Source organism: Stenella coeruleoalba (genome assembly GCF_951394435.1).
Source record: "Stenella coeruleoalba genome assembly, chromosome: 9".
Lineage (NCBI taxonomy): Eukaryota > Metazoa > Chordata > Mammalia > Artiodactyla > Delphinidae > Stenella > Stenella coeruleoalba.
In genome coordinates, this window is record NC_137155.1 from 35,357,955 (window position 1) to 35,934,670 (window position 576,716).

The following is a 576,716-nucleotide window of genomic DNA, read 5'->3' on the forward strand; positions in this document are numbered from 1 at the left end:
CCTTTGAAAAGTAATGGGGAACAGAGTGTGGATTGGAGAAGGAAATGGAAGCACAAATAGAAAAGTTGTCTGGTCTGAACGTCTGTCCCCGCCAGTGTTAGTGGAGCAACACTGAAAAACAATGGGTAATACAAAGAAATAATCTCAAAATAGAATTTTCACAACTTAGGTTGCTTATTATGTTTCAAAAAATATTTTTAATTTTTTAAAATTGAAACATTGTTGATTTACCGTGTTGTGTTAATTACTGCTGTACAGCAAAGTGACTCAGTTATACATATGTATATACATTCTTTTTCATATTCTTTTCTGTTATGGTTGATCACAGGCTATTGAATATAGTTCCCTGTGCTATACGTAGGACCTGGTTGGTTTATCCATCCTATATGTACAAGTTTGCATCTGCTAGTCCCAAACTCCCAACCCATCCCTCCCCACATCCCCTTCCCCCTGGCAACCACAAGTCTGTTTCTGTTTCATAGATAAGTTCATTTGTGTCATATTTTAGATTCCACATGTGTGGTATCATGTGGTATTTGTCTTTCTCTTTCTGATTTACTTCGCTTAGGATGATCATCTCTAGGTCCATCCATGTTGCTGCAAATGGCATTATGTCATTCTTTTTTATGGCTGAATAATATTCCATTATATACATGTACTGCATCTTCTTTATCCATTCATCAAGACACATCTGTTGATGTGTCTTGGCTATTGTGAATAGTGCTGCTATGAATATAGGGTGCCTGTATCTTTTTAAATTATAGTTTTGTCCAGATACCTGCCCAGGAGTGGGATTGCTGGATCATCTGGCAACTCTATTTTTAGTTTTTTAAGGAGCCTCCATACTGTTTTCCATAATTGCTGTACCAATTTACATTTCTACCAACAGTGCAGGAGGGTTCCCTTTCTCCACACCCTCTCTATATGTTTCAAAAAATTTTTAAAGTATGACAATGATGTGAAATACTTAAAAAGCAATCTTAGCAGTAAAACTCAATGATATCCCAGCATTTTGTGTGTATCTGCTAATTTAATAATATTTTGTTGTAAATCTGTAAAAGAAGGAGTCTCCTATCTCTTCTGTTACAAGGCACTGTTGCTTTGGCATTTTGCAATAATTTCACTTTTTCAGTGAAACTTTTTTCCAACCACATATGTAAATGGAACATGCTACAAATAAATAATTTAGATTCTTTCTAAAGAAATAAGTATAAAAGTCTTAATGGATCCAATTCTTTTTCAGTTACCCTAGTAAAATTATACTTTACTCCTAAAGTCAATTTTTCACTTAATTAATTCTTCTTGAAAATATTAGCTAATATGTTCCATGTTTTTAAAAAAATGGATAAATCACAGAAAATGGTATTATAAAGGACATATAGATGTTTAAATGTCATCATCAAATGTTTTAAAGAGCTTTTAACTGGGAGTGCATTTCCAAATCAATAGTTTAAGCTAATCATTTTCTAATTGCAAAAACAGAAGATCCGGGAATTCTGTGGCCAAGCTAACTTTAAAATTGTGTAAAACTCTCTATTAACTCCCATTAAACTTTCTTTTACTTTAATAATCTCACTTCCTTCCAGCTTAAGGATTTCATTTAAGTTTTAAAATATATTTTAGAGGAATTCATGTAATTTCACAACATTTTAACTCTTTTCCTTAATTTTTCATTTGATAGAATAAAAAATCAACAATAGTATTCAACAGTAGTATCAAACATGAAACCAGCAAGCTCAAATAATTTTCTTTGGAGGATCAACTTACTTCCTTTGGTAGGATAAGATATACAAACTCTTCTTCATATCTTTGAGTATTTTACAAAATACTCTATCATTTAAGGGGTTACTCTTAATTTTATGAATAAAACTAATAGCATCTACTGATTTGTTGAGTTTCTCACTACAATTCTTAGCAATTAATGGTCAAGGCACAATACTTGGTTCTACTTTTTAAAAGCTGCTGTAAACCTATGTGGCTAAACAATGAGGTGCAACTTTACCTTTTGTATAAGTAACATTGGGGAAGATAATACTTTCCCTGTTAATTAAATGTAAAGGTTTTGTACATTGACAGCTTTTCTATATTATTAGTAACCAAAAAGTCATTTCTTATATTACTTTTTCTCCTTAAAACTGTTGTATAAGTCCTCATTATTACACAGAAGTCTTGCTCATTTGACTGCTATTAATTACACAGCTGACTTTTGCCATGTTATTGGTTATTCTTAAAACAGTACTATTCATTAATGGAAGACAATACATTATTTCACTTAGATTTGTTTTCCTCCTTCACATTAAGAAGGCTATCATACACCCAGTAGGATCACCTTTTCTGCAACATTGGGTGCCTTATTCCATCCGTGATCATTTGTGCTATTTGATGATCCTTCTGATTAGAAAATTTTTTTAAACTTTCAGTGGCAATATTTACAGTTTTCAAACTTCTCTTTATATTCTTACAAAGATTGTTAACTTTTTTGCCAACTTTATTAATGTGTTTCTTATAAAATGTTCAGTTCATCTTGTCAGGTTCATTTCTTCAGATTAAAAAAAAATACAGAAAAAAGCACAGCTATTTTTGCAGAGCTGAGAGCTGGTTTATTCCAATATGGACATAGCAGTTGTTAAATAATGAAATATTCCCATTCCAGTTGGTAAATAACCTCTGTTCCGAGTCTCAGAGTTTTTAAAGCAGTGTGTTCAGATAAACTTTGTGTTTACATATGGAACAGAAATAGAATCTGGGCTCAGATGTTTGTGAGCAGGTATAATGTATTTTTTTCTTATCCACATGACTGTCTGGAGAAATATTTGAATATTTGGAGGAATGTGGGACAACTTTTTTGTAGTGCTGGACTGTCTAGCATCCCCGGTCCCACACTAAATAGCAACAGTGTTTCTCAGACATTGGGACAATCAAAAAACGTGTCTAGGGCTTCCCTGGTGGCACAGTGGTTGAGAGTCTGCCTGCCGATGCAGAGCACATGGGTTCATGCCCTGGTCCGGGAAGATCCCACATGCCGCAGAGCGGCTGGGCCCGTGAGCCATGGCCGCTGAGCCTGCGCGTCCAGAACCTGTGCTCCGCAACGGGAGAGGCCACAACAGTGAGAGGCCCACACACCGCAAAAAAACAAAACAAACAAACAAACAAAAAACGTGTCTACAAGTTTCCAAAGTTTTCCATGAAGGGCACTGTCCCTGTTGAGAAATATTGGATTAATTTATATTATAAATACTAGTATATCCCCTGCTTTGGCCCATCAAGAAGACTTGAGTCAAAATATGTAGCTTTAGTTGTTCTCTTTGAAAAGCCAGAAAAGAATAGTCTGTTTTATTTCCATATAAACAGAGAATGTGAGCCAAATGAGACCAAAACTGCAGGGTAGGGGACAGGCAAGAGGACTTAGCAGTAAGGACATTATTTGAAATAAGAAACTTTGTGAGCATATGTGATTTTTCCATAATCATAACAATAATAAAAGAGGTATAATTTATTGAAGAATTACTTTGTGCCAGGCTCTGTGATTATTATTTTACATTTTTGAATTTTATTTGATCCTGTCAACAGCCTAATCAAGAGTAGGTATTGCTGTCCACTTTAGAGGAAAGGTATTTTCTCAGGAAATCTGCCTGCTGTGTGCTCTCAGCCTGATGGCTGGCTTCCAAGCAGGGAGGCTCTCTGAGGATGGGAGTTTGGGGCTGGTTGATTCTTCCCAGGATGTATACAGTGTGAATGGCTGAGAAAACAGCCATCATCTATGGTGATTTTCTGCCCCACTATAACTTAGGACCTTGATTTTTCAAAGATTTTATGCACAGTTTCTATTTTATATAAGTCTCTTCCTCTCAATTTCCAAAATTGAGCCAACCATGTATTATTTTTTAGCAGTTTGTCATGCCACTCCTTGAATTCTTGGACTGATTACCAGAGTTTTGTTTTTATGTAGGAGTAATTAAGCTCTTTCAGTATCTGATTATTTCTGAAAATAGAAATTGCTATCTGGAGATAAATGGTTTCTAGCAGAAACTTGGAGCATCAACATGTTGGAGAGAAAGAAGCCATTTAGTCCAAATATTTGTTGGTGAAAACAATGTCTTTGTTAATCTCTATCATTTGGAAATGAAATGTTGATTCTTCCCCGAGATTCAGATCTGTTGATATGTTATTGATGGTGATATTTAGACTCAAAAATATGTAATATGTGGCAAAAAGAGCATGTTATTTAGACTTCAGGCAAATGTATTCTAATTGTGTAATGGCTTTAATAACTAAAGAAGTACTGTTAGTGCCTCAGTAAAAGAAGTTTTGGTAAGGATAACCAGGCCCATATTAAATGAGATGCTTCAGGTATAGAAATCTTAAGCTGTTTTTAACTTATCTCTAACCGTACCTCTCCTAGGACAATAGGTGTTTATATTAAAAACAAACAAATGTTAGTCACTTTATTATTTCTTATCAATGTTCTCAGGAAAATAGAAGTTAGTGAGGAGAGAAAGTGCAGTTGATACATGTACTCACAAATTTATCTTCTGAACTATTGGAAAAGATTAAGAAGCTCTGACACCATAGTGTCTTCTGGTGATGAAATCTCTCACTATCAGCCCAGTTCAGACTAATATTTAATGAATAAAGACAAGATGGTCAGGATGTGGGCTCCAAAGGCTAATATAATTTCAAAGGTCAGAGTCTATCTCTGGGGTGGGTAGGGTGGTGAGCCGTCAGGAACCCTGGGAATAATTAGTTGAAATACATGTGTGTGCAAGACTGGAGAAGAAGTGTCTTGAGTAGTTAAAGAGCATTCCAAGAATTGGGAACACATATACAAAAGCTTTGTGTGGAGTGTGTGGCACAGCCTGACCACAGGGACAAGCAACCCAAGGCTGTAAACGGGTAGTGTTGGCACCTTCCTGTGGCCTCTTCTGGGATCTGGTCCCAAACAAATACTGCTTTGGTTCCCAGACTGTCCCCTAAATTATTAGATATACGTAAACCTTCAATATAAAGCTGACAGATCCAACTTGCTTGTACATTTTTAATTTAGGGGGCAAATTAGATGCCAAGGTTGAAATTTTATAAGATGATTGGAAGTATGTGATCTATTTTTAAATATCTGGGGGTATTTTAGCCCAAACTTGGTAGAAAACAGAGGCAGCAGAAGCTTTCATCTTTGAATACAAGTTGTCCGTCGGTATTCGTGGGGGGACTGGTTCTAGGACCCCAGTAGATACCTGACTCTGCGGATGCTCAAGTCCCTTCTATAAAATAGCATAGCGCACTTGGCCTGGCGCATCCTCCCCACCAACGCCCCTCCCCGGGTCCCGCATCCCCAGCAATGTGAGAAGACTGTACTTTATTTGGGAGTGCAATCCCAGAGAAGAAGGAGAGAGGAAAATAGAAAATGAGGCAGAGGAAGAGAGGGTGGGGGAGTGCCAGGAAGTGCATTGCAGAGCTGGCCACATTTCATTTTAGGAAAGAATTTATCTGATAAGCCCCATTTCCCATTGGTCAAAGATTTACCTCACAGGATATTAACTCTTCACAAGATATTAACTCCATATTTCCAGGGTGTACTCGCTTGATCTTTAAGAAGGTCCTTGGCTTCTCCCGCTTTAGCAGCAATGGCGAAGTTGGGGGAGGAGGGAAGAGGCATGGGCTATGGGCCTGAGGCACTTCAGATAGATAATGAAAAGTAACTGAAAATAATTTGGTGTTACATTACAGAAGTGTATTAACTCAGGTAAGAGGAAGTCCAGAAGTTGGTGGATTCCGCAGTTGAAACATGTTTAAGCTTTCTGCTTCCAAATAGGCTACCATCTGCCCAGATTTCTTCCTTCCTTCCTTCCTCTTTTTTTTTTTTTTGGAGAAATAGTCATATGTTCCAACATCCTAAAATTTTCCTATTTCTCTTTATACATCAGCCTTGTCACCCTAAGATTAAAAAATCAACTGTTTTGTCAGCTGTTTCACAACTTCATAAGTTGCCAATTTCTCAGATTAAAAAATTAGTTGGGTTCTCATTTATTTCTTCCTTACATTTTCCGCTCAAATAAATTCACATTTTACATTCCTTTATTTGCCTTACCTCCTCTTCCTGTATCATATTTTGTACAGTTAAGATGCTTTGTTGCACATTGTGAAAATGACTATACTATCCAAAGCAATCTACAGACTTAATGCAATCTCTATCAAACTACCACTGGCATTTTTCACAGAACTAGAACAAAAATTTCACAATTTCTATGGAAACACAAAAGACCCCGAATAGCCAAACCAATCATGAGAAAGAAAAACGGAGGTGGAGGAATCAGGCTCCCTGGTTTCAGACTATACTACAAAGCTACAGTAATCAAGACAGTATGGTACTGGCACAAAAACAGAAAGATAGATCAATAGGACAGGATAGAAAGCCCAGAGATAAACCCACGCACATATGGTCACCTTATCTTTGATAAAGGAGGCAAGAATATACAATAGAGAAAAGACAACCTCTTCAATAAGTGGTGCTCGGAAAACTGGACAGCTACATGTAAAAGAATGAAATTAGAACACTCCTTAACACCATACACAAAAATAAACTCAAAATGGATTAAAGACCTAAATGTAAGGCCAGACACTATCAAACTCTTAGAGGAAAACATAGGCAGAACACTCTATGACATAAATCACAGCAAGATCCTTTTTGACCCAGCTCCTAGAGAAATGGAAATAAAAACAAAAATGAACAAATGGGACCTAATGAAACTTATAAGCTTTTGCACAGCAAAGGAAACCATAAACAAGACCAAAAGACAACCCTCAGAATGGGAGAAAATATTTGCAAATGAAGCAACTGACAAAGGATTAATCTCCAAAATTAACAAGCAGCTCATGCAGCTCAATATTAAAAAAACAAACAGCCTAATCCAAAAATGGGCAGAAGACCTAAATAGACATTTCCCCAAAGAAGATATACAGACTGCCAACAAACACATGAAAGAATGCTCAACATCATTAATCATTAGAGAAATGCAAATCAAAACTACAATGCGATATCACATCTCACATCTCAGAATGGCCTTCATCAAAAAATCTACAAACAATAAATGCTGGAGTGGGTGTGGAGAAAAGGGAACCCTCAAACACTGTTGGTGGGAATGTAAATTGATGCAGCCACTATGGAGAACAGTATGGAGGTTCCTTGAAAAACTAAAAACAGAGCTACCATACGACCCAGCAATCCCACTACTGGTCATATACCCTGAGAAAACCATAATTCAAAAAGAGTCATGTACCACAATGTTCATTGCAGCTCTATTTACAATAGCCAGGACATGGAAGCAACCTAAGTGTCCAGCGACAGATGAATGGATAAAGAAGATGTGCCACATATATAGAATGGAATATTACTCAGCCATAAAAAGAAACGAAACTGAGTTACTTGTAGTGAGGTGGATGGACCTAGAGTCTGTCATACAGAGTGAAGTAAGTCAGAAAGAAAAACAAATACCATATGCTAACGCATATATATGGAATCTAAAAAAAGATCATGAAAAACCTAGGGGCAAGACGGGAATAATAAAGACGCAGACCTACTAGAGAATGGACTTGAGGACATGGGGAGGGGGAAGGGTAAGCTGGGACGAAGTGAGAGAGTGGTAGTGTGTATATGGACATATATACGCTACCAAATGTAAAATAGATAGCTAGTGGGAAGCTGTTGCATAGCACAGGGAGATCAGCTCGGCGCTTTGTGACCAGCTAGAAGGATGGGATAGGGAGGGTGGGAGGGAGGGAGACGCAAGAGGGAAGAGATATGGGAACATATGTATATGTATAACTGATTCACTTTGTTATAAAGCAGAAACTAACATCCCACTGTAAAGCAATTATACTCCAATAAAAATGTTAAGAAAAAAAGATGCTTTGTTGCAAACAGTGGTAAAATTGTGGCTAACTTAAGTAAAACTTGAATTTGTTAAAACTCTATCTAGGCTGACAGAATCTATGGGGAAGCTGGAAAAACAACTTGGGCAAAAACCATGACAGGTAAATCACAGCCAAAATTCTGACACAGGATGGTCTACCTAGGATATCACTGCTGGTAGCTTTGCCACCTTGTACCTGTCCCCAGACAACTGGCCCTGCTGTTCCTGCCACGTCCCTCCCCATGTCAAACTGCCTCACGCATCCATTGGGTAATGATGTCTCATCATTACTCTTTGCTGAAAATCATAAAAAGTCAATAATACTTGCATTTCAGAAGTAGAGACCTTTTTAATTGAATTGATTTTTTTCAGTCCCTGTTGGTTATAAAGACCTGGTTTTTCAAACAATGAATCTTAAACATTGTCCAATAGGAAACTTAATTATTATGTAAGCTGTTTCCCTGTTGGGGTTTCACTACAAACGACTGATGTTTTTTCCCCATTGGTTTTATTTCAGTTTTAATCAAATATAATCAGATAATTTGAATTTTCTGCCAGAGTATTTGGCATGTTTGTTGGCAACTAAATGAATACATTTATTGAGTGTGCATAGCTTAAAATTTTCTGGTGATAGTGTTTATTGATTTGCTCTTTTGTAATTAAATCAAATAAGCTAACATTTCTAGGTACCCAAGCAGAGAGAACATGACTTAAACATTTATTAGACTGGATTTGTTATTTTGTGAAATTGTGCTGGTGGACACACTGAACCATGCAAGATGAGATATGAAATGTAATAAACCTCACGTATTAGCCACAGAGCAAAATATACTTTTATCTAAGCTTTCCAGACTTTTTAGCACCACCTGAGGAGGAAAAGGCCTGAGTAATGCTGGCTTATATTACCCGTACAAGTGTGATTACAGCTAGAAAAAAATGGATTCTTTTCAGCCAGAGGGGTTTTTCTCCAAGGAACCTCAAAACTGTGACTACATTTTGCAGATGTTTTCAATGTATTTAGTTAAAGAAAAACAGTAGAAGTCAATCAAAAAATGTAATTTTGGAAATGGAATCTATAAGACTTACATGAACAAAACGTTGAACTGACTTTTTAATCCTTAACACAGCATTTAAGATGTTATGTTGAACTAGGCAAAATGTTTCATAAATACCTCCATTGAGACTGGGTAAGGGGCTTTCAAAAGGAAGAAACCAGAACACAGAGGGCCATAGAGAATTGCTTGTATTCATAAAGTTAATTAACAGAATCAATGACTAGACTATTTTGTTTTTCATAATGTATAAGGAAACAATCCCATCAGACCCTGTGCTGTAACCACAGAGCGGCATAAGATGGGCTGTTCATGGATTTGATTCTGCTAAAATTGCATATAAGAAATTCTATCTACATAAACCTAGAAACATAGTCTTTTTTTTCCCTAACCAACAAAAAAGACCAGGGCTCAAAGAGTAGTATATTGACCTCGGATGTCACTTATACAGGAAATATTTGGAAATGGTATCACTGCATGACTGGTGACCTTGTTTTAGGGCAAAGTGGCAGGAGATTGTCCTCTTTCTACCTGGACGGCAGCACTGGAGGAACAAAATGGGGCCAAGTGAGAGAGCTTTCATCACTCTTTATGAGCATAGCCTTCTGGAAAGGCTGTTTAGCTCCTGGAGATACTTCAAAAGAGCCTGTGGAAGCCTGTGGAATGCAGGTTTCCTCCACAAACTTTAAAGGGCTTTGGGAACTACCTGATTTCTCAGGCCAGGATGTATTCTGTACTTGGCAGTAATGAAACTTGCTGAATCAGATCCATTACAGACCCACCGGAGTCTGTGGCTCTTGACCTTGTAAAGATCGGGCACTCCCTTTCAAATGTCTGACATTGTAATCCTAGTTGAGAGGTACAGATTGGGGGTGACCTGTGATTTTCAGGTTTCCTTTTGATCTTCCAGCCCCCCTCATTTGCTGCCCGGCCACATGTGCACTGCTGCACAGCAACTGTCCCCGCACATTCCCTAGAGAACTGCCCACCTGCTCTCTGAGAGCCACCCCTTTGAAGTGATGAGCTTCATTTCACAGGGCGCCCCCATCCCCCCTCCAGACCCTCCCCCAACCCCTGCTTGTCCCCTTAAATACACACACACACACACACACACACACACACACACCAGACTGGGCTCCTAGTTCAAACCAGAGGCGCTGATGTGATCTCTTTACCTCTTGACTTCCCATGGTCTTTAATGATTTTATAACCAATAAGAATGATACCATTAAGCAAACATTATTCAGTGCCATTATTAAATTGGGCCTCTTTCTGCATGTAACAAACAACTGCCACATTATAATCCAGCACAGATGCATCTTGGCACTTTTCCTTTAAGTTTTATGTTATAAGAACACAGTTGTAAAGTTCATATGGACTCACCCATAATTTTCAAGTTATTTTAATCATTTATCAAATGGCCAGCAGTGTACCTATTATTCTGAGTGTATCTCTTTAACACAATGGTCAACAACAATTATTTGATCTATGTATTATTCATTAGCAATTATTTAAAAGCAAAACAAACAAAATCTTGATTTCTCCGCTTCTTGGTGACAACTGGAAAGTAAGATCAACTTCTTAAAAAAGATGCATCTCCTTAATTTAATCAATATCATTACAGAATTCAGAGCCTAGAATAATGCTAAAGATCTTTTTATCTTGGAGTTTTCAACACTATATATATTTAAAAATTTTTATTGGAGTATAGTTGATTTACAATGTTGTGTTAGTTTCAGGTGTACAGCAAAGTGAATCAGTTATACATATACATATAGCCACTCTTTTTTTTTTTTTTTAAGATTCTTTTCCTATATAGGCCGTTACAGAGTATTGAGTAGAGTTCCCTGTGCTATACAGCAGGTTCTTATTAGTTATATATTTTATATACAGTAATGTGTATGTGTCAATCCCAATCTCCCAATTTATCCCTCAACCCCCTGTATCTCCTGGTAACCATAAGTTTGTTTTCCACATCCATGACTCTACTTCTGTTTTGTAAATAAGTTCATTTGTACCCTTTTTTTTTTTAGATTCCACATATAAGTGATATCATATCATATTTTTCTTTCTGTGTCTGACTACTTCACTCAGTATGACAATCTCTAGGTCCCTGGTGGTCCAGTGGTTAGGATTTGGTGCTCTCTCAACACTACATTTTAAAGGATGTTGCAATCCAGGGGATTAATGGGATGGAGTCTTGCTTTGTTTTGTTAGCCTGGGACAGGTTTCTTAAGCTCTAGGAGCCTCAAGTTCCTCATCTATAAAGTGAGGGTAATAATTACTCTCTCACAGGATTTGATGACAATAGTGCTGTAAAAGTACTGGCACCTGCTTCAAAAGCAGGACCCCTGAAACTGTGTGTGTGGGAGAATGGAGGGTGCTGACCGTGCCGACTTCCTCTTCCTGGGGAATTGAATGAGAGTCTATGACTCAGGTCTTTTCTCCAGTTCCTTCTGGTGTGACACATCCTCCAGGTCCTCTGTGCCTTCTCCCAGGTTGACTTCTTACTTAATGAGCCCTACCTACCTCACCTAGCAATTCCAGTTCTTGAGGCACCGGTTTTTAAAAGATATCATTTGCCACCTCCCCAGGGCAAATTTATAATATTTTTTTCCCACCAGCCATTGTAATCAAGCTCACACATTCATGTTTGGAACACCCCCAGTTTCACAATGAAAATATTTTAAGAAATGATCGATGATTACATTTTAATGGAATTGTACCGACATTGAAGACTTTTCACAAATTTCTTTAATTCAATGTCATTACTTGGTCAAAATTTTTACATAGCACACTTAAAACCCTTTTCGATTTTTCTTACTCTGTTTTTATTGAATTATTTTACAGGATCAGTTCTCATCTGTGGAAAGTTTACAAGGTTTATGGTGTTTTCCAGTAAATTATCAGAAAGAGAAAACTGTCAGAAGAATTTTATGACGTGGTAGCTCTGTTGCTCAAGCCTAAATATGTCAAAACCAAATCCCATTGACTATGTTGTTTGCTTGTTATGTACCAGCTACAAGTGGCCTTTTACCTACTGCAGCTGGTTTAAGTGTCAACAATGCTGTTCTTAGGCAATGAGGACTTCTGGTCAGATCCCAGTGGTTTCTTGAGGAAAACCCAAAGTCAAACCTTTGTTGCAAATCTTTTTCTGTGACACTCATACACTTACCTTAGGTCTCACCTCTATAAATAACAGTTGGTCCAAACTGAAAATGTTGGGAGTGAACTGGTGAGGATGCGTAGGAAATGGGATGGAGAGACGAGTGGAATAATCTGGGGGTCAATTTTCCTGTCTTCAAGTTTCACATTAAGGCATTACCGTATTTTTACAGAGATCGAAGAGATTGCCGTTCTCCTAGGTTGGTTGTTTATCAGCTATTTTATCTCAGGTTCTGTTTCACGACAACATCTGTAAAATGGAGGTACTCATATTTCCCCTCTCACCTTGACAGAGGTGCTAAATTATACTGTGCCTATCTATAGACAAGCAACAGGGATACTCCAAAGACCTAAAGAAATAAATGTAAGGCACTCTGTCACTGCTGTAGCTACAGAGCAGTACGATGTTATTGTATGTTTTCTGTATCTACGCCATTGTACAGTTTTTACTTTGGTGGCCGGGGGAGTAGCACTTGCGGAGTGAATGTGAGGTTTGACCTTTGAGATGATGGCATATGGTGACTGTTTCAAGTTCATTGTTTATTTAAAAACTGGAAAGTGTCCAAGGATTCAGTTTTATTCTTCCGGTAGCAAATAAGTCATTATTAATATCAATCCATGTTGACAATTACTTTCAATTCTGGGTAAAAGGACTGCTAGAGGCACACATCTTCAGATCCACAACCACTAGCCCATGGTAGGTGAGCAGACTGGAGATCAGCTTTGTGCCTAGGCGGGCTCCCCTTGCTCTGGAATGCCTGGCAATACCCAAGGTTATGGCAGGGGGTCCTGAAGTGAGTGGTTGCAGGAGAAGAAAGGTATACATCCTGAGTAGTAAGAGATTCAGAAGACACAGGTCTGTTCTAATAAGAAGGTTCTGGTTTGGGAATGGAGGGTAGAACTGACAATAACATGGCCACCGTCATTTGGGGTCTCTTCCAGCCCAGCCCACAAAATCGACTTCACGGGAAGAGGCTTTGAGCAGAGCAGAAAGAGAGGGGTTCACAGAAAGTCTCACCAAGCCGTTAGGGACTTGAGATGCGTATGTTTTGGGGACTGTGTAAATAGAAGAAGGAATCTTGTAGCCTCGCTTTGGTGGATTGGCAACTCTGGTGCCAGCAGTTCTGGCAGTGCCAGAACACAGAACGAGTGGCATCCGTGTCATCTGAGACTCCCCTGGGACTCCATCATTATGTAGTGGGGTGTATGTGTATGTGTCTGTGTGTGGGGGGAGGGTATATGGGAGGAAGCACTTAAAATTGTCTATTTGTCCTAAGATCACAGGTGGAGAGAGAGACAGAGACACCATTTTCCACTGTTATTGGGACCCTCTCTTTTGTCCTTGACCAGTGCAGTAGTTTGCTTAATAATTTAAAAATAAATTGGGGAGGGTGAGGCACAGTAATGTGACCGTACTCAATGCCTGTGAACTGCACACTTAACAATGGTTAAGGTGGTAAATTTTATGTTATGTGTATTTTACCACAATAAAATTAAAAATAATTGGGGCGGGGGATACAGGTGAATTTTCCTTTTAAGGAAAAAAAGAGATCATTTAATAAATGGAACAATGTGGGAAAAAGGATAGCCTCAAAGGGACTTCTGCCAGCCAGGCTGAATAATAATCCACTCCGGCTGGGTCATTAGCTCTCCTATCTGGTCATTAATCCCTGTACCTTGAATAAAGACAAGCGCCAACTGCAATCCTTCAATCCACTTTCCAATAGGATATCCGAATTACACTCACTGCACTGAACTTTTCCAGACCAGATGTTTGAAGACTTCCCAGTCCTCTGGATAAAAACTGTCCTTTATCTTCTTGATTTATGACAGCCTTTCATTTGATGATCAAACGGAGCCACTAATAATTCTGTTAGAGATGTCTTAGACGGTCCTTAGAAGAATCTTTATATCCCGCAGGCTCTCGGCCTTCAGTCCTCTTTCACTCTGTCAGCAGCACAGGTCTTAGCGCACCGTGTATGCACTTTCTTCCACATCGGGGTACTATATAAATTATTGTTCTTTTCCTTTAGTGCTTTTAAGATCAGGCCTCTGTTGGGTGATGCTTGAAATGGCAGTCACTCGGGGTGAAACGCCTCTGGTACTACACGAAGCCACTCATGTAACTTGACTCTGTCAAGCCCTGCGATTCCTCTATTGTCACACTCACTGTGCTATTAAGAAAGGTTTTGTTTTATCTACTCAACCCCGTAAGGGGGTTTGGGAAATGTAAGTCTCATGTGGTGAGAAAGAAAACAAGCATGTGTTATTTTAAAACCTGTATTTTCTTTTAGAAAAAAGAAAATGAGAGGAACATCTTTTCTTTAGAATGAGAAAAATTGCTAGAGGACTCAATAATAAGATTGAAGTGGCTGGAGCATTCAGAGAAATACACATTTGGACATGTAACTTGCTATTCCTGCTTGATTTCCCGCCTGGCTATAAGAATAGCACATCACAAAGCAACTGAGAGGTCTAGTGGTTTTAGTTTTCTTAGACAGTAAATCACATAGCCCATGAAGAGGTTGACTGGAAAACACGTGGTTTGATCTTGGATAAGGCCACAGACAGTGAGTGTTTATTCTTAGCTATAAGAAAAAGAGGTGGTTACAGTACTGGGTAAGCATAAAGAAGAGAATCTGCAGTTTTGAAGGCATAAAGGAGACTTACACTCTCCCCAGAAAAGCTTTCTTATTCATTGTCAAGTGCCTGAAATAATGGTATTACTTTTTCTTTTATATAGTTTAAGATCTTATGTACACATGGAGGTAAGCTACTTTTTCTAAGTGTGGGACTAGCTGTTTTAAAGTTACCTAGGGTACTTGTTAAAATAAAGATTTGGTACCAAAACCCTCTGAATCAGAAGTTTGGGATTCTACGTTTTAACAAGCTCCCAGGTGATTTTTTTCCCCAACAAGATCACTGTTACTACTTCAATCCATTAGTAGTCATTTTGTCATAACTGGGCTGCTGTAACTGGGCAAATGTTCGGTGGGGAAGAGATCTAGAGGGCGCTCAGGAGGGGGCGGGGGGAAGATGGGGCAACACTCAAGGGAGGAAAAAAGGGAGGGAAAAACTTACCTGGTATAGTCTGGTAGGAGAGATACTCAACTTATTTCATAGTTGACCCTTGGAATTTGACATTTGGAAGGATCCTGATGGTGTTTCAGAACATGCAGTTCACGGGAATCAAAGAAGAAAATAAAAATTCAAACCATAGACAAACTGGAAGGAACGGAGCAGACATCCTACTCCACGGTGGAGGAATGATAGCTTGAAACTCTTAGAAATAACATAAGAAATCACGAAGTGAAAGATGACTAAAAACTTCATAGAAACATGACAATTTAACATCCCCAAACAGAAGAACATGAACGCAAATGACAAAAAGTTCAAAATATAAACACACATTTACCAAAAATATAACTGAAAAATTATGAAAGGAGTCTAATATGTATTTTATGTATTATATATGCATATATGTATATATATATGACATACATATGTATATATGTATATATACTATAGGCCAGGAATTTGCACATATTTTTCTGAGTCCTTACAATTGCCCTACAAGGCCCCTATTTTTGTGTATGTGTGTGTGTGTGTGTGTGTGTGTGTGTGTGTGTGTGTGTGTGTTACGCGGGCCTCTCACTGTCGTGGCCTCTCCCGTTGCGGAGCACAGGCTCTGGACATGCAGGCCCAGCGGCCATGGCTCACGGGCCCAGCCGCTCCGCGGCATGTGGGATCTTCCCGGACCGGGGCACGAACCCGTGTCCCCTGCATCGGCAGGCGGACTCTCAACTACTGCGCCACCAGGGAAGCCCCACAAGGCCCCTATTTTTATGGCCAGATTGGAAAAATAAAAACTTCAGGACCAGAAAGTTGAAGTACCTTGCTTGCTTGATATGATAGTCAGATGGGTGTGTCTGACTGTAGAGTCTACGTTCTTACCACCAAGCACAGAGTTCCACACTATGTACAGACCATCAGCTGCTCACTTGATCCATGTTATCTTCTCTTTCCTAAGAACACAGCTGGACTGCATTTCCCAGAACCTCTGTGCCGAGTCGGCCTTATGACTGAGTGTATTGAATGGATTGACGGTGGAAAGAAGTGTTCCATATGCAGGCCTGACCTAAAAAAAATTATCCTATGAATACTCTTTTTCTTTTCCCTTTTCTGGCTGACTGGAATGGAGATGTACTGCAAAGCAACTTGGGAGCCTAGAGCTGAAGATGGCATAGCCTCTATGGCCTGGGGTCCCAGTCATTGTATAGAAGGTGTCCTGCATAAGCAGAGAACAGATTCCTCATGTACTTGAACCATGACACATGTAGACCTATTGCTTATAAGGATTATTCTCTCATAACAAATGTTCCCGTGAAGAAATCATATAACACCTCTAAAACTCCAGGGATGAATGACCAAATGATACATAAAAAAGTAGTTTATATAATAGGAAACATACCCTATAAGTAAATGCACAGAGCCATGTTCTACCTAGAGAATAGTTAAAGAATTATAAATTAAAATGTGAAATGTGCTGACAAGACTGTGGGGACCCACATACATCACACAACACTGAGGCATCCTATGTTGGTACAATCATTTTTGGAGGGAAATGAAGGAATATTTATTTAAAAGCATTGTAACATTCATCCTTTTAAAATTGAAACCTAGTCCTAGATAGCAATCCTAAATGATTATTTGAGATAAACATCACCAGTATAAAATTGTATTTAGGATAGCAAACACACTAAACAACCTAAAATATAAAGACCAGTGTATTAATCAGGGTTCTGCAGAGAAACAGAGTCAAGGTGTGTGTATGTGTGTGTGTGTGTATACATATACATGTACATATACATATATATGGGGGAGAGATATTGATTGATTGATTTTAGGAAATTGGCTCTTGTGATTATGGAAGCTTGGCAAGTCCAAAATCTGCAGGGTAGTCCATCAGTCAAGAGACCAAGGGAAGACTCACAATTTGAGTCCAAAGATAGTCTGCTGGCAGAATTCCCTCCTTTTGTGGGGAAGTTAGGTTTCTTTCTATTAGGACCTTCAACTGATTAGACGAGGCCCACCCACATATGGAAAGGAATTTGCTTTGCTCAGAGTCTACTGATTTAAATGTTAATCTTATCTAAAAAATACCTGATGAATTGGGCAATTGGGATTGACATGTATACACTGATGTGTATAAAATTGATGACTAATAAGAACCTGCTGTATAAAAAATGAATAAAATAAAATTCAAAAAAATAAAATAAAAAATATCTTCACAGAGACACCTAGACTAATACTTGACCAAATATCTGGGTACTGTGGCTACAAGTTGATACTTAACATTAATCATCACAACTAGTATAGTCACATACCTAAAAACTGAGAAATGTTTTATCAATTTGTGGGCATCAGTTTAGTGAGCTATCATAGTTATTCAAAATTATGAATATGAAGACGCTATAGAAACAGGGAAAATATCATTTTCTCATCATGGAAGCTTCTTGATACCCTGACTGCCAAGTTGTGTGTGTGTGATGCTCCTTATCTCAAGAAAGCCACAGCCCGGTGAGACAGGAGTCCTAGGTGTGTGTGGTGGGATGGGCAGGCTGCGCTGGTGGGAGGTGGGGATTAGTGACAGATGAAGCTGAGGGAGTGGGTGAAGACCAGCCCACGAGAGGCTGGAAGATGGATGTGTTACTGTGGCGTTTGAGTTTTGCCCTGTAGCCATGGGGAGCCTCTGGAGTGTTTTAAAGAGAACAGCTTTGCCTTTATGGGACATGATTTTGGTATCAAAATAGGGATTGGTATATAGTGAGGCCTCAGGCCAAGAGACTAATTAACTGGGCCTGGTGAGAAATGACCTGAGCCTGAATTAAAGTGGTAACAATGGAAATAAAAAGAGGGAAGAGATTCCAGGGAAATATACAAGAGGCAGCGTCAATGGAATTTGATGACATTGGGTATACAGACGAAGGGAGAAGAAAAACATGAGAAAAAACTCCCAGATTTCTGGTTGGCTGCTTCCCAACAAAGATACATAACAGAGGAGGAAAAGCAATTTGGGGGGAGAGGAAAATAAGATTGTGAGTCCACTTTTGAATATGCTTCACTTTGCTTCATGTGGTTTGGGGGCAAGTGCAGTGAGGGTCCAGTTAGAAAACAGAAACCAAACCAATTATCTTAGTGGAAAGAAATTAATAAAGGAATTACTTAAGAAAAAGCTAATAAGGGACACTTAGGTGACACAGGGCTAGCAATGGCAGGGAACAGCTTCCAGCCTAGGGCTGAGGAAACAAAGGGAAGAAATTGGAGACTTTAGACCAAGGAAGAGATGCTACATGTAGTCGAGATAGATGGCTGAGAAATGATCATGAGGCTGGACCAGGAGAACTGAAAAGAATCAGGTGCTTTTGGGTGCTGCTAGGATGAGAGGCCATTGTTGCTGGGGAGATGCTGACAGGAGAACAAGGGGACAGGAAGGAGTGATGCCCTTCTTCCTTCTCCAGCCTTGCTGTCTTCCTCCAACTCCCCCTATTTGCAGAGTGTAACCTGTTAGGAGAGAGGAAATGTCATTTGCATAGTAAATGTTCCAGCATCATAGAGTACAGTTTGAAGATGGAAAAAAAAAAAACACCTTAATTTAGAAAACTTAATATTAGAAACCAGAAAGGCTGAAAAATCAGTGATCTCCATCATTCCTAACTTTTGAGTTTCCATCTCAAACGTTAGGAAAATCACCAAATTAAAGAAAGGAGAAGAAAACAATTTTAAAGACAAGAGCACTAATTAATGACAATGAAAATCAATGTATCAGAGAGAAAATCAATAGAGCCAAAAGTTGTTCCAAAAAAAAACTAGCAAAATTGACAAACTCTTAGTAAGATTGATCGTGAATAAATTAGAGAAGGCAAAATTCACCAACCTATTGGCTGAAGAGAGGATATTACTACACAGACATTAAAGAGAGAGAGGATATTAAGAACAACTTGACTCAATGCATTTGAAATCCTTTGAAACTAAAAAACGAAAGGAAATGCTTCTTTGTTGTTCCAACCCTGGAGGCCCAAACCTGCTAAATCAAGGCTGCTCTGGCACTGCAGAAGAAATCCTCCGATCTTAGATAATCTAGCGTGTCAGCACCTTTGGTTCTTTGGAGATGAGCAAATGCTCATCCACAGGACTATGACGATATTCACTGCGGTTTGTTCATACAATGACCAAACTTGCCACACAGAAGGTCATGGATGAATCTCACTCACATAATGTCAAGCAAAGAAGCCCAATACAAAAGAGTGCATTAATTTCAAAGGAAGGTGAAACTGACTGATGATGGTGGAAACCAGAATTGTGGTTGCCTTTGGAGAAGAACAAGTGACTGGAATGAGGCACGGAAGAGGCTTCCGGGCAGCTAGATTACGTGTGGTCATGGGGTATGTTTGATTTGAGAAAATTCATCAAGCGCTACTTGTATCTTTTATGTACTTTTCTATATGCATGTTAGACTTTTTTTTTTTTTTGTTAGACTTTAATGAAAACTATAGTTGAAAAATTCAGTTGAGACAGAGACTGAGAGAGGGATTCTACCAATATCTTGCTTTAGTCTCATTTCTCTTCCACTCTTACTTGACCCTGTGTTGTCTTCTAATTTGCTTCCGTCCTTCCCTCTCAATCAGGTCGGCAACCTCTTCAATCAGGAAGGACTTGAGGTCTGGTTTGTAATTGCTGGAGATGTTGAAATACAGAAATACCTTTTGGGTTTTATTAGGAAGACATCAACAGCTGGATTTCATCTGTACTGGCTGTTTGCGTTGATCACTGTTACTTTGCAGAGCTGTCAACAAGATCCCTACAGGAAGAGGGGCTCTTTCCCAGTGCCACTGCACTCAACTGAGGTCTTGGGAAAAACTGCTGGTTCAGAATGCTGGGAAGATGGCAATTTTATGAATCTCTCTAGCTTTCGACAAGAAAAAGATACCTCTGGGCTGGGCATCACCCAGAAGTCCTTTCAGCTGCGGTTGTTTTCTAGTCTATTGCTAACAAATATGCCCCTGACAAGAGCCCTGACAGCCAAGGCTATCTACTTGCTGCTGCCCTGGGATTTTTGCTGTTTAACTTTTTCATGGCTACTTCTAGGGGTTACTTACCTAGTAATAGCTTGAATGAATTGATTTAAAAAGTATACGTTACAGAGTAGTCATATAAAAATATAAAAAAAACCACCCATTAACATTCATAAGAGACACACATTAATACTTTTTAAAACACCCCCCAGTATTGTTAACTTTGGTCCGTTTGGAGAAAAAAATCATGCAAGCAGTTAGATAATTTGTCATAGAAGCTGAAATGGTAGATCACTGAATTTTAAAAAAAAAATTTAATTTTGTGAACTGGTTTCATGTAGACAGTTTGTACACACATGTCTTTCATATATTTGCAAACACTTAGATTAACAACAGTCTTTTCATCACTTGATCGAAAGTTTGGATACTTTCTGGCTCAATCCTCTAAAACGCTGCAAATGGGTGTGGGACTGAGAATTGGGTTGCAGGAGATGGACACAGCACCAGAGGGCTGGAGTGAATCCAGTCACAGGCCAGGAGATCTGACTACTGACTTGATGCTCTGGGGTACCAGCTCTTTATTGGTTTTCAAGCACTAAGAAATATTTTCAGCAGATGACAATGGAAAGAGAACCCTAGACAGGCCACCTCATGGTTTCTTGCTTTCGTTTTTTAAAATATTCTAAAGCTTTGATACTTGCCCCTGGACAATTGCCAAGTATTTTGGAGAAGCTCTTAGTGCTTCATCTGTAGTGTGATGGCTGTGATTTTAAGGTGAATAGTAAAGCTGTCATGATAATTATTTAAATTAAAAAAATTTTTTAGAGTTTATTTTAGAAAGTTTCTGACAGACCAAAAACATAAAGAATAAAGTAATATAAACTCATGTGCTTATGACACAGATTAAGGAAAACAATATTATTAATGTTCTTGAAATAGTCCTGTGGGTGCTACTCCTTTTTCTCATAACCCTCCTCTATCCTCCAAGAGTATCCATTTCTTCAATCAGATGCTTATCACTGCATGAACTTCTTAATACTTTACATATATATCTAAAACTTAATCTTTCAGTATATATACATTATACCATCTACTATGTATAATCCTTACTACTTAATTCTTTAATACTATATATGTTATATAGTGTAAATATATTACTATATATGTGTTAGTGTATGCATATAAATATGTGAATACTGTATAATATATATATAACTCTGTAAGAGAGTATTGCTTTCCATTTTAAAATTTTTATATAAATGATCTCATACTGTATATATATATATTATTTTGTTATTTGCTTTTTGGTCATGTTTATGTTGATGAAATACAGATTTATTCATTTTCACTGCTGTATAATACTCCTTACATTAATACATTTTATTAATCAATTTTCCTGTTCAGGAGTATTTGTTTATATTAACTAGTAAGAGAAATATTTGCTGAAAAAAGAGAAACTATAATACAATTTTTAGGTTTCTTTTTGTTTAGGTCAATAGCTGTCATTTTCTAACCAGTATATATTGAAAAACGTCAAGCTTTTGTCTTCAGCAAACAATGTTCTTGGGACCTGGATGGAGAGTAAATTTCCAGTGCTGTTCCTTATATAAATTTTTTTTTTTTTTTTTTGTGGTGTGTGGGCCTCTCACTGTTGTGGCCTCTCCCATTGTGGAGCATAGGCTCCAGACGTGCAGGCTCAGCGGCCATGGCTCACGGGCCCAGCCACTCTGTGGCATGTGGGATCTTCCCAGACCTGGGCACGAACCCGTGTCCCCTGCATCGGCAGGCGGACTCTCATCCACTGCGCCGTATTTAAAAAATTTTAACGACCTCATTTTCACTTGCATCTCCTTCATGGTTGGCAATATTATGCCAAAGTTCATTCTCTCTCTCCATCTCTCTCTTAATTGAAATACAATTCTCAAACCATAAAAGTCACTCTTTAGAGCATAAAATTCAATGGTTTTTAGTATATTTACAAGATTATACAACCATCACCACTATTTAATTCTGTAACATTTCATCACCCCAGAAGGAAATCCCACATCCATCGGTAGTCGCTTCTATTCCACCCTACCCCCAGCCCTTGTTTACTTTCTGTTTCTACAGATTTGGCTAATCTGGAAATTTCATTTAAATGGAGTGCAATATATGGCCTTTTAAAATAAATTCTTTCTTTCATTTGGCTCAATTCTTCATCTGTGTCGTAGCGTATATAAACACTTCATTACTTTTTAATGGATGAGTACTATTCCACTGTATGGATATATCATACGATATTTAGCTATTCATCAGTTGATGGACTTTTGGGTTGTTTTCACCTTTTGGCTACTATAAATAATGCTGCTATGAACACTTGTGTACAAGTGTTTGTGTGACCACATGTTTTCAACTATCTTGGGTATACACCTAGGGAATGGAATTACTGGGCTCAAATTTTGAGGAACTGCCAAACTATTTTCTAAAGAGTTTGTACCATTTTACATTCTCATCAGCAACATAAGGGTTCCAGTTCTCCACGTCTTTGTCGACACTTGTTACTGTCTTCTTCTTCTTCTTCTTCTTATTTTTTTTTTTGCGGTACGCGGGCCTCTCACAGTTGTGGCTTCTCCCATTGCAGAGCACAGGCTCCGGACGCGCAGGCTCAGTGGCCATGGCTCACGGGCCCAGCCACTCCGCGGCATGTGGGATCTTCCTGGACCGGGGCACGAACCCGTGTCCCCTGCATCGGCAGGCGGACTCTCGACCACTGCGCCACCAGGGAAGCCCATCTGTTACTGTCTTCTTAAAAACTATTATTATAGCCATTCTAGTGGGTGTGAAGTAGTATTTCATTGTGGTTTTGTTTTTAATTTCCCTCATGACAAGTAATGATGTTGGGTATCTTATTGTGTATTTATTGGTCATTTGTATATCTTCTTGGATGAATCTCTGTTCAAAACATTTGCCCATTTTAAAATTGGGCTGTTTGTCTTTCAATTGTTGAGTTCTAGGGGTGCTTTAATTATGCCAGACATTAGGTCCTTATCAGATATATGATTTGTGATTATTTTCTCACATTCTCTGGGTTGTCTTCTCACTTTCTTGATAGTGTCCTTTTGAAGCACTAATCTTTTTAATTTTGATGAAGTCAGTGTATGTATTTTTTTCTTTATGCATTTTGTGCTTTGATATCATATCTTTGAAATCATTGCCTAATTCAAGGTCACAAAGATTTATACCTATGTTTTCTTCTAAGAATTTTATAGTTCTAGCTCTTACATTTAGGTCTTACATTTTGATCCATTTTAAGTTAATTTTTGTACATGGTATGAAATAGGGTCCAATTTCATTCTTTTTTAAAAAAATATTTATTTATTTTTGGTTGTGTTTGGGTCTTCGTTGCTGTGCACGGGCTTTCTCCAGTTGAGGCGAGTGGGGGCTACTCTTCATTGTGGTGCACGGACTTCTCATTGTGGTGGCTTCTCTTGTTGTGGAGCATGGGCTCTAGGTGCGTGGGCTTCAGTAGTTGCGGCGTGTGGGCCCTAGAGTGCACGTGGGCTTCAGTAGTTGTGGCATGTGGGTTCAGTAGTTGCAGCACACAGGCTCTAGGGCGTGCAGGCTTCAGCAGTTGTGGTATGTGGGCTCAGTATTTGAGGCTCGCGGGCTCTAGAGCGCAGGCTCAGTAGTTGTGGTGCATGGGCTTAGTTGCTCCGCGGCATGTGGGATCTTCCTGGACCAGGGATCAAACCTGTGTTCCCTGCATTGGCCGGCGGGTTCTCAACCACTGCGCCACCAGGGAAGTCCCCAAATTAATTGTTTTGTATGTGGATAACAGTTGTCTCAGCACCATTTGTTGAAAACACTTGTCTTCCCTCATTGAATTATCTTGGCACCCTTGTCAAAATCAGTTGACCATAAGTGTATAAGTTTATTTTCAAATTCTCAATTCTCTTCCATTACTCAATGTTTATCCTTATGTCAATAACAGTTTTGATTACTGTAGTTCTGTAGTACGTTTTAAAATCAAGAAGTGAGACCTCCAACTTTGTTCTTCTTTTTCAAGATTGCTTTGGCTCTTCTCGATCCCTTGCATGTCTATATGGATTTTAGGAATAGCTTGTCAATTCCTGCAAAAAATGCAGCTAAAATTTTTATAGGAATTGTGTTGAATTTGTAGACCAATTTGTGAAGTGTTACCATCTTAAGAAGTTTGGAAGATCTTAACAATGTCTTCCAGTCCATGAACTTGGGATAATTTTCTATTTAGTAAGGTCTTCAATTTCCAATGATATTTTTTAGTTTTCAGTGAACAAGTATAGCAATTCTTTTGTTAAATTTATTCCTAAATTGTTAAATTTTATTGTTTTTGATTCTATTATAAATGGAGTAGTTTTCTTAATTTAAGGTTTGGATTGTTCATTGCTGGAGAACACATTCTATTTTGACCAGATATGACCTTTACATATGATAGAAATAGCGCTCAGAAATTCACTCTCAAATATGGCTTAACAGAAAACATGATTGTTGTGACATGAAGAATTTAGAGGGAACCTTAAAGCCATGTAGGTAATTTTTGGTAACTGTTCAAAATTTGAACTCATACTTCTGAAATTGAATTTACTCTTTTTAGAGGAGGTCTAGCATATGTATTCATCCTTGTAGTAAGTTGTCAGTGACATAATCGTGGCTAGTGCACATTAAGAGAGACACACAAAAGCTTTCATTTCTAAAAGCATTTGGAAACTGTCTTATTCTTTAGACTTCAGTCACTGTAACTCAAAAGTTTGATTAGTAACTTTCCTTTTGTTCACATAGTCAGAATGTTATAAGGTTTAAATTGTCCTGTAAAATGTACTTGTGTAAAACGTTTTTTAGCTCTCCTCTGAGGATAGGTTCATGTCTCAGGGATACTTATGTGTATCTCATGAATTTTTACAGTCTCCAAAAGTGCCCATAAAGTGCATTAGATCACCAAAAAGGGTTTCAGTAACCCAACTTATCCTGTCATTAACCAAATGATACTCTTTCAATTCTCTTCATTTCCAGCATTGAAGCAAGAGAATGTGTAGCTATTTATTAAGCCAGGATCACTCTGTCAATTTCTGAGACGACAAAAGGTAACTTTTGCTAAGATTTTTCCCTAATACATGGCCACGGACAAAACCAAGGTCTTCAAGTTTTACCTAGGTGGGCACAGTTGCCCAGCCTGCCCTCAACGTCCCACACAAAGGCTACAACTGTTACGCAGCACTGCCCTCTTGTGGGCAAACTCAAAAAATGACCGGCTTGAAAAAGTACCCTCAGGGCCACTGCTGCTGTCTGTTTATAACACAACTGTATAGTCTAACAGGTACCTAAATTTTGTGAACCACCTGTTTTTACCACAGATTGCCGTCACAGGTTCACAAAGCCCCCGATATTAAGTTTTTATCTTAAAAGAACAAGAACATTTCCCGTGTTCTCATAATCACGACCTGCCTCCCCATCCCCCCAGTAATTTAATGTTTCTTAGATTTCTAAAACCTCAAGGTGTTTCGCCAATTGAGTATAGTTAAACAATACCAGGTGTGGTGTTACTCAGTAAGGAAAGCTTCATGACAGCAGGAAATGGACTAGATGCATGAAAGCAGGACAATCGATGTAGATTTCAGTTTATTGGCAGAGTCGCTCCCACTCCTTTCTGTGGGCGAGAAACCAGAGGACCAGAGAAACTCGGGAATTATCAACGCACACGATTTGGAGTCCTTTTCTCTGTGTCTTGGTTCAGCCCTGTTATTGCTATAGGACAAGACAGGATGTAATTCCTTAAAGGCAGCAGCCACTTATGTAGCATTTCCATCAAACTGATAGACTGGTATTGTGATGAACATTTGAACATGGAGAGTTTCTCAACCATCAAAGATGACTCTCATTTTTATTTATTTATTTATTTATTTGCGGTACGCGGGCCTCTCACTGTTGTGACCTCTCCCGTTGCGGAGCACAGGCTCCGGACGCGCAGGCTCAGCGGCCAGGGCTCACGGGCCCAGCCGCTCTGCGGCATGTGGGATCTTCCCGGACCTGGGCACGAACCCGTGTCCCCTGCATCGGCAGGCGGACTCTGAACCAGTGCGCCACCAGGGAAGCCCGACTCTCATTTTTAATCTCTATTCCCTGAGCCTAATCCTTCTTCCCCCTGAAAACGTTGATTTTTAAAAGAATGAAGATGTAAGAAGGCAAGAAAGGTTAAGCAAGGAAATAGTGAGAGGGCATTCTGCAGTGGTTTGAGCCTTACTCAAGAGGAAAGGGGGTATTGAAACTATGGAATAGAGAGGAGTGCTTCTCCCTCTTGCTTTCCTGTTCTGTCTCTTGCCATCCCCTACACCCTACCCTGTCTGTTTTGGGTTTTTTCTTTTTTTAAAGATTGTTTTTTGATGTGGACAATTTTTAAAGTCTTTACTGAATTTATGACACTATTGCTTCTGTTTTATGTTTTGTTTTTGTAGCCTCGGGACATGTGGGATCTTAGCTCCCGACCAGGGGTTGACTCCGTACCCCCTGCATTGGAAGGTGAAGTTTTAACCACTGGACCACCAGGGGAAGCCCTCCCCTGTCTATTTTAAGTTGCTGACTGAAGTGTGCTTTAAAAATTACCAATTGACCTAATTATATGGTCTTTCCCCCAGATTGACCATATTTGTTTGTTTTACCGCATTTCCCCACTCTATCTCCCAATGCTTAGGTCTGGTCAAAAGGCCAGACTTCACAAGCCCTGGTTGAAAAGTGTGTATGGCCGAATCGGAAACTGGAGGTTGGTTCAATGATGTATTATGAGGAGTTAAGGTGTTAATGCCCAGTTCTCTCCTGAGCTTCCTTTTACTTATTTATTCACTCAGTGCCGTGTATTAAGAATCATTTCTAGGGCTGCTTCTCAGGGTCATGTGGGTTGCCCACCGTACAACCTTACTTGGCAACCCCGTATAAAACACTATCGTTGCTCTCACAGAGTTTGCAGTCTAGTGGGAGCAGATCATATCTGATGGCCCATTTGGATGTCTCAGTCACCTGCAGTATGACGCAAGTCTAGACGCATCAGTCTCACCCAGAAATCCAAGCTGTGGACTTGTGAGTCATCCCAGGCATCTCTGTTCTCCCCGCATCCTTCAGCTGCTCCATTCTGTTGCCTCTCTCTGTGAGCTCCACCACTGTGCATAGACGTGTACAGTGTGTGTACTGTGCAAGGTCGCCTGGGCGACGGGGTGAATGTGGCTGAAAGCCATGACCCAGCCCTGCACCTGGCACAAGTCCGCCTCGGGTGGGAGGAAGGGCAATCTTTCTTTTCACAAAGGGCCTCTTTTTCAGTGTTGTGTTGCTCAAAGAAGATCTTTTCCTCTAATTCCTCTGCCCACAGAGGGTGCCTTGGTGACTTTTTCTGATTGGTACAAAGGTTTCTTGGAGAGTCGTGGCCAACTTTCCACTAGGTTAGTTCAATTACATCCTACCAATCCATCTTCACACGCAGCTGGTCAGGATGATTCTTATAAAACTCAAAACTCGCCATGGTGTGCCCTGCCTAAAATCCTTTTGCATCCCATTGTTTTCAGAAAAAATTTCTTTGAAAGCCTGGAAGATAATTCCTAATATGGTGCCATCTCCATTGTCTTCAGAGCTCCATTTTTATACCCTGCTGTTGAGTTCTGTGGATCTCTTCTCAGTTCCTCAATGCTCCATGTTATCTTTGCCTCTGTCCCTATGGACTGATGTTTGTTTCCCCCCTTCCCCAAATTCATATTTTGAAGCCCTATCCACCCCCAATGTGATGGTATTAGGAGGTGGAACCTTTGGGAGGTAATTAGATTTAGGTAAGGTCATGAGGGTTGAACCCATATGATGGACCTGTACCTTCATCTTGGACTTACTATCCTCCAGGACTGTGAGAAAAAAATGTTTATTGTTTAAGTTACCCGGACTGTGGGTGATATATTTGTTATAGCAGCTCAAGCAGACTAAAACAGTTCCTTTCAGATGCTTTTCCCTGCACTGGGGAGAGTCATACGCCTTTTTCACTTAACTCACTTCTCATCTTTCAAGATCTTGTCCACATGTGACATTGCCCCTAGCATTAATGATCCTTGTAATGTAGCTGACTTTCTGGGTCCTCCTTGGAACATCATGGGAGCTCAAGAAATACGTATTAAATAAATACACTGAGTCTATGTTTAAAATGCCAGAAAAAAATCTCCTCCTACTTCTTTGGAGTTCCTTCTAGAAAGAGATGGTCACGTCAAGGATGGTCGTTCCAGTGGAAAAGCTTGTGGTACAAATAACCAATCAAATGAAAGACACTTGGTGGGTATGTGTTGGCGGATGGAGAATCCCCGGTAGAAAGGCCAAGCTTAGACTTAGATCACCAGTAGGTAGGGACATACAAACAAATAGACAAAAACTGGGGGGAAATGGGTGTTTTAGAGAAGGGACTGCATTATCTTGTTAACATTCTGAATTTCGTTGAAATTCCTTTTACTTACTTCGGGGTTTAGATCTTTAAAAAAATATGCTATTACATATGTTAGGTGGTGGTGAGCATCAGGTCTCAGGCTCAGGACTTCTGAAGATCTTCGTCCAGCCCTGGGAGGGTGTTGGATAAAAATCTTGGTCAGAGTTTAACTTTCTGGCTTCCAGTAAATCTTCTGTCAGTTTCTGAGCTCGTATGGCAGGGCAGAATTTCATGATTCTGGAATGAAACTGGAAGGGGTGGGAGCTTGAAAGGACAGGCAGTGCATATCCTTATATTGAGGCAGAACATTTGCTTCAAACACTAGGCTTTGCTGGAGACAAAGACCCAGTGGAAAGGAAGCGAAGGGCCTTCCCAGCTGGTCACCTCTTTTCAGCCCCTCTGCTGCACCCACACTCTTCCCACACACCCCTTGGGCAACAGGCTGCCCTTCCTCACTTACAGTCTTCATTCCAGAGAGCCCTAGAGACACGTTCTAATCTGACTTTACCTTTGTAGAGAATTTAATGGGTAACCCTACTGTAAGATTTATGAAGTCCCAGGAATCTCTAAGGATGGCCTTCATCAAAAAGATTTCTGTATGTTGGGGGAAAAAAGGCCTGAATTAAGACAAGTAGTGAGAGGTGAGATCAGAAAAAAATAACAGGGAGAGTTAACAGACTCAATCATGACATAAATCAAAGATGGGAATGTTTAACTTAGAGAACAGAGGAAGAATTTAACAATGCGGACAGAAAGAAAACGTGGACCGACAGCTTGTTAAGCTAAATTTTCTGCTGTTTGTGAACTCGAATATCTTCATCTTCCCTTTAATTGATAGAGATTTCTCTCTGGTGAGATCATTTCAGTGACTAAGAAAGCCTTCCTCCACTGGCCTTAACCAGGATGAGGGCCCGCCCCCCCCTCCGGGACACACATCATTGTTTGCACTGCTTTGCTTTGAGTGATGCAAGACCCAGGCGGCAACCTGCAACAGTGCTGGCCTCCCCAAACGCTTCAGGCCTTGTTCTAGACAATATTTCTTTTTAGGCTAAGGGGTGGCAGGCTGCCCACATCGCTTTATTCCCAGGACCAAATGAAACCTTCCTTAAGTGTTACTACATGTTAATAAACATAGTCAGTGAAATCCACTTAAAAAGAATGACCTGTTTATGAAAGAAACCTTTTGAAAGACAGCATATTTTTCCCGGTGGGCCAAAGCTTAGGCAGAAAAACAAAGAGCTCTTTCAAAGGCTTAAAGCATGATGGAGGGTGGATTCTGACTTCCTAACTACAAAAATAATGATACTTTTAGCTCCAACCTGCCTTGCTCCAGGGAGCTGTAAATCTTTACAGGGACAGGTTGAGCCTTTCCAACTTTCTTCCTCGCATGCTATGGGAACTTGTTAAGTGGGAGTGATGTTAGCCTGAATTTATACACCAAGAAACTGAGGCAACAGAACTTGAAGTGATGTGTTCAGTGCCACCAAGTAGCTTGCAGGTCATGTCAAGCATAGAATGAGCATTGACACATACACACGACTATATATAAAATAGATAACTAATGAGGACCTGCTGTGTAGCACAGGGAACTCTACTCAATACTCTGTAATGACCTATATGGGAAAAGAAGCTAAAAAAGAGTGGATATATGTATATGTATAACTGATTCACTTTGCTGTACACCTGAAACTAACACAACATTGTAAATCAACTAGACCCCAATAAAAATTAATTAAAAACGAGGGCTTCCCTGGTGGCGCAGTGGTTGAGGGTCCGCCTGCCGATGCAGGGGACGCGGGTTCGTGCCCCGGTCTGGGAGGATCCCACATGCCGCGGAGCGGCTGGGCCCGTGAGCCGTGGCCGCTGGGCCTGTGCGTCTGGAGCCTGTGCTCCGCAACGGGAGAGGCCACAACAGTGAGAGGCCCACGTATCGCAAAAAAAAAAAAAAGGAAAAAAAAAAAAACGAATAGAAAGAGCAGAGACAATGTATCTGTGACACATGAACATCTCCTGACATCACGACGAGCTGCCTTCTATTTCTCTCAGTATCTTCTTCTGTTCCCTTCCCTCCTGTCTTCCATGTTATGTTTCATTGATTCTTAACTCTTGCCAATGAGCTGGGCCCAGCAAGAGTGATGGCTCTTCCATCAGGAAGCCTGTGTTGGTCCAGGAGGTGAAGGACCTACGGCTTGTATTAACAAGCTTGTACAGCTCATCGTTATTCTTATGAACAGTAAAATAGTATCAGCAAAACTGATCTGAAAGACAACAACATTCTCTAATCTTTAATACTTTGTATTTCTAGAAATACTACTTTAACGTATAAAATTTTACATTTTAAAAATCTCTAGTGTTTGATTGGCATTTTTCTAAAGAAATTGTGCCTAAACAGTTTTTAATTTCCCCCATGATGAGTCTCCTACCTATCAAATGTACATTTATTTACTCATTTTTAATGTTTTTATTTGACAATTATTTATTCCAAACTTATTTCGGCGCACTGCTGGGCTTTGTAATGAATGTTGTAGAGCAGGTCAAAAATACATCTTGCTTTGGTTTTTCTTAAAAAGCGCATTTAAGGAATGGGAGTTGGTGTCTAGTTAGTTAATTTTCCGCAATTTGAGAATTGCTGGTTAGCTTAATGGACACAAGTGTCATTTTGAAAGAACATCATTGATGTATTGTCTAATGCTATTTTGAAGTATATTAATATCCTTTCTCTTGTGAATGCCTCCATAGGAAATCTTCCTCAATTCAATCTCTTGCCTTGGGAAAACAACGTTTCTAGAGATGCTTAAGAATAAGAAAGGAAGATTGCTCAGCTGTGACATGATAATAGGACCAAAAGAAACTTAAGAGACAATATAATGTCAAAGCTAAAGCTTTCTATTTGAGTGTATTTTAAAAAGATTTTGTAAACAAATAAAAAGCAAATCAGAAAGTTTTTTAGTATTTACACAAAAACTTGTATGCGAACATTCATAGCAGCATTATTTTTCCTAGGGAAAAGGTAGAAACAACCTACATGTATAGTAATGGATGAATGGATAAACAAATGTGGTATATCCATACAGTGGAATGTTATTTAGCCATAAAAGAAAATGAAGTACTGATACATGTTACAGCATGGGTGAACCTTGAAAATATTATGCTGAGTGAAAAAAGGCAGACATGAAAGACTACATATTGTATGATTCTATTTATATGAAATGTCCAGAACAGGTAAATCAATAGAAACACAAAGTAAATTCTTGGTTGACAGGGAATGGCAGAAGTGACTGCTCATGAGTAAGGGATTTCTTTTGGGGTGGTGAAAAGATTCAAGAATTAGACAGTGGAGATGGTTGTACAACCTTGTGAGTACACTGAAAAAGTCACTGAATTGTACACTTTAAAAGGGTAGACTTTTATGGCATATGAATTATATTTCAATAATAATAATAATAGCAGCAATAATAAAAACAGCAAAACCAACAAGCATGAAAATAGAAAGATGAGAGGTTAGGTGAGGGGGCTCGATGGCCTCCTGTGCTGGGGGGGACCCTCGCCCAACCCGTGGAGAAGGGGATCCTCTTTGAGTGACGGCTCAGCTCTGCACAAGGGAGCGTTGTAGAATCCAAGTGGACTACAGCGGAGGGTTTGTTCTTATGAGAGAGCACCTGGGGCTGCTCAGCGACACCCGCCTGCAAATCTCACCTGTATCTCCTGAAAGGGACCATCCCTATTTATTCTTCAAGACTGTTCCGTTCGTCCAACAACCATTTACCTCCTTTGAAGGATCAGGACACTTGAAAGTGACCACCTCTGAACTACAAACAAATGAGATGTACTAAATGAAATGCGTGGGACTGTAGACACCCAGAGAAGATAGAAGTAGTGTGGAAAGGAAAGGGCCAGCTGTGAGAGGGACTTAATATGACCTGCTTGATAGCCTCTCCTACCCCGAGGCTTTAGAGTGCTGACACCTCTCCCTCGGTTGTGACTGTCTAGTTGACATTTGCTGATTGACTGCATCTCTTGGTGCAGGGTTGTTTCTGAAGTCAATGTACTGGGTGCTATGTGCCACACTGTCTGCTAAGGAGACTCAGCTTTTCTTCTTCTTGCCAACTGTTGCAGTTCTTCCAAGACCATCACTCCTTTGACCTTGGTCTTCACTCTCAGTACCTTTGTAGCATAATGGTGCAGTGGAAAGAGATGAGATCAGAAATCAGAAACATTGATCATAAAGCGACCCCTTATTATCTGTGAGACAGAGCTTGGAGCCTCGCAACCACAGTGTTGAATGAGTTACAAGTAGTTTTTCAAATTAATGATCTCTCCCACCCTTGGGGTCACTCAGGGCCCTGGTGGTTGGAGCCCCGAGGAAGAGCAGCTTTGACTGTCAGCAGGCTTGTCCAGGCCACCTCGAGGGCAGACCTAGCAGAGTCTACAGTGTTCCAGGTGCACGGTATCTCAGGAGGTGAGCATTGTCAGCTATGTCATCATTCATGGCTCCTTTGTCACACTCTGTGTACCGCCAATAGGACTTCTTCAGCAGCCGGGGACAGTCAGGACCACGCCCATCATGGACAAGTGGCCCATGGCCTGTGGCAGAGGGGTGGTTCATGTTCCAGATGCCCAAATATGTACAGAGCTCAGCCCAAGGTGTGGGTGGTCAGGAGGATGTGGGGCTAGAACGGGCGTTCTGAGTAGGACTCCTGAGGGCAGTGGTCCACCTGCCTGTTTCTAATTACTCTCTCCATATCTGTGACACTTCTGTCCCATTTTGGCTGGTGGGTCATTTTAATAGGGTTCAAGCTCACTGACTCTTCTAATAATGCCTGCACCTCTGCAGATTAGAGCTTTATCTTTATCGGGAAATACTTGATGTAAAAAACTTGTTTCGTCTTGAAAGTCAACTTGCATTATTTTGGAGAATTTGATATTGCTGTGTCAATGAGAGAAAGGAAGAACCGTACCAAAGTGATCAATTTCTGTGTGTCCCCTGATGTGGAGAAGGATGTGAGGAAAGAGGAAGTTCTAGACTTTCTAAGCCTCAGTTTTCTCATTTGCAAAATAAATATAATAGCTTGTAACTAGTTTAGGCTAAAGCTCAAGCATGACTCTCTTCTTGTCAAGCCTTAAATTAACCAGTAAGTTCTTTATATAAGACATGAATAAAAGGTTCAGAATTCTAAAAGATAGACATCAGGTAGAAGGGTTTTTATTTTAAACAAAGTCTTTAATACTCAAAAACATTAGTTAACATCAGACATTGCCCATACTGTTTTCTCAGCCTTCTGTTGGTGAAGTTTTCTCCACTTTGGTTCACATGTTGGAATAACGAATATCTTCCCTCCACCCACCAGTCTTGGGAGACAGACATGGAGAGAGTCATCCATGGTGCAGCTCCAGGTATGTGGCCTGTTCACTTCTTCTTCCCAGGGTAAAGTGACTGCCTCCTTCCTTTGTACTTAAGTTGATGTACCATGATGGTATCTTCTCAGAAATGCTTTCCATTCTCATGTGGGTCTCCGAGACATGAGCCTGGAAAAACTTTTATGACACAAGGCAAAGCAAAGACTGCAGTAATTGCGTACTTTCCACTCCTCCCTTTTTTGTTTTATATAAATTATCTCTTGTAAACGAAATGGCCCAAACCTTGGAGTATTATGCATTCTGGTGATGTCAAGTGCATCGTTTTCCCTCTCAAGGGGGAGGATTGTCACATGGCAGATATATGCCTGCAAGGACATATATATAAGAATTTTATGACAGACAATCTTACAGGTAAGAAATTTATAGGGTTATTGTGAGGATCAAATGTAATTGTATGTGTGGGAGCACTTTGTACGCCCTGTGTATGTATGCTTTATCATTGTTGTTTTGGACAGAAGGTGACTGCCAAAATATTTCTTCTTCCCTTAAGACATTAAATTGGTCTGGGATAAAAATACCTGGGGGGTGTGACTAGAGGTCAGGTAATAAAGGGGGATGGGCCAGAGTAGGGGGTGGGGCGTGGGAGAGACATGCACTTCGCCCTGTGCATTGTAACTGAACCCAGAGGAGAGAGGTGGTTTTAGACCACAACAAGGAACATGTTTTTCTACCTAGAAATGGTTCTGTTTTTTGAGGACTACTTGAGCAGGATGGCAGCTTTAATAAGAAGTAATGTTATCACAGTGCAGTGTCAGTGGCTTTAGATCACCCATCTCAGACTTGTCTGAGTGCACAGCATGAGGAAAACCCGGTAGATTCAGCCCTGAATACCTACCATACCAGTGGTGCTTCATGCCAAGAATAATTCTAGAAATGACTTTCTAAACCACATTCCCTATGCTATTCTTTCTAGCCCACTGTGCTTTCATCAACTATAGAAACTTAGAGTAGTCTCAGGACAGATGGGGTTGGGAGCTGGGGAAAATGAGTTTCAGAGAAGCCAGATGAAAGTTTTCCAAAAGGAAGTATTCCAGGTGAAAGTCTTGTAATCATATACTGACAGAGATCACCTTAAAACACACCAATACATCTTATTGCATAAAGGATTTATTCTAACTTACACATTCTTCTTCAAAGGAGAGAATTCTTTTTATGTGTGGCTACTGTTCCAAATTAGCCAGGAGATAAATCTGTAATCATTATTTCATAAAGATAAAACTGACAATGATAATCCTAGCAACTGAATAAAGACTTACCTTCTTGAAGATTGAAATCATATCAAACATCTTTTCCAACCACAATGGTATGAAACTGGAAATCAATTACAAGAAGAAAACAGGAAAATTTATTGGAAAATACGCAGCGATTAACCAACAGACTCCTGAACAACTAATGAATCAATGAAGAAATCAGAAGAGAAATAAAAATACCTAAGACACATGAAAATGGAAATATAACATACCAAAACATGTGGGATGCAGCAAAAACAGTTCTGAGAAGTTCACAGCAATAAATGGTAACCTCAAGAAATATGAAAAATCTCAAATAAACAACCTAATTTAACACCTCAAGGAAGTAGGAAAAGAAGAATAAATGAAGCCCAAAGTTATCATAATGAATGAAACAATGAAGATCAGAGCAGAAATAAATGAAATATTTACTAAAAAGACAATAGAAAAGATTAATAAAATCAAGAGACAGCTTTTTGAAAAGATAAATAAAACTGACAATCCTTTAACTAGACTCACCAAGAAAAAAAAGAGAGAACTCAAATAAATAAAATCAGAAATGAAAGAGGAGGCATTACAATTCATACCACAAAAATGCAAAGGATCATAAGAGACAACTATGAACAATTTTATGCCAGCAAATTGGACAACCTATAATGGATAGATTCCTAGAAACATACAACTTCCCAAGACTGAATAATATAGAAATAGAAAATCTGAGTAGTAAAAATATTACTATTAAAGAGATTGAATCAGTAATCAAAAACCTCCCAACAAACAAAAGTTTAGGACCAGACTGCTTTAGTGGTATATTCTACCAAACATTCAAAGGAGAAATAATACCAATCCTTCACAAGCTCTTTCAAAAAATGGCAGAGGAGGGAACATTTCCAAACTCATTGTACAAGCCCAGCATTACCTTCACATCAAAACCAGACAAGGACACCGCAAGAAAAATATTACAGGCCAATATCCCTGATGAACACAGATGCAAAAATCCTCAATAAAATATTAGCAAACCAGATTCAACAATATAGTAAAAGGATCATACATCATGATGAAGTGGGGTTCATTCCAGGGATGTATGTTTCAACATCCACAATCAATCAATGTGATACACCACATTAGCAAAACAAAGGAGAAAAGTCACAATCATCTCAATAGAGGCAGAAAAAGCATTTGACACAATTTAACATCCATTTATGCTAAAAACTCAACAAAGTGGGAACCTACCCCAACATAATAAAGGCCGTATATGACAAGCCTACAGCTAACATTATACTCGATAAAAAACTGAATGCTTTTCCTCTAAGATCAAGAAGAAGAAAAGAATGCCCACTCTCACCACTTTTATTCAGCATAGTACTGGAAGTTCTAGTCAGAGCAATTAGGCAAGGAAAAGAAATACAAGGCACTCAAATTACAAAGGAAGAAGTAAAACTGTCACTACTTACAGATGACATAATTCTATATAGAGAAAACCCTAAAGAGTCCATAAAAAAACTGTTAGAACTAATGAATAAATTTGGTAATGTTGCAGGATACAAAATCAATATACAGAAATTGATGCACTTCTATACACTAATAATGAACTACCAGAAACAAATTATGAAAAAAAATCCGTTTATAATTGCATCAAAAAATAACTAGGAATAAATTTAACCTGTATACTGAAAGACCTGTACACTGAAAACTATAAGACATTGATGAAATAAACTGAAGAAGACAAAACAAATGGAAAGATACATCACGCTCATAGACTGAAACAATTAAAATGTTCATATTACCCAAGCAATCTACAGATTGAATACGATCCCTATCAAAACTCTGATGGCATTTTTCTCTGAAACAGAATAAACAATTCTAAAATTTGTATGAAATCACAAAAGACCCTGAATAGCCAAAGCAATCTTGAGAAAGAAGAACAAAGTTGGAGGCTTCATGGTTCCCAATTTCAAACTATATTATAAAGCTATAGTAATCAAAACAGTATGGGATTGGCATGAAAAACAGACGCATTGATCAACAGAACAGAACAGAGCCCAGAAATAACCCATGCATGTATGGTTAATTAACTTACGACAAAGGGGCCAAGAATATACAATGGGGAAAGACAGTGTCTTCAATAAATGGTGTTGGAAAAACTGGACAGCCATATGCAAAAGAATGAAACTGGACCACTCTCTTATACCGTACACAAAAATAAACTCAAAATGGATTAAACACTTGAATGTAAGACCTGAAACCATAAAACTCCTAAAAGAAAACATAGGCAGTAAGCTCCTTGACATCAATCTTGATGATTTTTTTGGATTTGACACCAAAAGCAAAGGCAACAAAAACAAAAATTAAAAAGTGGGACTATGCGTAAAATGGAGGGGGTATTAATGTCACTCATAATACAAGGTATAAGAAAAGTCATGCTTCTGTTATTTGTTTAAATCAAATTTAACTTATTTTCTTGTTCAGCAAGGTAGGTAGGGACTTCTCTGTCATTTGGAGTCTTCTTTACCTCGACCCCAGGGTCATATGAGTGATCCCAGGTGTATTTTATTGTCCAGAGCATTAAAATAAGGCCCTGTGGTCTCCTGAGTTTATAGTATTCAATATTGGTATTTAAATTATCTTGACCTATTTGGTTCCATGAAGGTAAGTAGCTTTTTTAAAAAAAATTTTATTGGAGTATGGCTGATTTACAATGTTGTATTAGTTTCAGGTGTGCAGTAAAGTTAACATATATCCACTCTTTTTAGATTCTTTTCCCATGTAGGCCATTACAGAGTATTGAGTAGATTTCCCTGTGCTATACAGTAGGTTCTTATTAGTTATCCATTTTATTACAGTAGTGTGTATATGTCAATCCCAATATGTATGCGATATGTACATATTATACATATGGGATATGTACAATATGTATATATGTATATGTCAATCCCAATCTCCAAATTTATCCCTCCCCTGCTTATCCCCTGGTAACCATAAGTTTGTTTTCTATATCTGTGACTCTACTTTTGTTTTGTAAGCTCAGTTGTACCTTTTTTTTTTTTTTTCCCCCTGTACGCGGGCCTCTCACTGTTGTGGCCTCTCCCGTTGCAGAGCATAGGCTCTGGACGCACAGGCTCAGAGGCCATGGCTCACGGGCCCAGCCGCTCTGCGGCATGTGGGATCTTCCTGGACTGGCACACGAACCCACGTCCCCTGCATTGGCAGGAGGACTCTCAACCACTGCGCCACCAGGGAAGCCCCAGTTGTACCTTTTTTTCAGATTCCACATATAAGCAATATCATATGATATTTGTCTTTCTGTGTCTGACTTCACTCCATATGACAATCTGTAAGTCCATCCATGTTGCTGCAAATGGCATTCTTTTGTTCTTCTTGATGGCCGAGTAAGATTCCATTGTACATTTGTACCACATTTTCTTTATCTATTCCTCTGTTGATGGACATTTAAGTTGCTTAGCTTGTCTGCCTTTTGGTCAAGCCTTATCATGGGCTTTGCTGAGATAAGACGAGGAGCCTTACTAAGGTATACTGTAGAGACCGGCAAAGCCCTCACCCCCTTCCCAATCTTGAGATAAAACCATCAAAATCTTATGCCTCCTTCAGACATGCCCACGTTTTCTAGTCCAACTCCATTCTTTCATCCCCCCTACTCCTCAGACTATCTGGCATAATTCTTCTGAGTGGGTTGAGTTTTCCATAAATAAATAACCAAGGCCAGTAGGAGTGAGGTAGGGTGGTGGTGGGACGTGGATTTTGGGATACCAGACAATGCTGCATGCATCCCTGTAACACAAAACCTCTGAGATAAGGAAAGAAAAACCTTGACTACCCTTTTAGAATAAGAAAGAGAAGACTCACTCTGTAGTGAGAGCAAAATAAGTTAGCCTGTCAGTTAACCTGTTATAATCATAAATGTCGCATTGCTCCATATTTACCCGGAGCAGAAACTATATATGATGGAGGGACATAAACTAGGAGAGAAAAGGAACACATGTAGTCCCTGTTATACGTCAGCTGCTGGGACACCCAGGTGCTTTGCATTTCATTTAATCCTCATAATAGGCCCACGAAGGCACCATTATTCCCTGCTTCAGAGAAGGAAGCAGAGGTCCGGAAAGATGAGGTATCTTGTTGTGATCGACATCGCTGACTTCTAATCTCCAACACTCGCCCACTTCTTTCTCTCACATCTGTCTCCTTTGTAAAGACTGGAAATGCTAAAGAGTCACTTTCCCAGCCTCACTGATGGCCAGGGGTGGCCCGGGGACACAGTGTTTGGCTATGAGACAAGTAGGAGGGTGATGGAAACTTCTGTGGGAGATTTTATCACCCTTTTCTTCCCGTCTTGAGGATGTCTGTGTCTTCAGGCAACTCACACACCTGCAATGCCGAGCAGCTTTTCCTCCCAAAGTCCCTAATGCTTTTCCCATGATGCTCATTGGCTCATGGCATTTATTCTCTCTGGAGTGGCCTTTACTCTATCCTCACCCCCAACCCATGTCCCAGTCCTACTCAGACTTCTGGGCTCATCTCAACTATTACCTCTTTCCTTGAAACCTTTTTCTGGTCCTCCTGACTAAAGTGATTATTTCAGCTTCTATATTTCCACAGCACATTATCTATACCTTCTTTCTGGTTCTCAATGCAATCTTTCACTGAAGTTCTGTGTGTGCATGTTTGCTCATCTCTGCTGTCCTATAAGGCCTTACTGGCAGGGCCTTTGTGTGTATTTCCCCCAGAAAGGCCTAGCATCATCCTGGAATGTAGTAGTGTTCAACCAATATTCTTTGAGTGATCAAAAGAGAATCTAAGGCCAGATTTAATATTGGGGGCCCCAAAGAAGAGGCCAGGAGAATCTTAGGCACCAGTCCTAACACAGTGAAGCCTGTTCAAAGAATGCCAGGTATTGCCTCTCTCCAGTCTTGGCTTATATGAGATAATTTATTAACTTTTGATTAAGCTGCTGTTTGTTGGGTATTGTATGACTTAGAAATAAAAGCAATCTACTTTTTTTCCTGATGTACTTCTCAAGGTCGTTGATATAAAGGGCAGAGCTATTTGATTTTAAAATCCAGCACACCACACAAATAACACAATTAAATGCTTAAACCTTCAGCCAGTATTGAATGACCTATAAGTAAGCAGAGAATATCTGTGTTTTGAAAAAGACTTGAGAATAAATTGACTAGGCCTTCAGATACTATTAGAGAAAGGGTGACGCTCCCAGGTTAGCATCAAAGCTGAGCCGATCATGAGTGCAGTGAAAGGCTGGCAGATGTGGCTTTATCTTGTTTCATCAAGAAAATGATTTCAATTTATTGAATTTATGGGGTCAGGGTAGTGCGGGCATCTGAGAACTGGCTGAGGTGGCCACCATTTTCAACAAGGTTATCTTCCTGGGTTTGAGTGTTTTGTCTGTAAACCAGATAGAAGTGGAGAATCTCAATGTGTTCCAAGAATCGCTGTGGCTGCCACGACATAGAAGGGTTGGGGAAAACTGCCAGTTAGTTCACACCTGCAGTAGCTTAGAATTCTTGCTGATTTACAGCTCTTGGGAGAGCCTTTGGAGTCCTGTGGTTCCAAGTACAGTAGTTCTCTTCATCAAAATTCACTTTATCAAAGTGGATGGAAAGCAAGCTGGAAAAACGGACTCCCAGATTCATTGGGACAGATGGTGGAGAATCGTGTGTGTGTTGAGAGGGAGGTAGAGTCCTTGGGAAATTACAGCAAGGCTATAAAGTTGGGTGCTATGGACTGAATTGGTTTCCCCTAAAATTCGTATGTTGAAGACCCAACCCCCATGTGACTGTAGAAGAGACAGGGCCTTTAAAGAGGTAATGAAGGTCACATGAGGCATTGAAGGTGAGATCCTAATTCTATAGGATTGGTGACCTTATAAGAAGAGGGAGAGAGAGAAATCTCTCTCTTCACGTGCACACTGAGGAAAGGCCATTTGAGGATGCGGTGAGTAGGTGGTCTTCTGCAAGCGAGGAACAGAGCCCTCACTAGAACCCAACCACGGCCAGCATCCTGATTTTGGATTTACAGCTTCCATACTGTCAGAAAAAAATTCTGCTGTTTAAGCCACCCAGTCTGTGGTATTTTATTATGGCAGCCCAAGCTGACTAATAGATAGAGTCTTGTCATGTGAGGAGGGAAGTGTTTTAATTTTCAGGAATTCATGGGGTGAATTCCATGTGAATTCCATGGTTGGTGGACTGAACAGTCCACCAACCGTGGACTGTTGGTGTTATACAGCAGCATTTGCTTCTGAAAAAAATGACAGCTTTTATTATTTTATTATATTGATTGATTTGTTTGTTTGTTATCCTGGGAGTAACCTCGTCAAGAGAAACAGCAACATCAACCTCAAGGGGCTTCAGGACACGTTTGCACACCCAGAGGTCTCCGCAATTTTTTTTTTTCTCGATCAAATCAGGCTTAAAAAGAAAATACTAAAAGAACTTTAAGGTAATTTCCCCTTCACAGCCCTTAAGTGGAATCCCTGTTTTACGTGGTCCCCATACTGGCATGAGATAAAACGACCATCTCCAACTCTTGTTTTAGGGCCATATGATATCCCCAGAGGTGTCAAAGATCTGACAAAACAGGTCTGGAATAGTTGGTATTTAATAGGTCTATAATACTACTATATACTTAATGTTTTCTTTAGGTTGGCTCATGTTTAAAATTATATATGTTTAAAAAAATAATATCTGTGAACTAAGGGGTCCGGTAGGCTGGTTATATTTTTTCATCACATGTTAAAATAAATATGTAACTATTAAAATAAAAATATAGTTACTCGGGCTTCCCTGGTGGCGCAATGGTTGAGAGTCCGCCTGCCGATGCAGGGGACACGGGTTTGTGCCCCGGTCCGGGAAGATCCCACATGCCGTGGAGCGGCTGGGTCCGTGAGCCATGGCCACTGAGCCTGCACGTCCGGAGCCTGTGCTCCGCAACGGGAGAGGCCACACAGTGAGAGGCCCGCGTACCGCAAAAAAGAAAAAAAGAAAAAAAAAAAAAAAGCCCTGGGGAAATTTAGTTGAAAAAAACCCCCATAGGTGTAAAGCTGCTGTTTACAAAATGGCATTTCTGGTTGACTGTGATATCACCATGAGAAAGTCACAACCGGTTCATTTTACTTAATGCTAAAAAAAAAAAAAAGCATTAAATACGTGATTTCCTCTAAAATTCAAGAAGGTTTTAACTTCTGATATGCTGTTCTTTTCTATTATAGTGGCCCTGAATAAATGCCTTTTTTAGTAAGTTAAATTTTAGTCTAGGGTTTCTTTGCATGTATGGGCCAGGTATAGATATTTTAGTATTAATTTTTTCATCTAAAAATAGGTATCATGCATTGAATGACTTCCTAACTATCTCAAGGGAATTCTCAGTTGAATTTTTTATTTATTCTTATATCTTGATTAGTTTTTAAAAGTAGCTAGCTCCCAACTGACTCCAAGTCCTTCCCTCATACAGTGTGTCTTTCCCATATTATTTATTGCTGGGTTAATATTCCTTAGTATTTCAATTCCTTGTTTTAAAACTTTCACTCATTTTCTTATCTTGGTGTTAAAAAGCCTTTCCAACACTTTCCCTATATAGTTTATCTTCAGGCATCTTCACCCCAGTAATATTGAGCTGCTTATCTTCCTTATATACTTAACACTTTTTCTTATGTTGACTCATGTTTACACTTCGAAGTGGCCTTTGTCTGGTCTCCTGTGTCCCAATTCTACCCTTTCTTTAAAGGTCCAGCTTAACTATCACATCTTTTCTTTTTTTTTTTTTTTTTTTTGCTGTACGCGGGCCTCTCACGGTTGTGGCCCCTCCCATTGCGGAGCACAGGCTCTGGACGCGCAGGCTCAGCAGCCATGGCTCACGGGCCCAGCCGCTCCGCGGCATGTGGGATCTTCCCGGACCGGGGCACGAACCCGTGTCCCCTGCATCGGCAGGCGGACTCTCAACCACTGCGCCACCAGGGAAGCCCATCTTTTCTTGAAATCTTCTTTTATTCTCCTGAGTTAAAAACACTGCTTCACCTTCCAAAATTTCATCTCACTTTGTAATTCCTTTATGGCTTTCATTGCAAGCTTGCATTTTGTGGTCCATGTAACTATGTGTGAACATGCTTGGTCTTCTATAATGTTATATAAGGCCTTTTGAGAAGGGCCTATATGTGTAATAATTTCTTCTAGAAAAGCCTAGCACAGTGTGTGGCATACAGTAGCATTTAGTAAATATTTTCTTTAATTAATAAATAAGTGAATAATTGTGTGTATGTGTGTGTGTGCGTGTGTGAGACAGACAGAGAGAGAGAGAGAGAGAGAGAGGGAGAGAGAGAGAGAGAGTTAGAAATGTACCCAAGGTTTAGGATCCACCAGCTATAATGTAATGCCTTTGAAATATGTAAAAGTTAAATCAACTGTGTGTGAGTGAGCTAGGCCTTGTGGCAGCCTTTGGGATTTAGAAAGTTTCAACTACATTAATGGTTACAGCCAAGGCTGTAGTAGCTTTAGGCTCCAAGGACAGTTTTGGAGTCTCTCAGACTTTCCTAGAGCTGTAGTCCTCAAAGTGTGATCCCTGGACCAACAGCATAAGCATCTCCTGGAGCTTGTGAGAAATGCAAATTTGGGGGTCCATCCTAGTCCCACTACATCAGAAACTCTAGGCATGGATCCAGCGATCTGTATTTTAACCAGCCCTCCAGATGCTTCTGATGCATGTCCATGTGTGAGAACCACTGGCTTAGAGGGAGTTCTAGGAGGGCTTCTCTTCATTCTTGACACTTGTTGGTTCAGCTATAAAATAGGGCTTTTAGAGTTACCAAATGATGGAGTGTAACTCTTGTTAAGTGAGCCTGCAGTAATGCCTGCCCAATCTCAGTGCATGAATCAATGGATGAATTGTTAGAAGCCTGCCTTTGACCTTCCACTCTCATCAGGTTCATTGTGAGAAACTTCTGCTCACGGCAGCTTGACGAGTGGATGATGCTGCATGCAACTGAGCAATGTATGCCGGTGCTGAGAAATTGATGTGAAACGTAGCAGGGGCCGTCAGCTTCCTATCGGCTGACTAGTGAAGGTCATTGTGGGACTAATGCCCTATGTTAAGGGATGCTCTTTGACTCTGAGTTGCCTGGATGTCCCTGTTTTCTCATCTCTCCCATTTCTCAAGCACATCAATATCCTCGTGCTTGGTTTCACTGCCCCGGTGCAGCTGTCAGTGCCGGCCGGCTGACCCAAGATGCATTTACCCTTTTTTGTATCCTGGCAGTACCTAAGATTGTTTTCCAGCACCCGCCCCTCCTCCAGGTAAGTCAGATTCTGATTTGTCACAACCCATTAAGATACTTCCATTCCCTCATCTGAGACTCAAGGAGGATTGGACAGGTGACCCAGTACTGGTTAATGAATTGTGAAGGCAAATCAGCTAGTGGGATCCTGTGAAAGTTTTCTTCATTTTTAGTAAGAGATGTGCAAGGGGAAAATGGCCTAGGCCATTGGTGTGTGAGGATGTGGTGCTTGGAGTTGAGACAGCTTTCTTGGTACCACAAAGACCTCTTAGGCAACACGCTGGGGACAGCAGAGTAGAGGAAGTGGAGGCAAGCTGCCTTCTGATAATGTCATTGAGCCACTGAATCAACTCCCCTGGGAGCCGCCCGCATCAGGACTTTTGTTCCAGGAGACAGTAAATTCACTTCTGCCTGAAATTTATTAAGTATTTATTATTGTTGTTCCTCTCCCCTTGATTTCTCTTGAAAAGTAAAAGGGATTGATGTGATGATACCTCTAAATTACTTCCAGCTCTAACAATTGATGATTCTTTGCTCAAAGCAAAGAGTTTTAAGGTGCAACAAGATTTGGCAGGAGTGGGGTCTGGAAAGGGATGCAAGTATCGTCTGAGTTAGGGTCAAGTTCTTCTAAGGTCCAGGAGGTAACATCAAGGTGAGGCTGTAGGGGGAGTAGCATGGATTCCTAGGGGAGGGCTGAAGTCCTAAGTCCTAGAGCACAGCAAGGTCAGGAACCCACAGGCAAAGCCAGACATTGAAGGTAATAGCTAGGAATCAGGTACAGGGCAAGTCAGGAAAATTCTGATGAATGATGTGGTTGCCTGCAATCAGACCTCATAATATATATTTCCCTTGGGCCCTCTCAAGCTACTAAGCAAAGGAGATATATTAGCATCGAGTTCTACAGGGCAGCGAGCTCCTTGGGGACATTACCACGATCAGGAATTCTCTGGTTGTCCAGACTCACTGAATTCTTTCTCAGGTCCATCCCGTGAATTCCTGGGCCGCCTGCTGTTTCAGACAGTCTGTTACTTCCTGCAGCTCCCTTTCTTTCTCCTCCAGTTGTCTTTCATTGATGATTTTCTACATTTACGTGTTTCAGTTCTTGGTCTTCACTGCACAGTAGTGCAATTTCTAACCTTTCCAGATGTCTTGATCTTTGAAAAACAAATTTAAATAAACCGCAAAATATGGTTAAAAAGAGGATGTTTGCCTAGGTTTCTAGCACTTTTGGGTCAACATTGCCACCTAGTGGTAACATAATCCTTAAGACTGCGTGACTTGAAAATACTTTCATTGTGATGGGATATTTGATTTCAAGGACCTTCAGATGGTAAAATGTTGAGCAAGCGGAGGCAATAATTATGATTCAAGTTAAATGTATTATTCTGAACCTGAGAAGATGGTGACTTAGGGAAAATCCTTTAGACCCGCTAAACTAATTACATGATTTATAGAAATTCTTAAATTATTTGCTCTTAAGATTTTGGTTGCTCCCCCAGTTTTGTTCCTTTAAGTTTAAAGAAACCTTTACCAGATTTAGCCACTTCCTGGTGGTAATCATAAAGCAAAACAAAACAAAAACAAATAACAACAACAAAAGTCAATTTCAGATGAACCAAAGTTTATGTTACTTTTCTCCTTTTTGAGATGCTTGTTTTCCCTCTTTCCCCAAGTCTCTCTCAAAATTCGTCAGTTTATGAGTATTTCTCCCTCTCTTGTGTATGTTTTAATACAGTAAAAATATTTTAATACGTTCTGCGCCATCTAGCAAGATTTATAGTTTGAGACAGGTCCAGGGTGGGTCTGAATTTCCACCACGCTTCCCCCAAATGCCAATACTAGAGGACCACCCTTTAAATCATAAGGCTTTATGGAAAAATGACTGCATTCTCAAAACCCCAAATCTTTCTTTAGGATGGATCAGAAAAGGGTGTGCTCTATTTGGGTGAATGAGTAACATAAGGGAAAGCTCCTTTGCCTTAAGCAGCATCACAGCTGCAGTGGCTAATTCCCTTTCGGGCTGACTGGGGGTCATGCAGAAAGTGAAACTGCAGCAGCTTGCAGGATTTAATGACAAGGTCAGGGACTGTTCCTGCATTCGGCCATGACCATGGCCCTCTCTGCGGAATCAGTGATACCCGAGTCTGGCAAGTGTCCTCCCAGCGGCCATCTCAGGCTAGACAGTTGCATTAAAGGTCTCAGTCAGGTTGCACACTGCAATCACCTGGGAAGCTTAAACTGCTATTTGGGCCCCATACCTCGACAGCAGCATTTTAAAAGCTGCCAGGTGATTGTCATGTACAGCAAGCCTGAGCACCACTGTGAACCGAAAGGCAAGTAACAGGCTGAAAGGACACCACCTTGTCCCTCCTCTCCTTTGTTCTCATCACCAGTTCATCCTGAAACAAAGACTTGGGAAGCCCTCTGCTGGAGAGGAATTCAGCTCTGAGCTGCTCTGGACGTTAATCATTCTCTCAGGCCCGACCCCCATCTACACCTCAAAGGGATGAGCGTGCTTGGAAGCAAATCCAGTCCCTCCCCAGTGTCCCTAGGGCTCGGAGAACTTCGTATCGCATTTTACTGTCACACCCACCTGCTCTCCTCCAGGCCAGCTGAGGTCATGTGATAAGGCTGCTACATTCTGAAGAAAGGGTTTTGGCTTTTATCAGGACAAGTGCTGGATCGCTTTTTGCTCCCGGGAGTTCTGAATCAGACAGTCTGAAAGGTGTCCTTGTGAGGCCTGTGGAGTCAGAAATGTTTTCCAGGGTTTTTTTTCTCCAGAGCTTTTTATATGGGATCCTGGGAGTTCTGACCTAGAACTAAAATGCCTCTTTGAAAATGAATTAGGAGTAATTGTTTTAGGCTGCTTCTGCCACGTGTGTATTATATATATTTATGGATGGATATACATTTGTAAAATACAGTAATACATAGGCTGGAAACTTTAATGAGAAGAAGTGATATGAATTTCAAGGTAAAGAAATGATTGATTCTGTGGAATTATGATTAACGATCAAAAGGAAATGACTTGATTCTGCAATCTTGCCGTTTTTCCATTAGATATTTTCCATTAGAGAGAGAGATTGCATGATATATGTGTAAACCACAGAACATTTTCTCTATCGTCATCCTCTTGGCTCTTCTGTATTTTAGGACTTGTTTACCAAGCAGCTGCTATGTGCCAGATGTATTGGTCTCTGGAGACTCTGGAGTGAACAAGACAGATACGGTTCCTCCCTTCTTGGAACTTACATTCTAGTGGAGGAGATGGACAGAAAACAATAGAGTGTAATGTCGGGAAGGGATGAAGCAGGGTAAGGGGATGGAGGATGATGGTGTTCACATTTTAGGTAGAGTCAGGGAAGGCTTCTCGGAGGAGGTAGCTCGGAGCCCAGACTTGTGCAAGGTAAGCGGGAGAGTCATGGTTTCTCTTCAGGAAGAGCGTTCCAGGCAGAGGATTTTCTCCGGATTTGCTCCTCCATCCGCCATCCACTTAGTTGCTCACGCTAGGAATTTGGGCGTCCTTATGTATCCTTTTCCTGACTTCTCATCTCCCCAAATTCATAAGACCTATCTTTTCTGTGACCTAAACATGCAATTGCAAACAAAACTGCCAGGTGAGTGTGATCAGAACTGTTGCAGGGAACCAACACAGGGCGATTCAATTTGTCAGTTGATAACCTCTGAAGTCCGAGAACTGCAAGAGGTTTTCGGTGAGTAGCTCATCCTATGTAATGCCAAAACCCATGTTTTGATTGTGATTTTCTGTGATCACCAGTGAAATTTTATTCGTGTTTCTTTTATCTAGTGTAACACCTCCCAGTGTGTCATGTATTCTGTGGCCCCCATTTAAATAGTTGTGTTCCTGTGTGGGACACCAAAACCATATTTGGAGGGTGAGTCAGAGAGCTCAGGGGTCTGTGATTTTGACTACGGAAACTGAGTCAGAATGTTCATGTTGTCGTTTCAGCTTGGTTATTTATATTCTTGAGCCCCAGTCTATTCCTGTCTACAATTGTGATAGCATTCCTATTAATCTTTTAGGGGAGGCGTTGGAAAATTTATCTAGTATTTTATTTTGCAAGCCACTTTTTTTTTTTTAAGCATTCCTACAGTTTTTCATGTGTGCTGCATTTATTTTTCAACAAACAAATAAATGTTTCCAGTATTCGGCAAACTTTTATTGACTGCTACTGTGGGCCAGTTTCGGACGGGAGACAAGACTCCACAGCGTGCAGTGGCAGACAGAGGCAGGTCAACCGGGAACTCTGAGTCGGGGGTGCGCCAGACATTGCTGGTTCTCTGCTCAAGAGACATTCTTTCCAGCTTCCTGGCTAACAGGACCTTGATTTCAAAAAAGAAATTAGGCATGAGGCAGCAAGCTGCTCAGAGAAGGTGGGCTCCATTCAAGGGATAAATCATTATTGTTTTAAGCCAATCATGTAATCCTATTTCTCTTTGCTGTGATTGGTTGGAATGGCCACGTGACCCTTTCTGGCCAATGAGATAAAAGGGCAGACCTGGAAAGGGGTTTCTCGTTAGTCAAAAATGAGAGGCCAGTGTGTAGGGTGCTTCCTCTTCCCTTCCCAACTTCGGGTAGGTTTTTGAGGTGATAGTGGTTAGAGCTTGAGGGACAGTATTCCTAACTCACTGAGGATGATCGAGTGGACGGATGGAACAGGAGTAAGTTCTGAATGACACTGTGGAGCGACGGAATCAACGGCACCACCGACTTTCTCTGGCATCCTGTTCTGTGAGGTAATCATGCTAGCAGTCTGTTTGTTTCAGGCACTTTGGGTCAGTCATTAATTACCAGCACCTGAAATAAAGCTTAATTGATGGGTATTTCGATAAAGTCAGGTACAAATCCTTAAAGAAACAGAGTACAGGGAGGTAATCTGGCCAGGGGAAATCAGGCAGGGTTTCCTACATGGGGTAAACTTTGAGTTGCATTTTGAAGAACAGGTGGAAATCCACTAGGTAGAAATCACAGGGAGGTGCATCCAGGTGGAGGAAGTGCGTGTGGAATGACTCAGAGGCTGACTGACACCTGGACCTATTAGACTAATTCATGGTTTTGAGGTATCCAGATTCTCAGTGGAATAGATTCATGGCATTTGTGGATTTAAATTCTTTTACGTGTGATCTTTAAAGGCTTTTAATTATGCACGTAATGTGTAACGTACAGTAACCTGTAATTTGTTCAAGACTTGAATCTAAACCTTGGTGGCTTTCAGTCTTGGAAGCAGAGTGCGTCCTGTGGGCAGTGAGTGAGTCAAGCTGACTACAGAGCACAGAGTGCAGCTTCCCAGTTTTGGGGCCATAACTTGGTAACTTTTGCGAAACTTTAGACATTGGCTTCTTTGGTTAGTCCTGCTCGTTTGAGAAGCAGACACCAGGCTGGGATGAAACATGCAAGGAGTTTTATTAGGGAACCGCCTTGGGAGAGGGAATGGATGGAGCTGGATGAGGCCACCAGGCTGGGATGCGACGTTAATGCAGAGAGACAAGAAATGGGAGGTAAGGTTAGGTGGAAGTGCCCTAGACATAGTCCAGCCTAAGGAAGGTTCCGAGAGACCATCTGAGAAGTCCCCTGTCTCCCAGGAACAGGCCTACCCCGGGAGCCCTGCCCCACACAAAGCAGCCGGCGGGAAGCATGACCTCATGGCACACCTGACAATGGATTTCAGAGCAGTTGGGGTCATTGTCTATTACACACCGTACAGCTGGAGGTTGACAAGGGTAGTCTTTGTTTCTTTTCAGAAATTTTTTTGAAAAAGAGAACTGCTAAGACTGATGATGGAAGTTTTAAAAAAAAGTATTTGTACATTTTATTGGTAAAATTCTTAACTTTTTTTGGGGTCATGGAATCCTTTCAGAATTTGATTTCAGATCTGACTCTATCCCCAGAAAAATTTACATAAACAAAGGAGCCTCTGGTCTAGCATGACTCCTTCATGTTGGATTCCTAAATTCTCAGCTTCTCTACGGCTGGCTCCATGCTCAGCGACTCATCGCTGAGCTGAAACCAGAAGCAGAGCATAGGCCCTGTTCCACCTCAGTTGGGAACGTGCTCCTTCCAGTGAACAAAATATTTTGACACTGGACACGTGTCTACAAATGACCATTAACGCATGCAAGTATTGATTTTGGTGTTATAGATAAATTTTAGCCAGTAGGCAAATTCACAGGTATGAAATCTATGAATAATGAGGACCAACTGTACACGGTAAAAAAAAAAAAAATTCAAAATGTGCAAAGGGGCAGACAATGAAAAGTCTGTCTCTTCTCCTCTATCCTCAGACCCCCCAGTTCCCTGCTTCCCAATCCTCAGGGAACTTCTATTATCAATCTCTTGTTTATCCTTTCAAAGGTATCCTCCTCATAGCCCCTTGGACACAATGAGTGGTTAAAAATAGGGGATTTGAATTCTAACAGATCTAGCCTCAAAAAATGTGCACACACTTGGGCAAGCAAGTTATCCAAACTCTCTAGGCCTCAGTTTCCTCAACTCTAAAATGGGGGCAATAATCTTGCCTGCCAGGCTGGCTGAGAGGACTAAACAGTGTCATGTATGCAAAGTACTTGTCACTGAAAACAGCTTGTATGACGGCATGGTCTTCACCTACAGCGCGTGTTAGCTTCCCACAGCCTCCTACCTCCACACTGTGGTTGTGACTTTCTCTGTCCCGCTGCCTGGGACTGACGCACATGACTTTAACCTTGGCTCCAAGTTCACAGTGAAAGGTTTGGCTGGAGGGAGAGAGAGGTTAATTAACTAGCAGTTTTGTGCATATCAAACTAGTTATGGAAAGGGTCGTACAGATTTTTTTTTTTTAAAGGACTGGTATAAATTGGGGTTTAACTTTAGCTACAGCCAAACCCCAGAGAGAGGAGACAGGAAGATATAGTTTAAAGGAGAAGGGGCATTTCCTGATACAAATTAATAGGAAAGTGTCACCGCACTATGATTACACCCAATAATGCAGGAATGTTCTTTTCTTCTCTCAAGTGGAAGTCTTTCTTAAGTGAAAAAATCAGTTTCCTCCCAGGAAACCTAAACACTCTGCCTTTCCAAATAAATTTCAGGCATTGATCCCACTTTAAAGGATGTGTGTGAAATTGATTCCCTTGAGAAAATCAAAGAGCTTTTTTTCCCTGGAAATTAAAAATTATTTTTCTATTATTCATACATTTTCATTTATTAGATGCGCCACTGTTGGCCGAGCCTTTAGGAAGAATTAGCATAGAAGCTCCTATCTACTTAAAGAAAGGCAGGGCTTTATCTGACTCAACTCTTTCATGCAGTCAGTCAGCCAGCGTATAAATAAATGTAAAAATAAAATAGAAGACTGTGTCATGATGAAATAGAGTCTGTATTTGAATCATTTATCTCCTTTTTGTTCCCGGGCAAAGCTGTCTGGAGCTTGGTTGTTTCTGTACGAGCTTGGAATACTGATAATTCCGTGCTTTGTACCGTGTATCTTGGAGGTTTAATTCCTATTGACTTCAAAGGGAAAAATGATAACAGATACATCAGGTTTCTGTTTTGAGGAGGGTTTCAGAGGCTCATCTGCTTTCTAAGAGAAACTAAAAGTCCTCTCTTTCCTCACTCGCTCAGGATGAAAAGGGGGAAATGTGGTTCTTGTTCTTGGGACGCTTACTGTTTGGCTAGTGAGAACACACATGGAAATATGTGATGATATAGAAGTGATAAATGTGGCCGTGGCTTAGATAAGTGGCCCTCCACCTGTTTTTTCTGCCTCAACACATGTAAATTGAAGTTCACAGATGGGATGCACATCCATGTGTGTAATCATGGTCAAAGAATTCTTTAGGAAGTAGCTGTAACCCCATTCCCCTCTCTCCTGTTCACAAAAACAGAATGCAAGTGAACAAGCCTGCTAGTATTTAAAGAATATCCTTAAATTTATTCACATTTATTTTAAAATGCCAGTTTTTTAAAAACTCTGGTATTTTGTCATTAGTAATGAATTACTTCATGACTGACTGCCCACAGAGTTTAGATGTTGAAAGGTGCTGATTTATGCAATAATCAGTGCTTGGGTTAGTAATACTACTCTGAGGCTGGACCCCACAAATACACACACAAATGCAAACTACGCAGACAAATACAAAGAGCCTGTGAGTACCTTTGTCTCAGGCAGAGAGCAACCTGCAAATCCGAACAGATTTTCTTGTGATTAACACTGTCTCTAGAGAAACACTTCTCCTTGTCTCTCATCCCATATTCTCGATAACCCACGTCTGAATGCCATGGAAACTGAGAGCTAGTGTTCCTGCTGACATCAGAGAAGGACGCTACTTCAGACTCAGAATTTCAGTGGCAGAAGTGCTTAGCGATGTCAGATCCATTCACTCAGGAAAGAAGTATCGCTTCTCAGTAGCACCTGAACAGCAGCCTGGCCATGTGACTTGCTTCGTCCATTTAAATAGCAAGAAGTGACATATGTCACTTCCAAGTGGGAGCTTTGTGAGCTGTTGCGTGATCCACCGTTGCTTTTCTCCTTTTGCCACGACAGCAGCACTCACCTTCCAGTTTAAGGGCTGCCCTGGAATGAGAAGGTATGGACAGTTGAAACTGAAAGACATCTGCAGTAGACACTAATGTGAGCAGGAAGTAAACCTTTGTTGTTATAAACCACAAAGATTATGGGATCATTTTGTTTGTTTGTTTTCAACCAAGCATAAATTAGCTGATTGATTATACATGGTGTCATGGGAATTCCATCAATTTCATAGAGTCTTGGTTTCAAGTTTGATCTTTCATGTTTCATAGGCATGCTCTTTAAGAACTGTTTTCTCCTCAGCAAGATAGAAATAAAAATAATTTTTTCTTTCACTGTTGCAATAAAGATCAGCTAAAACATTATAATTGAAGATACATTGTAAACTCAAAAAATGTATAAATCGTTGGGTAGTTACTGTATAAATCGTTGGGTAGTTACTGTTTGTTACCTCAGCACCTAGCCTACAGTGGGAACTCAATACATGGAAGCTACTGTTACTGTAAGAACTTGGATTCTACTCTCTTGTAATTCATGGTATATAAACAATAACGTAATTCAACATTTTATGGGTTTACACATTTAAAGTGTGTGGCAGCTGTGGCCTACTTGGCAGTTTTTCCTTCCTGAGCTCCGATCTTTAGAAAAGGACCAATCCATCTTCCCATCCTTGGCTCTAGCATATAAAAGGTGTTGAAGTAACATTAGTTGGATGTCAAAAGATTTGAAGTTTAATTGTAGCTGTGCTAAAATCATAGAAAGCTAAGAATTGGGGGATTTTTTAAATGTTAGTATTTTTCAAGGTGTGTTCTGAGACCTGCATCAGAAATGTGGGCGATGGGATGGCATGGGGGTGGGGAGAGCTGCTTGTTACGACGGAGATTCCAGACCTACTCAGTTAGGATCTCTGAGGGGCTTGGTGCTCAAGGAATCTGGATTTTTAATAGGAATTCCAGTCGACTCCTATAAATACTGAATTTTTGAGAATTGCTGTTCCAGTGATAGAAAGCTCATGATGAGAATTACCCACACACAATGGTGTGAAAAGCAACTAGGAAGCCTGAACAGATGCAGATTCAGTGAGCTCCCCTGAGACTTTAAGATCCAGTGGGTCTGTGGTGGAGGCCAGGAATCTGCATTTTTAATAAACATCCTTTCCTGGGCCCCCCTACTCCAGATACAGTACAGTAGATGTCTGAACATTAAGCTTTGAGAAATAGGAACCAGCTTCTCTTTAAGAGATGATATTTTCTCCTGATCTGATCACTGCTACTCCCTTGTTGATTTGGTGTTCTTACATTTAACTGAAAAGTGATGAATATTTAGAATTCCCTGTGGCTGGATTTCACCTGAACCCGGTTGTGATCATTGGAAACACATAAGTAGCTTGTGGTTCTCCTGGCTGTGGTATGAGGGGGAGGATTGCGAAGGGCTTGGAGTTGACCCCTGACTGACTGACCGACCTTGACCCTGACTAGGCTCAGATGCATTAATATATATGCACTTGAGATGCATCAGAATTTCACCTGTGCCAACAATTCTCTCAAGCGACATAGATGGAGGTAACTGTACCCTTTGGTGCTTCCTAAGTCCCAGCTGCATTATGGCTGAATTCAGTTACCAGACTCCACAGGAGACGGGCACGTGCTCGTGATAGCAATGGGTTTTTTTTTTTTTTTTTTTTAATTTTATTTATTTATTTATTTTTGGCCGTGTTTGGTCTTCGTTTCTGTGCGTGGGCTTTCTCTAGTTGCCAGCGAGCGGGGGCCTCTCACTGTTGTGGCCTCTCCCGTTGTGGAGCACAGGCTCCGGACGCGCAGTCTCAGCGGCCATGGCTCACGGGCCCAGTTGCTCTGCGGCATGTGGGATCCTCCCAGACCAGGGCTCGAACCCGTGTCCCCTGCATCGGCAGGCGGACTCTCAACCACTGCGCCACCAGGGAAGCCCGCAATGGAGTTTTTAAGTCAGGGGTTGGTGAAGGGGAACAGTGAGGTCCTGGAAGAGACGGAATATTTATGCCTTCTGTGGGGACATCCGCCGTGTCAGAAATGGAGACCGCCAAGCGTACTGCATTGCAGCTTGTGCCCTGGGGCGCACGCAGGAGCTGGATCCCGGTGGGCTAGAGGCTGGCCCTCGCAGTCACCTGCTCAGTGCACGGTGGCGCTGCCAGCCACGTGTGTGTGCTGGGGCGGCGGTGGACGGAGGAGTTGGGGCCTTTGGGTGTGCCCGAACCTGACCTCCCAGCGCCCAGGCATCTCCTGGGGGGAGGAGCACAGTGGTGGAATGCGAGCCCTGCTCTGTGGACTTGACCCAGTGGCCCGCGTATGAGGGCCGCAGTGGACCGATGGTGCAAGGAGAAGGGGAAAGGGATGGGGTCTAGGCTGTCAGGGGTCGGGCAGCTGACTGAGAGCCCATCCGGGAACCGTGGGGAGGTGCAGGAGGCAGGACTCTGTGTGAGCTGAGGCTCTAAATTACCTGTGGAAAATTAAAGCTCAGCTTATGAGGAAATTCAAGATGGTGACTAAAAAGCATTAAATACCAATTCTGGGACCTTTTGAGCCAGAGACCCTGTGCGACCACACTGGTCACAGGCCCCTGAAACCTGCCCCGAGTCTAGGGACAAACCCCTTTTTCTCCTCTCCAGTAGACACAAAGGGAGCTTTGGGGTTCTCAGTGTTTAACAGGTGTTGAGGAATCTCCTCGTTGTTCTTGCATGGATAAAGCACAACAAACTTTTGGACCAAAATAATATTGCAAATCAGTACATGTTTTTATTCTTTTACTCTCTAAGTTTTTGTTCTTTTGTTTGTGTTTTGGTGGTGAGCAATGATTACAAAGCGCTATTTAAGGTCTAAGTAACTTTGCTCCTTGTGGATCATTTAAGGAATTATTTTTTCTTGAGGACTCCCCATGGACTTCAGTCTTACATGCGCACAGGGGCAACATGGTCTTATTCAAGGGACATGACATCGGTTTCTACTAAGGGAGACCACATGCGCATTTGATGTGGATGTATAATATTTTCCACATGTGACCACAAAGCAGCCCAAATCCTCCATCACAGGAGACGTGATTATGACTTTAAATAAACCCTGAGCAAACAGCAGGTGAGGAGGGTAAATAAAAATGTAATTGGAAGGTTCTCCTTGCCCCTGAGGCTTCCATTTAATAATTAATACCATTTTAGAGGCCACTTAAAGGTACTCTCTGGGGATTATATTGGTAACAGCAATGAGAGGTACCATGTATGTTGGTTTTCCTCGTCAACTGGAAGCCGCTTTGCCTGCTGTTTCTTGCAAAGTCAGGGCAGCATTATGGTATCGTGTCTTTTCAAGGGTGTGTGGCTACGGGGTGGATGTGACATTGGCTGGTGCTCATGTTTTCAGGCCTTTTATCATGAATGGAGTCAAAAGAAAAAAACTGCCCGACTACACGTTCCATGTAGTACTTCTTAAACTGGCGTGTCTTGAAATTGCTTGGATACCAAGTAGATTGACGGTTATAGTTGCTGAGTGGCACAATAATGGTAATCTTCTAAGAGAAAATAAATAGGACAATACTGTCAACTCTCAGGAATCTGTAGGATGGCTTCCAAGGGGGTTATTTTCTTCTGCGTGAAAAAAGAAGGCAGAGCCCGGTGATTCTGTTCAGTGGGTGGAGGTTGGAGGTCTGGTGTGTTAGAGAAGAGGAGGTGCTTTGTACGAATCATGTTTCCCTTCCTTTTGCCCAGTGTCGCTTCATTTCATTTCCTTATTTTTCTTTATTCCTTTATGTTTATCCATATTGCTGACCTACTGTATATTTCCTTGATTCCTTGTCTGTTGTCTGTCACCTCCAGTGGAGTATAAGTGTCATAATGGCACAGACCATGTGCTTTGTCTTCTTCTGTACACCCAGCCCCTAGGCTGGTGACCACAGTGACAGTAATAGGTGACAATAGCTAACACTGACGGCACATGCCTGACAATGTTCTAAAGCCCTTGAAGTTTATGTCACTTGATCCTCACAACAGCCTTTGGTGATAAGTAATATTTTAATCCATATTTTATCAAGGAGAAAACTGAAGCTTAGAAAAATCAAGCAAATCTTTCCCAAAACTCACACTGTTGCTAAGTGGGAGAGTCATGATTCGAACCCAGGCTGAGTGGCTCCAGCATTTGCACGTACGGCTTCCTGGGGGCAGGAACCTCGACTGCCTGCTTTCCTACTATGCCTCCACCCCCCACACATACTAAGCTCTCAATAAATATTTTCTGAATAGATGAGTGATCAGCCTGAAATGTGATGTCCCTGCCTCGAGGAGGGGCAGTGGCCATCAAAGAATGAGATGGGGCTGAGGCGAGCTACTGGGACCGGCTTCTTCTCAAGCAATTAGGTGTGATTTGTTGTTTTCAAGGATAATATGCAGGCTGCCCCCATCCCGCACACCTGTGCCTCCCCTTCTTCATCTTCTGTCCACCCTTCCCTCACCTGCGTATGGGTTTCTGGGGACCGGGGGCTGCTCTGGGAGAAGCTTCTCAAGGCAGATCTGCTTGTACATCCAGGTAACTACATTCCTCTCATGTGCAGCTGAGTTAGTGATGTCGGCAGGGCCTGCATGTCCCCAGATCAGTGTCCTGGGTCTCATCCCAGGGCCTTACAAGTTGTTTAGCCCAAAAAAATGTGTGGCCTCCATTGACTCATATTGTATTCATTTGATGTCACTCATAAACAGCTCTCTCTGGGGACAAGCCTTCATTTTCTCCTTTGTGTGTGTGTGTGTGTGTGTGTATGTGTGTGAGAGAGGGAGGGGGGGAGAGGGGAGGGGGAGGGGGGGGAGGGGGAGGGGGAGGGATTATTGTGGCTGGGCCCAGAAAGCATTTGCATTAGCCTTAAAAACAGTTAGGTATAAAACATTCAATTTCCCCTGCTCTCTCGTATTGCCACACAGCTGTTGAGATGTAAGCGAGTCTAACAGCAGCTTTGGAAAAGCCCGTTGCTTCTGTCTGTGTGTGTGTGTGTGTGTGTGTGTGTGTGTGGTGTGGTGTTTGCAGCCTTGTGTACCTAGTTGGGAGGGAAAGGGCAGGGATGGAGGTACAGATACATGGCAGTCAGGTTTCAAGTATCAAAACACAAAGGTGTCGCTTCAGTTGGGACTGTTAAGCTTTGCAGCCTATTAACACACATAGTGGGGGGTCGTTGCCCTTCACCTACTTGGAAGTAACATACTGCACCCCTGCTTGTACACAAAGGCTGCCTTGGGAATCAGGTTGCTCACCACAGATGAGGGAGGGCCTTTCAACTAAGAAGGAAGTAAGAATGAAAGAGGCCTTTATTTGTGGGTACCTGACAAGCTGAATCCTGCTTCTGTTACCAGGGAAATTGGTTTTAGAATCAAGGTTTGATATAAGCCCATAAAAACTGGACAAAGAAATTGAATTACTGCTTCACAATCAAGTTTCTGATAAACATAAAGGTTGCTTTGGGACTATTCCATACGTCCACACAGCAAGGCAAGTATGTAATAGTACAAAATTCATCTGGCAGCCAAATATCTTTTTTTCTTATCATATATTCTCATAGGTGAGTGTGAGCTTTTATTTTGTTTAATACATCTAATAACGACATGTCATTCAAACTTTTAGTTTATATCAGTGGTTTTAGTTTTTAAGCTATCTTTATCCTTTTAATTCTAAAGTTCTGGTGTGGTGATAAAAGCCCCTTGGAGAGGGAATTATAGCAGAGATGGTTTACTTCTGCTTGCACGATCACCATAGACTCTGTAGCCTTCGGCACTATAAAATCTCATTAGTGCTTCAAAAGTCTTGAAAACTGTGATGTTAAATAAAGAGTAATTATAAAGAGTAGTGCATCTGACTTGAGTCCATGGTAACTATTTTTACATGCTCAAAGAAAACTATAGTGATCTTTGTACAGGAATAAACTCTTTCTAGATTATTACTGAATGCAGGGTAGTTCATTAGTCCTCTGCTAAAAAAACAGAAAAAAAATAGATTTCTCTCTTGGAGTCTACATTTTGTGGAGGAAAAAGCCAATAAACAATAGACATAATAAATAAGTAAAATATGCACTAAGTTAGAAGATGGTGAGTGTTAAGAATAAAAAAAGATATTATGGGGCAAGAGAAATTAGGAGTGAGGGGTGGGAGGTACATGGCAATTTACGGTAGGATGGTCAGATTAGGCCTCCCTGAGAAGGTGATTTTTGATCAGATATTTAAAGGAGGCAAGGGAGTTAGTCGTGTGGGTATCTAGGTCGGGTGGGGGAGGTGGATGAACATTTCAGGGAAAGGCAGTAGCCAATGAGAAGGCCCTGTACGACCACACTCAGCACGTGTGAGAGCCGCCAAGAAGCCTGTGGGACTGGTGTGCAAGTGAATGTGTAGTAGGATCTGAGGTCAGAGCAGAGTGGAGTTTAGGATCTTTTAGGTCACATGAGGACTTTGACTCTAAAAGAAAAGGGAGCCATTGCAGGATTTTGAGCTGAGGGACAAGTTGATCAGGCTTGCTTATAAGGAGAAGCTAGCCTCTCCTCTGGATGGTCAACAGTAGAAGTAAGGAGACCAGTTAGAAGGCTGTTGCCGTCATTTAGGTGTCTTAGTTATCTATTTCTGCATAACAAGTTACCCCCAAACTTGCTAGTTTAAAATGACAAACATTTATTATTTCACAGTTTCTGTGAGTCAAGAATTTAGGCATGGCTTGTCTGGGTCCTCTAACTCAAGGTATCTCATAAAGATGCAAGCAAGGTGTCAGCTCAAGGCTCGATTAGGGGAGGATTCGCTTCCAAGCTCACTCATATGGAAGTCAGTTCTTTGTGTATTGTTGGACTGATCCCTAGATATTGGTCAAAGACACTGTTGGTTCCTTGCCATACTATCGTCTTCATAGGAGAGCTTAAAGGAACATGGCAGCTTACTTCAGGAGAGCAACAAATGGGTAAGGAGAGACAGGGGGTGGGGTGGGGAGAGAGAGAGAGAGAGAGATTCATTTGGAAGTCAAAGTATTTTAAAACCTAAACTCTAAAGTGATATCCCATTAGTTTTGTCATATTTGTCAGAAATAAGACATGAAGTCCAGCACACACTGAAGGGGAAGAGATTGCACAAGGGTGTGAATATCAAGAGGTGGGAATCATTGCCAGCCATTTCAAAAACTAACAACCTTGGCAAGAGATGATGCTAGAGAAGTAGTGATGGGGGTGGTGAGAAGTGGTAACAAAATACGTAGAAAATCTTGGCATTGTAATCCATGATGTATTATTCTGTAGGGAGCTTCAGGCACCCTGTATAATACCTCTGGGTTTCATTTTTTGACTTTTAATTGAAAGTCTGCTCACCTACTACCATACAAGTAGTTAAAACCTAAAGAGTTTAAGTAACTAGCCAAAGGTTACAAAGCTAATACATGATAGACCCTGTGTTTAAACCCTGGCAATCTGCCTCTACACTCTTAGTCTGAGGAGGACACTAGAAATGATGAAGTAGCTAAAACTATTCTGAAACATGCAATGTGCTATACAGATATAAGTAAAATATGGTTACCAATGTGGGCACCTTGGTAGAAATAGCTTAGTTAGAATTTGAGCAGTGCTAGGCAAAGGATAGAGCCCTTCTGTCTTTCCACACGTCTCTCATTTGTTTCCGTAGGGGTGGAAGCAGAAACTAATTGCTGCTGTAGCGTGTTTCTAGAGAGTATGGCAGTACTTCAGTGCTACCTAGGATAAAGCCACATGGATTTTGACCTAGAACTCAATACCTGGGGCTAGAGAAGTAAGGATGGTTGGGAACAGATGGAGAGTTTGACTTAATGTGGGGCTAGTTCTCTTTTTAACCAAGAAGGCATGTGGCCCTGACAAGGCGGAATGGCCTAACAAGACCCTGCAGTGGCATGAGGTCTGGTTCAGAGTAAAATTGACTAGGGGTTAGGAAGTTCAGGGTGGACGTTTTAAGGCTGGGCCAGGCTGGTTACTATTTGTGGTGTGAGTAGAAGAAGGTGAGCCTGCAAAGTTGAACTAGTAAAACAGAATGAGGCAGACACCTTGGTAATGCTTAGCTAATGGAGCCACTGACAGCCATTCTAATATTTATATAGATTCCAGATTTCTTATGAGTAGCTTTTGTGTGGTAGCTCTATTTCCCTTCTTTTATTTCCCACTATCTGTATCTTTATATTTTAAAGGAATTTCTTGGTACCATATAATTTTTTATCTAGTCTGATAATCTCTGCCATTTAATTAGTGTTTAGATTATTTACATTTAATGCAAATAACAATATGAATTAGTTTTAAATATTCCATTTTGCTATTTGTTTTTATTTGTACCATCTGTTCTTTCCCCCTCTTTTCTGCCTTCTTTTGGATTGAGTATTTTTCTGGATTCAGTTTTATCTTCATTATTGGCTTATTAGCTATTCCTGTTTTATATTTTTAGAAGTTACTCTACGAGTTGTAATATGCATTTTTAATTTATCACAACCAACTTTCAAATAATGTTATATCACTCTGCATATAATTTATAAATCTCACAGCAGTATATTTTCATTTCTCTCTCCCATTCTTGATGCTTTTGTTGTCATAAATTTTATTTCTATGTATATCCTTATAATGTTTTTGCTTTAGTCAATTATCTTTTAAAGAAATTAACAAATGAGAAATAAGAGCTTTTTATTTACCAGCATATTTACTATTTCTGGCATTCTTTATTCCTTTGTGTGGATCCAGATTTCCATCTAGTATCATTTTTTCTTTCTTTTTTTTTTTTTTTTTTGCGGTACGCTGGCCTCTCACTGTTGTGGCCTCTCCCATTGCGGAGCGCAGGCTCCGGATGCGCAGGCTCAGCGGCCATGGCTCACGGGCCCAGCCGCTCCGTGGCATGTGGTATCCTCCCGGACCGGGTCACAATCCCGTGTCCCCTGCATCGGCAGGCGGACTCTCAACCACTGCGCCACCAGGGAAGCCCTCATTTTCTTTTTGCCTGAAAAATATGCTTTAATGTTTCTTAAAGTGCAGGTTAGGTAGTGATTCTCTCAGCTTCTATTTTTCAAAAAAGCCTTTTTATCTTGCCTTCATTTTTAAAGATATTTTCACAGGGTATATAATTCTAGGTTAACATTTGTTTATTCTTTTTTTATTGTGGTTAAAAAACATGTAAATTTTACTATCTGAATCATTTTAAGTGTATAGTTCAGTAGTGTTAAGTATATTTACATGACTGTAAGATAGATCTCCACAACTTTTTCTTCTTGCAAATTTGAAACTCTGTACCCATTAAAAACAGTTTTCCTTTCTCCCTCCCCCAAGCCTAAACCCATTCTACTTTCTATTTCTATGATTTTGACTATTGAGGAACCTCACATAAGTAGAATTATATAGTATTTGTCCTTTTGTGACTGGATTATTTCACTTAACATAATGTCCTCAAGGTTTATCCATGTTGCAGCATGTGACAGGATTTCTTTTCTTTTTCAGGCTGCATAGTATTCCATTCTATGTATAGACCATATTTTATTTATCCATTTATCTTTTGATGGACATTTGGGTTGCTTCCACTTCTTGGCTATTATAAACAAGGCTGCTATGAGTGTAGGTATGCAAATAACTCTCTGAGGCCCTGCTTTCAATTCTTTTGGATATCTACCCAGAAGTGGGATTGCTGAGTCATATGGTAGCTCTATTTTTTATTTTTTTAGGTACTGTCATACAGTTTTCCGTAGCAGTTGTACCATTTTACAGTCTCATCAACAGGGTTGGAGCAAGGGTTCCAACATCTCCACATATCCACCAACACTTGTTTCCTTTTTTGTTTTGTTTAATAGAAGCTGTCTTAATGGCTTTCTGGATACCTCTTATCAGATAAATGATTTTCAAATATTAATATTTTCTCCTATTCCATAGGTTGCCTTTTTATTCTGTTGTGTACTTTGATGAATAAAAGTTTTTAAGTTTAATAAGGTTTCACCTCACACCAGTCAGAATGGCCATCATCAAAAAATCTACAAAGAATAAATGCTGGAGAGGGTGTGGAGGAAAGGGAATCCTCTTGCAATGTTGGTGGGAATGTAGATTGATACAGGTCATATACCCTGAGAAAACCATAATTCAAAAAAAGTCATGTACCACAATATTCATTGTGGCTCTATTTACAATAGCCAGGACTTGGAGGCAACCTAAGTGTCCATGGAAAGATGAATGGATAAAGAAGATGTGGCACATATATACAATGGAATATTACTCAGCTATAAAAAGAAACAAAATTGAGTTATTTGTAGTGAGGTGGATGGACCTAGAGTCTGTCATACAGAGTGAAGTAAGTCAGAAAGAGAAAAACAGATACTGTATGCTAACACATATATATGTAATCTAAAAAAAAAATGGTTATGAAGGACCTAGGGGCAGGAGAGGAGTAAAGACACAGATGTAGAGAATGGACTTGATGGGGAAGGGTAAGCTGGGACGAAGTGAGAGAGTGGCATGGACTTATATATACTACCAAATGTAAAATAGATAGCTAGTGGGAAGCAGCCGCATAGCACAGGGAGATCAGCTCGGTGCTTTGTGACCACCTACAGGGGTGGGATAGGGAGGGTGGGAGGGAGACGCAAGAGGGAGGAGATATGAGGATATATGTACATGTATAGCGGATTCACTTTGTTATACAGCAGAAACTAACACACCATTGTAAAGCAATTATATACCAATAAAGATGTTAAAAAAAAAGTTTTTAAGTTTGATGCAGACCATTTGTCCATTTTTGCTTTTGTTTCCCGTGAATATTCATTTATTCTTTTAGCACTTTAACATGCTCTTTCATTGTATTCTAGTTTATATAGCTTCTGATGAGAAGTCTGTGATATTCTTAGCTTTGTTCCTCTGTATTTAATGTGTCTTTATTCCTCTGGCTCTTTTTAAATGTTTCCTTTCTATTACTGGCTTTAAGCAATTTGATTATGTTTTCCTTCAGTGTGACTTTCTTTGTATTTTTCCTTAGGTTTTGTTGAGTCTCTTAAATTTGTGAATTCATACTTTTCATCAATTTTGGAATATTTTCAACCATTATTTCTTCAAATATTCTTTTCACTTTTCCTCCTCCTTCTGGGACTCCAACTACAGTTATGTTAAAGCTGTTAATACTGTCCCATAGATCACTAAAGCTTTGGGGGTTTTTTAGTATTTTTTTTCTCTTTATGCTTCATATTAGATAGTTTCTACTGCTGTCTTCACATTTGCTGATGTTTTCTTCTGCAGTGTCTGATCTGCTGTTGATTCCATCCAGTAAAATTTTTATTTCTGGTACTGTATTTTTTATTTGTTTCTACTGACTGATTTTTTTCTCAGTATGGTTTATATTTCCCTGCCTCTTTTCATGTCTAGTAATATTTTTGGATCAGGTTGGGGACTAAGTTGTTTTCTTTTTTTTTTTTCGGTACGCGGGCCTCTCACTGTTGTGGCCTCTCCTGTTGCGGAGCACAGGCTCCGGACGCGCAGGCTCAGCGGCCATGGCTCATGGGCCTAGCCGCTCCGTGGCATGTGGGATCTTCCCAGGGGCACGAACCCGCGTCCCCTGCATCGGCAGGCGGACTCTCAACCACTGCGCCACGAGGGAAGCCCCGGGGACTAAGTTTTTTGTTTGAATCTTTTTTTTTTTCTTTTCTTTTTTTATAAACTTTTCTAAAAGTTATTTCTTTGGCTACACCATGTGGCATGTGGGATCCTAGTTTCCTGACCAGGGATCGAACCCATGCTCCGAGCAGTGGAGGTGCAGTGTTTTAACCACTGGGCCACCAGAGAAGTCCTAGCATTAGTGTTTACTGTATAAGGTTGGATAGAGGATTGTTATGGGTTGAATTTTTACCAGAATTTATATATTGGGGTCTTATCCCCCAGGACCTCAACATGTGACCTTATGTGGAGATAGCATCTTTATAGAGGTAATCAAATAAAAGTGAGGTCATTAGGTGGGCCCTAATCCAATGTGACTTTTGTCCTGATAAAAAGGGGAAACTTGTACAGAGATACACGTAGAGGGAAGATGATATGAAGAGACAAGGAGAAGATGGCTATTACAAACCAGAGAGAGAGGCGTGAAACAGAGCCTTCCCTCACAGCCCTCAGAAGGAACCAACCCTGCCAACACCTTGATCTCAGACATCTAGCCTCAAAAACTGGGAGACAATAAATCTCTGTTTTAAGCCGCCCATTTTGTGGTACTTTGTTATGGCAGCCCTAGGAAACTAACCCAAGCGTTTATGCAGAACTACGTATTAGAGACTGACTTGGTAAGAGGAAGGGGCATGTAAGGAGCAGTGTGCCACCATGAAAGTTCATGGACACTGTCAGACTCTAAGATAGATGGGCAATCTGTTCTCATATTTATCCTGCTATGGATGGGAACAAATGCCACCCAGACTGAGCAGAACAGGGCACGGCAGCAGGCCTAGCCTCAGGTTTACTAAGAGCTTACTATTTTTGCTCATCTGATTGAGAAGGATTTAGTAGAAGAAGTACAGTAAGACTTGAATTTTCTGTGTGAGTTGTGAGGGGATTTGATGGCTTCGAAAGAGATTACTTGGAGTGCATAGATGGTTTGAAAGAAAAACACATAAATACTCTAACCTTTGCCATTGGCATTTAAGACACTTAGTATCATACTGCAGCAGGGTTATTTTATACTCCACTGCTCTGAAGGATTATGAGGTGTATGGAACATGTATAAATCTTATTTTAATTAAATGCTTAGGACTTCTAAATGTCCACCCTATTTCTCTCTCTGCTTCTCTGTTTCTCTCTCTGAATTATGTGGGTGACAGTGCAGATTTTTTGATCCCTGGCTTAGCCTTTTACCTACCTACCCTTTTGTTTATAATGAAAATTTTTTTCTGCAGTTAAAATGATAACTGTCCTAATATACAAAACAAAGAAGGAGGTCCAAATGTTGCCTCCCCAAAATGACACCTTATTGAGAGTGGAAGTAAAAAGCCCCCAGACACTCAATAAAAGAGTGAGTGAGGCAGCTGGAGGCCCCCAGGCCTGTCAGCAGTCTGTTACAATTGATGCCCTTCCCCCTTCTCTGGCCAGGGTCTAATTTAAAACTCCCTTGCTCAGAGCTTCTTGATTTGATGGCCGCAGTTCCCAGGCTGTGAGGAGTTAAGCCAAAAAGGTTTTCATTAATTTGCCTTCTCCCTGAAGATTTTAGGCTTGCTGCCTCAAAGCAAGCTAGACAGCACCGTGGGCCAGCTCTTTGGTGAGAAGCTTCTCCTCTGGGAGAAGGCCGTTTGCTCAGATCCCGGCCTTTCAAAGGTCCAGCGTTACTCATCCCGCTCTGGCTCTTGTTATTTTCCTTTGAGAATGTTTTCTTCTACTAGTAGCTCAGGGAACTTTTACTTGGCGTTTGAAATCTAACCCTGGTACCCAAAATGTATGACTAATCCTACTTACTGGAATTTCAATGTTTTCATCAAGGCCGCAGTTTCCATTTCCAATTTTGTATCATAAGGGCAAAATACCAACTGGCAAACACACTTCTTTGTTGGTGTACAGCAAAATATCTCCTGTGTTGTAATTAAAATAGAAGTTTCATGATGGTTATTTTTGCAGTTGAGAGAAAACTGTCTCCAAGTGAATTTCAAGAGGGGGATGGCTCATGATATGAATACCCAGTTAAGATATTTACTCTATGAAGCACTTAAAGTAAACCTTTCAGCTGCTTTTTTTTGTCATCTGTACAGCGGGATATTAGGTTATTTCTAGGCAAGGGGAGTGGTATATACGCTGGAGTCATGGCCAATGGAAAGATTTTAGAACAACACACTAATGCTCATGCCATTAAAATAGCTTAGTTAAGCAATCATTGTGATGGCCTTTGGAAAGATGAAAGAATATCAGCTAACCAAAACCAAATTTTGTATTTGTCCACAGCAATCGTTTATTACTTCCTTATGTCGTTAGCAGTCCAAATATGGATTTTTGGAATGCCGTTGGGAAGAACTCATAGCAGGAAGGTCTAGTGGAATTGGCTTGAGACTTACCAGGCTGCTCTTTTAAGGCAAAAATCTGACTCAAGGGAATATAGCTATTAACTTGGGATGGCCTGAGATTTCCAAATCTTTCTTCTCAAAAGAATCGCCTGGAGATTAATGAGAGTGTAGATCCCCAGATCCCATTCTGAGAGTTTCTGGTTCAGTGGGTCAGTGTGTATATACATTCGTTTCCAGATTATTCTGGGCACAGTCATGATAGAGAACCTCTGCCAGTATGAGTAACTGTAGTAACAAAGTAAATATTCTGAATTATCTGATCACCCATGTAGGGCCTGCCGAATTTTGGTATGTAAAGGCAAAACTTTTCGCTTTTTGTTTAATCAGTAGATCAACCCCAATCTCCTGTTGTTCGTATGGCTTCTTTGACTCCTGGGGAGTCATTTGTGTGTCAACTGATAAACAGTCAGCTGGAATCTTTCTTAGAAAAGTAATGTCCTGGACTTAGGTGGCTATCAGAAACACCTGTGGGGCTACTCGAAAATATATTTTCCCCAGACCTTCTGAATCATAATCTTAGGGAGGGGTCACGATCTCTATCCTTCTATAGGCTTTATAGTTGATTTTGAAAGGCAGTTTATTTTGAGAATCTGAGTTATACTAATGGGGAGAAGTGCTGGTTACTAGTATTGGGTACTAAGTGAAGCTGAATTGCGTATATAGAAATAATATTCGTTTGATTAAGATGATTAAAATTGTTTGTTTCACTGTTTTACGATTAGCTTCTGCATGTGATCAGTAGATATTTGGTCATGGGCCTAAGTCCTGTTGAGAAGGGCAGGAGAGATCTTCAACACTTGAAGCTCTCAGATATAGCTTAAGGTGAACCTTGAAGTATGGGTAGTATCTGAATAGGTAGTGGAGTGGAGAGCAGAGAATTCTAGGTGAGGTCAGTGAAGGAGTGAAGTTATTAAAATGGACCCTAGACGTCCACGCTAGTAGGGCAGTGTGGTAACAGAACAAAGCCTATGTAGTGGGAAATAGTGGAATATAAAATGCACAGAGTGGATTGAGGTCTAGGGAGTGGCTTGAACTTGCAAAAAATTAGGAAACATTACAACATTTTGCTGTGTGCCCAGGAGTAAAGTGCTAACGTTTTATTTCGGTAGGGTGTGCACAAGTTCAGGGGCCAAGGCTGTGGCAGTGATGCAGAATAAGGAGATAGCATTTGGGAGTGGCTGGGAAATACCAGAAGGGCAGATTTGGTAAATATGTATAGAAGTAGCCTAAAAGAACACTATTTTCTTTGCGGATTATTTAGAAATTTTCTCCTTAAGAAGAGACCATCTCATGCAGAGGAAGGCATAAAATAACTGCACAATTGCAAAATAACTTCTTTAGTCAAATTGGCTGCTTTTAAAACTGATCAGCAAAAACCTTCAGACACAGCATTAACAAAATTTTTTATTATGTTCAGAGGCAAAACTTTTTCAACTTAATCTGAGTATACAGTCACTCTAGTTTTTTGTTTGTATAGGAAGCAGACAGGCATTCAGATATTTGAGTATTGTGAATAATCAGGTAAGAGAAATGAATATACTTAGCTGTAAAGCTGTTTGAATAGTCTTTTCTTCCGTGATGCATAATGTTTGTAATTTTTTTTTTTTTGCGGTACGCGGGCCTCTCACTGTTGTGGCCTCTCCTGTTGCGGAGCGCAGGCTCCGGACGCGCAGGCTCAGCGGCCGTGGCTCACGGGCCCAGCCGCTCTGCGGCATGTGGGATCTTCCCGGACCGGGGCACGAACCTGTGTCCCCTGCATCGGCAGGCGGACTCTTAACCACTGGGCCACCAAGGAAGTCCGTTTGTAATTTTTAAATGATTTATACGCACATAGTAACATCTGACAGGGATTCAACGGACAGGCTAGAATTTTCCTGGCTTCCTCCCATCATGCCCCTACTTATCTTTCAAGAGCCATTTCAAAAATTACCTCTTGGGTGACTCTTTCCTTGGAGGCTCCTTTGTATGGCTTGCCTCCAGTCTGATGGCTGCAATTACTCCTTGTTCCTCTTCTCTCACTCCCAGAGTCCTGATGCCAAAGGACTCACTCAGCAGAGACGTCTTTGGTTCAAGGCAGCAGATGGCCTATGTAAGAATCAGAGGCCTCTTTCTACAACCAGAGTGGTGTAAGAGAGACCCAGACTAGCTGGGCAGGGGGACGGTGAGGGGGAACCTCTGGAATCTGTAGATCTTGGAGAAGGATGGGGAAGCAATGAGAGTCAGAAAGGACTTGGAAAAATTTGCTTTGAGATGCGGATATATCAGGTCTGCAGCTTACAAAGTAGCTGAAAAGTATGAAAGTAGCTATTTCATAGGAAGAGGCTTCCGGTTCAGTTCCACAGACATTCATGCACAGGCAGTGGGGATATGGCACTGAATGAAGCTGGACACAGTCTTTGGTCTTATATAGCCTTGCCTCAAGATGAGCTCAATTTATGGGGAAAAAAAGGGGGATTTTAGAATGTATACTAATATATTACATTCTTTCACCCCATGCCGGTCATGGGTGAATAACTTGAGTCTTGCTAGAAGCAAAGCCTTCAGACTTTATTAGATTCAATACTGTGTTTCTTCATGTCCTTAAATACGAAAATGAAACTGAAATCTGGACATCACAGTTATGGGATGCTAGCTCTTAAAGTAGAAGCAAAGGACTATGGGATGAGGTTTTCTTATAGCCCAGGGCATTTTCTCAGAAGACTTGTCCAATTTGTCTTATAATTTTTTTTTCATTCTTTTTGGAAATCCCAAGATTGCAATGTTATTACGTTCAGGCGTTTCTTAGTTTAAATTTATCTCCAATCACATGTTAAAGAATGGTCCCAATTATTACTCTGAACAAAACAGGGGAAAGAGAATTTGTCTAACCGTCTCAAATACATGATACCAATTTGAATTTTCCTTAATGAATGATGAAAACTATCTAGGTACATGAATCTTTTGACCCGCAGCTGAAGATTGGACTTTGAGCTAATACATAGGTTAATTGCATCTAATGTTAATCTGCCTTAGCGGGGACAATTAAGTCAAATTATAACTTGTCCATGTTATAATACATTTTGACTTTCTGATTCATCTGTGGACTCCTACAATTCCTCCTTCATTCAAATGTCTGCTCTTCCATGGGAGAGAATGATAGGAGACCCCATCCCAACAGTGTGCTTTATTGTAGCTTAGGTTACTTCTTCAGGGAAACATTCGTATTCATCTTAATTTAAGCATCATCTTAATTAAGCATCACTGAAGGGACAGGTCAGTGGCTTGCTGGAAGATTCATTCTCATAGTCTTTCCATTCTCTGCCTTGGCCACACCCTCAACTGGAATTTAAGCCTGAGGTTAGAAGGAGAATGCTTTTAACCAACCCTTGAAGATGTCTGACCTAAACTTATAGCAGTTGTTCTTTAAATATGAAGAATAATCAAGCTCAATAAATACTTTGATTTTTTTGAAAGAAAATGACAGTTTTTAGCATGAGAAAGTCTTTGAAGTACAAGCACATCCAAGAAGAATGTCATATATTTCATCCTTTTCTTTCTAGATGGATGTTTAAAAGCTGGGTAACAGTGTTAGAATGTTAAGTTGTGTTTTGTGTTCAGTTTCATAGCTCAGCATCTGGTATTTTGGGCTCACCTGTAGTCTATTTTATTATTTTTTAACAATGCAATTCCCAGTTTGAAAGCTCATTTAAGACATTGACCCTTGATCCTGTTAAGTTCTCTTCTCCCTGGGCAGTGCTGTTAATATCAAATATCTGGCCTTTTTTTCTTCCAGTGCCAGAAACTCCCAGCAGATGTCATCATAAGGCAGATATGTTTAGCAGGGCTTTTCTAGAATAGCAAATAGAATTGTTGCATGTAGTAGGGATGTGTGTATTGGGTACTGGATTTCATTCATTCTGGTCTCAGGTCTCACCAGGGTGGGTTGTTATAAAGATGTAAAGAGACTCCTGGGATTCTTTCCTGCCTTTCTGTAATGTGGGAGAATTGTTTTCCTTCAATATAAATTAGAGAACAAAGAACAGCCTTGCAGTCGAGCATTTCCTGGGTTCTTCAGCTCAGCACAAGGCAGGGCTGTGCTCTCTGTGGCGCAGAAGGGCAGTGGGGGAGGAAACATTTGCTGAGATACAGATAGTAAGCGAGGGAGCTGGGATTTAAAACGAAGCAGGCTCACTGATTCTAGACTCCATGCCCTTAGTACCAATGGGAAAATACAAATGGGCATAAAAACTTATGTCCTTACCATGCCCAACAGAGCCCATGGCTGTTTTTTTATCTTAAAAAGAAGAGTGTTATATTGGAACTGCCCAACATTTCATGGCTATCAAATTCAGTTAGAAAATACAGTTTTTCCCAGGGAAGACCAGGGCACGTTGACTTATTTGCTATAAATGTAAATGAAAGTCAATCTAAATTCTAATTAGTTTCCACCTACACAGATAATGATAAATGTTTTCCAGCTTTATTGAGGTATAATTGACAAAACTGAATATATTTAAGGTGTACAACATGAAGATTTGATAAATGCATACATGGTGAAATGATTACACAATTAAGTTAATTAACATTCATCACATTACCTTTTATTTTTGGTTTATGGTGAGAATGCTTAATTTACTTTCTTAGCAAATTCAGGTATACAACAGAGTATTATTAACTGTAGTCACCATGCTGTGCATTATATCTCCAGAACTTATTCATCTTCTAACTGAAAGTTTGTAACCTTTGATCAACCTCTCCCCATTCTTCCCACCCACTAGTCCCTGGCAGTCATTCTACTTTCTTGTTTCTCTATGATTTTTTTTTTTTTTTAGATTCCACATACAAGTGATACTATACAGTACGTCTTTCTTTGGTTTATTTCACTTAGCTTGTAATGCATGTTGCTGAAAATAGTAACATTTCCTTCTTTTTCTATGGCTGAATAATATTCCATTATATGTGTGTATATAAACTTATATATGTATATATATATACATACATAGCACACCCTCTTTATTCATTTGTTGACGGTTACTTACATTGTTTCCATGTCTTGGCTATTGTAAATAATACTGCAGTGAACATAAGGAGTGCAGATATCTCTTTAAGATACTATTTCATTTCCTTTGGATACAATACAGAAGTGGATTGCTGGATCAGATGGTAGTTCTGTTTTAATTTTTTGAAAAACTTCCATGCTGTTTTCCACAGTGGCTGCACCAATTTACATTCCCACCAACAGTGTACAAGGGTTCCCTTTTCTCCACATCCTGGTCAGCATTTGTTATCCGTTGTCTTTTTGGTGATAGCCATCACAACAGGTGTGAAGTGACATCTCATTGTGGTTTTGATTTGCATTTTCCTGATGATTAGTGATGTTCAGCACCTTTTCATGTACCTGTTGAACATTTGTATGTCTTTGGGAAATGTCTATTCAAATCCTTTGCCCATTTTTAAATCAGGTTATTTGGTTTTTTGCTATTGAGTTATATAAGTTCCTTGTGTATTTTGGATATTAACCCCTTATCAGGTAAATGGTTTGCAAATATATTTTCACCTTCTATATGTTGCTTGTTCTAAGAATTTATCCATTTCTTCTAGGTTGTCCAATTTTTTGGCTGATAATTGTTCATAGTTGTCTCTTCTTGTCTTTTGCATTTCTGTGTTATCAGATTTAACATCTCATCTTTTATTTCCTATTTGAGTTTTCTCTTTTTTAGTCTAGCTAATGGTTTGTGAATTTTGTTTATCTTTTCACAAAGCAATTTGTAGTTTCTTTGATCTTTTATATTGTTTTTCTGGTCTCTATTTCATTTCTTTCTGCTCTGATCTTTTGTATTTCCTTCCTTTTGCTAACTTTGAGCTTAGTTTGTTCCTCTATTTCTAGTTCCTTGAGGTGTCAAGTTAGATTGTTTATTTGGATATTTCTTTTTTCTTAATATAAGTGTTTCTTGCTATAGCTTTCTCTCTTAGAAATGCTTTTGCTGCATCCTGTAAATTTTGGTGTATTGTGTTTCCATTTTCATTGTTTCAAGATATTTTTGATTTCTCTTTTGACTTCTTCGTTGACTCATTAGTTGTTTAGGAGTGTGTTTAATTTCCATGCATTTGTGAATTTTCCAACTTTCCTCCTGTTATTGATTTCTAGTTTCATACCACTGTGGTCAGAAAAGATACTTGATATGATTTCAGTCTTCACTTTGTTAAGACTTGTTTTGTGACCTAACATATGATCTATGCTGGAGTGCTTGAGAAGAATGTATATTCTGGTGCTGTTGGATGAAATGTTCTGTATGTATCTGGTCTTCTGATTTGAAGTGGACAGACTGATTGATGGAGTTTTCTGGACTGGGGCAGAGGGGTCCGCTTTTTAGACTATATCTTATTGTACTTATTGTACTTAATTTAATCTAGCTTCCCAAATAATTGCAAATATTAAAAATAGGTACATGCTATGCATAATTTGCCCTATATCTTAGCAAAATTATGACATTAATGATGGTAGTGATGACAAAAGAATCTTTTTATTAGTTTGCTTCCATCATGTTTGATTCCAGAGTTGTTCACATTTAGAACAATCCTCAGGTTGGAACAAATTGTATTTCAAAGGGATAAAACTCCTTTTGAGGTTTTGAGGTGATTAAAGTGGTGATGGCAATGTAAATGGAGAAAAGAAGACTGAAGGAGAAAGGGAAAGGGAAGGAAAGCAGACGGCTTACTTAGAAGGTGAAAGAGCACTTCTTAGAATCTAGTTTACTGCACTTTGGTTTCTTTTGGGCTCTCCTGGGAAGACATTTACTTATTTTCATTACTAGTTAAATTAAATAGAATAATGAATACTGATCATTTAAAGTTAGAACTATACAAACCCTTCCTAGGCATTTTAACTTAAAATTTTTTTCCCCCCAAGCATTTGGTCTTGTAAAGGAAAATGGCATAATCAGCTTGAGAATAATAGTTTGAAGAATATTTATCAGAGTAAGTGTATCCTGTGGTAAACAGAGCAAGTGGAAAACCAAATTCCAATTGCCATTCATTCTCCATCAGAGAAATTTAATTACAGTGGGTATATGTAATTTATATTTCAAAGAAGGCAACATATTTTGAAAGGATAAGGATAATTACTCCCATGTAACTTAAAGACTTTCTCCATTGCTGAATTTAAGCATCTGGGGAGAATTCCCTGAGCAACTTTAGGCACATCTGGAAATGGGGTTGATCTTTGAGCTTTACGGCCACATGCCAAGATTCTGACACTACTGCCTTTTTCTGTCAGTGGGATATTGTTTTGGGGGGAGGTTTTACATAACCTTGGTAGAGAGCTCCTCATTTTCTGCTTCTGGGTGAGTTGTTGGAGCTGAATTGTTGGTGTTCCTGGACTTTGTTCCTACCTCAGAACATAATGATCCCAGACAGCCTGGAGTGGGCAAAAAGTGCGCTAGCTTCTAAAAATGTTATTTTGTGAGTCAAGCAGCTTGAGGTGCTGGAAAGGGCGCTGAGCTGGGTGTTACGAGATTTTGGTGCTCATCCTAGTTTGGCCCCTGTTGGGTGATTTTTTGGCTCTAACACTTCAGTTTGAGGCCTCTTTCTTCAAGGTTTAGGAATGTGGACAGAATTTTAAAATTCTGTAGAGAAAAATTAAACCTTAGTTGCATTTTTCTTTCTCAGGTATTCTTTCCAGCTTTTTTGGGGGGGAAAAAGTCAAACTGAATGACATCTAAAATCCAGTTTATGTGTTACATTTTAGATACTCTGATTCTAATATGTATACTCACAATCCACTTAGTTGATGAAGAAAGTGGGGCAAAGACAGACAAAATTTCTAGATCACAGTCGTGACTTGAGGTTTTAACAGAGACCCAAGTCGTTTAAGTTATAGTTCTGTTATTTTTTAATCTCTGCCTAAGAGATTCTCTATTTAGATAGGATAGAGTTTTTGCCATGTGATTTTAATGTGGTAGGAAAGATAGGCCTCCAATAATGAAGTATGGGCTTCAGACCCAAGGCTGTGGCTGCCCAGCCTGCTCTGCCTCCCAAGGAAGCCTTACGTAGATTTTTCAGTTGAACTTAAAATACTGTTGTTTCAAGAAAGGAACAAACAGTGGATTCTCAGGGAAAAAATGAAATGAAGGTCAAGATGAATCCACATATTTGTGTTCTTTTTTTTTTTTTTTTTTTTTTTTTACCTTCAGGGTTGTAAGCACTTTGTTACCACCTCTCACAAATACAACTTCTACTCCATTCAGCTAAAAAGGGAAATGAGTTCTCCTCCCGCAGCGGCAGACACACTAGCCGTGATAACCTCTAATGCTCATGTGCACTGGTAGGTACTGGCTCACCCGGCCCCCAACCCATCTCCTTTCCTTCTCACAGGGTCCCATGAGGCAGGTCTGATTATTATCTACATTTTACAGATGAGAAAACTGAAGGTTTGACAGATTAACTAACTTATTCAAAATCTTCTAAAACCATTCATCTTTTTGAAGTTTTTAATCTACATTTTACCAAACACTCTTTTGAATTCTATTTCTCTTGCCTATTATTTCCCCGCCTCTATTCTTGTTACTCTTGTTGAGTATTTGCCATTGACTGGCTCCAGCTAGGAAGCAAGATCAGGTACTTCCATTTCCTGGTTTTCATGAAGCTTTATGCAGATGAAGACGGTTTAGAAATAGTATATCCCACATAATTCTTCAAAATAAATAATTTAATATGACCTAGTGCATAAATTTAAGTATCAGGAGAGTCATTTTGTCATACGGACTAGATGTTGATAGAGTTTATGCTACACTAAGGAACATCCTATATAGGAAACTCTACGTTTACTCAAAAAATAAATGAAGTTGTTATTATTCACTTTACAAAAATGTCTTTTGCTTAATAAGATTAATAATAGGCCCTTTAAAATCTGATATTCTTCTAACACATTAGGTGCTAGGTGAATGGGTTTAGCATCTCAGAGTTACGTTAGAAAAAAAAAATGCCTGTTTTTTTGTGTTTACCAAAAGGGTTGATGGATGTCAATAGTGGGGGAGGTGTGTGTGTGTGTGTGTGTGTGTGTGTGTGTGTGTGTGTGTGTGTGTGTGTGTGTGAACTGTGGATAAATAGGAACTCTAGTTTCTACTCAATTTTGCTGTGAACCAAAACTGCTCTTAAAAAATAAAGTTTATTAATAAAAAGATAGGGGGGTTAGTTAGAATTTCAACTCTGTGACTCACTGTTTGTGTAATATTGAGTAAGTTGTCTGAGTCTTAGGTTTTTAGTCCATAAAATGAAAATAATAATAGATCCCATACCAATATTGAGAAGATTAGCTGAACATAACTATCTCTTTCTCTTGGCTCTTTTTGAGTACTAAAAAGAAAATGCTGGTTCCTTTCCCCCTAAATGCCCTTACGTTGCATGTGAGGGACATGGTAAGTTTGTTTGTTTATTCATTTATTTTTGACTGTGTTGGGTCTTCCTTGCTGCCTGCGGGCTTTCTCTAGTTGCGGCGAGCGGGGGCTACTCTTCGTTGTGGTGCATGGGTTTCTCATTGCGGTGGCTTCTCTTGTTGCAGAGCACGGGCTCTAGGCGCGCGGGCTTCAGTAGTTGCAGTACGCAGGCTCAGTAGTTGTGGCTTGCGGGCTCTAGAGCGCGGTCTCAGTAGTTGTGATGCATGGGCTTAGTTGTTCCGCAGCATGTGGGATCTTCCCGGACCAGGGCTCAAACCTGTGTCCCCTGCATTGGCAGGCGGATTCTTAACCACTGCACCACCAGGGAAGCCCGGGACATGGTAAGTTTAAAGCAGAATAAGACCAAATCCAAATATTCTACCTCCTCGTCCAATGCATTTTTCACCATCCCACACACTTCCCAGAAACCCAGCTTCACATACAGTGAGAGATGCCCATCTGCATAGGTTGTAACTTGTGTGACCTGCGTCATGGGGGATGCTCGTCAAGTTGGTTGGCAGAAGAACCTACTTGGTGGGTTTTATTTGTTAAGATCATCCTTAGGTAATTGTACCAGACACATTTTTCAGGCCCTGTTCAGTTGCCCCATAATCATTTTCAACAGCCTAAAGCTGTAAGGAGGCCTCTGAAGCTGTGTGATAAGGAAAAATAGAGGCCTCTTCATCAGAGAGCCTAACTGTGCTCTCGAGTCCGGAGGCAGACTTGAAGCCTAGTGGTTTTGACAGGTGAAGAGCTGTGCACTTTAGTCACGGATGAGCCATTCCCAGAAAAGGATAACTCACTCTGTCTCTTGGATGGTTTAATTGCTTAACTGCCAGATGGTTTCTTCTAGTCCCTTCTAACTTTATTATTTTGATTCTCCAAATCACAAGCACACCTTTTCTATAAAGCAGAGGTTTTTAACTCTGGAATCAAGAACTGCTTTGAGAATCTGATGAAGACCACAGACCCATTGCTTAGAAGATGCACACGCACACATACACACACACAGACACGCATGCACACAACAACAACCTTTACAGAATATTTGAATTGAACTTCAGAGAGCTAAACTCTGCTGTAAAATAACTCAAACATCAAACTTCCCTCAAACATTAGGAAGCAAAACTAATGTTGGAAAAAAAAACGACAAAGTAAAATATTGAGCAATTGCTGCTCTCTCTTAAAAAAAAATGAACCCCTAAAATGAGCCACTTTAAAAAAAAAATGTTGACTCTAAAGAGTTATTTCTTACTGCAGTTGAAGAGGATTAGGTGTGGGCTGCCCATATATATAGGTGGTCAAGAGCCTAGAAGGGTCAGCAAGAACCATCTCAGCAAAAAACAAAACAAAAGAAAACAACAAAACTGCCTAATTCTAATGAAACAAAGGCAGCCAATATTTAAGATATTTCTTTAAATAATAATTCTTAAGAAGGTATTATTCTTCCTTTCCTTACATCAGAAGAATATAATCTAGGCTTTAAGAAACACGTCCAGAATAAACAGTTACACACTGTAGCAAAAAAAAGTGCTTTAGGGTGGAAATCTCCAGGTGGGAAAAATGGGATCGGTAGACTACCTGATACATTTGTGGAGGATTGTTTTGAGAGGATGTTTCAAAGTGAGGGAATTCCTCACTATGTCGTTATAGTGGCGTAGAAAACTAAACCAAATAAATAAAAAAAATTGAAGAGTTATTTTCTGGAAAAATAAAAGTTGAACGCGAAGGACGTAATTATAGCTCACTACTTGGTTTAGCAGCAAACAGTTTACATAGCGATAGTAATTTCTTTTTTACATCTTTATTGGAGTATAATTGCTTTACAATGGTGTGTTAGTTTCTGCTTTCTAACAAAGTGAATCAGTTATACATATGTTCTCATATCTCTTCCCTCTTGCGTCTCCCACCCTCCCTATCCCACCCCTCTAGGTGGTCACAAAGCCCCGAGCTGACCTCCCTGTGCTATGCGGCTGCTTCCCACTGGCTATGTATTTTACATTTGGTAGTGTATATATGTCCATGCCATAGTAATTTAAACATAAATAATCGGGTGACAAGAAAGGACACTGATTGTCATCTTTGATATTAAGAACTGAATATACCTAAAATGGATAAATCAAGAAATACTAGCATAAGCACAATTTTTAGGAATTGGAGATAAATACTTGAAAAACAAAAGGCACTAAAAGTGCTTAGTTTTTTTTTTTTTTTTACCTATGCTATACAGTAGGCACTCAACTGTCAACTACTTCATAGACAGTAGGGTACATACATCATTGCCAATCTCCCAACCCATCCCACCACCACCCCTTCCCCCTTGGTGTCCATACGTTTGTTCTCTATGTCTGTGTCTCTATTTCTGCTTCGCAAATAGGTTCGTCTGTTTTTCTAAATTCCACATATATGGGTTAATATACGATATTTGTTCTTCTGACTTCCTTCACTCCGTATGACAGTCTCTAGGTCCATCCACTCACAATCTGTTTGCAGGACACATATCGAGTTAACCTTAGAAATGCATTCCAGTATACATTAGGTGCAGACAAATACTGTTTGATTCCACTTACACGAGGTATCTAGAATAGTCAAATTCATAGAGTCAGAAAGTACATTGGTAGATGCCAGGGGCCAAAGGGGGACGGTGGGGGGAGTGGGGAGGGGGAATGGGGAGTTAGTGTTTAAAGGGGACAGAGTTTCAGTTTAGGAAGGTGAGAAATTCAGGAGATGGATGATGGTGAGAGTTGTGCAACAATGTGAGTGTACTTAGTGCCACTGAACTGTACAGTTAGATATGGTTAAAATAGTATGTTTTACATTATGTGCCTTTTACCACAATAAAAAAACATTAAAAAAAATAAAAGTGCTTAGTTGTTCTCGGCAAAGGACAGCAATGTTTTAATATGACTTTAGAGTCATATAATGGATCTTTTGTTTGACACAAAATCCCATGTTTGTGGGTCAAGTTTTACACAAAAATCCAGATCAGAAAATACTGGAATCCAACTCAAGCCCATTCTGGACCTGAGAACTGCTGCTCCCTTGTTAAGGGACTTGTGTCCTCACTCGCCCTTCCTCAACCAGCCCCTGCCCCCCACCCCCCGTGCATTGTGTTTTCCAGGCCTCCCTTTGATGAATATTTGTACTACTGTCTGTTAAGAACATTAATTTGAAGTTCAGTAATTCCATTCGATTTTACTCTTTTGTTTCTTCTTTTAATTCAAGTATAATTTTTTTTAACTGTGTTTTTAAAAATCACACATATAATGTGATCCTAATCATATAACACTTTTATCTATCTATGTCTAAAGCTGCCCAGAGGTGTCTAGAATTGTGTTCAACAAAGATAATATGGGCTAATCTGGGAAAAGGGATATGGTTGATTTATTGCTTTCTTTCTGGCCGATTTTCTATGTTGCTTGACTTTTTAAACAAAAGACAATTGTTTTTGTAAAAAAACAAACTGATAAAAACAATTTCATCCACTTACCAACTCATTTTGAAACTCTTTTGATAAGTGAAATGGTAATTTTTTCTCTTTATCACTCTGTGTAATTAGTTGCCAGGACTAGGTCCTTATCGAGCTATCCTTTTATGTTTCTGTCCAGCTGTATTTGCAAGTATGTAAGCTTTCTGAGGTCAGATATTTTAATTTTTTTGTGTCTGTGTTTTCATAGCTATATCTCCAGCGCTTGGAGCAGTGCCAGGCAGGTGGTAGGCCCTCAGAAAACATTTTATGAAAGACTAAATAGATAAAGAACCTGTTGCACCTTTCATAAGAACTGGTATGTTAGCAAAAAGTGTTTATAAGAAATACACAAATGTTACTAGGTATTCAGCATGCCCTTTTGAAGGTTCTCAAAACACCTATTTTTTTTTCTTTTTTTCCCTCTAAGAACAGCTTTACAAGGCAGCTATCAGGCCCATGGGATTAGAGATTTTAGTTGCATAACTGTCCTTGGTTGTTCCTCACTTCCAGCGCCACTGACCAGTGTAAGATGGGTGTGACGTGCATTGCCTCTTCAAAGGAGCAGTATGGAGAAGCAGTGACTCATACCGTAGTGAGAAACGGAAATGACGATCCAGATAAAAATGTCTAAGCCCTTGGTGAACCTAATTGAGAGCTACAGAGGGTGGAGGGGGAGTCCTAATGTGCCCACTGCTCATGTCCAAGCTGCTTGGGCCGCATGACAGGGTGATTCCCAGGGCCCTGCCTCTGACTTTGGCAGGATCCCAGCTCCCTGCTTCCTTTTATTCTTTAGGCTCTAGGTACTCAGTCAGCTTCCCTTTTCTTTGTAAACTCACGCGTGGCTGTGGAGTATGAACAACCCCTTTCCTCTCCAAGCCAAGGCATTCTTCTCGTCTCTTTGCTCCTGTAGCATTTTGGATACAAGAAAATGTGCTGGCTCTGCGCTCACATTCCAGGTTAGACAGACTTGGGTTTGAACCCTTCGCCACCTATGGACGTGGACAAGACACTCAGTGTCTCTAGAGCCTCTGTTTGCTCATCTGTGATAGTACCTACCTATGATATTATTGTGAACTACTAAATAAAAATATTCAGGTAAAGCACTTAGCATAGTGTCTAGCTGACAAGAGGTGAACAACAAGGGTTAGCTAGTACAGCTGATATTGTTTCAAGTATTTGTTTACATATTTGTCTCCTCTAGTAATGAACCTTTCCAGGACAGAGACTGTGTCTTAGTCACCTTTAGTATCCCATTTGCTTAGCAACATAATGTGAGTGTAGAAGTTGCTCAGTGAATCTTTGACTAATGAATAATTGCATATATGTATGTGTACATATTACATATATATCACACACATAGATATGTATAGTATAGAATGAGATGAAATGGCCTTTTGAAGCTCTAGTTTGCTTATGAGTATGGATAGCATTATTAGAATAATTATGTATAGCATTATTGAAACTGATTTGTTTATATTGGAGATTTCTCCTCACCATAATTGGAACTTTTCCAAGTTTAGTTACTCTCAGCCTCAAGAAACCCGGGTCTTCAGGACAGGACCCAATTTCCAAGAAAAGGAGACTGCATTTCCTGGCACAGGAAGAATCAAGGCCATTTGGCAGGGAATAGGATATCTGTAAGATTGTCACATGATTGTTGTATAATTATGTATCGATAAGATTACCATTCGTTGAATTATTATTTGGTGCCTCACATCCTTCAAGGTAGGTATAATCGCCATTTTACAGAGGAAGAAGCTGAGGATTAGGGAGTGTAAGTAACTTGCTCAAGGTTACACTGCAAGTAGGTGGACAGCCTGAGCCCACATATCTGTATGACTTCCCAACCTGCCTTTTTGCCAGATACGAAAATCTCTGAAAATCTGATGAGAGCAGAAAGTTCTTTCCTCTGATTCAAAAAAAAAGAAACCCCAAGGGACATACACATCACGTTTTATATGCAATTGCAGGAACTTTGTAACCCCCCCATCCCGCCACTGAAACACATCTGTGAAAGCCCTGTGGATGTGCTGACACCCCATTAAGAGCAATGAGTCAATTTTCAACAAAATAACCTTGAAATATGTGTTAGCCTTCCAAGTTGTCCCAATGTGATGCTATTTGTCAAACATGTCTGTGGCTCCAGCTTGAGGGCGTACTCAGAACCCATTTACTGGCCACAGAAGAAAATCAGTCCCAGTTATTTATTTTTGTTTTCTCCAAAGAGTATTTGTTGTCCTGCCTCTTTGCTTCGAATGACTTTGGGCCATTTTCAAAATTGCAAACCATTCTCCAAGGTTTAAAGAAATCCAGAGAACATGCAGTAGGCTCAGAAAGAGCCTCCCTCCCTCCCTCACACATCCACCCATTCACAACTTCTTATGAGCAACACAACCCCATCACACAACCCCGTCAGTAACAAATTGGTGGGTCATTAATAATATAGGCTTTGGTGCACAAGGGTCATTTCAAGTCCAGGTACTTACTCTATCACTTTCCTTCTCATGGAGATAGTCATTCTACTGTACTATGGCTGACAGCCATTGGCATAAAACAGATGATGTCCTTCATATTTTCTCAGCACATTTAGTGTTGATTCCTGCAACTCAAGGTGTGATCCAGGAACCAGCAGTATCAGCATGACCTGGGAGTTTGTTAGAAATGCAAAATGCCAGGCCCCACCCCGGACCTACTGAATCAGTACTTGCATTTCTAACAAGACCCCCAGGTGATTTGTACATACATCAGAATTTAAGTGGCGTTGATTTAGATAGTTCTACGTAAGCTCAAATATTGTACATAGATGTTGCGGAAAATGCTGAGTTGCTGTATTTTGTGTGATGGATATTGAAAAAAAAAAACAGGCAAAAAACTGCAAGCAGACTGAATAGACATAACAGTTCTCTCTTCAGCAAGCAATGGATATAAATATGTGAAATAGTTAAATTCCAGCTATTTGGCTTCTTCACTTTAGCCTTTGGAATTGACTATTTTTCCATTTCCACTCCCTTTCATGTTAAGTTTGTGCTCTGTTCTGACTCACTGACTAAAGCTCATCATCCAAAGCAACATTTTTAATTTGCTTCTCTTGGGAGTAAGAATTTGTGGTTTCATCTCATGAAACCACAGGTCTTGTGAAGTAATCCAGTTTAGTCCCAAATTAGCAGCAAAGATTAAGGATGTAACCAACTGACCAAAAATATATTGTAAACACAAGACGCAACCACAGGTCTGTGTCAAAAACTGAATGTTCTGCCTGGAAAATTACATTCCACGGGAGACTCTGCGGAGCTCTGTAGCTCTAGCTGGAGCCCTAGCTAGCACTCTATTATCTCCTGAGCCATTATTTGGTGGGATGTTGAAGAGGGTCCCACTTCTCTCTTACTCTACTGGTGGGAGAAAAAATTGAAATAAGCCTTTTAGAAGGCAATTTTGGAAACATGTATCAAAAGCGTTCAAAAATTCATATTCTGTGACCTAGTAATTCCAGTGCTAGAAATTTATTTTAAAGTAATCATATATATGGATTTGGAAGTGGAATGGGATGTCAGTTCTATGATGACATGGCTACAATATCTAAAGGAGGCAAAACAACCCTTCTGCTTGCTACATCATGGGCACCCATCTGTCTGCTCTCTGCCAACCCCACTCCCTGCCCCTCAAGACTTCTTCAGAATCACTGAAGGTCTTTTAGAAAATCATTGGATGATACGATTTGGGGCTCAGTTTCCTCACTGAACATGAAGTTTGGGATAAAGGCGGTGTTTCTTAGAATATTATCTATGTAGACAACCTGAGTGAGAATCATTTCACCTGCTTGTCTGAAACGCAGATACCTGGGCCTGAATTATCACAGCACCCTGTGAAGGAGAGGTTATTTTCTTTTTATGCAGAAGGAAACTGAGGTTCTGAGAGACTTTCATTTTATCCTTGGTGAGAGGTAGAGCTGGGATTTGAATCCACTTCTATTGATTTAATTCCAGTGCTTGTTCTGTTGCTCTAGGTGCTAGGGAAACAGGCAGGCAGACAGGTGCAGACCCCTGTCCTCCTAGCTCGCCTCCTAGCAGGGACGACTTTGAAGACTATTGTCACATGCCCCACGTGGTTCCTTAGAGTGGCTTTTTTGGTGAAAATATTTTTGAGAATGTTTAATTTATGGCCATGGAAATAGAAGATCTAAAAGTTTTAGCTTTTTCTTGTCTTTTTTTGAGTTATAGAAAATGAGAGATTCTCCTCCAAATATTTAATATTCAAGAGCCACTGAAAGTGCTGCATCTTACTTGTAAGTTACAGACCTCTCTAGTAGGGAGGCGTATTACTCAGCTTGGAAAGATGGCGCCGCCATGAACTGGAGCAAGACTGCCTCCCATTCTGTGGGTTATGTTTGCTTCGATCAGATGTGTAAGCCTTGTTTTTTATTCCAGGGAAGCCCTGGTTTCCTGTCTCGGAGTTGCAGGTTTGATAACTGCCTTCAACCTGTGCTGTTTTTATTTCCATTAAATTCTTTGAACTGATCCCAACTGTTGGGAAAAGCAAATTTCCTTTAAAGGAATAATTAAAGAAATATATTTATTGAGTATTTCTTGTGTGCCTGGCACAAGCTAGGCCTCTTGTACCAAACGGCCAAGTTACGAATGCGAAGGAAAAGTTCTTGAAGGAAATTGAAAGTGCTACTTCAGTGAGTACATGAATGATAAGAAAGCGAAACAGGCTTATTGCTGGTATGGAGAAAGTTTTAGTGGTCTGGATAGAAGATCAAACCAGCCACGACACCCCCTGAAGCCAAAGCCTAATCCAGAGCAAGGCTCTAACTCTCTTCAAGTCTGTGAAGGCTGAGAGAGTTGAGGAAGCTGCAGAAGAAAAGTCTGAAGCTAGCAGAGATTGGTTCATGAGGTTGAAGGAAAGATGCCATCTCTATAACATAAAAGTGCAAGGTGATGATATAGAAGCTGCAGCGAGTCATCCAGAAGATCCAGCTAAATTAACTAATAAAGCTGGCTATACTAAACAATAGATTTTCAATGTAGATGAAACAGGCTTATCATGGAAGAGGATGCCGTCTAGGACTTTCATAGCTAGAGAGGAGAAGCCAATGCCTAGCTTCAAGGCTTCAAAGGATAGGCTAACTCTCCTGTTAGGGGCTAATGCAGCTGGTGACTTTCAGTTGAAGTCAGTGCTCATTTACCATTCTGAAAATCCTAGGGCCCTTAAAAATTATGAGAAATCTACTCAGTCTGTGCTCTATAAATGGAACGACAAAGCCTGGATGACAGCACATCTGTTTACAACATGTTTTACTGAATATTTTGAGCCCACTGTTGAGACCTACTCCTCAGAAAAGAAGTTTCCTTTGAAAACAGTACGCTCATTAACAGTGCACTGGTCACCCAAGAGCTCTGATGGAGATGGACAATGCGATTAATGTTGTTTTCATGCCTGCTAGCAAAAATATCCATTCTGCAGCCCATGGATCAAGGAGTAATTTCAACTTTCAAGTCTTATTCATTAAGAAATACATTTTGGGGCTTCCCTGGTGGTGCAGTGGTTTAAGAATCTGCCTGCCAGTGCAGGGCACACGGGTTCGAGCCCTGGTCCGGGAAGATCCCACATGCCGCAGGGCAACTAAGCCTGTGCGCCACAACTACTGAGCCTGCACTCTAGATCCCGCGAGCCACAACTACTGAGCCCGCGTGCCTAGAACCCGTGCTCCACAGCAAGAGAAGCCACCACAATGAGAAGCCCACATACCGCAACAAAGAGTGGCCCTCGCTCTCCGCAGCTAGAGAAGGCCGCGTACAGCAACAAAGAACAAAAGAGGCCCAAAATAAATAAATTAATTTAAAAAAAAAGAAATATATTTTGTAAGAATATAGGTGCCTTAGGTAGTGATTCCTTTGGTGGATCTGGGCAAAGTAAATTGAAAACCTTCTGGAAAGGATTTACATTCTAGATGCCATTAAGAACATTCATGATTCATGGGAAGAGGTCAAAATATCAACAGTAACAGGAGTTTGGAAGAAGTTGATTCCAGCCCTCCTGGATGACTTTGAGGGTTTTGAGACTTCAGTGGCGGAAATAATTGCAGATGAGTAATAGCAAGAGAACTAGAATTAGAAGTGGAACCTGAAGATGTGCCTGAATTGCTGCAATCTCATTATAAAGCTTTCACAGATAAGGAGTTGCTTCTTATGATGAGCAAAGAAAGTGGTTTCTTGAGATGGAATCTACTCCTGGTACAGATGCTGTGAAGACTATTGAAATGACAACAAAGGATTTAGAACATTACAAAAATTTAGTTGATAAAGCAGCGGCAGCGTTTGAGAAGATTGACTCCAATTGTGAGAAAAGTTCTTCTGTGGGTAAAATGCTATCAAGTAGTGTTGCGTGCTGCAGAGAAATTGTTTGTGAGAGGAAGAGCCCATCAATGCGGCAAACTTTACTGTTGTCTTATTTTAAGAAATTGCCTCAGCCTCCCCAACCTTCAGCAGCCATGGCCCTGATCGGTCAGCCGCCGTCAACCTCAAGGCAAGACCCTACACCAGCAAAAAGACTACAGCTCGCTGAAGGCTCAGGTGATGGCTAGCATTTTTTAGTAATAAAGTGTTTTAAATTAAGGTGTGTACATTTTTTTCAGACATATTGCTGTTGCACACTTCATAGACTACAGTCTTGTGTAAACATCTGCGGTGGGAAACCAAAGACTTCATATGACTCGCTTTCCTGTGATATTTGCTTTATTGCAGTGGTGTGGAACCGAACCTGTTATACCTCCAAGGTGTGCCTGTAGTCTACTTTAAATCCTTTCTGCCTCATTTTGCTAAACTTTGCTCTAAAATTTAGTTGATTAAGAAAATGATCAATTAAAGTGCAGTTTTGTATATAATCTAACTCATTGGAAGTGCAGTAGTGTGTGACATCCTCTAAGTAACTGAAAGCATTATTTCCAAAGGGGAAGATACGCAATAGGTTAACTCCCAGTGTTAATACTGTGAATCCAGTTTTGGGGGGTAAGTTTTGTTAAAGAATCCTATGGCTTTGAAAATCCTGCCATGCTATTTAATGCTCTTTGTTTATATTTGATCTTCAATTTTATGGGCTGCTTTGTTGAGTGACGGTAACAGCAGAGAATTAGGTAATCTTCGATGGGATGAAAGGAGGAACGGAACTGATTACAAGTAAGTCAGCTTTTCCATGTACAACAAAGAGGAATAGTGAAGAAGCAGCAACACATCCTTAAAATGATTCAGTAATTTACTAGGGCGTTTTGAAGCCTCACTAAAAATGAACAAATTGATGTTAATGCATCTTATCTTATTTTGTTGGTAGGTTGTCCAGTGCCTTGAGACTCTGGTTAATGGACTCAGATGATAATCTCTACCAAATGACAGTAATCTAACATTTGAAAACCACCTCTCTTTTCTGTTGATTATAGTGAGGCAAAGAGAGAACAATGTGGACCCTTCCCTAGAGTGGTTTTCACAAAATTTAAATTTTGATTTATTGACTGCACAAAGAAGCACTCTGACAAGTGTTGCTACTGCATCTGAGACTTGTCTCACTTGAGGTTATAAGTGCCTTTGCTGAACACCAGATCTATCTACACACCTTTAAGTAAATTAGATCAGATTTCAATTCCAGATCTCTAGGAACTGCTTAAATGCACCATCGTGAAATGGAAGTAGCAAGGCAAGTAAGCTGGCCTGGCCCTGTGCCCCAATAGCAGGATTAGGTCACGGCTCTGGCTTTGTCCTATTGGTTCCTGCTTGAGGAGCTGCTGTCCTCTGGGTGCTTGTTGTATTCCCATCAGCAAATCAAGGAGCCTCCTGTGACTATCCAATCCCTGATCAGTGTTTCATCTGCTAGGACACCAAGCAAGCATCGTTTTGCATGCATCATCACTTCATATGAAAATCTATGGTATCAAGAACCGCTGAGTTAGAAAGGGCCCTCAAAGATTCTGAGTCAGATGCATGCCTTTCGGTTTGGTTTACAGCCCTGTCTTAGGCTCTATACCTTGCCTAAAGACTTAGAACTAGAACGTGGAAGAGTCACACCAAGCCTCCTCCCTTTGCCCCTCACTCCCTCTTCCCCAAGCATCGGTCAAACCCTTCAGTTTTATTCATTTATTCAACATGCACACGTACACACATACACACACAATGCATCCTCTCCTATTGCTAGTTATTTTTAAGTGGAAGGATAATTTGCTGATAATTTTCAAGCAACCTTCCAGATAGGTCTTTAAAGTGTCAAAAAAAATTTCTCAGTATTCCTAGTCAATGCATCCGTACCTCACATATTAGCAGTATTTTTTCTAGCGACCTGTGTTTATGAATCTTTTGAAAGCTACCATTTTCGTTTTCAGAGAAATGGTATACAGCTTTATCCATTCGTATTTCATGGGTTTACATAAAATTTCATTGATTGTACATAATTAAAATAAAATGTCATCAGAATTTGTAATGTTGAGAACCTAAAAACAAGTGACAACACAGCAGTTAGGAGTGAACATGTGCGAGGGTACCAGAGGTGAATGTAGCAGCTGTAAGTGCCCAGCATTCTATGGACATCAGCAAGTGTCAGTTAATCTAGTGGCTTGATTAAGAGAAGTTTGACTAAGAGAGCTGCAATAACTAACATTTATAGAGGGTTTATTCTGGGCCAATCCCTGTGTTAATCACTTAACATACAGTCTTTCATCTAACCTTTAATGTAACTATGAAGCTTAGGTATTAGTAGCCCCATTTATACAAAGGGAAAATATCTCTGCTAAGTAGCCTGTTCAAGGTCACAATGCTAGAAAGTAGCAGAGGAAGAAAAACCCTAGATCTGGCTGCCTCCAAAGACCTGATTTTTAACCATCTTGCTATATTATAGTAATGGCTTTTTGACTATCTAACAACTCAGAAAAATTACAGCTACAGAGAGAATGCAGATATCACAAATGAAGTCTCCATTTGAGTGGAGTGGATCATTTTCCCTAGTTGATAGCAGTTTTTTATTCTTCCTGTTACAGAAATTCACAAGAAAAGTTTTGTTGAAGGAGTCTGGAAAAACACAGGCAATGACTTTGGGGTTGTGTATAAATGAGGGCAAATAAACAAACTCTCTCCTCCTGCTCTGCGTTATTTATTAGCAAGTTTCCAGTTCAGTACTGAGTGATGTCACATTTAATATATTCTCAGAACTTGCATGAGCTCTGTCAGCATGCACATTTCTAAGCTAGGAACACAGAGACTTTATGACAGACATTTGTTTTCTTGTGGTTCTTTGTACTGTTGCTCCGCACTGTTTAAGTCCTTCAGTTTTGATGAAAGCTTTGATCTTTGATGAGAGAGGATAATTAGGGAATGTTTGTGGCTTGTATTGGTGATTTAGACAGTGACATGTATATGGCTAAGCCGTGGGATCAACCTGATTTCATATATACATGTTTTTTTCACATCTCTTACCTTTAGGAATTAAAGAGTATTTTAAAAATAAGTTTAAAGTTGAAAATTGCTGCTGACTTTATGACATAAGTCTTGGAGTAAGCCAGCCACTTGTTTTGGGAGGCTTCTAGAGCTGTTGGAGAAAACTGCCCAGAAGTCCTCATCCTTCGTGGATAAGCTGGCGCTATTGGTCCTCATTCTGTTTAATGAAGTCAAGATTATCCTGCGTTGAATAGATTTTTGGAATCTCCTGTACCTAAATGGAATGCTTTAGCTTTAAATGAATTTGACACTCAACTCCCTAGAGTGCCTTTAATAACAGCGCGTTTACTTCACTTTCTCTCCTTCTTGCCTCTGAGTGTTGACACAAATCACCTAGTTTATCTAGAACAGCCTCTCCCTTCCCTAGTGGTGTGCTGCTAAAGGCTTGTCATCAGGCTCTCAGTGGGAAGAAACCAGTGTTCTGGCCCTGACTGGTAGCATTTGGTGATGTCCACAGTGTAAACCTCCCCTCATGGCCTATGTGAGGCTACCATCCTGGATGAGTTGGGAAGAGATGTGAACGATCAGCTCTCACGAGCCAGTCTGAGCTGGCTTCTCTCCTTTAATCAAACAGCAAAATTGTGCAAGCTCACTTCTGAGGTTGACCAGTGGAAAGGCAATGAAAATTTCCTCTGGGGGAATTCCCTGGCGGTCCGGTGGTTAGGACTCCAAGCTTTCACCACTGGGGCCTGGGTTCGATCCCTGGTCGGGGAATTAAGATCCCTCAAGCGTGGTGCAGCTAAAAAAAAAAATAATTTCCTCTGGCAGTGCTTCCTTGATGAATTTTCAAGCTATTTCTTTTCAACTCTTTTACTTACTAGTTCAAATGCAGATGTTAAGTGAAAGATTTCATTTTAGGGCTTAGTTGTGTGTAAGTATGTGTGTGTTATGTGTGTACACATACATATGATATTTATATGTACTTAAATTGATATTCTATTTCAGGCTCTCATTTTGGGTTTTGGCAAACCACGTTTTCTTAATGTTTTCAAGGTTCTTGAGCCATGTCTGTTCAACTTGCTTTCCTCAGCCTCTTGACTCATAAATCAGTAATAAATCAGTAATAAAATCGCCCTAGACATGAGCCCATCACTGTCAACCCTTCCTTCCAGTTAATCCTCCCAGATTTTCCTAGTGCAAGCTTACTATGGAGAGGATGTGTTTTTTTTTTCAAGAAGGTGAAAAACTATGTAAATATGACACCAGCCACAGTTTTATCCAAGGCCTTCCTAACATTTGAACAAGATTCCAAGTGCAAGTAAGATGATTCAGATGACCTTTTAATGATATAACAAGGGGGTTAACTTTCTCATGAAATGTCTTCTGCTTTTCCTCTCATGGTCTGAAGCTCCCTATGTTAAACTGTGTAACATCAGCAGGATGAAACACAGAAGACTACTACCACCCACTGGTCCTTCCTCCTCAGGACAAGATTTCCAAACAAGATAGGTTGGCTCTTCTTGGATAAGGCTTCAGTCCTTTTACAGTTGGTACACGGAAACGACCGCAGGTCTGAGTGACGCAGAGGGCTCAGACTTGGATAATCCCTTCCACCTTACATACATAGAAATGATAGATGAAATATCATAAGAGAAAAGTTCAGAAAACCAACAAAGGACAACTGGCTCAAAAACTAAATATTTTGGGGGCCTCAAAATGTTGCAGAAATGCCTGAGAGTGAGCAAAGCTGGTGTTGCTGTCTTTGAAGTCTTCCTCCAGTGTCACCTTCTCAATGCGCCTCCTCTGGACACCATACTAAAGCAACTTCTCTTCTCTCACACCCAGACAAGCAGTATCCCTCTTCTCTGCTTCATTTTTCTCCTTAGCGCTGATTATCTTTTAACGTACTATGTATTTTACTGATTTATCTTATTGCCTGACTAGGGTGACAGCTGCAGGAGGGCATGAATTTTGTCTTTCAAATATTTGTGAATGAATAACTAGTGTTGGCACTATCTGAAGTTTTACTACCTCGTTTGCGTCTCACTCCCCCATCCCTCTGCTGCCTTTGCCTCTATTTACTGCTCTTTTTTCCTCTACTTTTGTCCACCTTTCTTCCTTTCTTCCTCTCTGTCCAGTGTTGGATCCAATGCCTTGTGCCTGTGGAGAATAGGAGAGGCTACTGCAGACCCTTAGTTTCTGAGTTCACTCTGCTTGTAGGTATGTGGTGGGAGAATAAGGAGGCTCATGGCATAGGCAGGACGGTAAGACCCCTTCTCATCCCTCCTCTATCTCAACTTCACTGCCATGTCCACAGGGCTACATAGCTTTGATGAGAGCAGATCCTAAAGCCCTTCCTGATTCATACCGAACCACAAAGACAAAACACAATCACAATAAATGTGGATTTTAAGGACACCTTCTTTTTTAACTTCTTTATTGGAGTATAATTGCTTTACAATGATGTGTTAGTTTCTGCTTTATAACAAAGTGAATCAGTTATACATATACATATGTTCCCATATCACTTCCCTCTTCTGCCTCCCTCCCTATCCCGCCCCTCTAGGTGGTCACAAAGCACGGAGTTGATCTCCCTGTGCTATGCGGCTGCTTCCCACTAGCTATCTATTTTACGTTTGGTAGTGTATATATGTCCATGCCACTCTCGCACTTTGTCCCAGCTTCCCCTTCCCCCTCCCCGTATCCTCAAGTCCATTCTCTAGTAGGTCTGTGTCTTTATTCGTCTTACCCCTAGGTTCTTCATGACATTTTTTTTTCTTAGATTCCATATATATGTGTTAGAATACGGTGTTTGTCTTTCTCTTTCTGACTTACTTCACTCTGTATGACAGACTCTAGGTCCATCCACCTCACTACAAATAACTCAGTTTCGTTTCTTTTTATGGCTGAGTAATATTCCATTGTATATATGTGCCACATCTTCTTTATCCATTCATCCGATGATGGACAATTAGGTTGTTTCCATCTCCTGGCTGTTGTAAATAGAGCTGCAATGAACATTTTGGTACATGACGCTTTTTGAATTATGGTTTTCTCAGGGTATATGCCCAGTAGTGGGATTGCTGGGTCATATGGTAGTTCTATTTGTAGTTTTTTAAGGAACCTCCATACTGTTCTCTATAGTGGCTGTACCAATTCACATTCCCACCAGCAGTGCAAGAGTGTTCCTTTTTCTCCACACCCTCTCCAGCATTTATTGTTTGTAGATTTTTTGACGAAGGCCATTCTGACTGGTGTGAGATGATATCTCATTGTAGTTTCGATTTGCATTTCTCTAATGATTAATGATGTTGAGCATTCTTTCATGTGTTTGTTGGCAATCTGTATATCTTCTTTGGAGAAATGTCTATTTAGGTCTTCTGCCCATTTTTGGATTGGGTTGTTTGTTTTTTTGTTATTGAGCTGCATGGGCTGCTTGTAAATTTTGGAGATTAATCCTTTGTCATTTGCTTCATTTGCAAATATTTTCTCCCATTCTGAGGGTTGTCATTTGGTCTTGTTTATGGTTTCCTTTGCTGTGCAAAAGCTTTGAAGTTTCATTAGGTCCCATTTGTTTATTTTTGTTTTTATTTCCATTTCTCTAGGAGGTGGGTCAAAAAGGATCTTGCTGTGATTTATGTCATAGAGTGTTCTGCCTGTGTTTTCCTCTAAGAGTTTGATAGTTTCTGGCCTTACATTTAGGTCTTTAATCCATTTTGAGCTTATTTTTGTGTATGGTGTTAGGGAGTGATCTAAACTCATACTTTTACATGTACCTGTCCAGTTTTCCCAGCACCACTTATTGAAGAGGCTGTCCTTTCTCCACTGTACATTTCTGCCTCCTTTATCAAAGATAAGGGGACACCTTACTTCTGTGAAATGAAACCTGGGATTTTGAGGTGGGAGTAAATAGAAATTTGTGGGAGGAAGAAGTGAGACACAACCTACAACAAAGACATTATGGGAGGGGTATAGGGCATCAGAGATTTGAATTTAGTGCTGAAACAATTTCTTCCCCTGGTTTAGAAATTCACTGAAGACAATAATCACAGCTTTCCTTCCCAAAAGAAATAAGGAATTGCGATATTGGCTTTAATGAGGCCCTGAGTTCCAAGATCCCAGTCACAGGCAGGGTGTAAGTTGTGTTGATGGGAGGATGAAATGGTGAATCCCCTGCATTTGATGAAAGGGAAGTTAGCAATTTTGCTTGGTGAGAAGAAAGTGAAACACGTGGCTTGTCCCTATTAGCACTCTGTGAAATTTGTTGCATGCTTTACACTAGTCCTCAGCAAATGGGAAACATATTTTTAAGAAGTGACTGAGGACGATCCCACTACTGGGCATATACCCTGAGAAAACCATAATTCAAAAAGAGTCATGTACCACAATGTTCACTGCAGCTCTATTTACAATAGCCAGGACATGGAAGCAACCTAAGTGTCCATCAACTTAGGTTGGGATAAAGAAGATGTGGCACATATATACAATGGAATATTACTCAGCCATAAAAAGAAGCAAAATTGAGTTATTTGTAGTGAGGTGGATGGACCTAGAGTCTGTCATACAGAGTGAAGTAAGTCAGAAAGAGGAAAACAAATACTGTATGCTAACACATATATATGGAATCTAAAAAAAAAAAAACTGGTCATGAAGAACCTAGGGGCAAGACGGGAATAAAGACGCAGACCTACTAGAGAATGGACTTGAGGACACGGGGAGGGGGCAGGGTAAGCTGGGACAAAGAGAGAGAGTGGCATGAACATACATACACTACCAAACGTAAAATAGATAGCTAGTGGGAAGCAGTCACATAGCACAGGGAGATCAGCTCAGTGCTTTGTGTCCACCTAGAGGGGTGGGATGGGGAGGGTGGGATGGGGAGGGTGGGAGGGAGGGAGACGCAAGAGGGAAGAGATATGGGAACATATGTATATGTATAACTGATTCACTTTGTTATAAAGCAGAAACTAACACACCATTGTAAAGCAATTATACTCCAATAAAAATGTTAAAAAAGGAAGTGACTGAGGGATTTTATCCTCCATAAATAACAGGTGGCTGAAGGAATGAGAAGGTTAAGAGCACCAGCAAAGCAAGTTGCTCTAGCTAAGTTGAACGTGTTTCTATTTTGAATTTTATAACAAAATGACCATAAACTAGCTCATGTGGTCATCCTCTACACACGTAACTACTGCTTTATCAATGTAGGTTTACTATAGGGATTTGCTTCAAGGTGATGCTCATCTTGGCTAAGTCTCAGGGTGGAGTGAGGATGAAGTACTGATGTCCCTCAGGTAGCAGCGGGAAGTGGGCGACGTTGACCAGAGCCTCTTAGATAAGTGAAGAGGTCTCCAGGGTGACTTGCTCTGATGATTACCCTGCCTCGCCAGAGCTCCCCACCTTGGTTGATGCCCAAAGCTGCTGGAGCCACAGTTTTGGGGGCCTGAGGTGGTGAAAAGTGTTGAGGAATTTCATGAAGCAAGAGCTCTTTCCACAACAAGCAGTCCCATGCTAAGGGGTATTAGCTGCCCGTGAGTTGTGGGGAATCATTGCCTTTGGAGCCAGGAGGAGCCTTGGGACCTGCTCTGGTCTGTTTCCATTGCTGCAGCCTCTGGGGCTAGACAGACTACTCTGCTTAACCAGGTGTGTGACTTTCTGAAAGTTACTTAGACTTTCTGAGCCACGGTTTCTTCAGCTATAAGATAGGAATAACACTTGCTTGTGGGGTTGTCCTGACAATGGACATTTAGTTAGTTTTAAAAAATTTTATTAAGCATTTACTATCTGCCAGACCTGTGTGAGATGATGGGAATACAGCAGTGGAAAGAAATACTCTCCTTGTTCTCATGGAACTTATAATCCAGCTGGGAAAACAGATATGAAATGGTGACAGGCACAGAGTAGGGGCTCAGAAAATGGTAGCTATCTTATTATTCATTTAAAAATGGGGGGGCTTCCCTGGTGGCGCAGTGGTTGAGAGTTCGCCTGCCGACACAGGGGACACGGGTTCGTGCCCCGGTCCGGGAAGATCCCACATGCCGCGGAGCGGCTGGGCCCGTGAGCCATGGCCGCTGAGCCTGCGCATCCGGAGCCTGTGCTCTGCAACGGGAGAGGCCACACCAGTGAGAGGCCCGCGTACCGCAAAAAAAAAAAAAAAAAAAAAACAAATAAAGATGGGGGCATCGCAACCAAGACGTTAAGTGATGTGCTCCAAATTTCAGTTACTGCTGGCAGAGGCAGGACTTTATATTAAGGCCTATAATGTAAAATCAAATACTTGTCACAGAGGCCAGTGGAGATGCCCAGAGCCTTTGTGATGAGGTGGACCTTTTGATTTATTTGGAGGCAGCATTTCCTGACCGAGCACCAAGGTAGCATTGGTCCCCCCAGCATGGCCAGGTATTTGCCAGGTCAGACTTATTTCAGGTCAATTGAAATAATTTAAAAATTATTAGTTCACTCTACGTGGAATTTGTTATCCTCCTGCAGGTTCTTGGAAAATCTGCACAGAAAATCAGCAACGTTACGTCGTAGGCTTAGGGCTAAATGAGCCTTGATTTGCCTTGACGACAGAACTGGTATTGAGGATAATGTCCATAATGTAACTCAATGACTCCCATTAAAGAACTCATAAGAAAAACGTGAGGATTTAGAGCCCACAAAAATTTTGCTTCCTCCTTTCTTACAATCGAGAACCATGAAAATAATTGTTTGCTTTTTTGCCTCACCTGCACAAAATCTTGGATTCAAAATTCATGTCCAGTCACAGGGAATGCATAAATCCCTGAGGCTAGGATATATGTTTATTTCTCGCTTCTTTGGTTCTGATGTGCCTTTCATTTATATTTTTTTGTTGTCTGTATGTCCTGTAATCTGAGCTAATATACCAGAAGCATATGTTAAAAAACTGCTTTCCCTTGTAGGGTAGAGAGTGCCAGTACAGGAAAAAAAATAGAAGCCCTGAGGGAGACAATCAGGAAAGACATGAATGAGGATGATCCCTAGACAGTTATTTTGTCGTAAACCCCTTTAACCAGGTAACAATAGACTTTCTGTTTGCTGCAGATGGAATGGAGCCCAAGGACCTATGACCTCTTGGTTGACCTGGATCCAGTCTCAAAACGAATGCCTTCTAGCTCTTTCCTTTTGCCACTGTGTACATTTGCCAGTGTATCAGATAAGGCATAGCAGTTAAAAGCTTTTTGGTCCCATATTTACCACTTATCTAGATTTGCAAAGACGGTTTCGTTTTGGCTCCCAGTACACTTGCTATGATTATTAGGATTTTGTTCTCTGTGACCAGAGCTACCTTTACCCCTAGTTTCTTTACCTGTGTGTGCTAAGTTCACATCGGTTTTCTGCAGAACAGCATGTTTTCTGCAGAACTGGCTCTTCCCTTCTCTGCTTGTTGCTAAGAGAAGGGAATACAAATAAAATATTTGGACTCATCTCTCAAATAGGAATATGTTTTGACAAAGTAGAGCTATAAAAACATCATAGAACCACCCAGATTTACCCTGGCTCTCCAGACTGGGGACAAAGTGAGGTCACAATAAGAGTTACAGAGCAGCCGATTTCTGGCCCAGCTCAGTTAGTGATACGCCTGCAACCCAAAGTTCTTTCTAGTTGAAGGGGTTTCTGGGTGCTCTACGATACACTCACCAAAGGTTGTGAGGGATCTGCCCTCTTTTTTGACCTCGAGGGTCCTGCTGTTCTCTCTGCTGCTCCTGTTCTGGGTCTCTCCAGTGATCCTCTCCTGTCTGTAATACTGGTGACTCCTTTCGAGGACCCTCTTCCTGGTACTCCATCCCCCTGGCCACAGGCTTGGAGCCGTGGTTGGGGCAATTCCTCTGCTCCTGTGCCGCCACCTCCAGGCTCCCTCTGTTCAGTGTTACACCCTGTTACCAGGCACGAAGCCGAAGTAGCTATGTCCTCAATTGTCTGCAGGTCCTTGGTTGTGACTGTCCTTGCACTTGGCGTGCTTATCCATTAATTGGACTAGTGTGGTGATTGTTAGTTATACGCCCACATCTGTTGTCCCTCTTCCAGATGATACGGCTGCCTCAGAGTTAGAGCCTACTTTTTCCCACCTACCCTGCAACTAGGTAAAGCCATGGAACTACGAGTTCACTAATGGAATATCAGTTTACATTTTTGATCACTTACTTAGAAAGTGTTTGCTTTGTACGTTATTGTTCCCATTTTCCCCTGGGGAACATCAATCACACTGATGAGGACAGAAATTTGAATTTTGGAAAATATGTATCTGCCACTATGAACTTGACAGCAACTCAGTATTTAAAAACTTTTCTCATGAGACTGGTGGTGATATTAATGAACATGATTTTCTGATATAGTATAAGAAAATGTATCACCATTTGGAAGTTCAGCATAACTCAGTGAACCAATAATTTCCCAAAGGACTGATGCATGGTGTTATGAAATCGCGCATGGGTAAAAGATCCCATGTGTGTAAACCATGGAGTGTAAAATAAGAAAATTTGCTTTTTTGTTTATTTGTGTGATAGTTTTTGACAAATGTATTCAGCGTGCAATCACCACCAGTGGATTTTGATGTGACAGAGTATAAAAAGTTCATTGATTCGGTTTCAGATTCTATACTGCAACTAACTTTTAAGAAACCACCACTTGAGTTTTGGTGCAGTATCAAAGAACAACATTCACAACCATCTGAAAAGGCTATTAAAATACTCTTCCTTTTCCCAGCTATACAGTTGTGTGAGGCTAGATTCTCTTCACATACTTTAAAACAATCTACTGCACTAGACTGAATATAGACACGTTCAGTCATCACCACCGCACCATCATCATCATCATGTCTTCTATTATTAAGCCAGACATTAAAGAGAGTTTCAAAAATATCAAATAATGCCACTCTTTTCACTTTTTAAAAGACATAATTAAAAAATTAGTTAGCATTCAGTGGGTTTATAATTGTTTGAAAAAGAAATTAATAGACAAATACTTTGATAATTTTCAGTTCTATTTTTGAACACAGTAAATATCAATAGCTACCACCCACATAAATAAATTTCTCTGGGGTCCTCAATAATTTTTGAGTGTAAAGGTGTCTTGAGACCAAAACATTTGGCAGAGCTACACATTGGACTCAACTGGGACCACTGAGTGAGCTCTTCGACACAGCCACCTCCTTCCAGATACGGTATATGAAAGAATAATATTCCTCTAATTTGTTCAAGCCACTTGTACTTTGGTGACTCTTTGCTACAGCATCTTACCCATATCCTAAATAATATATTGGCTAGAAGGTGATCTAATGGACACAGAATGACTTTTCCCCTTCAACTCCCAGTCAGTGTCCCCAAATTGAGCTTGTGTACCGTGACTCTCAGGAAGAGCCTGGATAGTTGAGCAATGACTTTTTTCCTTAATTTTTTAGGCAAAATCAGTGTTGGGCCACTTGTTGGTCTGAACATATCGAGTCAATTGTCCTTTTTGTGAAGGACCTCTGGATTCTTAAATGGTGGAATTTTTAACAAGTAAACTGCCTATGCCCATATTCTGGGATCTCTTTTACATAAGGTTTTAATCTGCATTCTGTCTTTGTTCTTTTAATGTCAATGTGTTTGGCCTTGTTGTTATGGTAATAATATTTTTTCTGAAACAACAGTGAAGACATGTGGTTTTATATATATCCAGGGTATCATTCAGGACAATGGAAGAATACTTGAATGTGAAACTTTCTGGAAAATTCATCATTGTTGATCATCATGTTTATAATAAAAGTCCCTACGATATGAGAATCACATGTCACTAATTTCTCTTTACTAGACTTTGCACAGTGGATAAAATTTATTTACTAAGATGCTCTTTAATGATAGTGTTTCTGTCCTATTGTGTAAACTCAAGTATATATAAACCGCCACAAATCCTGATTTCTCAAGAGAGGAGAGGAAACCTCCTGGTCTTTCCTCGTTTCCTTTTTTTTTTTTTTTTGTGGTACGCGGGCCTCTCACTGTTGTGGCCTCTCCTGCTGCGGAGCACAGGCTCCGGACGCACAGGCTTAGTGGCCGTGGCTCACGGGCCCAGCTGCTCTGTGGCATGTGGGATCTTCCCGGACCGGGGCACGAACCCACGTCCCTTGCATCGGCAGGCGGACTCCCAACCCCTGTGCCACCAGGGAAGCCCTCCTAGTTTCCCTTTTTTTATGAACCATATTAAATTTAAAAAATCATCATTTCCTTGTTCAAAATATCCTGAATTACTACACATTGTCTTCAAGATCAAGTCTACTTTCCATTCTGGGTATTTAAGACTCTTCATGATTTGTCATTCTACCCAGCCACTGGGACTCCTAGCAGCACAAAGCCCTCTGGGCACCTGAGTCCACAGAGGAGCAGAGAAGGGACAAGTGTACATTCCTTGGCCTGATACTATCACCACTCTCTTGAAAACCTTTATTCCCTTGTCCCCAGTCATGCGCATCTGCAATATCACAAGCCCAATTACATTCAACTCTGCCTATTCCAAACCTGATGTAATAGCGGAGCAGTTTTGGAGAAAATCAAGCAACTGTGCTGACTTTCTCCCTTTAAAATTGTAGCCACAGATCTCAAATGGGCACCAACACAGACTGTCAGTCCTACAAACTTCTTTCATACCTTCACTCTTCCACGAATTGAGGTGACACCGTCTCTCTTCTGATTTCCTCAGCTGATGACCTTGTCTTCTAATACATTTTAAAAAGAATACACAAAACTGATGTGTCTGCTCACACATATTTTGCCTTCCCTCCTTTTATTAGTTCCCGTCTAAGGACAATGCTCCCCACTCCTGGTCCCAATATCTGTACTTGTGTACCATCCCTGTGAAACAGGAGAGAACGTTTCTGTGCTCTCCAGGAGACAATATTTATCACACACACTCCCATTTGGTGAGCCACAGATATATTGGCTTGATTTCTGTCTTTTGAAATTGCTGTCTCAGGTCTCTTGCTCTGGCCCTTTTCTCTGCTTGGGACAATGTTCATTTGGGTTTCAGCCCAGATGTTACCTGTCACCTCCTCAGAGAAGCCTTCCTTGACCACAGTAAATACTGAGATTTCTGTATTAATTTGCTAGGACCACCATAACAAAGTGCCACAGACTTGGTAGCTTAAACAACAGAAATTTATTTTCTCACAGTCCTGGAGGCTAGAAGTCTGAGATCAAGGTGTTGGCGGGACTGGTTTCTTCTGAGGCCTCCCTCCTTGGCTTGTAGATGTCTGTCTTCTCCCTGAGTCTTCATATGGTCTTCTCTCTGTGTGTCTGCATCCAAATTTCCTCTTCTCATAAGGACACAAGTAAAATTGGATTAGGGCCTATCTTGATGACCTCATTTTAACTTATTACCTCTTTAAATACCCATCTCCAAATACAGTCACGTTCGGAGGTATTAGGGGTTAGAACTTCAATATACGAATTCCTGGGGGGCACATTTCAGCCCATAACAGCTTCCCTCATTAACTCGATCCCATTGTGCCATTTTTTCTTAGCATTTATCATTATCTGAGTTTATCTTATTCCTCTATTTGCTTATTTATCTGTCTTCCCCAGCAGAATGTAAGCTCTATGGATGAAGGGTCTTCATCTGTAAGTTTCCTTATGCTAGAATGGTGTCTAGCACAAAATAGAAGCTCATTGAATGTTCGTGGAATAACTGAAAAGGCAGAGAGGAGAGGGGAAGAATTATAGATGCTTAGTTTCAACATGGTCAAGTTTTTGTTCTCATTTCTGCACTATTGTTTATTTTTTAAATATTTATTTTTATTGAAGTATAGTTGATTTACAGTGTTGTGTTAGTTTCAGGTGCACAGCAAAGTGATATATATATATATATATATATATACTCACACACACACATATATGTATACACACACATACATACATATATATTCTTTTTCAGATTCTTTTCCCTTATAGGTTATTACAAAAATATTGAGTATAGTTCCCTGTGCTATATAGTAGGTCCTTTTTGATTATCTATTTTATATATAGTAGTGTATATATGTGCACTATTGTTTTTTGATTCTCCTACTTTTAATGCTTCTGTTTTCTCTTCAGATCCTTCAAGGCTTATACCAAATCATTGCTCTTCCTGGAAATCTCTCCAAATTCTGTAGCGTGGACTGATTTTTTCCAGTCTCTGAATCTTCTACAGCAGTTATTGCCTCAATTAATTGTGTCAGCACATCCTATCATTGGATATCACTTTTGGTTTTTCTCTGGTTCCCGTCTTCATATGTGTGCTCCATCTGTCCACTGTGGTAGTGATGTGCCCAGGGGTGTCAACCATCGTCTATTTATTTTGTATCTGGGTATCCTATAGAGTCCTAAGTTAATAATGAAGCTGAATTCAACAGGCTTGGGTGCAATTTCCATTCCTCATTTGGCACTGAAAGAGGTACCTCCAGGCAAGGAACCCTGAGTGGAATTGGCAGGTGCTTGTGGTGTGCTTTCTGAGGCAGTAAGAAAAATCCTCTGCCCTGCCTACACATTTCTGGCCCCATCCTCCACTCCACATTTGCTCAGAGATGTCTAATGGCAACTTTCTGAGAAATTGTTAGGCTGAAAAATAGAGCAAGGTATTTTTTTCTAAACTTCTTTATTGAGGTATGATTGACATACAAAAAGCTCTAGATATTTAATGTATACACCTTGTTACATTTGGAGATAAGTACACACCTTGGGAAGCCACCGTCGCTATTAAGAGCAAGGTGTTTTAAATGCAAATATTTGTCAGTGGAGGCAAGGTAGTGGCTTCAACTCACAATTCCTGACTAGTTCTTTTCTAGAAAACAGACTTAGTGGAGGGTGGGAAAGGGATTGGATATCTGAGGTGGAAAAAATGTGCTCAAAAGGAAACTGAGGACCAGATTTATGCTTTAACTGAAGTCTGCTCTGGTCTGGACTAGCACGCTGAAGAATTAGAGGATATTTCCTTGAGTTAGAATCAGATGTGGCTGAGACTCTGTTCTAGGGAACCACGGCTCAAATCTTCACTCTATTATTATGAGCCATGTGACCTTAGGAAAATTACTTGACTTCTCTGGGTCTGAGAACTCATGGCCATTTAGTAAACGGGATTACTTCTAGGTTTATTGTGAAGAGTAAAAGAGGTCTAATAAATATTAACTACTATTGTAGGACACTTTTCTTAGTTTAAACCATCCTCACTGTAAGTAAGAATAAATCTGTTCTCTCGGGAGTGGTGTGGGAGGTGAAGTGTAGGGCTGATGTATACTCGAAGGATTGCTATTTCTTCCCTATATACTTTCTTATTAGGGGCAGTGGTCCTCCAACTTTTGGAACAGAGGAGTTACTTTTTATTTTCCTGAAGGCTTGAAGTTACCAGGGTGTAAATTGAGGGGAGGTGCGGATAATGGAAAATGTATGAGCAAGTTGGAGTGGACGTGGAGAAGGTGGTACTGATGTTGTCTCTGAGTGTGGTGTTGACCCAGAAAGGAACCACATATACTGAAAGGAACCACACTTGACCCTTGAGCAGGGCAGATGTGAACTGTGAGGTTCCATGCATAGGTTGATTTTCTTCAGTGTTACATATTACAGTTCTACATGATCCCTGCTGGTTGATTCCGAGGTTGCAGAACCATGGATGTGGAAGGCCGATTGTAAGTTATACTCGGATTTTTGACGGCAGAGTATTGGCAGCCCAACCCCTCTGCATTGTTCAAGGGTCAGCTGTAGTTCCTTAACCACTGGGAATTCCACCAAGCTATGGAAAGGAGGCCAACCCCGAAAGAAAGATAGGTCTAAGATCATTCCCATTTTAGAATAAACTAAAGCCCAGTGAACTGACTTGAAGGAAAGTCATACAGATGAACTCCAAGGCAAGTGCTCTTTTGATGACTTTATGCTGTCTTTCCCACATACTTCAGAAATGAACTGAACAGCAAAAGTGCTGAAATCCAAAGAATATTGTAGAAATCCATGTGGAACATCTCAGAAGTAGATTTGACCTCCAATGTAGGGTGGGGGTGACCTTTTAAATAGTTTAGAAATGTCATGTTTATATTACATCAAAATTTTCATAGGCCTCACCAGCTTTGAGGCACATTTTATGCTCTGAAGACATACATCACTTCCTGCCAGCTACCAAAACAGCCTTGAAGCGATGGGCATCGTGACTCACGGTCATGTAAGCATTCCTTTTAGACACATATCAGTATATTTGTTATTACATTACTATCCAAACACCCACAGAATCTCAGGAGCTAAAATAAGATTAGTTCTGAAGAATTTAGTCTCACCTGTTCTCTTTTATTCAGATCAAACTTTTAAAATGTTCGCTGTTGGGAGTTCATTTTTGCTCCTAATAAGGGATAAGGTAAAGATGTGTGACAGGTCTCAGTCTTTGGAGTCAAGCCATATTCTGGAACTGTTTTATTTGGAAACCCCACCTAAGTCATAGCAAGGAAATCATCTGACATAAATCAGATGACCCAGCTTGCAGGTTTGGAACAGGAAGGAGTTGGCATCAGACAACGTGACAGATAATGGGTAACCAGCAGTTATTCTATAAAATGCCCATTAGCTACTCAAGGTGGAAAAATGGCTTGCCTGCAGCTGAATCTGGTAATATGGGTCAATAAAATGGTCAGATTCATATATCTTAGCCATAAATCTTATGCCATAAAATCATGGCCATTGACCAGACTCTTATGCATGATTTCCTTAACTAATCTGTAGCTAGTATAAAGTACCTAGAATATCTATAGTGTACGTTGGATTAAGGGAACATATATTTTATGTCAACTATAGGACCTAAAGGTACTAATACACAGTGAGAGTACATTACGTGTACATTGATTGATTTCACAGTCTGTTAAAATGCTGCAAATGTTTTGTTAGCCCCCAAATATTAATTTTATTAGTTTGCAGAGTAAAAGATATTCTTTTATTTATTCATTCATTTAATAAATATTTGAGTATCTAAACTAAGGACTAACTCTAATCCTTACTAGTTGAGTAGACTTTGGCAGTTACTTTACCTTTCTGCCTCAGTTTCCTCACGTGTAAAATTAGAGAAATTATAGTACTTCCCTCCTAAGGTTGTTGTGATTTTTAAATGCATGAATACCAATGAAGTGCTTAGAACATTGTCTCCAACATTATAAACACTAACATTTATTAATTTTGGGTGTAAGAGATGCACTGATTACTTTGCTGCAGGCTAAATTACCCTAAAATTTAGAGGCTTAAAACAACACACGTTTATTATCTCACAGTCTTTGTGGGTCAGGAATCTGAGCATGGCTTAGGTGAGTCTTCTACTTCACAGCGTGAAATCAAGGTAGCCCCTGAGTTGTAGTCCCTGTAAGGCTCAGCTGTGGAAAAATCTGCTTGCAAGCTCACACGCATAGTTGTCAGCAGGATTTAGTTCCTTGAGAGCTGTTGGCTAATAGTTGCCCTCAGTTTCCTGCTGTTTGGGTCTTTCCAGCATGGCAGCTTGCTTCTTCATCAAAGTGTGCAACTTGAGAAGTCTAGAGATGAGAATCAGCTAGCTAGATGCAATCCATAGTCTTTTACAACCTAATTATGGAAGTGATCTTCCATCACTTTTGCCATATTTATTGATTAGAAGTGAGTCACTAGGTCCAGCCCACACTTAAAGGGAGTACCAGGGGTCAGGGATCATTGGAGTTCATGTTAGAAGCTGCCTACCATGATGGTGAACAATACATACTTGAGGATTACATGTTTATTGGGGGAGACAGAAGTTAAAAATAATTCTAGAATAAAGTAGCAATTAAAAATTATGGTAAGCACTATGAATTGGAAGTGCAATGTTGGATGACAAATGACAATGTTGGTACCTCCTTTGAGTCGGCATATTTCAAATGAAGCCATCTCTGAGGAAATAATTTTTAGCTTCAGATGTGAAGGATGAGTGAAGTGAGCCAGGGATGGAGTCGGGAGAAAGGTGAGCCCTTTCAGAAGAGTGAACAGATGATGCGTAGGCTCTTGAAGGAGGGGGGCACCCACGGTTGGCCTCTCCACGTGGCTTGGGATTCTCACTGCACAGTGGCTAGTTTCTGAGATAGAGTGCTCCAAGAGAAGGAAGTAGAAGCAGCAGGTCAAGTTAAGAGGCATCCCTTCCACTATATTATATTGATCAAAGCAGTTATAGGCCCACATCAGAGTCAAGGGGAGGGCTTGTAAGCTGTACTTCTTGATTGGAGGAGCAGCATGCTTATATAAGAACTAGCAGAGTTGTTTGGGGCTCTTCTTGGAAAAGAACCACAATTGGTGATTTTAGCAAGAGTCATTTAGATTTGAGTTAAAAGTTGGATAGGAAGTAAGAAAGCGAAGACAGCGTGTGTAGATACCTCTTTAAGATGGTTGAGTAGGGCTGTGAGATGAGACCTAGAGGGGGAACTGGAAGAAGATGGGGTGAAGAAAAGACTTGACAGTGATGTTTGTGTGTTTTAAGGAATGGTTCTCTGGAGAAGAGCTTGAAGATCATGATAGAGATGGGCTGGCAGATGAAACACATTTCTGAGAGATAGAAAGGGAAGGAATGCACATCACAAAGCATTTGATAGGAGAAATTTTTCTATTGTAACAGGGAGAAAACAGTGGAAGGTATGGTGGATGCAGGTAGTGTTGAAGGCCGACTTTTCTGTAGTGTTGGGGGTCCCAGGTAGTGGAGACTCAGGAACACACAGAGAAAGCAGAAAAGAAGCGTGGGGGCAAAGTGGGAGAATTCTGAGCACTACCAGATTTTAGGGACGAGACAAAGAGGGCAATTATCACAGATGCAGCTGAACCCAATTCAAGGAAAGCTTTTTTCATTTAATTAGTGTGTTGCTACCTTAACAGATTGTTATATTTCAGGATTTATTCTTGATTTATCACCTGAACAGGGAACAGCACAAGGAAAGTTTTATTCACTCGCATGATCCGTGTTCTTTTCTATTAGGCTTCTTTCTTAAGTAAAACTAAGCTGGACAAGACAGGAAAAATTCATTTCAGAAGCAAAAGGACCCTCACCCCAGTGACACGAAATATATCACTGGGTTCCAGATCAACACTGTGTCTTCAGCTTTGATTAAACGCTTATGCAAGAGATGCAGATATGTGGGCTTCCCTGGTGGAGCAGTGGTTGGGAGTCCGCCTGCCGGTGCAGGGGACGCGGGTTCGTGCCCCGGGCCGGGAGGATCCCGCCTGCCGCGGAGCGGCTGGGCCCGTGAGCCGTGGCCGCTGAGCCTGCGCGTCCGGAGCCTGTGCTCCGCAGAGGGGGAGGCCACAACAGTGGGAGGCCCATGTACCACAAAAAGAGATGCAGATATGAAAACATGCTGAACACTGATTACAGACCGTTATGACGCCCGTTAATTCTTATATAAGACCCTGTATGATTTACTCTTTCTGAATTTTGCTCTCAGAAGTTTTTCTGTTTTGAGGATATAGCCTATTTAATTGGTTGGATAATTAAAATTCTAAAGCAATCACTTTTTTGCTGCCCCTCCCCGCCTTTTTTTGCATTGGGTGTCAGGATCTCAGACCTAAATTTAGTGCTGCAGCACAGTATTTATGGCTGGTGATGGTATAGATGTCTCTCTAGCTTCTGCAGAGGCTAGAGTCAGTGATTTCTAAGAAATTATCCAGTTCTTCGATCCTGTATTTTATGACTCTTCTCTGAGGAGGTAGGGATAAATGAGAATAATACATATTCAAGTCAACATATAATCAATATGAATGGTTCTAACTTAACACTTACGGACTCTTTATTTTTGAACTGGAGAGTGGATATTAATTTAACACTTGGAATATACTTCTCCCTGTAAACTTTCTTCCTACCTGGTATGAATGGATTGGCTGAAAAGACAAAGGGTTGGGCTTCCCTGGTGGTGCAGTGGTTGGGAGTCTGCCTGCCGATGCAGGGGACATGGTTCGTGCCCCGGTCCGGGAGGATCTCACATGCCGCGGAGCGACTGGGCCTGTGAGCCATGGCCACTGAGCCTGTGCTCCGCAACGGGAGAGGCCGCGGCAGTGGGGGGCCCGCGTACCGCAAAAAAACCCCAAAGGGTTTACTGGCTCATATTATCTTGGAAAAGGCAGGATAAGAAGGCTTCAAAGTTTTTGGCATGTAGGGACATAGGATCTCCATATATGAACAAGGAGATTAGCATTTACCATCAGCATGAGAAAAAATAGACCCAAGGGGATACACATCATTTGAGGTACCCTGTGATCTTGCTGTCACTTAAACATGGTGTTGTGAGATAATCATTTCCTTTTTCAAAAAAAGTTGATGGCCATTTTTTTCTAGAATGTTGTAGAGAGAATTGATACGTAAAGTAGAAGATTGGAATAGATAAATGCTAATGTCCTTCCAACTCTTAATATTCCTGATTTTATGATCTTGTCTTCAGAGCATTGGGTCTGGAATTTCTCCACTCACAGTGCAGTGGTCTCATTTGAGATTAGGTGAGTCATTTTGATTCCATGGTGGGGCTGGGTGTCGGCATCCCAAACAAAGGCAATCAGACCTTTCCCTGTAAATTCTAAATTAATCCCTCTGAGGCCAACTTAACTGTTGCTCTAAGGTTGGGCTCTAAGTATGCATTCTTTCAGATCACAGTATGTTATTTTTCCTCTATTTGTGGCTCTATTATAAAAAGGGTTATCACATTCTGGTTAAGCGTTGTGTAGGTTAGGTGTACTTTTGCATGAAATCAGGGATTTTTAATTTTTTCATTTTGCATCTAGCTTGGCACAAAAGACAAATGTACCAGAGGGATTTCTTTTCTCTGAAGTTTCAGGAATTCACTGGCTGCCACCCAAGGCTTTGAATCAGGCTGGGGTCTACTTACCAGATTTGATGTTTCGTTTGTACTGTTATGATTATGTGGGTGTATGCTCGAAGTTAAAGGCATGAGTGAGGGTGGAGGAAGGCAGTTATCTAGAGTCTAAGGCGTGGGCGATGTGAGATATTCTCCTTACACCCTGAATCTGCCAGAATGAAGCTCACTCTGTAAGAAAGAACCAGGATGCTGCAAATTTATACTTCACTCTCATACTGATCCTGTATTTGAAATAGTCAGATGCCCAGTCATCCCAATCCCATTGCACAGAAAGAAGACACCTGACTTAGGTGTGTCCAACATTCTGGTACATGTTTAGTATTACATAAATACTAGACTAGTAGATAATCACCAAGGACTGCTTTTGATGTCTGACATTGATAACCAAAATGTGTCCGGGGCTTTCCTTTTAGTCCTCGATAAGGTCAAACTTGCTAGGAAAGATGGGCAAAAATGTATGAATTTTGGGTTGCTTCTCTAATACACCTTTTACTAGGCTATCAGGGTTTTTTCCCCATTGTATACAATCTTGTATTGTTCTCTAATTGTTTAAACTGTATGCTGGAAGCACTTCAATGGCAGGCACTGGGCTTCCTAACTCCCTTTTATGTCTTCGTTCCTTCCCAAGACTAGTCAAAAGTAAAAGTAACTAACCTCTTGAGACTCTTTGATTGACTAAGAAATAGAATTTGGTTTCAACTGTTAAAAATGATTAAAGAAGACAATTTAAGCTTTTATTTATCACTTCATGAAGTAGAAAGTTTCCATTGGAGGATTTCAAAATGGGGTAAAAGGCAGGGAGCTTTTTTTTTTTTTTCTGCGGTACGCGGGCCTCTCGCTGTTGTGGCCTCTCCCGTTGCGGAGCACAGGCTCTGGACGCGCAGGTCCAGCAGCCATGGCTCACGGGCCCAGCCGCTCCGCGGCATGTGGGATCTTCCCGGACCGGGGCACGAACCCGCGTCCCCTGCATTGGCAGGCAGACTCTCAACCACTGCACCACCAGGGAAGCCCAGGGAGCTTTTATAGGATAAAGAATGAAGAACAAGGAAGAGAAAAATAGAAAGTAGCTGATGGGCTGAGGCCAGAGAATCAATATGTTTGGATGCTTGGGGCGAGAAGGAACAAGAAAATAAGTATAGAGCACAGAGTAGTCTTGGCATTTGGGGATTGGCTGACTGGACATACTGCATTTCTAGTCAAGTAGAGCGTTTACACAGACACGAGAGTAATCTAAATATTGATTTGCTGACATGGCACCCTGGGCAGGAGCGGCTCCACCTTGGGCCTAGAAAGTTATTTCAACACAACTGATGCATTAAAAATTGGACTTTTAGCTTCCATTTCTTCAGATTATTCTAGGTGCTCTAACAATTGAAAAGTGTGGAATGCGGCTACACACTCTTCCCCCAGGGAAGAGTTGGTGTGTCAAAATGAGGGGGAGGAGAGAGGGCAAGAGGCAGAGTAGAGGCCCAGGAAAGGAGAGGGGGCCTGCATTCCCTGAGCCTAGCACATTGCCTGCTTGGTATGTGGTGGTTTGTGGTGGCCACCTGGTAGAGGTTGGTTGAGGAATGAATGAATGAATGTATGAAAGCTAAATTAATCTGCACAGACAAGCTGGGTTAGCTCTATATCTCCGCTCTCTTTGCTTGGGAAAGCTAAATTAAATCCAGCTGTTTCTCAGACTGCCAAGCAACTTTTAAGCAAGTTCCTTTCTGTTTCTTCCATTTCTATTTATTTTCCCCTTGGGTGCTGAAGAAGTAAATGCTTCACCAATTATTTATGCTTTATAAGAGTTGGCTCTTTGTACTTGACATTTTCTTAATTGTTCACATTCATTTTTCCCAATGCTGTTCCATTCCCAGTAACATCTTATTATGTGACTCTAGTGACTGAAGTGCAGAGGGATTTCCTCTCTGAGCCTTCTTATTTGTCCTTTCCGCATGTCTCTGTTACAAATTTCCCCTAATACTAATTGTCATATCTGAGCTGACCACACCATTGTCTTTGAAGTTGCAAACGACTTGAGGTGTTGCAGCTCCTCCATTTAGAACAAACTGTTTCAAAAATGGGGCTGTGCAATTCAGCTCTTTCTCAGAAATTCTGCTTTTATTTATTTTTTGGGGTGGGGGAGTTATATATATACTTATTTATTTTTTAACTTTTATATTGGAGTATAGTTGATTAACAGTGTTGTGTTAGTTTCAGGTGTACAGCAAAATGATTCAGTTATACATATACATGTATCTATTCTTTCTCAAATTATTTTCCCATTTAGGTTGTTACATAATATCGGGCAGAGTTCCCTGTGAGAAATTCTGCTTTTAGAATAGGTGCCGGTCAGTCAGATTCCCTGATCTAATGTGACACCTGACCAGTGGGTAAGGACATAACTGTCGGTTAATTCACACATGAGCTGCAGCTTGGTGAGCAGCCTCCTGGCACCACTGGGTGATGCAGGATGTGATCATAGGGACGAAGGAGGAAGAACAGAAAAACTCTGAATCAGAGCATCCCCTACAACTACAACCTTTAGTCAGCAAAACTTAAAAAGAAAATACATTAGCATTAGAATCAATTTTAAGAAAAAGAAAAAAAAGAAACTAGTCTACTCTACAATGCTATTCATTACAATGTCTTCCAATTCTTGGTCACATACTACTATTTTAAAAACAGTAATGATTGTAAGATATATGCAACTTTATATTGCTTTTTCTTGACTTTGTATCATTGCACTTTCTTTGTATTCATATCATTTATAATTTACCTTGTTTCTGCCCTCATTTACTGTATCTTTCCTTTTCTTCTTAAATATTAGGTAATACTATTATTCTTACCACCTAACTTCTGAATTACTTTGCAACCCATTGGAAAAAGCCAACCAAAGCACAGCCATATTCAAACTTCCTCTTTCCCTTCTTCTCTTCCCCTCTCCCTTTCTCCCCTTCTCCTTCTCTCCTCCCCCCCTTCATTTCCCCTCTTCCTCTCTCTTTCTGGTGCAAATGAATTGATTTAATAAACTATCCTCCTAAGTTAGTATGAAAACATCGTAAGTCATCTAGGCATGATGCTTATTTTATGACCTTTCCTTACCTCATCCCCAGATCTGGGTTCCATCCACAAAACATCTTTATGTTCAGATGGTCATTTGGGGTATTCCTTGACTAATCAGATACTTCTGTGTTCCTAAGGCAACTGTTCCCCCCTTTTTTGGAAAGGGGAAATTTCCTCATATTTTCCACATTCATTTGGTTGTCCTGGTTTCAGTGATAAATGCACTAGAACAGTGGTTATCAAATTTTAGAGTGCTTGTTATCACTTGGAGTGCTTGGTAAAACATTCCTGGGCCCACCCTCAGAATCTCTCATTTAGTAGGTCTTGGGTGGGGCCCAACAATTAGTATTTCCAGGTGATATTGGTCATGATGATCAACCACTCTTTGAAAACTGCCTCATTAGAAGAGTTCTACTGTTTTATCAAAGCACAGGTGTGAGAGAATTGGAGATTATTTAAGGGAGAGTGACTTGCCTCAGGCCAGAAACCCAAGGATTTACTCAGTGTACATATATAGACATGTATGGTTCTAAGTCTGGAAGGCACCTCTGCTATCAAAAACCATTTAGCCATACTCCATCAATCCATGGAGGAGGTATGTGCTTTTATTGTTTAGAAATGAGGTCAGGTCTGTCCTTTTATTTATGAATTATAAGTAAGACCCTACCATGACCCTATAAGAAAGTCCAAAAAATTCATTGTATACAATGTGGAATTTCTTTATTTCCATGCTAATGAAAGAGCTGTGGAAAACCAACTGGTAGAATAGGAGTGTACAGCCAAAGGCCTCATGTTTAAATGTGTGTTAACTCCAGGCCAATTAACTCTGAGCTCCACTGTAACATTTTAGTTATTTCTAATCCTTGGTCTCTTCAGACTGGGTTAATCAAAAACTAAAATTTTTTAAATGTGGAATACAAAAAACAATCAGCTGATTTGGGCTAGCAGTGAAAAACAGTAAGAAAGGAGCAGTAGTAGAGCTTCAGCAAGACAGTGAAAGATGCAGTCTGGGGAAAGTTAGAGAGATCTTCACTTACCTCTCCCCTTTCCCTTCCTTTTTTAAGTTTTTTCTTTCGACATTTATTGCAATGATGAAAAAGTGAGCATAAGGTTAACACAGGACCAGGTACATAGACGTTCAATATATATTTGCTACATGAACAAAAGAATGAATGAAAAGAGGTAGATGTGAAGTTCTGTGGGAGTGAAGAATGGGGTGATGGCATTGCTGCTGAGTATCATTGTCAAGGCCTGAGGGGGCCTTAGAGATGGTCCTGTTGCAGATACTACTGTAAAAATGTTATCCCACATGTGGTGTTGAGATCTAAGCATATAGTGCAAATCATCCTGAGAGCATGACATGGTAAGCTGTTAATCATTAACATCTCAGTGTGAATTCGTGTTTCCCACTCAATGGAATATGACTGGGGCATTTTATGGAGGAAGGGAGATCTGGATGATTAGGAAGGAGGGAGGGTGAATTTTGGACCTGAGGCATTTGCCAGGCAGGCTGCCCCCAGGGCCTAGGCTCATAGAGAAAAGACTGCATGATCAGAGAGGGCGGACTAGACAGGGGAGAGGAATGATAAAAAATTTGCCCACCTCTCAGGGATCAGACCTGCTCATAGGATTCTTTATGCCAAGGTCATCACATCACCTTGAAGCCTTTTGTTAAAACACAGATTGCTGGCTCCATCCTCAGATATTATGATTCAGTACCTTCAAAGATACTGAATTTGCTTTTCAAATAAGTTCCCAGGTGATGATGTCTGAGGACCACAATTTGAGACCTATCACTTTAGTCATTTCTGAGTGAAATGTAAACTTCTCAGTTAATATTCTATCTTTAGTGATGAGAGTAAGAAGATGAGAAATGGCTACAATATTATACTTTAAATACGTGATATGGTAGGCCCACATGGGAGAACCACTGAGCCTTCCCGGGTTTTCACGTGGCCCAGCCGGCTCCTGCGAGGCTTCTTCAGGAGCTTGTCAGTGAGCGTTCCTGAAGCCTACGAACAGATACTTTCTGTGTTGTTCTGAAACACGCTTGTAAGGAGGAGAATCCTCAGTATGGAAGAGCTCAGGAGAGGCCACAGTTGAACTAAGATACCAGGAGAGAGAGGCTTTGAATCTGCCAAAAAGCCATTTGATTTTTGACGGCAATGTGCAGGATTGCCACTTATGAGTAGAGTCCAGGCAAACCAGAATTGTGTTGCTGCTCAGAAATGCTGTGTCTGGGAAAGAGATTTAATTCACTCAGCCTGCTGCCCCAGCATCCTGCCACCCCTGCGTCCTTTAGTAGCACTTCTGAACACTTCAGAGAGGAAGAATCTAGGAATCTGTCCAGTGAGAGACTGTAAGCTCTGTGGTAAAGGTGATCTAATTTATTCACGACTCTATGCCCAGGACCTGGCACAGTGCATTGGGGCTGATAGGGTCTTGGTGCTCTGGCCGGGTGTCAGGCCTGAGCCTCGGAGGTGAGAGAGCCAAGTTCAGGACTTTGGACCACCAGAGACCTCCCGGCCCCATGTAATATCAGTCGGCGAGAGCTGTCCCAGAGATCCCCATCTCAATGCTAAGACCCAGCTCCACTCAATGACCAGCAAGCTCGAGTGCTGGACACCCTATGCCAAACAACTAGCAAGACAGGAACACAACCCCACCCATTAGCAGAGAGGTTGCCTAGAATCATAATAAGGTCACAGACACCCCAAAACACACCACCGGACTTGGTCCTACCCACCAGAAGGACAAGATCCAGACTCATCCACTAGAACACAGCCACCAGCCCCCTCCACCAGGAAGCCTACACAATCCACTGAACCAACCTTAGCCACTGCAGGCAGACACCAAAAACAACAGGAACTACGAACCTGCAGCCTGTGAAAAGGAGACCCCAAACACAGCAAGTTAAGCAAAACTGGAAGACAGAAACACACACAGCAGATGAAGGAGCAAGGCAAAAACCCACCAGACCTAACAAATGAAGAGGAAATGGGCAGTCTACCCGAAAAAGAATTCAGAGTAATGATAGTAAAGATGATCCAAAATCTTGGAAATAGAATGGAGAAAATGCAAGAAACATTTAACAAGGACCTAGAAGAACTAAAGAGCAAAAAAACAATGATGAACAACACAATAAATGAAATTAAAAATTCTCTAGAAGGAGTCAATAGCAGAATAACTGAGGCAGAAGAATGTATAAGTGACCTGAAAGATAAAATAGTGGAAATAACTACCACAGAGTAAAATAAAGAAAAAAGAATGAAAAGAATTGAGGACAGTCTCAGAGACCTCTGGGACAACATTAAACACACCAACATTCGAATTATAGGGGCCCCAGAAGAAGAAGAGAAAAAGAAAGGGACTGAGAAAATATTTGAAGACATTATAGTTGATAACTTCCCTAATATGGGAAAGGAAATAGTTAATCAACTCCAGGAAGCACAGAGTATCTCATACAGGATAAATCCAAGGAGAAACATGCCAAGACACATATTAATCAAACTATCAAAAATTAAATACAAAGAAAAAATATTAAAAGCAGCAAGGGAAAAACAACGAATAACATACAAGGGAATCCCCATAAGGTTAACAGCTGATCTTTCAGCAGAAAATCTGCAAGCCAAAAGGGAGAGACAGGACATATTTAAAGTGATGAAAGGGAAAAACCTACAACCAAGATTACTCTAACCAGCAAGGATCTCATTCAGATTCAGTGGAGAAATTAAAACCTTTACAGACAAGCAAAAGCTGAGAGAATTCAGCACCATCAAACCAGCTTTACAACAAATTCTGAAGGAAACACAAGAGAAGGAAAAGACCTACAATAACAAACCCAAAACAATTAAGAAAATGGTAATAGGAACATACATATTGATAACTACCTTAAATGTAAATGGATTAAATGCTCCAACCAAAAACCAGAGCCTGGCTGAATGGATACAAAAACAAGACCCGTATATATACTATCTGCAAGAGACCCACTTCAGACGTAGGGACACATACAGACTGAAAGTGAGGGGATGGAAAAAGATATTCTATGCAAATGGAAATCAAAAGAAAGCTGGAGTAGCAATTTTCATATCAGACAAAATAGACTTTAAAACAAAGACTATTACAAGAGACAAAGAAGGACACAACATAAGGATCAAGGGATCAAATCAAGAAGAAGATACATCAACTGTAAATATTTATGCACCCAACACAGGAGCACCGCAGTATAAAAGGCAAATGCCGACAGTCATAAAAGGGGAAATGGACGGTAACACAGTCATAGTAGGGGACTTTAATACCCCACTTTCACCAATAGACAGATCACCAAAATGAAAATAAGGAAACACAAGCTTTAAATGACATTAAACAAGATGGACTTAATTGATACTTATAGGACATTTCATCCAAAAACATCAGAATACACTTTCTTCTCAAGTGCTTGTGGAACATTCTCCAGGATAAATCATATCTTGGGTCACAAATCAAGCCTTGGTATATTTAAGAAAATTGAAATCATATCAAGTATCTTTTCCAACCACAATGCTATGAGACTAGATATCATTTATAGGAAGAAACTTGTAAAAAATACAAACACATGGGGGCTAAACAATACGATACTAAAGAACCAAGAGATCACTGAAGAAATCAAAGAGGAAATTAAAAAAAATACCTAGAAACAAATGACAATGAAAACACGATGGCCCAAAACCTATGGGATGCAGCAAAAGTAGATCTAAGAGGGAAGTGTATAGCAATACAATCCTACCTCAAGAAACAAGAAACATCTCAAATAAACAACCTAACCTACACCTAAAGCAATTAGAGAAAGAAGAACAAAAAAACCCCCAAAGTTAGTGGAAGGAAAGAAATCTGAAAGATCACATCAGAAATAAATGAAAAAGAAATGAAGGAAGCAATAGCACAGATCAGTAAAACTAAAAGCTGGTTCTTTGAGAAGATAAACAAGATTGATAAACCATTAGCCAGACACATCAAGAAAAAAAGGGAGAAGACTCAAATCAACAGAATTAGAAATGAAAAAGGAGAAATAACAACTGACACAGCAGAAATACAAAGGATCATGAGAGATTACTACAAGCAACTATACGCCAAAAAATGGACAAGCTGGAATAAATGGCCAAATTCTTAGAAAAGCACAACCTTCCGAGACTGAACGAGGAGGAAATAGAAAATATACACAGAGCAATCACAAGCACAGGAATTGAAACTGATTTTAAAAACCTTCCAGCAAACAAAAGCCCAAGGCCAGATAGCTTCACAGGCGAATTCCATCGAACACTTGCAGAAGAGCTAACACCTATCCTTCTCAAACTCTTCCAAGATATAGCAGAAGGAAGAATACTCCCAAACTCATTCTATGACGCCAACATCACCCTGATACCAAAAGCAGAGAAAGATGTCACAAAGAAAGAAAACTACAGGCCAATATCACTGATGAACATAAATGGGAAAATCCTCAACAAAATACTAGCAAACAGAATCCAACAGCACATTAAAAGGATCATACACCATGATTAAGAGGGGTTTATCCCAGGAATGCAGGGATTCTTTAATATATGCAAATCAATCAATGTGGTACACCATATTAACAAACTGAAGGATAAAAACCATGCAATAATCTCAATAGATGTAGAAAAAGTTTTTGACAAAATTCAACACCAATTTATGATAAAAACCCTCCAGAAAGTAGGCATAGAGGGAACTTACCTCAACATAATAAAGGCCATATATGACAAACCCACAGCCAACATCGTTCTCAATGGTCAAAATTGAAACCATTTCCACTAAGATCAGGAACAGGACAAGGTTGCCCACTCTCACCACTACTATTCAACATAGTTTTGGAAGTTTTAGCCACAGCAATCAGAGACAAAAAAGAAATAAAATGAATCCAAATCTGAAAAGAAGAAGTAAAACTGACACTGTTTGCAGATGACACGATACTATACATAGAGAATCCTAAAGATGCCGCCAGAAAACTACTAGAGCTAATCAACGAATTTGGTAAAGTAGCAGGATACAAAATTAATGCACAGAAATCTCTTGCATTCTTATACACTAATGATGAAAAATCTGAAAGAGAAATTAAGGAAACACTCCCACTTACCATTGCAACAAAAAGAATAAAATACCTAGGAATAAACTCACCTAAGGAGACAAAAGAACTGTATGCAGAAAACTATAAGACACTGATGAAAGAAATAAAAGGTGATACAGATAGAGAGATATTCCGTGTTCTTGGATTGGAAGAATCAACGTTGTGAAAATGACTATACTACGCAAAGCAATCTACAGATTCAATGCAATCCCTATCAAACTACCAATGGCATGTTTCACAGAACTAGGACAAAAATTTTCACAATTTGTATGGAAACACAAAAGGCCCCAAATAGCCAAAGCAACCTTGAGAAATAAAAACAGAGCTGGAGTAATCAGCCTCCCTGACTTCGTACTCTACTACAAAGCTGCAGTAATCAAGACAGTATGGTACTGGCACAAAAGCAGAAATATAGATCAATGCAACAGGATAGAAAACCCAGAGATAAACCCATGCACATATGGTCACCTTATCTTTGATAAAGGAGGCAAGGGTATACAATGGAGAAAAGAGAGCCTCTTCAATAAGTGGTGCTAGGAAAACTGGACAGCTACATGTAAAAGAATGAAATTAGAACACTCCCTAACACCATATACAAAAATAATCTCAAAATGGATTGAAGACCTAAATGTAAGGCCAGACAGTATAAAACTCTTAGAGGAAAACATAGGCAGAACACTCTATGACATAAATCATAGCAAGATCCTTTTTGACCCAGCTCCTAGAGAAATGGAAATAAAAACAAAAATAAACAAATGGGACCTAATGAAGCAAAATCTTTTGCACAGCAAAGGGAACCATAAACAAGATGAAAAGCAACCCTCAGAATGGGAGAAAATATTTGCAAACGAAGCAACTGACGATGGATTAATCTCCAAAATATACAAGCAGCTCATGCAGTTCAATATCAAAAAAAACAACCCAATCCAAAAATGGACAGAAGACCTAAATAGACATTTTTCCAAAGAAGATATACAGATTGCCAACAAACACATGAAAGGATGCTCAACATCACTAACCATTAGAGAAACGCAAATCAAAACTACAATGAGGTACTATCACACACTGGTCAGAATGGCCATCATCAAAAACCTACAAACAATAAATGCTGGAGAGGGTGTGGAGAAAAGGGAACCCTATTGCATTGTTGCTGGGAATGTAAATTGATACAGCCACTATGGAGAACAGTATGGAGGTTCCTTAAAAACCTAAATTAGAAGTACCATACAACCCAGCAATCCCACTACTGGGCATATACCCTGAAAAAACCATAATTCCGAAAGAATCATGTACCACTATGTTCATTGCAGCTCTATTTACAATAGCCAGGACATGGGAGCAACCTAAGTGTCCAGCGACAGATGAATGGATAAAGAAGATGTGGCACATATATACAATGGAATATTACTCAGCCATAAAAAGAAATTAAATTGAGTTACTTGTAGTGAGGTGGATGGACCTAGAGTCTGTCATACAGAGTGAAGTAAGTCAGAAAGAGGAAAACATATACCGTATGCTAACACATATATATGGAATCTAAAAGGGAAAAAAAAGGTTTTGAAGATTGCAGGAGCAGGACAGGAATAAAGACGCAGACATAGAGAATGGACTTGAGGACACAGGGAAGGGGAAAGGGTAAGCTGGGACGAAGTGAGAAAGTGGCATGGACATATATACACTACCAGATGTTAAACAGATAGCTAGTGGGAAGCAGCCGCATAGCACAGGGAGATCAGCTCGGTGCTTTGTGACCACCTAGAGGGGTGGGATAGGGAGGGCGGGAGAGAGACGCATGAAGGAGGAGATATGGGGATATATGTATACATATAGCTGATTCACTTTGTTATACAGCAGGAACTAACACAACACTGTAAAGCAATTATACTACAATAAAGATGTTATAAAAAAGAAATGATATGGTTTTAATTGACCCAAATTGACTAAAAATGTATTAGAAACCTCCTGTTCTTTCCAAGAGAGCATAAAATTTAAAAACATTTTATTATGATCAGGCACAGCTAAATTAAAACCCTGGAATTGTTTTAATTGAGTAATAAGATTAGCATGTTATATATTGGGGGAAAATCCTGTGGCTGTGTATTTTGGAGCTTTATTTTTTTCAGGTTTGTATATATTAATTTTCCTACTTCACTGAACTTCATTAGAAAAGGAAAACCAGTGCCCCTAATCATAGATACAAATGAAGGTTAAAAAGGAATGAGGCTAGTGGGTTTGTGTGTGTGTGTGTGTGTGTGTGTGTTTGCGCGTGTGCCTGTGCACACATGATCACGGAGGAAAAGGAGGCCTCTTGTAACATTTCAATAGCATGGATGTTTTAGATAAGTATAAGTCAAGGTAAATATTTAAAATTTCCATCTTAGCTTGGGATATCCAGCACACAATAACCAGAAGTTTTCTGTAATAGTAAACATCTTTTACATCCCTTTTATGTTTTAACAACGGTTGCTTGAACCTACGTTGACTCAGTGATTTTAATCTAAGTAGAATCAGTCTTATATTTATTTTGCTTTTGTTAAACAGCTATGAGGAGCGGAAACTTCACATGAGTTTCATGACAGTGACAATAACAATAATCATAATTGATATTAACTAGTTATTCAGGATGTAGTTTCATACAAACTTTTGTTTCTTCTGGTTACCATAAATAAATCAAGATGCTAATATCAGCTCACTAATATTATAGAGTCGCTTTGAAGTACTCAAAAAGCAACTATTATCATTTCTGTGTTACGTATTGGATCCAAGGATCTCGGACAATGAAATGTTTTTGCCTATACTTACTCAGACTGGGTTAACGTAAGAGAAAAAATTAGAGTAGGTGATCCAGTAAGTTCAGCCAGCTTCACATCCAAAGCATGTTGACTGCTTGGTAATCAGTGTGCAGAAGTAGGTAGGAGACAGGCTAAGAAGGCAAATCAGTTGAAAAATATCATGATTAAAACGATCAATTCAATCCAAATTAATTGAGCATTATTGTGGAGAAAAAAATATCAACTGAGGGTACTATAAAGGCCTCCTAACTCTATCGGGGTACTCTTCACTCTACAAACATTTAAATATGTTAAGGGCTACAGCTTCCCTAGGATCATATTTACTTTTATAAAAGAGAATTATGAAATTACTTAATGGGGGAAATTTCCCTGATAATATATGTTGAAAGAAAGAGTGTGATCACTCAATCAGCTGCCTCTGTTGTGAATGGAATATGAGAGTTGAAGAATTTACTGTAGAGATAACACCCATCTTAAAGATAGAAATAAACAAAATCGCAGATTTTTAACTTTGTTTTATGTATTTTATTTTTTCAGAAATAAAATCTAAAATAGAAAACCGTCTTAATGCTACATGAGCTGAAACAGACTAGGAACTTAAGAGGTGTTTGGGGAAAGGAAATGTGACGGAGTCATGGGGAGAAGTGAGATACCAACTTGGGTTTAGAAGAAGGGTACTTTTTGGATAGGTGATGAAGAGGGAAGAACCTTTCTACAACTGCCCCCCTAGAGGAGGCACAGGCCTACAGAGCTCCACAGTCTGTCAGGCCACTATAGAAGACTGTAAGATTGGGAGGCCATTATTATTGTTGTTATTATTGTCACTGTTGTTATTATTTGCCTAGCAAGCTGTCACGATGCCCTTTCTCTGGCAACGGGATGATGTGAGCCCAGTGTGGTCACTTGCACCACCCCATCCCCTGAGCCTAACAACAGTCTAAGTGGACCATGTGATAAAAAGAGAGCCAATGAGCAGCCTTCCCTGTGGTTCATGAGGGCATGAGGCTGAGGCTGCTACCAGCCATATCTCCTGCCTACAGAGACCAAGTTGCAGAAAGACGGTAAGGTCAACACATGAGGAGAAGCAGTTGAACAGATATGAAAGATGAATAGAGAGAGAGTCCAGGAGACAGAGTCCTTCGTGCGTTGTCTTTCTTCAATCTTTAGCCTGTCCCAGTAAACAACTCCTTTTTGGCTCCAGTTAGTACGTATTGGGTCTCTGCTGCTTAATGAAGGTAGCTCTTAACACAGGTGTCTTTCCTAACTCATTACAGCTGGCAAACTGCTGTAGGAAAGTCTTTTTAAGATGCTACTTTCTGAATATTATTTATCTTCACAAAATCTCTCATGACACTATTTGCTCGTGTATCACCTTTATATATTCCTTTGGCTTAATTTCAAAGGCAAAATGGGTGACATTGCTGAGCCTCCAGACTTTCAAAGCACTAAATGATCTAGGGTGTAACTTAAGAATAACTAAACATTGAATGTCCTAATCCATTTTGGAGGCTGTAATGGGTTAGTCTCTGAGAGTGACAGAATTCTTAATGTTGTCTGGTGGGAGGTCATTACCATCATCAGTGGCATCTGAACTGAATCTAAGTTTACATTTTGGACTCATATGAGCTCAACCTGCTATGCTTTTTCTGGGTGCAGGGCTTGGGGACTTTCAGAGAAATGGAAATTTTTTTCTACTTCAAGATGCTACAGACGAGGAAATGGACTAATCTGATAAATGCCAGAGTTCACTGTCTTTCCACATATATTTCCCAGGTGATTCAGGTGCCTTTTTTGGAGAACTTTGCCATCCCCTGGACTTCTTTACAGCAATAATAGAGTGCTAGAATGTAATTTCCAAATCCTCAGCTGGTGTTCAGGGGCTGGTTGGTTAGCACTCATGGAAATGCCTTCTTTAATGCACAGAGATAGACCAATCCAGCAAGTGTTGGATTCACAGACTGTCGTGATTTATTGCTTAAGTGTCTGGGAGTTGGCAGAATGTTTTCTGCTAAGCAGATTTTCCTTTATTTTTATTTGGACCAATGAGTTTTATTTGAATGTATTAGAATTCATATGGTTTTCATTAATTTGCAGTTAACTCATATCAAGATGTTATTTTATAAGAGCAATTTAACATCCATCAAACCCTCTGAGTAATTTTTTTAATATGCTCTAAGTTCTTTTTTGACCTTAGAAAGCATTAAGCATGGTATTAAAGGTAGCTGACACAAAGGTGAAGACTGGATTTGGCTCAAAGAGGGGAGCAGATCACAGTAAGTATTGAATGAAGAGTCAATAAAGTTGAACTGAAGTAGTTAGAAATTGAAGCCTGGGGCTCTAGTTTAGCTAGTTGTGAGACGATGAGCTTTCCTTGCCTTGATTTTCTTTTCTCTATAATGGGAGTAACAGGGGGGTATTCTGAATATAAAAGGATATAAAATTATAAAAACATCTTGAAAGATGGGACCCAGTTCAAGGAAAGTAAACCTGAGATTCTTGTCATCTATCAAACCTTTCTTTCTCAACGGTGATGACGGACTTACTTGATATTAAGATGAATGTTGCCTCTGCCATATAATCCCCAAGTTATAAACTAACGTGGGTCATGTTTCCCAAGCATTTTCCAGTGCTGTTATTGTATGTTTCCATATTATTTCCAAGCAAGTTTTGCGGTTCAATTGAATAAGAAATTGTTTTGAATAAAACAAAATCTGATTTTGTGTCAGAATTGCCTATATTTGAGACATGGAATTGAAGGCAGATTAATTATTCTGTTCATTCGATTCTTTTCTCCCTTCTTGAAAGAATATGGGGGCAAATAGGAGGGGATGTGAACATGTGGGGAATTTGCCTATGAGGCATTGCTCATCTACTTGCCTGAATCAGAAAAATTGGGAATATTTTCCTTTTCAGAGTTGTATATTCAACATATAAATTAATATGTAAATATGTAATATAATCTAACATGCATTAGTGATGTAATTTTCACAGGAATTTGCTATGGTAGTAATTATGTATCACACTTACAGTGTTACCCTCATCACTCTGTTGGAAAGAGATTATTTTTCCTACTAAACTAGGAAGATTCTCGTGACCCTTTTTCACCAGAATCTTCAGGGTGGGGGAGGGACTTGCTGCTGCAGGAGAGGCTGTGCCTGGACACCTCACTCCTTCCCACTTGGACTTTTGGACCATCCTTCTGACTTTCCTGCCCCTCCTCTCCTTGTTCCCAATCAGCCTACAGGCTGCTGCCAGTATTTTCCTTCTAAATTACAACTCTGATTACGTAATTCCACGGATCATAAATTTTCTTGACTCCACACTGACTATTAAATTAGATAAATGTATCCAACTGACATTCTGAATTCTCTGAAATATGATTAAACATTTTTTAAACAACTGATAAGACCTTTTAGGTTGTTTTTCTCTTAATGCTCCGTCAAATTAGATGACTTGCCCTTCCCCAGATATAACCTGCTTCCTTCCTTTGGAAAGCCATGTTTCTTAAAATCTTCCTGTTGAATTCCTTTGTGTTACATAAGGCCTCTGTAAAAAACCACTGACTCCATGAAGCCTGCCATGTTCTCCCAACAGCTCTTCATGTCAGTGAAGAAGACCTGTCCTCTGGTGTGAGTTAGTGTGAGCCTTTCAGAGGCAGGCCTGGTGTCCATCATCATTATCTTCCACCATATATACATCCCCAGCACTGATCATGTAAACACACCTCCAGTGAATATTTCTTGAACTGAAAATTGAGTTTGAGTGCTCTTTCCAGCTTTTCTTCACTCACTTTATTGTTGCTATTCCTAGGATCGAGCTTGGACCAGCTGCCCACATTCTACTCCAACAAGCTCAGCCAGTAGCTTCCCTACTTTGCATGTTAGCACCTTTAAAAAAAAAAAAACTATGTCTCCCGTTGTTTGACTTCAAAGTGTTATATCCTTTTGTTCCTTTTGCTTATTTTCTCTTGTGTTGGCTCCCCAAATTGCATTTTATATTTCTTTAAAATACAGTCTAGGTTGAATGCATAGCATCTTTCAAGGAACCTGGAAAGCACTCTGTTATATAGATGATCCATTGCTAGTTATTGACTGACTAATCCCAACAATAGGAGAAATGGCCTATAAGGGAGAGGTCAACTTTGTCACCTGCTGGGGTCGGGCCTCCCAGAATGTACAGGTGCTGTAGACCTTTGGGAAAGAAGCACTGATGAACTTAAGATCAGAATCTAGCCTTGATTAATTTATCATAAATCATTATTGAGCAAAGCCTATTTCTTATTTTTGGAAAGGTTCAGGATGCCCTTAGATTACTTAATTTAAACTAATACAGATTAGAATTTTCCCAGCTAGTTTGCCAGAGATTGCTAAGTGAAACAGTGAAGGGCTGTCAACTTTATCTAGAGAGAAGGGTTGTATTGGTGGATTAAACCTTCCTTGGGGGATGATGTGTACAATTTGGGTAGCTGCCACCAGTTGAATGGTGATGGCTGGTAGTTATAATGGGAGGTGCATATCCACGTCTCTGAGGACTTAACATACTGTAATATACATTCCTGGACCCCATCTACTCTAGCAGTTTCTGATTCATATGGTTTGAATTGGGAATCAAGCAAGTGTTTTTTGGAAAAGTTCTGAGCTGATTCTGATGTACATCTATAGTTAAAAGCCATTGATTTGTTAAAAAAAAAAATGGTGCTGAAGAACCTAGGGGCAGGGCAGGAATAAAGACGCAGATGTAGAGAATGGACTTGAGGACACAGGGAGGGGGAAGGGTAAGCTGGGACTAAGAGAGTGGCATGGACATATATATACTACCAAATGTAAAATAGATAGCTAGTGGGAAGCAGCCGCATAGCACACGGAGATCAGCTGGGTGCTTCGTGACCACCTTAGAGGGGTGGGATAGGGAGGGTGGGAGGGAGACGCAAGAGGGAAGAGATATGGAGATATATGTATATCTATAGCCGATTCACTTTGTTATACAGCAGAAACTAACACACCATTGTAAAGCAATTATACTCCAATAAAGATGTTAAAAATTTATTTTTTAAAAAAGCCATTGATTTGGAGTTGGGGATATCTCGGTGCCCAAGAATACGTTTTTTTCAGGTAAGGATAACTGGAAACAAAGATAGAAAGCAAGAAGCACTTGACTTTGCTATGTCTATATAATTATTTATGAAGAAATTATAGGTATATTAATGAGCTTCTTTTGCCTTCTTATAATACTTAGAGTCAAAGAAATACACACTCCTAAGTATACAACTCAGGGTGTACTTTGCACGTAATAACTGATACAAACTCTGAGTATTTAAGAATTTACTTTCCTTTTATCCTAAAGGAGAGTCTTTAGTGTTCTCTCAATTATGGGAGACTTTTGTAACTAGGTTCTTTTCCAGCTGTTCCTCACTTCTATTCAAAGGAAAGCTGTGATTTTTTTTTTTTTCTGGAGATCTCCCTGTTGCCCTGCATTCATTAATACTCTTAATCACTCTCGCCTTTGTGCTCTTTTGATCCGTGGACTGCTGGCTAGTTACTGAGCCCTTGGATTCACTCTTTCTCTCTCCCCTCCTACTCTGAATTGCCTTCTAAAAGGAAAAGTGATAGTTTGGGACCTATAGTTGTTACTAATTTCCTCATTCAGAGCACTGTTTTGTTTGTTTATTTCGCTGTCTTCTTAAATGGACTAGACACTTTTAAATCTGAACACTTAAAAATCATCAAACGAAGTTGTTTTTAAACAGGAGTATAGAGATGAGGTATGGCTATTATTAGTATGAACTGTGCTTAAAAATTTCTCAGGAAGCCACAAGCGTTAGTCTGGAGGGAGGTATAGCACTGAGTGTCATCCCTATCTGTGCCATATGGATGCCTTTCTTTATGAAATGATTTTTCAACAAACCCTTTTGGTACTTATGTCCACTTAAGTGGGGGTTATTGAGTAGAATTTTATTCTAGGAAAGTGTTCTATCGAGAATGAAATCCTACGAACATTGATTGAGTAGCTCATGGGCAAGCCGTTGTGGAGGACAGAATGGGATCCTTAAAACAGCCTCGTGAATAGATGTCATTCACATATTTTATATGAGAAAATTGAGGATGAGGGAATTATATGATTTGCCGAAGATCAGCATAATTACTTGGTGAGCGTTTCCTCTCTCACTCAGCACAGCTAAGTCGGCATCCACCTGGCACATCCGCCTGGCACTAGCCCATGGCACAGAGGCTTGAAACAGAGAAATTGTAAAGGAGCCAGACTCACAGTGTCTGTTCGCTCCTTCTACGTGAAGAATGCTATCGTAACACATTGATGTGACATTTGGTGAACATTTACTTTTACTTTCTGCAGAAATAACCCACCTCTGAATGGGCACAATCTTACAAATCTAATAGGTTTATTTAGGAATCTCAATTCAGTTAATAGGAGTTAATAGGACTTTTTCCCCTTCGATTCTGCCTTTGACTTTGTTGATTAGAATACTTCTTTTCTGACTTGAGGCAAAATCTTGAGTGAATTCTATACATTTCTGGTCAATTTTCATTCCTGTAACTCAGCCCAGTTTTCAAGCTCACCTCTAATCCAAAGCCCTAAGTAGTTCTTGCTCCATCTTTCAGCCTTGGGTACCTCCAGAGTCTTGGAATGGGAGAAGGGAGAGGGGAAGGCGCTGCCTCTCTTTGTTCATCTGGTCCTGATTAGGTTTTTCCTAGTTGGTTGGTGATGCTTCTGTACTGGCCTTTGGCGCCTCTGTAGGACAGCATCCAACTGCCAACCTTCAAGTCCTGGGGCACAAGCGTGTGGTCTCCCCACTACCCAGCTCTCTGATGTTGGAATCCCGTATTTTCCAGCCCCGCAAATCCCCACCACCAGCAGTCGAGCCACAGCCTCCTGCTGCCACAGTCCAGCCTTTGGCCAGAATATGGTAAGCAGCTTTCTTGGATAAGCTTCCATGAAAGACAGCTGGGGCTCAGCTGAGTGTTTCATGGTCCATGTGGCCTTTTGGAACTCAAGTATCTTTTCTATGTCAGCAGGCTCCTCTTTCCACCATAATGTTCTTCTCATTCTCTTTTCCCTTGCTCAGATAGGCAGAGGCTAAGCTTACCTACAATAGCATCCTTTCTTGTAGGAAAGCCCTCTTGGAATGGTCCCTAATCACCTTCCTACTCCTCAAGTTATCCAGAGAGGAAAAATCACCCCTAATTGGAAAAGAGAGATTCCTTCTCACCTTGTATTCTAGCCAATGTCTTCACCTCATGCTTTTCTTGTGGGACAGTCATGCCAACCTTGCCTGCAATTCAAATCACCTGGGAAACTTAAAAAAATTCCAATTGCCTAGGGTGGCACCGCAGACCAATTCAATAAATATTTCTGCAGGAGGCATCCGGGCATTGGATTTGCCAGCTCCCGGGTGGTTTTAACGTGTAGCCAAGGCTGAGCACCACTGTGTGTAGATGAGAAGCGGGGGTGAGCATGACTGTGGTACGTCTGGTTTTGCCATCTCTTAATAAGCCCTGGCAAATGTGGCAGGTATCTGCTGACCTTTATAAAATGTGGATACTTCTCACCTGTTTGTTTCCAGCTGTGGAACCTAGCCAACCATGCTGGGAAAAATTTCCCTCAACGTCCTGTCATACAGGATGAAATGACATCCTGGAGACTAGAAAGTGAAGTGAAACAAAGGGCTTACTACTCTCTTCAGCGGCGGCCCTGGAAAGGGAGGTGAGCATAAAGTTCAATAGCGCCAAGTGCTTGAGCTGCGATTGAGTTGTATGGGCGGGTGTAGGCATTTCTACTCCTTCATTTCCAGGACACATAAAAGCAGGCACTTCATGTGGTTAGTTTTTGCTCTCTCTCCCTTTCTGTTTGTTTAAGGAATGCGTGATGCTGAGGCTTTTTTGTTGTGGTTTAACTAGTCATGGTTTGGTTGTAGCGGGACGTGAAATGAGTGTAGCTGAGGAGAGAGAAAAATTCTATCTGTGAAAATGAGAAACACAACCAACTCTGAAGTTTGTGGAGAAAAGGAAGTATTGCGATGTAAAGATAGCCACGAGCCTCAATGACTGGCATCAGGAAAACCTGTCTTGGCTGTGTAGAGACAGAAATTTTAGAGTAGAAAAAACATGGCATTTAGGGTCAGGAATCTCACATTCTGGCCTTGCCTCTGCCACTACCTGTTTCGGAGAAGCAGTGGTTAGTAACCTGACACGTGGAGCCTACATCAGCCAGTCTGGGAGCTAATCCTGGCTTTGCCACCGGACAGGGGAAGTCTGTTAACTTCTCTGTGCCCCAGTTTCCTCATCTGTAAAATGGTGATCACAGTGGCATCTACAGCAAGATTGTTAAGAGGCTTTAATGAGTTAATATTCTAAAATGTTTTATGTAAGCAGTTGCTAAATAAAAAATAAATTTGGGCAACTCATCGAATTTTTCTGCACTTCAGTTTCCTTATCTCTAGAAAGCAGAGCTTAATGTTTTCCACCAATACAATAATCCAACGCAGGTTTAGTGCTTTTTACTGTCCTAGTTATTTTTTTGGCTGTTGTTTATTTATATGCAATTGAAATAGATTGAATGTTCCTCCCCCAAATTCATGCTTTAAAATTCTAGCCCCCATTGTGATGGTATGAGGACATGGGGCTTTTGGGAGGTAATTACGTCGAGAGGTTGGAGCCTCATGAATGGGATTAGTGCCTTTATAAAGGAGCCCCAGAGAGCTATCTAGTCCTCTTTCTGCCATGTGAAGGTACAATGAGAAGTCATCACCCTGCAGCCTGGAAGAGGGCATCATCAGAACCACTCGTCCTGGCACCCTACCAGCCTCCAGAACTGTGAGGAATAAGTTTCTGTTACTTATAAGCCACCCAGTCTATGGTACTTTTTCATAGTCCAGACTAGGACCACAATTAATACTCAAAAATAGCTTCAAAACTAAATATGGCAATGGGATTAATAATATACCAGCACTTTGATTTATAAAAAAAAATTGTGATAATTATTAAATAACAATGACTTGGTGTTCAAGAAAATCAGTTCTTGAGTCAGAAACAGTTCATTATAACGGATATATCATGAAGTGAGGGAATTGGACACAGATGAGAGAAAGTCACCAATATCCTCCACAGTCTTGCCACCAACTCGTGATGTCTTTCCTCTTGTCTTGATCCCCACTGCTCTTTCTGCCTGGAATACCCTTTGCCTTCAACAATGCTGAAGAGCTACCCTTCACTGACTAGCTCCTTCACCGCAGCTTCCTTGATTTCCTGGGTTGGAAATGACCACTATCCTCTCCCAGCTCCTTCTGTAACTTTGTAACAGACTCTACTTTGGAAATTTTGCTTTATACTCTCAGCTGTAGTTATTTATCTACTTGTCCTTGGCCTCCACCTTAGACTGTGGAACTCATGGCATCATAACACAGGACTTGAAGTGAGAGAATTTGAGGGGAAGAACAATTAGTGTTCTCTCCACGTTTTTACATTAAAAATTAACACCTTATTGACTGACTGTCTTCTTGGTAATTTAGGTTCCCCCCTTCTACTGATTGTGGTGTTTCTGGTTTACAACTAGGTACTTCAAACTATTCAAAGTTATTTTATTTCAGGTTCTCTAGTAAATAGTTTCTTCAAATAGTTTGAAGTACCTTGTATAACATCCCTAGCAAAATATAATACCTAGTGTTATACACATATGCATGTATTATATTTATATTATATGTTTTAATAAATTAAGGTTATATATGATTTTTATATACCTATTTTGTCATTTTCTTAGAAAATGATTATTTTTGTGCTTGGGGCAAGAAGTTGTAGCAAATTTCTTTCTGTATTATTTTTATATATCTGACCTAAAAAATGACATCACATTGTTTTTTTAAAAAGTATTTATTTATTTATTTGTCTGCACTGGGTCTTAGTTGTGGCACGTGGGATCTAGTTCCCTGACCAGGGATTGAACCCAGGCCCCCTGCATTGGGAGTGTAGAGTGTTGACCGCCAGGGAAGTCCCCACACTGGTTTTTGACTCTAATTATTCTAGAATTCCAAAGAGATGGCAGTTTGAATTATATGCAAAAAGTAATTTTTTGTTTTATTATATACCAGGATGAAACTTAAAAAAAAATCAATGGAGTTTTATTGCAAGGGAAGGTAAATGTAAGCACCAAAAATTTTTGGAGATTCTGAAAAAAACCCCAGTTTTCTGCCACTGTAATTACTCATAGATCCATGTGGAAGCAGGGAGAAAGTTCCATGTGAAGATTATTTTCTAACATTGATTCTTCAAATAGTTGTTCCGGACTTAGGCCTGAAGATCCAATTTCTGGCTGTAAAGAATCATTTACCTGCACGGGAGCAAGAAATGGTTTATTTTTTTCTCTGCGATTCATCATTTTGAAGATGACTCTAGAACCCTGAGATTAAATAGCTTGGCAAGCCCCTTGGATTCTGATGTATTTCCCTAATTGCCTATGATTAACATATATCTTTAAATTTGCCTTTTTAAAAGAAAATTTTATCCAGACACATGGTAAAATATTCAAACACTATAATAAGATACACGATGAAAGTCTGTTTCCCCTCCAGTCCTCTCTTACCTCTAATACCCCCAGTCTCCCATTTGCCCATCTCCTACCCTGCAGATAACTGCCTTTATTGATGTCTTGGGACTCAGTTTGAATCAGAGAGTGTTTTCTGGCCACCTGACTGAAAGTACTTCCCCAAGTCACTCTCCCTATTAGAACACATTGTTTTACTTTCATTAAGGCACTTAATCATTACCTGACATTTTCTTGCTTGTTTTGAGTATCTGTTTATAATTCACCCTCTCCACTCCTCATTTAGAAAGTGAATTCCAGGAGTGCAAGGACTTTCTCTGCTTGCTCAGTGTTGCATCTTCTTCTCCTAGAAAGGTGCCTGAAAAAGACTAGATGCACTTTAAGTGTTTGCTGAGTATTAAATCCTTTTGTAAGCTTTACTGAGGTATAATTGATATACAATTATATCCACCAGCCTAAGGATACAATTTGATGAGTTTTGATGAAAGTACAATATATAGTCACGTAACTATCATGATTGTGATAAGCAATATTTCCATCACCCTAGGAACTCTCCATACCTCTTTGCAGTCAGTTTTCCTAGTGATCATTCATCTACTTTTTATCACTATAGTTTTGTCTTGTGTAAATTTCACCTAGATGGAAGTATATAGTAGGTAGCCCTTCGAATTTGGTTTCTTTCACTTGGGATATATGCTTTTAAAATTCATCCATGATGGTGCATGTATGCGTAGTTCATTCTATTTTGTTTTTGAATAAGTTTGAATAAGTTTCCATTTCATGGATATACTGCACTTTGTAGATATTTGATAGACATTTGAGTTGATTCTGGTGTCAAATGTGAGTGCTTTACCCTACATAAGTGCCTATCACTTAGGCTGCCTCAGTTTCATGGATTTTGGCAGAAGACACGAAATTTCTGGGTCACAGACTAAGAACAATTTATTACAATTGCAATAACATAGCCAGAGTCTCAGCATTTGTGCCAGTTTCCTGAGTCCCTATTCCCACAGGTTGACATGAAGACCAGGGGATGATTGCCTTACAGGAGAGGAATCCTGAGCTTAGGGAACTCAATAGAATCTTTTATAATGGGTAGTAAGCCTGCCTGATCTTTGATCTAGAAGGAAGCTGTATCTTTATTGTACTGTACAGCAAAACAAACTTATCTTTTTTTTGGGGGGGTGGGGGGGTTGGCGGGGCAGCCAAGTCATTTATTTGGAATGGAAACAGAAAATTGGGAGAGGGAGAACAAGAGGGGAACTAGCCAGCTGCTTAGATTTTTCTGCAGTAGGAGTGGGGCAGCTGGCTTCAAGACAGGAATTGTGTTCCCACAGCAACGTGGTAATGGTGACTGGACCAGAAGTAGTTTATTGAAGCACCATTTTCTACTAAGTCTTATCTCAAGCAAAGCAGGTTACAGTTACGTTGGAAAGCAACACTGTCTGGCGTATTTTTCTTAAGAGTACAGAGATGAGTTGACATGCAGCAAGGCGACTTTCCTTAGAGGGAGAAATATATCTTCCAAGGCTCTTTGCTCTATGCAGGTCCTTGAAGAGATAGTTGGAAACAAAGGTGGTCATTGCATCTGCCTGCGAGACATGCAGGAATTCAGGAGGCTTTTGCAGAATTAACACTCAACATCCCAGTTTTCGCTACTATGGATAAAGCTGCTATAAACATTAACATATACATTTTGTATGGACATGTGTTTTCATTTATCTTGGGTAAATACTTAGGCGTGGAACTTGTGGGTTAAATGGTAAGGGTGTGTTTGATTTTATAAGGAAATGCCAAATTGTTTTCCAAAGTGGCAATATCATTTTGCATTGCTCCCAGCAATGTTTGAGATTTCTAGTCGCTGCACATCCTCACCAGCGCTTGGGATTTAAAAACTTTTAGCCAATCCAGACGGTGGGTGGGAATTTTCCATTGTAGTTTTAATGCACATTTCTCCAATGACTAATGATGTTGAATATTTTTCATATGTTTTTTTTCCATCTACCTCTCTATTGGGTGAAGTGTTTAACTATTTCATTAAAATTTTGGGTTGTTTGTCTTATTATTGAGGTTTGAGAGTTCTTTATGTACTCTGGACACACGTTCTTTATTGGATATTGTTGGGAGAGACTTCTCTGAGGATCTTTCATGTTTCTGCAGGTGTTGTGAGCCGAGACACTGACAGCTCTTGTTCCACACTATCTTTTTTTTTTTTTTTGCGGTACGCGGGCCTCTCACTGCTGTGGCCTCTCCCGTTGCGGAGCACAGGCTCCAGACGCGCAGCCTCAGCGGCCATGGCTCACGGGCCCAGCCGCTCCACGGCATGTGGGATCCTCCCGGGCCAGGGCACGAACCCATGTCCCCTGCATCGGCAGGCGGACTCTCAACCACTGCACCACCAGGGAAGCCCCTATACTATCATTTTAAAGGTGTTTTGTATAGCAAGAAAGCCTTGGACAGTTGAGACAGTGTCTCCCTTTGGGGAAGGAAAAATTTGCTTGCTGTCTAGGACAATAAAGATAGTATCTCCCAGGTTTGCTTGCAGCTCTTTAAAGAAAATGGGCTTTCTTAAGCTTGGAGTTACTGAGTTGTGATCAAATCTACCGCGTGTGCAGCATCCACTAGGGTCTAGCTGTGCATCACCCTGGTAGGTGCTTGCTTTGCTGTGAGTAATGAAGTCCTTCGTCGGTGGCCCAGACATCTCAGGTCTTCCGCTAGAATCCATGAAACTGTGGCAGGCTGACGTGTCAGTTTGCTAGGAGTATAAAATCTCAGACCTTTTATAGCTCCTGACAGATACATGTTTTCAAACAGATTTTTCTCAGTTCATGGCTTCCTTTTTCATTTTCTAACTAGTAGCTTTTAAATACTTAAATTTTGATGAAATCTAATGCATTCTTTAAAAAGTATAATCCTTCTTGTGCCCTATAGTAATAAATTTTTGCCTGATTCAAGGAGAGAATAATTTTTTTCCTCTGTTTTCTTTTAGAAGGTTTAGGACTTTAGGTTTTACATTTAGACCTATGAGTCATTTTGAGTTAGTTTTTATGTATGGTATGAGGTTTATCATTATTTTTACATAGGGTTATTCAATTGCTTCAGCATCATTTGTTGAAAAGATTATCCCCTCCCTATTGAATTTCCCTGGCATCTTAATCAGTTCGAATTGGCCAAATATGCGTGGTCTATTTATGCATTTTATATTGTTTCATTCATCTGTATATATATCTTTAAGTCACAGTATCTGGATTATTGAAGTTTTATAATAAAGTCTTAAAATTAGGTAGTGTAATTTCTACAACTCTGTTCTTTTTGAAAACTTTTATATATTCAAGATCATTTGCATTTCCATGGGCATTTGAGGATCACTTTGACAATTTCCACACCAAAGAAGTTTCTGGAGTTTTTATTGGGATCGTGTTGAACTTTAGATCTATTTGGAGAGAAATGACATCTTCATAATACTGAATCTTTTTATTAACATGATATATTTCTTTATTTCTGTAGGTCTTCTTTAATTTCTCTCAGCAGTGTTTTGTATTTATCACCTACATATCTTGTAAATATTTTTGTTGAGTTTATCCCTTAATAGTTAACATTTTCTGGTACTATTGTAAATGATACTGCTTCGTTTTAAATTTTAATTTGCAACTGTTCATTGCTAGCATATAGAAATACAATGAATTTTTTTATATCTTACTAACTTGCTTAACTCACTAATTAATTTTAATAGGGTTTCTTTGTGGGTAGATTCCACAGGATTTTCTACACAGGCTGTCATATGTTCTGGGAGTAAAAAGACGTATAATCCCCCCACACCCTCAGTGTGTATACATTTGATTTCTTTTTCTTGCCTTAATGTACTGGATAGGGCCTCTATAACAGTGTTGAATGGAAATAGTGAGAGTGGACATCCTTGTCTAGTTCCTGAACTTAGGGGGAAGTACTTAGTCTTTCACCATTTAATACAATGTTAGCAGTAGGTTTTTCATAAATGCCCTTTCTTAGTTTCAAAAAGTCCCTTCTGTTTCTAGTTAGCTGAGAGTTTTTATAATGAATGGAGTTTGAATTGGGTCAAGGGCCTTTTCTGTGTCTATTGAGCTTATGAGATGGTCTTTTTTTATAGGCTCTAGAATTGATGAGTTACATTGATTTTTTTTTAAACATCTTTATTGGAATATAATTGCTTTATGATAGTGTGTTAGTTCCTGCTGTATAACAAAGTGAATCAGCTATATGTATACATATATCCCCATATCCCCTCCTTCTTACGTCTTCCTCCCACCCTCCTATCCCACCCCTCTAGGTGGTCACAAAGCACCAAGCTGATCTCCCTGTGCTATGCGGCTGCTTCCCACTAGCTCTTTATTTTACATTTGGTAGTGTACATATGTCCATGCCACTCTCTCACTTCGTCCCAGCTTACCCTTCCCCCTCCCCGTGTCCTCAAGTCCATTCTCTACGTCTGCGTCTTTATTCCTGTCCTGCCCCTGCATTCTTCAGAACCATTTTTTTTCTTTGTAGATTCCATATATATGTGTTAGCATACGGTATTTGTTTTCCTCTTTCTGACTTACTTCACTCTGTATGACAGACTCTAGGTCCATCCACCTCACTACAAATAACTCAGTTTCGTTTCTTTTTATGGCTGAGTAATATTCCATTGTATATATGTGCCACATCTTCTTTATCCATTCATCCGATGATGGACACTTAGGTTGTTTCCATCTCCGGGCTATTGTAAATAGAGCTGCAGTGAACATTGTGGTACATGACTCTTTTTGAATTATGGTTTTCTTAGGGTATATGCCCAGTAGTGGGATTGCTAGGTCCTATGGTAGTTCTGTTTTTAGTTTTTTAAGGAACCTCCATACTGTTCGCCATAGTGACTGTATCAATTTACATTCCCACCAACAGTGCAAGAGGTTGCCTTTTCTCCACACCCTCTCCAGCATTTATTGTTTCTAGATTTTTTGATGATAGCCATTGTGACTGGTGTGAGGTGATACCTCACTGTAGTTTTGATTTGCTTTTCTCTAATGATTAGTGATGTTGAGCATCCTTTCATGTGTTTGTTGGCAATCTGTGTATCTTCTTTGGAGAAATGTCTATTTAGGTCTTCTGCTCATTTTTGGATTGGGTTGGGTTTTTTTTTGATATTGAGCTGCATGAGCTGCTTATATATTTTGGAGATGAATCCTTTGTCAGTTGCTTCATTTGCAAATATTTTCTCCCATTCTGAGGGATGTCTTTTTGTCTTGTTTATGGTTCCCTTTGCAGTGCAAAAGCTTTTAAGTTTCATTAGGTCCCATTTGTTTATTTTTGTTTTTATTTCCCTTTCTCTAGGAGGTGGGTCAAAAAGGATCTTGCTGTGATTTATGTCATAGAGTGTTCTGCCTATGTTTCCTCTAAGAGTTTTATAGCGTCTGGCCATACATTTAGGTCTTTAATCCATTTTGAGTTTCTCTTTGTGTATGGTGTTAGGGAGAGTTCTATTGATTTTTGAATGTTAAAGCAGCCTTGTGTTTCTGGAGTAAAACCAATATGGCTATGTTGTTTTATTCTTAGTATATATAATTGCATTAAATTTGTTAAAAATTTTTGTGATATGTTCATGAGAAATATTGGTCTTTAGGTTTTTTTTTTAATTGCATATCTTTATCTGGTTTTGGTATTAAGGTAATGATGCCCTCAGAATGAGTAGGGAAGTATCATCCCCCCACCTCCCTAGGTCCTTATTTTCTAGAAGAGTTCGTGTATACGTGGCATTATTTCTTAAGTGTTTGGGAGAATTCACAAGTGAAGCTCTCTGGGTCTGGACCTTCTTCTGCAGGAAGTTTTGAAACTATAAATGTATTTTCTTTAATAAATATAGAGCTATTCAGGTTATCTTTTTCTTTCTGGTGAACTTTGTTAGATCATGTTTTTCGAGGAATTTAACCATTTTGTCACAGTTACCAAAATTATTGAAATATAGTTGTTCATCATTTTCCCTAATTATCTTTTTAATATCTATAGTTTATATAGTGATGGCCCCACTCACTTCTTATTTGATAATTTGTGTTTTCTTTCTCTCTTCTCTCCTTCCCTCCTTCACTCATTCCCTCTGTCTCTCTGTATTATTGCCAGTGTTTTTCATTCTTTAGTGGATATAAAAAGTTTCCTCTGAAATCATTTTCCTTTTTCCTCAAAGAGTATTTCTAAAAATTTTTTTGGTTTCTGTTCATGCCTGCTGGCAGTGAAATACCTCTGTTTTTTATATTTGCAGAAGCCTTTATTTCATCTTTATTTTTTGAAGATTTTTTTTTCTGGGTGTAGAATGGTACATTATGTTTGTTTTTATTCTTTTCATTGTCTTCTGGTTTATAGTGTTTCTGACTCAAATTTCATGTTACTGTTATCTTTGTTCCTTAATACATAATGTGTCTTTTTCCCTCTGGTTAAATTTTTTGTTTTGTTTTGTTTTGTTTTTTGCGGTGCACGGGCCTCTCGCTGCTGTGGCCTCTCCCATTGCGGAGCACAGGCTCCGGACGTGCAGGCTCAGCGGCCATGGCTCATGGGCCCAGCCGCTCCGCAGCATGTGGGATCTTCCCAGACCGGGGCACGAGCCTGTGTCCCCTGCATCGGCAGGCAGACTCTCAACCACTGTGCCACCAGGGAAGCCCCTGGTTAAAATATTTTTTAAAAATTATTTATTTTCAGCAGTTTGATTATGATGTGACTTGGTATAGTTTTCTTTGTTTTTCTCCAGCCTTTGACCATTGAGATGACTGGTATTGTGGTTTTTTGAGCTTTCATCAACAACTTTAAAATTTTTATCAAATCTGTTAGTTTGTTTCATCTTAATCTCCTTTCAGTTTCCTATTTCTCTGCATAGGGAAGCTAAATGAGAATATCCTCCAATTGCAGTAAACTGTTCTTTTATAAGAAAGCTGATGTTGTAAAACATATTTTTTTTTCAATTTAAAAACTGTCCTTTATGCCTTTTTGTGCCAGTTAATGAAAAGGTAAGTTGAGTAATATTATTTCTACACTTGTACAAAATAAGTTTTATATATATATACCTTTTTCAACATAGGACATGCTAGACAATTGCTTTTATAAGTGATCTCTTTGGTTTTTCTGTTTTTACTATTAATTGGTTGATAGGACACCAGTAGGTTCTTTATAATATTTTATGCAAATACAATATATATGTAGTTTTGTAAGTGAATACATTGTTATATGCTATAGTCTTATTGTGGTATTTTAAGGTTTAAGGGCAGAGTGGACAGATTAGATTGAGACTGTGATCACTTTCTTTTGAATAGTTTTACAGTATTTTAGACATATTGAAACTGTAGCCTATTTTCTAGAGCTTTATCTTAAGGAAATTGATAGTTTTACTGTTCAGCTCTGTCTGTATCCATCAGGCTGTCACATGGTTGAATGACTGTTGATATTTTTTTTTACAAAGCCATTTAAGCTAATAACCCTGTGCTCAGGTCAAGCAGAAGTATAAGGATCAGAGATCTGTTATGTGCCCCCAAATAAACTAGTTCTGTGACTGATATTGTCAGGTTATGTACCTCTTCTATCTAAATTGGTAACTGGGTATCTCTGGGGTGTTTGAAATGGAAACAGATCTTTTAATAGCATTAATATGTGCAGTGCTTTAAAATTTATTGGGAATTTCCTCACTACCTTATGAGATAAACAGGAAGAAATTACCTATGTAAATTTAGCAACTAGGGCATTAAGAATTGAGGTACTTTTCCAAGTCTGTACAAGGAGTCAGGATCAGAATAGCCTTTGGACTTTACAGGCAAATTCATTCTCCTAATCATGGTGTCTGATGAGTCATATGGATGAAAAGCTCTATTCAAGAGACCTTTATTCTCAGCTCTGCTATTTCTGTGTGTAACCCTGTTTTGGTTCATTTGAAACTAAGGTTACTCATAAGTCCTAAATTTGGACACACTTGGTAAAAGTAGTCAGTTTATTCTTTAAAAAAATGCAATGGCATTGGGATAGTCATGGGAATTAAAGTATGTTAGAGGCATCTCCTGTGCAGTCAAGAAACCCTGCTGCTCATATTAATCACTTTCCCAATCATTCAAAACTACGTTTCGAACGGGAGTTATTCAGAGAAGTTGTGTATGTATTGTTTGTGTACAATACATACATATATATATATATATATATATATATACATACATACATATATATTTGAGGGAGAGGGAGGGGAAAGGGGGAGGGGGAGAGGGAGAAACTGTTTATATGGCAATGAGGATTGCACTGGTTTGAGGTGGTAGAAATAGTTTGTTTTTAATGTCAGGAATTTGGAAGGAAAATAAGGGCAACAGTGAGGTTGGGTTTGAAATGTCTTTTCTAATGATTGATTTTGTTATGAAAGTCTGTTTCTCATTCATAGATGAAATATTACCATCTTAAGAATTTTATAGGGAGAAGATATTCTTCATAATCTCATACGTGGAAATTATGGTTTCCTTCTAAGTAGTTAATTTTTTGTCATATAATAGAAAAGTCTGCAGTAGTTGTTTGTTGGCATTGATGCAGCTCCTCGAAGACTCCATCAAAGATCCAGGATCTTTTTATCTTGTAGCTCCATTGTCCTTATTTTATTTTCTTTTGTCTTAAGGATTGCTGCTTTATGGTCACAAGGTTGCTTCCGAAGTTTCAGTCAACTAAAAAATGCCTTATTCAAATCAGAAAGTTGAAGAAAGGGGCCATACCTCTTGTGTCTGTTCCTTTTTAGCAGGTACACAAAAATGCTAAAAACCTACAAGCTGACTTCCCTGAACATCTCATGCAAGGGAGGATAAGAAGCCAAGGAATGAAATGATTATGATTGACTCAGTCTCATCATAATCTGTCACCTGAGTCTGGGTACATTGCTATCCTAAGGAATAGTGTGTGGGGGGGAATCAATCTTAGGTAGCAATGAACAGTGTCTGACACAGAGGGCATATTTTAATCCTTCATTGCTATAACTTAAGTAGTGTTCTTCTAGATAAAAAAGTAGTCCATGTATTCACCAAAAGAGACTTACCTTGTACTCTCAAATTCTTTATTCTATAAATGCCAAAATACCTCTGCGAAGTATCGATATCTGTATTTATTAAGTCCATCTCTTTTACTTTTGTGGAGGAAAACTCAATTAATTTGTCAAAGATTTGATTACAGATCCAGAATAGGAAGGATATATAACCTACCCCTCAAAATGTGTAATTATAAATGATTAAAACGTTCACTAAAGCAAAAGGTTCTCCTAAATTTAAGCTGTAGACTAGTTGGGTAGGAAATATTGGTGCTTTTGCTTGATTCTGGCGTCTTTGACAGTAAGCAAGTACCAAAGTTTGGGTTAGTCTGTTATATCACTTAATCATCAGGAATATTAAAGTAAATATTTAAAAATAAATTTAACAAATATATAGTAAACATCCACTTCGTTTCAGGAACTGTGACAGCACAATGGAGACAAAAGGTGCAAATTAAAATCTTCCTACAACCCCACAACAAAATGATACAAATTTCTCAGTAACGCAGGGTAGTAAGTATTCAAAATCTAAACAGTGAGTTGGCAGTTTTGTTACCAAGACTGCCAACTTGGGAGTCTTGAAGTATGAGGGTATAAGTATAGGCTAGGTGGTCAGTTTTAAACAAAATAAATAACATTGACAAATACCATACCCAAAACACCGTTTTTTCCAATTTGGGGATATAGAGATAGAACAAATATTTGTTGTGATAGTATTTTTCCACTTTCAAGCCAATTTTTTTTGGCATTCTGAAGCCGTAGTTCATTACATAAGCAAAAGAAATAATGCTGTAACACTGAGAAGATATTTTCACATGTTACACACAGTGTTCATTCTAGAGACATATGAATCAGAAAATGATTGAAGGCATTTATGTTGAAAAGATCTAGACATTCAGTTTGGAAATATGATGACCTGGGTCCCATGTTAAAGAACATGCTGAACAGGGTTCTGATCTCCATTTTAGAGATGTGGAAAGGGAGTTTCAGGGATCAGTAACTTCACAAGTTATACAGCCATGATGTCAGTTCTGACAACCCTAAAAGGTTGAGGTATGAAGTTTTGCAGGCTGTTTCATATAGCTAACACAGTGGTGCTCCAGTCTTGCTTACACTGAATCACACAGGGAACTTTAAAAAATACTGAAGCCTGGCCCCCGCCCTATGCCAATTAATCTAAATCTCTGGTGAGGGGGCCCAGGCACTGGTATGGTATAAAAAACAAAATCCCCAAACTTCCTCAGGTGAGTCTCTTGGGTAGCCAAGTTTGAGAACCAGTGATTATGCTGTAAACCCGAGAATATGATGAATTGGGTTGTTGAATCAGGGTGATCCACAGCCAGTGGGTTCTCATATAGTATTTCATGACCTGAAAGCAAATGTAGATCAACTCCTTGCGTTTTGTTTGGAATATCGTTGTCATGTAACATCATCTTTTCTAGCCATTCTTCTTTTTTCTGTTTTCAAATGACTCATGCTGAACAGTACACTCACTTCACGTTACCACTTGGTCCTTCACGTGGTTGTCCCAATGCCCCATTTATCTTTGTGGTCCTGGGCACAGCCCAGAAATTTAGAACAATACAAGTCATTTGGAAATTCAAAACATGATTTCTGGTAATGCTTCAGGAAGTATTTTAAAGTTAATCTTTATTTCCACGGTGTCCTGGACTCCTTCCTGAAATAGATTAAAAACTGGTTATTGGCAGAGAGGAGAAATAGGTGGAAGGGATTTGGGCTAACGTTGAGATCTGTGTGACTGGTCCTGATTTAAATGCTGGAAATGACAATTGAGTCACATACAGCTTTTCTAATTCTGAATCTATCTTTACTGGAATATTTATTTTAACACTACCTGGGTAAAGATTTGTAAAGGAGTTCAACTCATTCTTTTTAAAGGAACTGAGATCCTAGTTTTTATCACACACATACAAATGAATTTTCTTCCTTTTAGATAAAATAGGGGGAAAGTACAGAGATGAATTCTGTTAGATATATTCTGACTCAGGACAAAGAGTCTAAATATTATGGTCATTTCAGAGTCATCCTTTGCCCAAACCTTAGACAGACATTGTTTTCCATGGTCTTCAATTCATCACCCCTGGTCCTCACACATTTTTGAGAGATTGGGTGTGTTTATGTGCTTTTCAAAAATTGCACATCGCACGCGCTGTATTCCCCTGCCTACAGCAATTTGCTTTGCTAAAATGACTTATTTGAATCCCAGACTTACTGTTCACCAGGCACGGGACTTTGGACAAATTGCTTAACTTCTCTGAGACTAAGTTCATTCATCTCTAAAATGAAGATAACTCTATGCCTTATGATGTCTGTAGGAATTAAAGCGAGATAATTTACGTAAAGCACCTAGTACAAATTCTGGGACATGGTAGTTATTCAATAAATGTAATTTATCTTTTTTCCTTCCCTTTCCCTCTATCAAAATATATTCGCAGAAAGAAACTGAGGCTAATCATTTATGTCAATACATGAGAATTTGTCGTTTTTTTCATTTCTTAGGATATTCTACAGAAGTAGACTTCTAATAATAGTGGTGATGATAATTATGCAGTGATGCTTACTGTGTACTTTCCTATGAGAGTTACTGGTTGGGTGGCTTTACAGAAGTTTAATATCAGAGAATTCGCTCCAGGCAGGCAGCTTTCTACTCTGCATGCAGGGAAGACTTACTCCAAGTCACATTCAGGGATGTGCTTGTGCAGGAAGCATTGAATGGCTATCTCAGGATGACCTATCATCAGAGTTCTATCCCAGCTGATTCAGGGTAAGAGTAATCATGAAAGTCAGGAACTACAAAATGCAGGTTTGGGGAAAGAAAGTAGGCCGAACTTCTACGAAAATTATTACAAAGAAGTAACAATAATTAGGAGAATGGCAAATATAATCTTTAGTTACTTGGTGCCCTGGTAGATATACAACAGCACAGACCACTTCAGGCTGGAGGATGTGAAAAACTCTGTGAGGGAGGCTTGAATTGTCTTTAAAGTACTTCTCAAAGACACTCCTGCTGGGATACTTGTCAGAAGTGCCCTAAGTCTGTTTTTCTGGAGACACGAAACCCTTGATTCAAGGACTTGGAGAGAGAAGGCAAACAAAGATTTACACTCTGTTCTCTCATTTTTCTGGAGGGCATACCTCATTTACAACAGGAGATTTAGGTTATGTGATCCCGTAAAACTTGGCATAGAGAAACTGAAAGCAAATATTTATTCTGCAAGGATGGGTTAGCCGTGTTCACGTAGTGAGACTTACCTTGTACAACTCTAAAGAAGTTTGTTGAGTTGTTAATGGAATGACGTTCTCTGTGATTAACAAATGTTAGGAAACTGCCGTCAGATTTCTGGTAAACGTGTAATAATACTTGTGAATCAGACAACAGAAATGGAGTACAATCCGCTCCCCCTGACCCCTTAAAAAGAAAGCCACATTTTCCTTTTGGCTCAAAGTCAGTATTAAGATGTTATTCAAAATAAGACTTTTTGCCCTATGGAATTGGCCTCTTTGTTACTATGTATCCTTTAAGTTTCTGGGTTAGCACTGTGGGGAAACTGACACAACCTCAAAGGACCCTCAGTTAAATTTGCTTCATTTTGCTGATTCATATAAAGAAATACAGTACATAGTTTTTATTGAAAATACCCCAAATAATGCCTTAATCCTGATTTTGACCAAGGAAAATAAAAGGACTTTTTTTCTTTATTTTTCTCTCTCTACGTACGTGTGTCTGTGTGTGTGCATCTGTGTCTGTGTGTCTGTATGAATGTATTTAAAAAGAATATTTGCGACTATATTGAGATCCTGAATGCGTAGACAAAGTTTCCTTGAACAAATGACTATGTTGTGTTGAAACTTCTTTTGGTGCTGATTCTACCTGATTAGTTTCAGCTCTTTAATAGCCTGGGGGTTGTGATAGTTGATGTCACAGGAGTCCAGAATATTGGCACTTTGACTTCAAAGAAGAGATCAAAGAGAATTTGTAGAGGAGTTCCAGGTGTGTTCTGTAACTGCTGGTAAAGAGAAGCAAACATTCATGATACATTAACTGTGTCTACACCACATAGAATGAAGTGGAGATTCGGTACTTGTTTAGTCATTAATCTGTTGTCTCCCTAGGCTGACAGAAAACATCAATTAGAATAAGTAGCTAATTGACAGAGCTCCACTTTGCCTTTTGTTTTATAGACAGTCCTAGTATATAGATACCAAATGTGTTGTTCTATCCTTGTGCACAATTCTCAAGATGACTTTGGGCCAGTCTAAACATTGCCTAGGAATTGTTTATCATGGATAATTTAATACTCCTCCTGAAGCATGTATCCTATTAATTTCTGCTTCAGAATTTCCAACAAGGCAAACATTTACACAAAGAGGGTGATTCCCTTGTAGCTGCAGGGGTGGATCAAGCCAGTGGTACCAAAATAGAAATGACTATGTCCAGCTCTTCAAGACTTTAATCATATCCAGTGACTGTGCAAATTGTGCCAGGAGGAAGGAAGATGTGATGTTTCTCTGTGGCTGTGCAGTTTATCTTGTTGTGTATTTATTACATGGCTGCAATAGAGGGGTGACACTGTGGCTTTTCCCCCAACTCCATTTACCAGCTGTTAGTAGAAAGACATATTTGGCACATTTAAAAACACAGAGACTAGGGCAAGGCAAAGGAGGCGGAAGGATGTTAGGATAAAGGAAAAATTTCCAGACTTACCAACAATTTATTTTACAGAGGAAGTCCTTCTCCACTGCTTCTTGCTCATGGAAATCTTTTCACCTGCCTTGCCCAGGCCTTGATGATGATATCTGGGAGGTATTAAGCAATCCAGAAAATTTATTCATCAACTTGGATTCATCTTTATTAATGAAAGAGCAGAGAAATCAAAGTTATTTTCCTCCTCTCCCCAAAGTTCAGGATGTGTAATGCCTAATGGCTTGCTCCCTACTTGGAGCAAATACATTCGTCAAATTTGATACACTGACTCATAAATTATACATTAGGGCCAAACCTGTTCTGTTACGAGAAATTAAGACTCCCTCTTGGCACATACTTTGGCTCTGGATTTGAACTGGATAAACAACATCTTTTGTTTAAATGCTGAATTTGGAAAGTAAACCAAAATATACAGGCAATCAGTGATCTCTCCATCTCTCACAGATATTGCTGGATTCAGGACAAGAAGCCTTGTGCACTTTGGGCTCCTCTCCGAAATTGGTGCCCTTCCGTAGGGCTTCTCACCCAATGAGTTTGACCGGGAGTTTGAGGTAAGTTCTAGGGGCTCTGGCTGTTGCAAGGAAGCAAGAGAAAAGAGTGGAGTCTGCCTAACAGAGACTCCTGGTCTAGTGTGAGAAGCATACTTGCTGCATGGAATTTAACCTGAATTCTAACACCTCAGAGATACCGCAGTCTAACCATTGGAACCAAAGCATAAGATCTGGGATGAATGCACTACATATGATCTGTAATTGTATTATTGGTAACTATGAATCAATAATGCTAGAAACACCTTTTTTTTTTTTTTAACGAAAATGTTTGAGATCTGAAGAAAGAACAGACTAATAGCTGACTCTTCCCACTAAAGGAAAGCTTCAAAGAAGTCACTCAGTCAAGACAATGTATTGCCTGGTTTTCTAGAAGAAAAATAAAACATCTGGCACTTTTCAACTAATAGTGAAATAAATCTAAAAGCAGAGTTTTCTTCCTCTCTGAAATCAAGAGAATCCTTTAAGTTGTGAGGATATTATATTAAACTCTTTAATTCTTTGTGGGAATTTTAGATTTTAGCTGTCATTATAGATTACTTTTGATATCGTCATAAAAGTTTTCTAAACAGAGGTATTTCCAACTCTTGTAAATGTCAAAGCTACACCCAGCCTTCTCCTATGTCCTTAGAGGTGCCTATCCATTGCCTTTTCCTACAGGGCCGGACTGACATTTGAGTGATGAAGCCCAGGGAAACCAGACCCTGGTTAGGAGCAGGTAGAGTAGGTGAGCAGAGTTACCAGGTGGCCAGGCCATACTTGCAGTGATGTGAAACAAGGACTTACACATTGTGGCAGTATGTTTGGTGAAGCCTATTGAATCTGGAAATCAATTAAGAATGTATCTTTTGGATCTTGTTTTTTTGTTTTTGTTTTCTAGCATGAGCATCTGCTACGTGCCGAACACAATTCTATACTATCTCTTAGCGCCCTTGGCCTTACACACTGTAATACACCCTGAGTCTTTCCTTCATCACCTGTACTAACAACAGCATGGTCTGATAGAAAGTGGAAGGACTTTTGAATGAGAGTTCCAAGTTCATATCTGAGCACTGGCCCTCCCTTATGTGACCTTCGGCTCTTTATACTTCCTGAATCTCGCATTACTGACTTATAAGAATAAAAGCATCTCCTATATTTAAAATAGTTGGCAAGCTTAGTAAATTTTTTTTGGAGTTCTCATTTTATAGTTGAGCAAAGTATTAAGGGAAACAGAGCGGTAAAAGAAGTGAAAGAAATGAAGCGTAGAAGATATTATTTATGAGGAAACATGAAAGACCAGTTGTGACACAGGCAGCTTACGAACCAAGTGGGGGATGAGTTACCTGGGAAAAGATTTGAAAGATCTGCTGCTAAATGAGTCAACTGTATCCCAGAACTGGGCTCCAGACTTCCCCGCTGGCTTGTATGGTTGGATTGATAGTAAATGGGCCATCCTCGTTCTATTTGCCAGTACCATCTATCACAGGGCAGAGCCCATCCTTTGTGTATCAGGAGTAGTAGGCCGGTGAGAAGACAGGTAATTTGTGTAGAATCACTGTCCTGCTCTGAGTTCGAGTTTTATATTTAGAGCCTGTGGTACCTGAATCAAAGTTGAAGAGTTACGTTACAAGTTTCTCTTGGAAGCATGGGCTTTTCTGTCTGGCAAGGCTGTGTGAATTTACATAAAACTAAGAGAAACAGAGGGCTAGATAGGCAAGTTCCTGGAAAAGGAAGAGATTACTAAATTTCTCCTGCTCTCCTGTTATTTGTTTTCTTTTCCAATTTTTCTCTCTCTTCATTGTCATAATGCTTCTGGATTCCTTTGGAAAATGAGCAGGGTCAACTTAGCAGTCATAGAGTTAGCACTGACCTGGCCAGGAGTCCAGCCAAGGGTGAATGACAGCAATATGTCAAGTCAGGGCTGTCTGAAGCAGAGTGAGCATGGAAGTTCCTGGGATCCATGGAGGTGGGGAGGGCACAGACTCTTGGCGGTCAGAGAATCATTAGGTCCCTGCTTCATAAATGTGGTTAAGTTATAATCCCAGCATAGAAACTGTGTCTGCTCTGCTACTGTATACACCCGATTGAGGTGGGTATCTAGGACCAGACAGCAGTCAGAAAGTTAGAGATATACAGGTACAATTTATCCCTGATCAAAAAACTCTAAAATTTCTTCAGTTGGCAGTCCAGAGGGAAGTGGAGACTCTGGGATGGGAGACACTCTGAATGGAGACCAAGATTGCATCGAGTGTGTAATCCACGAAGAGGAAATTGAAAATTGATTGTGTTCAGATGGTCCATGGAATGTTGATTAATTCCAACAGGGAGAGCGGCCAGAAGTTGCGAGAGTGATGTCCTTCAGTGTGTGAGCCGTGCTAAGAACCAGTTCTCAGCTGCAGTGGCTGGGCTTAGATGGAAGTATGTGTAGTTTATCTGGAAGAACGACGGTAGAGTACACAGGCAGAGCTACAGTTAGGTGGGTAGGCCAGTGGATGGAGAATGAGCAAGGTCTCTTCTTAATGCTTCCAATTTAAGTGAAATAAGAATCAAGGTTATCAGCTGATGATGAGAAAGGGAGGAGTTGTGGGAGGTATGACTGGGAAGTAAGTGGCAGAGGAAACAAGATCACTGGAGATGAGCTGGTCCAGGAACTGGAAAAGCCAAGATAACAGAAAGATTTTCTGTAGGAATATGAAGGTCACAAGATCTGTGAAAAGACTGGTGATGAGAGAAAGAGTGAGTCATGAGCTGAACTCTTCAAAAAATGAGAGGCAGTCAGATGGATCTCTGTAGATCCATGTGAGATATTGGGTGCTATAATCACAGGCATGACTTTTAAATTGCTGAATGTTATGTTTTTGTTTTTGAGATGGGAAGAACAATGATCTCGAAGCGGCATTGAATGGCAAGGACAACTACTGTGTCTCCTGGTCTGGTAGCCCAAGGGTGAAAACAGCAAGACAATGAGAAGGCTCTAGGGGAAGCAGGTCCTCAAGGGAATCCAGATTTCAGATGAGGCAAGAATGTGTAGGGAACATTCACATAGGAGGTTGAGGATACATGGGGATTGTGCTGATGGCAGATCGGGATTGCGGAGAAGAGCAAGCAAGATGAGCATGGGCTCATCAGAGCATGGGCTCTGAAACTGGGTCCGATGAGGGGACAGAAAATGCCATATGGACATGACAGTCTGGGTGATAAGAGATGACTTAGGGATTTTGGAAGAATAAAAATATTCTTATGAGCATATTTTGGGGGCAGATATAGAGGCTATAAAATTTGGCTTTCTCATTATCATCATCAGACTGGTTCAGTGCTTGTCACTTTGGATGCAGCGGATATCACATTTGTTCTGTTAGTGTAAGTTCTATTTCCTGGAACATGTTTATTACTACTGACTCACTGGGCTTGAAATAATCTCAGAGGACTCTAGTTCACGTGTGTGGGGGGGGGGGGGGCGCGGTCAGTTTTATGGAGATATAATTTATAATTTATATACAGTAGGAAGTGAGACTTACCTTTTTTAGTGTATCATTTTATGAGTTTTTTTTTTTTTTTTTTTTTTTTTTTGCGGTACGCGGGCCTCTCACTGCTGTGGCCTCTCCCGTTGCGGAGCACAGGCTCCGGACTCGCAGGCTCAGCGGCCATGGCTCAGGGACCCAGCCGCTCCGCGGCATGTGGGATCCTCCCAGACTGGGGCACGAACCCGTGTCCCCTGCATCGGCAGGCGGACTCTCAACCACTGCGCCACCAGGGAAGCCCCTCATTTTATGAGTTTTGGTAAATGCATATACCACCAAATCGAGATCTAGACCAATTCTAGTAGCTCCCAACATTCACTTGTGCTTATAATCAACACCTTATTCCTAATCCTCAGCACTCGGCAACCATTGATCTGTTTTGGTCCCTATAAGTTTACCTTTTCCAGAACAACTAAGTAGAGTCATATAGTATGTGGGCTTTTGAGTCTAGCTCCTGTCATTTAAACATAATGCAGTTGAAATTCATTCTTGTTTTGTGTATCAGTAGTTGGTTCCTTTTTCTTGCTGAGTGTTGTTCCATTATATGGATATAATACAGTTTATTTGTGAATTTGCAAATTGAACAATATTTGTGTTATTTCTAGTTTTTGTTGATTATGAATAAAGCCACTGTAAACATTTAGTATGTATAAGTTTTTGTGGGAACATAAGTTTTCATTTTCCTTGGGTGAAAATCAAGGAGATAGTTGGATCATGTGGTAAATGTATGTTTAACTCATAAGAAACAGCAAAACTAATGTCCAAAGTGGTTGTAACATTTTGCATTCCTACCAGCAGTGCACGAGAGCTTCAGTTGCTTGTCATCCTTGCCAGTGTTGATATTGTCAGTTGTGTAAGATTTTTTTATTTGCTTTTGTTTTTTAATCAAGTGGGTATGTGGTGTTGTCCCATTGTGGTTTTAATTTGCACTTTCCTAATGACTAAAGATGTTAGCATCTTTTCATATACGTATTTTCCATTTATTTGCATATCTTCTTAGTTAAAATCTTTTGCCTATAAAAATTTTTTTTCTTATTATTGAGTTTGGAGAGTTTAGATATTCTACATACAGGTTCTTCACCTAACATGTCTTTCAAAAAGATTTTATCCAAGTCAGTTTTTATCTTAATTTTCTGAACAGTGTATTTGGAAGAACAGAAGTTTATATTTTAATAAATTTCAATGTATCAATTTCTTTTTTTTTTTTTAAAGGATTGTGCTTTGGTATCTGACAAATCACTGGCTAACCCAGGGTCACAAGTATTTTTTTCTATGTTTTCTTCTAGGTATTTTATACTTCACAGTTTTACATTTAAATCTGTAATCCATTTTAAGTTAAATTTGTGGATAGTGTAAATAAAGGTCAAGGATCATTTTTTTTTTTTTTTTGTATATTCAAGTCCAATTTTTCCAGCACCATTTGTTGAAAAGACTGTCCTTTCTCACTTGAATTCCCTTTGCACCTTCAGTAAAAAATTAGTTGACCGTATCAGTGTGGGTAAAATTCAGGGCTTTTCATTTTACTCCACTGAATATAGTTAGTACCATACTTCCTTGATTACTGTTGCTTTATAGAAAGCCTTGAAATCAGGCAGTGTGAGTTCTCCAACAGTACTGAGTCTTCTAATACATGAACATGCAATATATCTCCATTTACTTAGGTCTTCTTTCATTTCCTTCATCAGCTCTTGTAGTTTTCAGTATATGGGTGTTGATAATCTTTTGTTAGATTTATACCTAATAATTTCATGCTTTTTGGTGCTATGGCAAATATACTTGATAAAAAAATTTACTGTATAAATTTAAGTTCCAATGGTTATTGTAAATATATCAAAATGAAATTGATTTTTTATATTGGCCTGTTATCTGTGACACTCTACTAGAGTTTTTGTAGAATCTTAGGGGTTTTTTTTGTTGTTGTCTGCAAATAGTAGTTTTGTTTTTTTTTTCCTTTCCCATTCTTATACCTTTCTATTTATTTTTCTTTTTTTATTGCACGGACTTCAAATTCCAGTATGATCTTAAATAGAAGTGGTGAGAGTAGGTACCCTTGATTTTTTCATGATGTTAGGAGAAAAACATTGTGTTTCTACATTAAGTATGATTTAGCTGTACTCCTTATATAGATGGACTTGGTCAGACTGAGGAAGTTCCCTTTTTTTCCTAGCTGAGAATTTTTATTGTTAATGGATGTTGAATTTTATCAAATGACTTCTCTGCACCAAGGAGATATTTACATTCTTAAGTCTGTTTATATAGTGAATAACATTATTGATTTTCTAATGTTGAACCAGCTCTGTATTCCCAGGATAACCTCATTTGGCCATGATGTATTATTTTATTTTGTAAATATTGCTGAATTTTACTTGCTAAGATTTTATTGAGGACTTTAACATCTATGTTGATTGAGACTGTTGGTTTGTAGTTTTCTATTCATTGTAATTTCTTCATGTGGTTTTGGTATCAGAGTAATGCTGGCCTCTTAACGTGAGCTGGAAAGTTTCCCTTTCTCCTCTAGTTTTTGGAAGATTTTATGTATAATTCATGTTATTTCTTCTTTAAGTTTTTGGTGGAATTGGTCCTGGAGTTTTTCTTGTTGGAAAGTTTTAACTACAAATTGAACTTCTTTAAGAGATAGTGATTCAGATTATTTATCTCATCTTGAGTATACTTTGGCAGTTAGCATCTTTCAAGGAATTTGTCCACTCCTTTTGGGTTGTTGAATTACTGATATTTGTATCTACTCCCTACCCTCTGTCATGTCCCCTCTCCTTCTCTTTTTCTGTCTACTTAGAGGTTTATTAATTTTATAGATATTTTTTAAAACCCAGCTTTTGGTTTCATTGATTTTCTTTATTCTTCTTTGTAAAATTTTGATTTTTCTCTTCTCATTTTTATAATTTTCTCCTATTTGCTCTGCATTTAATTTGTACCCTTTTTCTAGTTTCTTAAGTTAGAAACGTAGGTAATTGATTTGAGCACTTTCTTCTTTTCAAATCTAGATATTTAATGCTAAAAATTTCCCTTATGATGTTCTCTTTGACCCATGAGTTATTTATGTCTGTTTAATTTCCAAATATGTAGAAATTTTCAATATATTTTTGTTATTGAAATCTAGGTTATTTTAGTACCATAGAACATACTTTGTATGCTTTTAATTATTATAAATTGGTCAGGATTTGTTTCATGGGGCAGAATGTGGTCTGTCTTGTTGATGTTCCTTGTACGCTTGAAAAGAATGGGTATTGTGCTGTTGTTTGTTTTATAAGTACCAATTAGCTCACATTGGTTGCTAGTTTTGTTCAGGTTCCGTATTCTTACTGATCTTCTTCTACTTGTTTTTACCAATTACAGAGACAGAGGAATATTTAAGTTTACAACTCTAATTGTGATTTTGTCCATTTCTGCTTTCAGGTCTGTCAGCTTTCACATTTGCGTTTTGGCTCTTTCTTGTTAGTTGCATACACATTTAGGATTGTAATGTTACTCTTTAACACTAAAAATATTCTTTGTTCTGAAATCCACTTTGTCTGACAATACAGTCACTGTATCTTTCTTTTGGCTAGTGTGTGTATGGTATATCTTTCCCATGTTTTTGCTTTTAACTGATTTGAGTTTTTTTTTGTTTTTTTTTTTGTGGTACGCGGGCCTCTCACCGTTGTGGCCTCTCCCGTTGCGGAGCACAGGCTCCGGACGCGCAGGCTCAGCGGCCATGGCTCACGGGCCGCTCCGCGGCATGTGGGATCCTCCCGGACCAGGGCACGAACCCGCGTCCCCTGCATCGGCAGGCGGACTCTCAACCACTGCGCCACCAGGGAAGCCCCTGATTTGAGTTTTTAAATTCAAGCTGGCTTTACTGTTTTTATTATTATCAATTTTTGGCCTCACTGCGTGACATGCAAGATCTTAGTTCCCCAACCAGAGATTGAACCAGTGCCCCCTACTGTGGGAGCATGGAGTCCTAACCACTGGACCGCCAGGGAATTCCCAAACTGGTTTTATTGTAATCAGCATCTATTTGCATCTTGCTTTTTCTCATCTTCTGATAATCTCTGATTTTTATTTAGTTTTGACCATTTGCCTTTAATATTACTGATATGGTTGGATTAAAACCTTTTTTACTTGTTTTCTATTCCATTCTTTCTTTGTTCCCTTTTTTCTACATGCTTTTGGATTATTTTTAAATTTCCATTTCATTAAGCTCCATTATTGAATTATTTTTACATTTTAGAAATACTTTTCTCATGTCATACCATTGATAATATACGTCTCTAGGTAATTGCCATCTGCCTACATGAAATATTATACCTCTTAATGTGTAGGGTTAAGAACCGTACAACAGCATTCTTTCAATTCTACCTTCCCAGGCTTTGAGCTATTGTTGCTGCAGATTTTACTTTTATATATTCTATGAACACACAGTAAATTTGTACTGTTCTTACTTTAGACAGTCACTTTTCTTTTAATGCCATTAAAAATGAGAAGACTGTTTTCTATTTACTTTCATTTTAACTGTTTCCAGAGATCTTTAGTTCTTTGTGTAAATCTCAGTTTCTGTCTTATATCATATTCTTTCTGCCTGAAGAACTTTCTTTTACATTTTATAATGCATGAGTGCAGGTAATTAATTGTCTCATCTTTTCTTTGTCTGGAAAAAGTCTTTAATTTGGCATCCTTTTTGAAGGATATTTTCATTTTGTGTAGAATTCTCAGTTGCAAGTTTTTTGTTTTTCTTGTTTGTTTTGGGGTTTTTTTCCCTTTCAACATGTCTTCTTGTTCTCGTACTTTCTGACTGAGAAATCTTTTTCAATTTTACCTTTGTTCCTCTGTACGTAATGTGGTCTTTTTCTCTGGTTGTTTTTAAGATTTTCTTTCTCTTTTTGGTTTTCAACATATTGTATATATGTCTATTTAAAAACCATATTTATCTTGCTTAGAAATCTCTGAGCTGTTGGGATCTGTGCATTTGATATCCCTCATTACTTTTGGAAAATTCCTGACCGGTATCTCTTTAAATCTTTATTGTTGCGTTCTCTCTCTTGTCTTCTAGGATTTCAGTTGCTTTACGTTAGACCATTTGATATCATATGATAGCCCTTGGATGCTCTCATCTTTCTTTTTTTGTGGCTGTGTTCGGTCTTCGTTGCTGTGTGCAGGCTTTCTCTAGTTGTGGCGAGCGGGGGCTACTCTTCGTTGCATTGTGTGCAGGCTTCTCATTGTTGTGGCTTCTCGTGTTGAGGAGCACAGGCTCTAGGTGCACAGGCTTCAGTAGTAGTGGCTCGCAGGCTGTAGAGTGCAGGCTCAGTAGTTGTGGCGCACGGGCTTTGTTGCTCCACGGCATGTGGGATCTTCCTGGACCAGGGCTCGAACCCGTGTCCCCTGCATTGGCAGGTGGATTCTTAACCACTGAGCCACCAGGGAAGCCCCTCTCATCTGTTTTGTTCACTCTCTTTCTCCTTGTATTTCAGTTTAGATAATTTCTATTGACCTGTCTTCACATTAGCTGACCTTTTTCTTCAGCCACACGTCATGTCTATGGAAGTGATGGTCGAGGGCATTCTTCATTTCTGTTTCTGTGTATTTGTTTCTAGCATTTCCAATTGACTCTTCTTATAGTTTTCATATCTGCACCGAAATTCAATATCTGTTCACGCATGTTGAACACCTTTCTTGCTGGACCCTTTAATACGTTTATTATAGTGATTTTAAATTCACTATGTTGTGGCCCAGAATACGGGTTATCTCTTGTTCTGTCTGGTTCTGCCAGTTTCTTTTTCTCTTATCAGTGGGTTGTTTTGTCCTGCTTTTTTGTATATCTCATAATTTTTCATTGAATAGTGGGTATCATGTATAGAATGGTAGAGCGTAAGGTAACTAGAGGTAACTAGTATTTATGCTTGGAAATGGGTCCACTATTCTTCTGCTGAGCTGTTACTGTAGGGTGTTAGTCAGTCTAGTCAGAGGTGAGCTGGGTTTGGGTTTTGTTGTTGCTATGGGTTCAGGTTTTGTTGTTGCTATGGGTTCATTCACTGTACCCCTGGCTTCATGTTCTTCTAGCATTATCTTGTTTAGTGTGAGAGCTCATTTGCCAGTGGATTTTTCTTAATGTCCCTGTTCTACCCTCAGCAATAGATCTTCTCTACCTATATTTTAGAGGGGTCTTCTCTCTGTTCTTGCCACTCCCACAGTGGTGGGCTATTGTTGCTTGTTATCTGGGTTTTGCTACTGAGGTGGGAGAGCTATTCTTTGTTTTTAGTGGAGAATCATGGAGTCATGGAGAATGACTGATATGGTACAAATTCTCCTTGCACCTGCAGTTTCCAGAGGTTCTATATTTTCAAGGCCTACACTTGAACTTTAGGAATTTATTTAAAATTTTAACTGGGTTGTTTTACCCACTTATATTGCAGCCCTGACTTTCTTCTGTTCTTACTAGTAAGCCCATGTTCATATTCCCTCGCTCCTTAAAGACACCTGTCTTTTCTTAAGCTTTACACTGGTTGAATATCATGTGACATCAGTTCTCTAGGTTTAAAAATTCAGGATTTATAGTGTATCCAGCTTTTTCTAGTTGATAGAGTAGAAGTAATCCTCTTTTCACATTTCTACATCCCAGGCAGAAGCCAGAGGTTAGTATAAGCTTTTAAGGAAAAGTTTTTAGCATTTTTCGCATGTATTCATACAAAAATGGATGTTGAAACATTTTGATCTTGATTATTTTGATATTTATTCTGATAAAAAATAGAGCTTGGCTCATGAAGCTCTGAGCCCAGCTGTACAGTTTCAAAAAGGAGACAACTGTACAGGCTACAGAAGGTGATTCCACATGAAAGAATCAAGTCTTGGGGCAGTGACTTGTCCCCATAGCCACTGGGGTAATCTGCCCCCTATTTACTGCCAAATTATGGACATAATGAGTCACAGGCACGTTGCTAAATATATCAACAGTCCTGCAAAGTGTTTCAGGGGCACATCCATCAGTTATGGTCATGAGAAAGGTCATAATAGTACAGGCTTTCATCATAATTCAGCTCTCCCTCCCCAGTTTGCCTTGGGTGTGTTGAAATACTATGATTATTCAGTTAGAAGCAGTGTTCATTTTTGAAGACAACTTACTGGAAATGAATAAAGTATCTGAGGGAGGCCATCCCATTTAAAGGCCCACTTCCTCATTCAAAAGCTTTTTGTGTAATAAAAGTATCTCAAAAACTCTTCTGTGAAATTCACCAACCTCATTCCTTCTAAACCATTGGTTAGAATCCACAACTTCAGCTGAAAAAAAGATTAGCTGTAGACTTGGATGCGAGCCATTTTCACTGAATTCCCTTCTCATACACTTCTGTTAATAACAAAAGCATTGTTAATAGCACTGCTGTGTCCCGTCTTTCCAGCTTGGTGGGTATTTCTGAAACTGTAACCCTGGCGGCATCTGACAATCCATGAAGTCCTCTGACATTTTAATGTGGCTATAAGATGGGGTGGAATCATATAGAAACCTACCCCCCCAATTAGTCTTGGATAAAAGAAAATTCTTCTAAGTCCCTTTACTTTGAATAGTGTTCTCTTCCTACCGAAAACAATGATCCTGGCAATTTTCCACAGCCTATATAACTAAAATCAGACAACAGGGATCAGGAAATCAGGAAACATTTCAAAATTAAATATTGAAAGATCTTCTAAAGCCAATACTTGCAATCTAGCGTTTTTTAGTTTTATTATCCTCTTGATAAACTGTAATCGAAGGCAGTTCATGCCTTCCTTTGCTGACTTTTAGTCCAAAATCGTATGGATTTGTCAAACCTCAGGAGATTATTCGTCCAAGTGGTTAAATTCAGTAACCTGTTTCCATGTTTAACCCACATTACGGCAGATCAGTTTCCCCCTGAAGATTAAGGGTCCTATTTTCCATGTGCTATTTAGATAAAGCTTTCCAAAAAGAAGTCACGTTTCTTTCTTGCCTGCTTATGATTTGAAACTTGTACATTTTCCCCTCCAGTTAATTTGGAGGGAATTTCTTTTTGCTCTTTGTTTTGTTCTGTGTTTTTACAGTACTTCGTCACTTATCACTACTCATTCTTTATGTATTTATGCTAGCCTTGAGTAGCGAGGTTCTTAAACTTCTAAGTTTATGATCGCCCACAGCTCTGGGAAGGTCTGGAGCCACATCACAAGTCTTCTGACCCAAAAGTAGAGCACATTTACTTTGGATGAAGAGCAACATTAGTGAAGACCAAGCCATTTGGATATATTTTTGTTTGTACTAAAACTAAATGAATCAAACTAGGAAAAATTGCCTAGCAACATCTGACATTAAAAGGATTCCATAACAAAAACTAAACCACATGGAGGATAAGATAGAAGACAGCCCAGGCCTCATCTAGATAAGAGTCACAGTCTGTACATGGAGCTGTCTTTACCCCTAAAGAGAGAAGGTAGAAAAGAAATTAGATACAGAGGGAGAACTAAGTTAATGTAAACTAGAATCTACTAGATTTCTTATCCTGCACTAGGAGCATTATAAACATTTCATTTAATTCTCATGAAACCAATTATCTCTATTTTACAGAGAAGCAGAGCCATTAGTTAAAGACCAGTCAATTCTTGAAGCCCAACATCTTTTTAGATTCTTGCTAGATTCTTATCCCTTATAGGAACCTAGACAAATTAACTATCTTCAAATTGTAGCCAGAAAGTAGTATATTTGGAAATATATATTTTTATAGGTTTGGAGTAGTTACCCAGAAAGTCAACTGGAATGTTCAATTTTTCAGTTTATAATTGGCCAAATTCTTTTTATTGAAACAGACGCATAGGTGGTGGGCTATATTTAGGTAGCCTTTCACAGAGGCAGCGCTGATGGGCAAAGCTGGCCATGGCTACTGTCACTTAGTGGGAGGGTGATTATGTTAAATGAGGCTCAAGAAATGATGATTAGTTTTGGGGTTGGAGAGTCTTGCCAGAAATAAACTTTAAATCTTGTAAATAACAAAATTCAAGTTACTTTCTTTGTACTAAAAAAAAAAAAAAAAACCATAAGAGAGATTAAAGCTGTAGCAGAGGAAAGAAGATCGCAGCTGAAAATAAATGAAAGAATTTTTAAGATGGATCGTTCTAACACGGTGAGTGATGAGGGACTCACTGTGGATTAACATGAAGGCATGTTTCAGTAGTAGATGGAAATTCAGCAAAGGTCAATACTTGGTGGCATAGATGACTTGTTTCTGGGTTATCTGATTTATAAGACGTTGGTTTCTTTTCCACAATTGGTGAGGCCATGGGGGAAAGTACACATCCAGTAAAAAAAAAAAAAATGGAGATTTTTGTGAGAGTTTTGCACTGCTAGGTAACCCGCATACTCAATATTTGTCATTTTGTTTGTTAATGGATCCTTTGTGGTTTTGCGTCAAGAATGATTTGACAAGCTGTGTGGTCAGTTCTATATAACAACATTCCTGATAATGCTAGTGGAATGTGAGGAAAATACGCCAGGAAAGAAAGGAATGACCTTTTCAGGGGTTTCTGAACCTTTGGCTATGATTGGTTTTCAACATGTGATCAACCATCTTGTGATTTGCGGTTTAGATATTGACGTGGCTTTCTCGGTCAGTTACATTTTTGGAGTGTTTTTTCTTTTCTTTCCCTTGTGTGCTGTAATCTAAGCCACTCAGCAAGCTAAAGATTTTTACCTCGCCAGTTTCAAGGTATACAAGACTCAGAACAAATTAAGAAGGCGTAAGCAGCCTGATAAATCACAGCCTTCTCAGTACGCTTGGTTCTTCTCCACCTCCCCAGACCTCTCTCCTAACAGACTATCGTGTTGTCTTTAGAGTGCGCAAAACCAGGCTTCTCTTCGAAGTCTTTATCCATCTCCATGTGCTGTGAAGAAGGTCATGTTATGCAGGCCAGAAGGAAAACTTAGAATGAGATAGAAGCGGGATCTTAGACGTGCTTAATGAGTTTAATTGTATTCTTCAAACTTGGCAGAGAAAAATTTTGTCTCTCTTGGCAGAAGGGGAGAACATTCTCTCTGTTCAACTTCATACTGAATTCATCAAGAATGAAAAAACTAATGAACTGGCTCCCCTGAGAATCACTTGGCCTAACTTCTAACAGTATTATGAAAAAAATCTATTCTTTCTACTGAATCTCCTCAGCTTCAGTCTTTCTTGCTTCACCCCTCTTTGCACTTTGTCTCCCCTGAAACACAAACCCAAAGGCATATCCCTCATAGATAAAACCTGCCACCCTGGCTCAGGGGGCTCGGGGACACAATTCTCCCCTTTCTGTGTTGCTCAGAGCTGTCTACACGTACTTCTGGCAAGCTTCCTAGATGCTTTGTTAGGAATTAGCTTCAAGGAGTCTAATTCTCACATCTACTCTAAGACCATTATTTAGGAATCTTCAAATCAGGAGAAATATAATAGGTATGACCTTCTAGCATGTTTTCTAAAAATTACACAGGATCTAAAACATATATATTATCCTCTTGGGTAAAAAGTACTTTTATATGGATTACAAGTAAAAGCAGTTTTCTGTAATCAGAGATCCAGAAGAGTTTTCTTTTTAAAAAGGACAAAACGACGTTGGAAAATGTTTAGTAATGCAGTCTAAGAATCCCGAGGTTCATTTCTCCCACTCTGTCTATCTATCTATCTATCTGTCTGTCTGTCTATCTTGTGATCATAACACAACATAAGATCTACCCTCTTACTAAATTTTTAAGTATATAATACAGTATTGATAACTATAGGCACTATGCTGTACAGTTGATCTCTAGGACTTATCTTGTATAAACAAAACGTTGTACCATTTTACGATTACTTTCCTATTTCTCCCTCCCTCCAGCCCCTGACAACCACCATTCTGCTCTCTGCTCTGTGAACTTGATTATTTTAGGTTCCACATGTAAGTGGTATCATGTATTGATAGTATTTGTTCTTCTGTGTCTGTCTTATTCTACTTAGCATAATGTCTCCCAGGCTCATCCGTGTTGTCACAAATGGCAGAATTTCCTTCTTTATAAAGGCTGAATAAACATAGACATTGTATCTATATACCACATTTTCTTTTTCCATTCATGCCTCAGTGGACATTAGGTTGCTTCCATGTCTTGGCTATCATGAGTAATCTACAAACATGGGAGTATAGATCTCTCTTCAAGGCCCTGATTTCAGTTCTTTTGGATATATATGCAGAAGTGGAATTGCTGGATTGTATAATAGTCCTATTTTTAATTTGCTGCGGAACCTCCATAGTGGCTGCACCAATTTGCATTCCCACCAGCAGTGCACTAGGGTTCCCTTTTACCACATCCTGGGTTTTGAAGCTTACTCAGAGGAAAGTATCATCACAGCTTAGTATGTAGTTGATTTCAATAGAAACTTGGATATTTGGGAGTAAATACTTAATATGTGGAAAATATTTTTGACGCTTACGTTTAGATAGAATCTTTGGATACAGTGGTTGATTTCTAGTGAATCGCTCTGAGAAAGACTTATTTACGGCGGGATTAGCGTTTGCCCAGGCAGGGGAGAACTGGAAAGTAGGTAAAGTTGGTCACGTCCCTGACTGCTTCTTTGTGCACACTTTTGCTTCCCGTTCTCAGTAGTGCATCTTTCTCCCCCTCATTAATCTAACATCTTCACACACTGAAATGCCATAGGAAAGGTGTAGGATAGCGTGATCCCATCAATATAACTGTGGGGACCAAGGATCTTCTCCAAGTCAGGATCTGGACCGTTCTCATTCAAATGGCCTTATTACCGACTAAAGATTTCTCTGGAAATGTGTGTGTGTGTGTGTGTGTCTGTCTGAGTCAGCATGTTTGTGTACACATGCGTTTGCACCAAAAAGAACTGAGGCATGGGAAATGGGGGAACATGGAATGGTGCCTGTGACTTTCAGACCCTAATGTTTCATAAGCGACTACTGCTTATTTTCTTTCCACATTCTTTACACACAGACACCCCTAGAGAGGAGACTGGTTAAGCACAGTACCACAGGAATGTTGGTTTTCTGCTTACTTGTTCCACATGGCCTAGGGGCTAAAATTCCACCTGGAAACCTAAACTTTCCAACAACACTGAGCACATAGGCCAATGGCTTGGCTTGGGGAGGAGGACGTGTCCCAAAGGAAGACCCATTCTCCCAGTCTGCAGACCTTCCTTAATCCCTGCAGCAGAGGACTCAGTGTATTGTGAGGAAGGAAAGTCCCCCTTTGGAAGATGTTTCAATAATGACATTGCATTCCTTAGCCATTGACTGTCCTTTGTTTTGGAAGCAGACACGCTGTCATATTTATGCTGGAAGCCCATTTAGTGGTGCTTATAAACGCTACCCATTTTGTTTCTTACAATAAAAGGAATAAAAGTTCAACTCAGAAAATTTAGATAACACCAAAGAATGAAAAAAAGAGACCCCTATAATCTCACCAGCCAGAGATAATTTTTATTAATATTTTGCCTATGCTTCCAGTTCTAAAACAAAAAGAAAAGGTGTCTGTATGTGGCAGGGGGAGAGGGAGAGGGGAGCATATTTGTCATAGTGCTTTGTAGCCTCCTTCTTTCATCTTTTAGCTCATTGTGGACATTTTCCCATGACAATAAATATTCCTGTATAACAGGGATTCCCAACCAGGGGCAGTTTTCACCCCCGAGGATATTTGGTAACATGTGGAAACAATTTTTGCTTCTGGCAACTACTGGGTAGAAGCTTGGGTTGCTGCTCCACGTCTTACAGCTCACAGGACAGCCTCACAACAAAGATTATGTGGTCCAAAATGTCAATGATGCCGAGGTTTAGAAACCCTCTTTTATAACATTATTTTAGATAGCTACCTATTATTCTCTCCTAAGCTAGAATTATCCATTGCTCCATTGTTGGAAATTTAGATTGTTTCCACATTTTTTGCTATTATAAACAAACTGTTGAATATTCATGGTCACACACATTTGTGTATACTTCTGCTTAGACTGAACTAGTAAAGACTCTTAGACATGAAAATTGGTGGATCCAAGGAAATGAACTTTCTGAGCCCTTAATCACTGTTCTCGGGTTTTTCTGTGGAAAGGTGATCTCAACTAATAGCCCCGTGTGTATGCTAGCCCTGTCTTGATGCCTTCGTTACTTAGTAAAGTCCACCTTCTTAGAATGTCTCATGGTTGATTTGAAGGGATTTTTTTTTAGCTTTTGCTCAGTTCATACAAGATCCATCAGAGAAGGGTAGGAAAAGTAACATCTGTGTGGCCCTGGCTTCACTCTGACCATTCCCAGGGAGTTCTGGGGAACAAAGAAGATAAGGGTGGAGGTTTGTGATGCTCTCATTAATTCCTGATCTACCCTTTGATGAAAGGGAATGAGTGTCTAAACCTTGCCGTGGCCAGTGGGCAGAAAGAAAAATGGTTTGATCAGAACTGACATCAGAGCAAAACCTAAACTGGCGGTGTGGAATGACCCGTGTCAGCTGCTTGACATAGAGCCCAGCGCAATATGTGCTCTGTACCTTTTGGCTACCATCACCACTGTAGACTTAGAAAAGTCAGGTCCCGCAGCTTACCAAAATTTTCTCTGCTAGGTCCTATGGCGAGTCCACTGTGGACTTCCCTCCGTTACTTCCTTGGTCATTGATGACCCTTTTAGGCATGACCGCTTTCTTTGGTCAGAGCCTGTACTGCTAAGTTCAGGTTCAAATCACTGATAGGTGCAACTGAGCTTGAGAAATGTTGCTCACAAGACAAAACATCCAACTTTTAAAAAAGGCATTGTCCAATGACAGAATAGCACATATATATATATGTGTATATGTGTTTCTACTTCAGAGTTGTCATTTTAAAATTCTTTCCTCAGGTTATTAATTTGTATTGTACTTTGTTTTTCTTTAACATTTCTCTTCGTTAGTGACCAGGTGTAGGTGTATCACATCTGTGTTGACTGAAAATTCATTTTGATGTTAAACTTTTTACACAGTATTTTTTAAAGTGTCCCTTGACACGTGCTCAGATGTCTGTAAAACATCTTTTTCATTGCTTGGAGGGGTACACGCATGCTTCCAATTTCCACTAAACTCAAAACGCCTTGAGAGAATGCTTCATGCCTTTTCATTTCTCTACCCAGAGCCCAGCACTGTGCCTGATGTATCATAGATGCTCCACACATGCTGTTGAAACAACTGAGTGTGATACATTCCCCAGCATCTGTTACATCACACCTTATAAAGGGTTAAATAAAATGAAGAAAAATAGTTTTTTACGTTTCTTTAGCTTATTGAACCTTTCAATTTTCTTTTCTTCTTTCCTCCCTCCCTCCTTCCCTTCCCTTCCTTCCTTCCTTCCTTCTTTATTTCAAAAAATCATTGTTATATTTCTGGGGCTAGGCAGGCAGTGGAATGTAGAAAAATAAAAAGACAAACTGAACCCTTGCCTGTCGTAGATTTAATCAGTTGTGTTTAAGTTTGACCTCCAGTATCCTTTTAAAGATACTGTTAAATAGGAGGTACAGTATTTCAGTGTTTTTCCTTAAAGGATGAGAAATCACTGACCACACACAGGCAATTTTTTCTCAGTGCTCTCTTGTAAAGTAGATTGCTATCACTGTTCTCAGAAAATGAAAAGCCAGTCTAATTCCAAGAGTTCAAACTGTTATCAGAAATATTGCATTGCCTAATCTTGCACAATAAACAACAAGTTTCACTTTGCATTGCAGAGACTCTGGGGAGAGTGTTGTCATTTCCTTGAAGCAGTTCTTCTGGAGATTATAGTAGTATTTGCCTGTCACCAGAAAATTTGTCATTTGCTATTGGCATCCCTGAGAGAGAGTATATTAACACTGGGATCTTGTACCTCACCAAATCCTCTATCCATTGTCTAAAAGCAAAGTATGTGAAAACCATGCTGGGCACAAGATAAGCACTGTGCAATTGTTAGCCCTGTAGGGTGATAGCAGGCACACGTGTCTTGCTCTTATGAAAGGAATGCATTCACATTTTGCCATCAGGGACCATATTGGCCATAGCTTCTGTAGGCACACTTTATCAGATTCCTTAGATTCCTTTCTGTTCCTAGTGTGTGTATAATTTTTTGAAATCATGGATACTACTAAATTGCATCTAATGCTTTTTCTGTACCTATTGGAATGAGTATATGATTCCCCTCCTATAATGTGTTAAAGTGTTGAATCATTGATTTTCTTATATTATGTTAACCTTCCATTTCAACCCAAATCGATCATGATGGCTTTTATATTCACTGCTGGATTTGGTCTGCTAGTATTTTATTTTGGTGCCTCTATGTTCAAGAGTGAGTTTGGCCTCTAAGTTTTCTTTCACTTACAGACCTTCTCTGGTTTTGGTCTCCAAAGTTTTACTAGTTTCAGAAAATGAATTGGGTAGTGTTCTTTGTTTTTCTGTTTTCTGGATTAATGTTGGTAGGATTCTCATATATGGACCTTAAAATGATGGGTAGACCTTGCCTGTCAAGTCATTTAGTATTCGTGTTTTCCTTTAGGGATGATTATAAACTATTGATTAATTTTATTATCTTTAGTGTTTCAGTATTTTTAGTATTTCTCCTTGAATCAATTTTGTTAAATTATTTTTTTAAAAATTATTCATTTTAGCTAAGTTTTCAAATTTAGTGATATAAGGTTGTTCAGAATATCCTCTTAATAACCTTTTAATTGCTCTCATTATGCCTCCCTTTTAATTTCTAATGTTTGTGAATTTTCCTTTTTTTTGATCAATCTTGCTAATGTTTTTATTTATTAGCAGATTAAAAAAAACTTTTAAACTTTTGTTTACCTCTGTTGTATCTTTGTTTTCTATTTAATTTTTATTTATTTCTGTTCCTCTTTACTACTTTTGTTGGCTGTCGTCTGTTATGTCAAGTTTTTGCTTAGTTTATTACTTTTCTGGTTTTATGTTATGAAAAATTCTTAAGGCAATCAGTGTCTAAATACTGCTTTAGCTATGTTGTACAAGTTTTGATATGTGTAACTATATTTCATTATCTTTCAGTTCTTTTCCATTATGATTTTTATTTTTTATTTATTGGAAGAATGTTTTTAATTTCCAAATATGTCATAGTTTTCTAATTATCTCTGAATATTGTATTGAAGTCAGGTTATGTGATTTGCATGATGTAAATCCTTGAAGGTTTTTTTTTTTTTTGCGGTACCCGGGCCTCTCACTGCTGTGGCCTCTCCCGTTGCGGAGCACAGGCTCCGGACGCGCAGGCTCAGTGGCCATGGCTCACGGGCGCAGCCGCTCCGCGGCATGTGGGATCTTCCCGGGACACGAACCCATGTCCCCTGCACTGGCAGGCGGACTCTCAACCACTGCGCCACCAGGGAAGCCCCTTGAAGGTTTTTTTGAGGCATGCTTTCTAGCAACTTTTATATTTTTTCTTTATGCATAAAAATTTTATTAGGTATAATGGATTTTATATGTCCATTAGTTTAAAATAAGTAAATACACTGTTCGCATATTCTGTGGTCTTACTGATATTTTGTCTGCTTAACCTATTAGTTACTAAGGATATTTTTAAACTTACCATTGTGGTGATGGGCTTATTACCATTTTGCAGTTCTGTAGATTCTTGCTTTATGTATTTTGATCTGTATTGTTAGTTGCATACAAATTTAGAACTTTTGCATCTACCTGGTGATTTAAACCTTTTATTATTATAGCATGACCAGATCTATTTCTAGTAATGTTTTATCATAAACTGTGTTTTATCTTACATCAATTTAGCTAATCCACCTTTCTTTTGGCTTATGTTTGCCTGATATATCTTATTCTTTTGTTTTTCTTTCAGAGCTCACCTTATCTTTTTTTTAAGGGCACAGTTCGATGATTTTAGGAAATGTATAGGGTTGTATATCCATAACTACAGTCTGGTTATAGAACATTTCCATATCCCCAGAGAGTTTCCTCAGGACAATTTGCATTTAATTTCTTCACCTATCTCTAGTCCACAATTATTCTGCCTTTTCTCTGTATAAATTAGCCTTTTGGGCATTTCATAAATCCAGTCATATTCAGTCTTTTGCATCTGGTTTCTTCGGCTCAGCATAATTTTTTGACATTCATCCATTTTGCAGCATGTTCACTTCTTTTCATTGCTGAATATTATTCCATCTCTGGCTATGTTTAAGATTTTCTTCTTTGCTTCAGTGTTCTATGATGTTTATCCTGCTTATAATTCACTGGGATTCCTAAATCTAAAAATCCAACAATTCTGCAAAATTCTCAGTCATCCTCTTTTTGAATGATAACTTCCACCCTATTCTCTCATTTTCCTATTACTGAAACTGTTATACATAGATATTAGGTCTTTTCATTTTATCCCTCACGTTCTTTAACTTCTGACCATACTTTCTATCTCATTCTATATTCTGGACAATTTCTTCAGGTTTTTCTTTCAGTTTAATTGTGTTCTCATCTTTCATTTCTAATTTGTTGTTTAACCTATACATTGAGTTTTTATATCTAAATATATATTTTTTTATTTCTAGGAATTTTATGTATTAGAACTATCTGGTTATGCTTTTCTTATTTATACATTATTTCTATAGACATATAAAACACACTTTATATTTGTTATCAGATAATTCCAATGTCTAAAACTTTTGCAAATCTGAATCTGCTATATTTTTTCTAATCACTGTCTCTCATGCTGCCCCATTTCCTTGCATGCATTGTGATTTTTGACTTTGAAGTCATGATCCTTGATTTAATGGATTCTTTGAGGTCTGATTGCAAGTGTATTGCTTCAGAGCATGTTTGCTTTTGTTTCTTCTTAGTATGTTTGGTTTCTAATTCACTCAAGTGGTGCAGCTAGGTAACTGTAGGGGGAAATGATATTACCACTACCATTCATGAATTTTGTTTCTTCTTCTGTCATTTTCGTGTTATGTAAACACAGACTAAGAAAGCCAATTTTTCCCTTTTCTAAACTTTGTTCACTTTTTCACTTCTTACTTAAAGTTCTTAGTTACCAGAAAGAAAAAATTAGAGATTTTAAGCCAACTAAGGGGGTTTGAGGCCAAGTGTGTAATGGTAAATGCCTTACATAACCAGTTCTGAGTATCTTTAACTAAAGGCTAAAACTTGATGATGAGCTAATGAAGCAGGCACTTGTCTCTCTACAGGGCATGGTAATGACTCTGCAGTGTCCTCTCTTTGTATCCTGCATGTTGTAATGGATGATGTCATCAGAAAATCATCTTTTTCTGCAAGGAGAGATATTAGCCCTTGGATGTTACTCAACCCACAAGCTAATTAAATCCTCATTTTTCTGTCTCTTTTCTTCTCTTTCCAAGATTGTGTAAATCATTTAAATATAATATATACATATTTTTTAGGTCTTATTGTTACAGACATCATATGACCAAGTGGTTTCTTCTACCCACTTGCTCATATATAGAAAAAGCAGTATTTTATACATGAATTGTAAATGACATTCTACAGTGTAAAGATTCAGGAGGACAGCATTAAATCTGAGTCATATACACATTTCCTATTAATTGCTGCCGCAAGACATGTATTTCAGTACTTTTCCAGTGCGTTTCTGGGTGTCCTCAGGAGGAAAAGTTTTCTATGCTTAAGATGTTAATCTGTAGATTAGGGACTAGTAAAATTAGTACTTTGAAAGCCAGTGCTGTCATATATTATAGTAGTGATTTTAAAAATAATAATGTAAGTGATTCTCTTCATCTAAAATCTTTCTTCCAAATAATGTTAAGTTATTTTCATGAATATGGGGATTTTTCTTCCTGGCCCATTGTGAGTATTTAATAACCTTTATAGTGTGAAGGGAATGAATATTCTACTTTTGATCTGGGAAATCACGTTATGTATCTTATATGACGCCACAATTTTAGAGACAAAGCTTCAAATTCTGTGGTCTCAGGAAAAATATTTTGTAACTCAAACAGTTACTCTTCACAACATTTGTAGTAGTAGGTTGTGGGGTCGGGGGAACCCTGCCTGTATGGCATCCCAAACTAGTACTGAGGCTCTATGTAGAGCTTGGATGTAGTCCCAGTCCAAAGTGTTTTCCTCCAGACCAAAAGAATAGCTAACTTTTTTTTTTTGTGGTACGCAGGCCTCTCACTGTTGTGGCCTCTCCCGTTGTGGAGCACAGGCTCCGGACGCGCAGGCTCAGTGGCCATGGCTCACGGGCCCAGCCGCTCTGCGGCATGTGGGATCTTCCCGGACCAGGGCACGAACCCGCGTCCCCTGCATCGGCAGGTGGACTCTCAACCACTGCGCCACCAGGGAAGCCCAAGAATAGCTAACTTTGAATACGTGTTCTAATTTATCCATCGGCCTGATATAAAAAAGGAACAAATCTTTCAAATTCTTAAAGCAGTCTGTTTTGTTTCATTTCTTTTTAAGCGATGATCCTTGAACACCAGCACAAATGTTTCCTTGAGAATATCGAATCTCACTCTACATAACAGGGTACCTGGTGAAAGGAAATTTAATTTTTTAAATCCATTTATCAATGTATTTGCTATCTTTTGGCGGGGGTAGGATAGAATGTGTTAGTCACAGGCAATTTCAATTACTGGAAGTGAAAATGTCAGAGGCCAAACCATCTTGGGTTGGAGACCTGGATTGACACTTTATTTATATTAATGTAGCCAGGCATCCACCACCAACCCAAGATCTAAAATAAAACTGTGAAGTAATCTGTCTGGATGCAGATACTTCGCCCTGGTATGTTATGTTTACAGTTTAGTAATGTGAATGAAGGTGAAGGTAGTTTGGCTATGACTTAAATAGGGAGAAGAAATGGTTTTCCGAAAAGGAGATTGTATTAGATTGTAATGGACAGAGGGTTATCTAATGGATTAAGCAATGCCTTGGAGAATATACTGTACCACCTTTGACTGGGCAGGTTCCTCCACTGAGTCCTGTAGTTCTGCAGCTGTATCTATCCATGATAATCAACCAATTTATTATGTTATTTTTTCAAATCTCTGTCCATAGTAACATACCCACTTTTTATATGACTCTCCCTCACCTCTGTCCCAAAACCCCATTTCTTGTTTTCAGTATCCTCTGTCTCTTTGAAGATATTTCATGTGTTTACTTTCAAATCTTGTTTTTGGTTTATTCTTGTTTAATAAACACTGTACACAATTTTTCCTTTAATGATTGTGCTCCTAAGTTGCTCAATGTTGCTCTTCCCTTTAAATTAATATTTCCCAGAGCACTTTAGCTACCTCAGATAGTAATGTGTGAGGAGAGCCTCTCAATGAGCTTAGTTGGTGGGGTGGTGGTGGTTGTTATTTTTCCCTAGGAGAGCTTTTAAAGAGGGCTTGGGATGGGAATGGGGATCGGGGAGAAGGACAAAGTGGATGGATGGGAGGAGAAAATGCTCAGGGTGAACAGATTTGCTTAATTCATGTTGTTAACACTTCACCTCTCAGGCCAATCAGAGCTGTGCCCTAAATCATACTCTGCCACCTCCACTGGGCACTGGACAGGCTCCTGCTTTCCTACCTCATGGTGGTGATGGGTAGGGCAGTCTGCCCAGGGAAGTAGAGGAGAGGGAGAAGTGCACACAATAATCCTTCTTCACCCCATCCACTGCATCCTTGAATCTTGAGGGTTGCCTGAGTTTTAGTGGAAGAAGCTGGGAAAGTGGAAGATTGCTGGAGATAAGAGAGTGACAGCTGCTGGATGACTCAGTGGTGTGGCTGGACCTTGTGTGTGGCACGGAACAGGGAAGTGGATACTTGTGCAACACACATCATTACTTCTTGGTCTTTGCTATCAGTAAATTGGTTCTTGAAAGCACTTCCTCCCCTGTTCCTCTGTTTCATTACTCTTACCTGAACGGCATAATTCATCCTGCATGGGGTGAAAAAATAATTACAGAAACCTTTCCTTGGACCCTCACCTTCATTGTCCTATGCTTCACAGGGGGTTATATAATTACTAGTGGGTCTTTTGTGTTTCATCATTTATGCTCCTGTCTGATGAGTAATACATTTTATTTTTTAGGCAGTCTGATGTGGCAGTTGTATCAACAGGCAGTTATAAAAACCAAGTGTCTGTAAATCTTTTTGATAAATATTTGTGAAGTTTCAGAATCCTCACGTCTGATCAGCATAAGTCAGCCTGCAAGACAGTCTCCTTGGAAAGCCACTTGGAGACACACAGCACATTCTGGCCATGGGAACTTCCTCCTTGGGGTGAAGGGTAGGGAACTCAGAAGAGCCTTCAGCAAAGATAAATTATTAGCTTTCACAGAAGGCAGACACTTTCAGACACTGATATTAGACTTTATTGAGAACAGGTAATAAAAGCCTTACTTTGGGGAGTGGGAAAGTTTAGGGGATCAAAAGTCTGGTTTAAGTCTGGCGAAACGAACTTCTAGAAAAGGAGTTTGCTCTCATATTCTCATAGACTAGAGGCAACCTTCTATATAAAGTAGTATTACGAGGAAGATAAATTTAAATGAAGGGTATATAAATTAAAAACTATAAATATGCAAAATAAATATGCTTCAGAATAACTGTAACCTTTGGGATATTTTACTGAATTTTGAACATGGACAAAAATCTCTCTCTTTTTTATTCAAGCCTTCCCTTAAACTAGTTGACTGATGAGCTAAAAAGAAAAGATAGTAGAAAGTAAAATCCTGACTGAGCCAACTATATGAGCTGGACTCTGTAGTATAAAATTAAAAATAGCTTTACTTTTCTTCTACCATTTTTGAAAACTTCTTTGTCAGATATTCATTCCTTTCTCATACCTAGAAGATAATTTCTGGTCACTTTCAGTTTCATTTTTATGGTATTAAAAGTGCAGTCTAAACTGAACTTCTCATATCCAGTTTAATGCCTTTAACTTTCTCTTAGTCTGGACCCAGAAGGTTGGGAAGGGATGCAGTGAATCTCCTGTCTTTCTTACTTCGTATCTTCCTGACTTTCCATCCTTTGCCTCAGGGTTGGAAGGGACAGAGGAGTTAAAGTACAAAGGGGAAAAAAGTGTTACTTACTTAACTGGTGCTGTTGGGAGATCTTAGGTGACTGTCAGGTGCTCTCTGGCATGACAGACTTCTAATGCTTGCTCTTTTTGAATACAGCAACATTATGACGTGTTTATCATGGTCATCCTGCCCCTCCCTCATCTCGGACACTGCACAGTTTCTTGCTGTGGGAGATGTTCTCTCTGGCTAAGCCATTTCATCTTGCCCTCTTTGCCTGATCTAGTGGTACGTACCACTCCACAGCTTCGCTTGAACTGGGGTCATTCAGATGTGGCAAATAAAAGGTTGTCTTGCGTAAATCTTTTTCAAGGTTACTCAACCTTGTGGACTTCTATAGTCTTCCAACTCTGGTAATTCAAGCCATTCTCAAGAAGTTGATAATCCTTTCCACTTGTAGTATCTTGAGACAGGATCACAAGTTTCTACAGCTCAGGAAGCATGAGGGCAGCAGTCTCCCTTTATACACTCAAATGCCATAAAATGCATAATCTATGTGTGTGAAACAAGGCATAGACAAACCAACTGGAGACACTGAAATCGTTTTAGTACAGTATGAATCCCAAGTGGTGATATTAAGTTTTCACTGGATAAATATGGATGGAATGGGAGTGCAGGAAATTAAGATGACTAATCATTTCATGAAAATTAGTTTTGTAGACAAATGGCTGTGTTTTAAAACTCAACTGAATATGGGGTAAGGTCCGCCTTCTATGTGGTACTACACTGAAGACCACTAACCATCAGTCTAAATCCACACAGGGCTTTCTGATCCGGGAATGAGAGTGTTTCAGTTTCGAAGGAGAGTTGAGTATGTTTTTCTCTGAAAGTGCCTGTAGATGTCACTACAGTAAATGAGTCTTTTATCGTTGATTTGATGGTGGGGCAAAAAAGAAACCACAAAAAAGTAAAGTAAAATACGATATCTCATAAAGTCCATCTGTCTTGTGATATTAACAATATCGTAAGCATAGCAACACCACCACCACAATTCAGAGTTTTGCAAATTGTCCTTTCTGTTTTACAGCTGTCGTTTATCTAAACAATGAAAGTATGTTTAGCAACTCTTTCTGGTATTGTTACTTATAGATATTTGAAAAGAATGGACCCGACTTGCATAGCCTGGTCATGATACTGGTGTCCAGATTGGAGAAAAATTAAGTAAACAACATCCTTTGAAAAATTCTGTCTTAATGAGGCTTATTTATGCTTGGAACTTTTTTCTCTTTGGTAATATTACTACAAAAATAAAATTATTCCGTTCAATTGATATAGTAAAAATTTTTTTTTAATATCTTTATTGGGGTATAATTGCTTTACAATGGTGTGTTAGTTTCTGCTTTATAACAAAGTGAATCAGTCATACATATACATATGTTCCCATATGTCTTCCCTCTTGCGTCTCCCTCCCTCCCACCCTCCCCATCCCACCCCTCCAGGCTGTCACAAAGCACCGAGCCAATATCCCTGTGCCATGCGGCTGCTTCCCACTAGCTATCTACCTTACTACGTTTGTTAGTGTGTATATGTCCATGACTCTCTCTCGCCCCGTCACAGCTCACCCCTCCCCCTCCCCATAACCTCAAGTCCGTTCTCTAGGAGGTCTGCATCTTTATTCCTGCCTTATCCCTAGGTTCTTCATGACATTTTTTTTTCTTAAATTCCATATATATGTGTTAGCATACGGTATTTGTCTTTTTCTTTCTGACTTACTTCACTGTGTATGACAGACTCTAGGTCTATCCCCCTCATTACAAATAGCTCAATTTCGTTTCTTTTTATGGCTGAGTAATATTCCATTGTATATATGTGCCACATCTTCTTTATCCATTCATCCGATGTTGGGCACTTAGGTTGTTTCCATCTCCGGGCTATTGTAAATAGAGCTGCAATGAACATTTTGGTACATGACTCTTTTTGAATTTCGGTTTTCTCAGGGTATATGCCCAGTAGTGGGATTGCTGGGTCATATGGTAGTTCTATTTGTAGTTTTTTAAGGAACCTCCATACTGTTCTCCAAAGTGGCTGAACCAATTCACATTCCCACCAGCAGTGCAAGAGGGTTCCCTTTTGATATAGTAAAAATTTTAAAATTATGTATTAAAGAGGTTTCTCACAAAGTTAAATATAGAATTATCACATGGCCCAGTAATTCCAGTCCTAGGCATAAGCCTATGAGAACATAGGTTTACACAAAAAACAAGTACATGGATGTTTAAGGCAGCATTATTATTAAAACAGCATTATTGGTAACCAACTGTCCATTAACTGATGAATGGATAAATAAAATGTGGTGTATCTATACAATGACATATTATTTGGCAATAAAACGGAATGTAGTATTGATACCTGCTATAACAAGGATGAACCTTGAAAACCTTGTGCTTAGTGAAATAAATCATTCAAAAAACACCAAACACTGTATGATTTTATTTAGATGAAATGTCCACAATAGGCAGGTCTATAGACACAGAAAGTAGATTAGTGGTTGCCAGGGATGGGAGTTTGGAAGAGGGGAGTATGATGGAGGGGAGATTGGAAGGTGATTGCTAATGGGTATGGGTTTTATTTGGGGGGAATGAAAATATTCTAGAATTAGATAATGATTATACAACTTTGAATATGCTAAAAAATCACTGAACTGTACAGCTCAGTTGGGTAAATTTTATGGTTATATGAATCATATCTCATAGAGAGAGAGGCAGAGGCAGAGAAAGACTGACTGCTGGGCATCATGAAATCGGTTTGAGCTTCCTTCATTAATGCTCCGCTTCCGGGAAGGGCAAGTTTCCAATTTGATCAATTCAAGCATAAAATGGTAATTCATAAGATTCCACCTTTCTCCTTTTTCTTGCAGGGATAGAGAAAAACATCTGGGACACATGTAATATACTGGGATGGAAAGAAGGATATTGTCTTTTATTAGTCACTCTGAAGAGGACCTTTTCTCTAGTGCAGCCTGATCAGTGAATACAAATGAGTCACTGCCCAAAGTAAATGAGTCCCGTTAAATTTTGGGAGGTGGAGGGATCCTAAAATAGACAGTGGACTTATCTCAAACAATAACACATCTGCAGGGTTTTGTGTGTCTATGCGTTGAAATTATATGGGAAACCAATTTAAATATTTCTGTGTTTGTTTTTGTTCCTTCTGTACAGAATACAGTCATACCCAAAAGAGTCTTGATAGATCACTCTAAAAACTGCAAATGTATTTATTTTAAGGACAGTGACATTTTAGCAGAAATCGAGTTAAAATGGCTTCTGCAGTAACCTTCCCCTTCCAAACAATATGAAGAGACTACATTCAGGTCAGGATACTCCTGTCGTTGTGGAGTTTACTCCAGTGGTTTTGAGTATAAAGTGTGTTTATGAAAACCCAATGGAGTTTTATAACTAGCAAAGTCCCAAATATGCTCCCAACTATAACATGTGGCATTCAGTCTGCAGACTGATGTTCTGAAGTATTTTCTCATAGACCTGGGACAGTTTCTTTGTGTTTTACCAGGTGCTATTGCTCTTCTTGCACAGGATGGATTTGTATGATTTGGCTTTTGGGCATCAAAAATCAGTGAATTGGCAAATATATCTGTGGTGACATTTTATTAGTCTCATCGGATTTTATTTTTACTTCATCCTTAGCATTTTTAAAAGTACACTTAAAAGGTGTTTAAGCAATTATTTGCCTCCAAGAACAAAAGAATAAATCCAAGAACAAAACTTCTATATAGTTAGTGACATCAAAACTTATTTAAAAATATTTACTGATTTATCAAACTTTTTGTTTCCAAAAGACTTAAGGTAGCTGTAAAGTTATTTCACTGTGTTAATATCAAAAGTGAAAATAGAAGTCATACAATAAAAAAGGTATAGAGAATAGATAAATGAACATATATGCAAAGTAATGAAGTATAAATAAAAAAGAAATATTAAATTCTGAATCTAATAATGATTTTTGATAGATTTTAACCAGACCATGTAAGATTCATTTTTACTTAACACTAAACAGTATTTCTTATTTTATTGAACTACACTTGATTTACAATGTTGTAAATCAATGTTAGTTTCAGGTGTACAGCAAAGTGATTCAGTTATACATATATACATATATCTATTCTTTTTCAGATTCTTTTCCATTATAGGTTATTACAAGATACTGAATATAGTTCCCTGTGCTATACAGTAAGTCTGACTAAACAGTACTTCTGATTTCAGATGGTAGACTTAGCACAAGCATTTCTGTCCCTTCCCTCTTGAAATCCCAGTATATGATAGTAAAGAAATGAACTCATAAAATGGAGGGAATGGGAGGAGAAATATTGTTGAAAAAGACGTCAATAAATTTCTAGAAGATGCGAGGAAGATAAAAGTGTTGACAGATTAAAAACAAGTAAATCATAGCAGTCCAGAATACGCAGGAGGGAAGGCTATGATAAAGAGACACCTGAGCTGTGTAGCAGAACTGGAGATGATCCCAGCCGAGATATGATGAGCAATGAAAACATGAATGAGAAGGGAAGTGAAATTGGAAGATTAATTGAAAGGCTGACAATTGAATGAAGAGTAGGATTGCAGCATCCCTTCCTTCCTGCCCTTCCACATTTCAAGACAGGTGGAACGCAGGCATTTCTAGGCAGCCTAATATACAACTTTCAGGCAAAAAGAAAGAAAAAGAAAACAATAATAACAAGACAACCCTAAAGCCACTTTTTTAAAAGAAATCAAATTAACTGCAGGAATAAAATCAGATCTTCCAGGGTAAAGTCCTCTTGGAAGCATTTGGAAGCTCTGTCCCCACTCCAGCCTAAATACCTTTACCTTTACTTCTCACCCTAATATGAAGCCTGTAAGTAGACCAGTCTGCCCATATGCTCTGAACTTTGAGTTGAGCATCATCTTTGTGTGAGAAACCTAGATTTAAAATGAGTTAAACAACAGCCTAGGACATTCATAGCTGTTATCTTAGAAAATCAGTCCAGTCCACTACTCTTACTCATCAAAAGCCAGCCAAAGATCATAAAAAATTTGAATCAAACCAGCAGCATGAAAAAACCAACTCAAAGAACATTCTCTTCAAAAGAAACACAGATAATTTAGGGAAAAGAGAACTTTAAAAGAAGTTAATTGTCATCCTCATGAAAATTTGAAAGGACATTGCCTCCAAAAATAAGAAAAGAAAACTACAAAAAGGACTAATGGAGGACACAAATAAGTTCTTTTACATTGAAGATATTATTGCAAAAATTTAATGGACAGTTTTGAAGGTGAAATTAAGAAAATCAGAGCAAGAGAAAATACCACGAAAAGAGAAAAGATAAGAAATATGGGGCTTCCCTGGTGGTGCAGTGATTGAGAGTCCGCCTGCCGATGCAGGGGACACGGGTTCGTGCCCCGGTCTGGGAAGATCCCACATGCCGCGGAGCGGCTGGGCCTGTAAGCCATGGCCACTGAGCTTGCGCGTCTGGAGCCTGTGCTCCCCAACGGGAGAGGCCACAACAGTGAGAGGCCCGTGTACCGCAAACAAACAAACAAACAAAAAGAAATATGGAGGATCAATCCAGGAAGCCGGACACTGATCTAATAGGATTTCTGGAGAAAAAGAACATAGGAAAATGGAGGAAAATGGAGGGGAGGAAGTTAGCAATGAAAAAATTGAAGAAAACTTTCTAGTACTAAGCATAAGAATTATTTAACATTGTAAAGGTCTATTGAATTCCCAGGATGATGAAACAAATATTTATATCTGAAATTTCAGAACACAGATTTAAAAAAATAAAAGTTCACAGCTGGTTACAGGGGACATGTCATAATTATGATTCATGAAAATAAATCAGTTTGACATCAGACATCTCACCAACAACATTAGATCCTAGAAGCAATGAAACAACGCCTCGGAAGCTGTGAGGAAATGTTCTAGGCTTAGTCACAAGGGCAATCAAGTGTGATGGTAAAATACAGCTTTTTTCAAATTTTCAGAAGCTTTTCTAGGGTTAGTTTTAAAATTCTAATTTCATGAACTTTTATAAGCTTTTCTACAGAGGTTATTTGAAGACTTGCTTGAGCAAAACAAAGGTGAAAAGCAAGAATATGAAAGATATGGGGGAAAATACTGAAGAATTAACCCTGGAGTAATTTGAAAACAAACCTTAGTACATTGATTACGTATACAGGAGACCTAGAAAGCTGTTGGTTCCAATTATGAACCAGTAAGCCTGTATCAGAGTAAATGCCTGGGGTTAGAGGAAAAGCGCAGAAAGAACTAAGGACAAGGACAAGAAATGAGGCTGCAGAGTGATAGGAGATAAGTTAAAGTTCATTCAGACCGTGTGATTTTTCTAAGAGTAAATATAAGCTAAGTATTACAATTGAAAATTGTTGACAGGTAGAGACAGTGTATTAATTGGAACTAGACTCGAAAGCATGTGACAGCAAAAACCCCAAATTAATAGTGGCTTTAAAAGAAGTTTTTAATGTTATAAGTCATAATTCTAGTTATTACTTTAAAATGTATATCTCAGAAATAACTAAATTTCCTTGTCAATTGCATTATTATGAACTTTCATCAAATCTTTAACCGTGGTCATTTTTAAGTCTCTTGTCATTTACAGACAGTTCTGGGTGTACTCTGATGCTTTTGCAAATATGTTCCTATAAAAGGATTTCATCTTCAAGGAATTCATGGAAAAGACTCTGACAAGTACAGGTTTCTGGTAACTGACTATACTGCTGAACTGAATGAATAAGCATTTTCAGAACTCTAATGGAAAACTGATGAATTCATAAAAGTGCTAACAAAAGATCAAGATAAAAAAATTAATTACATGGAACTGAGTGAACTGATGAGGATGATTATAATTTTTGTGACTTTCTGTTTGAATAAAGAAAAAAAATCCCACAAGGACTCAGAGGCAAAAAATATACAAATCAATTTTCACTGCAAAGCAAAGGAGCTGTTACAGTGAAAAAACAAAACAAAACAAACAAACAAAAAGAAGTTTTGTTTTCTTTGAAGTTCCGTAGGCAAAGTCCTATTATAGGATTTCCATAAGTTCATCAAAGCTCCATCTAGCTTTTTTATCTGCTACCTGGAGGGTAGGGCCCTTGTCAGGACTGTCTTCATTCAACCCAGAAGGAAGGAGAAAAATGGAGGTGAAGTGAACAGCCCTTCCTTGGTGAACATTGCTCACACCATTTCTATGTATATCTCATTGACTAAAATTTAGGCACATGACTATACCTAAGGGCCGTGGGGTGGAACTGTATACCTGTTAATAGTTGGGGAGATTGGGTGAAGCTATGTGTGAAGAAAGAATGGAGAACCGATAATTGAGGACTACAGAGAGCTTTTTTACAGACTCTAAGAAAAAGTCCTTTTGGTGGTAATTTTTATGGGCCTTAATGGCTGTACTTTATTACTTATTGGATTTCCTTTAAAACTTCCACTGTATTTGGTGAGACATGAAATGCAAAGCTCTCTAGAAAATAAATGGATTTGCTAAGTCAAGGCTTTAGACTTTTCAGAAAGGCCCATTAGTTGATATGAATATCAAATATTTTAATTAGATTAATATCTTATAATTTATATGTGATTTTTTTCACGTGGATACACTTTTTTCTTTTTTTAAATTAATTTTTATTGGCGTATACTTGGTTTACAATGTTGTGTTAGTTTCTACTGTACAGCAAAATGAATCAGCTATACATATACATATATCCCCTCTTTTTTGGATTTCCTTCCCATTTAGGTCACCACAGTGCATTAAGTAGAGTTCTCTGTGCTATATAGTATGTTCTCATTAGTTATCTATTTTATACATAGTATCAATAGCATATATGTGTCGATCCCAGCCTCCCAACCTCCCCCTCCCTCCTTTCCCCCTTGGTATCCATACATTTGTTCTCTACATCTGTGTCTCTCTTTCTGCTTTGCAAATAAGATCACCTATACCATTTTTCTAGAGTCCACATATATAAGTTAATACATGATATTTGTCTTTCTCTTTCTGACTTACTTCACTCTGTATGACAGTCTCCAGGTCCATCCACGTCTCTACAAATGACCCCATTTTGTTCCTTTTTATGGCTGAGTAATATTCCATTGTATAGAGGTACCACATCTTCTTTATCCATTCCTCTGTTGATGGACATTTACGTCGCTTCCATGTCCTGGCTATTGTAAATAGTGCTGCTATGAACATTGGGGTGCATGTGTCTTTTGTCTCATAAAATACAATTTCACTCAACTGAATTCATTGTAGTTTATTGTTGCATAATTCATCAATGGATATTTGCACACTTAGAATTCTTATCATGGCTGTGGGGGGGCAGATTGTAGTTTGAGGGCAGGAAAATTTCTAATTTTAGAAAAAGCAACTTCATACTAAAAAGGTTGGAAACCATTCTTATCAATTTTATTGTAAAGGTTTTTTGGTGTGTGTTATTCATTTTTGGCTTTATTTTATAAATGCTACCTTATTTTCTTTTTGCCTGAATTCTTTCACTCGCTTCTAATTTTTATTGTCATGTTGCAGTGTTTCTATTTTATTTTTTGTAAGACACCATGTACTGTTTTTGGAATGGGGGTGTATAAACCCCAAATCTGATAATAGCCTCCCTTCTCACTGCAGCCACACACTGGCTTTTGGAGTCAAAAACTTTTATATCTAGGAATTGCAAAAGTCTTCCCATCTGGGTATGAAAGAGATTAGTTCCAAGTTGCATTGGCAGTGAACTTTGGATCTTTAATTATCCTTTGAACCTATATCCAATTTTTCATCTTTTTCTTTGAAATGGTTTGAAATTTGCCATGAATTTCCAGCTGACTTCTGGTTTCTCATTTCCTAGCATTATGGTTTCCTTTTAAACCCTTCAGAGTCTCTCTTCATGCTCACTGTCCACAGACTTTGGCAGTGCCTTCAGTTCATCACCACCTTACTGATCATGTCTTTTGAGTATCTTGGTACCCTCACTCATTTCTTCATTTTCATTCTTTGCATATTTAACATTATTATCATGTATGATCAACTCCGAATCTTGAGTGGTTCTGTTTGTTTTGTCTTCCTTTCTTCTTCTATGATGGCTGTGAGACCAAGTGTTTTCTCTAGGGATTTTCATTTCTCTTTTACATTTATTTTTACCTTGCTCTGGGGCTATTAAACCCAGACTGCATCTCAGTTAATCCTGCATTTCTATGGATTATCTCATTATTATATCCAAACATAACTGCCAAATGTACAATCTTCATCTTGGCTTGGGTCAATCCTCCTGATCTTTTATGAGCTGTACTGAGACCTTTGAAGCTCTATTTCCTCTCTCCATTGATGGCTGCTGGCAGAGAGAAAGGCTGCCTGAGATTGATGGGGGGATGGGCAGGTGTCACTGCCAAATAGCAGTGGCATCATAAACAGTGCAGAGTGCCTTGCCAAAGACTACGCGTTGACCTTGTTTGGCTTCCAGAGCGATGAGGTAAGGCTATTGAAATAAGTTTGAGATTATGAAAGATTAGACTACCATCAGATACTTAAAAGTAATCTTTCTCAGCAGAGTGTACAAGAAATTTTTAAAAGTAAAAAAAGATTGTCACTCTGCACAAGTTGTGGATTTTCTTTTTCACTTTAAGAATCTGACATTTGCAATGATTTACCAGAATCAGTGTTGATGGACCTAAGCTGAATACAACTTGAGCTGTGTAGTAGTTCCACTCATCTCCATAGATAGGAGTACTGAAAGCATACAAGACGCAATAATAAAAGGGATCGTGTGCAAGGAGAGAAAATACACCTGGTGTTAAATGTCTCTAATTCGCATTATATAGAGTATGTAGGTTTTGTTAGGTTAAGGAATAACCCAGGTGCTAATCAACAGTGCAGAAGTCCAAAGAAAGCCAGCTGGAGTTCTGATCAGGAAGTCCATACCCCAGCAATGGCTAAGGCAAGTGCTTCTGTTTTTTCTATCTCAGTTGACAACCAGTATGGGAATTAGCATAATGATGGTCAGAAATTAACTTTTATTGGTGAAATTGGCAGCTTACAAATTAGCGTGATTTTACTGCTTAGTAAAATTAAAAGTTTTCAAGAAAAAAGTTTTGGTTAAAAATGTTTGAGACACTCTGCACACTTGTATGGATGTATAATAAGAAACCAACAAGGCCTATACTTTATTCCCTTAAAATAGGGCCCAATGCTTGATCTCTAAATAATACTGTGACCAGCCATTGGTTTAGAAGATTTCAGGTTGTCTGGAGTTGACTATCAGGGTACTAGATCCTGCTTCTGGAAGGCTGTCAAATCTGGCTTCAGTTAATTTTGCATCCAGGTGGAGGTCTGTCCAGTTAAAAGGACAGGGCTGGCATTTCGGTGAAAGTATAGTACAGGCTGTTTTTGCCTGCTTGTTAATGAATATTTGTTTAATAATTATCTGTAAGAGTAGGAGAATGTTGTGTAAGACTTGCTTTCACCTGGTAGATCGTTTTATTGAATGGTTAATTTCCAAACCAGCTTCAGAAGACATAAGAACGAAGTGTGCAGTATCGGCTATTTTTATTGCTTAAAATTTCTACTATTTTGAAGAATTAAAAACTTGCTATTTTGTTTAAATTTGTTTTTACTTCTTTGATTATTGGTAAGGAAGATGTTTATTTTTAAGTGTTAGCCATGTGTATCTCCAGTTTTGTCAGTGCTTAGTTCGTTCAAGAGCACGTTGATTTATCTTGCAAATATTTTACCCAGATATTTCTTACTGTTAAGGTTTATTTATTTATTTTTTTATTGACAGAAATTTGGAAATTTTAGATCTTTAAATCTAGCAATCTGTTCCTTTGTTTTTAAGTTTAGGTGCTTTTTTTTTCCCCATCCCATGACTGGCAAATTTGTTTACTTAACTTTTATTATATTTTGTGTGCAATTTATTATTAGTTATTAAATAATTTTACACTTTCATCATTCTGGAATTGTTTCAGAACTATTTATCAAACGAATCTTCCCCTCCTTATTCATTTGGAATGCCTTATTTATTACATATTTGATTCTTATATATTTGATAGTACCATGTTCTTCACATTATTAGAACTTAATAACATGTTTTAATATTTTGTAGGGTTAACCTTCCTTCACACATTACTCTTCTTTTTTAAAATTTTCTGACCTCTTTTTGTCATTTATTCTTTTTTTTTGCGGTACGCGGGCCGCTCACTGTTGTGGCCTCTCCCGTTGCGGAGCACAGGCTGCAGATGCGCAGGGTCAGCGGCCATGGCTCACAGGCCCAGCCGCTCGGCGGCATGTGGGATCTTCCCGGACCGGGGCACAAACCCGTGTCCCCTGCATCGGCAGGCGGACTCTCAACCACTGCGCCACCAGGGAAGCCCTCATTTATTCTTTCATATGAAATCTAAAAGATTTTGTCTCATTTCAAAAACTCCTCTTGAAATTTTGATGTAATTATTGCAAATTTATAAATTAATTTTAAAAGAACGAATATTTTAGTAACACTCTATTTCCTCCTCCATGAACATGGCATATTTCATCATATATCCAAGTTATTTTTATGAATAACACAGAGAACACCTTCATGATTCTTGTACGTGTGTTGAAAAAGGCTATTTCTACATATTTTATGTTAGTGAGGATTGTGAACATCCTTTGTTCTAGATTTTAATGTATGGAATTATCTAATCTAGTTTCTATTAAGAAAAGGGTGATTGATTTTAGATAGACTGCTGTTTTTGCATATAAATACAACAGTTTTTAATCCTAGTTTTTTAAAATGTTTTAAAACCAGGATGGGCTTGACTTTTATCAAAATGATTTTTAATGGCTGTGTTGTGATAATCAAACATTTTTTAATGTTTTTTCTGATATGATATTTCACATGAAATTATTTCCAATTATTAAACTTCATTTATCCAAAGAGATGTTTTTAAAGTTAAAACTCAGTTAACCCCAGAATACATACCAAATTATTACATCTCTTGCATAGAGATTATATTATTATTTATTTAAAAAATTTTACCTAAATGTTTCTTTTTGTTTTTATTAAACAGCTCCTCAATCATACTGTAAAGCTGGAAAGCAAACAATTTAAAAAAAAAATTAAGGCTGAGCTTTCCCCACCTTTTATTTATTTATTTATTGCCTCAGGCTCAGGAACAGATATTTTGTTTGGAAAGGATTTTCTCTTTTCAATTATATTTGGAAATTTTACTGTTTCACGAAATGGCTTGGTAATGTTTTTCTTTCACATAGCTTATTCCTTCTCATACTGGTTTCAGGAAATTATCTGTGGCCAAGCCTGTTTTGTTATTTTTGTTAGCATGTGACTCACATTCTTCTGTCTTCCTTCCTTCATTTCATTCTAAACAAGCTTAAAGGTAAAGATCAAGAGATTGAGGCTATGCAGCAATGACAACAATTAATAAAATAAATGTATAAATATTTACATTAAAAGAATCATTATTTAATGAATAACTTTGTATTTTGTACAAATGCACTGTAAGAACCCAAGTATTTTATGAGCAATCAGGACTTAAAGATTATTATCTTTAAAAAATTGAAATTTGTGGGTTCAGGTGGCTAATACCACCTTTCTAGGGGAAGCCCACATTAATCATATTTTTTCCTGGGGATCAGCTTTTGTGACTGTTGGATAGCATTCTATACAAATTCCATAGACGTGTAGGGGGATAAAGAGAGTCAATACATGTTTTAGAAATCTCTTCGCTAGACAGTATACCTGGGATAACTTGAAGACTCACAGATATACCTCTGTAGAGTATAAAATACACCTCTTTGATGCAGACATTTGTACCATGTAGACGTGGACCAAGTATCTAGAAGACATTCCATAGTTAAGCTATATATACCAGTAAAAGGCATGGAACATGATATTGATTAAATCCATTTTAACTCTGGGGCTATGAAATAGAAGAATCTGAACAGTTACATAAAAATAGGAAGTCAACCATATTATAAGGAAAATAAATTCAACATTGTTATTTATTTATTTATTTATTACCAGATTATAGTTTGATAATAAGAGTATCAACTTCAGGGATGCTGTGTCATCCACTGGAAAGAGAAAGGGAAGAAGACACACGTAGTTGTGAATCCCCTCTGCCACTTATCTGTGTAGTTGGACAAGTTAATCTCATTCAGCCTCAGTTTTCTTATTGATAAAATAGAAAAAATAATAAGCATCTCATAGAATTGTTTTATTTCATGAGTGTGTATGTGTGTGTGTGTGTGTGTTTTCCTACTCCTTTGCTGTTCAAAGACATTCCAGACCAGTAGTATGGGGATGACCTGGATTCCTGTTATAAATACAGAATCTTAGCCCCACCTAGATTTATTGATTAGGATCTGCATTTTAACAAGACCTCCCAGGAGATTCCTTTGTACATTAAGTATAAGAAGCACTGCCCAGGCTAGCACAGAGGCTACCACAGGCTCAGTTAAGGTAGTTTTTTTCCTTTCAAATTAAATGAGTTTCAACACATGAACTTGCCTCCCTACCACATAAAAAAACAAACAAAAACACCTCCCCAACAAAATCTCCAACAACTATAGTCATAAAATATGAGATTGGTATGTCCTCTCATTTGACCTTATTTTTGCTGGTCCTTCTATACAGAATATACGTTTGGGATTCCCTAGTCTTTTTCATTATTTATGCTTACTTCTTGAAACGGGGTGCTAAAATTGAGTTTTGAATAAGACATCAATACAAAAAAGATGTGCATTTTCAAAGACCTTATAAATGCAAAATTCATCACTTCCACAACTCTTGGAGGATATAGTGAGTCAGAGAGTGGATCAGAAGAGTGGATGTGGGACAGAAGGTATCCTGGGAGAAATCTGTGCTGTGAGCCATATACCCCTTCAGAGTCAGTCTGCCTGCTCCTCTTCATCAAACCTGATGATGGAGAGACTTCCAGGGGTATGTGGGAAGCTTAGTATGTGACTGCTACCTTGAGCCTTTCTGTGGTCTGGCTTCTACCAGGTATATTCAGAGAACAAAACAATACTAGCTGCTGTGTTGTGGTGGAACCATTAGAAGAAACAATGTTGTGATTTGTCTGTACATCTATAGATTGCTGGGGCAAGGGATGTTTAAGTGTTTGCTGTGGGCCCAGTGTTGTGCTGAAAAACTGATTCTCAAAAAAAAAAAAAACAAAAACAAATAAAAGCAGTGCTCCCCGGACACACAATTTGTAGCATTTGTCTATTTCTGTGGTATAAATATTGCCATTATGACCAATTTCAAGCCACCAACATGGCATCACTGAACATGGAGTTGGAAAGAAATGAGCACAGTCTGCTGTAGTGAGCCTCTAAGAGCTAGCTGTAGCACATCACTGCAGAGAGAGAGAGAGAGAGAGAGAACAGAAACCAAGTGACAAGGAGTTGTATTGAGTAGGAGTCCTAGTGTCAGTAAGATAGAGAATTCACAACCATTTGGAATAAAGGTATATCCTCTCTGAGCAAAGAAACTGTCCTTGGAGTAGCTAATCAGAGACTCTTTGAAGACTCCATCAAAATGCTCTTTGAGAGAGTCAGCTTTAAAAATATGAAGGTCCAGGGCTTCCCTGGTGGCGCAGTGGTTGAGAGTCCGCCTGCCGATGCAGGGGACACGGCTTCGTGCCCCGGTCCGGGAAGATCCCACATGCCGCGGAGCGGCTGGGCCCGTGAGCCATGGCCGCTGAGCCTGCGCGTCTGGAGCCTGTGCTCCGCAACGGGAGAGGCCACAACAGTGAGAGGCCTGCGTACCGAAAAAAAAAAAAAAAAATCGGAAGGTCCAGAGGGTGTGAAGGCTGATAACAAGAAGGCAGCCCAGAATAATCTCACCTGTTCTCTTTTTCTTACCACTAGCCCCTGGAAAAAGCAAAAACAGGCTAGCAAACTGGGGAAAGCAGGCCCAAGCTGGTGGAGGAAGGAAGACTTAATGTTAAACCCAGTTCAAAATTTTGATTACTATCCTGGACTAGACATTCTAATTCCTAAACTGAGTTTCTGTTTGTCTTAAAGTGTCCATAGGAATGTTTATTATCTAAGAGTGAGCCTGTGAGTTTTCATCTGGTGCTAGAGGAAACCACCCCTACTGAATAAAGTTTAGAGGATAATTGTACGGGGAAAAAAATTCACATTTCAATTAAGTCATGAATTATGATAGTTCAATATAGCAGTTACAAATATACCTTTAAGTTCCAGCTTCTAGCTGAAGATTTAACCTATAGGTCAAACTTCAGCCCATACTGAATACTCCCTGACATTAAAATGTATTTTGCAGCATGTTGTTTAGTAAATCTTTAATATTTAACATATTCTTGTGAACCTTTTTTTTTTTTTCCAGATTCCAGTATGAATTTTATCCTCCTAAGATTAGAGATTATTTATTCTACTTTGTAACTTTTCTTCCTCCACTAAAACTTTCTGACCCTTATTTCCTGGTAAAGGATGTGGTTGGCAACTGTTTGATGAAAGAATGGAATTGAATTTTATTTTCAGTAGTTTTTTTTTTTTTTTGGTGAAAGAAGAAATGATTATAAATGGATATGAAAAGAGAAATATAAATTTCTTTTCACTTAACTAATCCTTTATGGCACGTTTGGCCTTTAACATGGGGCATATTACAGGGAAAAATAGATTATTTTAAACTTTCTTTTTATGTTGTATTTTTGAAAATGGCATGTTTTCATGCAATGGACATGCTACTGAAAATAAAATTTAGAAATTAATACTTTTTAGGTTTATAAATTATAACATTTCATTCAAATGGTATCTAGTTTTATCATATCCTCCAAATGAGCAGGGAAGTTTCAGGTCCACTGTGGCAGAAAGTAAGGCTTATGGTAAAAGGACACTTTATGGAAATACAATGTCCTAAACATATTTAACAATATTTGGTATTAGAGATTTAATATACTTTTGCTAAGTTTGTATTTATTTTAAATTATATTATGTTATAAAATGTTAGAATTCCCTAAAGGTATGAGAGGTCAAGTTGCCTTCACCATAGTACCAAGAGCAGTGCTCTCTGCCCAGCCTTCCACGCATGGTAGGCGCTCACAGTATGAAATAATATTTTCTTACCTCTCTTACCTCTTCCATATAGATAATAAAATAAAAATGTATATATATATAAAATTTATATATTATATAGCATATACAATATATATAATGGATAACATAATTTATAAAATTATATAATTTCTAATTAATATATAATATAATTTATAATATGTATAATTGATATACTATATACACATAATATATAAATTATCTCCCAACATAACAGCTGTCCCCATAATTCTTAGAACTGGATATGCTACTTGAAGGGCTCTTTGAGTAGGAGGCTTGACCCCAAGAACTTTGGTATTGGCGGCACCAAGGTTCAGGTAGAAAGGGAGACAATGACTTTACCTAAGAGAGACCAGGAAAAAAATTGCTACTTTTTCAGAGGAGGAAAGAGGAGATAAGAGAACATATGGAATGAAGGATGGAGAGAAGAACCAACAAGATAAAGAGAACTGAGATTACATAAAATGAAAGGTCAGTGGCAGTCCCTGGTGGTGATATAATCAAAGGGAATTTTAAGATAGATGATAGTTATTATTTACTTTCAAGTTGATTTTGTGGCTGGAACGTAAGTCCTTTTGTGCACTCTATTCCAGAAATCATTTATGCCTTCAGATTCTTACTGCGTTGGAATATTTGTTTTGTAGAAATCAAAGAAGATATATTTCAATTGGGATATACTGAGTTGGGATATACTGGTTGGGATAGAGGAGATAAATAGCAAGTGTGAAAGCAGAATTCTAGATCAAGAAGCCACAAAAATCAAGGTCTTTATCCTGTCTCCTTATACCTTATTGAATTTGTTCAGAATATAGGGAGGATTTTTTATTTCCAAAATACTTGGACTTACTTGGAGTGAAGTGGTAAGTCAAATTAATGGGTATTGTGCAGCTGACATTTGGGTTACAGAAAAATCTCCTACTATTGCCTACATTTAAATTTTGGCTTGTGTTTTGACAGTTATTCTTTTTGAAGAAGACATCTAACAGACTTATTGTAAATCCCATGCATACATCACAGCAGCCTTTTTCTTAAACATTCTTGAGGTCAAAACATTAGGAATTAGGAAACAGTTTTCTTGCAAAAAGCTTAGCCCAGATAACATCTTGAGTTCTCAATTTGAATGGAAAAAATCTTAAGAAGCCAATTAATGGCAATAAATAAGTAACTATAAATCAGCTGCCCATGTTAGCAATATGGCACAGCGCCTGACATCTGGCTCTGTATCCTACAAAATCAATATCGTTACACACAAAATTAGTGATCAATGAACCAGAAAAATCTGGTGTTATTGTGCAAGCCCCATAAAATTAAATTGTTCTAATATATTAAAATAAATTATGCACTATGAAGGAAAATGACAAGTTTTCTCTTGTAAGCTACCATTTTAAGGCTAAAACTGAACTTCCTGGATTAAGTCCATTTCTTTTCTATCTTTCACAAAACATTTTTTTTCTTTTACTTGTATCTGTATTTTCTCTTTGACATAGTCAATGTCATCCAATAGAAGTCGGAAGAAATAGGTTAACTGGAAACAAGGTATGAATAATTGGTCTCTCAAGGAATATATTGACTATACTTGTAGAAGAATAGCAATTTGAGTACTTATATAGTAAACAACTCAACTTCCAAAATTATAAAAAAAGAGTTAAACTCCACTCTACATGGAAAAAGATAAAAATACTCTGCAAAAGAGAAACAGAGCAATAAGTTAGTTACCTTTAAATTTGGGGTGGAATTACCCTTGAACTATTTTAATTTGGTTCTCAGGAAATCAGACTTAAATCAAGGAAACCACATATGTTGTATAAGGAAGTTTCATGTAGGCCAAAGTTAACTAGTTCTATAAAATTCATTTACTCCTTATTCCGTTTTGTTGTGTTTTTATCTTATTAAACTAAAATCAGAATTCTTCTTTTGAAGAATAATTAAATTTTAATCTTTTGAATATTTTAAATAAAGAGATCAATTTCCTATATTATTTTAAAAATTTTCAATTTTTCAATTTATTTTTTATTGAAGTATAGTTGAATTACAGTGTTGTGTTAATCACTACTGTACAGCAGAGTGACTCAGTTATACATATATATACATTCTTTTTCATATTCTTTTCCATTATGGTTTATCCCAGGATGTTGAATATAATTCCCTATGTTATACAGTAGGATATGTTGTTTATCCATTCTATCAATATATATACCAGTTTGCATCTGCTAATCCAAAACACCCAATCCAACCCTCTCGTACCTCCCACCCCCTTGGCAACCACCAGTCTATTCTCTGTGTCCCTGATTCTGTTTCATAGATAGGTTCATTTGTGTCATATTTTAGATTCCATATATAAGTGATGTCATATGGTATTTTATTTGTCTTTCTCCTTCCGACTTACTTCATTTAGTATGATAATCTCTAGTTGCATCCATGATGCTGCAAATGGCATTATTTCTTCTTTTTTATGGCTGAGTAGTATCCTATTGTGTATATGTACCACATCTTCTTTATACATTCATCTATTGGTGGACATTTAGGTTGTTTCTGTGTCTTGGCTATTGTGAATAGTGCTGCTGTGAACATAGTGGTGCATGTATCTTTTTGGATTATAGTTTTGTCTGGATATATGCCCAGGAGTGTGATTGTTGGGTCATATGGTAATTCTATTTTTAGGTTTTTTTTGTTTTGTTTTGGTTTTTTTGTGGTACGCGGGCCTCTCACTGCTGTGGCCTCTCCTGTTGTGGAGCACAGGCTCCGGACGCACAGGCCCAGCGGCCATGGCTCACAGGCCCAGCCATGCCGCGGCATGTGGGACCCTCCCGGACCGGGGCACGAACCCGTGTCCCCTGCATCGGCAGGCGGACTCTCAACCAGGGAAGCCCCCTATTTTTAGTTTTCTGAGAAACCTCCATACTGTTTTCCACAGTGACTTCACCAACTTACATTCCCACCAACAGTGTAGGAGGGTTCCCTTTTTCCACACCCCCTCCAGCATTTGTTATTTGTAGGCTTTTTAATGATGGCCATTCTGACCGGCATGAGGTGATACCTTACTGTAGTTTTGATTTGCATTTCTCTAATAGTTAGCAATGTTGATCATCTTTTCATGTGCCTATTGGCCATCTGTATTTCTTCTTTGGAAAAATGTCTCTTTAGGTCTTCTGCCCATTTTTCAACTGGGTTTTTTGTCTTTTTGTTGTCCAGTTGTATGAGCTGTTCATATATTTTGGAAATTAAGCCTCTGTCAGTTGCATTGTTTGCAAATTTTCTCCCATTCTGTAGGTTGTCTTTTCATTTTGTTTATGGTTTCCTTTGCTGTGCAAAAGCTTTTAAGTTTGATTAGGTCCCATTTGTTTATTTTCATTTTTATTTCTCTCACCTTGGGAGACTGATCTAAGAATACATTGGTACAATTTATGTCAGAGAATGTTTTGCCTATGTTCTCTTCTAGGAGTTTCATGGTGCTATGTCTTATGTTTAAGTCTTTAAGCCATTTTGAGTTTATTTTTGCATATGGTGAGAGGGTATGTTCTAATTTCATTGATTTATGTGTGACTGTCCAACTTCCCCAACACCACTTGCTGAAAAGACTGTCTTTTTCCCATTGTATATTCTTGCCTCCTTTGTCGATGATTAATTGACCATAGGTGTGTGGGTTTATTTCTGGGCTCTCTGTTCTGTTCCATTGATCCGTATGTCTGTCTTTGTGCCAATACCATGCTATTTTTATTACTGTAGCTTTGTAATATTGTCTGAAGTCTGGAATGGTTATGCCTCCTGCTTTGTTCTTTTTCTTCAGTATTGCTTTGGCAATTCTGGGTCTTTTATGGTTCCATATGAATTTTAGGATTATTTGTTCTAGTTCTGTGAAAAAGGTCATGGGTAATTTGATAGGGATCACATTAAATCTGTAGATTGCTTTGGGTAGTTTGGCATTTTAATAATATTAATTCTTCCAATCCAAGAGCATGGGTCCTATATTACTTTTAGATGTTATACTTTAAAAAAACGTTTCAGTACTCTTTCCTCAGTAATTGATATAATAAGTGAAATGTAAATCAGTAAAAATGTAGAAAAATGGATTGGAATTAACAGCCAACTAGATCTAGTTAACATTTATATAACATTTATGATCAAGTAACCATACAACATTTACCCATATATACTGTATGCTGAATTATAAAATATGTCCTAACATATAAAATACTTGGAAAATATGTAATAAAGTTGAAATCATACAGAGTTTGTTCTCTGATCACAACAATTTAGGAACAAATAGCCAAAAGGTGTTCAAAATGTCTTCAGGTATCTGGAAATTAAACAGCATTTTCCATTAAAATCATAAGACCCGGGCTTCCCTGGTGGCGCAGTGGTTGGGAGTCCACCTGCCGATGCAGGGTACGTGGGTTCGTGCCCCGGTCTGGGGGGGTCCCGCGTGCCACGGAGCGGCTGGGCCCGTGGGCCGTGGCCGCTGGGCCTGCGCGTCCGGAGCCTGTGCTCCGCAGCGGGAGAGGCCGCAGCAGTGAGAGGCCCGCGTACGGCAAAAAAAAAAAAAAAAAAAAAAAAAATCATAAGACCCATGAAAAAATCACTAATAGAATTAGAAACTACTTGGAAGTAAATGAAACCTAAAACACAGCACATTAAAATGTGGAGGATGCAGCTAAAGCAATACATAGAGGAAAAATTACAGTGTATAGGCCTATTAGAATAGAAGGAATTGTAAATTAAATTAATTCCTCACTTTAATTAGAGAAGAGCTACTTAAACCCAAAATAAATAAAAGGAGGAAATCAATTAAATTGAAATCAGGAAAACTTGAGAGAAAATAATGAAACAAAGCATATTCTTTGAAGAGATCAATAAAATTATAAATCTCTATGGAACTGACAAAGGAAAAATGAGAGGAGACAAATTAAGATCAGAAAATTTTAGAAAGGGGAATCACTACAGAGCCTACAGACAGAAAAGATGATGAGAGGAAGCCAGCACTCCCCTTATACCGTAATCACACAAAGACATACAAGAAAAGAAAACTATTCAGGTTGATATTCCTTAGGAACATAGACACACTCTTAAAGAATCCATCAATATATAGATGGGATAATACCTAATGTCTAAGTAGGATTTATCTCAGAAATGCACGTTTAGTTTCACACTTGAAAAATCAATAAATGAAGTTGACATAATTACCAGCATAAAGGTGAAAAAACCTCATAAGCTTATCTAAATAGGTGCACAAAAGGCATTTGATAAAGTTTAACGCCTATTTATTATAAAAACACCTGGAAAACTAAGAGTTAAAGGGAACTTCATCTACCTGAAAAAGGCATCCATGAAAAAATATATAACATCACTTTTAGAGGTGAAAGGCTAAATGCTTCTACCTCGAAGATCACAAACAAGGCAAAGATACCAACTCTGAACACTTCTATTTAACATTTTATTGAAGGTGTTACCCAGTGTAATAAGGCAAAACAAAAAAACAAAAACCCTTAGACTGAAAAGGAAGAAGTAAAACTTTTTACTTGTAAATAATATGACCAACTATGTAGAAAATTCAATGGAACATACAAAAATGCTACTAAAATTAATAAATGAGTTTAGTTATCTGTAAGCTGCAGTGGCAGCTTAGGAGAACTGTAATTGCAAAACAGAAATAACAGAATCCAGTTTATTTGGAGGCTGGTTATCCAGACACTAGTTATCACTCATTTGAGCACTTATTTTTGATAATGCCATATTCCTCACTTTAGTCCTTGTGTAGATTGTTAGAAGATAAAAATGTTTGGTAGATGAGGTGCTGACTACATTTTAGGTTTGTTTGTTTAATTTAATCCATGTAATACTTCCAATCCCAGAATTGTTTGTTAATTCTTATTTATATTTTGAGGGAGAATGCAAAGGAGACATTGTTCACCGTAGGTAGAATTATTTTCTGATAGTGAAAGATATCATTTTCCTGTTATTCTAAGTGTAGAACAAACATCATTTTTGGTATAAGAATCAACTCATTGGCATTATTTTTCACTAAGCAGCATTTGTACTTACTATTTCGGTCAATGTCAGACCTTGAAATTAATAATACACTAAAAACAGAACATGGGGGACACAGCATTGTTTATCATAACGAACAGAATAAATGTCTTAATTGCTTAGCTACACTGATATTTGTTTACTTCCATCATAACTCAAATACAACATTTTCAAAGAGACTAAACTCCAAACATCTGTGGACGTTCCCTACATCCATTTCTGAAAATAATCACTGTGCATCTATAGTTTACAACTACTGGCATAGAGTCTGATTCTCCCAGTATTTATATATTATAAATCTGCCAAGCAGCCTTAAAGCACATGAATCATCAGCATTTGAAGGGATAAAGAAATAGAGAAGAGAGTTAATGGTTAGAAATTGGTAGAGAGTTAAAACCTTTCTTGTTGGAATGAGATGAAGGATTTTAGAACCTGTCACCAAAAAAAAGAGTCAGTTTGGTGCTTTGTCATTGACTTGCTCCCGTTTTATGGTGGAATATCCATGTACCCATGAACATATGAATCAAGTTTAAAGGCAAAGAATTGAGAGTATGGTAGCAGTTTATAAATATGCGAAGGGTGTAAATGTCACGAAAAGGCAGGTTTTACCATTGAACATGAGAAAAAGAGTGGAACTTGAAGCAGAGCCATAAATTTAAGACAAATGAAAATGTAGTTCAAGTATCTAGAAGAAAAATTGTTTCATGAATAATCATTTCTATTAATTATTTTGATTTAAAATGCAACACCATATTAGAGAACATGGTGTTTTCCTTGTGTACATCCCAAGTCTCCTTTCACTCTTTAAATTTTAAAGAGCGCTGACCCATTTAGAGGTATAACAGCTAAGTGAAGCAGACACTTGAGCTCCGCAAAGCTAAACTGTAGCAGATTAAGTGGGCATCAAACCATAAAATATTCCACATGAATAGAAAAAGCTTTTTGGAGATACAGTTCTGGTGCTCTTGTCAGTAGAGACCGGAATGTTTACAGGAAGAGAGAGTGGCATTTTAAAATGCTTCATGACTAGAAAAAGCTTGTTTTGTTATGTAAAACATAAATAAATAAATAAGGCATTATTTTTACCCATCCTCAGAAATACCTGTCAGCATGTGCCTTTATTAGAAAGCTTTTTTGCATCTTCACTTTTCTTGAGTTGTTAATAATTTGTTTATGTGCTTTTTTTTTTTTTCCAATATCCTTGTAGTTCCCTATGGTAAACTATTACTCTCCTGAGATTGCTTTTCACTCTATTTTATAAAATCATGGAGAAAGCAAATGAACCACCAGGAAAAAAAATACTACAGGATCTTACATGTGTCTCCCTCTAGGCTGTTTTCTCTTTACCATAATTATGTCACACTGGAAATCATAGAAACAGCCAATGCCAGTTACAAGCATTGTAATAAGCGTAAATATAAATATTCTATCCTGAGCAGTCAGATGAACGAGGAAGCCTGCACCATTCAGTGTCAGTTGAGGCATCTCTGGATTCTGTAACTGTATTCAGCTACTTTTATTTTCCCATGAAACTGAAGTTAAAATGAATTTGACATGCAAAAAAAATTCTGTAGATTGCTTCAGAAGGATGTATATATCCTTAAGTTACTAAATATGAAGGGTTAGCCTTCTAGTTTTTCAACATTATCTTGTATAATTTCTCTCCTATGAAATCATATGGTTTGAAGTGCTTGAGATGTCATTAAATGGTAAGCTTGCTGGTACACAGGGTCTACAGTTCTTAGCGTTTCAAACAGTTTAATGTTTTGGTGACAAATAACTATGCAGCTACCTGACAGTTTTGAATGGCAATACCTTACCATTGGCAATTATCTTACCATTAAAAACATACAGATCAATGTTGTAACTGGAGGGTGTAGACTCAGTTTTTTCTGAAATTTGGGTGCAGAAGATACTGGTGGCAATGACTTGTCTGCTGTCTTAGTAATTAAATTTTTTTGAAACACAGCTATGCCCATTCGTTTAGGCATTGTCTGTGATTGCTTTCATGTTATGATGGTGGAGTTGATGGTTGCAACAGAGATGGTGTTGCCTAAATTATCAATTCTGTGGCCTTTTACAGAAAAAATTATCAATTCTGTGGCCTTTTACAGAAAAAATTGTTAACTTTTGCTTTAAAACAACATTGGCGTATTAATCCTTTAAGTTATAAACTAAAGAAAAAAGTGGACTACAATCTGTAAAATTTGAATTCCATTTCTGCTTGGCTCATTCTTGCATTGGTTTTTAAAATGCAAATTTTACAGATGCATTAATAGTCCGATCTTGTGTTAAGCACTCATAACTTGCTCCGTATTCAAATTCTGTTCCTGTAATCAGGCTAAGAGTAGTTAAATGAAAGCCGAAAGCAGTGTTACAAGGCTCTTGGCAGAGTTCTTGCCGTGCAAGAGTAAAGTAGCAAGGTGATTGCACTTGAAATCTGCTTGATCCTAGTAAACCGTTGATGAGAGAGCAGAAACCTCTCTCAAGAAGTCAGAACAAAATTCACTGAACGTCCAAACGTAGATTGTTGTGAGTCCCTTGATCCATCACAGCTGTCCCAACCCTTATAGCCTAGGCATTGTAGTTATGTGTCCAAACTTGGAGGTGGCTTTAGTGAAGTTCAGATCGAGTGAGAAATAGTCACCTTAACTGTGACCTAATAAATGTATCAGTGTGGTAGTGAGCAGAGATAAGTTCACTGCTAAGGCCGCTGTAACCCATTTTTCTTGATTTAAAATATAGCTGGGGGCTTCCCTGGTGGCGCAGTAGGTTGAGAGTCCGTCTGCCGCTGCAGGGGACACGGGTTCGTGCCCCGGTCTGAGAAGATCCCACGTGCCGCGGAGCGGCTGGGCCCGTGAGCCATGGCTGCTGAGCCTGTGCATCTGGAGCCTGTGCTCCGCAACAGGAGAGGCCACAACAGTGAGGCCTGCGTAATGGAAAATAAATAAATAAAATAAAATAAAATAAAATAAAATACAGCTGAACTTTCTGTTAGTTACCATTCAAATTGTTATATTTCAAAATCTCATAGGCTAAATGTTTTTATAATTAATTCATATAGTGACCCTTAGGAAAATGGCCCATAATAAAATAACCCTCTAAACCCAAATCATCTAAGTCATCTCTGTATTTGGTTTTGGAAAATTAAAAAATCTTAATGATTCTGTTAGATATTTGGACAGGAGTCGAGGTTTAGGTGGACGCCTAGTACCTACAGAATTTATAAGATTTTGACTTGATATCAGACATCAAAATAATCTTCGTATGCTTTTATAAGAGAGGATGCCTATTAAGACATACAACGTCCTTTCTTTAAAAAAGGAACCAAAGCAGAAAATTCAGTTTTGAAATGCATAGGAGGTTAGTTAGTATCTTACAGCACTTACTGTAAGTAATTTTGTAATGAAGTACATGCCTAACCACAGCACATTCATAGGACTCTATAGTATGCGGGGTTTTCATCTACATAATTCATGATTTTATCCCTTTCAGTGTCCCTTTCTTAGACATCTTCTATGTCTAATTTGTTATTGTATTTCATGTACACTTGAGGGCTGTCTTTAACTTTGGGGAAAAGGTGTGAAAGTCTTGACTGAAGTGAAAATTGTTTTAAAAATGGCTGTCCCAATTGGCTAGGTTTTTCAGTCATAAAGACAGAAAAGTAAAAAAACCTCAAAATAAGGATATAAAAGAATCACTTTTCTACTGGCAAATTGTTTTAGATAGGGTAACATGATAGGCCCTTTGCATTGCTAACTCTACTTCTCTAGGATATAGGAAATGGAAATTACCATTTATGAGAGCTAATACTGAGCACCCATCATAAACCAAACACATAATAGATACTTTACTTACACCATCTTATTTAACTGCCTCAAGAATACTATTATTATTCCAATATTATTAATATAAATGGAGAAATGGAGGCTTATTGAAGTTAAATAATATAAGGAGTTGTGGAATAGGGTCCACTTTTCCGAAGTTATTTAGAGAGGCTGTAGCTCTATATTGATAGCTATGGCTTAAGTTACTCCACCAGCATTCAGGAGACCTACTTTTTAAAAGAAAATCACGGTAATATACACCTGACAAATTCCTAGTGAGAGCATCCTTTCGTTCCCAAACCAACAGCTTTACTATAGACACTGTAATTATTTTACTTTAAAAATTTGCATATAAATGTATAAGTGAGATAAATCTACAGTTTTCATAAACAATCTCTAACAGGTTGTTAGTATTAAATGCTCCTTTTATAACATGATTTGGGAATATTTCCTTTTTATGAACTGGAGTGATTTAAATGACATTTGATTTGTCTGTTTTTATTTTTTGAAGTATAGATTGACTATGTCATAAAACCAAGTGGTCCTGCTATCTTTATAATGAAGGAACTTTAACAAGTGTTGTAATATCTTCTTTGGTAGTGGTAAATGCATGCTTTCTACTTCTTCTCGGGTCAAATTTTATAATTTATATATTTGGGGATGTATATGGAAAATAACACAATATGACTAAGTAACTTTTATTCCAAGAATTTTCAATATCAGGAAATCTGTCAATGTAATTTATTATAATAAACAGAGGATAAAATTCCAGATGTCATAGAGTACATACTTGTGGAAGTAACTGTTGGCTCTCCCACAGTATCTGTTCTCCACATCTTCAAAGGTAATACAATATTCCAATTTCAGCTGGGTACGTGGTTGCCTAGGATAAAAATTGTATTTCCGACTTCCGGTTTCTGGTTCTGTATATAAGGAACTTGGAAGCTACCATTCCATCCTGACAACAAGTAACAGACAGGAAAATTAATAACTCTACTTGGATCCGTAAGCGAGAGGAGGACAAAGGGCTAACCACTGCCCGCATGACTGGAAAGACGAACAGGTGATTACAGGCTGTCCCTGTTTACCTGAGCAGAGACTCTCAAGAAGAAATAGCCACAGGAACTAGTGCTGGGGTAGGAAAGCCTGTGCTATAATTGGTGAATCGCTGGAGGCTCAGTGTGGGCAACTCAGAGAGTTTAAAAGCTCCAGGTGGACCCATTCATAGGGGGCCCCCCACAATATTGTGATTTACCTCTAGGAACTAACCAGGTTCCTACAGTAAATATGGGAAAAAAATCCCTAGTGCTTCTGGCAGGGGGAGGAGAAAAGCAACCATCTGGAAATAAACCAGAGCGATGTGTTCTTAACAAGGCCTGATCTCAGGGGAAACTAGTTAACCAGAGCCCAGCTGACCTAGTGAGGGAGAACATACCCAACTCCAGCCCACTCTAGCCATCCTGTCTCACCTGAGGGGAGGAAAAAACTGAGACACACTTGTGAAGTTCACACTTCAGAGGCACAGGCTCACTAAGAGTCGGAGCCCTAATCATAGGACAATAGAACATCCTCCCTCCCCGCACAGCTTACCACCACATTACCAAAGGCCTGTTTACAGTGGTTCCTTGTATCCATCACATCGTCTGGCTATCAAGAAAAAATTACAAGGCATAAGAGAGCAAAAAACCCAATTAGAAGAGACAGGGCAACAATCAGAATCAGACATGGCAAGGATGTTGGTATTACCAAGCTTAGAATTTAAAATAATTATGGTTAATATTCCAAGGGCTGTGATGGTTAAAGTAGACAGCATGCAAGAACAGATGGACAATGTAAGCAGAGAGATGGAAATTCTAAGAGAGAACCAGAAAGAAATGCTAGAGATCAGAAGCACTGTAATAGAAATGAGGAATGCCTTTGATGGGCTAATTAGTAGAAAGGACACAGCTGAGGAACGAATTTCTGAGCTAGAGGATATATCATAGAAGAGCAAAGAGAACAAAGACTGAAAAACAGAACAGAATATCCAATGACTGTGGGGCAACTATAAAAGATGTAACATATTTGCAAAGGGAATACCAAAGGAGAAGAAAGAGAGAAATGAACAGAAGTATTTGAAATAGTAATGACTGAGAATTTCTCCAGATTAATGCCAGAGACTAAACCACAGATCCAAGAAGCTCAGAGAACATTAAGCAGAATAAATGCCAAAAATCTACACCTAGCTATATCATTTCAACCTGAAGGAAATCAAAGGGAAAGAAAAATCCTGAAAGAAGCTGGAGGAAAATAGTGCCTTACCTATGGCATAACAAAGATAAGAATAAAATCCAACTTGTCAGAAACTATGTAAACAAAAAGAGAGTGGAGTGAAATATTTAAAGTGTTGAGAGAAAAAACCCCACCAACTTAGAATTCTGTGGGATTATTCTTCAAAAGGGAAGGAGAAATACTTTCTCAGGCAAAAATTGAGGAAATTTGTTGCCTCCATAGACCTGCCTTGTAAGAAATATTAAAAGAAGTTTTTTTGGAAGAAAAATATGTCAGAAACTCATATCCACATAAAGTAAGGAAGAGCATTGAAGCAGGAATACACAAGGAAAAATAAAAACTTTCATTTTTCTTGTTCTTAATTGATCTAACATATAACAGTTCATTCAGAATAATAATACAGTGTATTCGATTATGTATGCTTACATATATATCTTGTGTGTGTGTGTACATATGCATGTATATGGTTATGCATGATAGCAATGATACAGGGAACAGGTGAGAGGAATTAGTTTTATTTTGTACTTGTAAGTATTCACGCTACCTGTGCAGTGGTATGGTGCTATTTGAAAGTGAATTGGGGTTAGCTATAAACGTATATTGCAAACTTTAGGGCAACCACTAAAAAAAATTTTTAAAACAGAAATATGATGAATGTGCTAAGCAAGGAGAGAAAATAGAATCCTATAAAATGCTTATTTAAAACCACAAAAGGCAGGGGAAAAAAAGAGTGGAAAACTGTACGGTAAGGCTGCATGACTAATTTCTGACCAATGTAATGCAGACAAAAGCAGTGTGCGCATATTTTGGCAAGGTTTTTCAAAGGAAGGGGACTTGCCCTTTATTTTTCCATTTATTTTTCCTGCTGGCTAGAATGAAAACATGGTGACGGACCGTGAGGCATCTACGGCATCACAGCTATTTGTTGAGGTAGCAGAACAATAGGATAGAAGGAGCCTGGGTCCCAATGATTGTGGATCTGTCACCCCAGCCCTTGGCTTACCACATTTATGCACCAAAGAAAAACAAACTTCTATATGTTTTAAGCTGGATGACTTTTAGTCATCTGCTCTTTACAGCTGAATTTAACCCTATATAATGCAATGCAGAAAAAGGACTATATAGCTGTAGTTGAGCAACTGTTAAAAAAAATTCTCAAAGAAAGAATAAAAATAATTTACTTGAATGAGACAGACTATTCATCAGAAACCAACAGCTAATATTTTTCTATGTGGTGCAATACTAAAATATATTTCAATTAAAATCAGAGACTAAATAATGTAACAGCTACTGCTGTTGTATTGGTGGTTCCAACAAATGTAATAAAACAAGAATATTATAAAACATTGAGAAATAAGATATAAAACTTCTCTTCTTTGCCAATGATACTATATGTGTATAAAGAAATACCAGTGGGAAAAAACAGTGTATTTAGTAAGGATGGATACAAGATAAATATAAGCAAAACCAATAGGTTTTCTTGTGTTAGCAATAAAAATGTGGAATGGGAAAATATTTCATTCACAATAGTGATGAAAACTTTAGCAGTAAATTTAACCAAAAAGATTCAGAGCCAGTTGTGTAGAATTTTATTAAGGGTCATAAAAAATTAATCTTAAGTAGTGGAAGGCATAGTAATTCTTGGATGGGAATACTTATTAATAAAATAAAATTATCACTGTTATAAGTATATAAATACAATATAATTCCTATTAGAATCCCAGCAGAATTTCTGTAATGAATTGCATAAAAAGCTTTTTAAAAATTATGTGGATTCTTTTTTTTTTTTTAACATCTTTATTGGAGTATAATCGCTTTACAATGGTGTGTTAGTTTCTGCTTTATAACAAAGTGAATCAGCTATACACATACATATATCCCCATATCTCCTCCCTCTTGTGTCTCCCTCCCACTCTCCCTATCCCACCCCTCTAGGTGGTCACAAAGCACGGAGCTGATCTCCCTGTGCTATGCGGCTGCTTCCCACTAGCTACCTATTTTACATTTGGTAGTATATATAAGTCCATGCCACTCTCTCACTTTGTCCCAGCTTACCCTTCCCCTTCCCCATGTCCTCAAGTCCATTCTCTACATCTGCATCTATATTCCTGTCCTGCCCCTAGGTTCTTCATAACCATTTTTTTTTAGATGCCATATATATGTGTTAGCGTACAGTATTTGTTTTTCTCTTTCTGACTTACTTCACTCTGTATGACAGACTCTAGGTCCATCCACCTCACTGCAAATAACTCAATTTCGTTTCTTTTTATGGCTGAGTAATATTCCATTGTATATATGTGCCACATCTTCTTTATCCATTCATCTGTTGGTGGACACTTAGGTTGTTTCCATGTCCTGGCTATTGTAAATAGAGCTGCAATGAACATTCCAACCCACATTTTCAATTTCCATCCACATTCCTTGCAACCATCATACACTTGGCTACTTCTTGGGGTTAAGGTATACATGCTCCTACAGCACTGTCTGCCTGCAGAGGGATGAACTCGGGGAGGAGAGCGCCTCCCTCACAGAGGCCATTTGGGCAGGAATTCTGGGATCTTAGTACCTATAGCATAGTCCAAATTAGGAGGGGTGTATGGACTCAGAAGGGGTATTAATGTTTGGCCTTTCAGACTGCTTGCCCGTTAAGAGGCACACTGCCAGGGGAGGGCCAGATCAGTGCCTTCTTAAAAGTGTAGGCTAGGGCAGGATATTTTTTGATTGATACCAGTGTTGTCATCATATTAATTTTCTTTCTGTCACCACAGCTGTAACAATGTCTCCATCAGTCAGGATGTAGGAGTAAAGATAACTTGGAGTAGTATTTCCTAAAAATGGAAATATATCATGATTAAGAAATAAATCGTTGTTTATATTTTGGGTTCATTTGTCACAGCAGCATAACCTAGTCTTTCCTTACTGATCAACATGCATATGTGTGTGCAAATGTGTGTCTGTGTGTGTGTAAATGTGTGTATATATGTGTGCAAACGTGTGTATATATGTGGATGAGCATATATATAAACATGGATATTTATCAACTAGTTTGTTAACATGGGTTACCAGTCAGGAAAGATGTAATCAGAGGTTGGGAGAATAGAAAGAAATGGGAAGTGTAAGGTAAAAAATAAAGGGGAAATAGTAAGATGACAGACTACATTTTTAAAAAAGCAGGTAAGATATAAAGCCACTTACATAAAATGACACATTTATGATATTTATGCATAAGGAGATGCATGCAAAGATGGGCATTAAACGTTAAAGGTGATCATTTCAGGGTGGGATACCAAGTGATATCTTACTTAGCACTTTATGTCATTTGACTTTTCTAAGTGATCTTGTTATTTAAGTAGCAAGAGGGTAATAGTGAAACCATTTTCTATACAGAAGAGAAAAAAGGTTAATCTGGGAGAACGTGAGCCAGTTTCTTTTCTTGAATTGAACTACCTGAATTCCTTCTGGTCCCATGACTGTGACCTTCTTTCTTCTGGTAAGGTGTGGTTTGTCCCCAGAATTTACCGAGAATCCAACAGTTTCGTAGACAGAAATCATGACGTTTTCTCACAGTTTCCTTGAATGGATTGGCTAATTTGTGAGGGAAGAATACACTGTCTTTCAGGTATTCCTGTGTGCTGCCACAGGGCCACATTATCTTTATGCTGAGGGTATATCTTTGGCTTGTAGGTCGATTCAGTTACGTAGCATCAGGGGTTCATAATAGCAGTCAGACTCCCCTTTCAGACTGATTTCACAATCAAAAGATTTATCCAGGGAGGGAATTGAGGGGATCTGGAAGAGACATTGTAAAACCCATAAGAGGAGAAACATCTTTCAACATTCCTTGCTTAGGGCCTGGACTGATCTCCCAGACGCCTCCTTTTAGCCAGTATTTCTGCTTGCCATTTATAAATGTTGGGTAATGTTTTAAAGAAAACAAGAATTATCTTTTAAAGTAGATGGTAAAAATAACCAAGATAACATAAGAAAACAGTAAGATAAAGTGGTGTAAAATAAACACTATAAAGTGGCAAAAATAAAAGTCCAGAATTAATAAAATATCATAAAAATTAGAGATGAGACAATAGAAACAAAGATTAAAGAAAATAAAATTTAGAGTTGAAAAGTAATATTAGCTCAAGGGGCAAACTAAATGATGTCATGAAATAGAATATATAAATTATCTTAGAGACTATAATAAAAATAGTTAGAATCATAAATAAGGACCAAATCCAGGAATTAGCTGGGACCCTTTGGTCTGAGGCTGCTGTGAACAGTTCCTGGGCTTCATGTTCAGTTCTTCTTCCTAGGCTGGAAGTGTGTTGGCGGAGATCTTGCGGCTTTGAGGCTCCCAGATGGATGATTTCAGGAGAGCAGAGCCCTGAGGTTTTGGCCATGAAGCTGCCTTCTTGTGTTTTTCCTATCGTGACCCCACCCATTACTTCCAGTCAGGCAAAGTAGACCCCGATAGCTCCCCAAACATATGACTGATGCAATCTTTATTTGAACACATACTCAGATATTTGCATTTCTTTGTACTGGTTTCTTTGGGCAAAGAGAAAGAATAAAAAGAAACTTAAACTTAGCAAAAGCCCTTAAATTTTACACTCAACCCTTACTCTCATTTAAAAAAGAGAAATCACTCTTATACTCCTCTCATTTTGTAAAGCTGGTTTAAATTACATCTGTGTCAGTACGAATTCATATTACAAAATGATGATGTTGACTTAATTTCACGTATAGGAATTTCTTTAAAAATCTGATTTTCCTCTCATTATCTTCTAGTGTATAATGCACGTGGTACAGACTGGTATGGATCGCAAAAACCTATGAATAATTCTACCAAGATTTGAAACAAACTTTTCTTAAGGGGAAAGGATATCACTGAGATATGAGCAGTGAACACGTTTTTCTTACTCGAAGTGGCTTGAGATCATTTTATTTTATCAACCTGCAATGAGTATGTCGTAAGCAAAATGATTTAAATTAAACAAATGTCCTTGAATAAAATTTCACCTTGACTTGATTCCCATTTGACTAAATCTGTTGTAGTAAACCTACATGTCACATATAAACAGGACCACATGCATGTATTCCCTATAAACAGGCAACAGATGGCAAACATTACATCGAAAGTGACACACAAGAACAAGTGTGGTTTAGAAAAATCTTGAAATCTGGGAAAATTTGATAAAGCCTATTGCTCCATAGGAGAAGGCCAGGAATGAGGCCATTTGGAGAATTATGCATTGACTGTTGTCTCTGATTCATTTGTTTCTCAATTAGTGACCACCTTCTTTGGGGTAAAATTTTAGCAATATAATCTGCAAAACCTCTTCAGGAGTAGTTATTCATTCAAGAACAACAAGAACAATAACCAACCTAGGATTGTGTTTTAAGGACTAGCTAAAGTTAATATTTCAGTTCAACATTTCAAACCTAGGATGAGCTTATCTCAAAAGAGTCCTAACTCATTTAAACTGCTTTTGAGGTCTCAGTTCTAAGGCAAGCCGTAGGGGTGGACGTTTTGGGAGCTGGGAAAACAACAGTGATGGTGCTGCCACCATACAGACTCTGTGACAACAGTGCCCGATGGAGCTCCAGAGCTGCCCCAAAAGAGCCACAGAACTCAGCATGTAGTGACGGGTCACCTGCACTGCCAGGGTCATTGGGACTCTTGCTGTGTCATAACTCACTTTGCTGAACCAAGTTAACATGGATTTCAGCTGCTTTTGGATCAAGCATGTTTGAAAAACCACACGTATTCCTGACCCCCAAACACTTTGGGGGATGGTACTGTTAGAATTTATTTTTAATTCCCTTCCAACACGAGTTCTTGACACCGTCACGATCATGGTGGACTGACCAGGAAGATCGAGTTTACCCCTTTTATAGGACTTATTGATCTCAGACAAAACAGCACACTTCCTACAGGAAGCATTTAGCTGTGTAGCATATTCAAAACTATTGTTTAAAACCCTGGGCTCCTAATCATATATTTCAGAGGAAGCACTTGGAAGAGTTTGCAGAATTAGTACTTACAAATTTTTCTACACCCTGAAACAGAACAGACCCTTCCTCTGGAATTAATAGGCATCACCTGTAGCTTCCTTGCTTTGCTCAATGAACCTGGATTGTGTCCAGTGCTTAGAAAAGATTCACACAATCTCTAGTTTATCCAACACTACTGTTGCTGGCATCCCCACATTGGGGGAGAAGGCATCGGTTCAGAAGATTAGGTATATTCATCTCTTTTTATGTCATTTGTATAGCTTAGCACGGCCACAATGTCAAAAACAGGTATCTGGGCCTGTTTCATGTTGCCTGATCTTACTATTGTCCTGCTGCAGCTATGAAGCCTACCACAGTGACTAAGAGGAAACTAGAAGGTTTAGACCAGGCTACGTAGGCTCCCAGGGCTGTAGAGATATAGCACCTGGGGGAACAAGAGGGGCACTGAACAGAAGACTTCATTTAAAAAGCCCACTTTGACCCACATTTTGCCAGGTAAGCCTCTGTACATTTTTGCCCACCCCGTGTTCAAGGATGATGTCTAGTTTAACTCACTTCTTTAAAAGCCTGGCCATGCACCCCCCAGTCTCCAGCTAGGCTGCTCATAGAACAACATCCAATGGATCCTCAGTGTTTGCCAACCAAACCTCCCTGTTTGAATTTTCTCCCACCTCTTGGATTCCCCATTTTCCGTCGTTCCCTGGTCCTGTCTCTTTAGGCACCCACTGTGTGTTTCCTGACTTGACTTTTGGTCCTAAAATTCTGATAATCTCTTGCATTTCACATAATCTCTCTAAAAGCAGTAATGGATATTGACCTTCTCCCTCTTTTTTGGTATTATCTGTATATTTCTGTACCTGCCTGCCACTCTTGCAGACCAGGCAGACATTGGGCAAGGCTAAGACCAAGAGAAAAATTGGTGAAAATGATTCAATCCAACATAAAATAGTTCAACCCAGTTCCAACTTTAACAAATCTAGTTCAGAAGGATTCAAATTAGGTTAGAGTAGTTAAAATTTACCTTTTAACAACAATCATTTCAAATTGGACATCTAATTCCTCTTCATCTAGTTTCAGTTCTGGTCAGTAGAAGGCTTTTTCTCTTTTGGCACCTTAAGATCTTGTGGCTGTGAAAGAATTATTTCCTCAAAAATTCATCATATTTATATCATGAATCTATTTTGAGCCAAAGATAGTAATTTCATTTTGAGAAACACTGATGAAATAATTTGATCACTCAAATAGGAAGAAGTTACCTAAAATCTTAGAAAAATATAGATGAAAAAAATACCACTTCCAACATTGTTTGTTTGAATTTCTAAATTTAAAGATTAAAAACCATCTATGTCTGAGAATATGAAGGCAGAAGGCAGCATAACTTTAAAATCCAATATTATTAAAGGAAATGGGAAAGAAAAGAGAATGTTGAAACTATGTAAACTATTTCCATTTGAAATGTAGTTCTTAAACTTCCAGGCTTTGACCAGTACTCCTCAAAATATATAATCAACACCAATAAAAGTATATATTTTTAGGTGCCACCTTGCTCCAAAGTCTAAAGAGAGTCTTTTTCTATTAAAAGGATAAAGAAGTATGGGGTGAAAGTCATTTTTCTTTCAAGCAGTGTTCATATCCAGGTTTTTTTTTTTTTTTAAACCTACCTAAACATCTTTTCATGCACCATGTTTTTTCAATCAGGTTTTTGGCACTATATCTTAAATTTAGAATTGAAACCGTTCCATTGAAGTCTCCCAGAGAACAGAAAATGAAAAATTAAGTGCTGATTTCAGACTTATTGAAGTCTCTGCCTAAATCTGCTTTTGAGAATTAATAGTGCCAAAGTTTTTTCATTTGTGACTTATTTACCATTTGGCTGCAATGAAGAGTAGAAATCATTATCTTATCACTTCTTTGCCTCCAGGGCCAGCCGTTTCCCTTCAGTGAATGCCTCCTAAAACAATCATTTTTTATGGAATAGTGATATCTGTATTAGAAAGTAGATATTCTTTTGGTCTCTACTGGAGATATTTCTTCACACTTGACGGATGATGCTTACATTTTGTGCTATCCTTTGTGAAAAGCTTAGTACTTCCTGTGTACCACGCAGAACAATCAGTTATCGTGCAACTCTTTGCCATTAATGTGGCCTAAGTAGTGAAAATAAATGGTATCACCATATGAATCTAAGTGATTTGAGGGAAAATGCCTTGGGGAATGGGAGAAAACTATATATTACTGAATCAGAACATTAAGAGATGGAGAAGATCTTTGAGGTCGTTCAGTCCAAACTTATTTTAGTTGGAGTCAACAGAATTAAAATCTAGAGAGTTTTGGGTTGTATTCCAAATCCCACAGATTATTTAAGGCAAGAATCAAATCTGGCTTTCAGAGTCCTGTTCTGGAAATAAATAAAATAAGTGTCTGCAGTGTCCTTTTAAGCAAAAAGGAATCTCTAATGCTGTTCAGTTGCCCACAAGCACTGTCAGTCAAGCCGTATATTGTGAGTATCATGATTGAGTTAGAAAAAAAAATCTTTTGTTTTCATTTGAAGTTGAGCCACAAATACTCAAACATGCAGTTGGCAGAAAGCTAAATTTCCATCAAAAATTTTTGTTTTGTTTAGCTGATTTTTTCCATCTGATCCAATGGCCAATGCAGCCAATTTTGTAGTTAACTTAAGGGCAGTATCGGATAGCCTTAGGTGATAATGATAATAATTACTACACTTGACTTGTGAAGCTTATTACAATCTTTTGGGTTCAGTTTCATTTCCGGGATATGGCTAAGACAGTAGTTTTCAACCTTGGAAGAACATTGGAATCACCCAGGAGGGCTTTGAAAATACAAATGTCTGGGTCCCAACCACAGAGAATTTTAATTGGTTGGGTGTACCACATGGGCATCAGATTTTATTTTGAAAGGTCTCTGGGTGATTCTAATATAGAGCTCAGTTGAGAACCACTGGGTAAGGAAATGTGGTTACCATCATTGTAGCTGACTAGAGGCCCTTGGAAATTCAGCTGATGTGCCAGTCATCTTAAAAATCTCTATTTCTGCTCTTGTGTTCCAAAGCTGAAGTGGTGGGTTACTGTGTTAAGGGTAAGTCAGAAAGAGAAAAACAAATATCGTATATTAACACATGTGTGTGGAACCTAGAAAAATGGGACAGATGAACCGGTTTGCAGGGCAGAAGTTGAGACACAGATGTAGAGAACAAACGTATGGACACCAAAGGGGGAAAACAATGGTGGGGTGGGGATGGTGGTGTGCTAAATTGGGTGATTGGGATTGACATGTATACACTGATGTGTATAATAATTGATGAGTAATAAGAACCTGCAGTATAAAAAACAAACAAACAAACAAAAAAAGTAGGGGGTGATTCCGTTTCTCTTTTTGGGGCCTTTAAGGACCCTGTTTTCGAGGAGTTCTGGTTTGGATTCCAGTGTTCTCCTGTCCTAACGTAGCAAAGGTGTGGGCATGCAAATGCAAACCTGGTGCTCTGCCGTGTTGAGTCAGTTCCCCATGGCCCTTAGTGGGTACCTACCTCCGTACTCCGCAGGATACTCAAGTCAGCAAAGCAGTGCTGAGACACATCCTTTTTTCATCTCATTTAGACCTTGAACACACTTTGATGTTGTTCTGCATATTATTGCTATGTTGCATGATTAAGGTACGAGTGATGACAAGAAACAGAAATGGGTGAGGTGAGTGTTAAAGTACCTTCCCGTTGCCAAGGTTATAAAAGGGGCTTGTTAAATTTTTCTCTATTTTGAAACTAATTCCAGAGCAACAGTTCTGTTCCATTTGCAAACTAGACCCTTCCAGATTACTTTAAGTTTATACTAGCTAACCTCCACATTAACCATAGTAAATAATTATGTCCCTGGTACTAACGTTACAGCCCTATGGATAAAGTTATGTGTGTGAGGTGGAGCGCAGCAGTACCTCACATTCTACCCTTGGGACTTTCGAGCTGCGGTTTGTACTGAAATCATGTTTTCTTTGGCTCACAGCATTTTATATTAATATCACTTCTCTCCTGTTTGACTGTCCCTGAGACTCTGGTGCTTTGGCTTTGGTTTTGCATCAGTCTGTATTTCACATGTTACATGGACTGGGTTTCAGTGAGAGAGTATCCCAAACATACCTTCCAAATTTGGGAAAAAACTATTTCACTATTTTTTTTTTTTTTGGTATTTAGGTAATAATTAAGTAGCCACACATGTAATTATACTTATATTGATGATAAGATAATTAACAATTTCACAGGTTCTATCAGACACAGTGCCCTCTTTCTCTAACACTTTTGTAACCTTTTACTTGTCTGAAATGGAAGTCATGGAATAGACAAATCTACTTATACATATAATTTAAAATAATACATATTACCGTATTATAAAGGAACCGTAATATTACCATATTACCGTAATATAAAGGAACATGAAGAAGTATAAGAAAAGCGCTTTATCGTAAAATCATATGTATGCCAATAGGTACACGCACAGCCATCATTTGACTAAAAAGTAAGCAAAGTCTTGAACATTTGCCAAGGAGACTAGAGCAAGCAGCCTTGCCTCTTTGAGAGGAACTGCCTATGACATATCCTTCCTACGATACTGTCCATTCCTGACCCTCCTCCAAATTCTCCGTCTTTTAGTTCTTGAGCTATTCTACTTCCCACCACTGTGTCCAGTTTTTCTTTTTGTGCAGAAACAACACGACTGGTTGTTCCAGCACCTTTTCCCAGTGTCAATAGACAGCTCATATAGTTTCGTTCTTACTTTGGAGTTTGATGCATGTGTGTTCACTCAGGTAAAGGAAAGGTCTTATTAGAGTTCAAAGTCATTTAAGATAGTGGGCAGTTCCTGTTGAACACCTTAACTGTCTAAAGAAAGTACTATTAAAAACCAGTTTCTTTCTTAGCTTTTACTGGTCTAGCTTACTAGAAGGAGCTGGGAATCTTGATTCCTAATTAAAGTTCTAGCTTCTTTAATTTGCTAGGCTTCTGATTTGACAGCTCTGGCTGCAGAAGTTCTAGGCAGCCAGGAATGTTAAAATTTTAGCAGTCTGACCTCTGACAGAAAACAAGCTGATCTGTTACAGATTGAAAGAAAATTCATTTGAGATCCATGTGAATTACTTGTTTTTCCCAAACTATTTACTCATTGTATATTTAAAGGTCACCAGTACACATCAGTGTTTCAACTTGCTGGGAATTTATTCACTGCTGGTAACTTAAAAGAGGCCACTCTGTTTTTCATTACTGGTTGGTATTTTTGTCTGTGAGCTCTGACCTTCTAACTTAGGAGCAGAATAGGATATCTTGGTTTCAACATTCTGAATATTCCCGAGCTGACCGTTGGAACCGGATGCAATGTTACCTCCTTCCGAAACCCACGTTATCCTAAACAGGAGACTCATATTTTTGCCACATTGGGCAGATCTGATGGGTGTGAGTTTCAGTTAAAACATTGCCAAGTTTCTGTTTGTGCAGGATAAAACAATCTCTTTCAGTAATTTATTTTTATTCTCTTTAGAGATGCTGTTATTTGGATGGAAGAATAAACAGTTTTCAATAGTTTTCTCCACATGGTGAGATCATGTGTGATTTCCATTTGCTTGATTAGTCTTTGCCGTATTTTAAAACTTGTCACTATAAACGAGATTTTTTTTTTGTAGTTAAAAAGAAACCTGCCACATATTATCACAGTTATAATCAATATGGTTCATTTTTTGTTTCAAATGAGTGTATCATCATCACTTGCTCTAGGCAAGGTACTTGAGGAGGAACTTTACCAAGACTCTAGTGTTTCTTACACTTTAAAATGCATAGAAATCATCTGGGGTGTTATTAAAATACAAAGTCTGATTCAGTAAGTCTGGGGTGGGCCCTAAAATCCTGCATTAACCTTACAAAATCCTTGGTGATGCTGACGCTGCTTGTCTAATAACCACACTTTGAATAGCAAGGCTCTGACCATTGGTTTCAAACTTTGAACATCAGAATCATCTGGAGGGCTTGTGAAAGTGCGTGTTGCTGCTCACCACTGCCACTGTCCCCCGACCCCATGCCCCACCAGTTTCTGATGTAGTAGGTCTGGGGTTGGGCCTGAGAATTTGAGTTTCTAAAGTTCTACAGTTGATGGTGGATGATGCTTCAGAAACTGTGTGATCACTGCTCCCGAGCCCTGTTAATCAAAGCCTGCTTCCCAGACAGCATCAGCATCACTTGGGAGCTTGTTAGAAATGCAGAATCTTAGGCCCTACTCCAGACCTACTAAGTCAAAAACGTGCATTTTAATAAGTTCCTCAGGTAATTTCATATGTTAAAATTTGAGAACCACTACCTAGACAATTTCTTAGTTCCTCTTCATCAGTGACTCTCAACTTTAGTCACCTGTTATAATCAACTGCAGAGCTTTTAAAAGTGTGATGCCCAGGGTGAACCTCAGAATAATTCCATCAGAATTTGGGGGGCTGGACCCAAGGTATCACTTGTTTCTAAAACTCCCCAGGGGATTCCAATGTACAGTCAAATTTGGAAACCACATAGTTGGAACTGGAGAATGGAAAGGTAGTTGTCTTGCTACTTGCCAAAAGATGAAGGCTTGGAGGCAACCTTTTTCCCTGTGGCCACCTTGTTGGACAATGTGTCATCAGCCATTGGGCCAACAGGAAACACTGGACCAGAGCATTAAATTGCTTTGATACGCTGGATTTTAGGAACCTGCCTACACATTTTGCCTCTGTTGCCCACCCTCACTTTGCTCTAGCTTTCTGACACAAACAGGAGTAACTGTTCTTGTATTCTGCCATCTCTGGGTCAAGACCTTATAGCCCAAGGGCAATTGTATTATTTCTCCCGTACTTTCATTCGAAATTGGTGTATTCTGGTCTCTGTCAGGTTAAATGGGAGGAGAAAGATCTCCTGCATGGGTATTATGTACCAGGATGCAGATAAAGCTGCTTTAGCGAGATAAACAATACATAATTGAACAGACATGAGAGACGATTTACGTGACAGATTAGGTAGAGGACAACATTCTCCTTAACCACATACTGGTTGTTTTCCCTAAAAGCACAGATTGGTCTTGTGTGGGTATATGAACAGGAACACTTGGTATTGTAAGCCTGTCCTAATATTCTAAAGCCTTAAAATCTTTCCTAGGCCAGCCAAGAGTTTGTGGTTGATTGTTGGTTTTGGAAAAACTCATGCATTACTCACCTATGAAGAAGTGTTAGATTGTTATCATTTCTAAGGTTAATAAAGACTGCTTTTGATTCTGGATAATGCTTTTTAATTTTATGTTCCAGGAAAGGGTGGACTACATTTCTACATAGATACCATAGGGATTTCTGTATGCATCAGGACCATGATCTATTTAGTTCTGGCAATAGAATCATACTTAAGAAGAGGATGGAATTTATTCTAAATCCCTCCTCAGAGAGGAAGAATCTGTTTGAAATGTTTTTTGTTCCTTTGTATCTTTGTCAACTTTTATTGTAAATTTATTTAAATCGTTGATTCAACTAATGCCAACTGTCAGGCTAGAAGTTCCCATAAGTTTACCACCTGTTGTCTGAATTAGTGTTCCTTTTCCTTTCCCTAAGAAGGCAGTATCTGTTTATTTTCACTCTTTCCTGCTTCCCTGATTCCAGTCCACAGAGGAGGCCTCTCCCAGCACCTCCAGCATCTCTTTCATGAAGTGGGTTTCCCTGACGGGATGCTCTCGACTCTGTGCTGGCTCTCCTGAGGGCGGCAGCATAATTACACACAGAGTTCCAGAAGTGGTTTTGACTGAGCCTTGGACACAGTTTTCCTATTGCTTCCTAACATATTTCCCTCATGTGACCATGAGTGTATTGATTTTTGTCTAAAGAGTTTTGTTTTCCTGGGGATTTTATTCTGTTGTATACTTTGGATGTGTCAGAAAAAAATTTCTCCCAGTTCCCTTTCCCAGCTATAGCTGAGAATCCAATGTCATTACTCTATAAAGACCAGAGGGATTATTTTTTTCTAACTGTATTACCCAGATTAGTCAAATTAACCAACTAATTACCAAATGGTCCTTTCCCTGTGACTGATGGGACACAGGAGAGGAATGCAGTTGAGCAGTTGTCTAAGAGACATGGACATGTGCACAATGCCGTATTGTGAACTACAGGCACTATGTCCTACAGCGCATCTCTAGGACTTACTCATCCAGCACAACTGAAACTATGTACCCATTGAACAACAACTCCCCGTTGTTCTCACCTCCAGACCCTGGAAACTACTGTTGCATTCTTTGCTTCTAGGAGTTTGACTACTGTAGATTCCCCCTAAAAGTGGAATCATGTAGCATTTGCTCTTCTGTGACTGGCTTTTTTCACTTGCCACCTTCCTTCAGGTTCGTCCATGTTGTTGTAAATGACAGTATTTGCTTCCTTTTTTAAGTCGGAATAATTGTGCCACTGTATGTGTATACAACATTTAAAAAAATCCATTCATCTGTAGATGGACCCTTGAGTTGTTTTCATATCTTGGCTATTGTGAATAATGATGCAATGAACGTGGGAATGAAGGCAATCTCCTTCAGAGCCTGATTTTAATTCTTTTAGATATAAACCCAGAAGAGGGGTCATGTAGTAGTTCTACTTTTAAATTTCTTAAGGAACCTCCACGCTGTTTTTCATAGTTACTGCAAAGTAGATCTCATGTAAAGTATCCTTATCAAAAAACAAAAAACCTGGAACTATATTCAGTATCTTATAGGAACCTATAATGGAAAAGAATCTGAAAAAAAAATATATGTATAACTGAATCACTTTGCTCTATACTTGAAACTAACACAACATTGTAAATCAACTATACTTCAATTCGAGGGAAAAAAAAAAAAAAAACCCCAAACCAAAGTGACCCAAGGAAACTTTGGGAGATGTTGCATATATCTACTACCTTGACTATAGGGATGGTTTCATGGGTGTTTGCATAAATCTAAACTCATCATATTGTACACGTCAACTACATGCAGTTCTTTTTTTTAAAATTTTTGAATTTAATTTTATTTTTTTATACAGCAGGTTCTTATTAGGTATCCATTTATACATATTAGTGTATATATGTCAATCCCAATCTCCCAATTCATCACACTACCACCCCGCCCCCTGCTGCTTTCGCCCCTTGGTGTCCATACGTTTGTTCTCTACATCTGTGTCTCAGTTTCTGCCCTGCAAACAGGTTCATCTGGACCATTTTTATAGATTCCACATATATGCATTAATATATGATACTTGTTTTTCTCTTTCTGACTTAATTCACTCTGTATGACAGTCTCTAGATTCATCCACGTCTCTACAAATGACCCAATTTTGTTCCTTTTTATGGCTGAGTAATATTCCATTATATATATATACCACATCTTCTTTATCCATTTGTCTGTCAGTGGGCATTTAGGTTGCTTCATGACCTGGCTATAGTAAATAGTGCTGCAATGAACATCGTGGTGCATGTGTCTTTTTCAGTTATGGTTTTCTCAAGGTATATTCCCAGTAGTGGGATTGCTGGGTCATATGGTAATTCTATTTTTAGCTTTTGAAGGACCCTCCATACTGTTCTCCATAGTGGCTGTATCAATTTACATTCCCACCAACAGTGCAAGAAGGTTCCCTTTTCTCCACACCCTCTCCAGCATTTGTTGTTTGTAGATTTTCTTATGATGCCCATTCTGACTGGTATGAGGTGATACCTCATTGTAGTTTTGATTTGCATTTCTCTAATAATTAGTGATGTTGAGCAGCTTTTCATGTGCTTCTTGGCCATCTGTATGTCTTCTTTGGAGAAATGTCTATTTAGGTCTCTGCCAATTTTTGGATTGAGTTGTTTGTTTTTTTAATATTGAGCTGCATGAGTTGTTTATATATTTTGGAGATTAATCCTTTGTCTGTTGATTCATTTGCAAATATTTTCTCCCATTCTGAGAGTTGTCTTTTCGTCTTGTTTGTAGTCTCCTTTGCTGTGCAAAAGCTTTTAAGTTTCATTAGGCCCCATTTGTTTATTTTTGTTTTTATTTCCATTACTCTAGGAGGTGGATCAAAAAAGATCTTGCTGTGATTTATGTCAGAGTGTTCTGCCTATGTTTTCCTCTAAGAGTTTTATAGTGTCCAGTCTTACATTTAGGTCTCTAATCCATTTTGATTTTATTTTTGTGTATGGGGTTAGGGTGTGTTCTAATTTCATTGTTTTATATGTAGCTGTCCAGTTTTCCCAGCACCACTTATTGAAGAGACTATCTTTTCTCCATTGTACGTCCTTGCCTCCTTTGTCATAGATTAGTTGACCATAGGTGCATGGGTTTATCTGTGGGATTTCTATCCTGTTCCATTGATCTATATTTCAGTTTTTGTACCAGTACCATATTGTCTTGATTACTGTACCTTTGTAGTATAGTCTGAAGTCAGGGAGTCTGATTCCTCCAGCTCCGTTTTTTGCCCTCAAGCCTGCTTTGGCTATTCAGGGTCTTTTGTGTCTCCATACAAATTTTAAGATTTTTTGTTCTAGTTCTGTAAAAAATGCCATTGGTAATTTCATAGGGATTGCATTGAATCTGTAGATTGCTTTGGGTAGTATAGTCATTTTCACAATATTGGTTCTTCCAATCTAAGAACATGGTATATCTCTCCATCTGTTTGTATCATCTTTAATTTCTTTCATCAGTGTCTTATAGTTTTCTGCATACAGTTCTTTGGTCTCCCTAGGTAGGTTTATTCCTATGTATTTTATTTGTTTTGTTGCAATGGTAAATGGGAATGTTTCCTTAATTTCTCTTTCACATTTTTCATCATTAGTGTATAGGAATGCAAGAGATTTCTGTGCATTAATTTTGTATCCTGCTACTTTACCAAATTCATTGATTAGCTCTAGTAGTTTTCTGGTGGCATCTTTAGGATTCTCTATGTATAGTATCATGTCATCTGCAAACAGTGACAGTTTTACTTCTTCTTTTCCAATTTGTATTCCTTTTTCTTCTCTGACTGCCATGGCTAGGACTTCCAAAACTATGTTGAATAATAGTGGTGAGAGTGGACATCCTTGTCTTGTTCCTGATCTTAGAGGAAATGCTTTCAGTTTTTCACCATTGAGAATGATGTTTGCTGTGGGTTTGTCATATATGCCCTTTATTATGTCGAGCTGGGTTCCATCTATGCCCACTTTCTGGAGAGTTTTTATCATAAGTGGGTGTTGAATTTTGTCAAAAGCTTTTTCTGCATCTACTGAGATGATCATATGGTTTTTATTCTTCATTTTGTTAATATGGTGTATCACACTGATTGATTTGCATATACTGAAGAATCCTTGCATTGCTGGGGTAAATCCCACTTGATCATGGTGTATAATCCTTTTAATGTGTTGTGGATTCTGTTTGCTAGTATTTTGTTGAGGATTTTTGCATCTATATTCATGAGGGATATTGGTCTGTAATTTTCTTTTTTTGTAGTAACTTGGTCTGGTTTTGGTATCAGGGTGATGGTGGCCTCATAGAATGAGTTTGGGAGTGTTCCTTCCTCTGCACTATTTTGGAAGAGTTTGAGGATGGGTGTTAGCTCTTCTCTAAATGTTTGATAGAATTCACCTGTGAAGCCATCTGGTCCTAGGCTTTTGTTTGTTGGAAGATTTTTAATCACAGTTTCAATACCATTACTTGCGACTGGTCTGTTCATGTTTTCTCTTTCTTCCTGGTTCAGTCTTGGAAGGTTATACCTTTTTAAGAATTTGTCCATTTCTTCCAGGTTGTCCATTTTATTGGCATAGAGTTGCTTGTAGTAGTCTCTTAGGATGCTTTGTATTTCTGAGGTGTCTGTTGTGACTTCTCCTTTTTCATTTCTAATTTTATTGATTTGTGTCCTCTCCCTCTTTTTCTTGATGAGTCTGGCTAATGGTTTATCAATTTTGTTTATCTTCTCAAAGAACGAGCTTTTAGTTTTATTGATCTTTGCTCTTGTTTTCTTTGTTTCTATTTCATTTATTTCTCTCTGATCTTTATGATTTCTTTCCTTCTGCTAATTTTGGGTTTTGTTTGTTCTTCTTTCTCTAGTTCCTTTAGGTGTAAGATTCAATTGTTTATTTGAGCTTTTTCTTGTTTCTTGAGGTAGGTTTGTATTGCTATAAACTTCCCTCTTAGAACTGCTTTTGCTACATCTCATAGGTTTTGGATAGTTGTGTTTTCATTGTCATTTGTCTCTAGGTATTTTTTGATTTCCTCTTTGATTTCTTCAGTGATCTCTTGCTTATTTAGCAATGTATTGTTTAGCCTCCATGTGTTTGTATTTTTTATGGTTTTTTTCCCTGTAAGTGATTTCTAATCTCATAGCGTTGTGGTCAGAAAAGATGCTTGATATTTCAGTTTTCTTAAATTTACTGAGACTTGATTTGTTACCCAAGATGTGAACTATCCTGGAGAATGTTCTGTGTGCACTTGAGAAGAAAGTGTAATCTGCTGTTTTTGGATGAAATGTCCTATAAATATCAATTAAATCTATCTGGTCTATTGTGTCACTTAAAGCCTGTATTTCCTTATTAATTTTCTGTCTGGATGATCTGTCCATTGGTGTAAGTGAGGTGCTAAATTCCCCCACTATTTTTGTGTTACTGTCAATTTCCTCTTTTACAGCTGTTAGCAGTTGCCTTATGTATTGAGGTGCTCCTATGTTGGGTGCATATAATATTCATAATTGTTATATCTCCTTGGTGAATTTATCCCTTGATCATTATGTAGTGTCCTGCCTTGTCTCTTGTAACATTCTTTATTTTAAAGTCTATTTTATCTGATATGGGTATTGCTACTCCAGCTTTCTTTTGATTTCCATTTGCATGGAATATCTTTTTCCATCCCCTCACTTTCAGTCTGTATGTGTCCCTAGGTCTGAAATGGGTCTCTTGTAGACAGCATATATATGTAGTCTTATTTTTGTATCCACTCACCAAGCCTGTGTCTTTTGGTTGGAGCATTTAATCCATTCACGTTTAAGGTAGTTATTGATATGTATGTTCCTGTTACTATTTTCTTAATTGTTTTGGGTTTGTTTTTGTAGGTCCTTTTCTTCACTTGTGTTTCCCACTTAGAGAAGTTCCTTTAGCATTTGTTGTAGAGCTGGTTTGGTGGTGCTGAATTGTCTTAGCTTTGCTTGTCTGCAAAGCTTTTGATTTCTGCATTGAATCTGAATGAGATCCTTGCTGGGTAGAGAAATCTTGGTTGTAGGTTCTTCCCTTTCATCACTTTAAGTATATCATGCCATTCCCTTCTGGCTTGTAGAGTTTCTGCTGAGAAATCAGCTGTTAACCTTATGGGTGTTCCCTTGTATGTTATTTGTCATTTTTCCCTTGCTGCTTTCAATAATTTTTCTTTGCCTTTAATTTTTGTCGTTTGCTTACTATGTGTCTTGGCATGTTTCCCCTTGGGTTTGTCCTGTATAGGACTTTCTGTGCTTCCCGGACTTGGGTGGCTATTTCCTTTCCCATGTTAGGGAAGTTTTTGACTATAATCTCTTCAAATATTTTCTCTGGCCCTTTCTCTCTCTCTTCTCCTTCTGGGACCCCTATAATGCGAATGTTGTTATGTTTAATGTTGTCCCAGAGGTCTCTTAGGCTGTCTTCATTTCTTTTCATTGTTTTTTCTTTATTCTGTTCCGCAGAAGTGAATTCCACCATTCTGTCTTCCAGGTCACTTATCCGTTCTTCTGCCTTAGTTATTCTGCTGTTGATTCCTTCTAGTGTATTTTTCATTTTAGTTATTGTATTGTTCATCTCTGTTTGTTTGTTCTTTAATTCTTGTAGATCTTTGTTCAACATTTCTTGCATCTTCTCGATCTTTACCTCCATTCTTTTTCCAAGGTCCTGGATCATCTTCACTATCATTATTCTGAATTCTTTTTCTGGAAGGTTGCCTATCTCCATTTCATTTAGTTGTTTATCTGGGGGTTTATATTGTTCCTTCATCTGGTACATAGCCCTCTGCCTTTTCATCTTGTCTGTCTTTCTGTGAATGTGGTTTTTGTTTCACAGGCTGCAGGATTGTAGTTCTTCTTGCTTCTGCTGTCTGCCCTCTGGTGGATGAGGCTATCTAAGAGCCTTATGCAAGTTTCCTGATGGGAGGGACTGGTGGTGGGTAGAGCTGGCTGTTGTTCTGGTGGCAGAGTTCAGTAAAACTTTAATCTGCTTGCCTGCTGATGGATGGCGCTGGGTTCCCTCCCTGTTGGTGGTTTGGCCTGAGGCGATCTAACACTGGAGCCTACCCGACCTCTCTGGTGGAGCTAATGGTGGACTCTGGGATGGCTCAGTCCAAGGATTACTTCCCAGAACTTCTGCTGCCAGTGTCCTTGTCCTCTCTGTGAGATGCAGCCACCCCCTACCTCTGCAGGAGACTCTCCAACACTAGCAGGTAGGTCTGGTTCAGTCTCCTATGGTGTCACTGCTCCTTCCCCTGGGTCCTGATGTGCACACTACTTTGCACACTACTTGTGGAGGGCACTACTTGTGCCCTCCAAGAGTGGAGTCTCTGTTTCCCCAAGTCCTGTTGAAGTCCTGAAATCAAATCCCACTAGCCTTCAAAGTCTGATTCTCTAGGAATTCCTCCTCCTGTTGCCAGACCCCCAGGTTGGGAAGCCTGACGTGGGGCTCGGAACCTTCACTCCAGTGGGTGGGCTTCTGTGGTGTGTGTTCTCTGGTTTGTGAGTCACCCACCCAGCAGTTATGGGATTTGATTTTATTGTGATTGGGCCCCTCCTACCATCTCACTGTGGCTTCTCCTTTGTCTTTGGATGTGGGGTATCTTTTTTGGTGAGTTCCAGTGTCTTCCTGTTGATGATTGTTCAGCAGTTAGTTGTGATTCCAGTGCTCTCGCAAGAGGGAGTGAGAGCATGTCCTTCTACTCCGCCATCTTGAACCAATCCCCTACATGCAGTTCTTTGTAAATCGATTGCATCTCAATAAGGCTGTTAAAAAAGAAACAAATTTATAATTGACTCTGACCTATGACTTTGTGGCCAAGGGTGAGGGAAGGGATGCAATGAATGTTTCCTTTTTAATTCAATTTAATTAATTTATTTTTTTGAATTTTATTTTATTTTTTATACAGCAGGTTCTTATTAGTTACCTATTTTATACATATTAGTGTATATGTGTCAATCCCAATCTCCCACTTCATCCTACCACCACCACCCCCTACCCCCGCTTTCCCCCCTTGATGTCCATACGTTTGTTCTCTGCATCTCTGTCTCTATTTCTGCCTTGCAAACCAGTTCATCTGTATCATTTTTCTAGATTCTGCATATATGTGTTAATACACAATATTTGTTTTTCTCTTTCTGACTTCACTCTGTATGACAGTCTCTCGATCCATCCACGTCTCTGCAAATGACCCAATTTTGTTCCTTTTTATGGCTGAGTAATATTCGATTGTATATATGTACCACATCTTTTTTATCCATTTGTCTGTCGATGGACATTTAGGTTGCTTCCATTATCTGGCTGTTGTAAATAGTGCTGCAGTGAACATTGGGGTGCATGTGTCTTTTTGAATTATGATTTGCTCTGGGTATATGCCCAGTAGTGGGATTGCTGGGTCATATGGTAATTCTATTTTTAGTTTTTTAAGGATCCTCCATACTGTTCTCCATAGTGGCTGTATCAACTTACATTCCCACCAACAGTGCAAGAGGGTTCCCTTTTCTCCACACCCTCTCCAGCATTTATTGTTTGTAGATTTTTTGGTGATGGCCATCCTGACTGGTGTGAGGTGATACCTCATTGTAGTTTTGATTTGCATTTCTCTAGTAATTAGTGATGTTGAGCAGCTTTTCATGTGCTTCTTGGCCATCTGTATGTCTTCTTTGGAGAAATGTCTATTTAGATCTTCCACCCATTTTTTAATCCTTTGTCAGTTGCTTCACTTGCAAATATTTTCTCCCATTCTGAGGGTTGTCTTTTTGTCTTGTTTATGGTTTCCTTTGCTGTGCAAAAGCTTTTGGGTTTAATTAGGTCCCATTTGTTTGTTTATTTTGTATATCCATTACTCTAGGAGATGGCTTAAAAAAGATATTGCTGCAATTTATGTCAAAGGCCAAGGGTCAAAAAGTTGAAGGAATCTAGAAACATGACTGTTGCCCTTACATTTCCAAGAATTCTGGACCTGCTGGAGAAACTCTGTCAGTATTAAAACCTGAGAGCATAGAACCAGCTGGTAATTACCTCGCTAAACACTCTTATATTATCTAAGATCTTTCTCTGCCAGGCATACACATATAAGTTCAGTCCTCAAAACAGTGAAAAATATTGCTGGAACACCATTTCACTTAGGTTGATAATGAAATTTCCATCATAAACCTTATAGAGAAACTTATTAAATAAAACAAACAGTAAACCATGGCATTCTTATTATATGGAAGACTCAAAAATAAAGGTTCTTAGGCAATCCTCCCTATCTCCTCCATAATTGTTAGTATAAATGTTTAACAGTCATGTTTCGAGGTGAGGGTGAAGGAATTGATATGTAGCACTTGATAGTTTCTGTGGTATAAAGACTCCCATCATGACTGATTTCAAGCTACTGGGTAGAGATATTCACAATGGACTCTTGCAAGTCAGTATGAACCACCCAACACCAGCACAGAGCTGTTTACTAGGTACCAAAACATTTGTGATCTTTTGGGCTTCCAGATCTCCTTTTCCTTTCACTTTCAAACACACAGAGATTTATTAGAGGGAATCTCAAATATATATTCCCCATCCCCCCACCGGTAGATGTTATCTTTGTAATCTGCTCCTGTAACGCTCTGTTTGATTCAGGAGCGTTTTAGAAACGTCTCAGGAATCTCCAGTAAAGTGTGTTTTCTTATCTGGACAGCAGTCCCAGAGTTCCTGCAAAACTCTGAGGGTAAAAAGCAAGGCAGCCTAGTTAGCATCCGATAGTATATTCAGGAGTCAAGGTACAGGGCCTAAATCATAAGTCACAGTACAGAGAATGTTTAGGGCTGATTTAAAAGTCATCCAGAGCCATGTTTCTCAAAAAACTTATTCCTCCTTCCTAAATCCATGTATGTCCATGGCTATTAAAAATTGTAAAAAATGTGATGTCCTCCTAGAAATGTTATGTCCTTTATCTCCTAGTTGAAACCACAAAATCTATCTGTGATTAATGATAACAGTTGAGACTTTGCCAATTTTAGTCTGTAATTTCACTGTAAGAAGAATTTTAAAAAATTATTGTAATACTCAATGGGATGTTTAAAATATATGCCTGCTCCCTCCAACTCAAGATTCCAACATGCTTGGGAAGAGATGGATAGCAGTGTGGCAGATTCCTTACCTGCCAGAGGTTGCCTAATATAACAGCTGATAGGAGCAGTCCTTTCCTAATTATAGAAATGGAACACCACCCTTTGGTTAACTAGGCTTCACATTAAAAAGTTGATGTGTATGTTTCTATTTTATCCTTTATGGAAAAATCCTTTGGAAACTAGTTCAAATATTTGGAAAGTAAAGCAGTCAACTTAAAAAAAATTATGTTCTAATGGAATGCTTATGGCTAGGAAAATCTCTGTCAATAACCAATGTAAATACAGTTGCACAGAAATTTAAACACAACAGATAATGTATGAAATATATTGTATGTTTCTTAGGCTAACATTGCATTGAATTTTTGGCCCCCCAATAAATCCTGAGCAGGATAGTATGGAAGTCCTGGGTTGGTGATAAAATATTACATAGCAAAATTCAATTCTGTTCATTGTTAATAGTGTTGTTTGGATATCTCAAGATTCTTGGGGGACACCAACTAAATGAGGTGAACAAGACACAGTTATCCGAAGTAATCCACTAATTCTGACATTGTTTTCATCACTATTTTGTGTATTTGCATTTGAACATGTGAAATGTGAATTGGTATCATTTTTACTAAAGAAAGTAGAACATGAGGGAACCCTCATAACTGAAGATTGTGTGAATGCTTTTCCGGATGTTTTCCGTATCATCACAGTTGTTTTGTTGGTTATGCCATTCTTGTTCTAAGGAGGAAAATTATTAACTGATGAGCAATATATTGTATGTGGTTTTTTAATGAATATTTTCCAATTCTGATTAGTTTTACCTTAACAGAGATGCCTTCTCTACCAGCATAAGGATGGTAGAGTTTCAGTGAAGTATTTTGGGGGCAAATTTATACCTCCATGATTGACATATTTTCTTACTGAAGCAAATATTCCTGCAATCATCTCTTAACAGCTCAGTTTCCAACAATTTATAAGTTACATGACATTTCTCTATATATATGTATATAAAGTGTTGGTGTCCCTGCTTCACAGTTGGATAAACTGGTTTTAATTCTGGCTCTGTCACTGTCTTATTGTGACTTTGGGCAAATTGTGTTCTGTCTTTCAAACCTGTTTTCTTAAAACATATTTACCTTGTAGGTATGCTGTGAGGATTTTATGAGAAAATGTATATAGAGCATTAACACAGCCCTGGCAATTAGCATATAATAAGGTATTTATGCATATGCACATAAAGACATAAATATAGAGCTGTGCATAGAGATATACATATTTCTACGCCCAGAAATATACCTATTTCTGTCCACATACATATACACATATGTATATACACACATATCCATATACACATATGGATATGTGTATATGGCTAAACAGACATAAATATAACCTCCCACACATATGGGATTTAATTGTTTTGCACAGTCCCTGCACAAGTTGACATATTTTCCTGGGAATCTTTTGATAGCTTTCTTAGCCTAAATGTCATCAGAGACGATGTAAACTGCTAAGAACATGAAGAATGCATTAATTCTTTCATAACCAGAAAAGGATTCCTATTGCCTGTGGGCAGACATGACATGTGGTAGGACGGGGACTTTTTATTTTTTCTTTTGCAAGTGCATTTATTTTTTTAGACATTTAGACCAAACTTCTCAGATGTTTTACAGGCCTTACAAATACATACAAGATTTTTGCTAAACTATTCAGGCAGTTGAGCAGCATTTGACACACACATCATAAATTGATGCCTCTGTTCTGTTGCTAAGTACATTCAGTAAATGTTAGTTTCTCCCCTTTGTTCTGAAAAATTTTGTAGCAGCTATAATTATTGGTTATTTACCATTATTATTATTAGGCACCAAACAGGGAGCCCTTGATCTTTAAGTGCCTATAATTTATTTTTTTTAACATCTTTATTGGAGTATAATTGCTTTACAGTGTTGTGTTAGTTTCTGCTGTGTAAGAAAGTGAATCAGCTATATGTATACATATATCCCCATATCCCCTCCATCTTGCGTCTCCCTCCCACCCTCCCTATCCCACCCCTCTAGGTGGACACAAAGCACAGAGTTGATCCCCCTGTGCTATGCGGCTGCTTCCCACTAGCTATCTATTTTACATTTGGTAGTGTATATATGTCCATGCCACTCTCTCACTTCATCCCAACTTACCCTTCCCCCGCCCCGTGTCCTCAAGTCCATTCTCTACATCTGTGTCTTTATTCCTGCGCTGCCCTTAGGTTCATTAGAACAAATTTTTTTTTTTTTAGATTCCATATATATGTGTTAACATACGGTATTTGTCTCTCTCTTTCTGACTTCACTCTGTATGACAGGCTCTAGGCCCATCCACCTCGCTACAAATAGCTCAATTTCATTTCTTTTTATGGCTGAGTAATATTCCATTGTATATATGTGCCACATCTTCTTTATCCATTCATCTGTCGATGGACACTTGGGTTGCTTCCATGTCCTGGCTATTGAAAATAGTGCTGCAGTGAACACTGTGGCACATGACTCTTTTTGAATTATGATTTTCTCAGGGTATATGCCCAGCAGTGGGATTGCTGTGTCCTATGGTAGTTCTATTTTTAGTTTTTTAAGGAACCTCCTTTTTTTTTTCTGAAGTTTGGTTCCAGCAAACTTATTTCATAGATTCTTATGTACAAGTGTCCAGTGACCAAACAAGCTGTGTAAACAGACTTATAGGATGAGTGATGGAGGGGTGATCACTGTCACTGATCCAACCTCATTTACGTAGAAGGAAAGTGAAAGCCAGAGAACTAGAAAAATGACATTTGAAGATTCACACATTAAAACTGAGCAGAGAATGACTCGCCTTTTCATGCTGACAATGCTGAAAAACTCACTCTTGTTAGGACTTGTATGATCATAACCCCAAAACATTTTGAAGATAATATGAATCATCCAATCTGAGGACAAGGGGAATAAATTTCCAAAGAGGAAATATCTTGTGACATACTTAATATTCAGTTGGAAGCAAGGAAATAGCAGAAGCAGTAAACGATTTAACCACTTTGTTTCAAAGGTCATATGTGGTGGTTAATTAAGTAGTTTGAACTTCGTGATGGTAGGAAGAGTGTCTAATTCAGTTTTGAACCATGGCTAATAGGAGGCACCTCAAAAGTTTTCATTGTGAAGTGCCTAGAATACTATAGGTTCCCAGTTAATGTGTGAAGCACTTAGCATGTACTGCATAAATGTTTGTTGAATTGAATTTGGAGGTTGTAGTCTTGCCAAGCCGCTTAGCACAGTGATAATGATTTTTGCGTCATCCATGCTCATAAATTTTCTAACATGGAAGCAAAGAAGGGGAACAATGAACAGGTTAAGGAGAAAAACTCTCCCACCTCTGTCTTATTCCATAAAGTACAATTTACATACAAATGCATAAAATAGAAAAACCACAAGAAACGGAATCACATTTGGAACGTCATTAAAGTCCATTTGTAATGTGTTTGTGTTCAAGAGATTTACTCTTGGCAAAACAAAACTTCTTGTTTGAAAGATAAAAGGCTTATTTTCCAAATGGCTTCAAATGCAGTGAATCTCTACAGAGCAATTAGTTACCGATAACATTTTAATATATTAATGTAAGTGAATACAAAATATATGAAACTGAATCTCCTGAATTCCCATATGATTCAGAGTAAATGAAAAAGATACTTTAGTAAATATTTTTGGATTTCTTAGTGGACTCAGGCAGTTCTGTAAGTAGTCTGATAGGTGAATGATCAAAAATGCATCTAAATTTGCCTGTCCTTGGTCAAGCATTCATTCATTGCTTCTACACTCATTCAGTGAGCGCCTACCATGTGCCAAGGCAGCAAGCAGTTGTTACTTAGGGTTTGGACAAACTTCCCCTGAAGGGCTCTGAAGGCTCAAAATCCAAAGTAAGAAAACATTCTCTAACTCTTTGTATCATCCTTTCCCTGGTACTTTGTGTGGACATGATTGGCTAGAGCATGCCAAGGTGAAAGAGTGATAAATTAGCTCAGTTAGGCCTCATTTTGCAAACAAGCCAATGATGTACTTTACTTTCCATCAACTATTTGGATAACTCTTTGATATATTTACTGCATCTGCGATTACAAATACTTTTTTCTTCTTCCTTATCTTGGTTGTAGTCTTAAGGCCACATGTCATATTTCATTTGCTTCATATGTTATATGGAATTGCGGTAGATATCTCCTATATCTGTATTGGCTTCTCAGGTGGGATAGATCATATAAACTCTCATAGACCCTTGCAAAATCTTTAGCACCAATATAAACATTAGCAGAAATAGAGGTCGCTATTACAATATGAGTCATTCTAAGAATCAAAGATGTTTTTTATGTTTTCTAAGTGTGCCGAAAACTTCAAGTTTTATGAAAGTTGAGGATTGGCTCTTTCAGAAATTGGATTTGGAAAACTAGATTGATGTTCCCCAAAGCTCCTAATATAATTATAAAGGCTTGACCTACTTTATGATTCTGAAACTCTGGAACTGATCAAGTTGATTCCTTCAAAGGAACACATACAGGGATATTAATAGTCTTAAGAAGGTAAACAATCTTTATAAAATAAAGAATAAAAGTAAGCTGTTAAGTACTCCTGAGAAGTTCTCCCATAACTCTGTGAAGAACTCCATCATTTTGAACAACTTTAGACTTTGTGAATCCTTATATCCCACATACATAAGCTCCTTGTTGCTAATATATGCTACATATTCTATAACATAAATCAGCTAAGTTAGAAGGTGAAATTTAGAAAATAGCTAGTGTGAAGGTGAGAAACCTAGATCAAGAGGGATTATTAACTGGGAGCAAAGAACAGAACTTTTTTTTTTTTTCAAAATTACTGGACCGTAATCTACAGTAAGTATTACATTTTATCTCATGGCCCGGTGCTACACATACATACATACGTATTTATATGTATAGCTGAAACAAAAGTAACAATACTTACCCTTACTACAGTAAAGAATGCTTTCTATGCAATGGATGCCTTCCAGTATTTTCTATTCTGTTGTATATCATCTCTTAAAATATCATGTCCATTATAGAAATCTTACTAAAAGATAGTGGTCATGAATTGCAGTTTGACAAACACTGGAATTAAAGGTCAGGTCCATCCCAGAAGCTGGTCGTAGGGGCAAGGCTGGAGGAGTGTGGGGGGGAGGGCCACTAGGATGAGGCTAGTGAGGCAATTTAAGGAGGTACTTACCCTAACATAACTGACTCATTGCTTGTAGGACCTGTGAGTAAGTGCTTCCTTAAATTTTGCCCTCTTGCACCTTACTCCACATCTTGGTCACATCCCTGCGGACCAAAACAGCTTCCTTAATGGGGAGCCAACCATTTCATTCTGGTTGAAGAATAGTATCAGAATCAGGAAGGTAAATGAGACCAGGAGGAAGATCCAAGAAAGAAAAATGAAACACTTTAAGATAAATAGTAGGTCAGAAGTTCACCCAACTGGCTACACCTTGGAAGAGAATATTCCAGAGGGTAGATCTGAGTTAGAAAGTTCCAAACAAAGAGGAGGGCGACAAAAGCCGGAGGTTTAATGTAGGACGGCTGGATCTTGCCAGTGTTAGTAGTCTTCTGGCTGAGATGAAGTACTTCTATTCCACAGCAGTGCTTTGGGTAGGGATTATGCTTGTAGTACAAAACTGTAATAGTGGTTTAAACACATGGGGGCTTATTATTGTCATGTAGCACTGAATCTAGAGGTAGAAGGTCCAAGACTGCTTTAAAGATGCCACCAAAGACCCAGGCTTCTTGCTCCATCATCCTTAGCACAGGCTTTCATCTTCATGGATATAATGGTCCACGTCCACCCCCAGCCTCACAGACACATTCCAGTTAGTAGAAAAAGTATTCATCAGAGGAGAAAGAAAAGGGAGGAAGAACATGAAGAAAAGGGAAAAGGGAGACAGTGAAGCAGTACTTTCCTAGAAACACTCAACTGAATTCATCTTGGGTCTTAGTGGCCAGTCACAGGCCCACTCATAGCTGTGAGTAAGAGTTAGGTATGGTGCTTTTTATCTGGGTGCATTGCTGCCTTCTGTCAAATGATGGGCTTCTGTTAGCAAGCCACAATGGAAGAATGGATGAGTAACTAGGTCCACACACAAGAGGACCTAATCCCAGTTGGACTAACCCATGTGGAATAGGTAATTGAGAGCACCAGCTAGTAAAAGATGTATGTTTCCATTCCCCTTTTACACCTGAGGATACTGGGGCTCCGGGGCAAGCAAAGGGCGGCGGTAAGATGGAAACTCCAGTCTGTTTGACTCCAAAGACAGATTTTTCCGTGACTCCATGATGCTCTCTGAGGGTAAATCAGCATATGCCTCTTTTCCTGTCTCCTGAGTTTTCATCTGTGGGCCCATATAGCTAAATGTTCTCTTTCTTTATACAGAATAAGAGATGGAAATGTCAGTGAGTTAGCTGATGGCTCTCAGAGAGGAGGGCATAAGGTTGGGGAAAGTGAGACTCTTGAGGTTAATTGTCCCAGAATTTAGATTCTAGAGAAAACAGAAGGCAAGAAGACATATCATAATTTTGCTTTCTCTCTGGAGGTGCAAGGAGTCAGAGAGCATCTGGTTGAGAATATTTGGGGAAGTCCAGTGCCAACCCCTGGACTGCAGAGTTTCTTGACATACGGGCCACAGACCATGTAGGTCAGAATCATTGGGTCTCTTCTAAAAAATGCAGATTCTAGGTAGATACTCCTGCCATAGGAGATCAGAACCTCTGCAGTTAGGAGCTGACAATGTGAATTTTAATAATCTTCCCAGGTTAATTATGCATAATACAGTTTGGGATCTATTGATATAAAGTATTAATAATAGCATTTATTGAGTACCTACTTTGGCAAACAGTGGGTCAGACACAGATATATATTGTTTAATCTGAACAAGATCCATTCTCCTGTTCTTATTTTATTACTGAGGAGCTCGGATTCAGGAAGGTTAAGTATCTTTTCCAACTCAGTTGGCCCTTAGGTAGTACACCTGGGATTCCTTCCCAGCCTTCCTTCCAGCCATTTTCCTTCCTGGGCACCAGACTAAGTATGGAGAGTGGGAGGGTTCCCTGTCATTTCCCCCATCCTATGAGGTAGCCCATGTAAGGAGATTTTCTGGGTCCATTAGAAACTCAGTGTGTAGCTTGGGAAAAGACACCTAGACAAATACTAGGTGGTGTAAATGGAGTGAAGAGAAATCACAGATGGAAACAGTCCTCTCAAATTTTTCATATTCTAACTCTGGGGTTATAGCAGGGTTTTCAACCTTGGCACTATTGACTTGTGAGGCCTGATCAGTTGTATGGGGGACTGTCCTGTGCATTGCAGGATATTTAGCAACATCCCTGGGCTCTACACAATAGATGCCAATAACAGCTCCCCCTTCTGCACCAGTTGCTACAACCAAAAATGTCTGCAGACATCGCCAAATCACTCCTGGGCACAAAATCACCCCTGGTGGAGAACCACTGGGTTGCAATATAAATCTTGGTAAAAGCCCATTGTGTTGGCTTCCCTGATAGAGAATTCTACTTATGCCTGGAAAAGGGAAACAAGGCCATGTGAGAGCCAGAGGGGATCCTCCAGTGTGTGCAGGTCTGCTTGACGCCCTGCGAGTGCATGTGAAAGTACGCTTCTTCCTTTAGTTGGGCAGGGGGCTAAGCTCGGGGAAGAGGGGAGAGAAGGAAAATAGCAGATATACCAGAAATCTGTCCTTGAATCAGGGCTGACACAGAGCAACAAAGTAGCAGGAGATGCACCAGGGGCGAGCTCTCGCTTGGCTTTGAGATTGTTGTTTTGGGGGAGTCACTTTTTAAAAAAAAAACAAAACAGAATCATTTCATCTGAGTTGGGAAAGCAGTAAATAATTAAGCTAATTTTTTTGTGTACGTGGTTCAAACACGCCTCCAGAAACCATGGTCCCCTTATCCTGAATGGTGAAGCCAAGCGGGAAGGTGAAGCCTCATCAGTATAATGCACTGGATGCGGGGCTGGGGAAGGGCTGACTTGAATTATTCATCCTTGACTTCTGGAAGGTCAGTTTGGCTTTTTACAACTTGATTGTATTTTGGATTAGCGTACACTTTGTTGTCAAATGTTTCTAAGGCTACAATTAACTATTTAAGCACTCTGCAAATGACTTAAATCCATGACTAACAGGTAATTCCACTTAGGCTGGGGAAAATGGAGACAAATGGATCCGTACTTCTTACATATTCCCTCTGCCTGAACCAAATTTCCACATCTTGCCTTTTTTTTTCTTTTCTCATTTACTTCTTTTATTTTAGTTGTTTTTCCTCCTTTGATCCTTCACCTCATGACCTCTTTGTTTTCGTTCTTTTCCACATTTACTTTCACTGTTCCTCATTAGAGATTCTGCACCGTCCTAGGGGTTCCTAGCCGTTGGTCTGTGGTGTACTGGGCAGTGAATGGAAGGTCTTCCCCCGGGGTCCTTGAAACCCTTGAAATTGTACACCACATTTTGTGAGGATGGACCGCTTTTCTCTGCACAGTGCATCCTTAGACCTCCTCAGATTCCCAGTGGATCTTGACTTAAAAATGGCAAAGCCCACTGAGGGGAATTTGCTTCAGAATTTCAGCACAGAAGGGGCAGAGCCTGTGTAGGCTCTTTGCCCTGTTTCATCATTTAACCCCCAGATTCTATATGATACAGATGGTGTTATTTTCATAGATAGCTGAGGATGTGAAGACCTGGAGAGACTAGGTAGTCACCAAGGTGATCCAGCTTTCGAAGTGGCTCAGTGGTTGGAATTTAAATGGCTCTTTTCAGGATTGGCTCAAAAGCCTCTTTCCAAGACTTGAATAAGATTGGGGAATTGATAATCGGGCTGAAGTAAAGAAGAGGGATGAAATGGAGGGGGGACTTATATCCCCATGCCACCCCCAAGGACAAGGATAAGTAGGACTCAAGTGGGCCCTGGTTAGTTTTCTAGAAAGAAAGATGATTAGAACAAGGACACTTTGCATTACATTAATACAGTATTTTAGTAGCTTGCACTGTCAATATTGTTTGTACCTTCTGAATGTTGTGCTAATAAAAAGTTCTGTGCTAACATAAAAGGCTGATTTCAATAGATATTAGAAGAAATTCATAATTCAGTTTCACTAATTTGTAGGAAACTCAGTTTAGCATCAACGAACCGTCCAATACAAGTTAATGGCAGGTTTTAAAATAGTGAACCTTAACATTGTAATTTCAGTAATGATCCCATTTATATTGTCTACTCCTGTCCGTGTAAACAAAAATTTATTAGAATGTGGTACTCCTTACATTTAATTATTTTTGCAAAGTAAAAGGAGGACCACTCTTACTGTTATTTTTGAAAATTTTCTTTTCATTATTTTTCCCCTTAATTATTTAATATTGTGTGCCAAACATTTCCTCATGTTTTTATATTTTCCATGTTTCTCTATAGTCATTGAATTGTTATTCTAATTGCTACACAGTATTCCATTATGTTGGTTTACAATAATTTACTTAAAGACTTCTTTATTGCAGGATATTTTAGTAGTTTTGAATTGTTGACATTTTAAATGATGTTGGAAAAAACAGCCTTGTGCATGTAGTATTTTTCTCTTATTAAATCATTTTATTTCAGGATAAGAAATGGGCAAACCTACTCTGAGTTATGATTGATGAACTTTTATCAGAGATTTTAGAAATGTAGTCCTTTTAAATAACCATTAAAAACGTTAGAATTTTGTATGTTTTGACCCAGCAATTCCACTTCTACTATTTATCAAAAAGTAATAATTTTGCATATGTGTTGAGGTCAAATAAGAATAATCATCCTTACACGTTTGTTTATGATGTGAATAAAATGGTCACAACTAGGCTTAATAACAAAATTAATTAAATTGAATAAAATAAATCTAAAGGCCATGTAACAAGAGATCAATGAAAAAAATGAGGGAGGGGAGGAGCTTCAAGATGGCGGACGAGTAAGGCGCGGAGATCACCTTCCTCCCCACAAATACACAAATACTCTGCCAGAAGACCTCAGACCTCCCAAAAGGCAAGAAACTCCCCCACGTACCTGGGCAGGGCAAAAGAAAAAAGAAAAAACAGAGACAAAAGAATAGGGACGGGACCTGCACCAGTGGGAGGGAGCTGTGAAGGAGGAAAGGTGTCCACACACTAGGAAGCCCCTTCGCGGGCAGAGACTGCGAGTGGCAGAGGTGGGGGAGCTTTGGCGCCACGGAGGAGAGCGCAGCCACAGGGGTGCAGAGGGCAAAGCGGAGACATTCCCGCACAGAGGATCAGTGCTGACCGGCACTCACCAGCCCGAGAGGCTTGTCTGCTCACCCGCCGGGGTGGGCAGGGGCTGGGAGCTGAGGCTCGGGCTTCGGGCGGATCCCAGGGAGAGGACTGGGGTTGGCTGCGTGAACACAGCCTGCAGGGGGTTAGTGCGCCACGGCTAGCTGGGAGGGAGTCCGCGGAAAAGTCTGGAGCTGCCGAAGAGGCAAGAGACTTTTTCTTGCCTCTGTTTCCTGGTGCAGGAGGAGACGGGATTAAGAGCGCTGCTTAAAGGAGCTCCAAAGACTGGCGCGAGCTGCGGCTATCAGCGCAAACCCCAGAGACGGGTATGAGACACTAAGGCTGCTGCTGCCGCCACCAAGAAGCCTGTGTGCGAGCACAGGTCACTATCCACACCTCCCCTCCCAGGAGCCTGTGCGGCCTGCCACTGCCAGGGTCCCGTGATCCAGGGACAACTTCCCCGGGAGAACACATGGCGCCTCAGGCTAGTGCAACGTCATGGTGGCCTCTGCTGCTGCAGGCTCGCCCCGCATTCCATACCCCTCCCTCCCCCCCCCCCCCCGGCCTGAGTGAGCCAGAGCCCCCGAATCAGCAGCTCCTTTAACCCCGTCCTGTCTGAGCGAAGAACAGATGCCCTCAGGAGACCTACATGCAGAGACAGGGCCAAATCCAAAGCTGAACCCCGGGAGCTGTGCGAACAAAGAAGAGAAAGGGAAATCTCTCCCAGCAGCCTCAGGAGCAGCGGATTAAATCTCCACAATCAACTTGACGTACCCTGCATCTATGGAATACATGAATAGACAACGAATCATCCCAAATTGAGGAGGTGGACTTTGGGAGCAACGATATATATATATTTTTCCCCTTTTTCTCTTTTTGTGAGTGTGTATGCTTCTCTGTGTGATTTTGTCTGTATAGCTTTGCTTTTACCATTGGTCCTAGGGTTCTGTCTGTCCGGTGTTTTTTCGGTTTTTTTTAGTATATTTTTCAGCGCTTGTTATCATTGGTGGATTTGCTTTTTGGTTTGGTTGTTCTCTTCTTTCTTTTTTTTTTAACTTAAAAATATTTTAAAAATTATTTTTTGTTTTTTATTTTTAATAACTTTATTTTATCTTTCTTCCTTTCTTTCTTTTTTCTCTTTCTTTCTTTCTTTCTCCCTCCCTTCCTTTCTTCCTCCCTTCCTCCCTTTCTCCCTTTCTTGCCCTTCGTTCATTCCTTCGTTCCTTCCTTCGTTCCTTCCTTCCCTTCCTTCCTTCCTTCCCTTCCTTCCTTCCCTTCCTTCCTTCCTTCCTTCCTTCCTTCTTTCTTCCTCTCTCTCTCTGTCTCTCTTTCTCTCTCTCTTTCTCTCTTTCTTTCTTCCTTCCTTCCTTCCTTCCTTCCTTCCTTCCTCTCCTTTTATTCTGAGCCGTGTGGATGACAGGACCTTGGTGCTCCACCCTCGGAAGTGGGAGACCCAAGTTCAGGACATTGAACCACCAGAGACATCCCAGCCCCATGTAATATCAAACAGCGAAAATCTCCCAGAGATCTCCATCTCAACGCCAGCTCCACTCAACAACCAGCAAGCTACAGTGCTGGACACCCTATGCCAAACAACTAGCAAGACAGGAACACAATCCTACCCATTAGCAGAGAGGTTGCCTAAAATCAAAATAAGGTCACAGACACTCCAAAACACACCACCAGATGTGGACCTGCACACCAGAAAGACAAGATCCAGGCTCATGCAGCAGAACAAAGGCACTAGTCCCCTCCACCAGGAAGCCTACACAATCCACTGAACCAACCTTAGCCACTGGGGGCAGACACCAAAAGCAATGGGAACTACAAACCTGCAGCCTGTGAAAAGGAGACCCAAATACAGTAAGTTAAGCAAAATGAGAAGACAAACACAGCAGATGAAGGAGCAAGGTAAAAACCCACCAGACCTAACAAATGAAAAGGAAATAGGCAGTCTACCTGAAAAAGAATTCAGAATAATGATAGTAAACATGTTCCAAAATCTTGGAAATAGAATGGAGAAAATACAAGAAATGTTTAACAAGGACCTAGAAGAACTAAAGAGCAAACAAACAATGATGAACAACACAATAAATGAAATTAAAAATTCTCTAGAAGGGATCAATAGCAAAATAACACAGAAGAATGGATAAGGGACCTGAGAGAAAAAAATCGTAGAAATAACTACCACAGAGCAGAATAAAGAAAAAAGAATGAAAAGAATTGAGGACAGTCTCAGAGACCTCTGGGACAACATTAAACACACCAACATTCGAATTATAGGGGCCCAGGAAGAAGAAGAGAAAAAGAAAGGGACTGAGAAAATATTTGAAGAGATTATAGTTGAAAACTTCCCTAATATGGGAAAGGAAATAGTTAATCAAGTCCAGGAAGCACAGAGAGTCCCATACAGGATAAATCAAAGAGGAAACATGCCAAGACACATATTAATCAAACTATAAAAAATTAAATACAAAGAAAAAATATTAAAAGCAGCAAGAGAAAAACAAATAACATACAAGGGAATCTCCATAAGGTTAACAGCTGATCTTTCAGCAGAAACTCTGCAAGCCAGAAGGGAGTGGCAGGACACATTTAAAGTGATGAAAGGCAAAAACCTACAACCAAGATTACTCTACCGAGCAAGGATCTCATTCAGATTAGACGGAGAAATTAAAACCTTTACAGAAAGGCAAAAGCTAAGAGAATTCAGCACCACCAAACCAGCTTTACAACAAATGCTAAAGGAACTGCTCTCAGCAGGAAACACAACAGAAGGAAAAGACCTACAATAACATACCAAAAACAATTAAGAAAATGGTAATAGGAACATACATATCAATAATTACCTTAAATGTAAATGGATTAAATGCTCCAACCAAAAGACATACACTGGATAAATGGATACAGAAACAAGACCTGTGTATATTCTGTCTACAAGAGACCCACTTCAGAATTAGGGACACATACAGACTGAAAGTGAGGGGATGGAAAATGATATTCCATACACATGGAAATCAAAAGAAAGCTGGAGTAGCAATTCTCATATCAGAGAAAATAGACTTTAAAATAAAGACTATTGCAAGAGACAAAGAAGGACACTACATAATGATCAAGGGATCAATCCAAGAAGAAGATATAACAATTGTAAATATTTATGCACCCAGCATAGGAGCACCTCAATACATAAGGCAAATACTAACAGCCATAAAAGGGGAAATGGACAGTAACACCATCATAATAGGCGAGTTTAACACCCCACTTTCACCAATGGAAAGGTCATCCAAAATGAAAATAAATAAGGAAACCCAAGCTTTAAATGATACGTTAAACAAGATGGACTTCACTGATATTTATAGGACATTCCATCCAAAAACAACAGAATTAACTTTCTTCTCAAGTGCTCATGAAACAGTCTCCAGAATAGAGCATGTGGGATCTTCCCGGACCGGGGCACAAACCCGTGTCCCCTGCATCAGCAGGCGGATCTCAACCAGTGCGCCACCAGGGAAGCCCTCAAGTATCTTTTCTGACCACAATGCTATGAGAATATACATCAATTACAGGAAAAAAAATCTGTAAATAATGCAAACACAGGGATGCTAAACAATACACTACTAAACAACCAAGAAATCAAAGAGAAAATCAAAAAATTCCTAGGAACAAATGATGATGAAAAAATGATGACCCAACACCTATGAGATGCAGCAAAAGCAGTTCTAAGAGGGAAGTTTATAACAGTAAAATCCTACCTTAAGAAACAAGAAACATCTCAAATAAACAACCTAACCTTACATCTAAAGCAATTAGAGAAAGAAGAACAATAAACCCCCAAAGGTAGTAGAAGGAAAGAAATCATAAAGATCAGATCAGAAATAAAGGGGAAAAAAATGAAGGAAATGATAGCAAAGATCAATAAAACTAAAAGCTGGTTCTTTGAGAAAATAAACAACATTGATAAACCATTAACCAGACTCATCAAGAAAAAAAGGGAGAAGACTCAAATCAACAGAATTAGAAATGAAAAAGAAGTAGCAACTGACACAGCAGAAATACAAAGGATCATGAGAGATTACTGTAAGCAACTGTATGCCAATAAAATAGACAACCTGCAAGAAATGGGCAAATTCTTAGAAAAGCACAACCTTCTGATACTGAACCAGGAAGAAATAGAAAATATAAACAGACCAATCACAAGCACTGAAATTGAAACTGTGATTAAAAATCTTCCAGCAAGCAAAAGCCCAGGACCAGATGGCTTCAGAGGCAAATTCTATCAAACGTGTAGAGAAGAGCTAATACCTACCCCTCTCAAACTCTTCCAAAATATAGCAGAGGGAGGAACACTCCCAAAGTCATTCTACAAGGCCACCATCACCCTGATACCAAAACCAGACAAAGATGTCACAAAAAATGAAAACTACAGGCCAATATCACTGATGAACATAGATGCAGAAATCCTCAACAAAATACTAGCAACCAGAATCCAACAGCACATTAAAAGGATCATACACCATGGTTAAGAGGGGTTTGTCCCAGGAATGCAAGGTTTCTTCAATATACGGAAATCAATCAATGTGATACACCATATTAACAAATCGAAGTAGAAAAACCATATGATCATCTCAATAGATGCAGAGAAAGCTTTCGACAAAATTCAACAGCATTTATGATAAAAACCCTCCAGAAAGTAGGCAGAGAGGGAACTTACCTCAACATAATAAAGGCCATATATGACAAACCCACAGCCAACATCGTCCTCAATGGTGAAAAACTGAAACTATTTCCACTAAGATCAGGAACAAGACAAGGTTGCCTACTCTCACCACTGTTATTCAACATAGTTTTGGAAGTGTTAGCCACAGCAATCAGGGAAGAAAAAGAAAAAAAAGGAATCCAAATCGGAAAAGAAGAAGTAAAACTGTCAGTGTTTGCAAATAACATGATACTGTACATAGAGAATCCTAAAGATGCTACCAGAAAACTACTTGAGCTAATCAATGAATTTGGTAAAGTAGCAGGATACAAAAGTAATGCACAGAAATCTCTGGCATTCCTATACACTAATGATGAAAACTCTGAAATTGAAATTAAGGAACCACTCCCATTTACCACTGCAACAAAAAGAATAAAATACCTAGGAATAAACCTACCTAAGGAGACAAAAGAACTGTATGCAGAAAATTATAAGACACTGATGAAAGAAATTAAAGATGATAGAAATAGATGGAGAGATATACCATGTTCTTGGATTGGAAGAATCAACATTGTGAAAATGACTCTACTACGCAAAGCAATCTACAGATTCAATGCAATCCCTATGAAGCTACCGTTGGCATTTTTCACAGAACCAGAACAAAAAAATTTCACAATTTGTATGGAAACACAAAAGACCCCGAATAGCCAAAGCAATCCTGAGAAAGAAAAATGGAGCTGCAGGAATCAAGCGCTCAGACTTCAGACTATACTACAAAGCTACAGTAATCAAGACAGTATGGTAGTGGCACAAAAACAGAAATATAGATCAATGGAACACGATAGAAAGCCCAAGGATAAACCCACACACATATGGTCACCTTATCTTTGATAAAGGAGGCAAGAATATACAATGGAGAAAAGACAGCCTCTTCAGTAAGTGGTGCTGGGAAAACTGGACAGCCACATGTAAAAGAATGAAATTAGAACGCTCCCTAACACCATACACAAAAATAAACTCAAAATGGATTAAAGTCCTAACTGTAAGGCCAGACACCATCAAACTCTTAGAGGAAAACATAGGCAGAACACTATGACATAAATCACAGCAAGATCCTTTTTGACCCAGCTCCTAGAGAAATGGAAATAAAAACAAAAACAAACAAATGGGACCTAATGAAACTTAAAAGGTTTTTGCACAGCAAAGGAAACCATAAACAAGATGAAAAGACAACCCTCAGAATGGGAGAAAATATTTGCAAATGAAGCAACTGAAGAGGGATTAATCTCCCAAATTTATAAGCGGCTCATGCAGCTCAATATCTAAAAAACAAACAACCCAAAATGGGCAGAAGACCTAAATAGACATTTCTCCAAAGAAGATATACAGATTGCCAACAAACACATGAAAGAATGCTCAACATCACTAATCATTAGAGAAATGCAAATCAAAAGTACAATGAGGTATCACCTCACACCGGTCAGAATGGCCATCATCAAAAAACCTACAAACAATAAATGCTGGAGAGGGTGTGGAGAAAAGCGAACCCTCTTGCACTGTTGGTGGGAATGTAAATTGATACAGCCACTATGGAGAACAGTATGGAGGTTCCTTAAAAATCTCAAAATAGAACTACCATACGACCCAGCAATCCCACTACAGGGCATATACCCTGAGAAAGCCATAATTCAAAAAGAGTCATGTACCACAGTGCTCATTGCAGCTCTATTTACAATAGTCAGGACATGGAAGCAACCTAAGTGTCCATCGACAGAAGAATGGATAAAGAAGATGTGGCACATGAAATAGAAACGAAATTGAGTTATTTGTAGTGACGTGGATGGATCTAGAGTCTGTCATACAGAGTGAAGTAAGTCAGAAAGAGAAAAACAAATACCATATGCTAAAACATATATATGGAATTTAAGAAAAAATGGTCATGAAAAACCTATTTGCAAGATGGGAATAAAGATGCAGACCTACTAGAGAATGTACTTGAAGACACGGGGAGGGGGAAGCATAAGCTGGGAGAAAGTGAGAGAGTTGTAGTGTATATATGGACATATATACACTACCAAATGTAAAATAGATAGCTATTGGGAAGCAGTCGCAAAGCACAGTGAGATCAGCTCGGTGCTTTGTGACCAGCTAGAAGGGTGGGAAAGGGAGGGTGGGAGAGAGGGAGGTGCAAGAGGGAAGAGGTATGGGGATATATGTATATGTATAACTGATTCACTTTGTTATAAAGCAGAGACTAACACACCATAATAAAGCAATTATACTCCACGAAAAATGTTAAAAAATAAAAAATGAGAGGGGGACTTCCTTGGTTGCACAGTGGTTAAGAATCCACATGCTAATGCAGGGGACACGGGTTCCAGCCCTGGTTCAGGAAGATCCCACATGCCATGGAGCAACAAAGCCTGTGCACCACAACTACTGAGCCTGTGCTCTTGAGCCTACGAGCCACAACTACTGAGCCTGCATGCCACAATTACTGAAGCCTGTGCAGCTAGAGCCCGTGATACACAACAAGAGAAGCCACTGCAATGAGAAGCCCGCGCACTGCAATGAAGAGTAGCTCCCGCTCGCCACAACTAGAGAAAGCCCGCATGCAGCAACGAAGACCCAATGCAGCCAAAAATAAATAAATAAATAAATTTAAAACATAATTAAAAATGAGAGGAACAATGAAATAAAACGTTTATATTCTGCTTAAAATTATCTTTTAGACAAATAATAGTAACAGTAGGCAGTAATAGTAGAATAGCAACAACTAATATTTATTAAGTATCTGGTATACATCAGGTATTATGGGACGCTCTGTGTGTCCCGTACATCGTCTCATTTAACACTTACAGCACAGAAAGGATTCATTCATTCATTCAACAAGTACAATGGTAAGTGCCTATTTTGTGTCCATATTGCACTAGATGCTAGAGATAGAATGCTGAACACCGTATAGTCCTACAATCATGCTTGTAAGGAGGTGGACTGGCGGTGGGGGGGGGGGCGCGGAGGAACATTAATTCTATCCCTGGGGAGAAAGAGAGGGAAGTAGGGAGGGAAGAACAGAACATAGGAGCCTCTGCTCTCCTGCCATCTCCATCACTTCTTAGCCCCAAGTATGTTTTCTGTTTGCAGGAGAGAGTGAGCAATTCTTGGGGTTTGGCAGGGGCCCATTAGACCTCACAGATAGAGGTGGGGGAGCCTAGTTAAGTGCCCAAGGCCCTAAAGATGGTTACCTGAGTTCAAAGTCTGGCTTCCATAATGATTAGTAGCCTTAGACAAGTGACTCAACTTCTCCCTGCCCCAGTTTCCTCAAGTGAGAAATGGAATTAATCGTAGCTCCTGCTTTGAAGTTATGATAATTAGATTATGATTCATTTAAGGCATGTAATACAGTATGTTAACCTTAGCTATTACTAGTACCAGCTTTCCTGGGGACACTGTGGTTGGAATCTGAAGGTTTTTCTTTTCCTTATACCAGCATGTGTCATTGTTGATTTCATTATACTTTATTGCCAATTACATTCCTATTAAAGGTAGAACCAGTGCAAAAACAACTGTTTGGGGTATTGTATATTTTATATAATTCATACATATCAGTAATATGAAATCAAACAGATAGTTGAAACTGTGAACTCTACATTCCACATAAAAGTTTTAAGTTTCACCAATGATGGGAGATAAGGAATGGAAAGATCTGAATTACCCCTAATAATTTAGTCTAGTCCAGGCATTGATTCTTTCTTTCTTTTTAGATGAATTTTTTTTATTGAAGTATAATTGACTTACAGTGTTGTGTCAATCTTTGCTGTACAGCAAAGTGACTCAGTTATACACATGTATACATTCTTTTTTATATTCTTTTCCGTTATGGTTTATCACAGGATATTGAATATAGTTACCTGTGCCATACATTAGGACCTTGTTATTTTTCAATTCTAAATGTAATAGTTTGCCTCTACCAACCCCAAACTCCCAGTCCATCCCTCTCCCTTACCCCTCCCCGTTGGCAACCACAAGTCTGTTCTCTATGTCTATGAGTCTGTGTCTCTTTTAGAGGTTCATTTGTGCCATATTTTAGATTTCGCATATAAGTGATATCATACGGTATTTGTCCTTCTCTTTCTGACTTACTTAGTAGGACAATTTCTAGTCGCATCCATGTTGCTGCAAATGGCATTATTTTGTTCTTTTTTATGGCTAAGTAATATTCCATTGTATACATGTACCACATCTTCTTTATCCATTCTTCTGTCGATGGACCTTTAGGTTGTTTCATGTTTTGGCTATTGTGAATAGTGCTGCTCTGAACATAGGGGTGCATGTATCTTTTTGAATTATAGTTTTGTCTGGGTGTATTCCCAGGAGTGGGATTGCTGGATCATATGGTAGTTCTATTTTTAGTTTTCTGAGGAACCTCCATATTGTTTTCTGTTGTGGCTGCACCAACTTACATTCCCACCAACAGTGTAGGAGGGTTCCCTTTTCTCTACATTGATTCTTAATGATATAAATATCTGAATGTACTGAAAATTTGTAAAACAGAGATGATACCATTAAGGAGAGCTGCTGTTTCTGGAATTAGATATTAAAATGAGAATTCTATAAAATGTAAATATTCTGAATTGCAGCACGACACATCAGTGTGATGAGATGGGAGCTGCTTCTCTAGGAGCCAATAACTGCCTTCTCTTTTTAAAGAAAAGCGGTGTAATTATTCTTTCTTCATCTGTAAAAGGAGTATATCCCAAGAGTTCTTTTAGCATTCTCCATTCCAGATTTCTATGATTTTAGTACTCTAACTTGGGTAATTATTTGAATGATGAAGATATACTTTTCTAAAAGAACTTTTGAATACATTAAAATTGGCATGCAGATAGAAATTTGAAGCTCTTACGTTCCACTGATACTTTTGAAACATAACTGGCATAGTTTTTACTTGTCTTTCTTTCAGGGACCAATAATCTTCTGTAAATATCAACATCAGTCTTTGTGAGAGAGGAAGAGTTGACAGCATACAGATCACACCTTCACACTAGGCTACCAGCAGAAACTTCCAGTTTACCCCTTTGTCACCTGTGCTCCAAAGGTAAGCACTTGTAAGCTGTTATAGCCTTCAATTTAGATAAGCATTCAGAAAACAACAGCTTGATGATGATAAAGATAATGACTTTTCATTATCTGTAACCTTTCACCTGGGAGAATTTAAAAGGATTTTTTAATGAGAAAAAAAATCCATCCAGAAATTTAATTTCAGGAGAGTTTTTTTTTTTAATCACAAATGGATGTTGAATTTTATCAAAAGCTCTTTATGCATCTGTTGAGATGATCACATGGTTTTTATTCTTCAGTTGGTCAATGTGGTGTATCATATTGATTGATTTGTGGATATTAAAAATCCTTGCCTCCCTACGATAAATCCCACTTGATTATGGCATATAATCCTTTTAATGTATTGTTGGTTCGGTTTGCTAATATTTTGCTGAGGATTTTTGCATCTATGTTCATCAGTAATATTGGCTTGTCATTTTTTTTTGTGTGTGATACCTGTGTCTGGTTTTGGTGTCAGCGTAATGCTCGCCTTATAGAATGAGTTCAGAAATGTTCCTTGCTCTGCAGTTTTTTGGAATAGTTTAAGAAGGTTAACTCTTCTCTAAATGTTTGGTATAATTCACCTATGAAGCCGTCTTGTCCTGGACTTTGGTTTGTTGGGAGTTTTTAAATTAGTGATTCAGTTTCATTACTGGTAATTGGTCTGTTCCTAGTTTCTATTTTTTCCTGTTTCAGTCTTGGGAGATTGTACATTTCTAAGAATTTATCCATTTCTTCTAGATTGTCCATTTTATTGGCATATAGTTGTTTGTAGCAGTTTCTTATGACCTTTTATATTTCTGCGGTGTCAGTTGGAACTTCTCCTTTTTCATTTCCAATTTTATTGATTTGGGTCCACTCCCTTTTTTTTTCTTGATGAGTCTGATTAAAGGCTATCAATTGTGTTTATCTTTTCAAAGAACAAGTTTTTAGTTTCAGATTTTTTTCTCTTTTTTTTGTCTCTAGTTCATTTATTTCTGCTCTGATCTTTATAATTTCTTTCCTTCTGCTAACGTTGGGTTTTGTTTTTTCTTCTTTCTTTAGATCCTTCAGGTGTATGGTTAGGTTGCTTGTTTGAGATATTTCTTGTATCCCAAGGTAAGCTTGTGTTTTTATAAACTTCCCTCTTAGAACTGATTTTGCTGTGTCCCATAGGTTTTGGATTGTCATGTTTTTGTTTTTATTTTTCTCTAGGTATTTTTTCATTTCCTCTTTGATTTCTTCAGTGATCCATTCGTTCTTTAGTGGCATATTGTTTAGCCTCCATGTGTTTGTATTTTTTGCAGTTTTTTTCTCGTAGTTGACTTCTAATCTCATAGTGTTCTGTTCAGAAAAGACGCTTGAAATGATTTCAATTTTCTTAAATTTTCCAAGGCTTGTTTTGTGGCCTAGCATGTGATCTATATTGGAGAATATTCCATGTGCATTTGAAAAGAATATGTATTCTGCTGTTTTGGAATGGAATTTTCTCTATATATTAAGTGTATCTGGTCTAACGTGTCATTAGGGGCCAATGCTTCCCTATTGATTGTCTGCATGATCTGTATGTCGATGTAAGTGGGATGTTAAAGTCCAGTACTATTCTTGTGTAACTGTTGATTTCTCCCTTTATGTCCATTAATATTTGCTTTATATATTTAGGTGCTCCTATGTTGGGTGCATATGTATTTACAATTGTTGTATCTTCTTCTTAGATTGATCTCTTGATCATTATATAATGTCCTCCTGTGTCTCTTGTAACAGTCTTTACTTTAAGGTCTGATATAAGTATTGCTACCCCGACTTTCTTTTGATGTCCATTTGCATGGAAAACCTTTCTCCATCCCCTCACTTTCAGTCTGTATGTGTCTTTAGATCTGAAGTGAATCTCTTGTAGGCAGCATATATACGGGTCTTGTTGTGTATCCAATCAGCCACTCTGTGTCTTTTGATTGGTGCATTTAGTTTATTTACATTTATGGTAATTATTGATATGTATGCCATTTTGTTAATTGTTTTGGGGTTGTTTCATAGGTATTTTTTGTTCCTTCTTCTTTTGTTATCTTCTCTTGTGGTTTGATGACTCTTTAGTTTTATGTTTTGATTTCTCTTTCTTTTTTGTATATGTATCTATTATAGATTTTTGGTTTGTGATGAGGTTTAAAAAGCCATGAGGTTTTTATACAGCTATATATATATAATTGTTTTAAGTTGCTGATCTCTTACTTTCAGATGCATTTCAGCAACCTTCCACTTGTACTCTCCCCCCCCACAGAATTTTTTTGATATCATATTTTATATCTAATTGTTTTGTGTATCCCCTAACAGCTTATTGTGGATATACATGATTTTACTACTTTTGTTTTTTCAACCTTCCTACTGGGTATGTGAATGATTTCCTACCTTTACTGTATGTTTGCTTTTCTGGATGAGTTTTTTCATGCTGTAATGTTCATGTGTCTAGTTGTGGCCTTTTCTTTTTCACTTAGAGAAGTTTCTTTAACATTTCTTGTAAAGCTGGTTTGGTGGTGCTGAATTCTTTTAGCTTTTGCTTGTCTATAAAACTTTTCATTTCTCTATCAAATCTGTACAAGAGCCTTGCTGGGCAGATTATTCTTGGTTGTAGGTTTTTCCCTTTCATCACTTTAAATATATCATGCCACTACCTTCTGGCCTGCAGAGTTTCTACTGAAAAATCAGCTGATAGCCTTAAGGGAATTCACTTGTGTGTTATTTGTTATTTTTCCCTTGCTGCTTTTAATATTCTCTCTTTATCTTTATTTTTTGTCATTTTTAACTACAGTGTGTCTTGGTGTGTTCTTCTTTGGGTTCATCCTGTATGGGACTCTCTGCATTTCCTAGACTTGGGTGATGGTTTCCTTTCTCAGGTTAGGGAGTTTTCAGCTATTATGTCTTCAAATGTGTTCTCTGTTCCCTTTTCTCTCTCTTCTCCTTCTGGGACCTCTATAATGCAAATATTAGTGTGCTTGCTGTTTCCCAGAGGTCTCTTAAACTGTCCTCATTTCATTTCATTCTTCTTTCTTTTTTCTGTTCAGCAGCAGTGATTTCCACTACTCCGTCTTCCAGCTCACTGATCTGTTCCTCTGTATCATTTAGTCTACTATTTATTCCTTCAAGTGTATTTTTCATTTCAGTTTTTGTATTCTTCATCACTGTTTGTTCTTTATATTTTCTAACTCCATGTTAAAAACTTCTGACTTCTTGCTCTGCGCATCCATTCTTCTCCTGAGTTCTTTGATCATCTTTACAATCACTACCCAGAACTCCTTCTTGGGTAGATTGCCTATCTCCACTTCACTTAGTTCTTCTTCTGGGGTTTTATCTTGTTTCTTTCTCTGCAACATGTTCCTCTGTCACCTCATTTTGCTTAAGTTGCTGTTTGTATTTTTATGTATCTGGTAGGTTAGTTACATTTCTGGACCTTGGAGAAATGGCCTCCTGTAGGAAAAGTCCTATGCATCCCAGCAGTGTATTCCCCTCTTATCACCCAAGATATATGCTCTAGGGGTTCCCCCTATGAGGGCTGCTTGGGTCCTTCTGTTGTGGCAGGCTGACACTGAGGGCAGTCTGGTAGGCTTGTGTGGCCCCCAGTCTGATTGGTTGCCAGGTCCTACCTTGTGCAGAGGCTGCTGGTTGGGGTGGTGGGGGCTGGGTCATGAGGCAGCCAGCCACAGAATCCCAGGGGGCCCTGGAGCTAGTGCCAGCTCACTGGTGAATGGAGTCAGGGTCTAGAATACTCTTGGGATATTGCCCACCCACTGGCACATGAAGCCATGTCCTCGGGTTAGTGCCAGTCTACTGGCAGGCATAGCCAGATCTTGGAGTCTGTTTGCAGGGCCCAGGGGTCTCAGAGCTGGTGTCATATAGCTATTGGGGGGGGTTGATTCCTGACACAGTTGGGTATGGGGTCCTGGGTGTCCCAAAGCTTGTGTTGGCCTGCTAGTGGGCAGGGCCAGGGCCCAGCTGGCCCCAGAACAGGGTCTCCCTCATAGCTTTTTATAATGAGATAATTTAAAATAGGTCTGGCTCACAGTAGCCACTTCATAAATATTAGTTCCCTTTTTCTTTTCCTACATCAATACATTTTGAACTTGACACAAATGAAATGAAAACACAGAAGACATTTGGGGTGGTTCTGTTCTGCCTTTTCCCCACCATGGGGTGCTGGATTCCACTTAAGAGAGCTGATTTTGCCTATCCATCTGTTCCTGATTCTGTGTTTACTGATGTGACATTGGTGGCTTAAAATAAGCATGGTGGTAATATTTACACCATGAAAACTGACTAATTTTACAAATCAGCACTGTTTTGTTGTTTGAGAGATGGTTGTTAAACATTTATCAGTACACCACTACTAATGTCTATCAGTTTCTTCAAGACTAAATTTTATTATTATTCAGGGCCACATTAAGTGTCTCATCTCTTTGTCATGACCAGTAAATTTAACCAAGTTCTCATCAGTCGGGAAATAGAGAACCTCAACTGGATAAACACTATATTCTTAACTAACCAGTTAATTTCTCTGTGATTTTTTTTTGAGGGTGGTAAAAAACAAACAAACATGAAATTGACCATCTTAACCATTTTTAATTGTACAGTTCAGTAGTGTTAAGTGTGACTTGTTATTTTTTGTCTTCTATAGCATGGTTTATGTGGTGGAGGATGGGCATGATTATAAAATGTCTAAATGGTTTTATTTCATTTGCAAGAAGGTGGTTAAATTCTGTTATGGTCAGGCTTAATTATCACAATTAGTTTTCGGTTGGTTTACTTCTGGCTGGTCTTTCAGAAGTCCTTGAAACTGATTTCACATCAGGCTAGCTTTTAGGGACCTTGGTCATTGGGAATTCTGGACTTCCTTAGAACATTGAAGTCATGTGATACAGTTTTAATGACCGCCACAGTTTTCCTGACTCTCAGTTCCAAATTCCGGATACCTGAGACAGGACTGGGGTCCACCGAGCTTGGTTTCAGAAGACACAATTGCATTGCTCCAGTGCTGGCTCCATGGCAATCATTTTGAATGATGTGCTGGCAGAGCTGTTCCTTCATGTAGAGAGATTCTGGGCAGTTAAAGCACCTAGTCTAGTACAGTGTGCTTTATATATCAAATGATGATAAATGATGGCTTTAAAAAATAATTAATCAAGGTAGTTGGCATTGTAGTTAAGAATGTCCAGAATAGTATATATAGCATAGATAAAATTAATATAAAATTTCTATAATCGCAATGAGAGAGAAAGAAGAGAATTAGTTAACATAATTCATTTGGGACTCCATCTGGTTAGAATTTTAGTTATATAATTATAAAACTAATTTCTTGGATTTAAAACAGAGACCATTCTTTCTGATAGTTTCTGGTGTGATTTAAGCATTAACACATGTACACTCATATTGTTCAAATCAGAAAGGGGGTTTCAAATATTTTTAACCCCACTTCCCCACTTCAAGTGGACAAATTGTGATAAAAACAGTTGAGGTGAATAGTTCCCAGGCAAATAACAGTTTACAGTGAAGTGTGGAGTCTAGGTCTTGAGTAGGCATTTCCCCAGAAGGTGGTTATGGTATAGGACACAGCGTAGAACGTGGCACAGAGATTTGGACTGTGAGTCGTTCCTACCTACTGTTTTTACACCACTGACAAGCTATGTGATCTTGGGAACATCATTTAAAACTTTCTGGGCCTAAGTTTCCTGTCCATAAAACAGGGAGAATAATATCTATTTGACAGAAATGTTTTGAAAATTAAGTTAAATAATGTATCCTTGTACTCAGTAAATAATACTTTTACTCAGTTTTCAGTTACAGGTTATCTTTTTCATGTATAATCAACCATTTACACATATCTAATGTCTACATATTACTTCATAACTCTTTTTCAGCACCAACGATCTGGCACATGCTGTGTGGGGCGAATGGGATACCATGGCCCATCTAAAATGATCCCTGCCCTCAAGTAGCTAAACGCAAAGCTATTTGTTATTTAATTTGAGTAGCTATCACCAGTTTTTTCATATTATAAAGCCATGCCTAAAAAGCACTAGCCAAAAATCTAGAAACATGAGATGTTTGCACATGATTTTCATATTCAGTGGTCTGTAGGATATGCAGTCCTTATGGTAAAGTGTAAAGCAAGTAGCCAGCTTGGAGGACAGCCTTTTCTGGAAGGGTATTTATGGAGAAGTGTTCTTTGCCACATTGAGTTTGGGTAGCAGTATCTTCACTTCTGACTGTATGTCTTCTGTATAATACACTTGGAATTTAGCTGCTCAGAAAGCAAGTTCATTTCTTTTTAAAATATAGATTTATTATTTTTATAACTACAAATACAGTGCATTGAAGGGGACACTGCTACACTGTAATACACCACCAGAGCTCTCCTACAGGATTGAAAGACTTCTACGTCTAGCTGCTTGGAGTATCTCGAAGTGCTACAAACTGGGTGGCTTAAAACAACAGAAATTTGTTCTCTCATAGTTCTAGAGGCTAGAAGCTCAAAATCAAGGTGTTGGGAGGGCCACAGTCTCTCCAGAGCCTCTACAGAAAAACCGTTCCTTGACTCTTCCAGCTTCTGGTAGCCCCAGGCGTTCGATTTCTGTATCTGTGTTCACGTGGTAGTCTCTTTTTTGTATTTTTGTGTTCATGTCCAAATTTTCCTCCTCTTATAAACACACCAGTCATATTGGATTAGGCCACACCCAAATTCAGCTTGCTGTCATTGTAACTTGATTACATTTACAAAAACTTTCTAAATAAGATCACATTCATAGGTACCAAGGGTCAGGACTTGAATGTGTCTTTGGGGGGCACAATTCAATTCATAACATCCTGAATATTTACATTATTCTTATTAATAAGATACTACTATGGCACTTTAATAAACACTGACTCATGGTTCAGGAAAATTCAGTTTTATGTAACCATAATCTTCTTATTGAATAAATAGGCAAGGGGGAAGGCAGTGGACTTACTCCTGGCTTATAAAACAGCTCAGAAAGAAATAACCTTAATTAAACTGACCAAGCTGTAGAATGTAAGCAGAATCTGTTTTCTGTGTTCTAAGGACCAAGAACTTATCTTGAGCTCTCTGCAGTATTGCATATCTTCGAGAGTATTAATCCAGTGATTTCTTATGAATATTTGGGGGCAACAGAAACAAAAATAAGCAGATGGAACTGTGTTAAATTAAAAAGCATCTTCACAGCCAAGTAAACCATTAGCACAATGAAAAGGAAACCTAGAAAATGGGAGAAAATACTTGCAAACCACTTATCTGATATGGGGTTAATATCCCAAACATACCAGAAACGCATACAACTCATTAGCAAAGAAATAAAACAATTAAAAACGGGGCAAAGTACCTAAATAAACATTTTTTCCAAAGCATGTATCCAGTTGCCCAAGGTGCCGAACATCACTAATCATCGGGAAATGCAAATCAGAAACGCAATGAGATGTCACCTCACACGTGCAATCACAAAGACAAGAGATGACAAATGCTGGTGGGGATGTGGAAAAAAGGGAACCCTTATACACTGTTGGTGGGAATGTAAATTGGTGCAGCCTCTATGAAGAACAATATGGAAGTTTCTAAAGAAATTAAAAATAGAACCACCATCTGATCCAGCAATTCCACTTCTGGGTATATATCCCCCCAAAATGAAATTATCTCTTGAAGCTATGTCTGTACTCCCATGTTCACAGCATTATTCACAGTAGCCCAGGTATGGAAACAACCTAAGTATCTGTTGATGAATGAATGGATCAAGAAAATGGGGTATATATACACAGTGGAATATTAGTCAACCTTGAAAGAGGAAGAAATCCTATCATTTGCAACAACAATGGATGAACCTGGAGGGCATTATGCTAAGTGAAATAAACCAGACAGAGGATGACAAATACTACATGATAGCACTTATATGTAGAATTCTAAAAGCAAAAATAGTCAAATTCATAGAAACAGAGAGTAGAAAAGTGTTTGCCGTAAGGTGGTGGGGGAGATAGGAAGAGATTCATTAAGAGGTATAAACTTTCAGTTATAAGATGAATAAGGTCTGAGTATCTAACGTATAACATGGTGATTATAGTTGATAACACTGTATCATATAACTGAAATTTGCTAAAAGAGTTGAACAACAACAACAAAAAATTGGAAAGTAGGTAAATGCCCTTATTGTGACTAAATGTTACAAGGCACATTCTGGAGCTATTTCATAGTGTGGTGCTTTAAACTATGGCATACAGAAACAAGCGTCAACACCAGTAGGCTACCACCGAAAGTGGCATTTGGTATCATGAAGGATGAATTAAAAGCTACCACAGAACCAGCCACAGCAGAAGCTCCCCCCGTTAGGGTTACAGGACCCGCACAGCTCATCTCTCATCTCAGATAATGAGCCACTGTGACTCTGGGAGCTCTGCCTGGTGACAGCTGAGAGCAAAGGCCGTGACTTCTGGCTTCCAGTGCTGCAATGTGATCTTTCTTCTCCTCTTTTTGCTTTTTTCTCCGTAAAAATTGACAATGAAGACCTTTTTGAGGGGGGAAATGACATAAATCATTGCAAATGGAGATAAATCAGTTAACAGACAAGAGGAGCTGATCTGGAAACCAAGAGATAATATTGTGTGTAAAATAAAGTTCATACATTCATGAAAAATAAAACTGTGTTTTTGTTTTATGTTCTGTTTTGTATTTTGTTTGATTTTATTAGGGCATATAATAGTATCCTCTGTATTTGGTGAAAATAAAAATTATTTTATAAACTTGAATTAGAGGCATAAAGGAAGAACTCCTAAATCTGGCGTCTCATAGGATAGATATAATGAAATGTACTGAACCTTGAAATAGGGAGCTAAGTAGAAATGATCGTTATGATTATTTTGTCGTGGCATACAGTGGTCATTAATAGTGACAGAAAAGGCAAGACCTTGATTTTAATTGTGCCAGAGGTTGTTTGTAAAAGTTAGAACATCTTCTCATATGTCAAGAGAATATGAATATTCTAGACTAGGAGTTGATGCTGTGAACTAACAGCTTTGGATTCTAATTTAGTGTAAATTTTTTTTAATCAAGAAAAGAGACATTTTCAACAGAAATAACTCGCTCACGGTACATGAATACATAATTCAGGCCGCATTTTAATACCTCAAGTGTAAATGAATGAAAAACATATGAATTACATCTTCCTTCAAATATCCAAGTAAAAAACAAAAGGAGAAAATGTGCTTGACAAAATGATTGAGAGCATTTCAAGTTACAGACACACACATACACATACACACACACATTCACACACACACACATTCTGGATGACTTAGCCATTCCACATGGATTTCATTCTATTTGTAGAGTTTGTTTCCTGTCCTTTATGTATTATAAAAATTGTCTTAATTTTAGAAGCAGTACAAACACCATTTTATGATATTTAAATAAACTCAAATGTCTTCTGGCATTCCATTTTTTCAATGCTATGCTAAAACTAAAAGGAATGGAAATAGCCTAGTCCAAATATCAGGGGTTTTGGAGTGTTTTAATCGATACCTTATTCCTGTTAATAAGTCTACATGTTTTCATCTTCTTCAAACTCCACTCGTCTTAGGTAGATGTATTTACGGTCCTTGTCTGATAATTCCACTGCAGCTTCAGATGGTTTTCTCATGTTATATCTGTGCTTGGAAACTTTTTTTTCTTCATGTCATTTTTGGTCTTCCAGTTTGAAAAGCATTCTGTATTCTAGTACTCAAACATGTCCTAAAACATTACTTCCTCCAATAAAGCATTTTAAAGCTATTTGGAAAAGAGCTGACATTTTTATGGGCAGAATCAAAAATCATTCAACTATGCAAGAGTTGGATTTGCCATAAGGAGACTCCTGGTTCATTTCCTTGATTCAAAACTCTTCATCCATAGTCTTTGAAGCTGTTAATCTCTGAAGTAGTAACACCTTTCTAGTTTTTCAAGCATCATCTGAATGAACTCCTAGCCCCTGATGACGACAGGTTTGGGTTGAGAGCAGCGTCGTGCCCAAGCCATATTAGAAATGTAGATCTGGAATCTAAGAGTGAGAATAGTGCCGTATCATCATCTTTTGAAAGCTTGGTTATGAAGGAACAGAAAGTTCTTTTTGGAAAATGGTTAAGGGAGTTGAATCATACACATATTTGTTATTAAGGTCACAGGCTACACAGAAATTTCTGGCATAGCCATCCTAGGTCAGTGTGCAATAGTTGGGCACGTTGTCTTTCTAAAACCCACAAACTCAAAAACAAACAGGAAAAACAGACAAACGGTGTAAATATTTATTTGATGTAAATATTATGTCCTAAGGGGAGGCAAATGTATTCCTATGTTCAAGTCGTAGAGAGGTCTGCAAAGGCATTAGGAATCACTAATCACATATCCAAATTCTTATATATCGTTGCCCCTTGAACAACACAGGTTTGAACTGCATGGGTCCACTTATATGCAAGTTTTTTTCAACAGCAAATACCACCGTACTATAAGAGCCCAGTTGGTTGAATAATCAGTTGCAGAACTGGAGATACAAGGAACTAGGGACACAGAGGGACAACTATAAGTTATGTTTAGATTTACGACTACATGCAGGGTCAGTGTCCCTAATGCCTGAGTTGTTCAATGGTTAATTGTGTACATATTACCATGAGACATAAACTCTGGTCAGAACCTACAGGCAATGTTTTTCTACTTCTTTCTTCTGAAATAAGAATTTAAATTATTTAAATTCCTTCCTACATAAAGAAAAATATAAAGAATAAGTGTCCTCCCACAATAATTGGCTTAATTTAATTTCTGACAAAATGCCATTACAAGTCTTAGTTACTCTGCAGAATCTCAAGTGTTATTCTTATGACTAACATAGAAATATGTTAGCTTTTTCCTTAAAGAATTCGAGAGAAAATATTTTATTCAGCTAATAAGAATAAAAGTGGAAGCTGAAGTACCAAGGCTAATGACATTTATTAGCTTGTCAAGTTTCTTACTGACCACTCTTCATGTATTTGTAATTGATAAATACTCTGATCTTGAAAATGAGTAATAATAAGTTTTCAAGTCATTAAGTTTAAGTACTGATTCTACTTGCTACCTAGTGAATGATCTAAGCCTAGGAACCCAGTCTAGCCTTGCCAAAACTTTCCAAAATCCTGACTTTCATAGAACACAGTTTCCTGCTGTAGAAAATGTGGATAAAAGTAAAATTATTTGCTTCATGATACTGTTGTGAGAATCAAGTAAAGAACGTTGGTGAAATAGTTTTGTAACATTTTAAAAGACAGTGTTAATGGTTGCATTGAAAAACAAAATTCAGGGCTTCCCTGGTGGCGCAGTGGTTGAGAGTCCGCCTGCCGATGCAGGGCACACGGGTTCGTGCCCCGGTCCGGGAAGATCCTACATGCCGCGGAGCGACTGGGCCCGTGAGCCATGGCCGCTGAGTCAGCGCATCCGGAGCCTGTGCTCCGCAACGGGAGAGGCCACAACAGTGAGAGGCCTGCGTACCACAAAACAAAAAACAAAATTCATCTGAGTACATTTTAAAGATCATACTAGCTTTATTCAGGGATTCATGAATCAGGCAGCATCCAATCTAGCAGGTACAAAGGAGCTCCAGAGAGCTATACAAGGTACAAGATTTTATAGGCAGAGGGCGCAGGAAGAAGGAAGTTGTATTAGGCAGGAAGAAGCAGATTGATTATTGCAGGGTTTCTTTCCTTATAGGAGATGGTGGGGGTCTATCAGTCTGATTAGCTAACTGATGGTAATCAGTAGAGTCCCGATTGGTTTAAGATTCCATGTCTGGGAGAATCAAAACTGTAATTAAGTCTCAGTTTTGTGATATAGGGCTTAGCATAAGTGACTTCTTTTGGGGACTCATGTCTTGTTTTTAGCTTGTTTAGTGCCTATTAACAAAGGAATTAGGTTAATAATTATTTCAGGGTGATTAATATATTTCTGCACTATTTATCATTGCCCACATGTTATTTATACTGTATTAGATGAACATCATCCCTCTGCCTGTGGTCCGCACTGTTCTCAGCACAAGAGCTGGCCTCCTCTGTCTAAGTCAGCCTCACCTTCCTCTACACCCTGCCCAGTCTGCCGCTGCTGACCCCTCAAACCCACCAACCCCCAGGGCTCCTCTCCCTCTGTGGAGAATGGAGAGAAGCTCTGTTCCCTTCTCATGAGCAACTTTCTCTAAGAGGGAATCCCACAGGAGGACTGGGGAGCCTCAGCTACACAGTCCAGTCCTAGCCAGGGTGAACAAGAGCTCCTGGCAAGGAAGAAAGGAAGGATTATTATGGGGGGCACAGGTGGTAAATGGCTTCCATTGTGCCTGGACTATTGCTTTCTCTGATTTATGACTCTACTCTGAAAGACCTCATCTTTCCATCTGTGTGGTCAGATGGTTTTTGTTTCATTTTCATTTAATCCTTGTTGTCTCTTTCTTCTGTTGTACCCCGTCAGCCAGACACACCCAAAGATAGCACACTCATTAATAATAATCATCAAAACCACAAAGAGAGCTTAATTGTTATAATTAAGAATTAAGAATTACAGCATGTGTATAATCTCCCCTAAACTAATTGCATTTAAAACAAAGCAGTTAAACAATTGATTGAATTATTAATGGATTATTAATCAAGTATTGATTTATTTATTATTTAATAATAAAATTATTTATTATTAAGTATTGATTTATTAACTAAAAATGGTTTAGTGAGGGGTGTTAATATACTGTGATAATCATTTTATAATCTATACATATATCAAATCATTATATTGTACCCTCTAATACAGTGTTATATGTCAATCATATCTCAATAAAACTTGAAAAAATAAGGCAATTATTTCTACCTATAAAGGCCTGTATTCTTGAAAACGTTCAAAATGCAATTGACAATAAAGTGAACACATTAGATATAGTTTGTATGGACCACTCTCAAGTATTTTGCTCTTGGAGAAAAACACAATGTGTGTTTTATGTTTAAGAAAAAACAGTAGTAATTATTTTTAAGCTGTTCTTAAGTAATATTTATCCAAATAGTCATGCCCTCAAGAGAGACTTTTGACTCTATTTCTCCTTACCTTAATTTTTCTCTTATTGCTTATTATAGGTCAATAGAGGTAATCTGGCTAAAAGAGAAAATCTCAATGTTCATTTGGTAATTGTGGGCATGTTTGGGACGTGTTTGCAAAGGCATTTGTTAAAAGATAGTTTTAGAATTATTTATTTTAATTATTTCGAAGAAGGCAGCTTTGAGCAAAGAACTGTGACTATGTATTTCTGTTCCAAACGTAGCAAATTGCTGATATTGAATGTAAAATTTCCAGTCCATAGGCCACTACTACCATGACTCTTTTTCCCATACAAGTAAATTATATTTGAAAGTAATCAATTATTTTAATCCTCGATTTAATAAGCCACATTCATTGATAACAAAATCTCATCCATCCACTTATTCATTTCTTCAAAACTACTTGTTAAGCCCCTACTACGGGTAAGGTACTGGGGCTATAATGGTGAAGGAGAAGTTGTCCGTGACTGCAAGGAGACAGCCTGGTAAAAAGGACAGTCAGTAGTGTGACACTTGCTCCATGCAGGCTGGCACGAGCACTGTGAGATCCCATAGAAGGGGCCTAACCCCCTCTGGGCAGGAGGGTACACAGAGGTAGGGAAGTTGGAGAATTGGATCTCCAACTCATGATGAGTGGGAGTCAATCAGGCTAACTGAAGGGGTGGGTAAGAAGTCAGTGTCTTTCAGAGAAAACAAGGTAGAGGGGAAGGTGGTGGAGTTCATTGGGAGATCTGCGTTTTTTATTGTGTCTAGAACTGAGTGTGTGTTTGTTGGGGGCTGGACAAAAGAGGGTCCAGAAGAGGGGAGCGGAAAGATTAAGAGGTGAGACCAAGTTGTGAATAGAGGCTTAATCCTGAAAAGTCTTACAAAGGCATGCTAAAGAATTTGAACCGCTGAGTACAGTGGTGGGGAGTCACTGCAGAGTGTCAAGCCTGGAAGAGAAAAAATTATACTTGTTATTTAGAAATAGGACTCATTTTCAATGTAGACAATGGGCATTTTGCCCATGAGTGTGTACTAGCTATCACAAGATATGCAAAATGTAAAGTAAGATGTATTCAACCAAGTTGGGATTTTCCATAGATTACATTATTTTAACATTTAGACTATAGACCAGTTGTTCTTAACATAAGTAACAACTGATTTTCTAAAGAACTGAAATAATTTAGGTTGTGCATTTAAAAACCTGAAATTCATCTCTCACTCCTTTCCTACTGCCTAGGCAAATGTATCAGTTTTAGACAGTAAACTCTTGGGTGGACATGTTTTTATTAAAACACTTGAGCAATTTTTTTTTTGTTTTTCTCCCTTTGGCTATTCAGTAACGGATAATTTAGGTTTTTATAAATTGAGTCAATTTGTCTTCCTTTAAAATAAATATGTTATCAGATATTTAGTGAGATATTGCGAAAAAGGCCCCGTGAGTTTCTGGAAGACACAGTAATGTCTGATATGGTTTCATCCCACAAATCTCTTGACTTATAGTAATTGGAGAAAGGAGACATACATGCAGAAAAAATGCATGATAATACAGGATAGTACATGACAGATATCAGGTAAGTGGAACTGATATTAAGAGTGAATAAAGTTTAGGGAAGGAAGTGACACTTTGAACACGATGCAAGAGAAACTGGGTTCCTTATCTTTCGTGCAATAACTATTTATGGAGAACGTTTTCTAATCTTGGCATTCAGCTATACAGTGTCCCTGTTTTCATGGAGCTTGCTTTCTTTGAGGGAGATAGACATGGTAAAAATAAATATTTAAGATAATTTGAGATAATAACAGATTTCATTAAGAATATGAAATGGGAGGCAGACTAACTGAGGAATCTGGGTACTGTCTAATCAGAGGTACTTCTCTGAGGAGGAGACATTTGAGACTGGATGATAAGAAGAAGCCAGCAATGATCTATGGAGAGAGAATTCCAAGTAGAGGAACCAGTCAGTCTAAGACAGGAATACACTTAGAGTGTTCAAAGTTCAGAAAGAAGGTCAGGGTGGCTGGAGGGATTGCACTGGGCAAGGAGAGAAAGGTAGAAAATAAAGTGGAATGTGTCTAGATAAGGAAGGGCAATGGAAGTCAAGGGGGAAAGATTTGTATTTGTTATATATGACATGGAAATCCATTTCAGGTTTTAATGTAGGGTAGTGAAATAATGTGTTTATCTATTAAAAAGATAGTTTGGCTGCTGAGCAGAGAAAGGGAGGGAAATCAGCTGTATCAAGTGCTATTGAGAATACAAGGAGGTCAAAGAAGTGACCATTGCTCTTGGCAATATGGAAATCATCGTGACCTTGACAAGAGTCACTTGAGTGGAGCAGTGGCAAGTGAACTCCCAACAGCAGTTGGTTGAGGAGAAAATACAAGAAGAGAAAGTGGAATCCATGAAACACATCTTTGTGACAGTGATTAAATGCCTTAAAAATATTCTGCTAAAATAGTATCACCTTCTGCTTAAAAGCTTTGCACAATGTAGCACACCCCCCAAAAAAGTATTTTAAAACAATATTTTTCTTGTTGTTGGGCTAAAGTGCTTTGCATTATTATTGTCTCACTCATTTCAACAACACTGTGAGGGTGTGTGTGTTGGGGGAAATGATCATATCTAATTAACTTTGACATCATAGTAGCACATTTGCTGCAGCAACACTTGGTTATATAAACTTTTAAAAAAAATTTTATTGGAGTATAGTTGCTTTACAATGTTATGTTAGTTTCAGGTGTACAGCGAAGTGAATCAGTTATACATATATCCACTCTTTTTTAGGTTCTTTTCCCATATACATCATTACAGAGTACTGAGTAGAGTTCCCTGTGCTATACAGTAGGTCCTTATTAATTATCTATTTTATATATAGTAGTAGTGTGTATATGTCAATCCCAGTCTTCCAGTTTATCCCTCCCCTCTTCCCCCCTTGTACCCATAATTTGTTTTATACATCTGTGACTCTGTTTTGTAAATAAGTTCATTTGTACCATTTTTTTAGATTCCACATATAAGCAAGATCATATGATATTTGTCTTTCTGACTTACTTGACTCAGTATGACAATATCTAGGTCCATCCGTGTTGCTGCAAATGGCATTATTTTGTTCTTTTTTATGGCTGAGTAATATTCCATTGTATATATGTACCACATCTTCTTTGTCCCTTCCTCTGTCAATGGACATTTAGGTTGGTCAATGTCCTGGCTATTGTAAATAGTGCTGCAATGAATGTTGGGGTACATATATCTTTTTTTTTTTTTGAGGTACGCAGGCCTCTCACTGTTGCGGCCTCTCCTTTTGTGGAGCACAGGCTCCGGACGCGCAGGCTTAGCGGCCATGGCTCATGGGCCCAGCCGCTCCGCGGCATGTGGGATCTTCCCAGACCGGGGCATGAACCCATGTCCCCTGCATCGGCAGGCGGACTCTCAACCACTACACCACCAGGGAAGCCCCATATATCTTTTTGAACTATGGTTTTCTCCAGGTATGTGCCCAGGAGTGGGATTGCTGGATTATATGGTAGCTCTATTTTTAGTTTTTTAAGGAACCTCCATACTTGTCTCCATAGTGGCTGTACCAGTTTACATTTGCACCAATAGTGTAGGAGGGTTCCCTTTTCTCCATACCCTCTACAGCATTTGTTATTTGTAGACATTTTAATGATGGCCATTCTGACCTGTGTGAGGTGATACCTCATTGTAGTTTTGATTTGCATTTCTCTGATAATTAGTGATGTTGAGCATCTTTTCATGTACTTTTTGGCCATTTGTATGTCTTCTTTGGAAATGTCTATTTAGATCTTCCACCCATTTTTTGATGGGCTTGTTTGTTTTTTTGATATTGAGCTGCATGTGCTGTTTGTATATTTTGGAGATTAATCCCTTGTTGCTTGCTTCATTAGCAAATATTTTCTCCCATTCTGAGGGTTGTCTTTTCATTTTGTTTATGGTTTCCCTTGCTGTGCAAAACCTTTTAAGTTTAATCATGTCACATTTGTTTATTTTTGGTTTTATTTCCATTACTCTAGGAGGTAGATCAAAGAAGGTCTTGCTGTGATTTATGTTAGAGAGTGTTCTGAGTATATTTTCCTCTAAGAGTTTTATAGTATCTAGTCTTACACTTAGGTCTTTAATCCGTTTTTAGTTTATTTTTGTGTACAGTGTTAGGGAGTGTTCTAATTTCATTCGTCTACATGTAGCTGACCAGTTTTCACAGTGCCAGTTATGGAAGAGACTGTCTTTTCTCCATTTTATATTCTTGCTTGCTTTGTTATATATTAGGTGTCCACAGGTGCATGGGTTTATATCTGGACTTTGTGTCCTGTTTCATTGATCCATGTTTCTGTTTTTGTGCCAGTGCCTTACTGTTTTGATTACTGTAGCTTTGTAGTATAGTTTGAAGTCAGGGAGACTGATTTCTCCAGCTCTGTTTTTCTTTCTTACGATTGCTTTGGGTATTTGGGGTATTTTATGTTTCCATACAATAAAACAATATTTTTTAAAGTAAAAAGGAACTTTAGAGACGATCTAGCCCAGCCCTTCCATTTTACAGCTGGCTGAAATAAAGTCTGGGGAATTTAACTAGTAGAAGAACCAGAGCCAGGTGCCTAACTTAGAGTTTTCTGTTCTTTTTACTATTACACTTTACACATATTCACTAATTTCCTTTGAAGGAAGTTTTATTAGAATATCATTTTACAGCTGAGAAAACTAAGGCACAGAATATTGAAGTATCTTGGCCAAGGTCATACATCTAGTAAGTTCTACAGAGCCAGAATTCAAAACCCAGGTACCAGATTCAGGAGGCCACATTCTTAACAATTATGCTGTTATATTTATTATTCCATATAATTCTAATCCTTAAGACTCTATTTAAAATGAATATCTGCATACTTTACTGTTAACATTTCTGTGGTCTCATAACATATCTAATTCCATTTAACCCCAGTGCATCCCATCATTACTTTCTGTAGAAAATACTATTTATGTTTAAAGTTCTGCTTGAGTATTCGTTTTTAAAGTATTCTTAAAACTTTTATTTTATATTGGGGTATATTTGATTTACAGTGTTGTGTTAGTTTCAGGTGTACAGCAAAGTGATTCAGTATTGCTTGAGTATTCTTAACTTTTATTCTTTTTTGTGGTGGTAAAAGTTGATACCATGTTGGCATGTTCATATCGCTCACTGAAACAAGCTTTCTATGAAATTTGTTTGTCATTGACTGACCAGTGTAATAAACCGGTTTGTGAAGAGAGTAAGGTAAGAAATCATTACTCATGGCTGTGCTTGCCAATCTCCAAACTTTATCTTTGTCATTATTCATTAAATTGCCTCTTTCCAACATTTAAATTTTAAAAGGAATAAGATCATCCCTTTTTTCAGAGCATCTGCCACATGGTTCTAGGCAATAGGGATTTAACATTTTTCCTAAGAATAAAAATATATAAATGGGATTTTCTCTTTTTTCAACCTCTTAAATAAAAACAGTGAAATTTCAGGAAACAATATTACTTCTCTCATGTCCCTTGCTTTTGTAAGATCTGAACTTCACAATTCAACTGGATTTTCATTGAAATTCACCATGCTCCCCTCCACAGCTGTGGTCTCAAAATACCATTTCTGCATTTATTTTCGCCCGTGGAATTACTGCTCAGAGAAACCACAGAGTCAATCAGACTCAGAATGGCCCAAATCCTTCCTGCTTTGGAGTTTTCCATCTTCAGATCAAAGCATTTCATGCCCGTCAGCAACTTTTTTTAAAATGCATTTGCTCCTCGTATGCACAACTTCCATTTATAGACTCTCCTTGGCTGACTTCGCTGATGAAGTTGTCTGCTTGCCAGGAGAGCAACACTAATGCAGAAGTAACAAAGGGGCCTTCAGGTCCTCTTTGTCAATGACCTGTTTCAGATAATGGCCAACTTCAGTTGTGGACAAACCATCATTCTTTGCATGAGAGGCAGAGAAACTGGTTTTCAGTGTGTGCAAGCTGTGAAGATAATGAGGACAAACATAAACTGCTTAAATGAGAAGATCATTTAGGAGGGGAATTAAAGACAGAATAGAAGTAATTAATGGAATCTGTCAAAGTAGTGTCATGTCTTTAATACTGGATTTAAGAGTTTTGTTTATTTTAGCTTCAGCTTGCATATGTGCAGTGGGGTTGAAAAAAGCGTAGAAATGGTTTTTTTTCTTACCTTCTTTTTTTTGTTAAATCTGAGTTTATTTGAATAGCCTCAAGTTGCCTTCTTTTAATGAGAGGAAAAACAATACATGCAAAATAATAGATTTGGAAAAGAATAACTCAAAATCCCAAGGGCAGTAATCTTTTGGAAAAAGTTAATATTCATGATTTATGGGAAAGTGATGAAAGCCAGCACACTACTTTTCTATGATCCAAGTCTTCAGCTTTTTGCCCACAGCCAAACCAGGCCTTATAATAAAACCATTATTACCTTAAAGAGGGGGGGAAGCAGCAAACACATATTATTGGGCCTTTATAACCGTACCAGTAATAAACCTAGGGTTTATATTTATGTATACCTTAAGCTCATGCTAAGTCTTCATGTAAAACTTCCATCTATTTTTGAAAGCAGTCTTTTTTTCTTTCTTTGGTCCATCAAATCATAGTATTACTGTACTCTAAAAACAGAGTTGGATGAAATTTGGCCTAAATAGCCTTCTTTCATTTCTGTATTTGTCCTAAATCAATACAACAAGATCCAAATTCAACTTGCTGATTTATTTATAGAATGTTCGTCCTATACCCCATAGAATTTATAACTATAGAAAATGTAGAAATAATTCTCTGCTTTTTTCAGTGGTTCCCATTCTAAGAATGCTAGGTTAAACAGATCTAGACCATTCTTCTGTTCATTTTCATGTTTCCTTCTTTCTCTTAGGAGGAGAGTGATAGTTTCTGAAATCGTGAGCAAATCTGGATATCTACATTTCATCTTGACTTTTTGGGGGGAGAACTTTATGAAAGAGGAAGGAATGAAGTGACTGGATGGGAGAGTGGGACTTGGCTTGGCAGTGTGGTGACTCAGTCGATGGTGAAAAAGAGGGTCCCTCTCAATTTCATATACAATTCTTCCAGGAAAAGATTCCTTGGGTTTGTTTTTTATCTTGTTCTGGCATGGAAAATAAAAAGAATAGGGTACTCATAGGACCACTTTTACAACATGCAATGTTCTCATAGAGGTACATTTTTTGTTTGTTTGATGGACTTATAAGTCTATAAAAGGGCATGAACCTTAAGTTCATATACAAGAGCTTAAGGATTCATCTCAGCAACAGGTAAGAAAGATGTGTAGTGTGTAGAATGTCGTATGAGAGTAACCTCAACTAATTGCTGATTAGCCGAAAACGTGTAGAAATTTTCAGCAATTAGTGGAGAGATCAATAGAAAACATCTATATTTAATTAGCCATATGGTTGTTTTACTGGAATTGAAACTGCATGTCTCTCCCAGTGTGTCTGGCTTTTCAGACTTCACAAGTTCTGTCTATGTACATACATATACTTCATTTGTTGTGGTTATTCAGAAAAGTGAGCAGAATTGGGATCATATTCAAATCATATTTAGCTGTGTTGCTAGAAAAGCAATTGAACTATAGCAGAGGTATTTCCATCCTTTAAGTAGTAGGAAGTCTGGAAACTATTGGTTTCAAGTGTACAAAGTACACTGTTTAAATTCCTTTACATATTATAAGTAGTTGTTAGAAAGAGATGATTTCAAGATCGGTGGCAAGTTCAAGCTCAGTAGTCACGTTCTGTAAAGTTGACTTTCAATGTAATCAAAACTTTAAGGAATCTCTGACACAATGTACATCCTTTTCCCATGCCCAACAGAGGAAGCCAGGGCCACAATCACTATTTAATGCAAGTTACCTCTTGAAGCCTTATAATGAAGAATTTATTTTTCTATTTATGGTATATTAGTCCTGCCTCCTCCAAAAGGCTCCTTGGAAATGTAAGGAAGAGAAGTTATGGTTCTTTCTGAACCTAGTCATCAGCCTTGTCTGTGATTAAAATACCATCCAGCTACCCCTTCCCTCTGCCAGCTCTGCGAGTAGGTCTCTGGCAGACAGATCCATTGTAGATTGGCTTTGTCTGAATTACAGAAGCAGAGATGCCCTATCCGTATAATTAGTTAGGTGTTCCTTCATTTCAATTATTTTATCCCTGTTCTTGTTATTTTATCCTTTTACCACTAGAAAAGTTACCAGTCACGTATGTAGTGGTCCTTACCATTTCAGGAGGTTACTGTGAAGTGACATCCCTCAGGCAAGAAAGCCTAAATACCACAACTCTCAGATCTCATTAGTCACTTTTATATAGCAAAATAATTGATACCTTCCCTATCAAATCAATAATGTTCAGTCAGGCAATTTTTTTTCAGGATGAAGACGAAATCTTTTTCAGAATGAAGGTAAAGTCTTACAATTCAAAATAGCAATGAGGCTCATGAGAATTTTCCAGAAACTCACTGTTGACTCTAGGACAACTATTCGAACTTTCTGTCTTTGATTAGACCAAGAACTCTTGATGCTTTTTTTTTTTTCTAGCTTCTTCAACAGCTGTAATTAATCACAGAATTTTGGCATTGATCTTTCCACCAAGGCCATGATACTCTTTGAATGAATGATGATTATTTCTTTGTGTTAAGTCTCTCTGCCCCAAGACTATCAAAATTTCATAGCTGTGTTTCTCCACATTCTTCAGAGCTTTCTCTTTCAACTTTTGCCTAAAAACAACATAACAGAACAAGATTCATTATCTGGGTCTGTGAGTTAATCTGCATTCTAAGGCCTGGTGATTATATCACTTAAACCTGTTAATCAAAGCACAGGGTTTTGGAGAAAGTATATTGGAAAGTTGTGTCTGTAAGAAGGGTAGAAAAGTCTATGTCTTGATCAGAGCATTAGGACCAGGTAGTCATCAATCCACATATATTTGGGGGACTAGCGTTAGGCCTCCACAGAGCAGTGGAGTTTACAAAATGAGCAAAGAGAGCCAAAAGATCAGAAAATAATATTAGGTCTGTTTCATTGTTCTGGGACTCTATTCCTAGATTATTGAAGAGTCAAAGGGGTTTTCACCTCTTCTTGTACTGATACCTAGAATTTCCCAGCTAGTGTGGCTGAACTTACCTGCTGAAGACTCAGCATTTTACATCTGGCTTTTAGTTAAACTCCTTTGTGTAAACTGACTCTCTATCCTCCCATCTTATCTTCTTGAAATGGAAAACAGCCAAAACTCCCCTCTCCTGCTCTACATCTCTGTCTTTGTGTGGCAACAAATCATCACACTTATTGCTACTTCCATGCTATTTTTTTTTAATGTTCTCCAGCTTCCCTTAACCAATCCCCCGTGCCATTCTTCCTTTCCCTTTCTCCCTCCTTCCTCATCCCTCCGGCCTACCTGCTCTGCTCCCACAGTTCTAAACGCCCTTTAGAAGGGCTTCCTCGCACTCCATGCCTAACCTAGTCTTCATCAGTTGGTAGAGTGACTCCCTGCTTCCCAAAGACTCAATGTAGAGGAGTATTTGATAGAAGAGAAAGGGAAATACAATCAAGCAACTTTTAGGAATTTTTGAGCTTTTGGAAAAAGTTCAAAAGAAAGTTGCAAAGCCTATGGGAAAGGTTTAGAGGAAGTAAGATAGGCTTATTGAGATACAGCTAATGGGAGCTAAAGACTGTCGTACAGTGAGAGTACCTGGAAGCAATAACTATAGACTAGTTCCTAAAATAATGCTCTGTGGGAAAATACATGGTCTAATTGTCATAAATTCTATGTCATTATGATAAAAATGTTCTGGTGAATAGGAAGGTAAAACCAGATCCAAATTTAAAATGACTCGCTCATACCTGACGATAAATGGATGGAAGGACAAGCAGAATAAATCCTCTATAGGAATTGATGTCCATGGCATTTTAATATCACTAATGTGGACAATTACCTCAGTACCTCATTAATTTGATTTTGCAAGGATTTCTAGGTCCATGTTGCTCGCCTGACCATGTGGATTATTCTCATTCATTATTTTTGTTGTTCATTCTGTTATGTGCCAGGTGGTGGGGGGGATAAGGATGGTTCTAAAACTAATTGAATACGTCCCTGTACCAGGCTCCATACCAGTTGTTCTATCTTTGATAATGTAATTAATCCTGACAACTATCCTGAGAGATGAGTTGTATTACCCCCATTTTACAAAGGATAAAACTGAGGTTCAGGGTGGTTAAATAACAAGGTCACGTGCTAATAAATATTAAAACCTGGACTTCAATTCAGGCCTGCCTGACTTCATTGATCAGGCATTTCACCAGCTGTTTACATTTACAGCTCTAAGTCCATTATCGAAAACCATGGTGTCCTGCCAAGAGATTTGGGGGTTTTAACACAAATTCCAGGAAGCCTCAGGGAGATATGATATAAAAGGAAGGGAGTTGTAATTTTCAGGTCAAAGGATGTAACAGGGTCAACAGATCATGGAATATTCACTCACTTATCTAAGCTGACCCTTTTAAATGAGATGAGGGGGCTTATCAGGGTCATCTTTCTTAGACCCTGGTATAGAACAGTGACACTTGTTTAACTTACCTATTTAAAGATCAGTGTTTTTCATTTATTTATTTAATAAATATTTATAAAGAGCCTGTGAAATACAGGGCAATGTGACAGGCAATGGGGATATAAAATAAATAAGAAATGAGCTCGCACCTCAGGGTCTTTTTAGTCTCAGGCAAGAAGTAATGATGCAAATAAATTTTATCAAACTTAAGAAACCATCGATTTTAAGATGCACCATCTTGCCTACCACCAAGGAAAAAGATGTCAAATTAACTTTGACATACCCTCAACTGTAAAATCTGAATATAGTTATTAGAATCAATTAAATAGAGTGAGTGCCCTGCTGTGTGTACGTGCACTTGCAGTAATGGTATTAGGGCTGGGATGAGAATGGGGAAAGAGGAGAGTCAGAAAACTCTTTCCAAGCAAAGTAACTTAAAAAAAAATTTTTGTTTAATTGAAGTATAGTTGATTTACAATGTTGTGTTAATGCCTACTGTAAAGCAAAGTGACTCAGTTATACATATATGTACGTTCTTTTTTAACATCTTTATTGGAGTATAATTGCTTTACAATGGTGTGTTAGTTTCTGCTTTATAACAAAGTGAATCAGCTATACATATACATATATCCCCATATCTCCTCCCTCTTGCGTCTCCCTCCTACCCTCCCTATCCCACCCCTCTAGGTGGTCACAAAGCACTGAGTTGATCTCCTTGTGCTATGCAGCTGCTTCCCACTAGTTATCTGTTCTACATTTGGTAGTGTATATAAGTCCATGCCACTCTCTTACTTCGTCCCAGCTTACCCTTCCTCCTCCCTGTGTCCTCAAATCCATTCTCTACGTCTGCGTCTGCATCTTTATTCCTGTCCTGCCCCTAGGTTCTTCATGACCTTTTTTTTTGTTTTTAGATTCCATATATATGTGTTAGCATACTTATTTATATTCTTTTCCATTATGGTTTATCTCAGGATATTGAATATAGTTCTCTTTGCTATACAGTAGGACTTTGTTGTTTATCAATTCTACATGTAATAGTTTGCATCTACCAACCCCAAACTCCCAGTCCACCTCTCCCCTACCTCCCCTCCCCCTTGGCAACCACAAGTCTATTCTCTATGTCTGTGAGTCTGTTTCTGTTTCATAGATAGGTTCATTTGTGTCATATTTTAGATTCCACATACAAGTGATAGCATATCGTATTTGTCTTTCTCTGACTTACTTCACCTAATATGATAATCTCTAGTTGTATCCATGTTGCTGCAAATGGCACAATTTCATTCTTTTTTATGGCTGAGTAGTATTCCATTGTATGTATGTACCACATCTTCTATATCCATTCATCTGTCAATGGACATTTAGGTTGTTTCCATGTCTTGGCTATTGTGAATAGTGCTGCTATGAACATAGGGGGTGCATGTATCTTTTTAAATTATAGTTCTGTCTGGATATACGCCCAGGAGTGGGATTGCTAGATCATGTGGTAATTTTATTTTTAGTTTTCTAAGGAAACTCCATACTGTTTTCCACAGTGGCTGCACCAACTCATATTTCTACCAACAGTGTAGGAGGGTTCCCTTTTCTCCACACCGTCTCCAGCATTTGTTATTTGTAGGGTCTTTAATGATGGCCATTCTGACCAGTGTGAGGAGGTACCTCATCAAGCAAAGTGACTTTTGCATTGAATTTGTAAAGGTGAGTAGGTGGTGGTGTGGAGAAAAGACATGAAGGATATTCTATGCAGAAGAAATAGAACGAGTGAAAATGTGTGTTTGGGATGATAAATAAATAGGGCACCTGGAACACTGCTGGAGGGCTGGGAAAAGGAGCACTGAGGCAGTGTGATGGTTTGATATGGCTCCCGAGGAGCAGGCCAGTCTAAGAGGTCTTGAGAACCATGCTGAGTGGTTTGCGTCAACCTAATGTAAGCAACATGATGCCACTGAAGAAATTCAAGCAGGAAGTGGAGTCTGTCTTGACATTTTTTCCTTCCTTTCAGCCCTTCCAATGAGGGACTTCACAGATATCTGTTTTTATATCACACCCTTGCCACCTCAAATTTCATGCAGCCTTTTTTTCTTGCTCTACTTCTATAGTCATGAAGATATGATTATCCAAATTTCTGATTCAGAGATTTGCTGTAAGATTCTAGTGGGTTACATGCTTGTCCTCCTTTAAGTCTCCTATTATCTCCTCTCTGTTATTTCCCCTTGACCTGATCTTTATTATTTGAAATAAAGTTTGTGAACTAGCTCTGTCACTTACTATTTGGTTCCCAAGGAGGAAATTATTTAATCTCTCTTTTTTTTTTTTTTTTTTTTTTTTTTTGCGGTACGCGGGCCTCTCACTGGTGTGGCCTCTCCTGTTGCGGAGCACAGGCTCCTGACGCGCAGGCTCAGCGGCCATGGCTCACGGGACCAGCCGCTCCGCGGCATGTGGGATCTTCCCAGACCGGGGCATGAACCCGTGTCCCCTGCATCGGCAGGCGGACTCTCAACCACTGCGCCACCAGGGAAGCCCTATTTAATCTCTTTTAAGTCATGGTTTCCACTCCAGTAAAATGGATATAGTCATTCACACTCTGCATATCTAAAGGATGAAATGAGTCAGTGTGTGTAAAAGGACTTTGTAAACTGCTAGACACCATCTAAGTAGAAGTGCTTTACAAACAGTGATGCTGACATATTATTGGCTCAACAGACCCGTTTCCTGAGTTAACTGGGGGGTGGCCATCTGACAGCACAGAGATCCTCTCCTGAGGCGGCATTTGGCCTGCTGGTGACTTGGGTGCTGGGCAAGTGTGTGCCAGTCATAGGCTTCCTGCTTTACCCTGGCTCATTCCAGGATTCTCAGTCTCTTGCCTTCTGTATCGAATTTGATTTTGAGACGATGGGGCCACAGAGAGTTAAGAACAGCATATGGCCTCCTTGTGGTCAAGTTGATGCTGTCAATTACAAATTTAGGTAAATTTGCACCTTTACACTTGAGACAGGAAAAGAACAGTGTCTCCATATCATGAAGAGAATCCTAGCTGCATTACTGAGACTGATATCTGAGACTGAATTGTAAAAACAATGGAAAAATAAATTCACAGTTATATTAAGCTTCTAAATAAATGTATTAGATCATCCGTGGACTAGCCCCCCAGCTTGTTTTATCATAGCATGTTAGAAATAAGCATTGCCTATCTTAAATTTTGAGTACACATTTTTGGTGAATATTCATAATTAACATGTTAAGAAACAAACATTTTCTATCTTAAATTTTGTGTACACATTTTTTGGTGAATATTCATAATTTACAACATACTTTTTTCCAGCTTTATTGAGCTATAACTGACCTATAACATTATATAAGTTTAAGGCGTACAACATGTTTTGATATATGTATAGATTTCGAAATGATTACTCAATAAGGTTAGTTAACATCTATCACCTCACATAGGTAAAACATTTTTCTTGTGATGAGAACTTTTAAGATCTACTCTCTTGTTTTTAATTGAAGTATAGTTGATTTACAATGTTGTGTTACTGTTGTACAACAAAGCGATTCAGTTATACATATATATACATTCTTTTATAATATTCTTTTCCATTATGGCTTGTCATAGGATACTGAATATAGTTCTCTGTATTACACAGTAGGACCCTGTTGTTTATCCATTCTATATAAGATCTACTCTCTTAGCAACTTTTGAATACAGTACAGTATTGTTAACCATAGTCACCATGTCATTCATTACATCCCCAAAACTTATCTTATAACTGAAAGTTTGTGCCTTTTGAGCACTCTTATCCACTTCCCCCACTCCCCATGCCCTGCCTCTGGCAATCACCAAGCTGTTCTCTGTTTCTCTGAGTTTGTTGTTTTTGAGAAGGATCATACAGTATTTGTGTTTCTATGTCTAACTTATTACACTTAGCATAATGTCCTCAAGTTTCATCCATGTTATCACAAATAGCAGGATTTGTTTCTTTTTAATGGCTGAAAAACATTCCAGTTGTGTGTATATGTGTGTGTGTGTATCACGTTTTCCTTACCCATTCATCTGTTGATGGACACTTAGGTTGTTTCCATGTCTTGGCTATTGTAAATACTGCTGCAAATGAACATGGCAGTACTTGAGACAGTGATTTCATTTCCTTCAGATATATACCCCAAATTTCTGGATCATATATGGCAGTTCTATTTTTAATTTCTTGAGGAACCTTCTTACTGTTTTCCACAGTGGCTGCCCCAATTTACATTCCCACCAATAGTGTACAGGCTTCCCCTTTTCCCACATCCTCACTGGCATTTGTTATCTCTTGTCTTTTTGATAGTAGCCATTTTAGCACATAGGAGGTAAGATCTTATTATGATTTTGATTTGCATCTCCTTGATGATTAGTGATGCTGAGCACATTTTCATGTACTGTTATCCATTTGAATATTTTCTTTGGAAAAAAAGGCTATTCAGCTCCTTTGCCCAGTTTTAAATTAGATTTGTTTTTTGCTATTGAGTTGTGTGAGTTCTTTATATAATTTGGATGTTAACCCCTTATCAGATATGTGGTTTGCAAATATTTTCTCCCATTCCATGGGTTGTGTCTTAATTTTTCTGATAATTTATTTTTCTGTGCAGATTATTCGTTTGATGTAGTTCCACATTATTTTTGCTTTTGTTGCTTGTGCTTTAGATGTCTTACTTAAAAGCTCATTGCCAAGATCAATGTTAAGAAGCCTTTGCTGTTTTCTTCTAGGAGTCTTATGGTTTCACATGTTACATTTAAGTCTTTAATCCATTTCTAGTTAATTTTTGTGAGTGGTATAAGATAGAGGTCTAATTTCATTATTTTGTATGTGAATATCCAGTTTTCCCAGCACCATTTATTGACAAGACTATCTTTTCTCCAGTGAGTACTCTTGGCCCTCTTGTCAAATATTAGTTGACTGTATATGCATAGATTTATTTCTGGGCTCTTTATTCTTGTTCCACTGGTCTGTGTGTGTGTTTTTATGCCAGTACTATACTGTTTTGATTACTGTAGCTTTGAAGTATAGTTTGAAATCAGGAAGTATGATACCTTCTTTGTTCTTCTTTCTCAAGATTGCTTTGGCTATTCAAGGTCTTTTGTGGTTCCAAATGAATTTTAGGGTTTTTAAAAATTTCTGTAAAAAAGGTCATTGGAATTTTGAAAGGGATTGGATTGAATCTGTAGATGGTTTTGGATTGTATGGACATTTTAACAACATGAATTCTTAACAATACACCTTTTATAAAAATTCAATGCTGAATGTATTCTTTGATAAAATTGTTTCTTTGTGACCAAATAATAGCTTGCTTTTACTTATCAGTGGCATTTAAATATTTCTAGAAGCCTGGAATCTTAGAGTTACAATTAATCTGACAGTCATGTCTGCCATTTCCCAAAAGGAATGGACTTTAAATAGTCTTGTCAGTGGCCTATTTATTTTCAAAGGCTTTCTGGCAAGGTATTGCATAACACCTTTAGCAGATGCTGTGGATATCCCACTCTTATTCCCTCAATGCCCATCTAGTTAGACAGCTCCTTAATGCAAAACCTTGCAACTTTCTGCCTGAGAGCTTTCTCTGGCTGAAGGAGCAAGCTTGGTCCATACACGCATGGGGAAGGCTGGAAGATCTGCGTAGTGAACACCCCTGGAAGCAGTCCTTAATCAACCAGTGACAGGAGCTGGTAGCTAAATACTCCAGCTTCCTCATATCTTAGATGGTACAGCTCTAGGTATGTTCTACACAGGGGGGTTGAACTCTATTACCTAGAGTAGTAACCTGTTCATTAATATATCCTCTACTGGATTCCTTCCTTTCCCACTCTCCTACCAGGACTTCCTAAGATCACTACCCAAATAAACTCTGTGGACCCAAATCATTGTCTCAGAGTCTGCTTTTGGGGGGAATCCAACCTAAACCCCCCCTTAATTAAGTTTTCTAAAAATATATCCAGCCAGCTCCAAATTATACTTTAGAATGTTCCCTCACCAGTGATATTTACAAGGGAAAAATGTGCTTGGATGCCATTTCAGAAAACTTTTTTACAGTTATCCAAGCCAAAACGGTATACCAGAATCACGTTTTTTCAGTAATATCAGTTGGCTGTATAATAAAACAGATGAAATAGTTTCAAGGGAATTTTTTCAAATTAAGTAAAATATGCTTATTACAAGAATTTCTACATCTTGTTGCATAAGAAAAGGGATAACTTTTTTCAGGTATCTTTCGTAAGTTAGTGGTCAAGGCCTTTCCACTTCTGGTCTGATGAATCATCACTTGCTTTCTAGAGACAGCTGGGGAAATACTGGGATAGAAGGAGGAGATGGTGGTGGCACAGCTCATGTATTTGTTAGTTTGTGATACTATTCAGTCTAATGGTAACTGGACTGCATTTTCCCCTAGTTGGGAGCTAGTGGTAGAGGGCAGCAGAAGATTTTTTGTTGGTAAGTAAATTGATTCTCTGCTACCCTCCTAATTTAGATCAAATAATTAATTCTAACATTAATGGAATTGAGGAGAAGATGGAGATGAGGTTGCATTTTAGAAATTTTATAATATTAATTTTTAATAACCAAAATTATTATTCTTTCATGGATCATTAATTTGTTGCTTACCTCTTACATATATATTCATTTGTCTTAGGTCAGATTCCCCAGAACACAGACTCTGAGACAGAGATTTGCATGAAAGGTGTTTATGGGAATGTGCTCTGGGAATCAGAGTGCCAGCGAGTACAGGAAACCAGAGAGCTGAGGTGAGATTCAGCTTCAGCCAAGACCTCAGCCAATCTCATAGGGAGCTGTGGAGCTGGTGGCCCTTCAGAGAGATCTTGAATTGAGGCCGAAGGGGCCAGGTCTTCCACCACCCACCCCACTGTATCAATCAGCTGCTGGATGCTGGTGTACCCTGTGAGGAGGCGTGGCTTTAGTGGCTCCCTCCAACACAGGGAAATTCCCACAGAGGACTGAGCTTTGAGCCAAAGTGCAAGTAGCTGGGGAAATACAAACCTTTGCGCTTAGTAGGGGGACTGGATAACACAACACAGCCTCCACTATAACCACTAGAAAAAGTGCATGTTGGTCAGAGTGTGAGAACTGCTGTGAAAGAAAATACAGTACTTTGTTTACTTAGATATTTTGAGTAATAGTAAATCAAGTAGTTTGATTTTCAAGTTTCAAGCATTAGAATACAACAAATACACTTAACACCAAAGCTATATGAACTATAATTTAATTTTTATAGCTGACACAGATGGAGGAAAAAATAATCCAAATCTTATAGAGCTTTAAGAACATTTATTAGCAAGGAGAAGCTTAGGGGTATATACATTAATAGCTTCCTGATTGATAGATAACTGCTTCATACGACAGTAGTACTTAAACATTTTATTCATGATATCACTTCACTGACCTCTGTGTCCATTTTTGTCTCTTGGTTCCTGTTGCTTCTCTGGCTAATCCAAGACTAGTGTTGGGGCCTTTGGGAGGCAGGCATTTAGGGGTGGCTCCTAGATCAGTTCTTGGGTAGGGTAGGTGGGCCTACAAGGGGAGCCTGCCCACTGAGTAATTCCCTGAGCTGAAAGATCCACTCTGCTTTCCTTTGCACCCCAGTGCTCTCCCAGCTCCTGTGGTACAGCCCACAGGATATGTTGCTGGTTCCCCTTACCCTCAGGGCAGTCCTCTTGAATAGGGTATCAACCCAAGAAGCCCACCTAGGTGCCTTCTATGGTGTTCTCAGAAAACTCATGCATTTCTGTACAATGTGAGAGGACACAGAGCACATCACTGCTACCTTCCCCACTCAGCTGTCTCGGTTTTTACACTCTAGTGGGCATAGGTCAACTCTACTGCAAGGACAATTATGGAACAAAGAGAAGATCCCACTCAGTCTATCTATTTCTATGTCTACATGTGAATTATTATCTATCAATGAATCCCTAGCACTTAATACAGTATCTAAGACACAGGGTGAATTGAATAAATATTGGTGGGGTGAACAAAGGTTTAGCTGCTCAATAGCTCTTTTCCAAAAAAAATTTAACTCTTTAAAAAGCTTTATCTCGAGTCACAGCCCAAGTGCTCCCACTCCATCTTGTTCCATTTTCATTGGGGAAAAACATCTGTTCTCTAGCCTCTTTATAAGGTGTATTATACACACCAAAACTGCAGTTAAGTCACCCGCAGCCTTCTCCTCCTTCTGGCCAACCAACATCATTTCCATGATCCCTTCCTTGTAAGCCTGGCTTTCCAACCCTTTAATCATCTCTGCTCTCTTCTAGATCCAAATGTCCCGCTTACTTTTAAACTATGGGGACCCAAATGCAAATATATCATAACGATGTTGTAAAAGTTTGGCAAATTTCAGGGGAAACCAACATCTGTTTGGTCCTTTCTAATTATCTTCTTTTGCCTTTTCATTAAGGAATTCCCAGGAAGAGCTGTAAATTTTAAAATTGATTCAACAATTTCCTTTCTAGTGTAAGTCTTTCTATTTGCATGCATACGGTTTCTATGCAAAAATGGATTCATAAATGGAGGATTTTTAAGCTCACAAATATAAGCCTTTACACAGTGTTTTAAAATATCTTGCACATTCTTTTAGGATCTAATTGCCGAATACAGATCGTTTTAACTCTTAAATTTTTGTGTGTGTGTTTTAATACTCAACAGTGACACTGTTTTTGAATAAATTGTTCTTCAGCTTAAAAACATTTTTGTTATTTTTATTTGAACTTTTTCCATGCTCTTGATATAGACCCATTGTATAAGAATAAAAATAATAGCTGGTATTATATAGCACTTACTCTGTGCCAGGCATGTGTTTTAGATGTATTAACATATTTAATCTAAACAACAACCCAGTGAGCCAGCTACTCTTGTCATCCCATTTTTCAGATGAAGAGATTAAGGGACAGACAGGCTAAGGACTTGCCCAGCCTAGCACAGCAAATGAGGTTCAGAACTGGGATTTAAACCCTGGATACCTAGCCTTAGGGTTTACAATCTTATGACGATGTACTGCCATATGTTTATGAATATAGTGGTGAACTGATTCTTGGTAAAGGTTTCTTTTTATTAGTGGTCTTTAATACATACAAGCAGAATTTTTCTTTGTATATGAAGATGATTTTTCTAATACAGTTATTATACTTGAGTACTGACGTTGGTTTGAGTGAAGAAATGACTCATGGTAGTGTCTTTGCTCCCTTACGTGAAGGGAGATTTCACTTACTTTTTGCTGTGAGAATGTGAATCCTGCAGTTGCTAAATATTGATGAATCTAATTTCCTTTAAGTCAAATATTGAGCTCATCTTGCCACCGTGAATTGCAAATGTAACCTCCAGGAACCCTATAAACTTGTTCCAAACAGCTGTGACATACGTGTTGGGCTCTCCATAAATATAGAGTGCTTGATCATCTCGCCTTGAGTGTAACTCATTTCGGAGTCAGTTTTCCAGAACAGATGGTTCTATTGTTACCATGCAGGTCTTCCTGTGGGGCTTTCAGAAACCTTACTGTCTTTTCAGAGAACACTTGAGACCTTTCCCAGAAAACTGTCTGTACGATTAGTGGTGGTGTGTTGAAACCCCAGTAAACTTGTTATGGCTTTGGGTTGCTCTTTATATGTTTCATTTAAACTTTGGGGAAAATAATTACCCTACTGAAGAAAACAGAATCATATCTTATTTCATTTGGACTAACTGACCTGTTTCAAAATGGACCTTTGTCCTTACTGTCTATATATAGGACAGGAAAAAATATTTGCAGTCATACATAGGCATTTGAAAACATTTTAGCAAATGCTCTTTAACCAGTCTCTAATGTTTCAGAATGTTCTCTAAAATGATGATTTCCCCTTTAAAAATATGATATGCATGCAGTTTCATGGTGGGATCTGCCCATATTAGGAAATACTTAAGCAGCACATCTATTTCCTAGTGTCCCATGATTTTCAAAGGAGTAACGGCCAAATGTTAATAATGTTTCTCACTCAGGAAGTGGAATTGGTGACTGTTAGGGATGGAGGTGAATATTTTCCATTTTTAATTTTATTCATTCTTCCAATGTCTGGATTTCTTTTTATCCTCTGCACACGTATTTCTTTACAAGTAGTTAGCTAAGCAGTGAGATTATGAGCCACTTTGTTTTCACAGATTTTTCCAACTTTAACAGAAATATTATTTAAAATGCAAAGTGTTTCTTTAACTCTCTCATAAAAGTTTAATTGGTTAATGTATTTAGATAGTTGGTCACTTTGACTTGGAAAGGGATAGGTGCCTATCTCTTCATTTTAGAATTTTAACACTGAAAGGATCCAGCCTTATGTCTTTATAATAAAGAACTGAATTTAAATGAAATTAAATGGTTTGTCTGAGTTCAAACAGCTGGTGAGTGGCAAAACTAGGACTAGAATCCAGGTCTCCTAACTCTAGCCAGCACTTCTCCTATGAAACCATCCCACCTTCCTAAGAGTTAATTATTTATATTTTTAAAATAGTATTGTATTTTGCAACTGTAAAAATTTGCAAGTATATTCCATTAATTTCATTGTATAATGAAGCCAAGCTTTAGAAGAGATATAAATACAGGTAAGGAATAAATATCATGATTCATAGGTTAAATGAATTGTAATCATGTTACATACAGTATTAAATGCTGGATAATACACTTGGTTTAAAAACGAAATGGTGCTTACTAGGGGGCAAAGTCATTTCTGAGGGATGGAGGATTCCAGGTGAAAATAATGATCTCATCTAATGATTTGTATGCTGCCATTCTTCTGTTGGGATTGTAATGAGACCTTCTAATTGGGACATATGAAAACTTTAATTCTAAAAACTGTTTCTTTTAAAAAGAAAAAGGTTGGTAGAGTAGAGACACATGTGTTCCTATAAAAGCATGATACATAGTGTGTTTCATTCAAGGATTTTGCAGCCATGAAAAGAAAAGGGGAAAAAAATGAGGTAATTCTAGACTAGAGGGAAGTAAGAAGCATGAAAAATTATCAGCATTGATGCTGAAACCTAATTTGAAGGCAGATTTTATTAAAAATACACCTAAAGAGAAGAGAAACTGAAAGCACTGCTTTCGCCTGTTGGAGTTATAGTCTTATTATGTCCTACCACTGTTCATAAAAAGGTTTAGGGGTGGAGTCAAGATGGTGGTGTGGGAAGACTCCGAGTTAGTGTCTCCCAACAACTAGAGTGCCTGCCCGCTGGTGGGGGACCCTGACACCCAAGGAGAAGGGAGGAACCCCCAAGTGAACTGGTAGGACGTGGGGGGACTGAAGAGGGAGGAGAAGTTGAGGCCAGACAGGATGGGTGCCCCTGAGGCCCAGGAAATCAGGAGAGGAAGGCAGGAGGGGCCCTCCAGGAGGAGCAGGAGAGGAGTGGAGGGCATCTGCCCTACCCACTCGGCCTGAGGAGCCTGCTGAACTCACAGGCCAGTCCCCTGCCCTCCAAGGCTCTTCCCTTCCCCTGGCCGCATTGGTCCTGGGGGCTTAGGAAGGAGGCGGAGGGGAGAACAGGAGAGGCAGGTGGGAGGGGCCCTGCGAGGGGAGCAGGAGAGGAGCAGAGGGTGTTTGCCTCACCCACTCGAGCACAGGAAGCTTGCTGGGGTCCCAGAGGAGGTCCCCTGCTCTCTGAGATGAGGGGTGGAGGGCACGCCTGGGCCCCTTCTGTTCCTTGAGCCTAAACCCCACCCCCACAGCCCTCAGGGCCTTTTCTAGCCCTGTGGGTCCTAAGCGTTGGCCCCACCCACTGCCCAAACCTCGCCCTTGCTTAGGCCCCGCCCTCCACAGCCAAGGCCTTCACCACCACCCTCCCTTTTGTTTTCTTTTTCCTCCTCCTCTACTTTACTATTGTGGTATGGTTATAACTTCCGGTGGTTGATTCATCTCTCTCTCTCTCTATATATATATATATATTTTTTTTTTTTTGAGGTACGCGGGCCTCTCACTGTTGCAGACTCTCCTGTTGTGGAGCAAGGCTCCAGACACGCAGTCTCAGCAGCTGTGGCCCACGGGCCCAGCTGCTCTGTGGCATGTGGGATCTTCCCGGACCGGGGCACGAACCCTGTTCCCTGCATCGGCAGGCGGACTCCCAACCACTGCGCCACCAGGGAAGCCCCTCATCTATATTTTTATTTTTATATTCTTTCTAACGTATCTGTCAGTTTCCTAGTCTAATTTTTTTTCTTTTTACTTTGTTATTGTTCTCTTTTTTTTTTTTTTTGCCACCCCACATGGCTTGTGGGATCTTGGTTCATGAGCCAGGGGTTGGGCCAAAGCTCCTGCAGTGGGAGCTCCAAGTACAAACCACTGGACTAACAGAGAACCTCAGACCACAGCGAATATTCATTGGAGTGAGGTCTCACGGAGGTCCTCATCTCAGTACCAAGACCCAGCTCTACCCAACAGCCTACAAAATCCAGTGTTGGAAGCCTCATGCCAAACAACCAGTAAAAGAGGAACACTATCCCCAGTCATAAAAACAAAACAAAAAAAAAGGAGACCGCAAAAAAAATATGTCACAGATGAAGGAGCAAGGTAAAAACTTACAAGACCAAATAAATGAAGAGGAAATAGGCAATCTACCTGAAAAAGAATTCAGAGTAATGATAGTAAAGATGATTCAGAATCTCAGAAATAGAATGGAGGCACAGATTGAGAAACTACCAGAAATGTTTAACAAGGATCTAGAAGAACTAAAGAACAAACAAACAGAGATGAACAACACAATAACTGAAATAAAAAATACACTAGAAGGGGCTTCCCTGGTGGCGCAGTGGTTGAGAGTCCGCCTGCTGATGCAGGGGACACGGGTTCGTGCCCCAGTCCAGGAGGATCCCACATGCCGCGGAGCGGCTGGGCCTGTGGGCCATGGCCGCTGAGCCTGCGTGTCCAGAGCCTGTGCTCCACAGCGGGAGAGGCCACAACAGTGAGAGGCCTCCGTAACGCAAAAAAAAAAAAAAATACACTAGAAGGAATCAATAACAGAATAACTGAGGCAGAAGAACGAATATGTGAGCTGGAAGACAAAATGGTGGAAATAACTGCCGAGGAGCACAATAAAGAAAAAGAATGAAAATAATTGAAGACAAGCTCAGAGACCTCTGGGACAATACTAAACACACCAACATTCAAATTATAGGGGTCCCAGGAGAAGAAGAGATAAAGAAAGGGTCTGAGAAAATATTTGAAGAGATTATAGTGGAAAATTTCCCTAGCATGGGAAAGGAAATAGTCACCCAAGTCCAGGAAGCACAGAGAGTCCCATACAGGTTAAACACTAGGAAAAACACACCAAGACACATATTAATCAAACTAACAAAAATTAAATTCAAAGAAAGAGTATTAAAAGCAGCAAAGGAAAAACAAAAAATAACATACAAAGGAATCCCCATAAGGTTATCAGCTGATTTTTTAGCATAAACTCTGCAGGCCAGAAGGGAGCGGCAGGATATACTTAAAGTGATGAAAGAGAAAAACCTACAACCAAGATTACTCTACCCAGCAAGGATCTCATTCAGATTTGATAGAGAAATCAAAAGCTTTTCAGACAAGCAAAAACTAAGAGAATTCAGCACCACCAAACCAACTTTACAACAAATGCTAAAGAAACTTCTCTAGGTGGGAAAAACAAGAGAAGAAAAAGACCCACAAAAACAAACCCAAAACAATTAAGAAAATGGTAATAGGAACATACATATCAATAATAACCTTGGGGCTTCCCTGGTGGTGCAGTTGTTGAGAGTCCGCCTGCCGATGCAGGGGACGTGGGTTCGTGCCACGGTCCGGGAAGATCCCACATGCGGCGGAGCGGCTGTGCCCGTGAGCCATGGCTGCTGAGTTTGCGCATCTGGAGCCTGTGCTCCGCAACGCGAGAGGCCACAAGAGTGAGTGGCTCGCGTACCGCAAAATAATAATAATAATAACCTTGAATGTAAATGGATTAAATACTCTAACCAAAAGACACAGACTGGCTGAATGGATACAAAAAGAAGACCCATATATACACTGTCAACAAGAGACCCACTTCAGACCTAGGGACACATACAGAGTGAAAGTGAAGGGATGGAAAATGATAGTCCATGCAAATGGAAATCAAAAGAAAGCTGGAGTAGCAATACTCACATCAGATAAAGTAGACTTTAAAATAAAGACTGTTACAAGAGATAAGGAGGGACACTACATAATGATCAGAGGATCATCCCAAGAAGAAGATATAACAATTATAAACCTTTATGCACCCAACATAGGAGCAACTCAATACATAAGGCAAAAGCTAACAACCATGAAAAGAGAAATAGACAGTAACACAATAATAGCAGAGGACTTTAACACCCCACTTACACCAATGGACAGATGATCCAAACAGAAAATAACTAAGGGAACATAAGCTGTAAATGACACAATAGACCAGACATTTAACTGACATATATATATAGAACATTCCACCCAAAGTGGCAGAATACACTTTCTTCTCAAGTGCACATGGAACATTCTCCAGGATACATCACATCTTGGGTCACAAATCAAGCCTCGGAAAATTTAAGAAAATTGAAATTTTATCAAGCAACTTTTCTGACCACGATGCTATGAGATTGGAAATCAATTACAGGAAACAAACTGTAAAAAACACAAATACATGGAGGCTAAACAGTGCGCTACTAAACAACCAAGAGATCACTGAAAAATCAAAGAAGAAATTAAAAAATACATAGAAACAAATGACAATGAAAACACAATGATTCAAAACCTAAGGGATGCAGCAAAAGCAGTTCTAAGAGGGAAGTTTATAGCAATTCAGTCTCACCCCAAGAAATAAGAAAAATCTCAAATAAACAATCTAACCCCACACTTAAAACAACTAGAGAAAGAAGAACAAAGAAAACCCAAAGTCAGTAGAAGGAAAGAAATCATAAAGATCAGAGCAGAAATAAATGAAATAGAAATGAAGAAAACAATAGCAAAGATCAATAAAACTAAAAGCTGGTTCTTTGAAAAGATAAACAAAATTGATAAACCACTAGCCAGACTCATCAAGAATAAAAGAGAGAGGACGCAAATCAATAAAATTAGAAATGAAAAAGGAGAAATCACAACTGACGCCACAGAAATACAAAGGATTATAAGAGACTACTACAAACAACTATATGCCAATAAAATGGACAACCTGGAAGAAATGGACAAATTCTTGGAAAGGTTAAATTTTCCAAGACTGAACCAAGAAAAATTAGAAAATATAAACAGACCTATCACAAGTAATGAAATTGAAACTGTGATTAAAAATCTTCCAGCAAACAAAAGTCTAGGGCGATGGTGTCACAGGCAAATTCTATCAAACATTTAGAGGAGAAGTAATGCCAATCCTTCTCAAAATCTCCCATAAAATTGCAGAAGGAGGAACACTTCCAAATTTGTTCTACAAAGCCACTATCACCCTGATACCAAAACCAGAAAAAGAAGAAAATTATAGACCAATATCACTGATAAACATAGATGCAAAAATCCTGAACAAAATACTAGCAAACAGAATCCAACAGCACATTAAAAGAATGATCCATCATGATCAGATGGGATTTACCCCAGGAATGCAAGGATTCTTCAATATACGCAAATCAATCAGTGTGATACACCACATTAACAAATTAAGGAATAAGAAACCATATGATCATCTCAGTAGATGCAGGAAAAGCTTTTGACAAAATTCAACACCCATTTATGATAAAACTCTCCAGAAAATGGGCATAGAGGGAACCTGCCTCAACATAATAAAGGCCATATATTGAAAACCCACAGCAAGCATCATATTCAATGGTGAAAAACTGAAAGCATTTCCACTAAGATCAGGAAAAAGACAAGGATGTCCACTCTCGCCACTCTTATTCAACATAGTTTTGGAAGTCCTAGCCATGGCAATCAGAGAATAAAACAAAATAAAAGGAATACAAATTGGGAAAGAAGTAAAACTGTCACTGTATGCAGATGACATGATACTATACATAGAAAATCCTAAAGATGCCACCAGAAAACTACTAGAACTAATCAATGAATTTGGTAAGGTTGCAGGATGCAAAATTAATGCACAGAAATCTTTGGCATTCCTATACACCAACAATGAAGAATCAGAAAGGGAAATTAGGAAACAGTCCCATTTACCATCGCAACAAAAATAATGAAATGCCTAGGAATAAACCTGCCTAAGGAGGTAAAAGACTTGTACTCAGAAAACAATAAAACACTAATGAAAGAAATCAAAGATGACATAAACAGATGGAGAAATATACCATGTTCCTGGATTGGAAGAATCAGTATTGTGAAAATGACTATACTACCCAAAGCAATCTACAGATTCAGTACAGTCCCTATCAAACTACCAATGGCACTCTTCATAGAATTAGAACAAAAAAGTTTACAATTCATATGGAAACACAAAAGACCCTGAATAGCCAAAGCAATCTTGAGAACGAAAAATGGAGCTGGAGGAATCAGGCTCCCAGACTTCAGACTATACTACAAAGCTACAGTAATCAAGACAATATGGTACTGGCACAAAAACAGAAGTATAGGTCAATGGAACAGGATAGAAAGCCCAGGGATAAACCCACACACCTATGGTCAACTAATCTATGACAAAGGAGGCAAGGATACACAATGGAGAAAAGACCGTCTCTTCAATAAGTGGTGCTGGGAAAACTGGACAGCTACATGTAAAAGAATGAAATTAGAACACTCCCTATCACCATACACAAAAATAAACTCAAAATGGATTAAAGACCTAAACATAAGGCCAGACACTATAAAACTCAGAAGAAAACATAGGAAAAGCATTCTTTGACATAAACCACAGCAAGATCTTTTTTTCCCACCTCCTAAGGGTAATGGAAATAAAAACAAAACTAGGGCTTCCCTGGTGGTGCAGTGGTTGAGAGTCTGCCTGCCGATGCAGGGGACACGGGTTCGTGCCCCGGTCCGGGGAGATCCTACATGCCGCGGAGCAGCTGGGCCCATGAGACATGGCCGCTGAGCCTGCGCGTCTGGAGCCCGTGCTCCGCAACGGGAGAGGCCACAGCGGTGAGAGGTCCACATACCACAGAAAAACCCCAAAAACAAACCAAAAAAATAAAATATAAACAAAACTAAAAAATGGGACTTAATTAAACTTAAAAGCTTTTGCACAGCAAAGGAAACCATAAACAAGACAAAAAGACAACCCCCAAAATAGGAGAAGTTATTTGCAAATGAAACAACAGACAAAGGGTTAATCTCCAAAATATACAAACAGCTCATGGAACTCAATATCAAACAATCCACTTATGGAATGGGCAGAAGACCTAAATAGACATTTCACCAAGGAAGACATACAGATGGTCAAGAGGCACATGAAAATATGCTCAGCATCACTAATTATTAGAGAAATTCAAATCAGAACTACAGTGAGGAATCACCTCACGCCAGTCAGAATGGCCATTATCAAAAAAGCTAGAAGCAATAAATGCTGGAAAGGGTGTGGTGAAAAGGGAACCCTCCTGCACTTCTGGTGGGAATGTAAATTGATACAACCGCTATGGAAAACAGTATGGCAGTTCCTTAAAAAACTAAAAATAGAATTACCATATGACCCAGCAATCCCACTACTGGGCACATACCCTGAGAAAACCATAATTCAAAAAGATACATGCACCCCAGTTTTCATTGCAGCAGCGTTTACAATAGCCAGGACATGGAACCAACCTAAATGTCCATCGACAAATGAATAGGTAAAGAAAATGAGGCACATATATACAATGGAATATTACTCAGCCATAAGAAGAAACGAAATTGAACTATTTGTAGTGAGGTGGATGGACCTAGAGTCTGTCATACAGAGTGAAGTCAGAAAGAGAAATACAAATACCATATGGTAATACATACATATGGAACCAAAAAAAAAAAAAAAAGTCCTGATGAACCTAGTTGCAGGGTAGGAATAAAGATGCAGACAAAGAGAATGGACTTGAGGACACAGGGTGGGAGGGGGAACCTGGGGCGAAGTAGCATCGACATATATACACGACCGAATGTAAAATAGTTAGCTAGTGGGAAGAAGTAGCATAGCACAGGGAGATCAGCTCAGTGCTGTGCGATGACCTAGAGGGGTGGGATAGGGAGGATTCAAGGGAGGCTCAAGGGGGAGTGTATATGGAGACATATGTATGCATATGGCTGATTCACTTCAGTGTACAACAGAAACTAACACAGTATTGTGAAGCAATTATACTCTAATAAAGATCTTTTAAAATTAAAAAAAAAAGTCTTAGCTCAGCTCTTAGAATTGGTGAACAGAGATGTAGGATCCTTGTGTATCCTTTTTCTGTAGCTTGTAGAAACGTATGTACTCTGCTCCTTGGACTGCTGACGTCTACAAAGTGAGGGAATATCCCAGAGGGATATTTCCTTTCCTTATGGAAGCAATGACTTAGCACCAAGATGGCACTCAGTTTTTGGTGAATGAATGAATCAATACTTGTTACTGCTTTTCCCTCTCCACCCCAAACCCATAAGTAAGCTTGGAAAAGTCTGGAGAAAATTTATTTCTACTTCTTTCCATTCTGCTATTCTGAACTGGAAAGACATAAAGGAAAATGGATCATGGATAATTTCAAGCCCAATTCCTGGAGGAAAAAAATAAAAGAGAAATTACTACCTAAGAATTTTTGAGATCAAATAAATTTTCATTATTTCACCATTACCTCCTTCCTGGAGAAAATTAGCATGGCTAGTAACCCTCATTTATTATTTTTTTTCATTTAGTATGCTCTAGTAGGATGATAAATGATATGTTATTTTCATTTTTTCATATGTGATAACAGATGCTTTGAAAAGTTAAGTAACTGGCCACACAAAGAAATCACTGGTTCAAAGATGGGGCTGGTATAATGGGTTTGAAGAAGAGCCTGGATACGGAGAGGCAGGTGCTGAATCAGTGGAATGTGAGAAGTTGTTGGCCCTGAGTGAGGAGACAAGCCTGAGAGAAAGAGGGCTGACTCACCAGGAAGTAGAACGAGCACAAAAGGTCAACTTTCTCTCACAGATAAAGGAAAACTCACAGTCATATCCCTGACATGATGAAAACAAAGCCTGGACACTTTGGCAAAAACATAACATGCCCAGAGTATGACTTTTCTAGAAAAGTCTTTGATTAAGATTTAAATATATATTAAAAAAAACATGTTTAAAATGGGGTACCTATTGGGATAGAAAGCATTTTCAGGCAAGATAAGGGTTAACTCTAGATCCCTTGTCACATGTTTAGGAGTACAGAGAGAAATATTTTAGGAGATTTTATTTCAAAACAAAGGTAAATGAGAGAGAACTGTGTGAAAATGATAATATAAAATTAATTTTAGCAGCACAGTGTCATTGCTATCATTTAAACTAAAAAACAGCAGTTTCAGTATTGCTACCACAGGCTTAATTCATTACCACTCGGGTTGGGACAGAGTTGCTGAAGACACGAGAGAAGGGGAAGAGCTAAATGTGAAAATCTTCAGGAGGGATATGGGAACCCATTAAAATTCACTGATTCAAGCAGTCCATTAAAACATTTTCCAGTCTGGTTATTGAAGCTGTGGAAAAGTGGGGAACTCACATTTCTCACTCTCAGGTGTGGAGTTTAAATTACAAGAAGAATGAGAGGAAGGAAAACCGTGATTCAGTTATGGCTAATCTGAATTTATTGGTATTTCTCCATTTAAGAAAAGGCAGAGGGGAACAAAAGGATGGGGCTGAGATAAAACTGCAATTAATCTATATACCACAAGAGGAGGGGAAAAAGGCTTTCTTCAATGAAGCTCATAAGCTCTTTTTTTTAATCATTTTATTTTTAAATTTTAAATTAATTTTTATTTGAGTATACTTGCTTTACAATGTTGTGTTAGTTTTTGCTGTACAGCAAAGTGAATCAGCTATACATATACATATATCCCCTCTTTTTTGTATTTCCTTACCATTTAGGTCACCAGAGAGCATTGAGTAGAGTTCCCTGTGCTATATGGTAGGTTCTCATTAGTTATCTGTTTTATACTTAGTAGTGTATATATGTCAATCCCAATCTCCCAGTTCTTTATACTATGCCCTGCTCTCTGTCCCCTCTATCTTATCCTATAAGGCATGTTTAGTTTGACGAGGAAGAGAAAGTCTTCTGAGAACATGGAAACCAAAGTCACTACTCCCTAGAGAGGAGGGCTAAATAAAAGAATTTAAGATATCAGCATGGACACCTGAGAGGGTGCATGATGTGGGCACCTAGCAGAGTGCTTGGTGTAGCATCGGGGCTCAAGGTATGGTAATATTGATGGAGGACAAGGAGGAACAAAGAGGCAGGCTTAGCCTGGGTGGTTAAACAGTTGGCCAAGTAGAAAGATTTTTCTTTTCCTTTGAATGAAGTTTTTAGGGTTCTATATGTGTTGTCATTTCAAAGAAATGGAGGGAAGCATACACAGCTGAGGTCATGCCAGAGATAGGGTTTTTGGAGGAATGGAAAAGAAATACACCTTCAAGATCTGAGGGTTGGAGGCACAGTCTTCAAACCCCGCCCCCCCTGCAATAGAGTGCTTTCTTATTCCATCAGTCATCATGCATGAAGGACAAAGCATTTCAAAAAGTAGGGGCTTCAAAGGCTTAGGATATATATTTTCTTCACAGCTGCTAGTTTTGTCATTTATTTCTGTTAAACGTGTAAAGCTGGCTCTGTGTTAAGTGCTTGCCAGGGAGAAAGTGATGAGGAAGTGGTTCCTCATCTTTTTTCAGCCACTGCAGATCACAAGGGGCTATTCATCAACATTACAATCTGAGTTTTCACATCATTTTGTAAAAAGTTTCACTTTTTTCTCATGACATACTGAAAGGATTTGGGGGCACACATCATGACCTTGAACATTTTTTGAAAGAAAAAAATAGACATTTGAAATTAAGGAAAACCTTAAGTATTTAGAGGTAGCTGATTTTGATCAGATTGTTGCCTGGAGAATTTCTACTAAATAGCATAGCTGTAGAAAGAGGCAGTCAAGCTTGAAACCTCAGGTAACACTGACTAGAAGATCAAATAAAAGTTACTTGTTTTTCAAAGTATCACATTACTTAAGGTATCTTAATATGTCTGATCCATACCTAAGTCCGTCTTACCAAAGTTGTGACTAAAAAATTAGCTAAATATCTTCACTCTACATTTTGAACATTTCTAGGGTAAAATTTTGGTCCCTTTCCTTTTTATCTTGGTAGAAAATTATTGGTAGAAAATTTTTATTTCAAAATATACCTGTAAGTATTTCAGGGTTTCTGACTGTAAAAAGTAAGGCATTATTTTCACCTTTCCAAAACAAAAATATAAACAATCATCGAACTCATTTTGCAAACTACACAACAGTATAAAAAAGAAACATAATCACCATCCAAAGATAGCAATTTTGTATATTTCCTACAGGGCTGTCTTTGGAACTGGAGAAGAATGATATGTTTTTGGGGTTTTTTTTTGCGGTATGCGGGCCTCTCACTGTTGTGGCCTCTCCCGTTGCAGAGCACAGGCTCCAGACGCACAGGCTCAGCGGCCATGGCTCACGGGCCCAGCCGCTCCGCGGCATGTGGGATCTTCCCGGACCAGGGCACGAACCCGTGCCCCCTGCATCGGCAGGCTGACTCTCAACCACTGTGCCACAAGGGAAGCCCAAGAATGATATGTTTTGATAGGACTTTTGTTTAGGCTGCCAAGATCAGGACTATTGCCTTTAAGAGAAGGATTGTTAGAAAATCCATGGCAATGGATCTACAGTGTAAGCCTGTATTTCCCAAACAAAGGAAAACAATGATTCTCTCCACCCTTATAAAGTAAAAACGCCATGTCTAGAAAATGAACTGCTCAAAAGATGTTTGTGAACAATTGCTTAAAAATATGTGCCTTGGGAAGGAAGGAAGGAATGAAAGAAGGAAGGGAGGGAGGATGGAAGGGAGGGAGGGAGGGAATCCTCCTCGGCTGTCTGGCTGACAGGGTCTTGGTGCTCAGGCTGGGTGTCAGGCCTGAGCCTCTGAGGTGGGAGAGCAGAGTTCAGGACATTGGACCACTAGAGACCTCCTGGCTACATGTAATATCAATCAACGAGAGCTCTCCCAGAGATCTCCATCTCAATCCTAAGGCCCAGCTCCACTGAACGACCAGGAAGCTCCAGTGCTGGACACCCCATGCCAAACAACTAGCAAGACAGGAACACAATCCTACCCATTAGCAGAGAGGCTGCCTAAAATCATAATAATCTAACAGACCCCAAAACACACCACCAGATGTGATCCTGCCCACCAGAAAGACAAGATCCAGCCTCATCCACCAGAACACAGGCACCAATCCCCTCCACCGGGAAGCCTACACAACCCACTGAACCAACCTTACCCATGGGGGCAGACACCAAAAACAATGGGAAATATGAACCTGCAGCCTGCGAAAAAGAGACCACAAACCAGTAAGTTAAGCAAAATGGGAAAACAGAGAAATTTGCAACAGAGGTAGGAGCAAGGTAAAAACCCACCAGACCAAACAAATGAAGAGGAAATAGGCAATCTACCTGAAAAAGAATTCAAAGGAATGATAGTAAAGATGATCCAAAATCTTGGAAATAGAATGGAGAAAATACAAGAAATGTTTAACAAGGATCTAGAAGAACTAAAAGGCAAACAAACAATGATGAACAACACAATAAATGAAATTTAAAATTCTCTAGAAGGAATCAATAACAGAATAACTGAGGCAGAAGAACGGATAAGGGACCTGGAAGATAAAATAGTGGAAATAACTACCACAGAGCAGAATAAAGCAAAAAGAATGAAAAGAATTGAGGACAGTCTCAGAGACTTCTGGGACAACATTAAACACACCAACATTCGAATTATAGGGGTCCCAGAAGAAGAAGAGAAAAAGAAAGGGACTGAGAAAATATTTGAAGACATTATAGTTGAAAACTTCCCTAATATGGGAAAGGAAATAGTCAATCAAGTCCAGGAAGCGCAGAGCATCCCATACAGGATAAATCCAAGGAGAAACATGCCAAGACACATATTAATCAAACTATCAAAAATTAAACACAAAGAAAAAATATTAAAAGCAGCAAGGGAAAAACAACAAATAACATACAAGGGAATCTCCATAAGGTTAACAGCTGATCTTTCAGCAGAAACTCTGCAAGCCAGAAGGGAGTGGCAGGACATCTTTAAAGTGATGAAAGGGAAAAACCTACAACCAAGATTAATCCACCCAGCGAGAATCTCATTCAGATTCAGTGGAGAAATTACAACCTTTACAGACCAGCAAAAGTTAAGAGAATTCAGCACCACCAAACCATCTTTACAACAAATGCTGAAGGAACTTCTCTAGGCAGGAAACACAAGAGAAGGAAAAGACCTACAATAACAAACCCAAAACAGTTAAGAAAATGTCAGTAGGAACATAGATATTGATAATTACCTTAAATGTAAATGGATTAAATGCTCCAACCAAAAGACATAGACTGACTGAATAGATACAAAAACAAGACCCATATATATGCTGCCTACAAGGGACACACCTCAGACCTAGGGACACATACAGACTGAAAGTGAGAGGATGGAAAAAGATATTCCATGCAAATGGAAATCGAAAGAAAGCTGGAGTAGCAATTCTCATATCAGACAATATAGACTTTAAAATAAAGACTATTACAAGAGACAAAGAAGGGCATTATATGATGATCAAGGGATCAATCCAAGAGGAAGATATAACAATTGTAAATATTTATGCACCCAACATATGTAAGGCAAATGCTAACAGCCATAAAATGGGAAATTGACAGTAACACAATAATAGTAAGGGACTTTAACACCCCACTGTCACCAATGGACAGATCACCTGAAAAGAAAATAAATAAGGAAATGCAAGCTTTAAATGGTACATTAAACAGGATGGACTTAATTGATATTTATAGGACATTCCAGCCAAAAACAACAGAATACACTTTCTTCTCAAGTGCTCCTGCAGCATTCTCCAAGATAGATCATATCTTGGGTCACAAATCAAGCCTTGGTAAATGTAAGAAAATTGAAGTCATATCAAGTATCATTTCTGACCACAGTGCTCTAAGAGTAGATATCATACAGGAGAAAAACTGTAGAAAATACAAACACATGGAGGCTAAACAATACACTACTAAATAACCAAGAGATCACTGAAGAAGTCAAAGAGGAATTCAAGAAATACCTAGAAACAAATGACAATGAAAACATGACAACCCAAAGCCTATGGGATGCAGCCAAAGCAGTTCTAAGAGGGAAGTTTATAGCAATACAGTTCTACCTTAAGAAACAAGAAACACCTCAAATAAACAACCTAACCTTATACCTAAAGCAATTAGAGAAAGAAGAACAAAAATAACCCAAAGTTAGAAGAAGGAAAGAAATCATAAAGATCAGATCAGAAATAAATGAAAAAGAAATGAAGGAAATGACAGCAAAGATCAATAAAACTAAAAGCTGGTTCTTTGAGAAGATAAACAAGATTGACAAACCATTAACCAGACTCACGAAGAAAAAAAGGGAGAAGATTCAAATCAACAGAATTAGAAATGAAAAAGGAGAAGTAGCAACTGACACAGCAGAAATACAAAGGATCATGAGAGATTACTGTAAGCAACTATATGCCAATAAAATAGACAATCTGGAAGAACTGTGCAAGTTCTTAGAAAAGCACAACCTTCTGAGACTGAATCAGGAAGAAATAGAAAATATAAACAGACCAATCACAAGCACTGAAATTGAAACTGTGATTAAAAATCTTCCAACAAGCAAAAGCCCAGGACCAGATGACTTCACAGGCAAATTCTATCAAATGTTTAGAGAAGAGCTAATACCTACCCCTCTCAAACTCTTCCAAAATATAGCAGAGAGAGGAACACTCCCAAAGTCATTCTACAAGGCCACCATCACCCTGATACCAAAACCAGACAAAGATGTCACAAAAAATGAAAACTACAGACCAATATCACTGATGAACATGGATGCAGAAATCCTCAACAAAATGCTAGCAACCAGAATCCAACAGCACATTAAAAGGATCATACACCATAATCAACTGGGGTTTATCCCAGGAATGCAAGGAATCTTCAATATATGCAAATCAATCAATGTGATACACCTTATTAACAAATTGACGGATAAAAACCATATGATAATCTCAATAGATGCAGAAAAAGCTTTTGACAAAATTCAACAGCATTTATGATAAAAAACTCTCCAGAAAGTAGACATAGAGGGAATTTACCTCAGCATAATAAAGGCCATATATGACAAACCCACAGCCAACATCATTCTCAATGGTGAAAAACTGAAACTATTTTCCACTAAAGTGAGGAACAAGACAAGGTTGCTTACTCTCACCACTATTATTCAACATAGTTTTGGAAGTTTTAGCCACAGCAATCAGAGAAGAAAGAGAAATAAAAGGAATCCAAATAGGAAAGAAGTAAAGCTGTCACTGTTTGCAGATGACATGATTCTATGCATAGAGAATCCTAAAGATGCTACCAGAAAACTACTAGAATTAATCAATGAGTTTGGTGAAGTAGCAGGATACAACATTAATGCACAGAAATCTCTTGCATTCCTATATACTAATGATGAAATATCTGAAAGAGAAATTAAGGAAACACTCCCATTTACCACTGCAACAAAAAGAATAAAATACCTAGGAATGAACCTACCTAAGGAGACAAAAGACCCATATGCAGAAAACTATAAGACACTGATGAAAGAAATTAAAGATGATACAAACAAATGGAGAGCTATACCATGTTCTTAGATTGGAAGAATCAACATTGTGAAAATGACTATACTACCCAAAGCAATCTACAGATTCAGTGCAATCCCTATCAAACTACCAATGGCATTTTTCACAGAACTAGAACAAAAATTTTCACAATTTGTATGGAAACACAAAAGACCCCAAATAGCCAAAGCAATTTTGAGAAAGAAGAATGGAGCTGGAGGAATCAGGCTCCTGGACCTCAGACTGTAGTACAAAGTTACAGTAATTAAGACACTATGGTGCTGGCACAAAAGCAGATATATCGATCAATGGAACACATTTAAAGCCAAGAAATGAAACCACGCAACTACGGTCAACTAATCTATGACAAAGGAGGTAAGGATATACAATGGAGAAAAGACAGTCTCTTCAATAAGTGGTGCTGGGAAAACTGGACAGCTACATGTAAAAACATGAAATTAGAACACTTCCTAACACCATACACAAAAATAAACTCAAAATGGATTAAAGGGGTTTCCCTGGTGGCGCAGTGGTTGAGAATCTGCCTGCTAATGCAGGGGACATGGGTTCGAGCCCTGGTCTGGGAGGATCCCACATGCTGCGGAGCCACTAGGCCTGTGAGTCACAACTACTGAGCCTGTACGTCTGGAGCCTGTGCTCCGCAACAAGAGAGGCCACGATAGTGAGAGGCCTGTGCACCGTGATGAAGAGTGACCCCCACTTGCCACAAGTAGAAAAAGCCCTCTCACAGAAACGAAGACCCAACACATCAAAAATAAATAAATTAATTAATAAACTCCTACCCCCAACATCTTAAAAAGAAATGGATTAAAGACATAAATGTAAGACCACACACTATAAAACTCTTAGAGGAAAACTTAGGCAGAACACTCTATGACATAAATCACAGCAAGATCCTTGTTGACTTACCTCCTAGAGAAATGGAAATAAAAACAATAACAAACAAATGGGACCTAATGAAGCTTAAAAGCTTTTGCACAGCAAAGGAAACCATAAAGAAGATGAAAAGACACTGCTCAGAATGGGAGAAAATATTTGCAAATGAAACGACTGACAAAGGATTAATCTTCAAAATATACAAGCAGCTCATGCAGCTCAATATCAAAAAAACAACTGAATCCAAAAATGGGCAGAAGACCTAAATAGACATTTCTCCAAAAAAGATATACAGACTGCCAACAAACACATGAAAGAATGCTCAATATCACTAATCATTAGAGAAATGCAAATCAAAACTTCAATGAGGTATCACCTCGTACCGGTCAGAATGGCCACCATCAAAAGGTCTACAAACAATAAATGCTGGAAAGGGTGTGGAGAAAAGGGAGACTTCTTGCACTGTTGGTGGGAATGTGAATTCATACAGCCACTATGGAGAACAGTATGAAGGTTCCTTAAAAATCTAAAAATAGAACTACCATATGGCCCAGCAATCCCACTACTGGGCATATACCCTGAGAAAACCATAATTCAGAAAGAGTCATGTAACACAATGTTCACTGCAGCACTATTTACAGTAGCCAGGACATGGAAGCAACGTAAGTATCCATCGACAGACAAATGGATAAAGAAGATTGGCACATATATACAGTGTTATATTACTCAGCCATAAAAAGAAACGAAATTGAACTCTTTGTAGTGAGGTGGGTGGACCAGGGTCTGTCATAGAGAGTGAAGTAAGTCAGAAAGAGAAAAACAAATACTGTATGCTAACACATATATATGGAATCTAAAAAAAATGGTTATGAAGAACCTAGGGGCAGGACAGGAATAGGGATGCAGACATAGAGAATAGACTTGAGGACATGGGGAGGGGGAAGGGTAAGCTGTGATGAAGTGACCGAGTGGCATTGACATATATACACTAGCAAATGTAAAATAGATAGCTAGTGGGAAGCAGCCATGTAGCACCGGGAGATCAGCTCAGTGCTTTGTGACCACCTAGAGGGGTAGACTAGGGAGTGTGGGAAGGAGACGCAAGAGGGAGGAGATATGGGGATATATGTAAGTACAGCTGATTCACTTTGTTATACAGCAGAAACTAACACAACATTGTAGAGCAATTATACTCCAATAAAGATGTTTAAAAAAAAATGTGCCTTTTTAAAGTTACATACCATATTATTCAATCTGAAATTTCAGCATGTTTTTTTTTCTGGGATTTTTTTTATTAATAAACTTTATTTTTTAAGAGCAGTTTTCATAGAAAAAAAAGATGAACAACTAACGCTTCACATTATAGGTAATGTACAAAATGACTTCAGATTTTCCAAACTCAATCTGCATGATTTTGCATGTTCATTGTTTGTAGATGACTCCTTGGTGACCGAACGGCAACCTCTCCCCTCCTAATGTGGCCCAGGTTCCCAGACTCCTTAGCCTCATTTTTCTTTAAGGGAAGATGCAGCATGAGACTATTTCATACTTCAGTCTAAGGATACTCAGGGATTTCAGGTGTGTGCATTTCCATTTCTAGACATAGTCTGTTAATTACACCCTGTTTTAAAATAAGTTCCTGTCTACCCTTCCTTTCAAAGAATCTTTTAACTCAGGCATTAAGTTGCACAGCCTCATTTTCAACAATTCTTTAGATAGGTATTAGTTTTACTGGTTCCTTGCTCCACATTATTTCTTGTTTCCATATCCGTCTTTCTTGGATTCATGTTTCATTTGCTAGACTACGTTTACAGTGGCTCTTTGCACATCTGAAAAGTTTAAATTGTATAGTTTCTGTGTAGTATCTCTTAACGATGCCTCAGAACAGGTGTTTCATGGCTTATGTTGACTGGAAGCATTGAGATTTTTGAAGCCAGACTTTATTTCACTATTAAGATGAAACATTTTTTGTGATCCAAGAACCCTCATTCGTTCAAATGGGCTTCACACAAATAATTACCAGGAATATACATTTACCTTATTTTAATAGATGGCATATCAGTTATACTTTCTCGCTCTGTTCTATTGTACTGCTGAGTTACAGACAAAGAGAAATAGGAAATTAAACATGGTTCACCTAAAGTCTTAAAAGTAAAAGCTTCTCAAAAAAGGCAGGATATGGGAAGCTGTATATTTATCCCTTCTACTCTATTGCCCTTACCCCCATCATAGGTAAATTAGATCATAGTTATCAATATATATATATAAGATAAGAAGATAGCACATCCTATGCTTGTGAACCAGTATCACTACTGAGATTTGTATGGCCAAAATTACCTTTGCTAGCAGTGTATGGAAAATGAGGTTTGGGTAAGAACAAATGCTAAAGTAAGGAGTGAATAGCAACACTATTTTGAAATAAGACTACCTAAAGTAAGTGCTTTGCATTTATGACTGGAAATTTCCACTCTCCCTGTCCCTCCACCCTACCCTAGTTATCTGTACTCAAAATTCATTGCTAGGGATCCCAACCTGTAGTATGAAGGTATTTAAAGAAACCATATAGACGAGCTCTGGAAATATAGTCACATTTAAAAGAAAAATCTCTTATTGGAGTTTGGTGACATTAGAATTTGCTGGCTATGGAAAATGAATACCATGGCCTTTCCCTTCATATCCTGGAGTAGCTCTGCCATGCCCACCGGAATTCCTCCTTGAGAACTTGAAACGAGATTTGATTTCAGTCTCCACAATGTACACATGGTGGATCCACAAATGGCTTCTAAGCCTTTTGATGTTCATGAAGAGGAAGGAGCGGGGAGCTGTTTCCTGGAAGCGTATGGGGCACTAGGGAGCATTAAAGAAAGAAACAATGGCAAAGGAAATGTCAGCCTTCTGCACTCATTACGTTCCTGTGAACAATGAATTTCATGAGTTTTGGGTCCTTGAATGGACATGTTACAGGTTCCAGTCCTGTTTCCAGCACTGTCTTGGGGACCACACATAACATTTAGATTTATACTTGAAAAAACAATCAACGTTGTACCTCCTTCCCCAAGTCACCTAAAGGGGATACTGGGTTATTTTAATTACAGACAATATGAAAAGCCTTTTGGAACATTTGTAGTTTGAAGATGTATTAAAAGGCATGATTGTGTCAAATCTTACTCTTTCCACCCCTCAGTTCCTCATGTTAATTTTCTCCGTCTTAAGAATAGAGAATGCTAGAAAAACGTAAAGAAGAAAATAATAACCCTCTATTTTTATACATTAACTTCTCTGTGACTTTCAATATGTATCCTTATAGTCATATAAATAGGTATGTATTGTTTTGCTCTTAAGGTAAGAATTAAGAGTTTTGTAAGTTATAACAAATGGGATTGATTTTTAAAATTTTAAGCATAGTTATTCAAATAGAAGTCATTTGTGGATTTTATTTCCCACAAAACTTTGTTTCTGCCAAACAACTACCCTAATTTTTATTTTTTCTGACCTCAAGGCACAGTAATACTTTACAAATTTTTTAGTGGTTTGTGTACGACTCACATTTCCCATGTTTTATCCAGTGCATATCATCCAAACCCTTAGATTGCTCCAGAGTTGCAGAAAGAGAAATCATGGTGGCCTGGACACCTTACTCAGAAATTTACCCGTGAACTGTTCAACTGACAAAGTCCCAATCAGAGTCTAATCTGCTCTTAAGCTTATTACCTTAGGACTTTCAGTGCTGAATATGGTTGAACAGCAAATAATAAACTAGCAGATATCTACCACCTATAATTTCCAAAGAACTATGTTAGAAACAAAAAGTAGAAGTCATGGTTCATATAACTAAAAAGGAATGACTCCTCATCCCTGTCATGTTTTTATTTATTTTATTTTTATTTTTTTGCGGTACGCGGGCTTCTCACTGTTGTGGCCTCTTCCGTTGTGGAGCACAGGCTCCGGACGCGCAGGCTCAGCGGCCATGGCTCACGGGCCCAGCTGCTCCGCGGCATGTGGGATCTTCCCGGACTGGGGCACGAACCCGTGTCCCCTGCATCGGCAGGTGGACTCTCAACCACTGCGCCACCAGGGAAGCCCCTTTGTCATGTTTTTAGAGAGGTATCTTAGGAGAATTATTCCATATTCAACCTCCACTGTGACACTTAGTGTTAATTAAACCATTCAGGAATGAGAGTTATTTAAATTTCAGATATCCCCAGACCTGGCTCATTTTCCCCTACTCCCCTCACATCTTAATTTAGAGCTGTGCATCATGTCTCTCATTTCCCTTCCTGTTTTTTTAATAATTACCAGTCCCTTAAGAAGAACATAAATGAGGGCAAGAGAGTGTTTGTTGGGTATTAAGCCCTTAGTCATACTCTGTATTAGCATGTGCTTAGCACGTTAAAAATATTATGTCATCTTTACCTCTTGCTTTGATATTGGTATTGCTGATATCTATCTAATACCTATTCACCCTCAGAATCCCATTCTCCCCTTTTTCCTGGGCACATGGCCTCTCTGTTGCTGATCACATTTGTCAGTTTCACATGCTCTTCCCCTTACATCCTATTGGTGAGAATGAGTCACATGATCAATGGGAGTGAGGTGAAGAGCAAAACCTTTGCGTGTGTGACTTATTTATAGAAAATTGCTCGTCCTGGGCTTCCTCTTTTCCCCCTTCCTGCAGGCTGGCTGGATTTGCTGAGACCCAGCTCTGCCCTTGTAAAGGTGGAAGAGGGGCTAGAAGATGGAAGGAATCCGTGCTCCTAAATGGCTCAGAGGAGTAGAACCGCCCACCCAGCTTAGAATGCCCACCTTAAAATGGTTCCACAAGAAGGAGAGACACAAACCTCTAATTTAAGTCATTGCCTTTTTTTTTTTAAGCATTGTATTTTGAGGTCTCTTTCTTTCAGCAGCTTAGTCCTTACCTCAGCTAAGAAAGATTTCTTGATTTCATTTTATAGTTCAAGAAAAGAGAGGCTCACAGGGGTAAGTCACTTACATATTAGGATTTTTCCAGCCTCCTCTTTTGCTCAGCAGAGCATATTTCTACTGAGCCCCATTGGAATAGGAACAGAACAAAACCCAAAACCATGTGGGCCCATGGACCAGAGAACACTCAGCCCCTATAAGATCTAAGTCAGAACTCTTTATTCTCTCTCTTTCTGGATCTCAAATGAGCACCCTTTCATTCAATGGTTCTCCTCCAGAGGTTTGCTTTCTTGGAACTGCCCGTCCTCACTGCAAGTTCAAAGAAGAGCTTTCAGGGTTGTAGGTCATGTGACATCACCTCAGTTGATCTCAACACCTCTGACAAATGGCAGCAGAAGAAAGGACTCTTTCCACGTGAGTGCCTCATCTGTCCCCATCTCTTAGGGAGGATATTATTCCTTACCAAAAAAAAAAAAAAAAAAAAGCTATCATCTTGTTCTACAAAGGCCAAATAAATATAATTAACACCAAATTTGTTCTGCTGACCAAACAGCACAGTCGTAAAAAGATAATCTTCATGAAATAAATGATGAGGCCTCCTTGATAAATCAATAAGGCAAAAACCTTGAGAGTAAATCAAGACAATGGGGAAACCAGATGGAAGAAATCAAACAGGCAAAGCAGGTGCATTGGCTTGTGTTTGGGAAGATAAGACACAGCATGAGGCATCGCCCATTTACACAAAAAGCAAGATCTGTAACCTTTGTCAGGCTTTGAACTGAGCTAAATGCATGACTTAGAAGAGCTGGTAGCTGGGAACTAGTTGAACTAAGAGTGTCAAGACCAATTCTGAAGACGTTTTCTCATACTTAGCCTGTTTTCCTGTGCTCCGAGGATTGCCAAACAGCCAGTGGCAGATGGCCCTTCCGCTAAGTGTGTTTTAAGCGATGTGAAGGATTGTGTGATGGACCATTTCCCCAGAGTAGCAGGAAGAAAAAATTCTTGTAAAAATGCCTCTGCTATGTGGGGTGGCTGTAAAACATGCAGGGGGTGGACAGACCTTTGACAAGACCACACTGGGCCCAACAGTGCTGAATGACTTCAACACACATCTGTGGGCATTCAGCAGGGACAAAAGCGTAAATACTAAACCACGGCACGACCTGGAGTACATACCTTAGGCAACATAATCTCTTACCCAGCAACACTATTTCCTTTTCCAGAGAAGGCCTCCTTGCCGTTGTGGAGGTAGATTTAGATATCACACTTGATTCCATTTTGGCAGCGTTCGTTAGGCCAAGCATAACTGCCTCCTTCATTTTGGGCCTCTGAGAATGCTTCAGAAGTTGTAGTCCAAGCATGCTAACACACACACTGAAGAGTGCCAGGAGTCTGATTTCCAATAGTTCCTGGCTAAGAGCCTTTCCTAATTTCTCACACAAAAATATGAACACTGAGAAAAGCCACCAAAAATTTGAATTTTCAGAATCTGGGAGCTCTTAACATCCAACCGCAAGATGGGCAGAATTGTATTGAAAAATGCAATTGAGACCCACCAATGCCAGATCTTTGCAACGGAGCAAGCTGCCCAGCTGGAAGAAAAGTAGAGAAATCCCCAAACCATTTGTCTTTTGGCTCCAAAATCTTAGAACTATACCAGCAAGAAAATTGAGCAGCTGTCTCGCTCTCCTGCACAGGTGTCCGGCCTTACGTAGTACACTACAGCTAATACAGCTTTTCCTATGCAAATTAGAGACTGATGCTTCTAGAGAACAACTTGAGAGGAGTGTGGAGGAAGGGTTGCCAGATTTAGCAGATACAAATACAGGGCCCAGTTAAATTTGAATTTCATGTAAACTTCAAATAATGTTTTAATATAACTATGTCCCAAAGAGTAAACGGAAACAAAAACATATTTTTTTTTTTTTTTTTTTTTTTTTTGCGGTACACGGGCCTCTCACTGTTGTGGCCTCTCCCATTGCGGAGCACAGGCTCCGGACGCGCAGGCTCAGCAGCCATGGCTCATGGGCCCAGCCTGTCCGCAGCATGTGGGATCTTCCCGGACCGGGGCACGAACCCGCGTCCCCTGCATCGGCAGGCAGACTCTCAACCACCGCGCCACCAGGGAAGCCCCAACAACATAATTTTTTAGTGTAAGTATGTCCCCAATAGTTGTGGGACATACTTACACTAAAAAATTATTTGTAGTTCTATCTGAAATTCAAACTTAACTGGGCATCCAGTGCTTAATCACGGAGATATAGATCCTACAAATAAAGGTGTGGAAGGTGAGGCAAAGCCACAAGAAGCCCTTATAAGCATGCTAGCTGGATGTTAGAAATTTACATTTATTTAATCTGTTCAGAACAGCATAGCCTGGGAAGGATAATACCCGAAATCAGCCCAGCACAGATGAGAATTACTACAATGAAGACTGCCTCTTAGAAACCAAGAATTGGGCTAAATTCTTGTACATTCACTGTATATTCTTGTATATTCAAATTCTTGTATATTCACTGACCTGCCTTCTAGTTGGTCTATAGCTAGATTCCAACAGACGCTGAATGTCATGAAAGGAAATCCACATTCCCATCAACGGGCAAACACTGGCGGAGTGGCAAGCTCTAGACAGAGCTTGCTTCATTAAGAATAAATAAAGGAGAAAAGACAAAACAAAACAAGGGAAAACATATCAGAGAAAGTAACTACTAGCCGAAGAACATAGTATTTTTATACTTCTTGACATAGTCCGTTTGCACTCCATGAGACAAGAGGCAAATGTCATTAAAATGAATTGAGAAGCAAAGTATGTGAGATAAAGAGATTTTAGGAGTTCAGAATTAAGTATAGTAGGAGTATTAGAAGTGTTGTTGGCGTCATGAAGGCGTTAATGTGTAACATTGATTCAGAGTTTAGATAGGAGATGCTTTCAGAACTTATAAAAAAAAGTCAAAGGCGAAAAACATGAAGAGATGATAGCTAGAAAGGATGGAGAACCCTGCAAGTTTCAAGAATAAACAAACAATCCAAATTAAAAAGGAAAAAGGAAAGTCTGCATCAGACTTGCCTTCTGCAAATATAAATGCCAGGAGAGAGTGTGGAGAAATAGCTATAAAATTTGAGTAAAAATTGGTCTCCCAATGTCCACATTTACCTAAATTACTCTTGTGTAAAGAAATAAGACATTCTCATATGTGAAAGATTTGGAAAACGTTATCACGTATGCATGTTTCTTGAAAGTAAATTTCATTGAGAAGTTCAACATGTGTTCAAGAAATTAATCAAATTAAGAATTCAAAACTAGGTAAGTCTTGGAGAAAGTGCCTTGATGCTTTCCATAATCATCTGAGGAACAGCAGTGTTCATGCTGGTGAAGCAGCATGGTTTACAGCAGCGCTTCGCAAATGTGGAAATGCATGGGAATTACCAGGGGAACATTTAAAACCACAAGCAATTAAGTCCCATTTCGGATTAATTAAATCAGAAATTCAGAGCAGGAGGTGTGAAAGTGGGTGTTTAATGCTTTAAAAGCATTAATATGTAGCCAGGGTTGAGACCCATCATTTAGATGGAGAACAAGCATGAGATTGGAAGGTCTGGGTTTAAACTCTTTGCCTGTGACCTGTGGAGCAAGTGGTGACTATAAGCAAATGGCTCAATCTATCTAGACTTAGTTTATTAAATTTTTTAAAAAGCTTTGATAATAATGTGGTAAGAACAATAATACCTGTCCCATATATTGGTCATTAACATAAAACTGGAAAATATATGTGCCATTCGCCAAAGCGGGCTTATACAGTTTCTAGCCACAACACAATATTTTCTGTCTTTTCTGGGAGTGGCAGTGTGCATGTGCTGTTTCTTTTGTGTGTGTTATCATAAAGAAGGGTTTTGTAGTTTAGTCAGCCTTTCTCCCACAAACCACTAAATTTTATGTAATTTCAAACACATTTCAGTTCTACAGAGAGCAGCAGCTCATTTGCCAGCCTTGAAAGGACCTCTGAAATTTGGTCCCTCTCATTTATTTCAATGCAAACCAATCACTCTGCTCTCCTCACTGAATCCTCGCCCAGCGCTAGATGGCCCTGATCCCGCCCTACTCCCTCCTATCCTGAATCATTCGCTCCCTGCTCGCTAGTTCCCACGCCTGCGACCTCCTCAAGGCCCACCTCATCTTTCATCTCCACTGCCCTTTCCTGATGACCCCAGCTCTCAGGGACCTTCCATAACACCCATGTAAACTTAGTCATATTTTCTAACACCTACCTTATAAAATTTAGTACTCTATTAATTATAATTTTGCATGTATTTGCCCTAAGTAAACTTTAATTTCCTGTGAGGGGTGTAGAAAGAAGACAGAGTGATGTGGAAAGAATACTTAATAACATACAAAATGCTCATGATATGGTATTGAAGCAAAAAAAAAGTTGGACACTAAATTGAATATATAATATTGACTCAATTATGGAAAACTGCATAAAGCCAAGACTGGAAAAATAAGGGGTTGGCATTGGGTATCTCTCAGTGGTCAGATTATGAGGAAATTTTATATGTTTTCTTCATACTTTTCTTTATTTCCCATGAGCTGTATTTATTAATTCTATAATAAGTCAAAATATGTTTTATAAAGAAAATGAACCGTGACACAAAATGGCATATTAACAGAATCAAACTTTTCAGAAAACATGTATTATAAAAGTTTGAGAAGAGTGTACAAAAATGTTAATAGCATACACCAAAAAAGATATATGGATGGTAAATAGGTGCACGAAAAACTTGCTGAATGTCACTATTTGTCAAGAAAATGCAAATTAAAGTCACAAGGAAATATCATTGCGCGTAGCAGAACATGACTAAATTAAAATGTCTGACAACACCTAATAACAGCCAGAATTGTACATCTATATTCAATGTTGGCAGCAATACCTATAATAGAAAGAAACTGGAACTAAATTATCTAACCCTATAGAAACTGTCAGAAATTCATTGTACCACTTCAAAACAGAATAATTTACAGCCAACAGAAGTTATGTTTCAAAAGAATTTTAAATAAGTTAAAAGCTTATAATATAATATTGAGAAAATATGTCAGACATCAGCAATAGTCAATCTTTGGTGGTGGTAGAAGACAGCTAATTTTTTTCTTCATGCTTTTCCAAATGTTAGCGTATATTATGTCCACTAGAAGAAAAAGCAAACATTTTAATGTAATGACTTGATTCTGGAATACAAATAGAATCACTTCAGCAGGGGAATTCAGTGACCCTTGCTGCTGATTTGTGAATGACTTGGGTTTCTAGGACAATAGCTTTTCTTTCTTTTTTTTTTTAACATCTTTATTGGAGTATAATTGCTTTCCAATGGTGTGTTAGTTTCTGCTTTATAACAAAGTGAATCAGCTATACATATACATATATCCCCATATCCCTTCCCTCTTGCATCTCCCTCCCTCCCACCCTCCCTACCCCACCCCTCTAGGTGGTCACAAAGCACCCAGCTGATCTCCCTGTGCTATGCGGCTGCTTCCCACTAGCTATCAGTTTTACATTTGGTAGTGTATATATGTCCATGCCACGCTCTCATTTTGTCACTGCTTACCCTTCCCCCTCCCCGTATCCTCAAGTCCATTCTCTAGTAGGTCTGCATCTTTGTTCCCATCCTGCCCCTAGGTTCTTCATGACCATTTTTTTTCTAAGATTCCATATATATGTGTTAGCATGTGGTATTTGTTTTTCTCTTTCTGACTTACTTCACTCTGTATGACAGACTCTAGGTCCATCCACCTCACTATAAATAACTCAATTTCATTTCTTTTTATGGCTGAGTAATATTCCATTGTATATATGTGCCACATCTTTATCCATTCATCTGTCGATGGACATTTATGTTACTTCCACGTCCTGGCTATTGTAAATAGACCAAAGAAGATATACAGATTGCCAGCAAACACATGAAAGAATGCTCAACATCATTAACCATTAGAGAAATGCACATCAAAACTACAATGAGGTATCACCTCACACAAGTCAGAATGGCCATCATCAAAAAATCTACAAACAATAAATGCTGGAGAGGGTGTGGAGAAAAGGGAACCCTCTTACACTGTTTCTGGAAATGTAAATTGATACAGCCACTATGGAGAACAGTATGGAGGTTCCTTAAAACATTAAAAATAGAACTATCATATGACCCAGCAATCCCACTACTGGGCATATACCCTGAGAAAACCATAATTCCAAAAGAGCAATAGCTTTTCTTGACATATTGTGTATTTTTGATTTAATTACTGGTCAACTTGTATTCTATATGGGAGTAATGCCCAAAATGTGGTGTGTATCCCTGGCAGCCTCTGGATTCAAAAACTATTTTCATAATAATACTAAGACATTATTTGCCATTTTCATAGTGTGAGATTTGCACTGAGAGTACAAAAGGAATAGCGGATAAAAACGTCTGGTGCCTTAGCGTGAATCAAGGTAGTGGCACAAAACGGTACCAGTTTTTACTGCATTTTCTGATACCACATACTCACTGCAAAAAAAGGAAAAAGGAGAAAAATATTTAGTTCAGAGTGTCCATGAGGAAACAACAAATATTACTTTATTAAATCTTAGTCCTTGAGTTCATGTTTTTATAGTATTCTCTATGACACAATAGGAAATAAACCTAAACTATACTGAGTATGATGATTGTTTTAAGAGAAAGAACTTGGGATATTATTGATTGAAATTCTGAGCTGGACTATTAGTTCTTTCATTTTTACTTGAAAGAATGACTGACAGAAGGCTATGGTTATCCTGATCTGGATTTTCAACACTTTCTTGAAAATGATCACAGTGAGCCGGTTACTTCAAGGAAAACAATAAGCAGTATTTGTTGTCAGGGATAAAAATCTGAGCTTTCTGGTGAAAATTAGAATTTTGGAAAACTGCTATCCACCACATGAGCTTAACAGCTTCCCAATACTTAAAGACTCTCCTGATAAAATTAATTTAGTATTACAGAATGTGATTTTTTTAAATGTGACATGATGAATGGGTCGACATTTGGAAGAGCTAGGTAACTCATGGAAGCAATATTTTCTGAATAACCAGAGCGTGATCAGACAAAGTTATGCTTGGGTAGAAGATCCATTCAGAGTGCAGGAGAGACCAATGGCCTTTAAAGGAACAGAGTAGGAAAAGTTCACTGAGAAAGTTTCAGATTCCATACTGCAATTTTTAAGAAGCTATTATTAAAATATCCTTCCCTTTTCCAACCATGAATATGAGGTGGGGTTTTCTTTATATACGTCAACCAAAATAACATATTACAACAGATTGAATGCAGAAGCCTATATGATAATCCACTTAAGTTATTCTCAATAAATTCCTGAGTTGGGTTTACGAAGCCCTGAGTTTAAAAGCCCCACACTCACTGTTTCGGATAAATTAGGATTACTATCGATTTTCTGGTACCTATATTCAACAAAACAAAGGAAACGGCCTTTTTGTTCGAGATTATCTTAATGAGACATTTCCTCTATTGCCTTACATATTGGAAAGAAACAATTGTAACTGTTTATTTTTTGGAAACTATCCTAATGTAACTGACCCCAATACCAAATATACATTATTCCAGTGTATCAGTTAGGATGGTGTTTAGCAACATGTAAAATAAAACCAAAATTACAGCGAAAGAGATTTATTTTTTCTCACATAAAGAGAAGTTATGATAGATCCTCTAAAGCTGGTGCAGTGGTTCCACGATGTGGTCGATGTCCTAGGCTTGTGGCATCTTCCTGCCTTGCCTTCCTTAGCGTATGATTTTAATCTTCATGTTTGCAAGAGGGCCACTCTACTACGCATGCTCCAGGCAGGGAGAAGGAGGCAAGGGAACAGAGAGCATCAGAGCTGTTAATTAGCTTTTCACTTCATTGGCCTGAACAGTGTCATGTGACTATTCACAGTTGAAAGAAATGCTGAGAAACTGAGTTTTAACTTTTACTGTCCTGTGGCAGTTGTGGACAGGGGAGAGATGGGTTTGAAACACAGGCTGGATCAGGCAAGTGTCTGTGGTATCTAGTAAGAAACAGAAGTAATGGAAAGAAAAAGAATAGACACTGACGAACGCCAGGAAAAATTGAAGTAGGCATATACTTCCTCCTGGATGAAGTGAAGAACAATAGGATTGACAGTGTGGCCAATGTGCTGTTAACTATACAAACACACTCTGTTGAGAAGGAAAGAGTAAATGCAGAACTTACATTCTTAAAAAGAAGGAGGGCTTCCCTGGTGGTGAAATGGTTGAGAATCCGCCTGCTGATGCAGGGGACACGGGTTCGTGCCCCGGCCCGGGAAGATCCCACATGCCGCGGAGCGACTAGGCCCGTGAGCCATGGACGCTGAGCCTGCGTGTCCGGAGCCTGTGCTCCGCAACGCGAGAGGCCACAACAGTGAAAGGCCCGCGTACCGTACCGCAAAAAAAAAAAAAAAAAAAAAAAAAAAAGAAGGAGAAAAAGAGTCAGCCTTTAATTTTCCTTGTAGGAAAAAAAAAATCATCTTAGGATAAATAATCTAATTACAGAACAGAAAATTTAGCAGGTGCAAAACTTCTTCATTTATGTGGCCCACAGCATGCAAGAAAGCTAAAAGAAGGAAACACCAAATGATGTCTGTGAGCCAGTCCTTAATAGAAACAATTATCTGAAGATGACACCAGAGATCCAGAATCAGAAAGGAAGGCTTCATTCCTTCCACATTCACAGTTTATCAAGCACAATTATGTGTCTGGCTCTCTGTAGCTGGCACGAAGCAATGAGTAAGGTATGGGTTTTCAGCTCAGGGAACTCAACATCCCGGAGAAGTTTGCTCTGAATTTTTGCCCATTATTTGATTTACAGGCGGTTTGATGAACCAACTGATATAAAACTGTATAAAAAATGTCTTGTTCTGACATCAAGAACATGGCCTTTATTTTATGTACTTTATAGTATAAAATACACTTTGCAATTAGGGCACCAAGTACATAATAAATGACTTAGTGACTCATTGAATAAGAGCCTGGAGATAATTTTCCTGAAGCCAAATTCTTAGGAATTATTTTAAAGTCAGGAGGAGAGAAGAGAGCCATATAGCTTTGCTCAGAACAGGTTATTAATTGTTCCTGCACCAAGAGGGGGGATTTGAAGAGCAAAGATTAGTCTGGAAGTTTCTTTCAGCTGAAAGAGCTGACTAAATTTTATCTTCCCTTTTGGAGGAAGATGAGGAATACATAGATAAAAAATACTTAATATTTGAAGATCAAAGTTGGATAATTTCTTAAGCTTTCCAAAATTTCAGTGGTAGAAAATTATATATATATATATAATGTTTTATCATATGCTGTTTTTTAAATATTGTTTAAAAATTCTTTTAAGCCAAAATTTATTTGAAGCAGCTGTTAAACTTCTTGATGAGTTTTTCTGGTTTGAAGTCTGCTGTTAGTCCCAAATAAAACCAAATACCTACTTAGATATTTTTAACACTTTACCAAGATTAAATACACCAAACCATAACATTTTTGCGGGTTTGAAATTCTAAATTCTGCTTTCAACACTACTTTGAAATGTTTTATTTGGGGAGAAAGGAGATAAAGAAATTTCCAAGTTTATGTGGCCGTTAGGGGAAGTCAGAAGGATAGATCCACTTTAGCCATGCCTCTATTTAAATCTCCAGCCCTTTTCAACCCAAAGAGGCCCTTTAGTAAGTCAATCCTGCTTCTGTATAACTTTGGACACAACATTTTAATATTTAGTCCTTTATACAAGTTATAATATTGGAATATCATTGCACATAGGAACCTCTTTATTATGAGAAATTTGTGCTTGTTTTTGGGAGGGGGAAGATCAGTTAAGTATTATATTGGGGAACCATTATGAATCTCAATTCTCTGCTTAGTTTTAAGTTTAATTTCTGGTTCTGGATCTATTACTCTAATGAAACAATTACTTCTACACCTGAAACTTTATTTTCTTTATTCTTGCTAGTTCTATTAAAAGTTCATACTTCTATAATAAAATTTAAAGTTTAATTTTTAAAAATCATTTTGTTTGCGTGTAAAAGCCAAGGTAATTTTAGTATAGATATCAAGCATTAGTATAATGAATACAGTTTCTGAATATAAGGAAAAAGAGAAGGGGGGAAAATACAGGCCCGGAGTGCAGAAGATCTGACCTTTGTCCCAGTTCTGCCATCAATCAATTGTTAATCTTCCTTAAACTCCCTTTATGTTTTCATATTGAGACAAAATATAAGTTTTCGTGTATTTCTCAAATTCCACAAATCTCCTAAGTATTAGAGACCAGTATATTCTGTTTACTATTTATGTATCTTTGTATCTTTCCAGGATACTAGCACCCCAATATTACAACATCATGGAGTAACTTAGAGTTTACAAACTTACATATCATATACATTATTAGATTATTATTGATTATCTCTTTAGGCATATCTTCTAGGCAGACTTAATTGTAAGGACCAGAAGAAATTGTTTAATGGGAAATCCTTCCATTGAATAAAAAGCAAGATTTGCACTTCCAGAATCTCATCTAGTATTTTTGTAAAATATATAACCTATCACATCTAAGTTAAAAGCATACTTAATACTCAGTAAAAATGTTCAGCTATTTATGAAACTAAAAGGAAGTTACACACTACAGGTTGGAAAGCAAATGTAAACATTTTGCAAAAATCATACCAGTGACCCCACCCTTTTTCATTAACTTCATATCGAAATAAAATTTTATCCAGGACCCTGCTTCAGGCAACATCTGTTCCATATTTACTATTATCAATCCTTTCAGTTTTCTTAAAACCTACTTCTAAAGATAAACTTGATTTCATAGGACTCTAATTTCCAACATTATAAAGCAAAGCTTTCTTTGTTGAATCCATCATCTACAGTACTTAGATTACGGAAGTGTTTTTAATAAAAAACTTCATAGGAGGTATTTAGATCATTATTAATTTCAGAATATACCAGTGAGAACTATATTAGCATTTTTCTCTTCATTGTTGTTCACAAAGCAATTGTGATGGTTTTATCATGTCCACGATGGTTTATTGTTTTTCTACTGACTTTTTTCCTGCGTTTTAGACTAACATGGTATTTCTCATCCAAAACCCTCTTAGGTAATTAAACTGTTGTAACTGCCCTCTGGGGCATCTTTATTTCATCTCTAACAGTTCATGCAAGAAACACACACATGCAAACTCATTCACAAATACGAACACACACCTGTCATTCCATGGCTCTCACAGTCCTTTCCACTTATAAGTATTACTCTATTCCTTCCATTCATGTATTCAGTAAACATTTATTGAGTACCTTTTATATACTGGGCACTATGCTGAGTGTTGTGGACCTAAAGGTAAATATTACATGTTTTTCTGCCCTTAAGCAGAGTGCAGTCCAGTGACTAATACAGGCATGTAAGCACTACAATGCATAGCGATCAGGTGCTATGAAGTGAAGTAAGTGCAAAGATAAATCTGAGTTGGAAGGATAACTAGGAACAAAATTTAAAGATCGAAAATAAGAGTGAAGGCAGGAGCCTGGCACTACTGCATTTGAAAACATTGTAGAGCTGGGACCTAGCATTCTCTTGATCCTCAAGGGAAACCTGGTTATTCTCCCACACTGTGTGCACCCCATACAAAAGGTGATTATCAAAGCCTCCTAGCTTCCCAACACAACTCATCCATTCTCATTCCTCAGATTCAAACCATTCATTCCCATTCCTCAGACGAAAACCTCTCTTACTTTGGGGCTCTTGCCATCTGGTTACCATCTCCTACCTTCCATCTAGCTCTTGTTCACCAACACCCTTGTCACTCCTCCACTTTCATCAAGGGCCTTAGACTCTGATCACTTTTTTTTTTCTTGCCATTTTTCGTGGCCAATTTCAATGTCAGGGCAGACGACCCCATCCAACCAACTTTCTTAACAGTTCCCTGATCTCTTCAATGCCAGGGACCCGCACCACATACAACAGACCCCACCTGGACTTCATCAGCATCCTTCCATTTTCCTGTTCTGGATTTTTAAACTCTTGGCAGTACTTTCCTTTTCCTCACATTTCTCTCAATCCCTTATTTTCAGCACTCCCTTTATTTGGCCACATCAAGAACACCAACACTTTTACTCTCCTTTTCTCTCCATCCTTCCACCCTCTCTTCTGTTTCTGACTTGCATCTGCCTAAACCCCAGAGGCTCATTAATGTATCACTTGAGCCCAGGTGTGCCCGTTGCGGCACCTTCCAAGGAAAATATAAAGCTTAGCTCGTTCCAGACCTTTCCTCTACTCTTACACCTGAGAATCTTGACACAACTGGAGAGAAGGAACAAACGGATGTGATGATATATTCATGGTCTCCAGCTTGCTGCAGACCCTTGTTCTCTTTCCCAGACTCACAGAAATCACTTTAAACTTCTGCCAGTCTCCTTAATGCCCTGGCTTGCTGTTTTACCTGTTAGTTTCAACAGATGACTGAAATCCGAATTCACGGAGAAAACAGTGACCATCAAACCTCTTTGCCTTTTTGACCTTCCTTTCGGTCAAGATCTGTATGTATCATAAACTGTCCCTTCAGTTTTGGTGGGAAGAGAGACACCCACCTCTGATGAAATCGATTCTCTCCACCTTCACGTGGTTCGCATTTCCACCTGTAGCCTCAGTCACCTGATTCATCAATTCCGTAGTTAGCCTTTCCTTTTCAGCACATTAACATTCAAGTTTCTCTAAGAAAAAAAACAAGACCCTTTTCTGATTCTGTTTCCTACTCCAGCTACTTTTCTCCTTTCTCTTCCTTTCACACCTAAGTGCCCCCCCCACAAAAAAGGAACATACACGCTCAGCTTCCATTTCCTCACATTCCACCCATGCTTTATCAATCATTTATTATAAAATATTACATATGTATAAAATAATATGCATATATAAGATATAATAATTTAAATGTCTCCACAGCTCAGCTTAGGAAATATAACATTACCAGTGCCTTTAAAATTAGTTGTTTTCCCTTCCAATCCATGCCCCTCCCCTATAAAGGCAGTCATGAATTTTTGCTTATTTTTCATTTGTTTCTTCATTTATACCTACCTAAACAATACATGGTAGGGTCTTACCTGTTTTAGTTTTATGTAAATTTTATCATATTGTTGGTATTCTTCTGTATCTTGTTTTCTTGCTGTTTTTGCTCCATATTAGCTCTGTTCCATTTATAGTTATATTGACAAACCAGGTGACTGTGGTTAGTAATGCGTTACATCATGAGAATTTACTATGAATAGAAATTGTTTTCAGTTGTTGCTGTTATTACCTTGAGCCTCATGAAACGGCAGCTTTTGTAGATTAAAAATATGTGATTATCAGGATTTAGTATGATTTAACCTATACAAACAACTGTGCTGCCAACATTCTTGTACATGTTTTCTTATGCCATGTGTGAGAATTTCTCGAGGTCAAGGTAGAAGTGGAATTCATTGTTCCAACAGAATAAACATCTCCGTATTAAGAATGTCAAATGGTTTTTCAAAATTATGGTTCCAGTTGGCATCACCACCATTAATGTTTAAATGTCCTCACTGGTTCATATTCTCAACGACACATAGTGTAAGAGGAAAAAATTTGCGAGTCTGAGATGTGTAAAATTACACTTCACTATGTCTTGAACTTTTTTTTGTATTAAGACTGCTTTTTTAAGAGAAGTTTCAGGTTCAAGCAAAATCGAGGGGAAGGTACAGAGGTTTCCCATGTACTCCCTGCCTACACACATGCATCATCACAGCCCCCCACCCCCATCCATCATCAGCTTTACACCAGAGTGGTGCATGTGCTGTAACTGATGGATCTACACGGACACATCATAACCACAGAAAGCCTGTAGTTTACGGTTCACTCTGTGGGTTTGGATAAATGTATAATGACAGGTATCCATCATTATGGTTTCATTACAGTGCCCTGAAACTCCGATGTGCCCCATCTGTTCATTCCTCCCCTCTCCCAGGACCTGGCAATCACCTCTCTTTTTACTGTCTCCATAGTTTTGCCTCTTCCAGAATATTATATGTTTGGAATCATACAATATGTAGCCTTTTCAGATTGGCCTCTTTCAGTTAGTAATATTAATTTTAATTAATAAATTAAATGATTAATTTAAATTTCCTGCTCTTTTTTTTCATGGCTTGATAGCTCATTTCTTTGTAGCACTGAATAATATTCCATTGTCTGGATGTACCACAGTTCATCCATTCACCTACTGAAGGACATCTTGGTTTCTCCCAAGTTTTGGCAATTATGAGTAAAGCTGCTATAAGCATGTGCGTGCAGATTTTTGTGTGGAGATAAGGATTTGACACCTTTGGGTAAATACCAAGGAGTGAGATTCCTGAATCGAATGGTAGGAGTATGTTTAGTTTTGTAAGAAACAAGCAAACTGTCTTCCAAAGAGGCTGTACTGTTTTACATTCCCACCGGCAATGAATGAGAGTTTCTGTTTTTGCATATCCTTGCCGGGCGTTTGGTGTTGTCAGTGTTCCAGATTTTGGCCAGTCTAATAGGTGTGTAGAGGTATCTTGTTTTAATTTGCATTTCCCTGATGGCAGATAATGTGGAGCATCTTCTCATATGCTTATTTTCCATCTGTATACCTTCTTTGGTGAAGAGTCTGTTAAGGTCTTTGGCCCATTTTAAGTGGTTGTTTACTTTCTTTTGTTGAGTAATTAGGTCTCAGTCTTTCAGGAGCCTGTATCTCTGGACTGTGAACTTCACTAGTGTTTCTGGTTTTTTCTACCCCTTTAGGTGGGACAGGATGACTAGAGCAGGCTGGAGTTGACATTTTGCTACTCCCTCGTGGAAGGTACAGCTGACTGCAGTTGAGATTTCCCTTCCCCCCAGGTCAATTAGGTCCTGATTATACCCCAGCAGGTTAGGCTCTGGTTAATTAGTTTCCCCTGAGGTCAGGCCTTGTTAAGAAGCACAAAGGTGCTTTGGTTTATTTTAAAGTGGCTTTCCTCCCCCTGCCAGAAGCATGTCGGGATTTTTCTGCCATATTTACTGTGGAATCTGGCTGAGCTCGTGGAAGTGAGTCTCACAGTTTGGTGGGGCCCCTTTATGACTAGGCTCCCAGGGATTTTTTAACGTTCAGAGCTGTGCACACTGAGCCCTCATCAGTTCCACAATTATGGCTCAGGCCTTCCTACCTTGGCAGCGGTTCCCACGGGTGATTCTGCTAGTGAGTCTCTGCTCGGGTAAGTGACAACAAGCGTTCTTCCCTACTCTGTCTCTCCAGTCTTGGGGGCCGCGGTTTCCCCTCTGTCCTCCTTTCTTTTACGGACCCAAGAATTGTTAATTTTTCGGTCAAGTTCAGCCTTACTTGTTGTTAGGATGGAGTGATGTCTTCTAAGCTCCTTGTATGCAAAACCAGCTTTTATTGTGTCTTTAATTTTCATTTTCCTAATTAGTAATGAGGTTATCTTTTCATATTTTTATTGGCCACTTGTGTTTTCTCTTTGCTTTATGTTTATGCCCTTTTTTTCCTGTTTAAAATTTATTGGGTAAGACTTGTGTACGAGTTTTGGATACTAATTGTTTCCCAGTGATACTGATTGCAAATATATCTTTCCAGTTGTGGCATATTTTTCCTCCTTGAGTTTTGTGGTGTCTTTTTTTTTTTTTGTGGTACGCGGGCCTCTCACTGCTGTGGCCCCTCCCGTCGCGGAGCACAGGCTCGGGGCGCGCAGGCCCAGCGGCCATGGCTCACGGGTCCAGCCGCTCCGCGGCGTGCGGGATCCTCCCAGACCAGGGCACGAACCCGCGTCCCCCGCATCGGCAGGCGGACCCCCAACCACTGCGCCAGCAGGGAAGCTCTTGTGGTGTCTTTTGATAAACGTCGTAATGTTCTCAGTGTTAATGAAGTCAAATTCACCAATTACTTTCTTTACTTGTTGTTGTTAAAGAATTCCTTTTTCCTCCTCTACAACCGTAAAGATAGTTTCCTATTTTGCTATGTAAAATTGTTAAAGTTTTGACTTTTATGCTTTATCTTTAAATCCATTTAGAACTGATTTTTGTGTAAGATGTGAAGTAGGAATCCATTTTCAGTTTTTAAAAATACAGGTACCGATTTCCAGAGCACCATCTATTGCATAGTTCATCTTGTACTCATACATATCTGTGCTGAATCTGTCATCTATCAAGTTTCCTTAAAAGTTTTGGTCTAATTCAGGCCTCTTTCTTCACTTCCACTGGTTTGTCTATTTCTGGACCAAAGAAGCTAAGACACCTGTGACAGCTAGTATCTATACTTAATTTTTTTCTTCTTGACTCTAATCCTTCTCCTTAAATCTTCAAATCAGTCCTTTAAATTTCAAGGGATATACAGTTTAGATTTTGGAAGAAATTTCATTGACTCTATATCAATTTAGGAAAAACTGATATATTTAACATATTAATCTTGTTATTTATATCTCTCAATTTAGGTTTTTTAAAATGCATTTTAAAAAGTATGAATTTCTCCGTGAAAAGATTGATCTTTTGTTAAATTGATTCCTAATTATATATGTTTTTATAATTTTAAAAATTTATATTTTGTTTTTAACTTTTGTTTATTGATCTCATGTGGTCACCGAGCTAAGCTCTTTTATTTGAATACTTTGTAGCTTTCTTTTGGGTTTGACTGTCTTCAGTAAATGAGATTTCTTCTGTACTTTTTCTATCCTTACATATTTTTCATTTTCTTATTTTCTTGTGCTTTCTGGGATCCTCAGTTCAATGTTAATGTGTGTGGTAATAGTAGGTATCTTTCTTTTGTTTCTCTCTTTAAAGAGAATGATTTTTCTATTTACCAATGACTATGATGTTTCCTGTGAAATTATTACACTCTTTTGCCAATTAGGAAAGTTTCCTTCAGTTCCAAGTTTACTAAGAGTTTCTAATAGGAATGAATGTTGTGTCTCTTTTATCTGTAAAAACTGAAATGATTTTATGCGTTTTTTAGCATTTTTCAGTTAATTTATATTAATAGTTTTTAAAATGTTATCTAGCTTTTTATTTCTTGGATGAAGCCAACTTAGTAATATGTGTGTGTGTCTCTGTGTGTGTTTTTAATATATTGCTGGATTTAGTTTGCTAATATTCTATATAGGACTTTTGCATCTGTGTTCATAATTGAGACCTATAAATTTTCCTTTGAAACTTTCATTATTGGCTTTTGGAATCAAAATTATAATGCTGACCTTATAAAACAAGTCAAGGAGGAGTGTGTCATTGTTTTTTGCTTTCTGGAAGAATTTATGTGATGTTGGAATTGTTTGCTCCTTAAATATCTAGTGGAATTTGTTGTCAAACTGTGGACTTGAGTTTTTTTGGTGAGAAGATGACAGTTTATTTTCTTCAATGGTCATAGGATCACGCACGTTTTCTAGTTCTTTCATAAATCAATTATTTTGAGAAATAATTTTCTAGAAATGCACCCATTTCATCGAAGTTGTCATAATCTGAAGTTGTCATAATCTAAAATTGTCTATAACATTCTGCTCTGTTTCTTCTGTAGCTATGTTTCCTTTAACTTTGCTAATATTGTTTGTATCTTTCCTCTTTTTTCTTGATCAATTTTATCAGAGACATCTGGATTTTGTTTTTAAAAAAACAGACTTGTTTTTATTGATTTTCTTAATTATTTTCTACTTTATTAATGTTTATTATTTTTGTTAATTTTCTTCTAATATTTGGGTTTATTTTGTCACTGTTTTTCTAAATTTAATTAGGTGCTTAATTAGTTAATTATCAGCCTTCCTAACATATTACATAAGACTACACATTTTTCTCTATGAACTATTTTACCCATATGCTATAATTTTTCATGATTGTTTTAAAATTTTCTAATATCCAGTTTGATTGCTTTGTTATTTATAAGTATTTTCAAATTTCTAAACAAGAGTCATTTCATGATCTTCAAACTTAATTTTACTGTGGCTAGAGAATGTGACCCATATCGTATCAAATATTTCATATTTGTTAAAACTAGTTTTATAGTTTATTACATGGTTTCTGTATATTTATATAGGCAATACGCATCAAGTGTGCTTGAAAATTATGTGTTGTCTCTAATTGTTTCATACTTTACATAATGCAATTAGTTCAAGAGTGTTATTTATATTCTCAAAGTCTTTGGGGGGAGGGGTCAATTTGATCTATCCATTGTCAAGCAGTATGTCTCAAAATCACCAACTAACTATGATCTGTGACTCTCTCCTGCTACTTTTTACTATATACATTTTGAATTGTGAAATTTGGTGCATGGGATATTTTTATTATTAGGTAGTGTGAACCTCTAACCGAAATACTGCTTTATACCTTAAGGACTATTTTATCTGACATTTATATAGCCACATTAAATTTTGTTCACCATTTCATTTAAAAAGATGTTTGTGGGCTTATATTTTAGATTCCTGATATATTTTGGTTAATTTCTACCATCTTATTTTGTCCTTTGTATTCATGCTTAATACAGTTTAAAATTAATCTGTATCTTTTTGAACTTTATAAAAGGACTTTAGCATGCTTTAACTCGAATCATGCTCTTTCTGACTTACTGTTTTAGCTTTATCTTGTTTTTTTGTCCCAACTTCTTTGTGCAGTACACACCCTAAGGTGACCCCCGATGAGTCATGCCTTTGCATAATTCTCTCCCTTTGAGTGTTGGCAGAACTTATGCCTTGCTTCTAACCGATAGAATATTGTAAAAATAATGGGATGTCACTCCCTTGATAAGATTACATTATATGCCAAAGGTGATGGGGATGTCATTTCAGTTATTGCGTTATGTTATATGCACTGGGGAGAGATTCTCTTTACTGGGTTGAAGAAATTAGCTGCCCTATTGTGAGGGGGTGTATGGAATGGGATGGCCTCTAGGAACTAAGGGTGGCCCCTAGCTGGCAGCCAGTTAAAAGTCTAGACCCTCAGTAATAGAGCCTCAGGGAAATTACTCTGCTAAAAATGTGAATGAGCTTGGAAGTAGATTGTTCCTCAGTGGCCCCTCCAAATGAGATCACAGCTTGATATCTGCCTTGACTGCAGACCTGTGATACCCATTAAGCTGGGTCCCAACTCATGATCCTTGGAAACTTAGGGACCAACACATATGTGTTGTTTTAAGCCACTAAATTTGTGGTATGTCATTACACAGCAACAGAAAACTAATACATTCTCAAATTAGACTTCATTGTTATTATTTTATAGAGTTAATATTTGTTTAGATTCACTTATATTTACCACTTCATTCGCTTACCTTTTCTTCTTGAACTCGGTAGTTTTTCTGCAATCATTTTCCTTTTTCTTGAAGAATATATTTTAGAAGTTTCTGTAGGGAGGAGCTGCTTGTAGGAAATTTGATTTAGTTGTATCTCAAAGTTTCATTTTACTACCACACCACACTTCTAAGTCTGTAGCTATGAATAATTTTTTCATAATTTTGATATTACCTCACAGTTTTTGTGCTTCCGTTGTTGTCATTTAGAATTCAGTTATCTTCACAATTTTTTGTTTGGATATAATGTTTTTCTCTCTGGGTTTTTAAAAGTTCTTTGGCATTTGTGTTCTACAGCTTGGTTAAAATTGGGATTGTTTTGCTTCCCGAATCTGAGGATTCAAATCATCTGGAATTCTGAGATTTCCCTAAGATTTTGCCTTCCAAAATAATGTCTCTCCTATTTTTCTGCTATTTCTTTCTGGAATTCTCATTTGACTTGTGTTACATCTATCACTGTATCCTTTATGTCTCTCGATTGATTTTATATTCCATCTATGTCTCTCTGTGCTCTCTTGGGGCTAATGGCTTTATGTCTATATTTCTAGTTGAGTCACTCTTCAGTCATGTCTAATAGACTAAGTAGGCACCTATTGTTTTTATTCCCAATTTTTATTTCTGTATGTCCAACTTATTTTTGATTTTTTATTCCAACTGCTTATGTTTATAGTCACTTCTTCCTTATTCATACATTTGATTTTTTTGTTTTGCTTTAGATGATTACATACTAATCTCATATTGTGAATGTGACAGTTGCAAAATCAGAACTCTTTCTTGAGTTTGATTTTGTGTTTACTGTTTCTGCTGATGTTTACTCCTACTCCTTGTTTCCTTGTTTATTTTGTACTTAAATTCTGAGGTGACGTGAGGACTTTACATGTGGAGATTCTTTGAGGCTTGATTTGATGGTGGATTCATCTAGAGAAAGCTATCATTTGCTTTTGACAGGCACTTAGGGAAGCTTTAAGACTGGGGTTGCTTGAGTCTTTTTCAGACTATGCAGGCAGTGAGATGTGAGACCCTAGCCTGTATGAGGACTAGCTTGGGCTCATGAAATCCCAAGGGTATTTTGTTTGTTTCTTCATCCAATGTCTATTTTATTTATTTTGAAATTTTTTCTAATTCACACTTTCACTGAAGATGCAATTCTTTACAGTTCCCAGAACTGAATTCCAGCTCTCCTGCCAAAGCAGACCTGAGTTTGTCGAGATCAAAACCAAAGCTCTAGGTTTCTGGAATTAATAGATGATTTTGGTGCTTATAACTCTTTGAGTTGATCCTCCCCAGAACTTTTGGCCTCTGATGATTCTGGTAGTTCTCTTACTCTTTCCGACTCAGTCATGCGTTAAAACATGTTTTTAATTTTGTATCTACTAGGATACAAAATTAGGAGCTAGGATAAGCAGCAGGATCATTTTCAGGATATTTACTCTGCCAGTATTGTTGGAAAAGGAAGTTTCTGTCTACTCTTCACCTTCCTGTAACCAAGGTTTGCCCTTAGCACTTTATAGAATCTATCCTTGCTCAGGTCACCAGTGACATCATAATTCCTAAATAAAGTGAATGCTCATCAGATCTTTTCTCACTTTGCAGCCTCTGAAACTATTGTTCACTTTCTCCATGAATTACTTTTCTTTCATATATTATCTGATGTCTCCCTCATATTACATAGGCATGCACACTGACACATGCTAATTTGGAATTTGCCACTGCCAACTCCTAGGATGGTATTTTCACACTGTCTAGTATCCTAATAAGGGCTATAAGAAATATTACCAAACCAAGGACATTTTCCTAACTCTGTGTATGTTCAATGGGCTATTGGCCATACATTTCAATACTTCTATTTCTTTTCGCAAGAACTGCTTATCTCTCAAGGCTGCTCTGTCATTCATCTATTCCAAAAATGCACCAGCCCATCTTAGAAGTTGCTTGTTACTTAAAATCCTATCACTTCCTGATTTTATTGCATCCTTCTATGCAGTTGATTGTTTTGCTTTGAATTACCAGTGAATAAATGGCTAGGTGCTGGTTTTAACGGCAACCTTCCAATTCCTTAAAGTGGTAAAAGTCAACTTCAGTAAAGCTCCTCTTGGAATGATTGGGGTGGAAGTTCCAGAGTCATAGGTCACTTCACCAGCAGAACATCAGGTTGAGGTCTGATTTTTCAGCTGTGTCCGAGTCAGGAGGCAGGATCATTAGTGACTCTTTAGCAATGGCTAGTAAGGAGGATCACGTGGTGCCACTCTGAACATCCCTATGATACGTGCCTCTCCGTGTTTTGTAGTAAAATGTCCTTTTAAATAAAAATCTATAAGTTATGTTAATCAAGTGATATTTAATTGGGAATGTCACTTTTTATAAAACTCAGGGAGTGTCACTGAACATCAGATAGATGTAAGATCTGGACTTACTGCTTTAGCAGTTGGGGAAAAAAACAGGTAAAGCCTGTGCTCTGGACCAGAAGCACAGAGAGCCAGTTTCCCCTTCTGTTCCAGCTCTGGAGTTGCAGGCTCCTTCCCCAGCTCCTCATTCACTCTGTCCTCTAAATAGTACTCTTCCCGCAGTGTGTGTGCTCTCAGTCATCATCTCTTCTCACTCCGCCTGAGCTCCTTATGTGCAGTTCTGGACACCAGATTTACTTTCACGACTGCCACACGTGTGCTATTAGCTCCGATAGCCATCTGAGTTTAAGGTACACTTTCAAATTCTTCATGATTATCTCATTTAGAGGCACCTAAAATTCAGCATGACTGAAATTGAACTCTCTCCCTACTTGTCAGCTGTCAGTTCTCATCACACCAACACTTATAAAATCTCTTACTAGTTCACTCCTTTTAAATTGCTGCATAAAATTAAAGAAAACCTAAATATGGCCAAGGAATAACCCATCCTGCTTAATCGATACTTGTAATTTTGCCCTCAACTTCAGTAGTTTCTGATGCGAGAGCTGTTCCATTCTTCACCTCTGAGTAAAGAAGTTAAACTTGTTTTTGCAGTTTCTAAGTTCCCCTTAACCTTGAAGATTTACTATCACCTCTGGGTTTACAGCTAAGCTCCTCATCACGGATACTGCTAAAAGCTTCATTTTAATAAAACATCGATGTATGTATAAAAGAAATCATCTCACTAGAATTGCTTAATTTGAAGAAAAAGATTTAATGATAAAGACAGAAGCCAGTATTAAATCTCTAAGTAATGTAGGCAATAGGCAGGAAGAAAAATAACCCCAAACCATTGGCTTCCCAGAACCCAACATCTCTCTCACTTCCTGCTTGAGGTAAAGGAAAGCAGAGAGACTTCATTCCTTATGTTGCCATGGTCACAAGATAAATATGAGCTGTTATTATTTTTAAATCAATAAAGAACTTTCCACTGCTCCTTTCGCAGCTGTATGCACCAACCACTTCCCGCTCCTAACTCCAGTCAACGGTTCTCACATCTTCTGAGAAAAATAGGTGGAGGATATTTCTGCGATCCTCTGCTGCTGAGGTTGCCCACATTCAGGTAAAATCGTGGGAAACGCCTGGACCACTAAAAACCTGTTCCTGAAAGACAGAAGTAGAAACAAAAATTTACACATATAAAAAAAGAGAAGTTGAGGTGCTGTGGGCGAGGCCTGCAACTCGATGAACTTCCTCTCAAGATAAAATAAAATTGAAGTACCTGCTGATGTATTGGCAGAAGCCAAGACCAGTCTTTTTATAGGCACCTCAGAAAGTATCTTCAGGATTGCCAAGTGTTTAAATATTTTCAGCTTAAGCACCTGGAGCAACAGGAAGGGTGTAGGCAACCGTGTTAGCAGAGCCCTTTGGAAAGGAAGCTGGGTGAGCTCTTCAGGACTGCTTATCATTTCCCTTTTTTGAAGATAGGAAGAATTTAGTGACCTTTCCATGATGCTTTATTTGAATCCCATGTGAGAGCACAACAACAATATGATCACATTTCTTTTATATTTTTTATATTTGAAGGTCTACCTTAGGAGAAACTGAGCCAAGAAGAAAATAGTAGTAGAAAATAGCTTTAGAAAACAAGTATGATCGTCATAGTCTCACAGTTTACTCTTGCTGCTGAGATGAGGGTTGAGTTTGGTATCCAGGTTACTGGGTCTTCTTTCTATGTGTCTTAAATTTTGGGGGGTAGATGTTGAGTAACAGGTGAGAGAGAGAGAGGGAGGGAGGATAGGAATTCAAAATAGTTCATTACAGTGTGATCTGATTTGGACTGGAAAGGACAGATGGTTACTAAATAGAAAACCAGAATAGTTAGAATAGCTGCCTCGGTGCAGAGAGAGAAGATAGGAGACATCTTGGTCTGGGTTGAGAAAGAGTTTGGGTCAAACTGAGGAATGGGAAGGCAGATGTCTTTCTGGTGAGACAACTATAGGAGTGATGGGAAAAGAGAATTAAAAAAAAAAATTCTCTGCATCATGATCAAATGTCCCTTGGACACTTTTTTCAAGATGCTTCCATAGACAATTAAACTGCTTTTCAGCTGCGGTTTGTAGGTGCCCCTTGGTTTGCTGTGGGATACTGAGATGGGCTACAGGGAAGAAGCAAAAAGTTCTAGCTGTTCACATAATTTGCAACTGCCCCATCACAGCAGGGATTACATTCTCCTTAAGAATAACCTAACATACTTGGAAGTCACATCAACACTTTAGGCCCTGACAGTACAGAGTTAAATAACTTAATTCTTTGGTCATAATAATTTGTTACATTAGTTCTTGTTATACTAATGTTTACTAATATCAGGTGAATATAATGAATAAGGAGTTGTGTTAAGTGCTATGCATGAGATAGTTTGATTAACTCTATGAACTCTAGGAGGTCGGTGCTATTTTTATCCTTATTTAAAGGTTGAAGGTACTGAGACACAGAGATTTAACGACTTGCCCAGTCATACAGCAAATAAGTGGCTAAGCCAGGATTTGAATGGAAGCTGCCTGCCCTCTAAGCCTGAGATTTTTTTCCCCAAAATTTATTTATTTATTTGTTTGCTTGTTTGTTTATTTAAGCTCTGCCTCCACGCACCTGCTTGATTTATATTAATCTGAAAATGGAACCATCGACACAATTTTGTATTTAGAGTTTAAAAGCATATACTTAGACTTTTAAAAGCACAGTCATGGGTAATATATCCTAAAGTCCTGTCTTTGAATTGACTGGACTAGTTTTCCACTGGGAAAACTATATTGCTGTCCTTTGCAGGGAAAATGATACTCGGATCACGTCACTAGCGCTTCCTCCTAAAGAGACGTGTCCAGAGAGGGATTTGAAGTTGGAAAATGTTTCCTTTTCCTTAAGGCTCTTCCATGCACCCTTCTAATTAAACGGGAAGATTTTATGCTGCGAGATTCACTTCTTTCTTTTCCCAAATCTAAGAGATCCTGGAGATGACCAAAACAGGATCTGACACCAGAATAGACTCCCTGTCATTCATCATCTTTGAACATCACAAGTCATGAAATGTGACATAAGTTACCCTCAGGGTACCATGAAATGGACCAAAAAGACACAGGGAGTTCTATTTCTAGCTTCTCATTCCACAGTTTCAAAACTTGGCTTTTGTAGATCTGCAGGTGGACTTTGAAAACAATATCGTGTTCTTCCAGGTGGCGAAGAAAATGAATGAATATGTAAAAGAAAAAAGGCATTTCTTTTCTTTAGGTCTTGACATTTCAGGGACTGTCTATCTTTCCCTTCATGCACACACGCACACCCTCTAGCTTCTACTCTAAATCTCCACAGTGAGATGTATATCATATGCATACACGTGTACACATACACAAACACTTATACATATCATAAAACTTTATGTTTCAGTCACTCTTCTTCTTAACCTAAAGCTTTAAACAATACTATTGATGACTTCTAAACTGCAAACTTCTAGCAGTCTAAGAATGTGGAGTTGTGGAAAGTCCCTCAATGGACACCACAACACGAATAAAAACTGTACTTTGAACAATTGCCTCTCAAAAAATATGACCACACACGTTATTCATATGGGTTACCTGACAACATGTAATGAGAAGAAATAGTAAGGCAACCTGATTAGCCTTAGAAAGGTGAGAAAGCTGTATGGCTGCCCCAAGAAATATATTCACCTGCATGCAATGTGTGTTTCTTTATGGAAAGCACACTGAGAGGAAATGAATAATTGTAGTGATCTCGGGTGACCTCGGCCTACAGCGGCTTGAAGCAGGGTTTCGACCCGACCAGAGATTGAGGTCCGGCAGCGGCAGTGAGAGCGTTGAATCCTACCTACCAGACCACCAGGGACCAGTGGCCAGTGAGCAAGGCCCTGGCCTGTCAGCTGTGTAGAAATGAATTTCCACATAGAGATGGAAAGTAGTGAAGCAAGTAAAGTGTTTATTAGGAGGAAAAAGAGTACAGTACGTGTGGATAGACCCATGGGCGGGCTCAGAGAGAGAGAGTCACGCCCTCGTGGCAGTTTGATCCCATTTAGAGTACTTTTAATTTCATTTATTGTGTTGTTCATCGTTGCTTGTTTCATCTTTAGTTCTTCTAGGTCCTTGTTAAATGTTTCTTGCATTTTGTCCATTCTTATTATTCTTATTATGATTTTAGGCAGCCTCTCTCGTGGCAGTTTGAATCACTTTTATAGGGCATTTATTCTGGGTTGCCTTTGACCAATCATCTTGCTTTGCTGGGTTCTGGGTCCGTATTTGGTATATCTCAGCGTCCTCCCCTGTGTGCCTGTGCATCTCTTAGCCAAGATGGATTCCAGTGAAGAGGCCTATGGGTAGTTGACATCACTTACTATGGGGTGGCACCTCCTCTCCTTTGACCTCCAGGGAGCCTTTCTGTGCATGTGTAGTCAGGGAGGTCTCCTTGACTTTGAAAATGAGGAATATGTGGTCTTTTATCTGGGCAGGGCCCAGCCTCCTCCATCATCCTGCTTTTATGGAGTTTCTGTCCACAGGGGAGAAACTGTTCAGCCTGGAGCCCATCTATCTCCTGCCTCAGTACCTTGAATTGGATATATGAGTATATGACACATAAATACAAATAATGCATTAAAGTCAGCCTACCCTGGTTATAAGAAAATTATAGGGTTTTTTTTGAAAAAGGAGAAGTTTCTGGAAACTAAGCCCTAAAATTCTTCTGCCTGGCTTTCCTCTCGTCTAAGTACTTTTTGACATTATTTGCCATTTTTAAATGTTCAAACACAAAAGTATTTTCTTTAAGGACTTGGAAAGTGTTTTAACACCCTGACTGCAGAAGATATAGGTCACATCCATGTATACGTGCACACATACACAAACGCACATATACACATACGTACACACATACACACACATCTTCCAGCTTTGACTGTCTCCCTGCCTTCACGACATACCACTCAACAGCCAGAGTAATTTCTTAAAAATATATAAATTGTATCTTGTCGATCCCATGCTCTCCTTGACTTCCAGTTTTACTTGGATAAAAGACAAAGTCTTCTCTCTGGCCATCAAGGTCTGGCGTGATTTGGCTGTTAACCTCTTCAGCTCTTACTATTCTATCAAACCCTTTGCTTTGTGATCTCCCACCACTGAGGTCACCTTGCTGTTTCTCCCACAGGCCAAGCTTGTTTTCACCTCTGAGCCTTTCGTCAACCTGAAATGTTCTCTCTCTCTCTTTTTTTTTTTTTTTTTGCGGGACGCGGGCTTCTCACTGTTGCGGCCTCTCCCGTTGCGGAGCACAGGCTCCGGACGCGCAGGCTCAGCGGCCATGGCTCACGGGCCCAGCCGCTCCGTGGCATGTGGGATCTTCCCGGATTGGGGCACGAACCCGTGTCCCCTGCATCGGCAGGGGGACTCTCAACCACTGCGCCAACAGGGAAGCCCTGAAATGTTCTCTTTTTATGGCTGCCTCCTCCTCATTTTTCCTGGTTACTTTTTTGGAGAAGTCATCCGTGACCATCCAATTTGAAGTCTCTCCCTACTGTTGTCTCATGATATTCTCTTCTCATTTTTGCTTGTACTTGTTAAAGTCGGTCTCTTCTGCTAGAATATCAGTTAAAAGAAGGCAGGAATGATATCTTCTTTATTTTCCATGTATATTCAGAACCTAGCACATTGATACATGTGTGTGTAGGCACAGGCAATTATTAATCAATCAATCAACTTCCTTGCAAATAAAAATGGTTTCTGGCTTCTCACGCCCCTCCAGTTTCACCTCATACTGTCTCCAGTTATCTCACAAGAAACTGTGAAGTTTTAGTGAACTTTACGGTGAAGTGAGGCAATACAAGACGCCTAACATAACCGTTGGTGGACCTATAAGACAGAGAAACAACTGGTTAACTAAGGAGATTACGTTGTTACTAGCAATGTAACTTTTTCTGGAAGGATTCCAACTCGAAATTTTAGTCAGTCTCATTGTGATTATCTGAGATATGGTGGACAGGGTCAGCCCAGACCTCAAAGCTCAGATTTTATTGTACTGCAATGACAATGACTACTTTGAACTTTGATTGTATCATGCATATTGACTCCCCAACTTATTCTGGTAATGGGCAAGTAGAAAACAAAACCAGTCCACCTGATGGTTTGTTTGTATAGACCAAGGAGCAAGTTGGCCACATTCTTCATTGTTCACTAGTTATTACGGTGGTGTATTGACCCTGCCTTTAGCTTTAGACCTTCTGCAAAGTAGTCACTCAAACTGTCATATTTCAAAATGGTCACATTGTTGATGGCTGCTACTTACTAAAGCACAGGAAAGAACATCTGTCTGTTAATACAGTTCTGAAGAATCTTAGAGAATGTTTCCATCGTTTCATTGAAAAATGTGAATTGGATCACTTCACATATTTCAGCTGCCGTATTGATTCACAAATAGGAATAAATTTCTCTTTACGGTAGAAACATCTTTGATTGAGCTTTTGGGAAATGAAAAATAACTCTTGATGCACCTTAGATCCATCCTCTGAATGGCTTCTCTTTCCTTAACACCATCTTCTAGCTGTTCCTCAGTAGACAGCTGCTACTGTTGCTAACTTTCCTGCCATTACTAGTTCAACAGTACTTGCTTATTATCTTGTGGTAAGCCTACTTTTCAGACTAATGGCGCAAGTATTAAGAAAGAGAAACATTTTCTTTTAAAAATGTATAGATAAGTTGACAGTGTACAAACCTTAGAGAAACTTATGCAGAATCTTTAGGCAAGCTTTGGACCACTGCTTGTTAAGCTACATTTGGTGACAGAAAACTATCATCATCTTTCTTTATTTTTTATTTTATTTTTTTCATCATCTTTCTTTAGATGGTCAAGTAAAATTCCCAAATTATTGTTCAAATATGTGTATGTTATGCATTTCAGTTTTTAAAATTCACACACATAGGATTAATCTTGTAGCTGGGCAGTAAAGCAAAAACCAAGTTACTTACTCCGATACACTGTATTTTGAAAAACAAACAAACAAAAGACAAACCAATAGTCAGTGTGTTGGATCCATAAGCAATACATTTTATATGTATTACCAAGAAAAACTATTACAAAACTTGTGTAATCCCAGGTCAATTAGGAAGAAATTTGTCAGCTGAGAAACATTCTCACAATTTTGGCTTTTGGCACAATACTTTTCAAATGTCAGTGACTGCTGCTTTTTTTAACCCAAGGGCATAGAAACATGCTTTAGTTCTTTGAATTTATAAAAAAAAAAAAAAAAGTGGAAAGAAAAATAGGAGTTTATTAGTATTGGATGCTTTCATGCTTATGTAACCAAAAAATCTGGCTGAATTGCTTTGGCAAGTATGCAATGCATCATATAGTGTAATAACTTATGGTGTTTGGAAGAAAAATAAAAGCTGCTAAGATATTGTGGTTTTGAACTTGGCAAAAGAGTTGTAGAATGAAATTGGCCCATGCACTTTCATAAGAACTTTGACAATGGATAACAGACTTTCCAGTATTATATATAATGAGGTGGTAAGCAACTTACTACGTTGAATCCCACTGTAACCTTTTTAGTTTCCATATATTAAGAGAGTCTTAAAGGGAAATTATTTTATAGAGAAGGGTCCCTGGAACATCAATAAATGAACCTTTTGAATATAGTTCAAGAAAGTCGTAGTTTATCTTATATTTAAGAGGGATTGCCATATAGCAATATTTTAATTTAACATCAAATGTTTAGTGAATACCTCCTATGTGCTAGTAGCTATAGAGGACACAAATATTAGTAAGAAAAGACAGACCCTGCCTCTGTAGAATTTATGTTTTATGGTCTCCCATGTAGGCATATAGCCATAACAGTTCTATAGGCAGAATAATGTAGGTTTATAAGAGGTAAAATAATTCTATGTTTCAGGTAGTGGGTGAGGAAAAGGCTTTGCTGGTGTCACTCTCTAATCTCTAGGGAAGAGCTGACTTTTCCCATTCTCACAACCAACAGCAGAACATGAATCAATAAATAAGATCCCTTTCTCCAAAGACAGAAAAATGATATGAGAACGAGTATAGGATGAAGAAAAGGAAATCCTCAAATATGCTTATTTAAGATATTACAATAATGACTGGAGCATTCATTCATTTCATGGGAGGATTAAAGAGTTTAAATCTCCTCTTTGTGGTGCTTTCTTCCATGAATTCTGATACGGCTGATGTGGTCGTTATGGGAGTGTCCAGGGCTCTGAAGCAGCATCCATTATAGGGCTTCCTGGAAAAGGAGGCACCTCTTACTCTTGGCGTTGTAATAAAGGGGTAAGGACAGTGGGTGAATTACAAATGACCCAGCTCTGTGTGCTAGAGCAGGAGAGAGCTGAAGATTTGTTACTAATCCTTAGTTGGCAGTCGGGAACCTATCACTTTTTTGGAGTAAATCCCATGAAAATAACCCTTAGAAATAAGCAGAGGTGTTGTCATAGGCCACTGGCAGCTCATAAAGGATTTTAGGACTTGGCATCCCAGCTGTTTCTTCTTTACGAGCTTTATGAAAGGTATTTTGAAGTTAACCTTGAAAGTCACAAAGGATTTCAAATGGCAGAAATAAGAGGAAGAACATTCTAGAGAAAGGAAATAGTGCAAATACAGGTATGCAGAAGAATGGGGTAGGTTGGGGATGGGGTAGCAGAGCTGACAAAAAGATGTAAGTAAGCGTTTCAAGAGAGGCAGTGCTGGAAAGAGAGGTTGGGGTCATATTGAAAGCTAGGATGAGAAAGCTGTGGTAAATTTAGCAAGAGTTAGCATGTCTCCAGCATTTCTGCTTGAACATACGACCAACATGCCTTTCATATGTTCTCTAGGAAGATGCCTTTTTTTCTTCTTTCCTTCTGTCCCTTTGAATTTGCTCCATAGACTTCACCCTTCCATTCCTGGATGGAATCTTGTATAGATCTGGTAACTTACCCAGGTAATAAATAAGTAGTCTCTTTTTCCAATTATTGAAACGCCTTGTCCAGTGTAATTTCAAAACCCAAAGCTGTCATCCAGTTTACAACTGCTGTTCTTTATTGGGCTGGAAATCTTTTCTTAAAAATATATACTTATCTATTTTCATTCAGGGTTTCATTTCATGGTTATCGAGGTATAATATAGATATAACAGATTTCACTGTGTTTCAGTGTTCAGTTAATGAGTTTTAACAAATTTATATTGTCTTGTAACAACACTGTGATCAAGATTATAGAACATTTCCACGCTAACAAAAAGCTTTCTCTCAGTCCTTTGCAGTCTCTTCCCTCTCCCAGTCTTTGCCAGCCACTGATCTGATTTCTGTCCCTATAGTTGTGCCTTTTCTAGAATGTCAGATAAATGAAATCATGGAGTATGTATTTTGGGGTTGGGTTTTTTTCCTCTAGCATAATGCTTTGGACATTCATCCAAGTTGTTGCATATATCAGTACATTCTTTTCGTTGCTGAGTAGTACGCCATTGTATGATGCACCTCAACTAGTTATCCGTTTAAGGTTGATGAATATTTGAATTGTTCCCAGTTTTTGACTGTTACGAAATAAAGCTGTTATGGACATTCACATACAAGTCTTTACTCAGAAATGTTTTCAGTTCTCTTGGTTTAATACCTAGAAGTGGAATTGCTGGGTCATATGAGTATGTTCTTAATTTATATAAGAAACTGTCAAAATATTTTCCAAAGTGGCTTTACCATTTTGCACTCTTATCAGCAGTGTATGAGAATTTTCCATTTTAGCGATTGTAGTGGACATGTTCTGAATGTTGTTTGAAGTTATCTATTCTAATGATGTCCTTGCCTGGTTTTGGTATAAAGTGTATGCTGGCCTCATAAAATGATTGAGTCATAAAATGACTGAGGAGGAATGCATTCTCTGTTTTCTGGAAGACTTTACTTCTTCCTTAAGTGTTTGGTAGAATTCACCAGTGAAGCCATCTGAGCCTGGCTGTTTTCTCCAGGAAAAAAACCATGTTTTTCCTTTCAGTTTTACTGAGATAAAATTGACATACAACACTGTATAAGTTTAGGGTGTACAGCATAATGACTTGACGTACGTATATTGCAAAATGATTACCACAGTAAGTTTATTTAACATCCGTCATGTCATACAGACACTAAAAAAAAACCCAAAAAACTTTTCCTCTTGTGATGAAAACTTTTAGAATCTACTCTCTTAGAAACTTTCAAATAGATCATACAGCAGTGTTAGCTATAGTCATCATATTGTATATCCCCAATACTGATTTATCTTCTAACAAGAAATCTGTATATTTTGACCAGCTTCATCCAAATTTCCATGGACTGAGAATCTTGCAGTGGGGAATAGGGAATAGTTGGCTGCTTTTCTCCCTTGAAACAGCTCCTCCCTTACTTTCTAGCTGCATTTTCTGGTGGTCAAAGAAAGGCAGAGAGAAGAGGGAAGTGAAGGGAAGTCTTTCTTGATTGGCACAGTTAATAGGGCACTGGTACGTGGTAGACGACAAAAGCTGACTCACCTGTGGGGGACTTTCGAGAGTTCTTGGACCCTGTGCGTCCGTCTCCTCCCAGACCTTCCGCTGCCTTTACCTGGAGCCCGCTCAGTTTCAGTAATGGATGTTTGTCATACTCACAGCCAGAAGCCCTCCTCCTTTTCAAGAGATCTTGCCATCAGCTCCCCTCCTAGCCCCTGGAAATCGTGCATCCTTTATATACCGTTGGTCGAAGGGGAGCCCTTTATTTATTCCCTTCTCAGAATGCTGCCAGTGTATTGCTCTGGGTTATTTTTAGACCGTTCCCCAGCCCCACACTCCAAGGGAAATATGACAAGTTCTTCAAGTGGTTCTTTCAAAGCTCCCTTCATTGATTTGAGACAAATGGGAAGACTCCCATTTCCCCTCCCGCATGGGAGAAATACATAACACATTTACCACAAAGTTATTACTACCTTCTTCTTGACGCAAGGATTTGTTCTGTGTAAGCTGGATGTGGGTGATCAGTTGAACAATGTAACATGTGCTGCATAGGTGGTCTTGCACCTCCATTTAGGATCCTGAGCTGCTTGGAACTTAACTGGTTTTAGGGGCCTCTGCTGAAATTGATCATAGGGAAGGTCTAATTTGACAACCTATTCCATACATAAACAGGAGATCCAGTGTTTATGAATGGTTTATCTAAAGGTCCGCTTGTGAGTTACTTTTTGGAACATTGAAATCATGTTGCCTAAAAACCGTGTATAATCATCATACGTGAGGTTCAGAGAGGACCTCAAAGACCTGTGTTTATGTAAGTCACAGTTACTGATATTTAACATATTAAAACAAACTTTTAAAACAAAAGAGTACACAAGCACATGTCACATTAGACATCAGAGCGATGACATCATCACGTGTCATGTAGACTCTGGAAAACTCCAGTGTGTGCTTGAGTGAAAACAAGTGAAAATGGCATATAGCATCTTGGCATTTTTATGAAAATAGTTCTGACAGCACGGACCCCTTGAAAGGATCTCAAAACCCCACCAGGGATCCCTGGACTGTGCTTTGATACTTGCTTGTCTAGAGTGAGGAGGGGGTGGGAGTTAGGAAAGAAGCATTGTGTTCAGTGCTCTCAAGTGCGGAATTCAGATACTGATTGAGAAGAATGGGTAATGGGAATAAGGCAGTCCACACATAATGCTCTGAAAATGCTACATCATCGGAATAAAGGCGTGTTGTCTTCATTCGTGAAGTAAATATTTGATGCCAAGCGTTGGAAATACAATGCTTATCTGTAGATTAGACAGAGACCTTGCTCCCACAGAATGTGGATTCTGCTTTATAGAGGCAGATAACGTAGTAAACAAAAGCACACGTTAATTGGAAAATCATGAGACTTTCAAAAGAAAACGTATTTTGGATAAAACATGAATAGAGAAATCCAGGGTTGAATTGACGCTTCAGAAGATGGCTCAGTATTCAGAAAGATTATGGTATCATTTCAGGATGCGTTAATACCAATACAAATGTGTTTTTCTTCGCGTAGTGGTGGAGGAGGAAACAATAGGCATGAGTGTGCTGCTCAGAAGGCTTCTGGTCCTCATTCAGCTCCGAAGTCAGAGCAAGACTTCAGAGGAAACAAGATGGAGAAAGAATTTGTGTCATTTAAAATCACAAATTTACTTAGAAACCAATCCCTGATTACAGATAAGGGGGGTAAGGGCACATGGAAAGGATGAAACATACTCTGTCACATGTGCTATGAGAATGCTTTTTTTTTTTTTTTTTCCGGTACGCGGGCCTCTCACTGTTGTGGCCTCTCCCGTTGCGGAGCACAGGCTCCGGACACGCAGGCTCAGCGGCCATGGCTCACGGGCCCAGCCGCTCCGCGGCATGTGGGATCCTCCCGGACCGGAGCACGAACCCGCATCCCCTGCATCGGCAGGCGGACTCCCAACCACTGCGCCACCAAGGGAAGTCCGAGAATGCTTTTTTGTATCTATGAAAAGCTCTGCTTAGTAATTAACGGTGGTAATTGTTCTTCCATTGAGAACTTTCTTTGACAAAGACTTTAGATTGGCAGTCATTCAGCAGATTTCACACCTGAATTGATCTTTTATCTGCTGTATTTTGAAGTACATAGTCTTTATGTATTGGTGTAGGTGTCATAGGTATGCATTCGGGAGTGTGTTTTCTATGAAAGTATTTCCATAATTATTTACACCATTTTTCTTCATTACTAAAGTTAATTAGATCTGTCTGGATATCGAATTTAAAATCCTGATTAGAGTTATAATAAATCTGTTCTCTCCTGCATTTTTTTTTTTTTTTTTTTTTTTTTGCGGTACGCGGGCTTCTCACTGTTGCGGCCTCTCCCGTTGCGGAGCACAGGCTCCGGATGCATAGGCTCAGTGGCCATGGCTCACGGGCCCAGCCGCCCCGTGGCATGTGGGATCTTCCCGGACTGGGGCACGAACCCGCATGGCAGGTGGACTCTCAACCACTGCACCACCAGGGAAGCCCTCTCCTACATTCTTAGGAGTTTATGTATCATTTCAACCTCAGACTTAAAATATTTTAGGATTTTTGTTCTGTTTTGTTTTTGTCTTTTGATGAGTAGTGAGGTTTATCCTTTATTTGTGTACCCAGAATTATTAAACCATTGTTGGCAAAATACTTTGCCTTGCATGACTTTTTACGGTAAAAAAATTTAGGTAAACTCTTTGGAGAAGACCTGGTAAAAATACTTAAGGGCTTAAAATAGTGATCAAAAGTTTCTTAGGTATATATGATATTTGTATAAAATACAGATTTTATTCCATTTCTTCTTGGCAAAAACCTGTGACATTCAATAAGACACTGCGCCAGCACCGACTCCTGGCTTGATGACTTTAGTTTCTTCAAATCACCCCCAATGGCATAAAATTTAAGTCTCAGGCCAATTGTAATAGGCTTTTTTGTTGTACCTGGATTTTGTAAGACTCTCTGTTGAGCCCTCCACAGTGCACACAGGTGATAAAGACAGAGCTCTTGCTATTAAGTGCTTAAATATTTAGAGAAAATAAATGTTTTTCTTACATTTTGATCATTTTCTAAACCATGCTGCCAAATCAATAAATTGATTAGAGGTTGAATAAGAATTATTAGAAAACCTATTATATCTACTTTTTGAAAGTGAAAGAAAATAGACATGAATATTTCATAAGTCTCTGAAGAAGCAAGGGCTTCCTAGATTTAAAAAGGGTAGAAGAAATCACAGTTAAAAAAGCAAAAGATAAAAATCTTAAACTTTTATATTTCTGGAAATAACTGAAATAGATAGATTATATCTATGTTTAACAGTTTGGCTAAGTAATTCCAGTGGGAATATTATGTTACTTCTTTTCTAGAACTGTTTATTCAAGCTGATAAGAAAAATAGTAAGATGTCTGATAAATTAATGGTCAAAGAACTGGAATGGACTTCACAACAGAAGATATAAAAAGGCAATTTGCATAAAAGTATTTATCTCTACTAGCAATGGAAGGGACATAAATATATATAAAGATAGGTTCGTGAAATTAACCAATTAAAGTTATAAAAAACTCAGTGTTAGTGATATGTGCTCACTAGAGTACTGTTTAGTGACTATCCAGGAACCATAATTTTAAAAACTTTTTTGGTAAACAATTTAGTAATACGCATTATAAGTCTTCAAATAATCATATCTTTTGATCCAGTAGTTCACTTGGATTGTTACTTTATCTTAAAAAAAAAGTCTTGGGCACCAAAATGATAGTTACAGTGCCGTTTTACATGACAAAAATAAAAGCAACTTAAATGTCAATATCAAGAAAATGGTTAAGTAAATTATGGTACATCAACATGACGGAACACTTTGCTTCTACTTAAAAAGGATGCTTGATTCTTTGAGAAAGCAGTGTTCTCTGAAGCCTGACATTTTTCAGATCCCCACTTAGTAGCCATGTGTCCTTGGGCAAGTGTCATAAGCTCATAACAGACAATGATTGTCTTAGTTTAAAAAAGGGGAAATTATTGAAGCATTTGATGTAATTTAATAATAAAGGGCCTGATATCTATCCTCATGAAGTTAAGAATTCAACAGAGGACTAAAGTTAAGAACAGGAAGGACTATCATTTAGGGCAGAATGTATTAATCACCGGCACAGAGAAAGTGGGGGATTGATTCAGCAGAGGACCGATGAGATGCTTCACAGGGAAGTAGCATTTGGCTAAGGCCTGACTGAATTAGATTTAAGTACCTGGGAAGATCTACACTTTTCAAACGGTGACAACAGTGAGGACAAAATCAAGAATGTAAAAGGAACAGTTGCCGACAAGTCACTTGGCCGGTTGGAACATACAAAACTTGGGAAAAAATTGAAAAAGCTGTTTGGAATCCATAGTGGAAGGTCTGAAATCTCTTCTGAAAGCAATCGGGTATATTCAGGTTGGCAGGTTTATATCTGCCATCTATTTAGAGAAGGATATAGATGAGGTTTAACTCTGACTGAAATATTATCTTCTACCTAAAAATATTAAACCGTAAAACAAACAACATTGCCGCAGCCCTTTGATTCTTCGCAATGAATACATTCTTAGCTTGCTTACATTAGTAGCTAAGGTCCTCTGGGGTCTGCTGGCACGCAGCTTCCCCACCCCTCTCTGTGTTTACCCACACTTTCAGGCCTACCGTCCATCTCCTGAACAAATACTCCTCCCCACATTTCCACCTTTGGTCAAGAAACCCTTTTGTCATCCTGCTTAGCCTTTTGACTGCAGTGCTGATTTATTTCCACACTCAGCTCAGTTTTTAGTTCCACCTCTGCCAGGGCAGTCCTCTGTGACTCTCTGTGCTTGTTCTCTCCTAAGACACATACACTTAGTCTGTTGTGTACTGCCTTGAGATCCCTCAATATTCTTACCATGAGCATATGTCTAGGGCCTGGTATTCATTTTTAGGAGTTAAAAGTATATTTGGGTTCAGGGTCATTTGCGATGCTTCAGAGTGTCCTCCGTGGACAATCATTTACACCCAGTCAGTGTTCAGCTCATTTTTTTCAGTGCTTATTTCTTTGACCCTGTCAATAAATTACTGAGCAGCACTCTGGATATACAAGAAGAGCTAACGTTATGGATCCCATTCTGTTTCTGCTCAGGTCTGTCAAGAAATAGACAATTTTCTCATGAAATCCATGTAATTTTCGGATGTCATTAGTGTTTCTGCAATTCTTATGAAGAGTTTTAGATACTTAGCCATCGTTTCCAAATACCGTAGCCAAACCAAACTGGTTTCTAGCCCAAGATTATTTCTCCTTGTATGATTTTTAGATGTTAATGAACATGAGATCTATATTTAGAATATTACTGGATTTAAATGCATTGGATAATATTTACAGTTTAAAGCAGCCCATTTGGAGACAGTTAAATTCAGCTTCAGTTTTGCAACTCATAAAAAAAGATGTATAAAACCGAGAAAAGGTCTAGTTGATAGTGGGAGGATACTCAATTATAGTCATGTCATGATAACTGCCCTGAGAAGTCACACTGGTACTTATGGCTGATCAGTTTTCCTTGTATCCTTGACACAAGCATGCACATGAAATATTCGTAATTTCAACAGTTTCACATTAAAAATAGCACTGGCAAGGAGTTTTAAATGACAGAACTCAGAGATTGGCAAGGGTGTAATAAATGAGCACTTTCCTACATCACTAGTGAGGGTGTTGATTTGTTCCATATTCGGCAGCATAATTGAATACATGTTGCCAGAGGCTTTAAAAAGAGCATACCCTTTAATATAGCCGTCTTACTTCTAGGAATTTTTCCTAAGGAAATAATTCTGGATGTGCACGCAGATGGAGCTATCAAGATGCTTGTTGTGGTGACCATTTTTGTAATGTGTAGAATATCAAATCACTATGTTGAACACCAGGAACTAGCATAGTGCTGGAGGTCAGTCATACTTGAAAAACAAACAAACTCGTAGAAAAAGACATCAGATATGTGGTTACCAAAGGTAGGGGAGAGGGAACTGAATAAAAGTGGTCAGAAGGTACAAACTTGGAGTTACAAGAGGAAAGAAGTAATGTACTTCATGTACATTAGGGCTGTAATGTATGACATGATAAATATACTTAGCACTGCTGTACGTTATGTATGAAAGTTAAGAGAGTAAATCCTAGGAGTTCTCATCACAGGGAGAAAATATTTTTTCTTTTATTTTGTGTCTATATGAGATGGTGGATGTTCATTAAACCCACTGTTAATCATTTCAGGGTGTATGTAAGTCCAATGATTGTGTTGTACACCTTAAACTTATACAGCGCCGTGTGTCAATTATATCGCAACAAAACTGGGAGAAAAAATGATTCGAAGTGGAAAAAAAATTTAATAATGTAATACGGAAAACACTGAATTGTACGCTTGAAAGGGAGGAATTGTATATTTCATTGAGAGACTAGACATAGATAGGTAAGTGAATTATGTCTCAGTAAAGTTGTTTAAAAACAAAAACAACTGCTGTTTGGAAAACCATGGCCCATGGGCCAAATCTGGCCTACCGTCTGTTTTTGTAAATAAAATTCTATTGAAACAACACCAACACGAACAACAAAACACATAAAAACAACAAGAAAAAAAAGCTGCTTATCACTGCATGATTAACATAGTGAAAAATTGGAAATGACCAAAATGTCCTGCATTTGAAATTATGAAATTTTAGAATGATTGATAAAAATAATTTCTGACACACCCATACACACCTATATACACAGAGCCACTGGATGTAGCCACCACATTATGTTCTGGGAAAATATGTTCTGACATGGGAAAATGTTCGTGGTATGGTCAGTTCCAATTAACAGACCTACAAATACTTCCTGAAAAACAAAAATGTGCTTGACATCGGTTGTAGGCTCAGCTGTTACAAAAATGTCGAGAGACATACTACGACCACAAACAAATGAATTTCAGGTACCGCTATGGACTATAAGGAAAAATAAAATTAGGGTGATGTGATAAAGAGTGACAGGGAGGCTGGGGAGGGGCTGCTTTGTCTAGACCTGTCAGGGAAGGCCTCTCTACAGAGGTGACGTTTGAATTGCAACCTGAATGAGGCAGGCACACGTAGATCTGGGGAAGAACATTTTAAGCAGAAGAAACAGCAGTGGAAAGACCTTTGGACAGGAACGAGCTTATAAGGTCTATAAATATGTGTATCAATGCTAACTAATAATGGTTATTTCCTACTGGCGAGATTACAGATTAGTTTTTACTTTATTGTATTTGCTTACCTGTAACAGTCTAATATTTCTGTAATCAACGTGGATTTTTAATAAGAAAAAATGAAAGGTAATCTAATAATAAAATACCACTTTCATCTACATGCTTTAGGTGGCAGTTTCCCAAAATGATTGCCTACAGTAACAAAGATAAGGTGTTACTCTAGAAAGTAAGTAGGGCATGCTTTGCCAACTGTATGACTGAAACGGCCTATGTTACAGGTCATTCTTATCTTGTTGTTTTCTTTGATTGGGAAGTAATTCATTTAACCTAGTTAAGATAGTCTGTGGAAGCCTAAGGGTAGTGTGGAGTTGCACATTTGCTGAAGAAGCTAGGTCTGGACTTAACCTGATGGCCGTACATAGATTGGGGCAAATTTATTTTGGCTCAGTGTTATGATAAACAAAATGCAACTCACTTACCTAGTGTTAAAATCAAATAGGAGTGGGGCAGCAATCTTTCCCACGTGACTGCCAGTAAGACAAATCCACACTTAGATGCAAACATGCTAAACATCATCTTCTGTAGAGGACTTACATAGTACCGATTGCCAGGGAAGAAAAATAAGACATCTGCTTTCTATTGATTCTGTAGGGAGCAACTCACTGAATCATCACATTTCTTCCTAGTGAAATAAGCACTTTGGTCTTTGGTCCATTTTCTGATAAGAGGTTAATAAATAATCCAAAGGAAAATACACTCACACTGTATAGCGATTCTGAATTTCTTTTTATTTAAATCAGTTTGACTTAATCTCTAAACACTGGTTGTTTGCTGTGGCAGCAGAGAGAAATGTGATAGAACCACACAGCTGGTTAATTCACTAAAGATGCAGAAGGTCTATGGAGAAGGGAACTACTCCTTTGCAAATAATGTAAAGTTAACAATGCAAACGTTCTTTGGCAAAAGGAGAAGGCTTTGACCTCTACTGGGCTAAATTTTTATAAGCAGTTGTACCACAAAATTGAAATTAAGTTATGTGTGGGATTTGGAGTAAGTACACGTTTGGGGATACAGAAGAAGGGAAGGATGTTTTGGAGGAAGTCCAGGGGAAAAACACTTTGTATAAAATTTTGCTTTAGTTTGGCTCTGCCTAAGGGATTTTTAGGATTTATTTGATCTCTGAAGTTCTATCAGACTTTACCTTTTAATGAGAAGCAGGTTAGACTTAGAGTCATAAGGGGCTCACTTAGTAGAAACTGTAATTAAAATGGAAGGTTTGTAAGAATATTTATATTAAACTTTTCAGTCTTCTCATTTTTCTTTCAGCTGCATCTATTGTTAAAATGTTTTTCAATTTCTCTGAAGAAATGAGGCTATGGTGTAAACCAGTTTATAAAGCAGACAGAGCTGCCTACTTTCTGTAGACCAAAGGACCTGACAAAGTCTTGGTAGGACAGACAATAAAGAATAGTGTTTGCTTGGATTACATGGAAATCAAATAAAAATGTATCAGATTACTATCTTATAATGGAAGAGACAGAACATTTGGTATTATTTTGAGGTGCTAAAAAGGGTTATTGTAGTTATTACATTTATAAATGAAAAAGATTGGCCCTTCAGAGGCATGATAAAAATATGGCGTTTTTCAAATAATGGAAATTTCATGGGTATCATAGAATCATTAAACAAATTGATGATTTGGATATATTGTTCAGAGGTTGCTGAGAAAAAGTCAAGTTTTGAAAAACAATATTATTTACTCCAAAAAACTCGTTAGAATTAATCAAAATAATTGGAAAATGTAAACCAGATGAAGTACTAAATAGAATAAATTAAACGTGAAATATGAGTCCGTTATGGCAGATTCTGTCCTGAATGTGACCAGCACCAATCAATTGGTGCTTATTGCGTGCAGCTATTAAAATGAACAATCCTGTGAGCCTTTTTAACTTTTTTTTTTTTTTTTTTTTTGCCAACTAAAACCCTTCTGTGACTCTACTCAACCAAGGAGCTCTGGACAATTTTACCTGCAGTCGAAAGACTCACAGCATTGATGATGAGTCTTTAGATAGTAATGAAAGGTATAGACAGCGTTCTCTTAAACACATAAATACACAGAATATGTCCAGGAGCAGCTCATTCTCTAAATTTCATTAAAGGGAGAGCCACCTCCAGGGCAACCTGAAATTGTAGACTATTTATATATTGTTGCAACAGTTACATATTTATGTCTTCTTTTCAGGTTTGTCTTAAAAATGGAGTATTTAAACGCACATGCCAAATTAGATTTTCCTTTAAAGAATTTAAACATAATGAGGTGGTTTGCCCATTGCAAAGTTTTTTAGGCCTTGGAAGAGGTACGATGATACCTTTTTTCTTTTTTTTTTTAATTGAGATATAATTGACACAAACATGATTGTTTCAGTTATACAACATAATGATTCGATACGTGTATATATTGTGAAATGATCGCCACAATAAGTCTAGCTCATATCCATTATCATACCTAGTTACAATTTTTTTCTTGTGATGAGAACTTTAAGAATATTTAAAAACAGGGAACCTCAAACTCAAACAAGATACAACATTTATTTAAAAAGTTAATAAGGCTCAAATACACCATTTTAAACTGTAAGTTGTAAAGATACTTAGAACATTTCGATAAAACAGATGAGAAACTATAGACTCCTTTTTTTGAACTATCTTATTTGGTCATCTTGAGATTTATTAAGGAACTAAGGAATAATGTCGATAAAACCTTTAAAATTATAACAAAAGCAATAAAGTCTAATAGTAAAGTCAAGATAAATTATTCCGACACCTAGAAAAATATTGTAACAAAAAGTTTTCATGGGTAAACTGCAGTTGTGTCTCTAAATTCTAAAAGGCTGTAAAGGACTAAGGATGCTACTGGCTTGTGGAAAGCCCTCAGGACAGTCACGTGTAGTCCATGACTCGTAATTGCAGAAATGCACTAAGAATCCAGACATTGGTGTCAGGCAGTGGACCAAATATTAGTAAAACGTAGCTTGTTGTCTATTCACATAAACAGTACATTTAAATCTAAGTTCTGATATTAACTCCCTTTGCTCTGTTGGATCCTTCGGTGCATTTCCTGGGAGGCAAGAACAATGCTTAGAGACTAATGCTCTTAGGTGTTTTCATGCTTTAAAATTCTAAGATCAGGTCACTGTAACACGTCAGTCCATGACAGATTCATTAGACTCTGATCCAAATAATGTTAATTTTTCATCTGGCTAACATTCCTTCTGTGACTAATGATCAATTTTTCCTTAATATGAATACTTAACATTAGCATATTAATATTAATCCTTTGGTCTCTGGGGAAGAAAAATAAAGATGCTTGACTATTTTGCATGTAATTTACCTAAACACTTCACACTTTTCCCCATGTTTAAAATATTTGGGGATATAGTAACTTATAATTAATAGAAAGACATTATTAATGGAAATATACCACCCATACTGAAAACTGCCCTGGAATAAATTGCTTTGGGTTAAATCTTGGGTTAGAGGTTTTAGCATAAACCCTAAGAGCTGTGTGATTAAAAATAGTAAAACACAGTCTGTTAGACATGCTGCCCAGCAATTCTCAGAACCGTCTAGTAATCTACTGACCACATTGTTAGAGCCGAGAGATGGGTGCTCATTCAGCTGAACTTTGTGATTCAAGTTAATATAGCTAAAGAAATTATATTTCTGTAAATGTCCTTTTCAGTTTGTCATGTTAATCATTAAGATAGGCAGTGGTGGATGCATGTAGATATCTAAAAGTATACACGCCTTAATGTGTGGTAGAGAGAAGGTAAGAGTACTTTATTATTTGATAAACTTGGCTAACTTCCTTTTAAATTACCTTTTTAAACTTGACAGTTTTAACATGCACTTCAAGGTCGTATGGGTGCATATTCTTGGTCCAAATTCCATGATATTTTAAATAAACCTATAACGTTATGCATTACTGCAGACGTAACTGTGATTTAACAGCCATTAGATAAAAATCTTTTGCCTTAAAGCTTGGCATTTTGAGTACGATTTTGATTGAGTGCACCTCAAAAAATGTCACACTCGTCACCAGGATCACCCCCCCACCCTTCCGTGAAATTTCCCTTTCTATGAGAGTCATAGAAAGTCTCAGATGACATGTTGCTGCATGTAATACTTGGCTGCAGAAGGGGTAGAAATTTAACTCTTTCCTTAATATTTAGCAGTTTTCATTGCTCAATGTTAAACCTACCTTCCAGTTTAAGGAGATCCACTGTTTTGTGACATTAATCCCCCAAGTGGATAATTACTTATTTTATAGTTTGAGGCACAAGATCAAGAAATTTAAAAAGAGAGCCATGAAGAGGTAGAATATGCTCTGCTACGTATAACCCTGTTATTATTATTTTTTTTTTTACTTTGGGAAAAATATCAACTATTCCCCCAAATATTAGAGAACAGCAAATAGCAGTTAAGGAAACACCCTTTGCACCACCAATATAAAAACTAAAGATGCATCAGTTCTGGAAGTGACAACCAATTGAAAGGTATTCCCAGGTCCTTGGAAGAGCAGCGCCATGAGAGGGTGGGAGGAAAATAATCTCCATTGGGAAAACGTGCACATCCACACACACATGGACATCTACACAGTAACCCACGATAATCCACTCATGTTCCTCCACACATGTGTATATTGGTACCTCTGAATGTTCTCACTGCTAAGTTTAGCTGTGTATTTTATATGGGCCTATTCATCTAGCTATTTTTCTAAGTCAACAATTTATACAGAGCTCTTCACTCTGTCTGAAACACACAAGCCAAAGCTCTAGAACACGTTCACAATTAATAGGTTTCATGCACTTTTGTTCCCAAGCAATTGAGTTGTGCCGTGCCTGAAATTCATTTTAATTTGTCTCAAACCTGTAATTACAAATATTCCAAGTGAAGTAAGTGTAACAAGGAAGAATTTTGCTGTGCCTGTAAAAATTCAGTTAAAAGTTTTAAGATGTTTTTGAGAAAGGGAGTCATTAAAAAATGCTTTTGAATTAAGTGTGGGTGGGAAAGTTGTTAGAGATCAGGGAAGAAAATGTTAAGATTCTAGAGAGATTCTGCACTCTGCTTTCTTTACAAGTGTCTCTGAGTTCTCGTTCCATTTTTTAAAAATGGGGCTAGTACAGATATGATATAAGAACGACAGTGACTAGCTCCATCAGTAGGTCTTTTTCTAAAGACAAGGGTTTGGCTCTATGTCAAAAGATCAATTAAAAGATGCACAATTTTTATGTTTTTAGTTAAAATAAAAATTTTAAGGTGTGTATACATCATATTTTCATAAAACCCTGCATTTAATTGCATTTTTCAACTAATCAATTACCTATTAGCCTGGATCTCATCGTAGAGAAGTGCTTCTAATGTAATTAACTTATGCTGGTACCGTTCCACAAAGTCCTTGAATCACCTTACAAAAACACAGACAGTCTTATAAAATTATATAAAATTTATGTATGTAAAACGTACATAAATATTATATAAGAGTATAAAGCAAAAGCCGAGATTTTTAAGGAGGAAAGGGAAAAAAGGGAGAGAAAGTAATAAAGCCAGTTTTATTTAGTTCTTGAGATTTGGGTCACATTAGTTTTCTAATGGCCAAAGCGCAGAGAGAGATTGACCACAAGATTCATAACATCCAACTTAAAATAAAAGAAAAATGAAAACAGACGAGTTGCTTAGGGGAAGCACAGCTTTTCCTGGTATTGAGAAAAATCTGATAAATAACAGGTCAATCTGGCATGGTTGTTTGGATACTAAAATATACCTGAAATGAAATACGTTTACAGAGTGCTTGAAAAGCCCAAGAGGACTTTATTACATGGCAGTATTTCAGTGTGAACGTCCAAGATAACCCTATATGAATACCAGTTCATTTCTGAGTCTTTAAACATTACCAGAAACAGTTCATGGCTTGTGTGGATTATCTCATTATTCGTCACTGCAATCACAGAGGGTAGGTGGCCTCACAGTGCCATTTTAAAGACAGGAATCTGAGGCCCAGAGGCCAGGGTTAGAGGGCTAGGCAGCAGGAGACCAAGCCCCAGGATGCCATACCCCTGCCCATCATAATGCTGACATTTACCTCCTCAGGTATTTTTAGTCCATTCCACTGAACCTAGTCCTTGGACAGCTTCCTTGAGCTACTTTTGCTTGTATTTATAATCAAAGCTGCTGGCACATTAGAATCACCTAGGCAGTTTTAAAAAATACTTTGGGGCTTCACCCCCACCCCTTGCCCCAGAGATTCTGATTCAGTCAGTCTGGGGTTGGGACTTGGCATTAGTATTTTTTAAAATCACCCTATGTTGAGTACCTGTGGAGGTGGGACAAGCATTTCCTTATTCTTAGTGAGAAATGATGCTTTGCAAAGTAAGTGTCCTCATCCTCATATTCTGGGGTTACTGTCACCTCTGGACATGACATAATCCTTCCCACTCTAAGCACAGATGATTGGGCTAACACAACTGAAGTTATTTCAGTCTGCTCTTCGGTGAGCTTTGCCGATATCTAGGAATAATTTTCTTAGAACCACCTTTTACCTGCCTTGGATTCGTCGGGCATGACCTTAGGAAGGGAGGGGAAAGCTGCTTGTTACAAATCCCAAAGGGTCCATCACAATTCTCCTCTGCCTCTTCCCCACCCTGCTTCTCTATCCTGTCCTTAAATACCCTGGGGATCGGGGTGATTGTAGACGGCCTATTCTGCTGCTTCTTAGTCTGTGCCTATTTTGGGCAGCTCTCATTAGAACCGATAGACTTATAACACCTCACTTTTCCAGCGTTATGGCTTTAGTCACAATTCTAGGTTAACACAAAAGTTTCATTTCCCATCCCATTATATTAATTTTTAGTCAACTTTGAAGACTTTTCTGGTGATTTATTGCTGTGTAACAAACCACCTCAAAACTTAGTGGCTTAGCTCATGAAAAGCCTCTCAACATCGCTAATTATTAGGGAAATGCAAATCAAATCCACAATGAGGTATCATCTCACACCAGTCAGAATGGGTATCGTCAGAAAATCTACAAACAACAAATGCTGGAGAGGGTGTGGAGAAAAAAAGGGAACCCTCTTGCACTGTTGGTGGGAATGTAAATTGATACAGCCACTATGGAGAACAGTATGGAGGGTCCTTGAGAAACTAAAACTAGAACTACCATATGACCCAGCAATCCCACTACTGGGCATATACCCTGAGAAAACCATAATTCAAAAAGAGTCATGTACCACAGTGTTCATTGTAGCACTATTTAAAATAGCCAGGTCATGGAAGCAACCTAAATGCTCACCGACAGACGAATGGATAAAGAAGATGTGTATATATATACAATGGAATATTACTCAGCCATAAAAAGAAACGAAATTGGGTCATTTGCAGAGAGGTAGATGGATCTAGAGACTGTCATACAGAGTGAAGTAAGTCAGAAAGAGAAAAACAAATATCGTGTATTAAAGCATATATGTGGAACCTAGAAAAATGGTACAGATGAACCGGTTTGCAGGGCAGAAATAGACACACAGATGTAGAGAACAAATGTATGGGCACCAAGGGGGGAAAGTGGTGGTGGTGGTGGTGTGATGAACTGGGAGATTGGGATTGACATGTATACACTAATATGTATAAAACAGATAACTAATAAGAACCTGCTGTATAAAAAATAAAATTCAAAAAAAAATTTAGTGGCATAAAACACCACCGTCTCATGACCCCCTCAGATTTGATGGGTCAGGGATCTGGACAGGGATGGCTCCATCGTATGGTCTCAAACCGCTGCAGGTGACTTGAATGGCAGTGGGCAGAAATCATCTGGAGGCTTCTTCCCTCAGGTCTCTGGGGCCTGGGCTGGAATGATGTGAAGGCTAGCTGCAGCTGGGACCATCACTGGTACCTTACACGTGGGCTATCCTTGTGGCCTGGGCTTCCTCACACCTTTGCAGCTCTGCCTTACGTGGCAGCTCAGGGCTCTGAGAGCAAAAGTTCTACCTGATGTTCAGTGACCTTTCCGGCTGTGGATAGTCACTCTGTATCACTTCTGTTGAACTCTGTTGACTGAAGCAGACACAAACCTGCTCAGAATCCAGAGGAGGAGACCAACACCCCACAGGTGCTTTTAGACTCAAGAATAAAATCTATCTTTATGTCTCCCTCCAAGTACATAAGGCCTACCTTAATAGGAAGTATTTAAATACTTGTTGAACTAGTACAGCTGATGTCCCATAGTTTATGATGATTTTTTACATCTATTGGTAGATAATAGAACTGAATTCTTTAAAGTACACTTTCTTAGCAAGCAAAATGTCTAAGCAGCTCACTCAGGTAATCAGAGCAGAGTACTTAGTGAAAAGATATCTGCACGGTACTCTAATTCCAAACTCTGTTTTTTCAGAAATGTATAGCATTGGTTATAAACGGGGTCTGGGTAAAAAGAATGGTTCAAATCAAACTAATCTATCTAGAAAATAACTCAAAGCCAAGGTTGTATGGTATTGTTACTTACCAATGTGTTTTATAAATGGAGCCAAGTTCTGCGTTTTTGGATCATTTTTTAGTTTTCATTTCATTTCCATGGAACAAGCCACAGTTACAGGGCGTCTCAGTAATCTTCTCAGGAAGCCTCACTCCTGGGTTTAATACAACACTGAAAAGTCCCAGATGTACATTGGATTAAAATTAATCACTCAGTGAATTTTTTCCAGACCTATTTCTTATTTACTTAAACCGGTTTAGGTAATTAGTTGGATGCCTACCAATTCTTAACTAAGTTTAGTTTGAAGTTTGTTTCAGCATTGTGATAAAATGAATAATAGCCCCCCCAAATGCCCAAACTCTAATCCCCAGAACCTGTGAATATGTTACTTTACATGATAAGAGACTTTGTAGGTGTGATTAAATTAAGGATCTTGGGATGGGGAAATTAGCCTGGATTATCGGTGGGTCCGGTGTAATCATGAGAGTCCTTATAAGAGGCAGGCAGATCAGAGGAGTAGTAGTAAACAGAAGCAAGAGGTCGGAGTGATGTGAAGAAATCATGAACCAGAGAATGCAGGTAGCCACTAGAAATTGACAAAGGCAAGAAAATCGTTTCTTCCTGTTCCAGAAGCAACCAGCCCTGTCCACACCTTGGCTTTAGCCCAGTGAGACTGATTTTTAGATCTGTGACCTCTAGAACGATAAGATAATAAATTTGTGGTGTTTTAAGCCATTAAGTTTATGGCAATTTGTTATAGCAGCAATAGGAAACTAATAAAAAACATGCAGGACACACAGCTATACCTTCCGTTAGATTGGTCTGAATATTGGTGTTAATATTTGATTCCTACACCATCTACTTCATCACTGTAAAAACATAATCTGTTGTTGGTTTAGATTTCATTGATGACTTGAGAAAATAGTATAATGTCCATCTTTGAGAAAACTTTTAAAAGTTCAGAATTAAAAATCAGAAAAGAAATACTAGGGTTTTATGTATAAACATGATTAATACAATGAACACTTCTGTATGTTATATAAGAAAATTGTTAAGAGAGTAAATCCCAAGAGTTCTCATCACAAGAAAAAATATTTTTTCTTTAATTTTGTATCTGTATAAGACGATGGGTATTCACTAAACTTACTGTGGTAATCCTTTCATGTTGTATGTAAGTCAAATCATTCCGTTGTACCCCTTAAACTTATACAGTGCTGTACGTCAGTTATATCTCAGTATAACTGGAAGGGAAAAATATTTAATATGAAGAAGGAATGAATGAATAAGTAAATAAATAGATAAAACTCGTTATTGTGATTCAAAAAAAATAAAATAAAAATCAGATAAAGGGTGGCTCATCATTTTCCCAAAGGATGTCTTGTTTAATCAAAGGCAGGTTTATTTCATCAGTCTTAAATATTGAGCCATACTAAAACTTTTCAAAAGTGAGTCAACTTAGAAAATTGCAATTTGCTTCCCAATTTTGGGAGCACATCTACTGCATAAAGGAATCAAGCAAGCAAGGAAGTGATAGATAAAGATAAAATTAGAAATTTTTTAAAAATGAAAGTAATTTTTTTGAGCACAGAGAACTCTAAAACATGTTTGACATTATTAGCCTTAATGCTTTCCTTTTGTTCCCCGATAGCGCCCAAATATGTTGAGTTGTAAACATGAAGATAAATTTTGTGGAGGTGCCTAGATTAGCATCTGGCCCATGGTAGGTGTATAAGTACTATTAGTTGAGTGCGAATAGAGATGGCGTGAAAGCTGCAGGGCAGCAGACTGTTTATTGGAAGGCGATGAATGTCATCCCCCAGCTTAGAGCTGAGAGAGAGACCAGCCTTTTTCCTTTTTCTTTTCAGTAGAGGAGAGGGGAAATCGGGCCCCTTTAATCTGGCCCTGTGCCAGGGCCGTAAGCTATTAACATTATCTACCATAAATAACTTGTGTTGACACTGACACACTTCTAGGCCATCACGTTTTCAGAATGTTAGAGAAGCCATGAACATGAAATGAGTTTTTAAATACTTAACATATGTGTTTTACTTCAGAGCTCTCTTAACAGGGAGCTAACAAATCTAAGAACAAGTGGTTCTTTTAGTAGACCATTGTTCCGCATTTGCCAAAAGGCGAACGTCTGATTAACTGCTCTCTCTTGCTCTCTCTTTCGTCAATAGAGTATTAGTAAAACATTTGTCACTAGTACTGCAGCGAGAAAACCTCTCTCGGAATCCTGTGGTGCATGTTGTAAGCTGCCCTACTGTGGCTAAGTATAAACACAGCTGCTCCAGAAGTTAGCTGGCTAACGAGAGGGCTGAGGAGCTGCGCGCAGAGGGTGAGGAAGGTTTTCTTGAAGTAATGTTTGTACGTTTGCACCTTATAGAAGACGGAAGACGTTTCGCACCCCAGCTGAATAGTCCCTGATCTGGGGACATGTTGGCGCCCCCGTACAGCTCTGGTCTCGCCTTTTCTAAGCTTGTACTGATGACAGTGGAGAAAAGTATTGACTCCTCCCCACTACCTACCACGTCAGCAAAGGCTCCATCTTGATCCGGAATCTGAGATTTTGCTTCATTGAAGTTTGTACCATTGAAAAATGCAGTATCGATAACACCTTGAGTTCACTGTTTGAACAGAAAGAAACATGTCCGATAGTAATAACCGTGCTTCTGACTTAAGTTCAGTGTGTGACCCCAAGATGCAGGAAGAGCTGTAAGATTCCTTTCAGATGTAAAATTGTATAATTTTATGTTTTAAGCTAGTTGTCTTTTCCAACGTAGTACTATTACTCGTTAAAGCAGTGGTTTCCAGCTATGGGTGATCTTGCCTCCTACGGAACATTTGGTAATTTCTGGAGACATTTCTGGTTGTCGCAACTGGTGGTGTGGTGCTACTGGCATCTAGTGGGTTGTAATGGACTGTTAGTGCCCCCCCCCACCAAATTCGTATGTTCACATGCCTTATTCATTCACATACCTAATGTGATGGTATTTGGAGATGGGGCCTTTGGGAGGTAATTAGGTCATGAACCCCTATGATGAAATTACTGTCCTTATAAAAAGAGGAAGAGAGCTAGCTCTTTATCTGCTTTCACTAAGTGAAGATCTGAGAAGACGCCTCTCTCTAAACCAGGAAGAAGGCCTCTACCAAGAACTCAATCATGCTGGCACCCTGGTTGTGGTCTTCCAACCCCCCAGAACTATGAGAGATAAGTGCACCGTGTTTCAGCCACCCGTTCTAGCGTATTCTGTTATAGCAGCCTAAACTAAGACATGACCACAGCCCGGAGGTGCTGCTAAACACCCTACAGTGCACGGGACAGCTCCCCACAACTAAGAATGCCCAGTCCCCAGATGGCATTAGTGCCGAAGTTGAGAAACCCGTGAATGAGAGCCCGCAGGAAAGAACAGAGTGGGTTAGGGAGGGGAACTTGTTATGAGCGAAAGCCAGCAGCTATGTTTCCTGGGAACATTTTGCTCGTTGCCTACCTGCAATTTTGCAATGTTGATTATTACTTAAGAGGAAGCAGAGCATGCTGCGAGTGAGTGGGAGACACAGGCGTGCACTTTCTGAATTATGAGCCTACTGTGCTAAGGATACTAAGAAATGCAATTTGCGTACTTACACAAATAGGAGACACGTAAATTCATCCATCCTCTTAGTTTTACTTTTTTTTCTGAAAGGAGCCGTCACAAGAAATTCTGTTCACCTTAGGCACAGCAAAGTACTTTTCTGATGAGAACTCCTTACCTTACCAGGAGAGAATGAATTCTCAGTGGGAAGTCTTGCATACCTTTCTGCTGGAGGCTGAGGTCCATCCACACAAGGCCAGGGCGTTGCCTGTAAACACTTGATATTCAAAAGTAGAGGCCAGCAACGTGGGTGCCACCTGGGAGCTTGTTAGCAGTGCAGAATCTCAGGCCCAGACTTGACCTACTGCATCTGAATCTGCATTGTAACAAGACGGGAGTGAGGTGGGGGGTAGATAGCTATGCATGTTCAAGATCAAGAAGCGCTGCTAGATGATCTTCATTCTATGGTAATCAAGCCCTAATTTTTGAGCCTGTGAATAAAATGCATTTTACTCTTTTTCAAAGTATATGGGCATTTGTTTATGACTAGTTCTGTTGTATTGGGCAAATTGGTTCACCTTTTGGGCTTCAGTAATCTCATCTTTGAAAAGAGGGTGTGACGATGAGAGGATCTCTAGTTCTTTTCCACTTCTAACATTGTCAGAAATAGATTTTTTTCCTCCAGTGTAAACATCATTTATAACTGCCTGAGTTATCCTGGTGAATGTAAACTTAAGAAAGAGAAGGTCTGTGGCCAATACATACCATAGATGCACATATGCATAGACCCTTGTCAATTAATAGTCACTGAATTTTTATGCAAAATATTCCACCCCCAACTTGGAAACTGAACCTACTGAAGTCACACTTGGATCTGCTCTTCGCAGGAGCATTCCTTGCCTCCCTGGTTAAATGAGCATCCTGTGTAAATGGACCATCGCCAAGCACCAGCCTTGTGCGTGCAAGCAGGCTCTACCTGGGTGTGCCACGTGGGCCCCTGGGCAATGTCTACCTGCTCCGAATCACCCCCCTTAAATCCCAAAGCAGAGGTCACCCAGCTCCTTTCTTGCAGTCTGCACCATTTGAAAACAGAAAGCCTGGGTGTAGGAAGATCTTTGAGCACAACCCACAAAGATGAAAAGTGTCTGCAATTCAGCTTCTTTCAAGAGCTACCTCTGGAGCGTGATTTCGGGAGACGGTACTTTGGCTTTTTTGTTTTGCGTAATTCAAGAGACCACAAGATCACAAACGCCAGCCCAATCCCAGACACCGCCGTACCTCTGAAGCACAGGAGGGACCGTTGCAGTTCTTTTTCCTCTGGAAACGATGGAATAATTAAGTGGAAAATTGAGATTTATTTTTACTATAAACCAGGACATAGAAAAAAGATAATAGTTTATTATTGTCTAGTTAGCCAGTGTAAACTGCTCTACAATAGAGTTGAAAATAATATCACGTTTCTTCATTTCCCAAATTAAATTAGAACTGGGCCCAGCTGCCAACCATCGGATGAGCAAAACATTCAGTTTCAGTGTCCTCTCCCAAGGTTAAGAACTCACAGGCTGGTGCCTTGGCAGGTGACGAGGTGGGAGGCCTGGGATGGCATCTGGACTGTGGCTACTGCAGACCTAGCAGGGGTCCTCCTGTCTGCTCACACACCGTCTGCCTGGCCTTGCAGCCCATCCATGTGCAGCTTCCTGCCCAGGCCAGTGGGGTCTCCACAGATGGAGTTAGTCCACTTCCACTGTCTCATGAGAAGGAGGTCAGACCTTAGAAAAGGCCAGCTCCTCCATGCCTCAAGAAGGAAAAAATGTATCTTTCTTTCATTCCTTGACACAACCCAGTCTGCCTTCTATCAAAATGGTAAAAATTATAAAATGATTATTAATACTTGGTGCATTTTTAAACACTGTAGCAGGATTTACATTGCTTCAATCTTTTCAGAGGGCAATTTGGCTGTTATCTTAAAATATTTTCAATGTACATATACTTCACTGTACTAAGAATTTATCAAACAGAAGTATCTCCAAAAGTGTATGAAGATGTACATAGAAAGATGACTATTTCTTCTTTGTTTGTAAAATAGTTACAAAAAAGTGTAAACCTAAATTTCCATTAATAGGGGGGAGATTGAATAATTCGTGGCATATGCATATAGTAAATCACTACCCAAATTCCTAGTGAGGAAAAATTGAGTTTTATATACAATCATTCAGTAGAAAATGTGGTAAGTGAAAAAGCTTCATACACCCACGCACACACAGGAAACACTGAAATGATTGCATATAGAGTTTGAAAATACATTGAATATACATCCGTGCAGCAGGCCATTAAAAATGACACCCTCTGGAGAATGGTTTGGAGAGATGAAACTTTCACTTTCTGTTTTATGCATTCCTTTACTCTAAATATTATGCAGTAGCAGGAACTACTTTTGCAAACATAGTTAATATTTGGATTTTTACATCTATAATCTGAAACAATAAAGATGAACAGTTTTTTATTATATAATATTACCAATCCCACCACTGTTTTGTAATGAACATCCTATCAACCCTTACTCATTGTGCATAATTTATTGTCTCAAAGGCCTCTCTTCTTGGTCTCTGTGTGAAAAATTGGCTCCCTTCTGACTGACCCTCTCTGCTAGATGATCTGTTACAGCTAGGTACCACACAGCTATTCACTAATTTCAGGGGTGCTGTTGGGAAAGAGAAAGATATGAATCAGGTAGGACCTCTCAGAAACCACCATTTAATTTCATTTCCTGGACCATCTCCAACACAAAAAACTGTGTCCTTTTGGAAATCCTCCTTCTTCTCTTAGTGGTTTTGAACCAAGGGTGTTTCCCTCCCTCCCCACCACCCAATCCCTAGAGGCATTTGGCAATATCTGGAGACATTTTTGGTTTTCACACCTGGAGGTGGGACTGTTACTGTCATCTAGTGAGTAGAGGCCAGGAATGCTGGCCTCTATCGTGCAACACACAGGCCAGCCCTTCCCACAAGGAAGAATTGTCCCAGAATGTCAATAGTACCATGAGTGAGAAACCCTGTTCCGCATCGAGATAAAATGGGCATTTTTTTAAAGCTGCTAGGGAGACTCTATGCCTGCCTCAAAAGGTTAGCTTCTACCATTCACACCTATCTTTTCATCATAGCTTTTTTGAGGTACAATTTACAAATAAAGTTTTAAGATATTTATAGTGTACAATATTAGGATTTGAGATATATATATATATGTGTGTGTGTGTGTGTATATATATATATAGAGAGAGAGAGAGAGAGAGGGGGGAAAGATTTCCCCCAAATTAATTAACATGGCCATATTTACCCCCCTCCCTTTTTTGTAGTGAGACCATTTAAGTTCTACTCTCTTAGCAAATAGCGATTATACCATGCAGAATTATCAACAATAGCCGTCATGTTATACATTAGATCCTTAGATCTTATTCTTATAGCTGAAATTTTGTACCCTTTAACCAACCCCTCCTTATTTCCCCCATACCTCATCCATTGGCAACCTCTTTTCTACTCTCTTCTTCCTCCCTCCCTCCCTCTCCCTGTCTCTCTCTTTCTTTCTCTCCTTCTCGCTCCCTCTTTCTCTCTCTCTCTTTCTTTCTTTCTTTCTCTCTTTTTCTTTTTCTCTTTCTTTCTCTCTCTTTCCTTTTCTCTTTCTCTCTCTCTTTCTCTTTTTCTTCAACATTTAAGTGCTGTCATGCAGTTTTTGTCTTTCTCTGTCTGGCTTGAACTTAGCATAATACCCCTCAGGTTCATCCATGTTGTTGCAAATGACAAGATTTTCTTTTTTTTTAAGGCTGAATAATATTCCATTGTATGTATATACGACATTTTCTTGATCCATAAATTTGTCAATGAACACAGGTTGTTTCCATACCTGGGCTATTGTGATCAATGCTGCAGTGAACAAGGGAGTACGGATATCTCTTTGAGATAATGGTCTCATATCCTTTGGATAAATACCCACGAGTGGGCTTGCTGGATACTATGGTTGTTCGGGTTTTCTTGAGGAACCTCATACTATTTTCCATAGTAGCTGTACCAGTTTACATTCCCAATAACAGTATAAAGGATTCCCTTTTCTCCACATCCTTGCCAGAATTTTTTATATCTTTTTGATAACAACTATCCTAAAAGGTGTGCAGTGATATCTCATTGTGGTTTTGATTTGCATCTCCATGATGATTAGTGATGTTGAGCATCTTTTCATGTGCATATTGGTCATTTGTACGTCTTAGGAAAAAACATCTATTCAGGTCCTTTCTCCATTTTTTAATCGAGTAATTTGGTTTTTTCACTACTGGTTTGTGTGTGTTCCTTGTATAGTTCGGATATTAACCTTTTACTGGATATGGGGTTTGCCTTTTCTTTTTGTTGATTGTTTCCTTTGCTGAGCAGAAGCTTTTTGGTTTGCTGCAGTCCCACTTGTTGATTTTTACTTTTGTTGCCTTGGCTTTTCGTTTCAAACCCAAAAAATCATTGCCAAGGGCAAAGTCAAGGGGCTTACCACTTGTGTTTTCTTTTAGGATTTTAAAGGTTTCAGATCTTAATTTCAAGTCTTGAATCCATTTTGAGTTGTTCTTTGTGTATGGTGTAGGATAGGGGTCCAGTTTCATTCTTTTGCATGTGGTTGTCCAGTTTTCCCAGCACCATGTATTGAAGAGACTATTCTTTCCCCATTGAGTGTTGTGAATCCCTTGTAAAATATTAGTTGACCATATATGCAAGGGTTTATTTCTGGGCTGTCTATCCTGTTCCATTCATCTGTATGGCTGGTTTTATACCAATACCATGCTGTTTTCGTTGCAATAGCTTTATAATGTAGTTTGAAATTAGGGAGTGTGATACCTCCAGCTTTGTCTTTAGTTCCCAGGATTGCTTTGGCTATCTGGGGTCTCTTGTGGTTCCATATATATTTGATGGTTGTTTTTTTCTATTTCTGTGAAAAATGCCATTTGAATGTTGATAGATATTGCATTGAATCTGGAGATTGCTTTGGGTAGTATGGACTTTTTAACAGTATTCTTCCAATCCATGAGCACAGAATATCTTTTTACTTATTTGTGTCTTTGTCAATTTTTTTCATCAATATCTTGTAGTTTCTAGTGTATACATCTCTAACCACCTTGGTTAAATTTATTCCTAGGTAGTGTATTTCCTTTTTTGTGTGTGTGATGCTATTATAAATGGGACTGTTTTCTTAAATTCTCTTCCTGATAATTCATTGTTAGTATGCACAAACACAACTGGTTTTTGTATATTGAATTTGTATCCTGCAACTTCACTAAATTCATTTATTAGTTCTAACCATTATTTGGTGGAGTCTTTTGAATGTTCTTTATGTAATATCACATCATCTGTAAATACAGAAAATTTTATTTTATCCTTTCTAATTTGGATGGCTTTTTTTTTTTTTTTTTTTTGCCTGAGTGCTCTGGCTAGGACTTGCAGTACTATGTTGAATAGAAGTAACAAGAGTGAACATCCTTGTCTTGTTCCAGATCTTAGAGAAAAAGTTTCAGCTTTTAACCATTGAGTATAATATTAGCTGTGGGCTTGTCATATATGGCCTTTATTATGTTGAGGTACATCCCCTCTGTAGCAAGATTCTTGAGTTATTTCGTTGTGAAAAGATTTTGAATTTTGTGAAATGCTTTGTGTTGATTGAGATGATTATATGATTTTTATTCTCCATTTTGTTAATGTGGTGTATCACAATAATTGATTTGTGCATGTTGAACCATCCTTGCATTTCTGGAGTAAATTCCACTTGATTATGGCATGTCATCCTTTTAATGTATTGTCAAATTCAGTTTGCTAATATTTTGATGATGATTTTTGCATCTATGTTTATTGGAGACATTGGCCTGTAATTTTATTTTCTTGAAGTGTCTTTGGTTTTGGTATGAGGTTAATGCTACCCTTGTAAAATGAGTTTGGAAGTCTTCTCTCCTCTCCTATTTTTTTGGAATAGTTTGAGAAGGATAGCTATTAATTCTTTTTTAAATGTTTGGTAAAATTGACCAGTGAAGCTGTTGGATGGTTACTTGTTGGAACGTTTTTGATTACAGATTTAACCTCCTTATAGCAATCAGTCTGTTCAGATTTTCAATATCTTCATGAATCAGTCTTGGTAATTTGTATGTTTCTAAGAATATATCCATTTCTTATAGGTTGTCCAATTTGTTGGCATATAATTGTTCATAGTAGTCTCTTATGATTCTTTGTATTTCTGTGGTATCAGTTATAATGTCCCCTCTTTCATGTCTAATTTTGTTTATTTGAGTCCTCTCTCTTTTTTGTCTTGGTTAGTCTGGCTAAAGGCTTGGAACTTTTGTTTATCCTTTCAAAGAACCAACTCTTAGTTTCATTGATCCTTCCTATTGTCTTATTAGTCTCTGTTTCATTTATTTACACTCTTATCTTTGTATTTCCTTCCTTCTATTGACTTTGGGCTTAGTTCTTCTTTTTTCTAGTTCCTTAAGTTGTAAACTTAGGTTGTTTATTTGAGATCTATCTTGTTTCTTAATCTAGGCATTTATCTCTATGAATTTTCCCAAAGAACTACTTTTGCTGCATAGCATGAGTTTGGTATATTGTGCTTTCATTTTCAGTTATTTCAAGATATTTTTATTGCACTTTGATTTCATCTTTAACCCATTGATTGTTCAGAAGTGTATTGTTTAATGTCCACATATTTGTAAATTTTCCAGTTTTCTTCTTATGACTTCTAGTTTCTTACCATTGTGGTTAGAAAAGATACTTGATATGGTTTCAATCTCCTTAAATTTATTAAGACTGAGAAGAATGTGTTCTGTGGCTTTTGAATGGAATGTACTATAAATGTCTGTTAGGTCCATCTGCTCTAACATAGCTTGGGTTCATTTTCTTATTGATTTTCAGTCTATGTGATCCATTCGCTGTTGAAAGTGGGATATTGAAGTCCCCTAATATGATTGTATTGAAATTTATCTCTCTCTTCAGATAAGTTAATATTTGCTTTAAATATTTAGGTGTTCCTCTGTTGGGTGCATGAATATTTATTAATGTAATGTCCTCCAGATGAATGGACCCCTTTATAATTATATAATAACCTTCTTTCTCTCTTGTTACAGTTTTTTTGGTTAAAAGTCTGTTTTGTCTGATACAAGTATAGCTACCCCTGTTTCTTTCTGCTTCCATCTGCATGGAATATATTTTTCCATCCCTTCAGTTTCAGCCTATGTGTGCCCTTAAAGCTAAAGTGAGTCACCTGTGGACAGTACGTAGTTGGGTCTTGTTTTTGTAACCATTCTGTCACTCTGTGTCTCTTGATTGGAGAATTTAGTTCATTTCTATTTAAAGTAATTATTGACAGGTATGGACTTACTATTGCCATTTTGTCAATTGTTTTCTGGTTGTTCTATACATCGTCTCTTCTTTTCTTACTCTTTTGTTCTCTTCCTTTGTGACTTGATGATTTTCTGTAGTGATATGCTTAGAATCCTTTTTCTTTATCATCTGTGTATCTACTATAAGGTTTTGCTTTGTGGTTATCATGAAGCTTACATAAAACATGTTATATTTGTAACAGTCTATTTTAAGCTGGTAACAACTTCAAATGCACACAAAAGCTCTAAATTTTAACTCTCCCTCCTTGCATTTTGTGTTTTGGTGTCAAAATTTACGTATTTTTACTTTGTGTGTCCATTAACAGATTATTGTAATTAAGTTATTTTAATACGCTTGTTTTTTGCTCTTTATACTAGAGTTATAAGTGATTTACCCACCTCCTTTACCACATTAAAGTATTCTGAATTTAATTATATATTTACTTTTACCAATGAGTTTTATACTATCATCTGTTTTCATGTTACTAATTAACATCCTTTTGTTTCAGCTGAAGAATCCCCGTTAACTTTTCTTGTAAGGCTGGTCTCGTGGTGTTGAACTCCTTTAGCTTGTGTTTGCTTGGAAAACTATTTTTCCTTCAATTCTGAATGATACTTTTGCAGTGGAGTATTCTCATTGGCAGTTTTTTTCTTTCAGCATTTTGACTAAATCATGCCCCTCCCTTATGGCTTGCAAAGTTTCTGCTAAAAATTCTGATGATAGGGTTCCCTTGTATGTAAAAAGTTGCTTTTCTCTTGATGCTTTTAAGGTTTTTTTCTTGTTTTTAACTTTTGACAACTTAATTATGGTGTATCTCGGTGTGGCTCTCTTTGGATTCCCCTTATTTGAAATTCTGTTGGTCTCCTGCATCTGAAAGTCTGTTTATTTATCTAGGTTAGGGAAATTTTCAGTCATTATTTCTTTGAATAAGCTTTCTGCTCCTTTCTCTCTACTTCTGGGATCCCTTATAGTTTGAATATTGGCTGCTTGATGGTGTCCCATAAGTCCCTTAAGCTATCTCCATTTTTTTTCATTCATTTTTCCTTTCACTCCTCAATTGGATGAATTCTACTGCCTTGTCTTTTAGTTTGCTGATCTTCTCTTTTGGTTGATCTAGTCTGCTGTTAAACCTCTCTATTGAATTTTTCAGTTCAATTATTATGTCATTCTGCTCTGGGATTTCTCTTTGGTATTTTTTAATATTTTCTTTCTCTTTGTTGAAATTCTTCCTTTGTTCATGCATTGCTCTCCTGACCTTGATGAGCATCTCTACCAGCATTACTTTGAACTCTCTATCAGGTTAATTACTAAAGTTTGTGTCATTAAGATCTGTTTCTGGAGAATTCACTTGTTCTTTTATTTGAAACACATTCCTTTTTATTCATTTTCCTTGACCGTCTGTGTTGTTTTCTATGCGTGAAATAGAGCAGCCACACTTCCCAGCCCTTACAGAGTGCTCTCATATAGGAGATGAACCTCATCAATCAGTCCAGCCTAAGATCCTGGTTTTCTTTCAAGACTTTGTAATTGACCAAGCTGCCCTCTTTGTTCTTAGTGACTTACAGTAGTTTAGGGTGTGCCAAGACCTGTCAGTGTCCCTAGAGAGAGGATCGCATTCAGTGTCTAGAATGTGGACCCAACTTAGGTGGAAGGGAATGTATGTAGTTAAGTCCGTTTCACAGAGAAACCGGAGATGGGTATTTTTCTTCCTGCTTCCTCTGTACTGGATCCAGGTGTATAGCTGCGGGGGTTACCTGTAATTGTCATAGTCCTGTTGGACCTGTGAAGGGAAGCCCCACTGGCTGTCAGCACCAGACATACCAGGGACTTGCCCCTTGTGCAGCAGCTGCAAAAGCTGGGACACAGACATATGTACAAGCTTCTTCCAGGAAGATATTGGTGACTTGGAGCAGGCTACCAGGAGTCAATGAGAAAGGTGTTTGTTAGTTTCCCTGGTTTCCAGGAATTTCCAGCTAGCCCCTGTATGTGTGCTAAATCAAAAGGCCTAAATCTCAGGCAGCAGCTTTCAGAGTATGCAGATGGATCCTTTTGGGGGAAAGACTAGGAGTTGGGCAATTTTGCTTGCTCCCTCTGTACTGAGCCCTGGGAGAACAGCTCTATTGCAAGCACTTGCATACCCGTTAACAACTATTCCTTTTTCTGCTATAGTCTTACAGATACAAGCCTCATTGGCTTTAAGAAATAGATGTTTTAGGGGCCTATACCTCAACTGAGAGTTTTAAAAGTTTGGGTATTAGATGTTGGAGCAAACTCTTTGCTCCTCAAGGAGAATCTGGAAATGAGGAGTTCCCTTCCAATTGTATGCTGCTGTGCAGGGGTGGAGTTTATGGCATGTGTATATCTCAGCCTTTTCTACCCATTTTGATGTGGGCAATTTTCTAATTTGCTTGATGTGTAGGAATTGTTCCCTAGTTTCAGATTTCTTTCAGAGGTAATTGCTCTTTGTGTAGCCATAGATTCAGTGTGTACATAGGAGGGGAATTCAGGAGCCTCCTATATTGCCATCTTGGTTGACCTCTCTGTTCATAATTATCTTGGTCACACCTTTAGATACTCACGGATTTTTAACTGAAGCAATTAAGGAGGATTGAAGAATTTGGTTCCTTTAATGTGTATGCTAGCACTATTATAAAACCAGAAAAAAATTAGCTACCATGAACTTTGTTGACATGTATTGCAAATTGAGCTATGAATGTTAAGTACTCACCCAGTATCAGTTATATCTGGTATCACTGCTTCTAGTAATCAAGAATTACTAGAACCAGAGTTCTTTTTTTTCTTTTTTTACATTCTTTGTTTTGTTCTTTTATCAAATCATTCCAAAAAGAAAAAATAAATCTGATTAAAATGAGAACATATAAAATAGTATAGCAGGAACAGGAAAAAAAAAGCAAGATAACAGCAGAGAAAATATAAATTAGAGGGAGAGGTTAACACAAGTTAGAGAGAGGTGAAAATATAACACAAATGTGCAGTCTGTAAGAGCATAAATCCTTGATCTAGTTGTGCCCTGACTTGGCTTTAAGCTTCCTGGTGTTCAGAATAAAAAGAGACTCAATTATAGTTTGATGAGGAGAAAACATGCTGTTTTCCTAGTTCTAATACTAAAAAACGCATATGGATCTTCGCAAAGGGACTTAAATACAATCTCTACAGTAATTGCCATAATATATCTCGTAAGACTGCTTTTCCTACTACCCCTCAACAAAAACTAAGATCAAAACCTTCCAAAATAAACTCGGTGAAACTCTTTCTGCATATAGTCAAAATAATGTGGCGAAACTACAGAGCTTTTTGATGGTCAAGCTTGATCAGAAGAAAAGCTTACAATATTTTTATAGGTGATATAGAGAAGAGCCCCTACGGTGGGTACTTGAGGTATAAAAATAACATTAAACTCCTCCACATAGTGAGAAGCTGGATTGGAGGAATCTGGGTGCTTAGGCAGAGAAGTGGCAGATGATTTCAATGTGGATGGGTACGTCATAGGTATTCCAAAGCATATCTGTAAAATAAGGACTCTGAGCCATAGGAGCAATGTGGTAAGGTCTGAAAATGGTTCCAGTGTCAAATAAGTTTGGAAAATATTGCATACCAGTTCCATCTCTTGGAAAATTAGTAGTAGTATTACATGGTAGTACTACACAATACTACACAGCACAGTAATACATTAGAGACCTGTAATAAAGGAATCTGATTAACTTTTCTTTGCCTAGTGTTTCCCAAACTTATTTGATCATCAAATCCACGTTAACATTTGGTGTGACTAATATTCTATAAAACAGACGCTGAAAAATATCTCATAGTTTCTGATGACATTGACTCAATGTTATTAAGATTAAAATCACTTTAAAAAACATCACTGTGAAGAATGTCCTAGGAAACAAAACAGTAGACATTAACTCAAACTCTTGCACACCCACAGCCAGAATAGGATTCTGGTATATCTACTTTAAACAAGTATTAAATGGACATATGGCTTCCTCAGAACCTCAAAAGGCTAATGAAAATGTATATATTGGATGTTTATAACATGGAAGGTAATCAGAAGTCAAAATTCTTTTCTATACTATAAAATCTGTTTGGTAACTTGATTTTTAAATGAATTTTCAAATGCCATAGGTTGTGAATTCAGGAAAAATATGGGAGTCTGTTTTCTTTGTTTTTCAAGTGAGGTATTCTCATAAATTTTTAAAAGTCCAATTTGCAGCTTAGGACTTTTCTTTGATACGTACACAAATGTAAGACTATATTTTGTCAATGGCCTTTGTGTAGAGGCACATGTTAATTTTCTGGGAACACTGAAGTTCTGTTAAGAGCAAAGAGCCATCTTGCATATCCTAGTTGATATGAATGTTCAGTGAGAAACAGTTTCATATCTCACTTGAATCAAGCAGAGAAACCTCCTAAAAGATTGCTCAGTCAAATGACCAGATGATTCTTAAATCTGGTTATATTAATTTACTAGACCAATAAGGGGCATTTTAGGTAGAACAACATTGATTATCTCATATTCTAGCTTCCATTTCCTCCACTGTAGGAATTCCTCAGCAGTCTTTCCTCAACAGATTCCACACACGTATTCCTGCCCTGCTATCTGAAGATGAACCCACAGTGTAGCATCTCAACTTCAAGGGAAATTTTAACTGTTTGATGCATGTAGTTAAACCAGTGATGCAATTCCTGTTGTATCCTATTGAAGACCAACCTGAAATGTCCTTAAAAAAGTTTTTGAACTTGGAGGTCAGATGACTTGAGCACAGTTTTTGATGCTCCCAGTTACTGGCTGTACGGTGTTGCATAATCTTCTTGGAGTCTCCCTTTTCCATAAAAACTCACCTTATTGTAGCATAGTCGTTGGTATCGATTCTGATAATGGTTGTGAAATTTCTGGGTAAATAAAGCGCTGACCAGATATATGCTTCCCTGCGTTCAGAAAAGAAAAGCTTTCTGACACTTCTGGGTCACTTATTCTCTTTTAATGGTCTTTTCTTAGACCCACCAGTGTGAGACTGTCAAGGTCTAGGTAAAAATGTGTTCTTCCCCATATACAAGAAGCTTAGATGCATAGTTGCAAATAGCATGCTCAAAAAGGCTTTATTAATTTTAAAATAAGAACAAACACTTCAAGCTGGATAACTGACACTGCTTGTGTAATGTCTAACTTACTGTAGTGAAACCATTCTTCTCCTAGGAATCAGGCCAATTTGGGGGGTTATTTGCAAAGACCAGACACATTTATCAGGACCCTTCTTCAGAAACACATGTGGGCTGTAAGCAATGTATTTCCTGGCTTCTGACATGAGCTAAACATCTGGAAAAGGCAAAGTTGTAATGAAACTGTGCATTGGCTGTGTTCTTCCACATTTCTTTGCAAAGGCAAGGCAAGGCTGGCGCCCGTAAGGCACCACTCTCATCTATAAAGTGGAGGTTCTTTTGCAGGCCCAGATGTATCTAAGGGTGGAGTGGAGGGATGGGGACCACTGCCAGACCTTCCTGGTCCTCTCCTGCAGAATGGTCAGGGAGAGGTACAGAGAACGGCTCTTCTATTCTTCTCTAGACATGATTTTAACAGAGGAGTGGTTTTTTTCCCCAAATGCCTCCCTTGCCTTCTTAAAATCGATAACCAATGTATTAGTTTCCTATTGATGGTAATTCCTAAATTACCCCAAACTTAGTGGCTTAAAACAATGCAAATTAATTATTTTACAGTACTGGAAGTCAGAAACCCTAAAATCAAGGTGTTGGCCGGGCTGCCTTCCTTCTGAAGGCACTAGGGGAGAATTGGTTTCCTTGCCTTTTCCAGCTTTTAGAGGCTGCCTGCATTCCTTGGCCTGTGGCCCTCCATCTTCAAGGCCAGCAGCAGAGTATATTCAAATCTTCTCTCTCTCTTTCTCTTGCTTTCTCTCTCTCATCTCTCCTGTCATCACATCTCCTCCTTTGACTCTGACCCTCCTGTCTTCTTCTTATAAGGCCTCTTGTGATTACATGGGTCCACCAAGGTAATAGAGGATAACCATTCCATCTCAAGCTCCTTCCCTTAGTAACATCTGTGAAGACCCTCTTGCCATCTAATCTGGGGATTAGAATATGCACATCTTTGGTGGGGGCTGGTGGGGGATGGGGCATTATTTTATCTACTGCCACCATGTTGGTTGTTTTGATTGCTTTTTAAAATAGTTTCGTCATGTGTAAATTTGGGGCAATTATATTCACCTCCTGGAGATGTAGAGTTCATGAGATAGGTTGGCTTCAGCCTCACAGCAAAGTGCTTGGATGGTGGCCATTAGAAGATTTACTTTTTGTAAGTGCTTTCAATTCAGAGGTGCAAAGTCTAGATCCTGTACCCACTACCGACTCTGTTACCTGAACAGGCCACTTTGCCTCTTTGGCCTCAGTTTTTGCATCTTTAAGTGCATCACTTGAGTTTTCTCATCAGCCTGTGAATAATGACTCAAGTTGCAATAGGACTCCACCTATAAAAGAAAGCACTTACAAGCTTCTTACAGTGTCACCTACTTATTTGTAGGAGTGTTAAGGTGGTGGTTTGCATGTATCCACACATCAGTTCTCCCAAGTGTTCCCACTCTGGGCCCTTTTTACTCAGGTCCAGAAAAGAAAGCAGATAATCTGTACGATAGGAAATAGTTGAAGATATGACAACCTCAATGGGGAATATTAGAGGGGTCAAAAAGTAAAGGATTTCACGGACAGTGCAAATAATTTCAAGTTAGCAGTGTCAGAGAGAAGGATCATGAAAAAATGTCACAGCTCCAGAAAGGCAGACAAGATGGAAACCATTATTCATAGTCATCATTCCTTCATCTTAAGGCTGCTTCTGTACTGAGCCAATCTGTCTCCTGTAAATGCTCCCAAGTTTAATTGGCCAACACTTTCTCCAAAAGCACTCATGGATAGCATGTTTCTCTTCAACATTTTTTTCTACATCACTGCATTTACTGATTGCATCTTTATGAGGGTAATTTATATCCTACCTAAAAAGAATTTGTGGCAGCTGACACGAAAACTTAAAAGTGGTGACGTCTAGAGGGAAGTAACAGATGAAGCAGGAAGAGTAGTCAGGTAGAAGCATAAAAAAATTTGCCAGACATAAAGGCAGAGGGAAATTGTTGCACTAAGTACAAAACTGAATTCTGTGCTTCCTGGCAGAGCAAACAGGTAAATGAAAGAAATCACGCAGCACTTTGAGAGAAGAGACAAGTCTTTTTTCTCAGTCTTAACTCTAGCTTAGTTCTGCATCTCATTGGTGTCATTGAACAAAATAATGGACAGTGGACAGGGCCCTTAAGAGAAGTTTTTACCAAATTAGTTTGCCTTATAATAATAATAATGGTGGTGATGGTGGTCATGTTTGGCCAGGAAAATCTTTTTCCTGTTGCTCGAGTTTCCATGAGGAAGGATGAGCACTCCTAGCCTCTTGCCTTATTCCTTAATTCTCCCCATGGTAGAAAGCCTGGGTGGGTGACAGCCACTGTCCACTCTCCTCACATATGTGAAGCACACCTATCAGTGGCCCGGGCATGAGGAATTTGGTCTCTTTTTCCCTTTTTCTCTCTCTGGAATGGCAAGAGGCAGTGACATGGGAAAGTAGGCTGGCTCTACCCATTCAAAATATCCCAGAATAGTTTAAGGTCTGGATTCAAGACTGGGGAATGGAGTGGTCAATCCCCATTTGACTCTTCCAAGTTATAGTTTCTAGTAACGATGACATTTTCCCTGTTTACACTTTTTTTCTTATTTCTCAATAGCTTCAAAATTCCAGTAGAATAGAGAAGTGATATTTATTTTTTTCTTGGTCCTTTCAGTTGCCCACCAAAATCTGTTTCTTCTTTTTCCACAGAAGTAGAATTGTTGCTGGGCAGTTGGTGGCAGCCAGGTGTGACCATAGGACTAAGTTCATGGGTACCGAATGCGGGCAGAAGGAATGTATCAAAGATACATTGGCCTGGACAAGGTCCTTCCTTTCCTTTTTCCTGGTAGGAAGAAGCAGTGGCTGGAGCCTATTGAGGATAGAAGAGCTGCCCCACCAGCCTGGGTGGCATTCTGGAGCAGAGCCCACTCATATGAGACAAAAGTCTATTTTTGAAACAACTCATTCTTTGATCTCTTCATTATAGCAAGTTGGTCTTTAGCTAATACAGACTCCAAAAACAATAAGAGCTAGCAATTCTTTAACACTTTTCTTGAGTTTTCTAAAACAAATTTTTTATTTTATATTGGCGCATAGTTGATTAACAATGTTGTGTTAGCTTCAGGTGTACAGCACAGCGATTCAGTTATACATATACATGTACCTATTCTTTTTCATATATTTTCCCATTTAGGTTATTACAGAATATTGAGCAGAGTTCCCTGTGCTGTATAGTAGGTCCTTGTTGGTTATCTATTTTAAATATAGCGGTGTGTACATGTCAATCTCAAACTCCCAATCCATCCCTCCTCCGCACCCTTCCTCCCCCGGTAACCATAAGTTTGTTCTCTAAGTCTGTGACTCTTTTTCTGTTTTGTAAATAAGTTCATGTGGATCATTTTTTTTAGATTCCACATATAAGCAATATCATATATTCGTCTTTCACTGCCTGACTCACTTCACTTAGTATGATCACCTCCAGGTCCATCCATGTTGCTGCAAATAGCATTTCATTTCATTCTTTTTAATGGCTGAGTAGTATTCCGCTGTATATATGTACCACATCTTCTTTATCCATTCATTTGTCGATGGACATTTAGGTTGCATCCATGCCTTGGCTATTGTAAACAGCGCTGCAATGAACATTGGGGTGCATGTATCGTTTTGACCTATGTTTTTCTAGGGATATAAGCCCAGGCGTGGGAATTGCTGGATCATATGGTATAGCTCTATTTTTAGTTCTTTAAGGAACCTCCATACTGTTCTCCATAGTGGCTGTACCAATATACATTCCCACAAACAGTGTAGGAGGATTCCCATTTCTCCTCATCCTCTCCAGCATTTATTGTCTGTAGACTTTTTGATGATGGCCATTCTGACTGGTGTGAGGTGATATCTCATTTTAGTTTTGATTTGCATTTCTCTAATAATTAGTGATGTTGAGCATCTTTTCATGTGCCTCTTGGCCATCTGTATGCCTTCTTTGGAGAAATGTCTTTTTAGGTCTTCTGCCCCTTTTTTGATTGGGTTGTTTGTTTGTTTGTTTGTTTTGCGGTACGTGGGCCTCTCACTGTTGTGGCCTCTCCCGTTGCAGAGCACAGGCTCCTGACGCACAGGCTCAGCGGCCATGGCTCACGGGCCCAGCCACTCCGCGGCATGTGGGATCTTCCCGGACCGGGGCACGAACCCGTGTCCCCTGCATCGGCAGGCAGACTCTCAACCACTGCCCCACCAGGGAAGCCGGTTGTTTGTTTTTTGATATTGAGCTGCATGAGCTGTTTGTAAATTTTGGAAACTAATCCCTTGTCGGTCGCATCATTTGCAATTATTTTCTCCCATTCTGTGGGTTGTCTTTTCGTTTTGTCTGTGGTTTCCTTTGCTGTGCAGAAGATTTTGAGTTTAATTAGGGTCCCATTTGTTTGTTTTTATTGCCTTTACTTTAGGAGATGGCTCAGAAAAGATACTGCTGTGACTCACGTCAGAGTGCTCTGCCTATGTTTTCCTCTAAGAGTTTTTTATTATCCAGTCATACATTTAGGCCTTTAATCCATTTTTAGTTTGTTTTCATGTATGATGTTAAAAAATGTTCTCATCTCATTTATTACATGTAGCTCACCAGTTTTTCCAGCACCATTTATTGAAGAGACTGTCTTTCCTCCATTGTATAGTCTTGCCTCCTTTGTTGTACATTAATTGACAATAGGTGCATGGGTTTATTTCTGGGCTTTCTATCCTGGTCCATTGATCTATATTTCTGTTTTTGTGCCAGTACCATACTGTTTTGGTGACTTGTATAGTATAGTCTGAAGACAGGGAGTCTGATTCCTGGCTCTGTTTTCTTTCTCAAGTTTGCTTTGGCTATTCAGGGACTTTTGTGTTCCCATACACATTTTAAGATTTTTTGTTCTAGTTCTGAGAAAAATGCCATTGGCAATTTGATAGGGATTGCACTGAATCTGTAGATTGCCTTGGGTAGTATAGTCATTTTGACAATTTGATTCTTCCTATCCAAGGACATGGTATATTTTTCCAACTGTTTGTGTCATCTTCAGTTTCTTTCATCAGCATCTTATAGTATTTGGAGTACAGGTCTTTTGTCTCCTTAGGTAGGTTTATTCCTAGATATTTTATTCTTTTTGATGCTATGGTAAATGGGATTGTTTCTTTCATTTCTCTCTGACATTCAATTGTTAGTATATAGAAGTGCAATGGATTTCTGTGTGTTAATTTTGTGTCCTGCAACTTTATTGAATTCATTGTTGAGCTCTAGTAGTTTTCTGGTAGCATCTTTAGGATTTTCTGTCTATAGTATCATGTCATCTGCAAACAGTGATAGTTTTATTTCTTCTTGTCCAATTTGGATTCCTTTTATTTCTTTTTCTTCTCTGATTGACATGGCTAGGACTTCCAAAACTATGATGAATAAAAGTGGCAAGAGTGGACCTCCTTGTCTTGTTCCTGATCTTAAAGGAAATACTTCCAGCTTTTCACCATTGAGTATAATGTTTGTCATATATGGCCTTTATTATGTTGAGGTATGTTCCCTCTGTGCCCACTTTTTGGAGAGTTTTTATTATAAATGGGTGTCAAATTTTGCCAAAGTCAAAAGCTTTTTCTGCATCTATTGAATGATCATATGGTTTTTATTCTTCAAATTGTTGGTGTGGTGTATCACATTGATTGATTTGTGGATATTAGAAAATCCTTGCATCCCTGGGATAAATCCCACTTGATCATGGTGTATGATCATTTTAATGTATTGTTGGATTCAGATTACTAGTATTTTATTGAGGATTTTTGCATCTATATTCCTCAGTGATACTGGTCACTAATTTTCTTTTTTGTGGTATTGTTGTCTGGTTTTGGTATCAGGGTAATGGTGGCCTCATAGAGTGAGTTTGGGAGAATTCCTTCCTCTGCAATTTTTTTTGGAAGCGTTTCAGAAGGATAGGTGTTACCTCTTCTCTAAATGTTTGATAGAATTCGCCTGTGAAGCTATCTGGTCCTGGAATTTTGTTTGTTGGGAGTTTTAAAATCACAGTTTCAATTTCCGTACTTGTGATTGGTCCTCTTTAACACTTATTGTCATGTGCCAGTGTCTGTGCTGAGCACTTTGCATGTATTATGTCATTTGGGTCTCATGAAGAGCCTGTAAGGTAAAGTCATTACATCTTCTTTTTACAGAGGAAGGAATGAAGGCACAGAAGGTTAAATGAGCAATTTATACTACACATCTGGCAAGGGAGCAGAGTCAGAGTTCAAACCCAGTGCCCCGTGCCCTGAATCTTAAACATCATGGTGTCTTTGCTCTTTACAAGGACTTAGAACAGAGACTTAAAGGAAGGGTTTCAGAGCTATTTCCATGGAAAACCAGAATAATGTAACTTGAGGATAGAAAATGCTTCAGGTTTGGCATGCTCCCCCTCTCAAATAACAATCGTCTCTGTAGTCAAAACAGGAGGCAGTCAACAGAGGAAGGATGAACATTTTACTTGAAAGAGCAAGCAGAACCCATCAGGGTAAGTGCTGGAGACCATTCTCCGAGGGTCTCTTGTGTTTCTGCACGTGTTGCAAGCAGAGGCACTGACTGCTTTTGTTGTGAACCATCTTTTCAAGGATGTTTGTATAGTGAACAGTCTTAGGAGATAGTGACAGTGTCTCCTTTCAGAGTAAAGGGTCAGGCATGTGTACTGCTGTCATGAAAGATTTGGGTTCCGTAAGGTCAGGGTTCCTTTCCTGTAACTGCATGTGGGGATGTTTGTCTTGCCTTGTGGGGAACCAACACAAATGCTGACACTGGTTGCTGCTACTGTTGTAAGTTATCAAGTGCCCTTTGACTCTGACCCAGGAATCACATGTCTTTCTGCAGCTGGTTAACCTGTTGGCTTGAATGTAGGGTAGAATCTCAGACCATTCACAGTTTACCTTGACAATAAGGTAAATTTTTCTATCCCCTTTTAAGTGCAATGAAACACTCGATATTCAAAGGTAGCTGGTCTGGATTTTCTACATGTCAGTTGGTTGAACAAGGAGGAAGGGAAGTGTCTTCCCAGACAATGGAAATTAACATCCTTGAAATAGATACTCATTTAGTCAGAATTCATATCAACCTAATTCTGAAACACAGAGTTCCGTCTGAGTTCTAAATGTTATGGCAAAGTCCCCAAATTAGATTTCAGTACCCTAAAATGTCAACAAATATGTGGTTTAAAATTTTTTGAAGATACAACCTGATGGGGAAATGGAGTTGAGATACATTTTTAGACTTTCCACAAGCATTAGGATATCCAGCTCTGTTGGAAAGGAGGGTGAAACTATAATTCTGAATAGAAGGAAAACAAAAGTTTCATACATAAAGATTAAAAAATAAAGTTATTTGAATATTTTGAGTTCCCTAAGTGGGAAATAAAGCAAACTTCTTGTGCTGAGGAAAGAATACTGTACCAGACCTCAAGATAGGTGAGATCATTTTATCAAGTAATTGTGAGACTTGCACGGGATAGTATCTGGGCCTTGTTTTTTCTTCAAGCATAAAACGGGGTATGAAATACATCTCAAAGCTCACATCTAACATGGAAGTTAATGGAATCATAGACTCTCTGAAATAGAAGGAAACAGTAGTGAATTATTTTCTCAGCATAAATTCTAAGTGGTGTTTCTGGAGAGAGGAAGATCATTACATTTCAGATCAGCCTATTTCATCTCCAGACATCTTTCAATAACAGAGTCTTCTTTATATTGAGGTAAAATGTGTTAACTTGTAACTTTTATCATTGATCCTGGATTAACTTCTGGACCATAAATGACAAGAATAATCTCTTCCCCCTCACCCTTGCTAGCATTTCAGTTACTTGAAGTAGGTCATCACATCAGAGATCACTCTGTTCTAATCTATTAATCCCTGATCCCTATAAATTCTTCTATATATGAGTTTGCGTTCCTTCCTAATTCTGGTTGGTCTTAAATTGTAAGCTGTTTCACGCAGGCCTGTGTACTTTACACAGCAAAACAGAGTTCTGTCCATTGCTCTTCCTGAAAAAGTTTGCTAGAGGTGGAAGAACTGGTAACAGAAACTGATCTCCAGGGGCTGTGGATCCTGTCCAAGATGGTGGCAGTGGGGTTGGAGATGGGGAAAGGAAGCCAGGGCTGGTTCTGCCTCCTGGAGTTTTAAAAGTCTAAGCTCATCAGCACAGGAAAGCTGATGGGGCAGACTTAAATTCTATCCAAGCACATGGTGATATCCTAGAGATCACATACCACGAGAGAAGGGCAGTTCACCTAATAAACGCGATTTTACTTGTCAGTTGGGAGCCAGAGGAGCAGCTGGGATCACGCAAGGAACAGTGTAGCTTGGGCAGGCCTCCCTAGTCTAATACTTAAATTGTAAGACTATCCTGGTGGTTTTCATATCATATCATCAAAGTAGCTTGTTAAAAATAAGATTCTCAGGCCTACAAATTGGATTCAGTGAGCATGGGGTGTCCACAAATCTAATTTTCAATAGCTCTCTCCATAGACAGAGATGCAGATGGCCCATGGACACTCAGTAAAATACACTGTTTCTGGTTCTTTTGACATCAGAGACACCAAATCCTGAGGACCCCACCATAGGTCCCACCATGATGGAGTAAAATAGAGAACTATTCAGCTGGATGCTTTAAGGTCAGCCTAGAATGGCCCCCTGTAGGCCTGGATGGCTAAATGTTTGTTGAATGAATGCTCCTCCCTGCTCCTTCTCTTTAACCACTCCCAAATCCTTGTTTGTTGAAACCATTTTTGTTTTCAGTTTTGAAACTTCTCTCAATCCCTACAACCAGTCTCTCCCTACACGTTCCTGTCAGATCTTCGGTAGAAGTTTTTTTTCTTCCCATTCTGTCTTTTCTTACTGCAAGTTGGCAAATCATTCTTGCTGAGTTCCTAACTATAGTTTGAATCTAAAGTGTCTCAGATTATAAGTACAGAAGCAAAGAATTCCATTGTCCAGTGGGACTGACTACTGTGGTAATAGAGAGGGCCAGATGTGAGGATTCGGTTTGAGCTCCTAGAAGATGGAAGTGGAGGTGTTAACAAAAATGGTAGGAGAATCTCTAGACTCAGGAGGGAAAATGAGGCATTCAGTTTTGTTCAAAGACAATTTAAGGTGCTGGTAGGATATTTAAAAGAAAACTATACTATATTACATATTGTACCAAATACACCATAGGAAATCTGGGCCAGGAACTCAGAAAAGAGGTCTAGGTTACATATTGAGTTATACACAGTGATTCGATTAGGTGAGATTATAAAGAGAGAGAGGTATGGGGGAGGGTAGGAAAAAGGACACACATCAAACCTTAAAAAAAAAAAAGCCTATCTGTAGCAATATAGAAGGAGAGGGACCACGAGTAATCCAATCAGGAAACTAATTAGAGTACAGTGTTACAGAAGCCAAGGTAAGAAAGTATCAAGGAAAGATTTCTTGACTTAATAGAACATTTGTACATACAAATCGGTAGTAGTTAAATTCACACTGAAGGTTTAAGCAATAAGAGGTCAGTGATGAAGAAAGCAAGTCGTAGCAAGCTGCTCTATTCAGATGTAAAACAATAAAAATGAATGAGTGAATGGATGCATGGAAAAAGAAAAAAGAATCAAGTAGCAGTTTGATTTGTCCTTAGAAGAAAATTGATGATGCTTGCTGGAGAAACCAATACATTCAGTGACTGAAAATGCAAGAAAAAGGAGTTAAGGAAAATCTGAGAGGATAATTGATAGCAACATAAAAGTAAAAAAGGAGGAAACTGAACATTATATCAGACTTTTTTGAGTCAAGTTGGAGATAACGTCACTGGAGAGACTGAGAAGATGAAGATACCATGGGTGGCTGGCAGTGGGGGTGGGATAGATAATAGAATGATGGGTTAACCGAAGTCTATTTATCTCTTATATAAAAGAAGTCACAAGGTACACAGACAGGGTTTCTTTGGTGGTTCCAAACATGTGGCTCCACGTCATGAGGGACCCTGGCTCATCCTGTTTTCAGTTCACCATCCTAGTTTATGGCTTCTATCTTCATGGTTCAAGAGAGCTGCTAGATCTCCATTGATCACACCCATGTGTGCTGGCTAGAAAGGAAAAGCAGAAAAGCAAAAATGGCTCCTTGCAGCTGCATTAGGTCTCTTTCAGCAGCCTTTTTGGGAAGTATCACAAAAGTTTTGCTTTCATGTATTTGGCCAGAACTTTTATCAGCTACACCTATTCACAAAGGAGGCTGGAAGATATAGTTTTGTTCCCTCATTGTGATCAGAGAAATGTCAGGGTTCTCTTACAAAGAAGGAAGGGAAGATGATGGTGTTCGGTAACTGTCAGTTTCTGTCATAGACATGGTGAAACATTTGTGATGAGGCCATTATTCCAGTTTCGTCACTTTTTCTAGCAAAACTGGTTATCAGGAAAAGAAATGTTTTGGCCGGGGCTATGGACTGGAGTGGCAGTTTCCAAGAAGGAAGTGAGCAATTCCAGAGTACAAGCAAACATACTGCTGAAACCCGGATACTGAGGTCCAGGCAGATGGACTGAAAAAGCACAATGGGTACTCATGGGGCTAGAGATCACAAGGAACGCAGAGAGCTAGTTGAATAAAGAAGAAAGGAATGGGAAAGTGGAAGAAAGATGGTGTGATGAGAAGAGGAGATTTCAAGTTGGCAAAAATAAGGCAGTTACAAATGCTCAAAGTATGAGATGTGATTATTCTTGGCTGGAATGGAAAAATAGGTTATTATATTGATGTGTAGTAGTTATGGAAACAAGGCTAGAAGGATCATTGATAAGGATGATATCAGGACTTGAAAGTGGAAAGCAACACTAAACTAGAGACTAAAAACCTAGATATTCATGAGATCAGAAGTAAACAGAATGAGGAGTAGGGTCAATGTAGAGATTCACTTACAACTGAGGAGCGGTTGATTGGAAATCGCAGGGGAATATTAGTAATGGCAGACATTTATTGAGTACTTGCTATGTGACAAACAAGAAACTGTTTTTAATATAAAAATGATTTTTAAATTTACAATTTAGGAATAATTTTAGATTTACATAAAAGTTGTGAAGATACAGACTTTCTTCCCTTCATCCGTCTTCCTCTAAACTTAACCTCTTACATAACTGTGGTACATTGGTAAAGCTAGGAAATGACAGTGGTACAGTACTATTAACTAAACGTGATTCGGCTTTCTTCAGTCGTTCCACTAATGCCTCTTTTCTATTGCAGAATGCAATCCCACATACCCCGTTGTACTTTGTATTTCGTTGTCATGCCTCCTTAGTCTCCTCCGGCCTGTGATGTCTCAACATCTGTTTTTCTTGACCTTAACACTTTAAAGAATACTCCCAGGAATCTTGTGGAATGTCTCTCAGTTGGGGTTTCTCTGACATTTTCTGATGAGTAGACTAGGGCTATGTGTGTTTGAGAAAATACCACAGAGCAGAAGTGTGCTGATCATATAGCATCGTATCTGTGAGAACACCACAACATAATTGATGTCAAACTCGATCTCTTGGTTAAAGGGGTGCTTGCCAGATTTCTACAATACACACATTTTTTCCCCTTTCTCTACTGTATTCAGCAAGAGGCTGAGTTTAGCCCACACTCAAGGGGAGGGGTATTAAGCTCCATCTATTGGAAGGCATAGTTACCTATATTTGTGATTTTCCTGTAAGGAAGGTTTGCCCCCTCGTCCCCATTTATTTATTTCTTCAATCATTTATTCATATAAGGATGGACTCACGGATATTTTATTCTTTGGGTTGTAATCCAATACTATTATTTTTTTGCTCAAATTGTTCGTTTTGGCAACTGGGAACTGTTTTTACACAAATTATTTATTGAATCCCGTGAGGTGCCTATTACTGTTATCCTTATTTTGTAGAAACGGAAACTCAGGCTCAGAGAGTAAGAAACCTTCCCAATGATTCACATCATGTGTGTGTTGAGGCCAGGTGTCTTCAGAGTCTGTGTGCTTAGCTTTGCTGTGCTGCTCTTAGAGGGAAAGGATGCTCGACGCAAGTCAATCAGAGATAAGGTGTCTTTATTTCACCCTTTTTCAGAGGTGAGATCACAGATTTTGAGGGGATTCATCATAAAGGTAGTAGTTGCAGAATGGATGAGCTTCCAAAGGGTCAGTATGTAGAGAAAGAAACACACATGGTGGTCAGAACTAAGCCTGTTGCCAGGTGGGAGGAGAGGACAGTAGCTAACAAAGGCAAATGAGGGAATAAACAGGATGCAGGACAGCTAATGTCATAGAACCTAAGGGAGGAAAAAAGTTCATAGAGGGTGCAGGGCCGTAGAGAATCAGCCTATGGTAAGATGGAAGTTAAGTGAACATCATCAAAGCAGCGTAATGGGAAGAAAACAAGATTTCAGGAGACCAACATTATTTTAGAGAAAGGAGGCAAAGAAGTAATTTAATAAGAAAAGGGATGCAGAATCAAGTAATTTTTCTTGTTCCTGGGATAGAGGATGACCTGTACACAGGGGTGCCCATAGGAGAGAGAAGAGACTCTGGAAGAGGGAGACGGAGTAGCTGAGTGTATGAAAACTGGAAAGGAAGGGTGCTTGTTTCTTTTTTATTGAAGTAGAGTTGATTTACAGTGTTGTGTTAATTTCTGCTGTACAGCAAAGTCATTCAGTTAAATATAAATACACACGTTCTTTTTTACATTCTTATTCATTATGCTTTATCATAGGATACTGAATACAGTTCTCTGTGCTGTATAGTAGGGCCTTGTTGTTTATCCATTCCAAATACATTAGCTTACATCTGTTACCCCCAACCTCTGGATGTAGAGAACAGACTTGTGGTTGCCAAGGGGGGGGGGGGAAGGGATGGAGGGGCAGGTTGTGGTTAGGGAGAGTGTCCATCTTGGAGGCCGGGGAGCTTCTCCTTCTCCCATGTTGGAAGTTGGCCTAAGAGCAGAGGACAGTGGTATTGTGGAGGTAAAAGTACAGACACACTTACGATGTGCTGTGGGGTTTTGATGGTTTCAGTCGTATTAGTGCAACTGGAAGCATGGTCCTCTGCGGACACTGGGATAAAACTTGAGACATTCCCTAGTCTTGTGAGTAGCTAACATCCCTGGTCAGTGTTTGACAGGCTTGGTGACAAGGGGGCAAGTTGAAGTCATTCATGCTGATGAAGTCATTTGACTGAAAGTAGGGATCAGAAATATTATCTGGATTTTTCTTGACTCTTTCAGATCAAACGGTTGAAACTGAATATATTGTGCACGTAGGCAAAAGACAGTGTTAGTCTTTCTCAAATATTCAGAATTAAGTATGATGCTAATTGGCTATGTTTTTATCGACTTGTTGAGAAAAATACCTAATGATTAAGAATCAATGTAAAATTAATGTAAAAAATTGTTACTAGAATGAAAACTTTTTCCCGGGAACTTCTTTTCAACTCTAACTGCAGAATTCTTGGTGAGTGTTTAATAGTTATGAATTTAACACCAAAGGCTTAACATGCCATTTATATTTGTTAGAGGTGTAAGTTTGGGCAATACCTTTTCTAATCTAAGCATAGAATAGAACATGGGTTGTTTAAATTTTTGTCATAAATATTCTTAAAATATTGGCTATTAAAATGGAATGTTGGATTTTAATCTGAGATACAAAACAAATACCACTAGACTATACTACTGATAATACAAGGTTTAAAACAACATACATTTCAGAAGCATTTTAACCTATGAAGTTACTTGAAGTGTGTTTTTTTTTTTATATTCCTGTCAAGGCCAAAATATCCAGGGGCAGAACTTTATAAGAAGTTTATGAATTATTGACTTAACCTATCCTTAAATATGAATTATTGACTTAACCTATCCTTAAATATTGAAGACTGCTTTCATCTAATATAACACTATACTTTAAGTACTCACTTCCTTTATATGGACCAGAAAGAAGAATTTGCCTTAAAACATATTATTCATACCTGGTGATTATTTTATTACCATATATATTATTGTGTACAATTTTTTGATAATGAAGGATATTTATTACAAATCATATTTTAAACAAAAATGTATTCATGGCATATGTAAGCATTAACATCTTGAAGGAGAGAATACCCATGAAAACATTTACCTCAAATTTAGTAATACTGAAAAACACTAGTTTGAGCATAGCAATGATTGAAAGCTATATAATACATTGGAACACTGGTAAATCTTCAGGTACTGTAGGAACAACCTGGCATGGGAAAAAGATCAAATGAGGCACATCACATCCTCAGAAGTGCACATCATCTAAAAATAAATCCCTCAATACAGCAGTACACAAACCATTCTTCCTTTGTTTGGCACTTAGCAGTACAGACAAAGGTGTATTTGGTTTAATGTGATTTTACTATTCTTAGATAAATTTTAGTTACTTTTATAGATAAAAATATACAATATTGCTTTAAGTTTTTTAAATTTTATAAGTGTATACTTGATTGTCATTATATTCACAATTTAAAAAGCCTATTTTTTCCCCCACTAAACCATTCAGTAACATGTGGAAGAGACTAACAAAAATGGTTTATATGAAGACTTTTAATGAAAGGTTTAAATGTGAAAATGGAATATTAATCTGGATCACTGGTCTAAATCTTTAGTGATACCTCATGCTGGAAACAAATTATGAAATGTTTTAGACAAATTTATTATTTTCAACTCTTAAACTGATTCTACAGGTTCAAAATTTTGTCTGAAAATGCATAAAACTGATGTAGATATTTTGTCTTAAGTCACTTTTATATACATTAATTTACTAAAAAAATAACAAAAACATGTATTTTAATACTACATTTCAGTGTGGGATTCCATCACGTTTTTATATAATACGTGCAAAATGTGTCTGTGCCTTTCCAGGTGTCATATTTAAATAAAAGAAAGGCAGATGGTGGCACTTTTAAGTTACCTGAGGATGGTTAAATTAATAGCCTGATTAATTTGCCTTATTGATAATAGAGGTCATCATATCAGAAACAACCTAATACTTGAAGTTAAGAGAACTGCATGATTGTCTTTTTCTTAATACCAACTTTTGAAAGAAGTTGATTCATTATTTGCTATCTTAAAAAGACACACTGATAAAATATGTTAAGACCCAAACAAATTATTTACGTGCATATATAAGGTATGCACTATTTTTAAATGAAAGAAAATATTTTACAAATAATTTTGTTCATTATAAACTATACAATGCACCATTCTTTTCACTCATACCAATACTTTGCACCAAACATTGCTATATTCAATCTTAACACTCCTCAAATATGAGAAAAACAGTTTCCACTATACTAAGAAGTGAAATTTATAGTGAACATATTCCAACATCTTAAAGGATCACAGATCTACAACAGTTTTTAAAGAATTTATACATATTGAAATGGGTGCTTTACTTATTAAAGAGCTAAAAGTAAAGCTGCTTCTCTTCATTTTAAGTTAAATGCTGTAGCATTTAACAGCAGATTCTTTACACTGCAACATTCAACTATTAAGGTGGAGATTTTAGTAAAGCTAAATGGTGGTATATCTCTTACTTCTGAAAACTGCTGAAATTTTAGTGCTGCTGTCTTATTTACATGATAATTAAAAAATAATTTGGAAAGACATCTTCCCTTTCAAAATTTTTCAACATAAGGCACACGGCAACATTAAAGTCTAGAAACGACAAGATTAAATAATTAACTTTTCAACCATTTTTTGCCCTTTACCTGAAGAAAGTGGGTGAGTAGCGCAGTTAAAACATGCCTGGATTAATAAAAATGACTGAATTTAAGAAACACTGATAATATTTGTGTGCAGAATGTTATTAATTTTAAAAAGAGAAAGTATATTTTATATAAAACATACTCATACAGTGTTATAGGTAGAAAAAATTGTGAGGCACTTACATTACCAAGGAAGGAGGAGAGCACTGAGATTATCTTTTTATAAAAGCACCGAACCACTCATTTTAACATCTGAGATAAAAGCAGAAGCTACAAATAAAAGAAAATAGTTCATATTTGGTACACTAATAAGAATGTTGTTGAAGTTCAAAACTCGAAGTATTTCATTTTATTCTGACAGAAATAATTCCAACAGAGAAAAAGTTCTTATTTAAAAGTGTCATAATGTCCCCCTGAATAAGTTTTGTATATTCTGTGGTATCTCAGAATACTATAAAGTGTAGATTATTTCACTCCTCTGTGGCAGCATACTTTCTATTTTAATGATGGTAATATATGTAATTAACTCCTCTTATAAAATCATTAAAATTTGGTTTGGAAAAACAGTGAGAACTACATATATCAATGCCTCCACGTGAACTTGCTAACATCCAACAATGACAGTTTTATTACTCCCTAATAATGTTTCACAAACGAATTTAATCAAAAAACCAAGATGAAAAGTGGGCTAGGAATTACAGGAATCCACTGGATGTCAAGTCAGAGAAAGGTCTGGCTTCTGACGGGTGAAGATGGGTGGTAGGCTGAGTGTTATTTATGCTGTTTAATTCAGCTGGATAGGTTTCATTTAAGACTCCTCCGTTCTGAAACTGAAAACAAACAAAAATTGCAATGCAACTTATTAGAACAGATCCTTCGTATAGCTTAAGCCGTTAGATGTATGAAAATGTATTTTTAAAATCTTTGTCCTGGCTTCCCTGGTGGCGCAGTGGTTGGGAGTCTGCCTGCCGATGCAGGGGATGCGGGTTCGTGCCCCGGTCCAGGAGGATCCCACATGCCGCAGAGCAGCTGGGCCCGTGAGCCATGGCCGCTAAGACTGCGCGTACGGAGGCTGTGCTCCGTGGCGGGAGAGGCCACGACAGTGAGAGCCCAGCGTACCGCAAAAAAAAAAAAACAAAAACTTTGTCCTGCACGTTGTGAAACTTCAAATTCCTTTCCTGCTGTTAAATTTTAAATCATTCAGTGAAGACATACTGAACATATATTCTGTATTAGTTGCGTTTACAACCTTTTGGTTTCTCTCTTACATGGTATGGATGAATAATAGCATTGTCTCACTGCAGATTTGGCATTCCATACACTGAGAGAGTACTTGATCAGTGAACTGCCTTTGGTTTGGATAGGAACTGATGGATCAGAGAGTACCAATCGTGAATCACAGTAACTGTACTCTCTGTCATAAGTAAGCTTGTTTTGACCAGATTTTATCTAAAAGTTCTAGGTACCGATGAATTAATTACATTGAAGATCACTACACTGAACTACAGATAACCTAGAACCTTCTCAAAGGAGGTAAGTTTTGATTTGCAAGAGGTTTCTTAACATATTACACCATGGGTATATGATTGCTAGACCCAAGTTTTTTAATTCATAACATGCTTTACTACTAAAATTACTGTCCTAATTATGGAAATAAGTTACCAAAGTAAAATACTTGCTCTTGCTGTGTAACAGTGAACTTAGGCTGATTTCCATAACTGCTACTGAAAAAAAGGAGGGATGACAGAGATACCTAGTTCTGTAGGATTTTTACAGATTAGAGAGCCTTTTGTATTTTAGAATATAGTTAGTGAAAGTAACATTATAATCATACCCTTAATTGCTCTGAATGACATCTACCTTTCTGAAGCCTATGTAACATTAGGTTTCAGTAATCAAAACAGACTGCTTCTAAACTTCGTCGAGTTTTCAAAAGGAATATAGTAAGTGCCCAGAGAATGGTAGGTTTTGCATAAATTACTCTCATCAGTCATAATACAATGCACATCAGCAATTCTCTAAATATACTGCCTACAGCAGTGCTGTCCACCAGAATATAATGTGAGCCACAGATGGAATTTTAATTTTCTTTAGTTTTTATAACTCCTAGGGGGAATATATAGGTCTAGAATTCTTATCATTCATAAAGAAGTAATACAAAACAGTGGGGGAAGAAAATACTGTAAGGAACTCATGCTAATGCAGGCCCTGTTCAAAATGTAATTTTACATAATTAACTTGTACAGCAAACTGTACAGAAGTTACCTACCCAGGCTTACTTCACAGCAGTGTTGTGAGATAGACTGTAACCAATTGTTAAATAACTGAAGGAAGTCAGGAATGAGGATAAGAAAAACTTTCACAGCCATTTTCTATGAATAAGCTCATATATAATCAGACAAACCTCATATATAATCAGACAAAACCACATGTATAAAAAGGCCAGAAAAACACAATTAGTGAAAGAGAGTCAAGTAACATTTATAAACTATTATAATACATAGTCTTATAACCAGGATTCGCTTCAAAACTAAACTTAAATATACGGTAAAATGAACTAAATATTTTCTAATGGAAAAGCATAAATGCAAACATGATGTATTCCTGGGTGGCCGAAGAGAGCAGCAATCATCAGCACGTACTTTTTGTTTTTTTTAAGTTTCCACGATGCTAGAAGGGTTAGAATGACACATTTAAATGAAGACAAAGCATCCAGCTTGAGTCCCCTGATAGAAAGCCAGCTGAGATACCCTTTTTTTTTTTTTAAAGAATGCCAGGGGAAAAAACTATTCTACCTTAAAGGATAAAATGAGGATCTGGCAGGTCACAGAGAGCGACTGCCAGAGAACACCAAGGAAGCCAAGTACTGAATTCCAGAGATCATCTAGGACAAAAGCATTGGAAGGAAGCACAACTATATTGATTTTTAACCCAATTTCAACAGAAATAGAGCCAATATTAAATAATAACTTTAAATAGAGTATAATCGATAAAAACATTGAATCACTATGTTGTACACCTGAAAGTAATTGTAAATCAATTATATGTCAGCAAAAAAATTGAGCTTTGAAGAAAATATCTTTAAAAATTTAAAAGGCCGTATTTTTAAAAATCAAGATTATACTTTTAACTAATTTCACCTGGTTGTCACTTAAGGCCATGTTGCTTTTTTCCTTGATTTCTTTCTCCTTTCAGGTAACTATGATATACTTGTATTACTAACATATTAAAAAAGTACTGGCTTATAAAAAAATAGATAAAGTTTAAAATGCTCTCTCACATGAATGCTACAGATAATAGATTAAAATCAGTCACTGACGTAGAAAATTTATAACTTGGTTCGATTTATAATGTACGAAGAATCATCTAAAGGGTTTATTCAGTTTAATAAAACTCTTACCTTGTTTAAAAATGCCTGCGGGCCTGGCATTGTTGGGTTGTACTGCATCTGGGCCACATGGCTGTGCTGAGCTTCCGGCTGGCACTGGTACATTGACACAGCCCCAGCGTAACATGTCTGAGGAGTTACTATGGCTGACTGTGGATTGAGTCCGTGCCTTTGGCTTTGAGGAACTTGTAAACATGTGACAAAGTCTTCTAAATTAGAAGAAGTTGTAGGGTATGGGGCTGGTTCAAAATCCCCGATGGGAAAGTCTAACTGTGTACCCTTAGAATGTGGCGGCAACACAGACTGACCACAGGGAATAAAGTTCTGTGCGTAAGGCATAGTATCAATCTCAGATTTGTAGGGCAACTCTTGACTGGTCCCAGGTACGTCTGAAAAGACATTGTACTGCTGTAAGTCTTGCTGAGGACAATTAAAAGGCACGGATTGGTTCGAGTTCCAGTTTGCGAACATGCCATTAACTTGCATATGCTGCATTTTCTGACACAGCTGTTGCTGCTGCTCCACTGCTCTGTGCTTCTGATGCTGCTGTAGCTGCTCTTGCTGTTCTAACTGGAGGTGCTCCTGTACCATGCAGCTTGGGTTCAGAGCCATGGACTGTTGCTGATGGTAACCTGAACACCCCAAGGCAGACTTATTTAAAGAGTCTTCGACGTAGGTCAGAATTTCATCTGTTAAGTCAATATCTCTGAAGTCTTCTTCACCAGAAAAGTCAGTTCTGAAAAATTCCTCATTCTGTTGCATGTGTTTGATATCTTCAAAATCGATGCCTAGGTGTTTCATAATGCTGTACAAGTCACTGTTTCTATTATCTGGAAAGAGCCCTGCGTGATCTCCAGAGAGGGTTGGGTTCATTTCCTGAGACTGGCCAATCTGCTCGTGTTTCAGGATATTGTCACTTCCCATTGGTGCGACATTGTTTTGCCAATTACTGCACTCATTCTGAGAGTCATTGAAAAAGTTTCTTTCAAAAGGTGTACTACTTGAAGCAGGATAGAGATAAATAGATTCATCTTGTTGCATCATGGCATTCAGGAGGGAACTGGGATTCAGGGAATCCTTACTTAGAGCTGACTTGGTAGCAGAATCTTTTCCACCAGCACCATTTTTAGTCCTTATTGGTAAGGGATCCATTATGGGAGGAAAAGGGTTGGTTACCTCATATAAAACAGCTTCTCCAGTGGTAAACATAAAAGGCAACTTCAGGTTTCGTTTTCGTAAATGCTCTGTTCCTTCTTCATCTCTAAAATTGGGCACAAGAAAGTTGGCGTATGTTAAGGAGAGTCGCATCATAAACATTTCAAAATAAGAAATTTTAGAAAAGAAAAAATAATAGCAAGCAAAATACACTGTAGTTGAGTTTCATAGCAGGGAACATGAACTTTGAGAGAAATCTTTCTGATGATAAGTACTTAAAATTGTTTTTCAGACAAATTTAATTTAGAATTTGTCCAAAAACTTAATAATAGTCATTACTTTCACACTCAGGTTCCATCCCTACCTGAAAAATGGATTACAAATGGAATAAAGATCCAAATGTAAAAATGAGGCTCGTGGAAATAAAATATAAAACCCAGAAGCTCTAAAGGAAGATTGACATATGAAAATTAAAAATGTTTGCATGGGGAAGGAATTCATAAATCAAGGCATGGAGAAAATGTCATAGTTATAGGTTCATATGTACTACACAGAGTGTATATATGTAAAATTTAATATCCATATTAGGTAAAGAGCTCCAATGGATTTCATAACCATCCAATGGATCTCATAACCTCTTAATAACTAATAGAACAAGCAAACAAAAATATCAAATGTATAAAAACATCCTTCCATTCTTATAAACAAATTTTCCCATGGGAATTGACAACTGATTTCTAAACTATTTATATAGAAATGTAAAGAGCCAAGATTATCTTGAAAGAGAACAAAAATTCTGAACAAACGAGATGGCGGGCATACATCAAGGTATCAAGGCATATTAGGGTACAGAATAGTTAAGACAATGTGCTTTGGTCTAAAAATAGACAACCAGACCAATGGAACCCCAGATACAATCCCCTGATTGAAATGCAGTGCAGTGGGGAAAAGATGGTCTTTTCAAAAAACCATCTTTCCAATAAATGTTACTAATCAGCTAGATATCCATATAAGGGAAAAGAATAATCTTGATCCTTACCCTCAAAACCACATACAAAAATCATTTCGCCAGACTGGAGAAAACATCTGCAATACAAATATCTGACAAACTACTCACTTCGAGAATATATGAGAAACTTAAAAATCACTGCCTGCTTATTAGCAAACACGCTAAACAAAGCACTATTATGTTTTTATTTTATTTGACAGATGGTGCTGGCTTTTCATCTTTCCTTCATATACCCAGGATAAACCCTTGGAGTTTTCTTTGATTATTCTCTTTCTGTAGCTCTACATACACAGTTGTTCAAGAAAGTCTGTTAACTCTGTTTTCTCAATGTCCTTACCCTATGCCACCTTCTTTCTGTACATATTACCTTTCAATTTTTATTTCCAGTGTAAATTCTCTTAAAGTTTATTTTTAGGTTTTCATGAAGGAGAATTTATAAACCAAAGTGTTATTAAAATAAAAAACCAAAACATGAAATGTTCTAGGTCTTTGTACTTACGTTAGAGGTCTCTGAGTTGCAATGATATAATCTGGTCTTCCATTCTTATAAACTAAGCGTGCATTCGACTGCACCCAGGTCCATCGATTGTCTTTCGTAAGAAGCCTGAACACTATCATGCCACTCTCTCCAGTCTTAATCACTGAAAAAAAAAAGAATTAAATTATCAAATCCAAAATCAACACAATAATCTCTGTAATATTTCTAGATGTAATTCATATATCACCAAAGATGATAACTATATTGACGACTTTTAAGCACAGTATACTAAAATGTATCAAAATACTTCTTCAGCATTGTTATTTTTTCCTGTTTCATACTAAATTTATTATTTAAATGGTTCAAGGAAAGATTAAGTCAGACAATTCTCGTAACACGTGAAAAGAGTATAGAGTTTGGAGGGAAAATTGTTTTCGTTTTTAAAAAAAGGGAACATTTCCTACAGCCTACTATTTTACTATACAATTTTAAAGCATAATCTCTATTAACATAAATTTTAGAATTAAAAATGATGCCATTAAAAAAACTCCTGAGCAAAAACGTGGGCAAAACGGTCATTTTCAGAGTAATTAAACTACTTAATTCTTGTGTGGCAGCTGATGAATAGAGAGTGTAACTCAGGCTAATCATAATTGTGTGATACTAAGGAGACGTTTATCCAAATAGTTTCCTTAAACACATTACATTAGTAATAATTTGAAACACGTACTAGAGCGTAAGCTGCTTTCACAGCCAAGCTCATAAGAAACTACAACTTACTCCGGATATGGTACTCAGCACAGTAAAGCATATCAGCAGCATGAATAAACTGATATCCTGATCCTCTCATGCATAGCTCTGCTTCAGTATAGCCTAAAACAATTCTTCCTCTGTTTAAAAGAAAGGCAAAATAAGAATGCAATTAAAATTTAACAAAAATGAAGTAGCCAACATCAGTTCACTAGTTATATGCTAGTTTCTGTACTATGTTGACATTCAGAATTTCACACTAGCAGGTAGAAACACACACAGTTCTGTAACTGCTCTCTTTTGCTTATGGTTGCAAATTTCACTTTTAGACTGTTTTCTTCTCCTGAATAAAGACCATGAAAATTATTGCTAAAGATCAGTCTAACAGAGTAGATTATATAGGTGAAACACAAAATCTCTAATTAAATTCTAGAATACCTATACTACATTTCTATACTACATTTTGAGGGGCAGGGTTTCTCCAACCTGTCTGCATTTGCATTATTAGGAAGGAGAAAAGTAGCAACATGCTTTGGTTACTAAACTTCTAGGGCTAAAAGTCAAAGTTTGTATAATTTAAAAATGTAAAACAAGCCAACAATAAATGTCATCAGGATACCGAATCTTATATAAACACATCATCTGTATAATACGGAAATTGTGTCAAATATTGTAAAATAAAAAGATTTGTGAATGTGATGAAATTTTATTTTAAAAGGCTATGCTGTAAAGTATGAAATAATAATAGCTACTATAATAATAAACAATACTATAATCAACACCATATGGAAAATATATACATGCTAAGACACACTTACTGCAACAAAATATACATTTGGTAAAATAAACCTGAAAAGGTTTCACTTACTTGGCATCACAACCAGTAGGTGTAAAGTCTAACTTGTGTTTGGTTCTAAAGATGAAATTTTTGGTTCGGATTTCAAGTATGGATGGTGGCTGCAGTGGAGTAGCTATTGCAAACAAAGCCAGCTGCGGTGGAAGTATTGATCCATCTTTCCCTTTCTTGTTCTGTCCGTGAAGATACTTCAACCTCCCTTGGAAATTCATTGCCTTAAAAACACCAAAAAACAGTTCATTAAGATTAACGTTTTAAAATGGTTCCTTTTTAAAAGGCTCCATCAGGGCCATTTCCAGTGTTCTTGATAATTCCATAAAAGTTCATGAGGCTATCAAATGTGACTTGAATTCCTTTCTCCCCAGAAAGCCCATTAAAAATATCCTAAAAGGTAGTATGAGGGCTATCCTCAAGGGATTCGTAAGTGAACCACTCAGTGCTTTAATAGGTCACAAAAGGAAGACCTAATGGTTTTCTGACCTTGCGGCTGCCCTACCATCCACGCCTAGCACGGGTCCGTACACGCTGCACACTCAAACTCTATTTCCTAAACGAATGAATAGTGATAAAGCCATCAAGTACATATTAATTTTCAGATATAGTCTGTGGACTAGTCCACAGCTCAGAGTATATTCAAAATTCCTAGGAATCTTTTATACAGAGATAAAACAACTGTTTAAAAACACTAAAATGAATCATAAAACCATACAAAGAACACAGAACTCTATTAAAGAACAATTTTAGAAGACAGAGGAAACAGAGACAATTTAATCACGACCATGATCAATCTGGCTGCTTAAAACAGTACCAGGCCAAGGGATGATTCTGACATCAATATGAGAGCAGCACAAGGGAGAAAAGGCCCAATTACACAAAGAAATTCCACCTAGACATATATACTAAGTGATCATCAATACTAGCAAACTAGCTCAAAGCACAGTTCTAATTCGGGGTCAGCAAAACTATCTTCAGGAATAAACACACCAACAAAAATCATCGTTTGCTAATAGATTTGATCATCTGTTTACAATTCCTGATAAGTCACAAAAGTAATATGCAACATGCTTTGTCTCCTTCTGTACCTGGTGGAGTGCACAATCTTCAGGACACAGGCACCTGACAGGCCGGGCCGTCTCTACTCTTAGCGTCCTGCCTATGCTGCTCCCTGGCCATCCTACTCAGGAGTTCACACTATTCAAGAGCATTTCATACTAGAGGAGGATCCTGCAATCATGAAGACACAACCACTTTTTTACACGGCAGTTATTCCAGCCATGCGGAAAAGGCCGTGATAATTTTTCCATTTGGCAGGCATTAAATCCAAGGAGGGTAAGCAGTCTGCTGCCAAAGAAGTGCTATATAATTCTCTATCTTACACCTAAAAAGTCCAAAAAAAGGGGAAGGATAGAGAGTTCCCTGTTATTCCACTAGTCTTTGTTACTGCATCCTAAAGGATAGAGATTTTGAGTTATGCAAGATATTTCTAAAACTTTAGAAAGATTTTAAAAAGTTACTGTCCTTTATAAAATTATTTAATAAAGTAGATTTTTATAACCCAAACTCAAATACATTCAAATTAAATTGGTTTCACTTTACTTTTTAATTTTCTAAAACTTCATAGTAAATGTCAGTAAAAGATTTTGCACCTTACCAGAAAACCAGATGAATTATCCAGCAGACACCTTAGTCGGCAAACGAAGCACCTTTCCATAGACGAAGAGTTCTCTGGAGGAACCTGGTCTGGGTTATAATAGACTGCTGGCTGTGAGAGGCCATTAGCTTCTGTAGAAATAATAGCAACACAAAGTTACTTTCATTTTGCTGTAAAATTAAGTGTTTGAATAGCTGAAATTTGTGTTAATTTCTAAACCGAAGTCTGTATTTGGATTACAAAAGAAAAATCGCTTTCGGAAGGGGAGCTAATGAAAAGAAATGAAAACTTATTGAATAACATTTTCACTACATAGAACTTTACCTATTCGGCTGTTTTTACTTCTACTGAGCTATCCTGTCAACAATTTCTATATTTTCTAAGCCTTTTCTTCTTTTTAACATTTTCACAGATGTGTGAAAACACTGCTTGCATTGAAAGAAGGTTTTTTTATCCTTGCATATGCTAGTCTGCTTTTATATTTGGTGCATTTTAAACACAGAACAATTCATACACACTCCAGAATCAACCTTGTACATTCCTTCCCCCTTTCACAACAGTGTAAGAGTTCTTTTTATACAATATATTAGTGAGTATATGGGTATACTTTGTCACGTGAAATTCATCAATGGCTGTCATCTGTCAAAATCCTCCTTAGGTCACCAGGTTCCCTGTGACCTGGCTCTGGCCCGCAGCCAGAGATTCATGTCTTTCCCCTTCTCCCCAACCTTCACCATGGAGTTTTATGCCCCTAAAGGTTCTCTGCCTTCTTTCACAGAATTATATCAAAAAATCCCCAACACTATCTTTTGGTAAACATTCTTACCATCCATTTTTTGTCCAGAGTCCGGACACTGTGAAGGGTTTAACGCCCAGTGCAGCTGGCGCTGAAATTCAGCTCGGTCTTCAGTATGGATCAGTTCATACACACTCTGATGGATGACATCAGACTAAAGAAAAAAAAAAAAAAAAAAAGGAAATTAACAAGAAGTACTGATTTTTTTAAAATGGGGCTTACTAATTTCAAAACCTTGCTAGATTAGTGGGTGCTTGTTAGTGGTGATGAACGCAAATGAAATGCTTGCAAAGCTCTTCAGGAATCCAGTATAGGAAAAGCCAGAAAGAGACTAGCACTGTAATTGACAAGTCAAAAGTTATTTGCCATCACTTCCCTGTGTGAATGCTTTTCAGTCAAATAAGTCACCTTCCCACTCCTTAATTGCAGCACATCAAGTTCTGCTGATTTTTATCTATTTACTGATCTTTTAAAATCCTCCTTCTTCCACAAAACCTTGTCTGAACATCCAGCTGCATTTGACTTCTCTAAGCTTGATAGTATTATGTATTTCCTTCACTGCTCTCTAATAATTTTCCTTATATGAAATTTTTACTTCTAGTAGATTCCATAAAAGTAAGGGATTATGCCATTACCAGGTCAGAATCCCTCCTTCACCTCTTGCTTCTCAGCATTTACTACAGTAAATGGCCCTTCCACCAGAATTGCTCTAACTTGTTTTATTGCAACTCATGGCAAGAAATATTTTCTTTCCATCGTGTGTGTGTGTGTGTGTGTGTGTGTGTGTGTGTATACACACGTGGAAAAAAGTTTCACACAACACTTCTTTTATGTGTAACAATATTTTTAAAATTTATTTTTATTGGTGTATAGTTGCTTTATAATGTCCTGTTAGCTTCTACTGTACAGCAAAATGAATCAGCCATATATATATATACCCTCTCTTTTGTATTTCCCTCCCATTTAGGTCACCACAGTGCATTAAGTGCATTAAGTAGAGTTCTCTGTGCTATACAGTATGTTCCCATCAGCTGTCTATTTTATACATAGTATCAATAGTGTATATGTGTCAATCCCAATCTCCCAATTCCTCCCACCCCACCCCTTTCCCCGTTGGTGTCCATACATTTGTGCTCTATGTCTGTCTCTATTTCTGCGTGGCAAATAAGGTCATCTCTACCATTTTTCTAGATTCCACATGTGTGTGACAATATTGTGTTTTCTATTTTATTTCATTTTAAGCAACTAAAAGGAATGATTGATGGTGATCCACTATATCAATTTCATAACCCACTAATGAGTCACAAGATGCAGTTTTAAAAATGGTGCCATAAACCACCACCAATGTCAGATATGAATGTTTTCTTAAAGAATATCCAGGTTATATGCATATATGAAGAAAAACAGATTGGGAAACAGCTAATCTTTCTGATTTCTTAACTGTTATGAATCACATCAAATAATAACTAAACTAGTTATGTAATTAAGTTGCAACAGGCTTTTCCATGGACATTAGTATATTTTCTTTAAAATCCAAAAATACTTAAGTTAGGCTTTGTGTCAGTAGCCAGATTCCACCACTTTAGCTATCTGGACTTAAATCTTCCTACGAACTTTATCTTCTAGCATGAAGTCATCTCTATGCCATCCATTACACAGTGCCAGAGTTATCTTCTGAAGTATAGATTGGAGCATACACGTTCCCCTTAACAAAAAACATTTAGTGGCTTCTATAGTGTGTATGACATAATTTAAGCTTCAGTCTATATAACAGTGCAGACAGGGCCATTCAACCATCAGTCTTGGCATCACCTGGGAGGTTGTTAGAAATGAAATACATGGGCCCCACTCTGACGTACTGAATCAGATTATATGGGAAGGAGGCCCATCAATGTTATGACATCTTATGAAGTTCTTCAGGTGATTCTTATGCACATTAGAATTTAAGAACTACTGATACATAAGAGTAGTTAGCATTCAAGTGTACTTACAAACTTCTCAAATCATATTGGATGTTCTTGCCCCTCAAATATGCTGAACGCCTTATTACTCCATTTATTCACTATACACTCAGTAACATTAAACCAAACACGCTCACCTCCTTCAAGGCCTTCCAACCTACTGTCTACATTACGTCTAGCTTTTCTTCTCTGTGTTCCCTCCACAATGGTCCACCCATCCGGAACCTACACTTTCTTTAGGTTAGCTTAAATACCATTTCCTTCAGGAAAGCTTCCATAATCCATACAAGTCAGAATTAAAGAGAGAAGCCATAGTATTTTGCTCATACCTTTACATATCACCTCATTCATTTCACAGTTGTCATATACCTTCCAGTATCCATAACTAATTTGATGGTAAATATTCTCTTGTCTGCCCCTGTCCAAACCCTATCTGCCCCTTACCCTAAAGTTTCATATATATATGAGTTCTTTATAAGTGGAAGAAGAAACACAAAATCCATGAATCACATATACCCTTCAGAAAATTATAATGCAGTAGATTTTTAAAAGTATAAAAATATATTAGCTGCAAACATATACTGTTTTATTCTATAGCATGTATTTTAATTACATTTTATATATACAAACTATCACTTGTGTCCCTATAAACGTAGAAAAGATAAACGTAGAAAATTAATTTTCCAAAAAAAATTTTTTAACGACCTAAGAAAAATGTATTTACCTGCTGAAACCCCAGGTAATCTTGTATAGTAGAAGAAGCATAAAAGACCAAAGCATCTGTAGTGACAACCAGTACAAAGCCATTCAGTGCCTACAAGGAAAAAAGTTACAAGATTAGTAATGTGATTAAATAAAAATATTATCATCCATAAATACTGACTTCAGTTAAGGCTGTTACTTTTATTGATGAAAACATCTTTAAAATGGTTAATATTATTACACTCCACAAATGCAGAAACACCACATACCCCAGTAGTGAGAAGAATCTATTCACACCTTTTGATTCTGCCAAAGAAAAGCTTAGAAGTAATTTAATACTCAATCACAATAACTTTAATATTTATTTCTTCTTCTTCCTCATGCTTTAGATTTTGTTTTAAATATACTGTACATGTTTTTTAAATATAATTGTATACACATCATTTACTGTAATCTGTCACACTGCTTTTAAAGGAAGATAGTGTGTAAAGATGTTTATTAGAACCGTAAAAAAATTTGATAGAAGAAAAGCTCTGTGCAAAGATAGTTTAAGCACTGACACAGTTTGAAATGTGGATGCTCTCAAAGTATTATAAAACTTTTAAAAACTTTTTATTAGAAAAGGAATACACAAATGGACTCTACATAAAATACACATGTAGAATGAATACATGTAAGACAAGTACACGCAAATATAGTCCATTTAAATTTAATATAATTACTAATATATTTAGGTTTAAAGCTATCATTTTATAGGTGTTATTTTTATCTGTTCCACTTATACTATGCTGCTTTTCTCTTTCCATTTTGCCTGCTTTGGGCCAATTATTTTTATTACTCCTTCTTCTTTCTTTTAGTTTAGAAGTTATCCTCTCTTTTTCTATTCTTTTAGTGGTGGTTCAAGTCCAATGTTAATATCTCTATAGTCTAAGGTAATAAAAGTATTTAGATCAACTTAAACATTAATCGTGATCACATATTTTAATTCTAAAGCCCTCCTTATTTCCTGCTTGAGTTTAATTCAGTACTTGTTTTACTCTATGCTATGTGATCATTGTTAAACCCTCCTGAGACACTCTTCTTCATGTAAAATGAGACGTGGAATGGTTTAGTTTAAGAACCACACAGTTTGGAGTCAGAATTTGGACTGGATTCTTCTGTTTCTTACTAACTGTGTGGTTTTATTAAGTTATTTACCCCTTTAAGCTTTAGTGTCATTGTTTGAAAAACAGGCACTGTACAGTGCCTGGTACAGAGCTGGCGCTCAATTCACGTAAGGCACCATTACTATAATATGAGGTTGTGGAAATGAGCAGATAAAGATTTACATGATCATGCTTTGTGAACTACAGAGAGATATATAAATGACAGCAAGTAGTTCATTCAACACTTAATGAAATATTGCATACCAAAGAGGATGCATGCTAAGTACTGAGATTCAAAACTGAAGAAGCTACTGCGCCTGTGCTTATGATGCTCACACAGTCTTGTGGATACCCTCAGTGTTAGATGAGGTAAAAGAAATACGGTGACTGTCTTCCTTTTCCCTCAAAGTCCTTTCACCTTCAAGATCCCTGGTCTATAATTCTGAGAACTTAATTATGCAGACAACAAACAGCACCTACTATTTAACAGCCACTTTTCTAAATGCTTTTTTTTAACGTATTCAAGTACTTTAATTCCCTCAGCAATCCACTGAAGTAGGTGTCATATTCCAGTTTTTAAATCGAGGAAACTGAGGTAAAGAGCTGCACAGTAACTTGCCCACGGCCATACAGCTAGGAAAAAGCTGAGCCAGAAGGTAAACTTTGTTTAGCTCTAAAGCCTGCACACTTAACGTTATATCACGATCTACTGCTTTTATGTGTTACTGATCACCAACTGTTGCATGCCTATAACTCATGTAATCACAACTGGGATCTAAGATCCTTGACTTTAGATATTATGCCTTATAAAACCTGGCAATTTCCCCAGGATGAAAAATGACGATGGCACCCACCAAGAACTTAAATGTTTAATGATTAACACCCCCAAAATTGAGTATTCTTAAGTTTTAGCTGGCAGTAATAGTATATATCCATTACTGCATTTTTTTATCTTGCAGATGTCTTCCTTCTAGAAAATAGTATCCATTGATCATATGCATATTATTTTGTAGAATATGTTTTTCGAACAGTGGAACGAATTTAGTACTGTACAATAAGTTCATTAGTGCATGCCAGGTGACACAAAGATAATTTAGGGTATGACAGATAAACACTTTTAGACAAACGTTAATTGTCAGAAATAAAACAAAAAGCCTCTTAAAAGAATATATACATACCAATCTTAAAAGAATATATACATACCAATTATATGGATATTAAATGATCTTAAATACCATGTGGAGCAAAGTTATTACTTGTACTGAATTATTTATCTTAGTAAATTTAAAGAAGGAATTAATTTGGTAATTACATATTAATAAAAGAGATTATTATTCTTTGGTCTAAGTCACAATTATCTCTCTATCTGAAAATCATGTTGAGCTTCACTTACTATTTAATAAGAGAAATAAACTGCAATTAGTACTGTTATTTATAATTTCAACTGCTGTTATCTCAAAAATGAAGCTACAGATTTTAATAAGCACAGTATTAAGTAGCAATGGATAGAACATATTTAAATATATGAAAATAAACAAGGAAAGCAAATAACAGATAATGAAACGATACAAAAAGTTATTTTATTGTTTTATTTTTATTCCTCATAAAACAGTAACAAATTTAAGCTAATCAAGAAAATAAATATTTTAAACTTTCATTAAACATCTTGTAACATTTTCTTCATGTGCCTCCTTTGTTAAAACCAAAGGAAAAGATTTCGTTTCAAAAGTTTCAAGCCAAATGGTATACTGTACCTCTGGAAACATCCTCTGCCTCTAAGTGATAACTAGGTGATAACCGCACGTTGGAAATATAAAGTAAGACACCATTATGGCAACTGTGTATAATGAAATATGCCATTTTCACATATCTACAATGTGTTCATCTGCTCCATAAGTGATAAGAGGTATGGCCCTAAGCAAATTGTATAGTGTCTGATGCTTCCTACTAGAGAGGAAGCATCACATACTATACAAATGGCATCCAACAGAATTAATGACAAGACCACTTATTTTAAATACCTAAATATTTCCAATCTTCAGAAAATTAAAAAGGTAACACTAGTTTTGCAACAGTATATTTTTATTCGGGGTCCTTGACATAGGATATGTTTACAATTTTCTAAACATTCTAGGGGAAAAATAAAAATCATGGGCCCAGATATCACTGATGAACATAGATTGGAAAATCCTCAACAAAATACTAGCAAACAGAATCCAACAGCACATTAAAAGGGTCATATACTATGATCAAGTGGGATTTATCCCAGGAATGCAAGGATTCTTCAGTATATGCAAATCAATGAATGTGATAAACCATATTAACAAATTGAAGGAGAAAAACCATATGATCATCTCAACAGATGCAGAAAAAGCTTTCGACAAAATTCAACACCATTTATGATAAAAACCCTCCAGAAAGTAGGCACAGGAGGAACTTACCTCAACATAATAAAGGCCATATATGACAAACCCACAGCCAACATCGTTCTCAATGCTGAAAAGCTGAAACCGTTTCCACTAAGATCAGGAACAAGACAAGGTTGCCCACTCTCACCACTCTTATTCAACATAGTTTTGGAAGGTTTAGCCACAGAAATCAGACAAGAAAAAGAAATATAAAAGGAATCCCAATCGGAAAAGAAGAAGTAAAACTGTCACTGTTTGCAGGTGACATGATACTATACATAGAGAATCCTAATGATGCTACCAGAAAACTGCTAGAGCTAATCAATGAATTTGGTAAAGTAGCAGGATACAAAATTAATGCACAGAAATCTCTTGCAGTCCTATACACTAATGCTGAAAAATCTGAAACAGAAATTAAGGAAACACTCCCATTTACCACTGCAACAAAAAGAATAAAATACCTAGGAATAAACCTACCTAAGGAGACAAAGGACCTGTATGCAGAAAACTATAAGATACTGATGAAAGAAATTAAAAATGATACAAACAGATGGAGAGATATACCATGTGCTTGGATTGGAAGAATCAACATTGTGAAAATGACTCTACTACGCAAAGCAATCTACAGATTCAATGCAATTCCTATCAAACTACCAACAGCATTTTTCACAGAACTAGAACAAAAAATTTCACAATTTGTATGGAAACACAAAAGACCCCAAATAGCCAAAGCAATATTGAGAAAGAAAAATGGAGCTGGAGGAATCAGGCTCCCAGACTTCAGACTATATTACAAAGTACAGTAATCAAGACAGTATGGTACTGGCACAAAAACAGAAATACAGATCAATGGAACAGGATAGAAAGCCCAGAAATAAACCCACGTACATATGGTCACCTTATTTTTGATAAAGGCGGCAAGAATATACAATAGAGAAAAGACAGCCTCTTCAATAAGTGGTGCTGGAAAAACTGGACAGCTACATGTAAAAGGATGAAATTAGTACACTCCCTAACACCATGCACAAAAATAAACTCAAAATGGATTAAAGTCCTAACTGTAAGGCCAGACACTATAAAACTCTTAGAGGAAAACATAGGCAGAACACTCTATGACATAAATCACAGCAAGATCCTTTTTGACCCACCTGCTAGAGAAATGGAAATAAAAAACAAAAAGAAACAAATGGGACCTAATGAAACTTAAAGCGTTTGCACAGCAAAGGAAACCATAAACAAGACAAAAAGACACCCCTCCGAATGGTAGAAAATACTTGCAAATGAAGCAACTGACAAAGGATTAATCTCCAAAATTAACAAGCAGCTCATGCAGCTCAATATCAAAAAAAACAAACAACCCAATCCAAAAATGGGCAGAAGACCTAAATAGACATTTCTCCAAAGAATATATACAGAATGCCAACAAACACATGAAAGGATGCTCAACGTCACTAATCATTAGAGAAATGCAAATCAAAACTACAATGAGGTATCACCTCACACCAGTCAGAATGGCCATCATCAAAAACCTACAAACAATAAATGCTGGAGAGGGTGTGGAGAAAAGGGAACCCTCTTGCACTGTCGGTGGGAATGTAAATTGATACAGCCACTATGGAGAACAGTATGGAGGTTCCTTAGAAAACTAAAAATAGAACTACTATATGACCCAGCAGTCCCACTCCTGGGCATATACCCTGAGAAAACTATAATTCAAAAAGAGTCATGTACCACAATGTTCACTGCAGCACTATTTTCAATAGCCAGGAGATGGAAGCAAACGAAGTGTCCATCAACAGACGAATGGATAAAGAACATGTGGCATATATATACAATGGAATATTACTCAGCCATAAAAAGAAACGAAATTGAGTTATTTCCAGTGAGCTGGATGGACCTAGAGACTGTCATACAGAGTGAAGTACGTCAGAAAGAGGAAAACAAATATCGTTGCTAACACATATATATGGAATCTAAAAAGAAAATAAATGGCTCTGAAGAACACAGGGGCAGGACAGGAATAAAGACACAGACGTAGAGAATGGACTTGAGGACACAGGGAGGGGAAAGGGTAAGCTGGGATGAAGTGAGAGTGGCACGGTCATATATACACTACCAGATGTAAAATAGATAGCTAGTGGGAAGCAGCTGCATAGCACAGGGAGATCAGCTCGGTGCTTTGTGACCATCTAGAGTTGTGGAATAGGGAGGGAGACGCACGGAGAAGGGGATATGGGGATATATGTATACGTATAGCTGATTCACGTTGTTATACAGCGGGAACTAACACACCATTGTAAAGCAATTATACTCCAATAAAGATGTTAAAAAATAATCACTGGCCCATAATTTAAAGCAGTTTAACAAGTGTTAAGCATGCCACATTTGTCTATTTTCACTTGAGATAAAGAACTTCCTTATTACTTTACTACATAAACTAAGATGCATGTTTAATCACATTCAGCAGCAATTATTAGAATGCTTCCTGTGACCTGAATAAGGGGTCTTTACGTTTCAGCTAATATACATAAAAATCCTCAGCTAGAGGCAGGAGGAGGACGACTCACGGTTGAATATATTTAATTTTTTCTAACATAATGGAAGCAGAAATTAATTTTCGGTATCAGGGATATGAACACAATTACAAAATTATAATAAAATCTTATAAATTGTTAGGTTACACTTAAGCATTTACTGAATGAATGGAGTTACTGAAACTTATGGCTACTTTTTGTCACAATGACAAATTAAGTTCTCCACTCAGTTCACTGGGTAGAATTGAAAATTATTATGTAACAGTAATAGCGCAGATTATAGCACACATCTTTTCTGTTTTGTTTTATTTTATTTAACTAGTTTCTTTTTTTTTTACCATTTTTTTAATTGAAGTATAGTTAATTTACAGTGTTGAGAGTTAGTTTCAGGTGTACCGCAAAGTGATGCAGTTATACATATATATATATTCTTTATAGCACACATCTTCATTCTATCTTTCTTTAATAAGATAAATACCTGAGAATTTTAACTGAGGATCAAGCATTGTATCAGATCCAAAAGAAAGAAAAATTGGAAAAGATTTAAAATACTTTTATAGACAAATCTACTAGAAACTCTCCAAGTTCTAGCGCATGACAATAGGGCTGATGGTTGTTGAAAAAAATCTGTAGCAAGTTGATAAGTCACACACAGCTGCTAAAAGAAAATATAATTATAAGAACACATTGAAAAAAATAAAGTTCAGGTTAAGAACAATTTCAAACTATTTAACAAATAAAATTATTTTAATGGAGCTATATTCCTCAAAACATATACGTAAATCCAGTGTCTTAAATGAGAACCTTTAAAATAATCTAGGAGCTCTTGCTATTTAAAGAAATGCAACATGGAAAGTGATAACTAGACTTCTAATAAATATGCTTCATAAAATTCCATTTTTTCATGTACAATACTAACATTATACCGCTGTTGTACTTCAGATGAAAGTGGTATGAAACGCTGGGTGAGTCCTAAATAAACTGGGGATAATTAAAAGGCTGTTAATTAATTCTCCATTTATAACTGTCCTAATGAAAACGAACTATATTTACTACAATTTACCTGCAGTAAGAATTCTCCTTCCTGCAAGTTCAGGCCTTCTCTGAATTTTGTTCTACAGTTGTCCTGGACTCCATTTCTGTCAGCTGGGGTGGACTTTAATGCAACTATGAAAAAAAGGGAAAAACAATGATATAGTATAGGTGGTTTTTAAAATAAGCAGTTTCAAAGAGCTATAATAAAAAACCTCTGTACACCAAACACAGAGATAATTTGAAAAATTGGTATCTACTGGTACTACAGTAACTAAGTGAACAATCCTTTGCCAATGGGTGGTTTCCAGTCAGCTGACAGATTCTGGTGGGTTTTTTTTTGGCTGCATTGGGTCTTCCTTGCTGCGAGGGCTTTCTCTAGTTGCGGCGAGCGGGGGCTACTCTTCGTTGGTGTGCGGGCTTCTCATTGCGGTGGTTTCTCTTGTTGCTAAGCATGGGATCTAAGCGCGGGCTTCAGCAGTTGTGGCTCGCAGGCTCTAGGGCACAGGCTCAGTAGTTGTGGCGCACAGGCTTAGTTGCTCCACAGCATATGGGATCTTCCCGGACCAGAGATGGAACCCGTGTCCCCTGCGTTGGCAGGCAGATTCTTAACCACTGCTCCACCAGGGAAGTCCCTGACAGATTCTTAAAGATAATTTTTGATGAGTTCACTATATGATTTTTGGCATATTACTTAAGGAGTTTCAAAGAATTGCCACGACATTGCTATAAACACTCCTGCAGTTCTTATCTATTTAGGAGAATAAGGTTCCTCACAACCTAACGTATAAAAATATTTTTAGTATGTCTCTACATATTTATCTTAACATCTGTGAACTACCGGGTGGTGAGAAGAATCAACCAAATGCCTTATTAAGAAATATATGTCCATTGAGGTTAGGATCCTCTTGTCTAGTTTTAAGGTAAAAAAACTGTTAGTAGTATTATTAAGTTCATATTAAATTTATAGGTCAATTCATGGAGAATTAATGTCTTTATGATGTTGAATCAATCAGGGAACATGTATGTTTTCCCATTTGTTCAAGTCTGTATTTTTTGTCCCACTAGAATGTTTTGAAGTTTTCCACAAAAAAGTATTTTTATGTCTATTCCTAGGTACTACTACACCTTGTAATGTGGCTTCTCTTTCATTATCATCTTCTAGTTGCTTATGGATTGCATATGTGAATGGGAGTCTGACAGGATGGTGGGATGCTTACTATAGAGGGTACCACGCAGTAATGCTGCATCTCCCCACCTTCCCATCTCTCTCCACATCGTGTGTGTGTGCATGCATTTATAGTCTGGGAGGCAGCACCGCTGAATAGAAATAATAATTGCTACCATTTACTTATTTAGCATTTTTCCAAGCACTCTCAAATGTCTTCTCAGTTAAAACATGTGGATGGACATTGGTATCTGACAGAGCTGAGTTCAAATCTCAGCTCCGCCTTTTCCTAAATGTGTGAGCTTTCTGAGCCTGTCTCCTAATATGTAAAGTGGTAGTTGAAAAAGCAAACAAACAAACAAAAACACCCTGCAGGGCCGTTGTGAAGAATAATTAGAATATATGTGAAGTTCCTGACGTAGAGCAGCTCAATATTAGTTGGTAGCTTTAATTATTAGCAGTATTTCCCAAAGCTCATAGATTGCCCTGTTATAAAGTTGAAACTTTTAGACACACTATTGCACCACCTTTCTATTTTTCTGATCTTTTTTTAACCTGTGATATTTAAAATAAGAGACACCATTGAGCCAAACCAACTGTGACGTTCCTTTTAAGATTTCTTATTTCATTGGATTTTTAAGCGCTAAGGATAATCTGGCTCAGTGATAAGCTGGAGATATATTAATAACCAGATTTTTCTCTCAGTTTGAGCAAAGCATCACATATAAAACATTTTCATGTGTGAAGCATATTTTCTGGTAAACCAGCAGTGCATGTGTCACACTGGACTCTTATGCCAAGTCCTTGCCTTTGCAGAACTTGAAGCATATCTCTTTGAAAGAAGAAGCCAAAAACCTGGCCTCTGAATATAACAATTCCAAAAGGCCACAGAACAGATTTCTTTACGCCAAAATATAGTTTGAGGTAAATTAACTGATCTAACAGTTAACCAAGACCAAAGGAAAGGCTTAATCTTTTCTCGTTGAAAAGTAAAGGACAGATTTGTTGTTCCTTGCTTTCCAGTGGCCACATTTGCTTGAACGCATTAAAACCTCACAATGTAAGGGTTAACTACACTCTCCTACTTTTCCAAAAGCTCCAGTACGAGGCACAATTTAAGAGTTATACCAAATATCAATAAGATTTGCTATTAGAAAGAAAAGAAAACAACAAAACCCAAACCCCGACATTATGAAAGAAAGAAAACAACAAAACCCAAACCCCGACATTATGAAAGAAGCAAAGTCATCCTAAAAATGGATAGATATTAATTGTGTCAAATTTACAATGTCTAAATTTTCTTATTAGGAATCTTTTAAAGTTAACTTTTAATCAGTGGAATGATGTCAGTTCCCACTAGAGTTATTGGACCACTGAGAAGCTGAATAAGAAATGAAAGAGGCCATTCATCTCAGTAACTTACAATTTGTTTCTGGTCTTGTATTGGGGATATTAGCCAATGTAATTAGACATTAGACAGACTCTGCCTTTAAGTAGGGCATATAAGCTATGGAAATGAAGAACTAGAAAAGAATGTCAAAAATATTGGTAAAGAATGTCAAAAACATTAAGTACCAGGATGGAATTTAATTAAAGTATCAGAGGAACTTGAAAAAGAATAAATTCTTTCTAAACAACAATGCTTACAATTCTAAATGTTAGAGGGACAGTGTTTAATACGTATGTATAACTACTGCTTAAGTAGGAAAAGTGGTAAATGCATTTGGGGGAAGGACCACTGGAGGGTTCTTCCAAAAACAAGCAAACAAGTATTTCTGTTGCTCTCTTGTTTAAGGCTAATAATTAATCAGTTAGGAATTCAAGTAAATATTGTGCAAAGATGAGTTGAGGAAGGGTGCACTTCCTTCCCATTCTCATCTAAAAAATACTAATATGACTTTTTAGAAAACTTATTTTATGTCCTAGCCACCTGACCCAAACTATGTAATTTTTGCCTTTCCATGAAGTTTGTCCTCTACTTCTTGATCTCATACCTACCACCTCTCCCTTCTTAAAGTTACTGGAAGATGTATTAATTAATACTACTCACTTTCACATATACATTTCTTGCCCTGGTCAGAAAGCAATAAAAGAGTAAGAAGATGATGTGGGGATATGACTTCCTACCATCTGAGTGGCCTTAAATAATTTCCTTCATAATAATATGTGATACTTAGAGCCCACACTGTATGCCAGGCAGTCTCCATGTATTACGTCTTGTTTATTTAATCTTCATAAGAGTTCTATGGAACTGGCCTTACTGTCCTTTCAGTAGATTAGGAAACTGAGACTTAAGGAGGTTAGGAAACTTTCCCAACGTTCTAGCTTTAAGTGGTAGAGCCTAGATAAGAACCCAGGTAGCCTAATCCTAATTGCATGAGCTATTATTAATCACCTACCAGACTTCTCTCCCATGCTAACCACCTTTGACCTTTAGTGTCCTCATCTTTAAATTAGGACAGTGATACCTCTGGAGACAAATTCTTGTGAGAGCTCAAATAACATGTAGAGTACCTGGGTTAATGCCTGAATCTATAACTGACAGTCAAGGATGGAGAAAATGGGCTATATGCTGAGTTTACACACCCTCAAACCATTATGGAAGCTGACACTAAAAGTTGCAAACTAGGGATAATTGAGTGTTTTCTCATCTCTAAACAGGGAGCATTAAAGAGTGTCTAACAGGACTGCTATGATGACTGTGCAACATAAATCTGAAGGTACTTCAAACATGTAAATTGTTATAAAAATTATATGCATCATCAGATACAGAAGACACTTTAATCATTACACCCCTGGAATTAAATACATGGCAGCTCATAGAAACAAAATATAATATCTGAAAATAAGTCATAAGCCAGTTCTGCTACTCGAGAAACACTGGCCGTACTGAAGAGACATTTGTTAAAATCCTCCCCACATGTGCAAAGTGTAAGGCTTACACCTTCCAAAGTGTAAGGCTCTGACTTTCAGCATTCAGCGGAATATTAAGATAATAAACCATCAAAATATTTCAACTATTTGTTCTTTGAGAGATCAATGATGCAATTAAACAAGAATTTAATTGATAACGGAATTTAGAGTGTAAATATATCACAGCATTATCAGATTATAATATTACCCATATAATTATTACCAACTGATTCAAGTCTTTTTCCCACATGCATTTAATCATATCCATGTTTCCTAATACGGCACTTTCCTTCCTTATACATCTAAGCTCAGATTTCCATTTCTCCCTACAAGCCAAATATTTCCTCTTCAAAAAACATGCTCTGAATTTCTCAAGAGAGAAATTCACGGGGAACAAATATTGGCATGTGGTAAACTATACTTTGTATTTTGTTACTGTAGTTGGCATTTAAACAGAAAGATGACATGGTAAATGTCTTGCCAGGAAAAAGCATAAGGCTTTTTAATCTCTAATTGTTGACATAAATTCAATTTATTTTACAATAATGTTTATCATCCCCCTTTATTACTTCTGGTAGGAAAAGTTAAATTCCATTCCCACATTCGTATAAGCATAAAAGAGAGCAAAGCTATCACCTATTATGAAATTCAACCAACTGCATCTATAAATTAGAAAGGGCTAAGTAATGTAGTATTTCTTGAATATACGGAAAACATCCCCAGTCTAGTATGGATGAGTATTTACAAATAATTTCCAATCATATATAAGTGTACCTGAAGTGAGTTCCTTCTAGATCCTTTGAGGTAATAGATATTTCACTTCAGTAACATCAAGTTTGTTTGTTTGTTTGGTAAATGAAGCATTGTCCTTTTGAGGGAAAGAAGGAAGAAACCGAAAATTTTTTTAAAAAACTATGTTATATTCTAAGTTTTCAGGAGACAAAGATTAGGTGTACACAGTTCAGTGCTTTCTGATGATATTCACAGATTTTTTTCTGCCTAGAAGTTTCTACTCACCAAGGCAGAAAAAAAGTAAATTCGGGTTTTAAAAAGGCACATGTTAGTTTATATCTTCATGAATGAATGTAGGTTGCATAACTGGCAGTTACTGTCTTTTTAGCAAATCTAAAGAAACACATCATTCTAAAGCTGCAAAAATCCTTAAAAGTTAGATCTATTCTCACTCTCGATTAAGTGGAAACTAACTTCCAAAGATGTTACTCAACATTTTTCCAGTTTTACGTTTAGTTACATGCAATTCTACTGTAACGATATGTTAGGTCTCTGAATTAATGAAACCAACTAGAGCAATTAATTTACCTTTTCAGTGGGGAATGAGTTGCATTTAGCTTTCCACATAAACAAGAGTGGAATTAAAACTGCATTCTAAGTAGGAAAATTTAATCAGCCAGAGCGGCGATTCTCAAACTTTCATAGACATTAGAATCATCTGGAAGGCTACTGAAACACATTGCTGGACTCCACCCTCTAGAATTTCTGACTCAGTAGGTCTAGGATGGGGCCCCACAGTCTGCATTACTAACAAGTTCCCAAGTGATGCTGAGGGGCAGGTATCACATTTTGAGAACTAGTGACTTAGAAAATCAGGATTTAGGAAATAACTCACAAATGTTCTGGATCTCATTCCTTCATACTTTCTAAAATTATCTTTCCTCTGCTTAAAGAGTTCATTATTAATATGTCTTCAGGAGGTAATTCTAATCCCAATTTTATAAAGATGAAAGTAGAACCACATAATTTACTACTGAAACACAGGGCAATAACAAAAAATTCTGTATGTACAGTTGACTTGTGAAAAACATGGGGTTTGAACTGGGCAGGTCCACTTACATGTGGATTCTTTCCAGTAAATAGTACAGCACTACATGATCGTGATTGGTTGAATCCACAGATGCAGAACTTTGGAGATGGAGGAACCATGGATATGGAAAGCCAACTGTAACGTTATAGGCCAATTTTCGACTAACCCTTGTGTTGTTCAAGGGTCAACTGTATACAATTTAAATTTTATAACTGTGGTTCACAAAGATCTTACTTTTTAGGATAAACCCACTACACACTTAAAACATCAGGCAGGCAAGCATTCTTACTGTCCATGCTGAGAAGATGAAGACTCTGTGGAACAGTGATGACAAAGGTCTAATCTAAAGCCACAGGGTTAGTAACCGAACTACCCCCATGTCCCCTGCCTGCTGGTGCGCCCCTTACATGACAAAGTCTCCCTCTCCTGGGCCAGGACAAAGAGAGGGAAGCTGCCTCTGTAACACAGAGACTAGACACTTGAAACTAGACACTATCAAAAATGTAGGAGGCAACAGAATATTCTGTAAAACTGACCATGAAGGCACTCCCACATCATGTGGGCAAATTTAAGCCTAGAAGAATTCGATACAGACAATTCTAGGTTCATTAAGTTGATCCAGTTTGACTGTCTCTTCTCTCAACCTCCCACGGCTGACACCTGAATGGCGTTACGTCTTCTATGGACAACCAAGAATCAGAAATTACCACCTCTAGTATTATTATTTTTCTGTAGACTTTAATTTCACTTTAGTTTACACTTTCATGTGCAATTTTCTCTTTGCCCCTTTAAGAACTTGACAAATGAAGTCATCTTTGAGCAAACTCATTATCACCATAGCACAGTTTCGTATTCCACACACAGAGATGTGTTTTCCTCTATCTCTGCCCATCCTTAAAGCATTTCATCTTTGGTATTTTCCCTCTTATTCTATATGCTTTCCCCAGGAATATTTTATTCACTTAATAGTTTAAAATACTATTCCAATGACATTATGATGACTCCAAAATCTAAATCTCCAACTACAAACAAATAAATGAATTTGAGCTACTGATTAAAAATGATTGATTAAAAAGTCAAAAAGCTGTAAGAGCAGGATTAAAAAATAACACATAAATTACTAAATAAAAATGATTAGTGGTAATATAAATGTGTTTTATTACAGACCCTCGAGTGATTAATTTTATATTACATGTGAAAATAGTTTCTAAAACACTATAACATGGCAAATGTATATTTCCATTAACCAGATCAGCAAAGACTCACAAAAAGTCAAATAATTTAACTACAGACATTTAAAATCTGTCCTGGGGAAAAAAAAAAAAAAAAAAGAGAAAACTGCTGAAAGTTGGCTGGCTTTAATATTCCCCCAATGGTAATCTCTGTTTAAAACAGAAAGCTAAGCTCATAAATTTATGACGAACTGGAACTGTTCATGGCCAAGCAATTAAGGATCAAGGATCCTAGAGTCATATAACACTAGGAAATGATCAAAGAGAAAACCTATTAAAGCAGTAAATTTAAAAGAGACAAGAAAGAAGCAAAATATATAATAAAGGATATAATGAGTGTAGGTTCAGTTTGAAACTCTGTTATATATTTGTCACTGTTTTTAAAAAAATACTTGTCAAAGCAAAGGAAAACACTCAGAGATAAAAGTATCCTATGTAAAATATCATAAAATTATTTTTTCACTTTACTTATTCATAGAATTTGACTCTTCTGCTGTAAGTTAGGATATCTGAGGAAAACAGATTAAATTCCTGATCCAAAGAGGCCATATTATTAACTATAAAAGCCAGGATTTGAATACCACAATACCCTGACTCAATAAGAATGTCCTACCATTCTTTTCATCCATCCATGTTTCAATCTGCATGGATTTGATTATATTAAGTCCATAAATTAAAATTTAAAAGAATCTCTAAATCTTAACAGTTTTAGTTATGGAAGGTATCATGAATGTTAGGAGAGTTTCATGTTTTCAAATGTAAATTCTGGAAAAAAAACACATAGCTAAATTACCATCTAAAATGGATAACACCATGGGTTAATGACACTCAACACTATTTGATGATTTCAAATGTGCTGATCTTTTAGGCAAACAAAACCTACTTTGGACATTTCTAGGATTCAGAAATCACAACTGCTGCCATACTGCAAGTTTTGTAAATTACTTGACACATAGTAATTAAAAAAAAAAAAAGCAGATAAAATTAGTACCCAAACCCTGTGAATGTAAAAAGAAAGTGCACAAACGCCTTAAACTTTATAAAACATCAACCCTTAAAAAGGCTTTTTATTTAATTCATTTTTACTGCTTGTTCAAGCTCATTCTTCATATATATACATGCATATATATTTGTTTTTCAAGATAATGCTCTGAAATCCAGAGAAACACACAAGCTGAAGATGAATAAACACAATAGCTCTTTTTTGAAAACCTAATGAACTGGAAATGAACTGTTAAAGTATCTACAAAAGGAAGACCAAGAAAAGAGCACATATAATTTTTAATGTAAAATAAAGTCAAAAAAGATCCATGGTAAACAATGAGGTTGAATAAATTTTAGATCATCACATAAACTCTCACCATCCTCTCCTCTCACAGCATTTTTAGACTTGGTGAATTTAAAATACTCCAATATGTAAAATATTTACACTTAATACATGCTTAAAATAATCACCATTTTATAATGATTCGTGACTCATTGCCCCTACACTGCCTAGTTTTAAAAATAACCAGAGAACTATTCCCTATGACAGTTGCAAATGCAGAACTTTGGAATTAGAAACTCAGATCCTCAAGCTCACCTCTGTCAGGCTTAACGCAGCCCACACAAAAATCACCTTTTTTTTGTTTATAAGTTTTCCTTTCCACAAATTAAATTTGCACATCTCAGTTATAGAGATGTCATGAAGAGTAACTCATGACTGAGATTAATGAAGGATGCAAAAGATTTCACAGTTAATGACTCTATTTTAATGGTATAATAACTACCATGAGTATTTTACAGAATTAACAAACACTGCATGCCCTTGACATTTACTATTACCTCAAAGAAAGAAAATTTTTCTGCCCTTTTTACCTCATTAGGTATCTGTGTCTCAACAAAGAACGTGGATTAGTCATTCTCATCAATTTTGGGGATTACTGTCGAAAAGTAGAATAATTTAAACAATCCTTACATGATGATGAATATTTTTAAAACTGATAATGAAATCTAATTCAAAATTTTTACATGTTGAAATTACTTTTGCTAGGAATAAAACATTACCATACTGATTCAGAGTAGTTAACAAGCACAATGTCCACTGTTTTGACTCTGGCATTAAAAGACACAATATAGGAGGAAACAACCCTTTCCTTTCACATCGACCAATTTCAAAGACTGGGTTATGTATAACCACCCAAATCTAAGTCTCTCTTAATAAACTATGATTGCTCATAGTCATTTAGTAATTTAAACTTATTAAATATTTTCCATCTCAAAGGTAACATGATATGTGAGTCTAAAACTCATTTTATGACTGGGGTCTTCTTTTTATTCTCTACTTTTCTTTTTAAATTAGAAGGGGATAGTTTAATTTTAACAATTTGAAATTTGATGAAAAAGCGTGAACGTGATGTTAAAGATTTTAGGCTTTCAGTCTATACTTCCAAGACCTAAGTCCACACTGACTTGCCAGGTCATAGCTCCACTTCGTCATTTTCTGTCTTCAGGCTCCCCTCAACTTTGATTTAATCTATCAAGATGCAAAATTTGTACTTTACTATGTTTAATTACCAACATGAGAAAATAGCAATTTTGAATTTTTAAAATTTGTTTCCTAAAAATACAAAAGACACTACAGAAGTACTTCAAAGATACATAATTTAGAAAAGTCTTTAAACAGTTAAAATAAGCAGGGAAGAATAGAAGGTAACACAGAAGAACAGTGTTACTGAGGAAACTGAATAGAACTTAAACACCTTCTATAATTTCAATTAATCTATTATTAATATATCATTGTTATTAATCCTTAAACATGTTTAAATGTGTCCATTGTGCAGAAATTAAAAATAAAGTATCACCTTATTCTGGAATTTTTAATCTATCAAATTTACAAAGAGTGATTTTTTTCCTTTAAATCCAGAGACCTATTTGTCCATCCTAGCTACGCTGACAAAACTGAAAAACACACCAAGACTGCCAGACGACTGGGAAGTATTAATACAACAGGAACATGCAGCAAAGAAGAAAACGACCATAGGCCCAGGAACAAGATAATGAACACAAAGTGAAGGCAAAGGAGCAAAGCGGATGGCACAAGAACGTAAGGGGCAGTACTGAAAGCACCAAGAAAGGGCACAGTGATACAGTTAGTTCAAAGAAGACTGAATCCTTAAACACTTCTACACGTTTCACTGTATGATCCAGCCAATCAGTTAATTAAAAGCCATGTAAAAAGTTCCTTACTGCTCTGATTCCTTAAAACAAACATTCCTTGCATTTGTACATTTAGAAATAGAGAAGAATATAATTGATAGAACCAATAATTATAATTGGCTATTAACAGAAAGCTTATTTGGAAATAGCAAAATATTAATGTCAAAAACTAAGCCCTAGAGCCATATTTCTAAGTATATAATTTAGAATTTCCACATTGTTTTTCAGATATGTTAATACAATTAAGTTAATAAATAATTACTGAGGGCTCACTCTGGGGCAGGCATTGTCCTAAGTGTTTAAGGTGTAACAGTAAACATATTGATAATATTCTCAAGGACCTTCCATTCTAGTTAGAAAAATAGGCAATAAATGGCATATTTAAGTGCACCAAAAAAGAAGCATATTATGAAAATGAAAATTTTATAATCATTGCTTCATCATCTGTAAAATAAAGAGTGTACAAACTGAAAAACAATTCTCTGAGCTTTACTGTCTAGAATACATATAGTTCAAGAGTTTTCAAGGATTAAATATTCAAAGGTTCCCACTGTTCCTCAGCTGAAACTAAAACTAATAACTAGTGAAACTTCTAATCCTTTTCCGTCCCTTGTAAATGCTCCCTAAATGTTGCATTATAAATATTTAATGTGCACATTTTTAAAGGATTTCACATACAGTATTTGTCACAGTTTCTGAGATACTCGACCTTGAGCTATTAGAGGGCAGAAGCCTTTTTTCCCCTTTTTCTTCTTCATGAATTCAGCACAGTGCACACTATTTAGAATACAGCACAATCTTGAATTACAAAATGTATTAAAAAATGATTTCAGTTTAATTATGTCAAAGAAACACCTTCTAACTTTACCATAATGACTGAGTCTTGTTCAAGTACTTCAAAGTTATATTTTAGAATGTTTTGATTAATTAGAAATGGATAAAGATTAATGTTGTACTTGAAACTTAAGTGCTGCTTTTCAGACAGTCTTAGAAGTATAGTCATGGCTCCAAAGTTTAAGAAGATCCCATCCAAGCTGGATTATTTAAACTCACAATAAATAGATGTATTTTCTTGGAAAAATATCTATTGTTACAGTAAAACTTGAGTTTCCTTTCTAACAAGATTGTATGATTACTCGTTTATATTGTTCTTTCCGCAGGAATTCACACACCCCCTGTTTGCATCCTGTTATTCACTTAGAGCTTCCCTTCACTTCGCTCTACTCTTTCCCTAATAGTGGGAGAGTGGTTTTAACCGCACACAAAAATCCTAATCACTGTCCGCCTGCTCCAAGTCTCCTCATTTGCATTTAGTACTTGTTCAGGTCCTAAGAATTACGTGCAAATTTTATTCTGTGTTTTTTCAAAATATTGCATTGCCTTCCTAGATAACTGGTGGTCTGGGGAAGACTTTGGGATTTTTCACACATTATTTCCCTCATCTTCCATCAAACTCCTTTCCTGTACTGAACAACCCTACAAAACTGCTTAGAATACACACTACCCTGAAATCACACTTACAGTCTTTCTAAAACTTTGTACATTTGGATTTGTCTTTCTAAAGGCAAAGAAAAATTTATTTTTAATAATTCAGGACATAATCAAAACCAGGTTAAATCACTGCCTCAGACTTATCTAGAATGCTTGTAAAAATACAGATTCCTGGGTTCTACATAAACCTACAAAGAATCAGCATAAAAAGAGCATGTCCTAGAATGTGCATTTTAACAGGCTTTCGAGGTTATGCTGATGCATACTAAAGTATAAAAACCAGTAATTCAAAGGACCTAAAATTAAAGATAATACCACCCAGCAATCCCACTACTGGGCATATACCCTGAGAAAACCGTAATTCAAAAAGAGTCATGTACCACAATGTTCATTGCAGCACTGTTTACAATAGCCAGGACATAGAAGCAACCTAAGTGTCCATCAACAGATGAATGGATAAAGAAGATGTGGCACATATATACAATGGAATATTACTCAGCCATAGGAAGAAATGAAATTGAGTTATTTATAGTGAGGTGGATGGACCCAGAGTCAGTCATAGAGAGTGAAGTAAGTCAGAAAGAGAAAAACAAATACCGTATGCTAACACATATATATGGAATCTAAAAAAAAAAAAAAAACATGGTTCTGAAGAACCTAGGGGCACGACAGGAATAAAGACGCAGATGTAGAGAATGGACTTGAGGACATGCGGAGGGGGAAGGGTAAGCTGGGATGAAGTGAGAGAGTGGCATGGACATATATACACTACCAAATGTAAAACAGATAGCTAGTGGGAAGCAGCTGCATAGCACAGGGAGATCAGCTCGGTGCTTTGTGTCCCCCTAGAGGGGTGGGATAGAGAGGGTGGGAGAGAGACACAAGCGGGAGGGGATATGGGGATATATGTATACATATAGCTGATTCACTTTGTTATACAGCAGTAACTAACACAACATTGTAAAGCAATTATAATCCAATAAACATGTTAAAAAAAGATAATTGATGAAGGAATGACACAAATCGGGTAAAGATAATTGATGAAGGAATGACACAAATAGGGTAATAAGATCTTACTGTCGAATACACTGAGCCAGAATAAAAAATAAACTTATTAATGAAAAGCCAAGAAAATACTTTTTAACAAGTGAGAATTCCACAATGAGCCCCGCTACACTATGACATTCTTTATAAGGTAGATTTGGGAATCGCTTTTACTTGAGGTATTGAACAGGATACACATCTATTCATGAAATAAATATATATATATATATATATATATAGAGAGAGAGAGAGAGAGAGAGAGAGAGAGAGAGAGAGAGAGAGGGAGACTGCTTTTTACATTAAATATACATATATTAATGTATATGTATGTGTATGCATGTGTGTAAGCATATACACATACTCACACACATAGAGACAGCCTAGAAAGCAGTAAGTATGTTAATACTGAAATGGCACACTGGCTATTCTCCAAGCAGCTTCAATTCTACTCCACTGCTTCTAAACAGGGAAAAACCCATACATTTTTTTTCTCTTTTAACATATAATTTGATTTCCCATTATAGAGGAGCAGGAAACGAAAAGGCAAAATGATCATGTCAATACATCTTGACCAGAGTCAAGGAATAGTGCCTCCCTGGCTTCTCGACTATAAACCCTCTAAGGACAGAGACCACATCTTACATGTCACGGAACCCTCCATCATAAGGTCAAACAGCACAGCATGTGAATAAATGCTGAAGATCAGGACTGCATCCCAAGAAGCTGGGATTGACCTTGGGGTTACAATCTACAACGGGGGCTCCCAAACTTGCCACACCACCAGAGTGTATGATTCCATTGGTCTAGGGTAGGGCCCAAGATTTGGCATTTCTAACAAATGGCCAGGTGACATTAATGCTGACTGTCTAGGGTCTATACTTTGAGAATCACAGATCTAGGGAAAAGTTCTCAGGATTTTGCTATATATATATGGTTCCCAGAAAAGAGAAGTAACTGAGATATGGTCAACAAAAACAACAGAGGGAATGTGGAAACCTAGTTCTAGCTCGATGACAAAATAAATATACAGCTGATACATACATACACACACACACACACACACACACACACACACACACACCCCACTGAACATCACGTGACTCACCTAGAAGATGAAGGGTCTGGTATACATGAAGATTGAAAATTCAAAGGCTTTTTATATAGATCAGAGAAAACATAAGCGTCTACTATGAACACTTAAATATATAATCTTCCCTGAAGTTATTATCCTCAAATCAGTGTATATTGCCCAGATCACAATGGTTAAACTATACAATTTTTTTAAACATCTTTATTGGAGTATAATTGCTTTAAAATGGTGTGTTACTTTCTGCTTTATAACAAACTGAATCAGCTATACATATACATATATCCCCATATCCGACTCCCTCTTGCATCTGCCTCCCACCCTCCCTATCCCACCCCTGTAGGTGGTCACAAAGCACCGAGCTGATCTCCCTGTGCTATGCGGCTGCTTCCCACTAGCTATCTATTTTACATTTGGTAGTGTATATATGTCCATGCCACTCTCTCACTTCGTCCCAGCTTCCCCTTCCCCTCCCTGTGTCCTCAAGTCCATTCTCTACATCTGTGTCTTTATTCCTGTCCTGCCCCTAGGTTCTTCAGAACCTTTTTTTTTTTTTAAGATTCCACATATATGTGTTAGCATATGGTGTTTGTTTTTCTCTTTCTGACTTACTCCACTCTGTATGACAGTCTCTAGGTCCATCCACCTCACTACAAATAACTCAATTTCGTTTCTTTGTATAGCTGAGTAATATTCCATTGTATATATGTGCCACATCTTCTTTATCCATTCATCTGTCGATGGACACTTAGGCTGCTTCCATGTCCCAGCTATTGTAAATAGAGCTGCAATGAACAGTGTGGTACGTGACTCTTCTTGAATTATGGTTTCCTCAGGGTAGGAGCAACAAAAAGCCAAGCAACTTCGTAATTGGATTATATTAATCACTTAGTCAAGCAGTTTTTGACCAAGAATCAGAAACCCAAGGAGTACATTTATTGCTTTAGTCTGCACTCACTGAAGGCGTTTATTACTGTACTACAGCTCTGTGGTAGTCCATTATTCTCCTTTTCCTTTTTGGCTCTTCAAAAACTTGAATACTTAAGCTCGTACATGATCTTGTGTTTTGCTATCCTTTTTATTGTAAAATGCAAATATTTTAAGGGATATTTTGACTCTAAATATGATAAAAGAATTTCTCACCTAAAAAAAAACTATATAATTTTTAATCCAAAATGAAGAACATACAGCATGCAAACAAACCAATAAATAAAAAAGATGCTCAGACTAAACACAGCAAACCATCTAAACATAGACCTACAGGTAAGTAACTGTTCTGCAATATTCTACACACAAACCGCAAATTCAAGTATCTGTAAATATGTCAAGGGCAGCAGTATCAGCATCATCTGACAGTAAGAAGAGCAAAATCTCTGGCGACACCAAAACCTACTGAATAAGAACCTTCATCTTATCAGGGTCCCTATGTGATTTACGAGCACGTTTAAGTTTAAGAGCACTGACATGTCACTGAGATTTTATCATTAATTCTTTACTACTATGGGTAAAATGACGTAACAGTTCCTAAAAAATCTATTTCTGACATACAAACAGACCAAAAGAGAAATCGAGGAATTATTTTACATGAGAAGACACACTGAAGCATTATTTTCAAACAAAAACTTCCATTTAAAATAATTTATGACTATGATAGACTGTGCAATTAAAGTGTAACAAACATCACCTAGTTCAAATCCCTAGCTTAAAGCAGAGTAAACTGATGCTAACATGTTCAAGTCAAATAGTTGTCAGTGGCACAATGGAGACTGAAATCCAACTCTATTGACTCCAGTGACAAAATGCCCTTTCCAATGGAAAAAAAATTTGTAATTACATTTTCCTGGAGCAAACATATAGTTAATATAAAGCAGTAGAAGTATAACTTTGAAAGGATAAACAAAATGATGTATCTGTGAAACATATTGAAGGAAATCCAGCAAAAATATATCATAGTAGTTAATATGTGTTTTATTCTTTCCAGTAAAAAAAAAAGACCTTAAAAAATTGACTAGAAAGGAGAAGAACCAGAAAGTGTCCTTCTTAATCTGAGTGTTACTATTTTCAAAGAATGACACCACATATTATTTAAGTGGCAGCATATGTTTGATGAATCAATCTGGAAAACTGATTTCAGAAATATTAAAAATTTGGCTTTGCTACCTAAGTTTTACTATCCAGCAATAAACAGAACTTTTTCACGTAAGGCTAATTTTTGCACTTTTCAACACAGAAGCAGAAACAGCCGTATTCAACGTAAGTATTTTGTAAGCGACTGTAGAAAAATTAAACCCTTCTGTCTTACCATCAAAGAAGCTCTTGGCTCTTAGATAACTGACACTGAGCCTAAGAACTGAAAGTTTGTCCAGCTTATTAACAACATCTTGTGGAAAAGGCAGCAGGCTGGCCAAACGGTCCAATTCCGTATTAAGTCGGTCTCTATGCCGCTTTGAAGGATTCGACTTGATTCCTTCAGCTGGGACTGGCTTGACACTAAAAAACAAACAAAATTCCATAAAATACATTAAAATCTATAAAGAAAAAATTCTGATCACATTATAACAACTCCTCAACTATTTTTCTAACAAAACAAACATCTAAAATCTACTTCAAGTTTACATAAATCCTTTCAAAATGCTCCCTTCATATCTTAATTAAGAAAAACAAGGGAATGGGTAAACTCCTTCATAATGTTTTATTAAAAACGTATGAACCCATCACAGGAAAATGCTGAGTACCTCTTATATACCTCATACATTTGTGGTACATGATTCCCAATTAACAAATCTATTAGGCGTTTTTCCCCTTCAAACACATCTACTGTTAGGGGGAAGAAAGAAATCTGCAGTAAGTTATGTGAAAATTATGCCTCCTTTGCTATCTTCCACAAAAATCATCTTAGCATCATTTATGTTGCAAATAAACAGGAGCGACCCTAAATAAAAAGCTGTTCTTCATCATCCTCAGCTTCCTATATTTAACACTTTCCTGTCAGTGACAACGTCTCAAAGCCATTGTGGCATCTCCACAGGGTCCTCCAGCCATCTAATGGGGTCCTCCGATATTAAAGCGAGAAAAACTTTGACTTTAGTTATTGATATTTGTCAATTGTGACAAATATTAGAGGTTAACTGTTTACCAGCAATTGCCCGCAAATTTTGCTTTTATGACTGGCCAGTAATCCTTCTTAATTATTAGCCATCATAGTTTGCGTCTCAATTAGAAAATCCAATGAAATCCCAACATTTAGCATGATTTTCATCTGAGAAAAATGATACTTATGGTTAGGAGTAGAACTTGAGTTCAGAAATGAGAAACTGAACTTCACACAAAAGCCTTAGCCAGGATTTCATAACAGAAATTCATTAAAGTGGATTTACAGATCATCAGACACCTAACGTTGAAATATTAAAAAGAGAAGATATCAAAAAACCAAACAGGGGCTTCCCTGGTGGCGCAGTGGTTGAGAGTCTCCCTGCCAATGCAGTGGACATGGGTTCGAGCCCTGGTCTGGGAGGATCCCACATGCCGCGAAGCAACTGGGCCCGTGAACCACAATTACTGAGCCTGCGCGTGTGGAGACTGTGCTCCGCAACAAGTGAGGCCGCGATAGTGAGAGGCCCGCGCACCGCGATGAAGAGTGGCCCCCACTTGTCACAACTAGAGAAAGCCCTCGCACAGAAACGGAGACCCAACGCAGCCATAAATAAATTAATTAAAAAAAACCAAACAAAGTAATTTTTAGATGATGTCTCTGTACCCCACCATTTGCCAGAAAAATAAAGAATTAGCCGGAGCATTCTTATGATGAAGACTTTTTTCCTCCAGTTTTACTGAGAAGACAAAGCCATTTTTGATAATTCAAATTGATTTCATCTGAAAGAGTGGAAATTGGCTTGAGTATAATGCTGTTAATTTGATTCAATCAAAGCATTTCTCGACAACATGTTTTCAATGTTATATGAACATGAAGAAGTAATACTTTATGCAAAAAGATAATAGAAAGTAATACGAAAACTTAACAGGCTTTTTTCAATGTCCCTACCCAGTAATTTCTTCAGAACTTGTCTATTTCTATTTTTTTCTATTACAGTTCATGTTACTTCTACAAAAAATAAGAGTAAGAAACTGATAAAGTGGCATATATACAAAATAAGTCAGTAGATACTTCCTCTAGACTATGCATGTAACTACATACTTAACAGAAATTGGTGACTATTTCTCTAGCTATTTTCCCTGGTCACGTGTATAATCAAATTCAAGTCACACCTAATTACTGCATCTCTCCAATTAATCAACTGAATCTCAACTTTTACCTATAATGCATGTCTACCTCATTGAATAACTGTCTACTGACTAATCACCTGTTAAAGCAAATATTTATTTGCACCTATGTCCTGGGTGGTCCAGGAAAACATTCTTCTCCTATATACTCAAAAAGTGTGATGGGAGCTGAGTTCAGCGAGCAACTGCTTGAAAAAAGATTTTTATAGAAAAGGTGGTATCTGAGCTACATCTTGAAAGGTGAACAGGATTTCAGGAGGCGGCATAACTGAGGAAAGGTGAACTGTGAGAGGGCCTATCTGTGAAGCACAGGGTAAAGAGAGAGAAGGGGAAGCTGGTTAGGGCCGCCTTCCTTCAGTAAATAGTGACCACCCACCACACGTGCCAAGCACAGAACACTGAGCGGTGAACCAGCTTCAAAGCGCTGCTCAATTAGATCACTTTACTGTAGAGTCTTCCCTGACCTACTCCCACTGGATTCCTCCCAGGTGACTACTGTACTTTATGCATCTTATGTAAATGCCTTAAGCACCATGCCATTAAAGAATATTCTGTGCAGACAGCATTTCCCGTAATTGAAAATAAAATCTAGTCGTGCACTCTTGGTAGCTTTCCAGTAATGATTATAAAACACTGGGGAGAAGACAGTAACACAAACATTGAAGCAAGACAAGCTGCTAGGACACAGAAAGAAATAACAATAAAAGTAGGATAAAGAGGTTTAGAGGTGTTCCTCCATGTGATATTGCTGCCTGTCTTGCGCTGGCTTTTTGCAGTAGTCAACCCTGCACTAGATGAGACTATTTCTATACACAATGCAAAACTGTCCACAGCTCTAATGTATTATTATGCACATTATGGAATATTTAGCTTGAGATTGAATTTCCTAAGTCAAGTGTTATGCAACCTATATTGCATATACTTGTTTGTTCTCTTATTACAATATCAACTTAATCATTCTGTATCTCCAGTGCCTAGCATAGTACTTGACACGGAGTGGACTCTCAATTAATGGCTGCTGATCAGAAGTGTCCAGAAAGGAAATGATTGCAGCCTGACCACAGGGAGTGATAGTGGGACGATAACAAGTAAGGCCTGGCTTGAGATTTTTAAACACAGCACTTTGTACCTACCACAAAGCTCCGTACCTAGCCAGACTCAAGTGTTCAGTCAACTAAACTGACGTGCTGACTTCCTAGGTATAGGAAGTAAGGGAGAGGAAAACGGTGAGTGAGGAGAGGTTGCAAATGACTGGGATTCGTAGCTTAGGATCACAACTATATTTCCTAATGGAAAGTATGCCAAACGAAGAAAGAAGAGACTTGAGGACAGACCTCAATGATGCCAACATTTAGGTATAACGTTGAGGAAAGGGCCGCGGGCAAAGAGTACGGAGGAGGAATGATAAGGCAGATAGGAAAAGAACCCAGGCAGAATATTTTGGAGGTCCCAGAACAAAGTCAAATGCACCAAGTTATTACGGAAAGTCAGGGCTGAGAAGTACCCACTGGACTTGGCATTTCAAATCCACTGTTGTTAAAGCTGAAGTCATAGATTTGAGACACCTTTTCACCGATTTTATGAGAAATATTCAGAACTATTTTGTGAAAATACTTCATACTTATCCACACCTATTAAAGATGCACCAAGTAATTAAAAATAGAGAGTAATTCTACATCAATTACACTTGAGTTATGCTGGTACTTTTACTTTCGTATTGTCTTTAAACCTATGCCAAACATACTGCCAGCCATCTATTTAAACAAAAGTCTACATCTGAAATGTAAGTAAGTGTCCCTGCAAGATTGGATTTGGGATATCTGGAATTCAGACACCTCCTGAAATAGGGAGACTGTAGATGTCGATCGGGGAAAGGAACAATTTATTATTTTTTTAAACCTTAACCTCAAAAATCTTGTCCCAACCTGTAAACCAAAATTGTTGTGAAAGCAAGACTTTAGCTGACTGCATGCCATGCTCCTGTTTTAGAAGCCCTGCATGCCATAAGTACTGGCAGTAACAAGCCCAATAGCATGTCCAGTGCCAGCTTGCATGCTCTCTTTAATACCTTTTTAATATCCCAGGCTAAAATGTCTCTTAGGCTCATCACTTGTGCTCAGGGTTTGAAACAAAGTTGAAAAACATAACAATCCAGTTTAATCATAAATTACTGTAATTGTAAATGTTTATATTTTTATGACATTTACCATAAAACCTCAAAATGACAAGCAAAGACAAAGTTTCAGTAATCCTTAGATTAAGGTGGCATTTTCTAACGAAGATTACCTATCACAGTACTGAGTTTTTTGTCCTATCGGCTTTTTCCTGTGGGTGATTTAATCTACTCTCACTGCTTCAGTCTACTTACCAGTAACTTGTTTATTTCCAGCCCCTGTACCTGAACGTCCTCACATTCATATTTTTCAGCAGTTGGGCACCGCTTCTCTGCATCTATTATGGTATGACTCTCATTCCAACAGCTAGGAAATTGAAGTATTTCTCGATAAATCTCTCTACCATACCATGTACACCCCATTAAGCCCAACTCTTAAACCCATTCATTCTTCATTTCCTCCCCATGGCTTCAGTGCATACTTATTTATCTCTGAATATAAATGCTGAATGTTTATCATCACAAATTGTATACTTAACGTGATATTGGAGAGGGGATATGTGACACAAATTAAGTCAAATTTCACTGTTACTCGGAATACAGCTGGATATTTTACTCCCCTATGCGAAGCAAAAAAATGTCTACAAAACCTTCGGAGAATTCTGGCTGGCAGTTACTCGTAAGGAGTCTGAATTCTTCAGTCACTCTCCTGCAGCCGCTCTACAATTGTGATGGGTTCTTCCCTTTCCCTCTTTTGCTATGCTTAAGGAGTGGTGATGAGGTACAAACGGCATATAATCTTTAGCACAAGACTTTAACAATGAAAACTGGTACATGAAATATGCCCTAGAAATCACTGTTACTTCCAAAATCCTGGAAAAAAATCATTAAGAATGTTCCCTTTTTCCTCTTCTTTTTAAAATATACACTTTTTTTCTTTGTATTTCCCTTGGAACCCACAGAGAATACATCACTAAAACATGAAAAATTTTAACTGGTGGCCAATTGTTAAATTAGTAAATATTCTCAAATACCTACTATGTATATGGTACTAGGAAGCTCTGGTTGCTATAAAGACAAATAAAAGGTAGACCTATCTTTACAGAGCTCGTCTTTCTTACTAGGAGGAGATACATTCTATAACAAGCCAAAAATCAAACATAATGTATTGCTCAATAATGTAGATGCCATAAAAGTGATGCTGGAGAGTTCAGGAAGGTAAGAGCTCACATACAGGTAGAGTAGTGGGGGAAGGTTTCATGGAAATGTGGTTTCTACATCAGGTCTTAAAGATAGGTAAATCACTTCCAGTTTCATGATGGCAGAGTACATGGCTTTCTGCAACTACCCTTCTCTCTGGAAGATCATGCCAAACAAGGAAAACAGAGATAGAAACACAAAATCCGTCTTGGATAAACCTAAGACACAGCTAAACCCAGATATAAATAACATGAAGATGAAAATTAGGTAAAAAGTGAAATCAATGACAACGGAAAACAGAAAAGAAAATGTAATCATAGTATATTACTTAACTCAGCAATAAACAATACTTACAATTAAGGAATCACTGCATGTGAATTTAATCCAAAATTGTGATAAAATTATACTGGGAGGATGAGGAGAGATTAAATAGCACTAATAACCATAACTATCACAATAAAACATCAACAGATAATGCCTACTATGCTAAACTTAAGATAACATTATACACATTATTGACTTTTTCATGTGCATGTGTTATTTAAAACGAATACTTTTCAAAATAGTATTTCATTAAAAATAAGGTAAAAGAGCAAACTGAAAAACAACTGAAAAACATAAGACAAAGAAAATCAGTATGTAAAGGACATCTCAAGTAGAAAAATCTGCAAATGTACTCACTATTATTCCACACATACAATCCCAACATAGAAGTTCCATTATCTACCCCATTTTTTTTTTGGCTTATGAAGTTGACAATTAATATTTTTAAAGCAAAAATGCAAGGACATAGGCGCTCCTACAGACTACCAATAGGAATGGAAATTTTTTGCAGAGTAATTTGACAGCATGTTTCAGAGCATAATATCTGGCTCAACCGTAAAAGTATATCATATCTTTGTACCCAAATTTCCACTTACAGGAATTTTTCCTAAGGAATGAACTAAAAATTTACATAGAAATTCACATATCTCAAGGGTATTCTCTGAAGTACTAGTTGAAATATTTAAAGATTGGAAATAACAGAATTTCCGCCTCAAAATAAATTACAGAGCTTTAACAGAAGGGAGTACCATGCAGCCACTGAAAACAATGTTTTAAAGGAGGGCAGGTAGCTAGCACATCAATGAAAATAGGAGGAAAAGACTCTAAGAAGAAAGGGCATGAATGCAAGTATGGAGTCAAGCAAGCACAAATCATGTATGGGCAAAGGGAAATAATTTATTCAGAACACTATTTGAGAAGAAACAGTGAGCGTTAAGGAAATCCCTAGTATGTGGGTGTACCATATGCATCACTGAACTTACCTGGGCAGCACTGCGAAGTTGGAATGAACGTAAGCTTTGGAGCCAAAAGACCTGGAATCTGATATTAAAACTCATCCTTTCATTTACTACCTAACAATTTTGAATCTGAACCTCAGGTCCCTATCTGGAAAGCTGAAATAATAATACCTTTTCATACAACTATTACAAAAATGAAATAAAATGATGTCTGTAAAGCACAGTGCATGCTTATGTCACAATAAGTACTAACAAACAGTAGTTTTTTGTTATATAAAACCAGTATGCAAAAATATCAATTTTAAAAGAAGAGTGGAAGTAGAAAGGTACTGTTGTTAAAGATTTGCATGGTACTAATTTCTAAGTAAGTGTGTAAATTATATGCACCAATAAGCATGTACTGTGTAAGTTTTTTCACCAGTGGAGTAGCACATTTCATTACCCACAATTGAGAATGCAATCATATACTGCCTCTTACTGTTTCACAGGAGAATTGATTGCTCTGTGATAATGTAAGCTGAAATTATTTAAAAATAGAATCTATATTTCTGTTAGAAGTCTTTAAAGCTTATAAAATACTCTTCTTCTGCTAATTTTAGTTGTGAGAGTGGCAATGTAGGTGTTGACTGCCTGCCTTATTGGTCAATCACTTGCCAAGACCTATACAAGTGAGAAAAGTAGACCTCATCTTTTAGTTTAGAGCTAGTGCTTTTTCAATTTTAGTTTAGAACTAGCGCTTTTTCAACTAGTGCTCACTGTTTCCTCTTTACACCATTTATTTGTATAAATGTTACCAATAACTAATCACTTTCACTTACTTATTTCATAGGTCCAATATGTGAGAGCCTTTATAGTCACTATGTATAAACTATCTGAACAAAGCTTATTTGAAAGAAAAACAACAGTGGAGAAACAATTATGTAACTAAAAATACCTATATTTTTATTTTAGAAGCTATTTAGGAAATTTTATCATAGTACGTTTATATCAAACATTTTCAGTAAAACATAATTTTATTCAACTAAGTAGGTATTGTATAAGTGAGGTTCATTAGGTTTAAATAGAATGAATAGCAATTTAGCAAACATAGCAAGGAAGACACTGCTTTTATACTAATGTTATTAGTGTGTTAACAAAGTAAAAAGGGTCAACTAAGGCTGAGAAGTTATTTCTAACTCTGACACTTCATGATGGCTGGCTTGATCACCACCACTACTGATATCATTTTTAAGTGTAGATTTCATTTACTCAACACCTATTATTTGCCAATATTCAGCACTAATTTTCTAAAAATATGGTAAATTGAAGTACCACTAAAACTTTTTATGTATTAACAGAACTTAAAAACTACAAAAATACATCCAAAGTTATTATCATTAGGGGAAAAGAAACCCAGACTCTATTTAATTCAATAGTGTGCTTTTCACCTATCTTCATGCAGCAAAGTAATTAAAGAAATGTACAAAAAGGCTTTCATCTCCAAAGAAAATAAAACAAGAAGAGGATTTAAGTAAAAACAAATTGTTTTTTCTTTCTTTCTTTCTTTCTTTTTTTTTTTTTTTGAGCAGGGTTATTTTAAGGAACACGTAAGGAAACAGTAGAACCTATTCCTAAGGGTATCTTTGAAAATTTCTTTAGGAACATGGATCAGATGCAAGGTTGCTTCATATCCTTTAATCTTCTAGCTTTCATTACTCCGGAAAGAAAAGAAACATTTACTGAGTGTCTACTATGTACAAGATACTTTAGCGGGATTAAATTTAACACGTTTAAAATATATTTCGTACTAAGATAATTTTCAACGTTGGACTTTGCCACTAGGGGGCGTTGATCCCGTTTAATAAATTCCATTGAAGATTGGAAGAGCTTCAGGTTCAAAGTATGTCACACACTTGGTTCCAAAATTTTATGGAATTGTATATTTAAATGGCCATCTTTTTAACAGTCCTATAATTATGCTACAACATATTTTCTCCTTAAGATACAATGGCTGACTTAAGGGGTCAAAGTTAAATAGATCTCAATAACATTTTCAGCTCAAACAAGATGAATTTTTCTGACAATGTGCCAACATATTATAGAGCCTATTAGCCACAAACTAGTAATTTAACTAAAAAAACACATTAAACTTAATATTGGGTTTATGGCCCCATTCTTAAAATGGACTTTGATTAACTGCATTTTAAGTTAACCATTTTTTCATTCTGGTAAAAACAATTTATAAACAATTTCATGTGATTCTGTAAATGCCAGCACTAGGCTTTTCTTATGGAGCAGTGACCTTTTAAGGCATTTATATGATTAAAAGCAATGCATGATGCTCAATAAAGATCTGATAAACATTTATACTAACTAAATAAAATAAGGGTGAATGTAGAAACGCTTTAGTTGTATTGTGTTAGAGATTATTAAATACAAATATACTAACATCTTAGAGAGTATATTAAAATGCTAATATAAAATAATAAAAGGTACATCTTACGTAAATAAAATGTACAGTACTATGTTTAAAGGAAAAATCTTTAATAAAACATTAACGAGAAGCCAAAGATGTTAAACTTTATGATGAATAAAAATTAAAGCATTCTATTAAAGTCATCTAGGTCTTTCTGTAACACACTGACTGAAATGCAGTAACTTAAAAATCCATCAGGGGCATCTTCAGGTTATCTGACCATATACATAAAACCTATGATAACTCTATTATATATAATGCCAAGTATACCAGTGTATTAATAAATACATAGAAGCGTTTGTGACGCCTCTCAATTTTAAATAACCACTAAGGACAAAGTCAAATTAGACAAATACATTTTAATATAAGAAACCACTCTATAAAACGCAAGTATTGAAAACCAATGTCAACAGAACTGCCAAGACAAAAACTGCTGATTCGGCAGTATTCCTAATGTCGGCCACACTGCAGGATAAGTCTTCCAAATTTTAATCAGTCTATTTATAGATGAATATCCTCTGTTAATGCCAAGTCTAGATCTGAAGACCTATAATCACTGAAATTCTAAAAGGAAATTAAAACTCCAGAATAATTAAACTTTTAAACTGGTCTTAAATATTAATCTTAAACTGTTATTTTTCTGGTTTGGATTAGTGACCTAAATTAAGTTCTAAGCCAAATGCACACTTCTGATTTGTTCTGAGGAACTGTTTAATGTGTTCTGAAAGTTGTTTATGAAAGTTTGAAAAATGTGAAGTAAAATAACTCAGGGATAATAATTAGGAATAAACACATGAATACTGCCAATTCACAAAAGTAAATCTGTCTCAAGCACGGATTTTTCTTTTTTCTGAAAAAAAAAAAAGTATTTGCCATCTCACACAAATATCCCACCAAAACAAACAAACAAAAAAATCTAAGTTTGTAATCTATCAGAACTGACTAAACTTGGAAGTAGAGGGAGAAGGGAATTAGAGAATGATGCTAAGAATGAAAACGTCTGTTTCAATAATTCCAGCTCCAAATCATTTACAGACCCAAAGTGATAAGAAAGCTCCCCCAAAAGGTGACTGAAAATACAAATCCGTTACTGTATTCTGGCTACTACACTCACTCAAAACTGCTACCATCTCTATACATTGTACCGATGCGTTCACGCTGAGTGCTACAAAATTACTGCCAAATAAGTAAAGAGTGCAACAGAAAGCCAGTTGCACCGGACTAAAAAATACCTTCAGAAACACTCATTCCCTTTCCTGCAGACAGCACGTGTTTAGCTCCTAAAAGCATCTCCCCCCATCAGGAGTGAGCATAGTGACCGTCCTCTAACCTAACCGAGGAGGATATTAAATGTGAAAGGGGATTTCAAGACGGGCTTAGGTTAACTAATCCACCAGCCAGCCCCACAGGGCAGACCAGAGCTGTCAACAAATTAGGACCATAGCACAGTGAACAGTGCTACAAATGGGTGGGGGGTGGGGGTGCGAGGGTGCGCGTGCCCTGGAGACTGGGGAACGGGGGGGCACAATTTTTTAAATGCAATCTTTAAACACGGAAAAACCCAAGGCCTGGGTTTCTCGACCGGCCTCCAAATCGCGATTCCACGGACTGCGTGGGGAAAGGACCTAATCACCAGGCCGCGGGGATGTGGGCACGGGTGAGGCGGCCTCCGGCACCTGCGCGCCTGAGCGCCCACCCCCGCGCCGAGGACGCGCACCAGACACTCACGTTTTCTGCACCGGCTTCCGCCGCTTGCGACTGGCGTAGGTGATGTTGGCGCTGCTGCTGTTCATGGTGCGCGGCTGGCGGCGGCTTCTCCCCGGGCGCGGGCGCGGACAGCCCGGTCCCCGGGACCCGGCGGCGACCGGGACGACGGCAGCGGCGGCGGCCGGCGCCGGGTTCCACGCAGCCGCGCCCGCTCCACCTGCACCCTCCCTGGGCGGTGGCAAAGACGCCGCACCCCAAGAGCCTTGGCTCCCGCAGCCCCGAGTCCAAGTGCGCCGCCCGGGCCTGGCGCCGGCGGTCGAGGGGCGGAGACCGGTGAGCCGGGCGACGCAGGTGCCGTCTATACGGGCGGAGGCGGCGCAGCGTTGCCCGCAGGTGAGGCGGCCCGAATGGAGGAGGAGCCTGGGCCGCCTGTTTGGAATCCCAGCCTGGGTCGCGCGCTCTGGCGCCGCGCCCCGTGACCGTCGCCGCGGCCCCTTGGGTAAAGGAGGCGACGCCGCGCTGCTCCCGGGGCTTCCCCGATCCCGGGTACTTCCCGCCTTTGGAGCTCGGACTCCGGCCGCCGTTTTCGGTGCCACCAGCTTCCGCTCGACCACGCGTCTGCCTCTGGTCTGAGCCGGTGGTCCCAGTAACGCTTTCGGAACCTAGCGTCGAGGGTACTCGACAGGCGCTGCCTCCCGCCGCCGCTTGCACCGGCTGAATGGCAGAAGCGCCCCCGACTCCTCTCTGGCCCCGCCCCGCCTCGTGGCCCCGCCTCTCGAGGCCCCGCCCCCTAGGAGCCCCGCCCCATTCTACTTGACTCCGCCCTTCCTTACAGTTCCCTTGAGGGCCCCACCCTCTCGGCACGTGATGACGCAAGGCGTAATGACCCCCCTCCCCCACCCCCGGTATCCATGTTCTTGAGGTCAAGGGAAGGAATCTGTGGACACATTTCCAGTCCAGAAAGACGTGTGACAACAAATTATGTGTAGCCAAACGCTTTGTAATTAGACAGTCTCTAGGATAGAAATGCCAAATAGTGAGCTTAAATTCACCTATGTAGGAGACAGTGATGCAGCTAATTTTGGGCTAAGAATTACACTGAGCTGGCAGAAAACCAGTGGAACTATAAATTTTCCTCAAGAAGAAATCTTCAGGAGGCCACATCTGAGTTGAACTTGAAGGCTAGGCGTTTACTTGTCTTTTTGTTTGGGTTTGGTTTTTGTCTCCATACTAGACAGTATAGTATTTTTTCCCCAGCCAGAATAACTTTGTTAATCTATAGTCAGATTTCAGTAAGGTAGAAAGGAAGAAAGGCAGCAGGAGGCATTTGAGGATAAGTAGTCTGGTATGGCTGGAGAGAGGAGCTGGAAGTGAAATTCAGGAATTCTAGGATCAAATCATAAAGCTTTGATCAAGAGTCCAGATTTTATTCTGCAGTCAATGGAAACAAAAAAGGATCCACAGCAGGAAAATGACATTCTGGTGTCTTGGAAAAGTCACTCTGGAATGAAAGTGCAAACTAGATTACAGGAGAGCAAGACTGGATGCAGGGAGAGTAGTTAGGGACTCGTTGAAGTAGTCCAGGTAAAAGTCCAGGGAAGTGACAGTGGGATAGAGAAAAAAAAAAGAAAGAATAGATAAGGAAATAGATGACGAGAGGAGTATGTTTTGCTTGTCAGGAGCAGAAGGGCAACCAGACTAAGATGTCTAGATGAAATCTCACACCATATCTATTCCTACATTTCAAAATGTCATCAAACCATTTCCACCTGGTGAGTTTGTTACCTCAAATTCAGAACATTGATAAATTGAACATCATTTTCTTTAGCTGAAACCTTGTTCTGTCTCTGGCTCAACCATTCTCCAATGAACCTATGAAACATCTTCAACTCCCCTACCACTTACATCTAAATATTCCAGCAAATACTATTAAATTTTGTGCTTAGCAACGTCCCTAATTCATCTTCCTCCACCTTATTCTTCAATAATAACACCGAGAGTGCCCAACTCAAATGCCATATCATTTGCGATTCCTATCCAAATATTGTGGATAATTACCCCCTCCACACATTAATTCAATTAAGAGATATTTTGAGGGTAATGCCTGTGTGCCATGATTGTTCTAGTACTGAGGAGACAATGGTGAACAAAAACAGAAAAGTACCATACTCTCAGGAAATACTGTAATGGAGAAGTACACGATTCAGTATGGTCTTCTAGTAGAGAAATTTGACCTAGTCATTGAGACAAGGATAAGCGTTTGCAAAATCATGACAGTTGAGTTGAGGTCTGAAGGATAAAGTCTTAGGAGAAAAGAGGGGAAGGGCATTCCAAGCCAATGAAATAGTACAAGCAACATCCGTTTAGTGGGAAGGAGCCTGGTAAGTAGTATGATGGACTAAAACAAGTTCAGGATGAGCAGGGGAGAAGGGCACAAATGATCAAATTTGTGTTTCAAAATATCACCATATCTGCAGAGTGTAGAACAGATAAAAGAGGGAGGAGCAGAAAGGAATGGAAATGATACTCCTTAGGAAACCATTAGCAGTAGCCCAGCCAAGGGATGACAATTACTGATACAAGGGTGGAGGTGATAGTGTAGATGGAAAAAAAGTGAATAGGTTCCACAGAATTTGAGGAGGTCTTGAAAGATGGAAAGGATGAATATATGACAGTGACAGAAGAGGGTGTGTCAAAAACACAATAATAGCTTTTTGGACTATGTATCAGGCTATGTAATAATGGCATGTGCTGGTGGGAAATTATTAATTTAGCTTGGATCTTTTATGTTTGAGGTACCTTTGAGACATCAAAGGTGTCAAGTAGGCTGTAGGATATATAGGTTTGTAACTCAAAGATGTGTGAGCTGGAGAATATCTCAGAAATCATCTGCATTTAAGTGACAAAGAAGAGATTATGAAGGTTGTGGGGTGCAAATGTATGCTAGAAGAGGAGGACTGGGCACCAAAAAACTTCAGTATGTAATATCTAATTGCTGGATAGAAGATTATGGTGCTGTAAAACTGAAAAAGAGTTGCTAGAATGGTAACAAGAAAATAAGGAGACTTTTGTCATGGAGGACAAAGTGGAAAAATGTCAGAGTGGTTCACAGTATTGAATGCTGTTGAGAGGTTCAAATAAGATGAGAACTGGAAATGTCCTTTTTGGCTTCTCAAAATGGGGTAATTTGTAACTTTAGTGAACACCGTTGGTGGACTAATGGACCTACAAATCACACGGAAGTGGGAACAGAATTGAATTGGAGATGAGGAGGTGACATTGGCAAACACAGACAATTGTTTTTTTAAAAAAGTTTGTGAAAGTGAGAGACCTAGGATGGCAGCTAGGGGGAGTAAAGGGTTAAATTAGGATTTTTTTCTTTTTCTTTTTTTTTTTAAGTGGGTGGTACTTAAGCAGATGAGAGAGAGGTGAGAGAGAGATTGAAATTGACTGCGTAAAAATGACAAAGAACATTAAGAAGAAGAACTGATACTAAAAATAGTAAAGGCAGGAGGGAAAGAGTGCCAAAGCAGAAAGGGGGAGTTAGGATAACTGTAGTTTTGATAATAACAGAAACAGCCCCTCTAGTGCTTTACTCTTCGAAGTGGTCCACAGCTTCTCATGAGAATTATGAGAAATGCAGAATCTCTGGGTGTCCTTACTGACTCAGGATCTGAATTTAATAAGATCGCCCAGGTGATTCAAAGGTACATAAAGTTCGAGGAACATTACTCTATAAGCTGGGGGACAGAAGAGTGGTGGGTGAGATAGAGAAGGCTGATAATTTTGGATCAGAAAGATAAAGAAGGTGTGATGAGGAGGTAGCATGACCTACAAAGGGACAGGTGTGTTTTGTGGGTGATGGTTTTTGTTTTATTTTAATTTTACAAGACTGTAAGGTAAAAGTGATCCAGGATATGGCAATGGGGAACTAGGTGGACATCAACACTATATCCCGTATATGTGATGAAAGAAAATAATTAGGCACCATTTGGGAGCTGATAGCCTTGGGGAGAACTAGATTTTAGTTTAAGGCAAAAGGTGGAACGAGTTCCCAAAGAAGACAGTGCATACAGGGGAGTTTGCTGTTTATGGATTAGCAATTCCAAGGGCACAGAATCAACCATCTTTATCTTACCTTCTCTTTTATTTCCCTATCTCTGTATTATTATCCAGAGCCATTCTGTCTAAAATGTATAAAGTGTAAACAAATAATTTCCTCCTTGCATAGGAACTTTAAGGGTGAAAAATGCATAACAAAACATAATTTATTGATTCTGTACCTTAAAGTGCTTTTTCAGAAAAGGGATATACTAAATGTACAAAATCCCATAAATCAATCTTAATCTACTGTTTTAAAAAAAGTCCACCCTTTTTAAGGTTGTTAGTTATTTAATATAATCCTTTGCTATCTTATTTTGTCCTACTTCCATATCCCTATTTCCTGTTTGACTTTAGGATTCTGTTTGACTTTATTTTACTAATTGATCTTTATAGCAGGATTAAAATAGAATATCAATAAGATTTTCAGGATTAAAATAGAATAAAATTAAAATAGGATTAAAATAGAATATTTAAAATAGAATATTAAAATAGAATATCAATAAGATTTTCAGAATTCATTTCATTTTAATACTGACATCATGCACTTCCCTTAAAACTTGTGTTTACTATGTCAATAAAATCAGGCTTTGTAGTAGAATGCCATTTAAAAAAAAAAAGAATGAGTTGCCACTTTCTAGAAACTATCATCTTCTACTTCTAATATCACCACTGTAGAACATGGTTCTCAAAGTGTGGTTTGTGGCCTTTGCTAAAATTTTAAAATTTTCTATGAGCAATTTTTATGTAATAACATGGCTTTTTCTGCTACAAAGCTACAGTAATCAAAACAGTATGGTACTGGCACAAAAACAGAAATATAGATCAATGGAACAGGATAGAAAGTCCAGAGACAAAGCCATGCACCTACGGGCACCTAATCTATTACAAAGGAGGCAAGGATATACAACGGAGAAAAGACAGTCTCTTCAATAAGTGGTGCTGAGAAAACTGGACAGCTACATGTAAAGGAATGAAATTAGAACATTCTCTAACACTATATACAAAAATAAACTCAAAATGGATTAAAGACCTAAATGCAAGATCTGATACTATAAAACTCTTAGAGGAAAACATCGGCAGAACACTCTCTGACATAAAGCACAGCAAGATCTTTTCTGATCCACCTGCTAGAGTAATGAATACATAAACGAGTTCTTCCCTGGTGGCACAGTGGTTAAGAATCCACCTGCCAACGCAGGGGACACGGGTTCTAGCCCTGGCCCGGGAAGATCCCACATGCCACGGAGCAACTAAGCCTGCGTGCCACAACTACTGAAGCCTGCGTGCCTAGAGCCCATGCTCTGAAAGAAGAAGCCACGACAATGAGAAGCCCATGCACCACAACAGAGTAGCCCCCACTCCCCGCAACTAGAGAAAGCCTGCGTGCAGCAACAAAGACCCAACACAGCCAAAAAATAAAAACAAATAAATAAATGTATTTTTAAAAAAGAAAATATAAACGAAAATAAATAAATGGGACCTAATTAAACGTAAAAGCTTTTGCACAGCAAAGGAAACCATAAGCAAAATGAAAAGACTTGACTTCCCTGGTGGCGCAGTGCTTAAGAATCTTCCTGCCAATGCAGGGGACGTGGGTTTGATCCCTGGTCTGGGAAGATCCCACATGCTGCAGAGCAACTAAACCTGTGTGCCACAACTACTCAACCCGTGGCTCTAGAGCACATGAGCCTCAACTACTGAAGCCCACGCACCTAGAGCCTTGTTGTGGCTCACAACAAGAGGAGCCACCGCAATGAGAAGCCTGTGCACCTCAACGAAGAGTAGCCCCTGCTCCCTGCAACTAGAGAAAGTCTGCGTGCCGCAACAAAGACCCAATGCAGCCAAAAGTAAATAAATGAAATAAATAAATAAGTAAAAATTTTTTAAAAATCATGAAAAGGAATGTTTACAAAAAAAATGAAAAAACAACCCACAGAATCGAGAAAATATTTGCAGATGAAATGACTGACAAGGAATTGCCAAAATATACAAACAGCTCATGCAGATCAATATCAAAAAACAAACAAAAAACCCAAAACAAACAACCCAATCAAAAAATGGGTGGAAGATCTAAATAGACATTTCTCCAAAGACGACATACAGATGACCAAAAGGCCCATGAAAATATGCTCAGCATCCCTAATTATTAGAGAAATGCAAATCAAAACTACAATGAGATACTAAGTCACACCGGTCAGAATGGCCATCATCAAAAAATCTACAAACAATAAATTCTGGAGAGGGTGTGGAGAAAAGGGAACCCTCCTGCACTCTTTGTGGGAATGTAACTTGGTACAGTCTCTATGGAGAACAGTATGGTTCCTTAAAAGACTGAAAATAAAGCTACCATATGATCCAGCATTCCCACTCCTGGACATATATCTGGAGAAAACCATAATTCGAACAGATACATGTACCTCAATGTTCATTGCAGCACTATTTACAATAGCCAGGGCATGGAAGCAACCTAAATGTCCACTGACATAGGAATGGATAAAAAAGATGTGGTACATATATACAATGGAATATTAGCCATAAAAAAGTGAAATAATGCCATTTGCAGCAACATGGATAGAGATGGTCATACTGAGTGAAGTAAGTCAGAGAAAGACAAATATCATATGATACCGCTTATATGTGGAATCTAAAAAAAAATGGTACAAATGAACCTATTTACAAAACAGAAATGGAGTCACAGATGTAGGAAAAACACTTATGGTTACCATGGGGGAAGGGGGGAGGGACAAATTGGGAGATTGGGATTGACATATACACACTACAACTAATAAGAACCTACTGTATAGCACAGGGAACTCCATTCAATACTCTGTAATGACCTATATGGGAATAGAATCTAAAAAAGAGTGGATATATGTATAACTGATTCACTTTGCTGTACAGCAGAAACTAACACAACATTGTAAATCAAATATACTCCAATAAAAATTAATTTAAAAATAAGATAAAAATAAAATCACACCTTCCAAAACATGACTTTTTCTTATAAAATTAATTTGCCTCTAAGAGTTTATGAATATTTGACTGCCTTTTCCAAAGCAGCATTAGCCTTTTATTTAGTTTAGGTGAGATTACTTTCTGAGGTTTACGATGCAGCTTTATATCTGTGGGTTCTTTTTTCCTGCTAAATGTTACGAGAAAAAGAAATAAGTTTTAGGAATGCTACTATAAATAACAGCTGTTTTACAATAAAAAAGAACTGAAATGAATGCTAACCTTATTCTGTCAGAGTATGTGCAGTTATTCATTTCATCCAGCAAGGTTTTAGCTTCTATAATATATACCAGACCGTGGGATGTGGTGCTGGTACCAGACATATTCCTAGCCTCTTAGAGCTTACATTCTAATGAGAGAGAGAAGTTATACAAGTAGTTATACAAATAAATATATAATTGCCACTATGATAAGTGCTATGAGATGAATACTCTGAGAATGTGTAATAGGTGAATTTGCCTTGGTTAAGGGAGGCTACCCTGAGGCGAATTGTGAGACAGGGGTAGGCATTTTGTAGGTGACATGGGGAGGGAAAGTGCACCCCAAGCAGACAGACATTTATTACAATTTTTACCTTCTTTTCAATCCTGCAGCTTCTTACCCCAGGCCTTCAGAATGATCTATTTCACTTATCCTCTGCTTCTACATTTTACATCACATATTACATTTACATTAAATATTTTAGAGAGCATAGCCCATCCTTCACAAACTGTGTACTGGGGCACCCCAAGGGCGCCCCAACAAACTCAAAGGTGCACCTCTTAGACCTTACATTCATGGGCTATTTAAAATTTTCAAGGCCAACACAGTGACATCAGTTGGACACCATGCAAGCAAAACACTACCTCCAATTAGATTAGACCTTAACATGAAATTGTACTCAGTCCGTTTGTTTTTTTTTTTGCGGTACTTGGGCCTCTCACTGTTGTGGCCTTTCCCATTGCGGAGCACAGGCTCCGGACGCGCAGGACCCGCGGCCATGGCTCACGGGCCTAGCCGCTCTGCAGCATGTGGGATCTTTGCAGACCAGAGCACGAACCCGTGCCCCCTGCATTGGCAGGCGATCTCTCAACCACTGCGCCACCAGGGAAGCCCTGTACTGCAACCTTCTGATGACATCTTTTAAGGCAGCGTTTTGTAAGTTGCTGTTATAAAACACAAGAACCATGGGAAAATGCCTGTGGAACAGGAAATGAGGACACTGATTTCCCATCCAATTCCAAGGTTTCAGAATTTGTAAAGTATCCAATAAACATGCACACGCCATTAAGAACGTAACAAAAAGTTTTAGAAATGTATGTGTATTATTTTTTTTTAATAGCAACGAAGTTGTTAGGACAGACATACATAATAAGTTTGGACCTAGCTACTTAATAAATGGAATTGTTAGGTATTTCTTTTAGCCTCCACACCATGAAAACACTTCTGAGATAATAAGAGAGCCATGAACTGGGAAGTCTGGGAATCTTTGGCATAGCTAAACCCTTCATTGACAGATGAGAAACCTGAGATAAAGTACCCTGCTAATCAGAGCCTAGAATTGAGGTCTTGTGACTTCTATTCCAGTCAAAAATATATAATTTATCTCACTGTGAACTGGTTTGATTCATTTCTTGAAAAATAATCAGTTTACGAGTTGCTTGCTCTAACACAAAATAACAGACATAAGTAACTAAGGGCTATTTCTAAATGCATAATGCCCTCTTTCCTTGCTTGGATATGCTACACAATGTCACAGTCAGAAGCCAAAAAATAGTAATACCTTTTTTTTTTTTTTAACATCTTTACTGGAGTATAATTGCTTTACAATGGTGTGTTAGTTTTTGCTTTAAAACAAAGTGAATCAGCTATACGTATACATATATCCCCATATCTCCTCCCACTTGCATCTCCCTCCCACCCTCCCTATCCCACGCCTCTAGGTGGTCACAAAGCATGGAGCTGGTCTCCCTGTGCTATGCGGCTGCTTCCCACTAGCTATCTATTTTACATTTGGTAGTGTATATAAGTCCATGCCACTCTCTCACTTTGTCCCAGCTTACCCTTCCCCCTCCCCATGTCCTCAAGTCCATTCTCTATGTTTTCATCTTTATTCCTGTCCTGCACCTAGGTTCTTCAGAACCTTTTTGTTTTTTTTTTTAGATTCCATATATATGTGTTAGCATACAGTATTTATTTTTCTCTTTCTGACTTACTTCACTCTGTATGACAGACTCTAGGTCCATCCACCTCACTACAAATAATTCAATTTTGTTTCTTTTTATGGCTGAGTAATATTCCATCCTATATATATATGCCACGTGTTCTTTATCCATTCATCTGTCGATGGACACTTAGGTTGCTTCCATTGTCCTAGCTATTGTAAATAGAGCTGCAATGGACATTGTGGTACATGACTCTTTTTGAATTATGGTTTTCTCAGGGTATATGCCCAGTAGTGGGATTGCTGGGTCGTATGGTAGTTCTATTTGTAGTTTTTTAAGGAACCTCCATACTGTTCTCCATAGTGGCTGTATCAATTTACATTCCCATCAACAGTGCAAGAGGGTTCCCTTTTCTCCACACCCTCTCCAGCATTTATTGTTTGTGGATTTTTTGATGATGGCCATTCTGACTGGTGTGAGATGATACCTCATTGTAGTTTTGATTTGCATTTCTCTAATGATTAGTGATGTTGAGCATTCTTTAATGTGTTTGTTGGCAATCTGTGTATCTTCTTTGGAGAAATGTCTATTTAGGTCTTCTGCCCATTTTTGGATTGGGTTGTTTTTTTTTTTTTGATATTGAGCTGCGTGAGCTGCTTGTCAATTTTGGAGATGAATCCTTTGTCAGTTGCTTCATTTGCAAATATTTTCTCCCATTCTGAGGGTTGTCTTTTCGTCTTGTTTATGGTTTCCTTTGCTGTGCAAAAGCTTTTAAGTTTCATTAGGTCCCATGTGTTTATTTTTGTTTTTATTTCCATTTTCTCTAGGAGGTGGGTCAAAAAGGATCTTGCTGTGATTTATGTCATAGAGTGTTCTGCTAATGTTTTCCTCTAAGAGTTTTAGAGTGTTTGGCCTTACATTTAGGTCTTTAATCCATTGTGAGTTTATTTTTGTGTATGGTGTTAGGGAGTGTTCAAATTTCATTCTTTTACATGTAGCTGTCCAGTTTTCACAGCACCACTTATGGAAGAGACTCTTTTTCCCCATGTTATAGTCTTGCCTCCTTTATCAAAAATAAGGTGACCATATATACGTGGGTTTATCTCTGAGCTTTCTATCCTGTTCCATTGATCTATATTTCTTTTTCTGTGCCAGTACCATACTGTCTTGATTACTGTAGCTTTGTAGTATAGTCTGAAGGCAGGGAGCCTGATTCCTCCAGCTCCATTTTTCTTTCTCAATATTGCTTTGGCTATTTGGGGTCTTTTGTGTTTCCATACAAATTGTGAAATTTTTTGTTCTAGTTCTGTGAAAAATGCCATTGGTAGTGTGATATGGATTGCATTGAATCTGTAGATTGCTTTGAGTAGTATAGTCATTTTCACAACGTTGATTCTTCCAATCCAAGAATGTGGTATATCTCCATCTGTTTACATCATCTTTAATTTCTTTCATCAGTGTCTTATAGTTTTCTGCAGGTCTTTTGTCTCCTTAGGTAGGTTTATTCCTAAGTATTTTATTCTTTTTGTTGCACTGGTAAATGAGAGTGGTTCCTTAATTTCTCCTTCAGATTTTTCAGCATTAATGTATAGGAATGCAAGAGATTTCTGTGCATTAATTTTGTATCCTGCTACTTTACCAAATTCATTGATTAGCTCTAGCAGTTTTCTGGTAGTATCATTAGGATTCTCTATGTATAGTATCATGTCATCTGCAAACAGTGACAGTTTTATCTTCTTTTCCGATTGGGATTCCTTTTATTTCTTTTTCTTCTCTGATTGCTGTGGCTAACACTTCCAAAACTATGTTGAATAAGAGTGGTGAGAGTGCGCAACCTTGTCTTGTTCCTGATCTTAGTGGAAGTGATTTCAGTATTTCACCATTGAGAATAATGTTGGCTGTGGATTTGTCATATATGGCCTTTATTATGTTGATGTAAGTTCCCTCTGTGCTTACTTTCTGGAGGGCTTTTATCATAAATGGGTGTTGAACTTTGTCAAAAGCTTTTTCTGCATCTACTGAGATTACCACATGGTTTTTATCCTTCAGTTTGTTAATATGGTGTATCACATTGATTGATTTGCATATTTTGAAGAATCCTTGCATTCCTAGGATAAACCCCACTTGATCATGGTGTATGATCCTTTTAATGTGCTGTTGGATTCTGTTTGCTAGTATTTTGTTGAGCATTTTTGCATTTATGTTCATCAGTGATATTGGCCTGTAGTTTTCTTTCTTTGTGACCTCTTTGTCTGGTTTTGGTATCAGGCTTATGGTGGCCTCGTAGAATGAGTTTGGGAGTGTTCCTCCCTCTGCTGTATTTTGGAAGAATTTGAGAAGGATAGGTGTTAGCTCTTCTCTAAATGTTTGATAGAATTCACCTGTGAAGCCATGAGGTCCTGGGCTTTTGTTTGTTGGAAGATGTTTAATCACAGTCTCAATTTCAGTGTTTGTGATTGGTCTGTTTATAGTTTCTATTTCTTCCTGGTTCAGTCTCAGAAGATTGTGCTTTTCTAAGAATTTGTCCATTTCTTCCAGGTTGTCCATTTTATTGGCATGGAGTTGCTTGTAGTAATCTCTCATGATCTTTTGTATTTCTGCAGTGTCTGTTAATACCTTTTAAGCTAATATTAATCTTAACACTGATAGGAAAAGTACAATAAAATGTAGGAATAATTTGTTGTTGGTCAAAATTACTTCTATTTACTTAGGAAGAATGCTTTGTCATAAAAAAGTCAAGATTTTTAACAAATGAAAAAAATGTTATCTGTTAAAATATTAACGTGTATTAGGTTTAGATTTTAACTTTTGCTTGCTGGACCTTTTATTCTTATAACATGACATTTGATTATGAAAAAGTTATTAAGAAGCTTTATATTTTATGTGCTAAAATTCATATCTGAGAAACAGTTTATTAAGTAATGTATAAATATCTTGTGCTTAAAGTTATTTAGCTTTTGATATAAATATATTTAAGATTTACATAAGAATACATATTTCATGCATTTAAAATCATGATATAGAAAATACTGAAATGAAGTTCAAATATATTTATATTAGATAAATATTTCAAAAGAAAATTATATTAACATGATAAGAAAAACTTAAGGAAATATAAATTATTATGACACTCTGTCCTAAAATCTATAATTAGATCTGCTAAACTTTAAAAGACTAGCACATTCTTATGCATATTAAAAAACAAAAACGATGTATCCTTTGTTGAAAATATTTAACTTGAATTTAATCATTCTGTAGACAAGGACCCTCAACTTTTATTGTACACTGTGATCTCCAGGGAGCTTTAAAAAATATTGATGCCTAGGGCCCTTTCAAGAGATTTTGATTTAGTTGATTTAGGTTGTGGCCTGGATATCAGGACTTTTAGAGGTGATAATTGTGTTGTGGTTGTGAATGAGATCTCAGGAAATGCATGCTGCAACATTTAAGTATGAAATATCCTGATGTCTGCAACTTATTTAAGAAAAAAATGTATATGCACATATATATGTATAATTATATGTATACACAATTGTGAAGGGAATATAGGCATTTGTTGTGTTAGTCTTGCAATTTTTCCATATGTTACAAGTGTTCACAATAAAAAGAGAAAAAAATAAGAGCAAAACAAATAGCCATTTACTCTCAAGTTTAGAATTCCCAGACAAAAGAATTCTTTGAGACCTGAAAACTGTTTCAGTGAGACCAGGACTGATATATTACCCACCCAGCTCTTACATGAGTTAAAGCTTTGGAACTTTCTCTAGCCCTTTATATTCCAGGAAACATATTGAAGATAAGTGAAAGAAGACACAAATGAAATTTCTGCACTTCTCTGGTTTGAGAACAAACTTAGAAGCCAAGATTCCCATTTTGCACTATCTATGGACTGAAGGATGTATGTGTACAGTAGTTAGTTGTGCATTTGAAGAACTTAGCTGGTTTACGTTAACAACAAATTATTCATTTTGCTGTATCCACCAGTTACTTACATATACTAAAACGCTAATAGTTTCCATTACCTTACAAATATTTTTCACTTGTTCTTGTACTTATAAATTTGAAATGTCTTTGTTATCCACTTTTTTGCTTATACTCCCTGACTTGTGTAAGACTTTACAGTGATTCAGTAATCAGGATTTACGTCTGTAAGGCTTATGTGCTAAATTAATAGCTTTTTAAAAATCTTTTGGGGGTGGGCTTCCCTGGTGGCGCAGTGCTTGAGAGTCCGCCTGCCGATGCGGGGGACACGGGTTTGTGCCCCGGTCCGGGAGGATCCCACATGCCGCGGAGCAGCTGGGCCCGTGAGCCATGGCCACTGAGGCTGCATGTCCGGAGCCTGTGCTCCGCAACGGGAGAGGCCACAACAGTGAGAGGCCTACGTACAGCAAGAAAAAAAAAAAAAAAAAAAAAACTTTTGGGGGAGATGTTAACTTGCACCCTAAGTTAAATCTTTTCACATTAATGCTGTGCCAAACAAGTATAATAAGGCTCTCAGGACCCCCCTAAAGCAACCTCTATAGCAAGCATCAGAAAAATCTGCCATTACCTGATTGGTAAGTAGATAATGATAAAGGAGATCTGATTACATAATTAATCAAGGGGATGTAGCTGAGGGTGGAGTGTCCTGTGTAACAGTGGGTTCTCCACCCTTCCCTTCTAAGGCAGGGTGAAAGAATTTCCCTTGTAAAACTGTAAACTTCAGTTGAGTTGCTTTCCTGCCTGAACATCGATCGACTTCCCATCTGCCTTTAGAGTAGCAAGGAGTCCTGATGGGAATGGCATAGAAGGATTCAATTTATTCCCAGCTTTTGGATAAACCTTGCACATTCTTTTTGTACCTGCTTCAGGTTGAATCCATCCTGGTTATCTGGGTCTATAAATAAAGAATCACATAGAGCAAATGTGTTTCTGAAAAAAAGCATGGAAATCAATAATTGTTTTGGAGTACATTGGTATTTGATGGAATACCAACTGGATCATTTTATAATGTAAACAATCCTTATCTAAACTCTTCAGGAAATAGGATTTTCAATTATTTAATTTATTAAACATTATAGTTTTCCATATTTACTTATTTAAACTAAGATTTTGTGATCTAAGATTTATGTCAACTTTTTGCATGATTCTTTGAAGCAAAGCATCACTACCACCAGCACCCAAACATACACCTGTGTTAATCAAAATACCAATCTAAATCCTGCCAGGGTGTTTTGACAGTAGATGAAAAGCATATGAAAGATAAGAAATGCAAACTTTAACTCTTTTTATTCTTGAACAGCTCAGAGTTAAATGCTAACTTGGGCAAGAACTGAATGATTTTTTATGTAGTAACATGAATTTAACCCCTTCTTTTAATTTTCACATAGTATTATCAAGTCTAAATATACATGTTATCTAGTAATTTATATTTTTCTTTTAATGTATAGATAAGAGATTTCTGTACTTATATCATTAAATGTGCATATAAAAATATGTTCCCAAAGTTGCTGTAAAAAGCATTTGGAATGAAAGTTGTGATTTAATTTTTATTAATGAGATATTACAGATGCATTAAAATTTTTCCATTTGTGCAAGTATTTTATTTGCATATTCCATATGTTTAATTTCAATATGGAAGTATACACTTAGGAAGACTTCTCAAAGAGAAGTTTCAGTCTTCTATTTTTCTTTTATGCATGATTAAAATTCAAGAGGATTTAGCACCCCATATCTTTTCTTTTTAAATGTTTTCCTTGCACCGTTAGCAGAAAATGCAAATTAAAATAAAGATGAGGTACAAATATTGCCATATTCGCTGTCTTACCCAGCAGAAAGACAGCCACTAATGTATTCTAACGATGTCCTTTCCCCCATTTTAATAAGAAGGTTTGTGCTGTTCTGACATTAAATGGATTAAGCAGCAAGCCTGCTGAGAAAAATACTCAAAGGTATTAAACCCTTGCTGTGTTGGTTTAACTGTAAGTACTGTAAAATAAGATTAAGTCTTAGTTTGGAAGAACAACTAGATTTGACATAAGACTAAAAGGTAACAATAATCGCAGATGCCTGAATTAATGCTTCATTGAAAATATAATTAGCACAAGATTTGAAAATATGTCTCCTTTGGCAAATGTCTTCACAGAGTAATGAGTGCTGTAGACTGATGTAGTGGAAAGAGCACTGGGCAAGTGGCCAAAAATCTTTGAATTCAAGTTTGTTGCTCTAGCACTTGCTAGTTCTGTGATCTTGGCTAAGAAATTTCTAAAATCTTCAAATCGCGTAAGGTGGATGTGGCCGGTTGAAACCATTGTCCGCTTTGCAGTGTGCGTCTCTGTACTGCAGAAGCTTGAAGGCTAAAAACTGCACTTCCCAGATTCCTGCGCAATTAAAGTTGCAGATGCAAATTAGGTTCAGCCAATTAGATGCCCTTGTTAAGATTTAGAAGGCAGAAGTCAAGTGGAGGTCATCTTCCTGCTGCTTGCACTGTTTTCTGCTAATAAAGATTGTGAAGACATGATTTCTGTGTGATAGGTTCCAGCATCCAAGTTCTGCGTTTCATGGGTTTTGAGAGGTTGTTGCAGTGGCAGCAGTGGTGGTTTCCTGATTCCTTACTTGTAGCTACAGCGGTGCGCGTTTGAACTCAAATTCTGTAGCGACTTCGGGATTCCTCACCTTTCTGACTGAAGCAGAAGTAGTGGTGCCGCTAATAGGTCAGTTCTGCCATGTTCTGGAAACATTTCTTGATGCCCAGCCTAGAGCCTCCATCTCTAGCCTTTCCAATTATTTTGTAAGCTTTTAATGCCCTGTATTTAGTTTCCATCTACTTAAAGAACCTGGAGCTTATTCTGTTTCCTGTCCTGATACACACGTATGCAAATTTCATTCATACCTCCTAGGGTCATTGAGAAAACCAAACAGTACTATCTAAGTGTATTTAATATTGTTTCCTTTTTTTAAAAAAAAAAGTATGGGTATTGACATGACAAGCGGCTGTTAAAAATGTCTCATGGTATTTTCTTGTCATTAATTTTACTCAGATAATATTGTTCTAAACAAATTTTGTGAAATATTGGTTCTGTTGGGCGAATAACACAGGAGCAGCAATTGCACATTCTATAGGTATCTAGACATTCGAAGTCTCTAGTCCTAAGAATGCCCACGAGTTTGAATGATATCTTTCTTATAAGTGAAATGAAAAATCTTCACTTCAATTTTATATTTTCCTGTTATTGTTACATTTTTATCATAATAATTAGAAGCACTATGATGATTCTGTAAGTGGAAATGGACTGACAGACATAACTCTATGTCTGTCAAGATTTTGAGCAGATTTGGAAAAATTTTGCTCTGTGCTCTCTGACCTCATACTTTCTAAAGTAATAAAATAATCTTTTTATCATCTTTTTCCCCCCAGAAACAGTTTTTGTTGCATCTGTGGAGTCAAGAGACCTTTTATCTTTAAACCAGCCCACATGCCAAACCACCATTAAGGCACGAGTTTTTTTTTTTAATACATCTTTATTGGAGTATAATTGCTTCACAATACTGTGTCAGTTTCTGTTGTACAACAACTTGAATCAGCCGTACGCATACATATATCCCCATATCCCCTCCCTCTGGAGCCTCCCTCCCACCCTCCCTATCCCACCCCTCTAGGTGGTCACAAAGCACCGAGCTGATTTCCCTGTGCTATGTGGCTGCTTCCCACTAGCTATCTATTTTACATTTGGTAGTGTATATATGTCGATGCTACTCTCACTTAGCCCCAGCTTACCCCTCTCCCCAGCCCCCATGTCCTCAAGTCCATCCTCTATGTCTACATCTTTATTCCTGCCCTGCCACTAGATTCATCAGTACCATTTTTTTCTTTAGATTCCATATATATGCGTTAGCATGTGGTATTTGTTTTTCTCTTTCTGACTTACTTCACTCTGTATGACAGACTCTAGGTCCATCCACCTTACTACAAATAACTCAATTTCGTGTCTTTTTATGGCTGAGTAATATTCCATTGTATACATGTGCCACATCTTCTTTATCTATTCAGCTGTTGATGCACATTTAGGGGAGAACTGGAGTGTTTATCATAATTGAGGTCCAAGTGAATGAATTTAAGTCATAAGGGATCAAAACCGTTCCTAGTTTCATCGATATATATATATAGATAGATAGATAAATAGGTGTGAGTGTGTGTGTGTCTGTCTGTCTCAAGGGCACAGAAGAAGACACACATAGAAATGGAGATGAGTCAGGAGCCAGGCTGAAACCAGAGCGATGTAGCAAAGTCAGGAAATATGTAACTGATTTGAAGAATATTCTATCAATCTCATAAAGTACTTGCTTGTGCCATGTGTTTGCTCCTTAACTTTTAAATTTTATCATATTATTTATAATTTTTTTCATTCATAAGCCATAATTCTCATGCAATTGAACACCATGTTGGTGAAATGTTAAGTGCTTAATCAACATGTGTTTGAGTTGAATTTATATACTTAACACAACATAGCCTGAACATTTGATTGTTGAACTTAAACAACCTAAAAATTGCATTCATGCTATGTTTAATTATTGGTTTGGTAACTGTCAAGTTTTCTCAGCTACAATGTTTCTTTTTTTCAGATGTCAATAACAAGTTTGATACATTGCTTGTAATTCGAGATAATCTAGGTAATTTGGTTTATATGCTGAAGCCAGATCATTTCATTAACTGTACAGTATAGGACTTCCCTGGTGGCGCAGTGGTTGAGAGTCCGCCTGCCGATGGAGGGGACACGGGTTCGTGCCCCAGTCCGGGAAGATCCCACATGCCGCGGAGCGGCTGGGCCCGTGAGCCATGGCCGCTGAGTCTGCACGTCCGGAGTCTGTGCTCCGCAACGGGAGAGGCCACAACAGTAAGAGGCCCGCGTAACGCAAAAAAAAAAAAAAAAATTGTACAGTATATTTATTTGATAGGCATAAAGGATGCATTCATTCAACAAATATTTAAGTACCTGAGCGCACTGAGTAATGGGGATAGCATCAAGAATAAGACATGGTCCTTGCCTCGCTTTCAGAAAATATACTGAGTATTGGGGTGAGGGAAGTGAACAGGAAATCACAATGGAGTGTGATGAGTTTGAGGATTATGGTAAACACAAGGTACCCTGAAAGCACGTAAAAAGGATGCCCAGTCTAACCCCGGGGGTTCTGAAGTGATAAGCTAACTGCTGAAGACCAGGCATTACCCAGCAAACAGGGCTTGAGGAAGTCAGAAAAAACCTGGGGCAAGGTCTGAAGACAGTGAAAGGAAAGTCTTGCTAGGTTCGTGAAAGGTTTAAAGACAGAGGCAAAATTATTTAATGACTTACGTTTTTCTGCTGTTATATTCAGTTCTGATTCAGATTTCATTTGATTCTAGCTCGTCTCTTAACATCTAACAAAATTACCTCAAACCAAAAGCACATACTGGGAATAATATATTTTAAAATAATATTTCATTGACAATTATTATTTCTAAAATGTTCTCAAGGGAAAAATTCTTTTCCTCCTGTTTTAGGGCACATTCCTAAGAGCTTTTACAGAGGGAGTGCTCTCAGGAGAAGAGGATGTGAGAAGTAGGATTGGAAGGGGGAGGACCTAGGCAGGAGAGTGGTCGCAGCTGGAGCCAGCCTGGGATGTGAACTGTGTCACAGAGTCGGTCCCACCTAGAGGCAAGAAGCCTGGCTCGTGTCAGGGAGGAAGGAAGGATGGATGGATAACCTCCTGGATGCAGGACATAGAGGCTTCCATAAAGCAGAGGGAAATGTTAAGGAGAAGGAAAAGCAGTAAGCCTGGTCAGCCAACACTCAGAGCATCTGGGGGATGGTGCAGCAATAGATCTTGAAAATAAAACAAAACTCTTCTGAGAAGACAAGAGGGACAGGCAAATGATTTTCCAGCCAACGGAATGGCATACAAGGTAGAGAAGTACAAGAGGAAAGCATGATGTATTGAGAAAAGGATCAGTAGTTTGATGTGACTAGATGCCAGAATGTGTTGGGAATGTGGTGACAACCGAGGGCTGAGAGGCCGCGTACACGGGGCTAGAGTATGGACTTAATCCTCTAGCCACTGGAAATCGTAGAGTGTTTTTAAGTAGTAAATGATCCTGTGCTTATCATATTTTACATGTTATTGCAGTGATCTGCTTCCAACGCTAAACTGTGATTATACTATAATAGAGACTGTGTAACAAAGCAGTAGTCCGAAACTTGGATCCTAGAGACATATATGCCAGTTCAAAATGAGTTTTTCCAACTACACAGATAGGTAATTTTCAACAGGTCATATACTCTCTTTGAGACTATGTCTCTTCATCTGTAAGCCTCACAGATTTGTGATGAGAATTAAATAAAATAATACAGGTGAAACCTGGAACATATTACATGCTCAGGAAATGACAGTTATGAAAATATAGATAAAAATGTCTTTCAAGACTGTTCTGTCTTTCTAGTGCCAAAGGCAGTGAGTGGGACTTCAATCAATATTTTAGAATGACAAAATGAGTTTGAGGGGTCAGTCCAGTAGCATTTGGAAATACAGATCTAAAGCTTGAGGGTGAATTAGGGCCTGGTAGCTAATGGCTATGAAGCAGGATGTCATCCAAATAGAAATATGAAATGAAGCTCTGACAGTTGTAAAGCTTCAACAGAGAGAGCAGAAAATAAAAAGTGAAGGTTGCTCAGGAGGGAGTACTGAGAGGAAAGCAACTTTCCACGGAGCAGTTTTTCATGTTTAGGAGCACACAACCTTTGAAAAATTTGTCAAAACTCTGCACCCTTTTCCAAGGAGAATATGAACATTTGCAGAATGTTTTGTATGCAGTTTTAGGGATTTAGGGACACCAGAAACTTGTCCCAAGGACCCCTGGTTTAAGAAGTAAGGAAATAATGAAGAATAAAAAGATGAGACTTTGAAAGAGTAGGTAAGGAAAGAAAGTCCATACTGGGATATATATTAATTTAGTTGTACCTGTAGTGACTATTTAAGAACCTAGAATCTTTGCTGGTGATGTGGAAATAGGAAATCGGAACAATTGTTCAGCATTTGGATGGAGATCCTTATTTATCGATATAACCAAGTTCAAATCAAATACCTGGCCACCTTAAATTGGGCAAGGGAAATCCTCTTGCAGTGTTGACAACTTCATGGTCAACATTTCATGGACCTCCTCCGACTACACTGCTAGTCAAATACAAAGAGGAGACATCAGGCAAAGTATATTGTTCCTATGTTGTTTTTCAAATGCATGTTTCTCATCATCATTAGAATGGCAAGCCCTTAGCATGTGCAGAGAATGTTTTCTACTTCTCAAGTTTATGAGAAAATCCTACTTAGACCTAGTGGTTTATGTACACTTCGTGATAGAAAAATCTTTTGTAAAGGCATGTTTCTTTCTTTCTGCCTAATTTAAATCTGTTTTCCATGTTTTACAGCGTAATCTCCTTATCTCTTTTTAAAAGAAATGAAAAGAAAGGTTAGAAGGTCCTTAAAGCTGTATTTCTAACGAGTTCCTATTGATGAAGTGAGGATATTCTTATAGATTAATTGGATTCTCCTCATTTCTTTAGGCCAGAATGCTTTAGTAATTAACCAGTTTAATCCACTGTGGACACTTTACATCTTATTTTAACTGGTAGTAAAGACTGAGCCTGGACCTGACTTTTGTTCTGCCCTTTATACACAACTAAAATGAATTAGTCAAGGAAGCTGTGGTGAGGGTGAAGGGATACACTAGAGACAGATATGTGTTTTCTTGTGGATTTCAATAATTGTCCAGTCTTTATTAAGAACCTCCTGTGTCCTAGGAAATATGTTAAGTGTCAAGAAGACAAAGATGAATATGGCACATCTCCTGTTTTCAAAAGCTCACTCTTAATCTAGTTGAGGAGTCAACATACAGATAATTATAATTCACAGAGGAGAACAAGTTTAGCTTCCTTGGGGTTATGGGGATGGCGTGGTATCATGGAAATCACAAAGAAAAAGTGACACCTGAGAAAACATCTGAAAGATGAAATATGAATTTACATGAAAGACATGAAAGGGGAAGAGAATTCCAGGTAAGGGGAACAGCATGTTCAAAGTCAGGGTGGCATAAATGAGCACGGTGTGTTCCTCAAATTACAAGAGGTTCAATGTTGTGGTATAAAAAGTGGGAGAGGGCATAAATGGGCTGCCAAATATTCTGCATCTTATGAACAAATTCCCGTGAGTTTGTAGGTAGGTACTGGAAGCAATAGTTGATTAATGAAAACTCTGAAGCTATAACCTTGTTCATGTGAAAGTCTGCTGTGATTAATTTGTGATGTTTGTTTGGAGCTCTTGGTCTAGAAGGGGCAGTCTGGCTTCAAAAAAAAAAAAAAAAACTGATGGGAACGTATGTATGTGTATGACTGATTCACTTTGTTGTAGAGCAGAAGCTAACACACCATTGTAAAGCAATTATACTCCAATAAAGATGTAAAAAAAAAACCCAAAAACAACTGTACTTATCCTGGAGAAATCATTGTCAAATGAAACTGGAAAAATAGTCTGGGAGCAGAGTATAAAGGGCCTTACAAACTATGGCAAAGCTTCTTTTTGTGTCTATGAGGTCCACGGGTTTCATTTTTTAAAATAAGACTATTTTTTTTCCGAGCAGTTTTAGGTTCACAGGTCCATAGATTTTCACTAAGTAGTTATTAATGAATTCCATGATATTGTACAAATTATATTTGGAAAAATAACTGGTAGCATTTTGGAAATGAATAGGAAAAGATAAGACCAGTTAGGAGGTTATTATAATACAAAAATAAAGGCTCTTTGGAATTGTTTTACAGGACCACACTTCAATGTTATGCCGTGGATTTTTTACTGAGAAACACTTCTAGAAATAAACATAAGTTACTGTATATGCCTCTGTGTTTTTATGAAAGACTGGTATAGATTTTTTAATATTCCATAGCTGGAAAATTACTCCTAGAACTGTGTACCAGGAAAAAAAATTCTTCTCTTGAACTATATGATTCCTCAAATTAGATGAGTCATTTATCAAGTTAAAAAGAAAATAAAGTCATGTAGACTGTGGTGTATCTAAAGCCTGTGCCTTTTCCCAAAATGGAGAGCAGGTGACTGGAGCTGTTCTTGCTGGCTCAGGGTTAAGAGGTCCTGGTCCTGGCTGTTGGTCTTTAACCTTCCTTAGGGAGGACCAGTTTGAGGGTCATTGTTCCAAACAATGAGAATGAAGTAATCATGTTTCTCTTTTTCCCTTGTGAAGTAGGAAGCTCAGAACTAAGGTTTGTGTCTTGTCTTATACATTTTCCTGTCCGGGATTTCTTAATGTAGCATTTCTCCTCTTCCTCTTTGTTTTCTGTAATTATTTCAAGTTAGCATATCTGGGCTTAGAGTGGAAACAACCTCAAATTCATTAAGTTGATTGTATATACATTAATCAGTCAATCGTTTGTTCTCTCAATTTGATGAAAATAGATTCTCAGTTACAGTTTCTCCAACAGTTAGAGGCTTTCCCTAGTTGTTAGAGGCAACTAGGGAATGACACAGGACAGACAGACCTCTATCCATCTCAGATAGCCTCAGCTGGACTCTGGGATCTAAAATGAACATTCAGTAATGCGAAAGATTATATAGGTAAAATACAAAATTGCTTGTGAATTCTGAGTTTGTGGAGCAAAAATGAATCGGTGCATTTTTTTAAAAATGCATTTTGAGAAAAACATTTGCCCACACCAGTTTCTAGACCCCAAACCAACAGATGACACACATAAAACTGAAGCTAATAAAACTAATGACAGATATATCTATTTAAGACTATGGATTGCGACTCTCAGCCAGCTGTAGAATGATTTACTGGAACAACTGCTAAATCCAGTAGCTGCCTTTTTCATATCAACATTACAACAATTGGCAATAAATGTGTCTACAAAGCATGAGCTCGGGAAACTGGCAATGTCATGTCCCAAAGCTAGGTTTGTAAAGGGCGCTACTCAATGTTAGATCAGATAAATGCCAACCTGAAAATTCATCTATGTGACAACGAACTCTGGAACCTTCCAATTCTCTTTAAATAGATCTGTAAATTTGCAGTAGGTACTTATTTGAAGGATGGGAAAAAAAGAACTTAAAAAGTAAATCTCTTCAGCCTTAACACATGTTCAACAATTATTTTTGTTGAGAACCTAACGTTTGCCAGACACCGTATTAAGAGGCTCAAGGTTTACAAGATGAGCAGGACGTTTAGATAATATGTAGACCTTTCATGGGAAAAGTAAGAAAAAAAAGCAAGAATGCCAGAAGTTAGGCATTTATTTTAGCATTGTTCCTCACGTTAGCATTAGAAATGCACTATTCTCTTTCAGTCTAACACTACAATCCACAGCGTACATGGTTTTGTCAGGGAACAAAAGTAGGCATGTTGAGGAATACACTGATATGTTAATTTATTAAAAACTTGAATGCTGAGAATTAAGAAAAAAAGACTTTAAAAAAATTTAAAATTTAAGAATATAAATGAACACAGTAAAATGGTGTTATAACATAAAATTAATGTTATCTTACTACTGCAGTTAACATTTATTGGGTGCTTACTAAGTGCCAAACACTGTAGTAAGTGTTTTCTTAAAAATTTAACCTCATAACTAATCTGCAAAGCAGGTATTATTATTGGCCACAATTTTACATATGAGGAAATGAGCCTTCAAGAGGTTAAGCAACTTAATTGAGACCTCACTGCCAACAGGTAGTGGAACTGAGATGGTAATATTAATACCATACGCTTCCACAGAACTCGGTATTTCCCTTATCATGATACTCCTCATGCTTCCTTGTAATTGCTTGTTTAGTATTTGTTTTCTCCACTCTATGAAGGCAGAGTCTGTGTCTATCATATTTAACATTTTATTCTCAGAACCAAAGTACTTGCTATCCAGTATTAGTAGCTCGACAGTATTTGTCAAATGAATGAATCTACAACTTGAAGAATGAATAAACCCATGAAACAACACGACTTAAAAATTACAGAGAAAAATAATTGATTACTAACGTTCTTCAAGGGTTACAATATAGATGCCTATTCCCTGACATGATTACCCATACTTGACTTTTAAAACAGATTGCAGCTATAAAGACCACAGAGTGACACATATGTTTGGCACAGAAGCTAGCCTTTCTAAGTAAAGCAGCCAAGTGCTCTGTTGTTGGAAGCTGAGCTGCGTGAAGGGCAGTAACTTTTTGGCAAAATCTAGAAATGACAACTAGAGATCATGAATCAATAGCTCTTAGGAGTAAGAATGACCTTGGCGTAGGACATTATTAGGTAAACCGTCATTGTGGGAGGATATTTTTCTCCACCTTCTTAATTCCTCATGGAGTTACTCCCAACCCAAATAAGAACAAACAAAAGATAGATCGGTTGCTGTTGGACTGATCCTACCCTCCTGTAACAGAGAAGACAGGCGGGCACATGGTGATTGATGTAGAGAAGCCAGGTTAAAGGCAGGTAAGGATTAGTTCTACTGAGTGGAACGGCTTAATGTACTCAGGACTACTTAATCAACTTAATCCACTGAAAACTGGCATGGAAGTTTCTTGTACAGACCATTTATAAGTAAATCTGTCTGGAAGAAGATTAAATGGGGGATGATGGTAGGTGAAGAGATGGATGGATTCAGGTGATGACAGCAGGCATAGAAATGAAGGCATTCACTATGAAAACACAGAATAAATAATCAAAAAAATGTCATTCTTCAAGTATGTTTTTAAAGTAGGAACAAAAATATATGTTTGAAATGTAAAAAATTAGAAATTTGTATTTTTAAAAATAATTTTAAAGGTGTTTTGGAAAAGGGCACAATTTAGTCAGTGGGATGATGAGTTTAGTTTTAAGAGATGTTAAGTTGGGATATGGTAAGAGATCTAAAGAAGAGCAGCTGGGATTACAAGATTAGAAAGCTCATTTGAGATCCGGACTAGAGACCAAGGTTTGGGGATCATCAACATGGATGTGATCACTGAGGCCATCAACACAGGTAAATGTGTTGAGAAATAAGAGTAAGAAAACCTGTGAGCCTAGCAATAGCCACAGAAAACAGGAGGATGAAGTGTAATTGGAGGGGTGGTCAGGGGCGGTCAGGAAGTTTCTTGTTTAGGATTCTAGAATTCAAGTGATGAAAGAGTTTCAGGAAGGGCAGTAGTCAAACTTGTTTAATATGACAAAGCATTCAAGAAGGAGAAGATTAAGAAGAGACATCTGAATTTGTCGAGAAGTTCCTGATACAGAGAATATTGGTTTATGGAAAGCAGCCAAAAAGCAAATTAAGGGGCGAGAGGTGAAGTAAAGGGAGGTGGTAAGCATACACTTTTCATGTAAGGACTTTGGTATAAAAGGAAGGAAAGAAGTATAATGGAGGGAAATGTTAGGGGCATTAGGTTAACAAAATAAAAGGGCACTGATAAAATAAAGAAGAATCTCCCCGAATTCTAAGCTACCTCCTCCTGGTAAATTAGTAGCCCTGGGAGACTCATTAACTCTGCGAGGGCACAGGGGTATTGTTCCATGCATTCTAGTTGCAGCGCCTGACAAAGGATAGAGGCTATTATTCATGGCTTTAGGAAAACCACTTCCTGTCACATTGGAGAGACTCCCTAGGAAATAAAGATACCATTATAAGAAACAGAAGCAGCAGTGTCTGCTTTTCTAGAAGGAAGATATACTTGAAGATAACTGTCAACTCCTCTAGCAAAAAGTTCATCTGTCATTATCAGATTTTAAATCACTGGTTTAAAATCATATTTACAGCTTTCCTGTATCATCTTTACATCTCAATTTCTTTCTGTAAAGTAAGAAGTTTGGAGTTGATGAACTGTAAGAAAACTTTTAACTTTCAAAATCTATGTTCTCTGATCCTTTATTTTCTCAGACGTCACCTGTAAGGAAAGGAAGGGTCTCCATAACTCAAAATGCAAAGAATGAACAGAGGAAGCTTCTATCTATCTTCTTTTTCTCTTCCTCCTTCTCTCCATTTTCCTCCATTTTGCCCCCTTTGGTTTAAAAACAAATGCATCGACTTTTTACATATTCTACCTATTATGTAGCTTCTAGGATTCTTATAAATAGTATTATCAGTTGTAGTATCAGAAAAGCAGTAATAATAAAACTTACCATCACAATGTTAATTTCTTTGCCTTAATTAAGTTTTGAAAACAGAATGTACAGTATTGAAATAGATTTCTCATTTGTAGGCTTCCAACTTTCAGATTTACTTGGAAGAGTGTGACAATTCTACTGTCCTCCGTAACCCTATGTTGTACAAACTTTTAATGATGCAATTGTAAATATTGGAATGCTTCATACAATATGGAATGTTTCCATTCAATTTGTCACACATTTGTTGGAAGCCTGTTATGTGAGATTTTGGAGAGAGCAAAATCAAGTCGGGGTAGTTACCTGCAGGAGTCAGGTATCTAATAGGGGAGGAGAATGACCACATTTATAATAGCTTTCATCCAGATAATTTACAGTGTAAAATATTCTTTCACCAGCGTTCTCATTTGACCCTGACAGCTGCCCTGTAGGGTAAGCGTGCATCTTAGTTTCCTACTTTTCAGATGATGAAATCAAGAAAAAGAAAGAGAAAGTGAGATGCTCCAAGTCAAAGTTAGTAAATGATGGACTAAAACCTGAATCTTCCCATTGAAAACATCAAGCTCTTTCTCCTCCATATGGAAGCAGCAGGATGCAAGACATGTTTAGACACTTGCAGTTAAAATAGACATATTGGGGGTGACATGGGGAGAGGGGTATTATTGCAGGAGATAATGCTAGAAAGCAAGGCAAGAAGTATTTATTAAGGGAGTTTAAATCTCAACCATAAGAGGTTAGGTGATAGTATTTACAGATTAGGAGCTAATTGAAGGATTTTGAACAGGGGAAAGACAAGGTCAGATCTGATTTTTAGGAAAAGAGCCTGATGGCCATAGGCTAGTGAGATGAGCAAAACAGTGTAAGCCAGGGTATAGCTCTTGCTACTTGATCCAAGAAGGGGACAAGGAGAGCCATCGCCAGCACAGAGGGAGTGGGATTGGAAAGGAAGCAAGTGGATGCAGTTTCTCTTACAGGAGGTTCCTGTTAATCCAGTTTTGGATTTATAGGAATGTTACCAGGCCTAGATCCATGGCATATGTCATAGTACCCTTCTCTGAAAAAAAGTATTCACTCTTTCAAAAAACGTACTGTACGAGGTAGGGGACTTAAAGATCACTTCCTGTTACTAGAATCTACCTGATGATTTCAAGTAATCAACTTGTTCAGCAAGCTTTAGTAAGACTGCATTTCTTTTTTTTTTTTTTTTTCCCTGACATTCTTCCTAATCTCTCTCTATACCGGGTCAGGATATGAAATCAGCTTGTCGGTTTAATTTCTTGAATTTCCGTCTCATCACAGTTTGCTGGTTCCTTCAAAGCAGAAATCCTGTTTCGGTGATATCACACCCATATGATGTCCTCTATCCATCCCAGTGTAACATCCCAAATATAGTTCGGTTCCGTTCTAGGGTTTGTAATAAGGATGTATGTTGCACTAGACATAATCCCACACTGTAACCAATATTTACACCTTACTAGATTGTGGACCACAAAATATATTCTGATTTCCCTTAAGTACTTGAATTAGAATTGCTTAAACCTCCACTGGTTGAATGTAGGAATTTAGCCCCCCAACCCTGATACTCCACTCCCAAGTATCCCTCTGATGCCTAAGGATGCATTTATATGCACTAATCAACAGGTCCTTTACCTTCTCCCATCCTGCCTTCTCCCACAGTGTCTGCTCTCAGCCAGTGACCATCACAGCTACCATCTGTGGGTCTTGGATGATATTTTGGCTTCCTGCCAACATGGCTAGACCAGGCCCTTTTCTGATTCTCTACACCTGAGACTAGCCTATAATGTTGAACAAGAAGGATCAGAGATGATGGGAGAGAAAAATATGTAATTTACAATTGTTTCTTCTACCCATAGCCACACTCAGATATCCATCAAGTCCAGACTCTCCCACAGATACAGCTCCCCCTGGCTTCTAGGAAGGCCTCAGATGAGCTTCACTAGTGATGAAGCAAGTCCAAACCGATAGATGCTGAGACTAGGAACTGGATGTGAATTTCTCTTCCAAGATGTTTGGCTGTCAACGTATGTATGACTTGTAGAGCATCAAAGGGCCTAATATGTTTCTGTTGTGGGTCAAGGCATGCCTCACCCTGACAGTTTTCTCAGTAACTTCAGAAAATGTTGTCAGAAAGCCCAGACTGAGACAAACAACTAAGCAAACGTCTGTCGAACTGAAAGGGAATTGAGGGGGAGTTTTCTGCTTTCTTGGCTCCAGAGAATGTGATTTCAGAATTGTGTCATTATCATAAACTTTTTAATTGAGTTTTCTTTGGGGGGAGAGGAAGGGATGGAGTACTAGTTTTCTGTGGCTGTTGTATCAAATTACCACGACCTTAATGGCTTATACGATACAAATTTATTATCTTATAGCTCTATAGGGCAGTGGTCCCCAAACTTTTTGGCACCAGTGACCGGTTTCATGGAAGACAATTTTTCCACGGACGGGGGAAGGTGGGGGACAATGGTTCAGGGGGTCATGCGACCGATGGGGGTGATGGTTCAGACAGTAATGAGAGCAATGGGGAGTGGCAGATGAAGCTTGGCTTGCTCACCCGCCCACTGCTCACCTCCTGCTGTGCGGCCCAGTTCCTATTGGATTGGACTGGTAGCGGTCCAGGGCCCGGGGGTTGGGGCCCCCTGCTATAGGGTATAAGTCCAGCACGGGTTTTTCACTGGGCTGAAGGTGTCAGCAGGGCTGCATTCCTTTCCAGAGGCTCTAGGCAAGGATCTATTTCCTTGCCTTTTCCAAATTCTAGAGGTGCTCACATTCTTTGGTTCGTGCCCCGCACCCACCTTCCTCCATCATTAAAGCCAGCAATGGCAGGGCAAATCCTTTTTAAGTAGCATCTTTCTGGCCTTTCTTCTATCATCATATCTCTCTTTCTGACCACAGGCAGGAAAGGTTGTCTGCTAAGGACTATGATTAGATAGGCCCGCTCAAATAATCCAAAATAATCCTCCTATCTTAAAGTAAGCTGACAAGAAACCTTAATTCCATCTGCAACCTTAACTCCCTTCTGCCCTGTAACATAATAATGTACTCACAGACTCCAGTAATTAGGACATGGGCATCTTTGGGAGGCCATCGTTCTGTCTGCTATGGTTGGCTAAAGACAAGGAGAGCTAAGGTTCTTGAGACCATTGTGAAGTTGATAAAATGTTAAAGAAAAGAGGAGAAAAAAAGTTTTTCCCAAGTGAGAGAATATTTATTTAATTTTCAGTATTTTATTTATGTATAGTTCAGGAAGAAACAATGTGCCTTAATTGTCCCCAGTTTCTGGTGCTTTTGTCTGTTTCGTGGGGTAGTCCAGACTAGCTTGTTTCTGTCTCGATATCCTGTCTGCTAAAGAGATGCTCTGGTGGGAGAATAAACATAGATCTTAGCACATAGTGGGCCAAGTTATGGGTACTACTTCCTCTTGGGTGGGGCAGATCCCTCCCCAACATTACCCATGGTGAAATGTTTCCCAAAGTTACCTCAACCATTTAGGTTGAAGATCTTTCTACGCCCTGCTGTTCATGGGTGTAAAGTGTAGCACTTAAGCGGTGGGGATTTGCATGTGGTGGTCCGTTGCCATGGACACAAGGTGCTGCTTTCTAGGGGCAGGTAGCTCCAAAACATGACGGAGTTATGTCTGAGTATCTGGGGAGCGGTGGCATCCCTCTAGTGGGGCACTAGAGTTGTGAAGAGTGAAGCTATACCTCCGGTGTGGACCTTGGCCTCGTGGCCGGGGCTGGGTCCTCTGCTCTGCCCATCATCTTGGGCGCTGGCCTGGACACTCATTCAGGTTTACCAAAAAGGGGATTGTACATCATGCTTGGCAGGCCTAAATGAAACCTTTCCAGCAGGGGATGCTATATGGGATAAATCAGAACTGAAAGAAGCCCTAGCACTGGAGAAGGATCGAGAAGATCCCTGGGCACGTGTCAGTTAGTGGCTTGATTGCAAGGTCTACTGTTTCCAGGAAAAGGAACAGGGAGAATAAAGCAGGCAGGCAGCAGTATACCAACTGTATTGAAATATTTATAAGTTAACAACTGATATGGGCATATCAGCTGAAGAGCAGCCCTAATTTTGGTCCAGCCACAACACTAGGCAATTTTTCTTTTCAATTCTCAAAACCCAAAAGGTCCTCTCCTCCCCCAGGCAAATAGCAGCTTCCCATCAGATCTACCCTTCTAAAGGATGCTACCCTTGGTGATTCTAAAAGAATTTTGTGTTCTCAACCTGTGAAGAATTAGCCCTTTGCTCACTAAAGAGAAAATATACGCAGGCTATGCCTTTAGTGTACATCCTTCTATATCATGCTCATCAAAATATTTCATGAAAAGTCTTTTGGATTCATAATGTATTTTACCACTTGATTCCAAACTTAAAACTTTCTAAAGGTAGGGGCCCACAGGAGTAGCACTGGGTAAAATTAACATTCAGTTTTCCAAACTTCCATTTGAATCACTATGACCATCACTAACAGGTTTATTCATGCTAAACTGACTGCTATTCCCAAAAATACTCCCTCAGAATTAAGGAATATCTTACATTAACATACACTGATTTTCTTATAAAACAAAAAAATCTGATAAAAGTAACATTCATATGATTATTCATAGCTCTCCTAATATCTGCTGCTTCATAAAATAGGATAACATTGTGAATACCAGTGACAAACTCCTCGAAGCTATCAGAAATACTTAAGGAAAAGACTGAAGAAAAGAAGAGTTAGATAAAAATATCAGAGGTGCAAATACTATGGCTTTCCTGTAAGTCCCTTGAGGTCAGTATTTATTCAACAGATTTTTACTGAAGCAACTAAGGCAGGCATCACAGTACATGCTAGAAATATAAATAGGACAGGCAGAGATTATTTTAAAGATATGAGGTTTACTGAGGAGCAGTTGTTGACAAAAATGATAATAAAAATGGTGGGAATGGAAAGGTTTAGCAGAGGAAATGACTACTCAAGATTTTGTGGGTTTAAGAATATAATATTTGTATTTGCATAGAACCATTTTACACCTACATCCTCTTTCTAATGATACCTAATCTTATGCCAGGGCTGGTGTATCAGTCATTAAGATTGAAATGTCTAGACGAGACATATTCTCAAGGTTCTTGGCAGAATGACTCACTTGGGTACGAAACCACATATACACAAAACAATCTCACTTTGGAGTCCAAGGTGATAGTCTGGCATTTCTCGACATTTACAATCTTAGAAGTGAGTAACCACAGAATGGCAAGTTGCTCTACATGGTAATCTGATAAAACAGTTAAGGAAGATACCCAGAAATTAAAATGAGTTTTTGTCTATACCTCCTAGTTCAAACGTCCTTTCCCACTGATATGACTGTACTTATAGTCAAAACTGGGTCTACCACTTTTAAAATGATTAAATCACACAGTTAAATTTTTGGTTCACTTACTCTGAAGCTTGCAGGGGATAACCTCAAATTTAAATTTTTTCCTTTGCCAAAAATATATCTATAATTTAATCCAAGAGTTTAAAAACAACTAGAGTAGAACCACCAACTCTACCAAAACGAGTTCAGAAAAAATGAACCACTATAAACCTTCAGGGATGTTCTCTCACACTCAAAAACTCAATAGGTAAATGTAATCAAACACCAACGAAAATAAAGGCCATCTTAAGTTTGTAGGTACCATCAAACAGTGTTCTATGAAGAGGTACAGTGTGGATTGTAAATGGTAGAACGTGCATCTTGAAAGGCAAATATTTTGGATTAAAATCACCACTGTGAACTGAAGTGCCATAAAGAAAATAAACAAACATAATGGAACTCAAATGGCGCGTTTAAATGCTAACACACTCGGTTCAAAACTTCTACAAATACAATTAGATTTTACCTTTAAGACGCGGAAATTAATATGAACAACTTAATAAGTAAACACTGTGTTTTTAGAAGATTAGAAGACTAGAGAATGTAACACTTGTTACCCAGAAAGAATACAAATATGGAAAAAATAAGCAAAAGGGCATTCTAGAGCAGTGAAAATACTGTGATATTATCATGATGACATATGTCATTTACACATTTGTTCAAGTCCATAGAATGTACGACACCAAGAGTGAATCCTAATATAGACTATGAACTCTGGGTGATTATGATGTGTCAATGTAGGTTCATCCTTGGTAAAAAAAAAAAAAAATACCACTCTGGTAAGTGATGCTGATAATGGGGGAGACTGTGCATGTGCAGGGGCCGGAGACATGGGCAATCTCTGTACCTCCCTCTCAATTTTTTGTAAACCTAAAATTGCTCTAAAAATTGTCTTTAAAAAAAAAAAAAAGGCATTAAAATGTTAGAAGTCAAACAAAATTTAGCATTCTTTAAAAGAATTTCCTAGAGCATGGAAATATAATCTAGATATTTTCTTATTAGACAAAGAATAGCATTATATGAGATGAGACATAATGGATATAATATTTTAAGAGATGTAATGTGCTTATGCTTTTTCACTTCCTTGTGGAAAGCTGTTTCCTTAGACAGTCTTGGGAATTTAACGGAGATTAGGAGAGTTGCAGCAGAAAGGAAGAAAAAAAAAAAAAGAAATTGCCCAAAGGCAATATGCAGACAGACAAGAGTCTTGAAAGCCAGACTTTGAGAAAATGTTCTAAATTCTTTCATTTCTCCTTTTTAAAAAGTGTCTAGAAGCTGGCCTAGCAAGGTTGATCACTAAAAAAAAAAAAAAAGTTTCTAGTCAAAAAGAAAGAGGAAGAGGGAAAATCTTACCCTTTTGGTCCTGAGGGGTTGATAGGAAGAGAAAGGGAGGGGCAGGTAGAAGCCAGAGAGATATTTACAGCTAGATCTCCCGTTTCCAGGCTAAAGTTCTAAAGGAGAAGGTGTGTGACACGGGACAAGTTGCCCTCAAAGGCTCCATATCAGTCTGGACCCCAAACAGCAGATGAACTTCGTGGTGGAGCGTGATTAGGCAGAGAGAAGACCCAAGTTTGGTTTCCTTCTACATTGCTTCCTGTGTGTCCCAGATCAGACCCACAAGGGCCTGTGTGCCCTGAGGGGGATAGGTGGAAGCTGAGAGGCTGGGGGGCTCTTCCAGGGAGCTCAGAAGTCAAGGCTCAGCACCTGTGTAGTCAAGTACCTGTGAAGCTTATGGTGGGACTGAGTCAGCAGGAAGATGACTGTGCCCTGACCAAGTCCAGGGTGTCCAGACCATAAGTTCCCCAGCAGATGCCTAGACACGGATCAGATGCTCAAGGAGCCCTTCCACTGCCACTTGGCTCAGCCAGACCAGTCAGCCGCTTCACAACAGAGGCTACTCCTTCCATTGCCTCTACAATGTCAAATAAACCGCACACTCCAAACTGTAAAAACCATTTTGGACAAGGGCAAAGAAGACAGCCTCTAAGATACTGCTCATTTTACCAGAGATTAATATTATAGTGGATTTAGGTTTTGGATGGACCAAACTTTAGATTTTTCTTCTTACCTTGTAGATGCATATCACGAGGAAGATCTGATTGTTACAGAGATAGGAAGAGGCTCTATTTTCTTTTCAAATTTAAATGAGGATGTGAGTAAATTTGCAACTCCATTACATGCACTTTGTCATTATTTACTTCTTCAGAGCTTTATAATCTTTTCCTGGAGACCCTTATTACCTTTGCCCGTTTTCCAAATAACAATCTCTTTCCTTAGCTCTCATGGCACTGGCGTCCTCTTTCTCTCCCTGTCTGTGCAGGATCTGCAGATCTTTAAACTTAGCCACTTCTCAAGGCTCAGTTTTTGGCATCACATACTGATTCATTCTGTTTGATGTTTTGTTTCACAGGAAATAATTTTATATACTACATGGAAGAAACTATTTTTTAAATAATTTTGTTATGATCAATTTATTCTATTGTCTATAATTGTGCCTTGGATACTGATTTTGTCACTTTCCTTAAATGAGTTCATGTGTGTATGGTTGAGCTATATTAAGCATATACTGACCATAACTCAAGAACAGTGACTCTCATCAACAGGATATTGCTCAATGCTGTATATACCATAGATATTTACTAGAAAATTCAGCTGCTTTGGTTATGATGAGTAGACTAAAGATACATACAAGAGAAGTTAAGAAAATATTTTTGCTTTAAAATAAGAAACAAATGGCCAGTGACTAATTTCAAAGTAAAGCAATAAGAAATGCATGCTTATTAAAGAAAGATAATGGACAAATAAAGAAATATTTGTCCAGCCACTCAATTTTATATGACCTCATGTAGTAGCCAGGTTCAATTTTAATTTTCTGTGTCCACTTTCTTAATTCCAAATGGATGGAGCATTTGAGGAAAAATTACAATGAAACAATGGTTTGCCAAGTCCAGTGAGCAAGAAAAATCAATTTTAACGAATTCAAATCAGTAAATTGCAACACAACCAGGACTGACAGAGAATGTACTATATGACTGATGAGGAAGAAAGTACGACCTTGTCCTCAAGGAACTTTCCGTTTAGCAGGGGGAACAGACAATTACAACTAGGCAGAACCTCAGTGCTCTGACAGGTGCAAAAAAGAGAAACTTTTATTACTAGGTAATGGGAATAGCTCCTATAAGAAGATGGTCAATGAGCTGGGCTGTGAGGATGGGCAGACCTTGGGAACTATTCTGAGCAGAGAGAACCATATGTGCAATGGCATTTCCACAAAGCTTATTTCCTGCTCCGTTGCATTTATGAATAATAATTAACTGCAGTATTAAATTAATCCTTTAAACTGAAATACAAATGTTTCAAAATTGTTTACCAACACATGTGATATTTGTAGTAAAGATACAATTTCCAGTACAAATTTAAGAAAATTTCTATCATTATAGCATTTTTCTTCATTGAAGTAAAATTCGTAGATAATTAACCATTTTAAAGTGTACCATTTAGTGACAGTGCATTCACAATGTTGTGCAAACATGTGCTCTCTTTCTCATTTCAAAACTATTATAGCATTTTAAAAGAATGACTGAACTTATCTGAATGATCATATATTTATACAATTTAAACTCATTATCATCCTGTCTCTCCCAACACTAACTGGTTCATGATAGAGCCAGAGAAAGTATTTATCTGTTAGAAACTACTAATTTAGTCTATATTTTTAGGATTCGACACCTTCAAATTGTTTCATGCAATTCAACTTTCAGTTTTCAATGCTTTTAGATAATATGTCCACACAGCTTGTGTTATAATATGCACATTAAAAGTTCTTATCTGTGGCATATACATATAATGGACTATTATTCAGCCTTAAAAAGAAGGAAATTTTGACATATGACCCTAAGATGGATGAACCTGGAGGATGTTATAATAAATTTTAAAAGCCAGTCACAAAAGGACAAATACCGCCTTATTTCACTTACATGAGGTAAGTAGAGTAGTCAAATTACAGCGACAGAAAGTTGAGTAGTGGTTTCCAGGGACTGGGAGGAAAGGGAAAAGGAAGTTAACTGATTAATGGGTACAGAGTTTCAGTTTGGGAAGGCGGAAAATTTCTGGAGATGCGTGATGGCGATGGTTGTACAATAATATGAATATATTTAATGCCACTTAACTGCGCACTTACAAATGGTCAAAATGGCAAATTTTATGTTATGTCTATTTCCCACAATTAAGAAATTTTAAAAATCTTATCTGGATAGTCAGGGATAAGTTGTTCCACTAAGATACATTGAGTAAACATTCCCATTGCTATGAGAAAACACTGGAGTAAATGTCTTTATTGTGCTATCATATCATATCATACCATGAAGACATATCATCTTCGTGGTTATATTTACAGCTATGGGTCATTCCAAGGGCAGAAAAATCCATGAAATTGATCTAACCAATAGGAACACAGTATCTTTGTGATGGGGGTCAGCTCACATGAGGAAAGCCAGCTTCTGTTAAGAGAGCTAAGCCTTCCGTTTATTGGAGCTTCATGTTCTAAAACTGCCCTCGTGAGCAAAGAGATCAGCACATCCTAACTCACTGCATCTTTGACAGTGTGAAAACACCTGAAAGACTGTCTTTTAAGAAAAAAAAAAAAAAACATTTCTTGCACAGCCTTCTAACTATAGAAAATTATTCCAAATGTGTACTGCTCCTGGGGAAAGAAATAAAACTCTTTCTCCTTTGAAAAACAGAAGCTAAGGGCTTCCCTGGTGGCGCAGTGGTTGAGAGTCCGCCTGCCGATGCAGAGGACACGGGTTCGTGCCCCGGTCCGGGAAGATCCCACATGCCGCGGAGCGGCTAGGCCCGTGAGCCATGGCCGCTGAGCCCGCGCGTCCGGAGCCTGTGCTCCGCAACGGGAGAGGCCACAACAGTGAGAGGCCCGCGTACCGGAAAAAAAAAAAAAAAATACAGAAGCCAAAACAAATATTTATGTGGCAGACACATTCCATATATTATCTTGTTGACTTTATATTTCTGTTGGATTATAGTTATTGGACTACAGTTACGCTAGGGAGCCATACTATAGATTCGGGCCTTTAAAAACATAGTTGGGCATCTGTAGAAATAAGTGATTTAGAAGACATCTATTAGTAATTCAAGAAACTGAGGACTAAGATAAAATGCTATAAAATTATAGTCTTTTAAGCATTGTGTTTACATTAAAACTCTCGAAAGGAAAAATTATTTTTTAGTGATTTTTGTTTATAACAAATATTATCATTTAGTATGGCATATTACAAGTACACAAATTATCTGAGTCATGAATGATTAAGAATATTTTTTAATGGGTGTCTACTTTAAGGTTAATTTTAAATGCCTTTTTAGAACTTTCTGGAAAGACGATATCTTGAGCATAAGTCCATTGAAAACTACCTCAAAATAAAAAGAAATATAAGAATAGATAAAAGTATTTTTTGGTTTTTGTTGGTGGTGAAAATTGGGGAATAAAGAATTCCTTATATCTAGAGCAGCTCTTTTTTATTTGGAGCCGCACGAGCTGTTTGTAAATTTTGGCGACTAATCCCTTGTTGGTTGCATCGTTTGCAAATACTTTCTCCCATTCTGTGGGTTGTCTTTTCATTGTGTTTATGGTTTCCTTTGCTGTGCAAAAGCTTTTGAGTTAATTAGGTCCCACTTGTTTATTTTTGTTTTTATTTCCATTACTCTAGGAAATGGCTAGAAAAAGATATTGCTGCTATTTATGTCAAAGAGTCTTCTGCCTATGTTTTCCCCCAAGAGTTTTTTTATAGTATCCGGCCTTACATTTAGGTCTTTAATCCATTCTGAGTTTATTTTTGTGTATGGTGTTAGGGGGTGTTCTAATTTCATTCTTTTAAATGTAGCTGTCCAGTTTTCCCAGAACCACTTATTGAACAGACTGTCTTTTCTCCATTGTATATTCTTGCCCAACCCAATCAAAAAATGGGCAAAACACCTAAACAGACATTTCTCCAAAGAAGACATACAGATGGCCAAGAGGCACATGAAAAGATGCTCAACATCGCTGATTATTAGAGAATCACAAATCAAAACTACAATGAGATATCACCTCACACCGGTCAGAATGGTGATCATCAAAAAATCTACAGATAAATGCTGGAGAGGGTGTGGAGAAAAGGAGACCCTCTTGCACCGTTGGTGGGAATGTAAATTGGTGCAGCCACTAGGGAGAACAAGGGGGAAGGGTGAGGGGGGAGGGATACAATGGGAGTTTGGGACTGACATGTACACACTGCTATATTTAAAATAGATAACCAACAAGGACCTGCTGGATTGCACATAGAATTCTGCTCAACATTCTGTAATAACCTAAATGGGAAAGAATTTGAAAAAGAATAGATACATGTTTATGTATAACTGAATCAGTTTGCTGTACACCTGGAACTAACAAAACATTGGTAATCAACTATGCTCCAGTATAAAATAAAGATTTAAAAAGATAATAAAAAGGCAATTTGTTAAACTTAAAAAAAATAAAACAGCAGCTCTGTTTATAGTCCATGAATTTTACATTATGGAATTTCTGCTTATTCTTGAACTTCCCATGGCCACCACATCTGGATGCTGTTCTACACTGGCAAAGAGGTCTCCAGTGAATACCTACAAGCTGTCTCTTACCCCATTTTTTCCTTTCCAAAGTAGGCTTCTGCCTTGCATTTATGGCATTTCTTTCTTTTCTGTTCTGTTCATGGACTTCTATCCATCCCACAAATGTTGGAGTACCCACTGTTTGTATGATTAACAAACCAAGAATGCCCTTGATAAACTCCTATTTTTCAGCTATCAATTTCATATTCAGATAAAATAAAACCTTAAAATTTCATTTGAGATTCTTCCTGCAAGCTCCACATTAGGATAATTGATTTGTATGTTTTTCTAAGCCCTAAGCATTTTGCATTACAATGAGACTAGGATAGGAATAATTCAATAAATATGGTCTATGCACGAGCTTTGTCTATCCGTGTGTTGACAATAAACTGAAGTCATGGTTGGGTGCTGACACACAGACATTGGTAGAAATATTAGATATAAATCAGTCCTAGGAAAAGATTTTTATGCCTGAATTTTAAGTAGCAAAGCTTTAGGTTTGAAAAATATTTTGTTTAACAAGAATCGCACTAAATACATGTAGTCAGGAAAAAGAGTGATTGTTGGCTATTTACGTTAACAGTGTTGAACATTTGTTATGACTATTTTCTGTTCTATACGCCTTTTTAGCCATACATTAGGCAGTGTTTACCAGGAGGTAAACAGCACACCAGCAGGTGTCTTGACCTGTGGAAAGTACGATGTGATTCTGTAAGGTCTCAAGTAAAAGTTTTAAACCTTGAGTTAACCTTTGGCCTGTGAAGTATGAGTGAATTGTTCAGAATCTTAGTCTTAAGTGTCTCATTACACAGCCTGAGCTGGCACTGGAAGGGTAAGGTCAGATGTGTAAACAACTCAAGACAGATCAATGGCAAATTAATATGGAGATCCCACATCATTATACTTTTATTTTATTTTGCGTTTGTGTTTTGAAAGCTGTCTTTAGGCTCTGAACTTATGTGGTCTAGTCATGAACAGTGGGTATGTTCAGAGAGGAATGTTGAAAAAATTCTCACCAAACAAGCGCAGCAGTTTTATTCAGAATTAGCTAAAGGGCATAACACTGTAAAAGAGAAAATGAACCACTCATTTGCTGTCATCAAAAATGAGGAAATGGCTCTAGGCAATAGCTGAAGACTCCTTTTGAACTTGAGAAGTTCACTGACTTGGCAGTGAGGAGCATCTTGTTCGTCCTGCTAGTTCTAAAGAACTATTTATCCTCAAATAATTCCAGTAAGGCCAAGGAAAAAATCATCAATCTCATTTTTTCTAAATATCTCTCACATTATTATTATATTTTACATCACATCCAAAATATGGCCTTTGTGGGTTTCTTTTTTTTTTTTTTTTTTCTTTACGCGGGCCTCTCACTTTTGTGGCCTCTCCCGTTGCAGAGCACAGGCTTCGGACGTGCAGGCTCAGCGGCCATGGCTCACGGGCCCAGCCGCTCTGCGGCATGTGGGATCTTCCCGGACCAGGGCACAAACCCATGTCCCCTACATCGGCAGGCAGACTCTCAACCACTGCTCCACCAGGGAATCCCGGCCTTTGTGTTTTATATAGATCTTGATATATGCTATATCTTTCTATTTAAAACATGATCTCTTTAAACTAATACTGCAAATAAGACAGATACATAATATAAAGTTAAAGTTGTTTTGAAAAATGATATATATTTGTTGTCATAAGAAGTAAAGGCAGGGCTTCCCTGGTGGCACAGTGGTTAAGAATCCACCTGCCAATGCAGGGCGCACAGGTTTGAGCCCTGGTCCGGGAAGATCCCACATGCGGAGGAGCAACTAAGCCCGTGTGCCACAACTACCGAAGCCCGTGCACCTAGAGCCCGTGCTCTACAACAAGAGAAGCCACCGCAATGAGAAGCCTGCACACCACAACCAAGAGCAGCCCTCACTCACCTCAACTAGAGAAAGCCCGCGTGCAGCAACAAAGACCCAATGCAGCCAATAAATAAATAAATAAATAGATAGATATATTAAAAAAAAAGAAATCAAGGCAGGACAATTTTGTCACTGTCTCAACATTCTTATCTTTAGTACATTCCCACCAGCAATTTATGGGCTGTCCCACATGCTCACCAGCATTTAATATTGTAATTTTTACTTTAGCGATTTTAACATGTGTGTAGTGGTAACTCATGATGGTTTTAATTTGCATTTCTTGAATGGCTAATGATGTTGAATATCTTTTCCTATGTTCCTCTGCCTTTTGAATATCCCGTTTGATGGTGTCTAGTAGTTTTTTCACATGCTTTAATTGGGTTGTTTTCTTACTGTAGTATTTTGTGAGTTCCTTTTTTATTTTGGTGCAAGTTCCTTGTCAAATATGTAACTTCCACATGTCTTCTCTGAGTTGCTAGCCTGTCTTTTCATTCTCTCAGAAGACTGATTTTTGACAAAGATCCAAAGGCAATGTAGTGAAGAAGGGATAATCTTTTCCACAAATAATCCTGGAATAAATGGACATCCATATCCAAAAAATGAACTTTGATTCACATCTCCCCCCACCATATGAGAATGTTAACTCAAAATATATCAGAGACCTAAAAGCAAAATTGAAACTATAAAACGTCTTGAAGACGACTTTGAAGAAAATGTGTGTTCTTGCATTAGCTGCAGATTTCTTAGATGAGACATCAAAAGCATACTTCTAAAAGAAAAAAAATTGCTAAACTGGACTTTATTAAAATTTTAAAAGTCTGCTCTTCTAAAGACAGACTATTTTAAAAAAAATGAAAATTCAAGAAGTTGGGAAGAAGAGGAGGAATCAGCTAAAGGAGGCTACGGAAAAACCCAGGAAAGTATGGGGTCCTGGAAGCCAAGTGAAGAAATTGTGTCAAGAAGGAAGGAGTGATCCACTAGGGTCAAAGCTGCTGATGGGGAATGATTATTTTATTTTGAATCAGGGAGTAAACAGAGACAAATGTCCCTGGACTCTACCACCTCTGGCCACTGTTGTCTTCCTAATTCTGACTCAACCATACCACCAAGGTAGGGGTTATAGCAATGGCCTTTGCCCATTATCTAGTGAGCCGGACTTAAACTTGGTGCCATAGGCTTTGTATCTGGAACAAAAGGATTGAATTTAGGTTGATGTATGCTGAAACTCAGTCACTATTATGTCTGCATTTATTTATTCACTCCTTCAATGCTTATCGAGCTCATTTTCTGTACTCAACATTGAGTACATAGTGACACTGGGTATACTCTAGTGATTTAAAACAGGCCCAGTACCTGATAATATGGAACTTAGAGAACGGAAGAGATAACAAGCATTAATCAAATAGTCACACTGGTTAAAACTATGATGTTTCTCTCCACTGCATTAGAGTGATAACTTCATTACTGATCTTAGCATTTTGAAGTATTATTAATCATAGTATTATGAGCATTATGTTTGGAATTACTCTGTTGCTATTGATGGCATGTTTACATCAGTTTTCACACACTGTGAATGTGACATTTGGTGTGAATAACCCAGGGTGTTTAAACTCATCTTTATGTTTCTAAGGGAGATTTCTTTACCCTTCCCCAAATTGAAGTTGCCATACACCTTAATTCCATGATCAGTCCCCAGATATCTCTCCTCTTTTTATTTGATTCCTGTTTAGAGTAAATAAGCCAGATGTAAATGTTAGGACTAGAAAAACATTAATCACGAATAACTGTGATGAACCTGAAACATATGTGGAATTTGTATAATACACAAATGTTCATAGATTTTGCTACCTCTGGGAAATTGCCAATTAAAAACGTATTGGCAATAGAGGTGGAAAACACATTTTTGAAAAAAATTCTATTTCTGCAAGTATCTTCATTAGATAGATTTTCTTTACTAGAAACCACATGTTTTCGTTGTGAGTACTTTTCAAAGATCAAAGAGAATATAGCATAGTGGTTAAGAGCACAGATTCTGAACTTAAAATGCTTGGGCTCCCAGTTCATATACCTACTGTGTTAATATGAGCATGTTAACCTCTCTATGCCTCAGTTTTCTTATCTACACAGAACACATAATATTTGTGCTTACTTTAACAGTTATTATGCAGATCAAATGAGTTAATTCATACAGAGCATTAGAAGAGTTGCTGGAACATAGTAAGCTCATTATATACAGAAAGGGGGGTGTGGGGAGAAAAAGCCAGTGCCTAGGCTCTGAAGTGAGACAATTTGGGTTCAAAGCCTGGTTACACTATTTACTACCTATATGACCTTGGGTAGTTCAATTAACCTTGCTGTTCAATTAACCCTTCCATGCCTACTTACAAAGTAGGACTCATAATAGTAATACTCATTCTTCATAGAGTTGCCATGAAATCGTTCATGTGAAGCAATTAGCACATGCAATTAGTATTAGCTCTTCTTTTATGATGGTGGTGAGGTGTTTCCAAAAATATAGATGAAACCATGTAAATGAAACACAATCAAATTATTTACGATATACTCAAAAACTAAAATAAGAAAAATAGAAAAAAAAGTAGGGGAAAAATATAACGTATATTTGCCTGGGCTCTAGTCATTCTGAGTGAGTGTGGTAACTCAGAGAATTTCCCACAGATAGTAGTACCTTAAATCCAATAAGAACACAGAACATAAATGTTAACTGAATGACTTTAAGGCTACCAGAGTAAGTGAATGGCTTGTCATTAACTGATGATCTATATCTTGATTTATTTGCTGTGAATATGACAATTTATCTCTGAGAGGACGCTAAATACTTCACCACTTTTGATGGAGTGTCTATATGCAATAAATGTATGTCAACGGATATCCAGATGGTTGTTCAGTGAGCTAAAGAGGAATAGCCTTAAGTATGGAGGTAGGAAAATAAATACACTTTTCTGATGCTCGAGGGTGAGCTTGTAAAAGAAATGTAGAGAGCTGAGAAACCACTGCAGCCTACACACCAGCTGACAGGCAGCCATAGGAAAAGAGCAGAGGCTGGAACCACTGAGCATTTACAGAATCGGATTACCCGTAGCTACAGGCTCTGAGTAACAACCACAACAATAAGAACAATCTACCGGCATAAAGAACATGAAAAGGACGATTAAGACCACATTAGGTTTTCCTGTGACACCTGCATGTATAAATGATATCCATCAATAACCACGTTGCCACCTTCTCAACCAACACACCACTACCCTCATGGAGAGAGCTAACTTTTTTTTAACCAAAACAATTGAACTGTTCGCACTCTGTAAACCCAATTTCATTTCGCCAGGGAAACCAATATAGGCTTTTTCACATATTCTTTTCTACGGTGGGCTCTTTTGCTACACTATAAAGCTATCAAATGGGGAAAACGGGCTGAAATTTCGTTTTAATTATATTTCTTTTTTGAAAAAGACTACTTCTATTAGTAAGTTGACAAAAGAAAAATATGAGGAAGTGTTTAAATAAAGGAAGTTATGACTTCTTAATCCACACTTAGAAGTTTCCTGAGATACCACAGGAACCTTTCTCCTCAAAACAAGGTTAATGTAAGCATGCCAAGGGGATGTAATTGTGGCTAAGGTAATCTGCTTTCACACTGAACATCCACCTGAAGATAAAGATTATATTCTCTGACTTGGACCAAGTGATGGCACAAGCTGTATTTGGATTTTGACCCTCAGTCATTGTCCTGACTATAATTTAAATGAGCAAAATATTTTATATCAGTGGAAATAAAAAACCCTTTTAACAGTAAAATTCCATAATATTTACTAATTAAGAATCAAAGACAGGGTTTCTGTACTTCTCATTAAAAAGTAAAAGTAGATATAAGTATACAATTTTTAATAAAAACTCATATAGACTGCATTCCTGAGAATTCTTAGTATTTCATTGTCAGGTTTTATTACTTGCCAGCTAATGGCTATTACTTCTCATCTAGAAATTATTCTTAGAATGAAAGTTTTTTGTTTTGTTTTTAACAACCATTAAAGGTTACCAATTAAGCCTGATACTTGTGCTTAATTCTTGTAAGTTAGTACACAACCGAATAGTTAAAGGTTAAGTAGATAGTTGAGCAACTGTCTAGTTAAAAGCAGTAAATATAGTCACAATCTAGCTATACCACTTGGGATCCAAAAAATTCTTTATAGGCATGGTGAGTTATTTGCAAACTATTCTCTTTCTTCATTTAGGGACAATGTCACATGAACAACTTCTGTGTCACATTTACTTTACCAGTTCTTTTAAAATTTACAAGGATTAGTGAGTTCTAAGTCTGGAAATAACCAGACCCACATAATAGCCAAGGTAAAAATGCGTGTCCAGTTCAAATAAAATATGAAGGTTTCCAGACTTCCAGAAACTTTTGAACTCTGTGCAGCTTGCCAAACTTAGTTAAATTTTAATTGTAGTGTAAATATTATTTATCCTAGAATGAAAAGGAGAATTAATCCAAATCTTTTAAAGTAGGCAGAAAGTATTTTACGTAACGTTTTGTTAGTTATGTATCAATAGGGAATAAATACCGTTCTGCCTGATAACTTCATATATCCCATGCATTTTACTTCCTAATGCTTATTAGGCAGTGGTCTAACAGGTAGTTCTTAAAACTCGGTGGTGAAAAGGTCATGGTGCTAACGAGATTAGATTCATAGTCAATCATCTTCAAAAATGTGTATGAAAAGTAGGGGAAACAGAAAGTCTGTGCACTGCGAAAATCAAGTTTCCGGCTCTCTAAAACCCTGTGAGCTGAAAGGTGAAGATAAAACATCAAAAAATAAAATGTCTGCAAAATTGGGTTTTGTGTGAAACACTTACCTTAGTCAGTTCCATTAGCAGAATTCTGCATTCAGGTAGTGGAAGAAAGGATATGAGTGTGCACAAATGTTTTTGTTAGAAACAGCATAACCCACCAGAAACAGGAATCCCGTGATTGCATTTCATACTGTCCAACAGATTCTTCCTTTCCAGGCACTAAGAAATATTTCCTATCAGTCCAATAGACTTCTTACCAATTTAGGGCTTCGTATCTGACCAGGGCAATTGGGAGAAAACCATGAATCCTAAAAAACAAAAACACCCAAAATTAATGAAGTGAATGGTACTAGATTTTTTCTTCTAGTTTTTGGTGTTTTTTTTTTTTTTTAATTTTTTTAATTAATTTATTTATTTATAATGTCTTTATTGGAGTATAATTGCTTTATATTGCTGTGTTAGTTTCTGCTGTATGACAAAGTGAATCAGCTATACGTATACATATATCCCCATATCTCCTCCCTCTTGCGTCTCCCTCCCACCCTCCCTATCCCACGCCTCTAGGTGGTCACAAAGCACCGAGCTGATCTCCCTGTGCTCTGTGGCTGCTTCCCACTAGCTATCGATTTTACATTTGGTAGTGTATATAAGTCCATGCCACCCCCTCACTTTGTTCCAGCTTACCCTTCCCCCTCCCCGTGTCCTCAAGTCCATTCTCTATGTCTTCATCTTTATTCCTGTCCTGCCCCTAGGTTCTTCAGAACCTTTTTATTTTTTTAAGATTCCATATATATGTGTTAGCATACAGTATTTATTTTTCTCTTTCTGACTTACTTCACTCTGTATGATAGACTCTAGGTCCATCCACCTCACTACAAATAACTCAATTTTGTTTCTTTCTATGGCTGAGTAATATTCCATCCTATATATGTGCCACGTCTTCTTTATCCATTTATCTGTCGATGGACACTTAGGTTGCTTCCATGTCCTGGCTATTGTAAATAGAGCTGCAATGGACATTGTGGTACATGACTCTTTTTGAATTCTGGTTTTCTCAGGGTATATGCCCAGTAGTGGGATTGCTGGGTCGTATGGTAGTTCTATTTTTAGTTTTTTAAGGAAGCTCCATACTGTTCTCCATAGTGGCTGTATCAATTTACATTCCCACCAACAGTGCAAGAAGGTTCCCTTTTCTCCACACCCTCTCCAGCATTTATTGTTTGTGGATTTTTTGATGATGGCCATTCTGACTGGTGTGAGATGATACCTCACTGTAGTTTTGATTTGCGTTTCTCTAATGATTAGTGATGTCGAGCATTCTTTAATGTGTTTGTTGGCAACCTGTATATCTTCTTTGGAGAAATGTCTATTTAGGTCTTCTGCCCATTATTGGATTGGGTTGTTTGTTTTTTTGATATTGAGCTGCATAGTGGGGATAGTTCCCTGTGCTGCACAGTATATCCTTGTTGCTTATCTATTTTATACATAGTAATTTGTGTCTGTTAATACCATACCCCTACTTTGCCCCTCTCCTGTTTCATAACCACAAGTTTGTCTTTTATATCTGTGAGTCTGTTTCTGTTTTGCACATATGTTCATTTGTATTGTTTTTTTTGTGTGTGCTTCTACATATAAATGATATTATACAGTATTTGCCTTTCTCTGCCTGATATATTTCACTAATTTTAATGTTCTCTCGGTAAAAAAACAAAGAAACAAAAAAACCTAAGGACTACCATATGACCCTGGGTACTGGATTTTGAGCATAATTAGAAACAGCCTTTTTCATAAGTCTAGAAATAAAATAAGTAGTGTGATCCTGCTTAGTGTCACCCCTTTGAACTTAATTCCAGTCTCAATTGACTCTTGTTCTTCCTTTTCCCAAAGAAGTGTTAAATCTTTTTGAAACAATAGAGTTCATTAAAATGTATAACATTTGCTCCAGGTAACATGTTATGGAGCCATATTCCTAGGAATGAAATATTATGCACTATTCAATCTCTATTCATGTTGTGTGCTCTAGTATGCCAGGCTTTTTACTTTCAAGGAATATATATTGTATCTTTCCTGAGTATCCAAGGAATGAAAAAGGTAGCTAATCTATAGTACACTAAAATAACTGAAGAAAATGAAATTTATAATATTAGCAAAGACTGAAGAAAGTATGTCTAGAACTGATTCAAACTAAGAGGATTACATATTAAACCTGTGATTTGTGGCCAAAGCTATACTCAGAGAAAAATTTGTCATTTTAAATGTATTTATTAGAAAGTTAGAAAGATTTAAGATAAAAGAACTAAGCAATCAATCCAACAATCTAAAACAATTACAAAAATAAATTTAAGAAAGGAATTAAGATAAATATAAAAATGAATGAGTAAAACAAATAGAAATAATTGACATGATTCAAAAACAAAAACTCATTCATTGAAAAGTTATATGAAAGGTCAATTTTTTTAAAGTTATGATTAAGAAAAAATAAAGCACAGCTTAAAAAGTAAGATTAGGTAAGACTATATCTACAGAAGATTAAAAAATTACTAAAATTGACAAAAGAAGACCTGGAAAATCTAAAAAAGACAAAAAACAGTTACAAACACTGAAATGCTAATGGAATAATATCTTGCCCCTACCAGCCCTCATCAAGGGCCCAGATTATTTTATGAGCAAGCACTAACAAATCTTCTTGAAACAAGACATTTTTGACTGGCTGACTATGGATACAAAATAATAAAATAGTAACAAATCGAATCCAGCAATTTGCTGTAAAAAATAATACAGAATGACCAAATAGGGATTTATCTTGGGAAAGCAAAAGTGGCTCAACATTAGAAATCTTTCAGTGGAATGCACTATATTAATACATTAAAGCATAAAAACTATTTGATAATCTCACTTGATTTTGAAAAAGAATCCTAAAGGAATTCAACATCTTTATGACAATTTTTAAAAAGCTTTCTGTAAAATAAAATAATACATAATTTCCCTGACTTTATAAAAGGATCTACCAAAGTCTTGCATCAAGCCCTCCCCATAATCGTGAGATATTTAAAGCAGACCCATATTGACAGGAATTAGGCAGCTGATCAACCTTCAACTCAAGGTCCCAGACAATGTAATAAAATAAGGAAAACAACTCAAGTATTGGAAAGGAAGTTACAAAACTGTCACAATTTGCAGATAATTGGTCCTGAGGACACCAATGGGACAAATTTAAAACCAGTAAGTAAATTCCATCAGGATGGCCAAATACAAACTCAGCATATAAAATCCTGTAGCTTTTATTCACAGCAGTAAGCCCGTTAGAAAATAAAATAGAATAAGAGGTCTATTTATAATAGAAACAATCACATCAAATATTTAGGAATAATCCTAACAAGACTCCACTGGAGGGCATAAAAGAAAACCTAAATAAATGGGGAAAAATTCTTTGTTCATGAATGAGAAGGTTCAGTATTTTAAAGATGTCTATTCTCTCTAAAATAATCTATGAATTTAGTACAACACTAAAAAATAAAATAAAAGGGTTGGGAGGGGTAATTGGACAAAGGTGACCAAAAGGTACGAATTTCCAGTTATAAGATAAATAAGTACTAGGGATGCAGGTACAATATGGGAAATACAATTGCTGTGTGTTATTATAAAAGTTGTTAAGGAGGAAATCCTAAGAGTTCTCATCACAAGGAAAAATGGTTTTTTTCTTTTATTTTGTATCTGTATGAGGTGATGGATGGTCACTAAACTTATTGCGGTAAACATTTCACAATGTATTTAAGTCAAATCATTATGCTATACACCATAAATTTATACAGTGCTGTATATCAATTATATCTCAATAAAACTGGAAGAAAAAAATAATTTAAAAATAAACATATAGGGCTTCCCTGGTGGTGCAGTGGTTGAGAGTCCGCCTGCCGACGCAGGGGACACAGGTTCGTGCCCCGGTCCGGGAAGATCCCACATGCCGCGGAGCGGCTAGGCCCGTGAGCCGTGGCCGCTGAGCCCGCGCGTCCGGAGCCTGTGCTCCGCAACGGGAGAGGCCACAACAGTGAGAGGCCCGCGTACCGCAAAAATAAATAAACATATAAAACAATGTTTTGTGGAAATGTGAAACCTGTTCTAAAACCCATAAATAAGAGTGAATATGTAAAAATAACTAAGATAAATCTATCAAAGAAAACCAAGATGGAATGGGCTTGCCTACTATGTATCAAACATGTTACAGGATTATAGTAATAAAAATAGTATAGTAGTGGGACAGAAATTAGCTAGATGCATGGAATAGGAGTCTAAAAATAAATGCAAGCATATATGCTTATTTAAGATACAATAAGAATGGCATTTTAAATAAATGGATAAAGGGTAGATTTTAAAATAAATGTTCTGGGAGAAAAAGTTACTTATTTAGAAAGATATAGTTAGTTCATACCTCATATTCATAAAAAAAATTTAGATCATTATAATCTAAGCATAAATATAATACTATAAATGTATTAAATATAGTACTGTAAAAGTCTTACACTAAATTGTAGTATGATTTCTCTTTGATATTGGGATCAAGAAGGTGTTCTTAAATAAAAAATTTCTACACCAAGAAACTTGAAGTGAACTCAATATCTGTATACAGAGGGACTCATAATCTGTGGTAGAGAATATAAGGCCAGAGTTTACAGGAAAGAGGCACTGAAAAAGATCAGGTTTTTGGTATAGTAGGTATATTATGACACAGCTTCTATAAAAGAGAAATACCAAAACAGCACTATACATTTTCTCTGTGATTATTGATGTTTACACATGCATAGAATACAGTCTAAAAAGTATCCACATTAACCTGATGGCAATGGTTGGTTGTGTAGAGGGGGACTAGAATTTAGTACTATTCTAGTCAAAGGTACATTGGCCTTGTATATAAGAATGCATTTAAGTGTCCATCTATACATAAATGGATAAAGAAGATGTTTTACACACACACACACACACACACACACACACACACACACACACACACACAATGGAATATTACTCAGCCATGAAAAAGAATGAAATATTGCCATTTGTAGTAACATGGATGGACCTAGGATTATCACATTGAGTGAAGTAAGTCAGAGAAAGACAAATATAATATGACATCACTTAAAAGTGGAATCTAAAAAATAACACACATGAACTTATTTACAGAACAAAAACAGACTCACATAGAAAACAAACTTATGGTTATCAAAGGGAAAAAAGCGTTGGGGGGAGGGATAAATTAGGAGTATGGGATTAACAGATACACACCACTATACATAAAATAGATAAACAACAAAAATTTACTGTATAGCACAGGGAACTATATTCAATTTCTGATAAGAACGGATAATGGAAAAGAATCAGAAAAAAATGTGTGTAACTGAATCACTTTGCTGTACATCTGAAACTAACATAATATTATAAATCAATTATACTTAATTTAAAAAAGAATATATAAAATAGGTAAAATTATAAGTAGATAGTGAAGTAAATTAGCATTATGGGGAAAAGTTGATCAATCTATTTCACAATTCCACGAAGGAAATGACAAATATGAAAAGAATGTTACTAGAAAGAAAACAGCTGTCTGATTTGACAACTATGAGAAGAGTGAATTTGTTTTACCCATTCAGCTAAAATCCCACATAATCGAGCAGTTAAGTATATTAGTGTATAAATAAGATCTAGAAATTTCTGTGCTCAAAAATAGCCAATGTTCACCATACAGGATTCAAAAGCAGTATTAACCCAAGGTCACTGAAATGGCCCTAAGGAAATAATCTTTCCAAAAATAAAGTCATTGACCAATCTTGTGCACATTTTAAAAACTACATGCTCTTTTTTTGAAACTGTGGCTTATTATTTTGTGCATGTTTTAGCTCTACCATGAATCCTATTTTGATATCCCCACCCTCCAGAAAGATAGAAGTAAGAAAAAATAGAAAGGAAAATAACAAGTGACTCTGACTCAGACCTTAAATTTTACTAAAATTCATGCCAGTAAAGATTTTTGTGAAAGACAGTTAATACTGCTGGGTTTAGTGAGAAGGTCTTCTTTAAACATTGCTATTGGGAGAGCAACTTAACAATACAGGTCTACGACTTGACAAACACTCAAATGATTGATTATAGTAGATCTATGTCTAGGGATTTATCCTTAAAAAAATAGCAACTGGAAAAAGATTAATATCCTATGATGTTCATTATAGCATCATCTATAACATTTGTGGCAAACTGAAAGTCCAGCAATAGGGTACTTTTGGTTAAATTAACTATGATACAGCTGTATGATAATAGATTATTCATTTAATAAGATGTTTTTGAAGATGAATTTATGACATGGGAAGATGTTTAGTGAGAAAGACAAGGGATACAATTGTATTTACAATAATGAATGCACACACACACATACATATGTATAAGTATCTGTATCTCTCTACCTACCTACCTACCTATACCTGAAAGGGAAAAAATAATTGCCAAATGACTCCTGAGTCATAATAACATATTTTACTTTTCCCTAAGTAAAGCTTATCTTACATCAATGCTTCAACTTAATTTGGTTCTTTGACATCAGCACTGCAAAAGACAAGTCTCTTTATTATGTAAAGTGAAAGATAATAGAGAAATTAGCAATATCCCAATCATCTCTCCCTCTAATTTCCCATCCCTGGTTCCCAGTGGAAGATTTTTTAAATCAGCATACTTTTCTTTCAGTGTTTATGGATGGGCTCCTCTTGTTCAGACTTAGCTGCTGCTGGGCCTTTATTTTCCATTACTTTGTTTATTCTCAGGGTTGAAGCAAAGAAGGTGTGTGTGCTCTGAGCCCCTTAAAGCATGAGCCTTACACTATCCAAAAGAAGGTGGTACTGAGATCTGTGAGTTCAGTATTGCTTCAAGAAGCAAGTTGGAACCTAGAGGCTCTTCAGTGTGAGAACTGGAGAGGGAGAATGAGCAGGAGGAGAAGGAAAATATAATGTTGACAGTTACGAAAAAATTAGATCTCAAATGATGTGAATAAGCAAGATATTTGCTGCTGTGGTCTTGTCATCCACTGAGACTCAGCTGGGACCATATAAGGGCCAGAAGCATCACCCATCCCAGCTTCTTTCCATCAGAACAAGGCTGATTTCTCTACGGTCCCTCTCCCTCAAGGCTATTACTTCCAAAGTGGGGCAACTGTTAGGGAGATAAGATTTGGCAACATTTGCTATCAAAACATTTCTCTGGCCATATTGTTCTGACCACTAGAAGTTTTTCTGGTCAACTGTAACTTTTTAAACCCAAACATCTTATTACCGTGTAAACCCAATATCGGCATGACCTTTGCTTTGCCTCTCTTTTTTCTAAGCCGAGTTGGCCACCTACTTCATTTAACTTCATTTCACAAAGGTTAGATAACCACAAACTGAACTTAAACAAAATCTGCCTTAGGAACAGACCAACATGTTAGTAATGTTTGCATTTACGTTTTTGGATTGTGGGTAAATTTTATTTTATTTTAAATTTTTAATTTCCAGAATTTTTTATAATGAGCATTACATTTATACTAAAAGGAAACAGAGAAAGAAACATGAATCTCGGATAATGTTTGATCTTCATCCAAGCTATTTTAACTGCATTTGAACCAAAGCAAACTTACTGATAGGGACAAAAAATATAAGTAAAATGAGCACAGAAAACAAAACAAAAACAAAATCCTGTTGGTATTTACCAGTCTCTATGGCTGATTTTTTTTTTTACTCTGTTTTTCAGACTACGTCACCAAATTCTGTGCCTTCTTCTGGTCTTTTAAGTTTCTGCTCAGTCTTCCCAAATTACCTTATCTAAATTCATCCTTCTACCTTTCCACTTATTTAGTGGGTCATATCACCCTGTACATTTCTTCCATAACTCCCACCATAACATTTTTAATTATTTTATTTGTTTACTTTATGTCTCCTTACACCTGTAGATTAATTCCATGTAGAGGACACTATCTGTGTCCTTTTTCTAGAATAATTCCTGGAATACGAGAATACTCGATCGATATGTATAGATTACATTATTAAATAAATGATGTATTATTTTGTTAGTTTTTCTTTCACAAGCAGACATCAGAATAGTTCCCAATATGTTGCCCTGTTTTGGGGTTGATTGATTCCTATCCAGTGATCGCAAAAAACTATCAACTTTGTTTTTATTCCATATGTGAACGAACAACACAATTAATGAAAATGAATAAAAAGTTTGAATCATGTTGTTTTCACATACTTTTAAGTTTCTGCACGCAAAAACATTTCAGACTCCAGCTGGAATGTAACTGAAAGTACTAACATATTATGAGAAAAGCTATTCCTGTACAATGTCCAATCTGATTTTGTAAACTAAGTATGTTTAGAAAGGTGGTGGAGTATATGAAAGAAATTTTAGATGTTAATTCCATAAATATCTTAGAACGAGGCTCAAATATTGACCCCCAAAAGTCAGTGAATATTTCTGCTTTTCTTACTATACAAAATGTATTGCATATGCTCTATTTTAAAATAAATGATTAATATAGTGACAGACGCAAACCATTATATATATGTGCCAGGCACTGTTTTAAATACTTTATGTATATTTACTTATCTAATCCTGTGCCCAACCCTAGGAGATAGGGAGTATTATCATCTTTAATTTACTGATGTGGAAACTGAGGCACAGAGTGAACACATTTGATAGCAAGAAGCTTCCACAGCAGCCACCTGAGTTTCCTTCATGAAGCGCACTGCCTCAATTAATAAAGCAATTTTTTTCCCTCTCCAGCAAGATTGTTGGCTGGCCCAGGGTCACAAGGCTAGACAAAGCCAGAATTTGAACACAGTCCGGCATCAGAGGTTTTCTCCTAACTCCCTATGCTATAACGCTTCTCTAAAAGACCTGTAACAGATGAGAAGCACAGTCATCCCTTGGTATCCATGGGGGATTAGTTCCAGGACTCCCTGTGAATACCAAATCTGCAGACGATCAAGTCCCTGACTGCATTAAATGAGCTAAGCCTGGTATCATGTACACACAGGCACCTGTGGTGTGGGTGGGAAGGACATTGGAGTTGGATTCAGAAGTCTTGGGATAAAAGTCTGAGCTCTGTTCCTGAATCTGCTACTAATGTAGCCACAGTTCCCATAACTCTAAGATGGAGATACAAATCCTCTATCGTTGTGTTTTTGTGAGCAGTAACTGATTAAATGGGTGACATACGCTGCAGAATTCTTGAAACCTTAAGGAACTTTGTGAGTACTCACTCTCTGAATTGTGGCTGCCTATTTACAGACCTCTTTATTCCTTCTATAAATAATGGAGCTCATGAAATTATTTAAGCAAATAGTGGACCTCAAATATTTGGTACTGCTGACCTCAAGGAGGAAACAGGCCCTTCCTGGGTCTTTTACACTCAAACATTCAATTCAAAAATTTTTCAGTTGTGCTTGGGAATCAAACCCTGAGCAGGCTCCAGAGAAAACAGGAGGATGAAAGGGTATGGTCATTGTTCTCACCAGTCTTAAACAGCAAACGAAATAGGACACCAAAACCAAAGCCGATCATAATATGTGCTGTGAATTCAGAGGAAGATGGAACGCTTTGGAGTGGGGGAGATGAGGAAAGAAGACTTTCAATATATGGATATTAGCAGAAAAAGGGAGCAACATATACAAAGAAATTAGATTCTCTCTGATTCAATTTCAGACTTTCATTGAACATCTACCTTTTTCAAGGCACTGTGCTGTCTAGGGAATCAAGGAGAGGAAGAGAGTCCCTGAACTCAGAGCTTACAGCGTGGGGGAAATTGTCTAAGTTAGTTCTCGCCACATTAGCACAATGCCAGAAGAACACAGATAAACTAGTCACTATATTCCTTAGAGATATAGTAAAAAAAAAAAAAGAAAGTAGGTATAATGTCCTATATCAATATTGATGAGGAACCATTTAATTCTGCCTATAGGAGACAAAGAGAGTCCAGGGAGTGCTACAAAGAGAAAGGGATGATTGACCAGAGTCTTAAATGAAGCTTAAGTAGATAGTTTCTAAGTAGGTAAGAGGGGAAGGGAAAGATAGTTCAAGCAAAGGACACAACGTGGCCATGGATTTTGGTTGTTTCTCTTGTCGTATGTGTAGAGAATCACAAAGTTGGGGATATGGGGGGTGGAGGGGTAACTCTCAATTATCTTAGTTTTCTTTCAGAAGAGAGTTGGTCTCTCCTTTCACTTTCAAAAATTGTTTCTAATTACTTGATTGACACCAGGATATTCTACTTGGGCACTGATCTCATGAGCAGCTAACTAGGTCAGTTTCACATGTCAATCTCTGCTCCCCGCTTGAGAATGTCCCAGAGGTTGGGACAGGGGTTGGGGGGAAAAATGCATTTAAGCAAAGGAGGAGCAGGTTTGAAGTGACTGAAGGCACTAATAGAGAAAAATGATGAATAAAATTCTAAGCAGTTTGTATTATGAAAAATTCCAAACATGTAGTGCATAGAATAGCATAACTCTTCCTTTGATCCTCTCCCATATTATTTTTAAATAAATTTGAGACAACATATCATTTCATCCACAAATTTTTTTTTTTTTTGGCGGTACGCGGGCCTCTCACTGCTGGGGCCCCTCTCGCTGTGGAGCACAGGCTCCGGATGTGCAGGCCCATCGGCCATGGCTCACGGGCCCAGCCGCTCCGCGGCATGTGGGATCCTCCTGGACCGGGGCACGAACCCCCATCCCCTGCATCGGCAGGCGGACCCCCAACCACTGCACCACCAGGGAAGCCCTCATCCATAAATATTTTAATACGTATTCCTAAGAACAAAAGGACTCACAACAAAAATACTACAATTAACATACCTACAAAATGTAACAATATGGACTAACTTCTGAACATTTTTGAGCCTGAAGAACTTATAAAACACTGAGTTTTCACGATCTGAGGAGACATCAGGGCTAGAGATGACGGAGCTTAGTGTCATCAATATATGGGAGATGCTGAGGATTAGGAAATAAGTGACATCACCCAGGAATCAAAAAGGAAGCAAACAATGGAAGATTGCATTAGGGACAAAATTTGAATAAAGGCCATAGACACGAGGAGTTAGAAGAACACGAAGATCTGTGAGGACTGGAGGAATCAAAAAATCTCTCCATTTGTGACTAGAATGAAACTTAGGCTGGGCCTCGAAGGATAGAACTTAAATAGGTGGTGGGAATGGTGGTGGTAATTCATCTGACAAAAACGGTATGAGTGACTACATGGGGCTTGACTGGTACAAAGGGTCACTTCACAGGAAGGAGGGGACTGGTAGGAAATGAGGCCACCTAGATAGGGGAGATTACAATATGCATACAAGCGTCCAGAATTTGAATGCCATTCACTGTTTCAATAACTTGGTTGAGCATGATACTATACCAGAGACCATGCTAGCAGCTAGGGATGCAAAGACTTATGAGATTAGATTTATGCTCACACATAGATTTAGATCTATTATGGGAAGTGTATAATCAAAAATTCCACAATTATAATACATCATTCAATAAATATCTATTGATGAACATATTCTGTGGGTCACACCATGGTGCGTGCTGTGAATACAATGATAATTAAGTCATGGTCCACAAGAAGTCATTGAACAATTCATGAGTTTTTATTGGGATGCTGACATGAGAAAAAGCATTTTTAGGGGAAGTTCTTTTTCTCTATGCACAAAGAATAAAGATACCGACTCAGGAAGACAAAGTGATAAACCTTGAAATAAGGGAGAAGCAACAAGAATGGAGGTAAAGGGATTATACAAGACAGGTATTCGTGCAAAAAAATAGTGGGAAAAAACTGAGTAACTGATGTCCAGAAGTTTCACATGGGGTGTGTGTGTGTGTGTGTGCGCGTGCACACGCACGTGTGCACACACGTTTCAGGGGCGACCATATCAGTTCTCTCTTTCAGTGTCTGAAAGTGTTCTCTGTGATTAACAATGAGCTGTATAGAGATCACCTTTCCTTGACGCTAAGAAAAATTGAGTTTAAATGCAGCAATGTCCTGAAACATCTTCCTGGGAACATCAGGTTTATTTGGTGAAGGGGAACTTCCCCATTGCTGATGCCTTGATGTGCGGATCTGTTCCCTTTAAACAGTGAGTGTTGTCTTAATAAAGAACAGTGGGTTTTTGGATATCAATATTAAAGTCCACTTGGAGCATTCAGAATGATTCTTAAATGACTGACCAGAGTCAGTCTCTGTGCTCTTCCCTTGGAGTCAGCAAACATCACACAGATTAAAAAAAAAAAAAAATCAGTAAATTATTTCCAAGGAATGGAAACAGAAATCCTCAGATGATTCACCGATGATTCAGATTTCTGTGTATCGCTTCTACTCTACTTGTTGCCAAGGGAACTTGGGGCCTACTTCCTACCACACTTCGGCTATAAAAAGTACCAGCAAAAGCCACAGGAGAGAAACTTGTCTACTCTTTTATTAAAAATGGCTAATGGCCTACCTGTCAGTTACACAGAGAGACTTAAGTTTTATCTGTGAAAGTGATATCCATGAGACACTGAGATGCCACGATGTTATTCTATTTACCTATCAATTGCTTTCATTCCGCGGCTTTCCTCATGCAGGGCATTTCCTATAAAGAACCTAAGATGCCAACAGAAATCATCCTTTTTTCCATAAGATCCAAACTGATGTGCTTTTGCATTAATAGCCACGGCTTGTGAAATCTGTGTCAATGTTAGTCAGGGTTCAAACCCAGAGTTATGCTGCTGCCCTGCCTGCTTGTCTGCGTCATCACGGCAAGAGAAGGACATGAGACAGAGAGAGGAAGACAGGTTGATGATCACAAATGGTCCTGGGCACCTTCACTTTTACTGCCTGAGTGAAGGTGCACAGGATCTGGGCGCACCTGTTGAAGGTGTGATCTGTTGACCCTTCTCTGGCAATCACCTTTCTTAAGCAACATGAGAGAATCAGTACAAATATTCATAAGAGAAAACCAGTCATGGATGGATAATTTCCGTTGCGTGTATCACCTAAGTTTTTTTCCTTGATATGTTCCTTGACTTAAATTCTCATCTGGAAATAGGGAATGAAGGCTGCCTCTATGGATAGGTGTCTGGAAGACAGACATAGGGCATTAGTCAACAGCACAGACGAGCACACTCTATGCGTACAAAGGGCAAGATCTCCCATCCACTAGGAAGGCCTGGGAGGACAAGACTGTTGAGAGCATTACGGGAATAATTTTTTTTTTCCATTTGGCTTTGATGCTTACTAGAAAATTTGTAAAGACAGGAAGTTTCCTCTTTAAAGACGGCACATTTTCTCTTTATGGTTCCATAAGGCCAGAAAGAAGCTACCAGCTATTCTTACATGAGTCCTACCTAAGACGTATGCAATGCCTAAGATGTCTTTATGCTTACATTTATATAAGAGCCCTTCAGATGTTTGAAGGGGCAACATGATCGAACACGAGGTTATAAATTTAAATTTTTAAAACGGGTGTTAGTATTACTTGTAATCAACAGTGATTTTTTCTGAAATGCAAAGCTTCCCACTTTAAAATCTATCTTAAGTCTCCTATTTCTTTTTTTTTTCAACATTTATTCTAGCCCTGTTTTCTTTCATTTCTTATATTTCATTTTATTTATTTATTTATTTATTTATTTATTTGGTGGTACGCAGGCCTCTCACTGTTGTGGCCTCTCCCGTTGCGGAGCACAGGCTCCGGACGCGCGGGCTCAGCGGCCATGGCTCACGGGCCCAGCCGCTCCGCAGCATGTGGGATCCTCCCGGACGGGGACACGAACCCGTGTCCCCGGCAATGGCAGGCGGACTCTCAACCACTGCGCCACCAGGGAAGCCCCTCCTATTTCTTAAAGAACCAAATCCCAGCTGCTTTTCATGGACTGCAAAACCCCTTACGGCCTCATCTCACATCCCTTTGGACTTGAGCAACGCAGAGCTGCTTATAGCTCCCAACGCTTATTATTGCTCCACGCCTCTGTGACTTGGCCCATGGACCTCGCTAAGCCTGGAATGTCTTTGCTCTCGTCCCACGTGATTGGTTCCTATTTATTCTAAACACTTAATTCAAAACTATTACCTGCTCTGCTGAGGCTTTCCTGACTCATCTGCCTGTCTAAAGCAATTCTGATATAGGACTTCTGGCTTTGTCAGTGTTTATAATATTGCACTTTTACTATACGTTAACTATTGCTCATGTGTGCATGTAATTTTTCTTCTGTTACACTGCATAACTCTTGGGAGCCAGATCCATGTTATTTTTTATTTTTGTATTTCGAGGACTTTGCACAGTGCCCAGTATACATTCAGTTGTTTGTAACTTTTTGTTGAAATCTTTTTCCATTTTGCAAACCTTATGATTATTGTTAGAGGAAAATTTGTTTAAAAGAAATGCACCACTAGATATGTTAGTGATACATTAAATAAACTTTGTAAGTCTGTGCCTTAGAATGCCTAATAGAAGAGTCCTGTGTCCAAAATTTCTTGTTGGATAAACAAGGGAAGGGTCAATATATCATAAATCAGATGGATGTAAACGAAAGGGGAATTTATTCAACAAAGAAGAACCACAACAACGAGGTCTTCCTGATCTCTGACGTTGGGACTAGCTGGTAGAAAAATCAAAGTGTGATTTTTCTGATTGTCCCAAGAACTCTCAATGAGACCAACATAAACATCTGCTTTAGTAACTGAATCAAAGCTACGGAAGATTTGCAACAGACCTGTCAACCAAGAAGTGTGAGAATAGCTCATTCCACCAAATCCACTGTATTTTGTGGTCAGCGTACTCACAGGCCATGATATCAAGTGTTTCAGAAGCCCCCTTCTCTAGGAATGAGGAATGAAGTTGAGTTGACAGGGGTAGATGTAGGAGAGGCGTCTCATTTTGAAACCTGACTCAACACGCTGTCTTTCTTCTGTAAGATTCTATGTATCGGTACCACATGGCTTGTTGTGATGGAAATGAGAACTATGCTGGGTACTGGGACTTTTCACCAGCCACTTGGACCTTGCCTGGCAAAAGCCGTTATAGCACCATGTCGAGGTTACTGGAGCTAAAGCAGGAGTCACATCCACTAAAATGAGAGATGCCCTGACATGCTGAGAAAGCTATGAGAGAAGCCGCATAACTGAGCCAAATGCTAGAGTGGGGTTAGGAAATGAAGAGAAACCAGGCTGAGATATAACTGAGGAGTGGAGGGCTCTTTGAACAAGCACCTGGGCCATCAATAGCCTTTTACTGGTGTGTGGACAAGTAATCTTGGTGTAAAGTGCTTTGTAAATAATGGGAAAATACTTTCCACTTCCCCTACAGGGGTCAAAATGTTCTTCACAAAGAAGAAAGAGCAGAGAACTTACCTGTGCCAGGGTTTCTATACCCTCAGTGGAGTTACTATTAGAAATTACTGCCCACTTCCCTAGTAGCAGGACTCCTACACCAGCTCCATGGAGCCTGGGTTTTCACAAAGCTGGAGTCTCACAGAGATCCCAAGGTGAGTGTGAGAAAAAAGAAGGTAAATTTCAAGCAATGCATCAGGCAATTTCAGGACATGAAAATGTCCAATGACCTGTGCAGTGCTTCTCATCTCCCAAACATTGATAAATGGACTTTTGTTTTCCACCAGGGTATATTTCTCAATTGGATGTTGTCATCTAGATATTACTCTACCTGGATATTTTCTGGACAACATCTTTGTGCATTTGCAGTCAAGACTCTCAAGAACTCTGAGGAGGATGGTTAAGGACTTGGGCTGGCTTCCAATTCTGGAACAAGATTGTATACACTCACTTTTCCCTGCTCCTCACCGGCGTCTTCCCCCAGAAGATCACCCAGAAATTGTACGTAGCCCAAGGAAGTGCCTTCCACGCTGACAGATGACACCAGAAGGGCCTAAGCAAGAACGCTAAAAGCATCAGAAGAATGAAGCCGACCAGAATAACACTGCGAGGGCTCAGAAACCCAAACTGTCATTGGAACAGAATGAACAAAAGTTACCTATAGGCTCAACCTCCACAGGGCAATGGCCTGCTAACACAGAAAATATGAATAGGATCAATGGTCTCCTAACATAATAACCAAAATATCTGGATACACTTATCAGACCAAGAACCAGGAAAACCCTAATCTGAATGAGAAAAGAACCAGCTGATGCCAATAACAAGATATATTTGATGTTGGAATATCTGATTTTAAAACAGCTGTTATAAAGTGCTTTAAAAATCAATTATAAATCCTCATGAAACAAATCAAAAACTAGAAAATTTTAGCAAAGAAATAGAAGTTATGACAACCTGTGGAATGGGAGAAATGTTTGCAAAACATATATCCAATAAAGCATTAATATCCAAAATATATAAAGAACTCCTAAACTCAATAGGAAAAACTCAAATAATCCAAGTAAAATATGGGCAAAGGACCTGAATAGACATTTTTCCAAAGAAGATATATGAATGGCCAACACGTACATGAAAAGGTGCTCAACATCAGCAACCATAAGGAAATGCAAATCTACCAGATTGCACCTCACAACTGTTAGAATGGTTATTATCAAAAAGATAAAAGATAACAAATGCTGGTGAGGACGTAGAGAAAAGGGAATCCTTGTGCACTGCTGGTGGAACTGTAAGTTGGTATAGGCACTGTAGAAAACAGTATGGAGATTCTTCAAAAAATTAAAACACAACTACTGTATGTTCCAGCAATCCCACTTCTGGAAATCTATCCCAAGAAAAGGAAAACAACATGTGGAAGAGCTATCTGCACTCCCATGTTCATAGCAGCATCATTTACAATAGCTAAGACATGGAAATAATCTAAGTGTCTAGGGGAAGATGAATGGATAAACAAGATGTGGTGTGTATATATAATGAAATATTATTCATCCATAAAAAGAAAGAAATCCTACCATCTGCCACAACATGAATGGACTTTGAGAGCATTATGCTAATGCTAAGTGAAATAAGTCAGGCAGAGAAAGACAAATACCATATGATCTCACTTATACGTGGAATTTTAAAAAATAGGAAAAAGAAGAAACAAACTCATAGAAAAAGAGACCAGATTTGTGGTTACCAGTTAGGGGTGGGAGGGGAAATTGGATGAAGGTGGTCAAAAGATATAAATGTCAAAAAAAAATTAAAAAAGGAAGTTATGGAAAAGACCTGAGCAAGCTTGCATCGCACCATTTCCAGGCCAACTTCCATGACTCTGGTTGTGTTTCAACCCATCATAATTATCACACATGGTGTTAAGAGTTCTGGATTGGAATAGCCCCTGGGACAAACAAGGATATGTAGTGTTTATTACGTTTCCTTAGCTATGATCAGTATTTCACCCCTCTCTATTTTCCCAATTTGCCTGAGTAAGTTAAAGTCTTCAGGGAAGATCAGATTATAGTAGTCTAAGAAATAAAAATAACATTTATTCATGCCCTGTTCTGGGGCTACCCAAGCTAATCTGATTTGAAATTGTCAAAATTCCCTAGTTCCATACTAGGGAACAGGCCACCCTTTTGTAAAAATGTTCTGCTTTGACTATCTTTAAAGCCTACATCTAGTTTCTAGATAGATGGTCTTAGGTTACCTACCCTGAATGGAAACTGAAGGCACAGCTGATGAACAAAATTGCCTATCTGGGGCTTCCCTGGTGGCGCAGTGGTTGAGAGTCCGCCTGCCGATGCTGGGGACACAGGTTTGTGTCCTGGTCCGGGAAGATCCCACATGCCGCGGAGCGGCTGGGCCCGTGGGCCATGGCCGCTGAGCCTGCACGTCTGGAGCCTGTGCTCCACAACGGGAGAGGCCACAACAGTGAGAGGCCCGCATACCACAAAAAAAAAAAAAAAAAAAAAAGAAAGAAAAAACAAATTGCCTATCTGGTTCAGAAACACTACCTTGAGTGGACCTGCCTTCAGCCCCTAATTCAGCTGGCATTAGGTGAAGTGAATTTTATTCTAACAACATTTAAAATTCACATCTGCTACACAGCCAACAGTCAAAAGTGACAGGCAGACACTCAAGAATGTTAGCAAGATCTCCAAGCACTGGCAAAGGCATCTTGCCCAGAAAGATCATTGGGATAAAAAATTTTCAGCCAGACGTAGTTGTGACCGCCCAAGGCAAAATAGGAAGCTACTACTACCTGCATGCTGGAATGTCAAGGCAAGAAAGCTCAACTAGGGGGCAGGCTAAGTCAGCATGAGATCCAGTGGAGTGGTGGGTGAGGGTCCCAAACTATGGCCTTAAACGTGGCTTCTACCTGAAGCTGATTTATGGTGTGGCTTAAAGGGTCAAAGCAGCAAGGCAAGCGAAAGGGTGACACAACAAATGATGCAAAACAAGATTTGTTAAAAAATTAATTTAGTTTTGGCGGTGTTGGGTCTTCGCAGCTGTGCGCAGGCCCTCTCTAGCTGCAGCAAGTGGGGGGCCACCCCCGGCCACGGTGCGTGGGGCCTCTCACCGTGGCGGTCCCCCTTGCTGCGGAGCACGGGCTCCAGGCGAGCTGGCTTCAGCAGCTGTGGCTCGTGGGCTCCAGAGCGCACAGTTGCTCCGCGGCATGTGGGATCTTCCCCGACCAGAGCTCGAACCCACGTCCCTTTTTGGCAGGCAGACTCCCAACCACTGCGCCACTGGGGAAGCCCCGCAAAGCAAGATTTTGAATCATAGCTTTGGTGGTGGAAAGCTGAAATGCTTATCTGTGAAAAACTATTGTATGCCATTTCATGGCACTGGAAGAGATGTTTCTATTGTATTTTCAGTTTGTTCTGAAATAATGTGTTATGACATAAGATTCGTACTAGAATGTGCCAAAGGTCAGACTGGTCCAATTTGTCCAAAGGAAAGATCATAATGAAAATTCCTAGAGAGGTTAATACGTCAAATGTAATTATATCTCAGTCAGTTGTTCAATGTTTTTGAGTAAATTCTTTGTACAAAGTTCAGTGTGAAGTGCTCTAACTTTCTATTTTCCATCAGACTAATTTATTGGTATAAGTTTCAACTTTGAATTAAAAGGGATGCACAGTTCTCAAAGATCAAAGTAGTTCTCATGTGAATGACTTTCTGATTCATGGATCTCTATGTCCAGTCATAAAATGTCCCTTCATTACAATCTTATATTTCCATTTTCCATCGCTTATCAGAAATATTTTGATATATGACCAAAGATAAGTAATCCTTAATCAGGGAGAAATATGATTGACCATATAACCAAGGATAAATAAACTAGATTATGCTATAACAATTTTGAAATGGCAACATAAATTTAAAGATAAATGAATAAATCTCCCAATTTAGTAAAGATAATATGGCAAATCGCTATAAAAATAATTCTTTTTCCACATATTATGAGGCAAATAAAATTTCCAGCTATAAACACTGTTTTTCATTATTCCAAGAGCAACTAGTTTAAAAATATTTAATGTCTACAATAGTTAGATGAGTTAATGTACAGTTTCATGATATTATTTAGCCCAAAGACTTAATATTTGAAACGAATAAGAAAATACCTGCTTTATTTTCCACATAATATTTTTGAGTAAGACACTTATTTTTCTATGAAACAGTATATGCTTAAAACGTCCAGAGACTGTATTTGAATTCTTGATCCTAATCAAGATCTTTAAGCTTTTATTTCAGTTGGAATTTCTTACATTTAAGCTACTTTAAGTTCAACGTGAGGAAACCTCTTATTTGTTCTTTTCCGTAAAAGGGCGAGACATCAATGAACAATTTTGTCTCTTATCGTGGTCTATGATCATAAGTGTTTACTGGAAAAGATAAAGCCTTTGAGGTTTTCATCTGGAGATGACTTTGAAAGAGTGCAAATTGCACTCTACCTAGTACATCACATGGCATCAGTAAAGGGTAGAAGAGCCATTTACTTTCATGGTTTTGTTTATAAGCCTTTTCCCTCCTTTATTCTTTCATGCTTTTACTATCTTCATTACCCCAGTATGCAGCCTACTGGTAGCTGAATAATACCAATCACCAAATGTTATTTTATTTAGCGGATTTTCCAGTTTCAAAGGAAACTGACATTTTAGCATAATTTCAAAATGACATTTGAGGAGGTTCATTTCTGATATTGGAAGTCAGCTGTTTGTGAAAGTTGAAATCTCAAATATTACAAATTTTAACTTTTATCAGTAAATAGTCCCTCGGTAAATGTCTTACAAATGGTAAACATTCAATTAAAAATGGTTTAGTAATAAATGAATAAGTTGTGTAGTCCTAAATATGCAAGAATACTAAAGTTCTTAAAATTATTTTTAATCATACTTGCATAATTCTTTACAAATCTGATTCAAGACAACATTGTCTTCCTCTTGGGTGATCAGTACTATCTTTAGTGGAAACAGAGTGAGCCTTTGATCTTGCAGAACTCTGTTTAGACCCTGGTTCAGCCTCTACTGGCTGTGCTACATTGAGCAAGTTACTTAGCCTCTCTGAATCTGGGTGTTTGTGGTTTTTTTCCCTAAGGAATTTGACACAAAATACATAAAGAACACACTGAACATCATAACTGTTTAATAAATGGTAGCCATTATTGTTACCAAATTGTTAAAGCCACTTATGGAAAGCTATTTGAAGGAAGGTTTCTTGAACCACTATTTTCATGTTCTCTTACAATATTATCCAGATACCACAGAGACATGAAAATGTGTGGATAGATGTGAATAACTCATACTGAATTAAAATAAATATGCAGACAGAGGAGAGATTATTAGTTCTTAAACCAAAGTTTTTTCTCTTTCTTTTTGATATTCATTTCTAATTTTACCGCACTATAGTCAGAAAATATAGACCATGTAATTTTGCAATTTCTGGAACATATTAAAGCTTTCTTTGTAGCTTATTTTTATTAATGTCTCATTCATGCTACTTCATGCTCTAAGGAAAATGTATCCCTCAGGAATTGGCATTAAATTCTTTGAAAGTTAAAAAATTATATTGTGAGGTGGTAACCTCTTTTGATTATAACTTAGTAGTTTCTGGAGAAATCTCTGGGAGGAAAGGAGGAGAAGTGGGACTAGTTTAGGGTTCCTTTGTCTGCCTTTCTTGTTTCCATCAGCTCTGTACTCTCTCTGGGCACTCTACAGAAGTTATCCCTTAGATATTCAGTAGCTTTGGAGGATGCTGCTAATTTTTGTCACAGAAAAGAAAATTCAAAACTCCTCTGCCAGCCTATTTCCCAGAGTAGTACCTGACCGCTTGGTACTCCAAAGTACTTTGTACTTTGCCTGTCACCTTCACACAATGCCACTTCTGCCCTTTATCCATCCAGGGTTTCTCATAGCTTCCATGTTAGTTCATAAGACCCACTCCTCTCCTGCTCTCAGGCAGCATCTACAGCATCGAGTTGGGGGAGGAAGCTAACATTCTCTGTAGTTTAGCTGTCTTGTCAGGAATGGGAAGTCTCAAAATCCACATTGGGGTAATTTTATCCCAGGGGCCTGTGCTAATCCATGAAAGAGTTCTATGTGAAAATTGCTGTGAAATGTTTTGAATTACACCCCACGTCTGACATCAGAGGATCATTTATCTTTCTATTAAAATAAAATACCTATTGACTCTCAGGATATTCAATGTGAATTTTAAAGAGATTTCCAATAATCACTCAAAATTCTTGGAAAAGAAAATACGCATTCTATTGCTGGATACAACTGTCCTCCTGGAGAGGGGAAAGATTTAAAAAAATTAAGAAACATTCATTTTGATAATTTGTTGGCACAGTGTCTGTGCCATATATTTGTATAATCTATATAATCTCGTTATCTTTTTTAAGCACATGTTGAAACACTTTCTGTGAACAAGCAAGGTGGCAAAAACAGCAGGCAGGGTTAGGGTAATACTCAGAGGAATAGCTACTTGACGGTGGAAGGCTTGCCTTCAACTCAGTGGATGTGCATCTCTGACCACACCCACTGTTTGGATGGTACAAGAACATGGTAACATACAGTACCTCACCCTCATACTAAAGGGACCCACCAGCAGGATAAAAAAAAACACTGTGCTTTAATCACTTCATCTCTTTTTCTACATATAATCACTTTCCACATTTCCTGCATTACATGTTCACACATGAGTTCAGACTTTCTCTTTGAGAAACAACAGAGCCGACTAAAATGGTTAGAGCTGAAGAGGGAACTGTTCCGCTTATCTTTACTGGTATGAAATAGGCATTCCCAGTAGTATAAATGACTTTACCCGAAATGGAAACACCAAACAGATACAAGAGTTAGAATACGACCATTCTTCTGTCATGTCCAGTAGATATTTTGTCAGATACATGTCCTATATTTCTATACGACATAAAAAGAAGGCAAAGCCACAAAACCGCAAAGTCTAGAGTAGTACCAAAGAAGAGCAGAGCTACTAGGAAAAGAGCCTTGATGATATCTCGATCTCTTTCAAATACACTACAGCACATTGGGAGCACATCAGGCAGACACAGCTTACCACTTTGTCTACTTTGTTTTAGAGTCATTATATTTTACAAGGATTAAAATAAATATAATGAAAAATAATGAACATAATAATAGGTCACATTGAAAATTCTCATAAAGACTTTTACATTAACACTGTCATGGGACCTACATTTTCAGAGTCCAAAGACTGAGAGGGATTTTAATACTATTCAGTAGTAATGCTAATAGACCATAAAATAACTGCACTAAAGTATTCCCATTTATTTGCCTTCACAGTCTATATTCTGAGAACAGGGGTTTTCGAAAAAAGACATTTAGCTGAGACGTCCACAGATTTGCAAGGCTCATGAGTCTGAAGGAATTATTGGGGTTAATTATATACAAATGATGCTTTGCAAATCAAGTCAAAATGATAAGGCTTAATGCATACACATACATAGATAAAGAATCATTTTAATAATATTGTAATCCTATCATGCATACTATTTTGAAACTCATTACTTTAACATAAGATATTATGAATAGTCATTTTTAAAATCATGAATTAAAAAAATACAAACCATTGGGCTTCCCTGGTGGCGCAGTGGTTGAGAACCTGCCTGCCAATGCAGGGAACACGGGTTCGAGCCCTGGTCTGGGAAGATCCCACATGCCGCGGAGCAACTGGGCCCGTGAGCCACAACTACTGAGCCTGCGCGTCTGGAGCCTGTGCTCCGCAACAAGAGAGGCCGAGACAGTGAAAGGCCCGCGCACCGCGATGAAGAGTGGCCCCCGCTCGCCGCAACTAGAGAAAGCCCTCGCACAGAAACGACGACCCAACACAGCCAAAAATAAATAAATTAATTTATTAAAAAAAAAAAATACAAACCATGGATGTGCTTAGTTTTATTTGTCCAAGCCATCATCATTAGACTTTTAAGTTGTTTTTAAAAGTTTATGGTGATATATAATTTTTTGGTCAATTTAAAATAAACAAATATTTGGGCATATGTCTCATGATTCCTATTGGTAAAATTCCTGGCAGTGGAAATGTTCACTCAAAGGTTGAAGCCTTTTGAAATATTTTGCTAAAATATCCTCCAGAATGCTTATATCAACAAGTACTCTCATCAGCAGTGCATAAGTGTGCACTTATAAAATGTTCCTTATAAATACCTATGCTTCGTATTATTTTTTTAATTTTATTTTATTTTGATTATTTTCTCTTTTTTAAAACTTCATTCATTTATTTATTTTTGGCAGTGTTGGGTCTTCGTTGCTGTGCACGGGCTTTCTCTAGCTGCAGCGAGGGGGGGCTACTCTTTGTTGGTGCGCGGGCTTCTCATTGCGGGGGCTTTGCACATTGCGGAGGACCGGCTCTAGGCACGCGGGCTTCAGTAACTGTGGCTCATGAGCTCTAGAGCACAGGCTCAGTAGTCGTGGTGCTCCGGCTTAGTTGCTCCGCGGCACGTGGGATCTTCCCGGACCAGGGCTCGAACCTATGTCCCCTGCACTGGCAGGCGAATTCTTAACCACTGCGCCACCAGGGAAGCCCTATGCCTTGTAATATTATCTAGATAATTTCCTATAGTACCTTTGTAGAAAGAACGTCTTTGGCTGCTGGTCAAAATACTACTCTGATAGCATTTTGATATCTGATATCTGCCGAAGTCAATAATCAAATTCAGCATGTAACCTCATGTATGCGAGGAGCAATTCATAGTAACCTTACAGAATGCTACCAAAACTCAAAGAAAGGTCTGCAGCCATTATTCTCTATTTCTCTTTGAGGATAAACTGGATAAAGATTGAAAGCTAGCTGTTCTGTAAAGCTGTTTTCAGATTTGATTACGTAAGAAATGCAGATGTAATGAGTCATCATATCAGATTAACATATGCAATAGATTGAAAGTGAAACAAGAGTGAGAATTCAGAGGAAAGAAAAATGATCCCCAAGGCCAAGATATAAGTACAGTCTTGCAAAACTATAGGTCTACAAGTGAAGGATGTATTACAAGACCTTTTTAAAACCTTAAGCGCAGGTTCATTCTGGCTAGAGACTTTCAAAATCATAGGAAATCAATTGTTCTCAAGCGGTGTGGCTTCACAGATACTCAGATTTTTCCTGGTAGAATAATACAGTATTTTTCAATCTTTGATATCATGGAAAAAGCACAGGAAGAGAAGGCAGAAAACCTGATATTTTATACCCCAGCTCCGCTATACATACAATATGACTTGGGAGAATGGGGACACTTTCAAAACGAGAGCTAACTTTCATGGAGCACTATTTATATTTCAGGCCTTATGCTGACATATAAAGAGTGCTCGTGTGTGTGTGTGTGTGTGTGTGTGTGTGTGTGTGTGTGTGTGTGTGTAATCCTATAGTAACTCCACTGTGGATCATATTCTGTATCCCCCTCTTTTTGTAGTTGTAACACTGCGGCCGAGAGTCCACAGGCCTTGCCTAGCATGACTTAGCCCTTGAGTGACAGAGACCCACTGTTTCCCTCCAGAATCCATGGGCTTAACTGCCACTCTATTGTTTAAGTTGCTTATCTGGAAAATGGGAATATTTAGAGAATTAGACTAGATGTTTCCCAAATTCCCCTTTAAGTCTAAAATTCTCTGTAATTCCTATTTTTTCTTTTTAATAAAGAGGCATTATTCCTATGATCACAGAATCCATAAGGGCTGAGGGTGTCATCTAAACCTCCCAGTTATAGGCATACCACTTTTAAATATTAATGGCATTATTGAGATCAAATTCATACAAAGTATTCAATTCACTGGCTTTTAATATATTCACAGAGCTGTGCAACCATCACCACAATCAATTTAGAACGTATTTATCACTTCAAGAAACCCATTAGCAGTAATTCCCCATTTCCCTTCAAGCCCGTATTTGAAACCCAGCCCTAGGCAACTACTATCTACTAACTGTCTCTAAGTATTCACCTATTTTGGAAACTTCATATAAATGGAATCATATGATATATGGCCTTTTGTGACTGCCTGCTTTGACTATATATATTTTTTCAAGTTCATAATATTTTCAAGGTTCATCTGTGTCGTAGCCTATAATAACACTCTTTTCTTTTCATGGCTGAATAGTATTTCATGGTATGAATACACCACATTTTGTTTATCCATTAATTAGTTGATGGATACTTGGGTTGTCTACACTTTTTGTCTTTTATAAGTACTGCTGCTAAGAGCATTCATGTTTATTTTTATGTGAAAATATCCTCTCATTTCCCTTAGGTATATATGTAGGAGAAATGCTGGGTCATATATTGACTGTGTGTTCAACATGTTGAGGAACTGATCGACTGTTTTCTAAAGCAGCTTCACCATTTTACATTCTCACCAACAGTTCATGACAGTTCCAGTTTTTCCACATCCTCACCAACACATGTTATTATGTCTTTTGGATTATAACTATCTTAGTCGGTATAAAGTGGCATCTCACTGTAGGTGTTTTTTTCTTTTTGTGCTGTACGCGGGCCTCTCACTGTTGTGGCCTCTCCCGTTGTGGAGCACAGGCTCCGGAAGCGCAGGCTCAGCGGCCATGGCTCACGGGCCCAGCCACTCTGCAGCATGTGGGATCTTCCCGGACCGGGGCACGAACCCGTGTCATCTGCATCAGCAGGCGGACTCTCAACCACTGCGCCACCAGGGAAGCCCCCTCATTGTAGTTTTGATTTACATTTCCCTGATAGCTAATGTTGAGCATCTTTTCATGTGCTTATTTACCATTTGTATATCTTCTTTGGAGAAATGTCTATTCAAATACTTTGACTATTTTTTTGAGTTGTCTTTTTATTATTGAACTGCAAGCACTTTTTATATATATCCCAGAGACGGGTCTCAGATATGATTTGCAAAAAATTTTCTCCATTCTGTCGGTTATCTTTTAACTTACTTGGTAGTGTTCTTTGAAAGACAAAATCTTTTCATCTTTATAATGTCCAATTTACCTATTTTTCTTTTATTTTTCATGCTTTTGTTGTCATATCATAGTAATCACTACCTAACCCAAGATCATAAAGTTTTCCCCCTTTACCTTCTTTTAAGAGTTTTAAAGTTTTAGATCTTCCATTTAGGTCTTTGGTCTATTTTGAATTAATTTTTGCATAGGGCGTTAGGTAGAGGTCCAACTACATTCTTTTGTGTGTGCATAACTGTGCTAACACTATTTCTTGAAAAGACTATTCTTTCCTCATTGAATTATCTTGGCATCCTTGTTATCTACCTTGTTTTTCATCTCTAACTTTTCAAGTTCATTTTATTCACTTTGTTTCCTTTAACACTTATAATCTAATTGTAAATTCCTTGAGTTTAGGGACCATATGTTATATATATATATATGCCTTACCCTCAATATCTGGCAAAGTACTGAGTCTGTAGTAGGTACTTAATAAATACGTCTTTCATTGTTTGGTTGATCAATAGAATTAAAGGTATCAAAGGGGTAAAGGAAATAAGCCAGGAGTTATTAGAGAGAAACAAGTTATAAATTTCATCTCACATTGATCTATCTCAACTAATAGTTTTGAAAATAGCAAAACAATTAACTAATACTTGGAAAACAACTTAAATTAATATTCTATTAAGAGTCATTTCTAAACGATTATATTCACATATATTACTATGTTGGTAACATTTGTTATTGTGGGGAATTCCTTTATAAAGAATTTAATCTCCAAGGTCTTTTCAAGATATGGAGTTAACTTCTTTCATGTACATTCTTGTTTTAGATAGGGTACACAATTTATTACATTTTTCCTATTCTATCCTCTCTTGTGTGCCCACTAATTACATAGCCAATGGGATGCTTTTACTAATTATTCAATATATTAAGACAAACAACCATCTACAGACAACAGTCCAAGTTAAAAGGAACTAATTGTAAAACACTGTGTCTCTTTGATCATTGCCAAAACATATCTCTTCTAGACACTGTATTCATGTTGCCAGATTCAGAGAATTTGAGAAGTAGAAAAGAGAAAGCAGACTTCCTCCTGACCTATAAACACGAAACCTTCAAAAAAAAAAAAAGTTCTGGTTTTCCTCCATTAAATGAATAATAAGTTAATCTAATCTAAGACTCATCTTTTTAGTTAAGGTTTGCAAGCAAGTCTCTAAAAATGCAAATTGTATAATAGATACTTGGATTTTTTCCTGTCCTTTTTCTACATCTCATTAATCTTGCAAGAAACATCATATGCATCTTTCAGAACATTGAATTTTACTGGAGATGTTCCTGAATAAAGAAAACAAAGTTCTGCATAAATGTTTAACAAAATTATTATGAAAAAATTTGGAAAGAGGTTTGAGACATTAAGCCTTCTCTGTTGTTGCTTGAACCAGATGACCTCAAATTTGAAACACTGGCTTTCATTTTTTTTGTAGTAGTTCTTAAAATCTGAAAGTATATAAAAGGACAGTTCTGTAAAATTCTGTATGTGAAAAAAAAATAGTTCAGGAAAATAACACAGGTGTTTAGAATGAATACCCAAATTCCCAATCAGTCTACTTATTTAGTCAATTCCTTTTTGTTAGTTATATTTTGCTTTGAAAAAATCTAGATCTGCCGAGGTCAAATGAGGAAATTATGATGAAACATGTGACCTACATCAGGAAATAAAAATAAGGTCAATGATTTAAATATTTGCTAGCAAACTCTGTTTAAGACTTGGAGAAAAGACACCTACGGAATAGGAGAAAATATTTGCAAATGATATAACCAACAAGGGCTTAATCTCCAAAATATACAAACAGCTCAGTTGTATATATATGCAAACAGCTATATGTATGTACAATTATATATATACAGTTGTATATATATACAAATATATATACACTTTATATATATACAAACAGCTCAGTTGTGTGTGTGTGTGTGTGTATATATATATATATATATATATATATATATATACACACAACTCAACAACAAAAAGCAAACAACCCAATCCAAAAATGGGCAGAAGACCTTAATAGACATTTCCCCAAAGAAGACATACAGATGGCCAGTAGGCATATGAAAAGATGATCAACATCACTAATTATTAGAAAAATGCAAATCAAAACTACAATGAGGTACCACCTCAGGCCAGTAAGAATGGCCATCATTAAAAAGTCTACAAACAGTAAATTCTGGAGAGGGTGTGGAGGAAAGGGAACCCTCCTGCACTGTTGGTGGGAATGTAAGTTGGTGCACCCATTATGGAAAACAGTAAGGAGGTTCCTCAGAAAACTAAAAATAGAATTACCACATGATCCAGCAATCCCACTCCTGGGCATATACCCGGACAAAACTATAATTAAAAAAGATACATGAACCTCTATATTCACTATGTTCATAGCAGCACTATTCACAATAGCCAAGACATGGAGACAACCTAAATGTCCATTGACAGATGAATGGATAAAGAAGATGTGGTACATATATACAATGTAATAATACTCAGCCATAAAAAAGAACAAAATAATGCCATTTGCAGCAACATGGATGCAGCTAGAGATGATCATCCTAAGTGAAGTGAGTCAGAAAGAGAAAGACAAATACCATATGATATCACTTATATGTGGAATCTAAAATATGGCACAAATAAACCTATCTACAAAACAAAACAGACTCACAGGCATGGAGATCAGACTTGCGGTTGCCAAGGGGGAGTGGGAGGAAGAGGGAGAGGAATGGACTGGGAATTTGGAGTTGGTAGATGCAAACTATTACATTTAGAATGGATAAACAACAAGGTCCTATTGTATAGCACTGGGAACTATATCCAATCTCCTGGGACAAACCGCAGTGGAAAAGAATATTTAGAAAAGAATGTACATATGTGTATAACTGAGTCACTTTGCTGTACAGCAGAGATTGACACATTGTAAATCAACTACACTTCAATAAAAAAAAAAGACTTGGATTTCCAAGTATATCATATTTCTTTGGCTATTAATTGAATTTTACTTCCAACTAGCTTAACTATATCAAGTAACATTGCTATGAGCGCATGGCAAGCTGCTGATGAAGAGCTTGTCCAGGGTAACTGAAGATTTTAAACAGCAGACATTACAGTGGGGTTTAGGAAAGATTAAACTCTTTGTACCCTGCCAAAGGCAGGAATATGCTCATATACACAGCTGTCATTTCTTCTTCAACAAGAAATTTTGCCATTTACCAGTATCAAAAAGGTTAATCTTCTAAGAGAGAACTGAGTTTTTACTATTTCTCTTATTTCTTTCCAGCAAGGACTTTTAAAAGAACAATCAAAAGGAACTTGCACTCTGAGGAAGTATCCTGCAATTGCAATACACTCTAACCACTGCCCAAACGCATGAAAACTTTGGAAAGAGCCAGTTCAATACTTTTATCTGATCTTTGTGTATTTAAGCATCTAATCAAGATTAGGGTTCTCCCTTATCATCTTCCTCTAGCATTTTTATACTAATATTCGGATTTTAGAAAACTAATAAATATCCTCCAATCTTTGAAAGGCAAACTTTAGTTTTTCTCTAAATAACTAAAAAGGCATCACATTATAAAGGAAAAGGAACATCTGGTTTTTTTTTTTTTTTTTTTTTTTGAAGCAGAAGACTCTCTTCCAACTTAAGTGATCATGAATAGAAACTAGTTGTCTGAGAAGGTGGACATGTAAAAATCAATGGAAGTTTTCATTCCAGATTTTATAATGACTATAACCTGTAGGACATAGACTCTAAATGATGAGAGAGGAGAGAAAAGAATATTGAATCTAATGTGAGATATAGATTATTGAATGATGAGGAAGAATACACAATGTGCTACAGACCCCAGAATGATGTTCATATACTATACTTACTTCATCCTCGGAAATTCTTTGGGTAGAAGACAGAAACTGAGGCTCAGCAGTTTTATGCTTTGCTTGAGAACCAAGACTAGTTAATTGAAAGTCATGATAGTGTCTACGTGCCCAACTTCTAGGCCACTTTTTTTTCTCTAATGTTTCCAAGATAGATCATAGAAAATTACACAAATAGTCCTTATGCACAGGAAAAGATGTTCAATTTCAAATATAACAAAAGAAATGCAATGAGATATTCTTTCTCAACTATCAGACTGGCAAAACCCCAACCACAACAACAAATTCTGTTGGTGAGACTAGGGAAATAGGTACTCTCATACATTGTTGGCAGGATTAGAATATGGTACAAACCCCATGGAGGAGAATTTGGCAAATCTAACCAAAGTACAGATGCATTTATACTTTGGACCAGCAATCCCCACCCACACAAGTCCAAAATGACAGATGAAGAAAGGTTTTCGTTTTGGCATTATATGCATAGCAAAAATTAGAAATATATCAAATATTAACACCATGGAGTTGCCTGAATTAAATATGGTACATCCATACAATAGACTAATATGCAGTAATAAAAGAGAAAGAGAAATGTCTTTATGTACTGTTATGGAGAGAATTGGGGGATAAATTCTTCAATGAAAAAAGCAGGGTACAGAAGAGTATATATATATATATTATACTTTTGTATAAGAAATGGAGAAATACAGAGATTGCAAAAAGGACAACATAGGAAGGATGAACAAAAAGCTAACAAAAATGGTTAATTATAGAGACCAGGAAGGGGGAAGTGAGGGAGAAAGGTCAGGAGAGGCATCTAAGTGTACATTTTTTTAATATAGTTTTGACTATCATACCATTTAAATGCACTGCCCTTATTTTTTTAATTTTTATTTTTTTTCCAACAAACAAAAGTTTATTAATAATAAGATAATGATGTTATAGGACAGGATTTTTCTTTTGTATTAATAAATATGTTACAGATCTCTGTTAACATAATGATTAAAACCACTAAAATTTTTAAAACTTCTGAAGGCATTAAGTTATTTTCAATTGCATTCCTCACTTTCCTATTTTTCTTTTTTTTTGAATTTTATTTTATTTATTTTTTTACACAGAAGGTTCTTATTAGTCATCAGTTTTATACACATCAGTGTATACATGTCAATCCCAATCTCCCAATTCATCACACCACCAGCCCCACGCCCTGCTCCTTTCCCCCCTTGGTGTCCATACATTTGTTCTCTACATCTGTGTCTCAAATTCTGCCCTGCAAACCGGTTCATCTGTACCATTTTTCTAGGTTCCACATATACGCATTAATATACAATATTTGCTTTTCTCTTTCTGACTTACTTCACTCTGTATGATAGTCTCTAGATCCAACCATGTCTCAACAAATGACTCAATTTCGTTCCTTTTTATGGCTGAGTAATATTCCATTGTATATATGTACCACATCTTCTTTATCTATTCATCTGTCGATGGGCATTAAGGTTGCTTCCATGACCTGGCTATTGTAAATAGTGCCACAATGAACATTGGGGTGCATGTGTCTTTCTGAATTATGGTTTTCTCTGGGTATATGCCCAGTAGTGGGATTGCTGGGTCATATGGTAATTCTACTTTTAGTACTTTAAGGAACCTCCACACTGTTCTCCATAGTGGCTGTATCAATTTACATTCCCACCAATAGTGCAGGAGGGTTCCCTTTTCTCCACACCCTCTCCAGCATTTGTTTTTTGTAGATTTTCTGATGATGCCCATTCTGACTGGTGTGAGGTGATACCTCATTGTAGTTTTGATTTGCATTTCTCTAATAATTAGTGATGTTGAACAGCTTTTCATGTGTTCCTTGGCCATCTGTATGTCTTCTTCGGAGAAATGTCTGTTTAGGTATTCTGTCCATTTTTGTATTGGGTTGTTTGTTTTTTTAATATTGAGCTGCATGAGCTGTTTAGATATTTTGGAGATTAATCCTTTGTCCATTGATTCGTTCGCAAATATTTTCTCCAATTCTGAGGGTAGTCTTTTCGTCTTGCTAATGGTTTCCTTTGCTGTGCAAAAGCTTTTAAGTTTCATTAGGTCCCTTTGTTTATTTTTGTTTTTATTTCCATTATTCTAGGAGGTGGATCCAAAAAGATCTTGCTGTGATTTATGTCAAAGAGTGTTCTTCCTATGTTTTTCTCTAAGAGTTTTATAGTGTCCTGTCTTACATTTAGGTCTCTAATCCATTTTGAGTTTATTTTTGTGTATGCTGTTAGGGAATGTTCTAATTTCATTGTTTTACATGTAGCTGTCCAGTTTTTGCAGCAGCACTTACTGAAGAGACTGTCTTTTCTCCATTGTATATCCTTGCCTCCTTTGTCATAGATTAGTTGACCATAGGTGCCTGGGTTTATCTCTGGCCTTTCTATCTTGTTCCATTGATCTATGTTTCTGTTTTTGTGCCAGCACCATATTGTCTTGATTACTGTACCTGTGTAGTATAGTCTGAAGTCAGAGAGTCTGATTCCTCCTTCTCCGTTTTTTTCCCTCAAGACTGCTTTGGCTATTCAGGGTCTTTTGTGTCTCCATACAAATTTTAAGATTTTTTGTTCTAGTTCCATAAAAAATGCCATTGGTCATTTGATAGGGATTGCATTGAATCTGTAGATTGCTTTGGGTAGTATAGTCATTTTCACAATATTGATTCTTCCAATCCAAGAACATGGTATATCTCTCCATCTGTTGGTATCATCTTTAATTTCTTTCATCAGTGTCATAGCTTTCTACATACAGGTCTTTTGTCTCCCTAGGTAGGTAGGTTTATTCCTAGGTATTTTATTCTTTTTGTTGCAGTGGTAAATGGGAGTGTTTCCTTAATTTCTCCTTCAGATTTTTCATCATTAGTGTATAGGAATGCAAGAGATTTCTGTACATTAATTTTGTATACTGCAACTTTACCAAAGTAATTGATTAGCTCTAGTAGTTTTCTGTTGGCATCTGTAGGATTCTGTATGTATAGTATCATGTCATCTGCAAACAGTGACAGTTTTACTTCTTCTTTTCCAATTTGTATTCCTTTTATTTCTTTTTCTTCTTTGATTTGCCGTGGCTAGGACTTCCAAAACTATGTTTAATAATAGTGGTGAGAGTGGACATCTTTGTCTTGTTCCTGATCTTAGTGGAAATAGTTACAGTTTTCACCATTGAGAATGATGTTTGCTGTGGGTTTGTTGTATATGGCCTTTATTATGTTGAGGTAGGTTCCCTCTATGCCTACTTTATGGAGGGTTTTTATCATAAATGGGTGTTGAATTTTGTCAAAAGCTTCTTCTGCATCTATTGAGATGATCATATGGTTTTTCTTCTTCAATTTGTTAATATGGTGTATCACATTGATTGATTTGCGTATATTGAAGAATCCTTGCATCTCTGGGATAAATCCCACTTGATCATGGTGTATGATCCTTTTAATGTGTTGTTGGATTCTGTTTGCTAGTATTTTGTTAAGGATTTTCGCATATATATTCATCAATGATATTGGTCTGTAATTTTCTTTTTTTGTATTATCTTTGTCTGGTTTTGGTATCAGGGTGATGGTGGCCTCACAGAATGAGTTTGGGAGTGTTCCTTCCTCTGCAATTTTTTGGAGGAGTTTGAGAAGGATGGGTGTTAGCTCTTCACTAAATGTTTGATAGAATTCACCTGTGAAGCCATCTCGTCCTAGGTTTTTGTTTGTTGGAAGATTTTTAATCACAGTTTCAATTTCATTAGTTGTGATTGGTCTGTTCATTTTTTCTATTTCTTCCTGGTTCAGTCTTGGAAGTTTATACCTTTCTAAGAATTTGTCCATTTCTTCCAGGTTGTCCATTTTATTGGCATAGAGTGCTTGTAGTAGTCTCTTAGGATGCCTTGTATTTCTGCAGTGTCTGTTCTGACTTCTCCTTTTTCATCTCAATTTTAGTGATTTGAGTCCTCTCCCTCTTTTTCTTGTTGAGTCTGGCTAATGGTTTATCAATTTTGTTTATCTTCTCAAAGAACCAGCTTTTAGTATTATTGATCTTTGCTATTGTTTCTTTCTTTCTGTTTCATTTATTTCTGCTCTGATCTTTATGATTTCTTTTCTTCTGCTAACTTTGGGTTTTGTTTGTTCTTCTTTCTCTAGTTCCTTTAGGTGTAAGGTTAGATTGTTTATTTGAGATTTTTCTTGGTTTTTGATGTAGGCTTGTATAGCTATAAACTTTCCTTTTAGAACTGCTTTTGCTGCATCCCATAGATTTTTGTGTTTTTTTTGTTTATTGTGTGTTTTTTTTCGGTACGCGTGCCTCTCACTGTTGTGGCCTCTCCCGTTGCGGAACACAGGCTCCGGATGCGCAGGCTCAGCGGCCATGGCTCACAGGCCTAGCCGCTCTGCAGCAGGTGGAATCTTCCCGGACTGGGGCACAAACCCGTGTCCCTTGCATTGGCAGGTGGAGTCTCAACCACTGCGCCACCAGGGAAGCCCTCCCATCGTTTTTGGATCATCGTGTTTTCATTGTCATTTGTCTCTAGGTATTTTTTGATTTCCTCTTTGATTTCTTCAGTGATCTCTTGTTTATTTAGTAACGTATTGTTTAGCCTCCATGTGTCTGTGTTTTTTACGTTTTATTCCCTGTAATTCATTTCTAATCTCATAGCGTTGTGGTCAGAAAATATTTTTGATATGATTTCAATTTTCTTAAATTTACTGAGGCTTGATTTGTGACCCAAGATGTGATCTATCCTGGAGAATGTTCCGTGCGCGCTTGAGAAGAAAGTGTAACCTGCTGTTTTTGGATGGAATGTCCTATAAATATCAATTAAATCTATCTGGTGCTTTTCTTCTCCTGTGTTTCCCACTGAGAGAAGTTCCTTTAGCATTTGCTGTAGAGCTGGTTTGGTGGTGCTGAATTCTCTTAGCTTTTGCTTGTCTGTTAAGCTTTTGATTTCTCCAACAAATTTGAATGAGATCCTTGCCGGGTAGAATAATCTTGGTTGTAGGTTCTTCCCTTTCATCACTTTAAGTATATCATGCCACTCCCTTCTGGCTTGTAGAGCTTCTGCTGAGAAATCAGCTGTTAACCTTATGGGGGTTCACTTGTATGTTATTTGACATTCTTCCCTTGCTGCTTTCAATAATTTTTCTTTTTCTTTAATTTTTGCCAATTTGATTACTATGTGACTTGGTGTGTTTCTCTCTGTGCTTCCTGGACTCGTTGGCTATTTCCTTTCCCATGAAGTTTTCATCTCTTCAAATATTTTCTCGGGTCCTTTCTCTCTCTCTTCTCCTTCTGGGACCCCTTAATGTGAGTGTTGTTGCATATAATGTTGTCCCAGAGGTCCCTTAGGCTGTCTTCATTTCTTTTCATTCTTTTTTCTTTATTCTGTTCCACAGCAGTGAATTCCACCGTTCTGTCTTCCAGGTCACATCCGTTCTTCTTCCTCAGTTATTCTGCTATTGATTCCTTCTAGTGTAGTTTTCTTTTCAGTTATTGTATTGTTCATCTCTGTTCGTTTGTACTTTAATTCTTCTAGGTCTTTGTTAAACATTTCTTGCATCTTCTCCATCTCTGCCTCCATTCTTTTTCCGTGGTCCTGGATCATCTTCACTATCATTATTCTGAATTCTTTTTCTAGAAGGTTGCCTATCTCCACTTCATTTAGTTGTTTTTCTGGGGTTTTATCTTGTTTCTTCATCTGGTACAAAGTCCTCTGCCTTTTCATTTTGTCTATCGTTCTGTGAATGTGGTTTTCCTTCCACAGGTTGCAGAATTGTAGTTTTTCTTGCTTCTGCTGTCTGCCCTCTGGTGGATGAGGCTAAGAGGCTTGTGCAAGTTTCCTGATGGGAGAGACTGGTGGTGGGTAGAGCTGACCATTGCTGTGGTGGGCAGAGCTCAGTAAAACTTTAATCTGCTTCACTGCTGATGGGTGGGGCTGGGTTCCCTCCCTGTTGGTTGTTTGGACTGAGGCAACCCAACACTGGAGCCTACCTGGGCTCTTCGGTGGGGCCAATGGCGGGCTCCGGGAGAGCTCATGCCAAGGAGCGCTCCCCAGAACTTCCACCACCAGTGTCCTCGTCCCCACCGTGAGCTACAACCACCCCCCACCTCTGCAGGAGATGCTTCAACACCAGCAGGTAGGTCTGGCCCAGTCTCCCCTGGGGTCACTGCTCCTTCCCCTGGGTCCCGACATGCACACTACCCTGTGTGTGCCTTCCAAGAGTGGAGTCTCTGCTCCCCCCCATCCAGTCGAAGTCCTGCAATCAAATCCCACTGGCCTTCAAAGTCCGATTCTCTAGGAAATCCTCCTCTCGCTGTCAGATCCCCATGTTGGAGAGCCTGACGTGGGGCCTCCCACAACCCTCACTCCAGTGGGTGGACCTCTGTGGTATAAGTGTTCTCCAGTCTGTGAGCCACCCACCCAGCAGTCATGGGATTCGAGTCTACTGCGATTTCGCCCCTCCCACCGTCTCACTGCGGCCCCTCCCCCATCTCTGGATGTGGGGCACCCTTCTTGATGAGCCTCAGTGTCCTCCCGTCAACGATTGTCCAGCAGCTAGCTGTGATTCCAGTGCTCTCGCAAGAGGGAGCGAGAGCACATCCTTCTACTCTGCCATCTTGGTTCAGTGTCTCTCCCTTACTTTTTTAAAAAAGGAAGATAAAAATGAAAAAGGAATCCTTACAACTGGAAACAAACTTAAGCAAATATATATAACTCTATTTAAACTGATAATATAATTGCAAATAAAAAAATTTTAAAGTAGCTTTAGGACATAGATCTTTGTGCATCTTTAGGGACGCATTCTACAAGGAAAACAAAAGAATCACAAAGACATTTTAAACTTCCGTTAGTAGTTTTATCATCAGTAGTTTTTGGGTAACTAGTGTATTTATGCAGTATTATAAAGTTTTACCATCAAGGTCCAACCAAGGCAACAAAAATCATTGTTTTCAGGGGATATAAATTAGGGAATAAACTACATAGGTAACAGAAGAACCGAGAAGCCAAGAGGAGGTGATAAGGCAACCCAGAGTTTAGAGACAGAAGGAAGCCACTCTAACTTGAGGCTAGAGAGACAAAAAAAAGAAAAGATGAAGCTCTCGAGTCCAGAGGACCACATCACCTGTTGGCAGCTGGAACTAATGTGAGCCTGTCCTGGGGACCTGGAGTTACAGAGTGGAAACAGCTATATTCAGAGCCATCTCCCAAGATAGGAAGAAAAGTGTAGAAATACTCTGGCCCCCGTCCCCCACCAATCTCCCACAAGTGACTACTATTGGCTGTTATGGAAGCCACAAGGGTGGTAGAGTAAGGGAAGAATATGGAGTCAATCTGAGGATAAACAGGCTCAAGACCAGCACAGAAGCACATAAATGTTATTAACCTTATCAGAAATCAAGATTTTCAGTGTTAGGGAACAGAGAACATTATAAAATCAAAAAAGTTATGTAAAACTGCTGTATTGTTAATATAGAATACAAACTCTAAATATAAACTCATGATTTAAAAATACATTTATTTTCTTGCTTTGTTTATTGAAATGGCCTAGATATAATTTCCTTCCAATATCAAAAAAACACACTTAGACTGATATTTTGGTTTCTAATACCATTCCCCAGTAAAAGGAATCAGAGCTCCTGGGAGAAAAGGCTGATTCTTGACCTGGGACACAAAAGGTACAGACTGAGCCTGGGACATTCTGAGCTCAAGATGTGGAGAAAAGGGAATGCTCGTGTACGGCTGGTGGGAATGTAAACTGGTATAGCTCACTCTGGAAAACGGTATGGAGGTTCCTCGACAAATTAAAAATGTAACTACCGTATGATCCAGCAATCACACTACTGGGTACATATATCCGAAGCAAATGAAATCAGTAACTCAAAGAGATATCTGCACCAACATGTTTATTGCAGCGTTATTCATAATAGCCAGGACATGGAAACAACCTAAATGTCCATAGACAAATGAATGGATAAAAAATATGCGGTTGTATATATACAGTGGAATATTATTCAGCCATAAAAATGCAAGGAAATCCTGCCATTTGCAACAACATGGATGGACCTTGAGGCCATCATGCTAAGTGAAGTAAGACAGAAAGAGAAAGACAAATACTGTATGAGCTCATTTATATGGGTAATCTAAAAAAGTTGAACTCACAGAAATGAAGAGTAGATTGGTGGTTACCAGGGGCTGGGGGGTAGGGGAAATGGGGAGATGTTGGTGAAAGGTTACACACTTTCAGTTATAAGATGAATAAGTTCTTGAGATGTGATGTATAGCATGGTGACTATAGTTAACAATCCTTTACTGTATACTTGAAATTTGCTGACAGAGTACATCTTTAGTGTTCTCAACACACAGACACACAGACACACACAGTACTATGTAAGGTGCTGCTTGTGTTAACTAACCTTACTCTTGTAATTATTTCAAAATATATATGTATATCAAATCATTATGCTGTATACCTTAAACTTACACAATGTTATTTGTCAATTGTATCTCAATAAAATTAGAAAAAAATAAAGTTAAATGTTTAAAAAGAAAGATAGCTTTCAAAATGTAATGGAGTTATGTTAAAAGCAGACAACAGCTTGAAAGGGCTCTGATTAGCAGCAATATTTGACATACTGAACATCAAAAAGAATAATTTTATAGTTGGTTTAAAACTAATTTCATAAAAATCCTTTAATGCACAATTAAACTAAAAAGGGGAAGTCCAGGAAAATGCATTTGTTATCATTTGAGTTAGGTATTAAACCAAATCTTAAGAGGTATACTCTGTCTCCTGTAATATAATTCCACACAACACCAGGCACAATGCACTCTAGCCTCAAGTAGATAATTTGAATCTCTTCAAACTTGGGATTGAACTTCCCATTCATAAGAAATTTCAGGGTTAGATTTAAAACATGCTGAGAAAAAGCCATGAGATAAATCCAGAGATCTGCTTTCTTCCATGAGTGACATGAAACTATCTAGATTATTCTAGACTAAATGAGGCTTAAGGGGCATAACAACCAGATGCAATGCACCATCCCAGATTGGGTCCTGGTTTTGGACAAAGCAGAGACAAACTGACGATATCTGATTATGGCTGGACATAAAGTGAAATTAAAAATTATTATTCATTTTCTAGGTGTAAAAATGGCTATATTCACTATGTAGGAAAATATGTTTACTTTTAAGAGCTGAATACTGAAGTAATTAGGGATATATTGTAATGGCTATATTCCTTTCTAATAATTACGCATAAAATTTTTTTTACAGAGACATTTAGCGTGATCCTTCATTACCTGACTTCAGCTTACTTCTCTAATTTCATCTAGCCATACGGTGAAATAATAAATATCACCTATATCTTTACTAGGTTAAAAATAGCTCCCTTTGAATCTTTCAGGAAAAGTAAAATTTATTTTAACATATGACAAAAGTGTTGCTTCAGAGCAGAATTTTTTAAACCTGAAATTCTTGAATGGACACCAGAATGCTTGAGAAGCATGTGTGTGTGTGTGTGTGTGTGTGTGTGTGTGTGTGTGTGTGTGTGTGTGTGTGTGTGTGTTTACGGAAATATGCATTTATCTTGGATGAGTTTTACATCTTTCACCAGATTGTCAGAGAGGCATCTCACATTCCTAATGGAATGGTTTGCCAGTGTTACTTGTATAACTCACTGCACTACGGGCTTTAAAAGAACAATGGTTAACTACTTGAAGGGTCTATAAAATAATTGGATCAAATTATAATATTATATGTGAAGCTCATGAGTTCCTTGCTGAACTTCTGGCCTCTTTACAGACAATATTTCCATTTCCATTTTTCCATTGCATGCTGAGGATTAAGTAACTCCTAAGGGTTATTCTTTCATAGACATTCACGTACGTTATAAACCATGTCTCATTTCCAGACAATGAGGGGTTGACAGTTGATTAAAGGGTCTTATCTTTGGAGGCTTTAGTGAAGAAGGATCATTTAATCCTAAACCATTAGCTGGATCATGTATCTGCCAGTAAAGTCTGAATATTTACTTGCTTTTGGATTAAAGTAAACTGCCATGGACATGCTAAAGGCTGGACCACCAGAGGTGGTTCCTATAGGGATAGGACTAGTGTTAAGGGGAGAAGGAAAGACACTCGTGGGGCTGGACCCATGGGCATGCCACCTGAGCAGTGGCACAGGGTTCCACATGGAAAAGCACCTAGTGCTTGGTTTAATGCTTGGTTGTCACTGCCTTGAAATTCTTAACTATTTTTGAACAAGGGGCCCCATGTTTTCATTTTGCACTGGGCCCTACATGTTATGCAGCTGGTCCTGCCTATGTGGCTTGGCCCTGGGCTTATCTGTGGAGCTGGCTATAGCTCTGTTCGACTTGTTTCTTGCTCAGCTATTACTACCCCCAGTTTCCTTCCTGCAGATAAGGGCTGGGGTTGGGTTGCTCCAGTTACTGCAACAGTACAAAAGCCAGGAGCAAACAGGTACTAGGATTGGGGCACGATTGGTAGGGGAGGAAGGAAGACCTAAGTTGGGCAGAAACAGTCCATCTAAACATTAATCATTATTGTCATGGTAATTTTATTCAATTTACATAACTGACACTGTGTCTTCTTTAAATTTTTAGTAATTCCCATTCTTCTACTGCCTCTGACATCCCTATGTTAGAAGGGGCACCTCATCTGTTGATGGAAATAGTCTCAGGGCTCCTCTGGGCACTAAAACTAAAAATGGTGCTGAATGGTGCTGAATCTAGCTGAATTCTCATATTTTCTCTCTAAAAACTTAAAAGCACTGCTTTTCAAATTACAGTTGACAATAGTGGCAACATTTTGATGAGGCAGCATTAAATGTTTGCCTACACCGACAATGTTACGCATTTTTTTTTCTTCGGTCTCAAAATTGCAGTTTTACAGAGCTGCTTGGTAGAAGTGTGCTGTGCACAGACTGCTCAAGGGAGCTCAAAGGCACTCAGAGACTACGAAGTTCAGGCACCCTCACTGGCCTCTTGCCCGGACCTAGCCTCATCGTGATGAAATCTACTGAGTTTTTCAGCAGGGGAAGTGCTCGTGATAAGTAGGGTAGACTTTGTTTCTTATTTTTTTCCAAGGCGGACAAATAGTAGTAACAGTAGTTACAACAACAATAATGATGATGTAGTTATATATGGTAACAGTACCTAAAATGATAGTGTTACTATACCCATAATGATTAATTATCATATATGAGACACTGTTCTAAACACTCAGTGTACTCCACTTCATTCAATATCCCCAGTAACATGAGAAGTAGGCACTGAAATATCCACTGTTTATAAAAGAGAAAACTGGGACTTAACAAAGTGAAATGAATTGCTAGGTAGGTACTAGGTTACGTACCCAGTAACTGATGGAGCAGCAATTTTACCTACCACACACCCGTCAATCATTGGGTCCTGTGTATGGATGATTCCTAACTATTTCTCTATCAGCACTTTCATCTTCATCCCATGACTATCACTCCCTGTTCCTAAACCTTATCATTTTTGCCTGAACTATTTGAAAACCCTCCTAACTCTTTCCCAACATTGAGTCTTTTCACCTTCTAGTGTATTCTCTACTTCCTTACCAAGGTGAACTTTTCAAAAGTATATATTTTATCATGTCTTTTTAATAACTCTCCTTTGCTTTCAAATTCCATAGGAATAAATCTAGTAACCCCCGTAAAAGTGTTATCACCTCAAACAGCCATAAAAAATCCAAGCTCTGAATGTGATGTTTATAGTTTCCCTAGCATGCGTATTCTCTCCTTGCCATGCTGAGAACTGGAATGTCCTTAAATTCCACTATCATCATGTCCTGTCTTCACATGTCCACTCTCCTCAGGCTCAGCTCAGGGATCACCTCCCCTGTGACGTCTGTCCCTGAGTTAGGCGTTCCTTTATCTTGTCTTCCGTATTGCTTACTGCTCTATTATTGCTTATTTTCTTATCTGTGCAGACTTCTAGAGGAAAGAACCTACAAGTCTTGACTGCGTCTTGTTCACTATATTGTATACCCAACATCGAACACAATACCTGAAATATAGAAAAAGTCCAACACATGTGTGCTGAATAAAGGCACAAATGTATTACTCCAGCTGTTGGTCACTACTTCTAGTTCCTAAACTCTATGGAGAGGAGAAAGGGCAGGAGGAGAACTGGGGCAAAGAGAGGGACCCCACTGTGTGGTGTGTACTCACAGGGACTGTTGGCATATTTTCTCTAGTACTCACAATATCCTGTGAGGTAACTATTATGATTCTGAAGTACAGGAAGAAGAAGCTCAAGTTCAGAGGCATTAAGTTGCCTGCCCAAGGTCACAGAGCTGGGACTCAAATTCTGATTTATATGCCTCAAAAGCCCACATCCTTTCCACTACTTATGCTGCCTTGACAATTTTTACCATCAATGGGCAGAAAACATGTTTTGCAATTAAGGCTGAAACTCATTAGAAACAGTATTTTCTCCCTAAGTAATGTGTAATACAGCTTCTTTTCCTGATTCTTTGAATGATGGTTGCCATGAGATAATCAGAGAAGCATGGGAAATGATGTAATCCAGCTGACATTTGTAGACTGGATTAGATTAGATCAAGCCAGTAAGTGCCTTTGAAAGGCTGTTTTATAAAGTGACTTATTTTGCATAGTTAACAGGTAAGATATAGTTTACAGATTACTTTTCCTAGTTTGTTAGACATGACGGTAATCTGCATTTTTCACCAATGGTCAGTTTTTCCTTTCCTTTTCCTTTCCAGTTACTTATTGTGTAGCACTGATGCAAGAACTCACTCCACTTCAATGGAAGCTCGATATCTGGATAAGTCCTTAAGAACACAGATGAAGTTTAATAAAGCAGGGAACTTTCACCTTACCTGTTATTATTACATGTTTATATTCTAGTAAGTAGATAAAAAGAACAGAATATTTTACTATTTCATTAGACCAGTGATTGATTCAGACTAGAATTCTGATACCAAGAGAAATCCCACTCAATGGGCCTTGGCAGACTGAGGGAGGGTCATTGATGCTTGCCCTGAAAAACATCTAAATGATTACCTATATTTCCTGCAGGCTCTTGCCATTAGTAAATTACCCAAATCCTTTGAAAGATAACATACATTATTCAATTGTCTGTGTTATTCATAAAGGATGGAAAACAGAAAAACACAAATAAGAGAATCAGAATCAGAATCATGTAATCACATCACTTACAACAAACACTAGAGAAAAACTTCCAGGTTATTCTTTCCATGTATTCTTCCAAAGTATGTCTTTACTTAAAATGTCCTAATGCCCTTTCTAGGTCAGTTAATTTTCATTTGGCAATATACCATGCTTGGAGACCTTCAATATGGTGGAGGGGTAAGACGTGGACATCACCTTCCTCCCCACAAATACATCAGAAATACATCTACATGTGGAACAACTCCTACAGAACACCTACTGAATTGCTGGCAGAAGACCTCAGACTTCCCAAAAGGCAAGAAACACCCTACGTACCTGGGTAGGGCAAAAGAGAAAAGAAAAAACAGACACAAAAGAATAGGGACGGAACCTGCACCTCTGGGAGGCAGCTGTGAAGGAGGAACAGTTTCCACACACTAGGAAGCCCCTTCACTGGTGGACACAGGGGTGGCGGAGCAGGGAAGCTTTGGAACCACGAAGGAGAGCACAGCAACAGAAGTGTGGAGGGCAAAGCGGAGAGATTCCCGCACAGAGGATCAGTGCCGACCAGCATTCACCAGCCCGAGAGGCTTGTCTGCTCGCCCACCAGGGTGAGTGGGGGCTGGAAGCTGAGTCTCTGGCTTCGGAGGTCAGATCCCAGGGAGAGGACTGGGGTTGGCTGTGTGAACACGGCCTGAAGTGCACTAGTGCACCACAGCTAGCCGGGAGGGGGGCTGAAACTGCCTAAGAGGCAAGAAACCATTGTTTCAGGGTGCGCGAGGAGAGAGGATTCAGAGCACCGCCTAAACGAGCTCCAAAGATGGGTGCGAGCCGCGGCTGTCAGCGCGGACACCGGAGACGGGCATGAAACGCTAAGGCTGCTTCTGCAGCCACTAAGAAGCCTGTGTACAAGCACAGTTCACTGTCCACACCTCCCCTCCCGGGAGCCTGTGCAGCCTGCCACTGCCAGGGTCCCGGGATCCAGGGACAACCTCCCCAGGAGAACACACAGCGTGCCTCAGGCTGTTGCAACGTCATGCTGGCCTCTGACGCCACAGGCTTGCCCCACATTCCATACCCCTCCCTCCCCCAAGCCTGAGTGAGCCAGAGCCCCCTAATCAGCTGCTCTTTAACCCCGTCCTGTCTGAGCAAAGAACGGATGCCCTCAGGCAACCTACATGCAGAGGCGGGGCCATATCCAAAGCTGAACACCAGGAACTGTGCAAACAAAGAAGAGAAGGAAAATATCTCCTAGCAGGCTCAGGAGCATCGGATTAAATCTCCACCGTTAACGTGATGTATCCTGCATCTCAGGAATACCTGAAGAGACAACAAATCATCTGAAAATTGAGGCGGTGGACTTTGGGAGCAACTCTAGACTTGGGGTTTCCTTTCTGCATATAATTTGTTTCTGTTTTTCTGTTTATTTTAGTTTAGTATTTACAGTTTATTATCATTGGTAGATTTGTTTATTGATTTGGTTGCTCTCTTCCTTTTTTTTTATATATAGATATATTTTTTTCCTTTTTCTCTTTTTGTGAGTGTGTATGTATATGCTTCTTTGTGTGATTTTGTCTGTATAGCTTTGCTTTTACCATTTGTCCTAGAATTCTTCTGTCTCTCCATTTTTGTATTTTTTTTTAAGTACAGTTTATAGTGCTTGATATCATTGGTAGATATGGTTTTTGGTTTAGTTGCTCTCTTCTTTATTTCTTTTTTTATTACTTTTTAATTTTTTTTATTTTAAATAATTTTTCTTATTTTTTATTTTAATAACTTGATTTTACCTTTTCTCTTTCTTTCTTTTTTTCTCCCTTTTATTCTGAGTCGTGTGGCTGACAGAGTCTTGGTGCTCTGTCCGGGTGTCAGGCCTTTCCGTCTTAGGTGGGAGAGCCGAGTTTAGGACATTGGTCCACCAGAGACCTCCTGGCTCCATGTAATATCAAATGGTGAAAGCTCTCCCAGAGGTCTCCATCTCAACGTTAAGATCCAGCTCCACTCAATGACCAGCAACCTCCAGTACTGGACACCCTATGCCAAACAACTAGCAAGACAGGAACACAACCCCACCCATGGCAGAGAGGCTGCCTAAAATCATAATAAGGTCACAGACACCCCAAAACACACCACCAGATGTGGTCCTGCTAACCAGAAAGACAAGATCCAGCCTCATCCACCAGAACACAGGCACCAGTCCTCAGGAAGCCTACACAACTCACTGAACCAACCTTAGCCACTGGGGACAGACACCAAAAACAATGGGAACTACGAACCTGCATCCTGTGAAAAGGAGACCCCAAACACAGTAAGTCAAGCAAAATGAGAAGACAGATAACTATGTAGCAGATGAATGAACAAGGAAAAAACCCACAAGACCAAACAAATGAAGAGGAAATAGGCAGTCTACCTGAAAAACAATTCAGAGTAATGATAGGAAAGATGATCCAAAATCTTGGAAATAGAATGGAGAAAACACAAGAAATGTTTAACAAGAACCAAGAAGAACTAAAGAGCAAATAAACAATGATGAACAACACAATAAATGAAATTTTAAAATCTCCAGAAAGGAATCAATAGCAGAAAAACTGAGGTAGAAGAACGGATAAGTGACCTGGAAGATAAAATAGTGGAAATAACTACTGCAGAGCAGAATAAAGAAAAAAGAATGAAAAGAATTGAGGACAGTCTCAGAGACCTCTGGGACAACATTAAACACACCAATATTTGAATGATAGGGGTCCCAGAAGAAGAAGAGAAAAAGAAAGAGACTGAGAAAATATTTGAAAAGATTACAGTTGAAAAATTCCCTAATATGGGAAAGGAAATAGTCAGTCAAATCCAGGAAACATAGAGAGTCCCATACACGATAAATCCAAGGAGAAACACGTCAAGGGACATATTACTCAAACTATCAAAAAGTAAATAAAATGAAAAAATATTAAAAGCAGCAAGGGAAAAACAACAAATAACATACAAAGGAATCCCCATAAGGTTAACAGCTGATCTTTCAGCAGAAACTCTGCAAGCCAGAAGGGAGAGGAGGACATATTTAAAGTGATGAAAGGGAAAAACGTACAACCAAGATTACTCTACCCAGTGAGGATCTCATTCAGTTTAGATGGAGAAATTAAAACCTTTGAGACAAGCAAAAGCTAAGAGAATTCAACACCAACAAGCCAGCTTTACAATAAAGGCTAAAGGAACTTCTCTAGGCAGGAAACACAAGAGAAGGAAAAGACTTACAATAACAAACCCAAAACAATTAAGAAAATGGGAAGAGGAACATACATATTGATAATTACCTTAAATGTAAATGGATTCAAATGCTCCCACCAAAAGACACAGACAGGCTGAATGGATACAAAAACAAGACCCATATATATGCTGTCTACAAGAGACCCACTTCAGACCTAGAGACACATTCAGACTGAAAGTGAGGGAATGGAAACAGATATTCCATGCAAATGGAAACCAAAAGAAAGCTGAGGTAGCAATTCTCATATGAGACAAAATAGACTTTAAAATAAAGACTACTAGAAGAGAAAAAGGACACTACATAATGATCAAGGGATCAAACCAAGAAGAAGATATAACAATTGTAAATATTTATGCACCCAACATAGGAGCACCTCAATACATAAGGCAAATACTAACAGCCATAAAAGGGGAAATCGACAGCAATACATTCATAGTAGGGGACTTTTTTTTTTTTTTTTTTTTTTTTTTACATCCTCTAAGACTTGAAAAAAAAAGCAGATTTAAGAAGCAGTGCCTGGTTAAGAAAAGAAGTGTGTTCCATTTATGCAAAGTAGTTTTCAAACAATATATGCACTTCTGACTTATTATTGAGGAAAATACTTGTTTTGAATTTTTTTCTTTTTTTTTTTTAACATCTTTATTGGAGTATAATTGCTTTACAATGGTATGTTAGTTTCAGCTTCACAACAAAATGAATCAGTTATATATATACATATGTTCCCATATCTCTTCCCGCTTGCGTCTCCCTCCCTCCCACCCTCCCTATCCCACCCCTCCAGGCGGTCCCAAAGCACCGAGCTGATCTCCCTGTGCTATGCGGCTGCTTCCCACTAGCTATCTACCTTACGTTTGGTAGTGTATATATGTCCATGCCTCTTTATCGCTTTGTCACCGTTTACCCTTCCCCCTCCCCATAGCCTCAAGTCCATTCTCTAGTAAGTCTGTGTCTTTATTCCTGTTTCACCCCTAGGTTTTTCATGACATTTTTTTTTCTTAGATTCCATATATATGTTAGCATACGGTATTTGTCTCTCTCTTTCTGACTTACTTCACTCTGTATGACAGACTCTAGGTCTATCCACCTCATTACAAATAGCTCAATTTCGTCTCTTTTTATGGCTGAGTAATATTCCATTGTATATATGTGCCACATCTTCTTTATCCATTCATCCGATGATGGACACTTAGGTTGTTTCCATCTCTGGGCTATTGTAAATAGAGCTGCAATGAACATTTTGGTACATGACTCTTTTTGAATTATGGTTTTCTCAGGGTATATGCCCAGTAGTGGGATTGCTGGGTCATATGGTAGTTCTATTTGTAGCTTTTTAAGGAACCTCCATACTGTTCTCCACAGTGGCTGTATCAATTTACATTCCCACCAACAGTGTAAGAGGGTTCCCTTTTCTCCACACCCTCTCCAGCATTTATTGTTTCTAGATTTCTTGATGATGGCCATTCTGACTGGTGTGAGATGATATCTCATTGTAGTTTTGATTTCCATTTCTCTCATGATTAGTGATGTTGAGCATTCTTTCATGTGTTTGTTGGCACTCTGTATATCTTCTTTGGAGAAATGTCTATGTAGGTCTTCTGCCCATTTTTGGATTGGGTTGTTTGTTTTTTTGTTATTAAGCTGCATGAGCTGCTTATAAATTTTGGAGATCAATCCTTTGTCAGTTGCTTCATTTGCAAATATTTTCTCCCATTCTGAGGGTTGTCTTTTGGTCTTCTTTATGGTTTCCTTTGCTGCGCAAAAGCTTTTAAGTTTCATTAGGTCCCATTTGTTTACTCTTGTTTTTATTTCCATTTCTCTAGGAGGTGGGTCAAAAAGTACCTTGCTGTGATTTATGTCATAGAGTGTTCTGCCTATGTTTTCCTCTAAGAGTTTGATAGTTTCTGGTCTTACATTTAGGTCTTTAATCCATTTTGAGCTTATTTTTGTGTATGGTGTTAGGGAGTGATCTAATTTCATACTTTTACATGTAGCTGTCCAGTTTTCCCAGCACCACTTATTGAATAGACTGTCCTTTCTCCACTGTACATTTCTGCCTCCTTTGTCAAAGATAAGGTGACCATATGTGCGTGGGTTTATCTCTGGGCTTTCTATCCTGTTCCATTGATCTATCTTTCTGTTTCTGTGCCAGTACCATACCGTCTTGATAACTGTAGCTTTGTAGTATAGTCTGAAGTCTGGGAGCCTGATTCCTCCAGTTCCTTCTTTCGTTCTCAAGATTGCTTTGGCTATTTGGGGTCTTTTGTGTTTCCATACAAATTGCAAAATTTTTTGTTCTAGTTCTGTGAAAAATGCCAGTGGTAGTTTGATAGGGATTGCATTGAATCTATAGATTGCTTTCGGTAGTAGAGTCATTTTCACAATGTTGATTCTTCCAATCCAAGAACATGGTATATCTCTCCATCTATTTGTATCATCTTTAATTTCTTTCATCAGTGTCTTATAATTTTCTGCATACAGATCTTTTGTCTCCTTAGGTAGGTTTATTCCTAGATATTTTATTCTTTTTGTTGCAATGGTAAATGGGAGTGTTTTCTTGATTTCACTTTCAGATTTTTCATCATTAGTATATAGGAATGCCAGAGATTTCTGTGCATTAATTTTGTATCCTGCCACTTTACCAAATTCATTGATTAGCTCTAGTAGTTTTCTGGTAGCATCTTTAGGGTTCTCTATGTATAGGATCATGTCATCTGCAAACAGTGACAGCTTTACTTCTTCTTTTCCGATTTGGATTCCTTTTATTTCCTTTTCTTCTCTGATTGCTGTGGCTAAAACTTCCAAAACTATGTTGAATAAGAGTGGTGAGAGTGGGCAACCTTGTCTTGTTCCTGATCTTAGTGGAAATGCTTTCAGTTTTTCACCATTGAGGATGATGTTTGCTGTGGGCTTGTCATATGTGGCCTTTATTATGTTGAGGAAAGTTCCCTCTATGCCTACTTTCTGCAGGGTTTTTATCATAAATGGGTGTTGAATTTTGTCAAAAGCTTTCTCTGCATCTATTGAGATGATCATATGGTTTTTCTCCTTCAGTTTGTTAATATGGTTTATCACATTGATAGATTTGCGTATATTGAAGAATCCTTGCATTCCTGGAATAAACCCCACTTGATCATGGTGTATGATCCTTTTAATGTGCTGTTGGATTCTCTTTGCTAGTATTTTGTTGAGGATTTTTGCATCTATGTTCATCAGTGATATTGGCCTGTAGTTTTCTTTCTTTGTGACATCCTTGTCTGGTTTTGGTATCAAGGTGATGGTGGCCTCGTAGAAGGAGTTTGGGAGTGTTCCTCCCTCTGCTATATATTGGAAGAGTTTGAGAAGGATAGGTGTTAGCTCTTCTCTAAATGTTTGATAGAATTCGCCTGTGAAGCCATCTGGTCCTGGGCTTTTCTTTGTTGGAAGATTTTTAATCACAGTTTCAATTTCAGTGCTTGTGATTGGTCTGTTCATATTTTCTATTTCTTCCTGATTCAGTCTTGGCAGGTTGTGCATTTCTAAGAATTTGTCCATTTCTTCCAGATTGTCCATTTTATTGGCATAGAGTTGCTTGTAGTAATCTCTCATGATCTCTTTTATTTCTGCAGTGTCAGTTGTTACCTCTCCTTTTTCATTTCTAATTCTATTGATTTGAGTCTTCTCCCTTTTTTTCTTGATGAGTCTGGCTAGTGGTTTATCTATTTTGTTTATCTTCTCAAAGAACCAGCTTTTAGTTTTATTGATCTTTGCTATTGTTTCCTTCATTTCTTTTTCATTTATTTCTGATCTGATTTTTATGATTTCTTTCCTTCTGCTAGCTTTGGGATTTTTTTGTTCTTCTTTCTCTAATTGCTTGAGGTGCAAGGTTAGGTTGTTTATTCGAGATGTTTCCTGTTTCTTAAGGTGGGCTTGTATTGCTATAAACTTCCCCCTTAGAACTGCTTTTGCTGCATCCCACAGGTTTTGGGTCGTTGTGTCTCCATTGTCATTTGTCTCTAGGTATTTTTTGATTTCCTCTTTGATTTCTTCAGTGATCACTTCATTATTAAGTAGTGTATTGTTTAGCCTCCATGTGTTTGTATTTTTTACAGATCTTTTACTGTAATTGATATCTAGTCTCATGGCGTTGTGGTCAGAAAAGATACTTGATACAATTTCAATTTTCTTAAATTTACCAAGGCTTGATTTGTGACCCAAGATATGATCTATCCTGGAGAATGTTCCATGAGCACTTGAGAAAAATGTGTATTCTGTTGTTTTTGGATGGAATGTCCTATAAATATCAATTAACTCCATCTCATTTAATGTATCATTTAAAGCTTGTGTTTCCTTATTTATTTTCATTTTGGATGATCTGTCCATTGGTGAAAGTGGGGTGTTAAAGTCCCCTACTATGAATGTGTTACTGTCGATTTCCCCTTTTATGGTTGTCAGTATTTGCCTTATGTATTGAGGTGCACCTATGTTGGGTGCATAAATATTTACAATTGTTATATCTTCCTCTTGGATCGATCCCTTCATCATTATGTAGTGTCCTTCTTTGTCTCTTCTAATAGTCTTTGTTTTAAAGTCTATTTTGTCTGATATGAGAATTCCTACTCCAGCTTTCTTTTGGTTTCCATTTGCATGAAATACCTTTTTCCATCCCCTTACTTTCAGTCTGTATGTGTCTCTAGGTCTGAAGTGGGTCTCTTGTAGACAGCAAATATATGGGTCTTGTTTTTGTATCCATTCAGCCAATCTGTGTCTTTTGGTGGGAGCATTTAGTCCATTTACATTTAAGGTAATTATCGATATGTGTGTTCCTATTCCCATTTTCTTAATTGTTTTGGGTTCGTCATTGTAGGTCCTTTCCTTCTTTTGTGTTTCTTGCCTAGAGAAGTTCCTTTAGCAGTTGTTGTAGAGCTGGTTTGGTGGTGCTGAACTCTCTCAGCTTTTGCTTGTCTGTAAAGGTTTTAATTTCTCCATCAAATCTGAATGAGATCCTTGCTGGGTAGAGTAATCTTGGTTGCAGGTTTTTCTCCTTCAACACTTTCAATATGTCCTGCCACTCCCTTCTGGCTTGCAGAGTTTCTGCTGAAAGATCAGCTGTTAACCTTATGGGGATTCCCTTGTGTGTTATTTGTTGTTTTTCCCTTGCTGCTTTTAATATGTTTTCTTTGTATTTAATTTTTGACAGTTTGATTAATATGTGTCTTGGCATATTTCTCCTTGGATTTATCCTGTATGGGACTCTCTGTGCTTCCTGGACTTGATTAACTATTTCCTTTCCCATATTAGGGAAGTTTTCAACTATAATCTCTTCAAATATTTTCTCAGTCCCTTTCTTTTTCTCTTCTTCTTCTGAAACCCCTATAATTCGAATGTTGGTGCGTTTAATGTTGTCCCAGAGGTCTCTGAGACTGTCCTCAGTTCTTTTCATTCTTTTTTCTTTATTCTGCTCTGCAGTAGTTATTTCCACTATTTTATCTTCCAGGTCACTTATCCGTTCTTCTGCCTCAGTTATTCTGCTATTGATCCCATCTAGAGTACTTTTAATTTCATTTATTGTGTTGTTCATCGTTGCTTGTTTCATCTTTAGTTCTTCTAGGTCCTTGTTAACTGATTCTTGCAATTTGTCCATTCTATTGTCCATTCTATCTCCAAGATTTCGGATCAACCTTACTATCATTATTCTGAATTATTTTTCAGGTAGACTGCCTATTTCCTCTTCATTTGTTAGGTCTGGTGGGTTTTTATCTTGCTCCTTCATCTGCTGTGTGTTTTTCTGTCTTTTCATTTTGCTTATCTTACTGTGTTTGGGGTCTCCTTTTTTTTTTTTGCAGGCTGAAGGTTCGTAGTTCCTGTTGTTTTTTGTGTCTGTCCCCAGTGGCTAAGGTTGGTTCAGTGGGTTGTGTAGGCTTCCTGGTGGAGGGTACTAGTGCCTGTGTTCTGGTGTATGAGGCTGGATCTTGCCTTTCTGGTGGGCAGGTCCACGTCTGGTGGTGTGTTTTGGGGTGTCTGTAGACTTATTATGATTTTGGGCAGCCTCTCTGCTAATGGGTGGGGTTGTGTTCCTGTCTTGCTAGTTGTTTGGCATAGGATGTCCAGCACTGTAGCTTGCTGGTCGTTGAGTGAAGCTGGGTGCTGGCGTTGAGATGGAGATCTCTCGGAGATTTTTGCTGTTTGATATTATGTGCAGCTGGGAGGCCTCTTGTGGACCAGTGTCCTGAAGTTGGCTCTCCCACCTCAGAGGCACAGCACTGAGTCCTGGCTGCAGCACCAAGAGCCTTTCATCCACAGGGCTCCTTAATTTGGGATGATTCGTTGTCTATTCAGGTATTCCACAGATGCAGGGTATATCAAGTTGATTGTAGAGCTTTAATCCACTGCTTCTGAGGCTGCTGGGAGAGATTTCCCTTTCTCTTCTTTGTTCTCACAGTTCCCAGGGGCTCAGCTTTGGATTTGGCCCCGCCTGTGCGTGTAGGTCGCCGGAGGGCGTCTGTTCTTTGCTCAGACAGGACGGGGTTAAAGGAGCCGCTGATTCGGAGGCTCTGGCTCACCCAGGCCGGGGGGTAGGGAGGGTCACGGAGTGCGGGGCGGGCCTGCAGCGGCAGAGGCCGGCGTGACGCTGCAGCCTGAGGCGCGCCGTGCGCTCTCCCGGGGGAGCCGTCCCTGGATCCCGGGACCCTGGCAGTGGCGGGCTGCACAGGCTCCCCGGAAGGGCGTGTGGCTAGTGACCTGTGTTCGCACACAGGGGCTGCACAGGCTCCCCGGAAGGGCGTGTGGCTAGTGACCTGTGTTCGCACACAGGCCTCCTGGCGGCGGCTTGTCCGTCTCTGGGCTCCGCACTCTTAGCCGCGGCTCGCGCCCGTCCCTGGAGCTCTCTCAAGCAGCGTTCTTAATCCCCTCTCCTCGTGCACCAGGAAACAAAGAGGGACGTAAAAGTCTCTTGCCTCTTCGGCAGGTCCAGACCCCTCCCCGGACTCTCTCCCGGCCAGCCGCGGCGCACCAACGCCCTGCAGGCTGTGTTCACGCCGCCAACCCCAGTCCACTCCAGGCGCTCCGACAAAAGCCGGAGCCTCAGCTCCCAGTCCCGCCCGCCCCGGCGGGCGAGCAGACAAGCCTCTCGGCTGGTGAGTGCCGGTCGGCCCGATCCTCTGCGCTGGAATCTGTCCACTTTGCCTCCGCACCCCTGTTGCTGTGCTCTCCTCCGCGGCTCCCAAGCTCCCCCACTCCGCCTCCCGAAGTCTCCACCCGCGAAGGGGCTTCCTAGTGTGTGGACACTTTTCCTCCTTCACAGCTCTCTTCCGCTGGTGCAGGACCCGTCCCTATCCTTTTGTCTCTGTTTAGTTTTTTCTTTTGCCCTAACCAGGTACGTGGGGGGTTCCTTGCCTTTTGGGAGGTCTGAGGTCTTCTGCCAGCGTTCAGTAGGTGCTCCGTAGGAGTTGTTCCACGCGTAGATGTATTTCTGGTGTATCTCAGTAGGGGACTTTAACACCCCACTTTCACCAATGGACAGATCATCCAAAATGAAAATAAATAAGGAAACACAAGCTTTAAATGATACATTAAACAAGATGGACTTAATTGATATTTATAGGACATTCCATCCAAAAACAATAGAATACACATTTTTCTCAAGTGCTCATGGAACATTCTCCAGGATAGATCATATCTTGGGTCACAAATCAAGCCTTTGTAAATTTAAGAAAATTGAAATTGTATCAAGTATCTTTTCTGACCACAATGCTATGAGACTAGATATCAATTACAGGAAAAGATCTGTAAAAAATACAAACACATGGAGGTTAAATAATAGAGTACTTAATAACGAAATGATCACTGAAGAAATCAAAGAGGAAATGAAAAAATACCTAGAAACAAATGACAATGGAGACATGACGACCCGAAACCTATGGGATGCAGCAAAACAAGTTCTAAGAGGGAAGTTTATAGCAATACGATCCTACCTTAAGAAACAGGAAACATCTCGAATAAACAACCTAACCTTGCACCTAAAGCAATTAGAGAATGAAGAACAAAAAAGCCCCAAAGTTAGCAGAAGGAAAGAAATCATAAAGATCAGATCAGAAATAAATGAAAAAGAAATGGAGGAAATGATAGCAAAGATCAATAAAACTAAAAGCTGGTTCTTTGAGAAGATAAACAAAATAGATAAACCATTAGCCAGACTCATCAAGAAAAAAAGGGAGAAGACTCAAATCAATAGAATTAGAAATGAAACAGGAGAAGTAACAACTGACACTGTAGAAATACAAAAGATCATGAGAGATTACTACAAGCAACTCTATGCCAATAAAATGGACAACCTGGAAGAAATGGACAAATTCTTAGAAATGCACAACCTGCCAAGACTGAATCAGGAAGAAATAGAAAATATGAACAGACAAATCACAAACACTGAAATTGAGACTGTGATTAAAATTCTTCCAACAAACAAAAGCCCAGAACCAGATGGCTTCACAGGCGAATTCTATCAAACATTTAGAGAAGAGCTAACACCTATCCTTCTCAAACTCTTCCAAAATATAGCAGAGGGAGGAACACTCCCAAACTCATTCTACGAGGCCACCATCATCCTGATACCAAAACTAGACAAGAATATCACAAAGAAAGAAAACTACAGGCCAATATCACTGATGAACATAGATGCAAAAATCCTCAACAAAATACTAGCAAAGAGAATCCAACAGCACATTAAAAGGATCATACACCATGATCAAGTGGAGTTTATTCCAGGAATGCAAGGATTCTTCAATATATGCAAATCAATTAATGTGATAAACCGTATTAACAAATTGAAGGAGAAAAACCATATGATCATCTCAATAGATGCAGAGAAAGCTTTTGACAAAATTGAACACCCATTTATGATAAAAACCCTCCAGAAAGTAGGCATAGAGGGAACTTTCCTCAACATAATAAAGGCCATATGTGACAAAGCCACAGCCAACATCATCCTCAATGGTGAAAAACTGAAAGCATTTCCACTAAGATCAGGAACAAGACAAGGTTGCCCACTCTCACCACTCTTATTCAACATAGTTTTGGAAGTTTTAGTGACAGCAATCAGAGAAGAAAAGGAAATAAAAGGAATCCAAATCAGAAAAGAAGAAGTAAATCTGTCACTGTTTGCAGATGACAAGATACTATACATAGAGAATCCTAAAGATGCTACCAGAAAACTACTAGGGCTAATCAATGAATTTGGTAAAGTAGCAAGACACAAAATTAATGCACAGAAATCTCTGGCATTCCTATACACTAATGATGAAAAATCTGACAGTGAAATTAAGAAAACACTCCCATTTATCACTGCAACAAAAAGAATAAAATATCTAGGAATAAACCTACCTAAGGAGACAAAAGACCTGTATGCAGAAAATTATAAGACACTGATGAAAGAAATTAAAGATGATACAAATAGATTGAGAGATATATCATGTTCTTGGATTGGAAGAATCAACATTGTGAAAATGACTCTACTACCCAAAGCAATCTACAGATTCAATGCAATCCCTATCACACTACCAATGGCATTTTTCACAGAACTAGAACAAAAAATTTCACAATTTGTATGGAAACACAAAAGACCCCGAATAGCCAAAGCAATCTTGAGAACGAAAAACGGAGCTGGAGGAATCAGGCTCCCTGACTTCAGACTATACTACAAAGCTACAGTAATCAAGACAGTATGGTACTGGCACAAAAACAGAAATATAGATCAATGGAACAGGATAGAAAGCCCAGAGATAATCCCACGCACATATGGTCACCTTATCTTTGATAAAGGAGGCAGGAATGTACAGTGGAGAAAGGACAGCCTCTTCAATAAGTGGTGCTGGGAAAACTGGACAGGTACATGTAAAAGTATGAGTTTAGATCACTCCCTAACACCATACACAAAAATAAGCTCAAAATGGATTAAAAACCTAAATATAAGGCCAGAAATTATCAAACTCTTAGAGGAAAACATAGGCAGAACACTCTATGACATAAATCACAGCAAGATCCTTTTTGACCCACCTCCTAGAGAAATGGAAATAAAAACAAAAATAAACAAATGGGACCTAATGAGACTTCAAAGCTTTTGCACAGCAAAGGAAACCATAAACAAGACAAAAAGACAACCCTCAGAATGGGAGAAAATATTTGCAAATGAAGCAACTGACAAAGGAGTAATCTCTAAAATTTACAAGCAGCTCATGCAGCTCAATAATAAAAAAACAAACAACCCAATCCAATAATGGGCAGAAGACCTAAATAGACATTTCTCCAAAGAAGATATACATACTGCCAACAAACACATGAAAGAATGCTCAACATCATTAATCATTAGAGAAATGCAAATCAAAACTGCAATGAGATATCATCTCACACCAGTCAGAATGGCCATCATCAAATAATCTAGAAATAATAAATGCTGGAGAGGGTGTGGAGAAAAGGGAACACTCCTGCACTGCTGGTGGGAATGTGAATGGGACATCCACTATGGAGAACAGTATGGAGGTTCCTTAAGAAACGACAACTAGAACTACCATATGACCCAGCAATCCCACTACTGGGCATATACCCTGAGAAAACTATAATTCAAAAAGAGTCATGTACCAAAATGTTCATTGCAGCTCTATTTACAATAGCCAGGAGATGGAAACAACCTAAGTGTCCATCATCGGATGAATGGATGAAGAAGATGTGGCACATATATACAATGGAATATTACTGAGCCATAAAAAGAAACGAAATTGAGCTATATATAATGAGGTGGATGGACCTAGAGTCTGTCATACAGTGTGAAGTAAGTCAGAAAGAGAAAGACAAATACCGTATGCTAACACATATATATGGAAAATAAGAAAAAAATAATGTCATGAAGAACCTAGGGGTAAGACAGGAATAAAGACACAGACCTACTAGAGAATGGACTTGAGGATATGGGGAGGGGGAAGGGTAAGCTGTGACAAAGTGAGAGAGTGGCATGGACATATATACACTACCAAACGTAAAACAGATAGCTAGTGGGAAGCAGCCGGCAGAGCACAGAAGATAAGCTTGGTGCTTTGGGACCACCTAGAGGGGTGGGATAGGGAGGGAGGGAGGGAGCCGCAAGAGGGAGGAGATATGGGGACATAGGTATATGTATAGCTGATTCACTTTGCTATAAAGCAGAAACTAACACACCATTGTAAAGCAATTATGCTCCAATAAAGATGTAAAAAATAAATAAATAAATAAAATGGCATGGTATTTGCATACAACCTACACATACGCATACCCTTCCATATACTTTAAATTATCTCTAGATTAGTTATAATACCTAGTGCAATGTAAATGCTATGTAAATAGTTGCTGGCATGCAGAAAATTCAATTTTTGCTTTTTGGGACTTTCTGGAATTTTAAAAAATATTTTTAATCTGTGGTTGATTGAATCCATGGATGTGGAACCCGGGGATTTGGTGGGCTGACTGTACTAAAAAAATATTTATCAGAAATTATTCCCTAAATCTGGCAACCTTACTTACCAAAAGCATTGCAACAAAGATGCAACATACAAAAGAGTACATACCAAATGATCACACCTGTACAAAATTCAAAACCAGGCAAAAACAGGTTCATGGTGTTGTGAATCTAGTTAGTGATATTTTTCGAGAGAGGTTGTGACTCGGAGGGGGCCCTAGGCTGATTTTGGAACGGGTAATGGTCTATTTCTTGACCAGCGTGGTGGTTACCTGTATTCACTTTGTAAAAAATGAGCTGCCCATTTGGATCTGTTTATCTTTTTGAATGTACGTTATACAAAATTAATTTATTTGTTAAGGGTCATGATCCTATTTATGTATCACATAATATTACTCTGGTGGCAATGTTGAGAGTGGATTAGAAGGGGCTAGGCTGTTTTTAAGAGGCAGATGAACTGACCTAGAATAAGGGTTTGAAATGGGGCCATGTTCTAATTCCAGAGAAGAAAGGGTAGAGTGTACATTTATTTAGATGGTAATACTGGCAAGACATCTACATCTAGGAATACTCCCATAGTATATTAGGTGGAGTGGTCAGGTCACCATTTATGTCTGAAGAATTTGTGCACTGCATGACCCTAAAGGGCTATATTCAAATCTCAGGCAGGCATCATAGATTTGTATATTTATTATGAAAAATTTCTGGCAAATGCTGGTAAAGTGTCTAATTTTAACAAAATCTGCACATTAAGACATTTCTTCTGAAAGATAAAAGTAAAGTAGAAAGGGCACACTGTTTTAATTCCCACAATGTTCCATTTGAGCTAGTGGTAGCGCTGATGAGGGGCTTAAAACCCAGAATGCGAACAGAGGACTATGTTTGCATAGGTCAGTAGGAAGAGAAATGAACAGTGAGCTTAGTTTTTAACTATTATACCTGAAGTTCATGGAATATTCAGTTAGAAATGCAAAACAGGAAGCTGAATATATGGATATGAGTTGCAGAATTCTTGTCTGGGCTAGCAGTATAAATTTGGAAGTCATCAGTGTATAGGAGTTCATTGTCACTGAGCAAAGAACAGCCAGCAAGAATTGGGAATAAGAAGCAAAGAGGAACAAAGGCAAAATGTTTGAACAGCTCTGTCGTCTAAAGAATGACAGGCAGTATGAAGCAGGCTAAAGATGGTGCAGCCAGACAGGTATGGAATGAAAACTAGGAATGAATGGTGAAGGAAAACTGCAGAATATGGATTGAAAAATGCACTTGGTCTTGGCAAATAGGAACATCTTACCGTGGGCGATCTCAGTGATGTGATGTAGGTTGGAGCCAATTAAGCAGAACGAAAAAGGATTAGGAGGTAGAAAAGCAAAATACCAATTTTTTATCTAGAAGTTTGGTTATGATTGAGAAGAGGAAAATAGGGTGATAGAGGGAACACTCAGAACAAATGGGGTGGTGTTTTTTGCTTGTTGGTTTTGTTTGAAGATGAGAGAAACTTAAGCATGTTACATAGTGACAAGAACCAGTCAGCTGAAGAGCTTGAAAAGGGAGGTTGAGGGCTGGATCAAGAGCTTGGAAAAGATGGAAGTATCTTAGACCTAAAACATAAATTAAAAATCGTCTCTGACTATGAGATGGGACACTTCACATTCTGAGACTGGACCCACTAGACACATTTGATAACATGTGTGGTATGAAAGGGAGAAATTGAGAGAATTCATTCCTAAAACTCTATTTTGTCCATAAAATCGTTTGGAAGGTTATGTTCTAAAAGTGAGAAAGAGAACACAAAATGGCTCACTAGTGAGTTGTGAAAAACTAGTAAAAGTGTAAAGGAGCTATGCAAGGGGGTGGGAGACTGAAATGTTCAAGCAAAATAAGAACTGAATTGCTGAGGCACATTACCAAACACCTGAGCTCAGGGGTCACCCACTTTTGTGAACACCCAACTTCTTAGTGGTGTAGTTGTTTCCAGAAATGCTTAGAAGCTATGAAGACAAGAAAGCATACTGTGATCCTTGGTGGGGTATTTCGTGTATGGAGGACACAAGAACTTCCAAGGGGACTGGGACATTCTCAAGAGAGTGGTTGAAACAATGTCCCCGGAGGGCAGATGGAAGTGAAGCCACTTGGAAGCTTTTGGGCTTGTGGGAGGGGAGGGGAGATTGTGGAGAGGGACTGGAGATCCAGATGTGATCAGACAGAGGAGGCCTCGTGGGAGTTAGCTGTGTGAGAGCGCAGGAAATGAAGGATGCTCTGGTCAAATGGTCAGTTCTTGTTGTCAAAGATTTTGGAGATGGAGCTGTTCCAACTAATTATATGTTCCAACAAATGGCCCCAAGAGTTATTGCTGAGGTGGTTTGGGACTCTCTCCAATATCTTTTATGTTTAGAGTCACGAAAAATTAGGATTGATATTTAGAATGATTAACCATAGAAAAAATTTTCAGTGATCAAAGAAAGATTCAATAACATTCTACTGACAACAAACACTAATAGATCATGGGTTGTTCCTTCTAGTACACCTGTTAAACTAGGGAAGTGGACAAAAACTATTTTTGAAATTAGTTTCAAAAATAAGGCTCAGGGCTTCCCTGGTGGCTCAGTGGTTGAGAGTCCGCCTGCCCGTGCAGGGGACGCGGGTTCGTGCCCCGGTCTGGGAGGATCCCACGTGCCGCGGAGCGGCTGGGCCCGTGAGCCATGGCCGCTGAGCCTGCGCGTCCGGAGCCTGTGCTCCGCAGCGGGACAGGCCACAGCAGTGAGAGGCCCGCGAACCGCAAATAAATAAATAAATAAATAAGGCTCAAAATAAAATGTTTGAGACTTACCCATTGGATATGCAGAAAACTCAGTTATTAAAAAGACCATTTCATTTAAGAAAGTTCAGATACGGATGATATTTCTTAGCCGTAAACCGAAAATAGGTGAAAGGATGAAAGCCTGAATGAACATTTTTTTGGATATGCTGATGGAATGAATCACCTCTATTATAAGGGCTATTGAACAGTTATGATAGAACTTGTTGAGAAACCACTATGAAGGGCTGATGAATAGCTACTGAGCACATGGGAATCAGAGTTTGGAAGATTGAGCTCCCTGCCAGTTTAGAAGACTAGGAAAATTTCCTATAGCTACTCTCACACTCTTAGGAAAGGGCACTTTGGAAATCTTCCACCTACAAGGTAGAGGCCTGCCATAAAGGTACTCAGAATGAAGCGGAAATTCTAAGGGTACCTCCACAAAGGTAGGTATGCCTTGTCCTGTCCACATACACATACTCAGCTCATATACTCAGATTGAAGAATTACTCCTTCAGTCATGCTGATTAATATAAACCAAACCATATGTTACACAAATGGGAAACTTGTTTCAGACAATAGTTGTACAAAGGCCAACCTTATAGCTACAAATCAATGTTGACACAAGCAGCTGTGAGTCCAGGATGGGAGTTATGATGGAATTTACCAACTTGGTGTAAGTTCACTTAAGGTCAACAGAATGTTTGTCTGTAATTCTGTAGAGAATTATTTCCACTGGAGCATATCCCCAAATTCAGCTTGCCTAGACCTTGTACCTATAACCGATGAATCAAAGAATCTTAAAATATTAGTGTTAGAAGGATATTTGAAACCATTTATTCCCTTTCCTCTCCTTTTCCCTCTTCCTTAAGAAAGTGAATGTTAGAAAAGTTAAACAGCCTCTTAAGGTCATGGCATGAGTGAGCAACGACTTGGTTTAAGAGAAAATTTTAATGCGAAAATATGTATTACTTTGGCACTAATCAACGTAAAGTCATTATTTGTAGTACCTTGAAAAGGAGAGGATAAATAAAAGGAAACTGGCTATTCGGGCTTGAAATGTCTTATTTATTTTATTTGTGACACAAACTCTCAATTGGAATGCTCTGAAATTAGAGTGTTTTGGTTAAGTAAGTGTTCAACCAAAAATACCTTTTGCTTCCACTCTTCATGCTGAAAAGATTTTCTTCCAGAGGCTAGGGTACTTTCTGGCCTTCAAAAGAAGATTATGTTATATCTAACCAAATAATTTCCTTATGTCTGAAGCTGGAAACTTTTTGTTGTTTGTGTCTTGCCATGCCCTCATCTTGTTTAATGTGGCTTCTCATCCCAGGAATTCAATGCACAGATGATGCCCAGGGATCCCCTTTCCAGATGTAACTTTGCCACGTGAGCCTATGCTCCATCAGTGGTCCCCAGATCTAGCTGCTGCCTATTGGAATCACTCGTGAGCTTATTAACAACTAAATATCTGGGCATGGGAATCCATGTGAAAAATGCATGCCCATCTGCTTTTTCTGCAGTTAAGTCTGGTACTCAGCATTTAGAACATAATTTTAGATCAATCTTTCCCTCTTTAATCCAAGGAAAATGCAGAATTGCATTGGGTGGCTTTTTTAGTTAATTTAATTTTGTTTTGTTTTTTCATTTTTAAGGTATCAAATGGAGAGAAACTCAATAAAACTAATCATTATTCCCTAGTGCTGGGAGGATAACAGAGAGAAAACAAACATGGAACCTCCCTCACAGGATTTTAGCCTCTCAGACAGACATGTATATGAGCAACTAAAACAGAGTATGGCAAAATCAAATATAATGTACTAAAGAAATGAAACATTTTTTTTAAACCACAATAAAACAATAGCAAGAGAAACCGAACAACAGCATGAGTTAAAGGGATAAGCAGACACCACATCATGAAGGGCTTTGCTACATTTACAAAGAAGTTTGGACCCAACCCTTACTGGATTTTAAGCACAAGAATAAAGTCAGTAGAGTTGCATGTTGCAAAGATCCCTCTGGCTGAAGTATTGAGCATCTCCTGCTGCCCCCACCTGGTCAAATCCCACCAGCCAAGACCTTGCTCAAAACTCCTCTGTATACTGAGGTCAGTTCTGAAAAGCCAAAGGTTAATGCTGTGATCTTCAGAGCTAGAACGCCTAGGTTCAAATCCTGACTCAGAATGAGGAGCTGTCTTCTTCTGGGCAAAAACTTCAAGCTCCTCTTTGCCTCAATTTCCTTATCTGTAAAATGGCGTTGAGTCTCTACCTTACAAGTGGTTGTGAGGAATAAAAGATAATAGAAGTAGGTAACACAAGTAAAATACTTAGAACCTCGTCTAGCACCTATTAATACTCAGTGGGTTCTTTACAGACAACTCTTCTCATCCTTATGACAACACTTCAAAGGACAGATGATTATCGCCATCTTGCCATATTCATCATCTCTTATTATGCCTTTCACAGCACCAATTTTTAGGTTTAGTGAAACTTTTTGCTATTCCTCTCTCTTCCTCCCTGTTCTGATGGCATTTGGTAATCAACAATAATTTAAACTTTTTGCTTTCCTTTTTTTTCCATCAGCATGAATTTGAAAGTTTCAGTTACTAATGTGTGGTTTATGCTAACTTCCTAGACTGAGCCTCAATATGTCATTTCCTAAGAGATGGGGCCTCTCTCCCTTTAGGTAGAAAACAAAACAAAACAAAACAAAGTATTGAAGTGATGTTAGCACCTCCTACGTGTCTAAAGCAATGGAAACAAGATAAGGTCTGCACAGTCTGCCATGGAGTATTTCAGGTCACAAAAGTAGAAGGAAGTGCTGTTGACTCCTTTTCTGTAGAGTGGCCTTCTCTGACCTGAAGGTTTATGCAACTTTAGCCGAAGGGAAGGAAAAAAATGACCTGGTCAGCTAAGACCTGCCAAACTCCGAGTGACACTGAAATAAATATTTCAGCAGACAAAATACGGAGGATATTTGTCTGTGGAACTTGGAAAACACCTACGGGAAAGGGACTAGTGAAGCGCCCATTATTTTCCTGTATTTGTCCAAGGGGAAAACAGAGCTGTGCGCAGGTGTCAGAGACTTTTAATAGGCTTCGGGGGAACCAGAGTACTTTATGTCACCGTGGTTGGACATGAAGAATTTGTAAAGATTTTATTAGGAATGTTAGGAAACAGAAGACAATTTCCATGATCCACCTTCTCCTTGTGACAAGCAGCGCATACGGAGTTACTAAATACCTAAAGTACTTGGAGGCTTGACTGGCTGCCTTAGAGCAGCCCAAACAACTGGTGTCCTACATAGTCTGCTCCCGCCGGAGGGTGAAGTCATAGTGCCTTAGAAACCTCTCTAGACCCTGCCTCCAATATAACACCAAGCCGCCTCGTCCTGTTCTGCTTTCTGCACTTTCAGGTCTACTGGACCCCATTAGTTTTTACCTGACTGTCCCGGTTGGTTTGAAGCTTCTCTTATCTGGTTTGTCTATTCCACTTTTGTCCGTGATATTGTTTCTTGGTTCCTTTTTTTTTTTTTTCCCTTTTTCATGGGGGAGGGGTGACTTAACTCAGAACTGCAGGTTAGCTTCATTTCCACTCTGCTGTCCAGCTCAGGGTCATGGAATTGGAGCCCAATTTAGTGCACTGGACAGATTTAGGATCAAAGAAAACGTAAACTTAATTTTGGGTGACAAGTCATTACTCCTCGACAATCTTTAAGGCCCCTGGAAACCAAGTCTTTGTTCCTGCTGCTGCACTGCAGAGGCCATGCCTGTTTCAACATCCTCTTTCCCCAAACCCATAATAAATGTCTCCTCTGCAGTGACTGTGTGCCTAACATTTCTTCTATACTATCAGGGACAAGCTATTTCCCCAAGGAGATGATTCAGACAGCAAAACTCCACATATTCGGGAGATTCAATCCCATACTCTTTGTTATCTGGTATACCCTGAGACGATCAAAGGGAAGGCAGTGTGTTCTGTTAAAATCTTTGGGCTCAGGAGACAGAAAGACCTGCATTCTATTTCAGCTCCTCCACGGAGACCATGAAGAAGTCATTTTTTAAATTATTATTAGAGTTTGTAAAAATGAAACATTTATTGAAATGTAATATAGACGAGGCATGTAAAGAGTGACAACGTTTCACAGAGCAAACATCCCTATGTAACCAGCACCCAGATCAAAAAAGAAGACACAGCCAGCTCCACAGTGGGTCTCCCTGGGCCACTCCCTCCAGTCAATACCCTGAAACGTAACCACTATCCCAACATCAAACACTGCAGATTCTTTGACTCAGTGCTTTACCTTCTTAAGCCTCGGTTTCTTCATATATACAATTGGTAAAATAAGAGGACCCATGTCAAAGAACATAAGGTTTAAAGGAGATAATCAACAGAAAGTGCTTCGGGCAGGACTGGACCTTTAATAAGCTCTTAGATGGCTGTACTCACACCTTAAATGCTGATTATTTTCCTACTTGTTTTAGACCGGTCTGTCACTTGCCTAGCTGGTGCATGGAGCAAGCTCCACCTCTTTCCAAAGACCTAAAGTGCTTTTCTCTCAACTTTCCAGGTTCTCCACTTGGCCAGGGGAGGTAATGTGTGGCAACTTGTGGAAAAACCAAACAAACAAACAAAGTGAACACAAACACACATGAACAGACAGAACGCACAAAGCACTGGCAATTGTCCAAACAAATTTTACTGGCAGAACAAAGAGGAGGAATAGAGTGGGAACGAAGGGGTTTTTTTTGGTAGGAAATGAGGGGCGAAGGTCAGATATTCGGTTTCTAAAATCAGAGACGCTAAGTCAACAGCGTACAGCCATGGGAATCATAGTCATGAAAAGGTCTGAGACGGCTGGGAGTATGAGCAATGGGAAGTCAGGGCACAGGAACTCTGGTGGGAGCTTGGTATATCAGTTTATCTTTAGGAACAGGGTACGTTCAACTTAGAACTTCTATTGAGGACGTAGCCCCATGCTTCCTTGAAGATAATACCAAGCTAGAGGTGTAGATTAGCACCTAACAGTTTCTGCCTTGACCTCTGGCCATCCAGAAATTTCTTTCATCTTGTCTTTCTATCTCCTGGACATTGCCTGATCTCTCCTTATTCTAGTTTACATGCCTCCCTCTCCCCCTGACCAACTGTACACCATTCATGGTCCCATAGGACAAAGGGAGATGTTTTCTGGCCCCGAAGCAGTTTGCTGTGCAAAGCTCTTGACCCCCAGCTTTCATACAGTTGCCTAACAATGAACTAGGGGCATCATTTCACCTTTCGCACAAAGGTCTATTGTTCCTTTTGGGAACCCAGGGCTATTTTAGTAAAACCTTACATGGTAGACTCTTTTCCTAAATCCTTTCCCAGATTAGGAAATTGGCTTGATTAAAAATTGAGAAGCATCACAGATTAATGGAAAACATATAACGCTGCAATGAACAGGCACTCGACAAGCGTCCATTTCCTCAACTTTCCTTTCCGTCAGACTCTGAATTACAGCATAGGAGCATGTGTAGGGTGCTGGCTTAGGAGTCTCACACACCTGGGTTTGAAATCTGGCTCTGTACTGACCAGCCCTGTGATCTTGAGCAAAGTTTGAAAAGTCCCCAAGTCTTAATCTCCTCTTTTATAAAGCAGGGTTAATAATACTTATACACAGTACCATTGTGAAGCTAAATGAAATTGTTCCCCTAGAGCATCTTACCCAGCATCAAGCACAGAGCAGAAAATAAATATAACAGTTCTTAATAATCATCATCTTCATCAGCAGCTTAACAAATATGCTCTAAATTCTAACTTGGTTTTATTATGATTGATATTCCTTTATGTAGAACTAATAATAATGATAATAGCAAATATTTATTGAGCCCTCACAACGTGCCAGATACTCTTCAAAGCAGTGTCTTATTTAAACCTCATAATTACTCTCTGAGTTTGGTGACATTATTTTTTCTAGTTCTGCAGATAAGGAAACAGATCAAATAACGCCCAAAGTTCCGTAGGAGGAAGGGGGTGGAATGAGTTTTGAACTCAAGAAATTTGACTCCAGAGCCCATGATCTTAACTCCATTATCATTTTCCTCCTCCACTTGTTCTGTTTACAGAATCAATTTGAGAGCTTGTCCAACACCTATGTAACTGTTTTTTAATAAGCCATGTACATATGATTTTGCAAAGTGCTTGGGTTCAAGGTTTGGAGTCCAGCACACTTGCCAAACACATGTGAATTAGATGTGAGAGGACGGTACTAGGGGTTAACTAGTTCACATTTAATTTCATTTGTGTTTTCCTAACACTTCATGATCATTCTTTTGAATTACAATAGTAGCTGACATTTTAAAATGTCTGCCTAATGCCATTCTTTCACGAGATAAGCAGAATTTTTTCAACAAGTTTGGTTTTTAAGACTTATCTTCTGTAATAGCCATACTATAGGATCAAATTCACAGTATTTGAGAAAATGATTAAATTTCATGGTGATCAGTTCAGGGCCAATTAAAAGTCTGATTCACCATCCTCACTTGTCATTATTCACAACAATGCTAATGGGAGTTTTAGAATAACAGTGGGGGCCTGGAGAGAGAAAATATCCTCAGACAACATGTACTTGTTATTAGATATTCAGATATTAGACTTGTTACTAAGAGTAAAGCAATTCTTACTATGGGGCAGATGTTCGATGCTTAACAGAAAGGACTATGTTAAGTTTTCTACTTACTTATCATGTAATCTCTTAATTCCCCTACATCTGAGGTTAGCACTATTTTTTTATATATATAATACAACCCTGCACATGAATTCTTGTGTCTCTGGATTATCCCATCACATCTGGCAACACTCAACAACACTGCCTTCTTAAAACTCACCTCTGTTGGCTTCTATGACATTCAACTTCCAATTCAACTTCTACCCGTTGAAATACCGATGGGTGCCAGGTATTCCGCAAGCTCTGGGAAAAACAAAAATAGGGTTTGAATCCTTCCTTCGAGATTCATACACTCTAGTTAGCATGTAGACATAAAAGTGTGTAGCACAGCGAAATCGTGGAAGCACGCGTCAACTCAAAGCATAGCTCATGGCTGGGTAGCTCTGTGGAGGGGAATTGCAGCAGGGGCTTCACAAGAGAGATGGCCTTGGAGCTCTTCACTGCTGGACACACAGGACCTTGCCACATGTGCCAAGTGGAGAAGAACATTGGAGGGAGAAGGAACATATTCATGAAGGCATGAAACACAGTGCCACATTTAGGAACACAGAAGGAGTTTCCCATTTCCAAGGGATAAAGCAAGATGGAGCGAGCTCAGCTTAGAGGAAGAACAAACTTTGATGCCTATGAAAAATCGTCTAATTATTCACACATTTGTTCATGTATACATTCATGCGTACAAAAACACATTCTCGAACACTTACCACGTGTCAGACCCTGTGTGATAGATCCCGTAGAGAAAATACTGAGCCAGATAGGATATGATCTAACGGTGGAGGCAGACTATGACGCAAGAAGTTACAATAATGCACAATGGAGCAGGGACCCCAGCCTAAGCGAAGGGCCAAGGTGGGCTGCCTGGCATATTTATTAATGTTCAGTATGAGGGAGTGAGTAGGGGTTAGACAAGTGAAGTCTGCAGGAGACGGGGAGGGAAATAATACTGCAGTCAAAGGAAACTGCCTCTCCCAAGGCATGGGGGCAACAGGGAGCTTGGCACAGCTGAATAACAGAAAAAATTTCAGTATGACTGGAACTGGGGCTGTAAGGCTGGGGGCTGCCTGCACTGAAAGTCCTCGTAACCATGTTAGGAGTTTACACTTCATTTGGGGGACCAAGGGGAGCCTTTGGGAGGTTTGAGGCAGGGCATTTTCGAAAGATTAACTCTGGCAGCATTATACAGAATGAATTAGAAGGGAGCAAAGCTAGGGGCTTGTTAGACTAGTTAGAAGGCTGATGGGTGATAGTAGTAGCAGTAGTCGTAGTAGTAATAATAATCCTCACTGATGGTTAATATAGGCTTACTATGAGCCAGGCATTGTGTCAGACAGAGGCTAGGTACTTATTAACTTTAATCCTCACAGCCCTATGAAGTAAGTACTAATCCCCTTTCTCAGATGAGAAAACTGAGGCACACAGATCCGTGCAAGGTCATATAGATAGTAGGTAATTGAACCAGAATTAAAAGCCAAGCCATCTGGCTTTAACACAGTTTCTATTATCCTGCTTAGATGTGACATTGGCATCAATTACAATAGAGCAATGAGAATTGAAAAGAGTGAATAGGATTGAGAGGAATTCTGGAAGGAAATCAATAAAAATTAAATAAGCCAGTAAGAACTAGAGAAGAAAATTATTGATACTCTAGCTTTTGCCCTAGGAAGCCACTTTCTTTTTTTTTTTTTTAATAAATTTATTTACTTATTTATTTATTTTTGGCTGTGTTGGGTTTTTGTTGCTGCACCCAGGCTTTCTCTAGTTATGGCAAGCAGGGGCTACTCTTCATCGCAGTGCGCAGGCTTCTCACTGCGGTGGCTTCTTTTGTGGCAGAGCACGGGCTCTATCTAGGTGCATGGGCTTCAGTAGTTGTGGCACATGGGCTCAGGAGTTGTGGCACACGGGCTCAGGAGTTGCGGCTTGCAGGCTCTAGAGCACAGACTCAGTAGCTGTGGTGCACGGACTTAGTTGCTCCGTGGCACGTGGGATCTTCCCGGACCAGGGCTCGAACCCGTGTCTCCTGCATTGGCAGGTGGATTCTTAACCACTGCACCACCAGGAAAGTCCACCACTTTCAAATAGTAAGCAATTTTCTTTAAAATGCTTTGTTTATATCAAAATTCACCAGCTAAAATAGCTCCCTATTACTCAAAACATCAAATCCAAACTCATGCTGTTATTTAATATCCTCTGATAAATATAGTTCTCCCTTATCATTCATTAATTAGATCAGCAAATATTTAATGACTATGCAAAGGTCTGTAAAAAGTGGTGGAGGGCTTCCCTGGTGGCGCAGTGGCTGAGAGTCCGCCTGCCGATGCAGCGGACACAGGTTCGTGCCCCGGTCTGGGGTGATCCCACATGCCGGTGAGCGGCTGGGCCCGTGAGTCATGGCCGCTGAGCCTGCGCATCCGGAGCCTGTGCTCCGCAACGGGAGAGGCCACAACAGTGAGAGGCCCGCGTACCGCAAAAAAAAAAAAAAAAAAAAAAAAAAAAAGTGGTGGAAATTACACAACATACATGATTCTTACCTACCTCATGGATCTCAGAGAATGTTTAAGGTCCAGTTTGGGTTTTCTACCTTAGTGTTAAACACTCAAGGGCAAGGAATGGATGGTGTATTTGCTGAATCTAATGTACACGGTACAATGCTTTCTGCAGACATTAGTTTTAAAAAATACACTGATAGAAAAAAAGGTGTTTAAATCAAATCTTTAAATTTCAGCAATTTAGAATAATTCATTTAAAAACATATATCCACATCTAGAGACTGTTGATGTTGCATATGTCTAAAAAAGCAAAAAGAAAACATGGTATATGATGTGTTTATCCTTTTTAATGTTCTAAAAGTGAAAATGCAATTCAAGATTTAAAATAATGTCTTCTAAAACTAAAAAAATAATGTCTTCTATATTGTGGGTTATCATCATTTTCATTGTCTACCAAATCCTAATTGGACTGAATTGAAACTAACTCTTGGAGATAATTGCCTGACCAACCAGGTAAGTTGACAAGATGCTGACTATCACTGGGTGATTAATTTTGCATGCAGATTGCCCTACTGGCCAGAGAACAGCAGTCATTCAGTCATAACCTTATTTAAAATATGTCAACTTAATTAGAAAAGTAATTTGTTAAATTTTTAGAGGTTTAAAACAAAGACGACGCCAGTCACGTATATTGGTTAAAATGGTACAGTCTCTTCAGAAATTAGAAAATTTCAACTATGTATTGACATTCTAATTTCAAATAATTAATAAAGATTTTTATTAAAAAACAAGAACTCTGAAAGCTGGAACACTCATTAAGTGCCCAAGGGATTTACAGTCAGGAAGAGAGACCTAATTTTGAATTTGACATGGATTCATTGTAGAAAAATGTATGTTCTGATTGTCCTATGTGTGCCCTTTTCATCTCCTGGTGAAGATGAAGAGTACCAATTGTTAAATTCTTTTATCCAGTAGTGCTTGCCTTAGTACTGGTTACTTTCACTGTGAGGGTTTCCTGGCATTAATTTGAAATTCAGCAGTTCGTCAAGGATCAGATTTTCCTTAAAATAGATTTTATTTTCTCTATAAGGAATAAACCTCCCATAAGAAGAGACAGAATTTTTCTGATGAAAAAGCTTAGTGAAACTTATTACAGATTTGGAACTAGAAAGAAATAGGAAATGTATATACAGTGATTTTCAGTATTCCATTCCATTTTCCCCATTCGCTCTCGTGCTAAATGTTAAATACCAGTGCTAAGAAGCCATTATTTTTTAATGAGCAAACTTTGAAACGTTGCTTCAGATAGAAATCAGCAGGACCACAAATCAGTGAAATTTCTAACCTGACTCTTTAACATGTATCCTAAGTCTTTCTGGGTTAACAAATGTAGGTTTTCCTGGATAACTAATCACTAGTAACTCAGCTAAATAAAAATGAAAACCCAAAATAATGTACTTCCACATTCTATGACTAAAGTTATTTTACTGGAAGGACCTAACTGTTGATCTCGATGTTTGAAATTTTTTCAAAGCAGAGACATATGCTGTCCAAGTTACAAAACTTCAGGGTTTTGTTTATCAGACATTCAATTACATGAGGAAATGTATGTGAATATCTTCCAAGTTTTGAATAATTGTCATTTGACTTATTGTAATCAAGAATCTATGAGTTTATTTAACTTTGGGAGTTTGTTGTGAAGATGTGAAAATCCCCAGCTTGCCTCTTACTGCGGTGAATTAATATTCTCATATTCAGACGATTCTCCGATCTACAACCACACTTGTGAGAGGAATATATGAGCCATTTAGGACCTTAATTTATTTTCTGACAAATAATCAGTGACAAATTCCTTTAGTATCAATAAACTAACTTTTCCTAATCATTGTTTTAAAATAATTCCACCCTCCCCCCCGCCACCACACAACCCCTGCCTTTTTGCAGCCCGTGGATTTTTGCTCTATAACAATAATTTATCTTCCTTTTTCCTCTGTGTCTAGACCTTCACTGAGACAAAGGTTCCCAACTTGTGCAGTGTTCTGCTCATATCGCCTCTCCCTCCTCACATCACTGCAGGCAGGATGCCCCTAATAAGACCTTATGATTTACCTAGAGCCAATCAGACAACTTTCATTTGGTGACAATGTGAGCATTCTGTGTAATACATGAGAGATTCTTTCTCTCCCACCAGAAAACATGGCTGAAGCCAATGACCTAGAGCTAATTTGAAAACATATTAAATATATATGAACCTGTTAGACCCAAACGCTGTAAAATGGTACTGTTATATCCTTATGATTTGACTTTCCTATCATCTTTGTTAAAGACTTATGATTTACTGATTTAAGGCCAACTATAACGTGTATAAAATAGTAGAGGTTCAACTATTAACTATAAACAAACCCACTCACTTATCGTTTTCCTGAATAAAACAAGGTATCAAAAATTCCCAAAAGGAGGCGGTGTGGTCCTGGCCAGAGGAGGACCTGAATTTGACAGAAGTTGGAAAATGGACAAAGAAAGAAGAAGCTAAGTAGAGGGACCCACGGGGCCAGGTGACCAGAAAGCAGATCCAGGAGAGGGAGATTCTTGTGAGGATGTTCGAGCTCAGAATGTCAAGTCATTCATGATTGGAACATGAGATAAAACACAGTCCAAATGAGCAGGCACTGGTGTCAGAGAGACAAGCCCACCGTTTTCAGGGAAGAGCTGCAGAGCTATGGAAGTCAGGGGCCAGGAACACCAGACAATGACGGAAGCTGGGACTCAAACGCAGGCAACCAGGCCCGGGGACTTGAGGGTCAGGGATTTGATCCGAACTGGCACACTGTAAAGCTGCCTGTGAGAACTATTGAACACACTCCCCAAATCCCCTCCAGCTCCCAGTAACCTGAGACAGAGCACATCGACCACAGCTGAGCAGCCCCATGGGGCTCAGCAGGGATGACTTCTGGGTTTAGAAGATTTGGACAGAAAGACAGGCTGGCAGGTGTAGCGGGATAATCTCCAATACCCCGTCTTCAATCACCGATCTTTTTACAGATCCTCCCTTCCTTTAACAGTACAAAACCTTTTTAAAAAAGTATATATCTTGTCAGATTTTGCAGCTTCAAGGCAGAAGTGCACTGTTAACCTTTTCTATTTTTCTCCACCCAGGTAGAACTTTTGCTGGTTAGAAGGCTAAGCTAACTCAGAGTAAAGCTGTGAAATCTAGAACGTTTGCTTCTCTCTTTGTTTCCTATTTATGCAGCACTTTCACCTTTCTGTAACAGTAAATTAAAATGTCCTTATTGCTTCATTCTCCCCTCAAACAGGGTGAGATTTAAAAGCCTGCTATTCAGCCTTTTGATTGAATAACAGATTATAATCTGTTTAGTCTTAATATGTTACCTCGAACAAGCAGCTTTATTTTAAACAGGCCATTTGTTTCTAGCTGCTCCAAGATATGAAATTGACATTTAAGAAGAAGTGGAAAGCGTCACATGAGTCAGTAGGTGAAGATGGTTTGGGTGGGGGTAGGGAGGGCGTGGCATTAAAGAGGTGCTTTAAAATTCCAGTAGCAGTAACATTACTGCAGTAGGTGCAGTAAAATTCTGAAAGCGAACTGGCGGTTGTCTTTTAAGGAAGCTTGCAAGCTGTGTGAGAGAAGGTCAGAAGATATTCCTTCTCAAAGATAGCCCACACGTGACCAGGCAGACCCCATGAGGTACTAACTTGACACATACTCCTGAAAATTGAAGGCATGGAGAAAGCCATGACCTACAGGTGAAAGGTTTGGGGGTGTTTTTTTTTTTTTCAATCAAAGTACTTAAACAACTCCAAAAAATATGGTAATACTCCAATGATCATGTATCTATACTCAAGAAGCATGAACATCACACATATAATCTAGTCGGCAGGACATTGCTACTCTAAGTGGTGTATTCTTTTTTAAAGTGAATGGTCAGTTCCTGCAATATTAGACAATCGTAGTTTAAAAGTGAGTAATCTAATTTATTGGTCATGGCAGAGATTCAGCTCTTTAAAATGTATAGTCATGTTTAACATTCTCATTGTCTATTGTTATGAATCTGACAATGGGGTTGAATTTTTAGATATTCAGGCCTTTTCCTTACGTATTGGTACCCTAAAGGCAGTCATTTCCGATGGCATTTGGATTCCGAATCTTAATTCTTTCCCAAGCACAATGGAAATAAACAATCCATTTTAGGTTTTTCCCTGTTTCCTTCCTAAATAACGCCTTTTCATTTACTCAGGCCCATGCTCTCCCTGTGAATTCAGGTTTAATTCTCACCAGTTGTCTTTCCCCTTTAAAGCATGCCTGACAGTGGTGCAAAGAAAGTTTTCAATGTGTGATAGCTGTATTACTCAAGAAAGGAAAGAGGTTTAATCTGTTGCTTTAAATTCACACACACACACACACACACACACACACACACACACACACACACACACACACGCAATTCTGATTGGGTAGCTCAAGGCTGTGAAGTCCTTAAACTAAAAAGTAATTTCAAAGTAGCTTTATTTTTACTCTTCAGAATACTCAAAAATAAGCTGCGACCAAGCGACTTCCAAATGTCCTCCCACCCCACTTTGAGTCCATATCTACAGAACAGTATTTGCCAAACCACTGAGTTCACATCTCTGAGGACAATATACCTATTATGAGCTCTAGGGCCTTAACAATAAAACTTAGTTTCAAGCTATCTTTAAGGCAGCAATCAAGTATAGGTGTTTATTATTTCTGCCTATGCAAACAAATTATTTTATATTGTTAGAAATCTTTATCACTTCGAAAAATAAATTTTAGATATCCCTTTTTGCCTCGTTATTGTCATTGTTATTTTTATTCCCAAGTGAACTGTCAAATAAGCAATAGATCTTTTATAAAATACACAAAATTTTATGTCTAAATTGGCTTCAGGTTAACTTTTACATTGTATGTGGGAATGTATAGATTTTCAAAATAACTTCAATGTTTTACGTGTAAATCTGTTTAACTTCAACGTTCACTTTAAAAAATGCATTGGCGTCTGCTTGATATTCTATCATCAGAAACTATGATTTTAATGACAAATTACATTAAATCAACAAGCAGGGAATTCTCTTCTAGTACCAGGGATTTCCTTTTTAACACATTTTTATTAACTTATAATTGATCCTGCCACAAAGACATTTATTAAACAAAACTGCAAGAACTCACAGATCAAGTTTCTTTCTGAGTATAACATGTATATCCATGCCATTTTGATCTGTTTTCTTGTTTTTTGCCCAGTTCTGCCTATGGTACCACATTTTAACACCAGCCAACTTCAGTTGTCATATTGAAGGAATATCTTAAAAGGCACATTTAAACTGACAAACTTTGCAAGCCCAGAGAGAAACAAGAAAGCTAAGAGCAAACAAGACGTTTGCGTCTGGGTGAAGCTTTTCTCTCTTGAGACAAATAAAACAGATGATAACCCCAAATCGCCAGAGTTTGCCATGGTGGGCCAACACCTATCAGGAGATGATGAAATAACTTTACAGAAGTCAGAAGTGAACTCTGAATGCGTGATGTCCACTTCGGTTCTAACATGATATGTGTTCACTTTAACTCCTGCACTAGTCACTTTCAGATTGTATCTGGCATCGTCTCCAGGCAGAATATTATTCCAACTGGTCAGACAATGAGCAATTAAATTAACCCGCCAAATCACTCATCTTTGGTGAATGGCTTGAGTTCATCTAGTTTGTCACATGCGTTATGTTTGTGAATTACTGAGCATTCTTATAAGAACTGTATAGCTTTTAAGAGGCAGTGTGTCCTCTCTCAGAAGACATACTTCATGGGCACTAGCACAAGCTCCCCAGCTATGTACTTTCAGCACGTCACCAAGCTAGATTGTGGCTGTAGCGATTATCTTTCCAGCAAAAGTGGAAACTTCATTTCTCCATGAAGCCACCTTTCCTGAGCTTCTCAATATCTACAGTCATTCCTTCCTATAGAATATATACGGGAGATACGTTTATGTGAGAGATGGTAAAGCATTACTTAAGACAATATTCTAAGTATTGTTCCTACTCCTTAGTACTCTGCATCCTGAAAGAGAAAAGCAAACATATAATTTCATAGACACAGAAAGAGACTGTTATCTAAAAGATACACACTAATTAGTAATGTTCACAGTATTCTATGGTATTTTATATTTGAGATATTTTGTCTAATTTTTTTTCCTTGATGAAAGCTAGTCAAATAAGGAACAACCAAACTTATCAGAGGATGCCATAATCCAACTCCACTCTGGTCCAAAGGGCTTTTGGAGTTTGTAGTAAGTGGTCTATTCAGTTAGCCCCATTTCAGTTAATTAAATCTGCAGGTGGCTCATCCTGTCTACTTGATACATAAATGTTTTGACTTCATTCTCCCTATCAGAAAAAAATTTTTCACCCTTGAATTCATTCATTCATGTTTTCATTCATGCACATACCCTTGGAAATGATACCAAAAAATACTAGAGTGGTACAGATCATGAAAACATCAAGTGAGACAGAAAATATATGAATGCACACAAAAAAATAAAGACAAAATAATAACAAAGGAACGCCAATGAACGGTGCAGGAAAAACCTTGAGAAGGGAAAGAAGAGGGCAATCGATTCAAGAAATAAACGAATGACCCAGGAGCCCAGAGAGATAACTGGCTGAATCACAAACTAAAAAGTATGAGCAGACTGGAAAAGGAAAACCCAGAGGGAGAGGCCATCTGAGGTAGGTGGAGGCAAAGGTCACCCACATGTCTACTGTGGTATACCTACTGTACTTGGGGCACATATATTACTTTTCTTGTTGTTTATATTAATAGAACATGTAATTCCTTTGTGGTACTGTGTCAGACACTGGAGATATAAAGCTGGAGAGACGTGATCTATGCCATCATGGAATTGACTGTCTTGTGGATATACATTTGATGGGTTTGGGACGTGTCCTTCAATCAAATTTCCAACAGAAAGTTTTTTCTGTTCCCATTGTGCATCTATTCAACAAATATTTCCTAAAGGTCTACTTTGTGTCTGATACTTACAAAGGCACTAGAGTGAAACACAGGCAGTCTGCTACTCTTAAGGACCTTATATTCTGTTAGGGCTGGGGGAGATAGTCAACAAATAACCGAATAAATAATTTGTCAGGTTGGACCAATTCTACAGTGCAAACTAAAACAGGATAAAGGTATAAGAAGAGTGGGGAAGCTTTTTTGCATAGGAAGGTCAATAAATGGTTCACTGAAGAAGATGAAGGGAAAGCCATGTGGCTCTCCGAGCCAAGGGCGTCTTAGGCAGAAGGAATAAAAGCAGCAAAGCTGACTTGGGAAAGTGCTTGTTCCGTAACAGCAAGGAGGCCAGCCTAGTGGAGAAGAGTTAGCAAGGAGGAAAGTGGTAGGGCATGGCTCAGAGAGAAGGGGTGAGAAAGGGATCAAGGGGATCACCAAATCCCATTAAGCAGCATGGCATCGGGGAGCCAGACAGCCCACTGTGAAATCCCAGAGCTACTGTTTACCACCAGCTGGGTATCCTGGACAAGTTGCTTAAATTTTTTGAACCTCTGTTCCATTACCTGCATAAAGTGGGGATAATAAGAGCTGCCTTATGATTATTATGAAAAGTAAATAATACATCTTGCTCTAAAACACGTAGAATTGCACCCACACAGAGTAAATACTGAATAAATAAATATTAGTCATTGTTACTATCACAGTTATTGATTGGTCATGAATTTCTGTCATTGTTCCCATTTATATACCCCTGTCATCCCTCAGACTGAATTATGTAAAATAGCTTTCCCCCCACTTCAGTTCATTTTCCAATGAGTCATCAGCTCTCTTTTGCTTAAACACTGCTATCATCATATGCCATTTGTGGCTTTTTATAATTTGGTCCAAACATTCGGTTCTAAAAGCATCTCTTGTGACTTTGCAGCTGGGAACATCTGTTGCATTGTAGCTGGTGCATCTGTTCACTCATCCTGTAATACATCTCTGAGTTTGGGCAAGTCTTCAGAGCTCAGGTTTGCTCGTCACACATTTGAACCTACCCTTTACCATACCTCCTTAGATTCTACTAACATTCCTAGGTCTGCTCTTTTCTCAAGAGAACCATCCAGAAAGTAATCATCTTCTCCTTTACCTTTTTTTCCCTTCCAATTTTATTGAGCTATAATTGACATACAGCGCTATATAAGTTTAAGTTGTAGAGCATAATGATTTGACTTGCAAACATCATGAAATGGTTACGTTTTATACCGTGACTCATTTATTTTGTAACTGGAAGTTTGTAGCTCTTAATCTCCCTCGCCTGTTTTTCACTCATCCTCTAGCCCAGCACCCCTCTGGCAAACACCTGTTTGTCCTCTGTGTCTATGATTATTTTTCTATTTTGTTATGTTTATTCATTTATTTCTTAGGTCCCACATATAAGTGAAACCGTACACTTGTCTTTCTCTGACTTATTTCACTTAACATAATACCCTCTTGTTCCATCCATGTTGTCACAAACAGCAAGATTTCATTCTTTTTTATGGCTGAATAATAGTCCTGTGTGTGTGTGTGTGTGTGTGTGTGTGTGTGTGTGTACCACACCTCCCTTATACATTCATCTATCAGTGAACACTTAGGTTGCTGCCATACCTTGACTATTGTAAATAATGCTGCAGTAAACATATGGTGCCTGTACCTTTTCAAATTAGAGTTTTTGTTTTCTTCAGAAAAATACCCAGAAGTGGAATTGCTAAAACATATGGCAGTTCTATTTTTAAATTTTGAGGAAGCTTCAGACTGTTTTCCACAGTGTGTGCACCAATTTATAATCCCACCAACAGGGCACGAGGGTTCCCTCATCTCCACATCCTCTCCAGTCCTTGCTATTTGTCTTTTTGATGATAGCCATTCTGACAGGCGTGAGGTGATGTCTCATTGCAGTTTTGATTTTGCACCTCCCTGATGAATTGAGCTTCTTCTCATGTGTCTTTTCGCCACCTGTATGTCTTCTATGGAAAATTGTCTGTTCAGATCCTCTGCCCATTTTTTAAACAAAGTGTTCTTTTTTATATTGAGTTGTATGTTTTCTCTGTATATTTAGGATATTAACCCCTTACCAGATATATCCTTTGCAAATCCCTTCTCCCATTTGGGAGGTGACCTTTCTATTTTGTTGATAGTGTCCTTCACTGTGAAAAAGCTTTTTAGTTTGATGTAGTTACATTTGTTTATTTAGTTATTTATTTATAATATAGTTTGAAATCAGGGAGTGTGATACCTCCAGCTTTGTTCTTCTTTCCCAAGATTGTTTTGGCTAGTCAAGGTCTTTTGTAGTTCCATAGAATTTCTAGAACTGTTTGTTTTAGTTCTGTAAAAAATGCTGTGGGTACCTTGATGGGGATTGCATTGAATCTGTAGATTGCCTTGGGGAATATAGTCATTTTAACAATATTAATATTTCCATTCCATGAGCATGATATATCTCTCCATTTGCTTGTGTCATCTTTGATTTCTTTGATCTCTTACACTTTTCTAAGTACAGGCCTTTTACCTCCTTGTTAGACTTATTCTTTTTGATGCAATTGTAAACTGGTTTGTTTTCTTAATTTCTCTTTCTGATGGTTTGCTGTTAGTGTACAGAAACACAATCAATTTCTGTATATTAGTATTGTATCCTGCAACTTTACTGAATTCATTTATTAGTTCTAATAGTTTTCTGGTGGTGTCTTTAGAATTTTCTGTACATAGTATCATGTCCTCTGCAAATAGTGACAGTTTTACTTCTTCACTTCCAATTTAGAGTCCTTTTATTTCTTTTGCTTGTCTGATTGCTGTGACTAGGACTTCCAATACTATATTGAATAAAACTGGCAGGAGTGGGCATTCTTGTTCCTGATCTTAGAGAAAATGTTTTCAACTTTTCTCCTTGAGTATGATATTGGAGTGTAGGTTTTTCATATATGGCCTTTATTATGTTGAGGTATGTTCCCTCTATACCCACTTTGCAAAATTTTCAAAAGCTTTTTTTGCATCTATTGAGTTGATCATATTTGTACTCTTTGCTTGTGTGGCATATCATGGTGGTTGTTTTGTGACTACTGAACCACACTTGCATCCCTGGAATAAATTCTACTTAATCATGGTGTATGATTCCTTTAATATATTGTTGAATTCTGTTTGCTAATATTTTGTTGAGGATTTTCCCATCTATGTTCATAAGTGATATTAGACTATAATTTTCTTTTTTGTGATTTTTTGTTTGTTTGTTTGTTTTTTTGCGGTACGCGGGCCTCTCACTGTTGTGGCCTCTCCCGTTGTGGAGCACAGGCTCTGGACACGCAGGCCCAGCAGCCATGGCTCATGGGCCCAGCCGCTCCGCGGCATGTGGGATCTTCCTGGACCGGGGCACGAACCCGTCTCCCCTGCATCGGCAGGCGGACTCTCAACCACTGCGCCACCAGGGAAGCCCTTTTTTTGTGATATTTTTGTCTGATTTTGGTATCAGGTTGATTCTGGCCTCATAGAATGAATTCAAAATGTGTCTTCCCTCTACTTTTTGGAATACTTTCAGAAGGATAGGTGTTAATTCTTCTTTAAATGTTTGGTAGAATTCACCTGCGAATTCTGGACTTTTGTTCTTGGGAGGTATTTTTAAATGACTGATTCAATTTCATTACTGGTAATTGGTCTGTTCATATTTTGTACTTCTCATTCAGTATTGGGAGGTTATCTTTCTAGAAATTTATCCATTTCTTCTCAGTTATCCATTTTATTGGTGTGAAATTGCTTGAGCAATAGCTATGATCCTTTGTATTTCTATAGTGTTGTTTGTAACTTGTCTTTTTTCATTTCTGATTTTATTTGGGCCCTCTCTCTTTTTCTTGATGAGTCTGGCTAAAGGTTTATCAATTTTGTTTATCTTTTCAAAAAATTTGCTTTTAGTTTTATTGATCTTTGCTATGTTTCTAGTCTCTAACTTATTTCTCTTTTGATCTTTATGATTTGTTTCCTTCTACTAACTTGGGTTTTGTTTGTTCTTCTTTTTCTAGTTCCTTTAGGTGTAGTTAGGTTGTTTGAGATTTTTCTTTCTTCCTTAGGTAGGATTTTATCACTATAAACTCTCCTCTTCGGAGTGCTTTTGCTGTGTCCCACAGATTTTGGATGGTTGTGTTTCCATTTTCAGTCTCCAGGTATTTTTTGATTTCCTCTTTGATTTCTTCAGTGATCCATTGGTTGTTTAGTAGCATATTGTTTAGCCTCCACATGAGTGTGGCATCTGAAGTTTTTTTTTTTCTTGTAGTGGATTCCAAGTTTCACACCGTTGTGGTCATAAAAGATGCTTGATATGATTTCCCTTTTCTTAAATTTACTGAGACCTGTTTTGTGGCCTTGCATGTGATCTCTTCTGGAGCATGTTTCATGAACACTTGAAAAGAAAGTGTATTCTGCTGCTTTTGTATGGAATATTCTATATACGTCTAAGTCAATCTGGTCAAGTATGTCACTTAAGGCCAGTGTTTCCTTATTGATTTTCTGTCTGTATGATCTGTCCATTGTTGCAAGTGGGGTGTTAAAGTCCCCTAGTATTACTGTCACTGTCAATTTCTCCCTTTATGTTTGTTAATATTCCTTTATGTATTTAAGTGCTCCTATGTTGGGTGCATATATGTTTATAATTGCTACATCTTCTTATTGGATTGACCCTTTATTGTTGTCTAATCCCCTTCTTTGTCACTTGTTACAATCTTTGTTTTAAAGTCTATTTTGTCTAAGTATTGCTATTCCAGCTATCTTTTCATTTCCATGGAATACATTTTTCCATCCCCTCACTTTCAGTCTGTGTGTGTCTTTAGAACTGAAGTGAGTCTCTTGTAGGCAGAATATTGATGGATTTTAGTTTTTTAATACATTCAGCTACTTTTTTTTTTTTTTTTTTGCGGTACGCGGGCCTTTCACTGCTGTGGCCTCTCCTGCTGCAGAGCACAGGCTCCGGACGCGCAGGCTCAGCGGCCATGGCTCACGGGCCTAGCCACTCCGCGGCATGTGGGATCTTCCCGGACCGGGGCACAAACCCATGTCCCCTGCATCGGCAGGCAGACTCTCAACCACTGTGCCACCAGGGAAGCCCCACTCTATGCCTTTTGACTGGAGCACTTAGTCCATTTACAATTACAGCAATCATTGATAGGTAGGTACTTATTGTAATTTTGTTAATTGTTTTTGTAGCTCTTTTTTGTTCCTTTTTTCTTCTTTTGTTCTTTTCCCTTGTGGTTTGATGACTATCTTTAGTGTTATGTTTGGATTCCTCTTTTGTGTATGTCTTATAGATTTCTGGTTTGTGATAACTATGAGGTTTATACATAGCTACCTATATACATAAGAAATTATTTTAAGTTAATGATTTCTTAAGTTCAAATGTAGTCTAACAACCTTGCATTTTTACAGTCCCCCACCCCCATTTAGTGTTTTTGACACCATATTTTACATCTTTTTGTTTTGTGGATCCCTTAGTTATTTATTGTGGATATAGATGATTTTACTACTTTTAACTTTTAAACTTCCTACTAGCTTTATAAATGGTTCATCTACTACCTTTACTGTATATTTGCCTTTACCAATGAGATTTTTTTCCTCTCATCATATTCATATTTCTAGTTGTGGTCTTTCTTTTTCCACTTAGAGAAGTCCCCTTAACACTTCTTGTAAAGCTGGTTTAGTGGTGCTGAACTCTCTTAGGTTTTATTTGCCTATAAAATAATTTCTCTTGCCTTCAAATCTGAATGATTGCTAGGTAGAGTATTCTTGGCTGTAGGCTTTTTCCTTTCCAATCATCATCATAATGATTTCCTTTCATCATTAGTATTCATGCTAATACTTGTGGCCTGCAAAGTTTCTGCTGAAAAGTCAGCTGATAGTCTTATGGAGGTTCCCCTGTACAAAACTAGTTGCTTTCCCCTTGCTGCTTTAAAATTTTTCTCTTTAATTTTTGCCATTTTAATTGTAATGTGTCTTGGTGTAGACCTCTTTGGGTTGATCTTGTTTGGAATTCTCTCCGTACTTCCTGGACCTGGACATCTACTATTCCTTTCCTGGGTTAGAAAAGTTTTCAGCTAGTATCACTTTGAGTAATTTTCTGCCCCTACCTCTCTCTTCTCCTTCTGGGACCCCTATAATGCAAATGTTAGTATGTTTGATATTGTCCCAGAGGCATATATGGTCTTCATTTAAATTTTTTTTTTCTGTTCATCTTGGGTGATTTCCACTACACTGTCTTCCAGGTAGCTGATCCATTCCTCTATCAACTAATCTACTGTTGATTCCTTCTAGTGTGTTTTTATTACAGTTATTGTATTCTTGAGCTCTGTATGGCTCTTCTTTACATTTTATAACTCTTTGTTAACTTTCCACTGTGTTCATCCATTTTGCTCCTGAGTTCTTTGACCATCTGTATTATTATTATTATTGAACTCTTTATCAGGTAAATTGCTTATCTCTACTTCACCCAATTCTTCTTCCAGGGTTTTTACCTTGTTCATTCATTTGGAACATATTTCTCTATTATCTCACTTTGCCTAATTTGCTTTTTAAATTTCTAAGTGGTTGGTGAATTGGTTACATTCCCCCACCCTGAAAAAAATGGCCTTTTGTAGGAGATGTCCTATGAGTCCCAGGAGCACACTCCTCTCTGGTCTTCAGAGCTATATGCTCTAAGTGTGTCCTATATGTTGGCTGTGTGAGTTCTTCTGATGTGGCAAGCTGATTACTGTGGGTAGTCTGGTAGGCAGTCTGGTAGGCTTGGTTGTTTAGCTCTACGTTGCTTAGTTCTTCTCCTGGAGTTTTATTTTGTTCCTTTGTTTGGAACATATTCTGTTGTCACCTCATTTTTCCAAATTATCTGTGTTTATTTGTGTGTATTATGTAGAGCAGTTACATTTCCCAGTCTGGGAGAAGTAGCCTTATGTAGGAGACATTCTATGGGGTTCAGTGACACACTCTCCTTTGGTCACCACAACTGGGATCTAGGGTACCCCCTATATGAACTAAATGGTTCATTCCGTTGTGGCAAGGCTGCCTAATGTGGGTACACTCATATGCAATGCTGTCTCCTGGCCTGGTTGGCTTCCAGGCCCTGCCTTGTGTGGAGGCTGGCCACTTGTGAGCAGGACCACATCCTAGGGTGGCTGGCTGCAGCTCCTGGGGCTGGTATCAACCTTCTGGTGGTGAGGCTCTGGTGTGGAGGATCCCAGGCCTGGGGTTGGCCCTCTAGTGGGTGGGGCAAGGTCCTGGGCCTCCTGGTGGGTGGGACTGGGTTCCCATGAGGCTGGCAACTTGGCCTGGGGTGTCCTAGGACTGTTGCCAACCAGCTGCCAGGTAAGCCAATGGCATTAAAAGGCTAGAGGGAGGACTCCAAAATGATGCTTGCCAGCACAAGTGTCCTTGTGGTAGAACAATGTCTTCGAAATGGCTTCTTCCAGTGTCTGTGTCCCCAAGGGTGTTCCAGTTGCCTTCTGCCTCTTTGGGAGAGGCTTCTTCAAGGTCACAAGTAGGTCTGACCCACGCTCCTTTCATATTGTTTCTTCTGTACTGGGTCCTGAAACATGTGAGATTTTGCATGCATCCTTTAAGCATGGAGTCTGTTTCCTACAGCCCTCTTGCTCTCCTATAAGCAAACCCTGCTTGCCTTCAAAGGCAAACATTCTGGGGCTTGTCTTCCTGGCTCAGGACCCCCAGATTTGGACCCCTAATTCCTTAGGGAGAACTTCCGCAATTGTGATTATCCTCCCATTTGTAGGTCACCTACCCAGGAATGTGGATTTTGACTATACTGCATCTTCACCCCTCTTACTCATCTCTCTGTCATTCCTTCTTTATATCTTTAATTGTAGAGAATCTTTTCTGCTAGCCTTCAGGTCATTCTCACTGATAGCTGTTCTTTAAATAGTTGTAATTTTGGTGTCTCTACAGCAGGAAGTGAGCTGAGGGTCTTCCTACTCCACCATCTTGGCCACTCCCTCTCCTTTACTAATTCCCTTTAAACCAATCCCCTACTGTTGGATATTCTGTTATTTTCATGTTTTGTTGTTATTTTAATTAATGCTATTACAACAAGTGAATTTGAAATACATCAGAGGGTTTCACTGAAACAAATGAAAAATTTTTGACTGTAAAGAAGACTTCTTATGAAGGGGAAAAAGGTCGGCAGTCCTGGTCAGTAAAAATATTTAGGCCTGTCATATTTTATAAATACCCCCCAAATTTCGTGATGGTACATTTTGAGTAGATGCAACATGAAAACAAAAACTGTCAAATAGGAATCTGTGAGCTCCCAGAGCTTGTCCCAGAAATAAGTCATGTTATAACATAAAACATATTATCTTTAATAAAAAGAAAAAGCAAATATGTAATAATTACTCCTATAGCTTTTTTAGTGTTTTGTCATTTTGATATCACTCAAAATGTACATTACAGTAATAGTGTTCATTTTGGCATCTCTGGAATGTTTAAAGGAGAAATTCCTTTCAAAGAAATCCAAAAAATTAAAACAAAATTTCAATCAGAAATAACAAATCTTGCCTCATTCCATACCACTTGCAGAATGTTGACATCTAGTGCTGTTTATGGTGTGTATAACAGATGCACATATATGCTTAAGTAATTTTTTAAATATTCTTAATTTCTCACTTTCTAATTTGAAAAATGTTCAAGTGGGTGCTAATGTGTGTGTGTGTGTGTGTGTGTGTGTATGCCTGTGTGTGTGTGTCTGTGTGAACTTCATCTTAACCTGCTCTCAGGGAAGGATGTGTTTGGCTGGGCTTAAATCTAGTGTCCTCTCTGGGAACCCTGGCAAAGGAGGCATAGTCAGGTTAAAAAAAATTTTTTTTTTCTGTGGAAATGTGGTTGGAGGGAGGGAAGAGAAATTCCCAAAGAAAGAAGATGGCATTTGTAGAAGAAAAGAAAGGTGCTAGGCAGACAATATACGACAAGATAAATGCATTTCTGACAAACCCCACTGCTTTCATTAGCGTTCTACCCGCTCCAGAAGGAAAGCCCTAAGTGTGGTGTGAGCATTCTCCACACCATCACCTCTCAGACAGTAAGGGCTGGCCACAGCCTCAATTTTTTCCAATTAGCCTATTGGGAGATTTTATCCTTAGTAACATATAATGTAGGACAAAAAGAATATAGGATTTATCCTAAAATAAACTTTTCTGAAAAAATTATATTTTAAAATAATTACTTATTTAACTGTAAAAAGCAATTCATGGACAAAAACTCTGACAACACAAAATAATAAATTAAAAAGTATATCATCTTCCCATCCTAGTCTTTAGTTTTTTTTCTCAGAAGAGACAGCTTAGTATTTTCACATGCACCCTTTCAGAAACAGTTCATGGATACATTGCATAGAAAAAAATATAAGTGACTTCACATGAATGTGCATGTGTATGTATGTTTCTAGGTAGGTATGTGTATACTCCTATGTTTACCCAAGTGGTAGCGTAGTATTCATATAAAAGTTTACTAATAGGTGAATAAATCATTATTAATTTTACCCATACTGGTTAGACATCTAGGCCGCTTTTTCTATTACAACACTATTGTAATGGAATATTCACGTCCTTTCGTCTTTGCAAATATATTTCCGTAATAAATTCCGAGATGTAGAACTGCAGGCTCAAAACTATTTTTCTAGTTTTATTATGAAATTGTCCCCTCCTACAGTGTGTCATCACTTATATTCCTACTAACCAAGTATAAGAATGCTAATCTCCAAACAGACTCATCAACACAGCATACTACCAGTTTTTCTCTATCTTTTGCAACCAATAGAATATATCTTAAAATTGGCTCTATTTATTCACCCTTGTTATCACCATAATCAGTGATATCCTCTCAGGAGTGTAATAACTACTTATGTGGCACTTTTCCTCACACTTATAAAGTGAAGAATTGGTCACATTCCCCTGCATGTGTTCCTCAGTTTTGAGGAACAGAGAAAAAGAAGGTGGCTTAGACCTGAGACTTTGCGGAGCACAGGCTCCGGACGCACAGGCTCAGCGGCCATGGCTCACGGTCCCAGCTGCTCCGCGGCATGTGGGATCTTCCCGGACCGGGGTACGAACCCGCGTCCCCTGCATCGGCAGGCGGGCTCTCAACCACTGCGCCACCAGGGAAGCCCAATAACTTATTTTAATACCACACGACACCTGAATCAAAACAGGAAAATTGTTCTTAAATAAAGCCTTTGCCTTTTAGAATTAATTAGTCCTCCTAGCTGGGGAATAAAATTCAAAGTGGTGGGCTTATAATGTGTTCACGTTAAAAAACAACCTTAGTGAGCTTTGTCTTTTAGATGTGACTTGGGGGAAAAAACTGAATTTCCTGATTTCAGATGGCAAACTCTGCTATTATATACTTTGTCATTTCAAAGAGCATCTGTCATCACACAAAGACAAATATATTTCTCAAAAAAAAACATCTGGTACTTTTAAAAACAAGCCTCAGGCCAGCTCTGCGCAATAAATGAAAAATGTGCTACAGATAGTTATTTCACGTTGCTTTTCATTTAATCAGTGAGTGTGGAATGTTTGCATTAAATTAAGCATCTCAAAAAATCAGCTCTCTCCAAGGCCTTGGAGAAATTTAGAGGGTCTTTTTCTTTTGGTATATATTTCTCCATATAATAATAAATAATGGTGAAGTAAATTTAGGTTATGTTAATCCTCTGGAGAGTAAGTTATTTGTTGGGATAACATTTGTTAGGGGTGGGGACTTAATGCTCGGTGGTTGGTATTGTTCTTCTCTGATGGTTTGTGTTAAATGACTAAATCTATGTTCCATGAGAAAGTTTCTAATCCGACGGCTATCAATATTGACTCAGATTAGGCTCTAACAGTTTTTGTCATCTAATGCACACTTTAAAAAAATGAGCATATGGGGACAATTCAGAGAAACATGTTAATTTAGAGGAATACTTTTACAACTCAAGGCAGAGACCAGGAGCCAGCTTTTTTTTTTTTTTTCCAACTAAAGCTTTTCAAGTCCCCAGCAGGGTAGAAAATCTATAAGCATTCATCATACAGTCCTAGCTTAGTCAGAATTGATGGATGGAAGTTTAACATACTGGCTGGCGACTGAGATAAGAAACGTTGCTCATCAGTGTTGAAATGTGTCCTCTTTCTAAAACTGGAGAGGTGCTGCCACTTTACCAAACATTTAAGTTCAATGAACCTCAGGGAAAAAAGAGGCTCAAAGAGGCTAAAGGGAGAGCAGTCAGTGCTTGGCCTTGCCGGGCCAATTTCAAAGTGCAGAGTTCCAACTGGTATGTTTAACGTGATCTGTACACTGTCATGAAGACACCCTGATAGCATAATATGCTCCTGTGCACGCAATGAGTTCATATGATTTCTCTGCTATGTGCTACACCTCAAGAGAAAGTAATCTAGGTGTTGAATAAAGAGAGTCACTGAATTTAGAAATAACAACTGTGAACCTCAAGGGGAGGTAGGAAGGGTGCTTCTAGCTTCCCTAGAAGGGTCGTCATAATTTCTTGGTGTGAAGACAGGAAGTTTTCTAATTGTTCAAAGAAATCTCTGTAGGAGATTCTGATGCTCCCAATCACCCTGTCCCCATTCCACTTAAGATCTTCTGCATCCTGTCCTTTTCTCCTTGGAATATACGTTTGCGGATCAGTGCCGTATGTGTTATGACGTACAAATGCTGCACAGTCATCTAAACAGCCGACAGCAACATAAACCCCTTGGGCTCTTCAAAAAGACATCAAATATTTAATTTTCCTTCTATAATTCTCCCTGGTATAACTGCATTTATTCTATTTTTTCTGTTCCACCCTTTTTAAGTATCCTAGGGTGGGCCCGAAAGTGTTTTCACTCATTTTCTTTTCCTTCCCTGGCATTGCTTCGATTTTATACACAGTATGCATTTGGGAAGCTTTGCATCAAGGGCACTAAGATCTCATTTTGCACTGCTTCAGGCACAGGCAGATGTCTGTTTTGCAGTCAATGTTCCATTACAGTTTAGATCTTCGGAGCATAAGCTAGAAAATCACCTAACCCTAAAAAAGCAACCCAAATACTTCTCAATTCAATTGCTAAATAAAATTTACCCCCAGGTAACAGTCAGCTAGCTTACTAAGGAATCATGGAACTACTAGGTATTATACCCTAATGACAATTCAGAACTAAATTTACAGGTATAGATACAACTTATGGCTCAAATGATAAAATATTAGTACTTCCATACAGTCTTTTCCCCACAGGGAACAGTAAAAAAAAAAAAAAACTTAGTTTCTTTGAAGGGATTAGGCAAAGAACTTTGTTGTGCTTAAAAATTGATGATATTTTTAATAATTTCTAGGACTGGACAAGTTTTAAGGGAAAGCAGGTGGCTACCTCCATGCTACGAGCTGACAAGTGCTGAAAGACCCATCTGACCAAAAGAGCTTCCCGTGGGACTTCCATGCAGGGCTTGAAACACTTGGTCCTCTGTCGAAAGAACTGGCTGAGGCCCAGACCAAACACCGGTCTTCACTGCAGTTCAGTTATGGAAAACAAACACTTGTAAAGCAACTACTACTTGTTGAGCGCAGTGCTCAGGAGCTAACAGACCAGCAGGAGAAAAACATCTGAACAATTAGCAGTAGTTTTAAATTCTTAAAATGTAAAAAGAGCAATATTAGAATCATCACAGAGTCCTAGAGGCCCTAAAACTTGGGAGGGAAGAGAATGAAGGTCTCACAACAGAGATGATGCTTCAGTGGACCTTGAAGGGCCAGTAGAATTTCTTCTGGGAAAGGAAGGAGGAAGAGCATTTATGGAAGAAAGCAGCATATGACCAAAGTAGAGAAGTAGGAAAGATATGACACGTTCTGGAAAAACAATTCCATGAAAAAAATCTCGAGAAATTGGACCTTCAGATGCATGCAGAAGTAAGGCTAAAAATGCAGCAAAAGGGCTTCCCTGGTGGCGCAGTGGTTGAGAGTCCGCCTGCCGATGCAGGGGACACGGGTTCGTGCCCCGGTCCGGGAAGATCCCACGTACCGCGGAGCAGCTGGGCCCGTGAGCCATGGCCGCTGAGCCTGCGCGTCCGGAGCCTGTGCTCCGCAACGGGAGAGGCCACAACAGTGAGAGGCCCGTGTACCGCAAAAAAATAATAATAATAATAAATAAATAAATAAAAATAAAAATGCAGCAAAAATGTAGGATGTGACCAGCACAGGAAAGCCCTTACCAGTCCAAGGAGTCTGGACACTTTCCTATGGGGAATGCCTGAGAGGTATCAAGCAGTGAAGTGACATCTGAGGCCTGAATTTCAGCAAGTTCTTCAGAGAATAGAAAATGAAGCAGCAGAAAAACACTGGAGTTTAGAAATAAGAGGCAACTTAATAGCTAACTCTGCTTTAATGAGGAGGGGTGCTCTAAGCTTTCAGAGGATAGACTAAAGCAATTAGAGTTGACAATATGAGACAGAGACTACTCAGTTTTGAAGTGAGAGAGAAAAGGTAGCTTAAAACAGATCTTAAGCAAAGGGTGAAGCTTGAGCGATGCCATGGTAAACTAGAAGCAGCTAGTAAGCTGACTACGAGACATTTTGGATAGGAGAAAGGTTGCCAAGAAGTCAAACTTTACTACTTCAATTTAAACTTTATTACTTCGATTTCCTAGGCTTAGAGAAATCAACTTTTGCCATTACATTTGGATTAGTGCTAGTTCTAAGTTCAGGAAGAAGGCGACGAAACATTTATTGTCCCTGAAATAGAAAATATACAAGTATTGTTTTACGAAAGAAATGCTATGATACACTATGGTAATGTAGCTTTTATCAGGTTAATCTTCATGCTGAGAATCACTATATGAACTGGATGAACTGCGAACACCGGTTCTTTGAAGTTATCCGAGAACGATTATGGCAGCCAGAATGTGAAGAGCCAAGATTAAGGAACAAAGGGAACCACAGAGAAGTGAGCCTGAAATCCTGTGCCCCTGCTTCCCTCAAAACATTTGCTGATTCTTCATGTATAGTATCACCACATACAACAGACCAAGGAAGAGCTCACGTAGCTGAACACTTAGAAAAGCTGAGGGTAGAAGCTCAGGAAGGACCACTGAAACCTTTTGCTTTTGAGGTCATGTAGTCTTGTGAACAGGATAATCAGAAACAGTAAACGTTCATTTATAAAGTAAATCAACTTTCAAGTAAAACCAGATTATTAGGCCCTGAACAAATTGCAAACATCAACTAGGATTGTCAGATAATTCTGAGCTACTCTGTAATCCACAGTGTATCTTTATCCCTTTAAGTGATTCTTCACTGCTAATAAATGTGAAATATTTGGAAAAGAACAACCTTTGAAGTTTAGGCCAATCTTATTGATCTTCTCTCAGAAATGTACTTGCTATACAAACAGCTTTTTCAACTCCAAAGGAACCCCCAATAAAGTAAACATTTTACCTTGTTAAAATAATTTTTTAAGTACTGATAATTAACATCTCTTCACATTTATATGAGATACTTTTACAGCAAATCTGTTACTTATCTTCTGCAAGTTTAAATTCAGGTTCAGATGCAGTTCAGGCAAATAAAATTATGTAAACAAGTTATAAAATAATTTAATTTCCTCACGTCATCTCCATGATGTAAACTTATCAAAATGACACTAGACCAAGGTTGAAGAGAGTAAACTAATCAAATTGAGCTGGAAAACTCTTTCTAGATATTTTCAAAATAAACTATGGAATAAATACTGAAATTTAATCTATGATAAAATAGTTGCATAGTGAATTTAATCCCCTACATGTTTGTTTATATATGTCTTAACAAAAAAAAAGGATTTAAGTTTCAACAACCAAAAAAAACACCCAATATAACACAAACTAAGGTTAGCAGATATTTGGTCCTGTCTAAAATGGCTGTAAGACATTCGGTCCACATCAAAAAATCCTTGAAATTTGGCCTGTCAAAAACATCCATGAGCACATTTGACCCATGCCAAATGGTTTTGGACAGAACAAAGTATCAAGGTCCTTTTGACATGGACCAAATGTCGTAACATTTTGGACAGGACCAAATGTCCTGCAAGACAAAATAGAAATAGGTGTAAAAGCAAAAAAAAAAATCAAATGTAGGGATGTAAAACAGAGCCAGAACTAAAGATAACAGAATAATTTGTTACACAGCACTCTCTGCACTAATAAAATTAGGCCACACATTAGCTCTTAGCTTTCCAGCCGCTAGTTAGAAAAGGGAAAACTGATCGGTTATGGAATTCACAGTGTTCCTAAGATAGAACCAAGTTGTTTGGAATAAAACACAACATATTCTGATACAAAGACTAGAAAGAAATGCTTTCCTTATTGTCTTCATGAACTGGATACCGTGTGCTACAAAAAATAACAGCATCCCCTATGTAATACACATAACGGACAATTCTGCAGCTCACACGGCAGGCTGACAGGTCAAATAACCAACTGGACTTCATGTTTTTGTAAACTGACCAGTCATTTTGACATGATATATGCAAAAGAGGATTGTGTATAGTGGGAAAATAACACGGGAGGTGGAATAAGGCAAACACAGATTCCAGGTCTGGCTCAGCCACTAACTAAATCTGTTACCTTAGGAAGTTGCTTCAGTTTTCTGGGTTACAGTTTCTTAGTCTGTAAAATAACAGGACTAGGGTTCATTTCTAAGGTTCTTTCCAGCTCATAGTTTCTCTGTGTTTCCAAGAAAGAAACCATGTGATTTACAGCAAACTTGAGAGTCAGTAAGAATAAAACACCTTTCACTCTCAACCGTCTGCAGTCATTTTGAAACAAAATGAAAAAAAAGTATTCTCTTTAAAATAAAACAAACTGTCCCCATATCGCACTTGGTAAAACATGAACATATCCGAGACTCTTCTATGCCTATCATTTATAAATAGGTGTCCCCACATTATTAACAATGATGTGCGGGTCTTCAATAGCATCAACGCCCAAGAAGCAGCAACTTTTCAGTTACAAGTGGGGTTTCCACCTCTCGAAGACCGGTTGATCCTGAGCTACCTGAATTTTGGGCAAGAACTTAAAGTGAAACTGCTATGAAAAATCAACTAATATTTTATGAACACAAACTATGTAAAATACATTATTCTGGGCATTGTGAGAAACACAAACACGCATTAAGCAACACTGGGAACTTCAAAGTCTTCTAGTATTACCTCTTTCACTTGACACTGGCAGGATATTTTTTTAAATTATTCATTTGATCTTTTAAAATTCATTTTTTATTGAGGTAACACTGGTTTATAATATTATATAAGTTTCACGTGTACAACATTATATTTCTACTTCTGTACAGCGTGCTCACCACCAAAAATTTAGTTTCCACGTGTCACCTTACAGTTGATCTCCTTTACCATTTCACTCTCCCCATGCCCCTTCTCCTCTGATAACCACTACTCTGCTTCTGTATCTATGTGTTTGTTTTTCTTTGGTTTGTGCATTTATTTCATTTTTTTTCTTTTTTCCATATAGAAATAAAATCTTACAGTATTTATCTTTCTCAGTCTGACTAATTTTACGTAACATAATGCCCTCAAGTTCCATCCATGTTGTTGCAAACGGCAAGATTTCGTCTTTTTATGGCTGAGTGGTATTTTGTTGTGTGTGTGTATATATATACATATACCACATCTTCTTTACCCTTTTATCTGTTGATGGGCACTTAAGTTGTTTCCATACCTTTGCTATTGTAATAATGCTGCAATGAACATGGGGGTGAATGTGTCCTTTTGGATTAGTGTTTTCCTATTATTAGGATAAATACTCAGAAGTGAAATTGCTAGACTGTACAGTAGTTGTATTCTTCATTTTTTGAGGAACCTCCATACTGTTTTCCATAGTGGCTACATGAACTTACACTGCCACCAACAGTGCAGCAGGGTTCCCTTTCCTCCACATGCTCGCCAACCCTTGTTATTTCTTGCTTTTTTGATAATAGCCATTCCAACAGGTATGAGGTGATATGTCATTCATTACACTGTTCATTTAACATAGTGCTATACTTTTTAACCTTCATTAAGCAGTGAATACATCTCCAAAATAAAAATTAATGCCAAATGAAAATCTAATAATTTCATTTGCATTTCTTTTTTTTTTTACTGAAAAAGATAAAATAATTAAAGGAAACCCTTTTTCATCTGTGTAATATTTTTCTGAGTCCTTTGGATTTTTAATCCCATAGACTACATTGCAACTACATTATATATAACTGCTTGAGGAAACATTGTCAGATGGTCAGTCTAAATACTTGACATGGGAGAAACATATTACCTTGTATATAAAACCTCTATCTTATTTTATCTCCCATTAGGCTTTAGGTACCTCCAGTATATATGAGATAGCTAGATATTTTAAAATCCATCAAAACAATATTGCCTTATTAATGAGCTTAGTCCATTTACTTCTACTATAATTATTAACATCTACATTTATTTCTACTATCCTGTTCCATAAATTTCATTTCCCTCTTTTCCTCTATTTTTATTCCCTATTGATTTCTGTTATATTGGTTGAGGTTTTTGTCCCCTCTATTAGTTTGGAAGCTGCATACACATATTTTTAAAAAAATAGGGTAACCACTAAAACAAATAAGTTTATTGGATAAATTCCCACACCATAAAAATCACCCATTTCAGGTGTATAATTCAATGACTATCAAAGAGTTGTGCAACCATCACAACAATCTAAGTTTAGCACATTTTTATCACCTCATAAGAAACCCTGTCCCTGTTAGCAGTCACATCCCATCCTTCAGAGGCCCTAGTCCTTGTCCACCACTAGTCTATATTCTGTCTTTTAAAATTTGCCTATTCTTGACATTTTCAAATAAATAGAAATATACAATATGCGGTCTTTTGTGACAGGTTTCTTTCACTTAACACAATGTTTTACTCAGCATGATGAGAAAGTTCATGCATATTGTAGCCTGTATCAGTACTTCATTCCTTTTTATGCCCCAATAATATTCCATCATGTGGATATAAAATATCCATTCATTACTTGATGGACATTTAGATTGTTTCCACTTTTTTTTTTTTTTTTTTTTTTTTCTTTTTGGTAGTACGAGGGCCTCTCACTGTTGTGGCCTCTCCCATTGCGGAGCACAGGCTCCGGACGCGCAGGCTTAGCGGCCATGGCTCACAGGCCTAGCCGCTCCACAGCATGTGGGATCTTCCCGGACGGGGGCAAAAACCTGTGTCCCCTGCATCGGCAGGCAGACTCTCAACCACTGCGCCACCCGAGAAGCCCCTGTTTCCACTTTTTGACTATCATGAATAATGCTTCTAGGAACATTTATGTACAAGTTTTTGTGTGGCCATGTCTATTTCTCTTATGTTTATGCCTACAAGTGTAGTTGCTGGGTCATATACAAATACAGTAGTTAACATTTTGCAGAACAGAAAAATTGTTTTCCAAAGGGGTTACACCGTTTTTACAATTTCACAGCAACATATGAAGGGTCTAATTTCTCAGTCTTTCCATCTGATTCTTGTCATTGTAACAATCGAAGTGGGCTGAAGTGGTATCTCACTGCAGTTTTAATTTGCATTGCCCTATGGTTAATGATGTTGATCATCTCTTATGTGTTTATTGGCTATATATATATTTTTTTCATTAGAGAGATGTCTATACAGATGCTTTGTCCATTCTTAATTGGATAGTCTTTTACATTGAGTTCTAAGAATTCTACATATTCTGGATACAAGACCCTTTTTAGCTATTTGATAGACCAAATATTTTCTTTTATTCAGTGGGTTGTCTTCTTGTTATCTTAATGGTGTCCCTCTGGGGCACAAAAGTTTTAATTTTGATGATGTCCAAGTTATCTTCTTGTTACTTGTACGTTTATTGACATAATTACAAAACCATTGCCCGATCCTAAATCACGAAAATTTACTCTGAAGTTTTTTAAGTTTTATAGTTTTAGCTCTTACATTTAGGTCCACAGTCCATTTTGAGTCATTTGTGTGTATGGTGTGAGGTAGAGGTCTAACTTCATTCTTTATATGTGGATATCCAGTTATTCTCACCCATTTGTTGAAAGATTTTTATTTCCCCATTGACCTCTTGCAGCACCCTTGTTGAAAAAAATTAACTGAAAATGTGTGGATTTATTTCTAGACTCTAAATTCTATTCCATTAATCTATATGTCTCACTTTATGCCAGTACCACACTGCCTTCATTATTGTAGTTTCACTGTAAGGTTTAAAATTGGGAAGCATGGATATTTCAATTTTATTCTGCTATTTTAAAATTGTTTTGGCTATTCACAGTCCCTTGTTTTCTACATGAAATTTAGAATGATCTTGTCCATTTTCCAGAAAAGAAGGCAGCTGGATAGGGATTATGTTCTATCTATTGATTCATTTAGGAAAGGGTAGCAGGTGAATGATGATCACTAAAGAATATGTCCGTGGTCTAGCCCCAGAATCTGTGAATGAGATTTTACTTGGAAGAAAAGAATATTTACAGATGGAATTAAGGTCTTGAGATAAGATCATCCTGGATTATCCAAGTGGACCCTTAATACAATTACAAGCACTCTTTATAAGACATAGAAAAGAAGACATAGCCATTCAGAAGTGAAGGACATATGAAGATGTAGACAGACGTGAGAGTTACACAGCCACAAGCCAAGAGTTTCCTGGAGCCACCAGAAGCTGGAAGAGGTGTAGAAGGATTGTCCTCTACAGACTTCAGAGGGAATGCTACCCTGTCAACATCTTGATTTTGGGTTACTGTCCTCTAAAATTGTGAGAGAACACATTTCTGTAGTTTTAAGCCACGATGTTTGTGGTAATTTGTACCGTCAGCCATAGGAAACTAAGCCAGAGAGTACTGCAATCTTAACAGTATTAAGTCTTCCCATTCATGAATATGGAATGTCTTTCCATTTATTTATCTATCTTCTTTAACTTCTTTCAATGTTTTGTAGCAGTTTTCACTTTACAAGGCTTGCATTTCTTTTGTTAAATTTAAATCTCAGGTATATTATTCTTTTGGATGCTGATGTAAATTGAATTATTTTCTTAATGTTCATTTTCTTAATGTTATTGTGTACATAAGTACAACCAATTTTTTGTATATTGATCTTATATCTTGCAACCTTACTGAACTTGTGTTCTTTCTTAGAGTATTCTTCTAATTCCTTAGAATTGTTTAAATATAAGATCATGTCATCTGTTCATAAAGAGAGTTTTTTCTTTTCCTATCTAGATATCTTTTATTACTTTTCTTGCCTAAGCGCGTTGGATAGAACATCCAGTACAGAGTTTGACAGAAGTGGAGAGAGTGCACATTCTTGTCTTATTCCTGATCTTCAGAGGACAGCTTTCTGGTTTTCACCATCAAGTGTGATGTTAACTGTGTTTTTCATAGTACCTTTTATGAATTTAAGGAAGTTCCCTTCTCTTAGTTTGCTGTGTGCTTCTATCATGAAAGAGTATTTGGTTTATCAAATGCTTTTTCTGTGTCTATTGAGATGATCATGTGATTTTTGTACAGTATTCTATTAATAAGGTATATTTCAGAATTTATTTTTGGTGCTAAATTCCTGGAATAAATTCTACTTGGCCTGGCTGTCTAATCCTTGTTTTTTTTGTATATTGCTGGATTCAGTTTGGTAACACTTTGTTGAGGATTTTTCTTCTCTATAGGAAATATTGATCTATTATTTCCTTTTCTCATGAGGTCTTGTCTGGTTTTGGTATTAGGTTAACACTGGCCACACAGACAAAATCGGGAAATATGACTTCCTCTTCTACTTTTTGAAAGACTTTGTGGGGGATTGGTATTACTTGTTTAAAAGTTTGGTAGAATTCACCTGTGAAGCCATTTAGAGACCTCGGCTTTTCATTAGGTACAACTTTTAAATTATCAATCTCTTTACTTAAGGGTATAGTCAGATTTTCTACTTCTTGGTTTAGTTTCAGTAGTTTGTCTTTCTAGAAATTTGTACATTTCATCTGTGTTGTCTCATTTGTTGATGTTCAATTGTTCATAGTACTCTTTATAATTAAAAAAAAAATCTGTAAGGTGGTAGTGAACTCCCTTTTCTTCCTGATTTTAGTAATTTGATTTTTCTCTCTCTTTTTCTGTAGGCCAAGTAATGATTTATCAATGTATTTATCTTTTCAAAGAACCAACTCTTGGTTTTACTGATTTTCTCTTTTCCATTTTATTTATTTCCACTCTACTATTTTCAATTTCCTTCTTCTTGCTGTGGGTATAGTTTGCTCTTTTTTTCCAGTTTCTTAATGTGGAAAGTTATTTTTCTATCTTTCTTTATTTTAAATAAAGGCTTTTATAGATAAATTTTCCTCTAAGTACTTCTTTAGCTGCCTGTTTGTCCTAGAACAAGTTCCACATACCTGAAGTGGTTGTTTTTCATGATTTTCACCAATTATAATTGTTTCACTAGGGAGAGGGTCCACAGAGCTCCTCAAACCACCATTCCTGAAGTGCTTCATCATTTTTATAGCAATAATTATAAGCCAGGAAATATGGTTTAGTTATTGAGATGAATGCTAATTAATCAAGTGTAAGGAAAGGAATATTACAATTACATACTACTAAGGTTGCATCTTGACTAACCTAGTTTTGTCTAAGGGAGTGTGAGCTTGTTTACCAGAACTATGGCTCCTAGTCAACTTCTAGACACTTATTCAAATCACTTTTACTGCTGAAGTCTGAATATGACACTTTGGGTTTAGCCATGTGAAAGAATTCACACAGTAAGAGCAGAAGTTTGTACTTCTTCATTTTTTATCCCCAAACTATATCTTGTCTAAGTATCTCTAAAAACAGATTATATCACTGGAAATACTGCCTTTACCATGTAATTGAATCTGTATTAGGTTACAGCTGAAAAAAAAAGAAAGAATAACTAATTGCTTTATTTCATTTCCCTCTTGTGTGCTTCAATTTTAGGATAGAGTAGACACTAGCTAGTAGCTTGAGAAGATGGATAAAGAAAAGTGGACAAAGTTAAGATAAGAGTGGCTCCTTACTGAAGCAAGATTCTAGAGGAGGAAACACAGAATAAAATCATGGCATCAGTAACAACATCAACTGAAACAAGATTTTCAAATGGGAATGAGCCCATTTTGAATACTCTTGAACTAATAAATCAGTAAATTTAATAATCTGTAAGAAGTGAGATGATAAACTAGAATTTGGAGGTTGAACAAACATAAATGTTTCAATAGTTGGTGGTGAAAATGTTACAGAGAGTCCATTTGAGATAAATAAAAGGATTCAAGGACAGCAGTGAAAATATGGTTAAGCTTAAAATCATATGAATTTGCTTAACATTCATTCATATGTTTTTGTCACACTGTCCAGTGTTAAATAGCAACCCAGAAGTAGAGACAGACGAAGAAGTGTTGGAGATGTTCCTGAGTTCTTGGCTAGAGTTCCAAGAAAAAAGCAACCCTGGATTGACTAGCTGTGGATAATAAAGCAAGAAGAACAAAGGGGAACTGACGCTGAGATCATAGAGGCACCAAAGGCTACGGATCAGGGGCAGAGGCAGGAGCATGTTGCTTGGAAGTGAGAACGCAAATATTCGGACCAATGATAGAGAATTTAGAGGAATGAAACAAGATTCAAAAGGTGTTTTTTCTGAAGATGGCTAGAAGTAGAATAAAGCTGATGATAACTGGAATTGGTGGTTTGGTATCCCTTCTCAGATTCAGTGGCCTAATTCTAAAGAATTCACCCTCCTTGCAGACCACCAGTGACATTGCTGGTGCCCTTGTCTAGTTCTCAGAGGAGGCTTGAGTCAGATTTTAAAACATCGTGCTTAAACTGTCCTCATTTCCCACATGCTGAGCTCATCTGTGTCAAGTCATTTCTGGGTTTCAATACAATGCCACACTGACTGCTTTCTGCATAGCCAGACAAAGCAACATAAAAGTGAGGAACATCAACTTGCTATGGGGAAACTCTGAATAAGGGGAAGTGGGAGTCAAAAGGTGCTAGGCAGATACTTTTCCCTTTCTTTGTCTCTTTGGTCAATATTTTCAGTTATGGCCTTGCAGTCACTGAAAAACTTCCTGCATGCCAGAACACACCCTACTGAGTACCCCACTATTTTTTCTACAACTGGTTGAAATGGGTGGTTAGTGAGATAACCCATTATATTTCATTGCTTTACATCTCTCCTTGTTTTACTACCATTTTTCCACCATATCATTGACCTTAAACTTGTACTTCCTCAATAAAGATTTTTGATCCTTGCCTTAGGCTCTGGTTTCTAAAGAACTTAGGTTAAGTCATGAAATTTTAATGAGGGAAATATCATCATAAATGTGGATAGAATCAAAATGTAGGAGGATTCTATTAATCAAATAGAAATTCTATTAATTAAATTCTGAAGGTAGAAGAAATGGACTTGGGGGAATAAAATGACTTAGAGATGGTCATAGAGCAACAACAACTCTCAAAACAAATGATGTGACATGGAAATACGGGATTGAGTGTTTGGAAGAAAAGCTGAAAAAGCAGTGATCTCAGAGACACTGAGATGAAGTGGTCTTACATAAGAAAGTACAATCACAGTTTGAAGACATTTACAATAATTGCAGTATTAGTGCGACATGGGAAATTACCCAAAAGAACATACATACATACAAATTCACACATACAAATGTCTTAAAGAAGACTTATCAGATAAAAATGTTATTGTTGTACTTTTTATTGAATATTTTAAGATATTAATTTTCAATAATTTGTGATTCATCAAACATTTACTTGGATCTGTTATGGGCCACTTACTCTTTTAATGTGCTCAGGATAAATAGGTAAATGAAATGTCTCCCCAAACCTTCCCTACTGAGCTTATAGTCTAAGAGTGGAAGCTGAAAACAGACAAAAAAACTAAATTCTGTATATTAAAGGTAGTAAGTGCTATGGGAAAAATAGAGCAAGATAAGGAATATCAGGACCCTTGAGAGGTGGTGGAGGGATAGAAATTTATAACTGTAAATTAAAAAGTATTTCAAAAGGTGAAGGAGTGAGGCATGTGGATATCAAAGTGATAAAAGTTATAGGCAGAAAACACAGCTCATGTGAAGGCGTGAAGCAGGAGTGAGTCATTACAAGCACTATGGCTGTTACTTTAAGGAAACTTGGGAGCCACCATAAAGTTTAGAGAAGGGCCATAGAGTAATTTCTACTTCATCAAGATTACTCTAGATGTGTGCTGAAAGAAGACAAAGGGATTGTAAAGGCCATAGTCAAAAGAAGGCAGCCCAGGCAGCAATAGCAGTAGCATCATTGAAACACGGCGCTGGTTCAGGCCACAGCGTTAGCAGGGGTGGTGCTGGAGAAGAAACTGAATTCTAAATACATGTTGCAAATAGGTCTTTTGGGATGATCTGATTGATTCAAAGTGGAGTGAGAGAAATGACTCCAAAACTTTAAGTCTGAACAACCGGAAAGATAGAGTTGCCATTAACTGGATGGGTTAGACTCTGGTTGGAGCAGGTTTCAGAGGAAAGATGAAAGTTGGTTTTGAACATTTTCAGTTGGATATGTCTTTTGACTTATATGTCAGTTTGATATGTCTTTTGGACATAAGTGAGGATATGAAGAGGGAGTCAGGTGTATAAGTCTAGAGCAGGGATCAGCAAACCAGAGAGTAAGTATTTTATCAGACTTTGTGGGCCAGATGTTATGTCACAACCACTCTGCCATTGGGCAGCCACAGACAATATGCAAAAGAGTGGGCGTGGCTGTGTTCCAATAAAAATTTACACAAACAGGCTGTAGTTACATTTGGCCTGAGGGCCATAGTTTGCTACCTCATGGTCTAGAGTTTGGGAGAGAGGTCTGAATTAGAAAAACACAGCTGGGAGTTATCAGCATTTAATTATTTCTAAGGCTATGCTATTTCGATGGAATTACTTCTACTTACTTGATATTTGTGTTTCCCCCTTGTTGGAAATAGTAATTGCGCTTTCTAAACTATATGTATTTTTTCTTCAAAAAGGAGTCTGCAAGGAACTACGAACATGCCAATTTGGTTCAATAAAAAGAAAAATCTGAATGAAAAACTATAAGAATGCAAATGATCACTAAATTCATATAGTATACAACTTGTTAAATATTTAGTCTACTTGCAATAGGCACTTGAAATTGAATATTTGAGGAAGGCTGTGCTATTCAACTTAGCCGATCCACAGGCACATTAATATATAACAAAACATATTTTCATACATCATACTCAAAATAAGTGGAAAATACCCTAGGTACTGTGAAAAAATATTATGATTGAACAAAAAAGAAATTGTCACCTGTGAACTAATTCTTCAAGGCAATCCTGATTTCATAGCCAAAGATGTTTCAGAAATAAAGAAAAAAGCTTTAGGACAAAAGACTGACATAACCCTAATGACAAAGAAGAATTTGGTTGAGTCAACAGGATGTTTAACAAACATTAAGATACATTCTTTCCTAATTACTTAGCAAAGAGCAAAGTGCTACTAAAAATATGCACTTAGGTACAGAAAAAGCACCAAATCTCAGTAACTGATATTAAAATGATACAGAAACACAGTATTAGGAAAACTGGGAGAAGGCTAAAATATTTCCTTCTGGTTTAGGTTTGGATTTAACAATGCCAGAGCGTGCGGGAACTGGGGAAGGGACTGTTTTTACATAAGTCATTTTATTTTATTAGGGTTTAATTTTTTAATTTATTTTTTAAAATTTCTGGCTGCACTGTGCGGCACGAAGGATCTTAGTTCCCCAATGAGGGATCATCAAACCTGTGCCCCCTGCAGTGGAAGCGCAGGGTCTTAACCACTGGACCGCCACGGAAGTCCCATGAGTAAGTGATTTTAGAAGAGAATAGCAGTGTTTCTCAACCTTTTTATTATTATTGTCTGCCCTATGGAGTCTTTAGACTTCTTCTTCCTAATTGTAACCCCCTATGAAATTTTAATACCTGAAATGCGCTGTATACATGTCTATGTACAGATATATAGCATGCAAATCATTTGGAGAGCTACAAGCCATTTTATTATCTAAGATTTTGCCTCCCAGAGAATCAATGCTCTCCCCAGCCCATTAGGGGTAATACTGCCCCCTTGAGAATAACCGCCTTAAAGGATGGACTAGCCTTCTATCAAATTTACATGGTTCACAGCTGTCCCTGAAATGCCGAGGTTGAGGGGGGATGGGTGACAAAAAGGTGATGGAGGGCTGGATTACTGGAGTATGGCTAAAGAAACAGATTATTTTCCCTTGCTTTTGCTATATTTATTCCCTTCCCTCGCCCTCATCATTGTTCGGCTAAAACCAAGTTTGACTGTGAAGCATAGACAGATGAAAACGAAATAAGAAATAAAAAGAAGACACTTTTAACTAAGCATCTCAGTTTTAGGGCAATACGGATGGGGGAAAAATGGGTGCCAATTATAAAGTGAAAATTTCAGAAGAAATATACTCGTAATTCATACAATTAAGATCCCATGTCAAGAACAAGTTAAATGTTACTTCCACTTCATAAAGTTTAATCATCTACTGAGATCTTTTGGTAGCCAAGATCAGTGCGAGTTATAGAATTATTGGTAGTCTGGTTTCATGAGATAATTTGATTGTCCTGGTATCTTGGTTTCCAGGTCTCAAGCCAATCTTGAAATGGGATTTTGAGACAGAAAAACCACTGCAGGAACCTGGTAGAAAAACGGTCTTTGATATCTCTAGTTAACTTATGATTATCTTGAAGTCATGAAGCATCCTTTCTTTGCAGAAGAGAGAGTGGGTATGAAAGCAATAATTTTAAGGCAATTTTGCAGCTTCTTGACTGAGGCCCTTCTTTGTCTTTCCACATTGTGTTTGGGGAAGAGAAAGAGAGACAAACGTGGGAGGCCCATTTCCCAGGGCTGAAGATGGCAGCGTGACTCATAGGATCTAGGCAAACCCTGTGAGTGAATTCTGAGAAAGAGAAATGAGTAACGCTCGGATTTTGTTTTTATAAAAATAAGTTGTTGCCACCTCCATGGTAAATCCTAATTACTAAGTTCTATGTCCCATTTACATCCTGTGGCCAGCTAAAATTTCTACGTGTGCTCTATAATATTTAGTGTTATGCGATCAAACTTGTTTATGTGGAAAATTCTGTTTGAATGAAAATAAAAATGTGTTTTTGGGTGTCAGATTTTTATTCCAATAACTTTGTGAACACCCAAAGAAGTTTCCTCAGAAAGTCAGCGTACCAAGATAAAGCTGCATATCTTATTTGTCCAGAAGTAGAGAGGTTGCAAAATGACTACAATAACATATTAATGTCTCATAATGAAGCTGGAAGAAATTCCTGAGGATGGTAGTGCAGAGGGAAAATTTCCCCATTACCCATCAGTCACAGTGTGGTATGGGACTTCTTTGCAACTCTTAGGAAACATTGTCATACATCCAAATGATGTTCATTGCTATTAAAAACAAAAAAGTGAGTAACTGATAACAATTGTGAATTGTAGCTTTGAACTAAGCTTTGAACTAAGTCAATGCTTAGACAACTTTAAATTTCCCTGACAGGCAAATGGTTAAAGCTACATTCCCATAAAACATTTTCAGGCTATTGGTTCATTGACCAAGCACCCATCCATGGTCTATTTAACCTTCTAAGAAACAATGACTCATTCCCTCCAAGAGAAAATCCAAGCCACTCCTTGTATTAAAAAAGGAGATACTTCCCAACCTGAACCCCATTTAACCTTAAAAGGGAATCTCCACTGGAGCCTAAGCTATGCCCAGTGTCAGCTTGTCTACACATGTGGTGCACTCTGGTAGGACAGCCTGCTAGAAATCAATTTAACTGTCTCATCCAGGTGCCCCAAAGGGATTTCCTCCCAAGGGAAGGGTGTGTCAGGCACAGAATTTGACCCAATAACAATATCTCAATTGTGAGTGCATCCTAGTATCTTTTAGCCTTGTTCACAGTCTGGAATCACTTCTGAGCATTAGGAGACATGAGGCTGAAAGTAAAAATGGAAGGAATGTTGTTTACTGGTAACTTTACGAAGCACTTAGGTACAAGGAGACACTGTACTTATTTCCATTAGGCCAAAGAACAAAAATTCACTTTGAATATCCTAGATTTAACATATATTAAGTACTTAATAAGTGTAGAAATAAATGATGAAATTAATGTATAAATTCCATAAAACATACTGGTAAATCCATATGAATATGTGCTCAAAGGCTAGTAGCTTTTAAAAATAAATTCCCTCCCATAAAATTTAATATTTTGATATTTCATAAGCAAGCATCAACGTAAGCTAAAAGTCTCCATGCATGTTTTAAACCACCAATGACTTTTCTCTTAACACACTATTATTTTGCTTAGGTTCAAATGCAGTATTTCGATAAAGACCCATAAAATTAGTATGAACATTCCACTCAGAAGTAGCTTAAAGAATTATCTTTCTCTCTGAATTCCCAATTTGTCTTGTTTTAGATGGAAAGTGCTGTAAATTTAACCTTTCTCATAGTCCTTCAAGGCATTCACTTTAAATATTGTCTTTTCAGAATATGAAAGTCAAAAGTATTTCCAAACCAGTAAGTGACAAAAAAAATCTCAACCGAAGTTAGAAAATTCCGAGCAAAACAAACACCTAAAGTGAAATATAAGTTTATACTCAATAAAAATTCAATGTTTAAAGAGGGTTGGAGATTTCTTGTTTTAATATTATCTCTGTTCCCTCTGCACAACTATTTTTTTTTTTTTCCTGGTGGTAGGAGGGAGGGGTCTTTCTAGATTTAGTTACAGGACTGGAGCTTCGAATCACATGCTGTATGTATTTAATCATTTTTATGCTTATATTCATTTTCTCTGTCTTCCAAAATTCAAGTGAATCCTGAGTACATGTCTAAATACTCAAATAAATATACTCTATTCTATTCCTGTTAAATTTTTATTGAATACACACAATGGTTTAGGATATGCTTGGATAATAAGCATGGTTATCTCAAAAAAATCATTGATACTTATTTGTTTTCTAGAGAGACTGTATCTTTAATTATAACTTTTTTAAAATTAATTAATTTATTTATTTTTCCTGCACGCCGGCTTTCTCTAGTTGCGGCGAGCGGGGTCTACTCTTCATTGTGGTGCGTGGGCTTCTCATTGTGGTGGCTTCTCTTGTTGCGGAGCACGGGCTCTAGGCGCACGGGCTTCAGTAGTTGTGGCACATGGGCTCAGTAATTGTGGCTCGCGAGCTCTAGAGCTCAGGCTCAGTAGTTGTGGTGCACAGGCTTAGTTGCTCTGTGGCATGTGGGATCTTCCTAGAACAGGGCTCGAACCCGTGTCCCCTGCATTGGCAAGCGGTTTCTTAACCACTTCGCCACCAGGGAAGTCCCTAATTATAACTTTTAATAGTCTAAGAATATACTATCAATACTGAAACTCACCTGGAAGGAAAAATTAGCTCAGTATGAAGTAGTTTGCATCAAAATTACTCTTAATGGAATTAGTGATTATTCATCATATGCCATTATAATAATCAATTGTTTTAGAAGTCACCTAATATCCTAAGGAAGGCCATAATATATGTGATTTCTGCTCTGCTATCTAATTATTACAGAAGGTAAACTTGACAGGGCCTGTTAACGTGGGATTTAAATTTTTATTTCTGATCAAGTATGTGTTTCTATATATTGGAGTTAGATACTAGGATCTCTAAAATGCCATATGGTTATGATTGAAATTAGTAACTATATTTAGTATGACATAAACATGACTCAGGAGCCCTCACACAATAGCTACTTTGTGTCAGTTGCTTCACTGTTTTCATTACAAAGTGTTTACCATGTATGATGAAATGGTATATACTAAGTTACCTTGTGGCTAGAAATGCCTTTGTTCTCTGTTAGAATAGGCAAATCTCTTCTGCAGCAGAACACTATCCTTTATATAATCCTAGTACAAGTCAACTAAAATAAATAGGATCTACTTCCAGTCATCCAAGACTAATGTTAATATTCCGCAGTGACCAAAAAAGGGAATTATATGACTTT

General features: G+C 38.3%; 1 protein-coding gene and 1 long non-coding RNA gene across 4 annotated transcripts; one reads left to right on the plus strand and one right to left on the minus strand.

The window, feature by feature from the left end:
* Positions 1-48,565: 48,565 nt before the first annotated feature.
* Positions 48,566-408,711, plus strand: LOC307191260. 3 transcript variants are annotated; one of them, XR_013829670.1, is made up of 7 exons: positions 48,566-49,366; positions 145,037-145,143; positions 242,122-242,256; positions 243,303-243,356; positions 378,864-378,940; positions 381,303-381,471; positions 407,313-408,711. It is a non-coding gene; the product is annotated as an uncharacterized lncRNA (long non-coding RNA). The 3 variants fall into 3 exon arrangements; XR_013829671.1 differs by lacking the exon at positions 243,303-243,356; XR_013829672.1 differs by lacking the exons at positions 243,303-243,356; positions 381,303-381,471.
* AHR (aryl hydrocarbon receptor) lies at positions 374,121-424,488 on the minus strand. The gene is made up of 11 exons (XM_079931175.1): positions 424,288-424,488; positions 413,530-413,717; positions 397,304-397,407; positions 390,176-390,265; positions 387,521-387,644; positions 386,695-386,825; positions 385,056-385,258; positions 384,218-384,327; positions 383,459-383,600; positions 380,808-382,056; positions 374,121-378,237 (listed from the first exon to the last, which is right to left on the minus strand). Exons 1-11 carry the CDS (start codon positions 424,350-424,352, stop codon positions 378,103-378,105), a joined length of 2,541 nt encoding a protein of 846 aa, XP_079787301.1. The 5' UTR covers positions 424,353-424,488; the 3' UTR covers positions 374,121-378,102.
* Positions 424,489-576,716: the final 152,228 nt, after the last annotated feature.

What these genes read in the sequence shown, in the direction of transcription:
- AHR (XM_079931175.1), bottom strand. Translation starts at nt 424,352, where the DNA reads ATGAACAGCAGCAGCGCCAACATCACCTACGCCAGTCGCAAGCGGCGG. An exon ending in AGCCAAGAGCTTCTTTGATG is followed by an intron (nt 397,408 to 413,529) that starts GTAAGACAGAAG and finishes TTTTTTTCATAG; the next exon opens with TTGCATTAAAGTCCACCCCA. An exon ending in TGCTGAGTACCATATCCGGA is followed by an intron (nt 383,601 to 384,217) that starts GTAAGTTGTAGT and finishes TTTTTTTTTCAG; the next exon opens with TGATTAAGACTGGAGAGAGT.